The sequence below is a fragment of the Malaya genurostris genome, chromosome 3 (genome assembly GCF_030247185.1).
Source record: "Malaya genurostris strain Urasoe2022 chromosome 3, Malgen_1.1, whole genome shotgun sequence".
Classification (NCBI taxonomy): domain Eukaryota; kingdom Metazoa; phylum Arthropoda; class Insecta; order Diptera; family Culicidae; genus Malaya; species Malaya genurostris.
Window position 1 is genome coordinate 155,962,452 of NC_080572.1, and position 576,716 is coordinate 156,539,167.

Here is a 576,716-nt window from a genome sequence, read left to right on the forward strand (position 1 = left end):
TTGCCCGCGAATTGCCCCGAAAGGGCAATTTTTTCGTGCAATGCAAATCAATGAAACACAGTGCATCTGTTTTGATTGCCCGACTGCACGAAAAGTGCACGAATCGAGCAAAACACTCCACGAGTGTTCTAAATGAAAAACGACATTAGACAAATGTTATATCGGTCAAAAATATAGCTCTGGATTCATTTTGATCAGATGTTTGTTTTGAAGAAAACGTTTAGTTGAAACGGCTTAATAAAATTTTTCTAAAGCACTCAATTTTGGGTAATTAATTTTTGCAGCTTTATTAACTAAAGTATTCAACATATTTTATTTGAGAAAAATAATAACATACAGAAGTATCCAAAGATTCGGTGCTATTCTCAACCAACATAATCAATATTCTCGTCCATATCACACTTCGTGATTTCAGGCTTTCTCCTTGTATCATCCAGTGATTGTTAAATTTACTCGTATACTTTCCGCATTGACAGGATTTAAACCCAATTGAACTTAAATCCTATTGAAATTAATAATTTGGAAAAGATGACCCAAAAAATAAAATATCCAATATCAAGCTACATTGTTACCGACGATACTGACAATACTTTTTCTACCACCCTGCAGTAATCTTGATTTCAACAACTTGTACTTGCTTATGTCAATTTCAACCAATCACGAGCTGGTCCGAAATTGGTCCTAAAAGTGGATTAACAATTGTCAGGTCCTGTCCTAGAGTACAACGTCTACACTCAAATAAAAATTCACGTTCGATTCACTTGAAAAATCACGTAGAATGGTTTCAAATGTCAAATTGAATATTTTACGTGACGAAAATGAATATTATGCGAACATCTCCTAAAATGAATAGAGTCATCACATAAGGTTTACGTGAATTGACCAAACGTCAAACAATCTACGTGAATTTCCAGTGTGAAAAACTCGATTTTGAAAATGGAGAGCAGTGGCCCTCGAAGTGTAAGTAGTGTAAATATTTGTGAGAAAAGTTATTCAATTACAATTTTTTACTCCATCGACCGGACCATTGCAGTATGAATGTTTCCATGTGTTCAACTGGACCGAGTGCCTGCGTGAGTCCGGAAGTTTACCCGCTCCTGCCGAATACTTCAAACAGGCCGTCGGTATGAAGCTAGAGACACTGGAACCATGTAATGCGACTTCAACCTGCATCGGTAGTGTTGTGGGAGTTCTTGGATCTCGACTTCGGCTTCGGTTGGATGGCAGTGACAACAAAAACGATTTCTGGAGGCTTGTCGATTTGAGATACCACGACGTTATTAGTTGCTTTTTAAGCCATTGGAATTATATGACAATTTTCTGAAATAAATGTATTATATTTCATGGCATTTTTCATTTCATAGATTTATATCAAAATCTGGAATCTCCCTTTTGACTTCAACCAATACATGAAATAGTAATTCTCTGGTATCTAAATTTGATATGAACTGATAGATAAATGTGATATGAACAGTACATCACATTTTACCTATGAAACACGTAACTTTTACTGGATTATGCATTAAACAGCTTTTAAATGCCAGTCCATTAAAACCTACGTTAAAAGTAGGGTGGAAAATATTCACATAACTTTTCACGTAACTATAATATGATTATTATTTTGAGTGTACACTCAAAAAAATCCACACATTAAGCTTATGTGAAAAAACACGTAGATTCCCAAAATTGCTTTGTCATCGGAGTTTACGTGATCTTCTTAACAACCATCGGATCATGATTGAATATGAAATGAATCATATGTCAGCATTATTGCTGTTGTCACATATATTTTATGTGTCACGTACATACTTGAATTCATTTTGTCATGTTCATTTGGTGCTCGCAATATGGCGTCTATTGAAAAACTTCGATCAATATAGGCCAAATCCTTTTTGGCCTTTCTACGGTATTTATCACAATGATTTTAGGGTAAACAATTGCTCATTGATTTTATCGACAGCTAATTTTTATTATACTTTCAGATCTAATATTAGTACCGAGCAGAAGAATAATTTATAAGCAAATGTACCATTTTTTGAGTTTACTGAATGGCTCGACGAAACTAACCTTCAACAATTTAATTGCATGACCCATTGGTATTACGCGAACTCTGTGCATCAAAAATACGAGACTGAAACACAATTCAATTTTGTTTTTTTTTTCTTCAGTGGAGTCCAAAAGGCAAAACCTCTAAATTGTTTTCCAGCACATCAATCTTCTGAAAGTGGATCAACAAAATCACATCCTGAACTATTAGTTCCAGCTGCTTAGAAGGGATTTTCACCAGTGATTCAACAGAAACGAAATTTTATGTCATTTAAAAGTAAAATTTTCAGAATGTCTGCGTGCAAACAAAATTTATCGCAATGTTTTGTCCAATAGACTATGTAATTTATTAGTTTTTAGTACCAACATACACAATTTGGATGTAATGTAGACTGTTAAGTAAAATTCTGGTAAAAAGTAAGTTCAGATGAAATTAATTTTACAGTACAATTTAAATGAGCTTCGTATAAATTTCACAAAACCATTATATAGAATTAACGAAAATAGTCACATAGATATTACGTGATACAAAGGTGAACTAAGAGTTCATGAGTTCATTCTGTGCTATCTATACATCACATAATTATTACAAGAAAAGTTCTATGGATAAAAATCACATACGTTTTCACGTAGCATTAACGTGAAGATTTTTCTGAGTGTTGGTATTTATTCCACAGGGCGAAAATGACGAGAAGGATGATTCGGAAGGAAGAATAAGAAGCCATTTGTCAGGTCTTGTCTTAGGTTTTCACACGACCCCATACTAGTATAAAGATGTGTTCAACCTAGGACAGGACCAGACAACTGGCTTCTTTTTCCAGAAAAATATTTCTCTTCTTATTCCGGTTGCTCCCTGCTGTAAATAATAAATGTCTCGGGATCACTGTTGCCAGTAGAGATAATTATTCATTCTGAAAACTTTCTCCCCTTATAACATGCAATTATTTATCATTTGAAAACACTTAGACAAATGTTATATCGGTCAAAAATATAGCTCTGGATTCATTTTGATCAGATGTTTGTTTTGAAGGAAACGTTTAGTTGAAACAGTTTAATAAAATTTTGCTAAAACACTCAATTTTGGGTAATTAATTTTTGCAGCTTTATTAACTAAAGTATTCAACATATTCTATTTGAGATTTGAGAATAATAACATATAGAAGTATCCAAAGATTCGGTGCTATTCTCAACCAACATAATAAATATTCTCGTCCATATCACACTTCGTGATTTCAGGCTTTCTCTTTGTATCATCCAGTGATTGTTAAATGTACTCGTATACTTTCCGCATTGACAGGACTTAAAAACAAATTGAACTTAAATCCTATTGAAATTAATAATTTTGAAAAGATGACCCGAAAAATAAAATATCTAATATCAAGCTACATTGTTACCGACGATACTGACAACACTTTTTCTACCACCCTGCAGTAATATTGATTTCAACAACTTGTACTTGCTTATGTCAATTTCAACCAATCACGAGCTGGTCCGAAATTGGTCCTAAAAGTGGATTAACAATTGTCAGGTCCTGTCCTACACGCTTAAAAATAGTTACTCAAAAATGAGTAAGATCTCACTCATCTACAGAAAAAGTGGAACAACTCTAATTTAGAGTAACTCCGAAGTTACTCAAATTTGAGTTCTTCCACTGGAAACGATATTTTGTAAAATCTACTCATTTACTGAGTAATACTTTATTTGTACATGTACCAAAAATAGAGTAACTATCACTCAAATTTTGAGTGAAATTTTATTTCACATATACCAAGTTTGCAAAAAAAAATTCTCCTTTTCTGAGTGTATTGTATTAAAATATTAAGTAATTGAACTCAATACTATATCAAGTGGTGGTTGCTTGCAGTAGTGTGTTAATCGCAAATTTACATACATGTCAGTTATGCTCAGGCACCAATCATACACTTATTCCTCATAAATGACATTTGAGCATATTCGGTTTCATTCTAAAGCACAACACGGAGTTTATCATTCCGGTTTTTGCAGACACAACACCGTTTGTGTTGAGCGACTCACCCTCGAAATACGCGATCTCACTAACAAAATATACAACCTGTTGCTACAAATGGTTATTACAATCTTTAGACTGATCTTGCGAATAGTAACAAAAAAACGAGCTATTGCGTTAAACTCAAATTTAGAGTAGGAGTTACTCAATATCATTGATGATAACTACTCAATTTTTGACTTTTCCATGTATCATTTGAAAATGAGTAACTAGTACTCAAACTTTGAGTAACTTTTTCTAAGCGTGTAGTGTTCAACATCATCACTTTCGCTTTCGCATTGCCGTTCGTAATTGAATGTGTTAGTGACGGTACAAATCTGCACTCAAAATAATAATCAAATAATAATAATTAATGGACTGGCATTTAAAAGCTGTTTAATGCATAATCTAGTAAAAGTTACGTGTTTCATAGGTAGAATGTAATGTATTGTTCATATCCCATTTACCTATCAGTTCATATCAAATTTAGACACCAGAGAATTACTATTTTATATATTGGTTGAAGTCAAAAGGGAGATTTCAGATGTTTATATAAATCTATGAAATGGAAAATACCATGAAAACTAAAACATTTATTTCAGAAAATAAGCATATAATTTCAATAGCTTAAGAAGAAACTAATAACGTCGAGGTATCTCAAATCGACAAGCCTCCAAAAATCATTTTTGTTGTCACTGCCATCCAACCGAAGCCGCAATCGAGAGTCGAAAACTCCCACAACACAACCGGTGCAGGTTAAAGTTGCATTACATGGTTCCAGTATCTCTAGCTACATACCGATTTCGAACTCGTTTTTCAGTGGACCAATAGTGGCCCTTACACGATCATTAAAAGTGTCATTACTAAGTAATGACACTTCTGCTCAAACGCTCGTTATTACTGCATTACTGTACATCATTACTTTTTAGCATTACACGTTCATTATTAATGATGAGTATTTGTAACTACTCCAGCAATAGAAATAGCAATATTTTTATTTTCGTTTAGCTGAAAATAAATTTATTTGCCATTGAAACGTTAAGGGTAATGAAATAATAACAATTTAAATCTACATTTTGACATTTTTTCGCGTATAGTTCTAAAAGTATTTAGCACTTCCACAAAAAAATAAGAAGAAGAAATAATGTTGGTAATGATGGAAAATCCGCAATTCCATCATTACTGAACTCGTAGACCTTACACGATCATTAAAAGTTCCATTACTTTTTAGTAATGAAACTTTTAATGATCGTGTAAGGGCCGCTAATGACCTGTTTCGGCAGAAGCGGGCAAACTTCCGGGCTCACGCAGGCACTTGGTCCAGTTGAACACATTAACACTTTTATACTGGAATGGTCCGGACGATGTAGTCAAAAACTGTAACTAATTAACATTTTTCTCAAATATTTACACTACTTACACTTTAGCCCTGTTCGCCATTTTCAAAATCGAGTTTTTCACACTGGAAATTCACGTAGATTGTTTGACGTTTGGTCAATTCACGTAAACCTTATGTGATGACTCTATTCATTTTAGGGGATGTTCGTATAACATTCATTTTCGTCACGTAAAATAATCAATTTGACATTTGGAACCATTTTACGTGATTTTTCAAGTAAATCGAACGTGAATTTTTATTTGAGTGTGGTTTTCGGCACGATGTAAAATACCCTGGTGATCACATTTTTCTATGTGTTAGTGCGGTTGTCATTTTATTTTGGAATAACAGAGACGTGAAGAAGAAAATACATAAACAAATGACGTTCCGGGAGTTCCTTTTACGAAAATATTTAGAGTTGGTTCTGTTTGCGAAAATATCGACAGTGAAATGCGGTGTTTTGTTCCGGGATGTTTCAATCGTTTTCATCATCTGCATTTAAAATGCCACCCACAGCACAATCACTCCATTATCCATAATAACTGTAATAGATATCACAGTGCGATCCGCCAAATCCTTCCTCAAACAAAGTGAACAGAATCGGATGTGTGTAAAATTTTCTATATTTCGACGTTACCTTGCAAGCCCTTGAAGAAAAAATGTCCAAATTTTCAATTAGTGCAAAAGATTCGCCAGGCTGCGCGACAACTGGAGTAACTTAGAACTCCCGATCTGAAATGGTCGTTTGTTTATGTTTACATGCTTGAATCCCGGCGCGCCATACTTAATTTCGTGAGAAAATTACCAACACAACCAAAACTGTCTAATACGCCACCAGTGTATTTTACGTCGTGGGTTTTCGGTGCCATCGTGCTCACGACGTAAAATACACTGGTGGCGGTATTAGACAGTTTTGGGGATTAGACACATAAACAAACGACCATTTCAGATCTGGATTTCACTTCTAAGTTAGTCCAGTTGTCGCGCAGCCTGGCGAATCTTTGGCACGAATTGAAAATCTGGACATTTTTTCTTCAAGGGTTTGCAAGGTAACGCCGAAATATAGAAAATTTTACACACATCCGATTCTGTTCATTTCGTTCGAGGAAGGTTTTTGCGGATCGCACTGTGATATCTATTACAGTTATTATGAATAATGGAGTGATTGTGCTGTGGGTGGCATTTTAAATGCAGATGATGAAAACGATTGAAACATCCCGGAACAAAACACCGCATTTCACTGTCGATATTTTCGCAAACAGAACCAACTCTAAATATTTTCATAAAAGCAACTTCCGGAACGTCATTTGTTTATGTTTTTTCTTTTACACGCCTCTGTTATTCCAAAATAAAATGACAACCGCACTAACACATAGAAAAATGTGATCACCAGAGTATTTTACATCGTGCATCGTGCTGACGCCTGACGGTGTCTCGTACGTTCGTGGTCCGACGAAGTTATCTATCTAGAACTTACCTTTGACAGACATCTGATATTCAGGTCACATGTTGACAAAATCGTTCAAAAATGCAGCATACTCATTAGGTCTCTGTATCCGCTGATTTGTAGAACATCTAAACTATGCCTGAAGAATCAGATGGCTGTCTATAAACAAATCATCTACCCCGCAATTGAATACGCAGTTCCTGTTTGGCGGGGCTGTGCACGAACACACAAACTTAGGCTTCAGCGCATTCAAAGTAAGATCTTAAAGATGATTCTAAATCTACCCCCTTGGACAAGAACTAGTGAAGTACATGAGATTGCCTCACTGGATATACTAGAACAAAAATTCGAACAATACTGCACGAAATTTGAAGAGAGGTGCTCAATCTCTGAAATACAAATAATTCAAAATTTGTACGTATTAGTTTAAGGATAGTTATAAGTAGGTAGACATTTTATAAATAATTAAAATAAATATTATGATTAAACATTAGTATGTAAAACAAGAGTAACTAAAACACCGAATATTAATAACGAATCGTATGAACAACAAAGATGAAAGGCCAAAGGGTCAAAACACTTGTACTGTAAAATGTTGATGTAATACACAAAAATAAGATTAATAAACAGATATTTATGCAAAAAAAAAATTATGCATCACATCTCATTTTATACCTGCAGCTGGCAGCGGTGTACGGACGTCCCATTTGTTAAAATGTCGCAGAACGGGAAACAGTGAGACGATATAAAAGAGAGAGTTAGTAGAGCGGCAGCCAAAATTCGTCATCTAACACTCGATGTGGATAGACGAATAACCTACTACGACTAATTTCGATTTTGTTTTATTTTTTATTCGCAGTTGTCTACCTACCCAAGCTATGGGTAAAAACCGCCATAGATCCGAGAAGGATCCAAAGGATGCTAAGCGTCTGAAGCCAAGTGATGTACAGGTAAACGACCGTTTGCTGAGTAAAAACCAATATGCTGATCTGCCAGTAGATGTCGAAGAGGAACTGCAGAAGAAGGAAAAAATGCCGCCTTTCTACCTGAAGGGCTTCCCACCAACTCTACGCTCGGATTTCAACACACTGATCAGCAAAGGACTACAGGCAACAATCCGTTTATGTACTGAAGGCTACAAAATAACTGTTCCGGCTTTGAACCACTACAAAGGAGTGGAATGCTATCTGAAGCAGACAAAAGCGGAATACTTCACACACGATATTGCGCCAACAAACCTATGAAGGTTGTACTTCGAGGACTACCCGACATGTTGGAAGTCGAACTAAAGCAGGCACTGTCGGAGGCTGGACTAAATGTGTGAACTGTGATGGCGACCATCCATCTACTAGCAAATCGTGTCCCAAACGTGCTGAGTTCACAAAAATTCGACAACAGGCGTCCCGCAAACAATCAACGCGCAAGAATGTTCCACAGAAGGATGAAGCTAATTTCCCATGGCTCCCACCGAAGAGGGATATTCCGAATTTGCCGCCACTTCCTCGCAGCAATCCAAAAGATTCAGCCGCTGGATCACAAAAAGAATCTTCCTCAAAAATCCCTCCTGGATGGGGCAATAATCAACCACAAACAAAGGATGACTCTGGTGATTTATTTTCTGCTGAACAACTGATCGTCATTTTTGAAACAATGACAACAAAACTACGAAACTGCAGAACGCGGTTAGATCAAATCAACGCCTTAGGCAAATTCATCATCGAATATGCAATATAATGAGTTGGTTATAGTAAATTGGAATGATTGCTCACTCAGGAGCAAAACTGCTGAATTGTCCGACTTTCTTCAAGAGAAGAATGCCGATATTGCTATTTTAACTGAAACTCATCTTAAACCTGAAGTTTATATTTTTAATTCCAATTACAGGATTCACAGGCTCGACAGGGCAACTACCAGAGGAAGGGGAGTTGCCATTGCCATTAAACGATCCATTCAGCACAGGCTTTTGTCAGCCTTTAAATTGCAACTTATAGAAGCCATCGGAATTGAGATTACAACGACGATGGACCCATCATCATCATTACAGCGTACTGCCCCAAACAAACCAATCTTCGAGATGGTACGTGTGCATCATTGAAGCGAGATCTGGCTATGCTCACTCGACGACAGAACAAATTCATCATTGCTGGGGACCTGAACGCACGGCATGAGCTGTGGGGAAACAGAAGACAGAATCGAAACGGATTCGTACTTGCCGAAGATTACGAAGCTGGACAATACAACATCTTCGCTCCGGATCAACCAACGCGACTTTCCAGATCGGGAGTTCATTCCATTTTGGATATATTCATCAGCAACATCGCCATAGACAGCTCTCCGGTTGTCTTCTACGAGCTCTCTTCTGTCCACTTTCCAGTAATATTGACTTTGGGATCTTCACCAGAAACAGTGCCTATTCAACCACGGAGGAACTATTATCGCACCGATTGGGTCCAATTTCAACAAACCGCCGACCAACTTATTAATATCAATGTTTCACTAGATTCCCCGATGGAAATCGATGCGGCCCTATCTTCCTTCCAGCATTCAATCACAGTCGCTCGTGATAGGACGGTTCCAGTACAACATATGCCGAGTTCCTCTCTTCAAATCGACAGTGTCACCAAGAAACTCATCCGACTTCGGAATATCTACCGGAGGCAGTATCAACGAACTGGCATCCTAGATAGGAAGACTACTTATAACAACTTAACTAGGATAATCCAGGAAAGGATATCTGAGCTTCGCAACAGGAACTTCCAGCAAAAGCTTCGAGAAATTCTCCCACATTCAAAGCCCTTCTGGTCCTTAACGAAGGTGCTTAAGAAAAAACCGAAGCCTATTCCTCCTCTGATGTCACCCCAGGACGCAGCTGAAGGAATACTGTTGTATATGCTTTTTATGGAGTCGTTTAATTTCGCATGATTTCTGGCAACACTTTCTTGCAGTATAAAATAAAAGTTTCATAAGTACGGTTGCACTTTTGTTGAAACATTTTTAACAGTTTTTTATAACGCTCGATGTCTCTTTTAATAAATAAAAGTCGTAAATGTAAACGCGATTGTCTACTTTAAACCCGAAAGACACAACATTTGGTGTCAGAAGTGGGATAAAAGGCATAAATTCTCGGTCGAAAGTAACGCGTCCGTTTCGATCTCGCGAAATCAAGATGGCTAACGAAGAGCTAATGACATCTCTTACACAAATGCTAGCCAACGCTCTAAAATCCTCTATTGAGGCTGTGGCAGTGGGGCAAGTGGATCAAGCTAGAGCCGCAGCGGCGCAGGTGAAATTCCGAATATCGGTCGTCGGACAACACTTCCGTGTCGGATTATTTTGAACGCTTTGGATGGGCGTTGCAGCTAAGTAATATTCCTTTTCCTCAATACGCACACTATGCTCGAGTGCACATGGGAACGGAACTAAATAATGCTATTAAGTTTCTGGTCAGTCCTCGCAATCCAGAAAACCTCACTTACGAAGAACTTCGTACACTATTAGTGAATCATTTTGACCAGGCAAAAGACAAGTACGTAGAGAGTATAAAATTTCACGGGATTGTGCAACAAAATGGCGAGCCTGTCTCAAGTTTTGCTCTTAGACTTCGACAAGGTGCAGCACAATGTGAGTATGACGATTTTCTTGACAGAATGCTAATTGAGCAACTTCTGCATGGTCTTGGATCGCGTGAAATGTGTGATGAAATTATTGCTAAGAAACCCACCACATTCAAAGCAGCTTTCGAGATCGCACACACCTTGGAAGCCACTCGAAATACAACCAAAGAAGTACGTACTGCTCAGCCACATGCTGCTGAACCTGTCAGTAAATTAGGTTACGAAAGACCGAGAATGAGAAAAGCAATTTCGTCATCGCCGTCACAAAAGATGCGGAACATACAGTCATCTGGAGAATGTGCTTGCAGTGGATGTGGTGGAAATCACCCGAGAAATCAATGCAAATTCCGCGACATAAAGTGCTACGAGTGTGAAAAAAGGGCCACATCGCTTAAGTGTGCCGATCCAGTAGACAGCAATCACAGGAACATCCCAGGTGAAATCCGAAGAAATATCAACCTCTGGAACGGACATAGTTCAATCGTTGAGTAAAATTCATTCCGTCAACACTTCTGGAAAACGAGTCATAGCCGTCACCATCGACGGGAAAAGGTTGGACATGGAAGTAGATACTGGTGCTCCGTGTAGCATTATTAGTGAACAAAAACTCCGTATCATCAAACCAACGTTTATGTTGTTTGAATCGGATCGTCAATTTACCAGTTATACGGGTCATCGTATCTCTTGTTTAGGACGTCTTCCTGTGAACGCTAGTATAGGTTCTACTACACGTCGGCTTGAATTGTATGTTGTTAACGAAGATTACGACACGCTGTTTGGTAGAGATTGGATTTCTGAGTTTGTTCCCGAAGTGAATTTAAATGAGCTTTTCACGAAAAATGATTACGTAAAGTGCCTGGACACTATTTCTGCTACCATTTCGACGCATCAACAGAAAGCTATGTTACAGTTGTTGTCTCACTACGATGATGTGTTCAGTGATATTCCCGGTACTCTGAAAGGTCCTCCGGCATCAGTACACCTCAAGTCCGGAACAACATCAGTATTCGCAAAAGCTCGAGATGTACCGTTGGCGCTGAAAAGCCGATACGCCCAAGAGATCGAAAAAAAGTTGAGCGCAGGTGTTTACGAACGAGTCGACTATTCGGAATGGGCATCTCCCACTCACATCGTTGTGAAAAAGAATGGAAATTTACGTATCACCGGAAATTACAAACCTACTGTAAATCTCCGGATGATTATTGACGAACACCCGATCCCCAAGATCGAATCCATTTTTAATCGCATGCAAGGAGCCCGTTTGTTCTGTCATCTCGATGTGACAGACGCTTACACTCACCTCCAAATCGATGCAGAGTTTCGACATGTCCTTACTCTCAACACACCAACACATGGATTAGTTCGTCCAACTAGAGCGGTATATGGTGCAGCAAACATACCAGCAATCTGGCAACGCCGTATGGAATCCGTGTTAAAAGGTTTGCCTAATGTTATTAATTTCTATGACGATATCATAGTCTTTGCAGATAGTTTTGAAAATTTACTTATTGCACTGACAGCAGTTTTCGATAGACTGAAAAATTACGGTTTACGATTGAACCGTTCGAAATGTGTTTTCGCCACCCCGGCTCTCGAATGCCTGGGCCATAAGATCGATGCAAATGGATTGCACAAATCAGACCAACACATTGAAGCAATACGAGACGCTCCTCGCCCATCGAATCCAGACGAAATGCACCTGTTTTTAGGGAAAGCCACATACTATAACGCTTTTATTCCTAATCTTTCCACACGATCTCGATGTCTGCGAGAAATGTTAGGAGAAGAAAGTTTCGAATGGACACTAGCAAGAGCAGCAGCATACGAGGACATAAAATCTGCTCTTATCTCGCCACAGGTGCTAATGCCGTATGATCTGGATCTTCCTTTGATATTGGCCACCGACGCAAGTAAATATGGTTTGGGGGCAGTCCTGTCGCACAGTCTAACAAACGGCCAAGAGCGTCCAATAGCGTATGCAAGCTGCGCTATGTCTATAACTCAGCAACGATACCCGCAAATCGACAAAGAGGCTCTTGCCATCGTGTGGGCGGTAAAAAAATTTTTCAACTATCTCTATGCTCGTCGATTTACCCTGGTAACAGACCATAAACCGTTGACACAAGTTTTGCACCCAGCAAAATCGTTACCCATGCTCTGTATTAGCAGAATGGCCAATTATGCTGATTACTTGGCACACTTTAATTTTGATATTGTTTATAAATCTACGAAAGAAAATATCAATGCAGATTACTGCTCTCGAATAATTCCAATACCATTGACAAGTGATACAAATAAACTATCTGTTTGTGAGAGAAGAGAGAATAAAGTTGACGAATTCGATATGTTTGCTTTACATCAAATCGCACAACTACCAGTTCGCGCCGAACACATCGCCCGAGAAACACGTAAAGATTCTAGGCTTGGTAGGATTGTACAGTTGTTAGAAGCTAGTACCGATTTGACGCGTTTTGACTACAGAGCACCAGAAAGCAAATATAGTCTTTCTTCAAACTGTTTATTATTTGAACATCGTGTAGTAATTCCCCCTGCTCTTCGACAGTCTGTGCTGGATGATCTTCATGTATCGCATATTGGAATAGTGAAAATGAAAGGACTTGCTCGTTTGTTTGTGTACTGGCCGGGAATAGATGCTGATATCGAGAAGGTAGCTAAATCGTGTTCCGAGTGCGCTCGTCATTCCCATGCTCTGCCGAAGTTTAGCGAACATCACTGGCTGTATCCCAATGGACCTTGGGAAAGGATACATCTAGATTATGCTGGTCCGGTAGCAGGTTCGATGCTGCTCATCGTAGTGGATGCATATAGTAAATGGCTAGAGGTAAAAATTACTAATACAACGACAACTGTGGCCACTATTCGTATTATGGATGAACTGTTTTCGAGTTATGGAGTACCTGTTACTGTTGTATCAGACAACGGTCCGCAATTTGCAGCAGCGGAATTTAAAGATTTTTTGCACAAAAGTGGCGTTAAATTTCACAAGCAATCAGCTCCTTATCACCCAGCAACAAACGGGCAGGCCGAACGTTACGTGCAAACAACCACTCCATCTACATTACATTCGAACTTGAACAACTTTTTGCAACGATATCGTCTAGCTCCTCATACTACCACTGGAGAGTCACCATCTATGCTGTTCATGGGACGTAATATCAGAACACGATTGGACTTACTTAAGGCCATCGTCCAAGTACCATGCGCGCGGGTGGTTTTAGGAAATTTTCGATGAAAATTTGGAAAAATTTGCCAAAACCAAAAACATACAGACGTTTGAAATACATTTATCTATCTACAGGGTGAAAATGGCTGGAAAATTCGGAGGATTTTCCGAGTCTTATCAAAAATAGCTCTGAAAAATGAGTGGTTTTGTGATATTTCATAATTATCTGGAAAAATAAAGCGATGACATAAACTTTTTTTTTCAAATAAACTTTATTATGGATACACAGATTACATTCGGACACATTTTTGGAAAACCTTTTCACGCTTTTCATAGAAAAATTTACGAATTTCAAAAATTTCCACGAAATCGGTTATATGAAATTCGTTGATTTTCCATGAATAGCGTGAAAAGATTTTCCAAAAATGTGTCCGAATGTGATCCCTGTTGTCAGCATGAGGTTTTTTTTTGAAAAAAAAATTTCATTCCATCGAATTATTTTTTCAAATAATTGTGAAAAATTACAAAAAAAGCTCATTTTTTCAGCGCTATTTTTGATAAGACTCGTAAAATCCTCCGAATTTTCCAGTCTTTTTCACCCTGTAGATAGATAAAAGTATTTCAAAGGTCTGTATGTTTTTGGTTTTGTCAAATTTTTCGAAATTTCCATCGAAAATTTCCTAAAACCACCCGCGCGCATGGTACTTGGACGATGGCCTTAAACCGGAGGATGTTAAACAAAGAGTTACGTTAAAGCAAGAAACCAATTTTGAGCCATCTGTACGCGAATTTACCTCGGGACAAAAAGTGTTTTTTCTCTCAGGAATTTCCCATTTGGATAAGTGGTTACCTGGTGTGATTGCGACTCGCCTAGGAGATCTTCATTATGAAATTGACTACGATGGGAAACGCATCAAACGACACATACATCAAATTCGCTCCAGAATTGATCCTCAAGGGCTTAAGACAACTGATACATTGAACACTGAAGATTTAGGTCAACAGAGTACTTCAAGGCGTGTCCATTTCTACAATGACGGGAGCTCTTTGAATGTGCCATCAACTCCAAGCAACTCCGGAAACGGAAATTCAAATCAAGCTTCTGCAGAGTACTACACTCCATCTGCAAGTCTGGACAACACACCGGTTTCTCAAGAGCCTTTACCGGTCACGGTGCGCCGTTCAACAAGAGACCGTCGTCCTCCTCGCAAGTATTCGCCGTAGATGATTCTTTCGAATGGAGGGAAGAAATGTTGTATATGCTTTTTATGGAGTCGTTTAATTTCGCATGATTTCTGGCAACACTTTCTTGCAGTATAAAATAAAAGTTTCATAAGTACGGTTGCACTTTTGTTGAAACATTTTTAACAGTTTTTTATAACGCTCGATGTCTCTTTTAATAAATAAAAGTCGTAAATGTAAACGCGATTGTCTACTTTAAACCCGCAAGACACAACAAATACCTTTAATCACACCAGTAGAGAAGGCAAATGCGCTAGGCTAGCAGTTTGTGTGATCTCATAATTTAGGACTCAACATTGTTAGTCCATATGAAAGAGCCGTTGCTGATAGCGTAGCTGAGGTTGACCAATCAGACAGCTTGGTTCCTGAGGAAAGTAGAGTCACTGCGAATGAGCTGATGGCTATTGTGAAAAAATCCAAAAATATGAAGGCCCCCGGTTTCGACAACACATTCAACATTGAGCTGAAACATTTGAGTATTCGCTCATTTGTCTTCTTAGCTAAACTTTTTAACAGGTGCTGGGAGCTTGGTTACTTCCCTTCAATGTTAGCTAAAGTTATCCCAGTTTTGAAACCGGGGAAAGATCCTTCCTTTTCCAAGAGCTATCGGCCCATCAGCTTACTCTCTGCCCTATCCAAGCTGTTTGAAAAGTCAATACAAAGGCGAATTCTTGCTTTTGCAGATGAACAGGATATATTTCTGGAAGAACAGTTTGGGTTCCGGAAAGGAAGATCCACCATCCACCAGCTCACAAGGGTTAACAACGTCATCCAGCAAAACAAATCAGTGTCCAAAACGACTGCCATGGCAATATTGGATATTGAAAAGGCATTCGATAATGTGTGGCACGATGGACTGGTGTTCAAACTGCATCGGTATAATTTTCCCATGTATCTTATTAAAATTATCAAAAATTATCTTGCAGATAGAGCATTCCAGGTTTCTCTGAATAATGCACTTTCAGAAAGATTTACTATTCCTGCTGGTGTACCCCAGGGAAGTATCCTAGGTCCCATTCTATACAACAGTTTCACATCAGACATCCCACCTCTTCCGGGTGGTGGTGTTCTGTCACAATTTGCTGATGATACTGCCATTCTTTACAAAGGTCGTGTCATTAATGCTCTGAAAAATAAACTACTGACAGGTCTGGACGCTTTAACGGAATATTTTACAAGCTGGAAAATTGTGATCAATGCAGCAAAAACTCAGGTCATCTTGTTTCCACATTCAAGATCTCCAAAACTTGTTCCATCAGACGAATGCAGAATACGATTCGGTGATGAGGTCATTCAATGGTCCGATGAAGTTATCTATCTAGGACTCACCTTTGACAGACATCTGATATTCAGGTCACATGTTGACAAAATCGTTCAAAAATGCAGCATACTCATTACGTCTCTGTATCCGCTGATTTGTAGAACATCTAAACTATGCCTGAAGAATCAGATGGCTGTCTATAAACAAATCATCTACCCCGCAATTGAATACGCAGTCCCTGTTTGGCGGGGTTGTGCACGAACACACAAACTTAGGCTTCAACGCATTCAAAGTAAGATCTTAAAGATGATTCTAAATCTACCCCCTTGGACAAGGACTAGTGAAGTACATGAGATTGCCTCACTGGATATACTAGAACAAAAATTCGAACAATACTGCACGAAATTTGAAGAGAGGTGCTCAATCTCTGAAATACAAATAATTCAAAATTTGTACGTATTAGGTTAGGGATAGTTATAAGTAGGTAGACATTTTATAAATAATTAAAATAAATATTATGATTAAACATTAGTATGTAAAACAAGAGTAACTAAAACACCTAATATTAATAACGAATCGTATGAACAACAAAGATTAATAAACAGATATTTATGCAAAAAAAAAAATGAGCGGCAGCCAGTAATACTGAATTGGCTGTCTAGCTGTTAAAAGCATCTTGTAGAATTTTTACGCAGAAACACGCACACAGGAGGAAGAGTTAAGGGCAAGGCAAAGTCCCTCTCGAACCGTGCTGGTCTGCAGTTCCCAGTCGGTAAAATCCATCGTCTGCTCCGGAAGGGAAACTACGCAGAGCGTGTCGGTGCCAGTGCACCGGTCTATCTGGCGGCAGTGATGGAACACTTGGTTCCCGAAGTGTTGGAATTGGCCGGTAACGCTGCCGTGACAACAAGAAAACGAAAATCATCCCTCGCCATCTGCAGTTGGCCATCCGTAACGACGAGGAGTTGAAAACCCCGTCCTTTTCAGGATGACCACATCACTGTGACAAAGAAATATTTAGGATTGCTTTAAGTTTAGCCAGTTCTGATACGCCTGGAAAGTAGAATGCGCAAATCAAGTGGAAACATTTGTTCTAACAATTTGTTCATTTTTGTTTTCGGCCGCATACTAAAGTAATTACGACAAAAATACATATTGATCTGTATACGTGGCAACTCTGTTTCGCACGGCATATTTGTATACTAGTATAAAGATGTGTTCAACATCATCACTTTCGCTTTCGCATTGCCGTTCGTAATTGAATGTATTAGTGACGGTGCAAATTAATTTACTTTCTACTTGATGATTTTTTTGGTAGGAAATATTGAGATCTGAGATGGTTCTCGTGTGTGTCTTGTTTCGGCAATGGGCCTTGCTGGACTTTTTGGCTGCCTTTCTACCGGTTTTCATTGTCATTGTGCTGACAGTGTCTCGTGCATTCAGATCGGGAAACAGTGAGACGACAGGTCCTCGATGTTGCTCTCGTGTGTCTTGTTTCGGGAACAGTTGCTCAGCAAATGGTAGGAAGATCACTGAGTTATGAGCTTTCAAAATACGAGAAAGGCAAACGCGCCTTATGAATTATCCTCTTTGATACTCGTCTATACCAAACATTTCAGAAAAGTTTAATTTTGAACTATTTGAGAATATGTCACACAACTGAATATTTTATCATAAAATTGTGATCATATTTCCGATGGCATGTAGCAAGAATTATGTTGATTAATTAGATATAACAGGAGATATTCACGATCAAAAACTTATCACTCTCTCAGAGGGTAAATTTTGAAAAGGCGCCCCATAGTAAAGTAAGTCGTATTCACAACAAAAACCCTCTTGAGTAGACTGGAAAAAAGGCAGAAAAAACCCTCTTGAGTAGACAAAAACATTAGCATTAGCATTACATCTCGGAATACCTCTCAGTGTTAGGTTACCAATATCATTGAACAAGAGAGGCCCAGTATTGCTGCCTTGTGGAACACCTACGTCGATTTGGCGTCTTGAGCTTTTCGCATCCCCTATATTTACAAACTGTGTCCTATTTGAAAGGTAACTGCGAAAAATGTCGTTGGCAATTCCTCTGATTCCGTACTGATCCAGTTTCCGCAGAAAATGTTGTGGTCTAGTGTATCGAAAGCTTTCCTTAGATCCAAGAACAACGACCCAACAATCTGTTTAGAATCGATCTTTTTAATGATACTATCCATGAGCTCAACTATTGCAGTTGTAGTATTGCAACCATGTCGAAACCCATATTGAAAGTTGTACAGGATGTTATTGAAATTGAAGAAATCAATCAGCCTGGTAATAAGTTTCTCTAAAATTTTGTTGAACACAGATAGAGTTGAAATTGGACGGTAGTTGCATGGATCCTTTGGATTCCCCGACTTAAATATTGGAACAACTCTGGCAACTTTGAGTTATCCAGGATAAATTCCGGTAATCAGGATTTTGTTGAAAGCTTGAGATAAATTGAAGCGAATGAAGTAGGATTGCTCTTCAAAGTTTTCACCGATATATTATCAGGACCAGTAGCTTTTTTGCTACACGCTTAAAAATTTTTACATGTTATTAGATGCACATAAATGAAGCGTCGCAGTTCACGCAAATTTACGTGGAAGAACATTTAATATTGTGTCTAAAGCTCCATACATGAAATTCATTGAAATAAAAAAAATGAATACTGAGAGCAACCGTCGTGACTTGAACCGAGAATCATTGGATCGCAAGTACGTCTGTTAATCGACCGAGCCACAGAAGCATGCATCTGCTTGGCTGGTAAAAGGTGCATTTGAATTCATACTGTCGCACCTGCTAGCAGAACGCAAGTTACAGTCTAAACCAGTAAAATTCAAACTCATCTAACATTAAGTCATTACAAATAAAAATTTCCGTCACATGAATTACATCGTATGAGGGATTAAGTCACCTGTAAAATTAATTTTTTTTAGTGTATTTAACACATTTATTAAAGGAATAATTTCGTTCACTGTTGCTGGCCTCAGAAATATTGAGTTAGAATTACAAGGTATATTGCTAACGGGGTCGATATTAGTGTTCGGAATACTGGTCGCTAGAGTACTGCCAATGCTTGAGAAGTATTTGTTAAAGGCTTCACATACTTCCTGGTCATTTTACGTATGGATTCCATCTGCAACTAGTTTGATTTTTTCTGTTTCCCTTACTTGACCCATAACTGTATTGAGGTTTTTCCACAGTTTAGAGTGACAAGTTGTGTTAAGCAAATTAGCATAATATAACTTTTTGCTAGATCTTTTCAGTTTATCAACCTTACTAGTTATGAGCTTAAGTAAGTAGTCACCCGGATGTTTACGTACTTTTTTCAGGTAGTTAGATTTTATCTGTATCCGTTTCCATAGATCCATAGACATCCAAGGACAGTGATTGTTTTCCGTGTTGATGAGTTTTGTGTATGATTTGGTGCAATGCAATAGAATTGAGTTGTAAGTGGATATAATATCGGAGAAACACTGCTCAACACTATTGCTATATTATTAAACACTGCTCTACTATTGCTATATTATTAATAAACTCATTGAAATCTCTCTCGAGTTTGTTGTAATCGACAACTTTCTTGACAAGAAGCTGTTTATGCCTCTGCATATGCAATTTTATAGTAGACACAAATAGAAGGTGGTCACTGATGTTGGTGAAAATTGTATCATTTCGCAAGCAAGATGCATCACATGATTTACATATAAAATGATCAAGTACGTTATTGCTTAATGGTCGAGTAGTAAAGGTGTTAGTACAAAGGAAACCATAAGATTCCAACAGGCTGCGGTATCGTTGGGCAACATTGTTATTGGAAAGGTTGATGGGCACATTCATATCTCCTACTAGAAAACATGGTCTGTTGTCCCTGGACTGAGATATCCAGTATTCCAAGATGTCATGGAAACTAGCGAACTCAAACGAAGGGGGTCTGTAAACACATACGACATCAGAGAGCTGCGCATTTATATTGATTTGAACATGGATAGCATGTAGGATCTCGTTTTTTATAATGCTATGCGCGATCTCTTTTCTAATGAACGCAGCTAATCCCCTATGGGATGAATCTCTGCAGGAAAAGGTGGATTTGTACCCAGGGATATTGTAAATAGTGGTATTGCCATTTTTTATCCATGTCTCCCCAATGACAATGATATCCAAAACAACATCACAGTCGTTCAAAAAATATTTGATACTATCAAATTTATCTATGTCATTCATTTCTCTTATATTCCACTGGACTATTCGTAGATCCTTGTTATTCTTCTCAGTATAGCTTGTATTGAAGTCAGCAACACTATCATGAAAATTTTTTTTAATCGTACTAGACATTGAAAATAAAGAGAATATAACAAAAAAGAAACAATACAACAGAAAAAAGAAAATAGGATAGAAGTTATAAAAAATAGAAATCTCTTAGGAGAGGGAGAGTTGATAGAGTTGGAGCTGTTTAAATAACGGGAGAACAATCGACTTAAGTCTTCCCTGTTCTTGATTAATTCCGGTTTTGATTTTCCGGTTGAAAATCGGTTCGGGAGTTATGGGGTAAAATGTGCAATAAAAAGAAAATATGTGTTCTAACTTTTCTCATAGATGGCGCGACCGATTCTCACAAACTTAGATTCAAATGGAAGATCCTGTGGTCCCATACGTAATTCCTGAATTTCATGCAGATCCGACTTCCGGATCCGGAAATATAGGGTAAAGTGTGTTAAAAATTGTATATCATCACTGAAAATGGGGAAAAAACTTAAAAAAATTTCTAAATCGACCTCAAATCTTTTCCAATTGATAGTTTTTATCAGTCGACGGTCAAACAAACCAATTTCGGTTATTCTTTCAAGAATCGCAGTATCATATATGATAGTATGATTGATATGAGAAAGGCATCATTACACCACTAGGTGGATTAAAACAGGTTTTTGTTCATAACTTCGTCTTTAATTCCTGTATTTTTAAAAACCACCCTAATCGGGATTAGTGCACTTCCCGACCTACTATTTGTGAATATTCTTGTTGACGATACAATGGAATCAGGATCAAGAGACACACCAAGAGTTGCAACTGTTTTTGAAACAATATCAGGCACATTCTCATTAGGAAGCATTGGAATACCCAATAACATCGCATTATTACACGTTGCTTGCTTGTTAAATTTATCGACATTTAGTTCTATTTTGTTGACTTTTCCGGTTAGTGATGCATTTGACTGTTTCAGGGACAAGATTTCTCTTTTCAGTTCTTCATTTTCTGCTCTTATATTTTTGAAATCGGTTACAATGTTGTCAAATTTTGAGAACAGGAAATCTTGAGACGACTCAATTGCAGTCGTTATCTGTTTTACCTCCTTTCTGACACAGCTCATTTCATTTACCACTGCATTTGAAACCTCCAATCGAACGCAGTTCATTTCTGAAGCCACCGCATTAGAAACTGTTTTCTCCAGTTTCTCCGCAAGTGCTGCGATCATGGACGTATTATCGCCTTTCATTTCCATTATTCGCTGATATGTAGCAGAACAATCAGACGAACAGGAATATGAGGATTTTCGAATGCGTCTAATGGCATTCCCAATTATGTTACGGCATTTGAAATGTGCACTCGAAAAGCAATACAGACACGTTATTATTTTATTTGCATCATTTTCTGTTTTGTTACATTCGACACAGTAAATCTCATTGTCAGCCATTGTCGGATTAAATGAGCAAACCAAACAAAACAGAGATAGCGAATATACTCCGACTACGATATTTGGAAAATAAATGTGTTATGAGAGAAAAATTAGTATATAAAAAATGGGATATTGGTATTGAGTTTGTTTACAGCGGAAATAAATTACAGCTCACTACTACAAATACATACGTAAATATTGCAGAATGTCTTCAGATAAAGTACACTGAGCTAAATTTTCCTTTTCACATTATATGAAATTCTAATGATTTTGCACTATTAGCATTTCCAATAATAGTTACAAGATGTGTTCAACATCATGTCAAATATATGAAACATAAAACTCTTCTTAACGTTATTTTTACAGGATTTCCATATAACGAATGAAATTTTCGGTCTGAGTCAAATTGATTGGCGCGTCTTATAACCATTACTAGATATCCGCACAACATACATTGGAACAATTTATGAAGCGCATATTATATTCACTTCGATTTTATTTAGATAGGTTCATATATACCATATGACTAGTTTTATAAAATTTATATATATATATATATATATATATATATATATATATATATATATATATATATATATATATATATATATATATATATATATATATATATATATATATATATATATATATATATATATATAACTTTCAATGGAGCTCATACGAATAGCAGATAATCGCCAACTACTACTTTTCTTTGAGGATTCAAGCTTTACTAGTATTCCATTCGGTAAGGGAGCACCTCATGATATTTGCGAAAGAGAAGTGAGATCCCGAGACTGAAAATAAAAATGAATCTTACTAGACAGATAGAGTAATGAAATGTACCGGATATATATTTCATGGTCCGTTAACGCATATCCTTGAACAAAGTTGGATGAGCTGTCTTGTCAGCGATTTAAAATTACATTGAGATGCGGAACTTCCTGAAAAAAAATGGTCTGGAGCAGTTGATGAATATCGGAGACACAACTATTTCTTCAGCTTCAAGCAGTACGATTCACGACTTTCATCGGATTTCCATATAAATTATATGGGATATTTTTATAACTTTCATTATGATAACGTCCATTTAGATTTGACGTACACATTAAATAAAGATTATAAGTTTCCATATAATTTCTATGAATTATATTCTGCATATGACAAATCTAATGAATATAAATAAGATTTTCATTTCAGTGTACCTTCGCCACCGGCAATAGGAATGCTAGTACCTACCTTGCACCTTGTGTCTTGTTACATACGCTAAGAGCAAATTCAGCAGCTGCAAGATTCATATGGGTGGTCTATAATGTAAATGAAACTGAAACAAACGTATCCCCAGCAATCCGTTTTTGTTTTATTTATTCGACCAGTTCTACTGTCAAATTTAAAACTGGTATACACTGCCGTTCTATTTTTTTCTATATTTGAAACACAGATAAAACGCTGCTGGGGCTGCCAGATTATTTTGTTATAATTTCTAGATTTAAATTTTAAAACTGACATAAATTATGCATCTAGAACTAGAACACTCTTGAATATGCCCTAATCATATCATGCAAATCACGAGCCGCGCACTGATACAAATCCGAAGCAGTTGGCGAATATCCACACCTGCTTACGCCACCTCAGCTAAAGCCAAAACTGCAACCAGAACAGTATCAGCTTACATTGTCATTATGTTTTCTCTAGATGATAGAATACTTTTAGAGGCTTATTGCCAGTTTGTGATCCCTTCCGGAAATCTGTGGCTGTTTTTTAATCAGTGCCGCATATTGAGAATCTATAAAACACAGATTAATCTTTTGAACCTTGCATCTCTGCTAATGACTACAATAAACACTCAAAAAATAAATCACTTGAGCTTCATGGGATTATTCACGTGAATGCATTGTTTACCTTATTTTTGCTACTTTACGTGATTCGTATATATGACAAATGGGATTCCTGTGCAAGTTATATGATTAGCCCATAATTTTTATGCGATGAAACACATGCTGGGAAGTTAAGTGAATTTCCTGTATGAAAAAAATCAAAATGGCTGACCAGAAATATCGACCCTTAGATTATATTCAGGTCGTCCGTCTAAGTAAATAAATTACCAATGCATAGCTCTTTCTGATTATATTGGTTTAAAAGGTTTACTATTAATGTGTCATTTTCATGTGAATAGTATTTGAATTTCTTTATTTCTTTATTTCTTTATTTCTTTATTTCTTTTGGAGCAGGGAAAAGCCCGATGGAGATGAAATTTGGCAATCTGTCTCTCTCTCTCCAGCAGGCATAAAACCTCCTCATCATTTGTATCAACAGATTACAATGATCCAACAGATACATTTGGGCTTAACACTAACAATTAAAACTAAATCTATAACCCTATCTATAACTAGTTGATGACACTAAACATTGCAGGGCAGTAATAGCGCTCTTGCTTAAAAGGTGAGAGAAGAAAAAAGTAGGTAGGTAAATGTTATATAAGGGTTGGTGAGGGGGTGGGTTGGTAAGCGAGAGTGGGCTAACGACGGTGTTAGAATCGGCATGTAGATCTAATTAGTGACCAAAAAGATGGTGAAAGACAGAGAAAACGACAGGGTTAGAATCGGCATGAAGATCTGGTTAGTGATCGAAAAACGGATGGTGAATGACACAAAAAAGTAGAATGGACGACCGAGTTAATTTAGACGAGCGAATCTAGTTAGTTTCCAGTGGAGGTTATGAAGAGGCGGAGTGGGAAAGATCACAATAATCCAGCAGATACCATGTCAAATACTTATTACTGATAAATAAAACTATCCCTATTGCTAACCTCAATACTCAAGAAGTAGAGAAGTATTTCAGAAACGATTTTTTCACGGTGTTGTGAGATAGGTGAAAATCGAACAAGTGAGAACATCGATTAAATAGACGGCACATACTAGAAAACGGTTCGTTATAGCCGTAATTAGTGCGAGCAGATTGAATTCTGAGAAATGGATGAGATCGGAGATTGCGAAAATTAATAGCTAGGTTCAGTTTATGTAACAATTCGGAGCAATCAGTTTGAGATTGTAACAAATCCGCCACGAAAATAGCTCTACAGATGTCTCGACGTACGGATAACAAGTCTAAATCGATAAGTTTACAGCGCTCACTATAGCTGGGAAGGTTGTTGGGATCCCTCCAAGGAAGACTGCGAAGGGCAAACCGAATAAATTTATGCTGAATAGCTTCTATGCGTTGGATGTCGAGTTGATAATAGGGAGCCCAGACGACTGCAGCATATTCGAGTATAGAGCGAACCAGTGCACAATATAGTGCTTTAAGACAATATATGTTATTAAAGCTCTTTGTAATGCGAAATATGAATCCTAGCATTTTGGAAGCCTTAGAGATCGTATACTCTACGTGATTTTTAAAATTAAGTTTTGAATCCAACAGAACTCCTAAGTCCTTGACAGTCGATTCTCGTTTGAGAATAGTCTGGGAAATGGTATAGTCGAATACAACTACTGTGCGTTTACGTGAGAAAGAAATTACGGAACATTTTGAAGCATTCAAGACCATTCTATTGAGGTCGCACCAACTGGAGAAGATATCTAACTGTTTCTGCAGGAATCTGGCATCTTCCAGGTCTTTAATAGGATGATACAATTTAAAATCGTCGGCGAATGATAGTTTTTTACATTGCAGCGCGAGGTTCAAATCATTCAGATACAGCAAAAATAAAAAGGGTCCGAGGTGACTTCCCTGAGGTACCCCCGAGTTAGTTAGGAAGGGTGCGGCTGTGCAGTCACCGATTTTAACTATCATAGTACGTTTAATCAAATAAGACTGCAGCCAGTTTAAAAAAGGACCGCTGAATCCAAGTCTTCCGAGTTTAGCAATAGCTATTTGGTGATTTATTTTATCGAAAGCAGCGGAGAAGTCAGTATATATAGCGTCAACCTGCTGTCGCGCCTGTAACGACTGAATGACATAGGAAGTATAACACACAAGATTCGTAGATGTAGATCGTTTTGGCATGAAACCGTGCTGAGTTGAAGATATATAATTAGAGCAATTGTGTATGATGAAATCCAAAACGACTAATTCAAAGAGCTTAGATACAGCACACAAAGCGGCAATTCCTCTGTAGTTCGATATTTCACATTTATTGCCTTTTTTAAATACGGGGAAGATGAATGATTTCTTCCATGGTTCGGGAAAAATTCCAGAGCGTAAGGATGTATTAAATAATATCACCAATGGAGCTAATAAACTTTCCGAACATTTTTTGAGAACTATAGATGGAATGCCATCAGGCCCAGCACTTGTTGATTTTTTCAGCTTGGTGCATGCCGTTTTCATTGTATCCATTGTGACAACAGGGAATGATCCAATAGGGGAGCGTAGTGGGACATTATTCGCAGCTTCAAGAATGTGATAATTAGACAATGATTCTTCGCAAAACACGCTGCTGAATTGTTTGCAAAAAAGATCACAAATTTTGGACGTGGTTGATGCTTGTAGGTTGCCAAGAGACATATGATTAGGCAGACCAGTTTCTTTTCTCTGATCATTTGATTCCTATGTTCAAAATAGATATTCGCCTCATGTAATCATTACGTGAGAATCAGTTGAAAATTACATGAAAGCTCGTAACTTCTACCTTGCAAGTAATATATTATTTACATGTTGAATAAGATGCATGATATATGAATAGTCCGGTTCATTCTATCTACCTATCCAATAGAATGTACGTGAAAAGTTCTGTGGATGAGAATCATATATGTTTTCAGGTAGAAGTAACGTGAATTATTTTCTGAGTGAACGTATCGGCTACAGTGTAGCCATATTCACAGATTTTTTAACAACTCTGCTAGGAAAAAAATATTTATTTATAGACTCGGTTTTTGATTTGAAATAAACATGAAAATTGTTTTGGTTAATGCATTTCTCTATTATATATTAATGCTTAAAAACAATTAATTAAGCTTTGATGACAAAACACGAACTATCTCATGTTGAACGCAAAATCGAATCCATTGTTGACGTATTACCGGATCTTTTGGAAACCGGAAAAAGTCAAGCTTGGATAGAAATGCTTAGTGCGACCACAGTGTGGAACACAACAGTTCATTCTTCTCGTAAAACTTAACACACTTTCGAGTTTACACTAATTTAACAAATCTTTTTTGGTTACAATTTAATTCACTAAAAAGAAGAACGGCTTGATGCTTATTTTAATTACACAGTGCTGCCACTATAAACATTTATTACCAATGAGATTGAAAAAAAGTGAAACATTCTCCGAAAAATTTAATTTTCATTGGTGAGCTAAAATTATACATTTTAATAAACTTGTTTTCTGATTATCTTTATACCTGGCATCATTGCTCGCGTACCCTGCAAAAGTTTTTTCTTTTCACAATGTGCAGGTAGCAACATCAAAATCAGCCAATCAGAAACTGGTCCATTTTGGAACAAAAGCAGCCCCCCAGATGTCAGGTCTTGTCTTAGGTGAAAACATGCCATGCGAAACAGGATTGCCATATATACAGGTTAATCTGTATTTTATTTATACACACATCTATGTACAGATTAATCTGTATTATTATTATTATTATTATTATTATTATTATTATTATTATTATTATTATTATTATTATTATTATTATTATTATTATTATTATTATTATTATTATTATTATTATTATTATTATTATCATTATTATTATTATCATTATTATTACTATCATTATTATTAAAATAACTCTTGCATACCGAAGATCGTCGATACATTTCAGACCAAGCCATTGCAATTGTCTTGTACTGAAATTTCGAGAAGAATCAGATATCGTCGAACTTCATAGCTTCAATAAAAATAAACTACAAATTTGTCGTACCTAGCCTATATGAGCAAATTAAAAAGGAATTGTTTCAAGTTTGGAATATATAGTTGTAGAATAGTAGCTGTTTAATGTAACCAATCTATACTTTATGGTAGGTGCATCGCTTCAAACTCTATTAGTGAAAAAGAGGAAAGCTTGTACAATTCATACAATCAATCAACTAACTGATATTCGGAAAAGTGATGGGAGCGTGTCAGTTTTTTCGTATACACGACATCCAGTTATGTCTCTTAGTTTATTAGTTAATAAATAATTACTGTTAGTTTTTGTAAGCTTTGAAATATTAGTAATAGCCCCTTAAAAGGAATTCTACATTCCGCTGGGAGCTCTAGCATAGTTTAAATAGTTAAATGTCTTTTCGATAGTATATAACGATAGTAGTAATGACCTCAGCAGTGCGGTAAAATTTCATTTTCAATCGAATAATATAAGATGAAAATGAAATTTATGGCCATTGACCGTCAGCATATCCCTTCTAATTCATTTGACTTTTGCTGCCATTTTCAAGTGAAGCTCCCAGAATTCATCGTCAGTTGATTAATCGTACCTAGTCATTTGAAGTTTTGCTTGTTCAGTTTCAAGTGCCAAGTAGTCTAGCTGCTTCATTGTCTTCGCTCTTGGTAGTAAGCAATTTCGAACGAATAGAATTATAAATGGAGTGAAGTGTTAAAAATGAAAACTTAAGGAGGAAACAATTAATTTATGTGTATTCTGTGATTGATATTTCAGCTATCTGATTTGCCTTTCATCAAAGACATCATATTAACAAGATATCCAGCTCTCACATTTCCCGAACAAATAATTGGCAACATCCTTTTTTGCGAGCATGTCGCCCTCAGGTGAGTCCGCATCGAATCTCATACATAGAAGTAGGGGAGAGAAATGTCAAATTCGTACGCGCCAAAATAGCAGGGCTGTGCACCCATACAATTGACATGACATGTTGAATGAGACGCCGTGCGATGGCGTTGCTGAACTGAAGATTGAGATCGCTCCAAGCTGACAGGGTCTGCTTTCATCTATTATCTTGAACCAATTCGAATGTTTACATGAACCTCATTTGAAGGCCGCTCTCACACTATTGAAAGAGATATTTTGTTACTTCAAGAGATCAACTGACGGTGGTTAAACTGAGCCTCGATTGAAGAGAAACGAGCGATGAACTGAATGCTGCTCGTTCGGGCCGTCAGCAAACTTTGTGTGTGTCAGCGAGTGAAGTTTACTGCAGTGGAGAGATCGTCAATGTGTTCCACAATCAGTTTCAATTGAATTGAATGAAATTTTACTGCACTGGACCTCAGCTTGTCATCATCGCGGTTTTTCCTCTCTCATATAGAAAGGTTATGCAATCACTTGAAAAACCGACTAGTGAAAATTGATTTCAATAGGATTTAAGTTCAATTTGTTTTTAAATTCTGTCAATGCGGAAAGTATACGAGTACATTTAACAATCACTGGATGATACAAAGAGAAAGCCTGAAATCACGAAGTGTGATATGGACGAGAATATTGATTATGTTGGTTGAGAATAGCACCCAATCTTTGGATAGTTCTGTATGTTATTATTTTTCTCAAATAGAATATGTTGAATACTTTAGTTAATAAAGCTGCAAAAATTAATTACTCAAAATTGAAGGGGCTGGGGTCCACTAGGAGATTGATAGTACCTATTAACTCTCTCCGGGCTGTACCAGCCTAGATGCCGTGTGGAATCCGGCGGAAAAAAATGAACCAAGAATAGATCCACTGGGTTCCTGCTTCCATGTCGTAAAAGGCGACAATTGCAGGAGTTTCTTTTTCCTTTCAGTTATCAGATATTTCCAATTTTTTACTGCATACTCGACAGCCGGCTGTCCGGTGTTTTGTCAATTTCGGAGATTGACTGTTTCGTGCATTATATTGCCAGCACAAAGTAACACATAAAACGATAATACTTTAAAACATTCTTGGTAGCCGGCTACCCAGAGCAATAAACACATGATAACATTATTAAAACATTTACTAACAAAGTATCCTCTCCTGTGATGCATGTGGGAATGCAGAGGATTCCTCGATTCTTAGTAGCAACATGCATCGAACTAACAATCCTTTCCCTCCCAAGTAGATCTGCATTCGGACGTGGCCGGCGTCGGTATTGATCAGCATGCATGGTTCAATACAGTTTGCACAGTGTGAAACAATGTGTTATTCCCAAACATGTTACTTCAAAAAATCATTTTGCAATCTCAATTGGTCCAGATCAATAACGGAGTAGCAACACACGGGCGGTCTCTAATGCTAATGCTAATGCTAAAAATTAATTACTCAAAATTGAGTGTTTTAGAAAAATTTTATTAAGCTGTTTCAACTAAACGTTTTCTTCAAAACAAACATCTGATCAAAATGAATCCAGAGCTATATTTTTGACCGATATAACATTTGTCTAAGTGTTTTCAAATGATAAATAATTACATGTTATAAGGGGAGAATGAACAATTATCTCTACTGGCAACAGTGATCGCGAGGCATTTATTATTTACAGCAGGGAACAACCGGAATAAGAAGAGACATATTTTTTCTGGAAAAAGAAGCCAGTTGTCTGGTCCTGTCCTAGGTCGATACTAGCTTGGAGTAAACATTATCATTATGTGGAGGAGAAGTGGGATCCCGAAACTGAAAATCAAAAATTAAATCCTCTTACTAGATAGACAGAGTTATGAAACGTACCGGATATTTATTTCAAGGTCCGTTAGAGCATATCCTTGAACGAAAATGAATGAGCTATCTTGTCAGCGATTTAAAATAACATTGACAACTTCCTAAAAAACTGTTTGTTTAAGTTATATGATATGATGAATATCGAGGACACAACTCTTTCTTCAACTTCATGCGGTACTATTCACGCATATGTTTTCGTAAAAACAAACTCCATTATATGTCTAAGTTAAAATATTATCGCAATAAAACTTGCTATTTTCCTCAGCTTAAGAAAGCAGTGTCCCTTTTTCTTCCTTTCGGCAGGTTTTATATACGCTTCCACTAAAGGTTATAAGTTTTCATATGGCTTTTTTTAAATATAATAAGCATGCAATCCATAGAAAAATGTAATGAATATTAAAATTATATTGGCTTAAGTTTTATCGACTTTTAGCATAACTTGTATATGGTATTCTTATCATTCATCATTCATCATTGGTATTCTTATCATTCACTTCATTTTTATCACCTATGTTTTTATCACTCCTATGTTTTTATGCACTAATCGCATCTATATTAAATTATCTAGATATTGTAGGGATAGATTTTTGATGCATGTCTTTGAAGGCGAGATATTCAATGAACAAGTTGAAGATTACCTTTTTCAGCTATGCAATTCTTTTGTCAGAAAAAAGACATTCCCGACCCCTAAAGTTAATGAATCATTCTGATATTTATACAGAATAATCAAAACTAATTGCAACTGCCCTAATTTTATTATAGATCAAGATCAGGCCGAAATCATATCATAAAGATCTTACAAAACCATATTTCACTATACCTTAGCTAGTACAGATAGTATGTTAGTAAAGTTATTGCGGTGCTCACGGGTGCTTATTTTAACATATTGCATCAGTCAGTAAAAATTGTACCACCGAGCGAGTTAATTGATTATATACACAAGCGACGCGATCGCACTGCAATCGCGTATTAGGTTTTTTATCGTAACGACACAAATGAACAAGTATTCATCCTTGACAGTTCAGCGGTACTGTTTACAAACAAGCTTAAACAAAAATCGAAGAGCACATCTAAAACAATCATCTTTACACTTTGCAACTAGTCACTTTTATTCAATAAATATTAAAAACGAACCGTATTCAATCGTGAACAAATGTTTTTAAACTTTATTTAGGCGATATGGACCGTAAATGGTCTGATCCAAATTGTCAATAAACAAACAAAAGAAATTTCTGTTTACAAACAGTACTGCTGAACTGTCAAAATGTGTTCATCCGATTGAGGTTAGATTGAGGTTATATAATTTTGGTTAGGTTGCAATATTTTTAGTATAAAAAGGGCGGTTTTTGAATTTATCGGGGCTTCTTAGTTCAACTGTTGGTCTCAGAACACCGGAGCTCTTCGTTGTTTTTCCACTTTGCATCCGTTGGTCGATCTACTTCCTTGTTTGTAACGTAGGCGGGGAATCAGATTAACCATACACCAGACTTAGTATCGGCTTGTAAAGCAGGACGGTACTAACTCCACCCCACCCCAAAGTCTATAGCGTGTAGCATTTGTTACGTAGGTGCTGAAAACTATAGATTCCATCTAGACTTAGAGGTGGCTTGTACCGCAGGACATCTCTAACTAGAACCTTGCTCGAACGTCGGTTAACCGGTGGTAGTGTTTAACGTAGAAGTTAGATCAAGCACAGGATTATGTGCTGTGGGGAAGACAGTGTGTTATAATGTAAATACAGTAAGAAGGGAAAAAAATATAAGTGCGGTTTACAGTTTGAAAAAAAAAGCAAACGTCTCGTTAATTAGATGACATTTCGTGCGTAGAAAGACATACTACTCTCGCCGCTCGGTTGAGTGCTTACAAATTTTCTAAGAGATTGTCTGTTAGTTTTTTTGATATTCGGCACCGCTTCTGAGAAAATCAGATTTGAAGCGTGAAAGTAGCCCTCTAAAACACGAGAGCGGGTCATTTCGCCAAAAACCATTTCGCCGAAAGTCGTTTCGCCGAATGCCATTTCGCCGAAAGTCGTTTCGCCGAAAGGGCCATTTCGCCGAAAGAGTAATTTCGAATACATCAAATTATTTTTTTGTGTTATTATGCCTCCTGTATAACTGATTTGGCGCAGCCACATAACCGAAGCCAAGATGGCTCGGCGGCATAAAGCCGCCGAGGCGATGCCGGCTGAGTTGGCCGCCGACCCGCCGACGGAAGCGGCGGCCTCTTGCATAAAAACCTGTAACCGCCTCGATTGCCCGGTCTACTCAAAGCTAGGTTTCTTTGTTTTAGTTAGGTCCGAGCGGTAGCGAGGTCGGACAGCACACGAATCAAATCGATGTGGCGAAGCCGCATTAGATATTTTTTTATTTAGTAAACGGAAAATACCACATACATTTGCTTGGTAGATACCTATGGAATTGCTTTGATGATTAGTGGGTAATATTCAACAAGTTTCTTTGGGAACTCCGTTCTGAGGTTCATGAATCAATCTTTATTCAAGAAGTACAATTGTAGGTCAACAAAACGGGCGTTAACGTTATCATCTTTAATTTTTCTTTATTTTAAAACGATTCTCATTACGATTTTAAGACAATTGCAGGGATCGGCGAAATGACCCTTTCGGCGAAATGGCTTTCGGCAAAATGACATTCGGCGAAGTGGTTCATTCGGCGAAATGACATTCGGCGAAATGACGCTTTCGACGAAACGGCTTTCTGCGAAATGGCTTTCGGCGACATGACCCTGATCCCTAAAACACCATATAACACACTGGCCTCAGACCTTAATGTGCTCGTTTGGTACACTTAGGCATATGTAATCGAAATTCTGAGTGACATATATTGTGTATATCTTTAAAAACTCTGCTCCAATGATTCTAGGAACACACAAATCTTTTACTATATAAAATATAACTCTGTGATGGCGCTCACCACACGAATATGATGAGGCTCATCTGAACCCTACGTTGTGTTTAAATTGTACGGAAATAATAAGCTTGCGACAGCTTTCCAACTTAAGCCCGGGACGGCTTTCGTGCAGATTGGGACACTGCGGACACTTCGAATACATTAAGCCATGGCACGGCTTTCGCACGGATGGGGACACCGCGGAACACTTCGGATGTGATGTAATAAACTGGTACGCGTTTATTCTTGATTAACTGACTAGTATATTATAATGATTATGACAAACAATTACTATGACTACGACAATCACGACGAATATAAAAACTTGACATACTATCGAAGTACCGTAGTACTGTAGTACCGTAATACCACAGTACCGTAATACCGTAATAAACAGCGTCGATAAGACAAGACCCGAGCGACTCCGCTGGTTCCACCACTGCGATGATTGCCAAGACCGTAGCAATGTTGTTGACTGAGATAAACTTCCTCGAACAGCGTGTTGTTGCATGGAAACAGACTGTTGCTGCAGGACAAGTGAGCTGATGATCTAGTAGACTACAACTGATACAGGGATCCACTTTGTTTGATGCAAATCTGGTAGTTGAATTCCTTCTGTTAACCGTCTCCGTAGTTCTGCTTCACCCTTGGTGGTGATGAATTATGATCTGCTGTAATGTTGACTATTACAACGTTGCCTGTATGGAAGGATCAGTTTCTGCTGCTTTCAATTTAGATTGTATACTTAACTTGGAATAGTGTTGGGATGGTAGGTCTGATCACCTCGATCAAAAACTGAACCATCCCTGCTTGCTTTGTCGCTGGAACCTCGAAACCACTTCTGGCATGTGGTTGTCAACCGCTGATTTTGTTGGCATTGTACAGCATACTGGCGAGAGAGTGTATCGAAGGCATCGATGCCGAAGATTGAGGTTAAACTGCTTCTCTGACGTGATGGTGATTATATTCATCTGTAATGATCCTCTAACTGGTGGAACTGTTTGGTGTATGAAGTTGATACTGACGATCGGGAAAGTTGACTATGGATTTACAATAAAACATTGCTGATGCTCTGACGAGAATAGTGCTTCAACTTTTGCTGAACTGTTTCCTAACATACGACAATTTTTTGTGTACTTTTGTCGCGATGATACGAAAGAAGATGAATTGCTGGTTGAGGCCTGGAACAGCTTTCACTCTTAAGCTTGGAACGGCTTGCAAAGCCTGGGACGGCTTGTTAGCGGATAGAAACACCGCTGGAAACTGTTTCTCCGAATTATAAAGAATGCTTCAACACAATGATAAACTTTGTTGACTGACGACTCATCTCCTACTCGAGCTTTTGGAGTTCGTACTTGATCGGATGAGTACGCTGATGGTTCAATATAGAACTTGATTGAATTGTGCTGAATTCAACCCGAAGTGAATGAATGCCGCTGCTTGTTGTAGAAACAAGCCCGAATGACTTACTGGCACGCACCGATGTTAAGTCATTTACATTTCGCAAAATGGGTTATAGAACCATCCAGATGATTGGAACACCTCAGCAGGCCTGAACGATACAAAGCACGAACGATCCGATACTGCAGAACTTAACAACCGACATTTTGCAAAATTATCAGCTTGACAGTTTTCTTTTGCTCTTTACGTGAGGTCATGACGTATGACAATGGACGGCGGAGATGGATTCTGCTCATATTTCATGATGGGTGAGTGAAGGTGCGCACATTTTGATATTCGATAGGTATCACAGTTAGAGTTACATTATTCAACGGAAATCTGTGGGGATTTAACTTCACAAGTGCATGCAATTTTATTATTCGATGATGAATTTCAAGACACAATGGGAACGTTTCCATACCGGCATTTTGGGCACATGTCACACATATTTTCTGAACAGCATTTTCGTTTTGCGGAATAGTTTAACACTGAATTGAGTATTTCCTGGTTACCGTTTTTATCGACAGGGTTTCGCCGCACATCAAATAGTGAGCATAATTGATACAAAGACAGCTGCGGCTGTTACGAATACTTCCATTTCATTGCGAACATAATGTAAATGACAGTGAAGGTCGTTCTGAAACTTTAACAATGGAGGTTTCGGGCAGGCAATCGTACCCTTCCACGTGATGATCATAGATTATCGTTTTCTTCTTAGGAATAGCACTTATTTCTTCTTATTATGAACGGTAATGAAAAACCGCATGACAAATTGACCTGCATTTTCACATTTCCACCATCGCATCCGATACATTACATTACAATGGTAACTGATTGTTCGTCTCACAAGGAGAACCCTGATAACTGATTGTTCATCTCGCAAGGAGAATTCTGATAACTCTTTGTTCGTCTCGCAAGGAGAATCCTGGTCACGGCACCAAATTTATGATGGCGCTCACCACACGATTATGATGAGGTTCATCTGAACCCTACGTTGTGTTTAAATTGTACGGAAATAATAAGCTTGCGACAGCTTTCCAACTTAAGCCTGGGACGGCTTTCGTGCAGATTGGGACACTGCGGACACTTCGAATACATTAAGCCATGGCACGGCTTTCGCACGGATGGGGACACCGCGGAACACTTCGGATGTGATGTAATAAACTGGTACGCGTTTATTCTTGATTAACTGACTAGTATATTATAATGACTATGACAAACAATTACTATGACTACGACAATCACAACGAATATAAAAACTTGATATACTATCGCAGTACCGTAGTACTGTAGTACCGTAATACCACAGTACCGTAATACCGTAATAGAACGGTATCGCAATACCGTATTAGAACAGTATCGTATCTGATCTGATCTGCACTGCCCTTATATTGTCTGCGTACATTATTATATGAACAAAGTTTGTCTTTACCGGAAAGCATATTACGTAGAATATGCCGGAAAGCCTATATCGCAGACGAATGTTATCGCAAACTCTGTCAACTACTAATAAAACTGCTCGAATAATAACGTTGATCGATTTATACTTCATGTACAGTCAAGCTCACTTAACTTATCTTCTGACATATGCAATTGTGCATCAACACTCTGTAATAAGTTTTTACAATCAACAACGTGACTTTCACTGACCCAATAGTCTATGATTGAGTTCCATCAAAGCCTGCAATGTTTAAATTACCTTTATAGTTTATTTTCTCTGATCCTATTTTCGCGACAGTATCCCATCTCATTACATTATAAAATGCTCCAGTATCGAGCAAATATTTAATTTTTTCGTTAGGTCTATTTGCTGCAGCAACTTTTGCAAATAACTGATCGTTTTTAGCACAATCTATTTTTAACATTTCGTGCGGCGGCACACCTTCTTGCCATTGCTCCGTGTAATTTTTGTCGTTTCTGTACACTGTCTATCCTGTGGATTAAGCTTGGTTTAATCATCCTCTTGGTACTTTTCCTGTACCTTGATATTGTTAGCTGTCTCGTATTTTGAGACTCTGTTCTCCTGCTTCTGATGAGCTTCATATGATTTTGTTTTTGGTTCAAAGGTAAGGAGTATTTTCCGTAAACATATCCACCATGCATGCTCATTGTGTATGCTAGTCACATACTTATTCATAAATCTCATTCCTAAAATACCCCCTGGAATCAAATTTTCCACTACGTCAAATTCGGAAAATGTTATTGGCAATAATATTTTCCATGATTAGTATATATGAAGGGCAATAACTTATTGCCTTTCATATGTACTTTTTATTGAAATAATAAAACCAAGACGCTTAAAATGTAGAACCGATTCAAAACGGTTGTTGCATTGTTTCCAGACTTTTTCGGAATTCTGACAGAATTCCGGAAAAAATGGCTGGCAGACATAGCCACCCGTCTGGGGGGAAATCTGCCCGCCGCGTACAAGTGGGTACGATCTTGACCCTGGTTTTGGTCGCCTAGTCTCACATCACTGGTCATTGTATAGTACATTGCTTCAACTGCAACGAGCCCTGCGCGAGCGATTTTCATCCGCGTTTGCATTTTTGTTTATTGTTGAGCCAGCCCAACTCGGTGCTCTCAAAATTGTCATGCTCGCTGTGGGCGTAATTCCGATCAGCACAAAATACCAAACTGTCTTTGTCATTCATTATTTTGATAGAAGTCGTTCAACCTATATTGTTATTATTATTATCATATGTCGCTACTTCCCCCTTACCTTATTTTTATTTTGGTTTCTAGCACTTCTAGTTACAAATATGGCTGCGATCGTTTAACCAATGTGTTGTTTATCAACGCGTTTTGCTGTAGGCTCTGCCCATTTTCTCATATAGAGAGGCTATGCAATCGCTGTGAAAACCAACTTTCTAACGAAAAGTCATATGCTATTCGACTGTGTGTGCGTGTGTGTATGTGTGTATGTCTATAACAAACATATGCAGTCACTTTTCTCGGAGATGGCTGAACCGATTTTCACAAACTAAGATTCAAATGAAAGGTCTCATGGTCCCATAGCCTACTATTTAATTTCATTTGGATCTGACTTCCGGTTCCGGAGTTACATGGTAATATGTGAAAATTAGAGAAAAAGTGTGCACTCAATTTTCTCTGAAACGGCTAGACCGATTTTCACAAACTAAGATTCGAATGGAAGGTTTTATAGTTTTCTAAAATTTGCTAGAACATTTTATCCGGATCCGATTTCCGTGATAAGTGTTTCCATTTTCAATTTCATTATTATTTTTTTTCAAATTATGGTCAAAACCAGGTATAAATCCCATAAAACTGTCTGATAAATTCTTCCAGTTTGCAGTAATTGTTAGTTTGTGGGCATGAAAACTTAATTCGGCTTTACTGGTTTCCCCTTCTCCTGTTCCGGAAGCACCAAAAGTGATGAAGAAAAACTCAAAAATGGAATTCACTACAACTGAGTATACTTTGGTGCTACTTTTTTCACGCGTTATCAACAAAGTTCATGTTCTTTCATCCGAGTTCTTTTGCTGGACGAATTGTAATCCTAAACCATTGAAAAATGCAAGAAAAACCTGTTGAATACCTAGTGGATTTATGTGCTACGAAATGAGGCAATCACCCTTATTTTGAATAACAACATATTGATTTTTCAATCGTATTTCATTTGTATTCCTAATAACGCTAGCAATATCAATGGTAGCGTTGTTATTCAGAGTAAGGGTAATTTACCCTTAATTCACCAGCTAATTGGCTCAGTGTTTTTCCCATAGTTTATGTATAAATAATAGAAGAAATATGATAAATAATTTAATATGATCAGTATCTAATGGGGAAAACAGATTGAAAAACTGACATATGAACACAATGATGTAATGAAAACTGCGAAAAATGTTACCGCAGAGACGGGACTCGAACCCGTAGCTAATTGAGAACACTCGTGGAGTGTGTTCGATTCGTGCAGTCGGGCAATCAAAACAGGTGCACTGTATTTCATTGCTTTGCACCGCACGAAAAAATGCACTTCCGGGGCAATTCGCGTTGTTTTTATCTATTTCGCTATCTACGATGTACACACGATATTTTCATGCATTGATTTAATGGATCTCCACTAGTGTGCGGTAGCAGCAGTGACGATTGTGTGATCTCAAACACAATATGGTAAAGGTACACAAACCTTTTATTGACCTTCAACGATTTGTTTTTAGTCTTTGTTAAGACGTAGAGAGAGAATGAAAACTGCGAAAAATGTTACCGCAGAGACGGGACTCGAACCCGTACCTAGCTCCTAACCGGGGTTTTACCAATTAAACTGCCCTGAAAAATTTTTCTCACAAGACACAATTTTGTTTGACTTCAGAAAACAATATACTCGTGGCGGACGTTGTTTTAGCCGCGGGAGAGATTTTTATTTATGACAACGAACAAATATACACCCCACATCAGAAATAAAAATTTCGAGTAGCATTTTGTAACGCCTGAATACAAGTTTCGCTCCAAAGGTGACCCGCTGAATTAAATGCTTCCTAGAACCATCCGGACGATCCTTTCGTAGAATGCGAAGCATTTCTCTGAACACCAAATATTTTGCAAAGATCTTTCCCATATGGCTGTGGTGTATGGTGTATCCGAAAATGAGAATTGCAACCCTTGCACATCAAAATATAGTGTTTCTTCCTTGTTTCGTCTTGGAGCCGGATACCGGAAGTTTTGTTATACTTGCTTATGAAAAATATGATTAATATTCTGGTAAAAAGCTCACTTTCCTTATGTTGATTTGAAAAATAAACAGTATTCTCAACAAAACAAACCGTATTCATCGGCCCCCTGTCATGACGCCATCTTGGTGAGATCAAAATCGGAACTTCAAAATCAGCTGATTGCAACGTAAACAAACAAACATTAATACATTTATTTTACGCGTTTACCTTGTTTAGTACACAAAAATTAGTGAATTTTGGGTCGACTTTCTCACAATAACTTGTCGGTTTACCTAAAATAGAGCAGACAGTGTTTTGGGACATCAAGTGGAGACAATTTTCACAATTTGAGAGTCGCGATGAGTATCAAAACATCGCAGTGTTTGGGGCTCGGAACGCGAGGGGCTCAACGTAATCGGTATACTTTCAAATGGCTGATGCTCACATACCGGTGTCAGATGGGTGGTATTCATGGTAAACTGGATTCCGATTTCCAGTGGTTCCAGTTGCATTAACATTTCATCAAAGTACACTGTCACTCTGACAATGTATCGTGACAGTGTACCGCATATCAAAAAACGTGTTCTCTGAGAATTGATCGAAGTACTTCGTATTATATATTGTCGCTGCAGCACTAATCTGCAATTCGCTGGACAGTCCAGCGCAGCGACGTTGCCGAGCGACGTCAGTTGAACTGCCGTTTCCTATACATCAACTGATAGAATCATGTTACTTTATACATATTTTGTTGTCTTGTTTATGAACCACGTGCTTCAACATAAATGAATACATTGTCTTGCCTCCACTATCGAAGCACATAACGATGGAATATTACTTTCTTAATGCGCTTAAAGTTGATAATCTATGTTTGAGAACCAATGGGTTTGACACTGAACGTTACAAGGGAGTGAATTTTCATACAATTAAGAATGATTAATATATCGCATGACAGTCTACATACCATTGGTGCACAGTGAACTTCGCTGGAGCAGCATAATCAGGCGAGAGAGACGTCGCTTCCGATTTTTATCTGCATGCACAATATTATATTTGGTAATACCGTGCTGGTGGTGTAGTGATGTCAATAATATAATAGTAATAATAATAATAATAATAATAAAAATAATAATAATAATAATAATAATAATAATAATAATAATAATAATAATAATAATAATAATAATAATAATAATAATAATAATAATAATAATAATAATAATAATAATAATAATAATAATAATAGTAATAATAATAATAATAATAATAATAATAATCATCATAACAATAACAATAATCGTACTACATGTTCTATGTTGCTGATTTATGCTCTTTAGCTTAGCTTGACTTACATATGCAGAAGTAACAAAAACGCAGGTTCGTTTCGTTTGATAGATTAGAGCATGAGGTAGTATTGGAAAATAGGAACTCACTTTTCTTCTAGATAACAAAATCGATTTTCACAAACTTATAGGTTCAAAAGAAAAGTTTTACAGTTTCATACGGAATTCCTTAATTTGTTGTGGATACTACTTCCGGCACAGACTAACAGACAGGACACTCAAATTAGATTCTTCAATCATTTTAACGGTCATTTCGAATATTCCTTTATTTGGGACAGTACTCACATGTGTCATGATGGCGCCACGTTACCCTATCAAAAACATCCTGTCTGTCATCTAGACTGTGTTTATTTTTTTCATTTACCAACAGAGTTGCCATTTATACAGAATTACCTGTAATGTATTGATTTGTATACGTCCATACGAATTTCATGCAGGATACAGATTTAATACATATTGCCAAAACTATATACATAATTGTGCCTACTTCTCATCCTCCAACACAATACAAAATCGAACCCGTTTTGTTACAATATTTACTTGCTTCTGGTCTGCCGCCGGGTGAAAACTACCAACACAATAAAAAATAGTCTAGATAAACAACGTTGAGTCAAATAAATGGTTACCTTCCAACATCGCGAAAAAGTCAAATATATTATCAACGTAATCCAATAATTTTCGCGACTTGTCGTGACGTTCCTTACATGAAACTTCTTTATTATTCCAATAAGTCCATTGGAGTTCCAATTAAAATGTTAGAATTAATTATGTTAGACTGTTTTCTCATCCATGAGTTCAACCAATAGCCAGCTATATTATATTAAATAAAAGTGATGAACTGATACAAACAAACCCGAAATAGTTATAAGATCATGTACAAAATAAATGTATTTTTTTAATGTAATTTATAATAGCAATTCGCTTGATAAAAACAATGTTTAGATTAACTAATGAATACCAACATACTAATATGATATTCGAAATGTATTAGGTTTAAAGTACTACGTATTGTGGATGCCACGGCGAAGAAAAACTTATGTATAATATACATGCCTATGAAATAAACGTAGGTATTTATGAAAAAAAAATCCAATAATTTATTGTGACGATTCATTTTCAAATATTTCGATGAAATCAGGCATCCCTGCAAGCAGCTGATCGGTGTTGACAAACGAGGGGAAACCAACTAGTAAAAAAACTTTTACATAACACAAGGGGTGTACAGATAGTAAATAGTTCGCGCAGTACAATATAGGTGGAACTAGTGCATCACGAAAAATTATTTTTATAAGAATTTACCCATATTGTCATGTCTGTTAGTCTGTGCTTCCGGTTCCGGAACTACAGGGTAAACAGGATTTGTAGAGTTTGTTAGATTAGGTCCGACCAAACTTTCCTATTTCTATTCAATAAACAGTTGTTTCCAACATTCCACAGTAATATTTATGATGTTATGAGAAATATGAGAAAGTCATCATTACACCACTAGGTGGATTAAAACAAGTTTTTGCTTTTAAAATATATATTTCGTGACATACACTCCTATTCCGAATGCGCTGACTTGCCTTGATATGTCGGTTCAAGAACGGCTACCGCTGCTTACTCGCAAAATGATGCGTCAAAATACCGATTCCCTCGCTCATACGCGTAAGGTTCGATTGGTCCTCCTTGCAGTCACCTTGACCTTTTAAACATATTACCAGTGTCAACTGCTTTGCTGGTCGTGGCTTATTGTTCACTTAGAGAGGAGAAAACAAAATTCTTCAACCTTTTTACCAGTATGACTACCTCAATTAGCTTACCCGCGGTTTTTTCTTTCCTTAGCGCATGTGCCCCTAGTACATGTGCTCTGTATTGATCATGGTCAAAACGTAAACAAATAAAATGCAAACGTAATCTCTACGTGTGTAGCCTCCAATGAACTTGAAACTTGATCGAGCTCATGCCAGCTCCAAAAATCCAGACACAACAGAACAAGACGCTCTGTCTCGCAATAGACTTTTATAATGGAAAATGCGAGGACCCATTATAACTAATTACATATACTATTATTACTAATCCACCGAGCACCATTTGTTCTATTATCCCTCCTGTACCTACGGCGTTGTGCGATTTCTATTTGTGCACTATTAAAATATTGAAAGGGTTTCCTTTTTGTTCACTATTAAAATATTGAAAGAACCTTCATGTTTGGTTGTTCACCTTGAATTGGTTTTATTCAAATGTTTCAAACTTAAACTAACCTACTGCCTGTTCCACGATGTACATAAAGGTGGGAGGAGCCAGTTACAATTCTTTCGTTAAATAAATTATTAGCGGAAGAGAGGAGAAAGAGAGAGAATATCGATTGGTGCATCAATGCAAAAGAGGGCGATTGAACCTATAGCGCATTACGCAAGGGAAAGAAATGTCGCATAGGCGGATAGTGTTAGAAGCTTGCTTAGCTTGCTGTGTGCAGCATATGTTGCAACACGGTCGGCTAGCATGGGAACTTAGTGTGAACCATATGGTTGGCTCTTGGGAAATGTAACGATAGTCAAGTGTTTTTAAGACCTGTTACTAATTTGGATGCATGGTACTTGAAGGATAAAGGATGTAAGGATTGGTGTTTGGTATTTTAGTGCATGTTCGGTTTTAGTTTATGATCTGTGATCAGAGCAGGATTGGTTAGAGATCGTGTGAATGCTGGAATGTGGGAAAGTATTACGTTTGGGTTAGTCGGGTCAATATTATCATGCTACATCACCCTCCTTCTGGTTGAATGATGTAACGTAGTGTAATCATTCAAATGTAATCGAACTGGCTCCCTAACATTATTAATGGATAGTGAATGTTGAAGTGTGTTGTGTATCTGCTGTATATAATCTACTGTATGTGTGGTTTAATTGGGGTTGTATGTGTGTCATCAAAATGTATATAAAAATTTGGATTTTTGTTTTTGATTTAACCCTTTACAAGTCTGTTTTTGTGTACTATCATTCGTTGCTTTGTGATTCGATTTCGCAATTTACATCTAAAAATTTTATTATGGTGTACGGTCCAATATAAAATGAATCAAGTTTCTTCCTATTTTCGTTTTGTAAATTCGCACACTATTTCGCCTATTTGTACTTCTAGTGGGTTTATATGGATATTTGAGCTTTTGCATCTGGAGTTTTACTTTCACTTAATCTTTGTTTTGCCATTGCGTTAGATTTTTCCAGTTTGTACTTGAGTTCGTTGCTGTAAAGATCAAATTGTAAACGGGGTTAGTTATCTTTGGGTAATTTTCTTGTGGTAATATTGCTTTAATTCCAAAAACTAATTCGTATGGTGTAAATTGATGTTCCGAATGTTGTGTGGTGTTGTAAATGCGGTGTGGTGTAAGTAAATGTGTAATATGGTAACCAGTCATCCCAGTCTGATTGATGTTCATTGACGAAAGATCGCAGATACTCGTTTAGGCATCTGTGATTTCTCTCCAATGACCCAATAATAGTCTGCTGACCCAATGACAGGCTGTTGCGAAATTTTGTTTGATTTGTAAGTATTTGCATACTCTCTCAAGTACTTCATTTTTGTACTCGGTTCCTTGATCGGATTTTAATTCCAAAAATTTTCCATACATTAGTATGAATTTTTCTACTAAGTTTTTAGCTATTGTGATTGCTTCTTTGATTTTTTTTCATTTAATAGTAACATATTTGAAGGCACACTGCTTAAGCTCTTAGATGCCAAGGGCATTTTCTTATTTTAAATTAAAACTAACTTAAAACTAGGGTATTATCATTAGGGTAGTGGCGAAACTTCTTTGTTTTGGATGGGTATTATTGTAATGTATTTTATTAGTTCGCATTGTATGGTTATTGCATAGCGGTTGTTATTGTTGGATTTGGGTAATGGACCTATTGTATCTATTAATATTATTTCGATTTTTTTCGGTTTTTTAACGATATCAAACTAACTAGAGATTATAAGAGGAGAAAGAATATGAAATCATAGAGCCATAGTACTCAAGGAAGAGCAAGGATGTGAAGAATAAAGTGCGGAAAAGTGAGACGTGACAAGGGTCATTTTAAGTAAGCAGAAGGCTTCTCGTATCTAAACTTTTACCTTCTACCAGAGGAGTCGAACTTAGGCATCTTAGCGATACGAGTTATCCTAGTCTCTGATATGTCAGAAAGTAAAGGCAAAGGTCGTTTGCCATTTACTGTCCGAACCGGCAAACGACCTTTGCCTTTACTTTCTGACATATCAGAGACTCGGATAACTCGTATCGCTAAGATGCCTAAGTTCGACTCCTCTGGTAGAAGGTAAAAGTTTAGAAATGACCCTTGTCACGTCTCACTTTTCCGCACTTTATTCTTCACATCCTTGCTCTTCCTTGAGTACTATGGCTCTATGATTTCATATTCTTTCTCCTCTTATAATCTTTAGTTAGTTTGATATCGTTAAAAAACCGAAAAAAGTAAAAAATACTGACTGACCAGAAGTCATAAATAAAAAAGTAAAGAAAAAAAAATTATTTCGAATGGTGTTGATGGTGTGTTAGTTGATATTTGTTTTTCTTTAGTGTGTTTAAAAATTTTATTCCTCTTACACGACTCACAGGCTTTTATGAATCGTGAAATAGTCCTTTCATATCTTTAAAATTGTAATATTCTCTTATTTTGAGGTACAGACGATGCTGTCCTACATGTCCTCCCGTAGAGGTTTCATGGTAATTTTTTAAAAGATTCTGTATCTTGCCAGGTTCACTGATGAACTTGGGTGGATGATACATTATTATTTGTATGTTTTTATTCTTTTGTTGTACTAATGTTTTAAATATATTCATGGGTACCCTTTTAAATATTGCTTCTTCTGTCGTTATTGCGACTTTATTTATTTTCTTTTTTGTCATTTCTTGTTCTAATGTTGAAAGTATGAGTTCTAGAGCTCTTCTTTCATTTACATATGTTGCTATTTGCCTTATTAATTTTTTCATTTGCGTGTCTTTGTATATGCTAATTATTAGGTATGTATTTTCTACAGTAATTCTTAACTTGGGTAAGGTTCTCGTTTCAGTCGGGTCGTATGGATAACGAGGTGATCAGTCTCTCTATCTTTTATCGTTGGTAACTTGCCTTTCACAGTTGTCGGTTTATTGTTAAAATTGTCGTTGTTTATATTGTTTTTATTATTATTATTATTATTATCATTTAATTTTTTCATGGCTCTTGTGTTGACTCTAAATACGTTGAGGGCTTTTAATTCATCGGAGGTTGTTATAATTCTGGATAAGGCATTTTCCATTAATATATTCTATGTTGAAATCAAATTCTTCTAAATCTAATCTCATTCTTGTTAGCTTAGAAGTAGGGTTTTTCATGTTTAATAGATATACTAGAGGTCGGTGGTCTGCCTTGACCGTAAATTTTATTCCGTATAGGTAAGGCTTAAAATAATTTATTCCCCAGTGTATTCCTATCAGTTCCTTTAGTATTGTTGATTTATTCTTTTCGCCCGGGGTAAAACTTTTGCTCGCAAAAGCTATGGGTAAGTCGTTTCCGTATCTGATTTGAGAAAGTACAGCTCCGCAACCTACGTCTGAAGCGTCGGTTGTGAGTATAAAGAGTAGTGTGAAGTCTGGGTATTGGAGTAACTTAGGTGACATTAGGTATAGTTTTGATGTGTTAAAAGCGTTTTGGCATTCATTAGTCCAAACGAATTGTTTGTTTTTCGTAAGGAGTTGATTGAGAGGGTGTGCTATCGTTGCGAAATTTTGTGCGAATTTACGGTAATAATTGCAGAAAGCTACAAATCGTCTAGTGCCGTCGCTGTTTTTTGGTATCGGATACCCACATTATCAGATCCGAATGGATTCCGAATCAATTCCGAATCGGCGAGAAATTTTCATTCGGAATTTCATGTGGAAATCATAATGGATTCCGAATCATTTCCAACTCCAGTGCAACAACTGATTCCGAATGAACCGGTTCGCCTACAACCGGTTGATTCGGAAATCATTCGGAATTGAGTGAGAAGATGCGGACTGAATTGTCAATTCGTCTTCTTCTTCTTCTTTCCTGATTTTGCACGTTTTCGTGCTGATTTTCAGTTTATTTTTAAACGAAAACATATAACTGAATATACAAGTTTAAATCTTTATGTTTTTCGGATATACAGAACTAGTAAATAACCAGTTCTTCTTAGAATCCCAACATAAACTATTGAAATTCGCTGGAAATTAACAAAACGGCCTACCTTAGTCAGCATCATCCATTCCTCTAGCTGGAGTGTAGTGAAATGGCTTAAGTCGCATAAATTTCACACTAACACATTCATAAAATGAGCGAATATTCAATGACATTTAAAATGTCACTGTCAATCAGGTTGATCGAGCAGTCAACTCAGGCGAAAATTCTAGCACTGAACCGATCGAGCACTAAAAAATCATGCAGTCGAGTAAGATTTCATTGCTCATTCCGTCATTTCGATAATGTGGGTAGTTGCTGATGGCGTCGTATTTTGTACTATCAGGTAATATTCCTCTATCTGTAATTTTATGTCCTAGATATGTCACTTCGGTATTAAAAAAAATACTTTTGTTTGGGTTTAATTTTAGGTTGTATTTTCTAATTCTTTCGAAAACTTTTGTTAAATTTTGTAAATGGTGTTGGATGGAACATCCTATCACTATTATATCGTCAATGTAAACGAATGCGTGTTCTGGTGTAAGTCCAGCCATGGCAATTTTCATCTGTTTGGGCTAATATTTAGTCCGAAAGGTAAACGTGTGAATTGGTAGTGTCCACTTCATAAATTTGCTGTAAATTTTCTTGAGTTATTTTCTAAAGGTATTTGGTGAAATCCTGACATTAAATCTGGTGTCGAAAGTATTTTGCTCTGCCAAGTTGATCCAAAATTGTATCAATTCTTGGTAAAGGAAATTTGTCTGCTAGTATTTTTTTGTTTAGTTGTCTAAAATCTACCACAAGTCTCCGTCTTCTTTTTGTGTCGTTTGACTTTTTTGGTACTAGGAGAATGGGGCTATTGTAGGATGATATAGAAGGTTCTATAATTTTGTCGTTCAGCATTTTATTGTCTTGTGTTTCTATTTCGTCGTGTTGTGCATGAATCGTTTTGTAATTAGGAATGTAGACTGGAACGTTATCGTTTGGGTTGATATTTTGGTTATAGAAGTTATTGGTCGTCAAGGGTTCTTCTTGAGTAGAGAATATATCTGTATATTTCAATATTAGAATCTTTAATTCCTTTTGTGCGTACGTAGGTACGTTGTTCATGTCTATTTCGTTCAATAGTTTATGGTTTCTTGTATCGTTCAGGGGGTTATTGTTAAATTTCATTGTATTGTAATTCTCTAAAGGTTCCATTTCAGGTGTAAATTCTCAGTTGGATATATTGACAGGTGATTTTCTTGTGTTCATGATTTTATATAAGGGTTTTGTGGGGATATGATAGCGTTTCCACAGAAAACTCCTGGTTCAATTTCCTGTGAAAAGATTACCATGTCTTCTGTTATAATCACTTCGCTTCGTTGTGGAATAATATAGTTTTCATTAACTTTATTTTCTATAGGTATAGATACATTTATATTATTTATACTAAAATTTAATAACCAGTATTCATAATCGATCTGGCATTTGTGGGAGATGAAAAAGTCTCTGCTCAATATGCCGTCTGTTTGAATAGGAAAATCTGGTCCAACTAAATGAAAATGATGTCTAGTGGTTACATTATTTCCGAACAATAATTCTGTTTCGGTTATTGCGGTAGTTTCTATTTCCCAACTGTTATTCCAGTTAGTTTTGTTCTTACATTTCTATTCACAGTTTGGTTAGGTATTGTTCTATTTGCTTTAAAAATTGAAATATCTGCTCCGGAATCTATCAGTAATGTACAAATTGAGTTAGTCAGTCGTACTCCGACCTTAATGAAGTTAGAAGCGCTTAAATCTAAAGTCAACATATTTGCCCAAAAAAATGATTTTGCATCGGTTGGTTCTGCTGTTGCGGTAGTTGCGATCGCTCGGTGCATTGACCGGCGCAGCTGTTTGCATTTGCATTGGATATATATACTGTAATGGCTCGGAGCCTACTACAAAGACATTCTGCCGGTTGTGCTGAAATCGACTTGACCCATATCGAGTTTGTTGAGGTTGGTAATGTCCACGGCCTTGGTTATTATTGTTATAGTATGAGTGATTCGAGCTGTTTGAGCGCTCAGATCTGTTAGCGTGGAATTGGTTATTGTTGTTGTAAATACGGTGTGGTTCGTTATAGCGTTGATTTGCGCTATAATTGCTTTGGGTGGAGAAATTCCTCCCGTTTCCTCTAGAGAAACGATTATAGTTTTTGAAGTTATTGTGATTTTGCCTAGCTCGCGTGGTTAAGACTTGCGCGGTGGTTGTATTTTCGGTCAAATTTGTGCTGTTTGGATAGCTTCCTTTATTGAGTGGAAGTTCCCTGCTTTTAATATTGTTTTTGTTTCATGTTGGTTTATTCCTGATACAAGGATGTTTAGGCCCACTTTGGTGGCCATTGTTTTTGCTACCTCAGGGGGTATTCTTTGTTTAATTTAGACATGCTCGAGTGAAGTAGTTAGGTTTTCTACTTCCTCGCAAAATTTTGTTATTGGTGGCTTTTAGTTTTGCGATTATGTTTTCGGGTGTTGAAATGTCCATACACCTAGATTTGACGTTTTCTATTAGCTCATTTATATTATTTATATTATTAGGTACGCCCAATCTTGCTTTACCTTATATACGTGTTTTTATAAATTTTGTTGCCATTGGCAAGTGTTCCGCTGTAGTAATTTCTAATAATAGATTGACTGAGTCTATGAAGGCATCCAATCCTAACGACGTGCCGTCGTACATTTGTACTAACGCCGTTGCCTGGCGGATGTCAAAGGCTGCTGGTGCTGTGTTTGTCATTTTGGAGTCCGTATTTCTCTTCTCGTCAGCTAATTGTTCTTGTATTTTCGAGGTTACTGTAGTACGGATGTCTGTAATTGCATTTCCTGCTGCTTTAACGAGAAATGTTAATTCTAAGTTTGATAATGAGTCTTCGTTTTCTAGCAGATTGCTTTCTATTTGAGCATATAACGCGTTGGCATAGTTTAATTTTGTCGTTAGAGTTTCTGTTTTAAATTTTTTGTTAAATGATTTTCTTAAGTTGTTATTTATAGTTATAAGTATTTTTATTTCTTCGTGTAGTTGCTCTATTGCCATAGGCATTTAGTCAGCTAGTAAAGTGATAAAATTATAATATTTATGTATATATTTTTATTTATATTATATTTGTGCGATTTTTAAGCGATTGAGTTTATGCTTTGTGCTGTTTTAAATCCTTCTTTTATTTAATGTTTACCACAACGAACTGAAATAATCTGGAGTAAAAACAAAGAAATATATCTACGGCGCTAGCCGCGTCTTCGACTGTTAAGGACTTCTTGCAGGAAATCGTCAATCAATTTCCACAACTCGATATTGTCCCAAAAGGGGTCTTCCATTTGTAATGAAGAAAGAGAGAAAGAAAACTTTTACTATTTATTACTTCTTCTCATTGACTTCTGATTTTTCTTTTTCTTCTTTTACATAATTTACCCAGCTTAGCGGATCGTCTCCTGGTAGACCTTTTATTCTTTTAATTAGATCGTTCCACTTAGGGCACGAATTTTTCTATAGAAATCGTTTAGTACTTCTTGTTCGCGTATTGGTGTTCACTTGTGATACCGGTTAGTTGACTACTAACGTTGAAATTACTCAGGCTAATGTTGCTGCTTCCACTAACAGCGGTATTGATTCCACTCGAAACAAGGTTGCCACGTATTTAGATTAAGCTGTATTTTACTTCGATGACACGACCAGCCACAAATATAGAAAGACTCATCACACTTGATAAAAATACTTTTTTCGAACAACACTGTTCTGGTTTCTATGTACAGGTTACCAAGGAACCTCTATAATATGAACAACAAAACATTACCAAGCAGCGGGAGCCTAGGAGTGCTCAGAGAGTGTATTTGTTTTCGAAAAGATTTCCGGTGCTATGCAAATTCAATGCAAAAGAAGGCGATTGAACCTATAGCGCATTACGCAAGCGAAAGAAATGTCGCATAGGCGGAGAGTGTTAGAAGCTTGCTTAGCTTGCTGTGTGCAGCATATGTTGCAACACGGTCGGCTAGTATGGGAACTTAGTGTGAACCATATGGTTGGCTCTTGGGAAATGTAACGATCGTCAAGTGATTTTACGACCTGTTACTAATTTGGTACTTGAAAGATAAAGGATGCAATTGGTGTTTGGGATTTTAGTGCATGTTCGGTTTTAGTTTATGATCTGTGATCAGAGAAGGATTGGTTAGAGATCGTGTGAATGCTGAAATGTGGGAAAGTATTTCGTTTGGGTTAGTCGGGTCAATATTATTATGCCACAGCGTTTCCTTGGGCGCTTTTTATGTCCCAGCGGCGAGTACCGCTATCACCACTTCGTATCACCGCGGACCGAGCGGCGTGCGGAGGAGGACTGGAGAGACATTTCTTTTTGGTTCTATGGTCGAAAAAATGGAAACTTAGGATTTACTATTTACCCATACATTTTATTCATTGACATTGCGTTAAATTTGCTTCTTTTCTTTTCTTGTGGAACTTTTTCTTATATGGAAAATTCTTTTGCTGTACACTAAGCTGCACGGTTCTAGTTTTAAACTTTTACATTATAGTAGCAAACGTGATTTCATTGTCCTAGTTTCAAATTTTTCTTTCTTTTTACACTATAGTAGCAAACGTGATTACACATTCAAATCCTCTTATTTTGCTTTGCACATTATTGGACTTTGACTACACGACTATTCTTCGGTATTACCTTATCGGTATAGTATTCTGCACTACTGCATGAAAATATTTCATTAGAACAATTCTAAAACTCCAAATTCACGGTAAATAAACTGTGTTGCACTAGTGAATTATTTCAGCCATTTCTATTTAATTGCGAACGGCTTTATCTGAACTATCGGAACCTGAACTATCAACGGGTCGACGCCGGAGACTTACGGATATTTTCCGCGAACTATTTGAAACTACTAACGCCCAACTCTTCTAAACTATGGGCTTTTAACCTCCTAACTTTTGGTTCGGGTGAAGCCCGAAATTTTTAGTACTGGTGGAGCTCGCGATTTTAAGTCGAAAGTTCATCCGACTTTCTTCCGAAGTTCTGCCAAAAAGCCGAGACCACTGTCACTATGCCAGTGCCAGTACCTATCGAGGAGAGCTTGTCAAGACCCTAGGCATAACTTACGAACCAGCAACGGATAAATTCAGATTTAACTTTGTTTCTTCTAGTATCCAAGCTCCTTGGACTAAACGCAAAATTATCTCTGTTACTGCTCATTTATTCGACCATTGGGAATGGTGGCTCCAGTTTTTACGATAACTATAATATTCATGCAAGAGCTATCATTACTTCACGTTAAATGGGATGACTCCCTTCCAATGCAATTCGAATGCCGCTTGAAAGAATTTTGTGATCAACAACAACTATTGAATGAACTGCAAGTAGATCGTTATGCTTCCGTCGAGGAAGATATCGCTCACGGGTTGTTCCTCTCAAACGATTAATCTTACCGAGACTAGAATTGTGCGCTGCTCTGGAAGCAGTGAAATTAAGCGCAAAGGTTATCAACGCGGTTCGAGAAATTCTCCCACATTCAAAGCCCTTCTGGTCCTTAACGAAGGTGCTCAAAAAAAACCGAAGCCTATTCCTCCTCTGCTGTCACCCCAGGACGCAGCTGAAGGAATACCTTTAATCACACCAGTAGAGAAGGCAAATGCGCTAGGCCAGCAGTTTGTGTGTTCTCACAATTTAGGACTCAACATTATTAGTCCACATGAAAGAGCCGTTGCTGATAGCGTAGCTGAGGTTGACCAATCAGACAGCTTGGTTCCGGAGGAAAGTAGAGTCACTGCGAATGAGCTGATGGCTATTGTGAAAAAATCCAAAAACATGAAGGCCCCCGGTTTCGACAACACATTCAACATTGAGCTGAAACATTTGAGTATTCGCTCATTTGTCTTCTTAGCTAAAATTTCTAACAGTTGCTGGGAGCTTGGTTACTTCCCTTCAAAGTGGAAGTTAGCTAAAGTTATCCCAGTTTTGAAACCGGGGAAAAATTCTTCCCTTTCCAAGAGCTATCGGCACATCAGCTTACTCTCTGCCCTATTCAAGCTGTTTGAAAAGTCAATACAAAGGCGAATTCTTGCTTTCGCAAATGAACAGGATGTATTACTAGAAGAACAGTTTGGGTTCCGGAAAGGAAGATCCACCATCCACCAACTCACAAGGGTTAACAACGTCATCCAGCAAAACAAATCAGTGTCCAAAACGACTGCCATGGCAATATTGGATATTGAAAAGGCATTCGATAATGTGTGGTACGTGGCCTGGTGTTTAAACTGCATTGGTATAATTTTCCCATGTATCTTATAAAAATTATCAAAAATTATCTTGCTGATAGAGCATTCCAGGTTTCTTTGAATAACGCAATTTCAGAAAGATTTACTATTCCTGCTGGTGTACCCCAGGGAAGTATCCTAGGTCCCATTCTATACAACATTTTTACATCAGACATCCCACCTCTTCCGGGTGGTGGTGTTCTGTCACAATTTGCTGATGATACTGCCATTCTTTACAAAGGTCGTGTCATTAATGCTCTGAAGAATAAACTACAGACCGGTCTGGACGCTTTAACGGAATATTTTACAAGCTGGAAAATTGTGATCAATGCAGCAAAAACTCAGGTCATCTTGTTTCCACATTCAAGATCTCCAAAACTTGTTCCATCTGACGAATGTCGAATACGATTCGGTGATGAGGTCATCCGATGGTCCGACGAAGTTGTCTATCTAGGACTCACCTTTGACAGACATCTGATATTCCGGTCACATGTTGACAAAATCGTTCAAAAATGCAACATACTCATTAGGTCTCTGTATCCGCTGATTTGTAGAACATCTAAACTGTGCCTGAAGAATCAGATGGCTGTCTATAAACAAATCATCTACCCCGCAATTGAATACGCAGTCCCTGTTTGGCGGGACTGTGCACGAACATACTTAAAGATGATTCTAAATCTACCCCCTTGGACAAGGACTAGTGAAGTACATGAGATGGCCTCCCTGGATATAGTAGAACAAAAATTCGAACAATACTGATGGAGTACTTGGCTGCCGAAGTGTTGGAATTAGCCAGTAACGCCGCCCCTGACAACAAGAAAACGAAAATCATCCCTCGCCATCTGCAGCTGGCCATCCGTAACGACGAGGAGTTGAAAACCCCTCCCTTTTCAGGACGACCACATCACTGTGATAAAGAAATATTTAAGTTTGCTTTAAGTTTAGCCAGTTCTGATACACCTGGAAAGTAGAATGCGCAAATTAAGTGGAAACCTTTGTTCTAACAATTTGTATAAAGTATACTAGTATAAAGTTGTTTCTAAATCAAAATTTTCTTTTTCGTATTGCGAGACAGCGTTACTGTCGTAATTGAATGTGTTAGATATCACGATGAAAAAGCGCCCCATACTAAAAAATTCGCGACAAAAACACATGTGGATCTGTATACGTGGCAACTCTGTTTCGCACGGCATATTTGTATACTAGTATAAAGATGTATTCAACATCATCACTTCCACTTTCGCATTGCCGTTCGTAATTGAATGTGTTAGTGACGGTGCAAACTGTTTAAATTTCTCGTGTGTGTCTTGTTTCGTCAATAGTTGCTCGGAAAATGGTAGGAAAGCGACAAAATTCAACTAGTTCTTTATGATTATCTTTAGCACTGAAAAGTGCTTTCGAATGGGCCTTACTGGACTTTTTGGCTGCCTTTCTACCGGTTTTCGGTGCCATCGTGCTGACGGTGTCTCGTACGTTCAGAGTAGCTACTTTAACTTAAATGACGCTATTTCTCACATCACATTTCATATTATACTTGCTACTGGCAGCGGTGCACGGAGAGTCCTTTGCCAAAATTCCTTTCCTTGTACGCAGAACGGGAAACAGTAAGATGACAGGTCCTCGATGTTACTCTCGTGTGTCTTGTTTCGGGAACAGATGCTCAGTAAATGGTAGGAAAAATGAACCACTCAACTTTTATATGGATGCTCTTGTATAGATGCAGATAAGTCAAACAGGTTTTTCAATAGTTAGATTATATAAATCCTTCTACAGATCACTGAGCTATGAGCTTTCAAAATACGAGAAAGGCAAACGCGCCTTATGAATTTCCCTCTCTGACACTTGTTTGGACTAAACATTTAAAAAAAGCTTAATTTTTAACTATTTGAGATTGTGTCACACAACTAAAATTTTTATCATAAAATTGTGATCATATTTCCGATGGCATGTAGCAAGAATTATGTTGATTCATTAGATACATCAGGAGATATTCACGATCAAATACTTATTATTCTCTCAGAGGGTAAATTTTGAAAAGGCGCCAATAGTAAAGTAAGTCGTATTCACGACAAAAAACCTGTTCTAATCCACCTAGCAGTGTAATGATGCCTTTCTCATGTATAATAGTGGTATTCTATTCAAAATTTTTCTCTTCGATTTTTGAAGGAAACCAAGGAGTTGCTTGTGCATTTACTAGATAACATACAGAATTAAACAGTGCTTTGCAGATTAAATTTAGGAATTCCATATGGGATCATGAGACCTTTCATTTGAATTTAAGTTTGTCAAAATCGGTTCAGCCATCACCGAGAAAACCTAGTGAGATAATTTGACACACACACACACACACACACACACACACACACACACACACACACAGACATTGCTCAGCTCGATTTCAAGTACTTGCATATCCTTTCTTTATAAAAAAGGCAAAAGAAAAATTTAAAACCAAAAACTGTGCCTCCTGGTTTATCAAATTCACAAACCAATTCAGAAACTAGCTTAAGAAAAGACAATAATCCAGTAGGCTCCGTTCCACAGCCACCATTAGGATTAAAGAAGTTTTCGGAAATTGTAGAATGGATTTTCACAGCATTCAATATTTCTGAACCCCTACAGATCCTCATAATGGTATTCCTCGAAATAGCTAGATCTTTTTTGGAGCAGTTATCTGTTTAATGGCCAATTGTCTCAGGGTTTGTATCATTTGATGGATAATTTATCATCCGCCGCAAATGATTCAGTCAACTGTCGAAGCATTATGCCAAAACCTGATTCATTTAAAGTTTTATTGCATAGTCAGAAATGTGATGTATTTGTCTTGAGCGAAACATGGCTTTCTTCAAACATAGCTTTAAATTTTAATGACTTTAACATTATACGTCTCGATAGAGACTCTCCGTATGGTGGAGTGCTTTCAGGAATTAAAAAGAGCTATTCCTTTTATAAATCAGATATTCCTTCGACTTCTAGCATATAAGTGGTTTTTCTTCACCGTGGCATCCACACTACATAGTATTTTAAACCTAATACATTTCGAACATCATATTAGTATGTTGGTATTCATTAGTTAATCTAAGCACTGTTTTTATCAAGTGAGTTGCTATTATAAATTACATTGAATAATATACATTTATTTTGCACATGATCTTATAACTATTTCAGGTTTGTTTGTATCAGTTTATCACTTTTATTCAATATTATATAGTTGGCTATTGGTTGAACTCATGGAAGAGAAAACAGTCTAACGTAAAATAAAATTTAAATTGGAACTGGATAAAAATTCAATTTAAAATAAAATTTAAATTGAATTGGACTTAATGAAATGATAAAAAAGTTTCATGTAAGAAAGGTCACGAAAAGTGAGAATGTCCCTAGAAAAAGAGTGACAACGAGATCCACTTCAAAATATGTATTATTTAAAAAATCGGCTAATTCGGCCACGTAAAGCTTGTACGCAAATAGGCCTGAATAAAAATATCTTTTAAATAAAAAAAAAGTGAGAATGTCGCGAACTGGGACATTGGATAGTCTACCTAGGGTACGCAAGGAATTTATTAGTTGAGATCTGACATCACAATACTCCACGCATGTCCAAACGACACAATCAATATCGCGATAACCTTCGTCACACGCACAATTATTAGTCTCGGAAAGTCCAATTCAAAGGAGATGTGCATCTAACGAGAAGTGGTTGCATGTCAAATAAACATTAAATGAAACGACATTTGCATTGCTTAGGTGTATATTCCTCCAAGAGCACAAGTTGGACAGCGACAGCTTAATGAAATGGTCGAAGCCCTCCCTGCTCCACGATTGATTCTGGGAGATTTCAATTCACACGGTATTATGTGGGGTTTCGTTTACAATGATAACAGATCATCCTTAATATATAATATTTGCGACAATTCCATATGATTTGACAATAATATTCCATATGATGTTGCAATGTTGTCCTGCATTAGAAAATTGTTCGAAAAAATTATTCTTCGACATCTCGACACTTGGGTCGAGACGAACGGTTTATTGTCAGATGCTCAGTTTAGCTTCCGTAGAAATAAAGGGACGAATGATTGCCTTACATAACTTTCGTCTGACATCCAAACTGCCTTCACTCAAAACCAACAAATGGCATCTTTATTTTTAGGCATTAAAGGAGCATTTGATTCAGTTTCCATTGATGTTCTTTCAGACAAGCTCCACCAACATGGACTTCCAGCGGTTATAAATAATGATTTGCACAAAGTTTCGTCAGAGAAGTGCATGTATTTTGCACATAGCGATTTGGCAACATACAGAATTAGCTACATGGGTCTTACGCAAGGCTCAAGCCCCAGTCCGCTCCTTCATAATGTCTATGTAAACGACATTGACAGCTGTCTTGTAACCCCACAAAGACAATTGGCAGATGATGGCGTGGTTTCGAATACCCTGCGGAGAAAACAGAGCTGGTCGTCTTTTCAAGAAAGCGTGATCCCGCGCAGCTTCAGCTTCATATTATGGGAAGAATGATCCAACAGGTTTTGGCATTCAAATACCTCGGGGTGTGGTTTAATTCCAAATGCAATTGTGGACGATACATTAGCTATCTGATAACAAAACGCTAACAAAGAGTAAATTTTCTCGGAACAATAACAGGATCTTGATGGGGTGCTCATCCGGAAGATCTAATAAAATTGTATCAGTGATGGAATATGGATGCGTTTGTTTTCGTTCCGCTGCAAACTCTTATATTATTAAACTTGAGCGAATTCAGTATCGTTCTTTGCAAATTGTCTTAAGCTGCATGCATTCGACACATGCAATGAGTCTCGAAGTTCTGGCGTGAGTTTTTCCATCGAAAGAACGCTTTTGGGAGCTTTCATCGCGACTGTCAATATGATGTGAGGTACTGAATAAATTGGTCGTGATACATTTCGATTGTTAGTCAAAGTACACAAGATGTTCAAAAGTGCCTCAGCGGATGGTAACACTGTCAAGGATCAACCGAAGATAACGAAATGTGAACATGCTGTAGTAATACTAATGATTTATTACATATACAGAAATACCAACATACTGTTGAAACATATTAAAAATTGAAAACCCAAGTGTTAATATCATTTAAATAAAAACTCATGTCCTCAGTTATTATCTGTCAAACCATGATAAGTGGCCTTACATGATGAACAAACAATATACAAAAAGTATTACAAACAACGAGGTATAAGAATAGAAAAACAATACGAAAATATGATGGATGTGGAGCTGACAAAGACACGAAATGGAATATTGGTGAGAACAAAATCACCACTGCATACAACTAATTTTTACATTAAAGGAAACAAAATAACATATCAACAAAAGTACAGAGTGGAAATGAAGTAGAATGACAACAAAAGACACTTACGAAACACAGTTGAATAGAACCACTGGAATGAGGGTAAAACAGAATATAAACTATGACCAAAGGTAAGAAAACCAATATAAATAAATAATAAAAACTGTTTGGTAATAATATAATTTCTTCATATTAAAAGATGCATTTGCGCATACGCTTATTCGGCCTGATACAAACTAATGGACAGGGCTGTAAAACTGTGAAACCCTATCCTCACCAAAATGTAATATAAGGAGACTAAAGCGCCCTAACCGGAAGTCGGATTCAAATGAAATTTAATAGCAACCTATGAGACTACAAGGCCTTTAATTTAAATCTTAGTTGAAGAAATTGGTTAAGGGGTCTCTGAGTAAATCGAGTGAACTTTTATTCCTTTTTTTTGCACATTTTACCCCATAACTCCTGAACTGGATGTCCGACCCAGATGAAATTCAATAGCATCCGATGGGACCAAGAGACCTTTCATTTGAATCTAGGTTTGGGGGCTGTCCATAAAAGACGTCACGCCGCAAGGGGGAGGGGGGTGTTTCATAAAACGTGACCTTTTGTGACAGGGGGAAGGGGGGGAGGTTTTTGGAATGTGACGTCCAATATTTTTAATGAGCGCATTTTTTAAATACCTAATTATATTACTGCTTTGCCCTATTTCTGAGAAAATCTCCACAAGAAACGTTTACATTCTATAGAAAAACGCGTATTTGTTTATGTAAAAGCGTCTTCTTGTAAATTCGGAAATGAATGATGCAGGAAATCATTTCTGTTGTGATCAGCAAAAGTGCACGGAGGAGCGAGTAAATTAGTGAAATGAATAAATTTTGCCTAATATGAGTAAAAAAGAAAAAGATGCCTTCAAACGGTTTAACTTAAGTTATGCACTGACAATTTTTTCAGTTATTTGATTTTCTAGCATTGATAATAGTATATCATAAGAATCTCTATTATCTGATTCTGATGCAGTTTATTCAATTGTACTCCATTTGAAAAAGGGCGGGAGATCAACGATTTCAGACGTAGATCATGTCATGTCTTATCTTGATCATATGTGATTTTCCTGTTTCAACATCAAAGCTTATCGAATCATCCAATGATTGAACTTACATAAATCAAGAATCATTTTAGCTCAAAATAACTACCCATTGTGTGACGGAAGATCAGTACCGATATTGATCGATGTGATTTAAAATTCACTGATCAACTGATCTCGAAAAGATTCTCCGGCAGTGATCTCGTTTTGATGAAGTTTTGGTCTTTATTTTCTCAGCCCTGTATGCTACACTAAGGAAAAATTATTCTTTACCTAAAACAATAATATATCTGTGTACCCCTAGGAGGAATAAAACAGATGATTTAAATGTTTCATCAACTTTAACCAAATACTTTTGTTAATTTATATAATCAATATTAATAAAATATTTCGGATGATATTGTAGTTTTAGGGATATTTTTTAATCTAATGACAGCATGTAATAAATCGATTTTTCCTTCATATTTGTATGGTTTGTCATACATATTGAAAATGTATTGAGATGAATTTTATTTATTTTGAATTCGTGACATGTGACATAGGGGTGGTGGGGGGTCTTTGCTTCTGTGACAATTTGTGACAAAGGGGAGATGGGGAGTCAAAAATCGTCAAAAAAGCGTGACGTCTTTTATGGACAGCCCCTTGTGAAAATCGGTCGAGCCATCTCCGAAAAAATCGACAGCACATTTTTATTATATACACACATACATACACACACATACAGACACACAAACACGCACAGACATTTACTGGGCGATACGGCCGAAGTTAGAGCCCTGCGTAACGAGGTTGCACTCCAGTGCAAACGGTTGGATGAAATCGCCACCGCAGAAGAACTTGCCATGGCCATCAAGGAGCAAGGAGGTGTGGATGTCTCACGGGAATCCATCCGCATGAGGAAAGGACCACAAAGCACCCAGATAGCTACATTTAAGCTATCGGCCACGGATGCTAATAAGGTCCTCAAAGTGGGCAGGCTAAAGGTCGGATGGTCGGTATGCCCAGTGACCGCTTACCAACCGCCGGCGGTCGACATGTGCTTCAGGTGTTTCGAACCTGGCCACAAGTCGTGGAACTGCAAAGGCCCAGACCGGAGCAACCTCTGCAAGCGTTGCGGCGGCGAGGTGCACAAGGCGTATGCATGCGAAAGAACGCCACGTTGCATGCTATGCGCGAGCAAGAAGAAGGCCACAAACCACGTCATGGGCGGACCTACTTGTTCAACAAGTGGAGGGAGTAAAACAATATGCAAGTAGTACATCTGAACCTAAATCACTGTGCAGCTGGCCAGCAATTGTTGCACCAGTCAGTGACGGAATGGGGCATTGATGTCGCGATTCTCTCGGATCCCTATCACACACCGGTAGATAACAGGAACTGGGTGTCTGACGAATCCAAGACGGTGGCGATCTTGACGACTGGTCGATACCCAGTGCAAGAGGTGGTGAAAACACAAGCGGAGGGAGTAGCCATAGCTAAGGTAAACGGAGTTTACTATTGTAGCTGCTACGCTCCACCGAGATGGTCAATAGACCAGTTCACTCGGATGGTCGACATGTTGACCGCACACCTGGTGGATCGGAAGGTGGTGATGATAGGAGACTTCAACGCCTTGGAAACGGCTTGGGGCAGCCGCTTCACCAATAGGAGAGGACAGACGTTACTGGAGGCCCTCGCCAAGTTGGACGTCGTGTTAGCGAATGATGGACTGAAAAGTACCTTCCAGCGGAACGGAGTCGAGTCGTTTATCGACCTGACTTTCTGTAGTCCCGGCCTAGCTGGAGATCTTAATTGGAGAGTTGATGATGGCTACACCCATAGCGACCATCTAGCCATTCGCTACACGATCGGCCAATTGGCGAGAAGCACAAGGAGGAGTAATACTCTAGCGTGGAAGGACTTCGACCGCGAAACGTTTTGCGCTGCCCTTGAATTAGAGGAGCACAACGCGAACCTGAGAGGGGACGAGTTGGTCGCTATCTTGTCACGGGCGTGTGACGCGACCATGCCTAGAAAGGCTCAACCGTGGACCAACAGACCACCGGTCTACTGGTGGAACGAGCAAATTGCACGCCTTCGCGCATCCTGCCTCAGGGCTAGAAGAAGGATGCAAAGAGCTCGATCAGCGGAGATGAGGATGGAGAGGAACACGGCGTTCAAAGCGGCGAAGCTAGCACTAAACAAGGCCATCAGCGCAAGCAAAAGAGCCTGTTTCGACAAGCTATGCGAGGGAGCCAACTCCAACCCATGGGGCGATGCCTACAGGATGGTGATGGCCAAAACGAGAGGGGCGCTAACACCCCCTGAACGTAGTCTGGCGAGGTTGAAGGAAATCATAACGGTTCTCTTTCCCCACCACGACACGTCCCCCTGGCAGCCAGCTCCGCTACCAGCGAATGAAGTCGTAAAGGTGACGAACGAGGAGTTGCTCACTGCGGCGAGATCGCTCGATACAAAGAAAGCCCCGGTGCCAGACGGTATCCCGAACGTGGCTCTGAAGGCGGCTATAATGACAAAACCGGACATGTTCAGGGAGGTGATACAGAGATGTCTGGACGAGCGTATGTTCCCAGACATTTGGAAAAGACAAAGGTTGGTACTATTACCGAAGCCTGGGAAACCCCCAGGGGATCCTTCGGCGTATAGACCAATCTGTCTGATAGACACTATGGGTAAGCTCCTTGAGAAAATCATCCTCAACAGGCTAGCCCCCTTCATAGAGGAGGCAGGAGGACTGTCCAGTACGGGTTCTGCAGAGGCAGGTCGACGGCGGACGCCATAACATCGATGGTAACCACGGCGGAGGTAGCTATACAGCGCAAACGACGAGGGATCCGCTACTGTGCGGTAGTAACGCTAGACGTCAAGAACGCGTTCAATAGTGCTTGCTGGGCAGACATTGCTGATTCCCTACTTCGACTAGGAGTACCGGAAGGGCTGTACAAGATTCTGGAAAGCTACTTCCAGAACCGAGTATTGCTCTACGAGACCGACGAAGGCACACGTAGCATTCCAATCACGGCTGGAATACCACAGGGATCTATCTTGGGCCCGATCCTGTGGAATATAATGTACGATGGAGTACTGAGGTTGAGGCTCCCTCCGGGTGTCAAGATAGTGGGGTTCGCGGACGACGTCACGCTGACAGTCTACGGCGAATCCATCGAAGAGGTCGAACTGAGTGCATCACACTCAATCTGCTTGGTGGAGGACTGGCTGCGTAGCAGAAAACTGCAACTCGCGCACCACAAAACAGAGGTGATGGTGGTAAACAACCGACAAATCGGAACAGGAGGCGCTGGCCGGAGATTGCGTGATCCCCTCCAAGAGATCACTGAAGCAATTGGGTGTGATGCTCGACGACAAACTCAGTTTCAGCAAGCACGTTGAATACGCCTGCAAGAGCGCATCAACAGCGATCGCGGCGCTCTCCCGTTTGATGGCCAACAGCTCGCCTGTGCGCTCCAGTAAACGAAGGTTACTGGCAGGAGTGGCAGTTTCGATCCTCAGGTACGGCAGCCCGGTATGGGCGTCGGCACTAAATGTGGAACGCAACGCACAGATGCTGGATAGTACGCATAGACTGATGTGTCTTCGTGTAATCAGTGCATACCGCGCTGTATCGAGGGATGCGGCCTGCGTGGTTGCAAGCATGATGCCTATCGGTCTGATAGTGAAGGAAGACGCGGAGCGCTACAGCATGCGAGGAGACAGGAACGCCCGTAGGGCCTCCAAAGCCGCTTCTCTACGCAGATGGTAACAAGAGTGGGACAGCTCAACCAAGGGCAGGTGGACATATCGGCTCATACCTAGGATCTCGAGATAGACCTCACGGAGAAGTGAACTTCGGCCTGACGCAATTCCTCACAGGCCACGGGTGCTTCAGATGGTACCTCCACAGGTTCGGCCACGCGACATCCCCTGTATGTCCTGGCTGCCCAGACGAGATCGAGATGGCTGCGGATCAACAACAGGTCAGCCGCGTACCGTAGCAGGCTCAAGAGGGATCAGCGAATAAACGTCGGTCCGGGAGAACCTTCTTCGTCGGGAAGCTCTTCGTCGGAGTAGTCTAGATCCATCGTCGAGGACAAGACGAGTAATACGTAAAACTACTAGGATCGTCGGGGCGCCAGTGAACCGGAACCTATTCTCCAACCGGAATCACTGGATCGACCCAGGCATCCTCTCGGTCGGGCGTTGACGGGTATCGAAGGCGTCGGTTTCGGGAGGGTCTCCTTCGTCGGTTTCGGGAGGGCCTCCTTCGTCGGTTTCGGGAGGGCCTCCTTCGTCGGGGAACTCTCCGTCGGTGTAGGCTAGATCCTTCGGCGGGGGCTAGTCGAGTAGCCGCCACAACACCGATTCGAGTCGTCGAGGCGCCAGCGAACCGGAAGCCATGCTCCAACCGGAATCACGGGACCGACCTCGGCACTCCATCGGGTGTCCCGTGTGGTGTAAGAAACTCAGTGTCGGGAGACTCTCCTTCGCCGGGGAACTCTCCGTCGGAGTAGTCTAGATCCTTTGTCGAGGACTAGATGAGTAGATCGTCGCGTGGTACCGATAGGATCGTCTGAGCGCCAGTGAACCGGAAGTCACGCTCCAGCCGGAATCATTGAATCGACTTAGGCATCCTTTCGGTCGGGTCGTAGACGCGTACCGTAAGCGTCGGTTCGGGAGGACTTCCCTCGTCGGGGAACCCTCCGCCGGTGTAGACTAGATCTTTTGGCGGAGACTAGTCGAGTAGTTCCGCGACGTAGCATCAGTTTTGGGTCGTCGAGGCTCCAGTGAACTGGAAGTTACAGGGTTGTTACGAAAAATTTTAAAATCAAAACGCGCGAAATCCGCGCGAAGTCGAAAACAAAAACGCGTGAAATACGCGCGAAGTTGAAAACTAAAACGCGCGATATTTGAGCGAAGCGTTTACACCACTTTTTTTGTGCAGGTGATGCTTATCGCAGAACTAACAGTGAAAATTAAATTGCTTACAATTTTGTGATTTTGAATGAAGTTAAACAGATTTCAGCAAAGACAATTATTTGCTTCGACATCTCCTTGCTCGGCAAGCTTTTCCTTCTTGGAAAGAATAATTTTAAGTTAGACCACATCAGGATGATCTGATTAATCTTTCTAATGACAGTTTCAATACAATTTATTGCTTCCTGTTTGGCTTCGTTTTCTGAGGCAGCGCCTTCTCCTGTTGTCGGATTTTACTCTGAATAACTTTTTTTCCTCCTCATATTTTATTCTTTTATTTGGAGCAGGGAAACGCTCACTGGAATTAGTTTCTGTCAAACTTGCTCTCCGGCAGGCGTAAAACCGTCATCTCTTACATCAATAATTACAATCATCCAAATGATACATTTCTTTAAATCTAGTGCTTCTAAAGCAACTAAATCTAATGAGACAATAACATGAAGAACGATTTCTTGATAACATTACGTGATAAATGGAAGTCAGAAGAATTGAAACATTTTTTTAATATACGACACATGCTAGCAATGGGCTCGTTTTATCCATAATTAGTTAAAGCATAAGGAATCCGCAGAAAAAGTAGGATCAAAGATTACGACGTCGAAGGTACAGTAGCTCGAAGCAATCGATTCGCGACTGAAGTAGGTCTGCCACAAAACTAGCCTTACAAACATCGCGACGGATAGATGATAAATCGAGACGAATCAGTTTGCAGCGGTCATGGCCACTCGGTAAGTTTAAATGGAAGACGTCGGAGAACGAGTCGGACGAAATTGAGTTAAATCGCTTCAATGCGTTGGATATCGATGAGGTGACCAGATAACAGCAGCATATTCGAGAGTTGAGCGAACGCAATACGGAGCTTCAAGCAATGTACATCATTCTTCAGTAACGTGGAAAATAAAACCTAATAGCTTAGAGGTTTTAAAAAAAGAGTAAAATCTATGTGCTCTTTGAACTTCAACTTGGAATTCAGAAGAACACCCAGGTCCTTAACAGACGATGCGCGTTTAAGAACAGTTTATGAAATATTATAGTCGAACTTGAATACAAACTTTTTGCGACTAAAAGATATGACGCAGCAATTAGAGGCATTTAAAACCATTTTGCTGATTTTACACCAATTAGTTAAATTATCTTACTGTTCTTGTAGGTACTCTCGAGTCAGCTACAGATTTGATTATATGAAATATTTGAAGGTCATCGACGAACGATAGTTTCATACACTTGATCGAAAAATTTAGATCGTTGAGATATAGTAAAAAATTTTAAACGGTCCAATGTGACTTCCTTAAGGAACTCCAGAGGTTACAGTCTTGTACAGTCTCTTATTTTCACTATCATTTCACGACCAGTTAGATAAGATCGAAGCCAATTTAAATATGATCCGTTAAATCCAAGTCTATATAACTTGTATATCGTTATTTTATGATTGATTTTGTCGAATGCAGCAGAGAAATCGGTGTTTATGAAATCTACTTGTAGACGTGCTTGTAAAGAACATATGATGAAGACAGTTTAGGTTACTAAATTTGTGGAAGTTGAACGATACCCTTGTTACTTGTTACCCTTGTTACTTTTTTTGTCGTGAATACGACTTATTTTATTATGGGGGGGCGTTTTCTAAATTTACACTGAACAAGAATAGGTAGAACTTAATCATGAATATCTCTTGTTGTACTAAATCCAACAACATATTTTTTTCTTCATGCTATAAAAAATATCATATGATTAGTGATAAAATCATCAGTGATCAGTAGCATTAAATAACCACAAATGATTCAAAATCATAGTTTTCTCAAATGTTTGGTATCAACGAGTATCAAAGAGAAAAACTTATGAGGCTTGTTTGTCTTTGTCGTGTTCGGACAATTAATTATTTAATTAGTAAAGAACTTTTTGATACTTTTTCCATAGAAATTCTTACTCTGGAAATATGTGAAGAATTTTTTTTTCTCGAATAAATGCCTCACAAATCTCAAATAATGTTTCTTGCAATTCGCGCGAAATCCGCGCCATCGCATTAAAATCTGACCAAAAATCGCGCGAAATCCGCAAAATTCGCGAAATCCGCAAAAATCGCGAAATCCGCGCGACCGTAACAACCCTGAAGTTACCCTCCAGCCGGCATCACTGGACCGACCTCGTCATCCAACTGGTCGATCCCTCGAGAGCAGGATGTTGATCCCCATTCTGCATAAATCTGGGGAGGGTGCTGTGAGCACCAATAACCTTCCACTCCGAAGTAATACCTAGCGGTGGTGCCGGGGAGGTAGGGTTGGAGATCCAAGATGTTTTAGTGGGTAGTTCCAATCAACAGTTGGGTAGTCCTGTGGAGAGTCCCACACTCCGTGCGTAAATGCATTTCACCTTGTAAAAAAACGACATTTACTCAGTTAGTCGAGCCCTCCGGGCCTCGGTTAGGAGGTCGGTTTTCACAGTGATTGCATATCCTTTCTATATGAGAAAGGCAAAAAAACTTCTTATTCCACTTAGTTAAATTTTCATAGATCTTGAAAAATCACCATAGGGGGGAAGAAATATATGAAATCAAAAAAAAATTTGCCAAAACCCTCTTATACGAATCTTTACGCGATTCGGATAGCACTTCACTAGGCTCTTTAACTTAAACCTTATCGACGACACGAACTTAAAACAAAAAGAAATTTATCTGTCCTGGCTGGAGAAAATTGTGGCCTCTATCGTGCTGATTTTATTTATTTTCTATGCTCGTAATCAAGAACGCGTCTTCTATAAAGTGATTACTGAGTGACTTAAAAAATTTAATAGATTTTTCTTAAATACTTAATAAATAGTAAAGACTTACGTCTACACTTTGTTAGATATATTTTATTCACTCTGCGTTAGCGCATAAGCCAGATTTCCCAGTGTTCCTTTCCTTCTTTGGCTTGTGCGCATGCGAAGTTATACTATAAAGAAGAGAGAGAACACATGTGTTACAACATGATTCCCTATTTCCTCCTTTCCTCCATAATTTTCAGCTTCTGATCCCAACTGCGACAAGTTGAATCACGTTATTTATGTTTTATGCTATTCCTCCTTTCTTCGAGGAGGTCATAACGCTACTCGAGACATGTGCTTATGTTATTTTTACTCTAGCCGATTAAGGGCTGAGGCCAGTAGGTTGCGTATAACCACGTGGCTCTCTGTGCGTATTACATTTTTCTCCATGCTCTCTCGCAAATGTACAAAATGACTCTCGATGTGGCGGCCGAGTGGCCAAGAAAGTTTTGGTATTTTCGATTACAAGTTTGACTACATCACATAAAATCCAATAAAGCACCCGCTTGTTTAGCAGCCTTTCTGAGCCGATTTTATTTCTCTCTCATGTTTCGTTACGTTACTAGGACACTGGAGCAGAAAAAATGGCGCCGCCATAGAAATCGACTTACCTTCACAAAAATAACATTCACTTCATTTTTATCGCGACAACATATATGTATTTACATTCAGTAAAAACCATTCAAGCGAAGAGGTTGTGTTTCGATTGTACTGGCTCGTGAGTTAACGGCTGCTACCGAGACAATTCTAAGCTTCAGGTAGTTAAACTGCCCATAGCCAACGCAATATTCGGGGCGTTTCCCGACTGGAAAGCTAGCAACGAAGGCCATCCCGTTCATACGCACAGAGGTGTAGAAACACAGAGGTGCGAGAGCATAGAAGTGACGAGTCACAGAGGTGCCATCGCATAAAGGTGCGAAGACGAAGGGGTGCAAAGGCACAAAGGTGCTAAAGCAACCCAGTGCTGATCTACCAGGTACCAGAATTTGTACGCTGCGTAGGATCAAAAGAGACGGCATATATCGCGAGGTGCTACACTGCAAGCATCGTATTTGATCGCCACCAAGAGCAAAAGCACTGTACCTGGGGTCAGGTACAGGCAGCACACAAGTGCAGTGGTGTTCACAACGACGGCAGAGCAACTGAGATAGCAGTAAACGACAGAAGACTGCCAATTGGAAACAGCAGAAGACTGCCAATTGGAAATCGTTGCAAGAGCTTCACGTCGTTCTTCACGATAAAGGAACAGAGGCATCAGCTACAAGGTAGATTTAATTTAATTTATTTTGTATTTCTTATATCTGAAATTTTACTAAACATAAGTTTTTATTTTGGTATTATTAATTTACAAAAAAATTTAATGTAATGGATGATCTCATGGAAGATCATCCGAATCCGATTCCGGATACTAGTAAGAGTTTAAATACTCCGAGGGCTAAACATTATCCACAGGGTACCACTGGGCCATGGATAGTCTATCTTCGAAAAAAAGAAAAGATTTTAAATTTGAAGCAAATTACCAAAGATTTGACATCACATTTCTATGAAGTTAAAGAAATATGTAAAGTTAATAGAGATAAAATTCGAGTTGTTGTCAACGACTTGAAACAGGCGAACGAAATTGTAACCTGTAAATTATTTTCTGTTGAATATCGAGTTTACATTCCATCGAAGGAGGTGGAAATTGACAGTGTTGTGACTGAAGCAAGTCTGACGGCCGATGATTTACTTAAAAATGGAGTTGGTCGTTTTAAAAACTCCATGCTTGAGGGAGTTAAGATACTCGAGTGCAAGCAATTGTACTCAGCATCTATTGTCGATGGAAAAAAGTCGTATCGTCCCTCAGATTCGTTTCGTGTAACATTTGCCGGATCTGCGTTGCCTAGCCATGTCTATATCGATAAAATTCGTCTTCCTGTTCGGCTTTTCGTACCGCATGTTATGAATTGCACGAACTGTAAAAAATTCGGGCATACAGCTACTTACTGTAGTAATAAGTCCAAATGTATCAAATGTCAAGGGCCTCATAAGGATAATCTTTGCGATAAAGATGTTGAAAAATGTGTTTATTGTGGGGAGAGACCTCATGATGATCTTTCAGTATGCACTGCATTTAAGTTGCGTAAAGACAAAATGAAGCTTTCTTTAAAAGCACGGTCTAAGCGCACATATGCAGAAATGCTTAAAACGGTCATACATGTCTCCCCCTTGGAAACCGAAAACGGTTTTTCAAATCTTATGGAGCCAGAGGAATCTGACTCCGACGGAAATAGTGAAGATACCTCGTTTGTCACTCCTCAAGGGTCTGTTAAGAGGAGATTAACAAACCACAAAATACCTAAAAAGACACCTAAAATTACATCTTCAAAAAAAGATCCCCGTGTTAAAGCTAAAAAGCCAAATTTAAAACAAAAAACTGTGCCTCCTGGTTTGTCAAATTCACAAACCAATCCAGGAACTAGCTCAAGAAAAGACAATAATCCAGTGGGCTCCGTTTCACATTCACCAACAGGATTACTTAAGTTTTCGGAAATTGTAGAATGGATTTTCGCAGCATTCAATATTTCTGAACCTCTAAAGACTATCACAACGGCATTCCTTCCAATAGCTAGAGATTTTTTGAAACAGTTATCAGCTCAATGGCCAGTTCTTTCAGGTTTTGTATCATTTGATGGATAATTTATCATCCGCCGCAAATGATTCAATCACTGTTCTGCAGTGGAATTGTCGAAGCATCATGCCAAAACTTGATTCATTTAAAGTTTTGTTGCATAGTCAAAAATGTGATGTATTTACTTTGTGCGAAACATGGCTTACATCAAACATAGCCTTAAATTTTAATGACTTTAACATTATACGTCTCGATAGAGACTCTCCGTATGGTGGAGTGCTTTTAGGAATTAAGAAATGTTATTCCTTTTATAGATTAAATATTCCTTCGACTTCTAGTATAGAAGTTGTTGCTTGTCAAATAAACATTAAAGGAAAGGACATTTGCATTGCTTCAGTATATATTCCTCCAAGAGCTCAAGTTGGACAACGACAGCTTAATGAAATTGTCGAAGCCCTTCCTGCTCCACGTTTGATTTTAGGAGATTTCAATTCGCACGGAATGATGTGGGGTTCCGTTTACAATGATAGCAGATCATCCTTAATATATAATATTTGCGACAATTTTAGCATGACGGTACTAAATATGGGTAGCATGCCACGGATCCCAAGACCTCCTGCACGTCCAAGTGCATTAGATTTATCTCTTTGCTCGACTTCAATTCGACTAGATTGCACCTGGAAAGTATTTCCTGATTTACACGGTAGCGATCATATACCAATCATCATCTCAATTAGCAGTAACAAAGGCATTGCTAATTCAGTTAATATTCCATATGATTTGACAAAAAATATTGACTGGATTAAATTCCAAAGTAATATTTCAAGTGTCTTAACTTCAATGGAAGAGCTCCCCCCACTTGAAGAATATGACTTCCTCGTTTGTTCGATTCTGGAGGCCGCAGAACAAGCACAAACCAAACGATTTCTTGGTCCATCGTCTAACAGAAGGCCTCCAAACCCTTGGTGGGACAAAGAGTGCTCAGATGCTAAGCACGCGAAACAAAATGCCTTCAAGACGTTTTTAAAACGAGGAGGAGGAACTCCTCAGAATTTTGAAAAATTCTTGACTTTAGAAACCAAGTACAAGAGCATACTTCGGGCCAAGAAATGTAGCTATTGGAGACATTTTGTCGAAGGTTTGTCAAGAGAAACCTCAATGAGCACTCTTTGGAATACGGCCAGACGAATGAGGAATCGTAACGTAGGAAATGAGAGTGAGGAATACTCGAACCGATGGATATTTGATTTTGCGAGGAAAGTTTGTCCAGATTCTGTTCCTACGCATAGCATTATTAGGGAATCTTTTTCAAATAATGGTTCCATTGATAGCCCCTTTTCAATGATGGAATTTTCCATAGCACTCATGTCTTGTAACAATAACGCTCCTGGGTTGGACAGAATTAAATTCAACTTAGTGAAGAATCTGCCCGACCTCGCAAAAAGACGTTTGTTGGAATTGTTCAACAAGCTTCTTGAGCAAAATATTGTTCCACCTGAATGGAGACAAGTGAAAGTTATCGCCATTCAAAAGCCGGGGAAACCAGCTTCCAATCACAACTCATATAGACCCATTGCGATTTTGTCCTGCATCAGAAAATTGTTCGAAAAAATTATTCTACGACGTCTCGACACTTGGGTCGAGACGAACGGTTTGTTGTCAGATACTCAGTTTGGCTTCCGTAGAAATAAAGGGACGAATGATTGCCTTGCATTACTTTCGTCTGACATCCAAATTGCCTTCACTCAAAAGCAACAAATGGCATCTGTATTTTTAGACATTAAAGGAGCATTTGATTCAGTTTCCATTGATGTTCTTTCAGACAAGCTTCACCAACATGGACTCCCAGCGGTTATAAATAATTATTTGCACAACCTTTTGTCAGAGAAACGCATGCATTTTTCACATGGCGATTTGGTAACATTCAGAATTAGCTACATGGGTCTACTGCAAGGCTCTTGCCTCAGTCCGCTCCTCTATAATTTTTACGTGAATGACATTGACAGCTGTCTAGTATCCCCATGTACACTAAGACAATTGGCAGATGATGGCGTAGTTTCAGTTACTGGACCCAAAGCTATTGATCTGCAAAAACCATTGCAAGATACCCTAGATAACTTGTCCGTTTGGGCTGTCCATCTGGGTATCGAATTCTCTGCGGAGAAAACAGAGCTGGTCGTCTTTTCAAGAAAGCATGATCCCGCGCAGCTTCAGCTTCATATGATGGGAAGAATGATCCAACAGGTTTTGAGTTCCAAATACCTCGGGGTGTGGTTTGATTCCAAATGCACGTGGGGAGGACACATTAGGTTTCTGATAACAAAATGCCAACAAAGAGTAAATTTTCTTCGAACAATAACAGGATCTTGGTGGGGTGCTCATCCGGAAGATCTAATAAAATTGTATCAGACAACGATACTTTCAGTGATGGAATATGGATGCGTTTGCTTTCGTTCCGCTGCAAACTCTCATATTATCAAATTAGAGCGAATTCAATATCGTTGTTTGCGAATTGCTTTAGGCTGCATGCATTCGACACATACAATGAGTCTTGAAGTTCTGGCGGGAGTTCTTCCATTGAAGGATCGTTTTTGGGAGCTTTCGTCGCGACTGCTAATAAGATGCGAGGTACTGAATCCCCTAGTTATTAATAACTTCGAAAGGCTAGTTGAGCTTCAATCTCAAACAAGATTCATGACTGTATATTTTAACCATATGTCACAGGAAATCAACCCTTCAAGATATATTCCTATCCGTGTCAGCCTCCTAAATGTCCCTGACTCAACTTTATTTTTCGACACATCCATGCAGCGCGAAGTGCGTGGAATTCCGGAACACCTACGCTCGTTGGAAATCCCAAAAATATTTACAAGTAAGTTCAGGCATATCGACTCTGAGAAAATGTTTTACACGGACGGATCGCGAATTGAAGAAGCGACAGGGTTTGGTATGTTCAACAATAATGTTTCGGTCTCCTTTAGGCTTCAAGAACCTGCATCTGTTTATATAGCAGAGTTAGCAGCAGTTCATTATAGTTTGAGTGTAATCGTCACATTATCTCCAAACCATTATTTTCTTTTCACAGATAGTCTGAGTGCAATTGAAGCCATTCGCTCAAAGGCTACTGGCAAAAATGAACCTTTTTTCTTGGGCGAAATTAAACAGTGCCTGAACGTCATATTGAATAATAATTATCAAATCACAATAGTTTGGGTCCCGGCTCATTGCTCCATTCCAGGCAATGAAAGAGCCGATATTTTAGCCAAACGTGGTGCTATTGAGGGTGAAATTTATGAGAGACCAATTGCTTTCAATGAATTCTATAGCGCGTCTCGCCAAAGAACACTTGCCAGCTGGCAAGCTTCTTGGGATAAAGATGATCTGGGTCGGTGGATGCACTCAATTATTCCTAAAATATCGACAAAGGCATGGTTCAGGGGATTGGATGTGAGTAGAGATTTCATTCGTGTGATGTCCAGACTCATGTCCAATCACTACACGTTAGATGCACATCTCCTTCGAATTGGACTTTCCGAGACTAATCATTGTGCTTGTGGCGAAGGTTACCGCGATATTGACCATGTTGTTTGGACATGCGTGGAGTATCGTGATGTCAGATCTCAACTAATAAATTCCTTGCGTACCCAAGGTAGACTATCCTATGTCCCAGTTCGCGACATTCTTGCTTGTCGTGACGTTCCTTACATGAAACATCTTTATTATTTCATTAAGTCCATTGGAGTTCCAATTTAAATTTTATTTTATGTTAGATTGTTTTCTCTTCCATGAGTTCAACCAATAGTCAGTTATCTTATATTAAATAAAAGTGATGAACTGATACAAACAAACCTGAAATAGTTATAAGATCATGTACAAAATAAATGTATTTCATTTAATGTAATTTATAATAGCAACTCGCTTGATAAAAACAGTGTTTAGATTAACTAATGAATACCAACATACTAATAGGATATTCGAAATGTATTAGGTTTAAAGTACTATGTATTGTAGATGCCACGGCGAAGAAAAACTTATATATATTGCCTATGAAATAAACGTATTTATGAAAAAAAAAAAAACATATATGTATTTATGCACTAATCGCATCTAAATTTAATTATCTAGACATTGTCAGGGTAGATTTTTGATCCATGTTTTCGAAGGCGAGATATTCAATGAACAAGTTGAAAGTTGCGTTTCCAGCTATGCAAATCTTCCTTCAGAAAAAATACTTTCCCGACCGCTAAAGTCAATGAATCATTCTGAAATTTTCACAGAATAATCTAAACTAATTTTCTAAGAGATTGTTTGGGGTTTTGTGATATTCGTCACCGTTTTTGGTTTCTGAGAAAATCAGATTTGAAGCGTGAAAATAGTCCTTTAAATCACCCTAAAACACACTAACCTCAGCCCTTAAATGACGACACCAGTCATTGCCCTTATTTTCTAACAGATATTTTTAGATTCGATGCGGTAGCCTAAGTGCCCGACGACGCGGGAGATTTGATTTCTTGCTAGCTTCATTTAGAATCCATGCAGGGGATTTAAACCTAATTACTAAAAACTGTAAAGGTAAAACTGTCAGCAACATAAGGAATACACAGTAATCAGAAGTAATATATTTTTATTCTTGACGACTATAAATAAATAAACATAAAAGCTTATTGAACAGCATTTTTCGCAGTGAAACAGTACTAGAACTGTAACTGAAAGGCAGCCGATTGATAAATTGGAAAATGTGTAAAATAAAAGTGTTTCAACGTGTTTTCTGTTATCAACTCTTAGTATGTACACTAGGCTTCGCTAATTCTTCCCATCTATCTGGTACGGCTAGGAAATATCTGAAAGCATGATCAAAAATTTAAATATTTCAGTTCCTCTAAATATCAATCATTTGTCAGATACCGCTCCATTGCCTCGCTGAAACGATTTTTGTACATTTTTGGAGATACTACAGTTGGCAGCTTTCCATGTCCTCCCATAATACCAGATTGTTTTATAATAGATTCAACTCTCTTATCCAACGTAAAAGTACGTATATAGTCTGGAATTAAATAAAACACATGATTGCGTAGATGCAAATTAACAACGAATAAAAAATAATTTCACAATGTAATAGTTTTAATCAAAAGCTCGATTCACTTCAGACCATCGGCGAAGGATTCCATTCGATACGATACGATACGGAATTTAAATTCCATTCGATAGGATGATTTGTAAAATTCAGTCATCGCAATCTGATTTTGAAATTATCAATGTATGTAGGGTGATAAATATGAAAAATAACGTTTTTGCCTTTCTCATATTGAAACACTTGAAAAATTGACTAGTTAAAGTGTCATATGAGTTGAGTTTTTCATTAAAATTACGTTTCTATCCAAGTTATCTCTACCGTGGTGACGATTCAACCTTCAGTTACAACTCCCAATTTGTGATTTGGAAAAAATATGCATCAGCCGCGTGACTAAACCGGTTTCGTATGTATGTGTGAAGCCGTCATCAGTTCAAAGCATTATACGATGCGGGTAGACTTACAGTAGATCCGAATTTGATTATCAGATAGCTTTCATAAAACTGCTGTTAAGATGGCCAAAATGGGTTTTGAGAACCCGGTGCCTCCCAGCAGGAACATCCGGCCATAAAATAAAGAATTTCGCTATACCTGCTTAACCCCGCCTGATGATTTGTTTGTTAGAAGAGTGTGTCTTACTTATTTTAGACCTTCAGCGAGAAACACAAAGCTTCCCTAACGTGACTCAGGTTGGCAATGCACTCCGCCATCCAGTCGTTCACTTGTAAAATAACCCGATGCACTCCCAGCCCCTCCCCGTTGTCGATGTCGATATAACTGATTGATGATTATGATTATGATTATGATTATGATTATGATTATAATTATGATTATGATAAGGATTATGATTATGATTATGATTATGATTATGATTATGATTATGATTATGATTATGATTATGATTATGATTATGATTATGATAATGATTATGATTATGATTATGATTATGATTATGATTATGATTATGATTATGATTATGATTATGATTATGATTATGATTATGATTATGATTATGATAATGATAATGATAATGATAATGATAATGATAATGATAATGATTATGATTATGATTATGATTATGATTATGATTATGATTATGATTATGATTATGATTATGATTATGATTATGATTATGATTATGATTATGATTATGATTATGATTATGATTATGATTTTGATTATGATTATGATTATGATTATGATTATGATTATGATTATGATTATGATTATGATTATGATTATGATTATGATTATGATTATGATTATGATTATGATTATGATTATGATTATGATTATGATTATGATTATGATTATGATTATGATTATGATTATGATTATGATTATGATTATGATTATGATTATGATTATGATTATGATTATGATTATGATTATGATTATGATTATGATTATGATTATGATTATGATTATGATTATGATTATGATTATGATTATGATTATGATTATGATTATGATTATGATTATGATTATGATTATGATTATGTTTATTATGATTATGATTATGATTATGATTATGATTATGATTATGATTATGATTATGATTATGATTATGATTATGATTATGATTATGATTATGATTATGATTATGATTATGATTATGATTATGATTATGATTATGATTATGATTATGATTATGATTATGATTATGATTATGATTATGATTATGATTATGATTATGATTATGATTATGATTATGATTATGATTATGATTATGATTATGATTATGATTATGATTATGATTATGATTATGATTATGATTATGATTATGATTATGATTATGATTATGATTATGATTATGATTATGATTATGATTATGATTATGATTATGATTATGATTATGATTATGATTATGATTATGATTATGATTATGATTATGATTATGATTATGATTATGATTATGATTATGATTATGATTATGATTATGATTATGATTATGATTATGATTATGATTATGATTATGATTATGATTATGATTATGATTATGATTATGATTATGATTATGATTATGATTATGATTATGATTATGATTATGATTATGATTATGATTATGATTATGATTATGATTATGATTATGATTATGATTATGATTATGATTATGATTATGATTATGATTATGATTATGATTATGATTATGATTATGATTATGATTATGATTATGATTATGATTATGATTATGATTATGATTATGATTATGATTATGATTATGGTTATGATTATGGTTATGATTATGATTATGATTATGATTATGATTATGATTATGATTATGATTATGATTATGATTATGATTAGGATTATGATTATGATTATGATTATGATTATGATTATGATTATGATTATGATTATGATTATGATTATGATTATGATTATGATTATGATTATGATTATGATTATGATTATGATTATGATTATGATTATGATTATGATTATGATTATGATTATGATTATGATTATGATTATGATTATGATTATGATTATGATTATGATTATGATTATGATTATGATTATGATTATGATTATGATTATGATTATGATTATGATTATGATTATGATTATGATTATGATTATGATTATGATTGATTATGATTATGATTATGATTATGATTATGATTATGATTATGATTATGATTATGATTATGATTATGATTATGATTATGATTATGATTATGATTATGATTATGATTATGATTATGATTATGATTATGATTATGATTATGATTATGATTGTGTAGTCCACCTACTGACAAGAGACAATACAAGAGCGGACACTGTGTGCCTAAAAATCATATTATATTTTTAAATAAAGAAAAAACCGACACTCAAGTTAGCACATGAGCTAGCAGATAAGCCAGCATCGCGAGCTGGTTCTTCGAAGCATACGACTCCCGATCTAGTAGCAACACAGCACACGAGAGTGTGCTTCAGACTTCGTATGTGTGTTTTTAAAAGGTACAGCATACGGACTGTATGAAAGCTGGCTCGTGTGCTGGTCCATCACTGTTATTTTTATTGTTATTATTATTATTGACTTCACTACACCACCAGCACGGTATTACTGCGCTACTGGCTGTGAAAATTGCATCTTTTTTCAAATAATTCAAATATTTTACTAATATCACATACTTGTTAGGACTAAATGAAAGCGTTGCACTAATTTCGAAAGTCGTGTATTTATCGCTTCAAAACTGAAATTGAATAAGCATATTTTACCATACATTTTCCGCACTTCAAGAAGTCTTACTTTTCAGTGTGCTTTCTGTTTCAAGTATACTAACAATACTTTTAACCTTTTACTAATTCAATCTGTTTCAAACAGACACAAATATTAAATTCAAATATAAATAGGCCAATTACAACTACTTGTTCTATTTAAGAAAATCACTGAACCCAGTCCGTTGCTCACTCGTGGCACTTCCTTTCCTCGCGTTCTCTCGATGGCGGCAAAGTCGTTTCTTTTGGATGTGTTGCCATGTTTCCAGATGTGGTAACATCCTTCCCCGGGTGCATCTTGCTGTTCGCCAAGACTGCACTCAGTGTCTCCACTTCCAATTTTGATAGCTTTGATACCGACCTTCGAAATGTTCCTCTCGTAGTATGTACAATGGCTTGTCGAACTCTACCTTCATTATCTTTCATCGTCTCGATCACTCAACCTCTAATCCATCCGTTACGTTTTCCCTCATCGGCGATCAAGACCAGATCACTTTTTTCGATAGGTGTAGTCTCGCTAAACCACTTCGGTTGTCTACGGATAACTGGCAAGTATTCCAGTATCCAACGCTGCCAAAACACATTCAGGATTCCTTGAATTCGTTCCGACGATTCTCGAACATACTTTGGTTGATAGTGTATATCTACTGACGGTTGTTTCACTCCATTCGAGGTACCCAGCAGAAAGTGATTCGGCGTGAGTCTCCGATTCTTCCGAGTCTATTGGTAGGTATGTCAAAGGTCTAGTATTCACTAGGCCTTCCGCTTCTGTAATGAACGTATGCAGGCATTCGTCATCCGCGTAGGCTTCTCCCATAGCTATTTTGACTGATCGAACCAATCGCTCCCACGCGCCACCCATGTGGGGAGCCCCGGGTGGGATGAATGTCCATTTAGTCGTGGTGTTAGTGAAAGTAGCTGACAACGCTTGGTTTATCTGTTCTCTCAGGATTCGTTCCGCCCCACGAAAGTTGGAGCCGTTGTCGGTAAAGAACTCGATCGACGATTCACGACGAGAGACAAATATTTTGACGCAAGAAATGCACGATGCGGTCGACAGATAATAAGCTATCACTAAATGTACTGCCCGAATGATGATACAGGTAAACAAACATATCCATCGTTTTACGTTTGACCTTCCCCTTTTCTCCAAGAGCGGACCGAAATAATCTATTCCTACGTAACTGAAGGGACGTATGTGGTCAGCTACCCGTGCGGAGGGTAACGGTGCCATTGGGGGTATTTTTGGCAGAGCTCGTCTGATTTTACATTCTGACATGCTCGTGCTGCTTGTCGTATTGATGGTCGCAGTCCTGGTATCATGTAAAGCTGGCGCATTTCATTGAAGATTGTTTCCATATTTGCATGATGGTAAAGGCGATGCACAGTGGTTTGAATCGACAAAAACGTGAACTTAATTCTCTAGCTGCTAAACCGTTGATCCGATATACATAGTTCCTTTGGAGAACTCATTCCTCGTGATTTGAACACATTAAAAAAATGTGCAAAACTTTTTTCCCTCAAGAGATAGATTTTTTCCCTTAAGAGATAGAAAAATGATGTCTTCTACAAAGTTTTAGAACTTCTAACGAGAAAACACTTTGCCGAAGAAGCTATAGGTCTAATGCAAGAAGTTTCGGATATATGAAGCATTTTCGTTTGAAACCACTTAAACTCAATTAAGTCAAATCAATTAACCACAATTAAAAACTACTATGTTCGAGACAATTACTAAAAACACAAAATTACACATTTTTGTTGAAGACTTTATACGGTTTGGCCTTTTCCTTAAAAAGTTATTTAACATTTAAACTTTTATATACACGTACATGAATAAAATTGTTTATCTTCATATCACGCGTTATTTGTGATATCGACTGATAAGTTACATTTAGGCAACAACTTTTGCAAGATATCGCAGTCGAGGTATAAAAAATAGAACATTAGTTTTAACACCAGCCGAAAGAGTAGAAGTAGAAAATGTAATAGAATTGCAGTAAGGCAACAGATTAGTTACAAATTCCCTAAAACCAAACAAACTTGTTTTTGTTGGTTATTATTCTATATTCTTAGTCTGTGCAAGTTTTTATACTTAAGTTCAGGCTTTTCTCTTTTGAAAAAATGTCTCGACTCATAATTTACATAATTTGATTCAATACTTTACCGTGTACGCCTGTATGTAACGTTGAACCACTCACGCATTTTATTGTAATATTATTATCCACCAAATGTTCCACCTGTATTATCAACCAACTCTTTTGTGTTCTTAAAAATAATTTGCAGCGCTGCTCTCACCAACACCAACAGTGCATATTTGGAGCAGGAAATTTAATATAAAGTTACTTCACTGTGCTTCATTTTTCAATATACATGAAAAGTAAACCTAAGCGTCAATATAAATAAACGATCATATTCATTGAAATTAATGTATTCCAATTCACTTTTACATCGAGGATGGTTTTGAATCGATTTTTTTCAACTGATGTCCATTTCATAGTACTGGCCCTTATTACCGTTCTCACTTCCGCTTTCACATTCACTTCACTTACATGTCACTTCACTTACAAGTCACTTCACGTACATGTCACTTCACTTGATTTTCGCTAATACCAGTATCACGCATAGTGAAGTGATCAAAACTAATTTTTTTCAACAAAATGTTGGTGGCGTGATGTTCATAATGACATCAGCGACTTCCGTAATAGGGGCCTACATTCACTTCACTTGATTTCCACCGTGAAGTGATACCCATAATAAGGGTCGCAGTCACTTCACTTTGTTTTCACCGTGTAGTGACGCCGATAATAAGGGCCACTATTTATTTATAAATCGTGTGAATTTTATTATTATTTTTTCAGTGTATAGCTTAATTCATAAGAACGTATTTGTTTTTAGGCGTACTAATAATGGTGTAAGATATCATCCTTGAAATGAATTGGATTGGAATTAAAAGAACGGATAAGGAATATTCTATTAAAAGAATAAGGAAAACTTGTCGAAATTTAATGAGTACGTTAACATGCTTCTTTAGTTTGATCAATTGCATACAAGAATGCATCATAAAATTATATTCAATCATTACACCATTGCACCAAAGCTACACTAACGACCGATTCCAATTTTAGAACATTTCCTACAAAGCTCCTTTTAATAAAACAAAAATAGTTGTTTTAGTAAATGTTTTTGCAAAGAAATTGGTCAAAAAAACACTCTATATTTCGTTGTCTTATTTACACAATTTAAAAGGGCCACGATACACACTTCGTAACTTAACATTACTTGATTTAAGCTTTCCAAAAAGTGTATGTATGTGCCTTTTGGTCTGCGACCGTGCTTCTTATTAGTAGTTAAAGTTAGTGTATATAAAAGTTTAAATGTTAAATAACTTTTTAAGGAAAAGGCCAAACCGTGCACAGTCTTCAACAAGAATGTGTAATTTCATGTTTTTAGTAATTGTCTCGAACATAGTAGACACTGAAAATAATTGCGAAAAAAGTTATGTACAAACAATTGATTTTAGGTGGTTTCAAACGAAAATGCTTCATATATCCGAAACTTCTTGCATTAGACCTATAGCTTCCTCCTCAAAGTTTTTTCTTGTTAAAAGTTCTAAAACTTTGTAGAAGACATCGTGTTTCTATCTCTTAAGATAAAAAAGTTGTTGAAATGAACTTTTATCGTAGTAGGCTTTGCACATTTTATATTGTGATCCAATCACGAGGAATATTTTTGTGAATGAGTTCTCCAAAGGAACTATGTATATCGGATCAACGGTTTAGCAGCTAGAGAATTAGGTTCACGTTTTTGTCGATTCAAACCACTGTGCGATAGTACCAATCAATAAGAAGTTTCGTCACTCTGTAATCATTCGGCAGAATAACTGGAAAACGTGCATCAAACGGTAGGTGCGTCGCCTTCCTGGCTCGACTACTCTGCCTTAACAAACCCTTTGAATCGATAGTTGGTACAAACTGGTACAGCTTACTTTCCTTCTCTACAGATTTCCTTTGGCCGAAGGGTAGCTCACAGTTATTCTTCAAACAAATCACCTCGTCTGTATACGTCTCATATTGAACTTGTTTGAAAAGAGCTTCTTTCGCAGTTTGTAGCTCCTCTTGCCGAAGATGTCCTGAAATTCTCGGGCGATCGTTACGTACATTGTTCAGGAATCGAAATATATATGCCATCGCTCGCAGCATTCGGTCCCATCGAGAAAATCGGTGGTATGATATCAGAGGTTCTATTATAGTATGAAAATATATCGAAGACCGTAACTCTTCGGTTGTCGCAACAGTAAGTTTTGTCGAGCGCGGCCACTCTTCTTCTTGAAGGCGCAAAAAACTCGGTCCTTCAAACCATTTGCTATTATCGTTGAAGTATTGGCCTCGCCCTCACTTAGTGGCTTCGTCGGCTGGGTTCGATTTAGTTGGGACCCACCTCCATTCGGTAACGTTTGACGATTCCAGAATTTCGCTTACTCGATGAGCTACAAAGGGCCGATAATGTCTTAGGTCTGCTTGTATCCACGACAGAGCGGTAGTGGAGTCCGTCCACAATACTCGTTTGCCAAGTGGGACCGCGAGGGAATCTTGCACGAATTTCATTAACTTAACACCTAAAACGCATCCTTGTAATTCCAGCCGAGGCACTGACATATGTTTAACTGGTGCCACCTTAGCCTTGCCTGCAACGAGAACACATTGCGGTATACCGTTCGTGTCTATCGTTTGAAGATAAACTGCGCAATCGAAAGCAGTTTCGCTTGCGTCCGTTGGACTATGTGTTGCTGATTTGGACTATGTGTAGTTATGAATCTTCCGTGGCTCCGACATCGGGTCTCCTCGGTCCCGATAGAATCAATCAGTTTTTGTCTTTCATCGAGGAACTTCTGTTGAAGATCTAGCTCTAAGCGTCGCATCGGTAAGTTGGGATGCGCGTGATGATGCGGGACTTTTTGAGGACTTGTCACGCGGAGGGGCGCATTTTGAACAAGTCCACGCACGGTCGCTTATAGAACTCGTAACACCGGTACAGGAAAAATGCCACCAAGAGTCACAAGCGTCGCATTGCACGAAATCATCCGCTGAATCGGGTCTGTTGCATGCGACACAACTAGTCGGTTCCGCATTGAGGTTAGGGTTGGGAGGAGTTCGAGTCACTCGCATCGACATTGAAAATTTTGAAGATTTTGTTAGGACTAAATGAAAGCGTTGCACTAATTTCGATTTTGCCAATTCAATATGTTTAAAAACAAACACAAATATTAAATTCAAATATAAATAGGTCAATTACAACTACTTGTTCTATTTAAGAAAATCACTGAACCCAGTCCATTGCTCACTCGACTTGATGGCGGCAAAGTCGTTTCTTTTGGAAGTGTTGCCATGTTTCCAGATGTGGTAACACACTAGTAGCAGACATCCATAAGCTAGAGTGACTATAATCAGAGTGGCGACAGCTGTTCGTTTGGAATGACAGCTCTCAGTTCCAAACGAGCAAACGACCTGTCAATTCAATGTGAAGGTAATGGAATGTTTTGAATTGTTGCCAAAATTACGGATGAGATGTCGTCACTCTGGTTATAGGCACTCTACCATAAGCGTTTCGTTTTCTTTATAGCGTGTACGAAATAGAACAAAGCACGCATCGTTCGTTTTGCGTTTTTTCTTCCACCGTACCACCACGTACTGGTGTTGTACATATTGTTATTCTACATGGAGATTTGAAAACTTTTACACTCAGGGCGAACTGCGGAACCGGAGGTCGGATCCAGATGAAATTTCACAGTAGCTTTGAACATAATATGAGCTTTAATTCTAATCAAGATTTGTGAAATCTCGCGTGAAATGTGAATCGTAGAGAAATCAATGTAAATTCTGGTTTTGGAGTTTCATCAGCCAATTTAATGGGATTTGTACCTGTTTTTAACCATCGTTCGTTAAAAAAATAGTGAAATGGGTTATTTTTTTACTTATCACGCTTTAGTTTCTGAGCCGGAAGTCGGATCCGAATAAAAGGTTCTATAAATTTTTAGGAAATTATAGGACCTTTCATTTGAATCTTCATCTGTGAAAATCGGTTGAGCCAAATCAGAGAAAATTGAGTGCACACTTTTTTCTAATTTTCACATATTACCATGTAACTCCGGAACCGGAAGTCGGATTCAATAGCAGGCTATGGGACCATTAGACCTTTTATTTAAATCTTATACCGTTTTCGTTTTTTAACCTACACGCGGGCGACTCTGACTCCGAGTAAAACGAACACGCGGTACGCGCCCTAAACAACAAGTCATATAAAAAATAAACAAACTCGCATGGATGTCGTGGTGCGACCTGAGAAAATTTTCAGAGCAAAACTTCGCGATTAGAGTCCGATCTAGAGCGGCCCCAGGTTCCTAGAACAAACATCTCAAAACTCGTTTGGGCCAGTCTGTGTCAGCGCTCTGACCAATAAACGAAAACGGTATTAGTTTGTGAAAATCGGTTCAGCCATCTCTGAAGAAAAGTGAGTGCATATTTTTCTATTTTTTGGTGCCTATATCTCCGGAACCAGAAGTCGGATCGGGATGAAATTCAATAGCAGGCTATGGGACAATAAGACCTTTCATTTGAATCTTAGTTTGTGAAAATGGGTTTAGCCATCTCTGAGAAAAGTCAGTGCATATTTTTGTTACATACATACATACACACACGCGGACACATATATACACACAGATATTTGCTCAGTTCGTCGAGCTGAGTCGAATGGTATATGACATTCGGCCCTCTGGGTCTCGGTTAAAAAGTCGGTTTTCACAGTGATTGCATAGCCTTTCTATATGAGAAAGGGAAAAAACACCAACTACAACTTTCTCAGAAGCAAGGCGCAAATTGTTGAGTTGAATTAAGAGATAATTTAGTAAAATAAAGTGAGACATTGAAAAAATCTGATAACTGAAGGGAAAAAGACACTCCTGCAATTATCACCTTTTACGACATGGAAGAAGGAACCCAGTGGATCTATTCTTGGTTCATTTTTCTCCGCCGGATACCACACATCATCTAGGCTGGTACTGTCCGGAGAAAGACAATAGGTACCATCAATCTTCAAGTGAACCCCAGTCACTTCTATTAGCTGGGCAAGTTTCAAGTGGGACACATAACACATGGATCAATAAGTCCCGAGACTAACAATGGAAACAACATTTTTTTCTTGCAAAATTTTGTTTTATTCATCAACATAATCACCTTTTAGGGTGATACAATGGTTCCAACGTTTTTCCAATTTTTCAATACCATGTTTATAAAAAACATTATCTTTCGCTTCAAAATAAGCTTCAGTTTGAGCGATGACCTCCTCATTTGAGCCAAATCTTTTTCCCTGGAGCATTTTTTTAAGATCAGCAAAGAGCCAGTAGTCACTGGGGGCTAAATCTGGCGAGTATCGGGAAGCAGATCGAAGCCCAATTCGTTCAATTTCGCCATTGTTTTCATCGACTTGTGGCAGGGTGCACTGTCTTGATGAAAAAGGATTTTTTTCTCGGCATGTGCGGTCGTTTTTTGCGATTTCCTCCTTCAAACGCACCAGTAAGTCAATATAATAATCACTGTTGATCGATTTACCTTTTTCGAGGTAGTCAATGAAAATCACGCCATGCGTATCCCAAAAAACTGACGCCATGACTTTGCCAGCTTACTACTGCGTTTTCGGAAGCTGTGCGCCACTCAGATGACTGCCGCTTCGACTCTGGAGTGTAGTGATGTATCCATGTTTCGTCCATGGTCACGTAACGACGCAAGAAATCTTTTTTGTTGCGAGTAAATAGCGATAAACTGCTTTCTGAATCATCGACTCGTTGCTGTTTTTGTTCCATCGAAAGCAATCGCGGCACCCACTTGGAAAAAACCTTTTTTCATGCTCAATTTTTCATGAAGGATAGTAAATACACTTCCATATGATATCTGTATCATCTCAGCAATCTCACGGAGCTTCACTTTACGATCTTTCATTATAATTTTTGTCACTTCACTCACATTTTCCGGTGTAACGGCTTCCAACGGTTTACCGGAGCGTTCCGCGTCATTTGTGTCGGTACGGCCACGTTTAAACTCGGCGAACCACCGACAAATCGTTGCTTTTGATGGACAAGAATCCGGATAACATTTTTCAATCCATTGTTTAGCTTGCACGGTGTTTTTACCCATTAAAAAACAATGTTTTATCAAAACACGAAACTCGGTTTTTTCCATTTTTTAAACAAACTACAAAACGACTTTACTCCAACCTCGATAACTCAGCTATTTCTGGTCGGATCGACTTAAAATTTTGACCCGTTTCAAGCAAAGGTTAGTACTCTAGAAAGACGTGTTTAATGGTTTACTACGAGCGCCATCTCTGCTTTAGTCTCGGGACTTATTGATCCATGTGTTAAACGTAAAGCAAAACATCAATACAGTTTGTTTAGTACAAAATATGTGAGCTCAAATGTATGATTTGATATATGCTTTTGAAACAGAATCAAGAACACAATTTAGAATCATAGAATCAAAGAGCATTGTCTTATCGGAACATTTTCATATTTTGTGCCTAATGAGTCTTAACACCATAAAATTAAATTCTTACCTATTATTCCAACTATTAGTAACCGCTCCTTATTGTCTAAACCTACCAACAACGAGTAATCCATCACCGCATTCTTTTCTAGAAAAGAAGCATCTCGATCAATGGCTTCTTTAAGAACTGAACGGCTGTGGGTAAGAATATACAATGGATTTGTCCATGACACTAAAATAAGCGAAATATTAGATCAAATAGAATGTACACAACTATTGCGGGGAATTCTAACTCTGCATAAGATTTTCATCCATCAAAACGATTTCTCCTGATTGACGATTAGGATTAACCATCCGATTACGCAATGATCCTTTAAGGTCGTATTTGTCACTAATCTCCCTGTTACGAAAGAGATTCTCCATGACCAAAACGGTTCTCTCTATAGATGCATTCCTGAAACAAAGTAAAAAAACAACTATACTATAAAGTATATATATATATATATATATATATATATATATATATATATATATATATATATATATATATATATATATATATATATATATATATATATATATATATATATATATATATATATATATATATATATATATATATATATATATATATATATATATATATATATATATATATATATATATATATATATATATATATATATATATATATATATATATATATATATATATATATATATATATATATATATATATATATATATATATATATATATATATATATATATATATATATATATATATAAGGTGTACAACTTTGCTTCCGCCCATACGAAATTCCTGAATTTCATCCGGATCCGACTTTCGGATCCGGAGACCGTAAAAAATGTTCTAAATCGAATAAATAGTTTTTATCAGTAAAGAATCGAAGAAAATTATTTTGAAGAAAACCACAGTACTATATATGATAGTATGTTTGATATGAGAAAGGCATCATTACACCACTAGGTGGAATAAAACATGTTTTTTATTTTAATATGGTACGTGGAATTTTCGAGATATTGTTTTTTGAAGTTTCGTGTTTATAAAAAAGAGCCTTTTTTCAACAGCCTATACCGTAAAATCTAATAAAGGTTCAAAAATTCGTTCAAAAACATGAAATGTGCGTCTTTTCCTTAGCTTTTAAATAAGCAGTTCCATAAAACAAACTTCATTCAGTAAAAACCATTCAAGCGAAGAGGTTGTGTTTCGATTGTACTGGCTCGTGAGTTAACGGCTGCTACCGAGACAATTCTAAGCTTCAGGTAGTTAAACTGCCCATAGCAAACGCAATATTCGGGGCGTTTCCCGACTGGAAAGCTAGCAACGAAGGCCATCCCGTTCATACGCACAGAGGTGTAGAGACACAGAGGTGCGAGAGCATAGAAGTGACGAGTCACAGAGGTACCATCGCATAAAGGTGCGAAGACGAAGGGGTGCAAAGGCACAGAGGTGCTAAAGCAACCCAGTGCTGATCTACCAGGTACCAGAATTTGTACGCTGCGTAGGATCAAAAGAGACGGCATATATCGCGAGGTGCTACACTGCAAGCATCGCATTTGATCGCCACCAAGAGCAAAAGCACTGTACCTGGGGTCAGGTACAGCAAGTGCAGTGGTGTTCACAACGACGGCAGAGCAACTGAGATAGCAGTAAACGACAGAAGACTGCCAATTGGAAACAGCAAAAGACTGCCAATTGGAAATCGTTGGAAGAGCTTCACGTCGTTCTTCACGATAAAGGAACAGAGACATCAGCTACAAGGTAGATTTAATTTAATTTATTTTTTATTTCTTATATCTGAAATTTTACTAAACATAAGTTTTATTTTGGTATTATTAATTTACAAAAAAAAATTTAATGTAATGGATGATCTCATGGAAGATCATCCGAATCCGATTCCGGATACTAGTAAAAGTTTAAATACTCCGAGGGCTAAACATTATCCACAGGGTACCACTGGGCCATGGATAGTCTATCTTCGAAAAAAAGAAAAGATTTTAAACTTGATGCAAATTACAAAGGATTTGACATCACATTTCTCTGAAGTTAAAGAAATCTGTAAGGTTAATAGAGATAAAATTCGAGTTGTAGTTAACGACTTGAAACAGGCAAACGATATTGTAACCTGTAAATTATTTGCTATTGAATATCGAGTTTACATTCCATCGAAGGAGGTAGAAATTGACGGTGTTGTGACTGAAGCAAGTCTGACAGCAGATGATTTACTTAAAAATGGAGTTGGCCGTTTTAAAAACTCCATGCTTGAGGGAGTTAAGATACTCGAGTGCAAACAATTGTACTCAGCATCTATTGTCGATGGAAAAAAGTCTTATCGTCCCTCAGATTCGTTTCGCGTAACATTTGCCGGATCTGCATTGCCTAGCCATGTCTATATCGATAAAATTCGTCTTCCTGTTCGGCTTTTCGTACCGCATGTTATGAATTGCACGAACTGTAAAAAATTCGGACATACAGCTACTTACTGTAGTAATAAGTCCAAATGTATCAAATGTCAAGGGCCTCATAAGGATAATCTTTGCGATAAAGATGTTGAAAAATGTGTTTATTGTGGGGAAAGCCCTCATGATGATCTTTCAGTGTGCGCTGCATTTAAGCTGCGTAAAGACAAAATGAAGCTTTCTTTAAAAGCACGGTCTAAGCGCACATATGCAGAAATGCTCAAAACGGTCATACATGTCTCCCCTTTGGAAACCGAAAACGGTTTTTCAAATCTTGCGGAGCCAGAGGAATCTGACTCTGACGGAAATAGTGAAGATACCTCGTTTGTCACTCCTCAAGGGTCTGTTAAGAGGAGATTAACAAACCACAAAATACCAAAAAAGACACCTAAAATTATACCTTCAAAAAAAGATCCCCGTGTTAAAGCTAAAAAGCCAAATTTAAAACCAAAAACTGTGCCTCCTGGTTTGTCAAATTCACAAACCAATCCAGGAACTAGCTCAAGAAAAGACAATAATCCAGTGGGCTCCATTTCACATTCACCAACAGGATTACTGAAATTTTCGGAAATTGTAGAATGGATTTTCGCTGCATTCAATATTTCTGAACCTCTAAAGACCATCATAACAGCATTCCTTCCAATAGCTAGAACTTTTTTGAAACAGTTATCAGCTCAATGGCCAGCTCTTACAGGTTTTGTATCATTTGATGGATAATTTATCATCCGCCGCAAATGATTCAATCACTGTCCTGCAGTGGAATTGTCGAAGCATCATGCCTAAACTTGATTCATTTAAAGTTTTGTTGCATAGTCAAAAATGTGATGTATTTGCTTTGTGCGAAACATGGCTTACATCAAACATAGCCTTAAATTTTAATGACTTTAACATTATACGTCTCGACAGAGACTCCCCGTATGGTGGAGTGCTTTTAGGAATTAAGAAATGTTATTCCTTTTATAGATTAAACATTCCTTCGACTTCTAGTATAGAAGTTGTTGCTTGTCAAATAAACATTAAAGGAAAGGACATTTGCATTGCTTCGGTATATATTCCTCCAAGAGCTCAAGTTGGACAACGACAGCTTAATGAAATTGTCGAAGCCCTTCCTGCTCCACGTTTGATTTTAGGAGATTTCAATTCGCACGGAATGATGTGGGGTTACGTTTACAATGATAGCAGATCATCTCTAATATATAATATTTGCGACAATTTTAGCATGACGGTACTAAATATGGGTAGCATGACACGGATCCCAAGACCTCCTGCACGTCCAAGTGCATTAGATTTATCTCTTTGTTCGACTTCAATTCGACTAGATTGCACCTGGAAAGTATTTCCTGATTTACATGGTAGCGATCATTTACCAATCATCATCTCAATTAGCAGTAACAAAGGCATTGCTAATTCAGTTAATATTCCATATGATTTGACAAAAAATATTGACTGGATTAAATACCAAAGTAATATTTCAAGTGTCTTAACTTCAATGGAAGAGCTTCCCCCACTTGAAGAATATGACTTCCTCGTTTGTTCGATTCTGGAGGCCGCAGAACAAGCCCAAACCAAACGATTTCTTGGTCCATCGTCTAACAGAAGACCTCCAAATCCTTGGTGGGACAAAGAGTGCTCAGATGCTAAACACGCGAAACAAAATGCTTTCAAGACGTTTTTAAAACGAGGAGGAGGAACTCCTCAGAATTTTGAAAAATTCTTGGTTTTAGAAACCAAGTACAAGAACATACTTCGGGTTAAGAAATGCAGCTATTGGAGACATTTTGTGGAAGGTTTGTCAAGAGAAACCTCAATGAGCACTCTTTGGAATACGGCCAGACGAATGAGGAATCGTAACGTAGGAAATGAGAGTGAGGAGTACTCGAATCGATGGATATTTGATTTTGCGAGGAAAGTTTGTCCAGATTCCGTTCCTACGCATAGCATTGTTAGGGAGTCTTCTTCAAATGATGATTCCATTGATAGCCCCTTTTCAATGATGGAATTTTCCATAGCACTCATGTCTTGTAACAATAACGCTCCTGGATTGGACAGAATTAAATTCAACTTGGTGAAGAATCTGCCCGACCTCGCAAAAAGACGTTTGTTGGAATTGTTCAACAAGTTTCTTGAGCAAAATATTGTTCCACCTGACTGGAGACAAGTGAAAGTTATCGCCATTCAAAAGCCGGGGAAACCAGCTTCCAATCACAACTCATATAGACCCATTGCGATGTTGTCCTGCATCAGAAAATTGTTCGAAAAAATTATTCTACGACGTCTCGACACTTGGGTCGAGACGAACGGTTTGTTGTCAGTTTGGCTTCCGTAGAAATAAAGGGACGAATGATTGCCTTGCATTACTTTCGTCTGACATCCAAATTGCCTTCGCTCAAAAGCAACAAATGGCATCTGTATTTTTAGACATTAAAGGAGCATTTGATTCAGTTTCCATTGATGTTCTTTCAGACAAGCTCCACCAACATGGACTCCCAGCGGTTATAAATAATTATTTGCACAACCTTTTGTCAGAGAAACGCATGCATTTTTCACATGGCGATTTGGCAACAATCAGAATTAGCTACATGGGTCTCCCGCAAGGCTCATGCCTCAGTCCGCTCCTCTATAATTTTTACGTGAATGACATTGACAGCTGTCTAGTAACCCCATGTACACTAAGACAATTGGCAGATGATGGCGTGGTTTCAGTTACTGGATCCAAAGCTATTGATCTGCAAAAACCATTGCAAGATACCTTAGATAAATTGTCCGTTTGGGCTGTTCATCTTGGTATCGAATTCTCTGCGGAGAAAACAGAGCTGGTCGTCTTTTCAAAAAAGCATGATCCCGCGCAACTTCAGCTTCATATGATGGGAAGAATAATCGAACAGGTTTTGACTTTCAAATACCTCGGGGTGTGGTTTGATTCCAAATGCACGTGGGGAGGACACATTAGGTATCTGATAACGAAATGCCAACAAAGAGTAAATTTTCTTCGAACAATAACAGGGTCTTGGTGGGGTGCTCATCCGCAAGATCTAATAAAATTGTATCAGACAACGATACTTTCAGTGATGGAATATGGATGCGTTTGTTTTCGTTCCGCTGCAAATTCTCATATTATCAAACTTGAGCGAATTCAGTACCGTTGTTTGCGAATTGCTTTAGGCTGCATGCATTCGACACATACAATGAGTCTTGAAGTTCTGGCGGGAGTTCTTCCATTAAAAGATCGATTTTGGGAGCTTTCATCACGCCTGCTAATAAGATGTGATGTGCTGAATCCCATGGTAATTAATAATTTCGAACGACTAGTCGAGCTTCGATCTCAAACAAAATTCATGACAGTATATTTTAACCATATGTCACAGGAAATCAACCCTTCAAGATATATTCCTATCCGTGTCAGCCTCCTAAATGTACCTGACTCAACTTTATTTTTCGACACATCCATGCAGCGCGAAGTGCGTGGAATCCCGGACCACCTACGCTCTATGGAAATCCCAAAAATATTTTCAAGTAAGTTCAGGCATATTAACTCTGAGAAAATGTTTTACACGGACGGATCGCGAATGGAAGAAGCGACAGGGTTTGGTATGTTCAACAATAATGTTTCGGCCTCATTCAAGCTTCAAGAACCTGCATCTGTTTATATAGCAGAGTTAGCAGCAGTTCATTATAGCTTGAATGTAATCGTCACATTATCTCCAAACCATTATTTCCTCTTCACAGATAGTCTGAGTGCAATTGAAGCCATTCGCTCAAACGCTGCTGGCAAAAATGAACCGTTTTTCTTGGGTAAAATAAAACAGTGTCTGAACGACATATTGAATAATAATTATCTAATCACAATAGTTTGGGTTCCGGCTCATTGCTCCATTCCAGGCAATGAAAGAGCCGATATTTTAGCCAAACGTGGTGCTATTGAGGGTGAAATTTATGAGAGACCGATTGCTTTCAACGAATTCTATAGCGCGTCTCGCCAAAGAACACTTGCCAGCTGGCAAGCTTCTTGGGATAAAGATGATCTGGGTCGGTGGATGCACTCAATTATTCCTAAAATATCGACAAAGGCATGGTTCAGGGGACTGGATGTGAGTAGAGATTTCATTCGTGTGATGTCCAGACTCATGTCCAATCACTACACGTTAGATGCACATCTCCTTCGAATTGGACTTTCCGAGACTAATCATTGTGCTTGCGGCGAAGGTTACCGCGATATTGACCATGTTGTTTGGACATGCGTGGAGTTTCGTGATGTCAGATCTCAACTAATAAATTCCTTGCGTACCCAAGGTAGACTATCCAATGTCCCAGTTCGCGACATTCTTGCTTGTCGTGACCTTCCATACATGAAACTTCTTTATCATTTCATTAAATCCATTGGAGTTCCAATTTAAATTTTATTTTATGTTAAACTGTTTTCTCTTCCATGAGTTCAACCAATAGCCAACTATAGGATATTGAATATAAGTGGTGAACTGATACAAACAATCCTGAAATAGTTATAAGATCATGTACAAAATAAATGTATTTTATTTAATGTAATTTAAAATAGCAACTCGCTTGATAAAAACAGTGTTTAGATTAACTAATGAGTACCAACATACTAATATGATATTCGAAATGTATTAGGTTTAAACTACTATGTATTGTGGATGCCACGGCGAAGAAAAACTTATGTATATTGCCTATGAAATAAACGTATTTATGAAAAAAAAAAAAAAATAAAACAAACTTGAAAGTTTATTTAATGAAAAAAGTTAAAAATTTATAAAAAAATTGAAAAATTTCAATTTGGGTTTAACTAAATCTTGGCAAAGTTTCAGAGTGAAAAGATTAATACTTTCGGGGTAGTGAATTTTTCAACCACGACCCGCACGCGCGGAGCGTACCGCATGCGCAACTCGCTCGAATACGGGCTTAACTTGTCGACACATGTCGCGGCACTGATCGAATCCTTACTTTGACAATTTATTGTTAGCAACGTTACAGTTAAGGTCGCGGTGTAAAAATGAATTCGAAAATCCAAAACATTTGTTGCGTCGAGTTTCTTCTTCGATTTGTTGCAAGCAAATGGTTTTGTGTGCACCGTGTAAAATTGTTCACATATTTTGAATGACCAAATAAATTTATTTCAGTTTTAACGGTATTTGGTTTTGGTACCCAAAAATTTTCTGTGGAAGTACTACGATTTCTCTAAGATGGCTACAATGATTTTCAAAAATTTCGAATCTAATGAAGAGGTTAACAATCCATAAGGCGAATTTAACTGACTTCGGCCACACCGATTTCCGAAAGTATCAGGAATAGATAAGCGCACATACATACACACGTACACACAGTGTCAACGAGTATAAAAGACGAAAACACATGACGATTGTTTGCCTTTCTCGTATTTTGAACGCTCATAACTCAGTGACCTGGGGAAGGATCTATATAATCTAACTACGAAAAGATTCGAAATTTTTCAACTTGAACGTATATTGAAACAACATTGAAGATTTTCAATAGTACACTATTGAAAAACCTGTCTGACTTGATCCATTTCAGCCCCAGTCAATCAGAACGCGTTCTGAGGAAGAGAAAAAAATATGTGCTGCCCCAGCGATATAAAAAGTGATTTTGATTTTTGTGAGTAACAGAAGGAAGACACACACGAGAGTAACATCGGGCCGACAAATTGTTAGAACAAAGGTTTCTACTTGATTTGCGCATTTTTCTTTCCAGGCGTATCACAACTGGCTAAATTTAAAGCAATCTTGAATATATCTTTATCATAGTGTGGTGGTCGTTCGAGGGCTACCCGACACGATGGAAGCCGACCTAAGCAGGCACTGTTGGAGGCTGGACTAAAGCCTGTGATGGTGTTTAAAACGAAACGACACAACACGGACAATCGAAAGTATCGAGATCAACTGTACTTGATTCATCTAAAGAAGGGCTCCAAGTATGGCCATGGAGCGAGGAATTACCACATGAAAAGTCGGTGCGGGAAATGTGCCGAATCACACAACACCAACGATTGCCTACTAGATGACATCGCAGTTAAATGTGTGAACTGTGATGACGACCATCCATCTACTAGCAAATCGTGTCCCAAACGTGCTGAGTTCACAAAAATTCGACAACAGGCGTAAACAATCAACGCGCAAGAATGTTCCACAGAAGGATGAAATTAATTTTCAACGGCTCCCACCGAAGAGGGATATTCCAAATTTGCCGCCACTTCCTCACAGCAATCCAAAGGATTCAGACACTGGATCACAAAAAAATTCTTCCTACAAAATCCCTCCTTGATAGGGCAATAATCAACCACAAGCAAAGGATGACTCTGGTGACTTATTCTCTGCTGAACAACTGATCGTCATTTTTGAAACTATGACAACAAAACTACGAAACTGCAGAACGCGGTTAGATCAAATCAACGCCTTAGGCAAATTCATCATCGAATATGCCATATAATGAGTTGGTTGTTATAAATTTGAAAGCTTGCACACTCAGGAGTAAAACTGCTGAATTGTCCGACTTTCTTCAAGAGAAGAATGCCGATATTGCTATTTTAACTGAAACTCGTCCTAACCTGAAATTTCTATTTTGTCGTGAATACAACTTACTTTACTATGGGGTGCCTTTTCAAAATTAGCCATATGGAAGAATGGGCAGAACTTAATCGTAATTATCTCGACTTGTATTAATGGTAGCAACATAATTCTTTCACCATTTCATCAAAAATATGATCAGGAATTTAGGATAATATTTAGAACAGTGTGAGATAATCACAAACAACTCAAAAATCAAGTTTTCTCCAAATTTTAAAATTTTTCGCGCAAGGACGACGATTTTGAGGTAGTCAGGCACATATCTTCAACTGAATGCGTATAAAAGGGAAACCGTGGTGAAAATCGATCATTTCTTTTCGTACGTTCGATGGTAGCAGAAGTCGTGGGAGTTACACCTTCAACCAGCAGCGACGGAAAGTGCACCATCTGCGTGGTTAAAACCTCAAACGCTCAGGTCGCAACGCTCATTCGCTTGCTGGCCATCAAGGCGAGAAGACTGCCATCGCGGGAGTTAAACCAGCAGCGACGGAGAGTGCACCTTGTGCGTGGTTAAAACCGCAACCGCTCAGGTCGCAACTCTCATTTGATTTCGGTAGTCGTAGCGAGGTTTAGAATTCAGAGCCTGCGTGTTGAAACTGGATTCTGGAACTGTATTCCGGAACTGATTTGAGTTTCGAAATTGCAGTTCTAGAATTGAAACTCTGAGTCTGTTATTGGTTCTAAATTTAGTTCTTGAACTCAGGATCCAGTTCTTTATTCCAGACTTCTTCTATTCGGTTCTCTTTAGAACCATACCAATACTCCTAAAGAATTATGCGGAAATTTACTTTACTGTACTCTATACAACCCATTCTGGTAGTCATGGCGAAAAATCGTCTTCAAGTTTTAGAGCTTAGTTCTGGAATATGGGTTTAGAATTCAGAGTCTACGTGCTGAACTAACTCAACTCGTCACTCTTCATTACGAACGCTTTCATAAAAAGTTATTTTCAGAGGCACCATTTTTTTTATTATAAAGAACTATTCTGCTTATTTCATAATATTTAATTGCGTTTCAGAATGTATAATGTAACTAATTTGTAATTTAGTCTAGGCGCATCGTTTAAATTTCTAGTAATGAAAGAGGGGAAAGTTGCACAATTCAAACAATCGATCAACTATTAATTCGAATTCGGAAGCATAAATAAAGCGTGTCATATTCGTATTCACGACATCCAGTTATGTCTCTGACATTACACACCCGTACTTTTTATTTCCAATTACAGAATTCATCGACTCGATAGGTCAACTACCAGAGGAGGGGGAGTTTCCATTGCCATTAAACGATCCATTCAGCACAGGCTTCTGTCTGAAGCCATCGGATTTGAGATTACAACGACGAAGGACCCATCATCATTATTGCAGCGTACTGCCCCAAACAAACCAATCTTCGAGATGGTGCGTGTGCATCATTGAAGCGAGATCTGGCTATGCTCACTCGACGACAGAACAAATTCATCATTGCTGGGGACCTGAACGCACGGCATGAACTGTTAGGAAACAAAAGACAAAATCGAAATGGATTCGTACTTGCCGAAGATAACGAATCTGTACAGTACATTATCGCTCCGGATCAGCCAACGCGACTTTTCAAATCAGGAGTTCATTTCATTTTGAATATATTCATCAGCAACATCGCCATACACAGCTCTCTGGTTGTCTTCAACGAGCTCTCTTCCGACCACTTTCCAGTAATATTGACGTTGGGATCTTCACCAGAAAAAGTGCTTATTCAACATCGGAGGAACTATTATCGCACCGACTGGGTCCAATTTCAACAAATCACCGACCAACTTATTATTATCGATTTGCAACTAGGTTCCGGAAAGGAAGATCCACTATCCACAAACTCACAAGGGTTAGCAACGACATCCAGCAAAACAAATTAGAGTCCAAAACGACTGCCACGATGGCCTGGTGTTTAAACTGCATCGGTATAATTTTCCGATGTATCTTAATAAAATTATCAAAAATTATCTTGCTGATAGAGCATTCCAGGTTTCTCTGAATAATGCACTTTCAGAAAGATTTACTATTCCTGCTGGTGTACCCCAAGGAAGTATCCTAGGTCCCATCCTATACAACATTTTTACATCAGACATCCCACCTCTTCCGGGTGGTGGTGTTCTGTTACAATTTGCTGATGATACTGCCATTCTTTACAAAGGTCGTGTCATTAATGTACTGAAGAATAAACTACAGACATGTATGGACGCTCTAACTGAATATTTTACAAACTGAAAAATTGTGATCAATGCAGCAAAAACTCAGGTCATATTGTTTCCACATTCAAGATCTCCGAAACTTGTTCCATCAGACGAATGCCGAATACGATTCGGTGATGAGGTCATCCAATAGTCCGACGAAATTGTCTATCTAGGACTCACTTTTGACAGACGTCTGATACTCAGGTCACATGTTGACAAAATCGTTCAAAAATGCAGCATACTCATTAGGTCTCTGTATCCGTTTATTTGTAGAACATCTAAACTGTGTCTGAAGAATCAGATGACTGTCTATAAACAAATCATCTACCCGTAATTGAATACGCAGTCCCTGTTTGGCGGGGCTGTGCACCAACACACAAACTTAGGCTTCAGCGCATTCAAAGTAAGATCTTAAAGATGATTCTAAATCTACCCCCTTGGACAAGGACTAGTGAAGTACATGAGATGGCCTCCCTGGATCATTACTAGAACAAAAAATTCGAAAAATATTGCACGAAATTTGAAGAGAGGTGTTCAATCTCTGTAATACAAATAATTCAAAATTTGTACGCATTAGGTTAGGGATAGTTATAAGTAGGTAGATATTTTATTAATAATTAAAATAAATATTGTGATTAAATATCAGTATGTAAAACAAAAGTAACTAAAACACCTATTATTAATAACGATTCGAATGAACAACAAAGATGAAAGACCAATGGGTAAAAACACTTGTACTGTAAAACTTTGATGTAATACACAAAAATAAGCTTTTTAACAGATATTTATGCAAAAACGTGATTAATCCACCTAGCAGTGAGATGATACCTTTTTTTATCAATCCGCATGTGTTTTTTGCATGGATATTCTTAGGTGTTTTAGTTCTCATGACATTATTTTAATTATCGTCGTTTCAAACGGCAAATTGAGATTTTAATCACTCATTACCCTGTAATTTCGAATCTACAAATCGTATCGAATTTCAATCTTAACGTGTGACATTCGATTGAACATTCCATGAGATGTCGAAGTAAGTTCCACTTTAGAGTTTTTCGTCATTATTTATGGTACTTCCAGAGCTGGTATTCAGGAACTAGCATAACCCAAAATGATTCGAATGGCCATAAATTAATACGCCAAACAATTTACATCTTCTATATCGGTATGAATTTTAAAAATTCATCATCTGTAATTCCAGAATCGGATAAAATTCACCAATTTTGTATGGGACCTAAAGTCCTTTAATTTGAATTTTTGTTTTTGAAGTTCGATTTGGCCTTTTTGAAAAAATGATTAAACTTTGAGAAACGATTCGAAACTGGATCCGGAGTTCTAAGATCGGTGTAGCCGAAATCAGATAAATTCACCTGAGGAGTGTGTAGACATATTTGAGAAATTGTAGTGCGAATTAAAATTTGGGGGTACATTCCGAATCCAAAAAAGAATACCGCTTAAACTGAAATAAATTTATTTGGTAATCAACTGTTCAAATTTGCAAACCCGATAAACCTGATTAATTTATGTGAAATGGACATTTTTATACTAATAACCCTGTATCTAGTAAACCAGAAATCGAATCTGACTAATTTTTATAGGATTTTAAGACCTCTCATTTGAATCATAGATGATTCTTAGATTTCATTTGAATCTTAGATCGGTTCAGCCATCTACGAGAAAAATGAATTGCATTATTTTAATTTCGTTTCACCTGTCATCCTGTGGTTCCGAAATCAGAAGTCGGATCCAAATTTAGAAGTATACTAGTTTTCATATGAATCTGAGTTTGTAGAAAACGGTTTAGCCATCTCCGAAAAAATTGAGTGAAATTATTTGTCACACACGCATTTGCTGATCTCGACGAACTGAGTCGTATGGTATATGGAAGTTATGTTCTTCCAGCTTTTATTGCTGTAAGTAGTTTAAATCAATATAATTATGGAATTACTTTCAACTCGAAAATGCTGATATCATCTGGTTTATAAATGCCATATTCGAACGATTATGTTGCCAAAAACGAACCGTGCTAAAATCGGTCCAAGGCAAATTGTCATGAAAAAGGATGCTGTACACAGTCTTTTGGGCACTTAGAAACAATTGTATGTCACAGTATAACAATCGTGTTTTCCGTTGCTCCCAAGCATTTCTTTGTCATACAGTGCTCAAAACTTCTACTGCTGGAATAAGGGGAAAAGTCGTTTATACAAAAATATTGATATCTCCGTTAAAAATGGACGGATTTAAACAAACTATGGCTTGTTGGATAGCTATTACCGTGTCAATTGTGACAGATACTGTCAAAAAACTGAAAATTTTGACGTAAAACTTCGAATAACTCAAAAAGTAAACATCCGATCTCAAAACCATTCAATAGCGTTTTGGGTGACGGAGAGACCTTTCATTTGCGACTAGTTTGATCAAAATCGGTCCAGCCATCTCTGAGATCTCGACCTCTTAGTTGACAACACACATACAGACACACACACATTTGCTCAGTTCGTCGAGCTGAATCGATTGGTATATGACATTCGGCCCTCCGGGCCTCGGAAAGTTTTTCGAAAGTTTGAGCGAATTCTATACCTATTTTTTATATATATAAAAAAAAGGTAAAAAATGGAAGCTATCGTCATTTACGTGTAAACAGCTACTCTGAACGCACGTCAACGTTAGCCGAAAACCAGTGGAAAGGTAGCCAAAAAAAACCGGCAAGGCCCAGAACAACATCGCCAAGGGAGATAAGATAAATAAGAAGAAAATTTCAGTGCTACAGATCATCATAAAGAATTAGTTGAATTTTCTTTTTCGTACCAAAAGCATAAGATTTATCAAAATGGAAGTAGGCAAAGTTTGCACCGTCCTTAACACATTCAATTATGACTCACGCAATGCGAAAATGAAATTATTGATGCATCTTTATACTATTAGTGAACACATCTTTATACTAGTACGGATGTTATTTGGCAATATGCCGTGCGAAACAGAGTTACCACGTATACAGATCAGTCTGTATTTTTGTCGTGAATACGTCTGTGTCGTCTCGGAATATATCGTGCGAAACAAGGTTGCCACATATTCAGATTAATCTGTATTTTACTTCTCCTGAAAAATACAAACTTGAATGTTGCGAAAGGAAAGAATTTTTTAACACCGCAATGTACCCTCTAAGAGAGAGAGAGAGAAGTTTTTAACTTGAGTAATAAATACACAGTGCTGAACTCCTCAACTGAAGACAAATTTTCTAAAAATAGCGATTCCTCATTCATTCATTGACAATTTCGGTGACATATGTTCAATTGATATTACCCTAAAGGGCATAAAAATACTGCTGGTTGTTCTATATATTTCGCCAGATACAACCTACAAAGAGAACCAAATTTCAATATAGATATATGTCTATGACATTACCAACCCGCCTTTTATTACTCTTATAGCTGACATTTTACTATACATAAGTTTTCATTTTGATTTTATTAATTTACAAAAAAAAACCGTCAATGTCATGGATGATCTCATGGAAGATCATCCGATACCGATTCCGGATACTAATAAGAGCTTAAAAACACCAAGGGCTAAATATTATCCAGAGGGTACCACAGGGCCATGGATAGTCTACTTCAGACGGCAAACTGCCACCATCCAGTTCCACACTACTTGATGGCCTAGAGTTTTTGGGCCTCGGACAGACGAATCTAGTGTACAATTTGTTGTGTCGTACACTTGATCTGGTATTTTGTTCACACGATTGCAATATCAGAGTCGATCGTTGCCCTTTGCCGCTACTTCCTGTTGACACCTATCATCCACCGCTTTGCATTTATCTTCGTATTAATACTGATAATGTACAGACGAGGGGTGATAATCGCAGTTCGTTGCGCCCGTTGGACTATCGTTTGATAGATTTTTCTGCTCTTACGGATCATTTGGAGAACATTGATTGAACTACATTGTTTACCACTGGTGAAGTTAATGATATGGCTGAAGGAATTAAACGTTCTCTTACAAGACCACACATATCTCATGCATGGAGCACGAAACAATTACGCCGTCTGAAACGTGAACGCAATGCATGTCAACTTAAGCTTCATCATCATAGAACCTATCTCAATGTATCCAATTTTCGATCGATCTGCCAATGCATATAGATTGTTTAATGCTAGATTATACAGATCTTGTGTGCTCCGAATGCAGACTAATCTACGGCGTAATCCACGTAGTTTTTGGCGATTTGTAAACTCAAAAAGGAGGGTTCATCAATACCTATAAATGTTTTTCTTCATTGCCGTTTCAACATTCTGAGCGAATGGACGTGATTTGGATTTACTGCGAAAGCATTGAAAATCAGTGCCGTGTGTGATTAAGTGATCGGACGAACGAAACGATATCGTGTAATAGGCAATAGTGCTTTTTTCTTTGAGAAGTTTTATTGCACATTATACACAAAAGCAGTGCATTATTATGAGCGGTCGATCGAAACGGTACCGTTAGTCGGTTGTTGTTTCGCCGATCAAGGCCAACTGTGCGGATTATAGGCATACGGCCATTGTATGAGGATTATAAATAAGAGTGCCTTTTCCTCTCGGAGGGTTTTTGCACACCATCAAAGCAGCGATACGCCGATTGACGAAGCCCAGCTTGGTGTTCCCCGTTGGATTTTATGTTAAGTACTGTTACTTCGTTTATTTTTATTTCTTTATTCGACCGTTCTATTTCCCCTCGTTTTTGTTTTTGCACGGAAGTAGTTCCGCTATGTCTAATTTAAATCCTGACCCCCCCTTCCCGATGATCAAATGGCGACTTCCCTTGACTGTAATAAGTCTCGCATAAAGAGCTATACGGATGGGCTTGCACTACCGGCCGGGCCTTACGCGGTCTATTTCCGGACCAAATCAAAAGAAAAAATTAAATATTTTAAAAATATCGCGGGACCTGACATCGCGATATAATACCATCAAAAGTATTGATAGTATACGTCCAGACAAGCTCAGGGTCCTGTTTACCAGCTCAAAACAGGCTTATGAGCTTGTTCAAAAGGATCCTTTTACGCAGGAGTACCGCGACTACGTGCCAGCTCGCGAAGTAGAAATCGATTCGAGTTTGACTTGCGAGGACGTTCTTAAGTACGGGGTGGGCTGTTTTAAGGATCCCTCACTTAAGAATGTCAAGCTACTGGATTGCAAGCGATTGCATTCAGTATCGATCGCCGGGGATGGAACAAAGTCCTATACCCAATCAGACTCTTATCGTGTGACCTTTGCCAGCTCTGCGTTGCCCAACTACATCTTCTTGGACCGGGTTCGTTTGCCTGTTCGCCTATTCGTACCCCGAGTAATGAATTGTACTAATTGCAAACAACTGGGGCATACAGCTACCCATTGCAGCAATAAGCCATGCTGTGCTAATTGTGGGGAAACTCATGCGGCGGCTCTTGCGGTAAGGATGCTGAAAAGTGTCTGTACTGTAAGGAGGGTTCGCATGACCTCTCTGATTGTCCTACAAACTGCGAGGAGATCGGATGAAACGTTTTCGGAAGGATCACTCCAAGCGTTCCTTTGCCGAGATGGTTAAGAGTGCCCTACCTCCCAAACAGACAACGAACCCATATACCTGCTTGTCAACTTACGAAAGCGATTCTGACGACCCTTCGGCGGTCCCTCATAGCTGTAGGAAAAGAATAAATAAATTCACTCATAAACTCCCTAGTAAGAGTTCGAAGGTGTCTTCCGAAGGGCTTCGAAAAGTTACAGCTAACGGGAATTTTGACAAACCATCAAAGCAAAAAGCCCCTGGTCTCTGAAAACTCAATTGCGAGATGGAATTCCCACCACTTCCCGGGACTACAAAATCCCCAAGCGTCCCTGAAAATCTACCAGAGAATCAACTAGGTGCTGGACTTATCAAGATCTCTGATGTTGTGGACTGATTTTTACAACTTTCAATATTTCTGATTCTTAGAAGCATCTTAATTGCTTTCATGCCAACAGTAAAAACATATTTGAAGCAGTTGACTGTAAATTGGCCCCTTCTCTCAGCGATTGTATCCTTCGATGGCTAAATCATTCATCGAGGTCACGGAACTAATCACTGATTTACAGTGGATTTGTAGGTGTATCATCCCAAAAATAGATTCTTTCAAATTTTTAGTAAATAATCTGAAATGTGACACATTTGCATTGTGCGAAACTTGGCTAACTTCTGAAGTATCCTTAAACTTCCACGATTTTAACATTATTCGCCTGGATCGAGATGATCCCTACGGAGGAGTACTTTTGGGGATCAAAAAGTGCTATTCTTTTTATCGATTTAACCTCCCCTCGATACCAGGTATTGAAGTTGTCGCATGTCATCTTACAATCAAAGGTAAGGACCTTTGCATTGTTTTCATCTATATTTCCCCTAAAGCCTTGGTTGGGCATCGGCGGCTCAATGATATCATAGAGCTCCTTCCCGCACCCATGTTGGTTTTAGGAGGCTTTAACTCACACAGTACGGTATGGGGTTGGCTTCATGATGATAACATATCAGCTATGATCTATGATATTTGCGACAACTTCATTATGACAATCTTGAATACGGGAGAAATAACACGGATTTCTGCACCACCAGCAAGACCAAGTGCGCTGGATTTATCCCATTGTTCGACATCGCTACGGTTGAATTGCACGTGGGAGGTAATTCCTGATCCCCACGGTAGCAATGTTTCGTATGACCTCACACGAAATATTGATTGGAATGGGGCAACCACGTTTGGCATAAAGTCGTTTGGCATAATATCGTTTGGCATAACGCCATTTACATTAGAATAAAATATTGCGAATCCAATTATTATTATGACAAATGTCATTATGCCAAATGATAATTATTTGTATATTTGTATATTTGTATAACTTCATCTGACATATGTTGTCTTAATGAATAAAAACAAACAATTAAAATTTAAAAACTAAACCTAACTATCGCTATTCACTATGTGGAAATTGTCAAGTAAACGTTTATTAAACACAGGTGACGACACATTAAAATCGAATAGTTGAGATAATTCGTTGAACCGCATACAAACTGTCCGAAAAGGCTCATGCTGTCCATACATTCTATTTCGTGGTTCAAGAGACAAGATGTTCCGCTGGCGAAGTGATCTTTCAGGTGCGTAGAGGTTTAGGCGCATGAGTAACGTTGGACTATCTATGTCGCCCAAAAGTAGTTTGGCAGCGAAAGTTGCTTGAGCAGTTATGCGTCGTACCTCCAATGGCTCGAGATTCAACAAACGGCAGCGATCTTCGTATGATGGTAGGTTCGTAGGGTCACGCCACGGTAACAGGCGCAGAGCGTACCTCACAAATTTATGTTCCTAGCGATCCAGTAAACATGATAGGGGCACCAAATCACAGCGTTTGACTCTAGTATTGAACGTACAAGTGAACAGTACAATGCTCTTAAACAAAGTGGGTCTCGAAACTCTTTGGCCACCTTGAAGATGAAACCAAGTTGACGGTTTGCTTTAGCCAACATATCGTCATAGTGCAGTCTAAAGGTAATTTCACAATCTAGAGTGACACCAAGATCCTTAATACATTCTACTCGTGTCATGGACCTTTCTGAGATTTCATAGCCATACAAGATAGGATCAGTTTTCCGATAGAAAGATATGACGCAGCATTTCTCGATACTCAGGCACAAACAATTCTACGAACTTTTGTATCATATGTAGTACAAGACAGTCCGCGAGACGCTTGATAACCTTCATAATTTTTGCATCGTCTGCATAAAATAATCTTGATTCCGGTGGTAACAGCTGTGAAACATCGTTCATGAAAAGCGAAAACAGCAACGGACTAAGATTGCTGCCTTGCGGAACTCCAGAAAAGTTCGAGAACACTTCAGATGTTGAAGAACCGATTTTAACCTTTACAGAACTGTTTGTCAGATACGATCTAAACCACTCTACGCTCCACCAGAGAATCAACTAGGTGCTGGACTTATCAAGATCTCTGTTGTTGTGGACTGAATTTTTACAACTTTCAATATTTCTGATCCTCTTAGAAGCATCTTAATTGCTTTCATGCCAACAGTAAAAACATATTTGAAGCAGTTGACTGTAAATTGGCCCAGCGATTGTATCCTTCGATGGCTAAATCATTCATCGAGGTCACGGAACTAATCACTGATTTACAGTGGAATTGTAGGTGTATCATCCCAAAAATAGATTCTTTCAAATTTCTAGAAAATAATCTGAAATGTGACACATTTGCATTGTGCGAAACTTGGCTAACGTTTGAAATATCCTTAAACTTCCACGATTTTAACATTATTCGCCTGGATCGAGATGATCCCTACGGAGGAGTACTTTTGGGGATCAAAAAGGCGGGTGGGTAATGTCACAGACATAACTGGAGGACGTGAATACGAATAAAACTGACATGTTTCTTACTCACTTCTGGATAAAGATCATCATTCATATTAGATTGTGTATATTTTTCAACTTTCATTGCTTCGCTTCCAGAATTTTAACGATGCATCTATACTACAGTACGACTAATTGACGTCAAACATATTCTACCATACAATTAAATAACACGGAACAGATACAGTTTTGTAGATTTAGATACTAGTAGAAACGCTCCGATTTCAGCTGCAAATTTTCGGAATCTAGATCAAAAACTCAGGTCATAAATTTAGTTCTAGAAGTAAGGAACTGAAGTTATTTTAAGCAATTTTCAATTCAGTTTTTAAGTCAAGGTTCTGTGTTCAGACCTAATATTTAGTTTCAGAATCCAGAATCTAAAATTCACATCCAAATTTTGTTCATGAATTCTGAAAAATCCTAAATCATATCTCTGGATTCGAGTCCCTGAATAAGGAACTAAATTTGAAACCATTTTCCAAATGCAGAAATAGGATTCAGTTTTAGAGTCATAGTTTTAAATTCTGAACCTGTAATCTGGAACTAAAATTTTAAATAGAAATATGAACATAAAATTAACTTCAGAATTCAGGTGGACCAGAATCTAGTTTCTGAGACTAGTTCTTGAATTTAACTAAAAATTCAGTTCTCTGCTACTGCTGGTTTACTGCTCGCCACGACGTCCGAATGCGATGAAGAGCTACATTGATTCCACCTGAGTATTTGAGGTTTTTACCACCGTCGTCCTGATGCGAAAAAGGCAAGCAAACGTGATGAGTTTTCCTCGTTGTTTCCAAAAGTTTGAGAAAACATAGATTTTGAGTTATGTATGGTTATTTTACACTGTTGACAATTTAATCACAAATTCCTGATTATATTTCTGATAGCGTGGAGGAAAAATTATGTTGTTGCGTTAAGTATAGCAAGAGATATTCACGATCAAAAACTTATCACTCTCCCAGAGGTTAAATTTTGAAAAGGTGCCCCATAGTAAAGTAAGTCGTATTCACGACAAAAGTGCTATTCTTTTTATCGAATTAACCTCCCTTCGATACTAGGTATTAAAGTTGTCGCATGTCATGTTACAATCAAAGGTAAGGACCTTTGCATTGATTCCATCTATAATCCCCCTAGAGCCTTGGTTGGGCATCGGCGGCTCAGTGATATCATAGAGTTTTAAGATCCATATACGCTGCATCGATTTGCCATCCAGAGTCCATGATCTGCACGCATTTTGAGGTGAATATCATAAGATTCGATGTAACCGATCGTTTCGGGTAAAACCCGTGCTGTTCATTATCTATGTAGGTTCTGACAAACAAAATATCGTTTACGATAATTTCGAATAGCTTCGAACATGCACACAAAGAAGTAATACCGCAATAATTGGAAATGTCACCTTTATCGCCCTTTTTGTGAACCGGAAACATATAGGAAAACCTCCATCGTGAAGAAAACTCGCTTTGTAAAGTTGAATGATCAAACAATTTTGATATTGGATAACTCAGTGCTGCTACGCAACGCTTCAACATAGATAACCAAATACCATCAAGACCAGTAGCGAACGACAGCTTTAATTTTCGAATTGTTGTTTCGACCATTTGCTCAGTTATGAAAGGAATATGGAAATTAAATATATCTCGTAGTACACCAGCAGTTGCCTCGTCAATTTGAATCTGTGTTGCAGAATTGTCATGAAATGCATCCTTGAAGTGATGCGCAAATAAATCACACTTTTCCTTCTCGTTGCAGGCTGTTTGATTTCCAAAAAACATCGAGTGCGGAAGATCAGTCTCTTCTTTTTAAATTCACAAAAGACCAAAAAAGTTTAGGGTTTCGACGGAGATTTAGTCCAGTACTTACTCTTATTCTTTCAGTCGTAGACCACGCGGATCTCGGCTGTATACAGAAGGCGTCTCCATTCAACTCGGTTCATGACTGTTCGCCGCCAGCCTCGGTAGCTACGAAGGGTCCGCAGGTCGTCCTCAATTTGATCGATCCATCTTGCCCACTGCGCGCCTCTTCTTCGTATACTGGTCGGATCATTATCGAGAATCATTATAACCGGGTTGTTCTCCGACATTCTAACAACATGCCCGGCCCACCGTAACCGCCCGCCTTTGGCCGTTTGGACGAGGGTTGGTCCTCCCAGCAACTGGTGCAGTTCATGGTTCATTCGCTTTCTCCACGTATCGTCTTTCATCCGCACTCCGCCGAAGATGGTTCGCAACACCTTCCGTTCAAAAACACCTAGTGCGCAATGATCCTCCGTAAGCATTGTCCAGGACTCGTGCCCGTAGAGGATAACCGGTCTAATCAGCGTTTTGTAGATAGTTAACTTCGTACGACGGCGAATTTTGCTCGATCGAAGCGTCGTGCGCAGTCCAAAGTAAGCACGATTTCCTGACAATATGCGTCTCTGAATTTCTCTACTGGTGTCATTATCGTCAGTCACCAGTGAGCCCAAGTACACGAACTCGTCGACCATTTCGATTTCTTCACCACCAATCAGAACTCGTAATGGGTGGCTGACGTTATCTTCTCTCGAGCCCCTGCCTTTCATGTACTTTGTCTTTGACACATTGATGTCTAGTCCGATCCGCTTGGCCTCAGCTTTTAGTCCGATGTACCTCATGATCAAAATAGAATCGGAATTTTATTAAAAAGCGCAACATTTCAATTTTTCATAAAATTCTTTATTATCGTCTTCAAAGTGTGACCTTTGACTCGGCTGGTCACAATATTACCTATGGTCACTGGGTCAACTTGAATACATTACCCTATCAATATTGTTGTACACCTGAAAGAATTGTAAGTAAATGTCTAAGTATAAATTAAATGTCTATCCTCCGTGTTTCATGTTTGAGTGATGTTTAATTTATGCTTAATAGCCGTGGTTGGTATCTAAATTAAAAGTAATATTCATTTAGTCATTCATATATATATTTACTTATTTATTATTTATTTATTTATTTATTCATATATTTATTCATTTATTTACATATTTATTTATTTATTTATTTATTCATATATTTATTCATTTATTTACATATTTATTTATTTATTTATTTATATATATTCATATTTACTATATATTATTCGTTTACTCACATTTATTCACATATTCATTTATTATGCAATAAACAAAAAAAACTATTTATAATCAAAAATATCAAAATAAGGAAACAAGCCCTAGTATCAAGAGTCTATATGTCATTTGCTATAAAAATTCAAATTCAAAATCGATACCAACCATAAGAACAAAATGTAATCGTCGATGGTCTTTATATCGTTCTCTGTCATCATCATCGTCATTGTATCATTGTCATCGAGTTGGAGGATTCTAGGCGGGGCTCGATGGGGGTGGTAGCGGGGATGAGCTGGGAGGAGATAAAAGGGTCCGAGCAGGCGGTATCAAGCCTCTTTTAGTTGACCTGCCCGGAGTAGTGAAGACCAGCAGCAGCGTGTCACAAGTCTAATGTGACCCCGCGTTTCGGAAATAAAAGTTTAAAAAGTGAGTAGTGATTGTTCTCGCGAAAAGTTGATCGATGGATCTAGTTACCCGACGGTTCGGAAGATCCACACGTCCGTTAGTTTTCGTTCGGTCAGTCGAGTGGGATAAGTGTGGTTGCCGGTTTATTTGTACAGTTTATGAGTAGTACGTACGACGCGAGTGCACAAAAACGGTCAAAGATTGGCCAAGCCAAAAAGACGCCAACGAACGCCATTACCCAAGTGCCGGTAAGGTATGGCAGTTCACCCCGAAAACGTAATAAATCCCACTCGACTAATAGTTAGACACTCGTAAGTGAATCAAGTGCGCGCAGTACCGCTCCCCGGGCTTCTAAAAAGTGCGAAACGCAGGCCTCCGTCAACAAAGGCCGAGTTGCTGCAGCATCCGGAGTTCATAGTTCGTCATAGTCCGATGCCGAGGAAGAGTCCTGTACTACCCCCACCGGCATCCCGTCTTCAGCCAGCTGCAACAAGTCGACCAACGTTCCACACGGCCGCAACGATGCTCCAGAAGCAGTTATCATCTGAATAAAATAATCGCAAGTAATATTCACGCTTTATTAAATTTAACCCCCCCCCCCTTGTTGAGTAGCTTGAAATTAAAATTGAAAAAATAATTTTAGAAAATATAAAAGATGAAGTATCTAATAAAATGTCTGGTCTTTAATGTATTCAAGTTGTGTTGTGTTAGTTTACAGATAATGAGTCCATTTGCTTGTTTCCGCTCGAAAACGACTTCCGCCCAGTGACCGTAGTGTAAAAGGGTTGAAAGTCTTCCCCGCGTAGAATTTCCTCTGGAGACAAAAGAGTAAAACGACCCAAAGCCGGTGAGTAAAACGTGGCGCGAACACACCAAGTGTACGCAATAGCCAGCCAACCAAGTGTTGGAAAAAAAAAGAAAATTGAATAGGTAACAATTGGCGCCCAACGCAAAATAAAAAGAAAAATGTGCTTTGCTTCCGAGACCAGAAGCAAAACCCTTTTTTCATAGTGTCTCCCGGGGAAATTCAATTTACTTCCGTAATTTTCATTAAACGTTTAGTCATCGGGACAACGTTCAGTTCATACAGCGGTCCGAGAGAAGATTGTGATTTGTTCTGTGACGGACTGGTGCGAGTGATGAAAAAAAATGCGAAATAAAAATCCGTAGATTGCGAACGGCAGGCAGAAATATCGATCACATTTGCTTTGTTTCACAATAATAGCGCAGGCATGTGCAAACCAACCAAGACTTAACTTTGTCTCTCTACTGTGTGTTCAATCTCATTGCAATATTCTTTCCAGCGTGTGTTATCAGGTAGTGTAATAATTGTCTAAGTACAGATGGCTTCGTCACGTTTTACATTTGATCAAGCCAGTGAATTGCTTATGGGATGGTATTACAACTTGAAGGTGGAATTTCTTGCTGATGACGAGCTTGATCACGAGCTGACGGTTCGATCGGTCATCATAGGGGAAAGTTTGGATAGAACACGAAAGCGATTGTGGTTAAGGGATCAGTTAAGATCAGAGCGAGGAAAGTTTGCAGATAAAATACTGCCCCACGTACCTGTTGATCCGACTAAGGAAATTAGTGTTTGTTCTCAAAAATATTCTGAACTTAAAGCAGCTATAGAACAGGAGGAAAATGATGATGCGAAAAAAAGTTACTACACGAGATTGCGCGTCAGATGCGCGTGGCTCACCAAATTTACATAGTTTTTTACAAAATACCGTCGTTGAATTAACAGAAATTATTTTTTCAAATTTTGATGATCCGTTAAATTTGGGTAAGGATAATGAACCGTTAGATGGTGAGAATGCGGATGTAGGTAACACCGTCGGTGACGCACTTGATACAAATGATGAATTAGAAAACAATGATCGTGGATGTGTAAATCATCCAAGGCAATCCGTTTGGCTCAAGGGGATATAGATTGGATTCATTCATTGCAAGCTAGAATTGTGGATTTAGAACAGGAACTAAATCAACGAAAGAACGTTAAACATGCCGGTACCCAAACTTTTAATCATTTTGTTAAGCCATCTAATAACCAACCGAACAAAAATCAAAATTTTTCTCTTTCTAGTTTCTCGTATCCTTCCTTCCAAAACCCTTCCTTACCCCTTTCCAATTGTCCCAGATTGCAAGAAGCGCCTCAAAACACTGCTACAAATCAACCAACTACACCCTTAGATAATCCGATTGAAGATGCTTTACCCACCCCTTCCTTTCCTCACTATAATACTCCTACGATTCCGAACCATAGATTTGCAAACCCTTACACAGCTCCCTTTCAGAATCGTCATACGCTACCAGTATCCAAATGGAACATCACTAAGTATAGTGGTGATGATCAAGGTTTGAAATTAAACGAGTTTTTGGAACTTGTTCAGGCACTGTCACAGGCTGAACACGTGTCAGAAACAGTAAGTGGTATATGACCCAGCGAACCACAAGTAGACTGCTAAATTGGCAGCACCTAATATTTGAATTAAAACGTACTTACATGCACCCTGATCTTGACGCCTTGATCAAAATGAAAATATACCAGCGGAGACAACAGAAGCATGAATCATTTCATGAGTATTATTTCGAATTAGAAAAACTCTTTCGCACCATGAGTATTCAGATTCCAGAGTATGAAAAGGTACAAATTATCCAACAGAACATGCGCATTGATTACAAGCGCCAAATGACATTCATTCCTATTGTTAATTTGGAAACACTGGTTGCCGCCGGTCAGAAACTGGATGCGCTAAACTTTTCGGCCTACAATAAGGTGTTTGGCACTGAGAAGTTTATTCAGGCAATTGATGGGAACGAAGCAAACACAAAAAAGAAATCGAAAACTCAGCCTCAAGCACAACAAAAGGGTCAGACGGCAGCCGTTGTCCAGCAACCAAACCAGCTTAGGAATCAGTCTAATACATCCTCCAACACCCAAAACAATCAATCGCGCTCTAATTATCAATCCATTCAAAGTAAACAACCAACTCAGAATCATCAATCGAACCAAAACTCGTCTCATGATTCGGTGACACAAATACCAGTAGCAGGACCTTCGCAAAGTCAACCGCGTCCTCAAATTACTTTAGAAGATGTTATAAACGCGCACTCGCCCCCGCCAATCAACACTTGTGTCAACTGTGGAAGAATCGGGCATCATTTTGCTATGTGCAGATCACCGCGTGGAATTTTCTGCAGCTCGTGTGGTCTTCGAGGTTTTCCGACTAACCATTGTCCGTATTGTCTAAAAAACGCAGCACCTGCGAACCAAAATCGTCGTTCGCATGGCCAAGACGCGTAACAACAAAAAAAGATTTACCAACAGTTCCCCCGCCCTTCTGGATAGACGCAAATGATAGTAAATACCCCGAATCATCTGAAACGTTTCAGATAACTTATCCGTTCCCAAACGACAACCGACCGTATGCCTCCGTGAAAGTGTATGGCTTTCCTATTCGTGCCCTCCTGGATAGTGGGAGTAATCATACGCTTATCAGCGATAAGCTTTTTGCACAGCTAAAATACAAAAAGCTGGAAGGTCCACCCAAAAAGGTTTTACTTCGCTCGGCTAGTGGAGACGAATTAAGAATTATCGGTCAGGCTCATCTTCCGTTTTCATTTGGAGGGAGTGTTAGAGTGATCCCGACGCTGGTAGTGGAGAACATTTCCATAAACTGTATCTGTGGCATGGACTTTTGGAAGAAATTTCAGATCCATCCGGCAATGCAGGAATTGGGAAATAACGAGCACCAAGCAACTGTTTCGGATTATGATCTACCCGCTTCTGAGTCGTATTTGTCTGATGAGCAAAAAGAGGAGATCGAAAAAATTAAAAGATTGTTTCTTCCCGCACGAGAGGGTGAATTAACTCTAACGAATGGTGCACAACATCGTATTGTGCTGGCTGATGAATGGGCAAATAAGCCTCCCGTTCGTCAGTTCCCCTATGTAATGTCACCTAAGACTCAAGAATTGGTGGCTGTTGAGCTTCAGAGACTTTTAAATTTGGGTGTTATAGAAAGAAGTTGTTCGGATTGGTCACTCAACTGCGTGCCAGTCATCAAACCGAATAAAGTAAGGTTGTGTCTCGACGCCCGAAAGATAAACGAGAGGACAGTTCGTGATGCGTACCCTTTGCCTCACCCTGGTAGAATTTTGGGCCAACTTCCGAAGGCAAGATATTTGTCTACCATTGACTTGTCCGAAGCATTCCTTCAAGTGCCTTTGGAAGTGGAATCTCTAAAATATACAGCATTTAGTGTGCAAGGCAGAGGGCTGTTCCGGTATACTCGTATGCCTTTTGGCTTAGTTAATAGTCCGGCTACTCTAGCCCGACTCATGGATAAAGTATTAGGACACGGTATACTGGAGCCGTACGTTCTCGTTTACCTCGACGATATCGTCGTAGTAACGGAAACGTTTGCGCATCACCAACAGTTGTTAACGGAAATAGCATGCCGGTTACAAGCAGCTAATCTCAGTATCAATCTGGAAAAATCAAAATTCGGTGTGACAGAAATTCCTTTCCTAGGTTATCTCTTAAGCACGGATGGTCTTAGGGCTAACCCGGACAAGATTCGTCCGATCGTCGAGTATGAAAGGCCTAACACCATAACAAAGCTTCGGAGATTCCTAGGAATGGCGAATTATTATCGCCGATTCATCCCTAATTTCAGCGGAGTGACGGCTGCTCTGTCTGATCTTCTGCAGTCCAAAACCAAAACTATTCGATGGAATGATGAGGCGGAAACTGCATTCTGCAATTTAAAAGAGTGTCTAATCTCTTCGCCTGTATTGGGCAGTCCAGATTTTATTCAGTAATTCACAATACAGACGGACGCAAGCGACGTGGCGGTAGCAGGGGTTCTGACGCAAGAACAGGATGGAGTGGAGAGAGTAATTTCGTACTACTCGAAGAAACTCACCACCCCCCAAAAAAATTACCATGCTGCGGAGAAAGAGGCTTTGGCGGCCATTCTTTCCGTGGATGCGTTTCGTGGATATATATCGAGGGATATCACTTTACTCTTGTTACAGATTCATCGGCTCTTACGCATATCTTGAGTTCCAAATGGAAAGTGGGTTCAAGGTGCAGTAGGTGGGCGTTAAACTTACAACAATTCAACATGACAGTCCGGCATCGTAAGGGCAAAGAAAACATTGTGCCTGATGCTTTATCTCGTAGCATTGCGGCAGTATCTGATTCGTCGTGGTACACTTCTATGAAGAGAAAGGTTTTAGACCGACCAGATGATTTTGTAAATTTCAAAGTAGAGAATCAGAAACTTTACAAATTCGTGACCTCTCATAATGACTATTATGATTCGCGGTTTGAATGGAAAGTAATTTCTCCGCCTTCCGAAGTGGGACAGATTCTCGAGCAGTGCCACGATGAGTGTTTTCATCCAGGCTTCGAAAGGACCCTTGCTCGAGTCCGACAAAGGTTTTACTGGCCAAAAATGGCAGTAGAAGTTCGGAGGTACATTCAAAAGTGTACCACCTGTAAGGAAGTGAAAGCATCATCAGCACCGACGGCACCCGAGATGGGAAAAATTAAATTGGCAACCCACCCATGGCAAATTATATCTGTCGATTTTATTGGGCCTCTGTCGCGCAGTCGTCGGGGTAATCAGCATCTGTTGATAGTTTGCGATTACTTCTCGAAGTGGGTGATGCTACAGCCGATGAAAAGCGTTACCAGTGTGCCGATGTGTAACGCTCTGCGAGACCAATGGTTCCTGAAAAACTCGGTTCCAGAGGTAATCATTACCGATAATGGTAGCAGTTTTATTTCTAAAGATTTTAAGGGACTGTTGGATCGCTTTGGCGTTACACATTGGCTGAACTCGCGGTATCACTCACAATCGAATCCAGTTGAGAGAGTAAATCGCACTATCAACGCTGCTATTCGGACGTATGTGAGGGAAGACCAACGTCTATGGGATACGCGAATCCCGGAGATTGAAATGGTACTGAATACCAGTGTCCATGCATCAACAGGATTCACTCCTTTTTTTATCACTCATGGCCTTGAGTTCACAGAGTCCGGTAGTGATAACAAATTAGCCCGACAGAATGAACAACTTACTCCAGAGCAGATCAATGAACGTCGTAAGCGAATGTTTCCTCGCATTTTTGATATGGTTGCTAAAAATTTACAAAAAGCGCATAACGCATCCCAATATCGGTATAATTTACGACATCGTCGCTTTTCTAAATCGTTTGTGGAGGGTCAGTTAGTTTATCGCCGAAACATGAAATTATCTAATGCCACGAAGAATTATAATGCAAAATATGGCAGACAATTCATTCCCTGTCGTGTAAAGGCAAAAATAGGCTCATCATCGTATGAATTGGAAGATCTGAATGGGAAAAGTCTCGGTATTTGGCCGGCCATTCATTTGAAACCCGGCTAATGTTTTAAACGGTTGCTTATTTTTGTATTGAATACTTCAATACGAAGTGCATGCCATGATAGAAACAATACATCCTTATATATTTCCTGTTCAGTTAACGAAAGGGCTATTACAATGTTATTTGTGCTCTGGTTAGTATAATTCGTCCCGTTTTTGTGTGTGCAGATCGTTTATAGTTCTGATTCTAATTCCAAACAGGGTAGGTCGTGTGAGTTTATTCGGCGTATTTCATATTTTCCCTCGGGCATCGAGAGAGTTTTAGAAATTCGCGAAGAGTGAACCATACGCGTTAAATAATAGTTTCTTCAACTCATCCGGAGAGTTAGAAGAAGTGCAAATTAATATTAGGGGGCCCCTAGCATAATCGTGAAAAGTATATTGAATTAGTAGCTGTTTGTTTGAATGAAAGATATCGAATGTGTCGAGGGTGTATGAATGAAGAACTAGAGTGAGTGTGGTGAATGGATGTGTAAAATAATAAATTTGGTCCAAGTATGATTACACTTGAGATGAGGAAAAGTTAAGTTTTAGTATGGTTATTTAGTTTCGTTTTGTCAAACTGATGTGATTTGACAGTTCACGTATTGGTTTGTATTTCTGCTCAACCGTAGCAAGGCGGTGATGAATATTCTGACGCACAAATCACAGTTCCAACAGCAGAGCACTCATTGTCGACTTGAAAGGCTAATGAGTGGACTGCGTAGTCCTGATTGTGACACATTATACTTTTGGTCTTATTACAGTAGCCAAACTCACCTGAACGAATTTATGTATCATAGTGAAAAAGAGCTCCTCTGGCCTTTGGAAAAATCATTTCACTAAGATAAAACTAAACGAGCTCAGGAAGAGAGCTACATTGCACGTGATAATAAGAGATCAACAAAAAAAAAAACACTTCGTTTTTTTTTTACCCGACTCCGGGAAAATTGTGACCTTTGACTCGGCTGGTCACAATATTACCTATGGTCACTGGGTCAACTTGAATACATTACCCTATCAATATTGTTGTACACCTGAAAGAATTGTAAGTAAATGTCTATCCTTATAGTTTCCTTATATTACATTTTGGTGGGGAAAGGGTTCCAATCAGCTTTTTACAGCCCTGTCCAAAATGCATTGCCCTCCCCGTTAATTTGTATCAGGCCGAATTAGCGCATGCGCGCCATATAAACGCCTCTTTCAATATGAGGAAATTATATTATTACCCAACAGTTTCTATTATTTATTCATGTTGGTTTCCTTACCTTTGGTCAAAGTTTTATTCTGTTTTACCTTAATTCCAGTGTTCTATTCAATTGTGTTTCGTAAGTGACTTTTGTTGTCCTTCTATTTTATTTCCATTCCGTACTTTTGCTGATGTTATCCCATTCCCTGAAATGTAAAAGTTAGTTGTATGCAATGGTCTTTTTGGTCTTACCGATGTTCCATTTTGTATCTAAGATTTCCTAAGAGTGTTAATTAAATTATTTTCCAACTTTTCAGCTCCACATCTATCACATTTGTTCCTGCTTCTCTTGAGTATATTATTCTCTATTCCGAATTTCCTGGTTATGCTCAGTCATCCATTTCCGAAAAAAAAAAAAAAATAAATAAAAAAAAAATAAAAATAAAAAAAAATCATATGTGAGTGATTTTGTTAAATTATATAATGTAAGGGTGCGCATTTAACACTAGATTGCCCAAGAATGTTACAATATGTAAACAATGGAAGGATTGCTTAGAATTCTGTGATCTTTATTTAACTCTTAATTTAACGTTATAAGCACTAAGGCACTCTGCACTAGCTTTTAGTTAGTCTGTCAGTGACTTTCTTTCTTTTGACTGCTTTTGATTGTTTTTGATCAATTTAGGTCTATACTAAGTTTTGGGCCTTCTAGTGTTGAGCACGCATCCAGGAAACAAAAACTACTACATGTGTTTCGTGAAGAAATACTAGGTGTGATTGTATGAAATGGTCCACGTGAACCGTTCCCCTCCAGAAACACACATCTCACACTCTTAGTTAGAAGGTGACATCTGTGTCCAAGTTGGAGAAATCTAAGTACATTCAAACCTTTCCCGATTTGAGAGTGTATTCACACCTGATTTATCAGTTTCGCCGTCATTGCAATTTGTAAACATTACCGATACCGAGCCGGGTCGGAAAGGTTTGAAAGTTCCTAAACGGTTCATAAGATATCAATTTACTCCTATTCCTGATAACACTAGTCCTCCTTTTTGAATTAAATTTACCAAGTTCAGGACGAATATGACCTATTAACATTAATCCCAACTGGATCCAGATAATTCAAATTGGTGACCAATTCCAGGCATAAGAATGCTCGAAACCACCTAATGACCTATTGTCAATTTCAAGCACTATTAGTCCTGTCCACTCCGTGATCGATCCAGACTACATAATAATTTTCATTTTTTTTACATTTATGAGCGAACGATCGATCTCGGTATGGTCCGACTTTGTCAATACGCGAAGTGTAAATTGACTCCCACCCCCATCCGCCAAGCGGGGGTACGCACCCTGTAGCTCATCATCCAAAGCCCAGGGTTGTAAGTAAATGTCTAAGTATAAATTAAATGTCTATCCTCCGTGTTTCATGTTTGAGTGATGTTTAATTTATGCTTAATAGCCGTGGTTGGTATCTAAATTAAAAGTAATATTCATTTAGTCATTCATATATATATATTTACTTATTTATTATTTATTTATTTATTTATTCATATATTTATTCATTTATTTACATATTTATTTATTTATTTATTTATTTATTCATATATTTATTCATTTATTTACATATTTATTTATTTATTTATTTATATATACTCATATTTACTATATATTATTCGTTCACTCACATTTATTCACATATTCATTTATTATGCAATAAACAAAAAAAACTATTTATAATCAAAAATATCAAAATAAGGAAACAAGCCCTAGTATCAAGAGTCTATATGTCATTTGCTATAAAAATTCAAATTCAAAATCGATACCAACCATAAGAACAAAATGTAATCGTCGATGGTCTTTATATCGTTCTCTGTCATCATCATCGTCATTGTATCATTGTCATCGAGTTGGAGGATTCTAGGCGGGGCTCGATGGGGGTGGTAGCGGGGATGAGCTGGGAGGAGATAAAAGGGTCCGAGCAGGCGGTATCAAGCCTCTTTTAGTTGACCTGCCCGGAGGAGTGAAGACCAGCAGCAGCGTGTCACAAGTCTAATGTGACCCCGCGTTTCGGAAATAAAAGTTTAAAAAGTGAGTAGTGATTGTTCTCGCGAAAAGTTGATCGATGGATCTAGTTACCCGACCGTTCGGAAGATCCACACGTCCGTTAGTTTTCGTTCGGTCAGTCGAGTGGGATAAGTGTGGTTACCGGTTTATTTGAACAGTTTATGAGTAGTACGTACGACGCGAGTGCACAAAAACGGTCAAAGATTGGCCAAGCCAAAAAGACACCAACGAACGCCATTACCCAAGTGCCGGTAGGGTATGGCAGTTCAGACCGAAAACGTTATAAATCCCACTCGACTAATAGTTAGACACTCGTAAGTGAATCAAGTGCGCGCAGTACCGCTCCCCGGGCTTCTAAAAAGTGCGAAACGCAGGCCTCCGTCAACAAAGGCCGAGTTGCTGCAGCATCCGGAGTTCATAGTTCGTCATAGTCCGATGCCGAGGAAGAGTCCTGTACTACCCCCACCGGCGTCCCGTCTTCAGCCAGCTGCAACAAGTCGACCAACGTTCCACACGGCCGCAACGATGCTCCAGAAGCAGTTATCATCTAAATAAAATAATCGCAAGTAATATTCACGCTTTATTAAATTTAACCCCCCCCCCCCCCCCTTGTTGAGTAGCTTGAAATTAAAATTGAAAAAATAATTTTAGAAAATATAAAAGATGAAGTATCTAATAAAATGTCTGGTCTTTAATGTATTCAAGTTGTGTTGTGTTAGTTTACAGATAATGAGTCCATTTGCTTGTTTCCGCTCGAAAACGACTTCCGCCCAGTGACCGTAGTGTAAAAGGGTTGAAAGTCTTCCCCGCGTGAAATTTCCTCTGGAGACAAAAGAGTAAAACGACCCAAAGCCGGTGAGTAAAACGTGGCGCGAACACACCAAGTGTACGCAATAGCCAGCCAACCAAGTGTTGAAAAAAAAGAAAATTGAATAGGTAACAAAAGTACTCTCCTCCTGCGGCAATACATGCTTGCCAACGCTTGATCCAATTTTCCATACAAGTTTTATAGGCCGCCGAAGGTATGGCCTTTACTTCACGCAGCGAATTCTCTTTTATGGTCTCTATGGTCTCAAAACGCGTTCCCCGCAATGGCAATTTGAGTCTGGGGAAGAGGAAAAAATCACACGGGGCCATATCTGGAGAGTACGGTGCTTGGTTGATGATATTGGTTGAGTTTTTGGCCAAAAACTGCGACGCAACACGACGCTGTTTTTGAATGAAATTCAGCTTTATTGGCACCAGCCGAGAACGACGCGTTTCAAACCCAAAACATCAGTTAAAATGTGTTCGGCTGATCCATAAGAGATGCCCAACAACACAGCAATCTCTCTAATCGGTACAGAACGATTTTGCAACACCGATTCTGGCGGCCAGGGATCTCATCATGATCCAAGCTTGTACGACCACCTTTGAAGCGTTTATACCACTGGTATGCCTGTGTTTTTCCTAGACACGATTCACCAAAGGCCTTTTCTAACATTTTCTACGTTTCGGAACACTAAAATCCATTTGCAACACAAAATTTGATGCACACACGTTGTTCTAAATTTTCATCCATTATAAAAATCGCCACACGAAAATTTTTCAACTTCTTTGTATAGAACCAAACAAAAACTAATCGTACGATACCCAAGTAGCAATTAAAACATGTTAAAATTGGCATGTTTCACGATTGCTACAGAACGGTTATTTTTGTTCGATATGTTAGACAAGAGATTTCACGTGTTTTTGTAACAAATGTGAAAATCATTCATATTACTGCTTGTGAAACCAACTCTAAAACCTGTAAGGATTATGTTCTACATCGGTTTTATTAACTGACTGTACACTATGTTCATTTGAACAGTTTCATTTCCGGCTCACTCTTAACAAATATTACTGAAGTGAAACATATCAAACAAGAAACTTGTTGCACATCATACAAAAAAGTGCGCTTTTCCAATTTCACAATCGTTACGAGAAGAGTTAAGAAATACTACACAAGAACAATGTTTGCTACTTGGGTATGCATCAAAATTTGACAGAATGTGTATGTTGCCAACGTTGAGAAAATAAAAGTTTACCGATTGGACAAGCGCGGGAATTTTAAAATGAAAATTTTGGTTCTTTTTTGATCATAAGGTACGTATCTTCCATCTTCTCAAAGTTGCGTGCTATAATATCAATATCATCAGCGAAACCAAGTAGCTGGACGGACTTTCTGAAAATCGTGCAACTCGTGTCTATCCTCGCTCTTCTTATCACACCCTTCAAAGCAATGTTGAATAGCAGACACGAAAGGCCATCACCTTCCCGTAGCCCTCTGCGAGTTTCGAAGTGACTCGAGTTTATCTCCGATACTTGAACAACGCACATCACTCGATCCATCGTAGCCTTGACCAATCGTATCAGTTTGTCCGGGAGTCCGTAATCGTGCATGATTTTCCATAGCTGTTCTCGATCGATTGTGTCGTAGGCTGATTTGAAATCGATGAATAAGTGATGTGTGGGCACATTGTATTCGCGGCACTTTCGCAACACATGGCGGATGGCGAATACTTGGTCCGTGGTAGCGCGTTCGCCCATAAATCCTACCAGATATTGTCCCACGGATTCGTTTGCAATCGGTGAATGCCGACAGCATAAGATTTAAGAGTTATCGCGCGGCTATTGCAGCAATCCAGCTTTTCGCCTTTTTTGTAGATGGGACAGACGATTCCTTTCATCCATTCCTCCGATAAAAGCTCGTCCTCCCAGATCTTGGTAACGACCCAGTGCAGTGCTTTCACTAGTGCATTACCACCGTGTTTTAGTAGCTCGCTTGGTAGTTGGTCAACGCCAGCGGCCTTATTATTTTTCAACCGGCGATCTCGGTCTTCCTGTTGGCACTTTTTTCTACGGGATACCGAGTTTAGTCTGTTCCGCGCCTGTCTGTATCGCTCCTCATTTGCTCTCGTCCGATGTTGCAGCTTGCTCGTCCAAGCTGCATTCTTCTCGGCCACTAACTGTTCACATTCGTCGTCGAACCAGTCGTTCCTTACGCTTACGTTCGTAGCCGCCGTACCTAGCGTTGCTGATGCAGTGCTACCTATGGCAGAACGGATGTCTTTCCAGCCATCTTCAAGAGTAGCTGCACCTAGCTGCTCTTCCGTTGGTAGTGCCACTGCCAACTGCTGCGCGTAATATTGGGCTACTCCAGCATCCCGGAGCCGCGCGATGTTAAACCGCGACCGTCGGTTTCGACGTTGGGTAGCCACCGTCGAAAGTTTTGAGCGCATGCATACAGCAACCAAGTAGTGGTCCGAATCTATATTCGCACTGCGGTAGGTGCGAACATTGTTGATGTCCGAGATAAATTTTCCGTCGATCAAAACGTGGTCGATTTGGTTTTCGGTCTGTTGGTCAGGTGATCTACAGGTAGCTTTGTGGATATCCTTGCGGGGAAAGAAGGTGCTTCTGACTATTATTCTTCGGGAGGCCGCAAAGTTGACACACCGTTGGCCATTGTTATTCGATGCGACATGCAGGCTGTTCGACCCAATTACCGGTCGGTACATTGCCTCCCTTCCTACCTGGGCATTCATGTCACCGATGACAATTTTTACGTCTCTGCGTGGGCAGCCGTCATAAGCTTGTTCCAGCTGCACTTAGAACGCTTTTTTTCTCGTCATCGGGTCTCCCTTCATGTGGCAATGCACGTTGATGATGCTGTAATTGACGGCCTTTAATTCTCAACTTAAACATCCTAGCGTTGATCGGCTGCCACCCAATCACTCGCTGACGTATCTTGCCCAGCACTATAAAGCCAGTTCCCAGCTCGTTCGCTGTGCCACAGCTGTGGTAGAAGGTAGCCGCTCGATGTCCGCTTTTTCACACCTTCTGTTCCATCCAACAAAGCTCCTTCGTCGTATATTATCCTGTCGCAGCCTGCGAAACCAAGCGGCTTGCAGTTCCATGTTCTAAGTTTCCAATCGTAGTCCTTATTTCGTCGCGTGGGTCTATGCCGATTGTTCTGGGTCGTATTCTCTCCTGTATTATTCGCGATAGATGTTTTTACGGGCGGCTTAATAGGCCTACGCCAACTCCCTGTCTCGCCGGAGGGTCATCGTACTTGCTCTGTTTAACATCCTAACTAGCACTAGGACGTTCCCGTTGGTGGGGTTGCAATCTTGGATTTAGCAGAACGGGATGCAGCATTTCATACTCAGCCGCTGGATACCAGAACAGACGCTGTTTGAAGCCGCTCCTAACATGGAGCACAGACGCTCCGACATCCTCTAAAGAGGATGCCCTTCCCTGTCAACATACGACCAAGGTCCCACCGGGGTTGGTTACCCGATCTTTCCTATGGTTGCTCGTACCCCAGCCGGCACCGCGGGGAGATAGGGATAGGAGATACTGGACAAGAGACTAAGAGCCACACTGCGGCCTGAATTGTCCAGTCGTTTACCGTTGAGTCCAGTACGTCTTATATAGCGCCGATATAGGAACATATTGTAACGGCGGTATTGACTGGTAGCGAATTTTAGTTGTTGTTTGAAATACGAAGATGGGAAACTACAAAATTTCCGAAGAGCTGCCGATCGCGTACGTTTAAGAACGCGTAAGCGCCTATTTCTCCACGGTGGTTTTTAGGAGGGCGACTGACGGGAACAGTACGGGAAACAACATTTTCCACCGCATCGCAAAAATATTCTACGGCGTCATTGATATTAGTTGACGTTTCAATAAATTGCCAGTTAATAGCTGAAAGCATGTCATTCAGTTCAGTGTAGTCTGCTCGGTGAAAGTCCAGAGAGTACGAAATAGACGGTTCGTCATACTCATTTGGAATGGGCACCTTGAACTCAACAGCAAGAGCGGGATGGTCGAGGTCGAGATCAATCAGTGGCACGATAGGTAAAGTGACGGTACTGACCGGTAAAGTGATGTCATTTGCGAGGATAAGATCTAACAAGCGCTCGTTTCTGTTCGCCATCGTATTAATTTGAGTGAACCCGTTCAGGTTGAAGCCATCGAGAAGAGCGAAGCAGGCAGTAAGAATATATGAAAGCAGTGGATCAACGAAAGGTAGTCCTCCCTCATGAAAGCACAAACGTAACCCAGGTTGATTATAGTCCCCGAACAGTAAAGCAGGAGTGCATGGGCTCAATCGAGAGGATATCGCGCTCAACGAATCTATATGCTCATTTATACTCACTGAGTCGATTCTTCGGTCAGGAGGTAGATAAATTACTCCGATGCTCAACTAAATCAGTTCAACTAAAACCCATAGCTGCTCCAGCGATGTAGACACAATTGTTCGATCAACTGAACTGCTTAATTTTTTCGACACTGCTATCAGGACGCATCCGCCTCTTGTTTTATGACTGTTCAGCGGGGAGCAATCAGTTTTGAAAACATCATAAAGATGACCGAAGAGTTGTACGGAGAAAAATTTGGTCATTCAGCCAGGTTTCCGTTAGAACGATGATGTCGTATTCAGCATCCAAGACAAAAAGGAAAAAACTTCAATTTTTGTCCTCAATCCACGCACGTTTTGGTACTAAATACGTAGACCATTTGAATAAATTGCACTGGAAAGCGGGAAAATGTTAGGTACCGCGGGTTCTTGTAATACATTATACTCGCCTGGAGTAGCATGTCGGAAGCCTCCACTACCATTACCGATCACAGGACCGGGACGATGACGATGGTGGATATCAGCGGCGAGCACGACTGGGTGGAGTGGTAGGGAGACTTCCTTAGTGCTTATTACTGGGTGTCCCGGATCCGAGGTTGCGTCAACGATGGTTGAGGAGTGCCACTGTCTAAAGGGACGGTAGGTGCACCTTTTCCTTGAGAACGTTTTACAAAATTTTAAACAAACTCTCCGAACAAAAGTCTATTTGGCCATGTTGAAGCATTTAATAATTGACCCTTCAGACCAGGATCAAGTCTGATTTTAAATTAAATAAATGTCATTTTTGAAATTATGCCAAATAACTGTTATGCCAAATAACCATTATGCCAAACGGTATTATGCCAAATGACCTTATGCCAAACGGAGGGCACACAATAAAATTATTATATACAACTTACGTCAGGCCAATTTTGGAATACTGCAGCATAGTATGGAACCCGTGTACCTCCGTACACGAACGTAGAACGCATCGAATCTGTCCAAAATAATTTCTACTGTATGCGCTACGTAGACTAAACTGGACTACATTCCCTCTTCCATCATATAAAGAGCGTTGTATCCTCATAAACTTACAAACACTCGAAGAACGCCGCAAAGCTACAATGCTTTACTTTATCAACGACATTATTTCTCAACGAGTACAATCTGAATCATTAGCATGTTGACTCTCAGAAAATGTTTTACACGGATGGATCACGAATTGAAGAGGCAACTGGGCTTGGTATATTCAACAATATTGTTTCGGCTTCATTTAGGCTTAAAGAACCTGCATCTGTTTATATAGCAGAGTTAGCAGCAGTTCATTATAGTTTGAGTGTAATCGTCACATTATTTTCTCTTCACAGATAGTCTGAGTTCAACTGAAGCCATTCGCTCAAACGCTGCTGGCAAAAATGAACCGTTTTTCTTGGGCAAAATAAAACAGTGCCTGAACGACATACTGCATAATAATTATCAAATCATCATAGTTTGGGTCCCGGCTCATTGCTCCATTCCAGTTAATGAAAGAGCGGATAATTTAGCCAAACGTGGTGCAATTGAGGGTGAAATTTATGAGAGACCGATTGCTTTCAACGAAGCGCGTCTCGTCAAAGAACACTTGCCAGCTGGCAAGCTTCTTTGGATAAAGATGATCTGGGTCGGTGGATGCACTCAATTATTCCTAAAATATCAACAAAGGCATGGTTCAGGGGACTGAATTTGAGTAGAGACTTCATTCGTGTGATGTCCAGACTCATGTCGAATCACTACACGTTAGACGCACATGTCCTTCGAATTGGACTTTCCGAAACTAATCATTGTGCTTGTGGCGAAGGTTATCGCGATATTGATCATGTCGTTTGGACATGCGTGGAGTATCGTGATGTCAGATCTCAACTAATAAATTCCTTTCATACCCAAGGTAGATTTTCCAATGTCCCAGTTCGAGACATTCTTGCTTGTTGTAACCTTTCTTACATGAAACTTCTTTATCATTTCATTAAGTCCATATGTTAGACTGTTTTCTCTTCCATGAATTCAACCAACAGCCAACTATATGGTATTGAATAAAAGTGATGAACTGATACAAACATACCTGAAATTGTTATAAGATCATGTACAAAATAAATGTATTTTATTTAATGTAATTTATAATAGCAGCTCGCTTGATAAAAACTTAGATTAACTAATGAATACCAACATACTAATATGATATTCGAAATGTATTAGGTTTAAAGTACTATGTATTGTGGATGCCACGACGAAGAAAAACTTGTGTATATTGCCTATGAAATAAACTTATTTATGAAAAAAAACTTAAGCATTGTTTTCATAACTAACATTTTATGCTCCTAGTCGCCATCTCAGAAGTCGTCAAATATTTTCGGAAAAAATATAAAACAAATTATGCTAAAGATAATTCTGTTAATCAAATGATGCACTTTTTTAACGAAAACTGTCAAAAAATCGATTTAAAATGTCCTGGAAACAAATAAAAGAAAAATTGAAACCAAATTGTAGAAATAATTTATAGCATATAAGAAACCATTTTAACTTTATGGTCTTTAGTCTACATTTCTTTGACGAATAAATAAATAAATAAATAAATATTCAAAATGATGGAATCGTTCGTACATCAAAAAAGTTTTTAACCAGTTGTCCGATAATTTTCCCGAACTAGACCTTTCCAATCATTGGTCATTTCATTGAGAATTATTATGACACGTTTAAGCCGTTGTACATCTGCACAAAACAAATGCAAGAGAAGCACGTGTCGTTATCTGACTTCTATACGTCATGACTGATGGCAACGAGTAAGGTACAGAAAGTTCGCGAAAACTCTTTCAGTCCCCATTTCCTTCGGTCGTTTTTTTTTGTATGAGACCATAAGTCTTTATTTTCATTGAATAATATAATATAATTTTAAGGCATACTGCTTAAGCTCTAATATGCCAAGGGTATTTTCTAATCTTTATTAACGACTAGCTTAAAGCTAGAATAGTATCATTATGTAATGTAGTATCGGGGTCGCGGATTATCGAGAATCGGTAGTGGCCGGTGAATTGAATATAGCATGAAAGTCTTCCAGATGGCGTTTGCAAATATCTATGTTGTCCGCATCCTTCGGTCCGTGTGGGTTCGCGGGAAACACCCCAGGCTACGAAGGCCCGACGGGTGGCGCGCATGCTGGTAATCGACTGGAGCGGTCTTCCGTGGGCGGTGATGATGATATTATGGAAGAGAAAAAGGAAACAAGAGGTAAAAAAGGAGTGTGGGAACAAAATGTCTGAAAACGACAGAGATTTAATTAGTTGCATCGGGATGGTGAAGAGACGGGGGAAGGGGGAATAAAAAGTTAGTGACCAAAACAAAAGATGTTGGTAGTTAAAATGAAGATGGTGGACAGGGACGGGGATCGAGAGAATCGGGCGGATGTTCGTGTCGAACCTGTAGGTGGAGATTATACTTTCTGAGCGAGATATAACAGATGACACTTGTATATTATGTGTTTGAGGTAACGGTATATAAGAAGCTTATGGGGCATTCCACGAGCTTCGAGAAAAACATACACAGCTATTGCGTCATGTTTCTTGCAAACGACTTACTTTACTATGGGGCGCCTTTTCAAAATTAGCCATATGGAAGAATGGGCAGAACTTAATCGTGAATATCTCGGCTTGTATTAATGGCAGCAACATAATTATTTCACTATTTCATCAAAAATATGATCAGGAATTTAGGATAATATTTTGAACAGTGTGAGATAACCACAAACAACTCAAATACCCAAACTTCGATATCAATCTCAGTAGTCTCAAAGTTTCTAACCCCTCTTTATGCAAAATAAAAGGACTACCAAAGGTTCATAAACCTGGTAACGAAATAAGGGAAATCATTTCTTCAGTAGGGGCCCCAACTCAAAAAATATCCAAATGGCTAGTAAAAGAATTCCAATCTATGCCAAAAAAATTCTTCAGTAAATCAGTTCCTAACACACAGGTATTCGTTACTCAACTTCAGAATTCAGGCGAAATCGAAGATGACGAAATGATGGTATCTTTCGATGTAACCGCCTTATTCCCAAGTGTCCCAGTGAAGGACTCAATCAATCTGTTGGAAGATTGGTTCAATGGATATCTAGAGCATACAATTCAAACCATCTTCGATAAAAAATTAAGACTGTTGAAACATGTCACACCCACTAAAATCAAAACTAAGAAAATTTGGTTTAGATTTAGTGTTCAGCAGTATGAACTACCAATTGAAAACTCTACTAGGTTCTACAAAAGATCCTACAGAGAATTTGAAAAAGTCTGGGGTATACCAAATCTCGTGTCCCCATTGCGATAAAATATACATCGGACAAACAAAGAGAACACTAGAACGTTTCAAGGAACATATCTCAGAAATAGCGAAAGCATCCAAAGAATTGGAAAAGGGAATACCACATCACTTCAAGTCAAAAGTAGCAGAACATGCCTTTTTTGAAGATCACGAACTCACTACTTATGACATAAAAATCTTAAGACAAATTTCCAATCCATGGAAATTAGATTCAGCAGAAAGTTTAGAAATATTCAAAAACAACTCCATCTCTTTATTCAACCGAGATCAAGGGAATAGATCTTCTTGGCTTTTCCAGTTACTACCCATATCCAAGATAAAAACAAACATAGAAAACACTTAACTTTTCCAGTTTTCTATTACCTGTTTTTACCTTTTCAAATTTTTTTTTGTTTGTCTCTTTTGTGGTTTACCTACTTACGTTTCTACCTACTTACGTTTGTACAAAAGGAACTTCACTGCAGCATTCTTTCAATAAACTTATAAAACCGATACACTGAAGAAGGATGCAAATAGCATTCTGAAATACGTATCTGTATTATAACGTTTGATACACTTTCGGAAAAATAGTGACTGTGAAAATAGTGACTTTGTGAGAGTGTAATGACGTGATATAGTGGAATTCAACGGTACAACAATAGTACTATTAGTCAAAAATTAAGTTTTCTGAAAATTTTAAAACAACGCGAAAAACTCTTTACTTTTGCTTGGGTTTTTCGAGCAAGGACGACGATTTTGAGGTAGTCAGGCACATATCTTCAACTGAACGTTATAAAAGGGGAACCGTGGTCGACAATCGATCATTTCTTCTTGTGCGTTGGATGAAAGCAGACATCGGGGCGAGAAGACGCATTCAAACAGCGGCATCGGAGAGCGCAGTTCTTTACCGATAAAAATAGTTAGATGAAAAAAAAAATTTGGGTAGCTTATTTTGCGTGGCCATCGCCAATCGCCAACACATTCCGAACCGGAACCTCAGACGGTCCACCTCGAGGCTTAAGGGATTCCAGTAGCTTCGACCTGGCGTCGCGATACTCTACGCACGACGACATGCTCGATGTCCTGATAACCGTCGCCACAGGTGCAGAGACCGCTCTCCGCGAGCCCAACATGCCGGCGATGTGCATTGAAAGTGTAGTGGTTTGACGTGAGCTGCGACATAACACGAATGAAATCGCGACTCACTCACTTTCATGGATGTGTCGAAAAACACAGTAGAATCACAAGTATCTAAGAGTTGAACACGGTTGGAAACAAACGAAGAAGGGTTAATATTCTGAGCCATGTAATCAAAATACAAGGACATAAAATGGATCTGAGTATTGAGCTCGACAAGCCTTTCGAACTTTTCAATCACCATCGGATTCAAGATGTCGCATCGGATTAGCAATCGATATGAGAGATCCCAGAATCGATTTTTCAATGGTAAGACGTCCGCGAGCACTTCGAGACTCATCATATGAGTCGACTGCATGCAACCTAAGGCAATACGTAAACAACGATACTCAATTCTCTCCAGTTTAATGGGTGTTCGCGGATCGGAAGCAGAAGCATCCATATTCCATTACGAACAATATCGTTGTTTGGTACAGCCTGATCAGGACCCCACAAAGTTCCGGTTATTGTACGAAGGAAATTGATTCTCTGCTGGCATTTTTATTTCAGATACCAAATGTGACATCCCAAGGTGCCTTTGGAGTCGAACCAGACCCCGAGATATTTAAATGTGAAGACCTAAGCTATGGTTTCACTTCCTAGTTGAAGCTGTAGTTGTGATGGTTCTCGCTTTCTTGAAAATACAACCAGCTCAATTTTTTCCGTAGAGAACTCGATACCCATTTGAAGAGCCCATGTCGACAAATTGTCGAGAGTATCCTGCAATGGTCCTTGAAGATCTGCAGCTTTGGGTCCGATAATAGACACTACGCTGTCGTCGGCAAGTTGTCTTAGCGTACAAGATGTGTTGATGTATTCATCAATGTTGTTTACGTAAAAATTGTATAAAAGGTGGCTTAAGAATGAGCCCTGAGGAAGACCCATGTAACTGAATCGTATTGTCCACAAATCACCATGCCCGAAATACATCGTATTTCTCGGACAATAGATTATACAAAAAGTTATTCAAAATTGGCGAAAGAACATGCTGATATAACTTCTCAGATAGGATGTTTATGGAAACTGAGTCAAAAGTCCTCTTGATGTCGAGGAAAACTGACGCCATTTGTTCTTTACGAACAAATACCGTTTGAATTTCGGTTGAGAACAACGCAAGACAATCGTTCGTTCCTTTTCCTCTGCGGAAGCCGAATTGTGTATCTGAAAGTGAGCCTATACTCTGGATCCAATTGTCTAGACGAAACAGAATCATTTTTTCGAACAATTTCCAGATACAGGAAAGCATAGCAATCGGCCGATACGAATTGTGATTGGAGGCTGGTTTCCCTGGTTTTTGAATGGCGATAACTCTCACTTGTCTCCAGTCATGTAGGACAATATTATCATCAAAAAGCTTATTGAATAAATTTTATAAGCGTCTTTCGGCAGAGCCAGGAAAATTTTTCAACAAGTTGAATTTGATTTTGTCTAACCCCGGAGCTTTATTGTTACACGACAAGACGCAAGTAAGAACTCTACCATCGAAAAAGGTGTTTCGTTTGTATTTGGTGTCGCGGCGCGGGAGATCTTCTGGTCCGGAGCAGAGTCTATACTTTTTTGCGAAATGGAATATCCAGCAGTTAGAATATTCCTCGCTTTCGTTCGTGGTGTTTTGGTTGCGCATTCGTCGGGCTGTGCAAAGAGTGCTCATCGATGTTTCTTTTGTTAATCCGTCAACAAACCGGTGTCAGTAACCGCGTTTCTTTGCTTTAATTAAGTTCTTCATTTGCATGTCTAACGTTGCGTAATCACGATACTTATCAGGTGTTTCACTGGCTCTAAACTGTTTGAACGCTGAGGTTATTTCCGCGTTCAGTGATGAGCACTATTTGTCCCACCACAGATTGGGAGGACGGATGTTAGTTTTCGCGCCGGGTACACGTTTCATCTGAGCTTGAATCGCGAGAATCAAGCCAGCCGAAAACGTGTACTCTTCCTCCGGAGGAAGTTCTTGTGTTGTTTCGAGTTTCTCATACATCGAATTTGCGTAGTCTTTCCAATTATTATTTCGTGTGAAGTCATACGAAACATTGATTGTCTCCGATGGTCCTGATCCGTAGGTGATAGAAATTATGATAGGTAAATGTTCGCTACCGTGGGAATCAGGGATCACCTTCCACTTGCAATCAAACCAGCAATGTCGAACAACGTATTCATGATTGTTATACTGAAGTTGTCGCAAATATCATGGACCATAGCTGATCTATTATTTTCGTGAAGGCAGCCCCATCCCGTACCGTGTGAGTTAAAGTCTCCTAAAACCAACGTCGATGCGGGAAGGAGCTCTATGATGTAACTGAGCCACCGATGCCGAACCGAGCCTTTGGGGGAATATAGATAGAAGCAATGCAAAGGTCCTTGCCTATGATTGTAACATGACATGCGACAACTTCAATACCTGGTATCGAGGGGAAGTAAATTCGATAGAAAGAATAGCACTTTTTGATCCCCAAAAGTAATCCTCCATAGGAATCATCCCGATCCAGGCGAATAATGTTAAAATCGTGGAAGTTTAAGGGTATTTCAGAAGTTAACCAAGCCTCGTACAATGCGAATGCGTCAAATTTTAGAATGATTATTAAAAGCTTGAAAAGGTCTAATACTTCTACAATTCCACTGAATAACAGTGATTGTATCCGTGGGTGACCTAGCCATCGAAGGATACGATCGTTGAAAGAAGGGGCCATTTTGCAGTTAACTGCTTCAAAAATGTTTTAACTGTAGGAATGAAAGCCGTTAATAGGTTTTTAAGAGGTTCTGAAATATTAAAGGAAGTCATGGTCCAGTCCAGGATATCAGAGAATTTAACAAACCCAGTGTTTGGTAAATTTTCTGATTCAATTTTAGGGACGTTCGGGGGTTTTGAAGTCCCAGAAAGTGGTGAAAATTCTTGCACGGAATTCAATTTTCCAAGACCTGGAAATATTTTCTTCGGTTTTTTGGCACCACTTCCTGTTGCTGTAGTTTTAGGAGCCCCCTCTAAAGACATCTTCGAATTCTTAAGCTTATGAGAGGATATATTTCTCCTCTTTCAAATTGATGTCATGGCACGGAAATGTGTCCGTGCGGACAAAGATTGGTCAAAGGTAGTGAACAACAGGGAAAAAAAAGAAAAAAATTATTGGCTTTTAGATCTCAAACGGCTAATTCCTTTCAATGAATTGCAAAAAACCTCTTTGAAAAAAGCACTTTTTTGCAGTTTCTCACTGCACTGTACAATGAAACCTTACACGTTTTGCCTTTCTCAAAGGTTATGCAATCACTTGAAAAACCGACTAGAGAAAATTGGCCCGGAAGGCCAAGTGTCATATACCATTCGACTCAGTTCATCGAGCTGAGCAATGTCTGTGTGCGTGTGTGTCTCTGTGTGTGTATGTGTGTGTGTATGTGTCAAATAATCTCACTAGGTTTTCTCGGAGATGGCTGAACCGATTTTGACAAACTTAGACTCAAATGAAAGGTCTCGTGGTCCCATACGAAATTCCTGAATTTCATCCAGATCCGACTTCCGGTTCCGGAGTTATAGGGTATAGTGTGTTCAATATTGTACACCGTCACTTAAACCGGCGAAACAAAAAACGTCAAAAATTTTCTAACCTGGTCTCAAAACAACACAAATCGATAGTCATGATCAGTAGGCAACTAAACAAACCGATTCCGGCTATCCTGGTTCCCGGTATCCGGTTCCGGAAGTACCGGAAATAGTGGTCATATATACTAAAATAGATCTCACTCACTTTTCTCAGCGACGGTTTGACCGATTTCCACAAACTTAAATTCAAATGAAAGGTATTCCAGTCCCATACGGAATTCCTTAATTTCATCCAGATCAGAGTTCCGGTTCCGGAGTTATAGGGTAAAGTGTGTTCAATATTGTACACTGTCACTTAAACTGGCGGAACAAAATCCGTAAAAAATGTTATAAACAGGACTCTAAACCGTTATTCTTAATCTTAGGCTGAATTGAAAGGTCTTATGGTCCTACCAAAAATTACTGCATATTTTCGGATGCGACAAACATTTAAATCTTAATTTAGAGTGCGTATTAGTAGAGTTTGTATGTCATGTTAGTTGATGGCCGTACGAACCGACTTTGATTAGACCGGTTCTCGGGTTCCGGTGTCGGAAGTGAACCCACTTCGTTTTCTTAAGGATGACCTACGCAATCAAAGCACTGTTTTATTCTGTATGTTATACTAGTTAATGCACAAACAATCTGTTGGTTTCATTCAAAAATCTAAGAGAAAATTTTTGAATAGAATACCACAATATTATACATGAGAAAGGCATCATTACACCACTAGGTGGATTAAAACAGGTTTTTTCACTATAAACTGTATGTATTTGTAAACAACATAGCAGCAGCGCTCAGCGGGCGCTGGCTAACGGTTACACCCATAGTGCTTCTTTACACAGCTCACAATCGACCTTGAGGACGGATTAATTCGAATTATCACTCGACCGCACTGATGCAGACAATAGAATACGGAATGACCTTGATAACGGAATAAAAACATTCAGCGCACGATCGGGGAATTCACGTCTGATCTGCCCGATAGTTACAGTGGAACTCAACTTCGGTCGTTGAACAATAGATTGAACGTTTTGCGCCAATTGAAGGCCGTCCAGATGGCATTATATTTCGATCCAAGATTCAGCTATCAAGGTTCTAAAATATTCACGGCTGTGGAAAAAGATAAAATTCAGCAATACATAGTCGAAACTTGGGAACGTATCTACCAACTGAGTAAAACACCGGCTAGTACAAGTAGGGAATCGTCATGATAGATGATTTTGATCTGTATCTTACGCAAATGTTTGGTGAATCCGTGAATCTTGGTTGCGAGACCGGGTTTCTTCAACAAGTTAAGTCTTTAGACCTAGAGCCATGCCAAAAACATAACTACAACGTGTGGGACCATTTGTAGTAACTGCGCACCCAGATATATATATACAGTAGCAATGGTTGTACTATCCACACCATCGAACCAAGTCTCTGTTGAACGGTCGTTTAGTGCCCTTGCCTTAGTTCTCTCTAATCAACGCACTGGGCTTGGGAAACATTTTACTTATTAAATTGATCAAAGAGTTGTTCCCCAGAGCGCTGTCAACTGTATATAATTGGAAGGGCTTAATCGACCCGGTTGACGATAATTCTTCTTTTCTTAAACCAAACAATAATCACATTCTCAAATTGAATGGCTTGGAATTGACATGCTCTGATCAAGCAAAATAATTAGGTTTAACGTATGACAAAAAACTCACTTTCAAGGATCACATTGAAGGAATCCAGGCAAAGTGTAATAAATACATTAAATGTTATATTCTATTATAAACAGAAATTCGAAGCTCTGTCTAAAAAAAACAAATTATTAATTTATAATCAAATGATGGGTAAGTCGATGCTCTTTCACGCAGCCCACTTGGGATCGATTCCCATCCCCGCACATAGGGTCAGAAAATATTTCTGGCCCGAAGAGGCGAATGACCTTAAGGTTAAAACCTCTATAATCGAAACAAAAAAAAAGATCCATTAGATGTAAGGTCACATATAATTATTAGCAAATTCCGACAAAAATCGATGCAATCTTCAATTAAATTGATTTGCTCTCTGTATTAGTTAGTAAGTTAGTATATAAGTTCCTTTTCCCCATTACATAATACAATTTTGTTTACAATTTTATCTGCACAAAAATCACAGAATTACGGAAGCAAATGATGTCTTCATGGTAATAACCAAATCATGTATATAATAGGGCTGCAAAATCACCACTTGTGGCCGAACACCCAATTTAAATCTTAATACTTTAATTTTAACTCATATTTCAATAAATCGTTATTAAAAAAAAGTACGTGAAACTGGCAAGGGCTCAAGCCCGTTGAACTCGATTATCCGAAGCACAGTTACTGGCCTGTGGTTGACACACAGGTCATTTACGCTCTTGCTTTCAAGAGGACATTGCGATCCATTACGAACAGTTTTACTGGTTCACACTTGCAAATCACCCGACATCGGTCAGTTGGTGTTAGTTGCTTGTCCCATCGTAGCGATGTTCAGTTCTGAAGGCCTATGTCGCGAGCTGGGACTTACTGCACGTGGTGTACCGTTGGGTACGTGATGGATACGAACACCGCCCTGTATGACCCCGCATACACCCTCAGTCTGGGTTGGCGGACTGTTGATCGGCAATGAAATAATCGAGGTACCTTCGGAACCCATCTTGAAACACGGACAAAGAAGTCTGTCTTGCGCGCAAGCCAATTGAGACGTTTCCGTTTACTCGGTAACGCATACTGAAAACTATAAGCGTGAAAAACATAACTATCTCGTTGTGCAGAATTACGGGCAGAATTATTTATTCCATCATATCTCTGGAACCAGAAGTCGTAGCCATTTTATCTTCGAACTTGATCAATGGCCCAATAATAGCTTTCAAACTATGGGCCTCCGAGGCTCCGTTCGATAGTCGGTTCTTCCAGGAATTCTAATACCTTTCTATAGAGAAATGCGAAAAGAATGTTTCCCTTTTTTGCTTCGTCGCTTAAAACGGTGGTATAAAAAATTTAACGATTACCCAATAATTCCGGAACCGGAAGCCGGATCCAGATGAAATTCAGTAATTTCACGATAACCGGAATGGATTTGATATGCCGTCTACTAACAATGACCAGTTTAGATAATATTTTACGATGCTGGCGATGTAATTGTTTTTAACTCTCTTCATCCTGTAATTCGAGAATCGTATCCAGATGAAATTCTAAAGTTTTGTGTGGGGCCATTAGACCTGTAATTTGAATCTAAGTTTATGAAAATCAGACACGCTATATCTTAAGAAAGGTTTAGCCGAGAAAAGGAAAGTGTGAAAAGTGAGTGTACAAAATGTTACATACTCACATACGCTATGTGTACTGACAGACATTTTGTGTACTCAACGAACTGATTTGAATGGTATATGACATTCGAATGGTGCAAAGATCGGTTTTTAAAGTGACTGTATAACTTCTCCATATCAGAAGAGCAAAAATTCTGTGAAATAATATTTTATTCTGAATATTAATTATAGAGACAAGGACTCTGCTGAAATTGCCGGAAGTAGGATCCGGATAAATGTTCCAGAAACTTTTGAAGAGCTATAAAGCCTTTCATTTGAATCTTAGTTTGTGAAAATCCGCTATGTCATTTTCGAGAAAATCAAATGCACATTTTGTCGTGAATACGAGTTACTTTACTACGGGACGCCTTTTCAAAATTTTCTAATGTGTTCTAACTTTTTTTTCTAATGTGTTCTAAAATTTGAGGAAAATTCATCACGCTTTCTTGCCATTTTTGCACCCGTACGATGGTTTTAAGGTAGTCAGGTACATATCAGTTTCGATTATCTACTGATCTTGCTGATAAACTTTGATTGAAACTTGTTCATTCCTTCTAGTGCTTCTGGATCTGGATGTCGAGGTGAGGTTTTCCCACCAACATCAGTAAGAACAAACCAAGTATAAAGCGTGATACGCTCAAGTCGTGCTCTCATTAGGACCTCGGTCGTCAGGAGGAGCAACCGGTGATGAAAGCAGACCTTTTGCGTGGCATAAAACCTCAAACGCTCAGGTTGTGCTATCTTTGGACTTCGATCGACGGGAGCAGCAGTCGCCAGTAATGAGAGCAGACCTTTTGCGTGGTACAAAACCTCAAACGCTCAGGTCGCACTCTCATTTGTACTTCTGTCGTCAGGAGGAGCAGTCGGCAATGAAAGTAGACCTTTTGCGTGGCATAAAGCCTAAAACGCTCAGGTCGTGCTTTCATTTCAACGCTTAGGTCGCAGAGCTAGTTTCCCTTCAAAGAAGATCGGTTGCATCATCCTGCTGCTGGTCGTTTGCATTAGAGCAAAATACAACGGAAAATGGACAACAATGGGTAAAAGTATGCATAATCAGCCTAATGGCTCCAACCTTTTATTTTGTTTATTTTTGTTTAGTTTGGGGAGCAAGGAAAAGACCGATGGAGATGAAATTTGGCAATCGCTCTCTTCAGCAGGCATAAAACCTTCTCATCTTTTGTATCAATAGATCCAACAGATACAATAAGGCTTAACACTAACAATTAAAACTAAACCTCCAGTTCGGTTTCACATCTCATCCAAATCAATCGATAAAACAAAACCGCTTACGTTCGGGACAGAAGAGACCAAGTACAGTATTGTGTAGTGAACAAAAAAACGACCTCGAAATGAGTGAACCAAACGAACAAAAGCTACCGCCGACACGAAAGAATACAATTGTTGTTGACTTCAGGCAGTGCAAAATTCGACCTTCGATACGAGAACTTGAAGGTTTGCTTAAGGAGCAAATGCATATTGACATTCAACGTGTGCATTTACTTCAATGAATTAAGACGAATAATGTTGTATACATCCAGTTTTATAAAGAGTTGGATGCAATTCAATTCGCAAAAGGCAATAACAATGTGCACTATGCGGAGCACGAGAACATTAAATACAACATTCTCGATTCATATATTCGCAAAACTATGTCCCAATACGGATAGATTCTCTCTATCGGAAAAGAAAAGTGGAAGAATTTTTTCCCCGGTATTCTAAATGGCGTACGTTTATTACGCATACACTTGAAGAAGGCTATACCTTCTTATGTGATTTTCGGTCAAGATACCAGAATTCCGTGCAAATCACTTGTTACCTATGACAATCAGATGGCCACATTTCAATATTGCCAAAAAGCTGTTCACTACGATAAGCCATGTGATAAACAAGGAGACAACCACACCAAAGGACAACGGTGCTTACTTCACACCAACCACAAGCAACCCCAGTACACCTGTGACAGCCACCAACAACAATGAAGCATCCCCTTCAATGAATCCACCATCATCCTTTATAGAACAAAGTACACCAGCTGCAGTTAACAACTTACCCTCCAACCAACCAGCAATTGCAACCAATGTACAACAAGGCGCATCTACAGCAACTAGCAACGAAAAGAAGACGGAAATCGACAACAATACCATCGATTCGGCAATGGATGACGAGACGAACCACGTACGAAGTGCCCCTCAATCCTTGCAGGAGGGAAATTGAAGCTCCTCTCCCTCTCCTCTTCCTCTAGAAAAGGGTGACAACGAGATCCAACTAAAAAAAAAATATTTAAAAAATAGGCTCAATCGGCCACGTAAAGCTTGTACGCAAATAGGCCTGAATAAAAAATATCTTTCAAATAAAAAAAAACTAAACCTATACAAGGCAGCAATAGTGTTCTTGCTTAAACAGCCAGAGAGAGAAGAGAGAAATAAATAAGTAAATGCATGATGAAGGCATATGGAGGGAGTAGTACGTAAGCGTAGGCGAACAACGGAGTAAGAATCGACATGTAGATCTTTGTAGTGATCGAAAAGATGGTGTTAGACGGAGAAAAAGACGGGTTAGAATTGGCAAGTAGATCTAATTAGTGATCGAAAAGATGGTGGAAGACGAAGAAAAAAAGGAAGGGCTAGCGGGTTAGTATTTGCAAGCGAATCTGATTAGTTTCCAATAGAAATACAGAAGATGAAAAAATGAGAGGAGAAGGTAAAGGGTTAGTATCAGCGAGCTAATCTAATTAGTTTCCAACGGTGATGGGAGATAGACCTAGTGATGATTGAACAAAAGTAGAAACGGTTACAAACAGATACTGATCCAAAGTTAAGTGACTATAAAACAATCGTTTAATCATATTTCGAGATAGATGAAAGTCAAAAACATTGGATCAGCTATTGAATGTTCTGTTGCGCAGAGCGAATCTAACAAATTTACGCTGGATGCGTGCAATGTCGATTTGATAGTGAGGTACCCAGACAACAGCTGCATATTCTAGCGTCGAACGGATAAGAGCACAATATAATGCCTTAAGACAGTGTATATTAGTAAAGCTTTTGGTAACACGAAAGACGAAACCCAAGAGCTTGAAGGCCTTTAAAGTGCCGCTTGGAATCAAGAATGATAACCTAATCTTTTACTGAGATTCACGTTTCAGTATATTGTGCGAGATGCTATAGTCGTAGATAATCAGCGAGCGTTTACGAGTAAACAACAAAACGGAACACTTCGAGGCATCCAAAACCATTTTATTATCCTGACACCAGTTTTTGCATAAGTCCAACTGTGATTGCAAATGTATAGTGACTTCTTGAAATTAAACAAAAAAAAATAGCTTGAAGTCGTCTGCGAACGATAGTTTGTGGCATTTCAATATGAAGTTGAGATCATTGAGGTAGAGTAAAAATAGGAATGGTCCAAATTTATTTCATCCCTGGAGGATATTTGCCATTCCAATTCACCGGCGAACAAATAAATTTCTTTAAAGGTGATTTGCAGTGGGCAAAATAGCAGTAATGCTAAAATACTTCATAATCAACTCTCAGCTGGTTACTTCACAGTTCTTCATCCCAGTAATCCGACTTGCTTCTCCTCCGTGAAAAATCCTTCTACAATTGATCTGGTTCTAACAGATCAAAGTCACATTTGTAGTGAACCTTTTACACATGCTGACTTTGACTCAGATCATCTTGCTGTAATATTCAGACTTTCCAACGAAGCTGTAATTAATCAAATTAGTTAGATATTCAACTATCGTAGAGCAAATTGGTTTGAATACAAATCTCACATTGAAAATCATGTGGATCATGAAATTATTTTAAAAAGATCTGCGGACATCGATACAGCAATAGATAATTTGAATCATTACATTATCGAAGCTAGAAATCTCTCAGTTCGTAAAGCTCAAACTAAATTAAATGCTCCTATCATCGATGACAGTCTTCAACTGGTCATTCGGTTGAAGAATGTTCGTCCACGACAATATCAACGTTCTCGTGATCCTACTATGAAAAACTTAGTTAAGGATTTACAAAAAGAAATTAAACAAACTTCTCAAAAAGATGGAAAAACGCTAAAGTAATTCCTATCCTCAAACCAGATAAAAACCCAACAGAAACATCAAGTTATCGACCAATTAGTTTACTTTCTTCTATCAGTAAACTTTTTGAAAAAAATATCTTGTTGAGAATGATGTCTCATATAAATGAGAATTCAATTTTTTTACCAGAGCAGTTTGGATTTCGTCATGAACATTCAACTACTCATTAACTTGTAAGAGTAACGAAGATCATAAAAGCACATAAATCTTCTGGGTTATCCACTAAAGTTGCTCTTCTAGACATAGAAAAAACATTCGACAGTGTTTGGCACAAAGGTTTAATAGCAAAAATGTCTGATTTCCAGTTTCCTATTTATTTGATCAAAATGATTCAAAATTATTTAACTGATCGTACTCTTCAAATTAGCTATCAGAATTGTAAATCTGAATTGCTACCCGTACGAGCCGGTGTTCCGCATGGTACGAGCGTAGCTCCAATCTTGTATAATATTTTCACTTCTGATCTTAAAAATCTACCCGTTGGTTGTCAGAAATCGCTATTCTGTGACGACACAAGTCTGTTAGCCACAGGTAGAAATCTAAGAGTGATCTGCAGTCACCTACAAAGAAGTTTAAATATTTTCAGTGATTATCTGTCAAATTGGAAAATTAAACCAAATGCAGCAAAAACGCAATTAATTATCTTTCCTCATAAGCCAAAAGCCAAACAATAAGCACATTCTCAAATTGAATGGCTTGGAATTTAAATGGTCTGATCAAGAAAAATACTTAGGCTTAACTTATGACCAAAAACTCACTTTCAAGGACCAAACTGAAGGAATCCAGGCAAAGTGTAATAAATATATTGAATGTTTATATTCTCTTATAAACAGAAATTCTAAGCTCTGTCTAAAAAACAAATTATTAATTTATAAACAGGTTTTCAGACCAGCCATGCTTCATGCAGTATCAATTTGGTCAAGTTGTTGTTCCACCAGAAAGAAAACGCTTCAAAGGATTCAGAATAAAATTCTGAAAATGATTTTGAAGCGTCCTCCCTGTTTTAGTACAAATGAGTTACACAGACTCACAAATATAGAACCGTTAGATGTAATATCACATAATATTATAAGCAAACTCCAACCAAAATCGATACAATCTTCAATTGAATCGATTCGCTATTAGTTCGCGTATTAGTTAGTAAGTTAGCATATAAGTTCCTTTTCCCCATTACACAATACAAGTAGGTTTAGAATTTTTCCTACACAGAAATCACAGAATTGCGGAAGCAAATGATGTCTGGTAATAACCAAATCATGTATATAATAGGGCTGAAAAGTAACCACTTGTGGCTGAACACACAATTTAAATCTTAATAATTTAATTTTAACTCAGCTATATATATATATATATATATATATATATATATATATATATATATATATATATATATATATATATATATATATATATATATATATATATATATATATATATATCTATATATATATATATATATATATATATATATATATATATATATATATATATATATATATATATATATATATATATATATATATATATATATATATATATATATATATATATATATATATATATATATATAAATGGATGTAAGTTTGTATGTTTGTAACGCGATAACTTCGGAACTACTGAACGGATTTCCACCAAACTTGGCACAGGTACTTCTTGTATTTCAGAGATGGTTTAGGAAGTAAATTTCTATGGGAGGGAGCGTAGCAAGTGTCATAAACAAGGGGGGGTCATGGAAAAATTCATATAACTTGACAAGAATCGATACGTTTTGAAGACCGCAGAACCATTTTGCATACCTTAGATATGGCTATGGGGGTGGATGTAGCAAGTGCCTTTAAATAGGGGGGTGTAATGTTTAAAACGGCATAGTTCCGAAGCTACTGAACGGATTGCCACCAAACTTGGCACAGATACTTTTTGCTCTTCTGAGATGACCATAAGGACTTTTGGGGCAGCAGGGACTATGTCTAAGGGCTTGACGACCCCTCCCCCGGCAACTGCGAGTTGTAGGGCTTGCCTAGGATGTGGTGGGGTTTGGCAGTGGGCTCTGCTAATCCTCTACAAAAAGCTGCATGTATCCGCAAGCAAGTCCTACTAAAGCGATCGTGTGCCGCACAAAGTGCACAAGCCCTGCGGGAGTGCCGATTCGGCACGTTAGGACTAACGCCAGTGAGGTCCTTACTATGGCATACTGGCTACCACACCATCCATGGATACGATACGGTAGATCGGAATATATAGAGGCCTTATGGCACGCCGTCTCACTTTCAGCCACCTGGTTGGGATGACTGGGTGGAAGTAGGTTCAGATGCCCTTTTCCTGATTTGCGCTGATCCGGCTCTGAGCGTAAAGCCAACCCTCGCATGGCCTCACTGCACCGCATCGGTAACCATGGGATCATGATAGCGACTACTTTCGGCTAGGTTTGACGGTAGCCATAAGGGGGACTCATATAAAATGAGTTCTACACCATCAACATCGGCGTCGAGTAAGGAGGTAAACCCTTTCGCAAGAGGGGGTTCGAGGAGGTCTCCATCCAGAACGGGTGCGAGAGAGGAGAGTGAGGCGGTAGCTGAGGGGACGAGCGACAGCAATGTCCATGTCAAACCAGCGGACCAGCCTGAGTACCAGGAGCAAACGAAGGAAGTAGTCAAGCCGAGTATGACAGCGGTCATAGAACAACTCGACGCGATTATTGAATTCGCGCAGGAGAAATCCAACATCAGCAACGAGCTAAAGCTGAACTTGCTGAAGCTACGTAAGGCCGTGAACGTAGCTAAAAGGGACCAAGAGGCGTTGATAGCGCGGCTAGAGGGTGGCGGAAAGTCGGAGAAGTGTTCTCAAACAGAACCCTTACCTTCGATACCGATAAAAAACAGGAGGCGGTCGACTATGCGCTCCGGCTCACGATTGAGCGGAATAAACAGCGCCGAAAACGTGCCAGGGATTCTCCTGGAAGTAAACGCCTGACTCCCAAGGCCAAAAGGAGTAAAGACCATGGCGGAAATAATGGGGCGAAGGAACGTGGTGAGGGGCTCAACCCAAACCTCGGCACTCTACCCCCGGTTCTGAGTCAAGTAATCGAACCCGGCGAGAATCCATGGGTGGAGGTCGCCAAGAAGAAAAAGGTCCCAAAATAGGTCGGGCCCATTCCCGCGAGGAAGGCTAGGGACAAAGGTGAGGCTCTGTTGGTTAAGGCCAACAAAGAAAAGTACACCGATGTGCTCAAGGCCATGCGGAGTGAGGCAAAGCTAGCCGAGCTTGGCAAAGAAGTTTGCAGCATCCGTCGTACGAAGACGGGTGAGATGCTGCTCGAGCTTAAAAAGGGAGCTCAGGTGGGCGGAACGGAGTTTGTTGCGCTTGCCCAACAAGTCCTGGGCGCTACGGCCGAAGTTAGAGCCCTGCGTAACGAGGTTGCACTCCAGTGCAAACGGTTGGATGAAATCGCCACCGCAGAAGAACTGGCTTTGGCCATCAAGGAGCAAGGAGGTGCGGATGTCCCACAGGAATCCACCCGTTTGAGAAAAGGACCGCAGGGCACCCAGATAGCTACATTTAAGCTATCGGCCACGGATGCTAATAAGGTCCTCAAAGTGGGCAGGCTAAAGGTCGGATGGTCGGTATGCCCAGTGACCGCTTACCAACCGTCGGTGGTTGACATGTGCTTCAGGTGCTTCGAACCTGGCCACAAGTCGTGGAACTGCAAATGCCCAGACCGGAGCAACCTCTGCGGCGGCGAGGGGCACAAGGCGTATGCATGCGAAAGAACGCCACGTTGCATGCTATGCGCGATCAAGAAGAAGGCCACAAACCACGTCATGGGCGGACCTACTTGTTCAACAAGTGGAGGGAGTAAAACAGCATGCAAGTAGTACAGCTGAACCTAAATCACTGTGCAGCTGGCCAGCAATTGCTGCACCAGTCAGTGACGGAAGGTTGAGGCTCCCTCCGGGTGTCAAGATAGTTGGGTTCGCGGACGACGTCACTCTGACAGTCTACGGCGAATCCATCGAAGAGGTCGAACTGAGTGCATCACATTCAATCTGCTTGGTGGAGGACTGGCTGCGTAGCTCCCGTTTGATGGCCAACAGCTCGCCTGTGCGCTCCAGTAAACGAAGGTTACTGGCAGGAGTGGCAGTTTCAATCCTCAGGTACGGCAGCCCGGTATGGGCGTCGGCACTAAATGTGGAACGCAACGCACAGATGCTGGAGAGTACGCATAGACTGATGTGTCTTCGCGTAATCAATGCATACCGCACTGTATCGAGGGATGCGGCCTGCGTGGTTGCAAGCATGATGCCTATCGGTCTGATAGTGAAGGAAGACGCGGAGCGCTACAGCATGCGAGGAGACAGGAACGCCCTCCGCAGATGGCAACAAGAGTGGGACAGCTCAACCAAGGGCAGGTGGACACATCGGCTCATACCTAGGGTCTCGAGATAGACCTCACGGAGAAGTGAACTTCGGCCTGACGCAATTCCTCACAGGCCACGGGTGCTACAGATGGTACCTCCACAGGTTCGGCCACGCGACATCCCCTGTATGTCCTGGCTGCCCAGACGAGATCGAGACGGCTGAACACGTCTTGTTCGCATGTTCCCGTTTCGCGGCTCAAAGGAGTGAGCTACTGGAGGAATGTGGCATGGACACCACACCGGAAAACCTGATCCAGAGAATGTGCCACTGCGTAGAGAACTGGAACGCAGTGTCGACCGCGGCATCCCAAATTGCGGGCATATTGCAGCGGAAATGGAGTGCGGATCAACAACAGGCAGCCGCGACCGCTAGCCGCGTGCAACCGTAGTAGGCTCAAGAGGGATCAGCGAATAAACGTCGGTCCGGGAGAACCTTCTTCGCCGGGAAGCTCTTCGTCGGAGTAGTCTAGATCCATCGTCGGGGACTAGACGAGTAGTACGTAAGTCATGCTCCAACCGGAATCGTTGGACCGACCTCAACACTCCTTCGGGTGTCCCGTGTGGTGTAACAGAGAACTCGGTGTCGGGAGAAATTCCTTCGCCGGGGAACTCTCCGTCGGAGTAGTCTAGATCCTTCGTCGGGGACTTGACGAGTAAATCGTGGCGTAATACCGCTAGGATCGTCAGGGCGACAGTGAACCGGAAGCTATCCTCCAACCGGAATCATTGGACCGACCCAGGCATCCTCTCGGTCGGGCGTTGACGGGAATCGAAAGCGGCGGTTTCGGGAGGGCCTCCTTCGTCGGGGAACTCTTCGTCGGTTTAGGCTAGATCTTTCGGCGGGGGCTAGTCGAGTAGCCGCCACAACACCGATTCGAGTCGTCGAGGTACCAGCGACCCGGAAGCCATGCTCCAACCGGAATCGCGGGACCGACCTCGGCACTCCATCGGGTGTCCCGTGTGGTGTAAGAGACTCGGTGTCGGGAGATTCTCCTTCGCCGGGGAACTCTCCGTCGGAGTAGTCTAGATCCTTTGTCGGGGTCTAGATGAGTAGATCGTCGCGTGGTACCGATAGGATCGTCTGAGCGCCAGTGAACCGAAAGTCACGCTCCAACCGGAATCATTGGATCGACTTAGGCATCCTTTCGGTTGGGTCGTAGACGCGCACCGTAGGCGTCGGTTCGGGAGGACTTCCCTCGTCGGGGAACCCTCCGTCGGTGTAGACTAGATCTTTTGGCGGAGACTAGTCGAGTAGTTCTGCGACGTAGCATCAGTTCTGGGTCGTCGAGGAGCTAGTGAACCGGAAGTTACCCTCCAGCCAGAATCACTGGATCGACCTCGTCATCCAACTGATCGATCCCTCGAGAGCAGGATGCTGATCCCCATTCTGCATAAATCTGGGGAGGGTGCTGTGAGCACCCATAGCCTTCCACCCCGAATTAATACCTAGCGGTGGTGCCGGGGAGGAAGGGTTGAAGATCCCTGGTGTTTTAGTGGGTAGTTCCAATCAACAGTTGGGTAGTCCTGTGGAGAGTCCCACACTCCGTGCGTAAATGCATTTCACCTTGTAAAAAAAAAGATGACCATAAGGAAATTTTAATGGGAGAGAGCGTAGTAAGTGTTCTTAACGGGGGGAGGTTATGAAAAAATTTGTCTAATTTGACGAGAATCGATACTTTTTTGAGACCATAGAAACATTTTGCATATATTAGATATGATTCTATGAGGGAGTGGATGTAGCAAGTGCCTTAAAAAGGGGGGTGTAATATTTCTAATGGCATAGCTTCGGAATTACAGAACGGATTGCTATCAAACTTGGCACATGTACTTCTTACTCTTTAGAGATCGTCATAAGCGTATTTTTATAGGGGGAGGGAGCGTAGCAAGTGTCATTAACAAGGAGGGGTCATGAAGAAATTTATATAACTTGATGAATGGGGGATAGATACAGCAAGTGCCTTTAAAAAGGGGGGTGTAATGTTTGTAATGGCATAACTAAATTTGGTACAGTTATTTCTAGCTCTTCAAAAATAGTCAGAAAGGTATTTTTATAGGAGAGGAGGCGTAGAAAGTATCATTAAAAGGAGGGGCCATGAAAAAATTCATAAAATTAGACAAGAATCGATAATTTTTGAAGATCATGCATACATTTCCCATATCTTAGATATGATATATATGGGGGGTGGATGTTGCAAGTGCATTTGAAAAGGGGGATTTAACGGCATAACTCCGACACTAATGAACGGATTGCTATCACACTTGGCATAGCTGCTTTTTGCTCTTCAGAGATAGTTGTAAAGGTATTTTTATGGGGGAGAGAGCGTAGCAAGTATCCTTAACAGGGGTCATGAAAAAATTTATTTAATTCGACGAGAATCGATACTTTTTGAAGACCATAGATATTTTTCGCGCAACTTAGGGTATTCGTGTGGGGTGGATGTAGTACGTCCCTCTAAAAAGGGGATGTAATGTTTGTAACGGCTAAACTTCCGGAACTACTGAACGGATTGCTAACAAATTTGGCACAGATACTTCTTGCTCTTCAGAAATGATCATTAGGACATTTTCAGGGGGGAAAGTGTGTAGGTAGTGTCCTTAACATACGGGGAGAGGGTCAATGACGAAATTTGAAGAGAACCGACATTTAGACTAGAAGGGGTTTTTGAAAATAAATTTTAATCTCCCATTTTTTTTTTAAACAAGAGAGTGGCAAGAATTTCAAGGTCGTATTTTTCTTTAAATAATTTCAAAGGATCTGAAAAATAATCTACCTGTCTATGACCGAAACAAATTAAACAAATCGCCACAAAGTTTGGCACATGTACCAAAGGTGAGAATCGATATTTTTTGAAAAGCAGATACTTTTTACACTACTAAGGGTAATCATGAAGGAGATCTGTAGTAATTCCACTGATAAAAAGGAAGTTAAATTAAAATAGATTATAAGGTTATTTTGAGGGTGAGAGAGTGGAGTAAGTGCCCCGAACATGGAAAGTTTAAGAGAAAATTGATCGGTTTTACGACAAATTGCTACTTCTTCACGAGTACAGTATATTTCTAGCAACTAAGTGAGGTTGACAAAAATATTCACAAGAGGGAAGGGGAATAAGTATTCTCAACATTGATCTGAATTGACGAAATCATACAATCAATGTCATTCTATTATGTAAATTGAAAAAACTGTCGATTCAAGTTAATGGAAATAAGTTTACAACAACATTTGTATTAACTGAATCGTTATTTCATAAGTTTTCCTCCTCGATAAACGGCCAAAATGGTAAAAGCCTTGGTAAAATGAATTATATAAAAACGTTATTCTATAGTACGAATGTAGTTATGATGTTGAACAGCCTTTCGTTATAAAATAATCATTATCAGATGAAAAATTTTGAGCAATTCATGATGTCATAAAAAATTTTATAAAAAGGAGGGAGTAGCAATTGATTATAGCCCTGGAAGCCAAAGGTATTCTAGATCGAATGTAACGAGGAAGTACCGAAGTACATTACAAGCACATATACATACGAAACTCGGAGGTTACTAAGAAGGTATTTATTGAAAGGTGTTTTAAATGTTCCTAACAAATAGGTTCAAATATAAAACTGACCCAATTTGTCGAGAATACCATGAAAATTATGAATATTGTAAGATCTGAGATGGGACACTGATCATTCGCAATCGGGTTTCCGTCTAAGTTATGTTTCACTACAATCAGAGTATTTTACTAAGCAGGACAACTTCGAGAATTTTTTTTCGGCCTTCCTTTCACGAAACATTTCCGAGCAACGCCGGGTAATTCAGCTAGTATTCCAATAAGAAGTTATTTAAAAAAAAGAATGGTCCAAAGTGACTGCCTTGAGGGACCCCAAGTTGACAGCGAAAGGCACTGTATTGAAGTCTTCGACCAAGTCTATTGACTTTTGCTACTGCTATTTGGTGGTTTATTTTGTCAAAGGCTGCAGAAAAATCAGTGTAGATTGCATCAACCTGTAGGCGTGCTTGTAGAGATCAAAATATAAAAGAAGTGTAACAGAGTAAGTTTGTTGCAGTTGATCGTTTCGGCATGAATCCGTGCTGAATTTTTGAAATGTAGTTGTTGCTGTTGTGCTTCATGAAATCCAGAACTATAGTTTCAAATAATAATAATAATAATAATTTCATCTTAATACACGCTTTTTCAATCATAGCAGTTGTTATGAAGGGATGAGAACCAGTCGGAGATCGGCTAGGAATATTGATGATAGCTTTGAAAATCACACGATAGAATTTCATCAGAGAATACACTACTGAAATGTCGTTGAAATAAGTAGCAAATATCGGGTATCGCCGATGATTTTACGTCATCAAGAAACATCTAATCAGGTAGTCCTGATTCTTTCCTTTCCTGTGTTTGTTCACTTGATTCCAAAATCATTTAGGGTTGATTCTCAGATTATTTAGTATTCGAAGGAGGTGAGTATCGTATAACATTCTGTTCAGTCGTTGTTGAGGTAGAGATAGTGAGATTGCAATTAAAGCGAAGGCCGTTTAGATAATTTCCATAATGCAGACCGTTTAGCTCACTTACAACGTTTTAAGGTCAGAATTGCTAATGGAGGATGTATAAGTTCACGACGAATTTCTTTTTGGTATAACTTGATATATCAGCAGAGTTGCAGTCGCCACAAAAAAATAAGATTTTCCAGTTAAACGACAACAGAAACTGGTTCATAGCATCGAAATTTCCTATTTTTAAATTGTAGTATGTCGCCTCGGAAATGATATTGAAAACGACGGGTGTGTCTACTGGTATAGTGATTCGAAGGGGAAGGTGATGCCGACAAGTTTCAACTAGTGGAGAAGGTGCAACGGTTATGGAACATTTATCCGACCATTCATAACTGACAAAACATAGATCCAGAAGCCGATTTTTACTGTTGTAGTCATCGTTTAGCTGAACTAACCCGGCAATATTGTAATCGTCCAGGAGTCGTGATGTAATATGCGTTTTGGCAGAAGATGCAGCATCAAGGTGGCAGAACAGGCAATCAAAATACCTCCGCCGCTCGTTTTATATCTGATAGCTTCGTTACGGTCTTGTCGGTACACGGAGTAGGAACTATCGAAAATCTGTTTGGTTAACGTGTTATCATTCAACCGTTCGGCTGGGTCACGTGAAACAGAACGATGTATGCAACTTGATCTGGTACAAACATTGGAGTATGAGCGGCAAAACGACTGCAATGTATCCGTCAAGGTTCCGATCATCTTCAAGGCAGAGGTAGTACGATGGAGAATCAATTGTATAGTTTCATCGGATAACTCGTTGCGATTGAAAAGTTCCCGGCACGGTGTGCATAATCAAAAAATTCCAGCACATTCTCGAATGGGTTTAGCTAGCGAGTTGTTTAAATTGACACAGTAGCCGTGGAAACTTTTAAAGCAGAGTCGGCAAACTATTTTGGTACCTCGGGTACTAGAAGAACCAAAACAAACGACGGCATCACATTTGTTTTTCACCATTGTGTTGGTTGCGGCGTTCGGTAGTGAAAATTCACAACAGTGTTTAGTATCGTTTATACCCAAACAGTGTTTAAAATCTTTGAGAATTACACAATTTGGCCCTTCTGAATGCCAGAAATTAATACACGTGCAGAATTTTTATACTTTCTTTCACTGAAATACGAAATGAGTCAATGTGAAAATTCTGTATGTTTGCTATATGAAATGCATAGCACCGACTCATTTCGAATTCGGCTGTCGTTGTCAACGTGCTGATCATGACACGATCGAGGCATCTCCAAGCGAAATACAAAGCTTACTACCGCAAGCGGAAGTAGCAGGAGACTCTGACGGAACACATATCAGTACCGCACCGACGGACAACAGGTCAGCCTGAAAATAGATGACGGAAGTCAGTAGTATCCATCGGAAGTTAACGGTATCCATCGGAGTTTGAACTCAACTCGTCACTCTCCATCTCGAACGCTTCATAAAAGGTTCTTTTCAGAACCAGCATTATTTTATCATGAAAAACTATACTAGTTTAATGTAACTATTCTGTTCTTCTGTCTAGGTATATCGTTTCAAATTCTAGTAGTGAAACAAGGGAAAACTTGCACAATTCACACAATCGATTGAACTATTTGATATTCGGAAGTATAAAGAAAAAGTGTCAGTTTTATTCGTATTCACGACATCCAGTTATGTCCCTGACATTACACACCCGTACTTTTTTTCCCTTAACTTGCACACCTGTAACTTCCGAACCGAACGCCGAATCCAAAATTTAGTATTGGGCAATACTCTCTTATTATTATTAAAACACCTGATTTTTTCAATAACGTTACGTTTGACCCCACCTAATAGTGCTAAAACCTTAAAACTATTTACTTTTCTAAAAAAAATACACATACTGTAATGAATAGTTATTGAATCTTCATTTATGCTACTTACTCTCTTCTTCTAACGGTCACCTTAAATACTCCGAAAATTTTTACAAGCAATGTTGGTTGATCCGTTGCAAGGCATTGGTGCAGATATTCGAAATAATTTGGAGCAAAACTTTCAAAGATGGAAACATCTGTTTTTGACATTTCTTTCAAGATAAATTGATCGTCAATCGTTTTACTAAACTTAGATCCGCTTTTTCCACCTTGTGCTTCCCACAAAGTGCTTCTACATAGTGATCGAGCAAACATTCGTTCAACCGATTTTTCATCGTGTCCACTGTTTGAGTCTTTCATTAGTTTAGTCAATTTCGTTTTGTGGTAGTCCTTTTCAACACTGATGTCTGGTGTTTTCAAAAGATTGCTACGCAAGTTGTCAAATTCTTCTGCAAAATATACTTTACATGTGAAATATGTAGCTGAATCCTGAAAAAAAAAACATTGAGTTACATTATATAATATTCCATATTTTTAACGTGATATAAAATATAAAACGGTTGAAGTGCATAAGAAATTATGGAAAGAAATACTGTTTGCATTTTAAACACTGCCACTACAACTTACTTCGAGAACCTGGGAAACCAGTTGCTGTCGTCAGAAAACTCTAGCCAGCTGGCAAAATACATGGAATAGTGGAACTCTGGGACAATGGTTACACTCAATAACTCCACAGGTATCGACGAAAGCTTGGTTCCGGGGTTTAGACGTGAGCCGAGACTTTATTCGCGTAATGTCAAGTCTTATATCTAATCATTATATGTTCAGCGCGCATCTCCGTCATGTAGGGCTCGCCGAGAGTGGTGTCTGCGTTTGCGGTGAGGGTTATCATGTCATCGAGCATGTTGTTTGGATGTGTGCCGAGTATTGTGATGCCAGGTCCCAACTCATAGGTTCTCTTCGTGCCCGCGGTATACCACCCTTCGTACCAGTCCGCGATGTCTTGGCAACTCGAAATCTTCCTTATATGACTCTCATCTATAACTTCTTGAAAACTATCAATGCCCAAATATAGTGCTCTCCCTATCTCTCTCTCGTCTACAGCTCTATCGCACTCTTCTTTACGCTGCTGAAAGTATGACCTGTATAAACGATGCTTCGGAGCGTGCATCTGTTTTGAACTGACTGAGTTTATGAAAACTACCCTAAAACGTCACATCGACGTCAGAGCACACCAACAAAGCATCCCAGCCAAGGATAATCTCTCTCGTTACAATCTGAAGAACGTGAAGATCCAGAAAACTCTAAAAAACTTGTGCCACAAACGAATGATGTATATTAATTCAAAATCAATATTTTGTAAATCCCACTCTCCTCACATTCCTTTACTAACTCTAGGGGAGTATGCCGTCCCCTTTATACGGTGTCCCTTCTTCTCCTATAACAACAAAACAATCGGCCACGTTAAGCTACACCAAATGAGCCAAATAAAAATTTTATTCTAAAAAAAATCAGGCGGGCTTAAGCTGGTTTAACTATATTCTTTATTATATGGCCGTATGTTCTTGCTGGAAGCCGCTGGGTCCTCAAAACCCATTTTGATCTTCTTAACAGCAGTTATATGAAAGCTATCTGATAGTCAAATTCGGATCTAGTGTAAGGCTACCCGTATACACTGATAATGCATTGAACTGATGGTGGCTTCATACTTACATACATAAATACATACATGTTCAGTTTATGTGACAATTCGGGACATCCAGTTCCTTCTGAAGCACAGAAAGGAATGGATGTACTGGTTGATTATTTCAGCAGTTTTTTTTTATTCAATAATATAATTATTTTTAAGGCACACTGCTTTAGCTCTAAGGTGCCAAGGACTTTTTCTAATTTTATTAACGACTAACTTAAAACTAGGATAGTATGATTGGATAATGTTGTATTGGGGTCGCAGTGGTCGACTTTGGCAGATCCAACCTTCAGCTGGCGATCGGCACCGGCCGGTGGATGGAATATATCATGAGTCTTCCAGATGACGTTGGCCGCATCCCTCGGTCCGTGTGGGTCCGCGGGAAACACCCCCAGGCTACGAATACCCGGCGGGTGGCCCGCATGACTAGAGCGACCTTCCGTGGGCGATGATGGTGATGTAAATATAACGAAAAAATATAGAGAAGTAAATATTGCGGAAAACGAAGTAAAATGGGGATATGGGAACGAAATGACTAAAAACGACAGAGATCTAATTAGTTGACATCGAGATGGAGAAGAGACGGGGAGGTGGGAAGCGAGAAGGTTAGTGACAGCAAAAAGATCTTGTTAGTTCCGATGAAGATGGTGGACAGATGAGGACTTGGGGTAATCGGCGGAAGTTAGTGTCGAACCTGCAGGTGAAAATAATTCTTAGCCACAGTTGAAATAACGTCGATAAATAGGAGGAACTTTCTAAGCAAGCTGTAACAGATTACACTTGTATATTAATGTGTTTGAGGAACTGGTATATCAGAAGCATATATGAACTATCCCGACTCGCCAACACATCCCGAACCGGAACCTCAGTCGGTCTACCTCGGGCCCTGAGGGATTCCAATAGCTCCGATCTGGCGTCGCGATACTCTACGCACGACCACACGACATGCTCGATGTCCTGATAACCGTCGCCACAGGTGCAGAGCCCGTTCTCCACGATCCCGATACGCCGGAGATGTGCGTTAAATGTATAGTGATTTGACATGAGTCGTGACATAACGCGAATGAAATCACGACTCACGTTCATCCCCTTGAACCAAGGTTTCGTCGATACCTTAGGGATAATGGAGTGTAGCCATCGTCCCAGTTCGTCATTCGTCCATGAAGTTTGCCAACTTTCGAGAGTTTTCTGACGAGAAATACTGAAAAATTCATTGAAGCAGATTGGTCTTCCATAAATGTCACCTTGTAATGCGCCCACCTTAGCCAATGAGTCTGCCTTTTCATTGCCCGGAATGGAACAATGTGAAGGGACCCAGACTAACGATATTAAATAAGACCGTTCAGATAAAGTTCGCAAGTGTTCCCGTATTTTCCCCAGGAAATATGGGGGATACTTTCCTGGCTTCACTGCGCGGAGAGCTTCTATTGAACTTAGACTGTCCGTGACAATGAAGTAATGGTCTTTGGGCAAGGTTTCAATGATCTCGAGGGTGTACTGAATAGCAGCTAATTCTGCGACGTAAACTGAAGCCGGATCACTGAGTTTGTAAGAAGCGGTGATGTTTTGATTGAAGATGCCGAAGCCTGTGGACCTGTCGATGTTTGATCCATCAGTGTAAAACACCTTTTCACAGTTGACTGTTCTAAATTTATTATAGAATATATTAGGGGCCACTCGAGGGCGTACGTGTTCCGGAATTCCACGAATCTCTTCTCTCATGGATGTGTCGAAAAACACAGTAGAATCAGAAGTATCCAAGAAATGAGCACGGTTGGAAGCAAACGAAGAAGGATTAATATTCTGAGCCATGTAATCAAAATACAAGGACATAAAACGGGTTTGAGAATTAAGCTCAACTAACCTTTCGAAGTTTTCAATCACCAGAGGATTCAAAATGTCGCATCGAATGAGCAAACGATATGAGAGATCCCAAAACCGGTTTTTCAACGGTAAGACGCCCGCCAACACTTCAAGACTCATCGTATGAGTTGATTGCATGCAACCCAAGGCAATACGCAAACAACGATACTGAATTCTTTCCAGCTTAATGAAATGGGTGTTCGCGGCGGATCGGAAGCAGAAGCATCCATATTCCATAACGGACAATATCGTTGTTTGGTACAGCCTGATCAGGTCTCCTGGATGGGCACCCCACCACGATCCGGTTATTGTACGAAGAAAATTGATTCTCTGCTGGCATTTTTGTTTCAGATACCTAATGTGACATCCCCAGGTGCCTTTGGAGTCGAACCAGACCCCGAGATATTTGAATGTGAAGACCTGAGCTATGTTTTCACCCCCTAGTTGAAGCTGTAGTTGTGCTGGTTCTCGCTTCCTTGAAAATACAACCAGCTCAGTTTTCTCCGTAGAGAACTCGATACCCATTTGAAGAGCCCATGTGGATAAGCTGGCAAGAGTATCTTGTAACGGCCCTTGCAGATCGCCAGCTTTGGATCCTATAATGGACACAACGCTGTCGTCGGCAAGTTGTCTAAGCGTGCAAGATGTGTTGATACATTTATCGATGTCGTTTACGTAAAAATTGTATAAAAGGGGGCTTAAGCATGAGCCCTGAGGAAGACCCATGTAACTGAATCGTATTGTCGACAAATCACCATGCGCGAAATACATGTATTTCTCTGACAATAGATTGTACAAAAAGTTATTCAAAATTGGTGAAAGACCATGCTGATGCAACTTCTCAGATAGGATATTTATAGAAACTGAGTCAAAAGCTCCCTTGATGTCTAGGAAAACTGACGCCATTTGTTCCTTACGAGCAAATGCCATTTGAATTTCGGTTGAGAGCAACGCAAGACAATCGTTCGTTCCTTTGCCCCTGCGGAAACCAAATTGTGTATCTGAAAGTAAGCCATTAGTCTCGACCCAATTGTCTAGACGAAACAGAATCATTTTGATGTGGAACACATCTTTATTTTCTATATAGAGCTGCAAATCAGAAACTCAAGAAAAATACACGTAGAAATGTGGTCAGGTTTTAAACACTTACAGCTCAGTCTATTTTGTATCAATTATCATTATTATGTCACCATTTGATTGGAAATATTTCTACGTATTGATTTGAATGTTCATAACCATGAATTTTTTATTGCATATCATTGAATTGTTGATTAATAGCTAGCAGTGTCCTATTTTACTGCAAAAAATTTCCGGCATACTGGATTTCCCTGCCATAGTCGACAGTTTTGAAGGAGTAAGCGATATATCAAAGGCAAAGCATTGCTCTGATTGGTCAATCGATGCTAAAGTGGAGCTGTTGGAAGCACGCGAATCTATAAATATAAGCGAAATTATAGCTAACGTTTCAGTCCTACGAGTACCATGCTATGGGTAGGTTGTTGCTACACAGCAAGACAAAAAGTGCCATATACGATTTGAAGCTTTTATTATTATGCTCTGATCTATTGTCATGCAAGATCGGATGAAAATCCATATTATGTCGCTTTGCCTGAGAAATTGACAACTACCCCGGGGTAACTTTTCAGTGCTTTAGATTTATTTCTAATTTACATAAAGAGAACTCGATTGATAAAGAGAAAAAGTTTATCGCTTCAACCGAAATCGCAGAATGGTTTTTAAGGCAGAGAAACGCTATAAAAAAATAACTGCATGCATACAAAACTTGAACACAAGCTTTGCGAAGAGAAGCTTAAATATCGATATCCGTATAGCAAGCCTAAATATCGATATCCGTATCGTGTACAAACATATAATTGCATACATTTGGGTTATTGGTGTAATTTCGTCGGCTACAAAACAAATACAAATCACGATAAATGAAGTCTATATTCTGGGTTCGCGTGTTCGGTTTCGGTTCAATCTAAGCAGACTCTCGTACATTTGCGAATTCAAAAGTGTGACGATATTTTTTTTCAAATAAAATTTTATATTATATTTGCTTTAGCTTAACGGCCGATTGTCTTGTTGTTTGGGAGAGAGAAAGGGATGCCGTATTACGGGGCGGCATACTCCCCTAGAGTTAGAGTTAGGGAAAGTGGGACCTACACAGTATTGAATTGAAATTTAAATACATCATTTGTTTGTGGCATACATCTTTTAGACACACTTTGCGTTCGATGAATCTTCATGTTCTTCAGCTTGTAGCAATGGAGAGATTATTCTGGATTGGGATGCTTTAATGGTGTGACGTTTTTGGGTAGCTTCCAGCAACTCAGTCAGTTCGAGGCAGGTGAATGCTCCGAATCATCGTTTATACAGGCCATACTGTCAGCAACGTAAAAAAAGTGTGACGATTGATTGAACTGTTTTGGTTGCCTTGTTTCACATCAATGGTTCGATCAACCCCATGGGGCTGATCCTTGTAGTTTTTTCGAACAATTTCCGGATACAGGAAAGCATAGCAATCGGCCGATACGAATTGTGATCGGAGGCTGGTTTTCCTGGTTTTTGAATGGATATCACTTTCACTTGTCTCCAGTCATGTGGAACAATGTTGTTCTCAAGGAACTTATTGAATAAACTCAGCAAGCGCCTTTTGGCGGGGTCAGGCAGATTTTTCAACAAGTTGAATTTTATTCTGTCTAATCCCGGGGCTTTATTGTTACATGACAAGAGCGCAAGTGAGAGCTCTACCATCGAAAACGGTGTTTCGTTTGTATTTGGTGTCGCGACGCGGGTGATCTTCTGTTCCGGAACAGAGTCTGGACATACTTTTTTAGCGAAATCGAATATCCAGCGGTTAGAATATTCCTCGCTTGCATTCGTTGTGTTATGATTGCGCATTCGTCGGGCTGTGTTCCAAAGAGTGCTCATAGATGTTTCTTTTGTCAGGCCGTCTACGAACCGACGCCAGTAACCGCGTTTCTTAGCTCTAATCAAGTTCTTAATTTTAACGTCTAACGCCGCGTAATTCCGGTAATTATCAGGTGTTCCATTTTTTCTGAATATTTTATACGCGGAGGCTCTCTCCGCGTTTAAATTTGTGCACTCTTTGTCCCACCACGGGTTGGGAGGACGGATGTTAGTTTTCGCGCCGGGTACACGTTTCGTCTGAGCTTGAGTCGCGGTGTCGAGAATCAAGCCAGCCAAAAACGTGTACTCTTCCTCCGGAGGAAGTTGTTGAGTTCTTTCAAGTTTCTCAGATATCGCGGTCGCATAGCTATTCCAATCAATATTTCGTGTGAGGTCATACGAAATATTGATTGTTTTCGATGGTTTTGAGCCACTGGTGATTGATATTACGATCGGTAGATGGTCGCTACCGTGGGGATCAGGAATTACCTCCCACGTGCAATCCAACCGTAGCGATGTCGAGCAAAGGGATAAATCCAGCGCACTTGGTCTTGCTGGTGGTGCAGGAATCCGTGTCATTTCTCCCGTATTCAAGATTGTCATATTGAAGTTGTCGCAGATATCATGGATCATAGCTGATCTGCTATCGTCGTGAAGACAGCCCCATCCCGTACCGTGTGAGTTAAAGTCTCCTAAAACCAACGTCGGTGCGGGAAGGAGCTCAATGATATCACTGAGCCACCGATGCCCAACCGAGGCTCTTGGGGGAATATAGATTGAAGCAATGCAAAGATCCTTGCCTTTGATTGTAACATGACATGCGACAGTTTCAATACCTGATATCGAGGGGAGGTTAATTCGATAAAAAGAATAGCACTTTTTGATCCCCAAAAGTACTCCTCCGTAGGGATCATCTCGATCCAGGCGAATAATGTTAAAATCGTGGAAGTTTAAGGATATTTCAGAAGTTAGCCAAGTTTCGCACAATGCAAATGCGTCACATTTCGATCCGTGACCTCGGTAAATGATTTAGCCATCGAAGGATACAATCGCTGAGAGAAGGGGCCAATTTGCAGTCAACTGCTTCAAATATGTTTTTACTGTTGGCATGAAAGCAATTAAAATGCTTCTAAGAGGGTCAGAAATATTGAAAGTTGTAAAAATCCAGTTCACAACATCAGAGAACTTGATAAGTCCAGCACCTAGTTGGTTCTCTGGTAGATTTTCTGGGACGCTTGGGGATTTTGTAGTCCCTGGAAGTGGTGGGAATTCCATCTCGGAATTGAGTTTTCCGAGACCAGGAGCTTTTTGCTTCGGTGGTTTGTCCCGATTCCCGTTAGCTGTAACTTTTCGAAGCCCTTCGGAAGACACCTTCGAACCCTTACTAGGTAGCTTATGAGAGGATTTATTCATTCTTTTCCTACAGCTATGAGGGACCGCCGATGATGGACCTTCCAAAGGGTCGTCAGAATCGCTCTCGTCAGTTGACAAGCAGGCATATGGGTTCGTTGTCAGTTTAGGAGGGGTGGCACTCTTAAGCATCTCGGCAAAGGAACGCTTGGAGTGTTCCTTCAGGGAACGCTTCATCCGATCTCCTCGCAGCTTATACGCAGGACATGCCATTAGGTCATGCGGACCCTCCTTGCAGTAGAGACACTTTTCAGCATTCTTACCGCAAGAGCCATCCGCATGAGCCTCCCCACAGTTAGCACACCGGGGCTTATTGCAGCAATGAGAAGCTGTATGCCCCAATTGTTTGCAATTGGTACAATTCATTACTCGAGGTATAAAAAGACGAACAGGCAGACGAACCCGGTCCAAGAGGATGTAGTTGGGCAAAGCAGAGCCGGCGATGGTCACACGATAAGAGTCAGATTGGGGATAAGACTTTGTTCCATCCCCGGCGATCGATACTGAATGCAATCGCTTGCAGTCCAGTATCTTGACGTTCTTAAGTGAGAGGTCCTTAAAACAGCCCTCTCCGTACTTAAGAACGTCCTCGCAAGTCAAACTCGAATCGGTGACCACACCGTCGATTTCTACTTCGCGAGCTGGCACGTAGACGCGGTACTCCCGCGTAAAATGATCATTTTGAACGAGCTCATTAGCCTGATTTGAGCTGGTGAGCAGAACCCTGAGCTTATCTGGGCGTATTTTATCAATACTTTTTATAGTATTGTACCGCGAGGACAGATCCCGCGATATTTTCAAAACATTCAATTTTTTTTTCTTTAGCCTTGGTCCGGAAATAAACCGAGTAAGGCCCGGCCGAGAGTGCAAGCCCATCGGGATAACTCTTTATGCGAGACTTACTGCTGCCAACAGAAGTCTCCATCTGATCATCGAGAACGGAGGGGTCGGGATTCGAATTTGACATGTCGCGGAGCTACCTCCGCGCAGAAATAAATGATTGGAGGGGGGGGTAATGAACGGTCGAATGTAGAAGAAAAAAAATATACAAAATAATAGTACTTAACTTTTAATCCAACGGGGGCCACCAAGGCCAAGCCCTCGTCGATCGGCGTATCGCCGCTTCGAGGGCGTGCAAAAAACCTCCGAGAGGAAAAAGCACACTCACTTATAATCCGCACAGTGTAATCACAATGGCCACTGAAATCTGGCCTTGATCGATCAAACAATCACCGGCTAACGGTACTGTTTCGATCGTCCGCTCACAACAATGCACTGCTTCAGTGTATAATGTACAAAAAACCTCTCACAGAAAAAAAGCACTATTGTCTATCACACAATAGCGATATAATCTAGTTTTGATCGTCCGGTCACGTTATCACACACGGCACTGGTTTTTTTTCGCAGTAAACACAAAGCACGTCCGTTCGCTCGGAAGGTTGAAACGGCAATGTATTTCAATGTATATATATATATATATATATATATATATATATATATATATATATATATATATATATATATATATATATATATATATATATATATATATATATATATATATATATATATATATATATATATATATATATATATATATATATATATATATATATATATATATATATATATATATATATATATATATATATATATATATATATATATATATATGTTTTTGGTTCCGTTGATGCATATTTTCCAACTTAATGCATATTTTCCAAAGCCATCGTGCCAGACATTGACAAACGCTTTATCAACGTCTAACAAAACCATGCCAGATGTTTTCGAACCAGTTTTATTTCTTGAGAGGGTGTTATTGACTCTGACCAACTGATGAATAGTAAAAGACCTCTTCTAAACCCAAATTGTTCTTCAGGATAAGTGTTATTGGTGTCTGCAAACTCTAACAAACGGGACAGGCTTGCTTTTTCGAACATTTTGGACACTGCAAATAAGAGACTGATCGGACGATAGCTCTTTGGACGAGTGGGATCCTTTCCGGGCTTCTTTATTGGGATCACTTTGGCACTTTCCAACTAGAGGGGAAGTAACTAAGGACCAAACATTGGTTGAAAACAGATGGAAGATGTTGGAAAAATCTAACGCTAAGATGTCTGAGCTCTATGTTGAAAATGGAGTCAGCACCCGGAACTTTCATATTTTCTGACCTTTTGATGGATTTTAGCAATTCGACGTCAACATTTCAAAAAGGCCTAATAACAATTAACGGATTCTCTTTGTTTACTTTCTCTTTCGACTATACCTGCGTTATTATACGAAATTCGTTACATTTTTGGAACTGATAGAAACATGGGAATATTGTCTTTCATTCTACACGAATATTTTGTAAGTACACGTGAAAATTAAGGGGATATTAACGAAAGAGAAAGTAAACGAAAAGAAACTCCCATTGGTTCATGTGACCTTATGAAATGTTGACGTAAAAGTTTTCTTCTGTGATTCGCAGCAAAAATAGAAGGCATGACTTCATGAAGACTGACCATGTCTTGATCGAGACGGTGGGAACTAACAATATGTTGACCTAAAGCAGTAGCTTTTTCAACCGATGTTATGAGCAAACAGTCTTCCAGACGAAGAGGTGGTATCGGTTTCGGCTTGTTTTTAAGAAGTTTAGATAATTTCCAAAAGGGTTTAGAATAATTATCGAGCTTGCTGACATGGTCTGAGAATATCCTGTTTATGAAATCGTTCATTCTTTGACTAATGATGGTAGTGAGATTATTAGCTGAAGTTTTCTTTTTCCTGAGTTCTGTTCTCTAGTACTGCCTTCGATAAATATTTCTTACCCTTATTGATGTTTTTGGGGTAGAATCATTGAAGATAGATTTACAGAATATTGGTATTTCTCTTATGTTAAGTTCACGAACTCTGGCGATGGCACGTTCAACTTCATTTAGTTGTCTGTCGATATCCTCTGCTGATTCTGGATGGCGATCGTAGTTAATGTTGTTGTCCACACTGCTGCTGAATGCTGACCAGTCGACATGATGATAATCACGCCGAGTACGCTGCTGGGTTTCAACACCGGACCCAACTTCCACCGCAACAGGATAGTGATTGGAACTGAGGTCTTCAATGATGACAGGATGAGAAATGTTTTCAGCAAGATTGGTGATAAACATGTCGATGATCAGGAATCAAAACTAATGGGCTAAAGTGGCATGTTCCTCTAGTTATTTGGAGATTTGTGCCTTGCCGTAGCTTCTCATCTACCTTATGATGGGAAGGGAAGGATAAAAGGAGCATGGAAAGGAATCGGGAAGTGGGTGAGGTGGGAAAACAATACAAAACATAAAGAAGTAAATCGTTCTGCATCCCCGAAAGGATGCAGAATATTGAATCGTCCGTATAACAAGCAATGTGTTCATCAAGTTGTCGTTACAAATAACCAGTCAACCATTCCTCACGAAGAGGATAGCTGACATTGAATGTTTTGGAAGGAAAACTGCATGTGAGAGTTAGGTCACTAGGAGCGAGTAAATACTCATCCCAGGTAACGATTCGAGACCACAAGCGAGTGTGGCTAGTACCATAGTCTATAAGGTTACTGTTCCAGAGCCCTGTAACCTTAAGATGGTAGCCCTGTAACCTTAAGATGGTATACACAAGATAATGCAATTAGGAACACATGTAGTGGTTTAATACACAGTAGCGCTTCTAGAGCAGCAGTAGGAGTTGTCGTGAATGCTCCTATCATCGCCATTAGGACCATCCTTTGGAGATGATTTAACTTTGACTGAACTGTCGCAATTTCTCCTTTCTGCCACATTACAAGACGTATGGTCTAACGATAGTTGTGTAGATCCAATAAATGTAGCTGGGTTTGAATCCCCATGATTTTTCAAACGCCCGTCTGCATTGGCCAAAAGCCATGCAAGCTCTTTTAATCCTGAAGTCAATGTGAACAGACCAATTCAGTTTTGAATCAAGAATAATCCCGACGTATTTAACTTGATCGACCACAGTGACCTCTGAACCGAAGAACTGTAACGGACGAGCTCCTGTGATTATCGTACGATGAGTGAAAAGCACCATTGATGTTTTGACCGGATTTACAGATAATCCAATCTGACAACACCATTGCTCAACAGATCACAGGGCTTGCTGCATTAAATCAAAATGAGTGTAAATGCTTATACCGGTCATTAATAAATGATAATCGTCGGCTAAACCATGAGTCGGAAATCCAAGGTTATTAAGTTTCCTTAACACGTTGACTGCCACGACCATTCTCAGAATTCCGGTCTAAAAAGCCAATTGCATTTAATCATTTTATATTATTAAAGACTATAATTATATTACATAGTAATCATCAAAAAGCATAGAACATTGATTTTTTGTTCTCTTCCCAGAAGCCATCTATCCATATTAGCACTGATATGCTACTAGTTTAAGCGTAGCTACGCGACAATGGCAAGTAAACACAGTACGAGATAACTCGCAGTCGGCGTCCTAGCAAAGAACGGAATATACGAGTTATCTCGTAGTTGGCAGTCAACGTGTTAACAAACCATCAGCGACTAGGTTCCATGAAAGTGGGGATAGTACACCACCTTAAGGACACCCACAGACACTTAGCTTTCTAATCTCCGCTTGCCGAAGCGATGCACAGAGAAATCGATTGCTAAGCATTGCGTGTATCCAAATTGTGATACTTGAAGGTATGTCATGACCACGGACTGCTTCCAGAATTGAATAGAAAGATACGTTATCAAAGGCACCTTCAATATCTAGGAAAACTCCCAAGCAAGATTGCTTTTGTGAGAAAGCTTTTTAAATCTGATACACAACATCATGTAACAGGGTTGTAGTAGACTTTTCACGCTGGTAAGCATGTTGCATTTCATGTAGCGGATGCACACCAAACTCACATTCCTGATATAGCGATCGACTATGCGTTCCACTGTTTTAAGAAGAAATGAGCTAAGACTGATAGGCCTGAAACTCTTCACTTCCTCATAAGTGTAGCGACCGCCATTGGGAATAAATTTGACAATTATTTCCTGCTAAGCTCTTCAAATATATGCTGTCGCAAGACTAAAAGTAAGTATTATTTTTCAAAACATGTTTGAAATGTTCATACCCTTTCTGCAGTACGACTGGGAAAACTCCATCCTTTCCAGGAGATTTGTACGGAGCGAAGCTCTCAACTGTTCATTTCACCGATTCAATCGTCACAATTCTTTGAGCAAGAGTCCAAGAATCGTAACTACAAGAAAAAGCCTCGGGAACAGCTGTCGGTGATGGCTCCATATATCCTGGAAAGTGAGTGTTAAAATGATAGTGAAGTACATCACCCTCGAAAGACAAGTACTCACCACTCAGTTGCTTTGTGGGGCCCAGCGCAGTTCGCACAGCGAGGGGTAGATTCCTCTTCAACTGCACATTTGTTGGTAGCATGATTCGATCCGCAGTGGTTGCAACGGCTAATCATGTGGCAATTTCGAGCACCATGTCCGAAGTGTAGACATTTCATGCAGTGAGTTAGATCTCTGTGTTTGTTGCGGCAGAGTTCTCATTTCACGATGACATGATCGATGGCCTTCAGTTCCTTAAGCTGCTTTAACGTGATTGTACCTCTCTTGAAGTGAATTATGTACAACGCGTCTCTGTACATGCGTTTATCCTCTTCTCGATGTTTCATTAGATGAATTGCCATATCCAGTTTTTTAAGATTTGATAAGGTATCCATCAGTGACTCTTCGCTGACTAATGATAATTTTGTCGTGAAGAGCCATTTGATTTTCGACTTGCGAGAGTGAGCTCAGATGTTGTTTGAACAATGATAGATCATTGATGCGATCAGGCGGGAGATGACTGTATTGCCAGTATACAGAGAATGAGTTACCGAAAATTTGCTTGGAGAGCGTATTACTGTTTAACCAAGTCTCTGTAAACACGTAGATGTCATAGGAACCGCCGGAGCAAGCGAGCCGATAATCTTCCAAAGAGCAATTGATTCCACCGACGTTTTGATAGTAGAAACTCAAACTAATGTTGTCTGGAATTTCGTTCTTTGCTGGATGAGGACAGGTAGCGGAGAGCGACGTACAGGGGATCGTGTATAGACAGGGCGAGACAGTCTTAGTGATAATGCATATATTCGAGGAGATTGCAAGCGAGTGTTGTTTTGGATATTATGTAGATGAAGGGGTGGAGGATGGGGAGAATTCGAAACTCGATGAATTGATTGTCTCGAATTGAGGGCTAAAAAAGGGGTAATTTTGGTTTGTCTTTGAGGGATAGAACTGCCTATCGAATTAACTATAGTGTAAGCTGGGGAGACTGTCGGAGGGGGGGCAGTATAAGGGATGTTTGATAAAACTGAGATGGTAGCTTGCCTGTTATTAGATGCTGAATGTTGAGGCTGGTGTGATTGTAGTGAGCTGGACGTTGCTGTAGTTATTGAACTGGTGAGGTGCGATGCAGCAAGTGATGTTGATTCTTCCATGATGAAAACAGCGGGAGTACAGTCGATCGATGTAGTTGGGACGGTGGAGGATGACGATGACGGAGGGCAAGTTTCTGAATTCACAACGCTTGAGGTGACAGGAATTTCAGTACTATTGGTGACCATCATTGGCGTTAAGACAGCTTTCTCTTGTATAGAAGTGATGTTAGGTTGTGTCAAACTGTTGTGCAAACAAACGGTTGACGGTGCAAAGGTGTCGGAAGCAGGTATCGGAACATCGAATTTTGCCACTTTATCTGGCTGTGTAATGGATGGCCGGCTAGTGCTACTAGTACGAGGACATTTGTTGTTGTCATCGAATATAGACTCAAAGAGATTTGTCAAATCCAACTGTAAGTTGTCGAGGCGTTTGTGGAAAGTTGTACCCTTGTTTACAGAGGCATCCAATCTATCCCGAAGACCAGATTGGTTGATGCAGCAAGCATTGGCACCAGGTTGAGACAACATACGGCAAAAATTTTGCATTGAATCTGTTAAACTAATTTCAATATAGAAGTAGTACGCTGGAGAACCAAATTCATCGTGTCTTGTGTCGAACTGTTTCTGTTTGAGAACACACGGCATTTAGGACAAATCCAACATACTCCAGGAGAGTCACGAATGGTCTTGAAGAGCGAATTGTTCACATTGGAGCACTTCAGATGAAAACTGTCAGAACAGTATTCACAAGTCATTTTGCCGTTTCTCGATCCAGCCGAACCGAAACAGGGCTCGGCATCGCTTTTACTTCTTGTCATATTTATATTCGACACAGGCTATTGACAGATGCGTGAGTGCGCGAGAGTGTCGTGAGTACTATTGACTTTGATATACTAGGTCGAACAAAAGCGAAACAGCAACTCCGATGAATAATGATTAGTGATTTATATTACGAAATCGTAGCGTAGAGCCGATATAAATACACTACAATATTGGAATTGCTTAAAATCACTTCACACGACGTGTGGTTCGCGGCTTGATAACGATATAAAAACATGGAAATTAGTAGAGCGAAATCGAACGACTTGTAATAGCTTGGTATGATACACTCGAAATAATATTTTATACTCATCCAGTAGATAATCGGAGCTGATATGAGCTTGACTACCTCAAAACCGTCGTTCGGGTGCGAAAAGGGCAAGCAAGCGTGACGAATTTCTCTCATTATTTTTAAAAGTTTTAGAAAACTTAGTTTTTCAGTTATTTATGGTTATCTCACGCTGTTGAAAATTTAATCCCAAATTCCTGATCATTTTCCATTAGCTTGTAGATAAAATTATGTTAGTAGGTTAAGTATATCAAGAGATATTCGCGATAAAGTTCTGCTCATACTTTTACAGGGTAAATTCTGAAAAGGCGCCCCATAGTAAAGTAAGTCGTATTCACGACAAAAGAATCCATGATCGCACGTGACGAATGCGATCGGTGGTTCCATCTGAAGTGTATGAAACTTTCAATTTCACCACCAGAGGAAGAAAGATGGATTTGCCCCAAGTGTTTAGACGCGGAAAACGAACTTACTCAACTAAAGACCCTACAAAAGTAAGCGGTATACAAAGACGTCATTCAAGAAATACTTCGGGAAAATAGAATTGCGATTGAGCAATTAATAAAAAACCATGCAGGCAATTAAATCAGAAACTGAAGCGCCTGTACCAGGTACGTATCTAAAACGTCAAGCGCTTATGAGTTAACCCAAATATGGAGGCACGGCCAAGGAATGGCCTAAATTCAAGAAATGCAACCAGAAGAAAACAGCCATGAAATCAGAAGAAAGGAGCAATCTGGCTTTCAAATCAGGACTATGCTTGAGCTGTATTGCATTTGAGAATCATAAAATGCGAAACTGCAGAAAAACAAAATATGCAACAAAAACATCACCAGTTACTACACAACAAATACCAATGGATGAAGAAATTCAAGAGGTGGAATTGAATAACCACCACGAACACACCAAACAAAACGTTTTCTACCAAATAGTACCCGTAACTTTGCGCAACGGGAATAAGAAAATTGAAACGTATGCATTTTTGGATGCCGGTTCGTCACTCACGCTTCTCGACGATAATACGACTAGAGAACTAGAGCTACAAGGAAGGTCTGATCCACTAACACTTAAATGGACACAAAATGTCACCATTAATGAGGAGAGCCGCAGAGTTCAACTGAAAATTCATGGCGAATTCAACAAGTAATTTAATAACAACAATCTTCAATTGCTTAAGCAGCAATCAATGGATTTAAAAAACTGCAGACTGAATATCCATATTGAAAAGATATTTCATTAAAAAATTATAAGGATGTACGACCGACAATTCTTATTGGACTGAGTCATAGTCACCTTTTAATAAACAACAAACAAAAGAAATGGAAAAGGTCAAGGTAGTCACAACACTACCTAAATCGTTCGAGGAAGGAAAGGCAGATGCAATAATAAAACCCACAACAAAGGACGAAGATGGCAGGTACGGAATTGGCTTATTGGGGAGAAATGATCAAACAACATTTCCGAAAAGTTATAAAAATGCTGTGAGAAGATTGGTGTCAATGGAAACAACGTTATTACGAGATCTTGAGTTGAAACACTAGGCGGAAAACACATTTGCCTATTACGAAAGGAAAGGATATATACGCAAATTTACACAGTCAGAGCTTAATCAATCAATACCACGAGTTTACTATCTTCCACGTTTCATTGTTCGGAATAAAAACAAGTTACCAGTCAAACCAAGATTGGTCTTCGACGCAGTGGCTAGTGTACAAGGTGTTTCCTTTAACTCAGCCTTGCTAGCAGGGCCGGACGCCATTACTTCACTATTTGTCGTATTAATAAAATTGCGGCAAGGAATAATTGCGGTCAGTGAAGACATCAAGATCTTTCATCAAGTCAAAACGGGTTGAAAAATGGGCCGTATACAGTATACTGAAGTAAAATTTCGCATAATTCTTTGGGTATAAATTTATGATTCTATATTGCACTTTGAGAGTTTTGATGTCGATGATTTCATTTCGGATTTCAATATTTTAGTGAAAGATACGCTCAAAATGCTATACTGGATTAATTTCTGGCATCCCAGAAGAGAAAAATAGTATAATTTTCTAAGATATTAAACACTGATTGGATATAAACGATTTTAAACACTGTTGCGAATTTAGAACTGTGAGAATTGCAAAAAACTGATCAAATTATCTTAGCTTTGCACTACACTGAAAACTTCATCGAGCTGAGCAGTGTGTGTGTGTGTGTGTGTGTGTGTGTGTGTGTGTGTGTGTGTGTGTGTGTGTGTGTGTGTGTGTGTGTGTGTGTGTGGTTATGTGTGTGGTTATATGTGTGGTTATGTGTGTGTGTGTATGTGTCAAATAATCTCATGAGGTTTTCTCGGAGATGGCTGAACCGATTTTGACAAACTTAAATTCCAATGAAAGGTCTTGTGATCCAAATACAGAATTCCTAAATTTCATCCGGATCTGACTTCCGGCTCCGGAGTTATAGAGTATAGTGTGTTCAATATTGTACGCCGTCACTTAAACCGGCAAAACAAAACACGTAAAAAAATTTCTAAACTGGTCTCAAAACAACACAAATCGATAGTCATTATCAGTGGGCAACTAAACAAACCGATTCCGGCTATCCTGGTTCCCGGAATCCGGTTCCGGAAGTACCAGAAATAGTAGTCATATATACCAAAATAGATCTCACTCACTTTTTTCAGCGATGGTTTGACCGATTTCCACAAACTTAGACTCAAATGAAAGGTCTCCAGTTCCCTACGGAATTCCTGAATTTCATTCGGATCCGACTTCCGGTTCCGAAATTATAGGGTAAAGTGTGTTCAATATTGTACACCGTCCTTAAACCGGCGAAACAAAACACGTAAAAAAATTCCTAAACTGGTCTCAAAACTACACAAATCGATAGTCATTATCAGTAGGCAACTAAACAAACCTATTCCGGCTATCCTGGTTCCCGGTATCTGGTTCCGGAAGTACCGGAAATAGTGGTCATATATACCAAAATAGATCTCACTCACTTTTATCAGCGATGGTTTGATCGATTTCCACAAACTTAGACTCAAATGAAAGGTCTCCAGTTCCCTACGGAATTCCTGCATTTCATCCGGATCCTACTTCCGGTTCCGGAATTATAGGGTAAAGTGTGTTCAATATTGTACACCGTCACTTAAACCGGCGAAACAAAAAACGTAAAAAAATTTATAAACTGGTCTCAACTCTACACAAATCGATAGTCATTATCAGTTGGTGGCCGTACGAACCGACTTTGATTATACCGGTTCTCGGGTTCCGGTGCCGGAAGTGCATATAATCGTGAACCCACTTCGTTTTCTTAAGGATGACTTACGCAATCAAAGCATTGTTTTATTCTGTATGCTATGCACAAACAATGTCTTGGTTTCTTTCAAAAATAGAAGAAAAAAATTCAATAGAATACTACAATATTATATGTACATGAGAAAGGCATCATTACACCACTAGGTGGATTAAAACAGGTTTTTTTTTAAATAATAATTTATTGGAATATGAGTTCAAATTAAATTATTAAGATTTCAATTGGGTGTTTAGCCACAAGTAGTGACATGATTTGGATTTTACCATAAAGCCATCATTTGCTTCCGCAATTCTGTGATTTTCGTGTAGGGAAAATTCTAAACCTACTTGTATTGTGTAATGGGGAAAAGGAACTTATATACTAACTTACTAACTAATACAGAGAGCGAATCGATTCAATTGAAGATTGCATCGATTTTTGTCGGAATTTGCTTATAATATTATGGGACATTACATCTAATGGTTCTATATTTGTGAGTCTGTGTAACTCATTTGTACTAAACCAGGGAGGACGCTTCAAAATCATTTTCAGAATTTTATTATGAATCGTTTTCTTCCTGGAGAAACAAAAACTTGACCAAATTGATACTGCATAAAGCATGGCTGGTCTGAAAATTTGTTTATAAATTAACAATTTGTTTTTTAGACAGAGCTTAGAATTTCTGTTTATAAGAGGATATAATCATTTAATATATTTATTACACTTTGCCTGGATTCCTTGAAAGTGAGTCTTTTGTCATACGTTAAACCTGAGTATTTAGCTTGATCAGACCATGTCAATTCCAAGTCATTCAATTTGAAAATGTGATTATTGTTTGGTTTAAGAAAAGAAGCTCTTGGCTTATGAGAAAAGATAATTAATTGCGTTTTTGATGCATTTGGTTTAATTTTCCATTTTGACAGATAATCACTGGAAATATTTAAACTTCTTGTAGGCGACTGCAGATCACTCTTTGATTTCTACCTATGGCTAACAGACTTGTGTCGTCACAGAATAGCATTTTCTGACAACCAACGGGTAGATTTGGAAGATCAGAAGTGAAAATATTATACAAGATTGGAGCTACGCTCGAACCCTGCGGAACACCTGCTCGTACGGGTAGCAATTCAGATTTACAATTCAGATAGCTAACCTGAAGAGTACGATCAGTTAAATAATTTTGAATCATTTTGATCAAATAAATAGGAAACTGGAAATCAGACATTTTTGCTATTAAAGCTTTGTGCCAAACACTGTCGAATGCTTTTTCTATGTCCAGAAGAGCAACTCAAGTGGATAACCCAGAAGATTTATTTGCTTTTATCATGTTCGTTACTCTTACAAGTTGATGAGTAGTTGAATGTTCATGATGAAATAAAAACTGCTCTGGTAAAAAAATTGAATTCTCATTTATATGAGACATCATTCTCAACAAGATATTTTTTTCAAAAAGTTTACTGATAGAAGCTAATTGGTCGATAACTTGATGTTTCTGCTGGGTTTTTATCAGGTTTGTGGATTGGAATTACTTTAGCGTTTTTCCATCTTTTTGGGAAGTAAGCTAATGAAAACCACTTGTTGAAAATTTTAACCAAGAGTCTCAAGGCAAAATCGGGAAGAATTTCAATAAGAATATAGAAGATTCCATCATTACCAGGAGCCTTCATGTTTTAAAGTTTCCTAATAATTGACTTAATTTCATCAAAATTCGTCTCAATAACACTTCAATTGAAATATTATCATGTCATGTGAGATCTGTAATCCAAACAATTAGCTATATGATAGTTGAATATAGAACTAATTGGACTAATTATAGCTTCGTTGGAAAGTCTGAATGTTACAGGAAGATGACTTTAGTCAAAGTCAGCATGTGTAATCGATTCACTACAAATGTGACTTTGATCTGTTAGAACCAGATCAATTGTAGATGAAGTTTTCACGGAAGAGAAACAAGTTGTTTTACTGCGATGAAGAACTGTGAGGTAACCAGCTGAGAGTTGATTATGAAGTATTTTATTTTGCTTACAATTCCACTGGTCATGCTTAGCATTTAAGTCCCCTATTACGAAAAATTTCGGTCGATATATTGTGAGTTTTTGCAAATCGCCTTTAAAGAAATTTAATTGTTCGCCGGTGCATTGGAATGCTAAATATGCTCCAGCGATGAAATCAATTCCATGAATGGTTTCAACTTCGATTCCCAAGCTTTCAATAACTTTAGTAATGAAAGAAGGTAAAATTCGATGTTTAATTTGCCGTTGGACAAAAATGGCAACTCCACCACCCATTCCAGTAAACCTGTCAAATCGATGAACCACATAATGTGGATTGCTATTCAATTTGATATTTGGTTTAAGAAAAGTTTCTGTCAAAATGGCAATATGAATTTTGTGAACTTTGAGAAAATTATAAAATTAATCAACACTCGATTTTAAAGATCGAGCATTCCAATTTAAAATATTCAAATAATTATTTAACATCACTGTTAAATTTTAAATTCATGATAAAATAATTTGCAATTGCAATCCGATTTGAAATGCTTCAAAAAGTGATGAAGCCGAATTCATTCGGATGATCACATGAAAAGTTGATCTTGTACGTAGATCATCTTATTTCCAGTTATATCACCTAAATCGACTTCGTTTAAAGAAGCGAATGACATTGAAGGAAAATTGATAGGTAGATTTCTACCTGTTACACTGGTGTAACTGTCATTAGAAGAAGATGATTTGACTGATCTACCTATTAATAAATTGTGTTCGTTAGAAGATTAACTGAAAGGCGTTCCTGTGTTTTTATTATTTACATTAGAACTATTAATAGGTATTTGTCTACCTGTTACCAAAGCGTAACTGTCAGTGGAAGAAGATGATGACGAGGTCGATCTACCGGTCAATAAATTGTTTTCGTTAGAAGGCGAATTGGAAAGCGTACGAAAGGGATTTGTTTTAATTTCGAAGAAACAAGTACCTTAGAAGAATTAGGCGTGGCTTTTGTAACGGTTTTTTTGATTTTCAGGTATGTTCTGTAAATTTAAGGTCGTTGATTTGACTTGTTGTCTAAGCGAACGAGCGATAATTTTTTTCCCTGATTTCCATCGCAAATTGAACATGAAAATTTATCAGTGGTTTCATTCATTGGACAAACGTCTTTCGAATGCGATTTACCACAATTCAAACACCGTATATCCATATGACAATTTTTGGTTCCATGGCCGAAGCCTTGGCAACGATGACATTGCGTTCAGTTTGCAATACGATTATGCCGTTTATAATGTTCCCAATGAATGTTAATGTGCGAAATGAAACGTACTTTATTTCAGTTTTCAAATTTTTTACATCACTTTTATTGAAGTGTATAATGTAAAGTTCATGGGAAATTCCAGAAGCGTGGTTTAGAAGTACCATTCGCTCTTTTTTCATAAGTATTACTTGGGAAGGGGCAAAACCAAGCAATTCGTTTAGTTCATTTTTAATTTCAACAGTACTTTGATCATTTGATAAGCCTTTCAAGATAGCCTTGAAGGGTCTGTCTGATTTTATATCATATCAATAAAATTTATGAAGTTTTTCGGACACATATCGGACAAGACGTTCATAATCTTCCAATCCATCAACCAAGACTCGACATTCTCCTCTTCGTCCGATTGGAAATGAGACTTTTACTTCCGGGAGAAAAGTAGAAAGCTCAGTACGGAATGCTTTGAAGTCGGAAATCATCACCGTCACTGGTGACATAGATTGTTGTTTTTTTCCGTGAACGAGCGTCCATTTTGGGAATTTTTGAAGAATTTTCTTTTATGTCGCTATAATCAGATTCAGGAAGAATCTCGTAAATATTGTTAGACGGCATAGAATCAACGGAAGGGAATCTCCGTTGTCCGTCAGGCATTTTTGAAATGAATGCAATTTGAAATTAAATTAACTGGGCTAAATTAGTCTTCGATTACACTCTTAGTTTGGAAAAGTCTTGATAAAGACTGATTTTGTGGTAGTTTTAATAAAGACTGATTAATTCGAAGAATAGTTCTTTGAATAACTAGCCTTAAAAAGGCTGATTAATTTCTCAGTCTTGTAAAAGACTGGATATATCAGAATATCACTCTTTGTGTAGCCTTGTAGCTGACTGTTAGTGATTCGGGTAGCCTTGAAAAAGACTGATGCCTTGAACCAATGAAACTCTAGGTAGCCAAAAAAAAAATCCAGGAGCCAAGAGCTAAACGCGTGCGATGCGAACGACTGTTCAACACCGACTGAACACTGATAATTTTAATTTTCGATTTACAAATAAGTAATCTTTATAGTTCTTTAGGTAACATTTAGAGCCATTAGAAGGGCTGATTTTGCATAATGTTCCACATTGGTGTCCATTTTCCGTTGTATTTTGATCCACTGTAAATGACCACCAACAGGATGATGCAATTGATCTTCTTCGAAGGGAAACTGGCTCTGCGACCTGAGCGTTTGAGGGTTTGTACAACGCTGAAGGTCTGCTCTTATTACTAGCGACTGCTCCACCTGACAACCGAAGTCCAAATGAAAGCATTGATGACTGCTGTTCCTGACAATTGAAGTCCAAATGAAAGCACGACCTAAGCGTTTGAGGCTTTAACCACGCAAAAGATCTGCTTCCATTATTGACCACTGCTCCACCTGACGACCGAAGTCCAAATGAGAGCATGAACTTAGAGTTTGAGGTTTGATACCACGCAAAAGGTCTGCTCTTATTATGACGACTACTCCACCTGACGACCGAAGTCCAAATGAAAGCATTGACGACTGCTCCACCTGACGATTAAAGTCCAAATGCAAGCACGACCTAAGCGTTTGGGGCTTTATACCAAGCAAAAGGTTTGCTTTCATTGCCAATTGCTCCACCTGACGACTGAAGTCCAAATGAGAGCATGACCTGAGCGTTTGAGGTTTGATGCCACGCAAATGGTCTGCTCTCATTATTGATGACTGCTCCACCTGACGACTGAAGTCCAAATGAAAGCATTGCCGACTGCTCCACCTGACGACTGAAGTCCAAATGAAAGCTTGCCCTAAGCGTTTGAAGCTTTATACCACGCAAAAGGCCTGCTTTCATTGCCATCTGCTCCACCGGACGACTGAAGTCCAATGAGAGTTGCGACTTGAGCGTTTGAGGTTTTTAACCACGCAGAAGGTGCACTCTCCGAAGCTGCTGGTTGATTAAATCATTCTCACGACGTCCGCTTCCATCCAACGCACAAGAAAAAATGATCGATTTTCGACCACGGTTCCCCTTTTATACGCAGTCCGTTGAAGATATGTGCCTGACTACCTCAAAATCGTCTTCCTTGCGCGAAAAACCCCAAGCGAAAGTAGAGTTTTCCGCGCTGTATTCAAATTTTGAGAAAACCTAATTTTTGAGTTGTTTGTGGTTATCTCACACTGTTAAAAATGTTATCCAAAATTCCTGATCATATTTTTGATGAAATAGTGAAATAATTATGTTGCTGCCATTACTACAAGTCGAGATATTCACGGTTAAGTTCTGCCACTTCCTTCCATATGGCTAATTTTAAAAAGGCACCCCATAGTGAAGTAAGTCGTATTCACGACAAAAAAAGTCGTTTAAACAGCAAGCAATCATTTCAGTCTCTAATATTATCTCGACTGATGTCATAATAGTAGATGAGGACAATGTTGCTCGAATATCAAAAATACAACGAATGTCAATGATCATCGCTCGCTTCCCTTCGCCTTTGTTCGATAATCGTTCTGGTATTCGGACTTGTCCGTATATTCGGGCGCGAACGAAGCCGACGCTGCTTTGTTACTCGCATGAATATCTATTCCTTGCAGTTGTTATTCGCATTGGACATATCCCCGAATGACTTAACGCGAATATGGAACACGAGAAACAGTTTCTTTTTAACAAAATAGAGACGGTACAGCACTAGTTGATAGTATGAAATTGAAGGAAGAATCAAAGGGTAAAAGAATTTAATAATAATAATAATAATAATAAACTGCCCCTCAATCCTCACCAGAGGAAAATGGAAGCTCCTCTCCCCCTAGAAAAAGGGTGACAACGAGATCCAATACAAAAAAAAATTATCTAAAAACTCAGCTAAATCGGCCACGTAAAGCGTGTACGAAAATAGGCCCGAATAAAATATCTTTTAAATAAAATAATAATAATAATAATAATAATAATAAAAATAATAATAATTATTATTATTATTATAATTATAATTATAATTATAATTATAATTATAATTATAATAATTATAATTATAATTATAATTATAATTATAATTATAATTATAATTATAATTATAATTATAATTATAATTATAATTATAATTATAATAATAATAATCATTCCGTAAAAAAACATTCAACCGAAGAGGTTGTGTCTAGTAGCATACAGTGTAATAACGGTGGTTGGTTCACACGCGTTAAACTACAGGTAAAGTCATGTTGGTTGGTAAACGACTGGACAATGCGTAATTCAGGCCCCAGTGTGGCTCTTAGCCTCTTGTCCAGTAACTCCTATCTCTACCTCCCCGCGGTGCCGGCTGGAGTACGAACAACCACAGGAAAGATCGGGTAACCAACCCCGGTGGGACCTTGGTCATATGCTGACAGCGAAGGGACCCTCTTTAGAGGATGTCGGAGCGTCTGTACTCCATGTTAAGAGCGGCTTCAAACAGCGTCTGTTCTGGAATCCAGCGGCTGAGTATGAAATGCTGCATCCCGTCCAGCTAAATCCAAGATGGCAACCCCATCAACGGTATAGTCGTAGTGCTAGTTGGGACGTTAAACAGAGCAAGCACGATGAACCTCCGGCGAGACAGGGGGTTGGCGTAGGCCTAATAAGCCACCCATAAAACATTAATTACAAACAATACAGGAGAGAATACGACCCGGAACAATCGGCATAGACCCACGCGACGAAATAAGGACCACGACTGGAAACTTGGAACATGGAACTGCAATTCGCTAGGTTTCGCAGGCTGCGACAGGATAATATACGACGAGCTAAATCCTCGCAACTTCGACGTCGTAGCGCTGCAGGAGCTTTGTTGGATGGGATAGAAGGTGTGAAAAAGCGGACATCGAGCGGCTACCTTCTACCAAAGGTGTGGCACAACGAACGAGCTGGGAACTGGCTTTATAGTGCTGGGCAAGATGCGTCAGCGAGTGATTGGGTGGCAGCCGATCCACGCTAGGATGTGTAAGTTGAGAATTAAAGGCCGTTTTTTTTAATTACAGCATCATTAACGTGCACTGCCCACATGAACAGAGACCCGATGACGAGAAAGAAGCGTTCTACTTGCAGCTGGAACAAGCCTATGACGGTTGCCCACGCAGAAACGTAAAAATTGTCATCCGGGATATGAATGCCCAGGTAGGAAGGGAGGTAATGTACCGACCGGTAATCGGGCCGAACAGCCTGCATGCCGCATCGAATAACTAGGGCCAACGGTGAGTCAACTTTGCGTTCTCCCGAGGAATGGTAGTCAGAAGCACCTTCTTTCCCCGCAAGGATATCCACAAAGCTACCTGGAGATCACCTGACCAACAGACCGAAAACCAAATCGACCACGTTTTGATCGACGGAAAATTTTTCTCGGACACAGCTGTTCCGTGCTAATGACACAAGGAAGATCTACGAGAAGGTGAACCGTTCGCGCAGAGGCCATGTGCCACAGGCCGATATGTGCAAGGACACCAACGGGGATCTTCTCACGAACGACTGTGAGGTGATCGAGAGGTGGCGGCAGTATTTCGACGAGCACTGAGGCCAAGCGGATCGGACTAGACATCAATGTGTCAAAGACAAAGTGCATGAAAGGCAGGGGCTTGAGAGAACATAACGTCAGCCACCCATTACGAGTTCTGATTGGTGGCGATGAAATCGAAATGGTCGACGAGTTCGTGTACTTGGGCTCACTGGTGACTGTCGATAATGACATCAGCAGAGAAATTCAGAGACGCATATTGTCAGGAAATCGTGCTTACTTTGGACTGCGCAGGACGCTTCGATCGAGCAAAACTCGCCGTCGTACGAAGTTAATTATCTACAAAACGCTGATTAGACCAGTTATCCCCTACGGGCACGAGTCCTGGACAATGCTTGCGGAGGATCAACGCGCACTAGGTGTTTTTGAACGGAAGGCGTTGCGAACCATCTTCGGCGGAGTGCGGATGGAAGACGGTACGTGGAGAAGGCGAATGAACCATGAACTGCACCAGTTGCTGGGAGGACCAACCCTCGTCCAAACGGCCAAGGTTGAAATGTCGGAGAACAACCCGGTTGTTAGAATGTCGGAGAACAAAAATAATTCTCGATAATGATCCGACCGGTATAAGAAGAAGAGGCGCGCAGCGGGCAAGATGGATCGATCAAATTGAGGACGACCTGCGGACCCTTCGCAGCTACCGAAGCTGGCGGCGAACAGCCATGAACCGAGTTGAATGGAGACGCCTCCTGTATACAGCAGAGATCTGTGTGGTCTACGACTGAAAGGGTAAGAGAGTAAGAATCATGTTGTCGTCTACCGTTGAGACGTATAGCCGTGTTGCATAGGAGAGCCCAAGTTCTGGGCTAAGTTGATGAAGGAAACAACAAAGTGTGTTTTCCAAGCACTACCCAGGCCACAATATACATCCACAAGTGCCGAGCAAGAGAGTGCAAAGGCACATCGAAAAAATGCAAAGACACATCGGTGCAGATGCATATCGGTACAGAAGCATACCGGTATATGGTGCACAAGGAAGAAGGAGACAAACCAACTCGATCTTTCTAATGCCATACAACACGCTGGTATACACCGGTGACTTGAAATGGTGACAGAGGATAAAAAGAATCGAATATCATGTGATGCTTGATGTCAGGTAGCAGTAGCATCACATCGCATCGTATTCTATCGCTACAGTGAGATTCAGCGTTGTATGACATGTGAAAATAATGCACCGGGACTGTGAAAATAATGTCATACACTATCCTCGGAGTAGAAAGAATCGATTTTCACAAACTTAGATTCAAATGAATGGTCTAATGGTCTCATAAAAAGTTCCTGAATTTAATTTGGATCCGATTTCCGGTTACGGAATTACAGGGATAAGCAACAAAATGTGAAATTAATGCACCGAAACTGTAAAAATAATGTCACTTTCGTTTTTCGGAGTAGACTGAATCAATTTTCACAAAATGAGATTCAAACGGATGGTCTAATGGTCTCATACAAAGCTCCTGATTATTTTAGATCCGACTTACGGTTCCGGATTTACAGGGTGATATGCACCGAATATGTGAAAATAATGTCACTCACTTTTCTCGGAGTAGGCTGAATCGATTTTCACAAACTTAGATTCAAATGAATGGTCTAATGGTCCCATACAAAGCAAAGCAAAGTCTTGGCATTACATTCCAGTTATGGAATTTGGCCTTTCTGTTTCAACAGACTTCGCCGCCGATTATTGGAGTACCGAATCAGAATGTACTATGGATCCTACTGACACTAAGAATCCTAACAAAGTACTTTAATTTCATTAGCATCCGACTTCTGGTTCCGGAATTACATGGTGATTTTGGTATCAACGAGTATCAAAGAGGAAAACACATGACGATTATGGTAATTTGAAGGGGAAAAAGCTTGTTTTTACCCCCAAATTTATGCTAGGTGCACATAATAATTTTCTTAAGTTTACGTTTCGTCTTCGACTCATCAGTGCGTCAGCAGATTATGCTGACGCAAACCCCCGGATCAACATAATCCGCTGACCAGTCGTAAAGTTAATGCTATTTGCAGGACACTTTTTTATTACACAAAGGAGTGTAACGTCTAAACTGACGTCTCGAACGAAACATCTGCTCAGCGGATTATGTTGATCCGGGGGTTTGCGTCAGCATAATCTGCTGACGCACTGATGAGTCGAAGACGAAACGTAAACTTAAGAAAATGGTTATGTGCACCTAGCATAAATTTGGGGGTAAAAACAAGCCAATAAAGTAATACCGGCTGCCGCCGTACTAACCCTCTGTTTATATAGTCTCACTGTTTCCCGTTCTGCGAACAGGAAAAGGAATTTTGGCAAACGAGCTGTCCGTACACCGCTGCCAGTACCATGTATAAAACGAGCTGTCATGTGGGAAATAGAGTATCAATTCGTCAACTAACACTCGATGTGGATAGACGAATAACCTGCTACGACTAATTTCGATTTTGTTTTATCTTATATATTATTTATCTTTATACCTACCCAAGCTATGGGTAAAACGCGCCATAGATCCAAGAAGGATCCAAAGGATGCTAAGCGTCTGAAGCCAAGTGATGTACAGGTAAACGACCGTTTGCTGAGTAACAACCAATATGATGATCTGCCAGTTGATATCGAAGAGGAACTAAAGAAGAAGGAAAAAAATGCCGCCTTTCTAACTGAAGGGCTTCTGACTTCACGCTCGGTTTTCAACACGCTGATCAACAAAGGACAACAGGCAACAATCCGTTTATGTACTGAAGGCTATAAAATAACTGTTCCGGCTTTAAACCACTACAAAGCAGTGGAATGTTACCTGTAGCAGACAAATGCAAAATACTTCACACACGATATTGCCGCCAACAAACCTATGAAGGTTATACTTCGAGGACTACCCGACATGATGGAAGCCGAACTAAAGCAGGCACTGTCGGAGGCTGAACTAAAGCCTGTGAAACGACACAACACGGACAATCGAAAGTATCGAGATCAACTGTACTTGTTTCATCTGGAGAAGGGCTCCATCACCACGAGTCAACTGAAAATGATAATATAGTTATTTCATATAATCATCGAATGGCAAAAGTATAAACCGGTACATCAGGATGTCACACAGTGAAAGAACTGTTCGAACTATGGCCATGGAGCGAGGAATTGCCACATAAAAAGTCAATGCGGGAAATGTACCGAATCACACAATACCAACGATTACCTACTTGATGACATCGCAGTAAAATGTGTTAACTGTGATGGCGACCACCCATCTACTAGCAAATCGTGTCCCAAACGTGCTGAGTTCACAAAAACTCTACAACAGGCGTCTTGTAAACAATCAACGCACAAGAATGTTCCACAGAAGGATGAAATTAATTTCCCACGGTTCCCACCGAAGAGGGATATTCCAAATTTGCCGCCACTTTCTCACAGCAATCCAAAAGATTCAGCCACTGGATCACAAAAAGATTCTTCCTCCAAAATTCATCCTGGATGGGGCAATAAACAACCACAAGCAAAGGATGACTCTGGTGACTTATTCTCTGCTGAACGTTATTTTTGAAGCAATGACTATAAAAATAAGAAACAGCTGGACGCGGTTAGAACAAATCAACGCCTTAGGCAAATTCATCATCGAATATGCCATATAATGAGTTGGTTGTAGTAAATTTGAATGCTTGCTCACTCAGGAGCAAAACTGCTGAATTGTCCGACTTTCTTCAAGAGAAGAATGCCGACATTGCTATTTTAACTGAAACTCATCTTAAACCTGAAATTTCTATTTATATTTCCAATTACAGGATTCACAGGCTCGACAGGATAACTATTAGAGGAGAGGGAGTTGCCATTGTCATTAAACGATCCATTCAGCACAGGCTTCTGTCAGCCTTTAAATTGCAACTTATAGAAGCCATCGGAATTGAAATTACAACGACGAAGGGACCCACCATCATCATTGCAGCGTACTGCCCCAAACAAACCAATCTTCGAGAAGGTACGTGTGCATCATTGAAGCGAGATCTGGCTATGCTTACTCGACGACAGAACAAATTCATCATTACTGGGGACCTGAGCGCACGGCATGAGCTGTGGGGAAACAAAAGACAGAATCGAAACTGATTCGTACTTGCCGAAGATTACGAAGCTGGACAGTACAACATCCTCGCTCCGGATCAACCAACGCGACTTTCCAGATCGGGAGTTCATTCCATTTTGGATATATTCATCAGCATCCGGTTGTCTTCAACGAGCTCTCTTCCGACCACTTTCCAGTAATACTGACGTTGGAATCTTCACCAGAAACAGTGCCTATTCAACCTCGGAGGAACTATTATCGCACTTCACAGTGTCACCAAGAAATTCATCCGATTTCGAAATATCTACCGGAGGCGGTATCAACGAACTGGCATCATAGATAAAAAGACTTCTTATAACAGCTTAACTAGGATAATCCAGGAAAGGATATCCGAGCTTCCCAACAGGAACTTCCAGCAAAAGCTTCGAGAAATTCTTTCACATTCAAAGCCCTTCTGGTCCTTAACGAAGGTGCTTAAGAAAAAAATACTATATTACTGGAAGAACAGTTTGGGTTCCGGAAAGGAAGATCCACCAACTCACAAGGGTTAACAACGTCATCGAGCAAAACAAATCAGTGTCAAAAACGACTGCCATGGCAATATTGGATATTGAAAAGGCATTCGATAATGTGTGGCACGATGGCCTGGTGTTTAAACTGCATCGGTATAATTTTCCCATGTATCTTATTAAAATTATCAAAAATTATCTTGCTGATAGAGCATTCCAGGTTTCTCTGAATAATGCACTTTCAGAAAGATTTACTATTCCTGCTGGTGTACCCCAAGGAAATCTCTTTTTACATCAGACATCTCACCTCTTCCGAGTGGTGGTGTTCCATCACAATTTGCTACTCAATGATACTGCCATTCTTTACAAAAGTTGTGTCATTAATGCTCTGAAGAATAAACTACAGCCAGGTTTGGACGCTCTAATTGAATATTTCACAAGCTGGAAAATTGTGATCAATGCAGCAAAAACTCAGGTCATCTTGTTTCCACATACAAGATTTCCAAAACTTGTTCCATCAGACGAATGCCGAATACGATTCGGTGATGAGGTCATCCAATGGTCCGACGAAGTTATCTATCTAGGACTCACCTTTGACAGACATCTGATATTCAGGTCACATGTTGACAAAATCGTTGAAAAATGCAGCACACTCATTAGGTTTCTGTATCCGCTGATTTGTAGAACATCTAAACTGTGCCTGAAGAATCAGATGGCTGTCTATAAACAAACCATCTACCCCGCAATTGAATACGCAGTCCCTGTTTGGCGGGGCTGTGTACGAACACACAAACTTAGGCTTCAATGTGAATGCTCTAGTAAGATCTTAAAGATGATTCTAAATCTTCCCCATTGGACTAGGACTAGTGAAGTACATGAGATGGCCTCCCTGAATATACGAGAACAAAAATTCGAACAATACTGCACGAAATTTGAAGAGAGGTGCTCAATCTCTGTAATACAAATAATTCAAAATTTGTACGTATTAGGTTAGGGATAGTTATAAGTAGGTAGATATTTAATTAATAATTAAAATAAATATTATGACTAAACATAAGTATGTAAAACAAGAGTAACTAAAACACCTATTATTAATAACGAATCGTATGAACAACAAAGATGAAAGGCCAAAGGGTCAAAACACTTGTACTGTAAAATATTGATGTAATACACAAAAATAAGATTAATAAACAGATATTTATGCAAAAAGAATGCGTTTGCTATCTTCAGGCTATGATAATTCATGAACGGAGACACATTGGGTTCGCAAGCTACCATCTTCACCAAGGCAGTGGAACTACACCCGGCATTATGCAACTGGTTCATCAATCATTGGTAAAATGAGGTTCCGTTCATCCAGCCTAAACAAAAAATAAACAATTTGGTTCGTTTGAATGCCAGAAATGAATCCCGCACAGCATTTTGATAGCTTCTGTCACTGAAATATGCATATCCAAACGACATAATCAACATCAAAACTATATTTGTTGCTATTTTTTGACCGTTGGGACCGCCCATTTGTGAACAAGCTACAAACGAAATCACGTAAAAATACTAGAGATGGGAAATATCGACAATAATCGGTTATCGATATTATCGATATTTCGCAATTCTGTACGTCGCGACGGATTTCTTCCGTTAATTAGTTCATAGAACGCAGTACGGCCAAAAAATCCACTGTACGTTTGCTGTCAGCAGTTCAATAACGCTTATAATTTATTTGATTTTCATATTAGCAAAGAGACTTTCAAACAAAAACTAAGATTAGGATTCAATTAGTATAAGTCTAAGTCTGAGCGAAATAATTTTTTAAGTCGAAGACAAATAAATAAATAAATAAAACCTAAAAATTATTCTTTTCAATCTAAACGTGTGACAATCGATTAAGCATTCCATGAGATGTAGAAATGAGTTCCTCTTTAAATTTCAATTTTGTATTGAACCATGAGTTTATTTTAATTTGAATTTTGTTTATTAAATTCGTTTTAGCCTTCTTTTAGCTTCTCTATTCCTGATACTTTCGAAAACGGAATTCTTAAATCGGGTTAAATTCATCTAATGAATTGAAAATCCGTGCGGCCATTCTAGAGAAATCGTAGTTTGTTCCACATAAAATTTTGGGGTGATTAAACAACAAGAAGTTATTATGGGATCTTAAAACCTTTCATTTGAATGTTAGGTGGACGAAATCGGTTCAGCCATCTGCCGGCTAAATGGGTGACATTATTTTCATGATTCGTTGTTTTCCTAAAATTCCAGATATGTGAATTGTATCTTCTTGTTAAATGTAATTATTGCTTTCACAATGCACTGAGACAACAGGATAAGCACACCTCAGCTGCCACTTCAAATTAAGACAGTTGACTCAAACACCAAAACTGTTCGGCTCTCTACTTTTCGGAATGATTCCATTCGAATTAGAAGGATGTTTTCTGTTTTTTTCGGCTTAAATTTTTATAAGCATTTCCCGTGCTATACCTTTAAAGGGTTTTCTGGACGGGATTTTGTGTAAATTTTTCTCGAAACGACCTCCAAATTTCGTCAATTGCAAGTTCGGTTTTTTCTTTGAGTCCAAACGTGTTCAATTGGCCCAAACGCGATTCGAATTATATCAACCCAGAGTATTTCGAAATTTCAAATTATTTGCATTTGAGTAACTATGAACAGTTACGTCCAATGTACTCGAACCATCCCGTTTGCTTCTGTTTTTATATTACATCGATTAAACCGAGATTTGGGAACTCATCGACATTTTTTTTTAATAGCTATTTATTGGAATATGAGTTAAAATTATATTATTAAGATTTAAATTGGGTGTTCAGTCACAAGTGCTGACTTTTCAGCCCTATTATATATATGATTTGGTTATTACCATGAGGACATTATTTGCTTCCGCAATTCTGAGATTTTTGTGTAGGGAAAATTCTAAACCTACTTGTATTGTGTAATGGGGAAAAAGAACTTATATACTAACTTACTAACTAATACAGAGAGCGAATCGATTCAATTGAAGATTACATCGATTTTTGTCGGAATTTGCTTATAATATTATGTGACATTACATCTAATGGTTCTATATTTGTGAGTTTGTGTAACTCATTTGTACTAAACCAGGGAGGACGCTTCAAAATCATTTTCAGTATTTTATTATTGGTACTGCATAAAGCACGGCTGGTCTGAAAATTTGTTTATAAAATAACAATTTGTTTTTTAGACAGAGCTTAGAATTTCTGTATATAAGAGGATATAAGCATTTAATATATTTATTACACTTTGCCTGGATTCCTTCAATGTGATCCTTGAAAGTGAGTCTTTTGTCATACGTTAAACCTAAGTATTTAGCTTGATCAGACCATGTCAATTCCAAGCCATTCAATTTGAAAATGTGATTATTGTTTGGTTTAAGAAAAGAAGCTCTTGGCTTATGAGGAAAGATAATTAATTGGGTTTTTGCTGCATTTGGTTTAATTTTCCATTTCGACAGATAATCACTTAAAATATTTGAACTTCTTTGTAGGCGACTGCAGATCACTCTTAGATTTCTACCTGTGGCTAACAGACTTGTGTCGTCACAGAAGAGCGATTTCTAACAACCAACGGGTAGATTTGGAAGATCAGAAATGAAAATATTATACAAGATTGGAGCTACGCTCGAACCCTGCGGAACACCTGCTCGTACGGGTAGCAATTCATCAGTACGATCAGTTAAATAATTTTGAATCATTTTGATCAAATAAATAGGAAACTGGAAATCAGACATTTTTGCTATTAAACCTATGTGCCAAACACTGTCGAATGCTTTTTCTATGTCTAGAAGAGCAACTCCAGTGGATAACCCAGAAGATTTATTTGCTTTTATCATGTTACTTTAGCGTTTTTCCATCTTTTTAGGAAGTACAGGGTCCGGCACTCGAAGTGTAACCAATTAAAAAGGCCATAAATTCAGTTTGGAAAATTACTTTTACTTAATTCAAAGTACAAAATGTGTAAAAATAATACAAAATTCAGAATCAATTCACTTTTGCTCGATATGACCACCTTTTGCCTTGACTATGGCCTTGAGACGGTCAAAAAACGAATCGCGAGCTGCCCGAATGTGACTTGCAGGTATTTTGGCCCACTCGCCCCGAGACTGGTGTATCTTTTAGTTTGGACTTTGCTCTCCAAAATGGCCCAAAGAGAATTATCCATTGGATTCGCATCTGGTGAATTCGAGAGCCATTGTGTGGACGTGATGAAGTTCGGAACGTTGTTTTTCAGCCATTCTTGGTTCACTCGAGCTTTGTGAGACGGTGCCGAGTCCTGCTGAAACGTCCATGGTCTGCCACCGAAATGTTTGTTTGCCCACGACTTCAAGTCAACCTCCAGAATACTTTCCCGATAATATGTCGCATTTACCTTGACGCAAGGCTCGAAGGTCTGAAGTTGGTTACACTTCGAGTGCCGGACCCTGTAAGCTAATGAAAAACACTTGTTGAAAATTTTAACCAGAAGTCTCAAGGCAACATCGGGAAGATTTTTAATAACACGACATTTTAATATTAAAAATTCCATCATTACCAGGAGCCTTCATGTTTTTGAGTTTCCTAATAATTGATTTAATTTCATCAAAATTCGTCTCAATAATGTCATCGTGTGATAACACTTGGGTTGAAATATGCTCATATTTCAGTGAGACTTCATTTTCAATAGGACTCACAACGTTCAAATTAAAATTGTGTACACTCTCGAACTGCTGAGCAAGTTTTTGAGCTTTTTCGCCATTTGTAAGAAGTATTTGATTTCCTTCCTTGAGAGCAGGAATTGGTTTCTGAGATTTCTTAAGAACCTTAGAAAGTTTCCAGAAAGGTTTAGAATATGGTTTAATTTGTTCAACTTCTTTAGCGAAATTTTCATTTCGCAAAAGAGTAAATCTATGTTTAATTTCTTTTTGTAAATTCTTAACTATGTTTTTCATAGCAGGATCACGAGAACGTTGATATTGTCGTCGACGAACATTCTTCAACCGAATGAGCAGTTGAAGATTGTCATCGATGATAGGAGAATTTAATTTAGTTTGAGCTTTGGGAACTGAAAGATTTCTTGCTTCGATAATGTAATGATTCAAATTATCAATTGCTGTGTCGATGTCCGCAGAATTTTCTAAAATAGTTTCATGATGCACATGATTTTCAATGTGAGATCTGTAATCCAACCAATTAGCTCTATGATAGTTGAATATAGAACTAATTGGATTAATTATAGCTTCGTTGGAAAGTCTGAATGTTACAGGAAGATGATCTGAGTCAAAGTCAGCATGTGTAATCGGTTCACTACAAATGTGACTTTGATCCGTTAGAATGAGATCAATTGTAGACGGGTTTTTCACGGAAGAGAAACAAGTAGGATTACTGGGATGAAGAACTGTGAAGTAACCAGCTGAGAGTTGATTATGAAGTATTTTACCATTACTGTTATTTTGCCTACAATTCCATTGGACATGCTTAGCATTTAAGTCCCCTATTACGAAAAATTTCGGTCGATATCTTGTGAGTTTTTGCAAATCGCCTTTAAAGAAATTTATTTGTTCGCCGGTGCATTGGAATGGCAAATATGCTCCAGCGATGAAATAAATTCCATGAATGGTTTTAACTTCGATTCCCAAGCTTTCAATAACTTTAGTATTGAAAGAAGGTAAAATTCGATGTTTAATTTGCCGTTGGACAAAAATGGCAACTCCATTACCCATTCCAGTAAACCTGTCAAATCGATGAACCACATAATGTGGATTACTTTTCAATTTGACATTTGGTTTAAGAAAAGTTTCTGTCACAATGGCAATATGGATTTTGTGAACTTTGAAAAAATTATAAAATTAATCTTCACTCGATTTCAAAGATCGAGCATTCCAATTTAAAATATTCAAATAATTATTTAACATCACTGTTAAATTTTAAATTCATTATAATATTATTTGCAAATTGCCATCCGATTTGAAATGCTTCAAAAAGTGATGAAGTCAAATTCATTTGGATGATCATTTGAAAAAGTTGATCTTGTAGGTAGATCATTTTATTTTCTGTTATATCGCCCAAATCGACTTGATTTAAAGAAGCGAATGGCTTTGAAGGAATATTTGTACTGCCATTAGAAGAAGATGATTTGGCCGGTCTACCTATTAATAAATTATTTTCGTTAGAATTATTTACATTAGAAGAAATAGGTGATAGATTTCTACCTAATATACCAGCATAACTGACATTAGAAGAAGATGATGACGAGGTCGATCTACCTGTCAATAAATTGTTTTCGTTAGAAGACGAATTGGCAGGCGTACCTGGTTTTTGTTTTGAATTCGAAGAAATAAGTGCCTTAGAAGAATTAGGCGTGGCATTTGTAACGGTTTTTTTTATTTTCAGGTATGTTCTGTAAATTTATGGTCGTTGATTTGACTTGTTGTCTAAGCGAACGAGCATTTAAAATTTGTTCCCTGACAGGACATTTCAAATATTTGGATTTATGATTTCCATTGCAATTTGAACATGAAAATTTATCAGTGGTTTCATTTATTGGACAAACGTCTTTCGAATGCGATTTACCACAATTCAAACACCGTACGTCCATATGACAATTTTTGGTTCCATGGCCGAAGCCTTGGCAACGACGACAATGCGTTAAGTTTGCAATACGATTATGCCGTTTATAATGTTCCCAATGAATTTTAATGTGGGAAATGAAACGTACTTCTTCCAAAGTTTTCAAATTGTTTACATCACTTCGATTGAAGTGTATTAGGTAAAGTTCATGGGAAATTCCAGAACGTGGTTTAGAAGTACCATTCGCTCTTTTTTTCATAAGTATTACTTGGGAAGGGGCAAAACCAAGCAATTCTTTCAGTTCATTTTTAATTTCATCAATACTTTGATCATTTGATAAGCCTTTCAAGACAGCCTTGAAGGGTCTGTCTGATTTTATATCATATGAATAAAATTTATGAAGTTTCTCGGACAAATATCGAATAAGACGTTCGTAATTTTCCAATCCATCAACCAAGACTCGACATTCTCCTCTTCGTCCGATTGGAAATGAGACTTTTACTTCCGGGAGAAAAGTAGAAAGCTCAGTACGGAATGCTTTGAAGTCGGAAATCATCACTGTCACTGGTGGCATAGATTGATGTTTCTTCTCAGAACGGCAAGCAGGGTGGCAAGTGAATTAACGATTTCAATTTCCCGGATTTCTTCCGGTTCTCCCGGTGCGCAAGACTAAAAATTCCCGGTTTTTTACATGTCCAAAGAAACATCGAGAGTTGAGAAATAAGTATTTTTCGGGTATCTCCTTGGAACTACGATTAAAACTCTCATCCACAGTTTGTCCAAATGTTTATCTTCTGAACTAACAGTACCATCCAGCCCAATCTATTCCATCTTCATTTTGTATTTTACTTCGCCAGTAACTTCGATGTAACAATAGAATTAAAACAAGAAACATATCTGGCCAACGATGATGAAAGTGATCAGTCTTGCATTTCACGAACTAGTGAAGCATCAAAATTATTGCAATTTTCTTGAAAAATCAACACAATTTATTTAAACTTCTTCCTTTTTCCAATAATTCTCTTAAGCGCAGCTTTCACATCATATTCGACGATTATTGGTGGTGTTTTGTAGTTTTCTATAAATATCATCAGTTATTTGAAAGCCTAATGATGAAAAATTAAATTCAAAGGCTTATAATTAAAATAAAATAATTATTTTTCGAACTATTCAATCTTTTCCAAGACTACCACTGAGTCAGTCTTTTAAAGCTATCTGGAAAATCAGTCCTTCTTAAAACTTAGGCAAGCTAGGAGTGTATTCTAGAAATGGGCAAAACCGTTTATTTCTCTAACAAACATTTTCAAAGTTCGCGAACTTCTACCAGATTCTTCAAACAAGCAAACGTTTGTAAAGACTATTCACTTGAGAAGAATAGAGAGCTATCGTTCTTCAATAAAGAACTCCAGTACACTCAATCTTCGAGGAAAACTAGTTCTTTTGGAACGTACACGGACTGTCCATCTCTTCTATATTTCAATACTTTTTTAGCCTGGTATAGTATAAGGTTAAAAATTTAAAATGAATGAACTAAAGCAACAACACTCCTCCCTCAAACCCGATTACTTCTAACAACCAGTGGCATCTCGTGACAAAATTTACGGGTTGTGCACTGCTTATATGGTATGATATCAGAACCGTTTCGACGTTGCAACTGAGACAGCAATTAGTTTTCAACTACCATAAGCATAAGCCACTGAAGCCTCTCCTGAATGTGTGCATACAAGTTCTCACAGAGCTTATTTGGCCAGTTGTGCAGTGCACGAGGTGCACATGAGGGCGAGAGACCATTGCTAACAACATATACGATATTCTTTCAGAGTTGGGTCCTTCTAGAATTCTTGAAATGTACGCTTGTCACTTCGGAGAAACAACAACAATCTATGCCTCTAGTGACTGAGATGATCTAAATTTGACTCTCCTATCATCGACACTGAACAAGCTTTTACGAACTCTGAAAAACAAATTTCAGCTATCAAAGAAGGAAATCAAATATTCCTTGCAAACGGTGGATAAAATGAAAGTCGACAGCTTTGTCGATTTTGTGAATCCTATTGAAATCAATACCAAGATTACTAAATAAGTATTGTCACAATATTGGTGATATTGGGGAAATCATTGGTTGGCAACTAAAAACACGGCCCCTAAGAATTCTTTAAAAAATTATCAAACATGTTACCTGATGTTATTTTTACTATTATGCATACTTATTCTGAAATTGGAAGAAAAACACTAGAAAAGGTGCAAATGACAGTTCCTCTTTCTTTACTCTCTCTTTCGATTACTACGGTCCTATAGGCAATCCTTCTATCTTACACTTTGTATAGAATAACGACTGAAACTATCAACTTTCGATCTGCTGTTAAACATTATAATTCAAAGAGAAAATAAACAAAGAGAAACTGTCATTTGCACTTGGAATCTTTTTTAATATTTGTCGAGAGGAACAATAAGAAGTTTCAAAACTTGTACTGAACTTCTAGTTCTAATACAAAATGGCCTTCATCTTTTAATTTATTGTATCAGGAAAATCATGATGTTGAAAATCGTTACTATGATTAGAACTAGTAAATTTTTTCCCGGATTTGCACTAAAATTCCCGACTTTTTCCCGGTAAAACCAAATTCCCATTTATTTTTACATTCAGATTCTATAAGATCGTGAATGTTATTAGAAAAATGTTGAATGGCGGATTGTGATTTATTCCGTATTGAATTATTTTTAGCCTTAGACTTGTTGCCTTTCCGGTTGGAAGCAGGCATTTTTGAAATGAATGAAATTTGAAATTAAATTAACTAGGCTAAATTAGTCTTCAATTAGACTCCTAGCTAACCTTAAAAAAGGCTGAATAATTTCTTAGTCACTCTTTGTATCACTTAGTCACTCTAATATCACTCTTTGTATCACTTAGTCACTCTAATATCACTCTTTGTATAGCCTTGAGAAAGGTTGACTAATTGATAGTCTTTAAAAAGACTGTTAGTGATTCAGGTAGCCTTGAAAAAGACTAAAGCCTTGAATCAATGAAACTCTAGGTAGCCAGAAAAAATTTCCAGGAACCAAGAGCTATACGCGTGCGGTGCGAACGACTGTTCAACACCGACTGAAACTCATCGACATGTTTTACCTAATCGAATGATTCACTCTCTTGCTCATAAACCGTCAAACTGATTTTGGTTATATTTTGCTTGAATCATTTGGGACTTTTAAGAGCAGGAAAAAACTGCTTAAAAGTGCGAAGTATACGTGTGTACCTGAATTGGGGAAAAATGTTGAAATCGAATCAAAAACAATTGTCAGATGATTCATTTTTACAGAACACTCTACCATTCTACTTCTTTAATCTCGAGCAATCATGAGGGTTTATGGGCATTCGAAATAATTTCCATCCAAAGATAATTTTTGAGCAGTGAGAAATTCACAGGGACAGCTACAGGCACAGAAAAAAAGGAACAAGCACAATTGAGTGAATGTATTGAATGGCGAACATGGTGACTTGTGCGTCTTTAGTTCTGAGTCAAATTGTGATAAATTTTGTGTGAAATAGGTGGCTTTTTGTGAACATTTTTTCAACTAAGCAAGTGACTAATTGTTCTTTAAACAGATAAGCAGAAAGTGTTTTGTAAATATTTCTATTTTGTGCTGTAAATTGTATCAATAATCGCCGTGCGGCGATCGCTCAAACAAAGCGGCGTCGTTCCGTGGTATATTGAATGCATTGTCTATTGTTTTCGCATGGTTCACTTTGCTTTATTTTCTTCCCCAGATGTGTCGGGCCAGTTTGGTTTGTGCATGAATGATGGGTGAATGTGTGAAGTGTAATGAAAAAATAACCATATCGGATATTAGAATTGCATGTTCAGTTTGCGGGAATGGCTATACCAGCGCTGTACTGGGCTTACGAGAGCCATGGCTGGTTGGGTTTCAGATACACCGGCGCTTTTGTTCAAATGTGCTGATTACTTGGAAGGTGCCGCGACGGCTAATGTGATGCCAAAGGATGATGTTCTTTCACTCATTAGTGATATGAAGAAGGAGATAGAAATATTCAAATCCATCACTAATTCGTTTGCTGGTGTGCGGGAGAGCATCGATACACACATTAATAACGCGATAGAAAAGGGAATCGATAGACTGATCAGATCTTCCAATGATGCTCTGGAGAGCAAAATGGCCTGCTTAGAAAACAGTGTGGCGAAAAAGTTGGACGATTTGAAAAGTTTGTTGATTTTGAATAATCAGCAAAATAGTAATGATTTTGTTGTAATGAATAGAAAGAAAACTGTTGCAAATAGGAAGACTAGGAAATAGGAGTCGGATGGAAATCCCAGACGAAAGAGAAAAGTTATTTCAAATACTGACGATGAACCGCTTGATAAGAATATTGTGAATGAAGGTAACGACGAAGTGTTTGATAGAAACAACAAAAAGTCCTACGCGGACGAAATTTTCTAGAAAAAGAAGGAAAAGCAATAGAAATCGTAAGACTCGCTCGGTTATTATGATCAAACCTGTCGAGTCTTCGCAAACGAGTGATGACACGAGAAAGATTTTGAAGGGTAGGTTAGATCGAAGAACACATCAAATTAGCAATTTTAAAAATGATGGCTCGATTATTGTTGAGTGCGCTGCAGGAGAGGACATTCAATCAGTGAAAGAAAACATTGAAAGCAATTTAGGAACTGAATACAATGCAGTTATACCCAAGCCCGGGAAACCAAAACTGAAAATAGTGGGGATGAGTGATCGATATTCCTCTGATGTATTTATTGACCTTTTGAAAAGTCAGAATCAGGAAATTTCGATTGAGGATGTAAAAGTTGTTGCTGACTTTGAGAATCCACGCTTCAAATATAACAAATATAGTGTTATAATTGAGGTTGATAAAAATATTATTCTAGTTTGATGGCCGCCGGCAAGGTTTGCGTCGGCTGGGATAGGTGTTCGGTTTTCGAGTCGTTCAACGTATTGCGCTGTTTCAAGTGCAGTGAGTTTGGTCACAAGAGCGCCGAATGTTTAAACAGTGAAAATTGTTCCAAATGTAATTCCGCACATAGAACATCTGAGTGTTCTTCAACTGAATTCAAATGTGTTAATTGTCTGAAAATGAACAAAGAAAGGAAATTGAATTTAGACATTCACAATCCAGCATTTAGTAAGCAGTGTCCTGTATATCTGAGATTGCTTGAAACGAAAAAGAACAACATTATGTCAATGGAATAGCAACTAATCGATGAGAGGCATTCAGATATTTTGTATTTGAACATAGCCGGTTTGCCTTCTAATTATGTCGCAATGCGTCATCTTTTTAGTTTTGCTCTCAGAAACACATATTGTTGATTCTGACGCTTTCGATCAGTTCAGTGTTCCGGGTTACACTGTTGCTTTTTGTTTGTCCCATTCCAGGCACACGGGTGGAGTTGCAATTTACGCCAGAGAATCAATTAAATTTAGCATTCAATCAAACGAAGCAGTTGGTAATAATTGGTTCTTGGGTATATCAGTTGAAAGAGGCATGCAGATGGGAAATTATGGAGTTGTTTACCACTCTCCAAGTTCAAGCGACCGCCAGTTTCTGGAAATTCTAGGAAAACTGGTAGGAGAATTTCGTAGATTTTGGTAAACTAAATATTATTACTGGAGATTTTAATATTGATTGACTCAGTGATCAAGGTTCGAATCAATTGAAACAGTTAGCAGAATTCTTCAATTTGAGGCAAACCGTGAATGGATTTACAAGAATTCCGAGATACAGTAAAACAATGATAGATCACGTGTATTCCAACTTCGACGGTGTTTATTCAAATGTGGAATCCGATTGCAAGATTTCAGATCATGAGACAATTGCAATTTCCGTAACGAGTAGCCCCAGAAATGAGGAAAATACGGTGAAAATCAAGTGTTGGAAAAACTATACAAAGCAAACCCTATCTCGACTTATATCAAGAAGCTTGGGTTGTACACAGTTGACTGGAAATTTGGATCACAGGGCATCTATTCTTACTTACATATTGAAAAAGTGTACAAATAAATTAATAACTGAAAAGTACGTTGGTTGGAACAGCTCAAGAAGTTAGTAATCAATAGACCTCTTACAGTTAAAACGGGAGAACTAACAATGATAGTCACTGGAGTAGATATACACAAGCACGAAATATTTATTCACTGACCCTGAAGAAGACTAGATATGAATACATACAGAGGAAGATCGATCAAAATCAACAAAATGATTCAGTAAAAAGCGTTCAAGCAGACAGGTTGTGTTACTGGCTTGTGAGTTAACGGCTATCACCGAGTCAAGGCAACTTTAGCTGCAGGTAAACAAAACCCACCTGCGCCTATTGCAAACGCAGCAAAAGATGGTGTACAGCCAATATTCGGGGCGTTCCCGACTTGGAAGCAATCGAAGAAGGCCATCCCATTCATACGCACAGAGGTGAAGAGACACAGAGGTGCGAACGCATAGAAGTGCTCAGACACAGAGGTGCGGAGACGAAGGGGTGTAAAGGCACAGAGGTGCTAGGGCGCATCAGCGCAAAGCTGCAAAGACAACCACCAGGTATCAGTCCGTATGGTGTACAGTACCGGTTGCGGTGGACAAAACGAAGCATTATCGTGTGGTGCTACACAAGAAGCATCACAACTCATCGTCAACAAGAGCTACAACGCTGTATCTAAGGCCAGGTACAGACAGCGTACAGGCCAAGCTCAGCGGAGACCACGACGGCAGAGCAACGGAGATAGAAGACAGCAAATTTAAAATAGTTGGAGCGAGCTTCATGCCGAGTACCTGTGGAAAGCAGAAAGCGACTAACAGGTAGATCTATAATTTTATTTTATTTCACTTCAAAGAATATTCTCGTTTATATAATTCAGTTGAGATCAATTATTTAAACACATTTATGTAATGGATGAGAATCCAGGAGATCCATCTATGCCACCAGGCGAAAATTTAACGGTTCCTAACTCGCAGAGAACAAAGTTTTACAATGAAACTTCAGCGGGCCCATGGATAGTATATTTTCGGCGTAAAATGAAGGCATTGAATTTATTTTATATATCTAAAGAATTGACATCACGATTTCCCGCTACCAAAGAGATAGTAAGAGTTCATAAAGACAAGATCCGCGTTGTAGTCGATTCCTTGAAGCAGGCTAATGAGATTGTTGTTTGCGAATTATTTACCCGCGAATATCGCGTATATATTCCTTCGAAAGACGTTGAAATAGACGGTGTTATCACCGAAACGGGTCTTTCGGTTAAAGAGTTGCTTGAGCATGGAGTTGGACGTTTTAAAAACTCTATGCTTGAGGGAGTAAGGATACTCGAGTGCAAGCAATTGTACTCAGCATCTTTTGAAGAAGGAAACAAAACTTATCGACCTTCGGATTCGTATCGAGTAACATTCGCTGGATCTGCCTTGCCTAGCCATGTCCACATCGATAGAGTTCGTCTTCCTGTTCGGCTTTTCATACCAAATGTTATGAATTGCACGAACTGCAAAAAATTTGACCACACAGCTACTTACTGTAGCAATAAATCGAAATGTACAAAATGTCAAGGGCCTCATAAAGATAATCTTTGCGATAAAGATATCGAAAAATGTGTTTATTGTGGGGAAAGTCCTCATGATGATCTTTCAGTATGCGCTGCATTTAAATTGCGTAAGGACAAAATGAAGCTTTCTTTAAAAGTACGGTCTAAGCGCACATATGCGGAAATGCTCAAAACTATCATTTATGTCCCACCTTTGGAATCCGAAAACGGTTTTTCAAATCTGGCGGAACCAGAGGAATCTGACTCTGACGGAAATAGTGAAGATACCTCGTTTGTCACTCCTCAAGGGTCTGTTAAGAGGAGATTAACAAACCACAAAATACCTAAAAAGACACCTAAAATTACACCTTCAAAAAAAGATCCCCGTGTTAAAGCTAAAAAGTCAAATTTAAAACCAAAAACTGTGCCTCCTGGTTTGTCAAATTCACAAACCAATCCAGGAACTAGCACTAGAAAAGACAATAATCCAGTGGGCTCCGTTTCACAGCCACCATCAGGATTACTGAAGTTTTCGAAAATTGTAGAATGGATTTTCGCAGCATTCAATATTTCTGAACCTCTAAAGACTATCATAACGGCATTCCTTCCAATAGCTAGAACTTTTTTGAAACAGTTATCAGCTCAATGGCCAGTTCTTTCAGGTTTTGTATCATTTGATGGATAATTTATCATCCGCCGCAAATGATTCAATCACTGTTCTGCAGTGGAATTGTCGAAGCATCATGCTAAAACTTGATTCATTTAAAGTTTTGTTGCATAGTCAAAAATGTGATGTATTTGCTTTATGCGAAACATGGCTTACATCAAACATAGCCTTAAATTTTAATGACTTTAACATTATACGTCTCGATAGAGACTCTCTGTATGGTGGAGTGCTTTTAGGAATTAAGAAATGTTATTCCTTTTATAGATTAAACATTCCTTCGACTTCTAGTATAGAAGTTGTTGCTTGTCAAATAAACATTAAATGAAAGGACATTTGCATTGCTTCGGTATATATTCCTCCAAGAGCTCAAGTTGGACAACGACAGCTTAATGAAATGGTCGAAGCAATTCCTGCTCCACGTTTGATTTTAGGAGATTTAAATTCGCACGGAATGATGTGGGGTTCCGTTTACAATGATAGCAGATCATCTTTAATATATAATATTTGCGACAATTTCAACATGACAGTATTGAATATGGGTAGCATGACACGGATTCCAAGACCTCCTGCACGTCCAAGTGCTTTAGATTTATCTCTTTGCTCGACTTCAATTCGACTAGATTGCACCTGGAAAGTATTTCTTGATTTACACGGTAGCGATCATTTACCAATCATCATCTCAATTAGCAGTAACAAATGTATTGCTAATTCAGTTATTATTCCATATGATTTGACAAAAAATATTGACTGGATTAAATTCCAAAGTAATATGTCAAGTATCTTAAATTCCATGGAAGAGCTCCCCCCACTTGAGGAATATGACTTCCTCGTTTGTTCGACACTGGAGGCCGCTGAACAAGCACAAACCAAACGATTTCTTGGCCCATCGTCTAACAGAAGACCTCCAAATCCTTGGTGGGAAAAAGAGTGCTCAGATGCTAAACACGCGAAACAAAACGCTTTCAAGACGTTTTTAAAACGAGGAGGAGGAACTCCTCAGAATTTTGAAAAATTCTTGGTTTTAGAAACCAAGTACAAGAACATACTTCGGGTCAAGAAATGCAGCTATTGGAGACATTTTGTGGAAGGTTTGTCAAGAGAAACCTCAATGAGCATTCTTTGGAATACGGTCAGACGAATAAGGAATCGTAACGTAGGAAATGAGAGTGAGGAGTACTCGAATCGATGGATATTTGATTTTGCGAGGAAAGTTGGTCCAGATTCTGTTCCTACGCATAGCATTATTAGGAAGTCTTCTTCAAATGATGATTCCATTGATAGCCCCTTTTCAATGATGGAATTTTCCATAGCACTCATGTCTTGTAACAATAACGCTCCTGGGTTGGACAGAATTAAATTCAATTTGGTGAAGAATCTGCCCGACCTCGCAAAAAGACGTTTGTTGGAATTGTTCAACAAGTTTCTTGAGCAAAATATTGTTCCACCTGACTGGAGACAAGTGAAAGTTATCGCCATTCAAAAGCCGGGGAAACCAGCTTCCAATCACAACTCATATAGACCTATTACAATGTTGTCCTGCATCAGAAAATTGTTCGAAAAAATTATTCTTCGACGTCTCGACACTTGGGTCGAGACGAAAGGTTTGTTATCAGATACTCAATTTGGCTTCCGAAGAAATAAAGGGACGAATGATTGCCTTGCACTACTTTCGTCTGACATTAAAATTGCCTTCGCTCAAAAACAACAAATGCCCTCTGTATTTTTAGACATTAAAGGAGCATTTGTTTCAGTTGCCATTGATGTTCTTTCAGACAAACTCCACCAACATGGACTTCCAGCGGTTATAAATAATTATTTGCACAACCTTTTGTCAGAGAAGTGCATGTATTTTTCACATGGCGATTTGGCAACATTCAGAATTAGCTACATGGGTCTCCCGCAAAGCTCATGCCTCAGTCCGCTCCTGTATAATTTCTATGTAAACAACATTGACAGCTGTCTCGTAACCCCATGTACACTAAGACAATTGGCAGATGATGGCGTGGTTTCAGTTACTGGATCCAAAGCTATTGATCTGCAAAAACCATTGCAAGATACATTAGATAAATTGTCCGTTTGGGCTGTTCATCTGGGTATCGAATTCTCTGCGGAGAAAACAGAGCTGATCGTCTTTTCAAGAAAACATGATCCCGCGCAACTTCAGCTTCATATGATGGGAAGAATGATCCAACAGGTTTTGACTTTCAAATACCTCGGGGTGTGGTTTGATTCCAAATGCACGTGGGGAGGACACATTAGGTATCTGATAACAAAATGCCAGCAAAGAGTAAATTTTCTTCGAACGATAACAGGGTCATCCGCAAGATCTAATAAAATTGTATCAGACAACGATACTTTCAGTGATGGAATATGGATGCGTTTGCTTTCGTTCCGCTGCAAATTCTCATATTATCAAACTGGAGCGAATTCAGTATCGTTGTTTGCGAATTGCTTTAGGCTGCATGCATTCGACACATACAATGAGTCTTGAAGTTCTGGCGGGAGTTCTTCCATTGAAGGATCGTTTTTGGGAGCTTTTGTCGCGACTGGTAATAAGATGCGAGGTACTGAATCCTCTAGTTATTAATAACTTCGAAAGGCTAGTTGAGCTTCAATCTCAAACAAGCTTCATGACTGTATATTTTAACCATATGTCACAGGAAATCAACCCTTCAAAATATATTCCTATCCGTGTCAGCCTCCTAAATGTCCCTGACTCAACTTTATTTTTCGACACATCCATGCAGCGCGAAGTGCGTGGAATCCCGGATCACCTACGCTCTATGGAAATCCCAAAAATATTTTCAAGTAAGTTCAGGCATATTGACTCTGAGAAAATGTTTTACACGGACGGATCGCGAATTGAAGAAGCGACAGGGTTTGGTATGTTCAACAATAATGTTTCGGCCTCATTCAAGCTTCAACAACCTGCATCTGTTTATATAGCAGAGTTAGCAGCAGTTCATTATAGCTTGAGTGTAATCGTCACATTATCTCCAAACCATTATTTCCTCTTCACAGATAGTCTGAGTGCAATTGAAGCCATTCGCTCAAACGCTGCTGGCAAAAATGAACCGTTGTTCTTGGGCAAAATAAAACAGTGTCTGAACGACATATTGAATAATAATTATCAAATCACAATAGTCTGGGTCCCGGCTCATTGCTCCATTCCAGGCAATGAAAGAGCCGATAGTTTTGCCAAACGTGGTGCTATTGAAGGTGAAATTTATGAGCGACCGATTGCTTTCAACGAATTTTATAGCGCGACTCGCCAAAGAACACTTGCCAGCTGGCAAGCTTCTTGGGATAAAGATGATCTGGGTCGGTGGATGCATTCAATTATTCCTAAAATATCGACAAAGGCATGGTTCAAGGGGCTGGATGTGAGTAGGGACTTCATTCGTTTGATGTCCAGACTCATGTCCAATCACTACACCTTAGATGCACATCTCCTTCGAATTGGACTATCCGAAACTAATCATTGTGCTTGTGGCAAAGGCTATCGCGATATTGATCATGTCGTTTGGACATGCGTGGAGTATCGTGATGTCAGATCTCAACTAATAAATTCCTTGTGTACCCAAGGTAGACTATCCAATGTCCCAGTTCGAGACATTCTTGCTTGTCGTGACCTTTCTTACATGAAACTTCTTTATCATTTCATAAAAACAATTGAAGTTTCAATTTAATAATTGACCCTTTTGAGGGTTAGTTCTGACTCCTACTGCGTCCATTAGTTCATCCAGCAAAAGCATCCAGTTTAGCAAAATTTTAATAAAAATGATGTGCTGATACAAAAAAACTCAAAATAGGTTACGAAATCAACAACAAAATGTATAAAAATTTAAGCTTATCTTATAATTTATAGCAGTTAATCGCTTGGTTCAAATAATGTTCTTAAGTGGATTTAATAATAAATAACGAAATATCTAATATGATATTTAAAAAATAAGAGGAATATGTTTTATTAAACTCAAATCGCTGTGACTATATTAGTATTATATTAGGTTAAGAATTCTATGTAAAAGTGATGATACGGCGAAGAAAAACTTGCATTAAGAAATAAACGTATTTATGAAAAAAAAATCAACAAAACAGCAGAGAGTTATGGAAAATTCTCAAACAGCTTATCAAGCCTACACATAGTGCATCGAAAAGCATAACTTCTGACGGTATAGAAGAACACACAGAACAAATTATATCTGAAAAGTTCAACAGTTATTTCATAAATTGTGTTCAACAGATCAATCAAAGTACTGAATTGGTAGGTGAACCTGTTGAAATAACACAGCCGATGAATAACTATTGTAGACTTGATGAATTTCAACCAATCACTTTTGAACAATTGAAAAATATTTGTTTTAATTTGGGAAAATCGACTGGTATTGACAATGTAAACTCAAAAGTGATACAGGATTGCTTTCATGTTATCGGACACGATCTACTGGACTGAATCGTTGTACACGAGGAACGTGCCAAAAGTGTGGAAAGAATCTCTGGCGGTTCCTATCCCCAAGGTTACTGGAACGGATAAAACCGAGCAGTACCGTCTCATTAACATGTTGCACACGCTGGAAAACATTCTGGAACTTGTTAAAGATCAGCTGATTAACTATTTGAACTTTAACAGTTTGCTAATGCCGGAACAATCGGGATATCGTAAGAGTCACTCTTGTGAAACCGCTCTGAACCTAGTATTGGCAAAATGGAAGGAGAAAATCGAAGCCAAAGAGAGTATTTTTGCTGTGTTCTTGGATTTGAAGAGAGCCTTTGAAACAATTTAAGACCTTTATTGTTGCAGACATTACGGCGTTTTGGCATCGGGGGAATGGAACATGAATGCTTTGAAAACTATTTATGTGGTAGATCTCAAAAGACTGTTTTTAACGATGTAGTGTCTAGGTCCTATTCTATTTATTATGTATATTAATGATATGAAGCGAGTCTTACGTTTATGTGATATAAATTTGTTTGCTGATGACACTGTTCTGTTCATTACGGCTAAAGATGTCAATGAGGCTGTTGCACATTTAAACGAGGATCTAAGTTCGCTGGTTAAAATTTAAGCAACGTTGCGAAAACTAAATATATAGTTATTTCTTCTGTTAGCACCGGTCATGATGCCAATGTGGAAATTGATGGTGACACTATTGATCGCGTTAGAGAAATGAAGTATCTTGGAGTCATACTTGATGAAAAGTTAACATTCAAATCTCATATCAATAACGTCATCAAGAAGATTGCCAAAAAATATGGTGTATTATGTCGTTTGAAAAATGACTTAACGACCCATAGTAAGATTCTGTTGTAAAAACAGTCATTTCACCACACATTGACTGTTGCCCATCCCTTCTGTTTCTTGCTAATAACACACAAATCTTGAGATTACAGCGACTGCAAAATAAAATCATGCGATTAGTTCTAAAATGTAGTAGATATACCTACTCACTCACTGTGAAACAGAGAGTTTACTACTTAACCATGGTATTTATTTTCAAGATATTAAATGGCATGCTGCCTTGATATTTGTGTGATCGAATTGAAAGAGGAACTGATTTGCATAGATACAATACTAGAAACGCTTCTGATGCTAGAACACCAAGCTTTTTATTAGTCAGATCGCAAAACTCATTATTGTACAGGGGAATAAGTTTTTTCAATTCAATGCCAAGAGAAATCAAACGCGCGACGACATTGGTGGAGTTCAAAAAGTTATGTATTTCACACATAAAGTCCGTTTTGTAAGCAAATATTCAGTTAGTTAGTTCAAATTTTTTAGATTTTTTATTTTTTTTTGCGTATTACGAAGATTGTATTTTTTTGTTTATATATACATTATTGTGAGACGTATTAAGTTATTATGTTCGCTATGATGATGATGGATTTTTAGTTTATTTGAGAGTTAAAAATAATGAGCAGTCTACAAACGTTGGAGCCTCGCGAGCGTAGCAGGTAGTGACTATTTGGAAAGCAAACAGGACTGGCCGAAGAGCCTTAGCATTTGGTGTGTTAAGTTTGCTCTTGACCTTGATCGCAAGGTTTGATTATTAATTTAAGGAATAGATTCGGTAAACTAATTGTGATCGACAGTTGTTGATGGAATTGGGCTTGGCTCTGCTCATCCGCAGTCTCGTTACTCCATCGTAGCTGATGTGTGTAGCGACGAACTGGTCCGTCGGGAGGGGCCAGGTGAATTACTGTCTGATACTGGTAAAGATATCGGTTTCGATTCCTGATGTGATCAAGGATCTTCCCGGGTTGGAAATTTTCTTTATTAACCCTGGATAGTAAATCCGAAATATTTGAATGTTATTTTGTGGTCAATCGTTCTTTTGAAGAAGAATCTATACCTGCTAGATTAATCAGATCGTTTTCTTTTGTTTACTGGTTAAGATATAAAAAAAATAAAAAAATATTAACTATCATTTAGATAACTCGTTCTGCTCACAAAAGTTGTCGAGACAACAATTTTAATTGGCAAATTAGAAGAAGAAAAAGTTTTCATTTCACGCATTCCAATGATGCCCACTGCTATGCCATTTCATGCTGCCTGTTTGCGTTTCGGCAAACCGTCGGTTTTATATATTTTGTCTTGTTGTGCGCGATATAAAAAGGTTGGGGCCACTATCATAGAGCATTATAATGTTATTTTTCTTCAATAATCATTATATATATATATATATATATATATATATATATATATATATATATATATATATATATATATATATATATATATATATATATATATATATATATATATATATATATATATATATATATATATATATATATATATATATATATATATATATATATATATATATATATATATATATATATATCTAAGTAGCCTAGATAGCCGTGTAGTGTCAGTAGCGGTTTCCCAACTGGCTAAGAATAACGTTACGGTCCACCTGTACCGGTGGCATACAGTCGTGAACGGAATATCTTGGTTTTTGCCCTTACTGTGGTAAGCCAAGCTCTGGCACAGTGAACGATCTCATTCTTCGGAACTCGTGGGATTTAAATGATTACCTTATATATATATATATATATATATATATATATATATATATATATATATATATATATATATATATATATATATATATATATATATATATATATATATATATATATATATATATATATATATATATATATATATATATATATCATCCTGTAGTTCCGGAACCAGAAGTCGGATCCAAATGAAATTCAGAAACCACATAGCATAGAAGCATAGCATAGGACTATTCATATGAAACTAAGTTTGTAGAAATCAGTTAAGCTATCACCGAGAAAAATTAATAGAATTATTTTTTACACACAAATTTGCTTATCTCGACGAACTTCTTCGAATTATATAAGAGGGTTAAGAAATTGTGTTCTTCCGTCAATTATTGTTGCAAGCAGTATAAATCAATATGAATATGAAATTGTTTTGAATTTGGAAATACAGCTATCTTTCAAATACATAAGCCATGTTCGAACGATTATGTTGCCAAAAACGAACCGTGCTAAAATCGAAACGTCACGAAAAAGGGTGCTGTTCATAGTCTAGTGCTAAGAAACAATTGCATAAAACAGTACTGAAAATCGTGTTTCACTTTGCTCCAAAACATCACTTTATCATTGAACGCGTGAAGCTTCTACTACTGAAATAAGGCGAAAATAACAGACTTTACGCGCGCATCTTCAACGTTTAAACTTTGCGATTAATCAGAAAAAAAAGCAATCCTAGAATGTAAAAATTATAAATTAAAAGATTCGTCGAGTAAGAAATCCCTGGATAATCTACAGTGTTCAGTCAAATCCGATTTTTGTCTTCCTCATAAAGAGAGGTTATGCTTGAAAAATCGGCTAGTAAGAGTGTCCTATACCATTCGACACAAATTGTCGAGCTGAGCAATGTATGTGTATGTATGTATCAAATAATGTCACTAATTTTTTCAGTAATGGCTTTTCATGTATCAGGTGTACAACTTTGCTTCCGACGTTTTCCGATAGGTGGCTGGTTAAAATACATAGATGATAATGCCTTTGAAGTGAGTGTGTACAGTGCCTAACGAATTGTCATCGCCGTTTCAGTGACAGTTGTTCTTGTTTTCCTATTATTCACGCTCGAAAATGTCTGTTTATGTGCCCAATTCTCGCCATTTGCGGGAAGTTTTACTTTTCTGTTGCAATTCGAAAAAAAATGCATCTGAAGCGCATCGAATGCTTTCAAAAACTTACGGTGATTCTGCTCTGAGTAAAAGAACGTGTTGAGAGTGATTTCAACGTTTTAAAAATGGTGATTTCGATGTCGAAAACAAACATGATGGTGGAAGAGAAAAAAACCTTCAAAGATGAATAACAATTTACTACGAGCTCTTAAAACCGGGTGAAACCATCACAGGAGATCGCTACCGAACGCAACTGATGCGCCTTAGTCGCGCGCTAAAAGAAAAACGGCCACAGTATCAAGAGCGACATGGCAAAGTCATCCTCCAACACGACAATGCTCGGCCTCACGTCGCAAAAGTGATCAAAAAGTACCTGGAAACGCTGAAATGGGAAGTCTTGCCCCACCCGCCGTATTCCCCAGATGTCGTTCCTTCTCACTTCCACCTATTACGTTCGATGGCACACGGCCTGGCAGATCCACATTTTCAATCCTTCGAAGAGTTGGAAAAATGGATTGCTTCATGGATAGCGTCAAAAAAGGATTCCTTTTTTCGAGCCGGGATCCGAAAATTTCTGGAAAGATGGGAAAAAGTTGTCGCTAGCGACGGACAATACTTTGAATAATACATCTGTAAGCACTTTTTCGCAATAAAGCTTTAAATGTTGGAAAAAACGCCGGAAGCAAAATTGTACACCTAATACTTAGGTTCAAAAGAAAGGTCCTACAGTTCCATAGGCTGCTAATGAATTTTATCCGGGTCCAACTTCCGGTTGAGGCTGCTACTTGATTCATGGACCATCAATGTCAACTTCCCTTTCTAAGTAGCCTAGATAGCCGTGTAGTGTCAGTAGCGGTTTCCCAACTGGCTAAGAATAACGTTACGGTCCACCTGTACCGGTGGCATACAGTCGTGAACGGAATATCTTGGTTTTTGCCCTTACTGTGGTAAGCCAAGCTCTGGCACAGTGAACGATCTCATTCTTCGGAACTCGTGGGATTTAAATGATTACCTTACCTAACAGCTATAGTTCTGAGGTGTCCTTTGCTGTATCAAGCATACATCTCCACATAACTCGGTCCATGGCTGCTCATCGCCAGCCACTCAAGGCACGGATGCATCGTAGATCACCCTCTACTTGATCGATCAACCTTACTCGCTGCGCCCCTCTTCTTCTTGTACCAGTTGGATTAGATTCAAGAACCATTTTCACTAGTCTATCGTCCGACATCCTTATGACATGCCAGCCCATCGTATTCGCCCGATTTAGCTGTCCGTACGATGGGTGGTTCTCCTAGCAGCTGTTGCAATTCGTGATTCATACGCCGTCTCCTCGTTCCGTCTTCCATCTGCACTCCGCCATAGATGGTCTTCAGTACCTATCTTTCGAAAACACTACGGGCGCGGGTCCTCTGTCAACATAGTCCAAGTCTCGTAGCCATAGAGAACAACCGGTGTAATGAGCGTTTTGTAGATGGTTAATTTCGTGAGGTTGCGTACTTTTCTCGATCGAAAGAGTTTTCTGAGTCAAAAGTACGCACGATTTCCTGCTAAAATATGTCTCTGGATTTCTATGCTGGTGTCATTATCGGCGGTCACGAGTGAACTGAAATACACGAACTCGTCAACCACCTCTATATCGTCACTGTCTATCAATATTCATGGTGGGAGGCGTAGTGTTTCTTTTCTAAAGCCTCTTCCTCTCATGTATTTTGTTTTTGACGCATTTATGGTCAGCCCGATATGCATAGATTCCGCTTTCAGTTCGGTGTATGTTTCCATCATCTTCTCAAGGTTACGTGTCAATATCGTCAGCGAAGCCAAAAAGTTGTACGGACTTTCGGAAGATCGTGCCACTCGTGTCGATCCTCGCTTCCAAAGCGATATTGAACAAAATACAGAAAGTTCATCATCTTGACGTAGCCCTCTTCGCGATTCGAAGGGACTCGAGAGCGTCCCAGATACTCGGACGTAGCACATCACTCCATCCATCGTTGCTTTGACCAACCGCGTCAGTTTATCCGGGAAACCGTATTCGTGCATGATCTGCCATAGCTGTTCTCGATCGATTGTGTCGTATGCCGCTTTGAAGTCAATGAATAGGTGATGCGTGGGTACGTTGTATTCACAACACTTCTGGAGTGCTTGTCTTATCCCGAATATTTGATCCGTAGTGGCGCGGGCTCCAGTAAATCTCGCTTGGTACGGCCCTACGAATTCCTTAGCTATTGGTGATAGACGACGGCAAAGGATCTGGGAGAGTACCTTGTAGGCGGCGTTCAGCAATATGATTGCGAGATAATTGCAACAGACGAGCTTATCGCCCTTTTTGTAGACGGGACATACCACTCCATCCATCCAGTCCTGCGGTAGAATCTCCTCCTCCCAAATCCTAGAAATCATCCAGTGCAGCGCTCTAGCCAGTGCCTCTCCTCCATGTTTGAGCAGCTCGCCTGGCAACTGGTCATTGCCCGCGGCTTTGTTGTTTCTCAGCTTGCCGATCTCCTCACTTATCTCCGACAGATCAGGGGCTGGGAATTTGTCGTCGGCTGAGCGTGCACCCAGATTGATTCCTGTACCGTTCTCTGTATCTTGTGCTTCGCCATTCAGATGCTCGTCATAGTACTGCTTCCACCTTTCGATCACCTCGCGTTCGTTCGTGAGAAGGTTACCACTGGTATCTCTGCACATTTCGGCCTGTGGCGTGTTGCCTCTACGTGAGCGGTTCACTTTCCAATAGAACTTCCGCGTGTCATTTGCGCGATACAGCTGTTCCATCGCTTTGCGATCTTGGTCTTCCTACTGGCGCTTTTTCCTCCGGAAAACCGTGTTCTGTCTGTTCCGTGCCTGCCTGTATCGTTCCTCGTTCGCTCTAGTGCGGTGTTGCAGCAACCACGCCCTTGCTGCATTCTACTCTTCGACCAACTGCTGACATTCGCCGTCAAATCAGTCTATTCCTCGATTCGATAACCTCGTACCTAGAACGGTTGCAGCAGTGCTACTCACGGCGGACCTTATGTTACTCCAGCCGTCTTCAAGAGTCGCCGCGCCAAGCTGCTCTTCCGTTGGTAGCACTAGCTCCAGTTGTTGCGCGTATTCCTCTACAGTACGAATGCTACGTAGTTGCTCGAGATTGAGTCCCGGCGTTCCTGTGCGACGAGTATGGTGCACCGTCGATAGTTTTAAGCTTTTTCAATAATTCTTGAATCCGAGAACGTTGACAATGATTACAGGTGGCGCTGTGATCGATCATAATCGTTTCCTTTTGGGTGATAAATTCTCAGCAAAGGACACATGCAAATAGCCATGCAAATTTTTTCAAAAATGCAATAAAACACAACGGTTCATTCGATTTAAAAATTTATTTTTTCATATTAAGGTACAATCCTTCCGGTTAATTGTGGAATATAATTTCATTCAAATGGCTGCCTCGGCTGGCCGTGCAGTACACCATACGGTCGGTCTCGTTTTTTAGTACATTTTAGATTGTATGCAGCTTTATTTCAGCTATGGCTGCACGAATGTTGTCATTCAAGGTTTGAATTGTCTCTGGCTTGTCCACAGAACACTTATCTTTGACAACCCCCCAAAGATAACAGTCTACCGGCGTCAAATGACAGCTCCGAGGCAGCCAAACGACATCCGAATTTGGACTGATAATTCGATCTTCGAAGATTGTGCGCAGAAGATCGATCGTAGCGTTGGCTGTGTGGCACGGAGCGCCGTCTTGTTGGAATCACATGGTGTCTAAGTCTTCCTCTTCAAGTAACGGGAAGAACCAATCGCTAATCATGGCGCGGTAGCGCTCGCCATTGACCGTAGGGGCGGCTCCTGCCTCATTTTCGAAGAAAAATGGCCCAATGATGCCGCCAGACCAAAATCCGCACCAAACCGTCACTCTCTGAGAATGTATCGGCTTCTCCATGATAACGTGCGGGTTTTGTGTCCACCAGATGCGACAATTTTGCTTATTAACATATCCGCCGAGAAGAAAATGTACCTTATCCGAGAAGATGATTTTTGGGCAAAAATCGGCGTCTTCTTCAAGCTGATTTTCAAAGTAAAACTGCACTATTTTTACGCGTTCCTCAAGCGTATACACAAGCATTTTCGTTCAGCGGAAGGATAAAACTAAGTTTCTGTCAAATCAGAAGTGACATTGAGGTTACCAATGCCGAAATAACCGCTAGTTCAAAAAAAAAGTTAGATGGCGGACCCTGTATTAAATAAGAAATAACACTTAAATATCGGTTCAGTCATTTCCGAGAAAACTAGTACACTAAAACATATATACATATATACATACACAGACATTTTGCGATATCGGTGAGCTAATTCGAATGGTATAAGAAACTGGGCACTCCGGACTTCGGTTTAAAAATGGGTTTTCACAGTGATTTCTATATGAGAAAGGAAAAATATGGAAACCGAAAAATTTGAGAATTTCGACAATCCTCAATAATGCAAGCGAAGCTTGATACATTACAGGACTAGGCTGATATGTTAATGGGTAAGTTAGTAACGCCACTTGTGGTATCAATAAACTAGTAACAAATATATTATATATCAATATGGATCACTTTAACGAATCCAATACAAATCGAAAAGGACATCACAGTAACACCATCTCGCAATGAAAAAAGCTATTAGTTCAGTCATGTTTCACAGTTTGCGTTTAGCGTGCACTCAGAAGTGAAATGTCAAAAATAATTGAGCATCAACGTTGCCAGGTGAAGTATACCGATTTATAGGTATTTATACAGATATTTGACCTCTATATCGCAATACAGATATGTACTCCCAAAATACCGATAATTCACGGATCGTACAGATAAATACCGATTTTTGTCGTGAATACGACTTACTTTACTATGGGGCGCCTTTTCAAAATTAGCCATATGGAAGAATGGGCAGAACGTAATCGCGAATATCTCGACTTGTATTAATGGTAGCAACATAATTCTTTCACCATTTCATCAAAAATATGATCAGGAATTCAGGATAATATTTTGAACAGTGTGCGATAACCACAAACAACTCAAAAATTAAGTTTTCTTAAAATTTGAAAACAACGCGGAAAACTTTTTACTTTCGCTGGGTTTTTCGCGCAAGGACGACGATTTTGAGATAGTCAGGCACATATCTTCAACTGAATGCGTATAAAAGGGGAACCGTGGTCGAAAATCGATCATTTCTTTTCGTGCGTTCGATGGAAGCAGACGTCGTGGGAGTGGAATCATCAACCAGCAGCGACAGAGAATGCACCTTCTGCGTGGTTAATAAAAACCTCAAACGCTCAGGTCGCATCTCTCATTCGCTTGCTGGCCATCGAGGCGCGTGGACCAGTCAGCAGCAGCAGCGGGAGTTAACCAGCAGCGAGAGAGAATGCACCTTCTGCGTGGTTAATAAAAACCTCAAACGCTCAGGTCGCATCTCTCATTCGCTTGCTGGCCATCAAGGCGAGACGACCAGCCAGCAGCAGCAGCGGGAGTTAACCAGCAGCGAGAGAGAATGCACCTTCTGCGTGGTTAATAAAAACCTCAAACGCTCAGGTCGCATCTCTCATTCGCTTGCTGGCCATCGAAGCGCGTGGACCAGCCAGCAGCAGCAGCGGGAGTTAACCAGCAGCGAGAGAGAATGCACCTTCTGCGTGGTTAATAAAAACCTCAAACGCTCAGGTCGCATCTCTCATTCGCTTGCTGGCCATCGAAGCGCGTGGACCAGCCAGCAGCAGCAGCGGGAGTTAACCAGCAGCGAGAGAGAATGCACCTTCTGCGTGGTTAATAAAAACCTCAAACGCTCAGGTCGCATCTCTCATTCGCTTGCTGGCCACACAGGCGAGAACCAGCAGCGACTGAAACTGGATTCTGAGTCTGTTATTGGATCTAAATTTAGGTCTTGAACTCAGGGTCCAGTTCTCTATTCCAGACTTCTATTCGGTTGTTCTTAAAACCATAATAATACTCCTAAAGAATTATGCGGAATTTACTTTACTGTACCTCTATACAACCTATTTTTTATTCATGGCGAAAAATCGTCTTCAAATTTCAGAGCTTAGTTCCGGAATATGAGTTTAGAATTCAGAGTCTGCGTGCTGAACTGGATTCTGGAAAATGATTGTAGTTCTAGAACTAAAATCCAACTGAGTTCTGAGTCTGTTCTATGTTCTAAATTTAATTCTTGAACTCAGATCCAGTTATTAATTTCAGAATTCTTCAAATCGGTTCTTTTGTCGTGAATACGACTTACTTTACTATGGTGTGCCTTTTCAAAATTTACCCTCTGAGAGAGTGATAAGTTTTTGATCGTGAATATCTATTGTATCTAATGAATCAACATAATTCTTGCGACATGCCATCGGAAATATGATCACAATTTTATGATAAAATTTTCAGTTTTGTGACATAGTCTCAAATAATTCAAAATTAAACTTTTCTGAAATGTTTGGTATAAACGAGTATCGAAGAGGATAATTCATATGGCGCGTTTGCCTTTCTCGTATTTTTAAAGCTCATAGCTCAGTGATTTGTGAACGGATTTATATAATCTAACTACCAATAGAATCGAAATTTTTCAATTTAAACGTGTATAGCAAAAGCATTGAAGTATTTCAATAGTACACTATTGAAAAACTTGTCTCATTTGATCCATGTCAACACCAGCCAATCATTGCCGTTTCAACCTTCCGAGCGAACAGACGTGATTTGGATTTACTGCGAAAGCATTGAAAACCAGTTGTGTGTGTGTGATAAAGTGGTCGGACGATATTGTGTGATAGACAATAGTGCTTTTCCTCTGACAGGTTTTTTTTCGCATTATATAATAGAACAGTGCCTTATTGTGAGCGGTCGATCGAAACGGTACCGTTAGCCGGTTATTGTTTCGCCGATCAAGGCCAAGTGTGCGGATTATAAACAAGCGGCCATTGTTGCCTGTGTCGATTGTGATCGAACATTGAAGTGAAGTGATACCGTTAGTCCATACAAACTATAAACAGTTTATTTGTGCCTTTTCCTCGGTGAGGTTTTTTGCACCTTCGCACCGAACCGTTAGCTGGTGCTTTGTGCTTTTCCTCGTAGAGGTTTTTTGGCATCAATTGAAGTGGCAATCGACCAAGAGCAGGTCTTGGCGACCGTTCCTTGCAACTGAACAACAAGCTAAGTATTGCTTTTTTCTTTATTCTGCCCTTATTACAGTTTATTGTTGCATCCCTTTTATAATTTACCACTTGCCTAAATATAACCTCGTGCTACAGTAAGCACAATGAGTCCTCCCCCTCCAGACGAAGAAATGAAGACGGATCCTAATCCGCCTGTTGTTGACAGTAATAAAACCCCCCGGATTAAGGAATATTCCGATGAACCCTCGCTATCGACCGGTCCATATGTGGTGTACTTCCGGACCAAATCTAAAGATAAAGCCTTGAATTTATTGACATTAAATAAGAACCTGACGTCACATTACCCGACTATCACACAAATAGAAAAAATGCGCTCCGACAAACTCAGGGTCTCGTTGACCAGCTTAAAGCAGGCTAATGAGATCGTTCGAAATGAGCTCTTTACGCGGGATTATCGCGTATATGTACCAGCCCGCGAAGTCGAAATAGACGGCGTGGTCACAGATGCAGGTTTGACTTGCGCAGACATTCTTGAGCACGGGGTTGGCGGTTTCAAAAACCCCTTACTCAAGAATCTGAAGATACTGAATTGCAAACGCTTGCATTCAGTATCGATCGCCGAGGATGGGTCAAAATCTTATCCTCAATCGAACTCGTATCGTGTGACCTTCGCTGGTTCGGCTTTGCCAAATTATGTCCTTCTGGACAGGGTTCGTCTACCCGTACGTCTCTTCGTGCCGCGGGTTATGAACTGTACTAATTGCCAGCAATTAGGACACACAGCCTCCCATTGTGCGAATCGGCCCCGTTGTTCGAAGTGTGGAGAGCGTCATGCGGATGGCTCTTGCGGAAGAGACATTGAAAAGTGTCTCTACTGCAGTGAGGGTCCGCATGATCTCTCAGCATGTCCCACCTACAAATTGCGTGGAGATAAGCTAAAGCACTCTTTGAGGGAACGCTCCAAGCGCACATTTGCAGAAATGCTAAAGAGTGCTACACCACCAAGCCCATCTGCAAATCCCTATGCTTGCTTGTCAACAGACGAGTGCGATTCAGACGACCCTCTCGAAGGCACATCTTCGGCCATCCCTCGTAGCAACAGGAAAAGGAGAAATATTTCCTCTCATAAGCTACCTAGTAAGGGTTCGAAGGTGGCCCTTGAGGGGCCTCCAAAAGTAACAGCTAATGGTAGTGTTAGTAAAACACCGAAGCAAAGAATAGCTCCTGATCTAGAAAAACTGAGATCTGATAAGGAGTTTCCAACACTTCCTAAGACAAACAAAAACTCAATTGCCCCTAAAGACCAGTCAAAGAATCAACCAAATGCTGGATTTATTAAATTCTCTGATATAGTGGACTGGATTTTTAAAACTTTCAATATCTCTGACCCCTTGAAAGGTATTTTGATGACCTTTGTACCCGTAGCTGAGACGTTTTTGAAACAGTTGACTGTAAAATGGCCCCTTCTTTCAGCGATTGTATCCTTCGATGGCTAATTTATCCAATGAGGTCAAGGATTTGATCACTGTTTTACAATGGAATTGCAGAAGTATCATCCCAAAAATTGATTTCTTCAAACATCTATTATATACCACGAATTGCGATGCATTTGCATTGTGCGAAACTTGGTTAACTTCTGAAATATCTCTCAACTTCCACAATTTTAATATTATTCGTTTGGATCGAGAAACCCCCTTCTGGGAATCAAAAAGTGCTATTCCTTTTATCGAATTAACCTCCTCTCGATACCAGGTATTGAAGTTGTCGCATGTCATGTTACAATCAAAGGTAAGGACCTTTGTATTGCTTCCATCTACATTCCCCCTAGAGCCTCGGTTGGGCATCAGCGGCTCAGTGATATCATAGAACTCCTTCCCGCACCAACGTTGGTTTTAGGAGACTTTAACTCACACGGTACGGGATGGGGTTGTCTTCATGACGATAATAGATCAGCTATGATCCATGATATTTGTGACAACTTCAATATGACAATATTGAATGCGGGAGAAATGACACGGATTCCTGCACCACCAGCAAGACCAAGTGCGCTGGATTTATCCCTTTGCTCGACATCGCTACGGTTGGATTGCAAGTGGAAGGTAATCCCCGATCCCCACGGTAGCGATCATCTACCTATCGTAATTTCAATCGCCAACGGATTAAGACCATCGGAGACAATCAATGTTTCGTATGACCTCACACGAAATATTGATTGGAAATATTACGCAAATTCGATGTCTGAGAAACTGGAAACAACACAAGAACTTCCTCCGGAGGAAGAGTACACGCTTTTGGCTGGCTTGATTCTCGACTCCGCGATCCAAGCTCAGACGAAACGTGTACCCGGCGCGAAAACTAACATCCTTCCTCCCAATCCGTGGTGGGACAAAGAGTGCTCATCACTGAACGCGGAAAGATCTTTAGCATTCAAAAAGTTCAGAAAATATGGAACACCTGATAATTATAGAAATTACGCAGCGCTAGATAAGCAAATGAAGAACTTAGTTAAAGCGAAGAAACTAGGTTACTGGCGACGGTTTGTTGACGGATTAACAAAAGAAACATCGATGAGCACTCTTTGGAACACAGCCCGACGAATGCGAAACCAAAACACCACGAACGAAAGCGACGAATATTCCAACCGTTGGATATTCGATTTCGCTAAAAAAGTATGTCCAGACTCTGTTCCGGAACAGAAGATCTCCCGCGCCGCGACATCAAATACAAACGAAACACCTTTTTCGATGGTAGAGTTCTCACTTGCGCTCTTGTCATGTAACAATAAGGCCCCGGGGTTAGACAGAATCAAATTCAACTTGTTGAAGAATCTGCCTGACACCGCCAAAAGACGCTTGCTGAATTTATTCAACAAGTTCCTCGAGGGTAATATTGTCCCACACGACTGGAGACAAGTGAGAGTTATCGCCATTCAAAAACCTGGGAAACCAGCCTCCGATCACAATTCGTATCGGCCGATTGCTATGCTTTCCTGTATCCGGAAGTTGTTCGAAAAAATGATTCTCTTCCGTCTAGACAATTGGGTCGAAACTAATGGCTTTCTTTCAGATACACAATTTGGTTTCCGCAGGGGTAAAGGAACGAACGATTGTCTTGCGTTGCTCTCAACCGAAATTCAAATGGCATTTGCTCGTAAAGAACAAATGGCATCAGTATTTCTAGACATCAAGGGGGCTTTTGATTCAGTTTCTATAAATATCCTACCTAAGAAGCTGCACCAGCATGGTCTTTCGCCGGTTTTGAACACCTTTTTATATAATCTATTGTCCGAGAAACACATGTATTTCGCACATGGTGATTTGTCGACAATACGATTTAGCTACATGGGTCTTCCTCAGGGCTCATGCTTAAGCCCCCTTTTATACAATTTTTACGTAAAAGATATCGATGAATATATCAACACATCTTGCACGCTAAGACAACTTGCCGACGACAGCGTTGTGTCCATTATAGGATCCAAAACTGCCGATCTGCAAGGACCATTACAAGATACACTCCACAACTTGTCCACGTGGGCTCTTCAACTTGGTATCGACTTCTCTACGGAGAAAACTGAGCTGGTTGTATTTTCAAGGAAGCGAGAACCAGCACAACTACAGCTTCAACTAAGGGGTGAAACCATAGCTCAGGTCTTCACATTCAAATATCTCGGGGTCTGGTTCGACTCCAAAGGCACCTGGGGATGTCATATTAGGTATCTGAAACAAAAATGCCAACAGAGAATTAACTTTCTTCGTACAATAACCGGATCATGGTGGGGTGCCCACCCAGGAGACCTGATCAGGCTGTACCAAACAACGGTATTGTCCGTAATGGAATATGGATGCTTCTGCTTCCGATCCGCCGCGAACACCCATTTCATTAAACTGGAAAGAATTCAGTATCGTTGTTTGCGTATTGCCTTAGGTTGCATGCAGTCGACTCATACGATGAGTCTCGAAGTGCTTGCGGGCGTCTTACCGTTGAAAAATCGATTCTGGGATCTCTCATATCGATTGCTAATCCGATGCGATATCTTAAATCCGATGGTGATTGAAAACTTCGAAAGGCTTGTCGAGTTCAATTCTCAGACCCGTTTTATGTCCTTGTATTTTGATTACATGGCTCAGAATATTAATCCTTCTTCGTTTGTTTCCAACCGTGCTTATTTCTTGGATACTTTTGATTCTACTGTGTTTTTCGACACATCCATGAGAGAAGAGATTCGTGGAATTCCGGATCAAGTGCGCCCTCAAGTGGCCCCAAATATTTTTTATAATAAATTTAGAACAGTCAACTGTGAAAAGATGTTTTACACTGACGGATCAAACATCAACGAGTCCACAGGCTTCGGCATCTTCAATCAGAACATCACCGCTTCGTACAAACTCAGTGATCCGGCTTCAGTTTACGTCGCAGAATTAGCTGCTATTCAGTACACCCTCGAGATCATTGAAACGTTGCCCAAAGACCATTACTTCATTGTCACGGACAGTCTAAGCTCAATAGAAGCTCTCCGGGCAATGAAGCCAGAAAAGTATTCCCCATATTTCCTGGGGAAAATACGGGAACACTTGCGATCTTTATCTGAACGGTCTTATTCAATATCGTTAGTCTGGGTCCCTTCACATTGTTCCATTCCGGGAAATGAAAAGGCAGATTCATTGGCTAAAGTGGGCGCATTAGAAGGTGATAATTATGAAAGACCAATCTGCTTCAATGAATTTTTCAGTATTTCTCGTCGAAGAGCACTTGAAAGTTGGCAAACTTCATGGAGTAATGACGAACTGGGACGATGGCTACATTCCATTATCCCTAGGGTATCGACGAAACCTTGGTTCAGGAGGATGAACGTGAGTCGCGATTTCATTCGTGTTATGTCTCGGCTCATGTCTAATCACTACACATTCAACGCACATCTTCGGCGTATTGGGGTCATGGAGAGCGGTCTCTGCACCTGTGGCAACGGTTATCAGGACATCGAGCATGTCGTATGGTCATGTGTGGGGTATTGTGACGCCAGGTCTGTTCTAAAGGACTCCCTCAGGGCCCGAGGTAGACCACCTGATGTTCCGGTTCGAGATGTGTTGGCGAGTCGGGATATATCATATATGTTACTCATATATAAATTCCTTAAACACATTAATATACAAGTGTAATCTGCGTTAGTTACCCCTGTTCCTCGACTGATGCTATAAAGAAACTCCACCCACAGGTTCGACACTAACATCCGCCCGAATCTCCCCATCCCTCGTCTGTCCACCATCTTCATTGGAACTAACAAGATCTTTCTGCTGTCACTAAATTTTCTGCTTCCCCCTCCCACGTTCTTTCACCATCTCGATGTCAACTAATTAGATCTTTGTCGTTCTTAGTCATTTTGTTCCCATATCCCCTTTTTACTCTGTTCTCCGTAATATTTACTTCTTTGTATTTTTTTTTCTCATTTTCCTCCGTAACATCATCATCATTGCCCACGGACGGCCGCTGTAGTCTATGAGATGAATATGGGCCACCCGCCTGGTTTTCGTAGCCTGGGGGTGTCCCCCGCGAACCCACACGGACAGAAAAAAGCGGCTAATACCAAGATACTTACCAACGTGTTACATTCAGTACGCCGGCCGGTGCCGATAGCCAGCTGAAGGCGGGATCTACCAAAGTCATTACATTATCTTAATATACTATCCTAGATTTAAGTTATTTGTTAATTAAAATTAGAAAAAGCCCTTGGCATCTTAGAGCTTAAGCAGTGTGCCTTAATAAATTATATAATCGAAAAAAAAAAAACACCTGCCAATCAGAACGCGTTCTAAGCAAGAGAACGAAATATCTGCTGCTGTACAACAAATCGTCCGGGAAAAATGTTCCGAGAAGTGGTGAATATCGCAGTGAGTTCCTCAATTTGGTCCTTGTGAATGCTAGAAACGAATCCCTACAACATATTGATAGTTTCTTTCAATAAATAATGCAAATCCGAAATGAAATAATCGACATTAAAATTCTATTTTTATAGCCGTTAGGACCGCCCATTAGTGAAAAAGCTACAAACGAAATCACATAAAAGGAAATCTCTTAACAAAAATTCAATCAGTTTGGATTCTATCGCCACTGCGAGCAGATGTGTTTTGTGTCGTCTGCACAGCTAGTTTCGCTTTCGACAAGAGCGATTACGTCACAGCTGCCAGTCATTAGCATTGGAAAAAAAAAACAACGGTGGAGAGCATTGCACAAAATCAGCCGTTCTAATGGCTCTAAAAGTTTTCTAAAGAACTATTAGGATTTGTTGTTCGCAAATCATAGGGAAATATCCTCAGTTTACTGCAAATCTAGAACAGTTTGGTTAGATTTGTGCACATTTCGCTGTGTGAAACTCATAGTAAACGAGATCAAGTGAAGCCTTCTTTGTTTTTGCGAAAAATGTTCCAGAGTTTAATGTCGTAGAGAATTACGCAATTTGACCTTTCTGAATGCTAGAAACGAGTCCCTTCAGCATATTGATAGTTTCAATAAATTATGCAAATCCGAAATGAAATAATCAACATTAAAATTCTGAATGCGAATATTTTTATAGCCGTTAGGACCGCCCATTAGTGAAAAAGCTACAAACGAAATCAGGTAGAAACAAGCCTCTCAATAAAAAGTGAAGCCTTCTTTGTTTTTGCGGAAAATGTGCAAAGGGGAATGCTTGCATAATTCATACAATTGTTCAACTAATTGATATTCGGAAGTGTTAAGGAACATGTCAGTTGTTTTCGTATTCACGACATCCAGTTCTGTCTCTGACATTACCCACCCGCCTTTTTTTATAGCATGGATAGACAGGAGAAAAGGTTTCTACGAGATCTTTCTTTTGCTTTGGTCACATTTCCGTGAACTTATGTTGACGAGATTCTGATACCGATATGAAACAGATAGATTTTTGCGCCGAATACAGATTTTTGGAAAAATGACCTGGCAACGCTGTTGAACATGATGCTCACATAGAGGTGTAAACTTGTTTATATTTAAGTGTGCTTTTTTCTGACGAAAATATATATCGCCTACAGCTTATTTTTTCGTGCAGTTTGGTCGTCAAATGGTGAGATAACTAAGTCCTCACAAGTTCCTATCACATTTGGTCAATAGAACGGCGTCGACTGGGTGCTATCGCCATCTGCGTTAGTAGCAGAATGAGAGGGTGCGAAATGGATTGTAATTTGAAGCCCATCTTAAAGTGCTTTATCATAGTAGATTGCAACATGTTGTTTGTTGCATTATTTGTTATATATTGAATTGAATTATATTACATTGTATTATATATTGTTATTATTATTATTATTATTATTATTATTATTATTATTATTATTATTATTATTATTATTATTATTATTATTATTATTATTATTATTATTATTATTATTATTATTATTATTATAGCTATTATTATTATTATTAAAAAGTAAATATTATATTTCCTGTTGTACTGCGACGAAAGAAGAGCATAACTTACACTGCGAAATCAACTGTTATAGATTGTATCATAGCATATTATTTCATATATTATCTTATTATATTATATTTTGTTAGGTTATATTATGTTGTATGGTATTATACTGCATTGCATTATATCATATTATATTGTATTATATTATATTATATTATAAGTATAAGTATTGTGTTATATTGTATTATGTTATATTACATTGTGCTAAATTATATTATATTATGCTGTGTTATATCATCTTATATTAAATTATATTATTTTGTTATGTTATATCACAGAGAACAGATATCCAACAGACATGCATACGTGCAAAGTCGTGTGCAACGGTGAATTTTAATGGATTTTCACTTGTATGCTTTACACAGCTTTTTAAAAAAGTTTGTACTAGCTTGGATGTGATATATTATATTGTATTTTATTATATTATATTTTTTATATTATTTTATATTGTTATATTATATTATATTATATTATATTATATTATATTATATTATATTATATTATATTATATTATATTATATTGTATTTTGCTCAAGTATATCGACAACAGGGAGGGGCAGGGAGTGCATCAGGGTATCGCGGGGGAAGTTCCCTGAAGGTCTGAAATGAGTAAGACGCACCCTTCTAACAAACAAACCATCAGGAGGGTTTAAGCTGGTACAGCGAAATTCTTTATTATATGGCCGGATGTTCTTGCTGGAAGGCGCCGGGTCCTCAAAACCCATTTTGGCCTTCTCAACAGAAAATAATATGAAAGCTATCTGATAATTAAATTCGGATCTACTGTAAGTCTACCCGCATACATTGGTAATGCCTTGAACTGATGGTGGCTTCACACATACATACATACATACATACATACATACATACAGCTTATTTTTTCGTGCAGTGTATATCGAGAAATATTCCATATATTTCGAGTTGTTTGGTTCGGTGTACTGATTAGGAAAGCTGTCATATGTACATTAAAAAATTGTAGTGTATTAGTAACCTTTTTTGCCTCCGCACTTTAATGTGATCCAATTTGATATACAGTATATTTGCTAGTAATCAATGAAAAACAACTCTTAAAATATAGTAGTAATTGAAAAATTACCTGAAAAATAACTTCTATATGAGAAGTACTTTTACTCTTCTTGGTATCGGTGTTATCCTTTTTAAACTGTCCATTATCATCTAAATCTGATGTTAGTCTGCAAATAATTTCATTACTGTACATCAAAATGAATTCGCTATAAAAAGTGTATTACCCAACATCTAACGATTTTCGCTTAGTATATGGACTATGTTCGGTTATATTTCCAGAATACTGGTTATCTAAAGCTTTTTTGTATTCAGGTGATACTAAACTGTATGCAATACACGATGCCATGTCCTGATCGTCTACCATAACAGGAAATATACCGGAACTGAGATTGTGATGTTCGTTAGTTGGTAAGGGTGAATTGAATATGTGAGGGTTTTCTGTCGCAGACAACAGTTGGCTAAACAAATTTTTTACACCTTTTTTATCGTATTCCTTAACGGAATTAACGTCCATTCTATTACTTTCAGTCACAAATTCAGAGAAAGATATTTCGGTATCTAAATGATTGGGGATATTTGTCCCACAACTTGATTTGATAGAAGTTTCGTTTTCTTTGGACAGATCCAAGTCTTCTGTTACTATAGTACCATTGTCAATGGATACATCTACTTTTGCAGGATTAGATTTGTGTTGTTGCATTATTTCGTGTATTATTGGTTCCCAATCATCTACTGCTTCAGCCAACGTTTTTTTCAGCAATAACATCGCATCATCAACAGTTTCTGTTGATATGCTCGTCTCTGTTATTAAAGTTTGCACTGATTCAACACGCTGTTTGAAATTCATTTGATCTTGGTTGGCCTTTTTCTTGAGTTTCGAAAATGTATCAGAATCAACTGAGAGATCCGCTAGTTTATCAAATATTTTCGCATATATTTCATAGCCTTTAATCGCAAATATTTTTAGCTCTTCTACAATTTTATTAATATCACAAAGCTTTGGAGCATTCAGTTTGACTATCATTGTTGGTAGATTGATTTCCCAAATGTCCACAGATTTGTATTGGAAACTCGCTACAATTCCCATGTAAGAGAAGTTGTGTACATAATCTCGATGCAAAGAATGCTTACATTTTATTTGGTCATGAATATCTCTTCGTCTGTATGAATGGCCATGGAAACGTTGCTCTAGATATTTCGCAAAGGAATAACACCATGTATCAGTCGACATGGGTACAGGATTCGTAACATTATTACAAAGAGTACATTTCAAAGTAATTAATATTGTTCCAGTATCAACTTTATTAACATCTTCACTAAGTTTTACATGAACGCATCCTTGTGAGTGAACGTATCGTCGAATGTGATCCATCATTGGTACATTACATGATTTACAAATATAGGAGCTACGAAAACAGTAGCGTTCCAAGAATTCACCAAGCATTATATCATTATGACCGTAGAACTGCATATTCAGGAATGATGGTTGTGCGCAAAATGACGAAGGCGCATTAGGATTATAATAGAAACTACAGAATAAAACTGGAAGGCGCTGATGATTTCCAAGTTCTAGTGCATCTATATATATATTTTCTTCAATCGACTTTTGATTACATGTAACTCTTCGACATCTTTGTTTTGCATCACATTGCACTGAAAAGTAAAGATTTAAAATAATTTGAAAATAATTTTGGAAAGGGCATATCGTAGGGGAACGTCGGAGATTTCGATTTTGATTGATAATTAACTCAAAATATTTTTTTCAAAGTTGGGGAAATAAAGGTTAAACTAAAAAAAATGCCACGTTTTAGGATTTGGCGCATTTACAAATTCGAATTTATCTCAAAGTAACGATTATAACAATACATACAAAATGATGTTCATTTCTCGGAGCCCAGTATTCCCAGTGATTATTTTTTTGTAACATAACGCGGAATATTAGTGATAAATTCGCAAGTAGTAAATGTAACTTGTTGAAATTTTAAGATGTTGTACAATTGCTGTAGAATACATATTAAAATCGATAGCACAACATACTGATATTAATTTTTTCACAAAAATCATAACATCTTTGAAAACGTCTAAAACCATTATGCTGCAAATCATCAATCAACACCGTGTTTCATTGGTAGTTACAGAAGTTTGCTAATATATCTACATCACCAGGTCAAACAAAATGGATTTATCAAAAATCATTTTATGATTATGCTGCAGCATGATAAGTTTTTAATGGCTGTCTTATTCGCTTTTTGGAATGACGCCCTCCTATGATAGAAATGTTAAGCCAGTCTGAAAACGTTACCGTATTTTAGGAAACACTTTTGCTCAGTTAAATGCCAAGTTCTGATTTTTTAAATAATCTACCGATCTTCATAAAACACAACAATTCGGTATAGCGGGTGGGAATATATTCAGCTGTCTCTTAATCAGAGAGTTTATAGTTCCAGCATACTTTCGGCTCATAACATTACGTACAGCATGTAGTTTTTTTTTTATTTGGAAAAATATGATATGAAAAACTAGTAACCTAAAAACAATGTTGTGTCAGATTTATTTAAATGAAAACAAAATTTTCATATATAAAAATATTACCACAAAGATTTGGAAATGCAGTATAACATACGCAATCTATGGAGAAATCACTCTAAACTTTGTCTGAATTCATACAAGAATTAACGGGTGTAATACAAGACCAATTACGATGACATTAAAATTTCTAAATATATGAATTTCTAGATTTATGTCAGGAATGAATATGACATTAATTTAAACAACTCACTTGTCAAACCCTGCCTCGAGAATACAATTTTTGATTTGAAAAAATTAACACAAACAGAAAGGATTTTAAGAATTCTTAAACTATAAATTATTGATATTCACTCGTCAAGCGTGGACAAAATGTATCTATAATTCCAATTCCAATATTCATGAGAAACGGTAAAATATTATTCTCTTCTATCCAAGGGTCTTTACGCACAATTAAAACGACAAGAAACAAATCAATGATATATACCATCCCAGTTTTCCTCAACTATAAACCTTATATACTCCAATTACTCGGTTTTGAGAACCTTTGAAAACATTACAGTAAAATTTTATGAATTCTGGATAATGCGTGTGTATGTGTGTGCACCTTCAACGATTTTTTACCGCATTTTCTTGAACCGATTTAAAGGCTCGTTTAAGAGCTACTATTGGGGGAAATTCGAACAATACTGCACGAAATTTGAAGAGAGGTGCTCAATTTATGAAATACAAATAATTCAAAATTTGTACGTATTAGGTTAGGGATAGTTATAAGTAGGTAGATATTTTATAAATAATGAAAATAAATATTATGATTAAACATTAGTATGTAAAACAAGAGTAACTAAAACACCTATTATTAATAACGAATCGTATGAACAACAAAGATGAAAGGCCAAAGGGTCAAAACACTTGTACTGTAAAATGTTGATGTAATACACAAAAATAAAATTAATAAACAGATATTCATGCAAAAAAAAAGCTACTATTGGGCCATTGATTAAGTTCGAAAATCTATTCATTGTGACATCTGGTTATGGAGATATGATGGTATAAGTGACGTAAACGACAAACGCGTATATAATATATATATATATATATATATATATATATATATATATATATATATATATATATATATATATATATATATATATATATATATATATATATATATATATATATATATATATATATATATATATATATATATATATATATATATATATATATATATATATATATATATATATATATATATATATATATATATATATATATATATATATATATATATATATATATATATATATATATATATATATATATATATATATATATACCCGCCGCGAATTAAAAAATTGGGTAACAAATCCAAAATTACGATTACTTTTTAAATTGTGGGAACTGTATATTACTCTTTTTATTGCGAGAACAGCAAGAATTGCTTAGGAAAACGTTAGCATCGGCGCCAACCTGACGGGACAAACAAGAACGCTGATGGAACATTTCTGAAGACATCGATCTATGAGAACGGAGACCAGTCACGTCCACTAAAAAGTGAAATTTGGCATTATGAGCTATAGATGCAATTGAATTGAAGAATAAAGTTAGTTCGATTTTAGCGAGTGTAACGAGTGGTTGTCTTTTTTAAAAAGAAATTAAGATAAGTGAACTTTGAACTGGAGCAGACCCTGTCAGCTTGGAGCGAAATCAATCTTCAGTTCAGCAACGCCATCGCACGGCATCACATTCAACATATCATGTCAATTGTATGGGTGCGCAATGCTGCTATTTTGGCGCGTACGAATTTGACATTTCTCTCCCCTACTTCTATGTACGTGATTCGATGCGGACTCACCTGAGGGCGCCATGATAGCAAAAAAGGATGTTGCCAAAGATTTGTTCGGGAAATGTGAGAGCTGGATATCTTGTTAATATGATGTCTTTGACTGGAGGCTCCGGCGAGATCCTCGCGGACGGAAATAGAATAAGTTATCAAGTTGTGAAAAAAATCCCTTTTAAATAGGCGGGTGGGTAATGTCAGAGACATAACTGGGTGTCGTGAATACGAAAACAACTGGCATGTTCCTTACACTTCCGAATATCAATTAGTTGATAAATTGTATGAATTATGCAAGCATTCCCCTTTTTTACTACTAGAATTTGAAACGATACACCTAAACTAAAGTACAGATTAGTTACATTAAACATTCTGAAACACAAATTATGAATTTATAATAAAATAATGGTGGCTCTGGAAAGAACCTTTTATGAAGGCGATCGTGTTGGAGATTGATGAGTTGAATTCGAATTCCGATGGATGCCGCTGACTTCCGTCATCTTTTTCCAGCCTACCTGTTGTCCGTGGGTGCGATACTGATATGGTTGGTGTACACTCAAAATAATAATCATGTTATAGTTACGTGAAAAGTTATGTGGATATTTTCCACCCTACTTTTCACGTAGGTTTTAATGGACTGGCATTTAAAAGCTGTTTAATGCCTAATCCAGTAAGAGTTACGTGTTTCATAGGTAAAATGTAATGTACTGTTCATATCACATTTAGCTATCAGTTCATATTATATTTAGATACCAAAGAATTAATATTTAATATTGGTTGAAGTTAAAAGGGAGATATTTCAGATTTTTATATAAATCTATGAAATGAAAAATACTATGTAAAATAAAACATTTATTTCAGAAAATTAGCATGGAATTGCAATGGCTGAAAATAAAACAGCAACTGATAACGTCGTGGGATCTCGAATCGACAAGCCGCCAGAAATCGTTTTTATTGTCTCTGCCATCCAACCGAAATCGAAGTCGAGATCCGAGAACTCTCACAATTACATGAGTTCAGTGTTTCTAGCTTCCTACCAATGTTGAGACCGTGTTTCGGTAGGCCAACGGCCTGTTTGAAGCATTCGGCAGGAGCGGGCACACTTCCGGGCTCAACTCGGTCCAGTTGAACAAATGGAAACTTTTATACTGGAATGGTCCTGTCGATATAGTAAAAAATTGTAATTAAATAACATTTCTCGCAAATATTTACACTACTTACACATTGAGGGGCACTGTTCGCCATTTTCAAAATCGAGTTTTTCACACCGGAAATTCACGTAGATCGTTTGACATTTGGTCAATTCACGTAAACCTTATGTGATGACTCTATTCATTTTAGGGGATGGTCGTATAACATTCATTTTCGTAACGTAAAATATTCAATTTGACATTTGAAACAAATTTACGTGATTTTCCAAGTAAATCGAACGTGAATTTTTATTTGAGTGTAGGTGTAGCGTTCACAACCGATTATAGTCTTCCAATGAAGAAAACATTAATTCGCTGGATTGATCAATGATACAATAGGTCTGTGATATGAAAAGTATGATATATATCTGCGGATTTCTACATTGATGTTCTTAGCAAATACGAGATCAATACATGTGCCTCCAAGAGTAGTAGCTTGTGAAGGAGCAGATTTCATATCCAACTTCATATAGAATATATAATATATAGAATCAATGAATTTAATATTATCTTGTTTTGAGGCATCTATATTGAAATCCTACACAACTATCATCGGCGTAATTTTACGTGAATATAAAAATAAATTACGCGTGATGAAAAATTGCTTCTATTTGTAGGTTGTATCTGACGAAATATTTAGAACAACCAACAGTATTTTTATGCCATTTAGCGTAATATCAACTGCACATATGTCACCGAAATTGTCAATGAAGGAATGAGGAATCGCTAGTTTTAGAAAATTTGCCTTCAGTTGAGGAGCTCAGCACTATGTATTTATTGCTCAAACTAAAAACATATTTCTCTCTCTCTCTCTCTCTCTCTCTCTTAGATGGTACATTGCGGTTTTCGAAAATTCTTTTCTTTCGCAACACGGAAATCTCCGTAGATCTACGGATTCGAACATTTTGTATGGACCTACGGATCTATGGAAATTAGATTTTCCTACGGAAATTTGAAATTATCAACGGAGATCTACGGGAACCAATTATGTCTGGCAAGCAAAACAAAAACTCACCGCCAACGCTTCCGAGTAATAATGTTAATTTACGGAAACGACACTACTACTATCTGGCATCGCTGGTTAGTACGGTGGCAACCAGTATTACTGCATTGGCTGTCTAGCTGTTAACAGCATCTCGTGGATTTTTTACGCAGAAACACGCACACACAAAATGTATGGCCGTGGTAAAGGAAGAAAAGTTAAGGGAAAGGTAAAGTCCCGCTCGAACCGTGCTGATCTTTAGTTTCCAGTTGGCAGAATCCATCGTCTGCTCAGGAAGGAAAACTATGCCGAACGTGATGCCGGTGAACCGGTCTATATGGCGGCAGTGATAGAGTATTTGGCTACCGAAGTGTTGGAACTGAAGGTAACGCTGCCCGTGACAACAAGAAAACGAGAATCATCCCTCGCCATCTGCAGCTGACCATCCGTAACGACAAGCAACCCATCCTTTTCAGGACGACCACATCACTTTGATAAAGAAATATTGAAGATTGCTTTAGGTTTAGCCAGTTGTGATACGCCTGGAAAGTAGAATGCGCAAATCAAGTGGAAACGTTTGTTCTAACAATTTGTTCATTTTTGTTTTCGGCCCCATACTAAAGTATTCACGACACAAATACATATTGATCTGTATACATGGCAACTCTGTTTCACACGGCATATTTTCAAACGACAATCATACTAGTATAGAGAGGTTTCATTTTCGCATTGCATGAGTCGTAATAGAACGTGTTAGTGACGGTGCAAACTTTGTCTATTTCCATTTCGATAAATCTGATGCTTTTGGTACGAAAGGAAAAATACACTTAATTATTCATGATGATTTGTAGCACTGAGAAGTGCTCTGAATTATCACGACCAACAGGATCGGCATTTAGATCCGAGATAGTTCTTTTCGTGTACACTTTTGACTTCAGCTGGCAGGCTTTTGCTCTCGTTTCACTGTGTGACCGGCCCAATGTTACTCTCATGTGTGTCTTCCTTCTGCTGCCCACAAAATGATGGTTGAAAACCTCAAACGCTCAGGTCGTAGTTCTCATTTGCTTCCGGTCGCCAAGGCGAAAAGACGCATTGAACCAGTTTGGTATCATTTGGCACTGCGAGCGGTTCTGTTGCGGTTTGTTTGCAAAGCTAGTTTCAATTCAAACAAGAGCGATTGAGTCATACAGCAGAGCTGCTTGTCGTTTGCATTGGAGAGAAAGAAAACGAAAAGTGGACAACATTATATAAAGTCAGCCGTTCTAATGGCTCTAAATGTTATCTAGAGAACTATTAAGATTACTTCTTTGCAAATCGAAGGTAAAACTCATCAGTTGAGGGAAAATAACAAATAATTTGATTTGCTTCGTGCACTTTTCGCTGTGCGAAGAACGTTCGAGAAAAATATTACGAAATGTGCTAAACATTACAAGAATTCCACAATTTGGTCCTTCTAAAAAGCAGAAATGAATCCTGTACAGCATCTTGATAGTTTCTTTCAATAAAATATGCAAATCCGAAATGAAATAATCGACGTCAAAATTCTATATGTGCCTGTATGTGTGTGGTCGTTGGAATCGCCCATTTGTGAAAAGGCTACAAACGAAATCACGTAAAAAGGAACCCACTAGGAAAAATTTATTCAGTTTGGAATCATTTGACACTGCGAGCAGGTGTGTTGCGGTTCGTTCGCAAAGCCAGTTTCAATTCAAACAATAGCGATCGCGTCATACAGCAGAGTTGCTAGTCGTTTGCATTGGAGAGAAAGAAAACGAAAAGTGGACAACCTTGGGAAACATTAGCAAAATCAGACCTTCTAATGACTCCGAATGTGTTTTCTATAGAACTATTAGAATTACTTATTTGTTAAAATATGCAAATCGGAAGTGAATAGATTCGAATTAGAAAAATTTAAATTGCATTGAAAAACTAATTCGCTGTTGCTGGCAATTTTACATTCTTATAAAAATACGCCGATGATAGTTGTGAGGGATTTTAATAAAGATGCTTCAAAATTAGATAATAGCTACTACGCTAGGCACATGTATTGATATCGTATTTGCTAAATATATATAAATATAAAAAGCCGTAGATATATTTAATACTTTTCATATCATGGCCTATTGTATCAGTGATCAACCAAACGAATTAATGTTTTCTTCATTGGGAGATTATAATCGAAAGTGAACGTCAACCATATCAGTATCTCATCCACGGACAACCGAGCTTGGAAATAGATTACGTCAGTCAGTGGTATCCATCGGAATTCGAATTTATCTCGTCACTCCCCAACACGAACGGCTTCATAAAAGGTTTTTTTTAGAACCACCATTATTTATTATAAATAACTATGAAAATTACTTACATAATATATTTAATTGTGTGGCAGAATGTTTGATGTAACTTAACCGTACTTCAGTGTAAATGCATCCTTTCAAATTCTAGTAGTATAATTCACACAATCGATCAACTGACTGATACTCGGAAGCGTGCCAGTTTTATTCGTATTCATTACATCCAGTTATTTCTATGACATAACGCAGTTTTGTCGTGAATACGACACGACTTACTTTACTATGGGGCGCCTTTTCAAAATGTACCCTCTGAGAGAGTGATAGGTTTTTGATCGTGAATATCTCTTGTTGTATCTAACGAATCATCGTTATTTCTGCTACATGCCATCGGCAATATGATGGCAATGTTATGGTAATATTTTCAGTTGTGTGACATAATCTCAAATAATTTAAAATTAAACTTTTCTGAAATATTTTGTATAAACCAGTATCAAAGAGGATAATTCATAAGGCGTGTTTGCTTTCTCGTAGCTCATAGCTCAGTGATCTGTGAAAGGATTTATATAATCAATTTACCAATAGAATCGAAATTTTTCATTTTAAACGTGTATAGTAATAGCATTGAAGTATTCCAATAGTACACTTTTTTTTGTTCAATAGTATAATATAAATATATTTTAAGCACAATACTATAGCTCTAAGATGTCAAGGGTATTTTCTGATCTTAATTAACGACTAACTTAAAACTAGAATAGTATCATTAGATAATGTTGTATAGGGGTCTCGGATTCTCGAAAATTCAGCTTTCAGCTGGCGATCGACGGTGGCCGGTGAATTGAATATTGCATGAGTCTTCCAGATGGCGTTGTTAAATATCTATGGCCGCTTCCTTCGGTTCGTGTGGGTCCGCGGGAAACACTACGAAGGCCCTGGTCACATGCTGGTCATCGACGGAATGCTGGTCATGTTACGGAAGTAAATGAAGGAGAAGTAAATATTGCGAAAAACGGGGTGTGTTGTGGGAACAGAAAGTCTAAAACGATAGAGATCTAATTAGTTACCAACGAGATGGTGAAGAGACGGGGGAAGGGGGAACGAAAAAAATAGTGACAGAAAAAAAGATCTTGTTAGTTCCAATGAAGATGGTGGACAGGGATGGGAATCGAGAGAATCGGGCGGATGTTAGTATCGAGCCTATAGGTGGAGATCATACTTTCTCAGCGAGGAATAACAGATTACACTTGTATATTAATGTGTTTGAGGTACTGGTATATAAGAAGCATATAAGAGATATCCCGACTAGCCAACACATCTCGGACCGGAACTTCAGGTGGTCTACCTCGGGCCCTTAGAGAGTCCTTTAATAATAGTCCTTTAATCCTTTAGAGACAGCTCTCCGTGAGTCCAGTACGCTGGAGATGCGCGTTGTATGTGTAATGGTTTGACATGAGCCGAGACATCACACGAATGAACCAAGGTTTCTTCGATACCCTAGGGATAATGGAATGCAGCCACCCCCCTTGTTTCCAATTGCTCCATGAAGTTTGCCAACTATCGAGTGTACTCCGACGAGCAATACTGAAAAATTCATTAAAGCAAATTGGTCTTTCATAAATATCACCTCCTAATGCGCCCACCTTAGCCAACGAGTCTGCCTTTTCATTGCCCGGAATGGAACAATGCGATGGGACCCAGACTAAGGATATTAAATAAGACCGTCCAGATAAAGTTCTCAAGTGTTCCCGTATTTTCCCCAGGAAATATGGGGGATACTTTCCTGGCTTAATTTCCCGGAGAGCTTCTATTGATCTTAGACTATCCGTGATAATGAAGTAATGATCTTTGGGCAAGGTTTCAATGATCTCAAGGGTGTACTGAATAGCAGCTAATTCTGCGACGTAGACTGATCACTGAGTTTGTACGAAGCGGTGATGTTCTGATTGAAGATTCCGAAGCCTGTGGACCTGTTGATGTTTGATCCGTCAGTGTAAAATATCTTTTCACAGTTGACTGTTCTGAATTTATTATAAAAAAAATTTGGAGCCACTTGAGAGCGTACGTGATACAGGATTCCACGAATTTCTTCTCTCATGGATGTGTCGAAAAACACAGTAGAATTACAAGTTTCCAAGAAATGAGCGCGGTTGGGAACAAACGAAGAAGGATCAATATTGTGAGCATGTAGTCAAAATACAAGGACATGAAACGGGTCTGAGAATTGAGCTCGACAAGCATTTCGAAGTTTTCAATCACCATTGGATTCAAGATATCGCATCGGATAAGCAATGAATATGAGAGATCCCAGAATCGATTTTTCAATGTTAAGACGCCCGCCAGCACTTCGAGACTCATCGTATGAGTCGACTGCATGCAACCTAAGGCAATACGCAAACAACGATACTGAATTCTTTCCAGCTTGATGAAATGGATGTTCGTCGCGGATCGGAAGCAGAAGCATCCATATTTTATCACGGACAATATCGTAGTTTGGTACAACCTGATCAAGTCTCCTGGGTTCCCACCATGATCCGGTTATTGTACGAAGAAAGTTAATTCTCTGCTGGCATTTTTGTTTCAGATACCTAATGTGACATCCCCAGGCGCCTTTGGAGTTGAATCAGACCCCGAGATATTTGAATGTGAAGACCTGAGCTAAGGTTTCACCCCCTAGTTGAAGCTGTAGTTGTGCTGGTTCTCGCTTCCTTGAAAATACAATCAACTCAGTTTTCTCCGTAGAAAACTCGATACCAAGTTGAAGAGCCCATGTCGACAAGTTGTGGAGTGTATCTTGTAATGGTCCTTGGAGATCGGTAGTTTTGGGTCCTATAATAGACACAACGCTGTCGTCGGCAAGTTGTGTTAGCGTGCAAGATGTTTTGATATATTCATCGATATCTTTTACGTAAAAATTGTATAAAAAGGGGTTAAGCATGAGCCCCGAGGAAGACCCATGTAGCTAAATCGTATTGTCGACAAATCACTATGTGCGAAATACATGTGTCTCTCGAACAATAGATTATATAAATAGGTGTTCAAAACCGGCGAAACACCATGCTGGTGCAGCTTCTTAGATAGGATATTCATTGAAACTGAATCAAAACCCCCTTGATCTCTAGAAATACTGATGCCATTTGTTCTTTACGAGCAAATGCCATTTGAATTTCTGTTGAGACAATCGTTCGTTTCTTTAACCCTGCGGAAACCAAATTGTGTACCTGAAACCAAGCCATTAGTTACGACCCAATTATCTAGACGGAAGAGAATAATTTTTTCGAACAACTTCCGGATACATGAAAGCATTGCAATCGGCCGACGACCGATACGAATTGTGATCGGAGGCTGATTTCCCAGGTTTTTGAATGGCGATAACTCTCACTTGTCTCCAGTCGTGTGGAACAATATTACCCTCGAGGAACTTGTTGAATAAAATCAGCAAGCGCCTTTTGGCAGAGTCAGGAAAAATTTTCAACAAGTTGAATTTAATTCTGTCTAGCCCCGGGGTTTTATTGTTACACGAAAAGAGCGCAAGTGAGAACTCTACCATCGAAAACGGTGTTTCGTTTGTATTCGATGTCGCGACGCGGAAGATCTACTGTTTCGGAACAGAATCGGGGCATACTTTTCTAGCGAAATCGAATATCCAGCGATTAGAATATTCCTCGCTTTCGTTCGTTGTGTTTGGTTGCGCATTCGTCGGCTGTGTTCCACAGAGTGCTCATCGATGTTTCTTTTGTTAATCCGTCAACAAACCGCCGCCAGTAACTTAGTTTCTTCCATTCAGGGGTTAGCCAAATTTTGTGCTAGGGCACATAACCGATTTTGATATGTTTACGTTTCGTCTTTCACTCATCAGTGCATACCAGTTCAAATTGAATTGCTTTATGCAAAACTCGGCAGTTTAATTTGAACCGCTAAGCAGACGTAAAGTTTCTGCTACTTACAGAACACTTGTTTTCTTTGCATCGAAATGAAATGTCTATACTGACGTGCCTAACGAAAACGTGTTTTCGACTTTTTCTGGCCGATACACTAATGAGTCAAAGACGAAACGTAAACATATCAAAATCGGTTATGTACCCTAGCACAAAAGCTAACCCCTGAATGACCAAACCTGCAACGGCCAGAAAAAGTCGAAAACACGTTCTCGTTCGACACGTCAGTATAGACATTGCAATTCGATGCAAAGAAAACAAGTGTTCTGTAAGTAGCAGAAACTTTACGTCTGCTTAGCTAGTTTCTTTGCTTTAACTAAGTTCTTCATTTGCTTATCTAGCATCGCGTAATTTCGATAATTATCAGGTGTTCCATATTTTCTGAACTTTTAGAAAGCTAAAGATCTTTTCGCGTTCAGTGATGAGCACTCTTTTTCTCTCCACGGGTTGAGAGGACGAATGTTAGTATTCGCGCCGGGTATACGTTTCGTCTGAGCTTGAATCGCAGTGCCATAAACGTATACTCTTTCTCCGGAGTAAGTTCTTGTGTTGTTTCTAGTTTCTCAGACATCGATATTGCGTAGCATTTCCAATCAATATTTCAATTTTTTTTGAGGTCATACGAAACATTGATTGTTTCCGCACTTGGTCTTGCTGGTGGTGCGGGAATTCGTGTCATATTGAAGTTGTCGCAAATATCATGGATCATAGCTGATCTGTTATCATCATGAAGACAACCCCATCCCGTACCGTGAGAGTTAAAGTCTCCTAAAACTAACGTCGGTGCGGGAAGAAGTTGCATGGTACTGCTGAGCCATTGGCACACAACTGAGGCTCTTGGGGGAATGTAGATGGAAGCAATACAAAGGTCCTTGCCTTTAATTGTGACATGACATGCGACAACTTAAATAATTGGTATCGAGGGGAGTAATTTGATAAAAATAATAGCACTTTTTGATCCCCAAAAGTACTCCGCCGTAGGGATTATCTCGATCCAGGGGAATAATGTTGAAATCGTGGAAGTTTAGTGATACATCGGAAGTTAACCAAGTTTCGCACAATGCAAATGCGTCACATTTCAGATTATTTACTAGATATTTAAAAGGATCTATTTTCGGGTTTATACTTCTACAGTTCCACTGTAAAACAGTGATCGAATCCTTGACCTCGTTCGAAAAATTAGCCATCGAAGGAAACGATTGCTGAGAGGAGGGGCCATTTTGCAGTCAGCTGCATCAAAAACATTTTAACTCTTGGTAGGAAAGTCATCAAAATACCTTTTAGGGGGTCAGAAATGTTGAAGACGGAAAATATAAAGTCCATAATGTCAGTGAATTTTACAAGTCCAGCACTTGATGTGTTTTCTGATTTCTTGGGGACTTTCGGGGTTTTGGGTGTCCCCGGAAGTGTTGGATAGTCTTTCTCAGATTTCAGGTCTCCGGAACTAGGAGCTTTTGGCTTCGTCTTTTTTTTACCAACACTTCCTTCTGCTGTTACTTTTGGAGGGCCTTCAAGAGATATCTTCGAACCCTTGCTAGGGAGTTTAGGAGATGATATATTTCTCCTCTTCCAAAAACTACGAGGAACAGTTGAAGATGTACCTTCTTGAGGATCGTCAGAGTCGCAATCGTCCGCAGACAAGCAGGTGTAGGGGTTCTGTTCCGGTGGTGTGGCGATTTTTAGCATTTCTGCGAACAAGCGGTTTGATCGTTGCTTGAGAGATCGTTTCAAATGATTTCCACACAGAACATGCGGGGCCGCCCCACAGTAAAGACACTTTTCAATGTCTCTTGTCGCAAACGCCATCCGCATGACTCTCTCCACACTTCGAGCAGCGGGGCCGATTTCCACAATAAGAAGCTGTGTGTCCTAGTTGTTGACAACTAGTGCAATTCATGACTCGTGGTACGAAAAGTCGTACATGTAGACGAACCCTGTTCAGAAGAACGAATTTCGGCAAAGCCGAGCCGGAGAAGGTCACCCGATACGAGTCCGAGTGGGGATAAGACTTTGTCCCATCCCCGGCGATCGATACTGAATGCAAACGTTTGCAGTCCAGTATCTTGACATTTTTAAGCAATGGATTTTTAAAACATCCGACCCCATGTTTGAGAATGTCATCGCATGTCAGACTAGGATCCGTGATCACTCTGTCTATCTCGAGCTGGTATGTAAACGCAGTAGTCCCGCGTAAAGTGATCGTTTCGAGCGATCTCATTAGAATGTTTCAGACTGGTCAACGAGACCCTGAGCTTATCGGGACGGATTTTTGAAATAAATTTTACAGTTGTATATTTTGACGCCAAGTCTTTAGAGATGTTCAAAATATTAAACGGTTTATTCTTCTCTTTGGTCCGGAAATAAACCACATAAAGGTCGGCCGAGGGTGAAGGCTCTTCGGGATACTTTTTAACCCGGTGAGTCTTACTATTTGGAGCAGATTTAGAATCTGTTTCCATTTTATCTTCGGGGGGCAGGGGAGTATCTAATAGACTTGCTATAGCGCAAATTAAGGGGGAGTCAAAATATAAGTGGACGATAAAGGGACACGATGGGAAAAAATATAATACTTAGCTAATGATCCGTAGGAACTCGGCTCTGAAGCCAAGCGTTAGTTACAACGACCTCTGAGAATTAATAAGCACACAGCACCGGTTCACGGCACAACACTAAACTTACGTTCACTGTTCGTATTGTTTTAGCACAATAACACCCTACCGGGTGTAACGGTATTTATTGTTTATACTGTATTGATCTACTGCTCAAGCTCACGAATACAAAATATTTAATATTAATTGATCTTGAAACGGATTAGAATGGATTACGGCCAGCTGCTTTAATGAAAACTACCATCCGATCGACACGACGGTCACGAGAGGAATGAATAGTACACTATTGAAAAACCAGTCTCATTTGAACCATGTCAACACCAGCCAATCAGAACGCGTTCTAAGGAAGAGAACAAAATATTTGCTGCTGTACAACAAATCGTTCGAGAAAAATGTTCCGAACAATGCTTAATATCGCAATGAGTTCCAAAATTTGGTCCTTCTGAAAGGCAGGAATGAATCCCGTACAGCATCCTGATAGTTTCTTTCAATGAAAAGCAAATCCGAAATAAAATAATCGACAATAAAATTCTATATGTTGCTATTTTTATAGCCGTTAGGACCGCCCATTAGTGAAAAGGCTACAAACGAAATCACGTAAAAAGAAACCTTTTAACAAAAATTGTATCAGTTTGGATTCTATCGCCACTACGAGCAGATTTATTGTGTGTCGTTTACAAAGCTAGTTTCCCTTCCGACAAGAGCGATTACGTCATAGCTGCCAGTTGTTTGCATTGGTGAAAAAACAACGAAAAGAGGACAACGATGGAGAGCATCACACAAAATCAGCCGTTCTAATGGCTCTAAAAGTTTTCTAAATAACTATTAGTTTTTCTTGCTCGCAAATCGAAGGTAAATATCCTCAGTTTAGTGCAAATCTGGAACAGTTTGATTAAATATGTACACTTTTCGCTGTGTAAAATTCACAGTAATCGCGATCAAGTGAAGCAATCTTTGTTTTTGCGAAAAATGGGAAATGCTTGCATAATTCATAAATTTGTTCAACTAATTGATATTCGGAATATTCGGTGTTAAGGAACTTGTCAGTTGTTTGCGTATTCACGACATCCAGTTATGTCTCTGACATTACCCACCCACCTTTTTTGCATAAATATCTGTTTATTAATCTTATTTTTGTGTGTTACATCAACGTTTTACAGTACAAATGTTTTGACCCTTTGACCTTTCATCTTTGTTGTTCATACGATTCGTTAATAATAATAGGTGTTTTAGTTACTCTTGTGTTACATACTAATGTTTAATCAAAACAATATTTATTTTAATTATTATAAAAATATCTACCTACTTATAACTATTCCTAACCAAATACGTACAAATTTTGATGGCTGGGACCTAGGATACTTCCTTGGGGTACATCAGCAGGAAGAGTAAATTTTTCTGAAAGTGCATTATTCAGAGAAACCTGGAATGCTCTATCTGCAAGATAATTTTTGATAATTTTTATAAGATACATGGGAAAATTACACCGATGCAGTTTAAACACCAGGCCATCATGCCACACATTATCGAATGCCTTTTCAATGTCCAATATTGCCATGGCAGTCGTTTTGGACACTGATTTGTTTTGCTGGATGACGTTGTTAACCCTTGTGAGTTGGTGGATGGTGGATCTTCCTTTCCGGAACCCAAACTGTTCTTCTAGTAATATATCCTGTTCATTTGCGAAAGCAAGAATTCGCCTTTGTATTGACTTTTCAAACAGCTTGGATAAGGCAGAGAGTAAGGTATGATGGAAAAAGTGGCAAAACCACTTTTTATATCGCGATTGAAAATTTATCACTCTCTCAAAGGGTAAATTTTGAAAAGGTGAACCATGGTAAAGTAAGTATTCATGATAAAAAAGTCAAATTATTTTAAATCTACCTTGCTCTGTGTCTCTACACCTCTTTGCGTATAAATAGGATGGCCTTCGTTGCTAGCTTTCCAGTCGGGAAACGCTCCGAATATTGCCTTTGCGATTAGCACCAGCAGTATTAACTACCGGCAGCTTAGAGTTGCATCCGTCAATTCACGAGCCAGTTTAATCGAAACACAACCGTTTCGCTTGAATGGTGTATAATGGAGTATTTAAGCTCTTACTAGTATCCGGAATTGGATTCGGATGATCTACCTTGTTACTTTTGTCTCTGTTGCTCTGTCGTGACGAATGAGGTGCAGCTCGCTCAACGATTTCTAATTGGCTTTGGTATCGTATCCTGCTATCTCCGTTGCTCTGCCGTTGTTGTGGTGAAAACTGAACTTGGTGTGCTGCCTGTACCTGGCCCGGGTACAGTGCTATTGCTCTTGGTGGCGATCAAATGTGATGCTTGAAGTGTAGCACCACACGATATGTATCGTCTCTCGATTCTACGCAGCGTACAAATTCTGGTACCTGGTATATCAGAACTGAGTTTTCTTAGCACCTCTGTGACTTGGCACCCCTTCGTCTTTGCACCTTTATGCGATGGCAGCTCTGTGACTCGACACTTATATGCGCTCGCACCTCTGTGTCTCTACACCTCTGTGTGTATGAACGGGATGGCCTTCGTTGCTAGCTTTCCAATCGGGAATCGCTCCGAATATTGCCTTTGTGATTAGCACCCGCCGTTTAACTTAGCTTAGCTTTACCTTAGAATTGTTTCGGTAGCAGCCGTTACCTCACGAGCGCGTGTAATCGAAACACAACTTCTTCGCTTGAATGGTTTTTACTGAATGATACTAATATCATGCTCGAAATGCATTAGGTTTAAAGTACTATGTATTATGAATGCTACGGCGAAGAACAATTTATGTATATTGCCTTTTGAAATAATCGTATTTATGAAGAACAAAAACAGACATAAAATTGTTTATGAATTTTTAACTTTTTGCCTTTCTGATATAGAAATCGCTGTGAAAACCGTCTTTAGAACCGAGGTTTCATATACTATTCGAATCAGTTCGTCTAGATCACAAAATGTGTGTGTGTGTGCATATGTGTGTGCATGCGTATGTGTGTGCTTGTATGTATGTTTGTGACAAATAATGTCACTCAATTTTCTCAGAGATGGCTGAACCGATTTTCAAAAACTTATATTCTAATGAAAGGTCTTACGGTCACATAGACAGCTATGAAATTTTATCTCGATCTGACTTCCGGTTCCGGAATTACAGGGTGATATGCACCAAAAAAGGAAAAAAATAGCCACACACGTTTCTTAGAGATGGCTGAACCTCTGTTCAAAAACTTTGAATCTAAGAAAGGCCTTTTGGCCTTTTACAAAACTATAATATGGTTTTCTTAAAGTGCTGTAAACCTTTTCCTGGTTTTGTGTGTTCCGGAAATTTTTTCCCATTAACAGAAACCATAATTGGAAAATTAGAAGCTCAAAAGTGCAAGGTTAAATTGAATACCACGTTAGGCATTTGTGATCGCTGTCGTAGGCAGGCTTATAAGGAAAGTCATACGATCGTAATGTAATAATTGTAGATATATACATGTAATAATTGCAGATATAGCAAGCAAAAAAAATTCATGGAAATATAAAAAAATGGTGTTATAATTAAATATCCAAGTATCTCAAGAACAGCTACTTTTAGAAGAAAGGATATCATGAACAAATTTATTGCCTTTTACCTATAATATTCTACTGTTTAAATGATTATCTTTCAACGAGAACTTGTTTTAGCTGTAACTTCTTCATTTTTCAAAAGGCTCGGATGGGATAGCCATTAATCTATAGGTTTTAATAAGAGCTTTGAATTAAAAATGATAAAAAAAATCGAAACTCTGATTTTTTTATATCATTTTTTGGGTTCATTTTTTTTTCAGTGTATACTTTTTTAGAGTGCCCTTTTGATTCCCTACAACTTCTTCCTGGACGCCATTTTTGTATGTTAAACGGTTTCCGAATTACAACGAGAAGAACTTGATCATTTGCATGCACCCGTAAACTGTTTTAGCTGTAAATTCTTCATTTTTCAAAAGGCACGGATGGGATAGCCTGTAGGTTTTAATAACAGCTATAAAATAAAAATCATCAAAAAATAATAAAACCCTGATTTTTTTTATTTAACTTTTTCGGATTATTGTGTAATTAAATCAAAATTTTCAATCAATTTTTTTTCAGTGTATATTTTTTTAGAGTGCCCAATCGATTCCCTACAACTTCTTCCTGAACGCCATTTTTGTACAATTAACGGTTTCCGAGTTACAACGATTTGAAAAAGGCAATTTTTGTGAAATGCAAAAATAGATACACCCTTTTTAAAAATCAGTCGTGAGTCGGAGGTCAATCGGTTCAAAACTGGTTTGCCATACTGAAGCCATGTGCAAAGTTTCATCCAAATCGGAGAAGGTCGATTCTGATTTTGTCACTTTTTCGTCTACTCATTGCTGGAATTGCTCGTATAATACTGTGGTATTCTTCAAAATAATTTCCTTCGATTCTGAAAAAAATGCAATCGGTTTAGTTGGCCGTTTACTGATAATGACTTAGATTTTTTCGGGTTTCCTGTTTCGCTCCTTTTAGGTATAAGTATAAATTTTTTAACCCTATAATTCCAGAACCAGAAGTCAGATCCGGATGAAATTTAGGAATTCCGTCCATTAGAACGTAAGTTTGTAAAAATTCACATTTTTGGTGAATATTATCCTGTAATTCAGGACGCGGAAGTCGGATCCAAATGACATTCAAAAACTTTGTATGGGACCATGAGCCCTTTTATTTGAATCTAAGATTGTAAAAATAGGTTAAATCATTTTCGAAAAAAGTGAGTGACAGTATTTGTCACCCCCCCCCCCCCCCGCCCCATACACACACACACACACACACACAGATATTTGCTCAGCTAGTCTAGATGAGTCTAATAGTATGTGACATTCGGCCGGTCGGTTTTTTTTATTCCGATTTTTACTAATCATGATTCAAATTAAAGCTCTAATTGTCTGGAAGAATACTGTGCAAATTACATCCAGATCCGACTTCCGGTTCCAAAATTATAAGGCGACACACACACAGATATTTGCTCAGCTAGTCTAGATGAGTCTAATAGTATGTGACATTCGGCCGGTCGGTTTTTTTTATTCCGATTTTTACTAATCATGATTCAAATTAAAGCTCTAATTGTCTGGAAGAATACTGTGCAAATTACATCCAGATCCGACTTCCGGTTCCGAAATTATAAGGCGACGATAAGTGTCAAAACATTCAAATCGTCATTCAAAATGACGATGCAAAAGTAGTACGCGACGGTACGTGTGGCTTTGCTCCGTTCGCAGCCTGCGTTGTTCAATTTCGTATAGCGTGCAGGGTTGCCACATTAAAATTTATATTTTTCAGATGAAAAAAATGTAAATTACTAATTTTTTCATTCAATTTGTACCTACTTGTTAGTGTTATTACAAGATCATGATAACGATGGTTTTCTTTAAAAGTACACTTATTGGCATTCTCCTATAGAAAGTTTATGCAATCACTTGAAAAATTGACTAGTGAAAATAGGTGTCAAAAAATGTCACTCATGAAACAAAAAATCTCGTTGTTCCATAGGTTGTTATTGAATTTCCTACCGTCATTTAGAGCGATGCAGAAAAGGGTAAAATTCTTCTAGATTTGGCTCAAAACTGATTATATTTGTAGGTTATATCCGTTATTTACTAAACGGAACCAGTAAATTTACTTCGGCAATATTGGTTCCAAGTTTCCGGTTCCAGAAGTACCGCAAATAGAGGTCAAAAACTCTAACATGAGACTCACTCAATTTTCTCAGAGATGATTTGATCGAAGAGGTTAACAATCCATTAGGCGAATTTAACTGACTTCCGCCACACCTATTTCCGAATTCCGTTTCCGAAAGTTTCGGGAATAGAGAAGCTAAAAGAGGGCTAAAACGAATTAAAAAAACAAATATTAAAATTAAAATAAATTTATGGGCCCATACAAAATTGTTGAAACCGGATCAAGTTCCGACTCCCAATTTTGAAATTACAGGGTTAGAAGTTTTCCAAATTTGAACCCTCATAGTAATTTTCGTCATAGCAACGATACTAAAAAAATTTCAAAGTTGGGCTCAAAACTATTTCAATTTATTCGTCATACTAATTCATGGACATACTAACTATTTTTGGTTATACTGGTCTTTGAATACCGTTTCTAGAAGTACCATATATATTAATTGAATTAACGATTAAGCATTCCATGAGATGTAGAAGCGAGTTGCTCTTTAAAGTTTTTGTCATTATTTATGGTACTTCTCGAACCGAACTGACTAGATTGTCTAGCCTGAATGTTCGTTATACCTAACTACATAGCCCTAAACTATTGTATCAGAGGTTATCCTGTCCGAACATGTCGATGCGGCGCACAGTGGTTTGAATCAATAAAAACGTGGACATAAATCAGTAGCTGCCAAACCGTTCTTTTAATGCATATAGTTGTTTTGAAGAAATTATTTACAAATATATACCGCGTATTTTGATCCTATCATTAATTGTTCATGGCCTACTTAGACAAAAAATGTAACCATAACTTTTTTTTCTGAAGAGATAGAATTTTTTTTTCTTCTGCAAAGTTTTAGAACTATTAAAAATAATTTACTTTGTCAAATATAACAAAAGTCTAGGTCGCACCGTTTCGGATATACAAAGCGTTTATATGGCAACCCCCTTAAAATCAGTTTTTTATTCATAAATTGTTTCGAGTTATTTTGTTATGCATACTTTGTTTGGAATAATTATAGAATTTATAAAATCGCATATTTTTGTTGAAGGTAGTGCATAGGTTTGTTCTTTCTTGGCAAAGTTATGCAACATTTTACCTTTCTTTTACCTAGGATAAAACCTTGCACCGAAGCGAAATATGCAACTTTATGCAGCTGATTTTTACAAAATTTGTAGGAAAAGATGTGCCCAATATCATAAAAAAAAATCTAAGTAGAACTCGGTGGAACTTTTTTTTAGGTCTTTTCAAAGTTAGTTTTAATTACTGAATTATGACAACCCCCTTAAAACTAGTTTTTTAGTCATAACTTGCTTCGAGTTATTTTTTTATGCATACTTCGTTTGGAATAATTGTAGAAAATATAAAATTTCATAATTTTGTAGAAGCTAATGCATAAGTTTATTATTTTCTGGAAAATTTAAGCATAATTTTACCTTTTTTACATTCATTCCGCGCGTGCGGGTCGTGATTGAAAAATTCACTGCTCCGAAAAACAATTTGCTCACTCTGAAACTTTGCCAAGATTGAGTTAAACCCCTAAGGTATCTTTTTTCAACAAAAACAAAAGAAATTAGGCCCAAGTTTGGATTTTTTTATTTGTTTATTAATTTTTAACTTTTTTCTTTCAATAAACTATAAAGGTTGCTTTATGGAATCACTTATTTGAAAACTTAGAAAAAACCGTACATTTCATGCCTTGGACGATTTTTTGTATCTTTGTTATATTTTACAGGCTGTTAAAAAAAGGCTTTGTGTGAAATACCCCATGGATTATTACTATACATGCTATGCACGTATGCAAATATATAAAAGATATTTCTATCCTATTTCCGACTACCAGTCTGGACGCGCGTCAACACTCATAAACAAGTTCATGCTTGCACACGCAACTTAAGCAAATTGTTGCGATTTTTATTTTGATAGTTTTTGACAATTGACAATATTAGAATAAATCTAAGTGGAACTAGATGCAATTTTAGGTCTTTTCAAATTTAGTTTTAATTATTGAAAATCCGAAAAATTATCAAAACTTCAACACATATTTAAAAAATGGAAAAATGTTTTCTAGACAAAATATGATAAAGTATTGTTAAAGTACAAACGTTTACGAAGAGATTCCATGTTTAAACATGTAAATAAATTTCAGAATTTTTAAGACGAGATGTTGATCGGGCGACGCTCACTGCAAAAGTGAGTTACAGAAATAGAAGGCGCGTGACGCCCTCTGTTTCTTAACTATTCATGGTTTCAGCATGGCCATAGTGAAGATGAGGCACACGAAGAGTACGCAAGATATTCTCATTGGAAAATAAATTGGATAAGGTACATGTTCTTCTATAAGTATTATAAAAGTTTGCTGCATTAAGTTGCATATTTCGCTTCGGCACAAGGTTTCCTAGGTAAAAAAGGTAAAATTATGCATAAATTTTCCAGAAAAGAAAAAACTTATGCATTAGCTTCTACAAAATTATGAAATTTTTATATTTTCTGCAATTATTCCAAACGAAGTATGCATAAAAAAATAACTCGAAACAAGTTATGACTAAAAAACAAGTTTTAAGGGGGTTGCCAAAATTCAGTAATTAAAACTAACTTTGAAAAGACATAAAAAAAAGTTCCACCGAGTTCCACTTAGATTTTTTTTTATGATATTGGGCACATCTTTTCCTACAAATTTGGTAAAAATCAGCTGCATAAAGTTGCATATTTCGCTTCGGTGCAAGGTTTTATCCTAGGTACAAAAAAGGTAAAATGTTGCATAACTTTGCCAGGAAAGAACAAACCTATGCACTACCTTCAACAAAAATATGCGATTTTATAAATTCTACAATTAATCCAAACAAAGTATGCATAACAAAATAACTCGAAACAATTTATGAATAAAAAACTGATTTTAAGGGGGTTGCCATAAAAACGCTTTGTATATCCGAAACGGTGCGACCTAGACTTTTGGTATATTTGACAAAGTAAATTATTTTTAATAGTTCTAAAACTTTGTAGAAGAAAAAGAATTTCTATCTCTTCAGAAAAAAAAGTTATGGTTACATTTTTTGTCAAAGTAGGCCATGAACAATTAATGATAGGATCAAAATACGCGGTATATATTTGTAAATAATTTCTTCAAAGCAACTATATGCATTAAAAGAACGGTTTGGCAGCTACTGATTTATGTCCACGTTTTTATTGATTCGAACCACTGTGCGGCGTGGTGGTTTCGGCTGATGCAATTACTAATCGTTCTTGGCTGATGCAACCACGATGGCCGGATGTCTGCTGCAATGTCAGCGGTTCGATAATTGGTAACAGGGTGGCAGACATCTCCACGCGTTGGATACACCGTCTTACTGCTGGCTGATTGTCTGTCTGCAACTTTGTCTATTGGAATTCGTATGATTAGTTTAAGCTTGGTGATGGGCACAGATATGAATTCTGATTCATTTACGTTCACTAGATGGAGTGGAAGAATAGCGGGTTTTGTTTTTCGTTTGAAACGCTTGCTGTTGAACTGCGTCCCTTTCAGTTTTATGGAACAATTTTCGAATGATACAAGATATGTTCCTGTCAGATTTCTTGATCCAAAACCACAATTGGGAACACTGTTCAATTAAGTATGTTGTGTTTTTTGAAAAATCCGTTTTTTGCAATTCATACTGTTTTCCGCATCAATATACAGTTCAAATTTCAAATGGTTATTGACTACAGTGATTTACGTTTATTCCTGCCGTGCTTAGTGCTACTTGTACAGCTGCTATCGCTTTGTGGTTTAAACAATAAGCTATCGTCTTGTTCGAGTTCTTCGCATACTTTGGCATCTACTTGGTGTATAGCCTAATCAAAGGCGCTTCCCAGGATGAACATAGAGAAAAATTGGGCTAAATGCAGTTAAGTTATTACCGGTATTGATTCAGTTGTTTGCCGTGGATACTGTGGATGCTTGTTTCACATGGCATGCTCGGGAGTCTAACGGGCTCTTTCGGGGTATTTTACATCGCATTACAAATGGATTTCTAGATGTGTGATGCTTGCGCTAGCTTGTTCCAGAACTCGCATCTCTGCTCTATCACGAAAGCTGCTGACGAGCAGTCGCCATTGGTATCACTCACGAAGGCAATAAACGGCTTACAGAGTGAGATAAAAGCGTTATCTAAACCAACTCCACGGACAGCCAATTCATTTATTCGGCCCTGGCCATCCTTGGACCATCGTGGACTTGATATCGAACAAAAAGCCTAGTGCCAATCGGGATCTAAACTTATAGGCGAAAACGTCGTTCATGTTCCAGTGTGCGAACAAAGGACTGATAAGTTTTGGCTTTATTTGTCCCGTATTCAACCTGAATACGTCACGAATAACGAGATTTCTGCAATGGTACGAGCCAATCTCGGACTAGCTCAGGACCCGGTTGTTGTTAAATTGGTTGCCGAAGGTGCTGACGTTAGCACCATGACTTTTGTCTCGTTCAAAGTCGGTCTTGATCGAGCGTTGAAGTCCGCTGCTTTAAATCCCGCAATGTGGCCACAAGGAATTCATTTTCGCGATTTTGAGGACAAATCTACTCAAAAATTTTGGATTCCTCTTGTAGTGGACCTGTCTTCTACGCCTGTATCGCCACAAGTGGACCCGTCTCCTACGCCTGCATCGCCACAAGTGGATGCTGCTCGACGATAACTTGATGTAACACACTGGGACACAGCGTTGTTCGATTAATGGAAGCTTCCGACGCCCCCGCCCCAGTCGTGCCGTCGCCACCAGCTTTCATCAGCCGTCCCGGTCCTGTGGGCGGTGCGGTAAAAGAGGTTTCCAAACTTTCCATTATGGCGTTCTCCGGTTCCAGTTCGATGTCTTCTACTCACCGGACACTGGGACGCATGGCAGTTGGTATTATGGAAGCCTCTAATCCCCTCGCCACAGTCGTGCCATCGCAGCCAGCGCTCGTCAGCCGTCCCGATCCAGTGTGCGAGAGCGGTGAAGAGGTCTTCCAACCCGTCGCCGCCGGCATGTATACTAGCAATTTGCACAATTCAACAATTGACTGCCTCCCTGCTACCAGCTCAAACTTACAGACTACCTGTTCTTCGAAACCTTTTACCAATTCAAATTTATTATCAGAACGCTGGTGGTATGAATTCATGCTTGGAGAATTACCGATTAGCTTGTTCGGATGAGTGTTTTGATATCATCGCATTAACGGAAACTGAGTGATAGCTCATCATTATTTCTCTGTGTGGTTTATCTTCCACCGGACCGGATAGGTGACCTGACGCTGGTCGATACCCATATCCAATCGATAGACGAAATTACTTCCGTTCATATGCAACCTGCTGATGATATCCTTATTATCGGTGATTTCAATTTTCCCGGCCTGAAATGGCTCCCCGCTTCCTGTATGTAGATCCGTTGCATTCATCCTTCCTCACTGGTATCACGAACTTGCTTGACCGATATAGTCTCAACCTGTTACGTTAAGTGAATCACGTTCAAAATGAGAATGGCAGAATTCTCGACCTCTGCTTCTCGAGCCAATCCGATTGTGCACCCAGAATTATCGCAGCACTCTTTCCTCTGGTGAAATTCGTTAGACACCACCTTCCGCTCCACATTGTACTCGAATCACATGGATCGTCGCACGATCGATATAATTCTCGCATCGTCAGCTATAATTTAAAAAAAAAACGACCACAATAGTACCATTGTTTTTCTTTTTTACTTGACCTGGAGTTAAATTCTCGACAACAAAGATGTTAATCTTGCGACTTAAACTTTTTCTAACGTTATGACGTACGAATCAATCGATCAATGCGTTCCTAAGCGAATTAGCCTGCCCTCCGAACAGGTTCATTGGCAAACCGCAGAGCTAATACGTTTGAAAAGCTTAGAAAGGACTGCATTGATCAAATATTCAAATGTCAAATCAAACAATGGTGGCTTAGTGCTTCGACAAAATTACATGCAAACAAACAAATTATATAAAGAGACAGCCGAGCGTTGCTACTCGAACTATTTGCGCAATGTGCAGAGAAGGCTACAGTACGTTCTCAAATCATTTTGGAAACATGTTAACGAGCTAAGAAAAGAGTCGGACCTATCCTCCACCATGTCTTACGAACAACAAACTGGTTCCTGCACGCAAGAGATAAGCGATATGTTTGTGAGAATATTTTCCAGCGTTTTTTCTAGAAAGACCTTAAGCCCCCTTCTCTTAGGCGGCTCCTAATGTTCCAATATTGAGCCAGTTTATGAATTTAATCAATATCGACACTGACGCTGTACTAACGGCAATCGTAAAAATTAAACCTTCACACTCTGCTGTACTCAACGGTATCCCGGCAGTTTTTTTCCATAAATACGTTTATTTTTTAAGGCAGTTTACATAAGTTTTCCTTCGCCGTAGCATCACTTTTACATAAAATTCTTATCCTAATATAATTCTAAAATAGTCACAACGATTTAAATTTATTAAAACATATCCCTCTTATCACTTAAATATCATCTTAGGTAATTCGTCATTATTTATGAAATCTACTTGGAAATATTATTTGAACCAAACGATTAACTTCTATAAATTACAAAATAAGCTGTTATTTTCAGACATTTTGTTGATAATTTCATAAACTTTTTCGAGTTTGTTTGTATCATTACATAATTTCTATTCGAATTTAGCTATTGGTAGAACTCATGGTCGCAGCTGGAATCAGAAGTCTTAAAAGGGTCCTTTATTAAATTGAAACTCCAATTTTCTTTATGAAATGATAAAGAAGTTTCATGTATGGCAGGTTACGACAAGCAAGAATGTCTTGAACTGGGACATTGGGTACCATGATTTATTAGTTGAGATCTGACATCACGATACTCCACGCATGTTTAAACGACATGATCACTATCTCGATAACCTGCACCACAAGCACAATGATTAGTCTCGGAGAGCCCAATTCGAAGGAGATATGCGTCTAATGTGTAGTGATTGGACATGAGTCTGGACATCACACGAATGAAATCACTACTCACATCCAGTCCCTTGAACCATGCCTTTGTAGTTATTTTAGGAATAATTGAGTGCATCCACCGACCCAGATCATCTCTATCCCAAGAAGCTTGCCAACTGGCAAGTGTTCTTTGGCGAGTCGCGTTATAGAATTCGTTGAAAGCAATTTGTCTCTCATAAATGTCACCTTCGATTGCACCACATTTGGCAAAACTATCAGCTCTTTCATTGCCTGGAATGGAACAATGAGCCGGGACCCAAACTATTGTGATTTGATAATTATTGTTCAATATGTCGTTCAGGCCCTGTTTTATTTTGCCCAAGAAAAACAGTTCATTTTTGCCAGCAGCGTTTTAGCGAATGGCTTCATTTGCACTCAGACTATCTGTGATCAAAAAATAATGGTTTGGAGATAATGTGACGATTACACTCAAGCTATAATGAACTGCTGCTAACTCTGCTATATAAACAGATGCAGGTTCGTAAAGCCTGAATGAGGCCGAAACATTATTGTTGAACATACCAAACCCTGTCGCTTCTTCAATTCGCGATCCTACTGCGTAAAATATTTTCTCAGAGTCAATATGCCTGAACTTACTTGAAAATATTTTTTGGATTTCCGTCGAGCGTAGATGATCCGGGATTCCACGCATTTCGCGCTGCATAGATATATCGAAAAATAAAGTTGAGTCAGGGGCATTCAGGATGCTAACACGGATGGGAATATATCTTGATGGGTTGATTTCCTGTGACATGTGGTTAAAATATACTGTCATGAATTTTGTTTGAGATCGAAGCTCGACTATTCGTTCGAAATTATTAATTACCATGGGATTCAGCACCTCACAGGCGTGATAAAAGCTCCCAAAATCGATCTTTTAATGGAAGAACTCCCGCCAGAACTTCAAGACTCATTGTATGTGTCGAATGCATGCAGCCTAAGGAAATTCGCAAACAACGGTACTGAATTCGCTCCAGTTTGATAATATGAGAGTTTGCAGCGGAATGAAAACAAACGCATCAATATTCCATCACTGAAAGTATCGTTGTCTGATACAATTTTATTAGATCTTGCGGATGAGCACCCCACCAAGATCCGGTTATTGTTCGAAGAAAATTTACTCTCCCCACGTGCATTTGGAATCGAACCACACCCTGAGGTATTTAAAAGTTGAAACCTGCGCGGTCATTCTTTTCATCATATGGAGCTGAAGCTGCGCGGGATCGTGCTTTCTTGAAAAGATAACCATTTCTGTTTTCTCCGCAGAGAATTCGATACCCAGATGAACAGCCCAAACGGACAAGTTGTCTAAGGTATCTTGCAATGGTTTTTGCAATTCAACAGCTTTGGGTCCAGTAACTGAAACCACGCCATCATCTGCCAATTGTCATAGTGTGCAGGGGGTTACTAGACAGCTGTCAATTTCATTCACGTAAAAATTATAGGGGAGCGGACTGAGACATGAGCCTTGCGGGAGATCCATGTAGCTAATTCTGAATGATGCTAAGTCGCCATATGAAAAGTGCATGTGCTTATCTGACAAAAGGTTGTACAAATAATTATTTATAACCGCTGGAAGTCCATGTTGGTGGAGCTTGTCTGAAAGAACATCAATGGAAACTGAATCAAATGCTCCTTTTATGTCTAAAAATACAGATGCCATTTGTTGTTTTTGAGCGAAGGCAATTTAGATGTCAGACGGAAGTAATACAAGGAAATCATTCGTCCCTTTATTTCTACGGAAACCAAACTGAGTATCTGACAACAAGCCGTTCGTCTCGACCCAAGTGTCGAGACGTCGAAGAATAATTTTTTCGAGCAATTTTCTGATGCAGGACAACATTGCAATGGGTCTATATGAGTTGTGATTGGAAGCTGGTTTATCCGGCTTTTGAATGGCGATAACTTTCACTTGCCTCCAGTCAGGTGGAACAATGTTTTTCTCAAGAAACTTGTTGAACAATTGAAACAAACGTCTTTTTGCGAGGTCGGGCAGATTCTTCACCAAGTTGAATTTAATTCTGTCCAACCCAGGAGCGATATTGTTACAAAACAAGAGTGCTACAGAAAACTCCATCATTGAAAAGTGGCCAATAATAAAACCATTATTTGGAGGAGATTCCCGAATAATGCTCTGCTAGGAACAGAATCTGGGCAAACTTTCCTAGCAAAGTCAAATATCCATCGGTTCGAGTATTCCTCACTCTCATTGCCCACGTTACGATTCCTCATTCGTCTGGCCGTGTTCCAAAGAGTGCTAATTGAGGTTTCTCTTGACAAACTTTCAACAAAATGTCTCCAGTAGCTACATTTTTTGGCTCGAAGTATGCTCTTGTACTTGGTTTCCAAAACCATATTTTTTTCAAAATTCTGAGGAGTTCCTCCTTCCTGTTTTAGAAACGTCTTGCAAGCATTTTGTTTTGCGAGTTTAGCCTCTGAGCACTCATTGTCCCACCAGGGGTTGGGAGTCCTTTTGTTAGTCGTTGGCCCAGGAAAGCGTTTAGTTTGGGATTGTTCTGCGGCTTCCAGAATCGAACAAACCAGGAAGTCATATTCTTCAAGTGGAGGGAGCTCTTCCATTGAATTCAAAAAAATAGAGATACTACTTTGGTTTTTAATCCAGTCGATATTTTTTGTGAAATCATATGGAATACTAACTGAAGTAGCAATGCAATTGCTACTGCTAATTGAGATGATGATTGGTAAATGATATACTCTGTAAATCAGGCAATATTTTCCAGGTGCAATCTAGTCGAATTGATGTTGAGCAAAGAGATAGACCTAATGCACTTGGACGTGCAGGAGGTCTTGGAATCCGTGTCATGCTACCCATTTTTAAAACTGTCATGTTAAAATTGTCACAAATGTTTTGTATTAAAGATGATCTGTTATCATTGTAAACGGAACCCTACATAATACCGTGCGAATTGAAATCCCCCAGAATCCATCGTGGAGCAGGAAGGGCTTCAACCATTTCATTAAGCTGTCGCTGTCCAACTTGTGCTTTTGGAGGAATATAAACCGAAGATATACAAATATCTTTTTCTTTAATGTTTATTTGGCAAGCAACAACTTCTATACTAGATGTTGAAGGGATGTTTAATCTTTAAAAGGAATAGCATTTCTTAATTCCCAAAAGCACTCCACCATACGGAGGGTCTAATGTCCGAAACGTATAATGTTAAAATAATTAAAATTTAAAGCTATGTTTGAAGTAAGCCATGTTTCGCACACAGCAAATACATCACATTTTTGACTATGCAATAAGATTTTAAATGAATCAAGTTTTGGCATGATGCTTCGACAATTCCACTGCAGAACAGTGATTGTATCATTTGCGGCGGGTGATAAATTATCCATGCTTCAAATGGGTTCTAGCTATTGGAAGGAATGCCGTTATAAGGGTCTTTAAGGGTTCAGATATATTGAATGTTTAGAAAATCCATTCTACTATTTCCGAAAACTTCAGTAATCCTGTTGGTAGCTGTGAAATGGAGCCCACTGGATTATTATCTTTTTCTGTGCTAGATCCTGGATTGATTTGTGAATTTAACAAACCAGGAGGCACAGTCGTTGGTTGGGACTGTTTTTGTTTAACACGGGGATCTTTTTTTGAACATGAAATTTTAGGTGTCTTTTTTGGTAATTTGGAGGAGGACTTCTTTCTATTAACTGACCCCGAATTACCTTCACTATTTTCCTCAGAGTCAGAGTCCTCTGGTTCCTCTAGATTTGAAAGCCCGTTTTCGGTTTCCAAAGGGGGGGCATCAATGACCGTTCTAAGCATTTCTGCGTATGTGCGCTTACACCATGCTTCTAAAGAAAGCTTATTTTGGTCTTTGTGCACTTTAAATGCAGCGCATACTGAAATATCATCATGAGGGCTATCCCCACAATAAATACATTTTTCAATTTCCTTGTTGCAATCATTATCTTTATGAGGCCCTTCACACTTAATAAATTTTGGTTTGTTACTACAGTAAGTAGCTGTGAGGCCGAATTTTTTGCAGTTCGTACAATTCATTACATGAGGAACAAAAAGCCGAACATGGAGGCGAATTTTATCGACATAGACATGGGACGGCATCGCAGACCCCGCAAATGTCACACGAAACGAGTCTGATGGGCGATAAACCTTTTTTTCTTGCTTCATGAACTACTGAGTACAGTTGTTTGCACTCCAGTATTTTCACACCCTCAAGCATAGAGTTCTTTAAACGACCAACACCATGCTTGAGTAAATCATCTACCGAAAGACTCGCTTCGGTAACAACACCGTCAATTTCGACATCTTTGGAGGGTATGTAAACTTTATACTCTCTAGTGAAACGTTCCAAAGAGACAATATCATTCTCGTGTTTCAAAGTATTTACTACAACACGAATTTTATCGTTATTCACTTTTATGATGTCTTTGATTGAAGAGAATCGTCAATCGAAATGTCAAATCTTTGGAAATTTGTAAAAGGTTTAATGGCTTTGATTTACGTCTAAAAACGACTATCCAAGGCCCAGAAGACCTCTCCTGATACTTTTTCATTCGTGGGGGTATAGGATTCATGCTAGGATTTTGAATTAAATTTACGTCCATGGATTCATCCATTACATTAAAATTTTGAATTAAACTTTAAAATAAAATATAAAAAAAGTACGGGTGTGTAAAGTCAGAAACATAACTGGATGTCGTGAATACGAATATGACACGCTTTATTTATGCTTCCGAATTCGAATTAATAGTTGATCGATTGTTTGAATTGTGCAATTTTCCCCTCTTTCATTACTAGAAATTTAAACGATGCGCCTAGACTAAATTACAAATTAGTTGCATTAAACATTCTGAAACGCAATTAAATATTATGAAATAAGCAGTCTAGTTCTTTATAATAAAAAAATGGTGGCTCTGAAAAGAACTTTTTATGAAACCGTTCGTGATGAAGAGTGACGAGTTGAGCTAGTTCAGCACGCAGACTCTGAATTCTAAACCCATATTCCAGAACTAAGCTCTGAAACTTGAAGACGATTTTTCGCCATGACTACCAGAATGGGTTGTATAGAGTACAGTAAAGTAAATTTCCGCATAATTCTTTAGGATTATTATAGTGGTTCTAAAAAGAACCGAATAGAAGAAGTTTGGAATGAAGAACTGGATCCTGAGTTCATGAACTAAATTTAGAACCAATAACAGACTCAGAATCCAGTTTCAATTCTAGAACTGCAATTTCGAAACTCAAATTAGTTCCGGAATACAGTTCCAGAATCCAGTTTTCAGCACGCAGGCTCTAAATTCTAAACCTCGTTACGACTACTGAAAAGCAAATGAGAGTTGCGACCTGAGCGTTTGAGGTTTTAACCACGCAGAAGGTTGTCTCTCCGTCGCTGCTGGTTGATGGTTTAACTCTCGCGATGGCAGTCTGCTCGCCTTGACGGCCAGCAAGCGAATGACAGTTAATACCTGAGCGTTTGAGGTTTTAACCAGGCAGAAGGTGCTCTCTCCGTCGCTGCTGGTTTAACTCTCGCGATGGTAGTCTGCTTGCCTTGATGGCCAGCAAGCGAATAAGAGTTGCTACCTGAGCGTTTGAGGTTTTAACCACGCAGAAGGTGCTCTCTCCGTCGCTGCTGGTTGATGGTTTATCTCTCGCGATGGCTGTCTTCTCGTCTTGATGGCCAGCAAACGAATGAGAGTTGCTACCTGAGCGTTTGAGGTTTTAGCTACGCAGAAGGTGCACTCTCCGTCGCTGCTGTTGATGGTTTAACTCTCGCGATGGCAGTCTTCTCGCCTTGATGGCCAATGAGCAAGCGAATGAGAGTTGCTACCTGAGCGTTTGAGGTTTTAACCACGCAGAAGGTGCACTTTCCGTCGCTGCTGGTTGAAGGTTTAACTCCCACGACGTCTGCTACCATCGAACGCACGAAGAGAAATGATCGATTTTCACCACGTTTCCCATTTTATACGCATTCAGTTCAGATATGTGCCTGACTTCCTCAAAATCGTCGTCCTTGCGCGAAAAACCCAAGCGAAAGTAAAGAGTTTTCCGCATTATTTTAAAATTTTCAGAAAATTTATTTTTTTAGTTGTTTGTGGTTATCTCACACTGTTCAAAATATTATCCTAAATTCCTGATCATATTTTTGATGAAATGGTGAAAGATTTGCTATCATTAATACAAGTCGAGATATTCACGATTACGTTCTGCCCATTCTTCCATATGGCTAATTTTGAAAAGGCACCCCATAGTAAAGTAAGTCGTCAAAATGAAACCAACACTACACAGTACTCAATCAAAAGGAAAAAAACTTCTACCTTGAAATTGTTGTCTATCTCTGTTGCACTGCGGTGTTGATCCTCGTTGCTCTAGATGTTCTTGTATCTGGACGTTGATACAACGCTGAAGCTCACTGTAGCGATAGAATACGATGTGATGTGATGCTACTGCTACCTGACATCCAGCACCACACGATTTCCGATTGTTTTTTATCTTCACCAGCTGTAACCAGCGGCAGGCCATCGAGTTGTTTTGTCTCCTTCTTCCTTGTGCTCCGCACCGATATGCTTCTGCACCTTAGTGCCTTCGCACCGGTATCCCTTTGCACTGTCCTTCTTCGATGTGCCTTTGCACTCTCCTGCTTAGCACTTGTGGCTATATATTGTGGCCTGGGTAGAGCATTGTTGTTTCCTTCACCAGCTTGGCCCAGCACTGGGGCTCTCTTATGCAGCACGACTATACGTTTTAACGGCTGCTGCCAACAAGCCTCTACCAGCAGTTCAACCGTTGTCGTAATTAACGCGTGTAAACCAACCGACGTTATTAAACTGTACGCTTCTATACACAACCTTCTCGATTGAACGACTATTACGGAATGATATCCCGACAGTTGTCTTGAAGAGATGTTCACTCATAGGCAAGACCCTTTGCAGTTTGATTATGGCCTCCATGATGCAGCGATTGAAAGAGTCACTTGTGTCAAGGATCTTGGAGTTTATCTGGACGAACAAATGAATTACAAGCAGCATATTGGTTACACAGTAACAAAGGCTTCTCGTTGTTTGGGACAGGCTTCCCAAATGTACCGCCGCGCGACATTATTATTGAGGCTGTCATGCTACTCTTTCCATGACAGCCTTGTGATAGGTTTCATCACGACAGCCCTTAGACAAATAGTTCTGTACCAACGTTGCCGTCATTCACTTCGTTCGACAGTTCATTCCATATCAAGACATTTTGTCGTGATCCACGACAGCCGAAGAAGCATGAAGTTCTCGCTATTGCGACAGTAAACCTCGGGTATCAGTCACTGCGTTGTTTCTGTCGAGAGCAAAATATTACTCTCCCTTGACCAGGTCTGCGACAGTAACCGGTGCTGTCGAATATATTTCTCTAGGTTTGATATGACGATTCGAGGCAAGCATGTGGGTTTTTAGTTTTGCCTTTGGTGATTGCTTTGCGCAGGGGTTGATCATTGCGCATAGCGTTGTTAGGGCATTGATAACAATATAATTGATAATTCATAATATACGAAACTACTAATACAAAACGGATTGAAGAACGAACTTTGGTTTTAATAGTTATTTTTTATATTTTGATCGATCTTCTTTGAATCGATCGATCAATGAATCAAATTCAATAGAAAGAAAAGTTTGTGTTCAAGAAATTATATTCATAATTATTTCAACAGCTAAGAAAGTCGACTTGTAAGTCTACGGGATTTTTGCATGGCCAGTGCTGCAATACTACGGACACTAAGAATCCTTTCACGTCAGGACTGAAACATACAAAACCTGGTTCGTTAAGTTCGTTATACATTGAACCACCAATCGAATAAAAACCTTGAGTGCAAAATTTGGAGTCGGAATTTGCAAGGCAAAAATCATTTAGAAACATCTAATTTTCAGGTACCGTACAACAAAGATTTGAATGCAAAAACTGAATGAAAAATTCCGGTTCTTCCAAAAACATGTTTCCAAGCGTGGAATGCAGCATGGTTGCCCATAACAGATTATTCGAATCTTTATTTCGTAACAGATTATTCGAATCTTTTATTTCGTTTTTTTTTTTTTTAGAAAAAAAGTTTTAATTCACCAAGTTATGTAATAATGTCTTTCTTGAGTAATATGGTCTTAAGGCTTCCAGACATATCAAGTTATTTTCTATATATGAATAGTATAGTGTTTCTATTACCCTGGAATATATTCCAAAATACATATCAGGTGCTAATAATCTGCTGAACCATTTTCTTTCTGTTATATATAAAATTATCTTATTTCCAGAAACGGCATATTAACTATTACATTATTCTGGTCATAGCTACCAGAAGTTCGCGACTTTTACACACGTTGAAACTGTCACTTTACATTGTAAAATTTGAAGCTCGGTTAAAGCGTATCTTTCATCAAGCAGAAGCTTGTGTTCAGTATATTTTGAATTCTTTAACTTAATGTCGTTGTTTGGCACAAAACTTGCTATAAAAGTAACTGAGGCCCAAATTTATAGCTGCAGTTCAAAGGACAATTTCATGTAAACTTCTAGAATCTAGTATCTTAATCATTTTCTCTATGTCCTTTTACGCTCAATCCAATTTTGAAAATCACAAGCCGCACGCAGAAGAAGATGCGGTGCCTTGAAATTTCAAACAGCACATCCAGTTTAAATGCGCTTGCTACAATTCTCGTATTTTGGTTTTCTGTTTTCTGGTACCGGTCATCCCTTGTTTTCGAAGCAAGAAGTTGGATATGGATGAAACTGGTCCAAGGAAGGCTCTGGAGCCACAGAACCCAGAGTTTGGGTAAGTCGGTCAATGTGTCCACACACACACACACACACACACACACACACACACACACACACACACACACACACACACACACACAGACACAAGCATACTTATACCAGGGCCGCTTTTACAAAGGGATAGTGGGGGCACGTGCCGCCGGGCCCACAGTCTTATGAGGTCCTTGAGTGAAACGATAGTAATTAAGTTAGTAGTTAGTTAGGACACACATATTAAACGTTCCCCTGGGCTCATTAATACGTTGAAAGCTCAATGAAGTGAGTCGAATGGTATATAACACATGTCTTTCGAGGCCTCCATTTAAAATTCGGTTTTCAGAGTGACTACATCAGTCTCATCTAAAATACATCATTATTCAGAGATTTTAATTAAATGATTTGCGATTTGGAAATTTCTTCTGAACTTTTCTTCTCAATCCATTCGCGAAACAAAACAAAAACGAAATCGGTGAGGTACGGGTACCAAAGTGTGCCGACAAATAAATACACTAAATAATTAAATAGTTGTGAAAAGTTGCTACGATTCGATCGAAAAATCAAAACGTCGTTATTCAGAATGAGGGTGCATAAGACATTTTCGGAGTTTTATTAATGAATGGTAGTGTATCTGTTTCTTTAGGAATAAGAAGTAAGCACTAAGGATCAATACTTTAGAAATTCAGATATATGAACCGTTACACAAAACTCAGTGTTTATCTTTTAATATTCGTTAGTTATTAAAATTCATTGCCTTCCCGACAGTGTATATAAATCTAAAACAATTTCTTTATTTCACAATGGTAATGTGTAATGAAACCCTAATGTTTCCTGCAAAGGTAATCCCAACAACGCAATCGTATGTACTAGTACCGTTTCATTGAGGCAATCGAAATAGTGCGAGCGCACTATGAGCCACAGCTCGTCTCCAGAAACAGCCGGCTTTATTGCTTCAAGAGACATTGATGAGACAGCCGGCTCGCGACAGCCCTTCGTAACAGTAATTCCCTAAAAATCAAAGGATGTGTTCGATTTTCAAAGGCTGTCGCCGTAACAGTTTATACGAAAGAGTGAACATAAAGAAACAGGAAACAAACAGCCCGTTCGGTTTGACTACACTCCGGATAGAATACTCTCATCAAACCGGCGAGTAGAAACTGTCTCCGTGACAGCATTCATTTAGGCATGCGAGCGCTGTTGCCATTACAGTTCGGCACATGCTTCACACATACTGTCGACTGTGGCTTTCGACTTTGCGCTCAGACAGCCCATGCTGTCTCATAGCGGTTGTCATTGAAAAGCAGTACTGCTGGGAAGCCTGGTTTGGGATTTTTTATGAAAAATGTTTCACGCTTCACGGATATATACTGTTTGAAGTCGCTCTACCGCTCACTTGTTCGCTCAACACACGAATACTGCTCGGTAATATGGAACCCTCACTATGTTAACGATGTTCTCAGAATCCAGACAATCCAACGGCGTTTCGTTCGTTTCGCTCTTCGCAAATTGCTCTGGAACAACTGTTCTGCATAAGGTTTTCGACTGTTATGAATTCCGAGATCGTTGATGGCTTTGTAAAGATATATCAGAAATCAGAACAAATTAGCTCAAATGGCACGTTCCCCTTGATATTTGGAGATTTGTGCCTTGCCATCAATTTGTTTTTAGCATCATTTTCCCGATATATAGGAGGGAACGATTGAAAGGAAATGGTGAGGGTTGGACTAGGAGGATGGGAAAAATTGACGACACAAAAAAGCAGAAGTAAATACTCAGCACGTTGAATAGTAGCTAAGTGATAATTGAGTTTGCAATGTCCAGTCAGACCTCTGACCAAAATACTGCAATGATGCTTGGAAAAATGCAGTAGACACTTTGACATTTTCAGATTTAAATCTGGTAGAAATGCTTTTGTCTGAGCGCAAGCGCATTCCTTTACCACAGATCCTCTGCTGAAGTGCCGATTGTATTCCACACAGAATCGCATAGATTTCTGCTTGGAATACAGTACAGTATATACCAAGTAAATGAAACTGCTCTAGCTCTGTTAAAAAGATAGTGAAGTACATCACCTTCACCAGACAAGTGCTCATCATCTGAAGTTCTTGAGAAACTAACATTAAAGTCCTTAGACTTCGAAAGTAACTTATTTAATTTGCTAGCCTCGTTGAGACTAGAGACATTTGTGCAGAGGCTTTTCCAACCACTTCGCTCAGACGATCGAAGAGCATTTTTGTGAGCCCTTCGAGCCGACACGAATGCCTCCGACCCATTTCTGCGTCGGTGATTCCAAGCTCTTCTGCATAGTTTCCTTAGTCTAGCAAGTTCAGCATTCTACCAAGGAGTTCCTCCAGTAGCACAATTTGGAAAATGTTGTCGACGAGAGAAACTGACTCATAGTTGCAGCACAATCCGAAGTGGACAAGCCTCTCATTGACAACATTTTCCAAATCAATTGGGATTTCAACTGTTGGTTGGTATCCGTAAAATCTAGTCGCTAAGCCCTCTTCATAGAGGTCTCAGTTCGTAGATTTGAGATAACGATATGTGATAATATCAAATTTAACGTATGAATGATCAAAGAAGATATACTTATGATCAGACAACAAAGGTTCGAGCTCATCGGAGACGAGCCAATTAACCAACTCGTGCGCAATTCTATCAGAGCAGAGAGTTACGTTCAAAACCTCCTCTCTTCCAGATCTCACAAAAGTTGGACGGTTTCCTGCATCGACTATGTGCAGGTTTGTATGCTCGAGGCATTTCACGTGGATTAGTGATACCGTTCTTGTTGAAGGGAACAAAGACTTGGTTTAACAATTTTCCAACGTAGAAGTTTCCCTTTTAGAAATATAATTCGTGAACCAAAGCTATAGAAGCTTTACCTTGTTGCAGAAGTCTGGGTAGATTTATGGTTGCTGTACGTTTATGATGTATTTGATTCGTGCTACTCTAACCATTATCAAATAGAGTAATGAACACTCCATCTCCAGCACTTATCGTACAACTAGAAGAAACCAAATATATTGCCTTATAATCGCCTATAGCGAACCATGTAATAATTTTTTAAATGTTTTAATCATTTAAATCCCACGAGTTGCGAAGAAAGAAGTCGTCCACTGTGCCAGAGCTTCGCTCAACACAGTAAGGGAAAACCTCAAGATATTCCGTTCACGACTGCATTGTTTAACCTCCTGCAGCCATTCAGTCATCGGCACGGAAATACACTGTAACGTTAGAGTAATTTTGTTATGTAATATCAAGTATGCACTGAACGAAAACTCGGAAAGTTCTACATATGTGGCACATGTTGGAGGAAGCACAAACCGGCAATACTGGCAGCACGGTACCATCACTGATCGCTCCCTCGTCAAACGCAAATGGCTATAAGCGGACATTAGCTTCCGCTCACACGTCAATCAGCACACAAAGAAAGTAAAAGTGAATGTCTGAGTCGTTTCATCATTCACAGAAGACAGACGGTAGTTCGTGCGGCAGCAGCAAATCCTAATAACATCTCTCGGCCGTTGGCTGCTAACGAAAAACGTGGTGAAATACAAGAAAATTAAAAGTTCTGTCTCAGCACTAAACGGGGAAAAGTAGAAGAGAATCAGCTCACGTGGCTGTGCTGCTAAAAACGAATCGCCTTCTCAGAAGAGAGGACATTCACACCACTTAAGCTAGTGCCGAAAATGTTAGCTCACGTGTGAATGACAGTGAAAATCGGCACTACAACCAGGCTTTGAACAAGAAGAAGACGAATAAGACGAGCCGAGTTAATTCACTGGAAGCCCCGGAAGGGGCCCTCATTGGGAGTCATCTCATTTTGGAGTTCCCTCATTGGGAGTCATCTCATTTTGGAGTTCCCTCATTTGGAGTTTTGCTATTGTGGAGTTTCCCCTTGGGTGTTAAGCTGGCCTTCGCGCCTACTGAGCGAGTCTCGCACTGGTCGAGCCACTGGCAATTCAAATCAGATCCCGTGCTGATACTGCATCGACGATCAAAATCCCGTGCTGACACGACACCGACATTCATCAGATCCCGTGCTTATACTGCATCGACGATCGAAATCCCGTGCTGATACCATACCGACGTTCAGCAGATCCCGTGCTGATACTGCATCGACGCTCGTCATACACTGTGTGGACTGAGTATTGAGACAGGACGGTGGCTGGTCGGATGAAGCATTAGAACCGTTCGTATGCGATTCAGGTAGCATGTGATCCACCACCCAAACCGTAATGAAGACGGGACGAATCGATCCCAACGCCGCACTGAAGGCAATTGGTGGCAAGTAGGACAGGAAAGCTCCGGTACCGTGAGTACTGTTTTGAGTATGCATAGATCAATTGAAGGTATAGACAGGGAAGAAAGAAATGAGATAGAAGAAAGGAGAAGCTAGTATAAAAAGTTGTGGATACCTGATGAAGCTTTGTGAAAAGAAGAAGGCAGACGGAAGGAGAAAGAGTGCATGCTTAATATAAATGTTATGAAACGATACACAACGTGAATTTTATTTGGGCTAGTTGGCTTTCCGTCGCCTTGAGGAACGAAAATCCTATTTTACATTGGCGCCCAACTGAAAACCCCACCTATTTGCAAAATTAATGTTAGAGTTTGAGTTTTGTGATTTGGGTGATATTTTGTTTTAAGCATATTTTGATTTGTGAATTTAGTTTGATCTTTAAGTATGGATTATACACACTTAATCGATGAAGAAATTGATTATGAGTTGGCGTTGAGACATGTTGTCAATACAACCGCAAAAACTCATCGCACTAGAGTGCAGCTTTTAGCAATCCGCGAAGATGAATCGCGAAATACAGTACGAAGAAGCGTTGATCACGCTATGACCCCTTCGGAAAATTTAGAGTCATGTCGAATTCAGATTTATGAACTTCAAAAACTGGTTGAAGTTGCTCTTAGAAATATAAACATTGAAATGCTTGTTCAATTACGGTCGCGTATCGCACATCATCGGTCTCGTTTATCACTAATAAATCCGCCGAGTGATCATTTAGAGATGCACAGCTCATTGTGTGCTCTAGTCAAAGTGATGGGAAGTGATGTTAGAAGTGTATTAAATAAAGCAGTGACTCGTGTGGTGCAAGGCAGCGGCATAACACCAGCACAACAGAATAACACAGCAGTCGATAGCAATGCGACAACGTTAACCGCAGAGGGGCAGCATATATTGGAACCACCCTCCATCTCCCCTCAAGCTGCAGGACAAGCAAGCAGTTCATCATAGTCGAACGTTACCGGTAGGAGATTTGATGGAAGCTCACATTACTCTCCAGGTTGGTAAACGACTGGACAATGCGCAATTCAGGCCCCAATGTGGTTCTTAGCCTCTTGTCCAGTAACTCCTATCCCTACCTCCCCGAGGTACCGGCTGGGGTACGAGCAACCATAGGAAAGATCGGGTAACCAACCCCGGTGGGACCTTGGTCGTATGCTGACAGGGAAGGGGGTCCTCTTTAGAGGATGTCGGAGCGTCTGTACTCCATGTTAGGAGCGGCTTCAAACAGCGTCTGTTCTGGTATCCAGCGGCGGAGTATGAAATGCTGTATCCCGTCCAGCTAAATTCAAGGTGGCAACCCCATCAACGGGATCGTCCTAGTGCTAGTTGGGACGTTAAACAGAGCAAGCACGATGATCCTCCGGCGAGACAGGGGGTTGGCGCAGGCCTAATAAGCCGCCCGTAAAACACCTATTACGAATGATACAGGAGAGAACACGACCCGGAACAATCGGCATAGACCCACGCAACAAAAAAAGGACTACGATTGGAAACTTGGAACATGGAACTGCAAGTCGCTAGGTTTCGCAGGCTGCGACAGGATAATATACGACCAACTAAATCCTCGCAGCTTCGACGTCGTAGCGCTGCAGGAGCTTTGTTGGATGGGACAGAAGGTGTGGAAAAGCGGACATCGAGCGGCTACCTTCTACCAAAGCTGTGGCACAACGAACGAGCTGGGAGCTGGCTTTATAGTGCTGGGCAAGATGCGTCAGCGAGTGATTGGGTGGCAGCCGATCAACGCTAGGATGTGTAAGTTGAGAATTAAAGGCCGTTTTTTCATTTACAGCATCATCAACGTGCACTGCCCACATGAAGGAAGACCCGAGGACGAGAAAGAAGCGTTCTACGTGCAGCTGGAACAAGCCTATGACGGCTGCCCACGCAGAGACGTAAAAATGGTCATCGGGGACATGAATGCCCAGGTAGGGGAGGCAATGTACCGACCGGTAATCGGGCCGAACAGTCTGAATGCCGCATCGAATAACAACGGCTAACGGTGTGTCAACTTTGCGGCCTCCCGAGGAATGGTAGTCAGAAGCACCTTCTTTCCCCGCAAGGATATCCACAAAGCCACCTGGAGATCACCTGACCAACAGACCGAAAACCAAATCGACCACGTTTTGATCGACGGAAAATTTTTCTCGGACATCAACAATGTTCGCACCTACCGCAGTGCGAATATAGATTCGGACCACTACTTGGTTGCTGTATGCATGCGCTCAAAACTTTCGACGGTGGCTACCCAACGTCGAAACCGAACGTCGCGGTTTAACATCGCGCGGCTCCGGGATACTGGAGTAGCCCAAGATTACGCGCAGCAGTTGGCAGTGGCACTACCAACGGAAGAGCAGCTTGGTGCAGCTACTCTTGAAGATGGCTGGAGAGACATCCGTTCTGCCATAGGTAGCACTGCATCAGCAATACGCCATAGGTAGCATCAGCAATAGGTACGGCGGCTCCGAACGTGAGGAACGACTAGTTCGACGACGAATGTGAACAGTTAGTGGCCGAGAAGAATGCAGCTTGGGCGAGCAAGCTGCAACACCGGACGAGAGCAAACGAGGAGCGATACAGACAGGCGCGGAACTAACTAAACTCGGTATCCCGTAGAAAAAAGCGCCAACAGGAAGACCGAGATCGCGAAGCGATGGAACAGCTGTTCCGTGCTAATGACACAAGGAAGTTCTACGAGAAGGTGAACCGTTCGCGCAGAGGCCATGTACCACAGGCCGATATGTGCAAGGACACCAACGGGGATCTTCTCACGAACGACTGTGAGGTGATCGAGAGGTGGCGGCAGTATTTCGACGAGCACCTCAATGGCGATGTGGCGGAATACGAAAGTGGCGGCGCGGTAACGAACTTGGGAACGCGTGCGGAGGACGATAGACTGCCGGTCCCGGACCTCCAAGAAGTCGAGGAGGTGGTAAGCCGGTTGAAAAATAATAAGGCCGCTGGCGTTGACCAACTACCAAGCGAGCTACTAAAACACGGTGGTGGGTGTGATAAGAAGAGCGAGGATAGACACGAGTGGCACGATTTTCAGAAAGTCCGTCCAGCTACTTGGTTTGCTGATGATATTGATATTATAGCACGCAACTTTGAGAAGATGGAAGATACGTACATCGGACTAAAAGCTGAGGCCAAGCGGATCGGACTAGACATCAATGTGTCAAAGACAAAGTACAAAAAAGGCAGGGGCTCGAGAGAAGATAACGTCAGCCACCCATTACGAGTTCTGATTGGTGGTGATGAAATCGAAAAGGTCGACGAGTTCGTGTACTTGGGCTCACTGGTGACTGCCGATAATGACACCAGCAGAGAAATTCAGAGACGCATATTGTTAGGAAATCGTGCTTACTTTGGACTGCGCAGGACGCTTCGATCGAGCAAAATTCGCCGTCGTACGAAGTTTACTATCTACAAAACGCTGATTAGACCGGTTATACTCTACGGGCACGAGTCCTGGACAATGCTTGCGGAGGATCAACGCGCACCAGGTGTTTTTGAACGGAAGGTGTTGCGAACCATCTTCGGCGGAGTGCGGATGGAAGACGGTACGTGGAGAAGGCGAATGATCCATGAACTGCACCAGTTGCTGGGAGGACCAACCCTCGTCCAAACGGCCAAGGTCGGGCGGTTACGGTGGGCCGGGCATGTTGTTAGAATGTCGGAGAACAACCCGGTTAAAATGATCCTCGACAATGATCCGACCGGTATAAGAAGAAGAGGCGCACAGCGGGCAAGATGGATCGATCAAATGGAGGACGACCTGCGGACCCTTCGCAGCTACCGAGGCTGGCGGCGAACAGCAATGAACCGAGTTGAATGGAGACGCCTCCTGTATACAGCAGAGACCCGCGTGGTCTACGACTGAAAGAGTAAGTGAGTAAGTCACATTACTCTCCACTTCCATGGAAATCAAAGAAACTTTGTGAGCAATACCAATACGAGAGGAATGGGTAGCGTGCTCCAAGATAACTCTCGTCTGAATCAAACGGGAGCTTCGAATGAATATTGGCCCCCACCACCAAGAAGACAGCAAGAGGAGATCCCAACTGGCAACTGGAATCGCAACAGTGTTTGCCGCAATGCATGGGAAGAATACAACGAATTACGAGATGATTTGCTTCGACATCTGCTACGGCGAGAATCAAGACCAACGCAAGAAAGAGGCGAATACAGACGCATGCTAAAGGCAGTACATAACTAGCCTTTCAAATTTCGAGGAGAAAAGGATACAACATCGTTGAACGTATTTCTGGATCGGGTTGAGACATTTGCTAGATCGGAAGGCATGAATGACGACACTTTGTTGTCATCAATCAAGCATTTACTGCAAGAAGATGCGCTTGATTGGTACGCTCGAGCCATGGCGCAGAACAGATTGAGCTCCTGGAAAGCATTCAAGCAGGAGATACGCAAGGAATTTCTACCAGCAGGATATGCACAGATACTACGTTTGGAAGCTTGCTTTCGCTTTCAAGGACAAAATGAAACTTTTGCGAAATACTACCGAGACATCGCAGCTCTTTTTCGATTTGTGACACCACCAATGGAGCAAGAAGAACAGTTCTTTATCGTCAAGAAAAACATGAACGCAGACTACGCAGCGATTGTCACCGCAGCAAGGCCTCGTTCACTGCAGGAGATGGTCGAGATTTGCACGAGCTATGATGAAACCAGATTGCTTTTGAGTAGACAGAGACAACTTCCAGTACCACACAGTGCACTATTGAAACCTAGTTTTGCAACTCCAACGGTTACAACGAAATCACCGCAGACAACACAGTATCATCAACGATTCGCTAGAGTTCACGCGGTACAATCAGAAGATAATGCTGCAGAAGAATATGGTTCCGTTGAGGGCGTAGCACCAATCCCCAAGACAGTTCAATCACAGGATGAAAACAGTCATTGGTTGTTGAAACTGGATCAACTGATGGAGCAAGTGTGTGAATTAAAACTGCAATGGTCAACAAGACTCCCCAGATCGTCGAATTCCCAGAAGACGGAACAACCAATGTTTACTTTTGTTGAGTGCAAAAAGTTTTACAAAATTAATATTGTTAAACTCTTGAATCGGAACCGAGAACCCGTGAATCGTTATTAGAAGACTCTTCGGAACAATCCTAGTGTGAAATACCATCCGGTTGTGCCTTATCTAGCCAGAAACCCCAGTGTCATTTTTGCTAAGTGCCTGGTTATTTGTTTTCTTATACGCGCCAAGTATCTTCATCGTTATCATCGGTAACAAAGGTTTCGTTAAGTTCTTGCTGTCTCGCTATCTACCATCCGTGTGTCACGAAGCTGTGGTGTAAACAAGATGGATAAAAAGCAATGCGGCGAATGCAAACTGGATGTAAACGACATCGAACCGATGCGTTGCGGCTTCTGTGATGCTTACTTGCACATTAGCCAAAACTGTTGTGGCATAAACACTAGAGGTTTGCGAGATGCCTTTACCCAAGGCAAGCTTATTCTCTTGTGTACCGCTTGTAGAGAGGAGTTAAATGGTCGAAGCATTCGCACTTATTTTGCTGAGACTCAAGTGCCAACCGTGTCGCCTGACTCGCATATAGATTTGGTTCAATTACCTGCGCAAGTCCAACAGCTTTCTGAAGCAGTAATTGCTCTGAATAAAAAAATTGACGGCATTTGTTTGGTATAACAAATTTGTCGGCTGCTTCAAAGCTCTTCGAAATAATAGTGAGTAATGAGCTGTTCGCTCGTACAAAAAATAACATCTCCACTGATCAACACGGTTTTATGCCCGGGCGTTCGGTTAGAACTAATCTTCTGGATTTTACCTCGACCTGTATTTCGCGTCTAGAGGAAAAAGTACAAATTGATGCCGTATACACGGATCTGAAAGCGGCGTTCGACCGAATTGATCACCGAATTCTTTTGTACAAGATATCGCGTCTCGGTGCAACACATAAGTTCATTGACTGGCTATGCTCTTACTTGAGTGGTAGAGTCTTACGAGTCAAGTTAGATTCCTGTGTGTCATCTTCGTTCACGAACATATCTGGTGTACCTCAAGGCAGCAACATGGGTCCACTTCTGTTCTCGCTGTTTTTAATGACGCTATTTTGATGCTCAGTGGAGGCTGCAAATTAGTCTACGCCGACGATTTGAAACTATACCTTGAGATACGCTCTATTGACGACTGCATCCGTCTTCAAAAGCTTCTGGACGAATTCGTTGCCTGGTGTCGAAGGAACTGGCTTATAGTCAGCAGTGCAAAATGTCAGGTCATAACATTCCACCGAATATTGAATCCATTACATTTCGACTATAAAATTGACGGACAAACGCTTCAAAGAGTTGATCGTGTTAATGACCTTGGTGTTTTGATGGATTCTAAACTTACTTTTAATATGCATCGTTCTGCACCAATTACAAAAGCGACTCGACAATTAGGTTTTATCGCTAAAATCGGACGGGATTTTAAAGATCCTCACTGTTTGAAGGCGTTATATTGCTCGCTAGTTCAGCCTATACTCGAAAATGCTAGCATAGTTTGGAGTCCGTATCAGCTAGCTTGGAGTTTACGAATTGAACGCGTGCAGAAAAGATTTGTTCGACTTGCTCTAAGAAACCTTCCCTGGCAACATCCGCATGATCTTCCACCGTATCCCGATCGCTGTCGTCTGATTGGTCTGGACTCACTGGATCGGCGCAGAAAAATTCAGCAAGCAATTTTTGTTGCAAAAATACTCAACGGCGATATTGATTCTCCGAAGCTCTTATCTAGTCTTGACTTCCGTGCTTCACAACGATCGCTACGTTCTACTGGTTTACTTCAACCGAGATTTCACCGAACGACGTTTGGATTCTATGAACCGATAACAGCATGCATCAGAACATTTGGGACTGTTGAACACCTCTTCGATTTTGGCGAACCTACACATAAATTTGCACAGAAAGTGTTACGATCCACATTGTTATAACTTGACTACATCATATTCATTAAGACCTTTCACTGTCGGATGAATTAAAAATAAATAAATAAATAAATAAATAAATAAATAAATAAACAAGACGCGCGGCAACTGGTACGTCCGCCAACAACCGTTCAAACGAAAATGCTGCAAAATCAACGGCGATTTCCAATAGCCGTAAAGCAAGAAAGGATGACGGAAGCTAGACAGGAACAGCATCCATCACTGATACAACAGGAAGACATTTCGGATTATCGGCGACTAGTATTGATTTGCTGGAATTGTGATGAAGAAGGACATCGTTTTATGGATTGTCCAAAACCACAAGCAATCCTATTTTGTTACAGATGTGGAAGAAAAGGATACTCCTTACGCAGCTGCTTTACTTGCAGAACAGACACGAGAAACGAAGAAGCGGAGAACCGACAGTAGAGGGAGCAGTTCCTGAATTTAAAAACATTAGTTCGATCATCATCAATCTCGGATAAGACAACCGGCCGCATGCAGTCATCAATGTGCTAGGCAGAAACATAACAGCCTTATTAGACAGCGGCGCTAACTGTTCGTTGTTAGGAGGAAGCTACGTGAAGTTGGTAGAAGAACTCCAGTTACGAGAAGGCATTGTAAACGGTGGCATCCAAACAGCTGATGGAACTCAGCACAAGATAAACAGCTTCACTCGATTGCCTATCGTATACAACAATCGGAATTAAACGTTACCGGTACTCTTGGTTCCCACCATTCCAGATTGTGTGATTTTAGGAATGAACTTTTGGAAGAAATTTGGAGTAAAGGCGATTTGCTGTACACTTGAAGCCGATTTCCAGAGAACGAAGTCAACAGAAGAAGAGTCGATGAAAGTCCTGACAGATGAGCAGTATCATAGACTTCAGCAAGTGATAAGAACTTTCCCGAAAGCAACCGGTGACAAGTTAGGAAGCAGCGCTACTATCCAATGTCTCCATACGTTCTAGAAGAGGTAAACCGTGAAATCGACAGGATGATAGCATTAGACGTGATTGAAGACGCACTTTATTCACCTTGGAATAACCCTTTGGTAGCGGTAAAAAAGAAAACAGGCCAATACCGCGTCTGCTTAGATGCCTTAGACACCTGAATTCCGTCATGGTCAACGAAGGCTATCCAATACCGCAGATATCATCGATCTTGAACAATCTCGGTGGATGCGCTTACATTTCGTCGCTTGATCTGAAGGACGCATTTTGGCAACTGCCGTTGCATCCAGATTCGAGACCTCTAACAGCTTTCACAGTCCCGTCTAGAGGACACTTCCAATTCAAAGTGGTTCCATTCGGATTATGCACGGCGAGTCAAGCATTGGCACGAGTAATGACGCAACTGTTTGCAGGTATGGAGCCGCAAGTATTCCATTATTTGGACGACATAGTTATCTGTTCTAAGACGTTTGAGGAACACTTGAAAACTTTGGAGGAGGTAGCGAGGCGATTGGAGCATGCGGGATTGACAATATCAACAGAAAAGTCCAAGTTTTGTCGTCGCGAAATCAAATATCTCGGGTACATTCTCAACGAGAGCGGATGGAAAGTTGATGAGGACAAGATAGCAAGCATCGTTAAGTTTCCGATTCCATCAAGCAGAAAGGAAGTCCAACGATTCCTCGGTCTCTGTAATTGGTATCGTCGGTTCATCGGAGATTTTTCAAAACTGGCCACGCCAATCACAGAACTCACGAAGACAAAAGCAAAATTTCAATGGAATCCACAAGCAGAGCAGGCGTTCCTGAAGCTGAAAGCAGCGTTGGTATCAGCACCAGTATTGGCAATGCCAGATTACACAAAGCCATTTGATATTGCGTGCGACGCCAGCGATGTGGCGATAGGAGCAGTGCTATCACAGAACATAAATGGAGAAGAACATCCCATTTGCTATTTTTCGCAAAAACTCTCATCTTCGGAAAGGAAATACTCAGTGACAGAGCGAGAATGTTTGGCTGTAATTCGTGCTATTGAGAAGTTTCGAGGATACGTCGAAGGCACCAGGTTCACAGTATACTGTGATCATGCAGCATTGAGTTATCTGAGATCCATGAAGAACCCAACAGCGCTCATGAGTCGATGGTTGTTGAGGCTTAACGCATATAATTTCGACATCAAGTATCGGAAAGGCAGCATCAACGTCGTTCCGGACGCATTATCGAGAATTGTTTCTAGCATGGTGTTTGTGATTAATGAGCTTAAATACGATTAATACAAAAGCCTAAGAAAGCGGATAATGAACAACGGGACAGCTTTCCAGACTTTCGATTGATAGGAGATGAGCTGTACAAAAACTGTCTCTGCAAGGATGAGCTTGGAAACACAAGTCACAAATGGAAGAAGGTCGTTCCAAAAGAAGAGCGAACCGAGATCATCAGGCGATATCATTTTTTACCAACAGCCGCACATCTAGGTTTCTTCAAAACATGGCAGAAAATTCAGTCTCATTTCTACTGGCCAAAAATGCAGCTAGAGATTGGCAAGTACGTGAGGGAGTGTAGTACGTGCAAGGCGAGCAAAGCTCCGAACACTCGAATGCTTCCTACAATGGGCAAGCTGAAACCGGCTAGACTGCCATGGGAACTGATCTCGATGGATTTTGTGGGCCCGTTGACAAGATCAAAGCGAGGAAACACCGTTATGCTGGTAATTGTTGATTGGATTACGAAATATGTCATCGTGCATCCCATGCGATCAGCAGATGCGACAAAAATGGTAGAATTCTTGGAGAAGGAAGTGTTTCTGAAATTCTCCCGTCCAAGAATAGTATTGAGCGACAACGGAAAGCAGTTTGAATCCATGGCATTCAAATCTTTGCTAGCACGGCACAACATCGTTCACATGAAAACGGCGTTCTACTGTCCAATGGTTAACAACACGGAGAGGGTCAACCGAGTTCTCGTGACATGTATACGTTCACTGTAAGAAGGGGATCATCGTGAATGGGATGAACAGCTTCCGGCGATAACGGAGGCCATCAACAGTGCCAAACACGAAGTAACCGGAGTCAGTCCACACTCAGCGAACTTCGGCAGAGATCTCATTCTTCACACGGACCTGTACAAACAACAGAACCTGAATGGTGAGGAAGACCCCAAGGTGGCGAAGGACTTGCGATTGTCAAAAATCCAGCGAATTCAAAAGTTCATTGTGAAGCGTATTCAAAGCAATCACGATAAATCAAAACAACGATACGATTTCAGGAAACGTGTAATTTCATTCAAGATTGGCGATTTGGTATGGCGCAGAACATTTGGGTTATCATCGAAATTGAATCACATCAGCCAGAAATTAGATCCAAAATTTTTACCAGCTATTGTTAAAGAGACGCTTGGAGCAAATCTGTATCTCTTAGAGGACGTTACCACTGGAAAAAGGGGACGATATCATGCGAAGGACATCAAAGCCGATTAGAGAACTCTTATACAGCTATGTACACAGACCAAGTCTGTTAACAAGGTGTTTCGGAGCTCGAGAAACACCGCAAGTGATCGGGATGAATCACACATTATCAGGGTGCGGCGAGTAACAACTTTTAGACTACCTTCCCACCTTGGTAAGACGATTTGCAGTAATAACAAGCCTTCTGCAGGCTTACCGTTAGCGTATCGTGAGAAAACGAAACCAAGTTGTACGATTAGTGAAGCGAAAGGCCTTTTTTCAGGCGCGGACGGTAGCGGACCGTGAGAAAAACGCAAATCGGAACCTTCGTAGATTCAGCGAAGCAGAGCCTCTGCAGGCCAGCGGGTAGCGAACCGAGAGAAAAACGCATACAGTCGAGTAGAGGAGACAGAAAGTCTTCAGCAGGCCGACCGTTACCGTAACGGGAGAAAACGGATGGTCGAAGTATAGACTCGGGAGTCTTGTCAATCCAAGTCATAGGATTGAGGAAAGCGAGTCATAAGGTGGACAGATTGGTCGGGGAAAGCCCAAGGCAACTGACAGTCGCAGCAAGTTGCTGTCGAGACGTCAGGGACGGGATCGGACTTCCTCCTAGAAAAGACTGAGGATGTCCACACGTTACCGTTCGGCGAGAAAACGGATTCAAGCTAGACCATAGCTTGAATTATGTCGACAACCAACAGAGAATCATTTAGAGTTCTACGTAAACAGCCTTCGCCAGGCAGTCCGTTAGCGTACCGAGAGAAAACGCACCCAAGTACGAAGAAAATAGCCTTCTTCAGGCAGTTCGTTAGCGTACCGAGAGAAAAGCGCCCACCACTTTCGTAAACCGCAAACCTTGGTTCAAAACGCTGATATATGACCGTACAAAAAAGATACCGCGAGAATATCGAAGCCTTCGCAGGCTAACCGTTTGGTCAGATCGGGAGAAACTGACAGTCGTTGAACGAGCTATGAGCAACACCAGTTACCAGTTAGGTTACGATAATAGCCACTCAGTAAAAATACGTTTTGCGGAATCACATTACAATTCCTGGATTGGTGTCGAAAATTTTCTCAGATCCAGTGTCCATATAATCCATAAGATCGTAAGGGAAACAGTCGCATCAGGGGTCGTCATGACAAATCGTCAGAAGTAACGCGATTCTGGGCGCGGTAAAACCCTTGCTATGGACTCATGACGTTCTAGGGACTAAATACCCCTTTACCGGTGCAATTGTGTACCTAAAATTGGTACATATCTATCACCTATTTTTGTAACTTCTCGTAAATTAAGAATAATCTTACTAGTTTAGTTTTATAATAAATTAGTATTGATTTGTGCCTGTTGAGCTAAAGTGGAAGGCTACAGAGAAATGAGGATAAAAACTCAGTCGGAGACGTTTTGCACATATTTTGTGGTGTTTGTGATCGCTAATTTTGCCAGAACTCGCTGGTATATGATTTTGAAGTTTAGTTTAGTTATGTCAAGAAATTTGGTGTTTTGGTGAGCATAAGCTTGCGTATTATGATTAGTATATTTTGGTTATTTGTCTAACGTTTATTAGAGCAAATTTCCCCCTGAGCGATCCGCAGTCTCTGACCGACTTTTTGTATGGAAAACTTTAAGTTTTAGAATTTTTCATGCATCATTTGCAACGATGCATGAAAAATTCATCCGCTTGGGTAAAGTTGCGTAACGTTAGAGTAATTTTGTTATGTAATATCAAGTATGCACTGAACGAAAACTCGGAATGTTCTACATATGTGGCACATGTTGGAGGAAGCTCAAACCGGCAATACTGGCAGCACGGTACTATTACTGATCGCTCCCTCGTCAAACGCAAATGGCTATAAGCGGACATTAGCTTCCGCTCACACGTCAATCAGCACACAAAGAAAGTAAAAGTGAATGTCTGAGTCGTTTCATCATTAACAGAAGACAGACGGTAGTTCGTGCGGCAGCAGCAAATCCTAATAACATCTCTCGGCCTTAGGCTGCTAACGAAAAACGTGGTGAAATACAAAAAAATTAAAAGTTCTGTCTCAGCACTAAACGGGAAAAAGTAGAAGAGAATCAGCTCACGTAGCTGTGCTGCTAAAAACGGATCGCTTTCTCAGAAGAGAGGAAATTCACACCACTTAAGCTAGTGCAGAAAATGTTAGCTCGCGTGTGACAGTGAAAATCGGCACTACAACCAGGCTTTGAACAAGAAGAAGACGAATAAGACGAGCCGAGTTAATTCACTGGAAGCCCCGGAAGGGGCCCTCATTGGGAGTCATCTCATTTTGGAGTTCCCTCATTGGGAGTCATCTCATTTCGGAGCTCCCTCATTTGGAGTTTTGTTATTGTGGAGTTTCCCCTTGGGTGTTAAGCTGGCCTTCGCGCCTAGTGAGCGAGTCTCGCACTGGTCGAGCCACTGGCAATTCAAATCAGATCCCGTGCTGATACTGCATCGACGATCAAAATCCCGTGCTGACACGACACCGACGTTCATCAGATTCCGTGCTGATACTTCATCGACGATCGAAATCCCGTGCTGATACCATACCGACGTTCAGCAGATCCCGTGCTGATACTGCATCGACGCTCGTCATACACTGTGTGTACTGAGTATTGAGACAGGACGGTGGCTGGTCGGATGAACCATTAGAACCGTTCGTATGCGATTCAGGTAGCATGTGGTCCTACCACCCAAACCGTAATGAAGACGGGACGAATCGATCCCAACGCCGCACTGAAGGCAATTGGTGGCAAGTAGGACAGGAAAGCTCCGGTACCGTGAGTAATGTTTTGAGTATGCATAGATCAGTTGAAGGTATAAACAGGGAAGAAAGAATTGAGATAGAAGAAAGGAGAAGCTAGTATAAAAAGTTGTGGATACCTGATGAAGCTTTGTGAAAAGAAGAAGGCAGACGGAAGGAGAAAGAGTGCATGCTTAATATGAATGTTATGAAACGATACACAACGTGAATTTTATTTGGGCTAGTTGGCTTTCCGTCGTCTTAAGGAACGAAAATCCAACATTTACAACACCTTGACTAAGGAGTTCCTATTTTTGTGACCTTTTACAACATGGAACAGGAAACCAGTGGATCAATTCTTGGTAAAAAATAATTCTTATACCAACGGTACAGGTGGACCGTATCGTTATTCTTAGCCAGTTGGGAAACCGCTACCGACACTGCACGGCTATCTAGGCTGCTCAGAGAGGGAAGTTGACATTGATGGTCAAGGTCGAGGTTTCCCGTTATCATTTTTATAGTAGATCAAAGAAAATTGAGGGATCGTTTTGTTTTTCTTCGTTTTATAGTTAGAATAGTCTAGTACAAAATAAGCTTGGCTATGTTTTTGTTTTAAAATGTTGACTATTTTGATAATATTTGGATTTTCTTCTAGTTTGTTAATAATTGTTTCATATTGTTTTAATATAATTCTGAATGAATACAAATTGAATTTGTGAACTACTGTATAGGAAATTTTTTTTAATAAAACGGATTTTGTTTTGAAGGCAACGGTGCCTGGATTGTTGTTTAGTTCGATTATTTCTATGTAAGAAGGACTGATGAAATCACACCACAAAAGTATGATGCAACAATAAACTATAGTAACTCTGGGTGTCATCTTCCAGCTGTAAAGAAATATTGAGATGAAGAAAAATAATGGGATTATTAATTATGGTTAAGGTAAGATACTTCGTTTTCGTTTTAGCTTAGTTTCGTGAATTTTTCTTCCGCTCTGGTCAATTATGTTAGATTCCCTATTTTCTGTTACTTTTAATTCCTGAAATCGAGGTTAGTGATTTAGATTATTGCGTTTTCTCTCGAAGATCGTGTCATTTGAAGAGAAATCTTTGAGCTTCTTTTGGTTATATTTTTCAGAAAAGATTCTGTAGAATGTCTCTTTTTGTCTAATTCATCCTCTTAATCTTTGGGTACCGTTTCCTCATGCCAAAAAATAGTTCTTTAGGGAATCATTTTGTTTGTGAGCGTATCGATTCATTATAAATGGAGACTGTCAAATTAATTTTTGTAGTTTCTGACAATTTTTTTGTTGTTTCTCTAATACTCAAAATGTTATGCAGTTCTCTCAATGCTCTGTGAACAATTTCAACCGTTCCGTTTGATGAGGCCTACCCAACACTTGTATAATGGTACTCAATATCACTTTCTTCAAGGAACTCTTTAATTGTTGTAGAAGTGAATGATGCTTCTTGGTCCATCACGAGAAGAGAAGGTTTTCCTACGTTTGATAAGAAATGAGTTATAGCTTTAAGTATGTGTATAGCGTTGCGCGTCCTTAGAGGGCTCGCCATTGTTAGTCTTGAAAACTTATCGCAAAATGTTAGATAATATTTGTTATTGATGATAAAAATATCCATATGTACAATTTGCAACTGTTAATTTATATTGTTGTTTGTATGGTCTTCTTTCATACTTAGCTGCAGCTGGCACAACCTGGAAAGGTTAATAAATGTGGTAAAAATGTTTTTGGGATATGTGGGATTTCGTTTCGGTAATGCCTCTATAGTTCGCGTTGTGTTGTCTTTGGATTATTAGGTCATGTTCAAGTTCGTCAATTATGTCTTCTAGACATTGTTGCGTTCAGAATATTTTAAATGTGTTCGCTCTGGAGAAATACTTCTTGTATACTGTTTGTAAACTACACAGTACCTTTTCGCTACAATATATGCCGAAAGTGCACTTATTTGTGGCGTATTCCTTCAAAATGTTGATCAATGAGGCGGGACCGAAATTAGTCTTATTGATCACAGGTTTGTATGCTAGAGGCCGCCGCTATCGACTGGCGAATTTTCACGATCAACAGAATCTGCAGTTAAATTCGAGATAGTTCTTTGCGTGTACACTGATGACTTCAGCTGCCAGGCTACTGGTGTGGTTTCACTGCGTTGCCTGCCCGATGTTACTCCCATGTGTGTCTTCTGTAACCGTTGTTCACAAATTGATAAAAATAAGTGGCAAAATCGCCTTTTATATCGCTGGAGCAGCACATATTTTATTCTCTTCCTCAGAACGTGTTCTGATTGGCTGGTGCTGAAATGGATCAAGTCAGACAGGTTTTTCAATAGTGTATTATTGAAAAACTGCAATGTTGTTGCAATTTACGTTCAAGTTGAAAAATTTCGAATCTATTGGTAGTTAGATTATATAAATCCTTCCACAGATCACTGAGCTATGACCTTTCGAAATACTAGATAGGCAAACAATCGTCATGTGTTTTCCTCTGTGATACTCGTTGATACCAAACATTTCAGAAAAGTTTAATTTTGAACTATTTGAGATTATGTCACACCACAGAAAATTTGATCATAAATTGTGATCATACATCGCCATGTAACTTTTTTTAAAACATGCAATAAAACACAAACGGTTCATCCGAATTCAAAATTTATTTTTTCATATTAAAGTACAATCCTTTCGGTTAATTAAAGAATATAATTTCATTCAAATGGCTGCCTCGGCTGGCCTTGCAGTACGCCATACGGTCGGTCCAGTTTTTTAGTACATTTTCGATTGTATGCAGCTTCATTTCAGCTATGACTGCACGAATGTTGTCATTCAAGGCTTGAATTGTCTCTGGTTTGTCCACATAACACTTATCTTTGACAGCCCCCCAAAGATAATAGTCTAACTGCGTCAAATCACAGCTCCGAGGCGGCCAAACGACATCCGACTTTCGACTGATAATTCGATCTTCGAAGACTGTGCGCAGAAGATCGATCATAGTGTTGGCTGTGTGGCACGGAGCGGCATCTTGTTGGAACCAAATGGTGTCCAAGTCTTCCTCTTCAAGTAACGGAAAGAATCAATTGCTAATCATGGCGCGGTAGCGCTCGTCATTGACCGTGGCGGCGGCTCCTGCCTCATTTTCGAAGAAAAATGGCCCAATGATGCCGCCAGACAAAAATCCGCACCAAACCGTCACTCTCTGAGGATGCATCGGCTTCTCCATGATAACGTGCGGATTTCCGCTAGTTCAAAAAAAAAGTTAGATGGCGGACCCTGTATTTCCGATGGTATGTAGCAAAAATTATGTTGATACGTTAGATGCAACATATTTACGATCAAAAACTTTTCACTCTCTCAAAGGGTAAATTTTGAGAAGGCACCCCATAGTAAAGTAAGTCGTATTCATGGCAAAGCTTAGTGACACAATTCTTCAAAATTAATTAGTGCTAGTGCAGGTCACAACCCGGTTAAAGGAACCGGAACTACAGATCACGAAGCGAGTGATGAGACACTGTGTCGTTGGAACGATCGGCACAGCTGGACCGGAGTAAAGTGAAGTAAAACGGAGCAACCCAAACGTGCATGCTCACCGGTTCCCCCTCCCCGAGGACAGCCAACCAAATGTTGGTCGCACCCAGGACACGGTCTTTTATGTAAGTTATAATAAAAAAAAATTTCAAAAAAATAGTAAATCAAAAAGATAAGTGGTAATTAAAGTGATTGATTTTTTTGATCAGTGAAAATATCCCAAGCAGACATAGAATCATTTTAGCCTATTGAAAAACAAATTTACAAACAATGGCGAATCCAAGGCCAACTTTAGCTCCAAATTTGAGCATGCAACAATTCATTGAGCTAGAGATCACCTGATTTCGTAAAGGATCTTCAACATTTCGACGGAAGGCCGATTGAATTGTTAGCCTGACTGACATATGTTGAAGGAATTTTCGATATGTACCGAGAGGCCGGAGACTGTCTCTCAAACACAGTCAATTGAAAGATCAATTAGAAGGAAGATCAGAGGCCTCTGTGATGTGAGAATTGACGCTATTGTCTGCGCGTCAATTGTCACATTGACTATATCAGGGAAAAAGCTGTAGACTCTTTCATTCGTGGCCTAGAGAAACCGCTTTGCCATTTATTAAAAACTTTTCACCCCACTACACTAAGTCAAGCATACAAATTCTGTCTTGACTATTTCAACATGGATTGAAGATCGGTACCATACCGAAACATACATAGCACCCCACATTCTAAACCAAAAGACTTTGAGGTGCCATAACTTCCACCTCGGCCACCTCCGAGAAATTTTCCTCCTCCTTTAATGCCAAATACAAGAGGCTTCCAGACAAATCCCTTCAGGTCAAATCGGTAACAGTTCTCTCTGAACACATTTTCCCAAAATCGCCAACCATTCTCACCGGATCCATTTGCCCAAAACTGACAACAGTTTCCTCCGAATGGGCAGCAATATCATTCCAATACATTTCAAAGACCAGAACCAATGGAGGTCGACCAAAGTTTACGATCTCGCAATATAAACTACGGAAACCGACCGCAGATGGACGTCCACATCCGCCGTCGTATCAAATACCTCCCTTCAAGAGACAAGCACACCCCGTGGAAAGTTCATTTGAATATGTCCAAGGTGATTTCTTCACCGATTACGACCATGATCCATACTACAATCATAATGACTCCACCGAACAATGAAAATAGTAGCACCAAGTCCGTGCGTAGAAGGAGGGGGGGGGGAGAATTGGGGTTTTTAATACCTACCCCCCCCCCCCCCCCCATGGAAGATGTTACAATATTAAGTTCCATGAACTATAGAGCACTTATTATATAAGTGCAAATAATTTGACTTTTCTTTCAGTTTTGTGCCTTCCCCCCCAACACCAGCCAAAAAACATCAAAATAATTTTGACGAACCCGAACTCACGACATCTAATACAACGAATGTTTTAGAGTGGAATCCAAGTTGGTGATGCTGATATTACGGCAATATCATCTTGAAAACAACAAATGGATGCTTCCCTTTTCTAGTATACACAGGAGCAAACATCAATACAATTGAAGACAAACACGAGAAAAGGTCTTAAGTGCAAATGACAGTTTCTCCTTGTTTACGTTCTCTTTCGAGTATTACGGTCAAATCAGTAATCTTTCAATCTAACACTTCACATAGGATAATAGCAAAAACCTAAGACAAGACCTGACAACTGGCTTCTTATTCTTCATTCCGAATCATCCTTCTCGCCATTTTCGCCCTGTGGAATAGATACCAACGTATCGGCTACATATTTACAGAGTTTTTAATAACTTTATGCTAAGAAAAAACTATTTATTAAATTTAAATTTTTAGACTCGGTTTTTGATTTGAAATAAACATGAAAAATGTTTTTGTGAATCCTTTTTTTATTATATATTAATGCTTGAAAATAATTAATTGAGCTTTGAGGACAAAACACGAAATATCTCATGTTGAACGCAAAATCGAATCCATTTTTGATGTATTACCGGATCTTTTGGAAACCGGAAAAAGTCAATTTTGGACCACAGTGTGGAACACAACAGTTCATTCATTTCGTAAAACTTAACACACTTTCGAGTTTACACTAATTTAACAAATCTTTTTTGGTTACACTTTAATTCACTAAAAAGAAAAACAGCTTGATGCTGATTTTAATTACACAGTGCTGCCACTATAAACATTTATTACAAATGAGATTGAAAAAAGTGAAACATTCTCTGAAAATTTTCATTTTCGTTGGTGAGCTAAAATTATACATTTTAATAAACTTGTTTTCTGATTTTCTTTATACTGGGCATCATTGCTCGCGTACCCTGCAAAAGTTTTTTCTTTTCACAATGTGCGGGTAGCAACATCAAAACCAGTCAATCAGAAACTGGTCCATTTTTGAACAAAAGCAGCCCCCCCAATTGTCAGGTCTTGTCTTAGGCAAAAACCATCAACTTTCGATGTGAACTGTAGAATTAGTTGTAAATTACTGGAATTTGCCGTAGAATTGAAAGAGAAAGAAAACCAAAAGAGACTGTCATTTGCACTTGGGACCTTTTCTAATGTTCATCGAGAATTGACCCAAAACTGGTATGGTCATACAAAGCTTCGAGATCATACAACTTTGATGCCGCTAACATAACTTGTGCTAATGGCTCCTTCAACGCTACTTCAGCAATCGACATCAATTTCTTTTACACTAAAATAAATCAAGTCGCTAAATTTTTGTTACATAAATTTTATTCATATTTCTGTGGAATCATTGGAACCGAAATATTAACCGCTTTGAACGCGACCATTGACTTTAACAACAAGACATTGACTTTGTATTCTGGCAATGAGAAACTCGTCGTCCCATTGCAATAATACATTCAACCAGAAAACTCGACAAATAACATTTTCCGCACAACGCATCTCTCCGAAGAAGAACATGTCAAATTAAATCAGATACTCGAAAGCACGAAAGAAATTTTTCACAAACCCAACGAAAAATTAACTTCTTCAATAAACGTTGAATGATGCATTCAACGTTTATTGAACAAGTTAATTTTTCGTTATTGATGCAATAACACTGCTGATGACATTCCAGTACATCAATTATATCCTTACCCTGCTGCTTATGCAGACGAGGTCAAGAAACAAATACACAAACTTTTAGAAGATGGTATTATTCGACCATCGCGATCCGCCTGGACAGCACCGGTTTGGGTTGTACCAAAAAACACCGAGGCGTCGGGAGAAAAAAAAATTCCGAATGGTAATTGACTATCGGAAGGTCAATAAGAAAACCATTACTGACAAATATCCAATGCCCAAAATCAGTTATGTTTTAGACCAACTCAAAGGCCAAAAATATTTTACGACACTCGATCTAGCACCTGGATTTCAACAGATGAAAATGAGAGAGAAAGATATCGAAAAACCATTACACCACCTAGTGGTGTAATGATGCCTTTCTCATTTTAATTTTCTCCTGTATATTACAGCAGAAATTCCCCGAAATACAACAATTTAAAAAAGTTCAGAAAATAGTTTTCAAGATTGCATAATACTACTATATTGATACACTACATTTGAATTTTAGTTATTGAAAATCTGTTCAATCATATGTGAGAAAGTGAAGTGAGCTCGATTTCATCATATTTGATTATTATTGTCGGTGCTTCCGGAACCGAAAGTTGGATATCGGTATAGTGCCATGCTTCATTCAACCATGCACTAATATGACCTACACATTTTTTTTACGATTCTCTATGACGATTTGAATTTTGGAAAAAAGGTACCAGTAGTCGGTCTTGGATAAAATTCAGCAAATCATTTATGGAACTATCAATGGTTTATTAGGTTACAGAATCTCATGATCTGCAAACTAGAGAAAATTACTAGCCAATATAAAGAGGTAGCTTAGGAACAAAGTAATCCTGGAATTGACGATTTCATACTGAGCACCATATCTCCGAAACAAGGGGTTTGATCCGAATGAAAACTGGGATATTCTTATGGCATCTTAAGAACTTCCATCTGCAATATCTTATGGGACCATAAGACCTTTTATATGAATCTAAGATTGTGAAAATCGGTTCAAGCTTCTTCAATGAAATTTAGTGATATTAATTTCATATTTTTGGTACATAGCATCCTGTAATTCCGGAACCAGAATTCGAATCTAAATGAAATTCAGGAACTTTGTATGGGACCATAAGTTTGAATGTAAGTTTGTGAACTTTGGTTTAGCCAACTTTGAGACAAGTGAGTATCATTGTGTTCACATTTTTTATGCATTATTTTCACATTTTTGGTGCATTATTTCCACATTTTTTGGTGTCGGATCCAAACGAAAATCAGGAACTTTGTATGGGACCATAAGACCTAAGATCTAAGTTTGTGGAAATCGATTCAACCATCTACGAGGAAATTAAGTGACATAAATTTGATATTTTTGGTGCATAAAGCTTGCTTCAGATAGAATTGGAACAAAGGCAATTGCCTGTATTTCAGTTATTTATAATTAAATTCAAAATCTTTTTTATACAAATGTAGCTTTTTCTTCATACTTTTAAGAAAAAATACGGATAAAATTCTTCGTCACGGTTTCGAAGGAATTTTCGAATTTTTCCTGTAACACGGCTCATTGGGTGGAGCACACCTTCTTCGTCCATCGTTTTAGCTATCTTATTATACCAGGTTGTCATCTGATTGATGGAACATCCCCCCGAGCCGTTGCGAAGTAAAATTTTTGACCTGGGATTAGCCCGAAATCAGCCTTGACATAGGTTTCATCGTCCATCTGAAGACACCCATCGAACTTGGTCAGCACCTGGTCACATAGTTTCCGAGCACGAATTTTGTCCACACTATTCTGTTTTATGGTCCGATTTGGCTGTCTGCTAACTCGATACGACTTGTTTCCTTCCCGGAGTCGAGTTCTCGTCACGGTACTATGGACAGCACCGAATTTTCTGGCCAAATCACGGTCCTACAGATTAGGATTCCTCTAATCGTCTTCAAAATCTTACCACGCAGTTTCCGGTCGATAGTTCCACTCCGACGATTGGCTTGAGGCTTCCGAATCGTCGTCAATGTTTCCTTATACCGTTTGATAACGCGCCATACGGTATTTCTGGGCAATTTCAGCTGTTTAGCTAGCCTAAATGCAGACCACAATGGGTTTTACAAGTAACTGTGCACAATTTTTTTCCTTCTTTCGGCTTCCATGTTGATTGTTTACATAGTACAGTCGATTTGCGGAATATCAAAAATCATACGTGAAGCTGACAAAATTCCCGACACGTGGGCGCCAAGAACTTTCAAATCCGTCCACCAGGAGCGCCACAATATGACCAATAGTTTGTTCCAATTCTAAATGAAGCAAGCTTTATCACCCTGTATTTCCGCAACCAGAATTCGGATCTAAATGATATTCAGGAACTTTGTATGGGACCGTGAGACCTTTCATTTGAATCTAAGAGTGTGAAATCGGTTCAGCCATCTCCGAAAAAAGTGAGTGACATTATTTTCACACTTTTAGTGCATATCCCCTGTAATTCCGGAACCGGAAGTCAGATCCAAATGAAAATCAGGAACTTTGTATGGGACTTTTTACCTTTCATTTGAATCTAAGTTTGTGAAAATCGGTTCAGCTATCTCCGAGAAAAGTGAGTGACAATATTGGTCACACACACACATACATCGAATGGTATATTATATTCGGCCCTCAGGGCCTCGATTCAAAAGTCGGTTTTTTGCAGTGATTCTATATGAGAAAGGCAAAAACAGCTTTTTGGATCAATAATGGAAAGTACGAATTTACTCGTATGCCATTCGGTTTGAAGAATGCTTCCGCGATCTTCCAGCGCGCAATTGATGATGTCTTAAGAAAAAAAATATGCTATGTGTACATCGATGATGTTATCATATTTAGTAAATCGTTATGCACGTTGCTTCATCAAAAGAGATTTTTGGTAATGAATCAGTTGATTCTCCTGCTCTGTCAGATAAACACAAGAACAGTATATGCCCTTCCAAGGCTACACTTCCAGTTCTCTGTTGCTGATTCCGATTCGACGAATGATTTTGTACCTTTTCGGTTCAATCAACTAACCAGTTCTGCATACAATCTGCCCGACGATGTCGCCTTTTCTCTGGCCGACGAAGCATCAATGGACCATGTTCAAGGAACTGTTACTGAGCACAGTTTCTCAGGTAAATTTGCTACACGTATATGTCCAGTCGTAGCTGGGTCAGAAAACTGCACCGTTTCAAATAGCCCCCCCTAATATGCACACCGGACTTATCACATTATACTATCAAAATGTGGGCGGCATCAACTCATTCCTTGCTGAATATTCACTTACCTGCTGTGACGATGAATTTGACATTTACGCTATTACTAAAACCTGGCTAAATAGTGACACGTTATCGAGCAAAATATTTAGTAATAACTATAACGTCTATCGTCAGGGTCGTTCTAGCTTCAACAGTTCTAAACGTCGTGGTGGGGGTGTTCTGCTCGCTGTTCGCTCTGGCTATGAAAGTTGTTTAATCATTCCTCCAGGATCATCAGATGTTGAACATGTGTGGGTTGCATAAGCCTAAAAAAATTTTTTTTTTCGTTTGTGTCTTGGACATTCCACCTGATCGTACTAATGACTCCCAACTTATCAACGAGCACTCGCAATCATTGTCATGGATCGTTTCTCAAATGCAGACAACCGATAATATCGTCATTCTGGCTGACTTCAACTTCAGCGGAATATCATGGCAATTCCAGCCACATCGCTACTATTTTCCTGAAGTTGGCCAATCAACTATCGGAACATCGGCCACTGAGCTGTTAGACGATTACAGCACCGCCGGATTAGTACAATTGAACGGAGTTTCTAATGCTAATAATCGCATTTTGGACCTTTGCCTGTCAAGCAATGAGATTACAAATGGTATTTCTGTTCTGAAAGCTCCTGTTCCTCTAGTTAAACAATGTGTTCATCATCATCCGCTTCTCATCAGTTCTCACTTTAGCCAACCTATCGCATTTCGTGAAATGCAGTGTCATACAACTATCGAAAATCTGATTTCGTATCAGCCACGTCTTTCTCTATTGTCATCGATCAATTTGTGCCGAAAGTTATAAAGTCTCACACCTTTCAGCCTAAATGGTCATGCAAGAGACTCAAACAATTGAAAACTGCAAAACGATCCGCTCTGAGAAAATATTCGAAAAATAGAACTGATTACCTTAATTCACGATATTGCGATAAATAGCACATAGAAACGTCTGAATAAACAGTTATTTGAAGCTTACCAACAGAAAACACCGGATAATCTAAAAAACAACCCGAAAGCTTTTTGGAAATATGTTAACGAACAGAGAAAGGAAAGTGGGCTGCCGAAAACTATGGTAAATGGTGGTATTGAAGCAAAATCGACTGATAGTATTTGTAGTCTTTTCCGTGATCACTTCAGCAGCGTTTTCTGCGAAGAGAAACTCGACATCGATTCCATTGCTGAAGCCACTAATAATGTGCCTTGCTTTCCATCTGTCGGTTATCCAAACACTACATCGATTGGTGATGTGATCGAAGCGTGCAAGCGTATTAAATGCTCATCGAATCCAGGCCCTGATGGTATCCCGTCAATTGTTCTAAAAAAATGTGAATGTCCCAGTATCGCAACTCCATTGGCCAACGTTTTCAATAGCTTACTGTCGTCAGGAATATTTCCAGACTTCTGGAAAACCTCGCTATTATTCCCCGTTCACAAAAAAGGTGATTGACATATAATCTTTAACTATCGTGGTATTGCGTCATTAAGTGCACCTTCTAAATTATTTGAGCTGATTGTCATGGATTTCATGCACCGTTGTAGCTCACAGTACATATCTACCGACCAACATGGATTCGTTCCCAAGCGTTCAACAAACATAAATCTCGTTTGTTATACATCGCACATCATTTCTGAGATGAATAAAGGTCATCAAACTGACTCTATCTATACCGATTTATTAGCTGCTTTCGACAAGATCAATCATGATATCGCTCTAGCGAAACTCAACAGCCTTCGATTCCATGGTAGATTTTTAGACTGGATAAAGTCCTATCTCGTTTCTTAAAATAGATAGGCAAAGCGATGCTAAATTTCTTCAACAACTTGATATTTTCGGAAATTGGTGTCAGGTCAACAGGATGGTAACAAATGCTTCAAAGTGTTCTATCATAACGCTCAGTCACAGAAGAAAACCAATAATTTTCAACTATTCGCTTCTTGGGACCGAGCTAAATAGAGTTATCTGCATTAAAGATCTAGGAGTCCTACTTGATAGCAAATTAACTTTTTGCGATCATACATCATATATCGTTTCTCAGGTATCAAACAACTCGGATTCATCTTCCGAATGACGAAATCTCTCAGTAACATACACTGCTTGAAAGCATTATATATTGCCCTGGTTCGCTCTGTTCTCGAGTTTTCTGTCGTTGTGTTATCACCTTATTACCATAATGGGCTACAACGCATTGAAGCTGTGCAGCATAAATTCATCCGTTTTGCCTTACGTCAGCTGCCTTGAAGAGACCCCCATAAACTTCCCAGATACGACTAAGATGAAATCTAATTGGACTTGAGTTGCTTAGTTTGTTTCCGATTTAATTCTGGGAAACATCGACTGCTCCAGCCTTCTCGGACAACTCGATATAAATATCAGACGTAGAACTCTCCGGAATAACCCTTTTCTTGTCCCCCAGTTTGCTAGAACGAATTATGCGTAGATCGAACCTGTATCAAGCATGATTCGTATTTTAATCTATTTTTTATTTTAATCTGCCTCGTACTATTCTCAGACGCTCATTTATAGTATTTTTGAAGAACTTGATCTAATTATAATTATTATTATAATTCGTATGTTTGTATTTAAGTTTGTAAGTTCTAAGTATATTATGCTAGTTTGTAAGTGTACCTTGTATTTTATTATAATTAATTAATGTATCATTTCAATGTGATTATCTGTTGGTACAAAAGATAAGGTTTTATGCCTACTGGAGAAAGATTCTCAATAAGTATCAACTCCAGTGAACAACAATCCCGCATCGAATCGCAAAATTTCTTACGATGAAAATGAAAAACGTTGCTTCGATAGGTTGAAATTGTTACTATCCTCGTCCGACATTCTAATTTACCCGGATTAAAAAAAGGCGGGTGAGTAATGTCAGAGACATAACTGGATGTCGTGAATACGAAAAAACTGACATGCTCCCATCACTTTTCCGAATATCAGTTAGTTGATTGATTGTATGAATTGTGCAAGCTTTCCTCTTTTTCACTAATAGAATTTGAAGCGATACACCTACATCAAAGTACAGATTAGTTACATTAAACAGCTACTATTCTACAACTATATATTCCAAACTTGAAACAATTCCTTTTGTCGTGAATACGACTTACTTTACTATGGGGCGCCTTTTCAAAATTTACCCTCTGAGAGAGTGATAAGTTTTTGATCGTGAATATCTCCTGTTATATCTAATGAATCAACATAATCCTTGCTAGATGCCATCGGAAATATGATCACAATTTTATGATAAAACTTTCAGTTGTGTGACATATTCTCAAATAGTTCAAAATTAAACTTTTCTGAAATGTTTGGTATAAACGAGTATCAATGAAGATAATTCATAAGGCGCGTTTGCCTTTCTCGTATTTTGAAAGCTCATAGCTCAGTGATCTGTAGAAGGATTTATATAATATAACTACCAATAGAATCGAAAATTTTCAACTTGAACGTGTATTACAGCAATATTGAAGTTTTTCAATAGTACACTATTGAAAAACCTGTTTGATTTAACCCATGACAGCACCAGCCAATCAGAACGCGAGATGTCTGCATCTATACAAGAGCATCCATATAAAAGTAGAATGGTTCATTTTTCCTACCATTCGCTGAGCAACTCTTCTCGAAACAAGACACACGAGAGCAACATCGAGGACCTGTCGTCTCACTGTTTCCCGATCTGAATGCACGAGACACAATGACGCACAATGACACCGAAAATCGGTAGAAAGGCAGCCAAAAAGTCCAGCAAGACACACACGAGAACCATCTCAGATCTCAATATTTCCTATCAAAAGATTCATCAAGATGGGAGTTAAAATAATTTGCACCGTCACTAACACATTCAATTACGAACGGTAATGCGAAAGTGGAAGTGATGATGTTGAACACATCTTTATACTAGTATACAAATATGCCGTGCGAAACAGAGTATACAGATCAATATGTATTTTTGTCGTAATTACTTTAGTATGCGGCCGAAAACAAAAATTGTTAGAACAAATGTTTCCACTTGATTTGCGCATTCTACTTTCCAGGCGTATCAGAACTGGCTAAACTTAAAGCAATCCTAAATATTTCTTTATCACAGTGATGTGGTCGTCCTGAAAAGGACGGGGGTTTCAACTCCTCGTCGTTACGGATGGCCAGCTGCAGATGGCGAGGGATGATTTTCGTTTTCTGGTTGTCACGGGCAGCATTACCGGTAAATTCCAACACTTCGGCAACCAAGTACTCCATCACTGCCGCCAGATAGACCGATGCACCAGCACCGACACGCTCGGTGTAGTTCCCCTTCCGAGGCAAACGATGGATTCTGCCGCCAACTGGGAACTTCAGACCAGCACGGTTTGAGCGGGACTTTACCTTGCCCTTAACTGTTCCTCCTGTGTGCGTGTTTCTGCGTAAAAATTCCATAAGATGCTGTTAACAGCTCGACAGCCAATTCAGTATTACTGGCTGCCGCTCTGCTAACTCTCTCTTTTATATCGTTTCACTGTTTCCCGTTCTGCGTATAGGAAAGGAATTCTAACAAAGGGGACGTCCGTCCACCGCTACCACTAGCAGGTATAAAATGAAATGTGATGTGAGAAATAGCGTCATTTAAGTTAAAGCAGCTACTTTGAACGTACGAGACACTGTCAGCACGATGGCACCGAAAAGATGGCAGATTTGTACCGTCACTAACACATTCAAGTACGAACGGCAATGCGAAAGCGAATGTTGAACACATCTTTATACTAGTATGGGGTCGTGTGAAAATATGCCATGCGAAACAGGGTTGCCATATATACAAGTTAATCTGTATTATTATTATTATTATTATTATTATTATTATTATTATTATTATTATTATTATTATTATTATTATTACTATCATTATTATTATTAAAATCACTCTTGCATACCGAAGATCGTAGATACATTTCCATTGCAATTGTCTCGTACTGAAATTTCGAGAAGAATCAGATATCTTCGAACTTCATAGCTTCAATAATAATAAACTACAAATTTGTCGTACCTAGCCTCCTATATTAGCAAATTAAAAAACGGGTGAGTAATGTCAGAGACATAACTGGATGTCGTGAATACGAAAAAACTGACACGCTCCCATCACTTTTCCGAATATCAGTTAGTTGATTGATTGTATGAATTGTTCAAGCTTTCCTCTTTTTCACTAATAGAATTTGAAGCGATACACCTACATTAAAGTACAGATTAGTAACATTAAACAGCTACTATTCTACAACTATATATTCCAAACATGAAACAATTCCTTTTTAATTTGCTAATATAGGAGGCTAGGTACGACAAGTTTGTAGTTTATTTTTATTGAAGCTATGAAGTTCGAAGATATCTGATTCTTCTCGAAATTGCAGTACGAGACAATTGCAATGGAAATGTATCTACAATCTTCGGTATGCAAGAGTGATTCTAAAAATAATAATGATAGTAATAATAATAATAATACAGATTAACCTGTATATATGGCAACCCTGTTTCGCATGGCATATATTCACACGACCCCATACTAGTATAAAGATGTGTTCAACATTCACTTTCGCATTGCCGTTCGTACTTGAATGTGTTAGTGACGGTACAAATCTGCCATCTTTTCGGTGCCATCGTGCTGACGGTGTCTCGTACGTTCAGAGTAGCTGCTTTAACTTAAATGACGCTATTTCTCACATCACATTTCATTTTATACCTGCTAGTGGTAGCGGTGGACGGACGTCCCCTTTGTTAGAATTCCTTTCCTATACGCAGAACGGGAAACAGTGAAACGATATAAAAGTGAGAGTTAGCAGAGCGGCAGCCAGTAATACTGAATTGGCTGTCGAGCTGTTAACAGCATCTTATGGAATTTTTACGCAGAAACACGCACACAGGAGGAACAGTTAAGGACAAGGCAAAGTCCCGCTTAAACCGTGCTGGTCTGAAGTTCCCAGTTGGCGGCAGAATCCATCGTTTGCCTCGGAAGGGGAACTACGCCGAGCGTGTCGGTGCTGGTGCATCGGTCTATCTGGCGGCAGTGATGCAGTACTTGGTTGCCGAAGTGTTTGAATTGGCCGGTAACGCTGCCCGTGACAACAAGAAAACGAAAATCATCCCTCGCCATCTGCAGCTGGTCATCCGTAACGACGAGGAGTTGAAAACCTCGTCCTTTTCAGGACGACCACATCACTGTGATAAAGAAATATTTAGGATTGCTTTAAGTTTAGCCAGTTCTGATACGCCTGGAAAGTAGAATGCGCAAATCAAGTGGAAACATTTGTTCTAACAATTTTTGTTTTCGGCCGCATACTAAAGTAATTACGACAAAAATACATATTGATATGTATACTCTGTTTCGCACGACATATTTGTATACTAGTATAAAGATGTGTTCAACATCACTTCCACTTTCGCATTACCGTTCATAATTGAATGTGTTAGTGACGGTGCAAATTATTTTAACTCCCATCTTGATGAATCTTTTGGTAGGAAATATTGAGATCTGAGATGGTTCTCGTGTGTGTCTTGCTGGACTTTTTGGCTGCCTTTCTACCGATTTTCGGTGTCATTGTGCGTCATTGTGTCTCGTGCATTCAGATCGGGAAACAGTGAGACTACAGGTCCTCGATGTTGCTCTCGTGTGTCTTGTTTCGAGAAGAGTTGCTCAGCAAATGGTAAGAAAAATTTGCATAAATATCTGTTTATTAATCTTATTTTTGTGTATTACATCAACATTTTACAGTACAAGTGTTTTGACCCTTTGGCCTTTCATCTTTGTTGTTCATACGATTCGTTATTAATATTAGGTGTTTTAGTTACTCTTGTTTTACATACTAATGTTTAATCATAATATTTATTTTTACTATATGGTAGGAAAAATGAACCGTTCAACTTTTATATGGATGCTCTTGTATAGATGCAGACATCTCGCGTTCTGATTGGCTGGTGCTGTCATGGGTTAAATCAAACAGGTTTTTCAATAGTGTACTATTGAAAAACTTGAATATTGTTGTAATACACGTTCAAGTTGAAAATTTTCGATTCTATTGGTAGTTAGATTATATAAATCCTTCTACAGATCACTGAGCTATGAGCTTTCAAAATACGAGAAAGTAAAACGCGCCTTATGAATTATCTTCTTTGATACTCGTTTATACCAAACATTTCAGAAAAGTTTAATTTTGAACTATTTGAGAATATGCCACACAACTGAAAGTTTTATCATAAAATTGTGATCGTATTTCCGATGGCATCTAGCAAGAATTATGTTGATTCATTAGATATAACAGGAGATATTCACGATCAAAAACTTATCACTCTCTCAGAGGGTAAATTTTGAAAAGGCGCCCCATAGTAAAGTAAGTCGTATTCACGACAAAAGCATTCCGATGATGCATCCGATTTTGCCATCGATGCAGTCTTATCTCAAGGTGAGATTGGCAAAAATAAGCCAATACATTTTACCTCTCGCACACTGGCACAGACTAAAGAGAGAGACTCGGTACCCGAAAAAGAATTGCATGCTATTCATTGGTCTTTACAAGCATTTAGAAACTACCTAAATGGCGCAAAATTTAAAATCCTGACAGACCATCAGCCACACACGTTTACACTTTCCCCTAGAAATACGAACGGATAACTGAAGAGATGGAAGGCGTATTTAGAAAAGCACGATTATAAAATCGTGTACAATCCAGGAAAGGGGGACGTTTTAGCAGATGCCTTAAGTAGGATCGTATGTTCCATGACGGGAACACAGCATTTAGCCGGTACGAGCGACGACTTCTTCATAGTATCAACCGAAGCTCCAATTAACTCATATCGTCATCAGGTGATCATCAAGAAAGGACCCAACAAAGTATCGGCAGAACGACCATTCGACTCATACACAAAAATTACTGTCCATATAAATGATCAATCTATTTTGCAGATACTGAAAAACCCATTTTAATCGTGGTAAAGTTAGCGGACTGTTAACAACAGAAGAAATTATGGGTAAGGTACAGAAAGTATAACGTAGAAGAGAATAAACTTCAAATTGGGGACGGGTGTAGCGTTATGGGATAGTCGATGCCTTTCACGCAGCCCGCCTGGGTTCGATTCCCAACCCCGCACACAGGGTCAGAAAGATTTTCTGGTCCGAAGAGGCGAATGACCTAAGATGTTAAAGCCTCTATAATTGAAACAAAAAAAAACTTCAAATTTAAAAAAATTCTTCTTCCCTAAATTAAAACAGAAATTACGGGGTTTTATTGTTAAATTGTCAGATCTGTGATGGAAACAAATATGACAGAAGAACAATAAAATGCCCAATCCAAACAACTCCAATTCCGAACGCTCCTTGCAAAATAGCTCACATCGATATCCTATTCCTTGAAAACGGTAATTGTCTTACATACGTAGATAAATTTACCAAATTCGCTCAAATAAAATACGTACACTCCAGAGCCGCCATTGATATTATCACAGCTGTGAAAGAAATTCTTCTGAAGTATAACCCTGCAGAAATTTAAGTTATGGACGGATATCGAATAACACGAAAATCCTGAAACATCAGTCACCGACCTACGTTCCTTAGCCTCCATAAATACAATTCCTCTATCCATAGTTCCACCAAACACACTTCTTACGAAGTCATACTACCTTCTCCTCGCACACCCACGATAATAGAAAATGTTTTCTAAAACATTAAAGAAAAACAAAAAAAAAAGATTTGGACTTCCATAATAAGGTCAGCGACTAAAAAAAAAAGAAAAATAAATTCAAAGATGAAAATAAAAGTAATGTAAATATGGATGATGGAAGAAAAGTTCACAAAAATGATATACAGATTAGAAAGATCCGACCAGGTTTACCTTTCTTCTGTATCGGGCGGAAGTATTTTGTATCAAAATATAATCAACCAAAATGTCACAGTTCATCATGTCTTGGATGCACTCAGTTATGCAGACACCACGATTGCACAGTGGTTCAAAAGCGCAATTTCACGCTCTTAATTGAAAACTAATAGGATCGTGGTTTTTGAGGTACAGTATTTTCAGCAAAGTTGCTCAGAATGATAGACGCCATCTTTGGCATATTTTATTTATGTGATTAATCCCCCTAAAAGTGAGATAAACATTTTATTTTAGCTCAGGGCCAACATAGGGGCTAAGTTACTTCGACATAGTTGTGCAGAAAGTTATTTCAAACAAGTTTGCTGAAGGTACTATTCCCGTAACATGAATGTAATTCAAGATATAATGTATTTTCTGAAAAGGGTGTCAAAAAACCAGTTATTGTAAGAAAACATATATACTTTCAATTTATATGCGTTTTTCATGTTATACAAAGTTTTTCATCTTTAAAAACTACACAACTTTCTCGAACATACTATGCTGCTATCATTTTAGTTTAATGAAATAGAGCAATTTGTCATGTTTTTTTTAATAAAATTCTAACTTGTCTATTATCAAAAGGCGCACGAAGGTGCAAACGAGACTACTTACATATTAAACTACTTCAAAAAACTTTTCTTATCGTGGTTGAATTACTCGTCTGCGATCGTCTGCAGGCGAGATATGTTCTTTTCAAATATCCTTGTCCTTGACATTTTCAATGATAAGGTTCATTGTATTTCAGATCAGATTTCAGTATATATTCATTACTATAGTACTTGCCACGAAATATTATTTTTTTGTGCACATTGTTGAAGTCTATAAATTGAACAGTTTAGTATCTGTTTTGTCACAACTTTTAAAAAAGTCATCTTCAAATCGAATTAAATTATGTCATCTTCTGGTAGAGAAAAGTATGATCAAAACTCATTTTTTAGTTAACATGTATTTATTTTATGATAGCTGGCAATGTTCTTAACCAGCTAAAAGACTCTTAGCATCGTTCGACAGATTCTTCTTGGACTGTTTTGGCAATTCACGAATATTTGTAACCAAAGGATCCAATGAAACTATTTACCAATTCATGGGATCCCGATTCGTAAGTGATCTGGATTGCTCGCGTGTATAATACTCCCGACATCTGTATAAAAGAAACTTCTTAATCATTTTAAACAGTACAATATAGCAAGCGTTTATCGATCTCCACTTTAATTGATGAATAGAAGATATTTACCCACAGAGCTTTTCTATAGTAAAAACTTACCAAAAAATGACATAACGTAATTCGACATGATGATTGCCTTTTTTCAAACTCGTGGCTTCTTATCTCACTTTTAAAAAACGTCGGACAGTTACTTTCAAAAAAACCGTCTGTAATTATTGCTAAACTTTTCTATTTGTAGACTTCGATGTCCATAAAAACCTTTTATTGTAAGAGTTTCCATGGTAACGAATATGTACTGAAATCTGATCTGAAATTCAATGAACCTTATCATTGAAAATGTCAAGGACAAGGATATTTGAAAAGAACATATCTCGCCTGCAGACGATCGCAGACAAGTAATTCAACCACGGTATGAAAGCTCTTTCGAAGTAGTTTAATATGTAAGTAGTCTCATCTGCACCTTTTGATAATAGACAAGTTAGAATTTTATTTAAAAAAAAAACATGAAAAATTGCTCTATGTCATTAAACTGAAATGATAGCAGCATAGTATGTTCGAGAAAGTTGGGTAGTTTTTGAAGAAGAAAAACTTTGTATAACATGAAAAACGCATATAAATTGAAAATATATATGTTTTATTACAATAACTGGTTTTTGGACACTCTTTTCAGACAATACATTCTATGTTGAATTACACTCATGTTACGGAAATAGTACCTTCAGCAAACTTGTTTGAAATAACTTTCTGCACAATTTTGTCGAAGTACCTTAGCCCCTATGTTGGCCCTGAGCTAAAATCAAATGTTTATCTCACTTTTAGGGGGATTAATCACATAAATAAAATTTGCCGAAAGATGGCGTCTATCATTCTGAGCAACTTAGTGAAATTGCGCTTTTGAACCACTGTGGATTGGCACGAATGGCAAGGAATTAACTCTCATCATAAAAGCTCCTATCTTGGATAAAAGGATATTTAACAAAGTTCACATCTTTCCTATCATAGCTAACCACAAGCAAATACATCTGATGAAACGAAACTACCTAAGTCACGAAACTGGCAATTTCATCGTTAATTCATTAAAACCTAATATATACAAATTAGTAGAAACTGAAATCGACAATTCCATATGCATTCTCAAACAAACAAACCTCTCTGGTCAACCCGCCTGAACACGAAATCATCGTTATAAACGATGAAAATACCATCTCAAACTCTAACAAGAATATCTCCTTCACATAAAATTGTAGAATCATCAACCGTACTCTAAGCGGATCATTTCTAATAACTTTCCAGGATTGGAAATAATATCAGTTATTCTAACCGAATGCAAGACATGGTTAGTAAACCAATTCAGCTTCCGCTGGAAGACCTCACAGTACACAAACATTGCCAACCTAAGTTTAGAACACTTACTCAATCTACACATGGGGGCCAGAAGAGAGATAATTTACATCCGATTAAATCAAACCAGTATTCAATGGCTAGTTTGGCCTGTTATAGGGGGACTCATTTCTCTCCACTGTACGATAACAGTCTTCATGGTTTTATTCAATAAAATTTAAATTCGATAATAATCTTTTACTTCAACATTCTCATTTCATTGAGTTTCTCGTCATAAAAATAAAATAAAGTCAGGTGGCATTAAGCTTGTTAAATTATATAATGTAAAGATGCGCATTTCACTAGATTGCCCAGGGAAGTCACAATATGTACACAATGCAAAGATATGCACGAAGGTGCGCTAGCTTTCAGTTATTCACTAGCTTTTAGTTATTCTGGAATCAGAATCAGAACAAATTGGCTCAAATGGCACGTTCCCCTTGATATTTGGAGATTTGTGCCTTGCCATCAATTTGTTTTTAGCATCATTTTCCCGATATATAAGAGGGAAGGATTGAAAGGAAATGGTAAGGGTTGGACTAGGAGGATGGGAAAAATTGACGACACAAAAACACATAAAAGCAGAAGTAAATTCTGCACCCCTAAGGGATGCTGAACAATCTGCTGAGGATCACATTTAGTGGAAGCAGAAGGAAATTCTGAACCTCTACGAGGTCCCGAACAGTCTGCTGTTAATAAAACCTCCAACCCCCGAGAGGATTTAGAGATCTTACAAAAGCGACACCATTCTGCACTCTCGAAAGAATGCAGAACGACTCGCAGTATGTACGAGCAGAAGTAAATTCGGTACCCCCCAAAGGATGCCAAACAATCTGCTAAACCCTATTTGAGGTGAATACAGAAGGGATTCATTCACTCCAGGAAGAACGATGAACCCTTCTGACTATAGCTCCTTACCACATTGGGTGAGAAACGAGAGAATATCCTTCAATTTTAGCTCCGCATACACAGACTCAACCATGTATGGAGGACCAAAAACCCGGATACGTAGCTGCGTCAATGCGGGACAGTTACATATCAGATGATATGAAGTACCATAATCGCATTTACACAAATCACACGAATAATACTCAGCACGTTGAATAGTAGCCATGTGATAATTGAGTTTGCAATGTCCAGTGAGCTCTGACCAGAATACTTCAATGATACTTGGAGATATGCAGTAGACACTTTGACATTTTCAGATTCAAATCTGGTAGAAATGCTTTTGTCTGAGCGCAAGTTTGCAAGCTGCGCCAGTAGCTGGCATGTTTGGATGCAGCCCAAGAACGTATCTTGTGCTTTATCCAACTAGTTGAAAGTGGTAAAGCTGGTTCAGGACCAACGAAATCATTCGTTGCACCAGCTCTAGCCAACTCATCAGCCCATTCATTTCCAGTAATACCAGAATGGCCGGGTACCGATAAGAAGTAAACAGCATTTGAAATGCTGAGGTCTTCAATTTGAGTTCGACATGCGATCACTAGATTCGACCGTGAGTCATTCGAACTGAGTGCTTTTAAGGCTGCCTGACTGTCGGAACAAAAATAAATACGTTTACCACAGATCCTCTGCTGAAGTGCCGATTGTACTCCACACAGAATTGCGTAGATTTCTGCTTGGAACACAGTACAGTATCTACCAAGTGAATGAGACTGCTCCAGCCTCATTTCACGATAGTAGACACCAGCACCAGCACGACCATTCAACAGAGAACCGTCCGTAAAACAAACTATGTGTTCATCAAGTTGTCGTTCCAGACAACCAGACAACCATTCCTAACGAAGAGGATAGCTCACATTGAATGTTTTAAAAGGAAAACTGCATGTGAGAGTTAGGTCACTAGGAGCGAGTAAATACTCATCCCACGTAACCATTTGAGACCACAAGCGAGTGTGGCTGGTAGCATAATCTAATGGGTTACTGTTCCAAAGCCCTGTAACCCTAAGACGGTATGCACAAGATAATGCTTCTTGTTTTAGGAACACATGTAGTGGTTTAATACACAGTAGCGCCTCTAGAGCAGCATTAGGAGTTGTCGTGAATGCTCCTGTCATCGCCATTAGGACCATCCTTTGGAGATGATTTAGCTTTGACTGAACTGTCGCGACTTCTCCTTTCTGCCACCATACAAGACATCCATATGCTAAAATTGGTCTAACAATAGTTGTGTAGATCCAATGAATATATCTGGGTTTGAGTCCCCATGATTTTCCAAAAGCTCGTCTGCATTGGCCGAAAACCATGCAAGCTCTTTAAATCCTGAAGTCAATGTGAGCAGACCAATTCAGTTTTGAGTCAAGAATAACCCCGACGTATTTAACTTGATCGACCACAGTGACCTCTGAACCAAAGAACTGCAACGGACGAGCTCCTGTAATTATCCTACGATGAGTGAAAAGCACCATTTGATGTTTTGCCCGGATTTACAGATAATCCAACCTGACAACACCATTGTTCAACAGATCGCAGGGCTTGCTGCATTAAATCAAAGAGAGTGTTAATGCTTATACCGGTCATCAATATATGATAATCGTCGGCAAAACCATAAGTCGGAAATCCAAGGTTATTAAGTTTCCTTAACAAACCATCAGCGACTAGGTTCCATAAAAGTGGGGATAGTACACCACCTTGAGGAAAAATCCAAGATATTCCGTTCACGACTGCAATGTTTAACCTCCTGCAGCCATTCAGCCATCGGCACGGAAATACACCTTGACTTAGGAGTTCCTATTTTTGTGGCCTTTTACGACATGGAACAGGAAACCAGTGGATCAATTCTTGGTAAAAAATAATTCCGCCGGATACCACACGGCTTACCTGTTTGGTGGACTTATACCACCGGTACAGGTGGACCGTAGCGTTATTCTTAGCCAGTTGGGAAACCGCTACCGACACTACACGGCTATCTAGGCTGCTCAGAGAGGGAAATTGACATTGATGGTCAACTTCCATGGATGGCCGAGCAGCCGGACAGTCTTCATGGTTTTATTCAATAAAATTTAAATTCGATAATAATCTTTTACTTCAACATTCTCATTTCATTGAGTTTCTCGTCATAAAAATAAAATAAAGTCAGGTGGCATTAAGCTTGTTAAATTATATAATGTAAAGATGCGCATTTCACTAGATTGCCCAGGGAAGTCACAATATGTACACAATGCAAAGATATGCACGAAGGTGCGCTAGCTTTCAGTTATTCACTAGCTTTTAGTTATTCTGACACTGTTACTGAACTAGCTTTTAGTTATTCTGTCACAGTTTTTTTTACTTTCTCTCTTCCAATCCTTTTGACTGCATCTGAGTAACTTAGGTATATACTAAATTTTGGCCCTTCTAGTGTTGAGCACGCAACCGTTCGCCACTCAGAATGGTTGGCTCGATATGAAGACCGGAATATAAATTTTGCGCTACTCTATTTATAGTGCATATTTACATTTTAATATCATCGATTGTTCCTTGACTGTGTCACCGTCAACTCAGGCTCTTTTGCGCATCAGGTAGCACTGACTCATAACACAATTGACCTGTATCACGACCAAATTGATACAGCGCGCCTATTCACAAGAAGAATATGAACGGGGTGTGACCGAGTGGAGTAGTGTTTATAAGGATATCAAAATGATTCCAGGCACACAGAAATACCATTCTTTCGTTCCGATTTCAGAAACCACAATCATATCTGTATTCGAATAACGAACAATCACAACTGTATTCGAATAACGATGCACGTAGAACTCATACAATTTTTCAAAAACTTAAAACCTTAACTATAATTAAGAAGTATTCATGTACATGTAATAATTGCGCTACTCTATTTATAGTGCATATTTACATTTTAATATCATCGATTGTTCTTTGACTGTGTCACCGTCAACTCAGGCTCTTTTGCGCATCAGGTAGCACTGACTCATAACACAATTGACCTGTATCACGACCAAATTGATACAGCGCGCCTATTCACAAGAAGAATATGAACGGGGTGTGACCGAGTGGAGTAGTGTTTATAAGGATATCAAAATGATTCCAGGCACACAGAAATACCATTCTTTCGTTCCGATTTCAGAAACCACAATCATATCTGTATTCGAATAACGAACAATCACAACTGTATTCGAATGCACGTAGAACTCATACAATTTTTCAAAAACTTAAAACCTTAACTATAATTAAGAAGTATTCATGTACATGTAATATATGTAGATATAGCAAGCAAATAAACAATTCTTGGTAATATAAAAAATGGTGTTATAATTAAGTATCCAAGTATCTCAAGAACAGCTACTTTGAGAAGAAGAGATATCATTAACAAATCTATTGCCTTTAACTTGTAGAATAATATTCTACTGTTTAAATGATTATCTTTCAACGAGAACTTGAAATTTCGAATATATCTAAATTATTTTTCTTCATTTTTCAAAAGGATGGATTCAAAAAGCTTTAAAATAAAATTTACAAAAAAAAAATCGAAACCCTGTTTTTTGCCTTTCTCATATAGAAAGATTATGCAATCACTTGAAAAACCGACTAGTGAAAATTGTCATATACTATTCGACTCAGTTTATCAGGCTGAGCAATGTCTGTGTGTGTATGTGTGTGTGCGTATGCGTCAAATAATCTCACGAGGTTATCTCGGAGATGGCTGAACCGATTTTGACAAACTTAGATTCCAATGAAAGGTCTCGTGGTCCCATACGGAATTCCTCAATTTCATCCGGATCCGACCTCCGGTTCCGGAGTTATAGGGTGAAGTGTGTTCAATACTGTACACCGTCACTTAAACCGGCGAAACAAATAACGTAAAAAAATTTCTAAACTGGTCTCAAAACTACACAAATCGATAGTCATTATCAGTAGGCAACTAAACAAACCGATTCCGGCTATCCTGGTTCCCGGTATCTGGTTCCGGAAGTACCAGAAACAGTGGTCATATATACCAAAATAGATCTTACTCACTTTTCTCAGCGATGGTTTGACCGATCTCCACAAACTTAGATTCAAATGAAAAGTCTTCCGGTCCCATACGGAATTACTGAATTTCATCCGGATCCTACTTCCGGTTCCGGAATTATAGGGTAAAGTGTGTTCAATATTGTACACCGTCACTTAAAATATTTTCGGATGCAACAAACTTTTAAATCGTAATTTAGAGTGCGTACTAGTAGAGTTTGTGTGTCATGTTAGTTGGTGGCCGTACGAACCGACTTTTATTATACCGATTCTCGGGTTCCGGAGCCGGAAGTGCATATAATAGTGAACCCACTTCGTTTTCTTAAGGATGACTATCGATCCCCTACTACTTCCTTCTGAACGCCATTTTTGTACAATTAACGGTTTCCGAGTTACAACGATTTGAAAAAGGCAATTTTGGTGAAATACAAAAATACATACGCCCTTTTTAAAAATCAGTCGCGAGTCGGATTGACCTCTCAATCGGTTGAAAACTTATGGTTTGCCATACTGAAACCATGTGCAAAGTTTCATCCAAATCGGAGAAGGTCGAGTCTGATGATCTCACTTTTCTCAGCGATGGTTTGACCGATTTCCACAAACTTAGATTCAAATGAAAGGTCTTCCGGTCCCATACGGAATTCCCGAATTTCATCTGGATCTGACTTCCGGTCCCGGAGTTATAGGGAAAAATGTGTTCAATATTGTACACCGTCACTTAAACCGGCGAAACAAAACACGTTAAAAATTTCCTAAACTGGTCTCAAAACTACACAAATCGATAGTCATTATCAGTTGGCAACTAATCAAACCTATTCCGACTATTCTGGTTAGCGGTATCCGGTTCCGGAAGTACCGGAAATAGTAGTCATATATACCAAAATGGATCTCACTCACTTTTCTCAGCGATGGTTTGACCGATTTCCAAAAACTTAGATTCAAATGAAAGGTCTTTCGGTCCCATACGGAATTACTGAATTTCATCCGGATCCTACTTCCGGTTGCGGAATTATAGGGTAAAGTGTGTTTAATATTGTACACCGTCACTTAAAATATTTTCGTATGCAACAAACATTTAAATCGTAATTTAGAGTGCGTACTAGTAGAGTTTGTTTGTCATGTTAGTTGGTGGCCGTACGAACCGACTTTTATTATACCGATTCTCGGGTTCCGGTGCCGGAAGTGCATATAATAGTGAACTCACTTCGTTTTCATAAGGATGACTTACGCAATCAAAGCACTGTTTTATTCTGTATGTTATGCACAAACAATCTCTTGGTTTCTTTAAAAAATCGAAGAAAAAAAACTTTGAATAGAATACCACAATATTATATGTACATGAGAAAGGCATCATTACACCACTAGGTGGATTAAAACAGGTTTTTAATTTTATGTTTTGGGTTCATTTTGAGAAAAAAATCAATTCTTTTTTCAGTGTATATTTTTTTAGAGTGCCCTATTGATTCCCTACAACTTCTTCCTGGACGCCATTTTTGTACGATGAACTCTTTCCAAATTACAATGAGACCCGTAAACTGTTTTAGCTGTAACTTCTTCATTTTTCAAAAGGAACGGATGGGATAGCCATCAATGTGTAAGTTTTAATAACAGCTTTAAAATAAAAGTTTTCAAAAAAAATTAAATCCATGCTTATTTTTTATTTAACTTTTTCGGATTATTTTGTAATTATTGAGAAAAAAATCAATAAATAATTTTTAGTGTATATTTTTTTAGAGTGCCCAATCGATCCCCTACAACTTTTTTCCTGAACGCAATTTTTGTACAATTAACGGTTTCCGAGTTACAACGTTTTGAAAAAGGCAATTTTGGAGAAATGCAAAAATACATACGCCCTTTTTTAAAAATCAGTCGCGAGTCGGATTGACCACTCAATCGATTCAAAACTTATGGTTTGCCATACTGAAACCATGTGCAAAGTTTCATCCAAATCGGAGAAGGTCGAATCTGATGATCTGCTCAGCATTTCTGGAATCGCTCTTAAGTTCTTGAACGGTTAATAAGATGTCAATTTACTCTTATTCCTGATAATAATAGTCCTCTTTTTTAATTGAATTCACCAATTCAGGACGAATGTGATATATTAATATGTATCCAAATTGGATCAAGATCATTCAAACCGAAAACCAATTACAGGCATAAGAATGCTTGAAAAAACACCTGAAAACACTCCGCGATCGATCCAGATAACATAACAATTTTATTATTTTTACGTTTCGTCTTTGACTCATCAGTGCAGAGCAGTTCAAATTGGACTGCTTAGTGCTAAACTCGGCAGCTCAATTTGAACCGCTAAGCAGACGTAAAGTTTCTGCTATTTACAGAACACTGTTTTTGTTTTGCAACGGAGTGTAATGTCTTTTCTGACGTGCCAAACGAAAACGTGTTTTCGACTATTTCTGGCCGATGCAGGTTTGGTCATTTAGGGGTAAAAACGGAAAAATAATAAAAACCGTTATGTGCCCTACCACAAAATTTGGCTAACCCCTAAATGATAATAATTTTAATTTTTTTACATTTATAAGCGAACGATCGATCTCGGTATGATTCGACTTTGTCAATACGAAGTGTAAATAGACTCCCACCCCCATCCACCAAGCGGGGGTACGCGCCTTGTAGCTCATTATTCAAAGCCTAGGGTCTTAAAGTACCGGCTAAGAATTTATACGTTTATCAAATTCAAAATTTTTTGCCCGGGCCTTGGTTTTAAACGTTTTCTGCTCTGGAAAGTCAAGTATTTTAAATTATTTGAAGGGGGTTTCAACGATAAGTTGTACTTAACAGCCGTTCATATACAGCTCAATCACTTTTTGAAATCTGCGTTGTTTCAAACAGTATCATACACAGAGATTTTTCTGATGAAAAGCTTTGGAAATTAATGTTTCGGTCATGTCTATTCATGTTAACTTGAAAATGTGTATTAGGTCGCAGAAAACTGTTTTGTTGTTGTCGCTCATTTGAATCAAGATGTAAAAAGGCGGGTGGGTAATGTCAGAGACATTACTGGATGTCGTGAATACGAAATCAACTTACATGTTCGTTAACACTTTCGAATATCAATTGTATAAATAACTAGCTGACCCGTCGAACTTCGTTTCGCCCAACAATTATTTGTTCGAATTTATGTTTTCGGACATCACAATTGTTAAACGACTAAATGGTTAACGTTTCTCTCCGTTATTTTTCTGATTAACCTACAATGAATGGAATTCGACACACATTCGCTTTAGCCCGAAAAATTTATATCACCAAACATTAATGTGAAAATGTGAAATACTTCTGTTAGGCAAAAATTGAGCAAATGTACAGATTATCATCTCATTCTTTGAATCAAAATACTGAACAGAGATCTTTCACTAATGACTTCGACATAAAGGATATAAGGTTCCACGTTTTCTCTTCCAGATGTGATTCTTGCTTTCGGTAATCGATGAAGAAGCTCACTAACCAGAGGTTTGTATTGATAAACCTAACAAAATGCTGAAGAGTTTCTCTTCTAGAGTTGTTCATTCGGTAGAGTAGGATATGTTTACAGTTTGTGTTAAGCCCAAGTAACTAAAAGTTCGTAAAAAAAAAGATTTCTGAAGAGCATTTTGAACAATCCGTTTTTAAGAAATTACTTATACTTGAATGTTCGCCCGACGGAACAGAACAAACTTTGATGCTTTTACAGCTTTTAAGTAGTGAGAAAGTTTTCTCAGAACTTGTTCTGTACGTTCAAGTTGCCAAAAAGTGCCCCGCGTACTTTAGAGCTCTAATAAAGTGAATATTTTTCAGGTACTGTGGAACTTCTGGTTGTTTGGATAGAAGACGCTTAAATTTTAATTTGATATTCATCTTACCAATTTGAACCTTCTTCACGGAATATGAAATATAAAATGACAGTCTCGTTCCATTATGGTAATCTTCTTGAACATTGATCTAAATGCAACTTATTATGTGCGCTTAGTGTAATCTAAATCATTAGAATGCAAAATGCAGTGAAAATCTCTTAGTTTGATCTTAGCGCTTCTACAGTACAGGGTCCGGCACTCGAAGTGTAACCAATTAAAAAGGCCATAAATTCAGTTTGGAAAATTACTTTTACTTAATTCAAAGTACAAAATGTGTAAAAATAATACAAAATTCAGAATCAATTCACTTTTGCTCGATATGACCACCTTTTGCCTTGACTTGATGACTTGAGAGAGCGAAGGAGTTGCTTCGTTTGGCCGAAAGCGGTCAATTTGCGAACATTGTATTTTCTGACGAGAAAATTTTTCCAATTGAGCAATTCGTAAACTCTCAAAACGATAGGGTTTACTTGACCGACCGTTCATACGAGAATTTGAGTCATCGATTGGCCACCAGGAGGCAGCACCCGCAACAGATAATGGTTTGGGCCGCTGTAACCACAGATGGGCGCTCTCCAATCGTTTTCATCGAGCCTGGCGTCAAGGTAAATGCGACATATTATCGGGAAAGTATTCTGGAGGTTGCTTTGAAGCCATGGGCAGACAAACATTTCGGTGGCAGACCATGGACGTTTCAGCAGGACTCGGCACCGTCTCACAAAGCTCGAATGAACCAAGAATGGCTGAAAAACAACGTTCCGAACTTCATCACGACCCCACAATGGCTCTCGAATTCACCAGATGCGAATCCAATGGATTATTCTCTTTGGGCCATTTTGGAGAGCAAAGTCCGAACTAAAAGATACACCAGTCTCGAGGCGCTGAAAAAAGTTATTGTCCGCGAGTGGGCCAAAATACCTGCAAGTCACATTCGGCCAAACGAAGCAACTCCTTCGCTCTCTCAAGTCATCAAGTCAAGGCAAAAGATGGTCATATCGAGCAAAAGTGAATTGATTCTGAATTTTGTATTATTTTTACACATTTTGTATCTTGAATTAAGTAAAAGTAATTTTCCAAACTGAATTTATGGCCTTTTTAATTGGTTACACTTCGAGTGCCGGACCCTGTACAATCTTTTCATTGATTCACTCAAAAATATTCTGATTAGTTGAACTCGCACTTGCGATGACCAATACTATTCATCTGACTTCATTGAACACAATTCATCAACTGGTAAATGATATCAGAACTTTTTCTCCTGGCTGAGCATTTCGTCATTGAGTCATTTGGCAAGCAAATTACCCAATTAAGCACGTGGCTCGAAATGAAGAACCACATGAATCATGAATCGTTGCGCGCCAACAGATTCTTTCAACGATCTAGTATTCTTTTCTTCGACCGTCAAACACTTATGCAACTCGTTGCGCGTCAAACATCAATCGTAGATCTAGCAACCATTGGTGACTTGTTCAACGGAAAATTCCATTGTCCATACAAAACAATTTTATGGAATTTTCCCACTTTTCCGGCAAGTTTTCTTAATTTTTTTGATGTACGAACCCGGTGGAGGTAAAAACTGTTCAAACAAAAAACGAATCACGTAAATCCGTCCATCCGTTCTTACGTGATGCGATTACAAAGAATGATCTCTGCATTTTTATATATATATATATGCAAGCATTCCCCTTTTTACATTTTTCGCAAAAACAAAGAGAGCTTCACTTGATCTCGATTACTGTGAATTTCACACAGCGAAAAGTGCACAAATCTAAGCAAACTGTTCTTGATTTGAACTAAACTGAGGATAATTACCTTCGATTTGCGAACAACAAATTCTAATAGTTCTTTAGAAAACTTTTAGAGCCATTAGAACGGCTGATATTGTGTAATGCTCTCCACCGTTGTTTTTTTCCCAATGCTAATGACTGGCAGCTGTGACGTAATCGCTCTTGTCGAAGCGAAACTAGCTGTGCAGACGACACAAAACACATCTGCTCGCAGTGGCGATAGAATCCAAACTGATTCAATTTTTGTTAAGAGATTTCCTTTTATGTGATTTCGTTTGTAGCTTTTTCACTAATGGGCGGTCCTAACGGCTATAAAAATAGCAGCATACAGAATTTTAATGTCGACTATTTCATTTCGGATTTGCATAATTTATTGAAAGAAACTATCAATATGCTGTAGGGATTCGTTTCTAGCATTCAGAAGGACCAAATTGAGGAACTCACTGCGATATTCACCACTTTTCGGAACATTTTTCTCGGACGATTTGTTGTAAAGCAGCAGATATTTTGTTCTCTTCCTTAGAACGCGTTCTGATTGGCTGGTGTTGACATGGGTCAAATGAGACAGGTTTTTCAATAGTGTACTATTGAAATACTTCAATGCTTTTGCTATACACATTTAAATTGAAAAATTCTATTGGTAGCTAGATTATATAAATCCTTCCACAGATCACTGAGCTATGAGCTTTCAAAATACGAGAAAGGCAAACGCGCCTTATGAATTATCCTCTTTGATACTCGTTTATACCAAACATTTCAGAAAAGTTTAATTTTGAATTTTTTGAGGCTATATCACGAAACTGAAGATTTTATCATAAAATTGTGATCATATTTCCGATGGCATGTCGCAAGAATTATGTTGATTCATTAGATACAACAATAGATATTCACGATCAAAAACTTATCACTCTCTCAGAGGGTAAATTTGGAAAAGGCACCCCATAGTAAAGTAAGTCGTATTCACGACAAAATCTAAAATTGTAGTGCTCTTTAATTCCAAAATGGAAATGGTATCGTACGATTTTCATGAGCTTAGGTTGAAAACAAAGTTATTATTCACAGTTCCACTGTAACTATCGGGCTGATCGGACGCAAACTCGTGTTTCTCCTATCGTGTGGTGAATTGTTTTATTCCGTTATCAAGGTCATTCCGTATTCTATTGTCTGCATCAGTGCGGTCGAGTGATAATTCGAATTAATCCATTCTCAATGCCGACTGTGAGCTTGTGTAAAGCAGTAATGCGTGTGGTACCGTTAGCCAGCACCAGCTGGGAGCTGCGTATATATCGTTTACATATACATTAGAAACAGTGATAAATATATATAGTGATAAAAAGAGAAACGTTTCATTGGACAGTGCTTTTTCCTCAAGGAGTTTTTAGCAATTCATCGAAAGGAATATTCACCTATTTCCTAGAACCGGACCTTGACGGCCGTTCGCCATTTGAGAACTAAAGCTAAGTAATTTTTTTTCCATACAGTCTTGTGATTTGATGCATCGGCACTTTACAAATCATAAACTTTAAATATTTTATGAGTTGGACCGATATGACCGAAATTATGCTCGGTACCTAAAACGGTCCTCCTATCTTAAACACTTGAACTGCTTACAGCGCACAAGCAAAGTAACGCAATGAATATAAACACTTTAAACTATGCGCGCCGCTGGCGTGGATTTTCCGCCTCACGCGAAGGAAAATAAATAACTTCAATTGTTCTTGCCATCGCTGCGGGTCGAGCGATGTTTATTAAACATTAGCCTTCTCCACATAATCGTTACCAAAACCTTTTCGATATATGTAATTGTCAAGTCTCAAGACTTCTCGTCAAACCTACACGTACACAGAGAAAATTTGTACATTTTATAAAAACCAAAATGCGGAAAATAAAGACACATTCATTCGGTAACCAAGACGGGAACCAGACTTCTTCTTTAAAGAAAGAACCTGCCACATGGCAGACCGTGACAATGTTAACCGCGCGACAAACTAAGTCCCAGTTAAGAAGGGACTTAGCACAAAAATAGTTGACAAGTGAGAAAAAAAAAGAAAAATGCTAAGTCCAGTGTTAAAAAGGACTTAGCGCAATTGGAACAGTAAAAAGTACAAGTGGGAAAAAGTGCTAAGTCCAGTGTTAAAAAGGACTTAGCGTAATAAAAAATAAAAAAAAAAACAAGTGGAAAAAATGCTAAGTCCAGTATTAAGGACTTAGCGCAATACGAACTGAAAAAAAGTAAGTGGAAAAATGCTAAGTCCAGTGCTAAAAAGGACTTAGCACAATTTGAACTTTAAAAAATACAAATGAAAAACAACCAGTACGGACTTTAAAACTTTAAAAAATACAAGTGAAAAACAACCAGTACGGACTTTAAAACTTTAAAAAGTACAAGTGAAAAACAACCAGTACGGACTTTAAAACTTTAAAAAGTGCAAATGAAAAACGGACCAGTATGGACGGAAGACTTGCCAGAAACTCAAGCTAGTGAAACATGTACATCTTGGAAAATTTAGAGTGTTAAAGAACGAAAATAAAAAAAAACACACACACACACGAAAAAAACAACATGAAATGGTTCCAAGAAAGTGTTTAACGTTATAAAAACAAGAATAGTGAATTCAGAATGGGCTGGTTCGACTCGACCGATACCAACACCACGTACGTCCAGCTTGGAAACGACGCCCAAACCTGGACAGGAATCATCATAGCAGCCTGCCTGATGATCTACACAGCTGGAAGATTCATCACCAAGCTACACCGCATATACACGGAGAGGACAGCCGAGCGGACAACAAGAAGGATCATCGCCAATTAGGTCTAAGTTAAGTACTGATTTTGATTTTTATTTATTTATATATCTATAGAGTACAGTAGTAAAAAAAAATTTCTTTCAAACGAATCTTGAAAGTACACAGTTAAATATGGAAAATATCAAAGAATTTTTTGAAGAAATAGAGGCATCCGCCGAATATTTTAATGCAAGCGGCAACAATTTTTAAAACCAAGGAAAACATAAAAGCCTTTGCCGAAGCAGAAAATCACACATTAAATTTAGAAATTAAAATTTTTCCTGAACAGCCTGAGAAAACCGAAATAGTTAAAGTAGAAGTATCGCAGGGGCCGTACAACGACAAAACAGAAGCAACTCGAAAAAACAAGGCTTATTTCGCACGGAAAGGAATTTACCTTGATCCTGCACAATATAACCTCTGAAAAAAAATTCTAAACACCCATATTATATGATGTAAATTCTACGGTTTTACTAACAACAAACAAACCATTGAATATGAATGGACGAAATTGAATCAACCGAGAAGCAAAATTGCTCTCGGGAAAAATTTACAATATCATAGACACTAAACTCCCATACGCCAAACCGTCGTTATTGCCTAAATTTAAACGGGCGACATAGAAATTAATTAAGCTAAATCGTGAGGAAAAAACCAAAATGACTAATCAGGAAAATACAATAAAAACAGTGACGGCTTTAATGCCGGAATTTGATGGAAATCCAACAAACCTCACCAGTGTCATTGATGCACTGGATATTATTAAGACAATAGTCACAAATGATAACAAACAATTAGTTATCAGCATCATATTATCAAAACTAAGAGGCAAAGCACGAAACGCATTTGCCGCCAAGCCCGAAAACGTTGAGTCCATAGTGGACAAATTAAAAACAATTGCACCCGCCTCCGTAGGAGCAGTGCAATCTAAACTAAAATTATGCAAACAAAAGTCTGACATAATTACTTTTACAAATGAAATCGAAACTCTCGCCACGCAGCTTGAAGCTGCGTACGTAGCGAAAAAAATTCATGTCGAGGTAACAAAAGAAATGGCTACCCAAGAAGCAATTAAACACATGGCCGAGGGCCTAAAAAATGAAAAAACTTCTATTATTATACGAGCAGGAACATACACGGACCTAGCTTCAGCAATAAATAAAGTGCTGGAAGTGAACCCGGCCTGCGAAGAAAAAGTATTGCTCACAAAAATGCAAACAAACAAAACCGCCACTCAGCAAAGAAATAACGGCGAGGGGCGGCAATTTAAACAACAAGTACCGTTTTTCAATTTCCCTTTTCAGCCACGCTCTCCAAATCAGCGTATTTGGAATAATCAAAACAACCAACAAATTCAAATGCCTTATCAGGCAAATCAAAGTCAAGGTCGTCAAATGCGACCAAATTTTAACCAGTGGCATAACATGCCCCAACAAATGTGCGGTTACGGACAATTTCCTTTTGCTCCGAATCAGAGGTTCTATTCACAGAAACAACATCAATACCAAAATAACTGGAGAAATAACTCCAATACAAATTTTAGCAACGCAAATCCAAACAGAAATGTGATGTATGCGGAAAACGTTTCTGCGGCAACATCGGGTGCTCAAGATGTCGGCCGCCAGCCAGATGGAACAACCAAAACGAATCAGAGCACCAGAACAAACGTGAACCAAAATGTAGGTCACATCGAGGCTCGGTCAATGAACCAAGCAAACCAGCAATGAAAATATACAATTGCGATATAAATTATACAAACTTCGTAATTCTAAAATTAGATGTTTGGGACAAACCGGTTACATTAATTGTAGACACAGGTGCAGACATTTCTATATTAAAAGAAAGCGCACTAAAACCTAACATGCTTATTCATATGAATGAGAACTGTATTATAAATGGTGTTACCGAAGGTAAAATAGAAACCGAAGGCAGCACATATGCAAATATTAAACTAAATAATAATTTAATACCACATAAATTCCAAATAGTTAATGATAAGCTACCTATTTTCACAGACGGAATCCTAGGTAGAGATTTCCTAATAAACTACGAATGCAACATATGCCTAAAAACATGGCTAATTACTTTCGAAATAAATAATGAAATTTTCGAAATACCTATTAGAGATAAATTCAATGAAAAATTCATTATACCTCCACGATGCCAAATAATTAAGGAAATTAAATTAAGAAATATCACTGAGGATAGCGTTATCCTATCCGGTGAAATAAAGCCAGGAGTGAATTATTCAAACGCTCTAATCAGTCCTGGTGCCCAATATGTAAATATTATGAATACTAGTGATAGTTTTGCACAGATATTTCTAAACGATTTACTAGAAAAAATTGAAGTAATCCCAGCTAGCAACTATGAAGCAACCGGAAACGAAAATCAAAATTCTAAACAAAAAATTAAGCAACGATTGCAAAATTTGCAAAATCAGATCGATATTAAAAATATGCCAATAAATGCTCAAGATAAAATGATAGACCTATGCAAAAGATACAACGACATTTTCGCACTCAAGGATGATCCATTAAGTGCAAACAATTTCTACAAACAGGAAATTAATTTAGAAAATAAATCACTAGCTGACATGAAAAACTATCGAACACCTGAAGTTCACAAAAAAGAAATAAATAACCAAATCGATAAAATGCTTGATGAAGGTATTATTCAACCTTCCGTATCTCCGTATAATTCACCTCTTTTGCTAGTACTGAAAAAATCAAACACTGAAGACAAAAAATGGCGATTAGTCATTGATTTTCGTCAACTAAACAAAAATATTATTGCAGATAAATTTCCCTTACCAAGAATCGATGAAATACTTGATAATCTAGGTCGAGCAAAGTGTTTTACGACACTTGACCTGATGTCAGGCTTTCATCAGATTGAATTACAAGAAAACTCAAAAAAATACACAGCGTTTTCGAGTTCAACAGGCTACTACGAATTTAATAGATTACCTTTTGGACTAAATATTTCGCCTAACAGCTTCCAACGTATGATGACAATCGCTCTGAGCGGTTTACCACCAGAGTGTGCGTTCTTGTACATTGATGACATTATTGTGGTGGGCTGTTAAATCAACCACCATTTGAAAAATTTAGAAATTGTTTTTCAACAAATCAGAAAATATAACCCAAAACTAAACCCAACAAAATGTAATTTCTTCGGAAGTGATGTCACATATTTGGGTCATCACATTTCGGAAAACGGTATTTTACCAGATCCATCCAAATTCTCAGCAATAAAAAATTATCCTACCCCTACTAATGCAGATGAAGTCAGACGATTCGTAGCATTTTGTAACTACTATCGTCGCTTCATAGAAAATTTTGCGAAAATAGCAAACCCACTAAACAAATTACTTAGAAAAAACACAAAATTTGATTGGTCGCCTGAATGCGAACAATCCTTCAAATCACTTAAAAACAAACTTCTAACGCCAACAATTTTACAATTCCCCGACTTCAACAAGCAATTTATAGTAATCACAGATGCTTCCAAAATGGCCTGCGGTGCAGCCCAAAAGCATGATGACATTGAATTTCCGATAGCGTACGCAAGTAGATCGTTTACCAAAGGAGAATCAAATAAGTCGACTATTGAACCGGAACTGACAGCAATCCATTGGGCCATCACACACTTTAGACCTTATTTATATGGAAGAAAGTTTCTTGTCAAAACAGATCACAGACCATTGGTATATCTGTTTTCGATGAAAAATCCTTCTTCAAAATTAACAAGAATGCGTTTAGACCTCGAAGAATTTGACTTCGAAGTAGAATACGTACAAGGTAAATTAAATGTAGGAGCGGACGCGCTCTCTAGGATTAAAATAAACACAGATATGCTAAGTAATATGTCTATTTTAAAGGTTCAAACTAGAGCCGACAAAAGGAAACAAAATGACGAAAATATTATTCAGAAAGAGAAAAACCTTAATGATTCGTTAGATACTGAACCTGATCAACTCAAAGTATTTGAATCAATCAATATAAATGAAGTACACAACATGCAAAAATTAAGCATTGAAAAATCGTCGACAAATAATATAAATGGCCTTAAAATTTCAATTCAAAATAAAAATTACAAAAAGGATTTGAGTCAAGCGTCATTTACCCGATCTATAATCACAAATATGAATGAATCTCTCGAGAGAAGTTTAAATATTATTGAAGAAAAAGCTAATAAATTGAATATTGGAAAAATTGCTCTAGCGCTTTCGAATACAATTTTCAAATTTATTAGTATTAATAATTTTAAGACAGCATGTAATAAACATCTGAAATCACTTCAAATCATACTCTATCAACCGCAACGCGAGATAGATGATAAAAACCTAATTAATAGAATTATCCAAGAAAACCACGACTCTGCAATTGGCGGACACGTCGGAATTAACAGACTTTATCGAAAACTTAAATGTCATAAACTTATATGGCAAAATATGAAACTTATATGGCCAAATATGAAAAAATCCATTGCAAATTATATCCATAATTGTATAAAATTCGATATATAATTATGATGAATACTATTCAGAATTAAAGTACAAATTAAAAACTGCAGCGTTGAAAGTAAAAGATCTTATAGAACTAAACGAAACTCAGATCAAGAAAATAAATCAAAACCCTCTTCCATTCAAATAAATGATAAAGTAATGTTAGAAAATCACAATAGAACAAAATTAGACAAAAATTACAAAGGTCCTTATATAGTAAAAAGCATAGATCACACAAATGCAACAATAGAAAACCTAGAAACAAAGCAAACTCATACAGTTCACAAAAATCAAATTGTTAAATTGTAATCAAATACAACAATATTATCACATATTACAGCAAAAAAAAAATTATTAAATCTTTATGAAAAAAAAACGAATTTTACTTAAGAACAAACTTTAATTACTATATTTTATATCATATTATATACCATATAATTATACACATACATATATCATTACTATAGCATAATCAAATTATATAAAAATACGATTATACAACTATACAATTATTAACTCCAAAACATTATCTCATTACTATATCCTTGTTACATTCAAAACTACCTTATTGTCATTTCTTTACATACCATTATATCACACAAATTACACTATTGACATTATACAATAAGATAATAAAATCAAAATCCAGGAATTATAACACAGAAGAAAAATCAAAACATTGTAAAACACATTACACTTCACACAATATTGTAAGAGATTTCTTGAGACCAGACCTTAATCTTTATTAACCGAAAATGACTCCGCAAACTTCATCATTTTTTTACGGGGAAGGTGTGGCGGAATTACAAAATCACCACGTCTTCCACGTTAAACCCTCAGAACAATTGCAATACTACATTTCATTTCATTTCATTTCGACACAATGTAGTTACATTGTAAACGTCTCCTTGAGAATACTTTGTACGGAAACCAGCCATACATCGTAGCACATCCAGTCTCATGATTTGATGCATCGGCACTTTACAAATCATAAACTTTAAATATTTTATGAGTTGGACCGATATGACCGAAATTATGCTCGGTACCTAAAACGGTCCTCCTATCTTAAACACTTGAACTGCTTACAGCGCACAAGCAAAGTAACGCAATGAATATAAACACTTTAAACCATGCGCGCCGTTGGCGTGGATTTTCCGCCTCACGCGAAGGAAAATAAATAACTTCAATTGTTCTTGCCATCGCTGCGGGTCGAGCGATGTTTATTAAACATTAGCCTTCTCCACATAATCGTTACCAAAACCTTTTCGATATATGTAATTGTCAAGTCTCAAGACTTCTCGTCAAACCTACACGTACACAGAGAAAATTTGTACATTTTATAAAAACCAAAATGCGGAAAATAAATACACATTCTTTCAGTAACCAAGACGGGAACCAGACTTCTTCTTTAAAGAAAGAACCTGACACAATAGCAATAATCTGATACGTATAAAAAATTATCCCGATGGGCTTGCACTTCCGGCCGGTCCGTACGCGGTTTAGATCCGGACAAAAGCAAACGGAAAAAATTGAACATCCTTAGATTATCTACAGACCTGACCTCGTGATATTCTACAATACAACAGATTGAAAAAAGTACGCCCAGACAAGCTTAGGTTAGAGTTAGCCAGTGCAAAACAGACTAACGAGATCGTTCAATGTGAGCTCTTCACGCGGGAGTATCACGTTTACATTCCAGCTCGCGAAGTCGAGATAGACGGCGTGATCACCGATCCGAGTCTGACTTGCGAAGACATTCTTAAGCATGGGGCGGGCGGTTCTAAAAACCCCTTACTCCAGAATGTTAAGATACTGGACTGCAAGCAATTGCGCTCAGTCTCGATCGCTAAGGATGGGACTAAGTCCTACATCCCATCAGACTCGTATCGAGTGACTTTCACTGGCTCGGCTTTGCCTAATTACGTCATCCTGGACCGAGTTCATTTACCTGTTCGCCTTTTCGTGCCGCGGTTCATTAGCTGCACTAATTGCAAGAATTGGGACATACAGCATCCCATTGTTGCAATAAATCCCGTTGTATCAAATGTGGAGGAAGTCATGCGGATAACTCCTGCGGCGGAAACATTGAAAAGTGTCTCTACTGTAAGGAGGGACCGCATGACCTCTCTGATTATCCCGCGTACAAACTGCGCAAAGACAAGATGAGGTGTTCACTTAAGCAACATTCGAAGCATTACTTTGCTGAAATGTTGAAGAGTGCTACGCCTCCAGAGAATGTTTTCGCTTGTTTGTCAGCTGACGGGAGCGATGCTTATGATCCTCTTGAAGGTACATCTTCAGAGGTCCCTCATAGCTTCAGAAAGAGAAGAAATAAATCTTCTAGTAAGCTCCCTAGTAAGGGTTCGAAGGTATCTTCTGGTGGGTCTCAAAAAATTAAAACAACTGGAAGTGATGGCAAAAAAACAGAGAAAAAAGCTCCAGGCCTAGGAAAATTAAATTCCGAGCAAGAATTTCCATCCCTTCCTGGGACCTGAAAACCCCCGAAAGTCCCTAAAGATCAGTCGAAATATTCACCAGATACTGGGTTGGTTAAATTCTCTGATATCTTGGACTGGATCATGACTGCCTTCAATATTTCAGAACCTCTTAAAAGTCTATTAATGGCTTTTATTCCTACAGTTAAAACATTCTTGAAGCAGTTGACTGGAAAATGGCCTCTTATTTCAGCGATCGTATCCTTCGATGGCTAAGTCACCCACCGAGGTCACGGATACAATCACTGTTATACGGTGGAATTGTAGAAGTATCATCCCAAAAATAGATCCTTTCAAATTTCTACTAAATAATCTTAAATGTGACGCATTTGCATTGTGCGAAACTTAGCTAACTTCTGAAGTACCCTTAAACTTCAACGATTTTAACATTATTCGACTGGATCGAGAGGATCCCTATGGAGGAGTACTTTTAGGGATCGAAAAGTGCTATTCTTTCTATCGCATCATCCTCCCGTCGATACCAGGTATTGAAGTTGTCGCATGTCATGTTACAATCATAGGCAAGGACCTTTGCATTGCTTTCATATATATTCCGCCAAGAGCCTCGGTTGGGCATCAGCGGCTCAGTGATATCATTGAGCTCCTTCCCGCACCGACGTTGGTTTTAGGAGACTTTTACTCTCACGGTACGGGATGGGGTTGTCTTCACGACGATAACAGATCAGCTATGATCCATGATATCTGCGACAACTTCAATATTACAATCTTGAATACGGGAGAAATGACACGAATTCCTGCACCACCAGAAAGACCAAGTGCGCTGGATTTATCCTTTAGCTCGACATCGCTACGGTTGTACTGCACGTGGAAGGTGATCCCTGATCCCCAAGGTAGCGATCATCTACCTATCGTGATTTCAATCGCTTACGGATTATGACCATCGGAGACAATCAATGTTTCGTATGACCTCACACGAAATATTGATTGGAAATGCTACACAAAGTCGATATCTGAGAAACTAGAAACAACACAAGAACTTCCTCCGGAGGAATAGTACACGATTTTGGCAGGCTTGATTCTCGACACCGCGACTCAAGCTCAGACGAAACCTGTACCCGGCGGGAAAACTAATATCCGTCCCCCCAACCCGTGGTGGGACAAAGAGTGCTCAAAATTAAACGCGGAGAGAGCTTCAACATTTATCGAGTTTAGGAAAAACTGAACCCCTGATAATTTTAGAAACTACGCGGCATTAGACGCTAAAATGAAAAGCTTGATCAAAGCGAAGAAAAGCGGTTATTGGTGTCGATTCGTAGACGGATTATCGAGAGAAACATCAATGAGCACTCTTTGGAACACAGACCCACGAATGCGCAACCAAAGCACCACGAACGAAAGCGAGGAATATTCTAACCGCTGGATATTCGATTTCGCTTAAACAGTATGTCCTGACTCTGTTCCGGAACAGACGATCATGCGCGTCGCCTCATCTAACAGAAACGAAACACCTTTTTCGGTGGTCGAGTTCTCACTGGCGCTTTTATCGTGTAACAATAAAGCTCCGAGGTTAGACAAAATCAAATTCAACTTGTTGAAAAAATTGCCTGACTCTACCAAAAGGCGCTTATTGAATTTATTCATTAGGGTTCTTGAGGATAATATTGTCCCACATGACTGGAGACTAGTAAGAGTGATCGCCATTCAAAAACCAGGGAAACGAGCCTCCGATCACAATTCGTATCGGCCGATTGCTATGCTTTCCTGTATCCGGAAATTGTTCGAAAAAATGATTCTGTTTCGTCTAGACAATTGGGTCGAGACTAATGGCTTACTTTCAGATACACAATTCGGCTTCCACAGGGGCAAAGGAACGAACGATTGTCTTGCGTTGCTCTCCACCGAAATTCAAAAGGCATTTGCTCGTGAAGAACAAATGGCGTCAGTTTTCCTAGACATCAAGGGGGCTTTTGAATCAGTTTTCATAAACATCCTATCTGAGAAGTTGCATCAGCATGTTCTTCCACCAATTTTGAATAACTTTCTGTATAATCTATTGTCCGAGAAATACATGTATTTCGCGCATGGTGATTTGTCGACAATACGATTCAGTTATATGGGTCTTCCTCAGGGCTCATGCTTAAGCCCCCTTTTATACAACTTTTACGTAAACAACATTAATGAATGTATCAACACATCTTGCACGCTAAGACTACTTGCCGGCGACAGCGTTGTGTCTATTATAGGACCCAAAGCTGCCGATCTCCAAGGACCATTACAAGATACCCTCGACAACTTGTCGACATGGGCTCTTCAAATGGGTATCGAGTTCTCTACGGAGAAATCTGAGCTAGTTGTATTTTCAAGTAAGTGAGAACCAGCACAACTACAGCTTCAACTAGGGGGTGAAAACATAGCTCAGGTCTTCATATTCAAATATCTCGGGGTCTGGTTCGACTCCAAAGGCACCTGGGGATGTTACATTAGGTATCTGAAACAAAAATGCCAGCAGAGAATCAATTTTCTTCGTACAATCACCGGGACTTGGTGGGGTGGGCCCCATGGGCACCCAGGAGACCTGATCAGGCTGTACCCAACAACGATATTGTCCGTAATGGAATATGGATGCTTCTGCTTCAGATCCGCCGCGAACACCCATTTCATTAAACTGGAAAGAATTCAGTATCGTTGTTTGCGTATTGCCCTAGGTAACATGCAATAGACTCATACGATGAGTCTCGAAGTGCTTGCGGGCGTCTTACCGTTGAAAAACCGATTCTGGGACCTCTCATATCGATTGCTAATCCGATGCGACATCTTGAATCCGATGGTGATTGAAAACGTCGAAAGGCTTGTCGAGCTCAATTCTCAGACCCGTTTTATGTCCTTGTATTTTGATTACATGGCTCAGAATATTAATCCTTCTTCGTTTGTTTCCAACCGTGCTTATTTCTTGGATACTTTTGATTCTACTGTGTTTTTCGACATATCCATGAGAGAAGAAATTCGTGGAATTCCGGAACATGTACGCCCTCGAGTGGCCCCTAATACATTTTATAATAAATTTAGAACAGCCAACTGTGAAAAGGTGTTTAACACTGATGGATCAAACATCGACAGGTCCACAGGCTTCGGCATCTTCAATCAGAACATCACCGCTTTGTACAAACTCAGTGATCCGGCTTCAGTTTACGTCGCAGAATTAGCTGCTATTCAGTACACCCTCGAAATCATTGAAACCTTTCCCAAAGACCATTACTTCATTGTCACGGACAATCTAAGCTCAATAGAAGCTCTCCGGGCAATGAAGCCAGGAAAGTATCCCCCATATTTCCTGGGGAAAATACGGGAACACTTGCGATCTTTATCTGAACAGTCTTATTCAAAATCGTTAGTCTGGGTCCCTTTTTTTCAAATAAGATTTTCATTAGGCTCATTTGCTTTAGCTTAACGTGGCCGATTGTCTTGTTGTTAGGGAGAGAGAGAAAGGGATGCCGTATTATGGGCGGCATACTCCCCTAGAGTTAGTAAGGGGACATAGGGAGGGTGGGACCTACACATTATTGAATTGAAATTTGAATACATCATTTGTTTGTGGCAATCATCTTTTAGACACATTTTGCGTTCGATGAATCTTCATGTTTTTCAGCTTGTAGCAATGAAGAGATTATTCTGGATTGGGATGCTTTGTTGGTGTGACGTTTTTGGGTAGCTTCCAGCAACTCAGTCAGTTCAAGGCAGGTGCATGCTCCGAAGCATCGTTTACACAGGCCATACTTCCAGCAATGTAACGAAGAGTGCGGTAGAGCTGTAGACGAGAAAGAGATAGGGAGAGCACTAAATTTGAGCATTGATAGATTTTAAGAAATTGTAGATGAATGTCATATAAGAAAGATTTCGAGTTGCCAAGACGTCGCGGACTGGTACGAAGGGTGGTATACCTCGGGCCCGAAGGGAACCTATGAGTTGGGACCTGGCATCACAATACTCGACACATGTCCAAACAACATGCTCGATGTCATGATAACCCTCACAGCAAACGCAGACACCACTCTCAGCGAGCCCCACATGACGGAAGGGTGGTATACCTCGGGCCCGAAGGGAACCTATGAGTTGGGACCTGGCATCACAATACTCGACACATGTCCAAACAACATGCTCGATGTCATGATAACCCTCACAGCAAACGCAGACATCACTCTCAGCGAGCCCCACACGACGGAGATGCGCGCTGAACATATAATAATTAGACATGAGCCTTGACATTACACGAATAAAGTCTCGGATCACGTCTAACCCCCGGAACCAAGCTTCCGTCGATACCTGTGGGATTATTTAGTGTAACCATCGTCTCAGAGTTCCACTCTTCCATGTATATTGCCAGCTGGCTAGAGTTTTCTGACGACAGCAACTGAAAAATTCATTGAAGCAGATTGGTCTTTCATAGATATCACCTTCTAGTGCGCCTACCTTGGCTAACGAGTCCGCCCTCTCATTGCCCCGTATGGAACAATGTGAGGGGACTCAAGCCAAGGTAATCTGGTATGATTTTGCAGATAAAGCACTCAACTGTTCCCGTATTTTCCCCAGGAAATACGGTGAGTGCTTTCCAGGCTTCACTGAACGGAGAGCCTCAATGGAACTGAGACTGTCCGATACAATGAAGTAGTGATCTGTGGGCAGAGTGTCAATGATCTCAAGGGTATACTGAATTGCAGCTAGTTCTGCGACGTAAACTGAAGCTGGATCACTGAGTTTGTAGGAAGCGGTGAAATTTACATTGAATATACCGAAGCCAGTGGACCCGTCGAGATATGATCCGTCAGTGTAAAACATTTTATTACAGTCGACTTCTTTAAATTTATTATTAAAATTTTTTGGGATCTCTTGAGGGCGTACAGGATCCTGGATTCCACGAATTTCTTCTTTCATGGAGAAATTCGTGGAATCCAGGAAAAACACAGTAGAATTAGAAGTATCCACAAAATGAACACGATTGGGAACAAACGAAGAAGGATTTATATTCTGACATAAAACGGGTTTGTGAATTAAGCTCGACAAGCTTTTCAAAGTTTTCTATCACCATCGGATTCAAAATGTCGCATCGGATTAGCAGTCGATATGAGAGATCCCAGAATCTGTTTTTCAACGGTAAAACGCCCGCCAGCACTTCAAGACTCATCGTATGAGTTGATATCATGCAACCCAAGGCAATACGCAAACAACGATACTGAATTCTTTCCAGTTTAATGAAATGAATATTCGCAGCGGAGCGAAAACAGAAACATCCATATTCCATTACTGACAATATCGTCGTTTTGTACAACCTGATTAGGTCTCCTGGGTGAGAGCCCCACCAAGTTCCGGTTATTGTACGAAGGAAATTGATTCTGTGTAGGCATTTTCGTTTCAGATACCTAATGTGACATCCCCAGTTACCTTTGGAATCAAACCAGACCCCGAGATATTTAAATGTGAAGACCTGAGCTATGGTTTCACCCCCTAGTTGAAGCTGTAGTTGTGCTGGTTCTCGCTTTCTTGAAAATACACCCAGCTCAGTTTTCTCCGTAGAGAACTCGATACCAATTTGAAGAGCCCATGCTGACAAGTTGTCGAGGGTATCCTGTAATGGTCCTTGGAGATCGGCAGCTTTGGGTCTTATAATAGACACAACGCTGTCGTCGGCAAGTTGTCTTAGCGTGCAAGATGTGTTGATACATTCATTAATGTTGTTTACGTAAAAGTTGTATAAAATGGGGCTTAAGCATGAGCCCTGAGGAAGACCCATGTAACTCAATCGCTTTGTCGTCAAATCACCATGCTCAAAATGCATGTGTTTCTCAGACAATAGATTATATAAAAAGTTGTTCAAAACTGGTGAAAGACCATGCTGATGCAACTTCTCAGATAGAACGTTAATGGAAACTGAATCGAATGCCCCCTTGATGTCGAGGAAAACTGATGCCATTTGTTCTTTACGAGCAAATGCCATTTGAATTTCTGTTGAGAGCAACGCTAGACAATCGTTCGTTCCTTTGCCCCTACGGAACCCAAATTGTGTACCTGAAAGCAATCCATTTATTTCGACCTAATTGTTTAGACGGAAGATATTCATTTTCTCCAACAATTTTCGAATACAGGAAAGCATAGCAATCGGCCGATACGAATTGTAATCGGAGGCTGGTTTCCCAGGTTTTTGAATAGTAATAACTCTCACTTCTCTCTATTCGTGTGGGACAATATTACCCTCGAGGAACTTGTTGAATAAATTCAACAAGCGCCTTTTAGCAGAGTCGAGGAGATTTTTCAACAAGTTGATTTTAGTTCTGTCTAACCCCGGGGCTCTATTGTTACACGACAAGAGCGCAAGTGAGAACTCTACCATCAAACACGATATTTCGTTTGTATTCAATGTCGCGACACGGGATATCTTCTGTTCCGGAACAGAATTACGACATATTTTCTTAGCGAAATCAAATAGCGGTTAGAATATTCCTCGCTTTCGTTAGTGTGATTTCGATTGCACATGCGACGGGCCGTATTCCAAAGAGTGCTCATTGCTGTTTCAATCGTTAATCCGTCAACAAACCTTCGCCAGTAACCGCGTTTCTTAGCTTTAATCAGACTTTTCATTTGAAATTCTAACGCCGCGTATTTCCGATAATTATCTGGGGTTCCGTTCCTTCTAAACGAGATAAAGGCTGAAGGTTTTTTCGTTTTCAGCTCTGAGCACTCTTTGTCCCACCATGGGTTGGGAGAACGCATACTAGTTTGCGCGCTGGGTACTCATTTCGTCTGAGCTTGAATTGCGGTGTCAAGAATCAAGCTAGTCGAAAATGCATACTCTTCCTACGGAGGAAGCTCTTGTGATGTTTCTAGTTTCTCAGATATCGAGCTAGCGTAACTTTTCCAATCAATGTTTCGTGTGAAAACGTACGAAACATTGATTGTTTCCGATGGTCTTACACGGTTGGTGATAGAAACTATGATCGGCAAGTGATCGCTACCGTGAGGATCACAGATTACCTTCCACTTGCAATCTAACTGTAGCGAAGTCGAGCAAAGGGATAAATCCAGCGCACTTGGTTGTGCTGGCGGTCTAGGGTTCCGTGTCATTTCTCCCGTGTTTAGAATTGTCAAATTGAAGTTGTCACACAGATCTTGGATTAATGAAGAACGGTTATCATCATATAAGCAGCCCCATCCTGTACCATGCGAGTTAAAGTCCCCTAAAACCAGCCGCGGTGAAGGAAGAAGTTCTATGATGTCTGCAAGCCGACGATGCCCTATCGAGACTCTGGGAGGAATGTAGATAGAAGCTATACATAGATCTTTGCCTTTAATATTAATTTGGCAAGCAACAACTTCAATTCCCGGTGTCGAGGGGAGGTTAATACGATAAAATGAATAGCACTTTTTAATCCCTAAAAGTACCCCTCCATAAAAGTCTTCTCGGTCCAGGCGGATTATGTTAAAATTATGGAAGTCGAGATTGATGTTAGAAGTTAGCCAAGTTCCACTCAAGGAGAATACATCGCAGTGATGAGTATGTATTAAGTGTTTGAAAGAATCAAGTTTTGGGATGATACTTCTGCAATTCCACTGAAGCACAATGATCATATCTACGATTCTCAGTGGTAAATTATCCATCAAAGGATACGATCGCTGCAAGGGGGGGGCCATTGTTCAGTCAACTGTTTTAAAAATGTCCTTACTGTTGGCAGTAGAGCTGTTAGGAAACTTTTTAGAAGATCGGTAATATTGAAGGCTGTTAATATCCAGTCCACGTTGGATTTTCTGATTGTGCTTTAAGGTCATTCGGGTTTTATGATGCCCCAGGAAGTGCTGAGTAGTCCTTATCATCCCTAAGTTTTTTCAACCCAGGAGGTGTTTGCTTCGGTTTTGAGTCAGCACTTTTCGTTTCCGTTTGGTTCTTTTGTGACGAAGAGGACAGTCTGAGGCCTTTAGGAGGAAGCTTGGGAGAAGCCAGATTTTGTCTTTTCCTGCTTCCTTCAACCTGTGTGTAGGAAGGTCCTTCGCCTGGGTCGTCAGAGGTATCCTCTTCAACTGGCAAGATTGCAAACGGGTTCTCAGGGGTCGATGGAGTGGTTCTTTTAAAGATTTCCGCATAAGAACGTTTGGAACGTTCTTTCACGGATCGCTTCAATTTCTCCGCACGCTGTATGTACGTAGGGCACACCGAAAGATCAACAGTAGCAGTAGCAACACTTTCCACTAGTCTTCTGCAGAGATCGTCCTCATGGGCCTCTCCGCATTTGCCGCATCGGAGTTTGTTGCAACAATAGGTTGCCGTATGACCTAGCTGTTTGCAGCTAGGCAAAAGTCACGCGAAATGAGTTCGATTGGTAAAATTTACCATCTATTGATTTGGAGTGCAATTGCTTGCACTGCAAAATTTTCACTGGTTGATGATCGGGGTTTTTGAAACGGCCTACTCCGTCCTTCATCAGATCTTCGATTGTCAGACTTTCGTCACGGACCACAACGTCGATCTCCACTACATGAGACGGGACGTACACGCGGTACTCCCTCGTGAACAACTCGCTGGTAGCAATCTTGTTTATATTGCCGAGTAGTGTTTTGTCAGGTCCCGAGCAATATTTAACACTCTGAGAGACTTTAATTTGGGTCGGAAGTATACCACCCGAGCCATCGTCTTGGTAAACTTTTTGGCGAGCAGGCAATATCTTAGAGGGAGATGGAGGCATCGGAGAGAGAGATGGCATCGGAGGGGGAGATGGTATCGGAGGGGTAGATGATATCTCGGAAGCAAACTCAGCTTCTAAATGTTCCTCGTAAATGAACGAAGAACACTTAGAAGCCTCGCCCTCCTCCTAGACACCCCCACTGTCATCAATATTCATATTTAAAGTGCGGGAGTAAAGAAGTCTCCCGCACTTGAAATGAGAATGAAAGAAATAAAATGAAAAGAAAATATATGAATAGTAAAAGTAGAAAGAAAAAGTTTGAGAAAATACTTAACAGTATGTCACGGAAAGCTGTTAGGTGAGTTGCTCCTCACTCCTTCGTTGTGTCTCAGCGTGACCTTGACTCAAGATTTGGCTGCGATGCGGGTAGCAAACAATAAAAATAACTGCTGCCCGAGGATAGCACAATAGCGTCTACTGTTGATACCGATACGAAACCGGTGCACAGACAAACTCACTTGCGGGGATGCTACTATTTATCACTTTTATTTAATGCCTATACTACAGCATCTGCTGTGATAGGCACCTTCGTCTTACCGATGTCGATTGTTAAAAAAACGCGGGTGTTCACTTCGAACATTCGGTTACGAATGTCTGGGTCCCTTCGCATTGTTCTATTCCGGGCAATGAAGGCAGACTCATTGGCTAAGGTGGGCGCATTAGAAGGTGATATTTATGAAATACCAATTTGCTTCAATGAATTTTTCAGTATCTCTCGTCAGAAAACTCTCGAAAGTTGGCAAACTTCATGGAGCAATGGCGAACTGGGACGATGGCTACATTCTATTATCCCTATGGTATCGACGAAATCTTGGTTCAGGGGGATGAACGTGAGTCGCGATTTCATTCGTGTTATGTCGCGGATCATGTCAAATCACTACACTTTCAACGCACATCTTCAGCGTGTTGGGCTCGCGGAGAGCGGTCTTTGCACCTGTGGTGACGGTTATCAGGACATCGAGCATGTCGTGTGGTCATGCGTAGAGTATCGTGACGCCAGGTCGAAGCTACTGGAATCCCTTAGGGCCCGAGGTAGAGCGCCTGAGGGTTTGGTTCGGGATGTGTTGGCGAGTCGGGATAGTTTATACCTTATGATCAAAAAAGAACCGGAATTTTCATTTTAAAATTCCCGCGCTTGTCCAATCGGTAAAATTTTATTCTCTCAACGTTGGCAACACTTTATACACATTCTGTCAAATTTTGACGCATATCGTATTGGGTCTGCACAGTTCAATAGATAGAAATAAGCAATTGAGCTTAACTAACGAATTGTCTTTATTATGTCCACACACGAGGTTTACATTGATAGATTGTTATTGAGAATGAAGAAAAAGAAAATGGTCGCATTGGCAACTTGCGAACAATAAAATAAAAGAACATCAAGCAAGAATCAAATGATGAGGGATAAGACTGTCGTTGTTCACTTCAATACTCCTCCTCAACGACCACTACAACATGTAGATAATCCAAGCATTGAAGAAAATTTTCGGTGCTTCGTGATTCCCACAGGTTTGGTGAGCACATCTGCAATCATCATTTCGATCGGGCAATATTCCAAATGTAACAATTTCTCGCAAAGTTCCTTCACGTAGCATTGCTTGGTTTCCACGTGCTTTGATCGTCGTGTCACTCTTTCTGCGGTAACGAATGTTATGCAACTTTGGTTGTCCTCCTTGATAGTTAACGGTGTATCTACAGCTTCGCCGAAATCTTTTATCAGGTTAAGAATCTTCCTGACTCGTATCACAGAGAGCGACAAATTCAGATTCCATAGATGATAAGGTCACACACTGCTGGAGACGACTTGCCCAAGAAACGGCTCCTCCAGAATAGAGAAAAACTGATCCAGTCGTAGATTTTCTCGTTTTTGAATCGCCAGCCCAATCAGCATCAGAGTATCCTACCAATTTACCGATTGGATCGCCATACCACAGACACAAAGATTTTGTTGATTTTAAGAAACGAACAACGCGTTTAGCGGCCACCATATTAGCTTGTGTGGGCGCTATGACACTACGTCCGAGAATTGATGCGCTAAGTGCTATGTCTGGCCTTGCACAAACTGCTACATAGAGAAGCGCCCCGACGAGACTGCGATACTCCGTAATATTTTCTAATGAAGGGCTTTCCACAGCAACCTTGGTAAATCCTTCATCCATTGGAGATTTAGCATTTTTAGCATCTGAGAGTCCGAAACGTTTAGCTACACGGTCGATATAGCCTTCAAGGGATATTCCATATTTCCATCCTGACATTTGACTTCAAGTCCAAGAAAATGGTTCACTGTGCCGAGGTCAGTCATCTTGAAATCCTCCTTAAGTAACAAGTAGACTGGCACCCGATTAAAATGTCATCTACGTAAACCAGCAGGTAGATGTGATCTCCGTTGACAGTTTTCACGTAGAGGCACGGGTCTGCAGAGCTCCGTTTGAAATTCATCTGCTCGAGTGCAGTGTGCAGTCTTTGGTTCCAGCATCGGGCTGATTGTTTGAGTCCGTAAATGCTCCTCCTCAACCTGCATACAAGATTCTCTTTACCCTTCTTCACAAAACCTGCCGCTTGTCTCATGTAGAGTTCCTCTTGCAACACACCGTTCAACCGCCAACAATACTCGCAGAGTTGTTTGTTTGATCACCGGCGCGAATACCTCATCGTAGTCCTGTCCGAATTTCTGGCAGTAGCCTTGTGCTACCAGACGGGCTTTATACTTGATAGCTTCGCCAGTTGCATTCCGTTTAATTTTATAAACCCATCGGCAGCCGACAGTTTTTCGGCCAGCAGGTAGTGGCACCAAGTCCCAGGTTCCATTTGCGGCATGTGACTTCAATTCATCTTCCATGGCGTTCTTCCATGCCATACTTTGGTCACACTGTAATGCCTCCTGTAAACACGTCGGTTCCACTTCGTCATTCATTGCAGCTGCCACAAAAGTTTCATTTATTAGTCTACGTGGTGGTACACCCTTTGTGAATCGTTTCGAGCGCCGAGCAATTTCGTCCAGAGGAAACCCTGCGAAGGGCGAGTCTCCTTCTGTAGCATTCTCGAACACGGAAAAATCCAAATCTGAACTGTCTCTTCCACCATTGTCCGCACTTGCAGAATCTGACGTCGTTTCCGTAATTTCGTCGTCATCCTGTGGAGGATCAGTCGTATTATCGCGAACGCACTTTTCGCTACTGCCTATTGAAACATCAAACGTTTCCGTTCGATTGTTTGTAGGTTGCACTGCTTCGTTTAACGACACGTTGTTTTCGATTTGGACAGCTCCTTGACCGTCGTTCATCTCCAGAAACTTGGCGTCACGGCTTATAACAACCCAGTCACCATTCGGATGTAAAAAAACGATAAGCTTTCCGTCCTTCCGCATAACCGACAAAAGTCATCTTTATAGCTTTTGTATCAAGTTTCTTCCTCTTCTCTTTTGGTACGTGTACGTATGCATCTGATCCGAAAACTCGCAGATGAGCATACGATGGCTTCTTTCGATACCATAACTCGTATGGTGTATTGATTACGGTTGAAGTGGGTAAACGATTCTGCAAATAATTAGCAGTGCAAATCGCTTCACCCCAGTATTTCTTCTGCAATCCAGATTCCGCCAGTAGACATCGAGTCATCTCCACCAAATACCTATTCTTTCGCTCCGCTCTGCCGTTTTGTTGAGAGGAATACGGTGCTGTCTGCTGTAGAACGATACCTTTATCATTTAGAAACTTCTTTAAAGTAGCACTGGAGTATTCCCCGCCACCGTCAGAGCGAACAATTTTCGGAAAATATCCAAACTGATTTTTCATCAAACAACAATATTCGCTGATCTTCGATTCCACCTCAGATTTTGCTTTTAATAGATATAACACTGTAAAGCGGCTGAAGTCGTCCATCACAATCACGTAATATCTGTTACCGCTAGGCGTGGCCTCCTCCATGGAACCTCCTACATCGGTGTGGATCAGATCCCCTACAGCATTAGATTTGCTAAATGATTCCTTCGGGAAGCTATTTCGACTCATTTTCCCCTCGAGACACACTGCACAGGTGTACTTAATATTACACTTTTGCATTTTAAAGCTGAAGCCATTATTTTCTCGAATAACTTTAGATACTGCATCGGGGTCCCTATGACCAAAACGACGATGCCACGTATGCTCACACAACTCTGGATGTTCTGATAATGAAATCAAGGCTCGTTCCGAAAAATGCTTCAGGCGATACAAACCACCGCTTCATTCCCCAGCAAGCACAACTTCGTCACCCCGCATCACTTTGCATCCAGTTTTGTTGAAACACACCATGTAACCTAAATCACAGATTCGGCTGACAGAAAGAAGATTTCCAGCGAGCGACGGAACATGATACACATCTGCTAGCTTAACAGACATTCGAAGACCACTGCCCGTCACAGACATTAATTTTCCTTCGCCTGCGCCACTGGATCTGATCCTTGTTCCATCCGCCAGACAGATTTCCGCCTGCTTCGAAATATCCACGTTAGTCAGTTGCGATGAATCACTGGTCATGTGGGATGTGGCACCAGAGTCTAAATACCACCGATTACTACCACATTCCTCACCAGCAGCCAGACACATCTCCATACCAACGGGTTCATCTACGGCCAGATTCGCCTTGAACGAACTCGATTTTTCTTTTAACTGCTTTGGGCAATCTCGTTGGAAATGTCCCGCTATCCCGCAGTTGTGACAAGCACCGACTTTCTTTTTTTTCTTCTTGTCGGTCAATTTAGAAATATTACGCACGGAACTTTTGAGCGCTCTCTCATCATTTTGCTCGCTTTCGATACAATCACGTCGGCGCCGCCATTCATCACGCAGTTTACCTTTGACGTAATCTAACGTCAACTCAGCTTTCGGACGTGCCTCAATCACATTTATTAGGCTTCCGTACGACGGTGGGAGGCTTGACAAAATAAGTCCCATAAACGATCTCTCCTTTAATCCTTCGTCGTTTATTTCCAAATGATTCTGTAATGCTGTCATCTCGTTCAAGTGCTCTAAGAGGTTGCTGTCTTCTTTCAGACGCATAGAGCATAGTTTTCGCAAAATATGGAGTGTATTACACATAGCCGACTCTTCGTGAATGTCCTTCAATGTGTCCCACATTTCCTTCACCGTTTTCCGGCGACAAATGTGAACCAGCTGACTGTTCTCCACCGCCAATCCTATCATCACCCGGGCATTGCCATCTCTCATGGTCCAGTCCGCAGTTTCAGGATCCGGTTTTGGTTCGGTCACTGTTTTCAACAGGCCATCCTTTAAGGCCATCGTCCAAGTACCATGCGCGCGGGTGGTTTTAGGAAATTTTCGATGGAAATTTCGAAAAATTTGACGAAACCAAAAACATACAGACCTTTGAAATACTTTTATCTATCTACAGGGTGAAAATCACTGTAAAATTCGGAGGATTTTACGAGTCTTATCAAAAATAGCGCTGAAAAAATGAGCTTTTTTTGTAATTTTTCACAATTATTTGAAAAAATAATTCGATGGAATGAAATTTTTTTTTCAAAAAAAACCTCATGCTGGCAACAAGGATCACATTCGGACACATTTTTGGAAAACCTTTTCACGCTTTTCATGGAAAATCAACGAATTTCATATAACCGATTTCGTGGAAATTTTTGAAATTCGTGGATTTTCTATGAAAAGCGTGAAAAGGTTTTCCAAAAATGTGTCCGAATGTAATCTGTGTATCCATAATAAAGTTTATTTGAAAAAAAAAGTTTATGTCATCGCTTTATTTTTCCAGATAATTGTGAAAGATCACAAAAACACTCATTTTTCAGAGCTATTTTTGATAAGACTCGGAAAATCCTCCGAATTTTCCAGCCATTTTCACCCTGTAGATAGATAAATGTAAAGGGTGATTTTTTAAGAGCTTGAGAACTTTTTTAAACAATAAAACGCATAAAATTTGCAAAATCTCATCGGTTCTTTATTTTAAACGTTAGATTGGTACATGACATTTACTTTTTGAAGATAATTTCATTTAAATGTTGACCGCGGCTGCGTCTTAGGTGGTCCATTCGGAAAGTCCAATTTTGGGCAACTTTTTCGAGCATTTCGGCCGGAATAGCCCGAATTTCTTCGGAAATGTTGTCTTCCAAAGCTGGAATAGTTACTGGCTTATTTCTGTAGACTTTAGACTTGACGTAGCCCCACAAAAAATAGTCTAAAGGCGTCAAATCGCATGATCTTGGTGGCCAACTTACCGGTCCATTTCTTGAGATGAATTGTTCTCCGAAGTTTTCCCTCAAAATGGCCATAGAATCGCGAGCTGTGTAGCATGTAGCGCCATCTTGTTGAAACCACATGTCAACCAAGTTCAGTTCTTCCATTTTTGGCAACAAAAAGTTTGTTAGCATCGAACGATAGCGATCGCCATTCACTGTAACGTTGCGTCCAACAGCATCTTTGAAAAAATACGGTCCAATGATTCCACCAGCGTACAAACCACACCAAACAGTGCATTTTTCGGGATGCATGGGCAGTTCTTGAACGGCTTCTGGTTGCTCTTCACTCCAAATGCGGCAATTTTGCTTATTTACGTAGCCATTCAACCAGAAATGAGCCTCATCGCTGAACAAAATTTGTCGATAAAAAAGCGGATTTTCCGAATGGACCACCTAAGACGCAGCCGCGGTCAACATTTAAATGAAATTATCTTCAAAAAGTAAATGTCATGTACCAATCTAACGTTTAAAATAAAGAACCGATGAGATTTTGCAAATTTTATGCGTTTTATTGTTTAAAAAAGTTCTCAAGCTCTTAAAAAATCACCCTGTATTTCAAAGGTCTGTATGTTTTTGGTTTTGGCAAATTTTTCGAAATTTCCATCGAAAATTTCCTAAAACCACCCGCGCGCATGGTACTTGGACGATGGCCTTAACAGAAGAAGCTCCATTTTAAATTTTGCATACTACATAATTTTGCTCGTTCAATTTTTCGATCGCTACTTTGGAATCTGTCATCTTTAATTTTTATTTCAGCAACTACGCACAAAGTTCGAAGGAAATAAACATCTTCGCGATTAGCTCAATTTTCACATCACGCGGGGCCCATAACCTATTGGGTCTGCACAGTTCAATAGATAGAAATAAGCAATTGAGCTTAACTAACGGATTGTCTTTATTTTGTCCACACACGAGGTTTACATTGATAGATTGTTATTGAGAATGAAGAAAAAGGAAATGGTCGCATTGGGAACTTGCGAACAATAAAATAAAAGAACATCAAGCAAGAATCAAATGATGAGGGGTAAGACTGTCGTTGTTCACTTCAATATATCGTACGATTAGTTTTTGTTTGGCGTCTATACAAAGAAGTTGAAAATTTTTTGTGTGGCGATTTTTATAATGGATGAAAATTAAAAAAAAATCTGAAAAAGAACTTACTCACATGGTTGTCATACCAATATCACTGCTCAACTTTATAATGACCGAAAGTTCAATTTCACCTTACTTGTAATTATCGTTGTACTTTTTTGTTCCTATTTTTATGATTGTTAGAATTACCTAGAAAAGTCATTAAGACAAATAGTATAGTCAAGTTGTACAATTTTTCTGATAGTTCTTATTACAATACAGATGGTAAATAATCATGATATCGTTACTATCAGGTTTACAACTTTGCTTCCGCCGTTTTCCGATAAGTGGCTGTACCGGCTGAGGCTGGCCAAATACATAGATGATAATGCCTTTAAAGTGAGTGTGTACAGTGCCTAACAAATTGTCATCGCCGTTTCAGTGACAGTTGTTCTTGTTTTCCTATTATTCACGCTCGAAAATGTCTGTTTACGTGCCCAATTCTCGTCATTTGCGGGAAGTTTTACTTTTCTGTTACAATTCGACAAAAAAATGCAGCTGAAGCGCATCGAATGCTCTCAGAAACTTACGGTGATGCTGCTCTGAGTAAATTAACGTGTCGGAAGTGGTTTCAACGTTTTAGAAATGAGGATTTCGAAGTCGAAGACAAACATGGTGGTGGTAGAGAAAAAACCTTCAAAGTTGAACAACTAGAAGCATTGCTTGATGAAGATTCGTGCCAAACCCAAGAAGAGCTTGCCGAATCGTTGGGAGTGAGTCAGCAAGCCATTTCAAAACGTCTCGCTAAAAGAAAAGCGCCTACAATATCAAGAGCGACATGACAAAGTTATCCTCCAACACGACAATGCTCGGCCTCACGTCGCAAAAGTGGTCAAAAAGTACCTGGAAACGCTGAAATGGGAAGTCTTGCCCCACCCGCCGTATTCCCCAGATGTCGTTCCTTCTCACTTCCACCTATTCCGTTCGATGGCACACGGCCTGGCAGATCCACATTTTCAATCCTTCGAAGAGTTGGAAAAATGGATTGCTTCATGGATAGCGTCAAAAGAGGACTCCTTTTTTCGAGCCGGGATCCGAAAATTGCCGGAAAGATGGGAGAAAGTTGTCGCTAGCGACGGACAACACTTTCAATAATATATCTATAAGCACTTTTTTGCAATAAAGCTTTTAATTTAAGAAAAAACGGTGGAAGCAAAGTTGGACACCTGATATTATTTGAGTGCATAGTATTTATCTGAGTGCAGGAATACGAATTCGACATACGAAAAAAACCGTACAAACAGTGGTCAGGTCTCATAGATTCAAATAGATAAAACTGTATATTTATGTAGTTGTTGGTCGAAACTTCAATAAATAACGAACAATGTATAATTTTCCATGTTTATCAAGCCGTACTCATAACTTCTCCTAATAGACGACAATTTCGTATACAGTAAATCTCTTTGCATTTCGCATAGAATAAAGGCGACTATTTAAACTGAGTCTCTTCACACAATCGAAAATACAATTTCAAGGAAAGAAATCCAATACATGAAACAAAAGTCACTAACAATGTAGGACTGAAACAATAAGAAATACAACTAAATATAGACTAAATAGTAAACATCATAGATGTAAAGTTATAAACTGTATCACTAAAATATTGTAACCACTGTATAAAAATGTTGACAAAAAATTGATAATAAATAAAATTTGTAAATCAAATAACACAGTCGAAATTAGTATTGAACCGACTTGCATTCCGTGCGGTTCGTTTGTAACGTAGAAAAGGATTTTATTATGTGTTCTGTGGATTGTAGGGGCTAGATGGCGTGAGATTTTTTTTTGATACCAAATGTTTTAGAATTGTCTGCAATGTCGAGATCTAGTGTCACGTCGAAAAATTCATATTCGAATAAAACAGACTCTGGGAATTTTGAGATTTCCGAGATTGTAAATTTATTTTTGATGCCTAGTTCCAATCGATGGAAAATATGGTCGTGAATTAAATCTAATATATTCTTACCATAGAATTTTTTTTATGTTGTTTATTTTTACCCGGCTTCAACCAAGTTGCGGTCGTACGCCGGGGTACTATGGAATTTTTCTGAGTAATTTTAATGTTGATCGTAAAGTAGGTTTTAAAATTTTCTTGAATTTTTAATGATGGTGATATAGATTTAATGTATGTTTATGCTTTTTCGTTTATCTTTATAAACCTTATGAAGAACTGTTAAGTTGGCTGCAATATAATCTTATAATGGTTTTCAGAAGCCTTTTGTAGAGTTTACAGTTTCAATGCGAGATTTAATATGTAACACTCAAGAACAACCAAAGTATTTACTAAAATTGAACAAGTTACTTTAGATAACCTTACAGAAAAATGAAATAATGTTTGTCGTCTTCAAGCTGTTTGTTAAAAAATTGGCGCGGATGACTATTTTTGAGTTCGCCTCTGGCACCAGAAATGCCCACTACGGCTGAAGAGCAATACTGTATAGATACAGCATCTTCTTCGACAAGTCCCTTGATGAAACAATATTTCGTATCGCTCACTCGTAATCCCACGAACTGATGATAACGTCGACTATCGGAGTGCAGCCATCACAACACAGTCGTCGAAGGAGTGAAGAACACTCCCCGCTTGATGGGTAAAGTGAGGGCAACGCGTACACTGCTTGCTAAAAACATTTAGAAAAACCTAAACCCCTAAAACCCCCACCAGATTTTTTAGTGATATTAAATCTGGAATAGAACTATTTAAAATGGTAATACTACACTTTTTATAGTGCATGTCTACATTTCATTATCATCGATTATTTTGTTGACATCAACTCAGGCTCAACTGTATCACAAAACAATCGACTTGTATCACGACCAAATAAATACAGCGTACCCATCCCCCTTTCTGAGCAAAAGGGCAGGGAATCTGCTATTAATTGTACGAAAACTATCAAAATAATAAGGTTTCAAAAAAATAGGAATAGACAAAACAGTAAGATATGTTAAAATATACATTGTGAAATACTATAAATGATTTCACAAGATAAAATAGTAAACAAACAATTTGACATCCACTGAAAGCTCTACACAATTACTGCTCCAGAGTGTCGTCACTCTGGCCAGGGATGCCAGGTCATTTTTCCAAAAATCTGTGATCAAGCCAAAAACCTGTCTGTGAAAATCTGTGCACGTTTCCCGTACCATAAAAGCTGATCAGAACCATTTTGGTGATAAAAAAACGGTCTCACTACCAAACCGCTCTGTACCTTTTTAATCAACCGCTTTGTACTTTTTGGTACTACCATCTGTGAAACACAGATTAATCTGTGAACCTGGCATCCCTGACTCTGGCTATAGGCACTCTACTGCTAGGGACAACTGAATTATAAAAGCTTTATTGCGATGCATCCTCAGAGAGTGACGGTTTGGTGCGGATTTTGGTCTGGCGGCATCATTGGGCCATTTTTCTTCGAAAATGAGGCAGGAGCCGCCGCCACGGTCAATGGCGAGCGCTACCGCGCCATGATTAGCGATTGGTTCTTCCCGTTACTTGAAGAGGAAGACTTGGACACCATTTGGTTCCAACAAGACGGAGCTCCGTGCCACACAGCCAACGCAACGATCGATCTTCTGCGCACAGTCTTCGCAGATCGAATTATCAGTCGAAATTCGGATGTCGTTTGGCCGCCTTGGAGCTGTGATTTGACGCCGTTAGACTATTATCTTTGGGGGGCTGTCAAAGATAAGTGTTATGTGGACAAACTAAAGACAATTCAAGCCTTGAAGGACAGCATTCGTGCAGCCATAGCTGAAATAAAGCTGCATACTATCGAAAATGTACTAAAAAACTGGACCGACCGTATGGCGTACTGCAAGGCCAGCCGAGGCAGCCATTTGAATGAAATTATATTCCACAATTAACCTGAAGGATTGTACTTTAATATGAAAAATAAATTTTGAAATCGGATGAACCGTTTGTGTTTTATTGCATGTTTAAAAAAAAGTTACATGGCGGACCCTGTATATCGATAATGTACTATGTTAGAATTTTTGACAAATTGAATTCGAATGAAATCATCCTCAAACCTGTTACCAAAAGTTTTTCGATATCATTTGGTAATTTTCAACAGGTTATGGGCCCAGAGCTTAACTGGAGAAGCGAAGTTTAGATTGTTGGATAAAAATTTTTTTTTTGGATCAGCGTTTCGGTTAGAAGTAGCGACGTTTCGGACAGAAACGGGGCCTCGGAGGAACAAGAAAACTCTAGAAAGACCAATTTGAAGAAACGATTGAACGAGGACATCGACGCTTTAGATGAAATTGTTATACTCGTTAACAATGACGTCTTAAACAAATTGGTGTGCCTAGAGTACGCAAAACAGGCCATGGATATGTTGGTGAAAACATACCAGAAAGCGGGTACGTCTGCGATGGTGGCGATGAGAGAGCAGCTCTTCACCATAAAACACCGAAATCTGGGTATGTTAGGAAAAATCTTCGATGAGTACGACGAAATCACTCGAGAGCTGGACAGAATGACATCAAGTGTAGGATATGCTGAAAAGCTACATGCTCTACTAATCGCCGTTCCTGAAAAGTTCAAACATGTTAAAGGTGCGAACGACGAGCTGTGTGCAAAGTCCATATCAGACGTCAAGCGAATGTTTTAGAATGCAGAAGCCGGTGAACAGAAGCAGACGAAGAGAAAAACATTGCGCTTGCTTCTAGATACGCATCGAAACGGCAAACAACACGGTGCTTCGGATGCAACGAAATAGGGCATTGCATAAACAAGTGCCCACTGATGAAAAAGTTTGTGTCCAAAGAGAAGGAAGAATACCTGAAACGGAAGAAAGGCTTCGCAATGATCACAAGAGTAGACCACAAAAAGGTTAGATTCGCTGTAGATTCGGGAGCGAGCAATCACATGGTGAATAACTATAGGTTGCTAGAAGACGTCGAAGAATTAGAAAAACCAGTCGATATCTCTACAGCCAAATCAGGAGAGAAACTTAAGGCTACGAAGGTTGGCAAAATTAATGTAAAAAGTGTTGTATGTAAACATACAATAAAAGATTTAACACTGTACAACGTTCTTTTTACTCCTGGACTTAAAGAAAATCTCCTTTCGGTTAGAAGGGTAAGCAAGCATGGAAAAAATGTTATATTTATCGATGAAAAGGTCAAGATCGAGGGCGAGGTTATCGCTTCGGGAAGTTTCGTTGATGACTTATTCCACCTCGATTTGTTTTGGTATAGCAACTCTGAGAAAAATTCTACAAATTCTTCATTTTTGGGAAAACAAGTAAGTTCTGAAACTTGGCACAGAAGGCTCGGGCATTTGAGCAATGCAAGTGTAGAGAAACTAATACCAAAGAGAATGGTTGAGGGAATCAATCTTACTCCGGAAGATATAAATACAGTCCATATGTGCAATGATTGTGCAGCAGGTAAACAAGCTACGGTTAAATTCAAACAAATGGAGCAGCCAAGATCACGGCGTCCATTAGAAATCGAACATTCGGATGTTTGTGGCAGCTTGGAATAAAAAACATATGATCTAATGAAGCACAAATTTGAGGTCTATGAAAGATTTAAGGAATATCAGGAAATGGCAACATCTTATTTTGGAACTCATATTTCTATGCTCAGATGTGATAATGGCGGAGAGTATATAAGCAGCGAATTCCAGGATCATTACAAGAAAAATGGAGTTCGAATGATCTTTACAGTTCCGTATACAAAAAAAAACGTATACAACAAAATGGAGTAAGCGAACGTATGAACAGAACCTTGATGGAAAAAGTAAGGGCAATGCTATATGACAGTGGTTTAAATAAAGATATGTGGGGTGAAGCACTACATGCAGCTACATTTATAATAAACAGATCTTCTACAAACGGAATTAAGGAAGACAGTTCTCCGTACGAAAAACGGTTCAAGAAACGACCGAACCTGAATCATTTGAGTCTTCGGATGCAAGGCGTTCAAACATATCCCTAAACAAAACCGGCAGCAAATAATGCTTATAAGCTATGGAACGAATATACAGGTGCCATAGAAATCGGAAGAAGTATAATGTTCGATGAAACTATAGAAAATAACCAGTTAGATGCAGCAAGTATTGTAAATATTAAAGAATTTCCTGGTGAAGATGTCAGCAGGTTACTCAGAAAAGGCAAGAAGAAGAAGAGGGCGCTATTAGTTACAATAAACATCTGAATGGCGCAGAAACATCACAGATGATTGTACGCTCATCAAGAAAGATCAAGAATCACTTGGAGAAAGTGATTATGAAAGCACTAACAAATTGGCACAAATGGAAGCGTGCTATTCAAGACGAATTCGATGCATTGCATAAAAAAAACACTTGGACAGTGGTTAAATGTGTACCCAAATAAAAGATATGTTAGAAGTAAATCGTTTCCTTGGTATGGAAATAAGTCGTAATTTTGAGAACCAAACAATTGAAATTTCGCAAACCACATCTATAGAAAAGCTACTTGAACGGTTTGAAATGAGTGATTGTAAACCAGTGGGGACACGATTGGATACTAATACTAAATGGTTAAAATCTGAAGCTAAAACTACAGAAGAACCATTTAGGGAACTGTTAGGATATCTACAATACCTTTCGTTGAGATCCACGCCCAATATCTGCGTTGCGGTAAACATATTAAGTAAATATTCCAATTATGCTACTGACTGGCATTGGTCGGAGTTAAAGCGAACATTGCGATATTTACGAGGAACGAGCAATACAAAAATCATTTACTCGACCAAAAATAATTATCCTGACTTCATAGGATTTGTGGATGCAGTTTCGTGGTCAACGAAGCGACAACCAACGGTCAGCTTATCTACAACTGAAGCAGAACTGATAGCACTTTGTTCAGCTACGAAAGAAGGTGTGTGGTTAGCTCAACTGCTTCACGAATTGGATGTAGTCGTAAAACCATTCGTTATAATGGAAAACAGTATTCCATGTATGAACATCGCGCAGAAGCCTAGTTTACATCCAGGAAGAAACACTTGGAAATCAAATATCTCTTCGTTTATGAACTCATCAAGAAGGGAAAACTGAAACTGCAGTTCATCGCGAGTGTCGACCGACCCACAGATGCTTTCATTAAGGGGTTACCTACAATTACACATTGAAGATTATTCAGTATATTGAATGTTCGAATTGTGGGGAAGTGTTAAAATATACATTGTGAAACACTATAAATCTGTATAAAATGTTCATAACGACGACATTAACAATGAGATATTCTGTTTGTTTACTTTGATTATTATTATCGGTAAATAATTGGAGAGAAGGATTGCTAAGAATACCGTAATAATCGAAAGGGAAAGTAAACAAAGAGAATCTCTCATTGTTACATTCGTCGTTTTGAACATTTTATACAGAAAAATCACAAGATAAAATAGTAAACAAACAATTTGACATTCACTGGAAGCTCTACACAATCAATGCTACCCAGTAAATCCGAACATCGGACGCATCGTGCACGAAAGCTTTTGATTGCGTTTCGAGCTCACATAGTGTATCGGTAGAACAAAAGAGAGAAGATATACCAAAGCACCGAGCGGATGTCTGATTCTCAGGGGTGGGATATATCGGGGTTGGATTTTCCACCCCGAACATAGGGCCAGAGTTTTTCTGGCCCTAAGAGGTAAATGATCTTAAGTTTAAAGGCTCTATGATCGAAACAAAAAAATGTTTAACACTCTTTTACATCCTATCGGGGAGACGTCGGCTCGAAAATGCCTTGTTTGATTTTCCTTCGCTCTGTTTCTCTAGCGATACATAATGTAAAGCTTTTTTAGGTCGACGCGATTGATGCGCTACGATGAACTTTGTGTAGATTACATGTTACACGCTGCGTGTAAACACATTAATATAGGGTATATGTTAATGTCAAGTAGGACGGTGTACATTGTATCATCAGTAGGGCAGTATTAATATAACGCATGAAATGATCAATATATCGATAATGTACTATGTTAGTATTTAGTAACTTGACGAATTGAATTCGAATAAAACCTGTTACCAAAAGTGTTTCGATATCATTTGGTAATTTTCAACAAGATATTCCAACTGAGTAAGTCAACTTTTATACTCACTGATAGCTTGTTTAGCATATCGTCCACCATAAGATCTATAATTTGCTAACATTGCTTGAACATCCTTGCTGTCTATTGATGAAGTAATTTTGTAAATGGTAAACTCGTGCGGCATCAGCAATTCATTGGCGTTTTTCGATCTTACCAAGCTTGAATTTGTGAATACTTGTTTGTCGTATATCCGTTCACTCCATTGTTTGGAATGAAAAAGTTCTACTGGAAACCGACTGCGTAAAGCACACTTCCTGCCATTTTCAGTTTCTAGATAGGGCAATGGAAATGACATAAACGGACTTATCGACAATACAGTATTAAAAAGAGCCGTTTTAAAGCGATTATCGAAAGCAGTCTCTACTGCCAACTGGAACGATCCTCCCGAATCATAAATACTGGGCGAAAGATCAAGTGCTCGCAGTGGATCGGTAAAATCCCTAACATTTTCGATGTTGACACTTATTTTTTTCGTTGCATCTTCTGGTTTCTTTTCAGTTGTACTGTATAGTATGCTCATTTTGTTTTCATCGTTTTTCTTGAATTCTTCGGAGGGGCTTGTTTCCTTAGATTCAAAAATGCTAGATCGAGGGGATGGAGGGCGAGCATACACGTCACACAAGTATGATAATTCCAACCGCCAGTTATATCGGGCAAATAGCAACAGTGATATTACTTTTTTAATTTTTATTAGTTCGTCTCGCGAACCTCCTCGCAACAACACGCAACATCCCCGAGGATTGTTTATTTTCTCCAAGTACATTAACGTTTTCGAGAAACCTAAAAATTAAAAATGCTTGATAAAAAGTAATAAATAAAAATATGTGTTATCCAAACCTTGTTCGTCGTAGAATGTTCGTATGTAGAAACTATCACAAGTACCTAATTTAGGTGGACCTACGTTAGAATCAATTGAAGTCATTATGTCGCATTCCAAGCTACGAGCAATTCTCTCCATTACGCAAAGTTTAACATCGAAGACAACTGTAACTCCATTATTACGTAGCATATCTTGAGCAATACCCGCTACGTTTCTATGTACCAGGAGTATGTTAGGCCCAAAGCTCAAGATTTTAACAACCTTATTCTTGAGATATTCTCTTTCCTGTAGCATCAAAGAGTCGAAACTGACAAACTTTCCTTCTATTCGTTGATAAGCTATTGCACATTGCAGCAACAAAATCTTGGGCTTATCTACACGAGACAACATTTGTCTATGTACAACATTTTTGGAAAAAACGACACCACCCACTATCTGACTCTCGTGGCGCTTACCACCCGGTACTTTTTTGAAGAAAACGTAATTGCGAATATCTATTGCATCGACTAATCCACAAGATTGTGGCCGAACCGTATTCGCTGCTCCTGCAGCAATTGGAATCAATGTTTTTATCCAAGACGGATCCAGATTCTCGCTTTGAAGAAGTTGATTAAGTAAAACTTCTTCATGATCACAGAACGATTCCAATAGAGCCTTTGCCCCTGATGAACATAGCCAAGAGTTTTTCATTTCAATTTCACGATGTATAGAAAACGGCATGCAAATATCCAATACACTTGGGGTTACAACTTCTAGAATAGAAATGCAAATAGTTATTTGTTATAAAAAGCGAGTGATACAGTTTAGTTTTGATGTGAAGTAGTTTAGTTGTATTTAGCATATAAGACTCTGTTATTATAAATTCAATACCTTTTTTGCTGGTAATTATTTTTTGCCGAGCAACATAATTTTGCTAATTTGAAAAAGATTATCTAAACACATTAAAATAACTTTTTGTTTTTTTCTTACTTTATGGTCTACTCCTGCCGAGGGTGAGGCTTACTAGGCTCCTTCGAACGAACTACTCTATGGGGCCAAAATGAACACTATTAACGAAAGAAAAAACCGGCCTATCACTGATAGGTTCCCTCCAGCATGTAACCCAAGCAATAAATTCCTTTACGGTTACCAATTTGCAATGGAAGATACGAGTATCTTCTATTGCAAGTTCGCCAGAGAATTTATCATTTAGGCAGGAAATGTGCTTCATCCGGTAACCAGTCATTCATTTGGTCGTAATCGTATCGGTATTTTGTCGTATCGTATCGGTATTTTGTCATCCTACCAACTGCTTCTGTGATTTTAATGTCTTCGTTAGTGAAGCATCGGAAAATTTCGTATTGTATCCGCTTCAGTATTAGCCCTGCTTTCCTATATAACCTTCTATGTCTGAAGCGGTACATACGATCATTACTTTAATTATATAGATATCGAAATGATTGGTCTACTAACACTAACTTCGTTTCTATCTTTGTCGATTTATTTTTCTGTATTTTTGTGCATTAGCACAAATGGATATGAACGATGATTGCTGAGTGAGTGGAGCACTAGTGTGGAGCTGAGTGAAAGCAACGAATGCCAGAGAAAATGCCAAGCATTCTACAACGCAATCTAAGAGAGGCTACATTTAACATGCAATCAAACTACTAAGTGTGTAAATCTTGGACGATTCTGTCCACGCTGTTGCATTATTACGGGCCTCTATACATGAGAATAAACCCTCCTTGTATTTCATCCCACACCAAAACGCGACTATCCGCAATCAACCGATAAGGCCAATCAGATGCGTCTTTTCTCTTCGGCTTTGACTTAGTGTGCTGTTAGTGCATGTATCGATATGACTGTTCCAGCAAAATTCGTAGATCGACGATACACAAATTTGGATAATTGTTTATTTCGTTGTTATGAAGAATAACAAACACTTCTAAATCTTCGTATTTACGGCCCCCTCGAAAAGTCCGAGCCCAGGGGAATTCCCCCTCCTCTCGGCGGCCCTGCCCAAAGATAACAAAGAGGACATGATTCCACTCCAAATATAAATATAGAGATAATACATATAGCAATCTATGCACACATACATACTACGATCATGGGAGATTTCATAAGTATATTTTATTTCTTCCACAGATCAGTGGGCATTATCCGTTCTGTCCTTTACCTTTGAAAAATATATCGAGTATTTTATTAATCCTAGTTCCGTTTAGAGCCATGGAGTTAGAGTAAGAAAGAAATAGGGTATTGTGAAAATGAAAACGACAACGTATTCTACAATCGACAACATTTAATTGTAACAAGAATCACATGTACGCTTGGAACTACTAGGTGTTATTGGATGAAATTGTCCACGTGAACCGTACTAACCGTACGTTTGCACTAAGCAGTACAATTTGAACTGCTCTGCACTGACGAGTCTAAGATGAAACCACAGACTAACAGACAGGACACCCAAATCTTTAATTATTTTAATCAAAAACATCCAGTCTGTCATCTCGACTGTGTTTGTTTTTTTTCATTTACTAACAGAGTTGCCATTCATACTGAATTATCTGTAATGTACTGATTTGTATACGTCCATGCGGATTTCAAGCATGATACAGATTTAAAATATGTATTAAATTATTATTATTATGTAATATGCAAAAACTAAATACAGAATTATGTCTACTTCTCATCCTCCAACGTAATACAAAATCGAGCCCATGTTTTATTATGATATCTACTTGCTTCTGGTCTGCCGCTTCCTAATTTAGGGTCAAAAATTACCAACACAATCAAAAATAGCCTAGATGACTACAAATTCATTTTACATCAGGCCCGATAATGAACTTTTTAAACATTCCGTGCGAAAAATCAATTAGAGAAAAAAAATTACTGTATATGTATATGTATGTATATATGTATGTGTGAAACCAAGTTCAAGGTACTACCAGTGTATGCGAGAAGACTTACAATACATACGAATATGATTATCAGATAGCTTTCCTATAATTGCTGTTGTGAAGACCAAAATGGATTTTGAGGACCCGGTGCCTTCCAGCAAGAATAGCCATATAATAAAGAATTTCGCTATACCAGCTTAAACCCGCCTGATGGTTTGTTTGTTATAAGGGTGCGTCTTACTCATTTCAGACCTTCAGGGAGGAAACAACAGGGGCCACGTCCAAGGGCTTGATGACCCTTCCCCAGGCCAGTGCCAGTTTTAGTGCTCGTCTAGGATGTGGTGGGGTTTGACAGTGGGCTCTGTTAAACTTCTATAAAAAGCTGCAAATTTCCGCAAATAAGCTCTGCTATAGCGACCGTGTGCCGCTCAAAGTGCACAAGCCCGATGCTCAACCTTTAAATTCCTACTCCATCTGTCCTAATATCAAGCCCTTATTCAAGGTGTCATGCGTCCCGTGCTGAGGAATTAATGGTTTGAGGGCTGGAAAAATTTCAAAACACTAGCGAAGTCAGGTGGGCCCCCATCAATATAGGGCTGTTCCCAAGTCTAATCCTGCTCGGTCGGGGGAATCCGTGCGAGAGGGTACTGAATAAACCCTCTACTCGTAGGAACAAAAATGGAATTAACTGTTAATCAAACAAACAACTAAAAGGACGGAGAGGAGGTAAACCCCTTTGCGAGAAAGGGTTTGAGAAGATCTCCATCCGCTAAACCAAGCCTTACAAAACAACGTGACACTTCAGTGTAAACGGCTGAACGAGAACGCGAGCGCCGAAGAGCTAATTACGGCCATTAAATAGCAAGAAGGGGTGGACGTCGACCAGTCGTGATAGCAGGAGACGTCCAACGCATGGGGTAGCCGCCACACTAATCAGAGAGGACATGCGCGGCTAGAGGCCATCGCCAAGCTAGATGTGGTACTGGGGAACGGCTGCGCCAAAATTATCTTCCAGCGGAACGGAGTTGAGTCGTTTATCAACGTGACTTGTTGCAGTCCTGGTCTGGCCGGAGACTTAAACTGGAAAGTGGAAGATGGCTATACCTATTAGGGTGGGACAAAACATTGATTTCAGCTCCACCAAACTTTTCCTGTTCCTTTTGGGTCCCATAAGCACCATGCAAAATTTTAGCTCTATCGGAGAAACTATATTTTCGCGCCCGAGGTTTAAGGTTTGTTTGGGTTTAGTATGAAGAGATTTACTTTTTACAAAAAAATCGTCTAGAAATCAACCTATGAACTCTAAAAATCAATGCATGCGTTATTTTAGTAGGAAATTTAACGAGGAAGAAAACTTTAGAAGACTGCAAAACAATCCGACGTTTGTAGAAAAAGTTATTAAAAGAAAACCGGCACAAGGTCCAAACAATGGCTCATTCCTTAATAAATCTAGCACCACTGCTGCTAGTGATGGTAATATGATTTTGCTTTCTTTTATTATTTAATAACGGTGGATTTGAGTTCTTTGATGTCTTTACAAAAGTTTCTAAGCTTATTATGAGAATTTTTTAAAGTGACAAGCCAGGTTCCATAACTCACTGTAAAGACACAAAAATGTCTAACTTGTTTTTGGAATTTTCTACAATATTTTAGATAAACTCAAATCTAAAAACTTTGCCGAAGATATAAACTCTCTCTTACAGTTTCCCAAGTAGCATGTTAAGTTGCTGTCCTGTATTTTTCGACCGATTGTGCAATTTATCAAGTTAGTTTATATATCTATTCTGATAACTGTTGTGTTATGGAAAAAGCGCAATATTTTTGTGTTGTGCAACATATCTTCAAGTTCATCCGTTATTACGAACATTTATTCACAACGATTGTGAAACTGATCCCATCCCTCGATCCCATCACAAAGGCAGTATTAAAATCAGTGAAAAAACAATTGTGAAACTCGTGAGAACTACTACGTAATGTAAACAAGAAATGGAATGACGCTTACAAAAACCTGTTTTAATCCACCTAGTGGTGTAATGATGCCTTTCTCATATCAATCAAACTATCATATATAATACTGTGGTATTCTTCAAAATTATTTTTCTTCGATTCTTAAAAGAATAATCGAAAAAGATTTGTTTGATCGTCTACTGATGAAAACTATCAATTGGAAAAGATTTGAGGTCGATTTAGAAAACTTTTTACGGTTTTTCGCTCTTTTCAGTGATGGTATAAAATGTTTAACACACTTTACCCTATATTTCCGGATCCGGAAGTCGGATCCGGATGAAATTCAGGAATTACGTATGGGACCACAGGACCTTTCATTTGAACCTAAGCTGGTGAAAATCGGCCGCGCCATCTATGAGAAAAGTTAGAACACATATTTTCATTTTTTTGCACATTTTACCCCATAAAGTTAGTGCAAAAAACGTTACATACACACATACGCACACACACAGACATTTTGCATACTCGACGAACTGAGTCGAATGGTATATGACACTCGGCCCTCCGGGCCTCGGTTCAATCGTCGGTTTTCACAGTGATTGCATAACCTTTCTATATGAGAAAGGCAAAAAAAAAATTTTCTTCGATTCTTAAAAGAATAACCGAAATCGGTTTGCTTGACCGTCTTCTGATAAAAACCATCAAATTGGAAAAGATTTGAGGTCGATTTAGAACATTTTTTAAGGTTTTTCCCCATTTTCAGTGTTGGTGTACAATTTTTAACACACTTTACCCTATATTTCCGGATCCGGAAGTCGGATCCGCATGAAATTCAGGAATAACGCATGGGACCACAGGACCTTTCATTTGAACCTAAGTTTGTGAAAATCGGTCACGCCATCTATGAGAAAAGTTAAAATACAGATTTTCTTATTTTTGCACATTTTACCCCATAACTCTCGAACCGGAAGTCGGATCCAAATAATATTCTGGAATTTTGTATGGGACCTCAAGACCTTTCATTTGAATCTAAGTTTGTGAAAATCGATTCAGCCATCTCTGAGAAAAGTTAGTGCACTTATTTTCACAATTTTTTGCACATTTTACCCCATAATTCCGGAACCGGAAGTCGGATCCAAATAATATTCAGGAATTTTGTATGGGATCACAAGACCTTTCATTTGAATCTAAGTTTGTGAAAATCGGTTCAGCCATCTCCGAGAAAAGTTAGTGCAAAAAAATGTTACATACACACATACGCACATACACACACACATACACACACACACACACACACACATACACACACAGACATTTTGCGTACTCGACGAACTGAGTCGAATGGTATATGACACTCGGCCCTCCGGGCCTCGGTTCAAAAGTCGGTTTTCACAGTGATTGCATAACCTTTCTATATGAGAAAGGCAAAACATGCAAACTTAATTTCTAATGAATAAGTTTCACATTTGATTTTCAATACAACTGCTGTTAACACAAACATGGATCTTGTAAAATAATCTGCACATGAAAAATTATAATGCTACATATTGTAGAATTGATCTTTTGCGTTTATGTAATTGAAAAATCGACAACGAACTGCATTTTTATGGTGAAACATGTATTCGTACGGCCGAAATTTTCAAGCGCCTTTGAATTAATGCGTTTTCAATAATTGTGCACCAATTACTGTGAAAATAACAGTCTATTATTTTCAATGAGAATCATCGGAATGGTGTTTAAAATACGTGTATTCGAACATTCTTAAAATTTTCAGACGATTTTGATCAAACTAATGTGTAATAAACCTGAAAAATCTCGAAATGAAATTTGCTTGAATACTTTCCAATATGGCATCGATGGTAACAGTGAGTTGAAAAGAAAATGGTTCACCCAACGTAATGACATATATTATCTAAATAACAGGAAACATGTTAAATATTTCGTAAAGAAATGCTCCACGTTTTGTTTTTTATCAGTTTCAATCTTCTAGTTGAATTAAACTACAATACAGTATAGTCATTTGTCTTAGAGGGCCCGACTTTTGTGATACGCACTGTAGGTATTATTTTGGTAAGTCCGTGTGCTGGAGTTGCAAAAACAAGTTGCACAAGCGGTAATATATAACTATGGGAGTAACTATGATGACATTAACTTTTCGTTCAACATCTTTGAAAAGTGATGTCAGGTCTGCTTATTTTTTCACGAGATGAGAACCGAATACAATTTATCTGATTGATTTTTGTTTTCATTGCGTATGTAATGCTGTATTCCTGCAACTTTTATGATAATAATGTCATGTCTGCAAGTTTTGCGTTCAATTCAAACAGATAAATCTTGCACAACTTTTTTGCAAGTTTTGAATTTTATATCATTGTTTTTTCTAAAACTGAAGAAAACTGCACACACTGAGCTAAAAATTCATGAGGCAGCCAAAACTATGCGGACTCAGCAGAAACATATTTTTTACAGCGAGGTTATCAATTCGGCTAATCATTTTTTCCTTGCGGAGAGCATCAATCATTTCACTAATTTTTCTTCCACAAGAGATTTAAAGCAATTTCGATGTATATTGTGTCCGCTACAATTATGACAGCCGTTTGGAAAGTTTTTGATATGTTGCACAAACTTCCGTTTCACATGACGATGTGAATTTTTTTGCAGAACTTTAGTGAAACATAAACAAGTTGGTGATTTACTGCACAATTGTTTTAGATGTACTTAAAGTTGTTCTACAGTGATTTTTTCGGTAGTATTGTGAAACTTAACAGTGATAAGTTGCACAACCAATTTTAAAATATGTAAAAATCTTTCTGAACATATCTAACATAAATAACATTTCTAAATCAATTGTAAAATATCTTGAAAGTTCAATAAGTTAAATTTGCTACTTGGGTTAGGAGATATAAACGGTACTATTTTATGCTAACAAAAACATAATTTACATGACTTTTTTGTGTCTTTACAGAAAAGTTTGTCACTTAACAATAATCTTCATTCTCTGCTGAGTAAGTATCGTGAAGATATCAAACAACTAGGATCAACCGTTATAGCACATTAAAAGGAAGTCACATCATATTACTATCACTAGCAGCATTGGTGCTAGATATATTAAGTAATGAGCCATTGTTTGGACCTTGTGCCGGTTTTCCTTCAATAACTTTTTCTACAAACGTCGGGTTGTTTTGCGGTCTTCTAAAGTTTTCTTCTGATCTCCAGTCGATTTTTTTTTTGTAAAAAGTGAATTTCTCCATACTAAATCCCATACAAACTTTAAAACTCGGGCGCAAAAATATAGTTTCTCCAATCGAGTTAAAATTTTGCATGGCGCTTATGGCACCCAAAGGAACAGGAAGTTTAGTGGAGCGAGAAAATAACCTTTTTCATCTTTTTCCCATACAACCTTGTCCCACCCTAATACACTTAGCGACCACCTAGCCATACGCTACACGATAGGTAGCCTAGCAAGGTACAGTAGTAGGGGAAATGCCCCCGGAATCCGAGCGTGGAAGGTTGTCGTTTTCGACCGTGACACGTTCTTGCACTGGAGAACCACACAGCGTACTTAGATGGGGAAGATTTGGTAGCCGTCCTGACACGGGCGTGCAGCGCGACAATGCTGAGTAAGGCACGATCGTAGAATAACAGACGACCGGTCTACTGGTGAAACGAACAAATTGCAGACCTTCGAGCGACCTGCTTAAGAGCCAGGAGAAGGATGCAAAGAGCTAGATCACCGGAGATAAAAGCAGTCAGGAAAGAAGCGTTCAAAGCGGCCAAGCTTGCTCTGAACAAGTCTATTCGAATAAGCAAAAAAGCCTGTTCTTATAATCTATGTCAGTATGCCAACTCCAACATATACGCGGATGATTACAGGATGATTATCGCCAAAACGAGAGGGGTACTGGCTCCCCCTGAACGTAGTTCGGCGATGTTGAAGGATATTATAAGAGTCCTCTTCCCTCACCACGACACGTCCCCGTGGCCGCCAGCACCACTACCAACAAACGATGTTGGCAGAGTGACGAACGAAGATTTGTTGTCAGCGGCAAGATCGCTCGACACTAAGAAAGCCCCCGGTTCAGATAGCATCCCAGACGCGGCTCTAAAGGTTGCTATTATCTCAAAACCGAACATGTTCAGGGAGGTCATGCAGAGATGTCTGGACGAGTACACGTTCCCGGATAGTTGGAAAACGCAGAGATTGGTACTGTTACTGAAACCTGGAAAACCTCCTGGGGACCCGTCGGCATATAGACCAATCTGCCTGATCGACACCACAGGGAAGCTCATGGACAGAATCATCCTGAACAGGCTAGCCCCGTTCATAGAGGAAGCGGTTGACTGTCTAACGAACAGTACAGATTCCTCAAAGGCAGGTCTACGGCGGATGCCATAAAATCGGTGGTAGCCACCGCGAAGGTCGCTATTTAACCCAAGTGACGTGGACTTCGTTACTTCGCGTAGAAACGCTTGACGTCAAAAACGCGTTCAATAGTGCTTGTTGGGCGGATATCACTGACTCCCTTCTTCGACTGGAAGTACCAGAAGGGCTGTACAAGATTCTGGAAAGCTCCTTTCAGAACCGGGTGTTGCTCTACGAGACCGAGGAAGGCTTACGCAGCATTACTATCACGGCCGGAGTACCACAGGGATCCATCCTGAGCCTGCTCCTGTGGAATATAATGTACGATGGCGTACTGAAGTTGAGGCTCCCCACGGGCGTCAAGAAAGTCGGGTTCGCGGACGACACCACGCTAGCAGTCTACGGAGAATCCATCGAAGAGGTCGAACTGAGCGCATCACACTCGATCAGCATAGTGGAAGACTGGTTGCGTAGCAGGAAACTACAACTAACGCAATGATGGTGGTAAACGACAGAAAATCAGAACAAGAGGCGTCGGCACATGCTGGTGATTACATAATCCCCTCTAAGAGATTATTGAAGCAATTGGGAGTGATGCTTGACGACAAGCTCAGTTTCGGCAAGTACGTGGAATATGTCTGTAAACGTGCTTAAATGGCGGTAGCGGTGTTCTCGCGAATGATGGCTAATAAATAGCTCGCCGGTGCGTCTAGCAAACGCAGGTTACTGGCAGGAGTGGCAGTTTCGACCCTCAGGTACGGCAGCCCGGTATGGGCGTCGGCACTCCGGGTTGAACGCAACGCAAAATTGCGTACCGCATGGTATCTGGAGACGCAGCCTGGTGACGTGCAGGATGCCTATTGGACTGCTCATCAAGAAAGACGCGAAATGCTACGATACGCGGATGGACAGGAACGCCCGTAGAACTGCCAACGCAGCCTGGTCTACTGGATGTATGTGGCAGAGAAACTACACCAGAGAACCTAATCCAGAGGATGTGCCACAGCGAGGAGAACTAGAACGCAGTGTCGACCGCGAGCTCCCAGATCGCGGGAATCTTGCAGCGGCATTGGAGCGCAGAACAATAGGCAGCCGCAATCGACGGCCGCTAGAGAGGGATCAGCAAAAAAGCGTAGTCTTAATCCTTCGCCGGGGATTAGACGAGTGGATTGCGATGTAGCTCAGGTATGGATCGTCGGGGCGCCAGTGAACCAGAAGCCATCCTTCAACCGGAATCATTGGATCGACATAGACATCCTGCCGATCGATCCGTTCACGGATATCGGAAGCGACGGTTACGGGTGAACTTCCATTGCCGGGAAATTCTTCGCCGGTGTAGGCTAGATCCTTCGTCGGGGACTAGCCGAGTAAAGCCAAAGCACCTAAGTCGAGTTGTCGAGGCGCCAGTGAACCGGAAGCTATGCTCTAATCGGAATCACCGGATCGACCACGGCGCTCCTTCGAGTGTCCCGGTGGCGTAACATGAATGGTTGGCGTCGGAAGAAACTTCCTCCGCTGGAGAACTCTCTGTCGGTGGTAGCTAGATCCTTTGCCGGGGACTAGTCGAGGAGTCACAGCATCGAAGTTGAGCCATCGGGGCGCCAATGAACCGGAAGCCACGCTCCAACCGGAATCACAGGATCACTCAGCACTCATTCAAGTGTCCCGGCTGGCAAAACAAGAGATTCGGTGTCGGGAGAAATTCTTTTGTCGGGGAGCTCTCCGTCGGCGTAGTCTAGATCCTTCGGCGGGAATTAGATGAGTAGATGACGACGTAACTCCGGTATGGATCGTCGGGGCGCCAGTGAACTGGAAGTCATCCTCCAACCGGAATCACTGGACTGACTCAGGCGCTGCCGTTCGAACCGTTCACGGATTTCGGGAGCGTCGGTCCTGGGGAAACTTCCATCGTCAAGGAACTTTTCCGTCGGTGTAGGCTAGATCCATCGTCGGGGATTAGCCGAGTAGTTCGTGACGTAAACCAGTCCTGTATCGTCGAGGCGCCAGCGAACCGGAAACTAAGATCCAACCGGAATTGCCGGACCGACCTCGACATCCTCCTGGTTGATCCCCTGTAGCGAAACGAGTGGCTCAAAATCGAGAGATAAATGGCTCAAAAGTAGGAGAGAACGACACATACGTCCATGACGATGCATAAGTCCGGAAGGGTGCTTTGAGCACCGATAGCCTTCCACCCCGAAGTAATACTTTACGGTAGTTTCGGGGAGGTAGAGTTGAAGATCCAAGGTGTTTTAGTGGGTAGTTCCAATTAAACAGTGGTAGTCCTGAGAGTCCCACACTCTGTGCGTAAATGTATTTCACCTTACACAAAAAACACACAGTTCGTCGAGTACCGTTGAGTACCGTCCCATTAACATGTTGCACACGTTGTGAAAAATTCTGGAACTTGTTGTTAAATATCAGCTGATCAACTATTTGAACTCCAACAGTTTGCTAATACCGGAACAATCGGGATATCGTAAGGGTCACTCTTGTGAAACCGCTTTGAACCTAGTAATGGCAAAATTTAAGGAGAAAATCGAAGCCAAAGAGCGTGTTTTCGCTTTGTTCTAGGATCTGAAGAGAGCATATGAAACAATTTCAAGACCTTTATTGTTGCAGACATTACGGCGTTTTGGCATCGGGAGAGTAGCACAGGAATGGTTTGAGAACTATTTATGTGGTAGATCTCAAAAGACTGTTTTTAACGATGTAGTGTCTAGTTCCCTCGGTAGTTCACTTGGTGTGCCTCAGGGAAGTGTGTTAGGTCCTATTATATATATATATTACTAGATGACCCGTCGAACTTCGTCTCGACGACGTAGTTTTCTGGAATTCTCTGTGAAGTTTTCGAATGGTCGTAACTTTGTTTATCTTCTTTTCTGTTGAATACGAATACGTTCCTAAGTTTACAGTATCGGAATAACGGTTTCTCTTATTCAAATTGATTTCGCAAATTTTCAATGGCTGCCCTCATGACTGGGTCGTCATTGCATTTGCATACGCAATAGGACTTTTCAACCCGAATGTTAAATCGTTTTAGATCACCAGAAGAAAAAGGTATGGGTGTGTAATGTCACAGAAATAACTGGATGTCGTGAATACGAATATAACTGAAACGCTAATAACTTTCGAATATCAATTAGTTGATCACTTGTATTAGTGGTGCCAACTTTCCCCCTTCTTCACTACAAAAATTTGAAACGATGCACTTAAACTGAGTCGGTGCTATACATTTTAGCAGAAAGTTCTTACAACAACTGCAAACTACAACTGGTTGACAAAAGGACCGTAGTACAGTAAAGCAAAATTTCACATAGTTCTTTGGGAATATGTTAATTGTTCCAAAAAGAACTGAATCGAAGAAATCTAAAATTAGGGACTGGACCTAAATTCAAGAACTAAAATCACTAGCTCTAGAAGAAATGGATGATTTTCGATCAAAGTTTATCTTTCATACTCGTCCAGTGAATAATCGAAACTGATATGTGCCTGACTACCTCAAAACCGTCGTCCGGGTGCGAAAGAGGCAAGCAAGCGTGATGAGTTTTTCTCATTATTTCCAAAAGTTTTAGAAAACTTGCATTTTGAGTTATTTTTGAATATCTCACACTGTTGAAAATTCAATCGCAAATTCCTGATAATATTCCCGATAGCTTGTAGAAAAAATTATGCTGTTGGGTTAAGTACATCAAGAGATATTTGCGATAAAGTTCTGCCCATTCTTGTACATGGTAAATTCTGAAAAGACGCCCCATAGTAAAGTAAGTCGTATTCACGATAAAATTCTTTTTTGCCTTTCTCATATAGAAAGGCTATGCAATCACTGTGAAAATCGACTTTTTAACCGAGGCCCGCAGGGCCGAATGTCATATACCATTCGACTGAGCTCGACGAACTGAGCAAATGTCTGTGTGTGTGTATGTAACAAAAATATGCACTCACTTTTCTCAGAGATGGCTGAACCGATTTTCACAAACAAAGATTCAAATGAATGGTCTCATAGTCCCATAGCCTGATATTGAATTTCATTCCGACTGACTTCCGGTTCCGAAGATATAGGATGATATGTATCAAAAAAGTGAAAAAAATATGCACTCACTTTTTTCAGAGATGACTGAACCGATTTTCACAAATTAAAATTCAAATTAAAGGTATTATGGTCCCATAGCTTGCAATTGAATTTCATTTGAATGTGACTTCCGGTTCCGGAGTTATATGGTAATATGTGAAAATTTGAGAAAAAGTTTACACTCAATTATCTCTGGAACAACTCAACCGATTTTTGCAAACTAAGATTCAAATGAAAGGTCTTATAATATCCTAAAAATTTGTGGAACATTTTATCAGGATCCGACTTCCGGTTTCGGAACTAAAGCGTGATAAGTGGAAAATTACCAATTTTATTAATATTTTTCCACGAACGATGGTTAAAAACAGGTACAAATCCCATAAAACTGTCTGATAAATTCTTCTAGTTTGCAGAGCTTATTAGTGCGTCTAGCAAACGCAGGTTACTGGTAGGAGTGGCAGTTTCGACCCTCAGGTACGGCAGCCCGGTATGGGCGTCGGCACTCCGGGTTGAACGCAACGCAAAATTGCGTACCGCATGGTATCTGGAGACGCAGCCTGGTGACGTGCAGGATGCCTATTGGACTGCTCATCAAGAAAGACGCGAAATGCTACGATACGCGGATGGACAGGAACGCCCGTAGAACTGCCAACGCAGCCTGGTCTACTGGATGTATGTGGCAGAGAAACTACACCAGAGAACCTAATCCAGAGGATGTGCCACAGCGAGGAGAACTAGAACGCAGTGTCGACCGCGAGCTCCCAGATCGCGGGAATCTTGCAGCGGCATTGGAGCGCAGAACAATAGGCAGCCGCAATCGACGGCCGCTAGAGAGGGATCAGCAAAAAAGCGTAGTCTTAATCCTTCGCCGGGGATTAGACGAGTGGATTGCGATGTAGCTCAGGTATGGATCGTCGGGGCGCCAGTGAACCAGAAGCCATCCTTCAACCGGAATCATTGGATCGACATAGACATCCTGCCGATCGATCCGTTCACGGATATCGGAAGCGACGGTTACGGGTGAACTTCCATTGCCGGGAAATTCTTCGCCGGTGTAGGCTAGATCCTTCGTCGGGGACTAGCCGAGTAAAGCCAAAGCACCTAAGTCGAGTTGTCGAGGCGCCAGTGAACCGGAAGCTATGCTCTAATCGGAATCACCGGATCGACCACGGCGCTCCTTCGAGTGTCCCGGTGGCGTAACATGAATGGTTGGCGTCGGAAGAAACTTCCTCCGCTGGAGAACTCTCTGTCGGTGGTAGCTAGATCCTTTGCCGGGGACTAGTCGAGGAGTCACAGCATCGAAGTTGAGCCATCGGAGCGCCAATGAACCGGAAGCCACGCTCCAACCGGAATCACAGGATCACTCAGCACTCATTCAAGTGTCCCGGCTGGCAAAACAAGAGATTCGGTGTCGGGAGAAATTCTTTTGTCGGGGAGCTCTCCGTCGGCGTAGTCTAGATCCTTCGGCGGGAATTAGATGAGTAGATGACGACGTAACTCCGGTATGGATCGTCGGGGCGCCAGTGAACTGGAAGTCATCCTCCAACCGGAATCACTGGACTGACTCAGGCGCTGCCGTTCGAACCGTTCACGGATTTCGGGAGCGTCGGTCCTGGGGAAACTTCCATCGTCAAGGAACTTTTCCGTCGGTGTAGGCTAGATCCATCGTCGGGGATTAACCGAGTAGTTCGTGACGTAAACCAGTCCTGTATCGTCGAGGCGCCAGCGAACCGGAAACTAAGATCCAACCGGAATTGCCGGACCGACCTCGACATCCTCCTGGTTGATCCCCTGTAGCGAAACGAGTGGCTCAAAATCGAGAGATAAATGGCTCAAAAGTAGGAGAGAACGACACATACGTCCATGACGATGCATAAGTCCGAAAGGGTGCTTTGAGCACCGATAGCCTTCCACCCCGAAGTAATACTTTACGGTAGTTTCGGGGAGGTAGAGTTGAAGATCCAAGGTGTTTTAGTGGGTAGTTCCAATTAAACAGTGGTAGTCCTGAGAGTCCCACACTCTGTGCGTAAATGTATTTCACCTTACACAAAAAACACACAGTTCGTCGAGTACCGTTGAGTACCGTCCCATTAACATGTTGCACACGTTGGGAAAAATTCTGGAACTTGTTGTTAAATATCAGCTGATCAACTATTTGAACTCCAACAGTTTGCTAATACCGGAACAATCGGGATATCGTAAGGGTCACTCTTGTGAAACCGCTTTGAACCTAGTAATGGCAAAATTTAAGGAGAAAATCGAAGCCAAAGAGCGTGTTTTCGCTTTGTTCTAGGATCTGAAGAGAGCATATGAAACAATTTCAAGACCTTTATTGTTGCAGACATTACGGCGTTTTGGCATCGGGAGAGTAGCACAGGAATGGTTTGAGAACTATTTATGTGGTAGATCTCAAAAGACTGTTTTTAACGATGTAGTGTCTAGTTCCCTCGGTAGTTCACTTGGTGTGCCTCAGGGAAGTGTGTTAGGTCCTATTATATATATATATTACTAGATGACCCGTCGAACTTCGTCTCGACGACGTAGTTTTCTGGAATTCTCTGTGAAGTTTTCGAATGGTCGTAACTTTGTTTATCTTCTTTTCTGTTGAATACGAATACGTTCCTAAGTTTACAGTATCGGAATAACGGTTTCTCTTATTCAAATTGATTTCGCAAATTTTCAATGGCTGCCCTCATGACTGGGTCGTCATTGCATTTGCATACGCAATAGGACTTTTCAACCCGAATGTTAAATCGTTTTAGATCACCAGAAGAAAAAGGTATGGGTGTGTAATGTCACAGAAATAACTGGATGTCGTGAATACGAATATAACTGAAACGCTAATAACTTTCGAATATCAATTAGTTGATCACTTGTATTAGTGGTGCCAACTTTCCCCCTTCTTCACTACAAAAATTTGAAACGATGCACTTAAACTGAGTCGGTGCTATACATTTTAGCAGAAAGTTCTTACAACAACTGCAAACTACAACTGGTTGACAAAAGGACCGTAGTACAGTAAAGCAAAATTTCACATAGTTCTTTGGGAATATGTTAATTGTTCCAAAAAGAACTGAATCGAAGAAATCTAAAATTAGGGACTGGACCTAAATTCAAGAACTAAAATCACTAGCACTAGAAGAAATGGATGATTTTCGATCAAAGTTTATCTTTCATACTCGTCCAGTGAATAATCGAAACTGATATGTGCCTGACTACCTCAAAACCGTCGTCCGGGTGCGAAAGAGGCAAGCAAGCGTGATGAGTTTTTCTCATTATTTCCAAAAGTTTTAGAAAACTTGCATTTTGAGTTATTTTTGAATATCTCACACTGTTGAAAATTCAATCGCAAATTCCTGATAATATTCCCGATAGCTTGTAGAAAAAATTATGCTGTTGGGTTAAGTACATCAAGAGATATTTGCGATAAAGTTCTGCCCATTCTTGTACATGGTAAATTCTGAAAAGACGCCCCATAGTAAAGTAAGTCGTATTCACGATAAAATTCTTTTTTGCCTTTCTCATATAGAAAGGCTATGCAATCACTGTGAAAATCGACTTTTTAACCGAGGCCCGCAGGGCCGAATGTCATATACCATTCGACTGAGCTCGACGAACTGAGCAAATGTCTGTGTGTGTGTGTGTATGTAACAAAAATATGCACTCACTTTTCTCAGAGATGGCTGAACCGATTTTCACAAACAAAGATTCAAATGAATGGTCTCATAGTCCCATAGCCTGATATTGAATTTCATTCCGACTGACTTCCGGTTCCGAAGATATAGGATGATATGTATCAAAAAAGTGAAAAAAATATGCACTCACTTTTTTCAGAGATGACTGAACCGATTTTCACAAATTAAAATTCAAATTAAAGGTATTATGGTCCCATAGCTTGCAATTGAATTTCATTTGAATGTGACTTCCGGTTCCGGAGTTATATGGTAATATGTGAAAATTTGAGAAAAAGTTTACACTCAATTATCTCTGGAACAACTCAACCGATTTTTGCAAACTAAGATTCAAATGAAAGGTCTTATAATATCCTAAAAATTTGTGGAACATTTTATCAGGATCCGACTTCCGGTTTCGGAACTAAAGCGTGATAAGTGTAAAATTACCAATTTTATTAATATTTTTCCACGAACGATGGTTAAAAACAGGTACAAATCCCATAAAACTGTCTGATAAATTCTTCTAGTTTGCAGAGCTTATTAGTTAGTCGGCATGAAAACTTAATTCGGCACTACTGGGCCCCTCTTTTCCTGTTCCGAGAGCACCGAAAGAGGAGAAGAAAAACTCCTAAAACTAAATTCACTTCGATTTCTCTGCGATGCTTGAACCGATTTTCACAAATCTAGACTTGAATTTAAGTTCATACTGTCTTTAAACCTACTGTGAAATTTCATCCTGATCCGACTTCCGGTTTCGCAGTTACAGGGCGATGAGTGTCAAAATTTTCAAATCGCCATACAGATTGACAATATGTACAACACCGAAAGAAGAAGAAAACACAAAACGAACAAGGTGTGCTTTGTTCTATTTCGTACACGTTGTGTAGTGATGTCAATAATAATAATAATAATAATAATAATAATAATAATAATAATAATAATAATAGTAATAATAATAATAATAATAATGATAATAATAATAAAAATAATAATCCTATTACATGTTTTATGCTGTTGAGCTTGACTTACATATGCAGAAGTAACAGAAACGCAGGTTCATTTCATTTGTTAGATTTCGTTTAATTGGTTTAATCGAAATAGAGCATGAGATAGTAAGTATAGGTTTAACTACGTTCAAAACTGTTCTAATTTGTAGGTCATATTTGTTGGTAGCAAACAAACCAACTTCGGCTATTCCGTTTATCTTAATCCGGTTTCGGAAGAATTGGAAATAGTGATCAAAAAAATGCAAATACAACTCACTTACTCGGGGACGGGTATAGTGTGATGAGTAAGTCCATGCCTTTCACGCAGCCCGCCTGGGTTCGATTCCCAACCCCGCACATAGGGTCAGAAAGTTTTTCTGATCCGAAGAGGCGAATGACCTCAAGGTTAAAACCTCTATAATCGAAACAAAAAAACGCACTTACTTTTCTTGGAGATGGCCAAATCGATTTTCACAAACTTATAGGTTCAAAAGAAAAGTCTTACAGCTTCATACGAAATTCCTTAATTTGTTGTGGATACTACTTTCGGTTCCGGAACTACAGGGTAAACAGGTTTTATAGAGATTGTGAGATTATATCTGAACAAATTATCTTATTTCTATTCAATAAACAGTTGTTTTTGCGAATTTCACGATTATATTTATGATGTAATGAGTAGTATGAGAAAGGCATCATTACTAGAGATGGGCAAAACAGTTCATTTCAAAGAACCGTTCAGTGATGCAGAGTTCTGTTGGGAGAACTAGTTCTCCAGAGCCGTTCGTTCGTTCTATTCATAGTTGGCTTGTTTGTTCAAAGACTAATCGAGAACTTACTTTTGTAAGCTTGAGCGAGGAAAAAAGGTCCCTCGAAGAAGAACTGAGGTTCCGTGACGAAACTTTCTTATTAGTACCGTTCTTGAAAAAAGGTTGAGCGACCTCAAAAAACAAAAAAAAAGATCCCTCTACTTTGAACTGAGGAACTACCGTTCTCGAAAACAGAACTATAGCTCGTTCATTCTTTCAAAAGAACTAGTTCTTCAGATTGTAACGAGAAAGATTATCCTTGGCTGGGATGCTTTGTTGGTGTGCTCTGACGTTGATGTGGCGTTTTTGGGTAGTTTTCAGCAGCTCAGTCAGTTCAAGGCAGGTGCATGCTCCGAAGCATCGTTTACACAGGTCATACTGTCAGCAGCGTAAAGAAGAGTGCGAGAGAGATAGGGAGAGCACTAAATTTGGGCATTGATAGTTTATAAGAAGTTATAGATGAGAGTAATATAAGGAAGATTTCGAGTTGCCAAGACGTCGCGGACTGGTACGAAGGGTGGTATACCGCGGGCACGAAGAGAACCTATGAGTTGGGACCTGGCATCACAATACTCGACACAAATCCAAACAACATGCTCGATGTCATGATAACCCTCACCGCAAACGCAGACACCACTCTCGGCGAGCCCCACACGACAGAGATGCGCGCTGAATATATAATGATTAGACATGAGCCTTGACATTACACGAATAAAGTCACGGCTCACGTCCAACCCCCGGAACCAAGGTTTCGTCGATACCTGTGGGATTATTGAGTGTAACCATCGTCCCAGAGTTCCACTATTCCATGTATTTTGCCAGTTGGCTAGAGTTTTCTGACGACAGCAACTGAAAAATTCATTGAAGCAGATTGGTCTTTCATAGATATCACCTTCTAGTGCGCCCACCTTGGCTAACGAGTCCGCCCTCTCATTGCCCCGTATGGAACAATGTGAGGGGACTCAAGCCAAGGTAATCTGGTATGATTTTGCAGATAAAGCACTCAACTGTTCCCGTATTTTCCCCAGGAAATACGGTGAGTGCTTTCCAGGCTTCACTGAACGGAGAGCCTCAATGGAACTGAGACTGTCCGATACAATGAAGTAGTGATCTGTGGGCAGAGTGTCAATGATCTCAAGGGTATACTGAATTGCAGCTAGTTCTGCGACGTAAACTGAAGCTGGATCACTGAGTTTGTAGGAAGCGGTGAAATTTACATTGAATATACCGAAGCCAGTGGACCCGTCGAGATATGATCCGTCAGTGTAAAACATTTTATTACAGTCGACTTCTTTAAATTTATTATTAAAAATTTTTGGGATCTCTTGAGGGCGTACAGGATCAGGGAATCCACGAATTTCGTTTTTCATGGATGTGTCGAAAAACACAGTAGAATTAGAAGTATCCACAAAATGAACACGATTGGGAACAAACGAAGAAGGATTTATATTCTGAGCCATGTAGTCAAAATACGAGGACATAAAACGGGTCTGTGAATTAAGCTCGACAAGCTTTCCCAACTTTTCTATCACCATCGGATTCAAGATGTCCCATCGGATTAGCAGTCGATATGAGAGATCCCAGAATCTGTTTTTCAACGGTAAGACGCCCGTCAGCACTTCGAGACTCATCGTATGAGTTGATTGCATGCAACCCAAGGCAATACGTAAACAACGATACTGAATTCTTTCCAGTTTAATGAAATGAATATTCGCAGCGGAGCGAAAACAGAAACATCCATATTCCATTACTGACAATATCGTCGTTTTGTACAACCTGATCAGGTCTCCTGGGTGAGAGCCCCACCAAGTTCCGGTTTTTGTACGAAGGAAAATGATTCTCTGTAGGCATTTTCGTTTCAGATACCTAATGTGACATCCCCAGGTACTTTTGGAGTCGAACCAGACCCCGAGATATTTAAATGTGAAGGCCTGAGCCAGGCGCGTAGGCAGAGAAAATTTTCGGGGGGGGTTTTAGAACATGGTGATAAATCAACACATGTACAATTTATATCACAATGTTTCCCATGGGTTATAATTTTTTGTTTCGGGGGGGGGTTTGAACCCCTAAAACCCCCCCTGTATACGCGCCTGGCCTGAGCTATGGTTTCACCCCTTAGTTGAAGCTGTAGTTGTGCTGGTTCTCGCTTCCTTGAAAATACGACCAGCTCAGTTTTCTCCGTAGAGAACTCGATACCCATTTGAAGAGCCCATGTTGACAAGTTGTCGATGGTATCTTGTAATGGTCCTTGGAGATCGGCAGCTTTGGGTCCTATAATAGACACAACGCTGTCATCGGCAAGTTGTCTTAGCGTGCATGATGTGTTGGTACATTCATCAATATTGTTTACGTAAAAATTGTATAAAAGGGGGCTTAAGCATGAGCCCTGAGGAAGGCCCATGTAGCTGAATCGTTTTGTCGACAAATCACCATGTGCGAAATACATGTGTTTCTCAGACAATAGATTATATAAAAAGTTGTTCAAAACTGGTGAAAGACCATGCTGATGCAACTTCTCAGATAGAACGTTAAAACTGATGCCATTTGTTCTTTACGAGCAAATGCCATTTGAATTTCTGTTGAGAGCAACGCTAGACAATCGTTCGTTCCTTTGCCCCTGCGGAATCCAAATTGTGTACCTGAAAGCAATCCATTAGTCTCGACCCAATTGTCTAGACGGAAGAGAATCATTTTCTCCAACAATTTTCGAATACAGGAAAGCATAGCAATCGGTCGATACGAATTGTGATCGGAGGCTGGTTTCCCAGGTTTTTGAATGGTGATAACTCTCACTTCTCTCCATTCGTGTGGAACAATATTACCCTCGAGCAACTTGTGGAATAGATTCAACAAGCGCCTTTTGGCAGAGTCAGGCAGATTTTTCAACAAGTTGAATTTTATTCTGTCTAACCCCGGGGCTCTATTGTTACACGACAAGAGCGCAAGTGAGAACTCTACCATCGAAAACGGTGTTTCGTTTGTATTCGAAGTCGCGGCGCGGGATATCTTCTGTTCCGGAACAGAATCAGGACATACTTTTTTAGCGAAATCGAATATCCAGCGGTTAGAATATTCTTCGCTTTCGTTCGCGTGATTTCGATTGCGCATGCGACGGGCCGTATTCCAAAGAGTGTTCATTGCTGTTTCTCTCGTTAATCCGTCAACAAACCTTCACCAGTAACCGCGTTTCTTAGCTTTAATCAGAAATTTCATTTGAAATTCTAACGCCGCGTATTTCCGATAATTATCTGGGGTTCCGTTCCTTCTAAAGGAGATGAAGGCTGAAGCTTTTTTCGTTTTCAGCTATGAGCACTCTTTGTCCCACCATGGGTTGGGAGAACGCATACTAGCGCTGGGTACTCGTTTCGTCTGAGCTTGAATTGCGGTGTCAAGAATCAAGTTAGCCAAAAATGTATACTCTTCCTCCGGAGGAAGCTCCTGTGATGTTTCTAGTTTCTCAGATATCGAGCTCGCATAACTTTTCCAATCAATGTTTCGTGTGAAATCGTACGAAACACTGATTGTTTCCGGTGGTCTTACATGGTTGGTGATAGAAACTATGATCGGCAAGTGATCGCTACCGTGAGGATCACATATTACCTTCCACTTGCAATCTAACTGTAGCGAAGTCGAGCAAAGGGATAAATCCAGCGCACTTGGTTGTGCTGGCGGTCCAGGGTTCCGTGTCATTTCTCCCGTGTTTAGAATTGTCAAATTGAAGTTGTCACACAGATCTTGGATTAATGAAGAACGGTTATCATCATATAAGCAGCCCCATCCTGTACCGTGCGAGTTAAAGTCCCCTAAAACCAACCGCGGTGATGGAAGAAGTTCTATGATGTCTGCAAGCCGACGATGCCCTATCGAGACTCTGGGAGGAATATAGATGAAAGCTATACATAGATCTTTGCCTTTAATATTAATTTGACAAGCAACAACTTCAATTCCCGGTGTCGAGGGGAGGTTAATACGATAAAATGAATAGCACTTTTTGATCCCTAAAAGTACCCCTCCATAAGAGTCTTCTCGATCCAGGCGGATTATGTTGAAATTATGGAAGTCGAGGTTGATGCTGGAAGTCGGCCAAGTTTCACTCAAGGAGAATACATCGCAATTACGAGTATGTATTAAGTGTTTGAAAGAATTAAGTTTTGGGATGATACTTCTGCAATTCCACTGAAGCACAGTGATCGTATCTTCGATTTTCATTGGTAAATTATCCATCAAAAGATACAATCGCTGCAAGGGGGGGCCATTGTTCAGTCAACTGTTTTAAAAATGTCCTTACTGTTGGCAGTAGAGCAGTTAGGAGGCTTTTTAGAAAATTAATAATATTGAAGGCTTTTAATATCCAGTCCACGATAACAGAAAACGTCAATAATCCAGCGTTTGTTTGATTTCCTGGTTGTGATTTGGGGTCATTCGGGTTTTATGATGCCCCAGGAAGTGCTGGGTACTCCTTATCATCTCTCAGTTTTTTTAAACCAGGAGGCGTTTGCTTCGGTTTTGAGTCAGCACTTTTCGTTTTTGTTTGATCATTTTGTAACGAAGAGGACATTCTGAGGCCTTTACGAGGAAGCTTTGGAGAAGCCAGATTTTGTCTTTTCCTGCTTCCTTCAACCTGCGTATAGGAAGGTCCTTCGCCTGGGTCGTCAGAGGTATTCTCTTCAACTGACAAGAGTGCAAACGGGTTCTCAGGGTGCGATGGAGTTGTTCTTTTTAGGATTTCCGCGTAAGAACGTTTAGAACGTTCTTTCACGGATCGCTTCAATTTCTCCGCACGCTGTATGTACGCAGTAGCAACACTTTTCCGCTGTTCTTCTGCAGAGATCGGCCTGATGGGTCTCTCCACATTTGCCGCATCGCAGCTTGTTGCAACAATAGGTTGCCGTATGCCCTAGCTGTTTGCAGCTTGTACAGTGCATTACTCGTGGTACATACAGCCGACCAGGTAGACGAACTCCACTCACTACCAAATAATTTGGAAGTGCAGATCCGGCAAAAGTCACGCGAAACAAGTCCGATTGGTAAAATTTACCATCGATCGATTTGGAGTGCAATTGCTTGCACTCCAAAATTTTCACTGGCTGAAGGTCGGGGTTTTTGAAACGGCCTACCCCGTCCTTCATCAGATTTTCGATCGTCAGACTTTCGTCACGGACCACACCGTCGATCTCCACCACATGAGACGGGACGTACACGCGGTACTCCTTCGTGAACGACTCGCTGGTAGCAATCCCGTTTGCTTGCTTCAGGTCGGACACAACAACGCGTAACTTGTAGATTTTACTGCCGAGTAATGTTTTGTCAGGTCCCGGGCAATATTCAGGACTCTGAGAGGCTTTGATTTGGGTGATTTGGGCCGGAAGTATACCACCCACGGACCCCCCGGGCCATCGTCTTGATAAACTTTTCGACGAGGTGGCAATATCTCAGAGGGAGATGGAGGCATCGGAGAGGGAGATGGTATCGGAGGGGGAGATGGTATCGGAGGGGGAGATGGCGGCATCTCGGATTCAGACTCGGTTTCTAAACGTTCTTCGTTTATTGAACCTTCGCCTTCTTCCGAGACAACCCCATTGTCATCAATATCCATATTTTAAGTACGGGAGAAAAGAGTCTCCCGCACTTGTAATAAGAATTAAAAACAAAAGTGAAAAAGAAAATATATAAATAGAAAAAGTAAAAAGAAAATGATAGAAAAAACACTTAACGGTCATACTGTTAGGTGAGTTGATCTTTCACTCCTCCTTTGTGGCTCAGTGTGACCTTGACTCAGGATTGTACGGCTGTGATGCGGGTAGCAAACAATGGATGGATCTCCGCTGCTGTCCGAGTATAGCATAATAGCTGTCGATACCGCCGGTGCACAGGTAGAACTCACTTGCGGGGATGCTACTTTTTATCACTATGGTGTAATGCCTATACTACAGCCTTTGCTGTGATAGGCACCTTCGTTTTGCAGATGTCGATTGTAAGAAAAACGCGTGTGTTCACTTCGAACATTCGGTTACGAATGTGAATCGATGTTACGCAGCGTGTCAGATCAATGTTGTATTAGAAATATAGCAATAGAATGATAAATTGCTGGACGTTAAAAAATTCAAATGACAGTGGCATTCAATTTACATTTAATTTTACAGGTGATTTAATCCCACATATGATGCAATTCATTAAGACTTAAGGTGAAATGTAGCGGAATGCGAAAATCGTGTTTTTTATCAATTATTCAAAAACAAGACCGATTTTCGAAAAACCAAAAACACACAGTGCTGCCACTATAAACATTTATTACAAATGAGATTGAAAAAAATTGAAACATTCTCTGAAAATTTTTATTTTGTTTAGTGAGCTAAAATTCTGATTTTCTTTATACTTGGCATCATTGCTCGCGTACCCTGCAAAAGTCGAAAAGTAAGTGTACCAATTTTTATATTATTAAAACTCTTTACTTTATAATCAAAAAATGATCAAGAAATTGTATACTTATTTTGATTCGCATGGAAATTGATCAACATGTTCTGAAACACCTCCGAAAAAAATTACTGCTACTATTACTAAATTCTTGAAAGTTTGTATAAGGTGGGACGAAGAAATGATTGAAAATCTAACTGACATAAATGCAAACTCAATTTATCATAGTTTCGGGAATTTACATTTAAAATCTGTATACCAATTTCACAGCTTTCTATCTTCCACAATCGGTTCATTTATTTCTTATCCTTCCAAAATACTTTTTTGATAACTCTATTTTAGAAAACAATACTGTAATTGTGCAAACTGGTCCTAGACAAAGACAGAGTAACAACGCAAGTGCAGTCTCAAATACTAATGCTTCTACCTTGCCTTATTATTTTAGTTATCACCAAATGTCATTTTATTCTGCATATTCCAACTCATCTTTTTGAAATATTTTTTATTGTAATAAGAATTACTTTCAAATTGAAGATTTGAATTGGATGTTCAATCACAAGTGATGACTTTTCATCCCTATTATAAGCATGACTTGGTTATTACCATTAGTACATCATTTGCTTCCGCACTTCTTTGATTTTTTTGTAAGGAAAATTGTAAACCTTCTTGTAATGTGTAATGGAAAAAAAGAATTTATATACTAACATACTAACTAATGCAAAGAGTAGATCGATTCAATTGAAGATTGCATCGATTTTTGGCGGAATTTGCTTATAATATTATGTGACATTACATCTAATAGTTCTATTGTTGTGAGTCTGTTTAACGTATTTGTACTAAACAAGAGAGGGTACTTCTGAATTTTATTCTGAATGCTTCAAAGCTTTTCCTTACTGGTGAACAATAACTTCGCCAGATTGGAGATTTCTGACAACCAATATTAGATTAAAAGATAGATTAAAAAGATCAGAAGTGAAAATATCATACAAGATTGGAGCTACACTCGAACATTGAGGATTTCCTGTTCGCACGGGTAGCAATTTATATTTACAATTCTGCTAACTAGCCCGGAGAGAACCAAAAAATAACCAGAATGGTGTTGATTATGAAATATTTTGTTCATTCCGGTTATTTTACCCACACTTTTACAGAACATGTTATAGATTTTGGTTCCCTATCACAAAAAATAGATCGATATCTTGTGAGTGTTTGAAAATCGCCATTAAAAAATTCATTTTGTCACCAGTGCATTGGAATGGAAAATATTCTCCAGCGATAAATTAGATTCCATGTGTGGTATACTTTAGTATTGAAAGAAGGTAGTTCGATGTTTAATTTGCGTTTGGACAAAAATGAGAACTCGAACCCATTCCAGTAATCCTATCAAATCGATGCACCACATAATGTGGGTTGCTTTTCTATTTCACATTTGGTTTAAGGAATGTTTTAGTCACAATAGCAATATGAATTCTGTGAATATTGAAAAAAATATAAAATTCATCTTCACACAGTTTTAAAGGTCGAGCATTTCAATTTAAAATATTCAAATAATCATATAACACCATTGTTCAGTTATAAATTCACAACAATATTCTTCGCAAACTGCCATCCATTATGAAATGCTTCGAAAAGTTGTGAAGTTGATTTCATTTCAATAATCGTTTGAAAAAGCTCACTTTTTATAGTTAAACCATTTTATTGTCCGTTGTATTTCCTAAAAAAACTTCGTTAAAAGTAGCAAATGGCATTGAAGGATCGGTTGTAGATAATTTTCTACAGGTCACGTTGGCGTAATTGACATCAGATAAAGAAGATGACGTGGCAGATTAACCGGTCAATATCATGTTTTCCTTGAAAAGCAAAGTGCATTAGAAGATGATGTTTAAGGCATACCTGTTTTTAATGTATATTGGAAGAAATGAACTCGTTGGAAGATTGAGGCGTTGGAGTTGTTGATTTTCAAGTATATTCTGTACATTTGAAGTCGTTGAATTGACTCGTTGTGGTCAAAGGGAACGAGTGTTCAATCATTTAGGGGTTAGCCAAATTTTGTGCTAGGGCACATAACCGTTTTTATTATTTTTACGTTTCGTCTTTGACTCATCAGTGCAGAGCAGTTCAAATTGAATTGCTTAGTGCTAAACTCGGCAGTTCAATTTGAACCGCTAAGCAGACTTAAAGTTTCTGCTATTTACAGAACACTTTTTGTTTTGCAACGGAGTGCAATGTCTTTCCTGACGTGCCGAACGAAAACGTGTTTTTGACTATTTCTGGCCGATGCAGGTTTGGTCATTTAGGGATTAGCCAAATTTTGTTCTAGGGCACATAACCGTTTTTCTTATTTTTACGTTTCGTCTTTGACTCATCAGTGCAGAGCAGTTCAAATTGAACTGCTTAGTGCTAAGCTCGGCAGTTTAATTTGAACCGCTAAGCAGACTTAAAGTTTCTGCTATTTACAGAACACTTTTTGTTTTGCAACGGAGTGCAATGTCTTTTCTGACGTGCCGAACGAAAACGTGTTTTCGACTATTTCTGGCCGATGCAGGTTTGGTCATTTAGGGGTTAGCCAAATTTTGTGATAGGGCACATAACAGTTTTTATTATTTTTACGTTTCGTCTAAAAAAACGGTTATGTGCTCTAGCACAAAATTTGGATAACCCCTAAATGACCAAACCTGCATCAGCCAGAAATAGTCGGAAACACGTTTTCGTTCGACACGTCACAAAAGACATTGCACTCCGTTGCAAAACATAAAGTGTTCTGTAAATCAAACCTTTAGCGTTGTACAAAGGATACAAAGAAGATCGATTACATCATCCTGTTGGTAGTCGTTTGCATTGGAGCAAAATACAACGGAAAATGGACAACAATGTGGAACATTATGCAAAATCAACCCTTCTAATGGTTCTAAATGTTACCTAAAAAACGATAAAGATTACTTCTTTGTAAATCGAAAATTAAAATTATCAGTGTAGTGCAAAGCTAAGATAATTTTATCAGTTTTTTGCAATTTTCACAGTTCTAAATTCGCAACAGTGTTTAAAATCGTTTATATCCCATCAGTGTTTGATATCTTAGAAAATTATACAATTTGGCTCTTCTGGGATGCCTGAAATTAATCCCGTACAGCATTTTGACAGATCTTTTACTAAAATATTGAAATCCGAAATGAAATAATCGACATCAAAATTCTCTAATGTGCCATTTAGAACCATAATTTTATACCCAAAGAATTATACGAAATTTTACTTCACTCTACTGTATATGGCCCATTTTTCAACCAGCTGTAGTTTGTAGTAAACTTTCTGCTGATTTGCTATATAAAATGCATAGCACCGACTCAGAAGCCATTCATTTCGAATTTAGCTGTCGTTGTCATCGTGTTGATTATGGTGCGATCGAGGAATCTCCAATCGAAATACAAAGCTTGCTACCGCAAGTGGAAAAAGCAGGAGACTCCAACAGAACACATATCAGTTTCGCATTCACGGACGTTATCGTTGGGAAGTCAATGGTATCCATCGGAATTTAAACTAAACTCGTCACTCTCCATCACGAACGCCTTCATAAAAGGTTCTTTTCAGAACCACCATTATTTCATCATAAGGAACTATACTGGTTATTTCGTAATATTTGTGTGTCAGAATGTTTAATGTAACTAATATGTACTGTAGTTTAGGGGCAAAACTTGCACAATTCACACTATCGATCAAATCATTTATATTCGGAAGTATAAGGTAAAAGTGTCAGTTTTATTCGTATTTACGACATCCAGTTATGTATCTGACATTACACACCTGTACTTTTTTTTATTGTGAATTTTCAAAGCTATGCGTTTTTTTTGTTTTGTCTTAGAATTGCGTGTCACTTGGAGATCTGGTGTTATCCCGATTTTTTTTCGAGATTTTCAGTTTTAAGACATTTGACATTTTCGATTTCGGAAATCTCAGTCTTAAAGTCGATTTTTTCAAACAAATTATTGTCGAGATAACACCAGATCTTGATGTTTCATGAATTTTCAGACATTCGACAACAAGAAAATTTATCTATAGTTGTGTGTTTTTACGAGAATAGTTTTGTGTCTTTACTAGTTAACAGATCGGCTGAAAAGTTCGTATCGTTTCTATGAGAGGGCGCCACTACAATTAAATCCATACCATTTTCAGTTAGTACCAACCTTCAAAAGATACGTGTATAAATTTAACAGCTGTCTGATTATTAGTTTGTGAGATATTGCATTTTGAGTTGGAGCTACTTTTGTTATTGTAAAAAAAATGGAAAAAAGGAATTTCGTGTGTTGATGAAACACTACTTTTTGATGAAAAAAAGTGCCGCCGATACCAAAAAATGGCTTGATGAGTGTTATCCAGACTCTGCACCGGCGAAGCAACAATTCGTAAGTTTGCAAAATTTCGTACTGGTCATATGAGCACCGAAGACGATGAACGCAGTGGACGTCCAAAAGAGGCTGTTACCGATGAAAACGTGAAAAAAATCCACAAAATGATTTTCAATGACCGTAAAGTGAAGTTGATCGAGATAGCCCTAAAGATATCAAAGGAACGTGTTGAACATATTATTCACGAATATTTGGATATGAGAAAGCTTTGTGCAAAATGGGTGCCGCGTGAGCTCACAATCGATCAAAAACAAAAACGAATTGATGATTCTGAGCAGTGTTTGGAGCTGTTATATCGAAATAAAACCGATTTTTTTTTCGTCGATATATAACAATGGACGAAACATGGCTCCATCACTTCACTCCGGAGTCCAATCGACAGTCAGCTGAGTGGACTGCACGCGATGATGAATAGGTAATCGCAGAAAGGACAAATCGTACTACAAAAATGGTATCGAAAAGTTGGAAGATCGCTATAATCGCTGTATCGCCTCTGATGGCAATTATGTTGAATAATAAAAACGAATTTTGGCAAAAAAATGTGTGTTTCTTTTAAACGATACGAACTTTTCAGCCGAACTGTTACATGGTTTTTAACGCGGATTTCCGTAACATAGTTTTTTTTGTGCGGTAGGGTAACAGAGGTATTTTGGCCCGCTTTAGGATTGATTTTATTTTGGCCCACTTAGTAAAAATATCCATCAAATGTTGTAATATCTTCGAAAACTCCTTCCGCAATAGGTAATTTAATGTGATTAGCTTCGAATTGGTGCAACATGGGTTACCTAACATCGATTAAATCCATAAAGTTTGTTAAGTGGGCCAAAATATATGAAGTGACCAAAATACCTCTGTTACCTCTACATATCCTTCACAAAAAAGTGACCTCAGTTTATTCATGATTTTCATCACAATTAGAGCAAGAAAATCTATCAATGATCTTATTCATTGAACAAACGTCTTCGAATGCGAATTACCACAATTCATACATTATATGTTCATATGACAGTTTTTTGTACCAAGACCGAAACCTTGGCAACAATGACACCGCGTGAAGTTTTCATTAGGTTGCTATCAGAGTGAAAGCGTAACACGATGCTTCGAGGTACGCGTGCGAGCTAGTTGCATTTGATCAAAGCAAACCTGTCAGAGTGATCGCCATGCGATAACAGTAAATTGCATTGAATCGCTTCGCTTCGCATCGCGTTCGGCACTCACTCTGAATGTTCCTAGGAGATTCCAGAGCGTGGGAATGTAATATCATTCGTTCTTTTTTTCATAAGATTTTGCTTGGCAAGAGGCAAAATCAAACAATTACTTCAGTTGATTTTAATGTATTCAATACTTTGATCATTTGATAAGCCTTTCACGACAGCCGTTAAATGTATATGAGATTCTATGCCATATGAACAAAATTTATGAAGCTTCTCAGACTAATACCGATGAGAACGTTCGTCATATTTTAATCCATCAACCAAGACTTCACGATCTCCTTTTCGTTCGATTAAAAATGAGACATTTTGAACTCTTTGCAAACCATTTCTTAAAGAAATAATTCGCAAAAATATTTCGATTAATCGAAGTAAATGAGCTTATGTATATGTCAACATTAAAATATGTTCCTCAGAAAAAAAATCAATGTGGTTGAAAATTTTATTTTTTTAGTTGTTTTTCTGATATACATATATATATATATATATATATATATATATATATATATATATATATATATATATATATATATATATATATATATATATATATATATATATATATATATATATATATATATATATATATATATATATATATATATATATATATATATATATATATATATATATATATATATATATATATATATATATATATATATATATATATATATATATATATATATATATATATATATATATATATATATATATATATATATATATATATATATATACATATATATATATATATATATATATATATATATATATATATATATATATATATATATATATATATATATATATATATATATATATATATATATATACATATCTGGCTGTGCACACACTATAGAAAAGCTTCTCTAACCAAAATCCTAAAGTCCCATAGTCATGTTCAATTCAACTCAGTTCGTCGAAAACAAAAAAAAACTAGTATAGTCTTTTATCTTAGAATATTGGAGCCTCAATAATTAGAGTTGGAAATGAGTATCCAAGATACTTGGATGTAAGACATAACTCTGTCCGATGATTTGACGAATCCCGGGTAGAGGTGAATTGCAAACCAATAACAATTTTTTTGTCGTGAATACGACTTACTTTACTATGGGGCGCCTTTTCAAAATTTACCCTCTGAGAGAGTGATAAGTTTTTGATCGTGAATATCTTCTGTTGTATCTAATGAATCAACATAATTCTTGCAACATGCCATCGGAAATATGATCACAATTTTATGATAAAATTTTCAGTTGTGTGACATAATCTTAAATAGTTCAAAATTAAACTTTTTTTAAATGTTTGGTACAAACGAGTGTCAAAGAGGATAATTCATATGGCGCGTTTGCCTTTCTCGTATTTTGGAAGCTCATAGCTCAGTGATCTGTAGAAGGATTTGTATAATCTAACTACCAATAGAATCGAAAATTTTCAACTTGAACGTGTATTGCAACAACATTGAAGTTTTTCAATAGTATACTATTGAAAAACCTGTTTGATTTAACCCATGACAGCACCAGCCAATCAGAACGCGAGATGTCTGCATCTATACAAGAGCATCCATATAAAAGTTGAGTGCTTCATATTTCCTACCATTTGCTGAACATCTGTTCCCGAAACAAGACACACGAGAGCAACATCGTGGACCTGTCGTCTCACTGTTTCCCGTTCTGCGTACAGGAAAGGAATTCTGAAAGGCAGCCGAAAATTCCAGCAAATTCAAATAGCGCTTTTAAGTGCTAAAAATAATCATAAAGAATTAGTTGAATTTTATCGCTTTCCTACCATTTTCCGAGCAACTGTTGCCGAAACAAGGCACACACGAGAAGTTAAATTTATTTGCACCGTCACTAACACATTCAATTACGAACGGCAATGCGAAAGAGGAAGTGATGATGTTGAATACATCTCTATACTAGTACACAAATATGCCGTGCGAAAGAGTTGCCACGTACAGATCAATATGTATTTTTTTTTGTCGTGAAATCTTTAGTATGGGGCGCTTTTTGATCATGATATCTAACACATTCAATTACGACAGGACAGTAACGCTGTCTCGCAATACGAAACAGAAAATTTTGATTTAGAAACATCTTTATACTAGTATACTTTATACAAATTATTAGAACAAATGTTTTCACTTGATTTGCGCATTCTACTTTCTAGGCGTATCAGAACTGGCTAAATTTAAAGCAATCCTAAATATTTCTTTATCACAGTTATGTGGTCGTCCTGAAAAGGACGGGGTTTTCAACTCCTCGTCGTTACGGATGGACAGCTGCAGATGGCGAGGGATGATTTTCGTTTTCTTGTTGTCGCGGGCAGCATTACCAGCCAATTCCAACACTTCGGCAGCCAAGTACTCCATCACTGTCGCCAGATAGACCGGTGCACCGGCACCGACACGCTCTGCGTAGTTTCCCTTCCGGAGCAGACGATGGAGATTTTGCCAACTGGGAACTGCAGACCAGCACGGTTCGAGCGGGACTTTGCCTTGCCCTTAATTGTTCCTCCTGTGTGCGTGTTTCCGCGTGAAAATTCCACAAGAAGCTGTTAACCGTTAGACAGCCAGTTCAGTATTACTGACTGCCGCACTACTAGCTCTCTCTTTTATATAGTCTCACTGTTTCCCGTTCTGTGAAGGGGAGGTCCGTACACCGCTACCAGTATAAATTGAAATGTGATGTGAGAAATAGCGTCATTTGAGTTAAAGCAGCTACTCTGTACGTACGAGACACCGTCAGAACGATGGCACCGTAAACAGGTAGAAAAGCAGATTTGTACCGTCACTAACACATTCAATTACGAACGACAGTGCGAAAGCGAATGTTGAACACATTTTTATACTAGTATGGGACCGTGTAAAAATATGCCATGCGAAACAGGGTTGCCATATAAACAGGTTAATCTCTTTTATTATTATTATTATTATGATTATTATTATTATTATTTTTATTATTATTATTATTATTATTATTACTATCATTATTATTATTAGAATAACTCTTGCATACCGAAGATCGTCGATACATTTCAGACCAGCCCATTGCAATTGTCTCGTACTGAAATTTCGAGAAGAATCAGATATCTTCGAACTTTGTAGCATCAATAAAAATAAACTACAAATTTGTCGTACCTAGCCTGCTATATTAGCAAATTATAAAAGAATTGTTTCAAGTTTGGAATATATAGTTGTAGAATAGTAGCTGTTTAATGTAACTAATCTGTATTTTAATGTAGGTGCATCGCTTCAAACTCTATTAGTGAAAAAGAGGAAAGCTTGCACAATTCATACAATCAATCAACTAACTGATATTCGGAAAAGTGATGGGAGCGTATCAGTTTTTTCGTATTCACGACATCCAGTTATGTCTCTGACATTACCCACCCACCTTTTTTTTATTAAAACCAATCATCTCAATGGGAGAAAATTATTATTCAGTTTGAAATTACATTTAAAATATCAAAAATCATAACAAAGTCTGCATGATACAAAATACAAAATTCTTTCATAGTAATATCAAAGCAAGAACAAAATGTTCATAGAAGACGAATTTTCCACTTATATATTCTAGCTTTTAAAATAAAATAATGTCTTTAGCATTTCTCTTATCTGATTCTGATGTAGTTTACTCCATAGTATTTTATTTGAAGATAGAGCTATTGGATCAATAATAATCAATAATAACAGATGTTGTACAATTTCTTGATTCTTTCGATGAAATATCAAGAAAATATCAAGTAACGCTAAAATAGCACAGAAATATCAAGACAAGACACGATGGTAAAATTTGTTATTATTTTGATCTTTGTTTGCTATTTATATCTACCCGTGATCTCATTAGTTTATCTGCAAAACCGAATTCTTACATAATCTGTCATTGCTGATCTTGATGGATTGTATCATAAGCAATGTGAGATGATCGACAGGTCAAAGCAGAACTACGATATGCATCTGAATAGCGAAACGCAGGATACAGAGAACGACACGACGAGAAGAATCAATCTGGGTTCACGCTCAGCCGACAACAGTTTCTCGGCACCTAATCTATTAGAGAAAAGGGGAGAGGTCGGTAAGCTAAGGGATGAAAAAGTTGCGAGCAGTGACCTATTGCCAGACGAGATGCTCAAACATGGAGGAGCGGCACTGACTAGATCGCTGTATTGGATGATCTCTAAGATTTGATAGAAGGGGGTTCTACCGCAGGAATGGATGGAATGAGTGGTATGTCCGAGGGGATGATAAGCTTGACTGTTTCAAGTAAAGCGTAATCACATTGCTGAACGCCGCCTTCAAGGTGCTCTCCCAAATCCTCTATCGCTAACAAATAGCTAAGCAATTTGTAGGGCCGTACCCAGCGGGATTTACAGGGGCCCGCGCCACTTCGAATCACATATTGGCGATAAGTACACCAGAAGTGTCGTGAAAACAACGTCCTCACGCATCACCTATTCATTGATTTCAAAGCGCCATACGACACAATCAAACGGAAACATTTATAGCAGATTATGTACACATACGGTTTCCGATTGACGATAAACTGACGCGATTGGTCAAAACAACGATGGATAGAGTGATTTGCTATGTTCAAATATCTGGAACACTTTCAAGTCCCTTCGAATCTCGGTGATGAATACGACAAGGTGATCGACTCTTGTCTCTTGTTTAATATTGCTTTGAAAGATGTAAGTCGAAGAGCCGGGATTGACACGAGTGGTATGATCTTCCGATTAGAGATGGGCAATTCGTTCGCGAACGGTTCAAAACAACTGGTTCTTTTGAAAGAGTGAATGATCAATAGTTCTGTTTTTGAGAACGGTAGTTCTAAAGTTCAAGGTCGAGGACCTTTTTTTCGCTCACACAATTCTTTTTGAATCTACGAAACCTCAGTTCTAATTGAGATCTCGTTTAGTCATTCAACAGGAAAATTAACTATGGAAATAACGAACGTATGGCTCTCGAGAACTAGTTCTTTTAATAGAACTCTGCATCACTGAACGGTTCATTGAAATGAACTGTTTTGCCCATCTCTACTTCCGATAGTCTGTACAGCTTTTTTACTTCGCTGACGACGTTGATATTGTTACACGTAACTGTGAGAAGATGAAGGAAACATACATAGGACTCGAAGTAAGACGCAGCCTATAAATGCGTCGAAAATAAAATACACGAGAGGAAGAGGTATTAAAATAGAAAAGTTTCACTTTTCACCACAAATATTGATAGACGGTGATCATATCGCGGTGGTTGACGAGTTCGTGTATGTGGACTCACTGGACAGCAGAGAAATTCAGAGGAGTATTTTTACAAGAAATCGTACGTACTTTGGACTCAGAGAAACCCTTCAATCGAGTAAAGTAAGCCATCGCACGAAATTAATTATCTAATAAACGTTCATTAGGCTGGTTGTTCTCTATGGCCATGAAATCTGGACTATGTACAGGCACTGCGGACCATCTCTGGCGCAGTGTAGATGGAAGACAGAACGTGGAGACGGCGTATGATCCGCGAATTGCAACACTTTCTTAGGGACTTTCTGAGGGTGCTACTGCGATGGGCTGGGCATGTCATCAGGATGCTGGAAGGTGGTTGGTGGATGGATCTTAAATCTGATCTGATAGGCATGAGATGAAGAGGAGCACAGCGAGTATCGATCAATTTTACGAAGTATTCTAGCCGTAGTTGGATCGGACTACAATGAAACTTCGGCGCAATATAAAAAAGTGTTTCTCAAATAGCGTTAACTTTACATCTGCTTAGCTATTCAAATTGAACTGTTTAAGTTTTTGCAGTAAGCAGTAAAATTTGAACTGCTTTGCACTGACGATTCGAAGACGAAACGTAAAGAATAATGAAATCGGTTATGTGCCCAATGCACAAAAACGGCTTTTAGCCAAACCCCCAAATAATCAAAATCTGTGGTCGGCCAGTTCAGTTGTCTTTTCGTTTCGCTCGGGACGTCAGAAAAGACATTGCGCTTCGGCGCAATATGAAAAAGTGTTTCGCGGTTCAAATTGAACTGTTTAAGTTTTTGCAGTAAGCAGTACAATTTGAACTGCTCTGCACTGACTAATGCAATGAAACGTTTGTTAGATACAGTCAAAAACACAATAAGACTAGGCTGGTTGGTTAGGTAAGTAAGAGTAGGTTGACACCTCTGGAGTGATGCGTAGTAGCACGAGCGCCAGTAAATTTGTCTTGGTCGAATTCCTTAGCTATTATAGACAACGACGAACAGTGAATAGTTTTGCGTACCGGGTGGAACGATCCCCTAGTATTCATGAATTCTAATGGAAATATTATTTGAGTTCAACTCAATATCGATCTTGATTTTTAATTGCATATTGCGATGGATAAAAACCTGATTGATAACAGATTATTTTCTGCTTAAACCACATTCATAATTCTCGGCTGGTCATTGCCTGCGACTTTGTTGTTCATTTTCGTTTCTGTCCTCACCGATCACATCTGTTATCTCCCAAAATTAGGTGCTGAAAGTTCGGGTTTTGCCATTCAGATGCTTGTCATAGTACTGCTTACATTTGTTTATCAGTGATAATGATATGGGATGAGTTCATAAAAACGTGAAATAAGAACTTCGTATGCTAGTACAAATTTTCCGGGGGTTTTGGAATGGTTCAAAATTTAGTTCATCAAAGCTGTAGTTACATTGGATTAGTCTACAAAAAATATATGTCATAATATAGCTAATTTCGATATATATACTAGGAGTTTCAAACTATAATAGTCAATAAAAATTGTTCAAAGGTGCGTTTTTCTTTAAAAACGATTGACTGGAAAGAGGTTTCAGACATCGTTTACGTGTAGGATATTGTTCTCTCAGAAATAGAAAATTTTTACTACCGATATATCAAAATGCGTAGATCATTATGTAAAACTCTATCTTATATAGTGAACAATAATATTCCCAATGTATGTATGTTCAGTCGCTTGTATATTGATTTCCTTGCAAAGAGTAACTAGAACAAATTGGAATTGACGACTGTACTAACAAAATTCATTACATACAAAGTCTAGCCATATCTTGAATACTTTGAAGGATATAAAAAGTCTGCCCTACGAATTGTTCCGAAAATGCATAGGCAACAAAAAACAACTGTAATTGTCAGTTCAGTTATCAAAATGAACAAGTAATCGTTTTGAATTCGAAAATACTGCCATATTTAAAATACTACTCCACATTCCACACTACAAAGTAAAACTAACAAAAAGAAGCATACAACAGCACTGAATATAGTACCAAGTTTGCTTAATCACAAATGTTACAAAAAATTCCTACTATTAGGAATATTAGGATATAAAGAAAAATTAACTTACACAAAAATATTTCCATTTAAAGCAGACGGATTTTTACAAACTATATTTCAATACATGAGCATATATTTTGAAAATTATGAAATTTTCAAAATATATATTAATTGTGACAGATCTTGTCAAAAAAATTGGATTTGGTTGAGAGGGAAGACTTTTTGTTTGAGATTAGTTTGAATGATCAGTAACTTTTGATAATAAATAAATCAATACATAGGTTTTCAATTTAAAAGAATCAACTAGATTTGAATGTTGAAAGTGTTTGTTTTGATAGTAAGATATTTAAGAAGGTATTATCAAAAATCAGACCCTGTCAGCTTGGAGCGAAATTAATCTTCAGTTCAGCAACGCCATCGCACGGTGTCACATTCAACATATCATGTCAATTGTATGGGTGCGCAGTGCTGCTATTTTGGCGCGCACGAATTTGACATTTCTCTCCCCTACATGTGTGTGAGAGATACGATGCGAACTCGCCTGAGGGCGCCATGTTCGCAAAAAATGTTGTTGCCAATGATTTGTTTGGGAAATGTGAGAGCTGGATATCTTGTTAATATGATGTCTTTGCAAAAATATAAATGCTGTGGTAGATTCACGATAAGATTTAAAAATTACTGATCGTTTGTTGATTGGTTTGTTTCTTGAAGAGTCTTGTTTATTAAAGCGTCTTTGAATATTAATCGAATTCAATGAAATTTAAAAAACAAACTATTCATCACCAAGTTTTTAATTTTATTGAACAATATAAATGTCACAAACTCACAGACTCACAGTAGAACGGCTTCCTGAAAATTCAATTTCATTACATTCATTATTTTTTATTTTCTAAATTTGATTTATTGACTTATGCGTTGGTATATGTTTCATGTTGATGTTTTTTGACCTTTATATCCGGTACTTTCGAACAGGGAACCAGGGGGCCAGTAGAGCTGAAATGAGTGTGTGGCCAACAACTAACAAGAAATGTGAACTAGAAGAGTTCTTTGTCTGGTTTCAAAAAACCAGCAAGGAAAAACCGTACGCAGGATCTTTTTATCCATTTGCTCGACCTCACTACGGTTCGATTGCAAGTGGAAGGTAAGGTAATTAAATCTGCATGAGCAAGTCATGACAAAATATTAATTTCCGTCATTGAAATATTAAGTCAAGAGTAAAATCTTCATAGAACACAACCTTCTCAGAGAATTGTTGTTTTAACATTCATAATATAATAATATTATAAACATTCTGAAACTGTTTTTTAAATCGATTTTTTTTTTCGAAAATGAAACTACTAGATCAGTTCTAATTAATTCAATTGAAATATTTCATCAAAAACAATATGAGATGCAATAACTTAGATTGATGTTAAACAGTTATTATACCATTTCTTTATAGAAATATCAAGAATTGCAAAGACATCTTAGAAATAACAAGTCATGATGTTATAATAAAAGTTTTTGTTACTTTGGTCTTTGTTTGCTATTTACATCTACCCGGGTCATACCATTTTATCTCCGGAACCAGAAGTGATAGCCATTTGATTTCCAGACTCGATCAATGACTCAATAGTAGTTTTCAATAAACCTAAACTAGTTTAAATCGGTTCAACCATTTCCAATCAAATTGAGCGGAGATAAGAGTTTTGGAAAGGTTCACACACAGGCATTTTCTGATCTCGTCGAGCAAAGTTGGTCGGTTTCTCCATTCTTTTACCTTTCTATAGAGAATGTCAAAAAGTGGTTTGAATTTAGTATTCTGCAGTACGTATTATCGATTGAAACTATTGTAATTTTCACAAAAGATCCTAGATAAGTTGAGAAACTCTGCCGTACATAAAACCTAGTGTTCTCATTGGGACAAATATACATCGAACAAATAAAGCAACACTAGTCATTTGTGAATTGATTCAAAAATAACTTAGTTACCTTATTGCATCGAGTCAAACTAAATAAGTCTACTTTGCCTTTCAACACCAACGAACATAGATAATATTCAACCTTTAGACTATCCGCATACGTTTCTTATAAAAATGCAACACGACAGCATCCTTTCAACAAATTTATTAAATTTATACACTGACGAAAACTGCAAATAACAGTCTGAAATATTGTATTGTTACGTTTGTTATACTTAGTGGAAGTGTAGTGATGTGAAGGTGAAATAGTGGAATTGTGTAATTGTTTAATTGTGTATATATTTACGAAGATTGTGGTTTTAAGACTAATACTAAAAATTTTCAACAATTCAACTATTTTGCTTTGTAATTAATAAACCATGTATAACTATTCTTATGTTTTATGGGAGCAATTACTTATGCCTAAAGTAGGTAGACAAAACTCTATTTCCTTCGAATTAATTAATAAATGTGTAAAAATGAGTAAAAAGTCGAAAAAGATTAATTTATTGCATCAAAACCAGTTAATAACAAAAAAAAACACATAAGTGATTGTAATTGAATCAAATTTCAACATTGTTTTATTGTATTAGATAATAAACAAAGTCTTGGTATTACATTCCTGTAGTGGAATTTGACCTTCTGTTTCAACAGACTCCGCATCCGATTCAGAGTGTACAGAACCATTGCATGGTTGGTGCTACGATCCTACTGACACTACGAATCCTTCCAGGTCGAGGCTCGAACATACGACAACTGGTTAGTTAGACCAGTGCACTATGCATTGAACCGCCAACCCGGGATGATAATAAACAACTTGAATAAACTTCGTCAAGCAAAGCACAGTTTTGGTATTACATTTATTGTTGAATATGACTATTTGTTTCAACAGACTTCGCAGCTAAGGAGTGGCGGAACCGTATTGGAAGAACACTGAATCCACACCAGGAAAATGTCTGGGTGTGGAAGTCTTGGAATTACATTCCTTTTGAGAAATTTGGCCTTTCTGTTTTAACAGACTTCGCAGCCGACTCATAGAATAGCTTCGATTACATGGCTAGTGCTACGATCCTGTTGACACAACAGAAATAATACTTTCTACTTATTCGAAGATGACAATGAAAGTCAATTAGAATGGAATAGAACATATTGGCATTGAATGTATTCGATAAGTAAATTCGACCGCGCTCTATCATGCGAGTCAAGTAAATACTTTTACGTAAATTCTATCTCATCGGTGGGAAGGGCCTGGTAAAGATATCGGACATACTTGAATGTTATCTCGTCTTCAATCGTTCTTTTGAAGGAGAATCCATGCTTGTTATTAAACTCAGGCATATACATGGTTAGCAAGTTGGTCAATACATATACATATAGCCTCATGTTAGTCGTTCATAATTACTCATGATTTATAGCTCTAGTGTATGAGTAATCACTAACAATAACGATTGAATTAGCATATATTCAAAGTGTGAAGGATTTAAAAATCCATTACGTCCAGTCTTTTTTACAAGCCAATATAGCGAGAGATAAACCCACTGCGCACAATCATTGAAAAAAGTTCTTGTTTCTATGTGTCCGTTTTTCTTGGTATGCTTTGTGCGACGGTTCGTTCAACTGAAGCGGATAATTTTTTGTGCGCATTTTATGAAGCTACATTTCACCTAAAATATAGCTATTTCAACGAACGCTTTTATTTGTTGAAATCATACATTTTTGTTCGTTTTCAAGAATAAAATGATTTCTTTCAAACTTATTTACAAGAAAATTTGGATACTACTTTTATTTCGATTTGTATTCGAAAAAAACTGAAAAAAATAAAATTTTTGAAAAAAACAATTACTTTCAATTATGAATTTTTCAAATATTTAATAGTTTTGTCAATAAACGTTCGAATTATTCACATACAATAATCAAGGTTTTTCAATTTTCATAACATCCATCGGTTAGATGCTCCATCAGTCCGGTCAAGATAGAGATCCTGCATCATTTTTTTGTGAAGAAAATGTGTTATGTGTTTTATGCAATTTTCAAAAATAATATTCTTAATTATCAATACATACACTTGAATTGTTTACCCTCTATGAAATTGTCGAACACTCTAAGAAATGGAAAAAGCAGATAAAATTTTACTTAAACGTACAAACGCGTACAAACTTTTTCCGCGGGAGAAAAAAAAATGCCCAGGTTTATTCGCGCGGGAAAAAATGCTCTGGTGCATTTAAACAGTAAAGTTAGTTGTATCTTAACACAAATAAGATCGTAGATAAATAGATCCAATTTTTTTCTTGTTTTGAAGATATAGTTGGATTGAATCAACAAGGACATGGCTGATAACATTAACTCAACTTTGGTTGACATGTAATAAATAGTTAGTTCATTTCAACAATAAACTCAGCCGAAGCAAATATATTTTTAGTTTGATTATACCAAAATTTTGATTCAAATTAAACAGAGATTATTGTTGATGTTGAAGGGAGAAAATCGAAGTTGGCGGCGTGGCTGCGCGAGCGAAATATTGATTTTCCGGAATCGGCAAATATTCGCCATCTTCGAACATTATTCGAGAGTTGCCCTCGTTACGACTAGGAGGCTTCTGGAGATTCTGCAGATGACGACGCTTTGGACGAAGAGATTCCGAAGGGCCGACGAACAAACAACCCGATTTTCAAAATATTAAATGTTCCGTAAGCAAGTTTTCCGGTAGTGACTTTTACGACGCCAACAAATGGATTGCTGATTTCGAGAAGGCCTGTGATGCAGTTAACGGCGATGATTTTTTCAAACTCAAGTGCATTCGCCGAATGATGGAGCCGGAAACTGATGCAGAGTTATTTTTACGTGTGGATAAGTCAACTACGTACAAAAAGTTTCACGATAATTTTATAGAGAATTTTGGACATGCATATTCAGTCGCTGAAGTCATCGACAAGCTTCGTAAAACAACATTTCAGTCGTCGAAAACATCAGTGATGGGTTACATTCTGAAAATGGAAGAAATTGCTTTGAGAGCAAATACCGACGAAGCGCAGATGGTGCAACTAATTATCGATGGTTTCCGTGATCGTTTCGCAAATATTGCCGTGATGTATTCGGCTACGATTTCTCAACTTAAACAATTGGCTCGTCGTTATACGCAATTTCAAGAGATGTATTCCGTTCCGTTTTTTGCAGCTACCAGTATTAAAAAAAACTACAAAAACGGTGGCAATTCTCAGCATACCTTCCGATTAGGTTTAGCGTTGTTCCCCTTAACGCTCAGGGGGAATATGTTTCCCTTTTATAAAAATCGTTATAGATTCTTTAATTACTATTAAATCGATGTTTGTTTTTACTGAATGTCATTTCCAAGGCGACAAATGTGTTTCTTAACGAAAAAGTAAAAAGAATAACCAATCTTTATTGCACTAAAAAGTTTGTGCAAAATGACGTATAGAAAATAGAACACATAATAAATGTGCTATGTGCAACGTCCACGAGTACATGAAATCGTTTTCTAGAATGCCATAACTAACTATTTATTTTACTATTGTGATAATTAAAGCAATAATGTAAATTACGATATAATAAACCCAACTCTCCTTTTTTATTTCAGTATCACAGGGAAAAATATTTCCCATGAAATTATAGGAAACTTATGTAACCTGCTATGTTTTTCTAGTGATATTCTCTTTTTGGACCCCCAATTGCTAAAGTATTGGCTCTTATTACCGGTATCACTACACGGTGAAAACCAAGTGAAGCGATTACCCTTATTATCGGTATCACTTCACGGTGAAAATCGAGTGAAGTGAATTTAGGTCCTTAGCACAGAATTCGCTCCAAAGACAAAAGTGATTATTTGGATGAACTTGATGTCATTATAAACCTCACGCCACCAAAATTTTGTTGAAAAAATTTGTTTTTTCCACCACAGTGATCACTTCACTATGCGTGATATTGCTAATAGGTGAAATCAAGTGAAGTGACATGTAAGTGAAGTGAATGTGAAAGTGGAAGTGAGAACGGTAATAAGGGCCATTGTCTTGTACTGACATATTTCCTCCTGCACATCTTATGGTCGTGAAAGGATTAACTGTTCCGGTACTGGGTATTTATCAGCAAATTGTACCAAACTACGTCGATAAATTGGATCGTGCTTCCGGTGTGGATCTTCCCAGCACTCTTCCCAGCTCTCAGAAACAGGTTGGTGTCGTTGAAGAATACGTACAGGATGAGACGAAGAAAAATCCGTTCAAAGATGAACTAAGCGGAGCTCTCACTGAAATTAATCTGGTAAGTGTTGCATTCTCATCTGAGGGGCACGTGCAGTCATTCATAACCCTTCTTTCTGTTTTCGATACGGGCAGTCCAATTAATCTTATTCAACGGTCGCCGATTCCTGCAAATTTGATACCGGCTAGAGAAACATTCTCTGGGTACAAGAGTGTAGGCAGCTTTCCATTATGCTCATATGGAATTGTTTCGGTATTAGTTATGTACTGTAATAGAGCAAAAACATTGAAGACATATATTGTCCCGGACCATTTCCTTTCTTTTCCTTTGTTACTGGGACGTGAATCTTTGAGGAAATTTGGAATTGTTTTGTTCGACACCCATGTCATCAAATCCTTGCATACTACAAGACAAAAAATTGAAATTATTGAATCGAATAAAATCAAAATTTCGAGTGAAAATCTAAGCTGTGTTTTTTAGTCATGTCAAGGCAAGTGTTATGACTGTACACCTGCCTGTAGCCAGTGTCATCGTAATGTTTCGACTAAAACTGAGGAAACGAAAACGAGATTCGAAAACTTGTGTTCAGGGACCTTGATTTCTTTCGAGCGTACAAGCTCTCAGCTGGGAAATAACGTCTTCAAAACCGCAGGCTAGTTGCTCTTGCGTAATGAGAGCCTATGCTTCTGTGATGGAATAATTTTTGACCAGCTGAGAGCAGTGTTTTTAGCACTAAGCACAACCTTAAATCTCGGAAAAAGGCTAGTTGTCTCTTCTGTGCGGAGACCTATGCTTCTAAATCGGAGGATTACCGATTGTGTTAGCGAAAAGACTTTTGACAAGGAGATGAGAAATTTCGGCCTCAAACATCTATTCGATTTGACTTTCCGAAAACTTCTGATTTTATTTACAAATTTTGTGTCTTATATACTAATTCCTAGTCTAGAAAATCTGGACCTCTCGCAGAGATCCTTCTAAAAAATACTGCACGCGCATGATCGTTATTTCAAGTATTCTTGCGCGTGTGTCGCTATCGACCAGCACGTGCTTGCGCTACTATCTCTTTTTCTTCCACGTGCCCAGCTGATCACTGAGCCGCTTCGCACATGCGCAGCTGATGGCTGGCAATGTCTAACTCACTTGCAGCGCGGCAGCTATTAATCTGTAGGATCGTTGCGCTGTAACATCCCGGACTCCGTAAATTGATATAATTTACAAAAATATTCAAAACAAGCAACGATCTTCCTATTGCTGGTAATGTTACATAATAATAATTCACACATAATTTTCAATTTATAATTCATATCTTCACTCATAATAATCAATAAAAACTATTGCAATGTTCACACTGTTGAAATATTAGGATAGAGTTGTCCTCTATAAAGTGCTGGTGACGGTGATCTATCATCTGATGATTCCCTCTCGTTTGGTGCTGTAGCTGTAGTTTTGGCCGCTCGTAGGTTTGTAATCGTATTCCGATGTGTTAAGAATGATGTCAGGGAGTCCCAAAAGGCAGCTAGTAATTACCATCCAAGACCATAAATGTCATACAAAATTCTTCCATGCATCTATCTAGTTTGACCATGATTTTATTTTGCTCCAGTATCGATTAATCGCGTTGTCAATTAACTTCTCTGATATCAAAGCGTCGAAATGAAATCCTTGTCTGTTAGGTATTTGCCCTAACAGAATTTTGTGAAGAACGTTTGATGCTATACGGCGATCACCTTGATTATATATTAAATTTCGCATTTTCTGAACGCTGTCGGTATTATAGACTCCGCTTTCCATCAAGTTTGGTAAGGTGTGTATTTCCATTTTGTTACTACATCCGTTGTTAACGTTTGAGGTGCAATAGTTTCCCTCACTTTTCCATCTATTGTGTACCACCGGCCTCCAAATTGGAATTTAGCCGGCATAAGCGGAGTGCATTCGATTTCAGTACCTCTCCGCTGCAATGTTCTTGCTACAGGAGTTAAAAACATTGTTTCATTGCCATATTTTACAGGTAGCTCTTGATAACACCGCTCTGTTGTAAATGGCTTCACGTATACAGCCTTACATTTCAAAACGTGTAGAACTTCTCCAGTTACGACAGCAGAAAATCCTGATCTCTTCATTATACTTGTAACGAATTCCGTTGGGTTTAAACGTGCAAGTGTCAACTTTGTCTCAAGTAGAGCTTTATCTATTTTACACATCTCTGTCATTACTGCATTATAAACTTCGTCTTTGGCCGATATAGTTCTCAACCATGGTTATCTTTGAGTTGAAATACGTGAATATGTCGTGGTTCTCAGCACTATCAGGCTTTCGATGAAATGGTGATTTAAATTCTGACGCTTCCAAAATAAATATTCTTGGATGGTCGGTTCTGTATCCATTATAACCGCAGATTTTCGATGTGCCTTTGGTTCTTATTGAAAATAGATGTGTATCTGATATAGATGTGTATACTGCTTGCTGAATTTGTTAGGTTTGGCTTCCATCCAAGTTCATGGTTTTGTTTACAAATCCTTCGTATAATACTTCGAACTCTGAATCTTCACATCGTTGATTGAGGCTAATATCCCAAGTTGTGTAACCATCCTCTGAATCTAAACATTTTCCATGTGAATACTGCGTTGAAGTACTTGAATCGGCACTTCAGTGATAGTTAAATTTTTTATTGATGGAAGACATGATGAAACGTCCATTAATGAGTAGCTTGTCATATTGACTTCCGGGTTTGCACAGTCGTAAGCTATCAATCCTTGCATTGTTTCCCCGAAAGCTGATGCCAGAAAATATAAAAACATTAACACGGTTGCGCACCAGAAAGGTGGTCTAACCAGGCTCTTTTAATGTGGAACACAGTTTTGTTTTCTACATAGGGGTGCAAACTAGAAACACAAGAAAAATACACGTAGAAATGTGGTCAGGTTTTGAACAATTACAGCTCAATCAATTTTGTATCAATTATTAATATCATGCCACCATTTGATTGGAAATATTTCCACGTATTGATTTGAATGTTAATAGCCATGTATTTTTAATTGTATATCATTGAAATGTTGGTTAACAGCTAGCAGTGTCCTATTTTGTCTGCCATAGTCGACGGTTTTGAAGGAGTAAGCGATATATCAAAGGGAAAGCAGCGCTCTGATTGGTCAAACGATGCAAAAGCGAAACTGTTAGAAGCACGCGAAGCTATAAATAGAAGCAAAATTATAGCTAACGTTTCAATTCGTCATCTAACACTCGATGTGGATAGACGAATAACATACTACGACTAATTTCGATTTTGTTTTATTTTTTATTCGCAGTTGTCTACCTACCCAAGCAATGGGTAAAACGCGCCGTAGATCCGAGAAGGATCCAAAGGATGCTAAGCGTCTGAAGCCAAGTGATGTACAGGTAAACGATCGTTTGCTGAGTAAAAACCAATATGCTGATCTGCCAGTTGATGTCGAAGAGGAACTGCAGAAGAAGGAAAAAATGCCGCCTTTCTACCTGAAGGGCTTCCCTCCAACTTTACGCTCGGATTTCAACACACTGATCAGCAAAGAACTACAGGCAACAATCCGTTTATGTACTGAAGGCTACAAAATAACTGTTCCGGCTTTGAACCACTACAAAGGAGTGGAATGTTACCTGAAGCAGACAAAAGCGGAATACTTCACACACGATATTTCCACCAATAAACCTATGAAGGTTGTACTTCGAGGACTACCCGACGTGATGGAAGCCGAACTAAAGCAGGCACTGTCGGAGGCTGGACTAAAGCCTATGATGGTGTTTAAAATAAAACGACATAATACGGACAAAAAGTTTAGAGATCAACTGTACCTGATTCATCTGGAGAAGGGCTCCATCACCATGAGTCAACTGAAAACGATTAAATCGTTATTTCACATAATCGTCGAATGGCAAAAGTATAAACCGGTACATCGGGATGTCACACAGCGCACGAACTGTTTGAACTACGGCCATGGAGCGAGGAATTGCCACATGAAAAGTCGGTGCGGGAAATGTGCCGAACCACACAATACCAACGATTGCCTACTAGATGACATCGCTGTAAAATGTGTGAACTGTGATGGCGACCATCCATCTACTAGCAAATCGTGCCCCAAACGTCCTGAGTTCACAAAAATTCGACAACAGGCGTCCTGTAAACTATCAACGCGCAAGAATGTTCCACAGAAGGATGAAGTTAATTTCCCACGGCTCCCACCGAGGAGGGATATTCCGAATTTGCCGCCACTTCCTCGCAGCAATCCAAAAGATTCAGCCGCTGGATCACAAAAAGAATCTTCCTCAAAAATCCCTCCTGGATGGGGCAATAATCAACAACAAGCAAAGGATGACTCTGGTGATTTATTCTCTGCTGAACAACTGATCGTCATTTTTGAAACAATGACAACAAAACTACGAAACTGCAGAACGCGGTTAGATCAAATCAACGCCTTAGGCAAATTCATCATCGAATATGCAATATAATGAGTTGGTTATAGTAAATTGGAATGCTTGCTCACTCAGGAGCAAAACTGCTGAATTGTCCGACTTTCTTCAAGAGAAGAATGCCGATATTGCTATTTTAACTGAAACTCATCTTAAACCTGAAATTTCTATTTTTATTTCCAATTACAGGATTCACAGGCTCGACAGGACAACTACCAGAGAAGGGGGAGTTGCCATTGCCGTTAAACGATCCATTTAGCACAGGCTTCTGTCAGCCTTTAAATTGCAACTTATAGAAGCCATCGGAATTGAGATTACTACGACGATGGGACCCATCATCATCATTGCAGCGTACTGCCCCAAACAAACCAATCTTCGAGAAGGTACGTGTGCATCATTGAAGCGAGATCTGGCTATGCTCACTCGACGACAGGACAAATTCATCATTGCTGGGGACCTGAGCGCACGGCATTAGCTGTGGGGAAACAAAAGACAGAATCGTAACGGATTCGTACTTGCCGAAGATTACGAAGCTGGGCAATACAACATCCTCGCTCCGGATCAACCAACGCGACTTTCCAGATCGGGAGTTCATTCCATTTTGGATATATTCATCAGCAACATCGCCATAGACAGCTCTCCGGTTGTCTTTAACGAGCTCACTTCCGACCACTTTCCAGTAATATTGACGTTGGGATCTTCACCAGAAACAGTGCCTATTCAACCTCGGAGGAACTATTATCGCACCGATTGGGTCCAATTTCAACAAATCGCCGACCAACATATTAATATCGATCTGCCACTTGATTCCCCGATGGAAATCGATGCGGCCCTATCTTCCTTCCAGCATTCAATCACAGTCGCTCGTGATAGGACGGTTCTAGTACAACATATGCCGAGTTCCTCTCTTCAAATTGGCAGTGTCACCAAGAAACTCATCCGACTTCGAAATATCTACCGGAGGCAGTATCAACGAACTGGCATCCTAGATAGGAACACTTCTTATAACAACTTAACTAGGATAATCCAGGAAAGGATATCTGAGCTTCGCAACAGGAACTTCCAGCAAAAGCTTCGAGAAATTCTCCCACATAAAAAGCCCTTCTGGTCCTTAACAAAGGTGCTTAAGAAAAAACCTCCTCCTCTGATGTCACCCCAGGACGCAGCTGAAGGAATACCTTAATTCACACCAGTAGAGAAGGCAAATGCGCTAGGCCAGCAGTTTGTGTGTTCTCACAATTTAGGACTTAACATTGTTAGTCCATATGAAAGAGCCGTTGCTGATAGCGTAGCTGAGGTTGACCAATCAGACAGCTTGGTTCCGGAGGAAAGTAGAGTCACTGCGAATGAGCTGATGGCTATTGTGAAAAAATCCAAAAATATGAAGGCCCCTGGTTTCGACAACACATTCAACATTGAGCTGAAACATTTGAGTATTCGCTCATTTGTCTTCTTAGCTAAAATTTTTAACAGGTGCTGGGAGCTTGGTTACTTCCCTTCAAAGTGGAAGTTAGCTAAAGTTATCCCAGTTTTGAAACCGGGGAAAGATCCTTCCTTTTCCAAGAGCTATCGGCCCATCAGCTTACTCTCTGCCCTATCCAAGCTGTTTGAAAAGTCAATACAAAGGCGAATTCTTGCTTTCGCAGATGAACAGGATATATTACTGGAAGTACAGTTTGGGTTCCGGAAAGGAAGATCTACAATCCACCAACTCACAAGGGTTAACAACGTCATCCAGCAAAATAAATCAGTGTCCAAAACGACTGCCATGGCAATATTGGATATTGAAAAGGCATTCGATAATGTGTGGCACGATGGCCTGGTGTTTAAACTGCATCGGTATAATTTTCCCATGTATCTTATTAAAATTATCGAAAATTATCTTGCAGATAGAGCCTTCCAGGTTTCTCTGAATAATGCACTTGTCGTGTCATTAATGCTCTGAAGAATAAACTACAGACAGGTCTGGACGCTCTAACTGAATATTTTACAAGCTGGAAAATTGTGATCAATGCAGCAAAAACTCAGGTCATCTTGTTTCCACATTCAAAATCTCCAAAACTTGTTCCATCAGACGAATGCCGAATACGATTCGGTGATGACATCATTCAATGGTCCGACGAAGTTATCTATCTAGGACTCACCTTTGACAGACATCTGATATTCAGGTCACATGTTGACAAAATAGTTCAAAAATGCAGCATACTCATTAGGTCTCATTAGGTATCCGCTGATTTGTAGAACATCTAAACTATGCCTGAAGAACAAGATGGCTGTATATAAACAAATAATCTACGCAGGCCTTGTTTGGCGGGGCTGTGCACGAACACACAAACTTAGGCTTCAGCGCATTCAAAGTAAGATCTTAAAGATGATTCTAAATCTCCCCCCTTGGACAAGGACTAGTGAAGTACATGAGATGGCCTCCCTGGATATACTAGAACAAAAATTCGAACAATACTGCAAGAAATTTGAAGAGAGGTGCACAATCTCTGAAATACAAATAATTCAAAATTTGTACGTATTAGGTTAAGGATAGTTATAAGTAGATAGATATTTAATAATTAAAATAAACAAACAAAGTCCTGGCATTACATTCCTTTTGTGGAATTTGGCCTTTCTGTTTCAACAGACTTCGCAGCCGATTGTTAGTTTACATAAACATTGCATGGCTAGTACTATGGACCCTATTGACACTAAGAATCCTTCCAGGTCGGGGCTCGAACATACGACAACTGGCTTGTAAAACTAGCGCCCTATGCCCTATAATTAAAATAAATATTATGATTAAACATTAGAATGTAAAACAAGAGTAACTAAAACACCTATTATTAATAACGAATCGTATGAACAACAAAGATGAAAGGCCAAAGGGTCAAAACACTTGTACTGTAAAATGTTGATGTAATACACAAAAATAAGATTAATAAACAGATATCTATGCAAAAAAAGCTAACGTTTCAGTCCTACACGTAGCTTGCTAGAGGTAGGTTGTTGCTAGACAGCAAGGCAGAAAGTGCCATAAAACGAATTGAAGCTTTAATTGCTATGCCCTGATCTTGTGCCATGAAAGATTGGATGAAATCCCATGTTATGTCGTTTCCCCTGAGAAATTGACAACTACCCCAGGATAAATTTAGAGTGCATAAGACTAATTTCTTATTTATATAAAATGAACTCAATTGTGAGGAAAAGTTTATCGCTTCAACCGAAATCGCAGAATGGTAGTAATGGTAGAGAAACGCTATAAAAATATCTACTTGCATACAAAAGTTGAACACAAGCTTGGCGAAAAGAAGCTTAAATATCGATATCTGTATCGCAATCATGTACAAACATATAATTGCATACATTTGGGCTATTGATGTAATTTCGTCGGCCAAAAAAGTACGGGTTTGTAATGTCAGAGACATAACTGGATGTCGTGAATACGAATATGACATGCTTTATTTATGCTTCCGAATTTGAATTGGTAGTTCATCATTACTAGAAATTTAAACGATGCGCCTAGACGAAATTACAGATTAGTTACATTCAACATTCTGAAACGCAATTAAATATTATGAAATAAGCAGTATAGTTCTTTATAATAGAAAAATGGTGACGATTTGAGTTAGTTCAGCACGCAGACTCTGAATTCTAAACCCATATTCCAGAACTAAGCTCTAAAACATGAAGACGATTTTTCGCCATGACTACCAGAATGGGTTTTATAGAGTACAGTAAAGTAAATTTCCGCATAATTCTTTAGGAGTATTATTATGGTTCTAAAAAGAACCGAATAGAAGAAGTCTGGAATAAAGAACTGGATCCTGAGTTCAAGAACTAAATTTAGAACCAATAACAGACTCAGAATCCAGTTTCAATTCTAGAATTGCAATTTCGAAACTCAAATTAGTTCCGGAATACAGTTCCAGAATCCAGTTTCAGCACGCAGGCTCTGAATTCTAAACCTATATTGCGGAACTAAAATCTGAAAATTGAACTTCTCGTTACGACTACCGAAAACCAAATGATGGCAGGTGCTCTCTCCGTCGCTGCTGGTTTAACTCCCGCGATGGCAGTCTTCTCGCCTTGATGGCCAGCAAGCGAATGAAAGTTGCTACCTGAGCGTTTGAGGTTTTAACCACGCAGAAGGCGCTCTCTCCGTCGCTGCTGGTTGAAGGTTGAACTCCCACGACGTCTGCTTCCATCGAACGCACGAAACGAAATGATCGATTTTCACCACGGTTCCCCTTTAATACGCATTCAGTTGAAGATATGTGCCTGACTACCTCAAAATCGTCGTCCTTGCGCGAAAAACCCAAGCGAAAGTAAAGAGTTTTCCGCATTATTTTGAAATTTTGAGAAAACTTAATTTTTGAGTTGTTTGTGGTTATCTCACACTGTTCAAAATATTATCCTAAACTCCTGATCATATTTTTGATGAAATGGTGAAAGAATTATGTTGCTACCATTAATACAAGTCGAGATATTCACGATTAAGTTCTGCCCATTCTTCCATATGGCTAATTTTGAAAAGGCACCCCATAGTAAAGTAAGTCGTATTCACGACAAAAATACAAATCATGACAAATATAGTCTATATTCTGGGTTCGCGTGTTCGGTGTTGGTTCATAATAAAGACTAAGCAGACTCCTCGTGCATTTGCGGATTCAAAAGTGTGACGATTAATTGAAAATGTCGATCATTAGAAACTTTGGTTGCCTTGTTCCACATCAATGGCTCGAACAACCCCTTGGGGCTGATCCTTGTAGTTTTTCTTAAGATGGCCGTTTTTTTGTTTCATAGCTTTGTCTCTCATACCCTTGACGGCATCTATATCAATTTTTTGGCGTTTTCCCCACGATGCGTCAACAAATGTGTGTAATTCAATTTGCTTAGTTTGTTTGTTGATGATCCATCTAGGAATTTTCAATTTTTCAGCTCCCTCCATTATTTGCAACCACTGCTTCCACCTGTCTTCGAGATGGCGAGGTATTTCCACAAACGAATTTCCAGACATGACACTCACGATCTTTTTCTGGCGCACATCACGGTCCTCCATGAAACTGGCAACAATGGTGATAAACTGGTTGCACTGTTGAGTTCCCATCATCACATTTTTAACACAAATGTCAAACCGTGAGAATCTTTCGATTCGTTAGCTCATTTGTATATATTGAGATTTTTAGTACTCTTAATATTTTGTTTGTTTAATGTAATCTGCTAACACCATGATCTCTCGTGTATTTAAATTAATAGCGAGAGGACAGATTACAGAAGGTATGAATTATACCAGTTAAATGGGAGTTACATTGTATACTTTTCGCGTTGGAAGTAAAGGTAGCTCGGAAAGCTCGGAATTCCAAGTGCCAACACAGTAGATTTCCGACATTTCATTATGTACTACGAAAACAGTCAGAGTAGATTGCATAAATATTAAAAAATCAAAATCTACGGTTGATGAGTATATGGCAGAAATGAGCATGATGACCTGGCTTTGGATGCCTATTTTTCGTGCTTTTCCGTTTGTTTCGGTTTCGTTTTAACAATTTAATTATGGTATCGAAATAAGTGACAATGTTGACATTTGATTCTGCCCTACTCATGGCACACTTTAATTGAAATGATAATGCAATTAATCTCGCGCTCCATTAAGCGGTGAGTGCGGTCATTTTAGAAAGTACCGGGTACGAACCAGAGTTTTGTCGTGAATACGACTTACTTTACTATGGGGCGCCTTTTCAAAATTAGCCATATGGAAGAATGGGCAGAACTTAATCGCGAATATCTCGACTTGTATTAATGGTAGCAACATAATTCTTTCACCATTTCATCAAAAATATGATCAGGAATTCAGGATAATATTTTGAACAGTGTGCGATAACCACAAACAACTCAAAAATTAAGTTTTCTTAAAATTTGAAAACAACGCGGAAAACTTTTTACTTTCGCTTGGGTTTTTCGCGCAAGGACGACGATTTTGAGATAGTCAGGCACATATCTTCAACTGAATGCGTATAAAAGGGGAACCGTGGTCGAAAATCGATCATTCGTCATCTAACACTCGATGTGGATAGACGAATAACCTACTACGACTAATTTCGATTTTGTTTTATTTTTTATTCGCAGTTGTCTACCTACCCAAGCTATGGGTAAAAACCGCCATAGATCCGAGAAGGATCCAAAGGATGCTAAGCGTCTGAAGCCAAGTGATGTACAGGTAAACGACCGTTTGCTGAGTAAAAACCAATATGCTGATCTGCCAGTAGATGTCGAAGAGGAACTGCAGAAGAAGGAAAAAATGCCGCCTTTCTACCTGAAGGGCTTCCCACCAACTCTACGCTCGGATTTCAACACACTGATCAGCAAAGGACTACAGGCAACAATCCGTTTATGTACTGAAGGCTACAAAATAACTGTTCCGGCTTTGAACCACTACAAAGGAGTGGAATGCTATCTGAAGCAGACAAAAGCGGAATACTTCACACACGATATTGCCGCCAACAAACCTATGAAGGTTGTAATTCGAGGACTACCCGACATGATGGAAGCCGAACTAAAGCAGGCACTGTCGGAGGCTGGACTAAAGCCTTTGATGGTATTTAAAATGAAGCGCCATAATACGGACAAAAAGTTTAGAGATCAACTGTACCTGATTCATCTGGAGAAGGGCTCCATCACCATGAGTCAACTGAAAACGATTAAATCGTTATTTCACATAATCATCGAATGGCAAAAGTATAAACCGGTACATCGGGATGTCACACAGTGCACGAACTGTTTGAACTACGGCCATGGAGCGAGGAATTGCCACATGAAAAGTCGGTGCGGGAAATGTGCCGAACCACACAATACCAACGATTGCCTACTAGATGACATCGCTGTAAAATGTGTGAACTGTGATGGCGACCATCCATCTACTAGCAAATCGTGTCCCAAACGTGCTGAGTTCACAAAAATTCGACAACAGGCATCCCGTAAACAATCAACGCACAAGAATGTTCCACAGAAGGATGAAATTAATTTCCCACGGCTCCCACCGAAGAGGGATATTCCGAATTTGCCGCCACTTCCTCGCAGCAATCCAAAGACTTCAGCCTCTGGATCCCAAAAAGAATCTTCCTCAAGAATCCCTCCTGGATGGGGCAATAATCAACCACAAGCAAAGGATGACTCTGGTGATTTATTCTCTGCTGAACAACTGATCGTCATTTTTGAAACAATGACAACAAAACTACGAAACTGCAGAACGCGGTTAGATCAAATCAACGCCTTAGGCAAATTCATCATCGAATATGCAATATAATGAGTTGGTTATAGTAAATTGGAATGCTTGCTCACTCAGGAGCAAAACTGCTGAATTGTCCGACTTTCTTCAAGAGAAGAATGCCGATATTGCTATTTTAACTGAAACTCATCTTAAACCTGAAATTTCTATTTTTATTTCCAATTACAGGATTCACAGGCTCGACAGGACAACTACCAGAGGAGGGGGAGTTGCCATTGCCGTTAAACGATCCATTCAGCACAGGCTTCTGTCAGCCTTTAAATTGCAACTCATAGAAGCCATCGGAATTGAGATTACAACGACGATGGGACCCATCATCATCATTGCAGCGTACTGCCCCAAACAAACCAATCTTCGAGATGGTACGTGTGCATCATTGAAGCGAGATCTGGCTATGCTCACTCGACGACAGAACAAATTCATCATTGCTGGGGACCTGAACGCACGGCATGAGCTGTGGGGAAACAGAAGACAGAATCGAAACGGATTCGTACTTGCCGAAGATTACGAAGCTGGACAATACAACATCTTCGCTCCGGATCAACCAACGCGACTTTCCAGATCGGGAGTTCATTCCATTTTGGATATATTCATCAGCAACATCGCCATAGACAGCTCTCCGGTTGTCTTCAACGAGCTCTCTTCTGACCACTTTCCAGTAATATTGACGTTGGGATCTTCACCAGAAATAGTGCCTATTCAACCTCGGAGGAACTATTATCGCACCGATTGGGTCCAATTTCAACATATCGCCGACCAACTTATTAATATCGATTTGCCACTTGATTCCCCGATGGAAATCGATGCAGCCCTATCTTCCTTCCAGCATTCAATCACAGTCGCTCGTGATAGGACGGTTCCAGTACAACACATGCCGAGTTCCTCTCTTCAAATCGACAGTGTCACCAAGAAACTCATCCGACTTCGGAATATCTACCGGAGGCAGTATCAACGAACTGGCATTCTAGATAGGAAGACTACTTATAACAACTTAACTAGGATAATCCAGGAAAGGATATCTGAGCTTCGCAACAGGAACTTCCGGCAAAAGCTTCGAGTAATTCTCCCACATTCAAAGCCCTTCTGGTCCTTAACGAAGGTGCTTAAGAAAAAACCGAAGCCTATTCCTCCTCTGATGTCACCCCAGGACGCAGCTGAAGGAATACCTTTAATCACACCAGTAGAGAAGGCAAATGCGCTAGGCCAGCAGTTTGTGTGTTCTCACAATTTAGGACTTAACATTGTTAGTCCATATGAAAGAGCCGTTGCTGATAGCGTAGCTGAGGTTGACCAATCAGACAGCTTAGTTCCTGAGGAAAGTAGAGTCACTGCGAATGAGCTGATGGCTTTTGTGAAAAAATCCAAAAATATGAAGGCCCCCGGTTTCGACAACACATTCAACATTGAGCTGAAACATTTGAGTATTCGCTCATTTGTCTTCTTAGCTAAAATTTTTAACAGGTGCTGGGAGCTTGGTTACTTCCCTTCAATGTGGAAGTTAGCTAAAGTTATCCCAGTTTTGAAACCGGGGAAAGATCCTTCCTTTTCCAAGAGCTATCGGCCCATCAGCTTACTCTCTGCCCTATCCAAGCTGTTTGAAAAGTCAATACAAAGGCGAATTCTTGCTTTTGCAGATGAACAGGATATATTTCTGGAAGAACAGTTTGGGTTCCGGAAAGGAAGATCCACCATCCACCAGCTCACAAGGGTTAACAACGTCATCCAGCAAAACAAATCAGTGTCCAAAACGACTGCCATGGCAATATTGGATATTGAAAAGGCATTCGATAATGTGTGGCACGATGGCCTGGTGTTTAAACTGCATCGGTATAATTTTCCCATGTATCTTATTAAAATTATCAAAAATTATCTTGCAGATAGAGCATTCCAGGTTTCTCTGAATAATGCACTTTCAGAAAGATTTACTATTCCTGCAGGTGTACCCCAGGGAAGTATCCTAGGTCCCATTCTATACAACATTTTCACATCAGACATCCCACCTCTTCCAGGTGGTGGTGTTCTGTCACAATTTGCTGATGATACTGCCATTCTTTACAAAGGTCGTGTCATTAATGCTCTGAAAAATAAACTACAGACAGGTCTGGACGCTTTAACGGAATATTTTACAAGCTGGAAAATTGTGATCAATGCAGCAAAAACTCAGGTCATCTTGTTTCCACATTCAAGATCTCCAAAACTTGTTCCATCAGACGAATGCAGAATACGATTCGGTGATGAGGTCATTCAATGGTCCGATGAAGTTATCTATCTAGGACTCACCTTTGACAGACATCTGATATTCAGGTCACATGTTGACAAAATCGTGCAAAAATGCAGCATACTCATTAGGTCTCTGTATCCGCTGATTTGTAGAACATCTAAACTATGCCTGAAGAATCAGATGGCTGTCTATAAACAAATCATCTACCCCGCAATTGAATACGCAATCCCTGTTTGGCGGGGCTGTGCACGAACACACAAACTTAGGCTTCAGCGCATTCAAAGTAAGATCTTAAAGATGATTCTAAATCTACCCCCTTGGACAAGAACTAGTGAAGTACTTGAGATGGCCTCACTGGATATACTAGAACAAAAATTCGAACAATACTGCACGAAATTTGAAGAGAGGTGCTCAATCTCTGAAATACAAATAATTCAAAATTTGTACGTATTAGGTTAAGGATAGTTATAAGTAGGTAGACATTTTATAAATAATTAAAATAAATATTATGATTAAACATTAGTATGTAAAACAAGAGTAACTAAAACACCTAATATTAATAACGAATCGTATGAACAACAAAGATGAAAGGCCAAAGGGTCAAAACACTTGTACTGTAAAATGTTGATGTAATACACAAAAATAAGATTAATAAACAGATATTTATGCAAAAAAAAAAAAATGAAAATCGATCATTTCTTTTCGTGCGTTCGATGGAAGCAGACGTCGTGGGAGCGGAATCATCAACCAGCAGCGACAGAGAATGCACCTTCTGCGTGGTTAATAAAAACCTCAAACGCTCAGGTCGCATCTCTCATTCGCTTGCTGGCCATCGAGGCGCGAGGACCAGCCAGCAGCAGCAGCGGGAGTTAACCAGCAGCGAGAGAGAATGCACCTTCTGCGTGGTTAATAAAAACCTCAAACGCTCAGGTCGCATCTCTCATTCGCTTGCTGGCCATCGAGGCGCGTGGACCAGCCAGCAGCAGCAGCGGGAGTTAACCAGCAGCGAGAGAGAATGCACCTTCTGCGTGGTTAATAAAAACCTCAAACGCTCAGTCGCATCTCTCATTCGCTTGCTGGCCATCGAAGCGCGTGGCCAGCCAGCAGCAGCAGCGGGAGTTAACCAGCAGCGAGAGAGAATGCACCTTCTGCGTGGTTAATAAAAACCTCAAACGCTCAGTTCGCATCTCTCATTCGCTTGCTGGCCATCAAGGCGAGAGGACCAGCCAGCAGCAGCAGCGGGAGTTAACCAGCAGCGAGAGAGAATGCACCTTCTGCGTGGTTAATAAAAACCTCAAACGCTCAGTCGCATCTCTCATTCGCTTGCTGGCCATCGAAGCGCGTGGCCAGCCAGCAGCAGCAGCGGGAGTTAACCAGCAGCGAGAGAGAATGCACCTTCTGCGTGGTTAATAAAAACCTCAAACGCTCAGTTCGCATCTCTCATTCGCTTGCTGGCCATCAAGGCGAGAGGACCAGCCAGCAGCAGCAGCGGGAGTTAACCAGCAGCGAGAGAGAATGCACCTTCTGCGTGGTTAATAAAAACCTCAAACGCTCAGGTCGCATCTCTCATTCGCTTGCTGGCCACCAAGGCGAGAACCAGCAGCGACTGAAACTGGATTCTGAGTCTGTTATTGGATCTAAATTTAGGTCTTGAACTCAGGGTCCAGTTCTCTATTCCAGACTTCTATTCGGTTGTTCTTAAAACCATAATAATACTCCTAAAGAATTATGCGGAATTTACTTTACTGTACCTCTATACAACCCATTTTTTATTCATGGCGAAAAATCGTCTTCAAATTTCAGAGCTTAGTTCCGGAATATGAGTTTAGAATTCAGAGTCTGCGTGCTGAACTGGATTCTGGAAAATGATTGTAGTTCTAGAACTAAAATCCAACTGAGTTCTGAGTCTGTTCTATGTTCTAAATTTAATTCTTGAACTCAGATCCAGTTATTAATTTCAGAATTCTTCAAATCGGTTCTTTTTAGAACCATAATAATACTCCCAAAGAATTAAGCGAAATTTTACTTTTCTGTACTCTATACAGTCCATTTTTAAATTAGTTGCAGTTTGTAGAACTTCCTTTTGATTTGCTATATAAAATGCATAGCACCGACTCGGAAGCCTTTCATTTCGAATTTGGCTGTCGTTGTCAACGTATCGATTATGGCGCGATCGAGGCATCTCCAGGCGAAATACAAAGCTTGCTACCGCAAGCGGAAGAAGCAGGAGGCTTCAACAGAACTCGCAGAAGGAGAGCCGAGTCGGCTGTTGAGACGCGTTGAGCAGACAGTAGCAGAGCCGAGTGATGGAGGTGGTTCGTTGAGTTCGCAACCGAGTGGAGTACAAGATGAGCACTCGAATGGAATCCGATCAGGTATGTTATTATCACTTATTCTGAATAGTGACGTATTGATTTTCCGATCAGATCCAAGCTACCCTGGATTTCGAGAGCGTTATTAGAAATATCAATAAAATTCGTTCGAAGTTCTAGTGATAATATTACGGATAACAGAATAACGGTTCTTGATATTTTCAAATAATCTTATGCGCGCTGAATAATCGATATTTCATATGATTGATTTTATTACTTCAAAACTTTTAATGTCATTTAGTCATTTGTTCATTACAATTAGTATGATTTTATTATTATAATAATTATTATTATTATTTTATTATTTATTACGATTATTATTTTATTATTTATTATTATTATTATTTTATTGTTTATTATTATTATTATTTTATTGTTTATTATTATTATTATTATTTTATTATCATTATTATCAAAATTATAATTGCATAACAGAAGTACACATTTCAAAACGGACCATTGTAATATGAGCATGTAACATTAAATCTTTCACACATTTCAGACCATGTAACATTAAATCTTTCACACATTTCAGACCATGTAACATTAAACCTTTCACACATCCCAGACCATGTAAAATATTCAAAAGTAAATCTTTCCCACACTTCAGACCACACGCACTTGACAAATTTCAATAAAACACGTACTCGACAAATTTCCACTCGACACCAAGTCATAAAACCCAGAAACCCACTTGAAATATAAACTTCACCTACATAAGACAATTAAATTGTCAGCACTTACTTCAGCCCAACGAAAAATATCGCATTCATACGACAAGTATAAACACGGAAACTTAAGCATCAAATATCAACTAAAAACAATTCAGTTATGTCATTTCCCCGCTTCTCCACTTTCCACACCTCTACACCTCTCTCAAACAGTGCCATATGGCATGACCTAGAATAACAGTAACCCAGGAAAACACACTGACTCGAACCGACACTCACGAGAGTTAAACCTGACTACTCTCAACCTCCCCTCTCTGTATCACACTCACACACTTGTCTAGAAACATTACTCACTCTCTCCTACTCAAATACAATACAATGACCGAGACATGTCATTGGTTAAATCGGATTTACGCTGCGCGTTCTAACTCCTCCCCCCGGATTTTTAGCAATCCATACTGTAAAATTTAGTTTAGCTAAGTTAGGAGAGGATAGGATATAAAAAGGTGATTTTAAATAAAGTACAAGAGATTTTCATTTTAAACTTCAAACTGAATGTGTTTTTACTAAACCATTGCAATTGTCTCTTAATGAAATCTTCGTACTTGAAAGTTTTCAATGAAATTACTTCACAAATTTGTTGTACCCAGCCTATATTAGTATATTAAAAATGAATTGTTTTACGCTTAGAATATATAGTTTTGCATTTCATTACTATCTGCCGAGAATGAAATGTATGAATGGTTTTTTATTTCTTTATAGATATGATGTGTGTTTATGAAAGGGCTGATCGCGAGTTCAAAAAGCGGTTTACTGATAATGAGTTTGGTGTAGCGTGTAGCGTTTGCGATCGATTATGGTTTCAAAATGATTTGAAAACGATTAACAGAGAAGAGGAAAATTTGCTTATTACATTAGCTTCTTTTGAATCCACAGATAACTTTAGAGCATGTCAAACATGCCGAAGCAGTTTGAGACGTGGGGTTGTACCTAAGCTAGCAAAAACGAATGGTTTTGTATATCCCAATCGTCCGCTAGGTCTACCTCCACTTGTTTCCATAAGTGAGAGACTCATCTCACCAAGAATACCTTTTATGCAGATTCGCCGTTTGCGTCATGCTGCAGGTAGTCATTCAATTATGGGACAAATTATTAATGTACCAGTAGATGTTTCTGAGATGGTTCGCGTGCTTCCTAGAAACATTGATGATGATTATTCATTCAATGTTAGCATTAAGAAGCATTCGATTCACAAATCATCCTATTTGAATGGATTCGTTAAAAAAGCTACTGTGAAAAAGTGGCTTATGTACCTTGTTGATACTCCATTATACCGTCGTTATAATATAGTCATCAATAAAGATCAACTAAACCAGTTTGACCACTCATCGTCAACATTACTTTGATCCTGACAACGAGCTGGAATGTATTGATTCTGAGAGTGATTTTGAGCTTTTAATTGGACAACAACAAACGCTCCTTTGGAATGAAGACCAGTGTTTGGAAATTGCGCCCGCTCAGAATAGAATTCCTCTGTCAATAATATATGACGAATTTGCGGAAGAATTCTCATTTCCAGATATTTATTTCGGGCATCCACGCACTTATAGAACTGATGTTCATGTTACACCATTTATGATGGCTACAAGTGAGCTCAGGCGCCAGGATAGGCGAGGTGCCAAACCGAAACACCTGTTGTATATGGCAGCAAAAATAATGCGACTTCGTGTTTCAGAAGGTTTGCACAGCACTTTTAAGGTGAAATGTAGCGTCATAAATGCGCGCAAAATTTCATCCGCTTCAATTGAACGAACCGTCGCACAAAGCATACCAAGAAAAACGGACATATAGAAACAAGAACTTTTTTCAATGATTGAGCGCAGTGGGTTACCTCTCATTTTATTGGCTTGTAAAAAAGACTGGACGTAATGGATTTTTGAATCCTTCACACTTTAAATACATATATGCTAATTCAATCGTTATTTTTAGTGATTACTCTTACACTAGAGCTATAAATCATGAGTAATTATGAATGACTAACATGAGGCTATATGTTGTAACCCACCGGTTCCAATCCGTTTCTCAAAAGTATATTTTTCCCATTTTCTTATGTACATTTTTTTTTTTAATCACTGTAAAACGTTTGAAAGTATCATGCTAGTTGAGTCAATATTCTGCAAACAATGTTGCAGCTTGTTATCAAGGTACGTTTCCAATGAGTACCTTATTTAAAAAAAAACGAGCTTTGGTAGCGAGATGGGGTTGACCCAGCAAGTAGTGATGCTGTGAGAAGTGACTCAGTAGAAGATGCAAATGTAATCAAATGACCAACTGACGGGCAACTTTAAAATTCTTATATTGATTTATATAATTTTTAGTTTTAACTACATTCAATAGACTTAAATAAAATTAGATAAATTGCGCCAAGTCACTTCTCTCCATTTAACACTCATTAAAGATAGGCTACTAATAATTTAATCTAAAATTGTGTACACCGGAAAACACCTTTTTACTCATCCCAATTTTGAGATGAGTTCTGCTTGACATCCATCGCTGGTTATTGCCCAGTGGTACCACAGTATCCGTTCTTCGAGATGAGCTTGAGACGAGCCCGAGCCGAGCTATAAAAGAGGTCAGTGTAAAGGCGAGGGCTCTCTTGTATAATTTTGACACTAGTACGGTTCGGAACGTGGTGATACGACGCGCGGGTGATCAAAGGATCACCAAAAAGTTACGATCGGGCTAACAAAGTGCGGAGGTGAAGTCGCAGAGTGGTGGACTCAGGTCCAAGTGTCGCCAAAAGAAGATCGGAAAAGTGAACGTTAGAGATCGACTTTTAGTGCGAATGCCCGATGTACGTTATAGTGATGTTCACCTCCCCCAAAACCCACTCTAAAGTGCACAATAAAAAAAAATCTAGTGTCGCGTGTCGTATAAGTTCAGACCGTCCATCAACATACGGTCCCCGTTCCGGCCACGAATTTAGAATACACCAGTGATATTGGCCTAAAGTGTGTAGTACCCTCCCTGGATACGGGTGCTAGTGATATCGACGGAGACAGCCTCAACGAAAGGGACCGCGGCCATAGCGCTGGCCGGCTAACGAACGGTGCGACAGCCATAGTACGTGTACACGTGCTCACTCACCAAGGTATGTCTCTTTCGCCATCTTTCTCGCTCGGAGTGCTCTGATCTCGTGCATCGGGATCGCCAGCAGCAGTTGTTCGGATATCGTCGAAGGGCCCCAACCGTCCGACGGCCGCAACGATTATGCATGCCAACGTTTATTTTTGTGCGCAAATATTTGAGTGACTTGAATAGTTAAATAAATTACGCCTTGTTACATTATTGCCTGATTTTCACAAATGAAATGCTTTTAATAATAATTGTTATGCTTACCTTAAATAAAATTACCATGAGTTTTGAACTTCTAATAGATTTGTTTAATTATATATAGTAAAAGAAAATTGTGAGACCTTTGAGATCCGGGTAAGTGTTACCTTTGTTGATCGCTCCCCTGTTGCCCTGAGAGTTTTATGCAGGTTAATATTAGTTCAAATAAGAAATTTCAAAGAGCAGAACAAAATTTCTGTTACAATTGGCGCCCAACGTAAATTTACAAAAAAAAAATATATTTCTTTCGAATATTTTTTTTTTTTTTCATTTGTGAAGGGGAAGATCGATAAAATAACACTTTATCGCGATAAAATTCAGTCTGTTGTAGATATGGTGGATGATACAATGATTTAACCTTGAAGTTCGACGTTCAAAGGCACGAAAAAAAGATTTCGTCATTAGCAGATGAATAAATCCAAGTACGATATTTATACGTTTCATTTCGCCCAGTGTAAAATAAGTTGTTATGTAATATTGCTTTATAAATGAGTTTACATCAGTGTCACGCGAAAATGGAATCTTACAACTCTTTTCCAGAATCCTTGAATCGACAGGAGATTTTTACAGAGTGGTATTATGACATGCGCCCAGATTTATTAGTTGATGAGGAAATTAAATTCGAGTTGGTTGTCCGACAGATCGTTCTCGAAGGCGATAGGTCGAAATTGCTCCGATGTTTGCGAGGAAAATTAAAGGCAGAAAAACAAGGAGATGAAATTCCTATCAAATCATTCAAGGGTAGCCCATGTCATGAAGAAAAGCTGTGTAGAAACAAACTAGAAGAACTAGAAAAGGTACTTCGCGAAAAAAAAGAGGGGTTCGTATCGGGAAAAGATCGTTTGCTACATCTAGGTGGGCGAATTCTTATGGTCATGAGTCAGGCGGAAGGCAATATAAAAGATGATCTGGAAACACTATTCACTATTGTTGTTGATCACTTATATTATTTTTTTATAAAACGGTTCGATTTGATTTAAATGATGAACCATCAGAAACGTCAGATCAGGAAGACATAGAACAGGAAACACCAATCCAAGAAACTTTGACACTAGAATCAATTTTATTAAATCACCCAGAGGCAGAAAAAATTGAAATTGACCGATCGATTCTTGTAAAGGAGCTTAGCATGCGAAAAAAAGGAGAAGAGGCCGAGAGCCATCTCAAAGAGGTGATAGCCAATCTGGATTTCAAATTACAGCTATCTGAACAGCGTCCAGTGGTTCGAGATTGTGGTGCTCAAACTGAGTTTCTCAGTATGGGTTCCACATTGGGTAACCCTGTAGGTTTCCAGACGTCACACCGTCACCTTTCCCATGGAATTACAACAGAATCGGAATATAATTCGAACAATACGCAAATTAGAGCAGGTATGGCAGTGTCTAATACCAGTACATCGGGTTTACCAGTCTATTCTTCATCATATTCAAGTAACTCCACTCATCCTCATTTATCAAATCCAATTCATAGTTCGGCTGTGCCTTGGTACCGCCAACATACGAGCCATTTGCCGTATTCGTCAGTTCCAAATCCAATTCCGTCCACTTCAATTCAGCCGTCCATGTTTAGTTTTCCGGCGGCACCATTCGGAGCCAATCAAACCAGTTACTTTCAACCACACTCTACTAATAATATTGCTTCTACTTTTTCGGCGGCATCCGAGTTCATGCCACAAGGCTACCCGTCGCTACCTGATAGAGAATCATTTCGTAATTATCAGCCAAACTGGTGTTTGCAGCCTCCAATGCAACACCAAAGAACGCTACCAGTGTCGAAGTGGGCTATTGAAAAATATACAGGTGACGATCAAGGGTTACATCTGAACGAATTTTTATTTAAAGTGCGAAGTTTAGCCCTTTCAGAGAGAGTGTCTGATCAAGAACTCTTCGATTCGGCGTTACATCTTTTTAGTGGACCAGCTTTAAATTGGTATCATTCGATGCGATCAAGCGGTCGCCTTATTAGTTGGGATCATTTAGTCCACGAGCTTAGGAGCGCATTTGCACATCCAGATTTAGATAGCATGATAAAAATTAAAGTTTATTTGCGTAAACAGCAACGTAATGAATCATTTCAAGCGTATTATTTTGATTTAGAAAAATTATTCCGTTCAATGTCATCTCAGTTACAAGAAGATGAAAAAATGAAAATAGTACACCAAAATATGCGTTCCGATTATCGACGTCAACTAACGTTTCTTCCTATTAATGATTTGCACTCCTTAATCGCAGCAGGGCGAAAAGTGGATGCTAATAATTTTTCGCTTTATAATCGCATGTTTGGAACAGAAAAACCAGTAAACATGATCTCGGTGCAAAAGGATAAGAAGCCCAACGTTAAGAAAAATTCGAACAGTTCAGCGAGTCAAAATCCAAATTCAAACAATTCATCAAACCGACAGAATATAGCACCAAATGATAATCCTCAGATGGTTTCGGAACGTTCTAGTCGAGGTGAATCAATTATTGATTCCCAAAAAAATAATCAAGGTAATAGAGTGGCTTCAAGTACTCAAACACCCCGTCTAACTCTTAATCAGCTGGTTTCTGCACACCGTCCACCATACTTTAAAGATTGTTATAATTGCGGGAAATCAAATCATCAGTATGAACAATGTCGTGAAACCATGAAGGTTTTTTGCTTAATTTGCGGATTTAAAGGATTTGAATCCCTTAACTGTCCGTATTGTAAAAAAAACGGGATTCAGGTGGACGTAAGTCGCCCTCCACCGAGTCTACCCCCGCGCATGTGAATACAGTATTATCCCATCTTGATGTTAGCCATTGGTGGCAACCCGCCCCCGAAACCATTTATTCCAACCTTACTGAAGTTAACCAAATAACACTATCTAATAATGACGATAATCGACCCTATATCCACGTTAAACTATACGGGGTATCATCGAAAGCGCTTCTAGATAGCGGTAGTCAATCTACGATGATTAATTGTTCTATGCACTCGAAGATTAAAAGTCATCGACTGCAATCTCTTTCTCGCCCCGTTATTTTAAAAACCGCGGGAGGTGACATTTTAGATATAATCGGAGAAATCAATATACCGTTCACTTTTGAAGGACGAACTAAAATACTCCGCACCTTAGTTGTTCCCAGATTAGCCGTTGACTGTCTGTGTGGAATGGACTTTTGGGAAAAATTTAACATAGTCCCGATGGTCCAATACACCGCGTCGGTAGAAGAATTGACCCTTCCTTCAACCACGGATTTCACACTGACGGAATTAGAGGCAGCACAAATAGAACAAGTAAAAAAATTATTCAAAGTTGCGGAGCAAGATGTAGTGTCAACCACTTCTCTCATTAGTCATGTGATCGAGTTGAAGGATGAATGGCAAAACAAACCCGCCGTCAGACAATTTCCCTACGTCATGTCACCAAAGGTGCAATCGTTGGTAGCAGACGAATTAGAAAGAATGTTAACATTAGGCATAATTGAGCGAACAAATTCTGATTGGTCCCTAAATGTCGTTCCCATAATTAAATCTACAGGAAAGGTACGTTTGTGCTTGGATGCAAGGAAAATAAACGAAAGAACATTGAGAGACTCATACCCGTTAGCGCATCCAGCACGCATACAAGTTCTATTACCCAAAGCCAACTATCTATCAACTATTGATTTGTCCGAAGCCTTCCTTCAAATTCCTTTAGAAAAAAAATCAAGGAAATATACGTCTTTTTGTGTACAAGGCAAAGGTCTGTTTCAGTTTACCAGACTCCCATTTGGTTTGATAAACAGTCCAGCCACCCTTTCAAGACTTATGGACCGAGTGTTAGGATTTGGAGAGTTAGAGCCAAACGTTTTTGTGTATTTGGATGACATAGTTATCGTAAGTGAAACATTCGACGAGCATATCCGTCTTTTGACAGAGGTTGCCAGCCGGCTTCGAACTGCTAATTTGGCTATCAACCTAGAAAAATCTCGTTTCGGAGTATCAGAATTACCATTTTTAGGATATCTTTTATCTACCCAAGGACTGAGACCCAATCCAGAGAAAATCCGTCCCATCGTCGATTTTGAACGACCGACTACCATTACTAAATTGAGACGTTTTCTCGGTATGGGAAATTACTATCGTCGGTTTATACCGACATTTAGCCAAATAGTTGCCCCCCTTACTGAATTATTGAAAACAAAATGCAAAATTATTCCGTGGACGGAAGCCGCGGAAAAGGCTTTCCTAGATTTGAAAGAGCGTCTCATCACTGCTCCAATATTGTCCAGTCCTGATTTTAAACAAGAATTTGTCATACAAACCGACGCTTCGGATGTCGCAGTGGCCGGAATCTTAACGCAGGTTCAAGGTGATCACGAACGAATTATTTCGTATTTTTCAAAAAAACTTTCAACCCCACAACGTAATTATCACCCAGCGGAAAAGGAAGCCCTTGCAGCTCTGTTGTCGATTGAAGCATTCAGAGGTTTTGTCGAATTTAGTCACTTTACTCTAATCACCGATTCGTCAGCTCTTACTCATATACTGACGACCTCGTGGAAAGTCGGTTCACGATGTAGTAGATGGAGTCTTAGTCTGCAACAGCATGACATGACCATCATACACCGCAAGGGAAAAGAAAATGTAGTCGCGGATACCTTGTCACGCAGTGTGGCAATGGTAGCAAATGACGCGACTTCGAACGAATATCTATCGCTTAAGCAGAGAGTATTAGAAAATCCAGATGACTTTGTTGACTTTCGAGTAGAGAATGACCAATTGTTCAAATTTGTTCCCTTCAATGATACCGCCTACGATCATCGCTATGAGTGGAAGTTAATTCCACCGCCCGATAAACGTCTCCACATTCTTTACTCTTGCCATGATGAAAAGATGCATCCTGGTTTTGATAAAACTTTGGCTGGAATTAAACAACGATATTACTGGCCGAAACTAGCGACCGAAACTCGTCGCTATGTTCAGAATTGCAGTACTTGTAAGGAAGTAAAAGCCGCGTCTGTACCTGTAACACCCCCTATGGGTAATCGTAAAATAGCCAATTATCCCTGGCAAATAATTTCAATTGATTTCGTTGGTCCCTTGCCTCGAAGTAAAAAGGGTAATCAACATATTCTCGTTATATCTGACTTGTTTAGTAAATGGATTCTATTACATCCCGTACGACGAATCGAGAGCACGGGGTTGTGTGCTATCCTGAGAGATCTCTGGTTTTTTCGGAATTCAACCCCTGAAATCATTATCACTGATAATGCAAGCTATTTCGTCTCCAGGGAATTCAAAGCACTCATTGATAAATTTGAGATCGTGCATTGGCTTAACTCACGTTATCATTCACAAGCTAATCCCGTCGAACGGGTTAATCGAACCGTGAATGCCGCTATAAGAACCTATGTTAAAAGTGATCAGCGACTGTGGGATACTAGATTAACCGAGATTGAAACCATATTAAATTCCCACCCGCACAGTTCCACTGGTCTTACTCCGTTTTTCGTTACTCATGGACACGAAATTTTTACGAAAGGGTCGGATCATCGAATTCCTCTCACAGAGAAAGTAACGACTTTAGAACAACGTCAAAATAGCAGACGTGATTTATTCACCGATATTTATTCTATAGTTAAAAAAAATTTAGAAACTGCGAAAAGAATTTGCACTAATCAATATAATTTAAGGCACAGAAAATTCGCAAAAGCTTTCAAACCAGGCCAACTTGTATACCGTCGCAATATGCGCCAGTCTAGTTCCGCCGAAAATTACAACGCTAAGTATGGTCCACAGTTTTTAGCCTGCAAGGTAAAATCTAAAGTAGGCAGCTCTTCATACGAGTTAGAGGACCTGCAAGGCAAATCGTTAGGCATTTGGCCAGCAGTTCACCTGAAGCCGGGTTGAACTAAACGTATCGAGGGCAAACGGATGCTCCGTTCCAATAATGCGCCTCATTAGATAAAAATTTGTATTACAAAAAAAATCCAAGCATTTGACGTCAAATCCATAGAAAATCAGCGATTGACGGTCAATCACCGAATGATGATCGATTTCGTACGCCGGTGTGAGCGACGATTCGTTCTCGAATTATTCCGGACGCGGAGAAAGAGATAAATACAGAAGCTTCTACTTAGATTTATATAATAATAATTGTAGGTCGACCGATCAGTATACATACAGTAATAGATATACCCAGAATAGTAAATTGTCTGCGGGATAGAGTGAATGAGTCGAATGAAAAGGATGAGAGTGAGTGATAGTTGATTTTCGAGGCCTCAAATCAGGAGTGAACGGGAACGAAAGAGAGCGATAAAGCACTATATTTGATAACAATCCACCGAATCGGGAGAAGAGTTCCAACAGATTTCCTGATATGTGAGACGGATGTAAACACATCTGTGAGATATTCGGGTATGGCTATGATTGTCGATAAATAGAACAGTCGTGACTTGGATTTACAGCAGTATGCGAATGATGAGAAAAACAAGTCGTGTTCGCGATAGACGAATGTAGAGAATTGAGTCTGTCGTATCTGAGCCATATCTAAAGCATTTGACAAAAAAAATACTTTTGCATTTTTTTTTCTCGAGTCCGGGGAATATTGTAACCCACCGGTTCCAATCCGTTTCTCAAAAGTATATTTTTCCCATTTTCTTATGTACATTTTTTTTTTTTAATCACTGTAAAACGTTTGAAAGTATCATGCTAGTTGAGTCAATATTCTGCAAACAATGTTGCAGCTTGTTATCAAGGTACGTTTCCAATGAGTACCTTATTTAAAAAAAAACGAGCTTTGGTAGCGAGATGGGGTTGACCCAGCAAGTAGTGATGCTGTGAGAAGTGACTCAGTAGAAGATGCAAATGTAATCAAATGACCAACTGACGGGCAACTTTAAAATTCTTATATTGATTTATATAATTTTTAGTTTTAACTACATTCAATAGACTTAAATAAAATTAGATAAATTGCGCCAAGTCACTTCTCTCCATTTAACACTCATTAAAGATAGGCTACTAATAATTTAATCTAAAATTGTGTACACCGGAAAACACCTTTTTACTCATCCCAATTTTGAGATGAGTTCTGCTTGACATCCATCGCTGGTTATTGCCCAGTGGTACCACAGTATCCGTTCTTCGAGATGAGCTTGAGACGAGCCCGAGCCGAGCTATAAAAGAGGTCAGTGTAAAGGCGAGGGCTCTCTTGTATAATTTTGACACTAGTACGGTTCGGAACGTGGTGATACGACGCGCGGGTGATCAAAGGATCACCAAAAAGTTACGATCGGGCTAACAAAGTGCGGAGGTGAAGTCGCAGAGTGGTGGACTCAGGTCCAAGTGTCGCCAAAAGAAGATCGGAAAAGTGAACGTTAGAGATCGACTTTTAGTGCGAATGCCCGATGTACGTTATAGTGATGTTCACCTCCCCCAAAACCCACTCTAAAGTGCACAATAAAAAAAAATCTAGTGTCGCGTGTCGTATAAGTTCAGACCGTCCATCAACATACGGTCCCCGTTCCGGCCACGAATTTAGAATACACCAGTGATATTGGCCTAAAGTGTGTAGTACCCTCCCTGGATACGGGTGCTAGTGATATCGACGGAGACAGCCTCAACGAAAGGGACCGCGGCCATAGCGCTGGCCGGCTAACGAACGGTGCGACAGCCATAGTACGTGTACACGTGCTCACTCACCAAGGTATGTCTCTTTCGCCATCTTTCTCGCTCGGAGTGCTCTGATCTCGTGCATCGGGATCGCCAGCAGCAGTTGTTCGGATATCGTCGAAGGGCCCCAACCGTCCGACGGCCGCAACGATTATGCATGCCAACGTTTATTTTTGTGCGCAAATATTTGAGTGACTTGAATAGTTAAATAAATTACGCCTTGTTACATTATTGCCTGATTTTCACAAATGAAATGCTTTTAATAATAATTGTTATGCTTACCTTAAATAAAATTACCATGAGTTTTGAACTTCTAATAGATTTGTTTAATTATATATAGTAAAAGAAAATTGTGAGACCTTTGAGATCCGGGTAAGTGTTACCTTTGTTGATCGCTCCCCTGTTGCCCTGAGAGTTTTATGCAGGTTAATATTAGTTCAAATAAGAAATTTCAAAGAGCAGAACAAAATTTCTGTTACAATGTATATGTATTGACCAATTTGCTAACCATGTGTATGTCTGAGTTTAGTAGCAAGCATGGATTCTCCTTCAAAAGAACGATTGAAGACGAGATAACATTCAAGTATTTTCGATATCTTTGCCAGTCGTTCACCAGGCCCTTCCCGCCGATGAGATAGAATTTACGTAAAAGAATTTACTTGACTCGCATGATAGAGCGCGGTCGAATTTACTTATCGAATACATTCAATGCCAATATATTCCATTCTAATTGACTTTCATTATCATCTTCGAATAAGTAAAAAAGTATTATTTCTGTTGTGTCAATAGGATCGTAGCACTAGCCATGTAATCGGAGCTATGCTATGAGTCGGCTGCGAAGTCTGTTAAAACAGAAAGGCCAAATTTCTCAAAAGGAATGTAATTCCAAACGTCCACACCCAGACATTTTCCTGGTGTGGATTCAGTATTCTCCCAATACGGTTCCGCCACTCCTTGTCTGCGAAGTTTGTTGACACAAATGGTCATATTCAACAATAAATGTAATACCAAGACCTTGCAATGCATTGAACTCAACAAAATTCTACATTATTAGCAATATAAATGACAGTTACTTAGAAAATAAACGATTTCTTACAATACCCATTTTATTGTATTCAACTAGTTTTTATTTCTACACAAAACCCAATGGTGCATAAATTCGCGTCATTATTTTATATGTAATTTTTGCTCACGATATAATGCCACCGTGCCCACCGTGCATTTCTCACACCACCTCAATATGAAACAGCAGCGCGCAAGCAATAAAAAAAAATGCGGAAAAGTTTATGTAAACTTTTTCAAATTTCGGTTGTTTTAGCTAATATTGTATAATTTTGAGTTGCATTTTTAGATTCTTTGTGAAATTCTGCTACAAACACTACTTTTCAGTTCTAAAATCATCCCCGTGGAACGGAACAGTGACCGTTTATACATTTCAAAAACCAATTACGGCTCGCCAAAGCAAAATTTCAAAATTCTAAGAATACTTAGTTATGATAAATTTGATTTCGAAAACTTAAGTGTTTTTGGTTTTTCGAAAATCAGTCTAATTTTTGAATAATTGATCAAAAACGCGATTTTCGCATTCCGCTACATTTCACCTTAAGTGTATGGGAACTGCGAATATAACTCGCGAAATTTTAAAGAACCGAGAGTTCTTGGAGACTTGCATTGAGCGTAATTTATCGTTTCTCAAATCTATCCAAAATTCAGTTCAATATTGGCAACAACGTAAGCATGATGTTTTCGCTATGATTAGACAACTTGGAAGACCAACAATATTCATGACTTTGAGTGCCAATGAAACTCGATGGCCCGAATTGTTAAAAATTTTATATAGACTTTCTGATGAACATATCGCTAATTTAGCAAACCCAGTAGATCAACTGACTGCTTTGCAGCGAGCTACACTCGTTAGTGAGGATCCAGTCACTTGCAGTGGTGGTAAAGCATCGATTCCGAACACGCAAAACGTGTTCGTTCCGAACCAAAAAGCGAACCACCATCGCGAGTATAAATTTGCCGATACCATCGTTCGAGTCAGCATCGCCGAACCAAGAAGCGATGCTGATGGTGAAAGAACCGATGCTTTAGTTTGTGAGCCTATCGTTACTAGTATGTTCATGAACATCCGATTCGAGTACTATAGGCTGTTGCTTCGGATGAACCGAACTTTGTCAGCTACTGCAGGTCGTTAGAGCGTTTGGATAATTTAGCAGAGAATGGTTATTTTGAACATTTCCAGCAGAGTGGGGTGGCTCAATATAGAAAGTTGTAAATATTTTGACTTTTCGAAATTCTATGTTTAACTAATTGGCGAATCAATAGTAAACAAAATTTATTTTTTGGACATTTTGGGCGGGCGTAGGGTGATTATATAAGGAAAATTGTGTAATTTTGGACTACTGCCAAGTCGGTGATCCATTGATTAATGAAACAATAGAAGTTCGAATTAAATAATTTTGCATACTTTATGTGAATGTAGGTAGAGTGGTTAAATGAGAAAAATTGCAAATTTTTAAACTATTGCAAACCTGATACTCTATTGATTAGTTAATCAATAGCATTTTGATTAAGATAATTTTGGGCATTTTTAACGAGCGTAGGGTGCCTGTATATGGAAAATATAAATTTTTGGCTAATCTCATTTCGATGCTCTATTGATTGACCAATCAATAGCATTTCGATGAGGTTTTTTTTTCATTTTCAGCGATCGTAGGGTGGCGCAATATGAAAATTTGCAAATATTTTGTCTTTTGCTGATTTTATATTCCATTTAATAGTGATAGTTTTGACATTTTCGACGACCGTAGGGTGGTGCTATTTAAACTTTTAAAATTTTTGACTAATTTGTTAATTAATTTATTTATTTATTCAATGTCGAATCAATGTTCTATTAATTGGTGAATCAATAGCAGTTCCAACAGGACATTTCCAGCGAGCGTAGTGTGGTCCTATTTGAAAAATGTTAGTATTTGAATTTGTAGATCCGATGCTTTATTGAATTAAATTCGAATATGATAATTTTTGACAATTTCAGTGGGCGTAGAGTGGCTTTATATAAAAATATGGGAATATTTTACCTTTTGCTAATTCAATGTTTAATTGATAGCAATTGGAATATTAGAATTTTAGGCATTTTTTTCCGGTGGTGACGCAGCTTTATATGAGAAATTGTGAATTGTTTTGGCAAATTGGATGCTGTATTGTTTAATATATCAATAGTAGTGGTGGTGAACCATACTATTTAAACATGCAAATCTTCGAAGTGTCTGTGATTTTGACACGCTATTTCTTTGCTTATCAACTGAAATAGAATTTTAGTGTTGATGCTGTAGGTAAGCATGTCATCGAACCATAAATAATAAAACTACGCTCAATTGATCTTCCCCGATGGTCTGTCATCTGAATTGTTTGGAACATATTGCTTTGCTGAACAGTAAGCGAACTTTACCGTAAACCGAATGAACAGCTTTTGCATATTTTCGCTGGGAAAATATTTTCGAACAAATATGTACAAAGCATTGGTGTTTGGTGTTTTTTACCACTATTGGTATGGAAATAGTATAAAAATAACTATTTTCTATATTAGGCCATCCAGCACTCGCTGAGAATATTCAAAATTAACTAACTTTAATTGCAATTACTGCACTAATGCATATAGCATCGAACATGCAAAAGTCAAAATGTTGATATTGAACCACCGCTCGCTAAAAACGTCAAAAATAATCCAACTCTACCTGCTCATCAATGATGATTCGCTCATCAATTGAACATTAAAACAGCATAAATCAAAATATTTTCAAATTTTTATATCAAACTCCCCTACGATCGCTGAAAATGTTCAACATTATCTTATTTGAACTGCTATTGATTCACCAATCAATAGAGCATCGAATTGACATTAGTCAGAATATTTTCCATATACAGGTACCTTACGCTCGTTGAAAATGCCTGAAATAACTCAATTTTATTTGCTATTGACTCACCAATTTATTAAACATCGAATTTGAAAAAGTAAAAATAAATCCCTTTTTCCTATTGAGCCACTCTACGTTTACTAAAAATGTCAAAATTATAGTCAAAAAGTTTACAAATTTTGCATATTCAGCCACCATACACTCTCTAAAAATGTTCCAAATTATTCAACTCTTATTGTTAATGATTCTATAACTAAAATCCATAAAATTTGCAAAAGATCAAAAACTTACTATTTCTATATCGAGCCACCCTACGCACACTGATAATGTCCAAAATAATGCCATTTCAATTGCTTTTGATCGTTTTATCAATCGAGCAAAAGAATTCTTTTTGTGCTGATCACGTGTGCATTGCTAATTTCAAAACCAGGCTGCGAGACTTGAAATAAACAAAGCATCGTATCGAACGCAGTTTACTCGACCCTCGCCGATGGTCCGCCAACCGAACGGTTCGAAACAGATTGCTTCGCCGAACACCGAGCACAGAACACCTTCGCATTAACCGAGGGAATAGTTTTCGAACCTATCGCATGCTTACGCTCGGTGAACATTTTTGAGTAAATTTACAGAAGCATCGGCGCTCGGTTCGCAATTTACCACCACTGGTCACTTGTTGCATTTATTTCAATAAACTCGTGGATACCTTGCTCAACATATTATCTTCGTCAAGATTTAGTCCCTTTGGCGAATATTATGTGGTCGATTATTTCAAAAGAATAGAGTTTCAGCATCGTGGCAGTCCACATGCACACATTTTGCTGTGGTTAAACAATGATCCTAAAGAAACAATTTCAGAGGACATGCCCGCTACAATTGAACTTATTAATAGACTTTGTTCCATCAATTCTAACAGTAATCAGGTACATAAGCATACATTTACATGTTACAAACGGAACGAAAAGCGATGTCGGTTTAATATCCCATATTGGCCCATGGATCAAATTAGAATTATTTTGCCAATGCCATCGAATGACTCCCGTCGTAATCGGTTGATGAAAAAAGGTGAAGAAATGCGCGAAAATTTGAATATAAAAATTTATGCGACATTAGATGAATACCTTTGCGATTGTAATTGTTCATACGATGACTACTTGGATGTAATTCGTGCCTCCACACCAAGACCTATAATTCTTTTGAAACGTTCCATGGAAGAACTTTGGATCAACCCGTATAATCAATGGGTTGCAAACAAATTACTGTCAAACATGGATCTTCAATTTATTCTAGATGAATATTCATGTGCTGCATATGTTGTTGAATATGTTAATAAAACGAACAGAGGTATTAGTAACTTACATCTCGAATTAGTTAAGTTACAAGAAGAATACCCTGATCAAGATTATGCTTCATTACTGAAAAAAGTTAGTATTAAAATGCTAAATTCAGTAGAAATGTGTGCCCAAGAAGCTGCTTGGTACTTACTACGTCAACCAATGTCAGAAGCCAGCCGGAAAGTACAATTTATACCCACCATGTGGCCACATGAACGTATAAAGTCTAGAAAGCATACTAAACAAATGGACGAGGAAGGAATTGATGATGATTCTACCGATGTTTGGACGCTGAACATAGTACAAAAATATGAAAAGCGTGCAGATCTCGATGACATTTGTTAAGCTGACTTCGTAGCGTGTTACACGAAGGATAACAGTAACACGAATTCGTATAAGAAGCGAAATGCACCTCGCATAGTGCGATGGTTGAAATATAAAATGTCTGAATTAAACGATTACAAGCGTGAAATGGTTCTTCTGTTTCTACCATTTCGAAATGAAGTTTGTGATATTCTTGATCGTAACAAGTTCATTGATTTGTATGATCAAAATAAAACTATCATATTCGACAAGTTAAAGGAATATGATTGTGATATTAAGTTGGAACAGATCGTCGAAGAATATCTTCGTGTTGCAGAAGAAAATGAAAGTGATGATCAACAAAAATCCAACGATAAACACAATGAGTACGTACGGGCCATAACTATGGAGCCCAACGATGATGATATAGAACAGTTGCCTACTGGTGCTCTGTCAGCTGTCATCAAAAAACGTACCAATGTCATGAGCAAACAGGATTATTGTGCTATGGTCAGGGCCACAAATGTAGATCAAAGAAAATTGATTTTACATTTGATTGATATTTTGCATGCGTTCGACGGTATGAACACGCCTTTGCAGATATTCTTCACTGGCCCCGCAGGATGTGGTAAAACGTTTACTCTGAAAATATTGATGGAGACTTATAATCGTTTTAGTCAAGCACACAATTTGCTTAAAAACGCATATGTTGCCTGTGCATCAACAGGGAAAGCAGCGGTAGCTATTGGAGGCACTACAGTTCATTCTGCTTTTCGAATTTCAATGGCACGTAGAAGTAGTTCAAAACTTGGGTTCGAAGCACTTCAACTGTATCGCAATGCTTTTGCAGGCGTTAAAGCGATTATTATCGACGAAGTAAGCATGATTGGCGCAGATATGCTTAATATTATTCACACTCGGTTGCAAGACATCACTGGGAACTATGATGATCCTTTTGGCGGAATTCATATAATATTCTGTGGTGATCTTTCAAGCCATGTAAAAACTCTATTCTTGGACCTGTACTCTGGCAATCACTTAATTTCTTCCCATTAGTTCAAGTTATGCGACAAGCTGACATTGAATTTTCTTCCATACTTACTAAAATAGGTAATGGTATGCCACTTACTGATTCTGAAAATGAGCGTATTGAAAGCCGCTTTCGAACAGCTGAGTGGTGTAAACAAAATGTTCCGAATGCTATACGTCTCTTCCATCGCAATATGGATGTTGAAAGATATAATACGGAAGCATTGCGTGAACGAGAGGGCTATGATTTTATTGTCAACGAAGTTTTCACAGGTTATCGAAATGCGGAACAACTAGCTAGTGCTAGATTAAAGATGCATAAGATGAGCGTAGTGGAAACAGGCGGTCTACATTATCTATTACGGTTGACGCTTGGAATGCCCTATATGATCTCAACTAACATTGATGTCGAAGATGGGCTAGTTAACGGGGCCATAGGAGAGCTTAAATTTATCGAACATGATGATGATAATCCCGAAGAGCGCATTATTCGATTATGGCTAAAATTTGAGAGTAATATTATCGGTGCCAGCTTAAAGGTCAAATCTAGACCTTTAGTGTATTCTAACCCAGGTCAACTGCAATTTGATTGGGTACCTATATTAAAACGATCAGCCAATATTAAGCTTGGTAGCATCAACTGTAAAAGAATTCAATTTCCGATAGTTAGTGCATGTGCACTCACGGTCCATAAATCGCAGGGAGGTACATTTTCTGAAATTGTACTTGACTACGATAAATCTTTGGAACAACAACTAGTATATGTTGGATTGTCACGGGTGACAACAATGGATGGGCTTTACTTAACTAACCAAAAGAACATCTTCAAATTTTGGCACTCAAAGGGTAGTGATTCGCCCAGAATGACGGAACTGAGAACAGAGTTAAACCGACTATCCAGTCATAAACTATCCACAATCAGTGACGCACTGTTGGATTTTATCGCTATGACAAATCAAGGTTTAAGCTTAATCAGTTTCAATGTTCAAAGCTTAAATGCTCATGCTTCAGATATTTTCACTGACAATATACTAACCAAAGTTGATATTTTAGCATTTAGTGAAACTTGGTTGGACAATTGTTCTGCAGTGAGTATAACAGGCTATAATTGCATCGCCGAATATAAACGTTCTAATTGTAGAGCTGGTGGTGTTGCAATTTACCTAAAGGACACTGCGTCTTTGATTGCTACTGTTCATAAACTCGAACAACTTAGTGAGCAATATGATGAAAATTTGTTGTTGGCTGACAATTTCGGCGACATATGTGCAATCGATATTATGCTAAATGGTATAAAAACACTGTTAGTAGTTCTATATATTTCGCCAGATACAACTTACAAAGAGAAGCAATTTTTCATCACGCGTAATTTATTTTTATATTCTCGTAAAATTACACCGATGATCGTTGTGGGGGATTTCAATATAGATGCCTCAAAACAAGATAATATTAAATTCATTGATTTCATGAGCAAGTATATGAAGCTGGATATGGAATCTGATCCTTCACAAGCTACTACGCTCGGAGGCACATGTATCGATCTTGTTTTTGCTAGGAACATCAATGTAGAAAGCCGTAGATATATTTCATACTTTTCATATCACAGGCCTATTGTATCATTGATCAATCCAGCAACTTGAAGTTTCCTTTACTGAAAGATTGTAATCGATTGTGAACGCTATACCTACACAAACCATATCAGTATCGCACCCACGGACAACAGCCTGGTCAGCCTGGAAACAGATGAAGGAAGTCAGCGGTATCCATCGAAAGTCAACGGTATCCATCGGAATTCGAACTCAACTCGTCACTCTCCATCACGAACGCTTTCATAAAAGGTTCTTTTCAGAGCCACCATTATTTTATTATAAAGAACTATACTGCTTATTTCATAATATTTGATTGCGTTTCAGAATGATTAATGTAACTAATCTGTAATCTAGTCTAGGCGCATCGTTTAAAATTCTAGTAATGAAAGAGGGGGAAGTTGCACAATTCAAACAATCGATCAACTACCAATTCGAATTCGGAAGTATAAATAAAGCGTGTCATATTCGTATTCACGACATCCAGTTATGTCTCTGACATTACACACCCGTACTTTTTAAAATTATTGTAGGCACATACATGTCTTTATTATTTATCTTTGGTATTTCCTCGTCCCAATCAGTTAGTTCCTTATGTAGCTCTTGCATGATAATTTTGCCATGGATCGTCAAATGTGATATTAGCCCCATTGCACAGTGGGGAAAAAACGATCAAAAACGCGACTTTACTCAATAATTTTATAAAAACATGAGCAAACATTTTCAAAATTAGTATTTCTTATACAAATTTTTCTGTAGAATCGATTTATGATAGTTAGAAGATCCACAAAATTCACTATCATGCCCGTTTTGCTCCAATTCCTCTTTTATCTGACTTTACTTTGAAAACTAACTGTGGAACTCAGTAAAAAATTCAATTCCACCAATCGGAAGGTATTCCTGACATGCTCATAAGTTAGATAAATGGATTGTTTTTAAAAAGATTGACCGCAAACAACTGTATTCTGTTTTACCCCCAGTCATCTTCTTCCGTGAATTTACAGAAAAAAAGTTCTACTGATCGGTGTTTGGACCAATTTTGGTTAAACAAGACAGTTCTATGTTTCGCATATAACCTCAAATAATATTTTACAGATAGTGTTCATGATCGCATGCTTCGTGCTACATCCTTTTCCCCAATTTTCCGACAAATATAATTTTATGTTGAATTCAGAATCATAGATAATCTTAAGACTCAGTTAAAGGATAAATTGGGGTAAAACGGTATAACAAGATTCGTGCGATCATTGAATTCATTTGTAATCCTATTTTCAGGTCTTTTTTTTGTAATATCAATCGATTTTCATTAACCGCGATCAGCCTGCTTTCGGTATGCGAGAGAAAGTTTAATTCACAGATGTTTTGCACGTATTATGAACCAATATTGATAGATCGCATTGGATCTGCTTTGGATTGTAGATCATATTTCAACTAAATATTATAACTAGAAAAGAAATGGGGTAAAACGGTGCAACGAGTTTTCTGCTGTCAATTAAACTATATGCAATCGATTTGTTAGACTTTTTTACATCGGAAACACTCTATTTGCTCTTCTGCAAGTTCTTCGGTTTAATGTTATACAGTTAAGCTTGAATACAATGCAGTATAAAAAGGGAACTTGGGGTAAAATGAACATGATAACGTTTCGTGCGGTCCTTCTAAATACATGGAATCGATTTTACTGACCATTTTACAAAAAAATGTGCTTTGTGGTCAACTGTATCATGCCTCCAAAAAAATCGTCGCGTTTTTGGTCCATTTTCCCCACTGTGCATTGGGTCGTAAATACTCATGATGAAAGATAATATTTCTCTCATCGTTGGTTTCCTCGTTGTGTTTGTTACCTCTGTTTTCCATTTATTGAAGTTTATCTTGTAGCTGAAGAAATCAAACAGAGTATTCCAATAAAGTCCAAGTATTTTTTCAATTTGGGAATCCTTGTCCTCCAACACCTCAATCCTTGCTTCTTGGATCCTGTCTTTTGGTAAGGATGTCAATAACGTCTTGTTATTTGAAACAAAGTTTCTAATGAAGAATCCTGCATTATTATGTATTTCCATAATATCCTTTACTGTCTTATTGGCCTCATCTACAGTGTAGAAGCTGTCTACGTAGTCGTCGACGTAATGTTGTTTCACAATAGCTTCTACTGCCTTTGGTTTTTCCTTTTTGAACAGCTCAGCATTGTGATTTTTAACTATTTGAGCGCACGCTGGCGTACAAGTGGATCCGAGTATCATCACTTGCATAACATACACATCAGGTTGTCGTTTTCCATCGAAATTCCGCCATAGGAAGCATTGTTTTCTTTGATCAACCTTATTTATACCCACTTGACTAAACATTTCCCTAATATCTCCAGCTACAGCGACTGGGCCCTCTCTAAATCTTATTATAACTCCAAATGACGAGGTGGTTGCATCCGGCCCGGATAATAGTGCTGAGTTAAGTGAAACACCTTTCACTTTGGCTGCGGCATCAAAAACTAAGCGAGGTTTCGGTGGATTTTTGTTTTTATTGATGACGATGAAATGAGACAAGTAAAACATGTCGCCAGACCACTCACAAACCTCTTCAGGTGTTAACTTTTTGGCATATCCTTTCGCCACATAGTCATTTATAGTTTCAGTTGCCCATGTATTCAATGTTTCATTCTTCTGAACCTTTTGCTCCAGTGCGATTAACCTTTTTAGTGCCATGTTGTAGCTGTCCGGGAATTTAAAATTTTCCTCTCTCCAAAGTAGCCCAATTTCATATCGTTTGTCGGTGTAGTTAAGTGTTTTATCGATAATTTCTCTGGCTCTAGTAAGCTGTTTTGATTCCAATGGATTTGCCGAAATCTTTACACCAAAATCTTCAATAGAAAAATACCTTTTCATCATATCTCTCATTAGCCGGTCTTCCTCCTGAATTATCATCAAATGGTCACCGGTTACTGATCCAGATATAGCTCCAAATATCATCCACCCGAGTTTGGTTTTTCATGCCCTCCTGTTCTTTTATCCAGTGGAAGTAACAAATGACTATAATTCAATCCGATCAGAACCTTTGACCTTGCGTAATAATAACTGGAGATTGGCAATCCATTTAAATGTTTATATTTTGCGGCCAACTGCTCATAATCTATCGACTGCAAAGGTAAATTTATGTCCTTGACGGTTCTTACATCCTTCAAGGCGTACTTCGTAGTTGTTTTGCCACTTATTTACAGATTGAATCTTTTACTTTCTGTCTCTTCTCTTGAAAAATTTTGAGTCCACTTCAATTTTAAGGTTTAGTTGTAAAGTAAGTGATTAGCCTGGATCTAAAAAGGCAAACGTCTGGGTTTTGCGATTCCCGTTCCAGGTTTTATCTGTACTGCGGTTTTGTGCAGCAATCTATTGTGGTTTCCTTTACATCCATTTTCGTTGCACTTACTTTTGGTCCAACAATCTATGGCTCTATGTTTACTACTTGCCAAACATTTCATGCATAATTTATTTTTTGTTACAACTTCCCACCGTCTTTCTAGGTTCATTGCCCTAAATTTATTACACTATACCAGCTTGTGTGACTCCTTACAGGCTGGGCAAGACGGTCGTTTTTCATCGTGTAGGTTTATTCTGTCCCTTTTTTCTTTATTTTGGGGCATTGAGGTCCATTACCTACAAGTGCGTGCGTGAAGTTTCAACCATTCACTTAGCTCTATCAGCGGGGGCGCTATATTATTTAGTTGTAGCTTCTCTGCCCATTTTATTTGTAGGTTGAAGGGTAATTTATTTACCGTTTTCTCCACTAATCTCATATCCTGCAGGTAATCGTCTCTGTCCAGGACAATCATGTTACTGATCAAATTTTCTAACGCGTCAGCAATTTCGGCTACGGAGTTTTTATTTTCTTTTCTTATTTTTGTCAGCTCATGCAACATTTCTTTGTAGACCGTCTCAGGTCTACCGAGATTCTGTTCCAATCTTTCTATGATTTTAGGAACATTCTCGGGATCCATCATTAGTGGCTGCACACATTTTGCAGCATATCCTCCTAGCACTACCTGTAGTCTAATCAAGTTTTCCAACGGTGAAAACCTGCCCTCTTTCGAGGTATCTGCATATATCTTTCTAAAGGTAGGCCATTCTCGTGGTGATCCATTAAATTTAGGAAGCTGTATTAAAGCTTGACGCTTTAAATATACAGTCCAATCATCATTAACTTGCCGACTTGTACCGGCTGTGTTATTTTCATTGAGGCTTCTTAGTGCTTCTAGCATTTCGCCGAATACTGCTTCCATTTTGGATTCCTTTTGACTGGAGTCTCTTTTGACCTTCACGGCCTTCTCCAATGAATGGATTTGTTCTTCTGTGGCAGCACATTTGGTACAAATCCACCGCTCTCCTTTGGTTGGTAATATTCCCAACCCAGCGCATCCGTGGTGGAACCATCGGTCACATTCGTCACATGCGACCATGTCCTGCTTGTCATCTGGTTCAGTGCACAGACGACAATGTCCATTCTTATTTTTCACGAAATGAGACATTTTCCTTATATGCCGTGAAGCCGTCCGCACCGTTTATAATTCACTTATCGAAACTCTCTTTGAAGTTTACACTTCGATGCCGGCCGCACCGTTCTTCAGAATCACTTTATTAGCTTACTCGATCTTAATGGTGCCTAGCACACCAAACTTCACTTACTCGATCTTAACGGTGCCGAGCACACCAAACTTTTCCAACTCTTTCTTAATGGTGCGAGTACACCAGATCTTTACGCTCGATCTCAAAGGCGCCGAGCACACCGATATTTATTCCAAGAGAGGTCAATTTCCTCTCTGGAGCCACCAATGTTTTTGTGCGAAGGAAACGAAAACGAGATTCGAAACTTGTGTTCAGGGACCTTGATTTCTTTCGAGCGTACAAGCTCTCAGCTGGGAAATAACGTCTTCAAAACCGCAAGCTAGTTGCTCTTGCTTAATGAGAGCCTATGCTTCTGTGGTGGAATAGTTTTTGACCAGCTGAAAGCAGTCTTTTTAGCACTAAGCACAACCTTAAATCTCGGAAAAAGGCTAGTTGTCTCTTCTGTGCGGAGACCTATGCTTCTAAATCGGAGGATTACCGATTGTGTTAGCGAAAAGACTTATGACAAGGAGATGAGAAATTTCGGCCTCAAACATCTATTCGATTTGACTTTCCGAAAACTTCTGATTTTATTTACAAATTTTGTGTCTTATATACTAATTCCTAGTCTTGAAAATTTGGACCTCTCGCAGAGATCCTTCTAAAAAATGCTGCACGCGCATGCTCGTTATTTCAAGTATTCTTGCACGTGCGTCGCTATCGACCAACACGTGCTTGCGCTACTATCTCTTTTATTCCACGTGCCCAGCTGATCACTGAGCCGCTTCGCACATGCGCAGCTGATGGCTGGCAATGTCTAACTCACTTGCAGTGCGGCAGCTATTAATCTGTAGGATCGTTGCGCCGTAACACTGATTGTATTAACACCGATATCGTTCAACGTCTTGTACCTTAAGTCTTCGCTATCAAATGCTACTGATCGCTATGACATAGATTCGCGCTTGGAAACAAATGTGCAGGAAAATATCCGTAAAATTAAAGAGGAAGACTACTTGAATTTTCCTAACATTCCTTGTAAACAACACAATTACGAAATGAAACTTAGGTTAACTTTCGACACTCCTATTAGCTTTGCCCCATACAGACTTCCATATTCCGACAAAAGTGAAGTTAATCGAATCGTTGATCAACTGCAATTAGAGATCATTATAAGACCCAGTAGCTCTCCGTACTCATTCCCCATAGTTTTAACTACAAAAAAATCTGGTGAAAAGCGTATGTGTGTAGATGATCGTTCCTTGAACAAAAATTACTGTTCGTGATAGTTATCCCATTCCACTAATCTATGATTGTCTGGAACGCTTAGAAGGTAAACGTTATTTTACCGTACTAGATTTGTAAAAAAAATTTTAATCAAGTAAACGTAGCGCCAAAATCAGTTCCGTATACGTCTTTTGTTACACGAAATGATAAATTTGAATACGTTAAAATGCCGTTCAGACTCCGGAATGCGCCTGCAGTGTTCCAGCGATTTATAAATATTGTCCTTGCTTTTTTTTAAGGGAACGCACAGTCATAGTTTATATGGATGATGTGACTTTGGCTACTGAGGTCGTCAAATGGTGAGATAACTAAGTCCTCACAAGTCCCTATCTCATGCCTTCCCGAGCGTCTATGATGACATTTGGTCAATAGAACGGCGTCGACTGGGTGCTATCGCCTTCTGCGTTAGTAGCAGAATGAGAGGGTGCGAAATGGCTTGTAGGTTGAAGCCCAACCTAAAGTGCAATGTTTATCATAGTATATTACAGCATATAATTCTGTTTTTTATTACATCATGTAGGATGGCTTAGTTTATCGACGGATTGACGATGATAGGATCCTACTATATGTTCCTAAGGAAATGAAAGTGAGTGTTATAAGGCTAGCTCATGAGAGTATATGCCACTTGGGAGTAACAAAATGCATCGATTACATCAAGCTGCACTACTGGTTCCCTCATATGCAGACTAAAGTCGAAAAGTATATACAGAGCTGTATTTGATGTATCATGTATTCTGCCCCAACAAATAGTTGTGTGCGGAATTTGCACAACATTCCCAAAAATCCTATTCCGTTCGACACGGTTCACGTATACCATTTTGGGCCGTTACCGGCGATAAATTCGAAAAAACAATACGTGTTGCCATTGTTGATGCCTTTACGAAACATGTTAAGTTATATGCTGTTAACTCAACAAGTACGAAGGATGTATGTACATGTCTCGATAAATACTTTGAATACTATTGCCGTCCCCGCAGGATCATCAGTGATCGTGGTTCTTGCTTCACATCTATGGAGATCAGTTCTTGTCTATTGAATAACAGAATCGATCATGTTAAAGTCGCAACCGCGTCCCCTCAAGCGAACGGACAAGTTGAACGTGTTAATCGTGTTCTGAAGTCAGTGCTTTCCAAAGTTAGCGAATCAATTCAGCATTCCGATTGAGCTAAGATGCTGATTGACGTAGAATATGCTCTCAACAACTCCATTTATTCCACATCCCGCTATTCGCCTTGCATGTTGCTTTTCAGTACCACTCAGCGCGGTCATAATGTGGATGCGCTCTGTGTTTTTGGAGAAAAGGACGAATAATAACTCTTCTCGAGATCTTGTGTCGATGCGTGACGTAGCTGCGAATCATATCAAGACTTCCCAATTAAAGAATCATATCACCTTCGAAAAGAAACATAAGCCGCCTACGGTATATTCTGAGGGGGAGTTTGTAGTTATTAAAAATGTTGATACAACGACGGACACTAATTCTTAAATTCAAAGGACCGTATAGAATTCATAAGATTCTTCCAAACGATAGACATTGAGAATGGTCAGATTTTTCAGTTGCCTTAAGATCGCGTTGTAGAGGCCGCTCGATTGAAACGTTGGACTGACTTGCGTGATGCATGTATCGAAGAACAGGAAGATTCAGGGCTGCACATGATAGATGAATCAGATGAACAATAGAAAATGCAACATTTACAAGTAATTTATGTTATGTGTATTTTCTAACCCCGAGTAAGGCGCGGGTAATCGTCTTTTACTAAAATGAATGATGATCTAGACGATCATAAGCAGGCATGGCAAAAACACGGATCCGTTCTGCACGGTACTCACCATCAAGGACTATTCACACATTTCAGTTCCGTGACGGTTCAGTGAAAGTGCCTTCAGTGCGCCGTCAGTGTTCTTTTTTATCGGTACCCTTCCGTTCCGTTTCCGTGCTGTTTCCATTCCGGCACAGCCAATGCAATGACATACCGACTTCAGTGAAAATGAAAAATATCGGTGACGACGAATTTGAGTTTGCCGGACGGACGCGACACTGACGGCGAGCTGCACTGAAACGGCACTGTGCTGAATAGATGTGAATGCGCGCATAGAAAACGAATGAAATAATATCAGTATCCGTGCACGGTGTTGTGCCGGCACTGAACCGGACCGGATATGTGTGAATAGTCCTTCACTCGTGAGCACACCACCAGGAGTATTGAATGCTACGCTTCGTGCCCGTGTTGAAAAACACACAGCGAACGCAGTAGAAAGAGCACCCGTAGCGGTGGTCGTGTAATTGTCAACCACCGGTGCTTGGATTTTCGGGCAGCACTGAAGTCGAGTGTTCCTGACTTCGGCAAACACCGAAGCCGAGTGTTTCCGATTTTGCCATATACGTTGCTTGTACTATAAGCACCTATAGCGCCACGGTATGACGAAAAATGCATTTGAATGATTATTTTTTTCATCAAGGCGCGTCTGATTGAATTCAATTGATTGACAATATAACCAACGCATGGGAGCTGCTCTTCGGTGCCTTCGCGAAATTGAAAACATTCGGCTTCGGTGTTTAACGAAACTGAAAACACTCGGTTTCGGTGTATACCGAAGTTTGAAACACCAGCGCCGAAAATAAAACAGCGCCACGAGCACCGTGGCTTTGGATATGGTGTTTCGTGTTTCTCTTTGTGCACTGGCACGCAATGGCATTCTCAATATACGCGGTGGCGGTGGTTATATGAAGCACGCAGTGCAGTGTTTGGGCATGCCTGATTATAAGTCAGGAATGGTCGAGTTGTAGTATTATGTGTGATTCAAATATCGAGTGTAACATGTTATTATCAAGTAGCTCATTTAACATAAGCGTGTAGGAATAAATCGGGATCTTTAGCAACACTGATAGAAGGAAGTAGTGCGTACGTGCCGATGAGCCAGAGATGCCAGATCTGCATATTTTTCTGTAAATCTGCAGATTTCGGACATAGTGCTGCAGGCATTTTTTGTTATGCAGACTTTTAAAAATCGAGGTTTTCGCAGACTTTCGTTCTGACCTTTTTTTGCTCGCCAGTTTATAGTTTAGCGTGTCATACAGAAATGAAGATACAGACTTTTGCAACCCTGTCTGCAGATATTTAAAATTTAAATGAGCGGATATAAGAACATTCTACAAATTACCACGATCGTGAGCAGACGTAATAAAGAAAAGTTAAATCATTTCCACCGCGTGAATCTTTTATATTACTGCAATATACGTAATAGGTAATTTAATGTCATTAGCTTCAAATTGACGCAACATGGGTTACTTAACATCGGTTAAGGCCATCGTCCAAGTTCCATGCGCGCGGGTGGTTTTTGGAAATTTTCTATGGAAATTTTGAAAAATTTAACAAAACCAAAAACATACAGACCTTTGAAATATTTTTATCTATCTACAGGGTGAAAATGGCTGAAAAATTCGGAGGACGAGCTTTTTTGTAATTTTTCACAATTATTTGCAAAAATAATTCGATGGAATAATTTTTTTTTTCAAGAAAACCTTATGCTGGCAACAAATGAAATCAACGAATTTCATATAACCGATTTCGTTAAAATTTTTGAAATTCGTGGATTTTCTATGAAAAGCGTAAAAAGGTTTTCCAAAAATGTGCCCGAATATAATCTTTGTATCCATCTTAAAGTTTATTTGAAAAAAAAAATATGTCATCGCATCATTTTTCCAGATAATTGTGAAAAATCACAAAAACACTCATTTTTCAGAGCTATTTTTGATAAGACTCGGAAAATCCTCCGAATTTTCCAGCCATTTTCACCCTGTAGATAGATAAAAGTATTTCAATGGTCTGTATGTTTTTGGTTTTGTCAAATTTTTCAAAATTTCCATCGAAAATTTCCTAAAACCACCCGCGCGCATGGTACTTGGACGATGGCCTTAAATCCATAAAGTTTGTTAGGTGGGCCAAAATATATGAAGTGGCCAAAATACCTCTGTTACCCTCTTATATGCGAAAACAAATACCTAATTTAAAGAAGCTATGTTTGAATTTAAAAAAAAAAATTAGCTAAATGATTTCATACCTGTTATCAATTTGATCATTTTTTATTAAACTCGTTATTCTCAGAACTCTCTTTTTCTGACTAACAAAGCTTGGAATAAGCATAGTTGCCTTGAAAATTACATTTAATGAGCTTTCCTGAAATTATCTAGAAAATTATTTTCGTTGGACTGGTTCATTCTAGTAAATGCTTTTCTGGTAAAAGATATGTCTTTCTACTAATTAGTACCTTCGTGAATATGGTTTTCGGAAGAGTCGTACAACCGATTTGGTATGCATGGGTAGACTGCCGCGCTATCGGAAGCGGCGGTCCCTCGTAAGTAAACTGGAAATCCACCCGTTCGATCAATTTTACAAGCAAATAAGAGTTTTATAGACATAACATCTACTATTTCAAAGTGGTTACGCGAAATTCAGCTAATGTGTCAGGTTGTTCCCCAGTTGTATGCGACTGACTGATTTGCTGGTACTTTTCATACTGCATAACTCTAAAAATTCGCATAAAAGAACCGCATAACTCTGAAACTTTACATAAAAAAAGTCGCATGAAAACAGACCTTAGTGTACTGTGTTAAAACCGAAATCGGTTTGTTTGACCGTCTACCGATAAAAACTTTCAAATGAAGAAGATTTGTGGTCGATTTAGAAAACTTTTCTTTTTAGAATTTTGAACACACTTAACCCTATATTTCTGGATCCGGATGAATTCAGGAATTACGTATGGGACTACAGAACCTTTTATTTAAACCTAAGTTTGTGAAAATCGGTTGCGTGAGATCAGCGAGAAATTTCCTCATTTTGTTTTGCGAGAGCGATGATTCAATTCACAACGGATGACGATGTTTGAGAGTCGAATTTCCCTGCGAGATCAGATCAGTGTTAGTGAGATGTAAAGCGATACAGCGTAAATAATGCCCGAAAGCGAAGAGCAGCTTTATATATATATGTCAAACGTTAATGTTTCTTTCCATTATTTTACTTTCATATCCAGCACATTAACTTCGTCCCGAAAAAGAAATATCATCAAGAATTACTGTGGATATGTTCAATGCTTTTCTTACGCAAAAAACTAAACAAATGCACCGATTGCCATCTCATCCTTCGAGTCAGTGTATTGAACAGAGATTGTAGATCTCTCTCAAACTAAATGTTTGACATATGGTATGATGGATTGGATTGAATCATATCTGAAAATTAGCGACTGCGTTACTCCATCATTCATCGTGAGCTCTGGCGTTCCTCAGGAAAGCCATCTAGGACCATTCATATTTCTGCTATATCTAAATGATCTAAATTTCGCATTGCAATGCATGAAGCTATCATTCGCCGACGATTTCAAGCTGTTTCATCTCATCAAAGATCTGAAAGACTCAAATTTCTTGCAGTCACAGTTGGATGTATTTTCTAACTGGTGCAACGTCAACAGAATGGTTATGAACGCCTCTAAATGCTCCGTTATCTCCTTCTCTCATAAACGAACCACGATCATGTATGATTACACTATTTCGCAAGCTGTACTAAAACGGGAGACATCAATTACGGATCTAGGAGTGTTATTGGATTCAAAGCTTAGTCCCAAAGATCACATAGAATATACCCTATCTAAGGCATTAAAGATGCTAGGTTTCATCTTTCGCATCTCAACAAATTTCAATAACATATACTACCTGAAATCGTTATATTGCACTCTAGTTCGCAAGTATGCTGTTGTTGTTTGGGCACCATATTATCAAACAGATAAGCTACGCATTGAAACTGTTGAGTGCAAGTTCATTCGTTTTGCATTGCGTCGCCTGCCCTGGAGAGATCCATTGAATCTTCCAAGCTACGAAAATCGTTGTAGGCTCATACACTTCGATTTGCTATCAGTCCGCTGTGATACACAAAAGGCTGTTTTCGTCGCGGACTTAATCCAATCTCGTATTGATTGTGCAGATCTCCTACAACAGCTAAGTTTTGATATTCTTCGGCGTAATTTGCGGTTTAATCCCTTTCTCAGAATTCCTCGTGCTAGAACTAACTATGGCTTTAATGAATAGTTTTCGAGCATGTTTCGCGTATTCAATACTTGCTCTGATGAATTTGATTTCAATTTATTCCGTAACTCCATTAAAATCCGTTTTCTTCTAATCTTTTCGCGTTAGTTTTGTTAAGATAATTAGACGATATCAATAGTTGTTAGTTAGCTTTGTAGTTTAAATAAGGGTAATCTAAGATTTCGTTATGTATCATTTGGTCAAATTTTATCTGTTGATACAAAAGATGAGAAGGTTTTATGCCTGTTGGAGAAGGAGAACCAAAATCTCAGCTCCAGCAGGCTTTTCCCTTGCTCCTAAACAAAAAAATAAACAAATAAACGGATGGAAAAGAGATGACCAAGATAAATACTTTAAATTGATCCCACAAATATCCAAAAGCAGTCCTCGGGGATTGTTGTTCGTGCATAGCTCATCTGGGCTCAAGAACTGGAATACATTGAGAGCGGCCCTAGAGGAAGAATTTGAAGATAAAGCAACGAGTGTGGAAATTCATGAGTTACTGCGTAGTCGCAAAAAGAAGAGCGACGAAACGTTTCTACAATATGTCTACCACATGCAAAACATTGCGAAGCGTGGTGGTATAGACGAGGAATATAAAGTGTGTTTGTTTGGAGTGAATAAAATAAATGAGCTTAAGGTTCGCATCAAACATTACGAGAAAATGAAAGCACAAACGCGAGAGTGCAGTCGTGGTAGTGTGAAACCTAACCTAAAACTCGAGAGAGACAAAGTTAAAAAGACTTCAAAAATTCCCGACAAGAATGATGCGATCGAGTCCACAACCGAAGAAGTACGATGCTATAATTGCGGAAATCGTGGGCACTATGCAAACGACTGCGATATGAAGTCTCGTGGACAGAAGTGTTTTGCCTGTGCTGATTTTGGACATCGTGCGAAAGAGTGTAAGCAAAAGAAGGAAAATGTGCCCGAAGTGAACATTCTCAGCGAAGAGAAAATGCCCGTTCTCGCGATCACTGTAGCTAATGTTGAGCTGCGTACACTGTTTGACACGGGAAGTCGATACAATTTAATCAAGTGTCCGATGGTTTTTAGTGGTTTTGGTTCAGCAAAAACGCGAGCGTGCGGCAAAATTATTATCGGTGTATGTGTTAATTCGGAGATGCCATTTTACGTGGTGCCAGAAAGCAGTATGTCCTATGATGCTATTCTGGGTATGGATGCCTTACACCAGCTGGATGCAGAAATCAACAAAGAAGGAGTGAAAATTAAGAAGAAGAAGGAAAGTGTGTGCGAGTGTGATGAAGACGAAGTGATGCTGATTTTGAAGGATGAAAATGAAAGTATTATTGATGTATCACCGCGATACGCTGACACTGTTAGAGAAATGATTGGAAAATATGTGCCAAAAAGTGATGTCAAGAGTCGAGTGGAAACAAAAATCATTCTTCAAGATGTGCGTGTCACACCGCGACGGTTCGCGCCGAAAGAAAAAATGATCATCGAAAATATCGTTGATGAATGGCTCAAAGCCGGTGTCATTAGAGAAAGTGTCAGTGATTATGCAAGCCACGTAGCACTTGCTCCCAAGAAGAACGGTTCAATGAGGGTGTGTGTCGATTACCGAAAGTTAAACCAAAAAATGGTAAAAGATTGTTTTCCAATGAGAAACATCGAGGATCAAGTTGACGAACTTAAAACCGCGAAAGTGTTTACAACACTCGATTTGAAGAATTCTTTTTTCCATGTACCAATGGAAGCGACGAGTCAAAAGTATACAAGTTTCGTTACCCACGCGGGACAGTATGAATTTTTGAAAACTCCGTTCGGATTGTGCAATAGTCCAGCGAGCTTCAGTCGGTTCGTGGCAGATGTTTTCCGCGACTTAATTAGAAGTGGTCAAATGATGATTTATGTGGATGATGCTATTATTCCGTCCGAAACTGAAGACGAGAATATCGAAACATTGAAAGAAGTGTTCAAAATAGCTGAAGTGAATGGGATTGAATTTAACTGGACGAAATGTCAGTTCTTGAAAAATAAAGTGGACTATCTTGGGTACGTCATTGGAAATGGCAGTTATCGTATTTCGCCCGCAAAAATTCGTGCGGTAAAGCATTTTCGTGAGCCTTCTAATGTGAAAGAGTTACAACGTTTTCTCGGGCTTACGAGCTACTTCCGTAAGTTTATTTCGAACTATGCGATTATTGCAAGGCCGTTAACGTCCTTACTGAGGAAGGATGCACGGTATGAGTTCGGTGATCTTCAGCGACAGAGTTTTGAGTCTCTGAAACAGTGTCTTGTGTCCGATCCGGTATTGAAAATATACGATCCAGCTGCCGAGACAGAGTTGCATACTGATGCCTCTATAGATGGGTACGGCGCAGTGCTACTACAGAAGAGTGATGATGGAAGACTACATCCGGTATACTATATGAGTCAACAAACAATGAACGCGGAGAGAAATTATAGCGCATACCATCTAGAAGTATTAGCAGTCGTCAAAGCCGTTCAGAGGTTTCGTGTTTAGTTGGGAGCTCCGTTCAAAATTGTGACGGATTGTGCGGCGTTTCAACACACGATGAAAACGAACCAGCTAGGACACCGTGTCACAAGGTGAGCTTTGTTGTTGGAGGAGTATGTCTATACCATGGAACATCGAGCAGGAACCAGGATGAAACATGTAGATGCGCTGAGTCGAGCACCAGTGATGCTGACGACTAATGATCCGATGATTGAATTGATCAAAAGTTCTCAAAAGAGAGATGAAAAACTGAGAGTGATTATTGAGCTGTTGAAGACCCAGCCTTTCGAAGATTATTTTGTGAGTGATGATTTATTGATGAAATTGGTTGATGGTTGTGACGTCATTGTAGTGCCTCTCGAGCTTCAAGGCGAAGTAATTCGTAAAGCGCATGAGAGTGGTCATTTTGGTGCGCGAAAACTCGAAGAGGAGATTAAACATGACTATTACATTTCGAACCTGACAGAGAAAACGAAAAAATACGTTGAATGTTGTGTCAAGTGCATTTTGGCGAGTCGGAAACGAGGAAAGATAGATGGATTTTTAGCCCCGATTCCGAAAGGTGACCTGCCTTTTGACACGTATCACGTGGACCATTTAGGACCAATGGATGCCACTGAAAAATTGTACAATTATCTGTTCGTTGTTGTCGATGCTTTTACAAAATACACCTGGATATATCTAACTAAAACTACCAACGCTAATGAAGTAATCCAGAGGCTGAGAAATCAGAGTGAGTTTTTTGGAAATCCTCGACGAATCGTAAGTGATGAAGGAGCTGCGTTTACATCTAACGATTTTCGGGATTACTGTTAAGATCAGAACATTGAGCACGTAGAAATCACTACCGGTGTACCAAGAGGCAACGGTCAAGTAGAACGAGTAAACCAAGTGATCATAGCGATGCTTGCGAAACTTAGTGTGAGTGATTCTACGAAGTGGTACAAACATGTCGGAAATATACAGCGATGGATAAATGCGAGCGTTCATCAAAGCACGACTGTATCTCCGTTCGAGGCTATGTTCGGCGTACAGATGCGTCATGAGTCAGATATACGATTGTGTGAGTTATTGGAAGAAATTCGTTTGTCACAGTTCGATGAGCAACGGAGCGATATCAGAGCAAAAGCCAGAGGAGCTATTGAGAAGGCACAGTCTGATCAGCAGCGATACTAGAATCTACGAGCACGACAGGCACTTACTTATCAAACCGGCGATGTAGTTGTGATCAAGCGAACCCAGTATGGCCCAGGGAGGAAGTACGCAGCCGAGTTCCGATGTAGAGAAAATTAGCGGAGAAGGACCGAAGAAGACATCGACGGCAGCGAGTCATCAGAAGCCGTACCGGATCTGGGGGCCAGAACCTCTGCAGGATGCCCGAGTTGTAGGAGTGAGCGAGACAGTCATAGAGAAATAAACCAAACCTTGATTCCCTAACGACAGTGTGTCGAGAGCTACCGTGAGAGTAACCCTACTGTTTTATAACCGCGTGTAATAATCTGAGTAAAGTGATTTGTTCAAACACTACATTGGCAATACCATTTTTTAAATTAAATATAAGAAAATGTTACACACAGTGTCTTTTCTTCACACACACACATATATATATATATATATATATATATATATATATATATATATATATATATATATATATATATATATATATATATATATATATATATATATATATATATATATATATATATATATATATATATATATATATATATATATATATATATATATATATATATATATATATATATATATATATATATATATCTATATATATATATATATATATATATATATATATATATATATATATATATATATATATATATATATATATATATATATATATATATATATATATATATATATATATATATATATATATATATATATATATATATATATATATATATATATATATATATATATATATATATATATATATATATATATATATATATATATATATATATATATATATATATATATATATATATATATATATAAATATATATATATATATATATATATATATATATATATATATATATATATATATACACACACATATACGTGGATATTACATTTAAAGCATATATAATGAATCTACCTGCAAAAATTTATATATTTACCTGTATTAAAATGAGCCTTAGCATCATAGGATTGCACTATCTCAACAGTGTTCGATTGATAGTTGACAATCGACTCGTTTAAATAGTTGTTGGATATGGTATCTGATTGAGCAAATGCATAAAACAATTGCTCATCGAATCCCGCTAATGCATTATTTTCATTAGTTTCGGAATCAACATAGCTTAACTGCATTGTATTCATAGGTAGGGCTATCAGAAATCCTGCTTCAACCATCGCGTTCAGAATAGCCCAAGCTTGCCTATTGTTGGATGATTTTTGTGTATTAACTAGAAATGCTATCAAATCAACTCCACTGTTCTGAGATGGCAATATCTTCAGCATTTCCTCAAACAACGCTCGCAAAGAATGAGATTGTTGGAGAATCGTTTTCCTATCCGCGGTGGACAATGATAAACTTTGAGTACAAACGAACCGTTCCTCTTGATACCCAACGGATACCTTCCGTTGTTGTACATTAGATAAAAAATAGTTTGCTTCATGTTGTGCTGGTCCATTGCTAACTGATAATTTATTTGATAGATCCTCTTGCAAAGCTATAAGATCACATTTCAAGTCAGCGGCGATGTTTGAAGATTTAAGGTATGACAAAACCACGTTGGAGCAGTATGTACATACTTTTAAATCGCCTGTAACCAAAAGAAAACGTGTTAGCAAGTAGATTTCAGGTCTGAACATAGATCCAGATTATTACCAGTACAGTTGATTATTTTCCCAGGAACAACTTGATTACAGCATTTAATACAAAAAATTTGCCCACACAAGCGACAATGATGTTTCCTACAGAAAAAAGAAAATTTTGCTGAACATTCGTAGCATTCAATTGATGTTGAGTCAGGCATCCAAAGCTTCTGTAACTCTGTGTGTTTATAATTTTGATAGTTCTGAAAAACGTACTAGTTAAAAAATATATATAACATATGGTACTTATCCATTAGCCGCACAAAAATTTACCTAATACGGTTTGCTTTGATGCGTGTGCTGCCCAAATCTGGGCGACGCAAAAGGTAAATAGTACCCAACTAACGGATAAGCACTGAATATATTTACATACCCTACGACGCTGCGAAACAATATTACTTAAACGTCTTAATATGTTAATTGATAAATGTTTATAGGTTTCGGTGTCTAATGCTTGTGATGGAGATGACAAACTTTCTCGGTCATTCTCTAGGCCTCCGGGTGTTATTTGACTTTGATCTTCAAGATCATTATGGGTGTAATCATTTGACGTGTCCTGTGTATCAGCTTTCAATGCATGTTTACTTGAACCACTGTTATATATGCCAGTCGTAAGTCTATTTACAAATTTATCAAATACATTCAACGGCTCTTCTTCGAAATCTCGAGCGAATTCCGTTAAAATGGTAGAAGTATGAAGATTTTTATTCATTTTGCTTATGTATTCGGGCTTATTCTAACCACTGTTTAAATTCAACTGATCAGAAACAGAAAGTTCTGGAGCAAGTGAAGTCAATGCAAGGTCAGTCCATTTTTGTTCTTGCTCCTTCAGTGTTAAATAAGAATCACCATTATCTGCTTCTGGGTCTGGCAACTTCTCCGCAGGAACTACTATATGATCATTCGGCAATTCATCTACCAGCCACTCAATATCAACCAAATCAATCAAATATCCGTCTGATAAGGGCTACAACAGTAAAATTTTTAAATCTAAGAATTATAATACAACCAAAACGAATGCAAATATAATGTAACCATACTTCGCTATCCATCAATATTTCCGGTATATGAATCAATTCGTAAAATGAAAGAATTTAACATCGAATACAATTAGACACGATGCAGAATTAACACTGGTGGTGAGATAGGGCTAGGGATGTCGTAATATTGATCGATTAGTTGAATAATCGATTATTAACCCAGATAATCGTGTAATATATAATCGATCAGTTCGAAACGGCGGTGTTGGACTTCTGTGAATTTATTGGCAGTGGTATAGTCACAGACTAACAGACAAGACACTCAAATTAGATTATTTAATCATATAAACGGTCATTTCGAATATTCCTTTATTTGGGAAGTACACTGAGCAAAATACCATAGTAACCTTAGCCTGTTTTCCATTGTCATTTCAACTATACGCTTAAATAGTAGCAACAATCATGATATATGACTATTCACCATATGTATTGTATAAATTACTAGACAACAAAGACTACGACTTGACTAAACTATTTGTATTTATGACTTTTCTGGCATGGTCATCCTGACAATGGTAGTCATCTCAAATATAAGAACAAATAGTTAAAATCACAATTTCTAGTAAGGTGATATTGCTCTCGAGCCTTGATATATATGAGGAGCTAAGTAGTTATCGCTACCATGTAAATATGTCCACAGTATAATAATGTAACCATAAATAGATACATGGTTTAAAAGAAATTATGAAGTTTGAAAACACTATTCATGTAGTCCATATCAACAGAATTTATGTAGTAAGCACATTATCGTATAGTGTTTTTTAACCGAATATGTTTTTCATTTGTGCTGACTATACAAATTGTCAATGAACGGATGTACTTTGTTATTGTCACATAAAGTTACAATACAGCAGACAATTTCGTAACACATCAGTGAATGATTTAAAAAAAAATGCATATTGTGACTTATATTGTGCAATTTGGAAGGTCTTGCAGGTGAATAAATTTTGTAGCCTTACTAGTTTCCGTCGTTGAAATTAAATTTTTCAACAATTTTGCCGGTAATGGCTGTTTTCTAGTGAAATCGACGTCCTGTATAATTTTTATTATTCGTTATCGGTCGCTGTAGAAACAACATCAAGCGATTGATTAAAACGACGAACATCATCCGATTCCCGAATTCATATCGCTCGAATCCGACGGAAAAAATAACAATATATGACAGGTGGGTATTGAGGTTTGCTTCTGGACTTGGCTATTAATTTCTTCCATTTCTTCTTCAGGAAAAACTTCACCGAACAGAGCCTAGGATCAACAGTTGCAACCAAGCCATGCTGCTCCGCATCTACGTTGGTAATCAATATTTCATTTAATTTGATGCGAAAATAAAATAGAATTCAATGAAACTATTTTGTTGTTCTTGTTCTAGAATTCAAATTCATAAAACTTTTTAACATTAGCTCATGTTTTGCAGATCTTCAGCATTATTGAATCAACCACTGCCTTCAGTTTCGAAATAACTAGAAGTGAAATGTCAAAAATACCATGGCTCTGGTTATAGCGAAAACCACAATGTAAATAAAGATTCGGTCATGGTTAGCCTAACCATCTCAATCGTATTAGTTATTCATACAATATACTGTTCAATATTACTATTCTAGAGCCGATACCATTTATAGTAAACATGAACTTGACTATTGTTGAAATCATATGATTTAATGTCGGCTGAAAACCACTATACTCGCATGGTCAGGTTGGCCCTCTATATAGTAACTGTTACCATAATATTTTTCTGAGTGTACTCACATGTGTCATGATGGCACCACGTTACCCTACAGAGATGCCAGATAGTTTCATAGAAAATCTGTATTACCCAGAGTGAAAAATCTGTATTTATCTGTATCCACTATAAAACCGAGATATTTATAATGAAAATTTGTCGAGGTAATGTTATTCCAAAAAATTTATGGTTTTATAATGAGAAATTGAATGAGACATGACACTATGAGTAAATTCTTCTAAAAATAAATTTACGTGGGGCACTAGTTCCACCTATATTGATCTGCACAAACTATTTATTACCGGTACACTGTTGTGTCAAAGTTTTTTTTTTTCTAATTGATTACCGACCTCCCCCCCCCCCCCTTCATTTGTCAAGACAGACAGACAGGATTACGTTGATAATATCGATAGTCCCACGACAAAAGGGCCGAGCTGCAAATGACAGTTTCTTTTCGATTACTTTTTCTTTCGTGATTTACCGGACTGATTTTATCCTTCACGCCATACTCTTCTAAAAACTATCAAGTTAAAACCACAAGATTTCGATTTATATTCGAAAATACGTAAAACCTATTATTGGTTTGTAGTATATACATAACTGTAATACTGCTACTGTTACTGCTACTAGGCTATTTTTTATTGTGTTGGTAATTTTTACTCGAAATTAGGTGGCGACAGGCCAGAAGCAAGTAAATATCGTAACAAAACATGGGTTCGATTATATATTACGTTGGAGGATGAAAAGTAGTTGCAATTCTATATTTAGTTTTGGCAATAAGTATTAAATCTGTATCCTGCATGAAATCCGCATGGACGTATACAAATCAGTACATTACAGATAATGCTCTATGAATGGCAGCTCTGTTGATAAATAAAAAAAATAAACACAGTCTAGATGACAGACTGGTTGTTTTTGATAGGGTAACGTGGGGCCATCATGACATATGCGAGTACTGTCCGAACTGAAGAAATATTCGAAATGATCGTTAAAATAATTAAAAAATCCAATTTGAGTTTCCTGTCTGTTAGTCTGTGATTAAATGCTTTAAATTTTTCATCAACAATCGGAACCAACAAAACATAATTTAAATTTCCTATACTTTCAAAATGTTGGCTTCGTAAGTTGATGTGGGATCTCAGTGCTCAACTTAAACTACCAACACCATTTGAAGATTTTTAGTTCAATTTGTGATTCGTCGATTGATTACAAAACTCGCATCACAACTGCCAAAGAGAGCTCAGACGAACAAAATTATATTATTCTTTCCTAATTTTTTGAGAAATCTGTATAAATCTGTATTGAGTTAAAAAAATCTGCACAAAATCTGTATTCTGTATGAAATCTGTATGTGCATGTAAAAATCTGTATAATACAGATAAATCTGTATAAATGGCATCCCTGTTACCCTATCAAAAACATTCTGTCTGTCATCTAGACTGTGTTTATTTTTTTCATTTACCAACCGAGTTGCCATTCATACAGAATTACCTGTAACGTATTGATTTGTATACCTCCATGCGAATTTCATGCAGGATACAGACTAATTACATATTGCCAAAACTATATACAGAATTGTGCCTACTTCTCATCCTACAACGCAATACAAAATCGAACCCGTTTTGTTACAATATTTACTTGCTTCTGGTCTGCCGTCACTTAATTTCGGGTGAAAATTACCAACACAATCAAAAATAGTCTAGATGAACAACGTTGAGTAAAATAAATGTTTATCTTCCAACATCGCTAGAAAAGTTAAATATATTATCAACGTAATCCGAAAATTTATAGTGACGATTCATTTTCAAATATTTCGATGAAATCAGGCAACCCTGCAAGCAGCTGATCGCCCGCATAGCGTTTTGGCTACCTGGGCAGCCATGGCCACCAGACGGCTACCAAAATTGATTCAGTGACGGTCAGGGATGTCAGGTTCACAGATTAATCTGTGTTTCACAGATTTTGAGTTTTGTGCACAGATTTTAAAACTGACACAGATTTTCACACATTTCTGAGAATGATCACAGATTTTCACAGATTCTTGAATAAATCACAGATTTTCACAGATTTTGGAAATGGAGTACAGTTTAGCACCAAAAAGTACAGAGTGGTGGAGGAAAAAGGTACAGAGCGTGGTGGTAGTGAGACCTTTTTTTTTTTTTGCTCACTAAACTGAATTCGATCTGCTGAAATAGTACGGAAAATGGGTGTTGAGACCTTTTTTTTTTTTTTTTTTTGCTCACCAAATTGGTTTTTGAACTGCTATTGGGGTACGGAAAACGGTCACAGATTTTCACAGACAGGTTTTGGGTTTCAACACAGATTTTTGAAAAAATGACCTGGCATCTCTGGTGACGGTTGTCAAATCCAATTTGACAAAACAAAGTCGTCTGTATCTAAGTTAGCCGAGCGTTTTCATCTTCTCACCTTCGCTGAAAATATCAAAGATTTCAATGTGGAAAAATCCTGGTGGATACGGTTGTATCGTTTGAGTTGTATATCTGGCAGCGGTGAGGCAGTCGGTCACCAGAATGTCTGCCAGTCATAGTTTTCCAGCTGGCAGCCATGCGTATGCGGGCGGTGTTGACAAACGAGGGGAAACCAACTAGTAAAAAAACTTTTACGTAACACAAGGGGTGTACAGATAGTAAATAGTTCGCGCAGTACAATATAGGTGGAACTAGTGCATAACGAAAAATTATTTTCATAAGAATTTACTCATACTGTAATGTCTGTTAGTCTGTGGTATAGTCGTCGGTATAGTGATTTTCACTGTCGGCTAGAAAAGATTGCGATGCGATAAGATAGCGACAAAATGCCGCAAAGATAGCGAAACTGTCATTCGCATCGATTCAACCCCTTCGAGACCACAAGCCAGAAAAAAATAATTTTTTTATTGACCTTTATAATGACTAATTTTTTATTTATTATTAGGAAAACTTCAGTCATAATGAATTTATATCGATAATGCGTATGAGGCAGATTACGGCTACAACTTGCACGGATTTTTAAAGCGTGTTCTATTTATTTGGCATAATGTACGATTCAGACGATCCGCGTCCTTCCGTCACCGTCACCGAAACGTCAGTTTCCGTCAAAATTAGTTAAATACTTTCTTTACCGGAACGTTCACACGCTCCGTCCGTCAAGACGTTCCGTGACGGTGACGTGACGTGTGAATGGCTCCATAAGAATGCATGTAATTAATGTTGACGGTGCCGGTGACGGAGATTGACTGTGACAAAAGAAGAGTCTGAATCGTACATAATGGTTATTTTGTGCTTAGTATGTTCCCTTTTCATTTATATTTTGTATTAATCGACGCCTTGGTTTTCAAAACCTCGTGCTTTATTCGATTGTGCTATTTGTCTACTCGTCTTTGGTCGTCTTTGACAGATATACATTTGTTGATGCTTTCGATAAACAATGAAATAACAATTGTCGCTAAGGAATTTTACCAGTTGAAATGCAATTGGCCTCAATCCAACAGCCGATTAATTTTTCTTTTGGCTCTAATGCTAGTTAATTTCAATACAACAGATAGCGAAGGGGTTAAAACAACTGTCCAATGTTCTGGCAGCGATGCCAGGTGAATTTTGGGCGTCTGCGTACTAGAAATGGTCCTATGCGACCTCAATACTTAGAAGTAGAGTGACTATAATCAGAGTGGCGACAGCTGTTCGTTTGGAATGACAGCTACCAGTTCCAAACGAGCAAACGACCTGTCAAATCAATGTAAAGCTAATGGAATGTTTTTAATTGTTGCCAGCATTACGGATGAGATGTCGTCACTCTGGTTATAGGCACTCTATTTAGAAGTATGACGAAAAAACCAGACGAAAACCCTACAGTAATAGCAAAAGTCAATAAAATGGACGATTGTTTTTAAAAATTTCGAAAATCTGCAAAAAAGTCGGCCTAATTGCAAAGTCTGCTAACAAACGAAATTGAAAATTTACATACCAATCTGCAAACCTGGCATCAGTGGTTCTGACGCTCATAATTTCGCTATCCTGCGACGATTCCGTCGCATTCTATGTCCAGCTGAAAACCACTATAATGGCCAAATACAAATAATTAGAGTGTCTATAACCAGAGTGACGACATCTCATCCATAATTTTGGCAACAATCCAAAACATTCCATTAGCTTTACATTGAATTGACAGGTCGTTTGCACGTTTGGAACTGGGAGCTGTCATTCCAAACGAGCAGCTGTCGCCACTCTGATTATAGTCACTCTACAAATAATAATACCCCTAAGCAGAGATGCCAGTTATACAGATTTATCTGTATTATACAGCTTTTTACATACGCATACAGATTTAATACAGAGTACAGATTTTATACAGATTTTCTAAATTTTATACAGATTTATACAGATGTCACAAGAAAGAAAAAATTAAACTATTTCGCCTGAGCTATCTATTAGTTTTTAATTTTTCGCGTTTCGCCATCTGAACTGCCATCTCACGCCTAGCAGTTCAGCGCTATTACTGGCCGTCGCAAAATGTGAACATTTAAGGGTTTGGTTGGTTTGTGCCAAAAGCACACACTTAGATTTTTACTCCAATCTCGGCAAAACTTTGCCGAGATTTGAACAGCCGAGTTCTCAGCAATCATCTCGGTAAATATTAAAACAACTGAAATTATCGGTATTTTGATTTAACAGTTAATTTGCTTTTACCGAGATTTTCGGTTTCGAGAAAACTATAGTTTACCGAGAACTTCGTCGCTTCTGGAAACAAATTACCGAAATTATCGGTGTTCAAGTATGTGGGTTAATGCCGAAATTTTAAGCAATTAATTAAAATCAAATTTTAAACATAAAATAAACATTCCAGTTAAAACTCTTTATCATTCATTTATTTATTTCAACATTCTGTTGGCTGTTGAACTAATAGGCTAGGAAATGTAAAATAAGAGAAAAAGTGTCCCATGAAGGAAATATTGCCAAGCATATACGCCGTAGAATTGATGCACTTCCATGTTATTTACAGTAGAGAACACAATTCGATTTTCCGCAGAAAATCAGATACTGGCTACAACGAAAGTAATGGCTCAATAAAACATTGAATATTTTAAGAAATAAGTCCAATCAAGTTCATGCAGTAGATAAGCGTTGCGAGGATCTTTATCCCGTAAGAATGCTTTGGGGGATTTCTTGTCACGAATAATCGTCGAACATTGAACAAATTTGTTCTTAATATCACGAAACATATCGCTAAATCCGGATTCAATTTTTATTTGCAACTAATTCAACATATGAACACATGCACTTATTTACATCACTCAGTTTTGCATTGAAGAAAAATGACTACTTTGATGAATCACCGAATTTCGGTTGTCTAAAAGTTGTTTACCGAGATTTCGGTAAGCTGATATCATTAATTCGATGATTTCGGCAAAACGACCAATTGCTGCTAAGCACGGTAATTTACAAAACCGAATACCAGTATAACATGTTGAATTGCCGAAAAATCGGAATTTCAGTAAAATATCGCTTTGCCGTTCGTTTTCAGAATTTCTTTTTCGCCGAAATCAAAATTAAGTTTTAAGTGTGCACATATTTTGTTTTTATATCTTCGCGTTTCGCCTTGGATTCGTCAGTGCTTAAAGCATTTCACAGTTTTTGCACAAACCAACAAAACCCCTAAATGTATCTATTAGTATTCAATTGCTGTGGAAATTGCAGAAAAAAAATTATTAATCAACGGACAAATAACACATTGAAATGGAGATCTTTCATGCAGATAATGAAAACTCAAATACATTTATAATTTGGAACCAATTTGAACTGATATTCAAGGAAGTCATGGCATCATTTTTTTTTCATAGGCAATATACATAAGTTTTTCTTTGCCGTGGCATCCACAATACATAGTAGTTTAAACCTAATACATTTCGAATATCATATTAGTATGTTGGTACTCATTAGTTAATCTAAACACTGTTTTTATCAAGCGAGTTGCTATTTTAAATTACATTAAATAAAATACATTTATTTTGTACATGATCTTATAACTATTTCAGGTTTGTTTGTATTAGTTCACCACTTATATTCAATATCCTATAGTTGGCTATTGGTTGAACTCATGGAAGAAAAAACAGTCTAACATAAAATAAAATTTAAATTGGAACTCCAATGGATTTAATGAAATGATAAAGAAGTTTCATGTATGGAAGGTCACGACAAGCAAGAATGTCGCGAACTGGGACATTGGATAGTCTACCTTGGGTACGCAAGGAATTTATTAGTTGAGATCTGACATCACGAAACTCCACGCATGTCCAAACAACATGGTCAATATCGCGGTAACTGTGGGGTTGTGAATACCTTCCTAAATATATCTAGACATTCGTTGGAAGCAAACTAGTCATAACAATACACCCCTGGAAATAACACGAGGTAGTGTGATGTTTGTACCCATGGTAATGTGTTGTTTGTATCCATGACGATACCACGCTTATTATTATTTAATCGTAGTAAGCGATCAACGAACTAACTCGTCCTCTTTCTTCTTTGGTCGCTTGAACAGGTAACACGCATTAACAAATTGTCTCAGCTTGGCTGGGTGATTCCAGACTCTTAATAAGGGAAAACTCACATTGGCGATCCTGCCAGGAGTATTTTTTGTAGAAAAAAAAACTCTAATTACCAGTTTAAAGTTTTTTTTTTCTTTAATCAAAAGGATATAAAAAGTTCTTAACGATATAGAAAGGAATCAGAACATGTTGCAACACCGAAAAGTACAATTTTTTATGAAAAAAAAGATATAACGCAAGCTAAAACAGTCGTTTTTGAGATTAGCAATTGTCTTGTTTCTCTTATTTTTCGATGTAATTGAGAGAGTGTGGAAAATGTTTACCTCAACTATAACGAAATGGGACGTTTCGTAGATTCTGAACGGTGCGGGACGACTTCAGAAATTATGTCAAATGATACTGTTTAAGTCGACTTACTGGGACAGATAAGTGAAGGTAGATAAACAGAATTGATTATATGCGGAACGGGAGGTTCGCAAAAACATTTTTTTTTGCTGAATGGTGCGGGACGACTTCAGCTGCAACATTTCAGGACGAAGTGTATATATAAAAATTTAAAAAAAATGAGTACCTAGTTTGAGGTTTTTGAGACAACGAGCTGGATCGGCCGTTAAATAATTGAACTATGAGATTTTCGATATTGTTGAGCTAGTAATATCGCCATTATTGTTAAGAATCGGAATAATCTGATTACCGTGAAATAACTACGATTTTTTTTCAATATGTCAAATTACAGTTGATATCGTTTTACCACCAATACGCTTATTTCCACCATAATGGCAAACGAAGGGAAATATGTGCGTCTAACCGAGAACGATGAGGCTACTGACAGAGAGTCGGTTAGCTCAACAAATTTAGTAGTTGATGAAAAATTAGACAGTACGAGTTTTGAGAGTACAGTTACTAATGGTAGTATTGACTCTAACTCGATTCACGATAAATCAGAATCATCAGCAGCATCATCAACAGAGTCTGAAAGTGATGACGAAGTTGCAGAAAACGATTCGGATCTAGTCCCCAAGAATAAAGTTGACACGCTGGAGAGAATCGAACGCATGGAAAAAAATTTGGCCTCGTTAGCCCAGGCTTTAAGCAGATTTGACCGACCAGCAGTTTCAACTACCCCAGTTAATACTACGCAAAATGATAAAGCAGAATGGGATTCGACTTACAAGCATGTTGATAATATTCCAAGGCCTACTTCAACTGTTAGATGGGACCATATTAAACCATTTCCTAGTGGCGTAGCATCGAACAAATTGTGGGAATCGTGGAACAGGTATATGGAGAATTTTGAAATTGCAGCTTCATTAGGAAACGCTCATGATCCAGTTCAACGTGCACAGTTGTTATTTTTAACGATGGGGGAGCAACTCCAAGGAATTGTACGTGCTGCTAGGTTACGTCCAAAACTTAGTGAGCCAGATTGCTACTCAGTTTTTGTCAAAAACGTTCACGACTACCTACAGTCTATGACAGACACGTCAGCGGAGCATGAGGCATTTTCTAACATGAAACAGGAACCTGAAGAGTCAGCCGTATCATTCCATGCCAGATTAATGGAAAAAGTGAGATTGTGTGGCTATAGCCAAATGGATCAAGAACGCTTCGTGAGAGCCCAGTTATTGAAAGGATTGAAAAATAGAGAACTCGCGAAAGCAGCACGGACCTACGGCTATGTGACGAATTTCATTGTACAATCAGCCACAAAAGAGGAAGCCTGCGAAGCGGAAGTATTGGACGATATGAAGACGTTAAATCGGGAAGCTGGCGTGTTGGCGATTCAGCATAGACATGTGCAGCGGTCGATACAGGGCAACCGAAAGCGTACACGAGAGGATGACTATTACGACAATCGGCTAGCGAAACGGTATCGCAATACCGGAAGGCGTTTTCTGGGACGACGTTCACGTTGCTCTAGATGCAACCGTCCTGCTCATCCAAGGGGTCAAATTTGTCCAGCATTCAGCAAGCGGTGTAACACCTGTAACGAGATTGGACATTTTGCTGCTACATGTAGACGTAAACGAATAGACACGGTCGAGCATAAAGAAGTACAGTCTGCCTCTCCATCATGGAGTGAGGAGGAACCAGACGATAAAAAGGTAATTGACAGTTGAATAAAAAAAAAACAAACAAATTTTTTGGTAATAAACAAAGTTGCATGAAAGTTGGTCACTAATTTAACATTTGTCTTCTGAACTTCCGTTCTAGGAAGTAAATACCCTTTCTTTCGAAGATGTGTTAGTCGATTGTTCTGTCGGATTTTCTTCGCCCATTACATTTATGGTTGACTCTGGGGCTGATGTTAATGTAATAGGGGGACGTGATTGGAAAATGTTACAAAAAGAGTACAGTGCAGGAAAAGCAAAACTTGAGCTGATAAAGCCATCAACAGACAAAATTTTACAAGGTTATGGATCTTGTAGCCCAATGTCGATAGAATGCGTGTTTCAAGCAAAGATTACAGTATCGAATGCTACCAAACCTATGATAACTGCAAAATTTTACGTAGTGAATGAAGGACGTCGTTCACTACTCGGCCGATGCACGGCAAGTGATTTAAAGTTACTTCAGGTTGGCTCAAATATCAACAATAGTGAAATATTACCTAATGTCAACGCAGAAAACCGTCGAGATGGGCACACTGCTCAAGTGAAGGTGACACAACGTGGCATTTAGCAACGCACCGATCTGTCATCACATGACAAATGTCAATCGACAACAGATGGGAAAACGTCACTGGCAAACCACGTTTTTGCGAAGATAAGTTCTTTTCTATTCGGACGTTCAAGTGATCGGTCGCTAAAATTATAAAGTTGAAGTGAATTAAAATTATACTTACCCGTTTACTTACCTGTAAGATTACCTGAAAAGAAAGTTATTGAATTATTGAAAATATTTGTTATATAGTTTACAGTTAATGATTCCACTAGGACGCGCAGAAAATACTACTGCGAGTAGGAAACCGTAATTGTAAGTTGATAAAAAATTATGAGTTCATTATGTTAATTGGAATTAATTTCATTTGAAGCTCTAGTAAACGAGATTGCTATCAAAACGGTGTTTCTGTTTGCGTCCGACAATTTCGACACCTAAAGATACTACTTTCCCGAAAATGCCAGGAGTTAAAGTCAAGTTTAGCGTAGACAAGTCAGTTGCTACAAGTAGAAATGCTTACTATAATGTCCCTGCTGCTTACCGTGAGGGCGCACGATGTAGATTGCAGGAAATGGAATCTCGCGGCATTATTGAAAAAGTGCACAAAGCACCAGAATGGATCAGTGGAATGTCCGCAGTACCAAAGGGTAAGGACGATTTTCGACTGGTTGTTAATATGAGAGGACCAAATAAAGCAATCAAGAGAGAATACTACAGATTACCGTTGATAGAGGAAATGAAAGTTAAATTGTTTGGTGCCAGATATTTTTCGAAACTTGACCTACAAAATGCGTATTACCACCTGGAACTCAGTGAGGAGTCACGAGATCTCACGACATTTTTAACAGAAAGCGGCATGTTTCGATTCACCCGCCTTATGTTCGGGGTGAATTGCGCTCCTGAAATATTTCAGAGAGAAATGGAACGAATCTTAGTTAACATAAAGAATGTTATTGTATACATAGACGACATATTGATTTTTGCTAGGACACTTGATGAGTTGCGTGAATCTGTGACGAAAGTTCTTAATATACTGGCGACTAATAATCTCACGATAAATAAAGCGAAGTGTGAGTTTGATAAGTCCAGCATTTGCTTTTTGGGTCATGAACTGGACGAAAACGGTTTCCACGTAGAAAAAGCCAAAATAAACAGCCTTTTGAATTTTCGGTCTCCATCCACAACTTCTGAATTAAGGAGCTTTTTGGGTTTAGCATCATATGTCAGTCCTTATATTCGTAAGTTTGCGGACATCAGTAGTGCATTGTGGGCCATTACTTCTAAGAATGCATGGACATGGGGCTCTCAACAGCAAAAGTCGTTCTAGGGCATCAAAAAGCGTATTGCGCAATGCATCGTAACTCTCGGATTCTTCTCAGAGTATGAGAAGACTATCTTGTATACAGATGCTTCTCCCAAAGCTTTGGGTGCAGTACTTGTTCAAGAAGGTAAACTTGTGGTTTTTGCATTACAAACATATGTATTATATGGTTTTGTTACATTTTTAGGTGAAAAACAAAAAAATAGAATTATCAGTTTTGCTTCAAAAGCTTTGACTGAAACTGAAAAAAGGTATCCTCAAAATCAAAGGGAAGCGTTGAGCGCTGTGTGGGCCGTAGAACATTTTGCATATTTTTTGTTGGGAAGACGGTTTGTTCTTCGTACTGATGCTCAAGGTGTGGCATTCATTTTAAATCGCACGCGGGAAAACTCTAGGAGAGCTCTTACCAGGGCTGATGGCTGGGCTTTGAGGCTGAGCCCATATGATTATGACATCGAATACGTTCGTGGCACAGATAACATTGCCGACCCATCATCACGTTTATATAGTGGTAACGACGAGCCTTTCAACGAAGACATAAGCCCTTGGGAAGTGGCAGTACTAGAAGCAAACTCGGTTGGGTTTTTAACCGAAAAAGAGATTAAGGAAGAGACTTCCCACGATGATACTCTTCAAGAGGTTATACAATCATTGAGAACAAGAAAATGGTCTATCAATGTTTCGAAATTTCGTGCATTAGAACAAAACTTATATGTAAAAGATGGACTTGTTATAAAGACTGGGTGTGTCGTAATTCCAGAAAAGCTGCAGAAAAAAGCACTTGAGGTAGCTCATATGGGACATCCATCTGCATCAAAAATGAAGACAATATTACGACAGCGTGTTTGGTGGCCTGGAATGTCAAGTGATGCTGAATCCTGGGTTAATGCATGCGCAACTTGCGCAATAAATGGAAGACCAGAGAAAACCACGCCTATGCAGCGAATTTTTGCTCCCAAAGTTGTCTGGGATACTATTGCCTTAGACTTTAACGGTCCTTACGCTAGATTTGGTGGTATATCCATTCTCGTTATCGTAGACTATCGTTCTCGATACTTGATGGCAAAACCTGTCAAAAGTACTACTTTTGAATATACCAAGAAAGTACTTGACGCCATTTTCGAAAAAGAAGGTTTCCCAAAAACTATTAAGACCGACAACGGACCCCCTTTTAATGGAGAGGAATACCAAAATTATTGTGCTATGCGAGATATACAGACAATCTATTCTACTCCTTTGTTTCCGCAACAAAATGGGTTGGTCGAGGGATACATGAAAATCATTAACAAAGCAATGAACTCGGCAGTTTTCAACAGCACGAACTTCATTGAAGAACTTCATGCTGCTACCCAAGCACATAACGCAGCTGTGCACCGTGTAACAAAAGTTGCACCAGAGGAAGTAATGACTGGTCGAAAGATCAAGCGAGGTCTTCCACTTTTCAAACACGAGAAGGTTCAAATAAACGAAGAACTTTTGGATAATCTTGACCGAGAAGCAAAAATGTCAGGAAAATTGCGCGAGGACGTTCGCAGAGGCGCACGACCATGTTCAGTTATGCCTGGTGATACAGTTGTCATTGAGCGTCCTAATCGCTCCAAAGGAGATTCAAGATTCATTCCCAAACAGTATATTGTATCAGAGGAAAAAAACGGAAATTTGGTACTGCGGGATAAAGTTGGACACACTCTCAAAAGGCATGTATCACAAACAAAAAAAGTTTGTTCGTGGCGCATATCGGAAGATACTATCAACAAAGAAAATGCAATTCTACATCGAACTACTAGAACAAAGAATACCCCATCATACCTGAAGGATTATGTGCGAGCTCTTAATGAACACTGAAAATTTTAGTAGATATAATGTGTTATGTGTGATATTATAATAATACAAATACTTATACATATACATATAATTAATTAATCACTAAAAAAATATTAAAAAAAAATTAAAAAAAAACAACAATTAATGAAAATAAAAATAAAATATAACAATATTATAAAAAAATTCTTTTGCGGAGAGGTAGGGAGATGTGGGGTTGTGAATACCTTCCTAAATATATCTAGACATTCGTTGGAAGCAAACTAGTCACAACAATACACCCCTGGAAATAACACGAGGTAGTGTGATGTTTGTACCCATGGTAATGTGTTGTTTGTATCCATGACGATACCACGCTTATTATTATTTAATCGTAGTAAGCGATCAACGAACTAACTCGTCCTCTTTCTTCTTTGGTCGCTTGAACAGGTAACACGCATTAACAAATTGTCTCAGCTTGGCTGGGTGATTCCAGACTCTTAATAAGGGAAAACTCACAGTAACCTTCGCCGCAAGCACAATGATTAGTCTCGGAAGGTCCAATTCGAAGGAGATGTGCATCTAACGTGTAGTGATTGGACATGAGTCTGGACATCACACGAATGAAATCTCTACTCACATCCAGTCCCCTGAACCATGCCTTTGTCGATATTTTAGGAATAATTGAGTGCATCCACCGACCCAGATCATCTTTATCCCAAGAAGCTTGCCAGCTGGCAAGTGTTCTTTGGCGAGACGCGCTATAGAATTCGTTGAAAGCAATCGGTCTCTCATAAATCTCAGCCTTAATAGCACCACGTTTGGCTAAACTATCGGCTCTTTCATTGCCTGGAATGGAGCAATGAGCCGGAACCCAAACTATTGTGATTTGATAATTATTATTCAATATGACGTTCAGGCACTGTTTTATTTTGCCCAAGGAAAAAGGTTCATTTTGGCAAGCAGCGTTTGAGCGAATAGCTTCAATTGCACTCAGACTATCTGTGAAAAGAAAATAATGGTTTGGAGATAATGTGACGATTACACTCAAACTATAATGAACTGCTGCTAACTCTGCTATATAAACAGATGCAGGTTCTTGAAGCTTAAATGAGACCGAAACATTATTGTTGAATATACCAAACCCAGTAGCCTCTTCAATTCGTGATCCGTCCGTGTAAAATATTTTCTCAGAGTCAATATGCCTGAACTTACTTGTGAATATTTTTGGGATTTCCATCGAGCGTAGGTGTTCCGGGATTCCACGTACTTCGCGCTGCATGGATGTGTCGAAAAATAAAGTTGAGTCAGGGACATTTAGGAGGCTGACACGGATAGGAATATATCTTGAAGGGTTGATTTCCTGTGACATATGGTTAAAATATACTGTCATGAATCTTGTTTGAGATTGAAGCTCAACTAGCCTTTCGAAGTTATTAATAACCAGGGGATTCAGTACCTCACATCTTATTAGCAGTCGCGATGAAAGCTCCCAAAAACGATCTTTCAATGGAAGAACTCCCGCCAGAACTTCAAGGCTCATTGTATGTGTCGAATGCATGCACCCTAAAGCAATTCGCAAACAACGATATTGAATTCGCTCTAATTTGATAATATGAGAGTTTGCAGCGGAACGAAAGCAAACGCATCCATATTCCATCACTGAAAGTATCGTTGTCTGATACAATTTTATTAGATCTTCCGGATGAGCACCCCACCAAGATCCTGTTATTGTTCGAAGAAAATTTACTCTTTGTTGGCATTTTGTTATCAGAAACCTAATGTGTCCTCCCCACGTGCATTTGGAATCAAACCACACCCCAAAGTCATGGCATCATGAAACTTTGTGAGTTTGAGAGTTGTATGACTTGACTTGACGTTGAATATTGGGCGTTGGATTCCAAGTCAACTTATGAAGCCGACATTTTCAAACTATTTAATTTCGTCGATGAATTGTGAGCGCGGCAATGACTTACGAAGATATGAAGAATGCATGCTTATTAAATCTGTTATTATTTAATCATAATCTATTGAAATAACATCTTTTAGCATTATTTTATGGTAGAAGTTTTATTTTTTTAGTGAATACAGATAAATACAGATTTTTTATGCAAAACAATACAGATTTTCTATGAAAACATCTGGCATCTCTGCCCCTAAGTCCCATATAAACGAATCGTCAATGTTTGGTTCACTGCATGAACAAGTAAGCCTAGCAAATATCTCTCTTTCGTTGCGATAGTGTGAAAATGTGAAAGGAGATCGTTTCTGGCAACGCTTTATGCTAGCTACGGTGCAGAACAAACTTGTTTGTTTATCGTTGCTGTATTAATTTGCAACAATGCAACAATGCTTTCGGCAGACCCTGTCAGCTCAATCAATCTTCAGAGCGAAATCAATCTTCAGTTCAGCAACGCCATCGCACGGCATTACATTCAACACATCATGTCAATTGTATGGATGCGAAGTGCTGCTATTTTGGTGCGCACGAATTTAACATTTTCTTCCCTGCTTCTATGTACGAGATTCGATGCGGACTCGCCTGAGGGCGCCATGCTAACAAAAAAGAATGTTGCCAATAATTTGTTCCGGAAATTTGAGAGCTGGATATCTTGTTAATATGGGGTCTTTGCTTCTTGCCTGTGACTCGCTGCTGCGATCTTCACTCTTCCGGGTCTGAAAAATACTAGCTGCTGCTTAAGGGTTTTCCGCGGTTTTATCGGTTTTATGAATATAATATATATAATTTAATAATGAATATGTAGTAAATAAATGTAAATGAATAAATAAATATATAGATAAATAAATAAATAAATAAATAGAATAAATAATTGAACAAAACCCTACTCTTTACACCAACCTTTGCTATTAAGTAGAACTTAAACGTGACTCAAACGTGTAAACACGGAGTAGAAACGCGATTGACGTTCAAATTCTATTTAGACATTTACTGACAATGAAATAAGCAAAAATATACAATATTTGAAAAATATATACAAGCTGGACTCAGTGACCAAAGGAACTACATTGTGAGTGACCAGAGAATAACAGGTCACAAAGTTTTATCGAGTTTTCGCATAACTTGTATATGGTATTTTTATCAATATCATAAAGATTATGAAGATATAAAATTTATTGAACATAATTTAGATTTTATGTAGAGTTCCATTAAAGGTCATAAGTTGTCATATGTATTTTGTGAAATACCATCTGCGTACGATTCATAAGACATACCCAATGAATATAAATTATGTAACGAGTTAGGTTTCATCGGATTTCCATATGGGATATTCTTATAACTTTCATTGTGGTAACGTCTATTTAGATTTAACGTACACATTAAATAAAGATTATAAGTTTCCATTTAACTTCTATAATTATATTATATGATTCATATGACATATCTAATGATTATAAATAAGATTTTCATTTCAGTGTATAATTTTAGCTCACCAATGAAAATGAAAATTTTCAGAGAATGTCTCACTTTTTTCAATCTCAAACAAATAATAAATGTTTATAATGGCAGCATTGTGTAATTAAAATCAGCATCAAGCCGTTTTTCTTTTTAGTGAATTAAAGTGTAACCAAAAAAGATTTGTTAAATTAGTGTAAACTCGAAAGTGTGTTTAGTTTTACGAGAAGAATGAACTGTTGTGTTCTACACTGCACTGAGCAATTCTATCCAAACTTGAATTTTTCCCGGTTTCCAAAAGATCCGGTAATACGTCAACAATGGATTTGGTTATGCATTCAACAAAGCTCAATTAATTGTTTTTAAGCATTAATATATAATAAAAAATGCATTCACCAAAACATTTTACATGTTTATTGCTAATCAAAACCCGAGTCTAAAATGGCTACACTGTAGCCGATACGTTGGTATTTATCCCACAGGGCCAAAATGATGCGAAGGATGATTCGGAAGGAAGAATAAGAAGCCAGTTGTCAGGTCTTGTCTTAGATCATAATCTGTAAAAATATGTGAAAAACATTTTGAAAATTTGCTCTTATTTTGAAATGTTCCTTAAAATCTCGAAATCCGTTTGATAACATCTGCATTGTGTGGCACATAATCTGTGTGACAAAATAGGCACAAAAATCTGTGGTTTTACAGAATAATCTGTGAATTTGTTGTCTGACCACCAGTGTTAATTCTACATCGTGACTGGAATGGAAATTGTAATAAATACATGACTGTTAAAAGATGTTCTAAAAACATTTAAATAACATAATTCGCAAATCTATTCAATGAGTGTTCGCAAATTGCTCTCTGACGCAGTTACAAGGTATTGTTACACATGCACGTAATCAAGAGTGGCAAATATACTTCAAATATCTGATATCGATTAAATGTTCAACTAAATTTTGTTTTACTCCAGAAATGGGTGCTTTCGCTGTATATCATGAAAAACAAGTTAAAGAACTATGCGCACTTCATGCTCTTAATAATCTATTTCAAGGTAATTTTAAAGAACGTAGACTTACCCGATTAGAACAGTATGTTTCATTTTCCAGATAGAGAATGCTATAATAAAATGCAGCTCGATGAAATATGCCGAGGTTTAGCCCCAGACGACTACATAAATCCTCACAAGTAAGGCGATCTAAAAAAAATTCAATATAACTGTATCTTACTTATGATGTGATTCTCAACATCATTCAACTTTCAAAAATTGTTTGCTTTTAGTGTGGTTTAATCATTCATGAATTAATGTATTATTTATTTTATATCTATTCAGCTGATAATGATTGCATTATTTATTATATGTTTACTTTATTTATTATATACCTTTATTTGGCGGACTTTTGTGTTTTGTTTGTTGGCGGTTCTATACAAAGGACACTGGTCTTACCAGTTGTCGTATGTTCGAGCCCCGACCTGGAAATATTCTTAGTGTTTGTGATTCTAGGAATTGGTTGCAAAGTGATTTGATGAAACAGAAGGTCAAAATTCATAAAAAGAATGAAATACCAAGATTTTGCTTTGCAACTAAATTGTATGTTGAAATAATATCGTATAGTTACAAATGTATATAAAAATACAAAACAACTCCCTTTTTTTCAGATCGATTCTCGGACTTGGAAATTACGACATAAACGTCATCATTTCAGCACTACACATGAAAGATTGTGAAGCTATATGGTTTGATAAACGAAAGTATGTTAATAATTTCTTATACATTCATGAATGTAGTGTAACTTAACATATATATATATATATATATATATATATATATATATATATATATATATATATATATATATATATATATATATATATATATATATATATATATATATATATATATATATATATATATATATATATATATATATATATATATATATATATATATATATATATATATATATATATATATATATATATATATATATATATATATATATATATATATATATATATATATATATATGTATATATATATATCTATATCTTTATATATATATATATATATATATATATATATATATATATATATATATATATATATATATATATATATATATATATATATATATATATATATATATATATATATATATATATATATATATATATATATATATATATATATATATATATATATATATATATATATATATATATATATATATATATATATATATATATATATATATATATATATATATATATATATATATATATATATATATATATATATATATATATATATATATATATATATATATATATATATATATATATATATATATATATATATATATATATATATATATATATATATATATATATATATATATATATATATATATATATATATATATATATATATATATATATATATATATATATATATATATATATATATATATATATATATATATATATATCTCGGATCAAGCATTAGCGGACCTTACACGATCATTAAAAGTGTCATTACCAGAGATGCCAGGTCATTTTTTCTAAAATCTGTGTTGAAACCAAAAACCTGTCTGTGAAAATCTGTGACCGTTTTCCGTACCCTCACCACCCATTTTCCGTACTCTTTCAGCACATCGAATTCAGTTTAGTGAGCAAAAAAAAAAAAAAAGGTCTCACTACCGCCTCACTCTGGACCTTTTCCCTCAACCACTCGGTACTTTTTGTTGCTAAACTGTACTCTTTTCCAAAATCTGTGAAAATCTGTGATTTATTCAAGAATCTGTGAAAATCTGTGATCATTTTCAGAAATCTGTGAAAATCTGTGTCAGTTTTAAAATCTGTGCACAAAAATCAAAATCTGTGAAACACAGATTAATCTGTGAACCTGACATCCCTGGTCATTACTAAGTAATGACACTTCTGCCCAAACGCTCGTCATTACTGCATTACTGCACATCATTACTTTTTAGCCTTACACGTTCATTATTAATGATGAGTATTTGTAACTATTCCAGCACGGGGCTTGTAACCAGAATAACTTTCCCTCAGCAATTAAAGAATATTAGCAATATTCTTTATCTTCGTTTAGCTGAAAATAAATTTTATTTGCCATTGAAACGCTAAGGTTGGTCATTTCCACATTTTTTTTTTCACGTGCAGTTCTAAAGAGCAGGGATGCCAGGTCATTTTTACAAAAATCTTTGATCAAGCAAAAAACATGTCTGTGAAAATCTGTGCCAGTTGCCCGTACCATAATAGCAGATCAAAATCAATTTGGTGAACAAAAAAAAAGGTCTCACTACCAACACCGACTTGACGTTGCATATTGGGCGTTTAAATTCCATGTAAAATTATAAAGTCATCAATTTCAAACTAGATAAATATATGGAATTGCAATTCAATTGTGGATAAAAAAAAACTATGAAACTTCGTCGTTGAATTGACTGACAATCTATTGGAATAACATCTTTTATCATCATTTTGTTGTAAGAATTTCATTTTATTACTGAATACAGATTATTACAGATATTTTATATAAAGAATACAGATTTTCTATGAAAATATCTGGCATCTCTGAATACAAATGACGATATTCAGCACTTCCACAAAAAAAATAAGAAGAAGAAATAATGTTGGTAATGATGGAAAATTCGGAATTCCATCATTACTCGTGTCATTACTGAACTCGCAGACCTTACACGATCATTAAAAGTGTCATTACTTTTTAGTAATGACACTTTTAATGATCGTGTAAGGGCCGCTATTGAGTAGGAGAGTGTATTTATAATCGCTTGTCACCAGAGTTGCCAGGTTTGTTTTTTATTTTTTCAAAAATCTGCCAAACTCAAATATTTATCTGGATTTGTCTGGGTGTACTATATACAAGGGAATTTTTGCCGAGCTTCATTTTGAGTGAGCAAAAAGAAAAAAAAAAGGTCTCCCCACCTATCGTATAGAGGCCAAAACCGTAAAGATCTAGTAGTAACATCTGACTAAATCTGGGAAAGTCTGGGAAAATTTGGAAAATCTGGCAAAAGATCTGGTTAGTTTGAGTGTCTGGCGAAACGAGGAAAATCTGGCATTTGCCAGACAAATTTGGCAACCTGGCAACGCTGCTTGTCACCTTCTTAATGGTGCCATTCGCTGGCTGGACATCGTCAGCGACAGACCCCTATGAAGATTGTATTGATTGTCTGCTCTTTCCTACCACAAGCAGATTGTTACGGAAAATCAAACCGCAATTGTTTTTAACGATTTATTAATTTTTAGTTTGACGTAAAGCCGCCATGACTAAGTTCAGTTTTTGCAATAACTGAGCGGAAATATATATTGGAGAAGCCAAGTGAAAGAAAAAATAACAGGAAAGATGAATTTTTGGAAAAAGATACGCTCAGAGACAGGACTCGAACCTGCGTTCTTATGCATTCCGTGCATACGCGCTACCATTTCTTTTGGCTTTTTACGTTTAGTGGGTTTCAGTATACCTGATAAGTTCACTTGAAGCGAGGATTTGTGCGATTTACTGAACCAAACCTTCAATTTCACCTGATAGAATTTTTGCCGTTGTTAGACATTAATGTAATACACTGGGGTCTTATTTTACGCATTTTTACGCGGATTTAAACGGTTTTTGTTTACGCGGTACGTATCCCCCGCGTAAAAAAGAGACCTCAGTGTTTGTAATTTACCTCTGTACACCAATTTATAAAGTTCAATGTAACATGCGCAAATCTTGATTTAAACAATTCAAATTCAACTTTCTATAATAATAACGAGATCCCCAACGTGATCTAACACACCGAACGTTCCGTTGAGGAAATGGTTTTTTATTTCATTTCTGGTTTGACAGTTTGGTTTCCGTTGTTCTTTTTTTGTTTTGATTCTAGAGGTTTTAAACATTGTGTTCATTCGCCTCTTCGGACTAGAAAAGTTTTCTGACCCTATGTGCGGGATTGGGAATCGAACCCAGGTGAACAGCGTGAAAGGCATCGATTTACCCATCATGCTATACTATCTAACTACCAATAGAATCGAAAATTTTCAACTTGAACGTGTATTGCAACAACATTGAAGTTTTTCAATAGTACACTATTGAAAAACATGTTTGATTTAACCTATGACAGCACCAGCCAATCAGAACGCGAGATGTCTGCATCTATACAAGAGCATCCATATAAAAACTGAGTGGATCATTTTTCCTACCATTTGCTGAGCCGCTGTTCCCGAAACAAGACACACGAGAGCAACATCGAGGACCTGTCGTCTCAGTGTTTCCCGTTCTGCGAACAGGAAAAGGGGCTGTCCGTACACCGCTGCCAGTAACAGGTATAAAATGAAATGTGATGTGAGAAATAGCGTCATTTAAGTTAAAGCAGCTACTCCGAACGTACGAGACACCGTCAGCACGAGGCCCATTCAAAGTAATTTTCAGAGTGCTTTTCAGACCATTCAAAGCACTTTTCAGTGCTAAAGATTATCATAAAGAACTAGTTGAATTTTGGCGCTTTCCTACCATTTTCTGAGCAACTGTTGCCGAAACAAGACACACACGTGAACCATCTCAGATCTCAATATTTTCTACCAAAAGATTCATCAATATAGAACTTAAAATAATTTGCACCGTCACTAACACATTCAATTACGAACGGCAATGCGAATGCGAAAGTGATGATGTTGAACACATCTTTATACTAGTATACAAATATGCCGTGCGAAACAGAGTTGCCACGTATACAGATCAATATGATCAACAAAGGTTTCCACTTGATTTGCGCATTCTACTTTCCAGGCGTATCAGAACTGGCTGAACTTAAAGTAATCTTATAAATTTCTTTATCACAGTGATATGGTCGTTCTGAAAAGGCGACCATATTTCAACTCCTCGTCGTTACGGATGGCCAGCTGCAGATGGCGAGGGATGATTTTCGTTTTCTTGTTGTCACGGGCAGCGTTACCGGCCAATTCCAACACTTCAGCAGCCAGGTACTCGACCACTGCCACCAGATAGATCGGTGCACCGGCACCGACACGCTCGGCGTAGTTTCCCTTCCGGATAGATTCTGCCCAGTGGGAACTGCAGACCAGCACGGTTCGAGCCCTTCACGGTTCCTTCTGTGTGCGTGACAGTCAATTCAGTATTACTGGCTGCCGCTCTACTAACTCTCTCTTTTATGTCGTCTCACCGTTTCCCGTTCTGTGAACAGGAAAAGGAATTTTGGAAAAGGGGCTGTCCGTACGCCTCTGCAAGTATCAGGTATAAAATGAAATGTGATTTGAGAAATAGTGTCATTTAAGTTAAAGCAGCTACTCTGAACGCACGAGTCACGATGACACCGAAAACCGGGGCAGCCAAAAAGTCTAACAAGGCCCATTCAAAGCTTTTTTCAGTGCTAAAGATCATCCTATAAAGAACTAGTTGAATTTTGTCGCTTTCATACCATTTTCTGAGCAACTGCTACCGAAACAAGACACACGAGAACCATCTCAGATTTCAATATTTCCTACCAAAAGATTCATCAACATGAAAATTAAAATAATTTGTACCGTCACTAACACATTCAATTACGAACGGCAATGCGAAAGCGAAAGTGGATGTTGAACACATCTTTATACGAGTATGGGGTCCTGTGAAAATATGCCATGCGAAATAGGGTTGCTATATATACATGTTAATCGGTATTTAATTTATATATATATATATATATATATATATATATATATATATATATATATATATATATATATATATATATATATATATATATATATATATATATATATATATATATATATATATATATATATATATATATATATATATATATATATATATATATATATATATATATATATATATATATATATATATATATATATATATATATATATATATACAGGGTGATTTTTTAAGAGCTTGAGAACTTTTTTAAACAATAAAACGCATAAAATTTGCAAAATCTCATCGGTTCTTTATTTTAAACGTTAGATTGGTACATGACATTTACTTTTTGAAGATAATTTCATTTAAATGTTGACCGCGGCTGCGTCTTAGGTGGTCCATTCGGAAAATCCGCTTTTTTATCGACAAATTTTGTTCAGCGATGAGGCTCATTTCTGGTTGAATGGCTACGTAAATAAGCAAAATTGCCGCATTTGGAGTGAAGAGCAACCAGAAGCCGTTCAAGAACTGCCCATGCATCCCGAAAAATGCACTGTTTGGTGTGGTTTGTACGCTGGTGGAATCATTGGACCGTAATTGGAGAACAATTCATCTCAAGAAATGGACCGGTAAGTTGGCCACCAAGATCATGCGATTTGACGCCTTTAGACTATTTTTTGTGGGGCTACGTCAAGTCTAAAGTCTACAGAAATAAGCCAGTAACTATTCCAGCTTTGGAAGACAACATTTCCGAAGAAATTCGGGCTATTCCGGCCGAAATGCTCGAAAAAGTTGCCCAAAATTGGACTTTCCGAATGGACCACCTAAGACGCAGCCGCGGTCAACATTTAAATGAAATTATCTTCAAAAAGTAAATGTCATGTACCAATCTAACGTTTAAAATAAAGAACCGATGAGATTTTGCAAATTTTATGCGTTTTATTGTTTAAAAAAGTTCTCAAGCTCTTAAAAAATCACCCTGTATATATATATATATATATATATATATATATATATATATATATATATATATATATATATATATATATATATATATATATATATATATATATATATATATATATATATATATATATATATATATATATATATATATATATATATATATATATATATATATATATATATATATATATATATATATATATATATATATATATATATATATATATATATATATATATAGATTAGTCTGTATTATTATTATTATTATTATTAGTATTATTAGGACTAATAATGCTTGAAATTGACAATAGGTCATTAGGTGGTTTCGAGCATTCTTATGCCTGGAATTGGTCACCAATTTGAATTATTTTGATCCAGTTGGAATGAATATTAATATATCATATTCGTCCTGAACTTGGTGAATTTAATTCTAAAAGGAGGACTATTGTTATCAGGAATAGGAGTAAATTGATATCTTATGAACCGTTTAGGAACTTTCAAACTTTTCCGATCCGGCTCGGTATCGGTAATGTTTACAAATTGCAATGACGGCGAAACTGATTAATCAGGTGTAAATACACTCTCAAATCGGGAAAGGTTTGAATGTACTTAGATTTCTCCAACTTGGACATAGATGCCACCTTCTAACTAAGAGTGTGAGATGTGTGTTTCTGGAAGAGAACGGTTCACGTAGACCATTTCATCCAATCACACCTAGTATTTCTTCACGAAATACATGTAGTTCTTGTTTCCTGGATGCGTACTCAACACTAGAAGGCCCAAAACTTAGTTTAAACCAAAATTGCTCAAAAGCAGTCAAAATGATTGAAAGAGAGAAAGTCAATAATATAAACTGTGACAGAATAAATAAAAGCTAGTGCAGTGTGCCTAAGTGCATATATCGTTAAATAAAGAATTAGAAAAGTTCACAGAATTTAAAGCAATCCTTCCATTGTTTACATATTGTGACTTTCCTGGGCGATCTAGTGTTAAATGCGCATCCTTACATTATATAATTTAACAAGCTTACTGTTAAAATATACAATGCGAAGCAATATAAATGATTGCACAGCATTCGATAGTAAACATACAATTTGACATTCAATGAAAGCTCTATACAATTATCACCTGTGACGAAACTATGTTATGAATGCTATATAGTGAAAGCTTCAATGTGACATTCGTCTTTGGGTAGATTTACACGCTGCATGTAAACACATTAATATAGGGTAAATATTAATGTCAAGTAGGACGGTGTACATTATATCATAAGTAGGGCAGTGTTAATATAATGCATGAAATGAATTATATATCGATAATGTACTTCGTTAGTATTTAGAGACTTGACGAATTGAATTCGAATAAAATTATCTTTTATCTTCAAACCTGGTACCAAAAGTGTTTCGATATCATTTGGTAATTTTCAACACTTACTAACACCTGATTTTATTTTATTTTAAACTATCAAAATAAAAGATTATAGACAAAAACGATATGGAGTGGAAAATCCTAGGGTGCCACAGGAATACCAAAAGGAAATTGAAAACAAATCAAGAGCCCCAGTAAAACGACGAAAAATTGGTATTTTCATGTAATAACTCATTTGATGACATATTAACTTTTGGTAAGTCACAATATTTCTATTTTTATTATTACTTTTATTATTATCATTATTATTATTGTTGTTGTTATTGTATTATTATAAATATAATTGTTGTTATTATTGTTCTGATTGTCACTATTATTATTTTTTTTATTTTTTGATAAATTATCACATTGAGATATTAACAGGTTTCTCCGGCATAGTCAAAAAAGCGATGCAATGGGGAAAAGGAAATGTAACGCAACTTCGACAAAGATAGAAACAATCAGAGCAGATTACAATGGATAGTGTTAGTAGACCAAACATATCTACATCTATTTAGGAACTTTAAAGTAATAATCGTTAGTACCGCTTCAGACATAAAATACTATATAGGAAAGCAGGGCCAAGACCGAAGCGGATATAAAGCGAAATTTTCCAAAGTCTCATCGACGAGGACATTTAAGACAGAAGCAGTTTTTTTCATAAATACGTTTATTTCTTAAGGCAGTTTACATAAGTTTTTCTTCGTCGTAGCATTACTTTTACATAAAAATTCTTATCCTAATTTAATTCTAACATAGTCACAACGATTTGAATTTATTAAAACATATTCCTCTTATTACTTAAATATCATCTTAGGTAACTCGTCATTAATTATGAAATCTACTCGGAAATATTATTTGAACCAAACGATTTACTTTTATAAATTATAAAATAAGCTGTTATTTTCAGACATTTTGTTTATAATTTCATAAACTGTTTCGAGTTTGTTTGTATCATTACATAATTTCTATTCTAATTTAGCTATTGGTTGAACTCATGGACGCAGCTGGAATCAGAACTAAGTCCTAAAAGGGGCCTTTATTAAATTGAAACTCCAATTTTCTTTATGAAATGATAAATAAGTTTCATGTATGGAAGGTCACGACAAGCAAGAATGTCTCGAACTGGCACATTGGACAGTCTACTTTGGGTCCACGCATGTCCAAACGACATGATCAATATCCCGATAACCTTCGCCACAAGCACAATGATTAGTCTCGGAGAGCCCAATTCGAAGGAGATGTGCGTCTAACGTGTAGTGATTGGACATGAGTCTGGACATCACACGTATGAAATCCCTACTCAGCCCCTTGAACCATGCCTTTGTCGATATTTTAGGAATAATTGAGTGCATCCACCGACCCAGATCATCTTTATCCTAAGAAGCTTGCCAGCTGGCAGGTGTTCTTTGGCGAGGCGAGCTATAGAATTCGTTGAAAGCAATCGGTCTCTCATAAATTTCACCCTTCATAGCACCACGTTTGGCTAAAATATCGGCTCTTTCATTGCCAGGAATGGAGCAATGAGCCGGGACCCAGACTAATGGAAAAACTCCCGCCAGAATTTCAAGACTCATTGTATGTGTCGAATGCATGCAGCCTAAGGCAATTCGCAAACAACGGTACTGAATTCGCTCAAGTTTGATAATATGAGAGTTTGCAGCGGAACGAAAACAAACGCATCCATATTCCATCACTGAAAGTATCGTTGTTTGATACAATTTTATTAGATCTTGCGGATGAGCACCCCACCAAGATCCTGTTATTGTTCGAAGAAAATTTACTCTTTGTTGGCATTTTGTTATCAGAAACCTAATGTGTCCTCCCCACGTGCATTTGGAATCAAACCACACCCCAAGGTATTTATAAGTCAAAACCAGTTGGATCATTCTTCCCATCATATGAAGCTGAAGCTGCGCGGGATCATGCTTTCTTGAAAAAACGACCAGCTCCGTTTTCTCCGCAGAGAATTCGATACCCAGATGAACAGGCCAAACGGACAAATTATCTAAGGTATCTTGCAATGGTTTTTGCAGATCAATAGCTTGGGGTCCAGTAACTGAAACTACACCATCATCTGCCAATTGTCTTAGTGTGCAGGGGGTTACTAGACAGCTGTCAATGTCATTCACGTAAAAATTATAAATGAGCGGACTGAGGCATGAGCCTTGCGAGAGACCCATGTAGCTAATTCTGAATGTTGCCAAATCGCCATGTGAAAGATGCATGCGTTTCTCTGACAAAATGTTGTGCAAATAATTATTTATAACCGCTGGGAGTCCATATTAGTGGAGCTTGTCTGAAAGAACATCAATGGAAACTGAATCAAACGCTCCTTTAATGTCTAAAAATACAGATGCCATTTGTTGCTTTTGAGCGAAGGCAATTTGGATGTCAGACGAAAGTAATGCAAGGCAATCATTCGTCCCTGTATTTCTACGGAAGTCAAACTGAGTATCTGACAACAAACCGTTCGTCTCGACCCAAGTGTCGAGACGTCGTAGAATAATTTTTTCGAACAATTTTCTGATGCAGGACAACATCGCAATGGGTCTATATGAGTTGTGATTGGAAGCTGGTTTCCCCGGCTTTGGAATGGCGATAACTTTCACTTGCCTCCAGTCAGGTGGAACAATATTTTGCTCAAGAAACTTGTTGAACAATTCCAACAAACGTCTTTTTGCGAGGTCGGGCAGATTCTTCACCAAGTTGAATTTAATTCTGTCCAACCCAGGAGCGTTATTGTTACAAGACAAGAGTGCTATAGCAAATTCCATCATTGAAAATGGGTTATTAATAAAACCATTATTTGGAGGAGATTCTCGAATAATGCTCTGCGTAGGAACAGAATCTGGGCAAACTTTCCTAGCAAAGTCAAATATCCATCGGTTCGAGTATTCATCACTCTCATTGCCCACGTTACGATTCCTCATTCGTCTGGCCGTATTCCAAAGAGTGCTCATTGAGGTTTCTCTTGACAAACCTTCGACAAAATGTCTCCAATAGCTACATTTTTTGGCTCGAAGTATGCTCTTGTACTTGGTTTCTAAAACCATAAGTTTTTCAAAATTCTGAGGAGTTCCTCCTCCCCGTTTTAGAAACGTCTTGCAAGCATTTTGTTTTGCGAGTTTAGCCTCTGAGCACTCTTTGCCCCACTAGGGGTTGGGAGGCCTTCTGTTAGTCGTTGGCCCAGGAAAGCGTTTAGTTTGGGATTGTTCTGCGTCCTCCAGAATCGAACAAACGAGGAAGTCATATTCTTCAAGTGGAGGGAGCTCTTCCATTGAATTCAAAATACTAGAGATACTACTTTGGTATTTAATCCAGTCGATATTTTTTGTCAAATCATATAAAATACTAACAGTTCGGCTGATAAGTTCGAATCGTTTAATAGAAACACACCTTTTTTGCCAAAATTCGTTTTTATTATTAAACATAATTGCCATCAGAGGCGGTACAGCGACTATAGCGATCTTCCAACTTTTCGATACGATTTTTGTAGTACGATTTGTCCTTTGCCTCAAAATAGGCCTCAGTTTCAGCGATTACCTCTTCATTGCTTCTAAATTTTTTACCAGCGAGCATTCTCTTGAGGTCTGAGAACAGGAAAAAGTCTCTGGGGGCCAAATCTGGAGAATACGGTGAATGAGGGAGCAATTCGAAGCCCAATTCGTTCAATTTCAGCATGGTTTTCATCGACTTGTGACACGGTGCATTGTCTTGATGAAACAAAACTTTTTTCTTCTTCAAATGAGGCCGTTTTTTTAAAATTTCGTCCTTCAAACGCTCTAATAACGCTATATAATAGTCACTGTTGATGGTTTTTCCCTTTTCAAGGTAGTCGATGGAAATTATACCTTGCGAATCCCAAAATACAGACGCCATAACCTTACCGGCCGATTGTTGAGTCTTTCCACGCTTTGGGTTCGGTTCATCGCGTGCAGTCCACTCAGCTGACTGTCGATTGGACTCCGGAGTGAAGTGATGGAGCCATGTTTCGTCCATTGTTATATATCGACGAAAAAAAATCGGTTTTATTTCGATATAACAGCTCCAAACACTGCTCAGAATCATCAATTCGTTGTTGTTTTTGATCGATTGTGAGCTCACGCGGCACCCATTTTGCACAAAGCTTTCTCATATCCAAATATTCGTGAACAATATGTCCAACACGTTTTTTGATATCTTTAGGGTGTCAGCTATCTCGATCAACTTTACTTTACGGTCATTGAAAATCATTTTGTGGATTTTTTTCACGTTTTCATCGGTAACAGCCTCTTTTGGACGTCCACTGCGTTCATCGTCTGTCAAATTTATACACGTATCTTTTGAAGGTTGGTACTAACTGAAAATGGTATGGATTTAATTCTAGTGGCGCCCGATCTGTTAGCTGAAGTAGCAATGCAATTGCTACTGCTAATTGAGATGATGATTGGTAAATGATATACTCTGTAAATCAGGCAATATTTTCCAGGTGCAATCTAGTCGAATTGATGTTGAGCAAAGAGATAGATCTAATGCACTTGGGCGTGCAGGAGGTCTTGGGATCCGTGTCATGCTACCCATATGTGTTTGTATTAAAGATGATCTGTTATCATTGTAAACGGAACCCCACATAATACCGTGCGAATTTAAATCCCACAGAATCAATCGTGGAGCAGGAAGGGCTTCGACAATTTCATTAAGCTGTCGTTGTCCGACTTGAGCTCTTGGAGGAATATATACCGAAGCAATGCATATGTCCTTTCCTTTAATGTTTATTTGACAAGCAACTACTTCTATACTAGAAGTTGAAGGGATGTTTAATCTATAAAAGGAATAGCATTTCTTAATTCCCAAAAGCACTCCACCATACGGAGAGTCTCTATCGAGACGTATAATGTTAAAGTCATTAAAATTTAAGGCTATGTTTGATGTAAGCCATGTTTCGCATAAAGCAAATACATCACATTTTTGACTATGTAATATTATTTTAAATGAATCAAGTTTTGGCATGATGCTTCGACAATTCCACTGCAGGACAGTGATTGTATCATTTGCGGCGGGTGATAAATTATCCATCAAAAGATACAAAACCTGAGACAATTGGCCATTGAGTTGATAACTGCTTCAAAAAGGTTCTAGCTATTGGAAGGAATGCCATTATGAGGGTCTTTAAGGGTTCAGATATATTGAATGCTGAGAAAATCCATTCTACAATTTCCGAAAACTTCAGTAATCCTGTTGGTGGCTGTGAAATGGAGCCCACAGGATTATTATCTTTTTCTGTGCTAGATCCTGGATTGGTTTGTGAATTTGACAAACCAGGAGTCTTTGGTTTTGACTTTTTTTGTTTAACACGGGGATCTTTTTTTTAAGATGAAATTTTAGATGTCTTTTTTGGTAATTTGGAGGAAGACTTCTTTCTCTTAACTGACCCTTGGGTAGTGATAATGGAATTACTTTCACTATTTTCGTCTGAGTCAGAGTCCTCTGGTTCCTCTAGATTTGAAAACCCGTTTTCGGTTTCCAAAGGGGGGACATCAATGACCGTTTGAAGCATTTCTGCATATGTGCTTTTAAAGAAAGCTTAATTTTGTCTTTGTGCACTTTAAATGAAGTGCATACTGAAATATCATCATGAGGGCTATCCCCACAATAAATACATTTTTCAATTTCCTTGTTGCAATAATTATCTTTATAAGGCCCTTCACACTTAATACATTTTGGTTTATTACTACAGTAAGTAGCTGTGTGGCCGAATTTTTTGCAGTTCGTACAATTCATTACATTTGGAACAAAAAGCCGAACAGGGAGGCGAATTTGATCGACATAGACATGGGACGGCTACGCAGACCCGGCAAATGTCACTCGAAACGAGTCTGATGGGCGATAAACTTTTTTTCCCCTTTTCATGAACTACTGAGTACAGTTGTTTGCACTCCAGTATTTTCACACCCTTAAGCATAGAGTTCTTGAAACGACAACACCATGCTTGAGTAAATCATTTACCGAAAGACTCGCTTCGGTAACAACACCGTCAATTTCGACATCTTTGAAGGGTATGTAAACTTTATACTCTCTAGTGAAATGTTCCGAAGAGACAATATCATTTGCGTGTTTCAAATTATTTACAACAACACGAATTTTATCGTTATTCACTTTTATGATCTCTTTGATTGAGGAGAATCGTGATGTCAAACCTTTAAAAATTTGTAAAATGTTTAATGGCTTTGATTTACGTCTAAAAAAGACTATCCAAGGCCCAGAAGAGCTCTCCTGATATTTTTTCGTTCGGGGGGTATAGGATTCATGCTAGGCTTTTGAATCAAATTAATGGATTCATCCATTACATAAAATTTTGAATCAAACTTTAAAATAAAAAATGAAACCAACACTACACAGGACTCAATCAAAAGGAAAAGAAAAAACTTCTACCTTGATATTGTTGTCTATCTCCGTTGCACTGCCGTGTAGATCCTCGTTGCTCTAGATGTTCTTGTTGGATGTATCTGGACGTTGATACAACGCTGAAGCTAACTGTAGCGATAGAATACGATGTGATGCTACTGCTACCTGACATCCAGCACCACACGATTTCCGATTCTCTTTTGTCTTCGCCAGCTGTAACCAGCGCAGGTCACTGGTGTATACCTGCGTGTTGTATGGCAGTGGAAAGATCGAGTTGCCTTGTCTCCTTCTTCCTTGTGCTCCGCACCGATATGCTTCTGCACCGAAGTGCCTTCGCACCGGTGTGCCTTTGCACTCTCCTGCTTCTATGTGCCTTTGCACTCTCCTCTTCGATGTGCCTTTGCACTCTCCTGCTCAGCACTTGTGGCTGTATATTGTGGTCTGGGTAGAGCTTGGGAAACGCCCTTTGTTGTTTCCTTCACCAGCTTGGCTCAGCACTAGGGCTCTCATATGCAGCACGACTATACGTTTTAACGGCTGCTGCCAACAGAGTTCTACCTGTAGTTCAACCGGTTTCCTCCTTCGTTACTAGTGTTCGTTTGGACACAGTTCGTCCGGTATGGAAAGTGCGGATCGTTGTAACCACCCCCCTCGTCCAGAGTAGCCCATAAACGGAAAAAACTAGAGATTTCTACAACTTCAGAAAAATTTGATGTCAAATCTTTTGTAATTCGCATCGAATGTAATACCTTTCTTTTTTCGAAAATAGACTATCCATGGCCTAGTGGTACCCTCTGGATAATGTTTTGCTCTTGGAGTATTTAAGATCTTACTAGTATCCGGAAGCGGAATCGAATGATCTTCCATGAGATCATCCATTACATTAACAGTCTTTTTTTGTAAATTAATAATATAAAAATGGAAACTTACTTACCTTACCTAACAGCTATAGGCCTGGGGTATCATTTGCTGTATCAAGAATACGTCTCCACATAACTCGATCCATGGCTGCTCGTCGCCAGCTACTCAAGGCACGGGCGCTTCTGAAATCACCCTCCACTTGATCGATCCACCTTGCTCGCTGCGCTCCTCTTCTTCTTGTACCAGTCGGATTAGATTCAAGAACTATTTTCACTAGTCTGTCGTCCGACATCCTTAAGACATGCCCAGTCCATCGTAGACGTCCGATTTTAGCTGTCCGTACGATAGGTGGTTCTCCTAGCAGCTGTTGCAATTCGTGATTCATACGCCGTCTCCTCGTTCCGTCTTCCATCTGCACTCCGCCATAGATGGTCCTCAGTACCTTTCATTCGAAAACACTGAGGGCACGTTGGTCCTCTGCCAACATAGTCCAGGTCTCGTGGCCATAGAGAACAACCGGCCTAATGAGCGTTTTGTAGATGGTCAATTTCGTGCGGTGGCGTACTTTTCTCGATCGAAGGGTTTTTCTAAGTCCAAAGTACGCACGATTCCCTGCCAAAATACGTCTCTTAATTTCTCTGCTGGTGTCATTGTCGGCGGTCACCAGTGAGCCCAAATACACAAACTCGTCAATTACCTCGATATCGTCACCGAGTATCAATATTCCTGGTAGGAGGCGCAGTGTTTCTTCTCTGGAGCCTCTTCCTCTCATGTATTTTGTTTTCGACGCATTTATGGCCAGTCCGATACGCCTAGCTTCAGCTTTCAGTCCGATGTAGGTTTCCGTCATCTTCTCAAGGTTACGTGTTACAATATTAATATCGTCAGCGAAGCCAAAAAGTTGTACGGTCTTACCGTAGCCCTCTACGAGATTCGAAGGGACTCGAGAGCGTCCCAGATACTCGGACGTAGCACATCACTCTATCCATCGTTGCTTTGTCCAATCGCGTCAGTTTATCCGGCAAACCGTATTCGTGCATGATCTGCCATAGCTGTTCTCGATCGATTGTGTCGTATGCCGCTTTGAAGACAATGAATAGGTGATGCGTGGGTACGTTGTATTCACGACACTTCTGGAGTACTTGTCTTATCGCGAATCCCGCTTGGCCCTACGAATTTCTTAGCTATTGGTGATAGACAACGGCAAAGGATTTGAGAGAGTACCTTGTAGGCGGCGTTCAGCAATGTGATTGCGCGGTTATTGCAACAATCTAGCTTATCGCCCTTTTTGTATACGGGACATACCACTCCATCCATCCATTCCTGCGGTAGAATCTACTCCTCTCAAATCTCCCCCCTTCCCTGTCAGCATACGACCAAGGTCCCACCGGGGTTGGTTACCCGATCTTTCCTATGGTTACTCGTACCCCAGCCGGCAACGCGGGGAGGTAGAGATAGGAGTTACTGGACAAGAGGCTAAGAACCACATTGGGGCCTGAATTGCGCATTGTCCAGTCGTTTACCAACCAAAAAATGAAAACTTATGTATAGTAAAAATATCAGTTATAAGAAAAATAAAAAAATTCAATTAAATTAAATCTACCCTGTTGCTGTTGTCTCTGTTCCTCTGTCGTAAAGAACGATGATGATGATAATGATGATGATGGTCCCACCTCATACCCCTACAAAGGTGTGAGCAGAACGAGTTATCTAAATGATAATTAATATTTTTGCACATATCTTAACCAGTAAACAAAAGAAAACGATCTGATTAATCTAGCAGGTATTGATTCTTCTTCAAAAGAACGACTGACCACAAAATAACATTCAAATATTTCGGATTTACTATCCAGGGTTAATCAAGAAAATTTCCAACCCGGGAAGATCCTTGATCACATCAGGAATCGAACCCGATATCTTTACCAGTATCAGACAGTAATTCACCTGGCCCTTCCCGCCGGACCAGTTCATCGCTACACACATCAGCTACGATGGAGTAACGAGACTGCGGATGAGCAGAGCCAAGCCCAATTCCATCAACAACTGTCGATCCCAATTAGTTTCCCGAATCTATTCCTTAAATTATTAATCAAACCTTGCGATCAAGGTCAAGAGCAAACTTAACACACTGAATGCTAAGGCTCTTCGGCCAGTCCTGTTCGCTTTCCAAATAGTCACTACCTGTTTCGCGCGCGAGGCTCAAACGTTTGTAGACTGCTCATTATTTTCAACTCTCAAACAAACTAAAAATCCATCATCATCATACCGAACATAGTAACTTAATACGTCTCACAATAATATATATAAACAAAAAGAAAAAGAAAATACAATCTTCGTAATACGTAAAAAAATAAAAAATCTAAAAAAATTTGAACTAACTAACTAAATATTTGCTTACAAAGCGGACTTTATGTGTGAAATACATAACTTTTTGAACTCCACCAATGCCGTCGCGCGTTTGATTTCTCTTGGCATCGAATTGAAAAAACTTATTCCCCTGTACAATAATGAGTTTTGCGATCTGGCTAACAGAAAGCTTGGTGTTCTAGCATCAGATGCGTTTCTAGTATTGTACCTATGCAGATCAGTTCCTCTTTCAATTCGATCACACAAATATCGAGGCAACATACCATTTAAGATTTTGAAAATGAATATCATGGTTAAGTAGTAAATTCTCTGTTTCACTGAAAGCCATTGTAATGCGTTCAGTAGAAAATCTGAGGAGGTATATCTACTACATTTTAGAATTAATCGCATGATCTTATTTTGCAGTCGCTGTAATCTCAAGATTTGTGTGTTATTAGCAAGAAACAGAATGGATGGGCAAAAGTCAATGTGTGGTGAAATGACTGTTTTATACAAAAGAATCTTACTATGGGTCGTTAAGTCATTTTTCAAACGACATAATACACCATACTTTTTGGCAATCTTCTTGATGACGTTATTGATATGAGATTTGAATGTTAACTTTTCATCAATTATGACTCCAAGATACTTCATTTCTCTAACGCGATCAATAGTTTCACCATCAATTTCCACATTGGCGTCATGACCTGTGCTAACAGAAGAAATAACCATATATTTAGTTTTCGCGACGTTTAGTTTCAGTTGCTTAAATTTTAACCATCGAACCAGCGAACTTAGATCCTCGTTCAAATGTGCAACAGCTTCATTGAAATCTTTAGCCGTAATGAACAGAACAGTATCATCAGCAAACAAATTTATATCACAGAAACGTAAGACTCGCTTCATATCATTAATATACATAATAAATAGAATAGGACCTAACACACTTCCCTGAGGCACACCAAGTGAATTACCGAGGGAACTAGACACTACATCGTTAAAAACAGTCTTTTGAGATCTACCACATAAATAGTTTTCAAACCATTCATGTGCCATTCCCCCGATGCCAAAACGGTGTAATGTCTGCAACAATAAAGGTCTTGAAATTGTTTCAAAGGCTCTCTTCAGATCCAAGAACACAGCAAAAATACTCTCTTTGGCTTCGATTTTCTCCTTCCATTTTGCCAACACTAGGTTCAAAGCGGTCTCACAAGATTGACCCTTACGATATCCCGATTGTTCCGGTATTAGCAAACTGTTAGAGTTCAAATAGTTAATCAGCTGATCTTTAACAACAAGTTCCAGAATTTTTTCCAGCGTGTGCAACATGTTAATGGGACGGTACTCCTCGGCTTTATCCGTTCCAGTAACCTTAGGGATAGGAACCACCAGAGATTCTTTCCACACCTTTGGCACGTGCCCCGTGTTCAACGATTCATTTACCAAATCCAGTAGATCGTGTCCGATAACATGAAAGCAATCCTGTATCACTTTTGAGTTAACATTGTCAATACCCGTCGATTTTCCCAAATTAAAACAAATATTTTTCAATTGTTCAAAAGTGATTGGTTGAAATTCATCAAGTCTACAATAGTTATTCATCGGCTGTGTTATTTCAACAGGTTCACCTACCAATTCAATACTTTGATTGATCTGCTGAACACTATTTATGAAATAACTGTTGAACTTTTCAGATATAATTTGTTCTGTGTGTTCTTCTATACCATCAAAAGTTATGCTTTTCGATGCACTATGTGTAGGCTTGATCAACTGTTTGAGAATTTTCCATAACTCTCTGCTTCCTCTGTATGTATTCACATCTAGTCTTCTTCAGGGCCCGTGAATGAATATTTCGAGCTTGTGTATATCTACTCCAGTGACTATCATTGTTAGTTCTACAGAATCTCTTGTACTGTTTATCCCTCTCCCGTTTTAACCGTAAGAGGTCTATTGAGTACCAACTACTCGAGCTGTTCAAACTAACATACTTTTCAGTTACCAATTCATTAGTACACTTTTTTAATATGTCAGTAAGAATAGATGCTCTGTGATCCAAATTTCCAGTCAACTGTGTACAACCCAAGCTTCTTGATACAAGTCGAGATAGAGTTTGCTTTGAATAGTTTTTCCAACACTTGATTTTCACCGTATCTTCCTCATTTCTAGAGCTACTCGTTACGGAAATTGCAATTGTTTCATGATCTGAAATCTTGCAATCGGATTCCACATTTGAATAAACACCGTCGAAATTGGAATACACGTGATCTATCAATGTTTTACTGTATCTCGAAATTCTTGTAAATTCATTCACAGTTTGCTTCAAATTGAAGAATTCTGCTAACTGTTTCAATTGAGTCGAACCTTGACCACTGAGCCAATCAATATTAAAATCTCCAGTAATAATATTTAGTTTACCGAAATCGACGAAATTCTCCCACCAGTTTTCTAGAATTTCCAGAAAATGGCGATCGCTTGAACTTGGAGAGTGGTAAACAACTCCATAATTTCCCATCTGCATGCCTCTTTCAACTGATATACCCAAGAACCAATTATTTCCAACTGCTTCGTTTGATCGAATGCTGAATTTAATTGATCCTCTGGCGTAAATTGCAACTCCACCCGTGTGCCTGGAATGGGACAAACAAAAAGCAACAGTGTAACCCGGAACACTGAACTGATCGAAAGCGTCAGAATCAACTATATGTGTTTCTGAGAGCAAAACTAATGAAGGGTGTCTATCCTCTATAAGATGACGCAATGCGACATAATTAGAAGACAAACCGGCTATGTTCAAATACAAAATATCTGAATGCCTCTCATCCATTAGTTGCTATTCCATTGACATAATGTTGTTCTTTCTCGTTTCAAGCAATCTCAGATATACAGGACACTGCTTACTAAATGCTGGATAGTGAATGTCTAAATTCAATTTCCTTTCTTTGTTCATTTTCAGACAATTAACGCATTTGAATTCAGTTGAAGAACACTCAGATGTTCTATGTGCGGAATTACATTTGGAACAATTTTCACTGTTTAAACATTCGGTGCTCTTGTGACCAAACTCACCACACCTGAAACAGCGCAATACGTTGAACGACTCGAAAACCGAACACCTATCCCAGCCGACGCAAACCAAACGACGTGAACCTTATCCAGCGATTTCCAATTGGCAGTCTTTTGGTATCGTTTTCCGTTATCTCAGTTGCTCTGCCGTCGTTGTGGTCACCACTGAACTTTGTGTGCTGCGTGTACCTGACCCCAGGTACAGTGCTATTACTTTTGCTGGCGATCAAATGTGATGCTTGCACCTCAAAATATATGTCGTCTCTTTCGATCCTACGCAGCGTACAAATTCTGTTACCTGGTAGATCAGCACTGGGTTGCTTTAGCACTTCTGTGCCTTTGCACCCCTTCGTCTTCGCACCTTTATGCGATAGCACCTATGTTACTCGGCACTTCTATGCGCTCGCACCTCTTTGTCTCTACACCTCTGTGAGTATGAACGGGATGGCCTTCGTTGCTAGCTTACCAGTCGGGAAACGCCCCGAATATTGCCTTGGCGATTAGCACCAGCAGTTTTAACTACATGTAGCCGTCAACTCACGAACCAGAATAATCGAAACACAACCTCTTCGCTTGAATGGTTTTTACTGAATGAAAGGCCAATTGACTAGAACAAATTGGCTCAAATGGCACGTTCCCCTTGATTCCATATCGACGGAAACAAATTCAAAAGAAACATATACATCAATCACGAGTCTATTTCTTACCATCTACTTTGCCGCACGATACTGATTCGCTGTAAGTAAAGCGAAGCATGCTTAGTTTTCGTCTAGTCAATTGAACTTTCTTTTCACGTGTTTTCATATACAGGGTAGTTTAATTGGTAAAACAATTTCCCCGGTTAGGAGTTAGCTACGAGTTCGAGTCCCGTCTCTGTGGTAACATCTTCGCGGTTTTCATTAAATCATTGTGTTTATATGTCAATTATCCAATCTGTTTTCTCCGTTAGATACTGATCATATTAAAACTAGGTCAAGACGGCTGTACGTCTTAACAAAAACTAAAAAGAAGTCATTGAAAAATTACAGTGCTTAAATTACGGAAATTGAGCAAAACTGTTGGCATAATATAAAAAAATCATGACATCTTACATCCACAGTATCTCCGGTACTATGATCCTACTGACACTAAGAATCCTTCCAGGTCGAAGATCGTTGAATCATCAATGAGGCCGATTCATGATTTTTCTTTGCTGATTTTGAAACAGGCCATTGAATCGCGCGCCATCTATTTTCGTTCAACGAACTCGGCAGACAGAGGTGCAATGTTGAGTCATTTAGAAAATAAGGAGCTGGAGCCCCGTATGGGCTATTCCTACGGAAGAATTTAGAAAGCTTCTAACTACCTATAATTTTAAAATAAACACTACATACATATAGAAAATACTTCTACTTCGGGTAGAATAACAACACGTTTTCTTTTGTCGTGAATACGACTTACTTTACTATGGGGTGCCTTTTCAAAATTTACCCTCTGAGAGAGTGATAAGTTTTTGATCGTGAATATCTATTGTTGTATCTATGTAATGAATCAACATAATTCTTGCGACATGCTATCGGAAATATGATCACAATTTTATGATAAAATTTTCAGTTTTGTGACATAGTCTCAAATAATTCAAAATTAAACTTTTCTGAAATGTTTGGTATAAACGAGTATCGAAGAGGATAATTCATATGGCGCGTTTGCCTTTCTCGTATTTTTAAAGCTCATAGCTCAGTGATCTGTGAAAGGATTTATATAATCTAACTACCAATAGAATCGAAATTTTTCAATTTAAACGTGTATAGCAAAAGCATTGAAGTATTTCAATAGTACACTATTTAAAAACTTGTCTCATTTGATCCATGTCAACACCAGCCAATCAGAACGCGTTCTAAGGAAGAGAACGAAATATCTGCTGCTGTACAACAAATCGTCCGGGAAAAATGTTTCGAGAAGTGGTGAATATCGCAGTGAGTTCCTCAATTTGGTCCTTGTGAATGCTAGAAACGAATCCCTACAACATATTGATAGTTTCTTTCAATAAATTATGCAAATCCGAAATGAAATAATCGACATTAAAATTCTATATGCGGCTATTTTTATAGCCGTTAGGACCGCCCATTAGTGAAAAGGCTACAAACGAAAACAGGTAGAAACAAGCCTCTCAACAAAACATGAATCAGTTTGGATTCTATCGCCACTGCGAGCAGATGTGTTTTGTGTCGTCTGCACAATTAGTTTCACTTTCGACAAGAGCGATTACGTCACAGCTGCCAGTCATTAGCATTGGTGAAAAAACAACGGTGGAGAGCATTGCACAAAATCAGCCGTTCTAATGGCTCTAAAAGTTTTCTAAAGAACTATTAGGATTTGTTGTTCGCAAATCGTAGGGAAATATCCTCAGTTTACTGCAAATCAAGAACAGTTTGCTTAGATTTGTGCACTTTTCGCTGTGTGAAATTCACAGTAATCGAGATCAAGTGAAGCCTTTTTTCGCGAAAAATGTTCCAGAGTTTAATGTCGTAGAGAATTACGCAATTTGACTCTTCTGAATGCTGGAAACGAATCCATACAGCATATTGATAGTTTCTTTCAATAAATTATGCAAATCCGAAATGATATAATCGACATTTAAATTCTGTATGCGGCTATTTTTATAGCCGTTAGGACCGCCCATTAGTGAAAAGGCTACAAACGAAAACAGGTAGAAACAAGCCTCTCAACAAAACTTGAATCAGTTTGGATTCTATCGCCACTGCGAGCAGATGTGTTTTGTGTCTGCACAATTAGTTTCGCTTTCGACAAGAGCGATTACGTCACAGCTGCCAGCAGCGATGTTAGATCTACGGAAATCTCCGTAGATCTACGGATTCGAACATTTTCTACGGATCAACGGAAATCTACGGAAATTGGATTTTTTCTACGGAAATTTAAATTTATCAACGGAGAACTACGGAAACTAGTTTTGTCTGACGAGCAAAAAAAAACGCTTTTCACCGCGAGAGCTTCCGAGAAAAATGCCAATCTACGGAAATAACACTACTACTATCTGGCATCGCTGGCTGCCAGTCATTAGCATTGGTGAAAAAACTACGGTGGAGAGCATTGCACAAAATCAGCCGTTCTAATGGCTCTAAAAGTTTTCTAAAGAACTATTAGGATTTGTTGTTCGCAAATCCTAGGGAAATATCCTCAGTTTACTGCAAATCAAGAACAGTTTGCTTAGATTTGTGCACTTTTCGCTGTGTGAAATTCACAGTAATCGAGATCAAGTGAAGCCTTTTTTCTCGAAAAATGTTCCAGAGTTTAATGTCGTAGAGAATTACGCAATTTGACTCTTCTGAATGCTGGAAACGAATCCCTACAGCATATTGATAGTTTCTTTCAATAAATTATGCAAATCCGAAATGATATAATAGACATTAAAATTCTGTATGCGGCTATTTTTATAGCCGTTAGGACCGCCCATTAGTGAAAAGGCTACAAACGAAAACAGGTAGAAACAAGCCTCTCAACAAAACATGAATCAGTTTGGATTCTATCGCCACTGCGAGCAGATGTGTTTTGTGTCGTCTGCACAATTAGTTTCACTTTCGACAAGAGCGATTACGTCACAGCTGCCAGTCATTAGCATTGGTGAAAAAACAACGGTGGAGAGCATTGCACAAAATCAGCCGTTCTAATGGCTCTAAAAGTTTTCTAAAGAACTATTAGGATTTGTTGTTCGCAAATCGTAGGGAAATATCCTCAGTTTACTGCAAATCTAGAACAGTTTGGTTAGATTTGTGCACATTTCGCTGTGTGAAACTCACAGTAAACGAGATCAAGTGAAGCCTTCTTTGTTTTTGCGAAAAATGTTCCAGAGTTTAATGTCGTAGAGAATTACGCAATTTGACCTTTCTGAATGCTAGAAACGAGTCCCTTCAGCATATTGATAGTTTCTTTCAATAAATTATGCAAATCCGAAATGAAATAATCAACATTAAAATTCTGAATGCGGATATTTTTATAGCCGTTAGGACCGCCCATTAGTGAAAAAGCTACAAACGAAATCAGGTAGAAACAAGCCTCTCAATAAAAAGTGAAGCCTTCTTTGTTTTTGCGGAAAATGTGCAAAGGGGAATGCTTGCATAATTCATACAATTGATCAACTAATTGATATTCGGAAGTGTTAAGGAACATGTCAGTTGTTTTCGTATTCACGACATCCAGTTATGTCTCTGACATTACCCACACGCCTTTTTTATATGATGAAAATACTCAGTTTTCACACTACTGTTGTAGGAAAAAAACAACAACAATCCAACAAACCTAGCTCTCCTGTTTCAGAGACGCTTTCACAATCGTACAAGGAATCAGAACTAATTGGCTTAAGTGGCACGTTCTCCTAGTTTTTTGGAGATTTGTGCCTTGCCGTGGTTTCGCATCATTTTTCTGAAGGGAAGGGAAGGATAAAAGGATCATGGAAGGGAAATGTGAAGTGAGTGAGGTGGGCAAACAGCACAAAACAAAAAGAAATAAATCGTTCTGCATCCACGAAAAAATGCAAAATGATCCGCTGGTGCCAAAATTTCCATTTAATAAAACCTCAAACCCCCGAAAGGATTTATATGTATGCACGGAAGTAAATTCGGTTCCCGATAAGAGGTACAAACAATCTGCTAAAACCTCAGAAACAGAAAGGATTCATTCACTCCAGGAAAAACAAACTCTTCTGACTATTGCCCCTTACCATGTTTGGTGAGAAACGATGGAATGTCCTTCAATTTTAGCTCACCATACACAGCTTCAAACATGTATGGAGAACCAAAAACTCGGACATGTAGTTGCTTCAATGCGGGACAGTTACATATGAAATGCTATGAAGTATGCAATCGCACTTACACAAATCACAAACATAATACTCAGTACGCTGAATTGTATCCATGTAATAGTTGAGTTTGCAATGTCTAGTCACAGCTCTGACCAGAATTCTTCAATGATGCTTGAAAAATCCAAATGACATTTTGACATTTTCAAAATTCAAATGATATTTTCAGTCTGAGCACAAGTAGCTGACATGTTTGGATGCAGCCCAAGAATGAATCCTATGCTTTATCCAACTAGGTAGTTGTTGACTGCCCAATTCCAGCATCCGTATTTTCAACTGCGGGTGAAATCCCAACTGCATCATCCATCTTATGAGGTCCTGTCTCGTAGGATGAAGATGCAATAGTTACATCATCCCGCATTTGACACTCAAATACTTGATTGATGCTAATGCTTTTTGCTTTGCAGAACCAACAAACAACCCGTAATCGTCAGTTATTATGCAGGATATCACACTTCGCTTAGCAGTGTGATGAAGTAACACTATAAACAACTAAGTATTATATGAGAGCAAATATATAGAAATTCAGTTTACATGGCCATGGCCACAAATGCTTCATTTACGACGGCCTTTTTTAGAGTCCTGCAATCATTCAGTCATCGGCGCGGAAATACACCTTTTTAGTAGCCTTTTACATGTAACAGGAAACCAGTAGATTAATTCTTGGTTGAAGTTATTCCGGATGCCACACGGAACCTTTACCTTTACCTTTACCAACGGAACAGGTGGACCCTAGTGTTATTCTGAGCCAGTTGAAACCCGCTACCGACACTATATTACTAATGACAAGCTACTCAGAAAGAGAAGTTCTAACAAGAATCCCGACGATGAAGCAATGGAATGGTCGCGAAGAAAATGCTCCCCAATCCTCGCTGAATGAAAATGAAAGCTCCTCTCTCCCAAGGAAACCGGGAGACAACCAGGTGCAATACAAAAATCTGACTAACAAAAAATTGCTCAATTTCAACGTAAAGTTTGAATGCTTGTAGCATGGATAAAAAATTTTACGTGAATAATAAAAAACTATTTGAATGAAGCGTGATCTGGCGACGAACTATTCTAAATCAACTATCAATTAGTCTTTATAGCCAAAAATTTTAAGTTTATGCAAGAATCGAGTTAAGCTATACCAAGTAACTTCTACAACAAATTTGTTTGTTCCCAAAGCATAATTTATGGACTAAAAAATATTTGATAATAATTTTCTGAACACAACAAAAAGTCCTCAAACATTTTTTTTTAATTTATATGCAGAGACCCTTCGTGCATCGACACCTCGAGAATAGTTGGATTTATATTAAATGTACCATCAAACTATAAAGTAGGATTTGTTCGATTGCCAATTCAAAGAAGGCACTGGATAAGCATAAAAAAAATAAATGGTGAATACTGGAACTTAGATTCCAAGCTTGACACTCCACTACTAATCGGCAATGTAAGTATTAGATAGATCTGAACAATGCTAAATAAATCTAATTAATCAGTATTTTCGCTCCTGATTGTTTACCATACGGTGGTGATTGGTTCCGTAGAATAGCTATGCTGCTGTTTCTTGCAGTTACCTTTGTCATATGGTAACTGTCGCCTCGTGGATTCGGGTTGATTAATGCATTGACATGCTTCGATGTAACGCCGGAAGCCAAACTGATGTTTCAGTGTCTCGTCGATGCAGGGTGTTTTGTAACGTCTCCCCTGCTACAAGTACCAGTACCAGATCATAACTTATGACTTAGTGCACATTATGCGGACATCTATACATCAATGGAAAGCTAAAGTCGCTAGCTATCAACTGATTAAGAAACTATCGATTGAAAAAAAATTGTTATCAATTTATTAAAGCGATAAATTTTGGCTATTTCAAAAAAGGTGTTCGGTTACCGGCACCTCAAGCAATTTCACTTAAAATGGAAAAATATAAGTAAATACTGCGGTTATTCAAAGAAAAATTAAAATTTTCGTCTTTTTCATATAGAAAAGCTTTGCAATCACTGTCAAGACCGACTTTTGAACTTTTGCACAAACATTTCTCGGAGATGGCAGAACCGATTTTCACAAACTTAGATTCAAATGAAAGGTTTTGTGGTCCCATACAAAATTCCTGAATATTATTTGGATTCGACTTCCGGCTCCGGAATTATGGGGTAAAATGTGCAAAAACTGTCAAATTAAGTGCGCTAATTTTTTTTCAGAGATGGCTGAACCGATTTTCCAAACTTAAACTCAAATGAAAGGTCCTGTAGTCCCATAAAAATTTTTTGAATATTATTTGTATCCAACTTCCGGTTCAGGAGCTATGCGGTAAAATGTGCAAAAAAATGAAAATATGTGTTCTATCTTTTCTCATAGATGGCGGGACCGATTTTCACAAACTTAGGTTCAAATTAAAATAATTCCTTAATTTCATCCGGATCCGACTTCCGGATCCGGATGCGTTGCCCGAGCGGCGAGAGGGGTATTTCTTTCGAAGCACTTATAGACCGCACAAATTCCTTTTTTTTTCTTTTATTTCTTCTAACAATTTTTCCGCTTTAAAACCCTAACTTTCCCTACAGCACATAACTTTGTGCCTGACCTAACACTTATGAACACTTTGAACTAGTCTTTTCTTAACTACTGTTTTTGGCCTGAGTAATGGTGTCCAAGTTTGATTACGGTGTTACCCGGTCGCCCAAGGAGCATTACTCTACAGTAAAATTATGAAAAAAGCTTTGTTTAAACCAAAAACGGGATTAATCCACCTAGCAGTGAGATGATACCTTTTTTTTATCAATAAGCATGTGTTTTTGCATGGATATTCTTAGGTGTTTTAGTTCTCATGACATTATTTTAATTATCGTCGTTTTAAACGGCAAATTGAGATTTTAATCACTCATTACCCTGTAATGCCGAAACTGCAAAACATATCGAATTTCAATCTTAGCGTGCGACAATCGATTGAACATTCCATGAGATGTCGAAGTAAGTTCCACTTCAGAGTTTTTCGTCATTATTTATGGTACTTCCAGAGCCGGTATTCAGGAATTAGCATAGCCCAAAATGATTCGAATGGCCATAAATTATTACGCCAAACAATTTACATGAACTTTATAAACTCATCATCTGTAATTCCAGAATCGGATAAAATTCACCAATATTGTATGGGACCTTAAGTCCTGTAATATTTGTTTTTGAAGTTCGATTTGGTCTTTTTTGAGAAAATGATTGAGCTTTGAGAATCGATTCGATACTGGAACCGGAATTCTAAAATCGGTGTGGCCGAAATCAGTTAAATTCACCCTAGCAGTGTGTAGACATCTTTTAGAAATTGTAGTGCGAATTAAAATTTGGGGGTACATTCCGAATCCAAAAAAGAATACCGCTTAAACTGAAATAAATTTATTTGGTAATCGACTATCCAAATTTGCAAACCCGATAAACCTGATTAATTTATGTGAAATGGACATTTTTATACTAATCACCCTGCATTTTCTAAACCAGAAGTCGGATCTGACTAAAAAGTAAGAGGTTTTATAGGATTTTAAGACCTCTCATTTGAATCATAGATGATTCTTAGATTTCATTTGAATCTTAGATCGGTTCAGCCATCTACGAGAAAAATTAATTGCATTATTCCAATTTCGTTTCACATATCATTCTGTAATTCCGCAATCAGAAGTCGGATCCAAACATAATTCAGGAGCCTTGTTTGGGAGAATACGACTTTTCATATGAGTTGGTAGAAAAAGGTTTAGTCATCTCCGAGAAAATTGAGTGAAATTATTTGTCACACACGCATTTGCTGATCTCGACGAACTGAGTCGTATGGTATATGGAAGTCATGTTCTTCCAGCATTTATTGCTGTAAATAGTTTAAATCAATATAATTATGGACTTACTTCCAACTCGATAATGCTGGTATCATCTGGTTTACATATGCCATATTCGAAAGATTATGTTGCCAAAAATGAACCGTGCTAAAATTGGTCCGTGGTAAATTGTCATAAAAAAGGATGCTGTACACAGTCTTTTTGGTACTTAGAAACAATTATATGTAACAGTATAAAAAATCGTATTTCATGTTGCTCCCAAGCATTGCTTTTTCATACAGCGCTCAAAATTCCTTCTACTGGAATAAGGCTTACACAAAAATATCGATATCTCCGTTAAAAATGGACGGATTTTAACAATCTATGGCTTGTTGGATAGGTATTACCGAGCGAAATCTAAGTCTGGAAACATATTCTGTTTTCAAGGTCAAATGTGACAGATACTGTCGAAAAACTGAAAATTTTGACATAAAACTTCGTATAACTCAAAAAGTAAACATCCGATCTCAAAACCATTCAATAGCGTTCTGGGTGACGGGGAGACCTTTCATTTGCGACTAATTTGATCAAAATCGGTCCAGCCATCTCTGAGATCTCGACCTCTTAGTTGACAACACACATACAGACACACACACACACACAGACATTTGCTCAGTTCGTCGAGCTGAATCGATTGGTATATGACATTCGGCCCTCCGGGCCTCGGAAAATTTTTCGAAAGTTTGAGCGAATTCTATACCTATTTTTTATATATATAAAAAAAGGTAAAACCGACCCTTTTATACTCCAACCTATGTAACTAACAAAAACCTATACTATCTACCTATATCTGGTAGACTAACTACCACCTATAACTACCTACGTGAATTCACTGCGATCGCGTCGCTTATGTACATAATCAATTAATTCGATCGGTTTCTTCTGGTTGATGCAATATGTTGAAAGAAAAAAAACAGCCGTGGGCATTACAATGACTCAACTGGTCTACTGCCTGTACTAGCTAAGATATAGATTTCTATGGAAAAATTAGGGCTGCTGCAGTTACAATGTAAGTAAATGTAAGAATTACTTCTGTAATCGATACATTGTCATCATCGTTATCAGTTATTACTCTATTGGTCTACTGTCTGTACTAGCTAAGATAAAGATTTTTATGGAAAAATTAGGGCTGCTGCACGGAAATATAGAATAAAGTGTGTTTAAAATTTTATACTATCACTGAAAAGGGCGAAAAACCGTATAAAGTCTTCTAAATCGACATCAAATCTTCTCCAATTGATAGTTTTTATCAGTAGACGGTCAAACAAACCGATTTCGGTTATAGAAAAAAATTATTTTGAAGAATACCACAGTATTATATATGATGGTATGATTGATATGAGAAAGGCATCATTACACCACTAGGTGGATTAAAACAGATTTTTCTTTTTGTAAGCGTTTTGGACAAAAGTCTTCATTGTCTGATGGTGACTTCGCCTTGGCTTGGTTTTTTATGCTCAGATCACAGCATGCTGTGCGTTTGGCTGTCAGCTTTCGTTCGTTTACTTGTTGGTGCGGTTGAAAATCTGCGTTTTCAAAATGTCGCGTATTGAAAAGGAAGTGAAAATTGAGGTTCTGGACACATGGCTAAGTGAGAAGGATATTACTATAAGAAAATTGGCGAAGCGGGTTGGAATTCATGATGCCAGTATTAAAACCATCATTAATAAGTTTGGTTCAGTCGGTGTTGAACAGTCGTTCGCACCGTACGCGCATAGCTCTTGGCTCCTGGAATTTTTTTCTGGCTACCTAGAGTTTCATTAATTCAAGGCTTCAGTCTTTTTCAAGGCTACCTGAATCATTAACTGTCTTTTTAAAGACTAACAATTAGTCAGCCTTTCTCAATGCTATACAAAAAGTGATATTTTAATATAATCAGTCTTTTTCAAGACTAAGAAATTAATCAACCTTTTTTAAGGCTCGCTATTCAAAGAACTATTCTTTGAACTAATCAGTCTTTATTAAGACTACCACAAAATCAGTCTTTATTAAGACTTTTCCGAACTAGGAGTCTAATCGAAGACTAATTTACCCTAGCTAATTTAATTTCAAATTTCATTCATTTCAAAAATGCCTGCGTCCAACCGGAAAGGCAACAAGCCTAAGGCTAAAAATAACTCAATACGGAATAAATCACAATCCATTATTCAACATTTTTCTAATAACAGTCACGATCTTATAGAATCTGAATGTAAAAATAAAAGACAACGGACGGACTTCCCATCCGTTGATTCTATGCCGTTTAACAATATTTACGAGATTCTTCCTGAATCCGATTGTAGCGACATAGAAGAAAATTCTTCAAAAATTCCCAAAATGGATGCTTGTCGTTCTGGGAAGAAACAACAATCTATGCCACCAGTGACGGTGATGATTTCCGACTACAAAGCATTCCGTACTGAGCATTCTACTTTTCTCCTGGAAGTAAAAGTCTCATTTCAAATCGGACGAAGAGGAGAATGTCGAGTCTTGGTTGGTGGATTGGAAGATTATTAACGTCTTATCCGATATTTGTCCGAGAAACTTCATAAATTTTATTCATATGATATAAAATCAGACAGACCCTTCAAGGCTGTCTTGAAAAGCTTATCAAATGACCAAAGTACTGATGAAATTAAAAATGAACTAAAAGAATTGCTTGGTTTTGCCCCTTCCCAAGTAATACTTATGAAAAAAGAGCGAATGGTACTTCTAAACCACGCTCTGGAATTTCCCATGAACTTTACTTAATACACTTCAATCGAAGTGATGTAAACAATTTGAAAACTTTAGAAAAAGTACGTTTCATTTCCCACATTAAAATTCATTGGGAACATTATAAACGGCATAATCGTATTGCAAACTTAACGCAATGTCGTCGTTGCCAAGGCTTCGGCCATGGAACCAAAAATTGTCATATGGATATACGGTGTTTGAATTGTGCTAAATCGCATTCGAAAAACGTTTGTCCAATGAATGAAACCACTGATCAATTTTAATGTTCAAATTGCGATGGAAATCATAAATCCAATTATTTGAAATGTCCTGTCAGGGAAAGAATTTTAAACGCTCGTTCGCTTAGACAACAAGTCAAATCAACGACCTTATATATTTACCCAAGTAGCAAACATTCTTCTTCCATTGTATTTCTTCACTCTTCTCGCAACGATTGTGTTATTGAAAATGCGCAGTTTGCTTATATGATGTGCATCAAGTTTCTTGTTTGATATGTTTCATAGCAGTAATATTTGTTAAGTAGAAACCGAAAATGAAACTGCTCAAATGAACTTATTGTAGAATCAGTTAAATATACCGATGTGGAACTTAATCCTTTTAGGTTTTTGATTTGGTTTCACAAGCAGTAATATGAATGATTTTCACATTTGTTACAAAAACTTGAAAAAATATTTGTCAAACATACATGACATGAATAACCGATCTGTAGCTATTGTGAAACATGCCAATTTTCACAAGATTAATTGCTACTTGGGTACAGAACATACCTGAAAATAAAAAAAAACTGTTACAAATGCCACGCCTAATTCTTCTAAGGCACTTATTTCTTCGAATTTAAAACAAAAAAAACAGGCACGCCTTCCAATTCGTCTTCTAACGAAAACAATTTCACTTTTCGTCTTAGACTCATCAGTGCGTAGCAGTTTATGTTGAACTGCTACCTCCGACCTGACGGTTCAACATAAACCGCTAGGCAGACGTAAAGTTATTGCTATTTGCCAAACACTTCTTTGATATTACACCTAAGCGTAATATCAAAACTGACGTCCCGAACGAAACAAGTTTCGGCTTACTAGTCGTACAGATTGTGGTAAGTTTGAGAGGTAAAGAGTTTTTACCCCCTAATTTATGCTAGGTGTACATTTCACTTGATTTTACGTTTCTTCTTAGACTCATCAGTGAGTAGCAGTTTATGTTGAACTGCTACCTCCAACCTGACGGTTCAACATAATCCGCTAGGCAGACGTAAAGTTAATGCTATTTGCAAAACACTTCTTTAATATTACACCTAAGTATAATATCAAAACTGACATCCCGAACGAAACAAGTTTCGGCTTACTAGCCGTACGTACTTTACCTCTCAAACTTACCACAATCTGTACGGCTAGTAAGCCGAAACTTGTTTCGTTCGGGATGTCAGTTTTGATATTACACTTAGGTATAATATCAAAGAAGTGTTTTGCAAATAGCATTCACTTTACGTCTTTACGAAATATGCTGATTTTTACAAAATTTATAGGAAAAGATATGCTCAATACTATAAAAAAAATTCTATTCTAAGTGGAACTCGATGGAACCTCTTTTTTATGCAATTCCAAAGTTAGTTTTAGTTATTGAATTATGACAACTCCCTTAAAACTAGTTTTCTAATCATAACTTGTTTCGAGTTATTTTTTTACATATTTTGTTTGGAATAATTGTAAAAAATATTAAATCCCATAATTTTGTAGAAGGTAATGCATAGGTTTATTCTTTCCTGAAAAAGTTATACATCATTTTACCTATTTTTACCTAGGAAACCTTTTACCGAAGCGAAATATGCAACTTAATGCAGCAAAGTTTTACAATACTTTTAGGAAATCATATTCCTAATCCAATTTATTTTATAATAAGAATATCCTGAGTACTATTAGTGTGACTCATTTTCACTATGGCCGTGCTGAAACCATGCAATATTAAGAAACGGAGGGTGTCGTCTGCTATTTCTGTAACTCACTTTTGCAGTGAGCGTAGAGATTGGCCATTCGTTCCTGATCTATTCCAGTGAATCGAATCTTTAAAAAGAGCTGATAGCTCACAACTTTTTTTAAAAGAATCGCAGCTCACCAGCTCACCGCACCGGTAAGCAGGGATGCCAGGTTCACAGATTAATCTGTGTTCCACAGATTTTCAACCTTTTGCACAGATTTAAAAAATGGCACAGATTTCTGAAAATGGTCACAGATTTACACAGATTCTGAAATCGATAATAGATTTTTGAAATTGATCACAGTTTAGCACCAAAAATTACAGAGCGTTAGGAAATAGTGAGACCGTTTTTTTGCTTACCAAAATGATTCCGATTAGTTATTATGGAAACGGGGAAACGTGCACAGATTTAGCACAGACAGGTTTTTGGCTTGATCACAGATTTTTTTAAAAATGACCTCGCATCCCTGCTGGTAAGGTGAAAACTCGGCTCTTGAAGAGCGAGTTATAAACGAGAAGAAATGTGTGCATGAGTTTTTGTTCGTTTTTCCAAATGTGTATTTATCCTTCTTTAACAGATTGAATGAACCGTTGTCAATAAGAAATCTTACCTCTCACTCAATAGGCTAAGGTTCATTCAGGGATGCCACTTTTGCAGATATTCTCAAATATGACATAATAATAATCCACAAACAAGTTAGTTCGCATATCATTGTTCTTTGTGCATCAATGATTTCTATCATGCATATGAAAGAAAAACGGCGCAAAATACGGCGCTCAAAACAAACCTTCAGTTCAATCTAAATGAGCTGATGAGCTGATACATTGAATCGATTTACTTTAGTGAGCTGATCGGTTCGGAACTGTTCACCGGTATGAGCTGATTAACATATCGTCTTAAAAAACGTGTTGCTTTAATCAATTTATTTACACGTTTAAAATGAAATCTTTTCGTAAAGGTTTGTACTTTTACAATACTTTTTCATATTTTGTTTGGAAAACATTTTTCCATTTTTTTATGTGTTGAACTTTTGATAATTTTTCGGATTTTCAATATTTAAAACGCACTTTGAAAAGGCCTAAAAAAAATTGCATCGAGTTCCTAGATTCCTCAGATTTTTTATAATATTGTTAATTGTCAAAAAGTAAACAAAATAAAAATCCCAACAATTTGCTTAATTTGCGCGTGCAAGCATAAGCATCTTTATGAGTGTTTACCTGCACTTTGTAGTAGATACTTAGGTAATAGAGGTAGATTCTACGTAGATAAATACAAAAAAAAATGTTTTCAAAATAAAGTGAATATATATATATAAAAAAAAATTTTTTTTTGCTCCATTTATATCTTCTGCAAAAATACTTCCAATGTTTTACCTTTTTTTATATATATAAAAAATAGGTAAAGAATTCGCTCAAACTTTCGAAAATTTTTCCGAGGCCCGGAGGGCCGAATGACATATACCAATCGATTCAGCTCGACGAACTGAACAAATGTCTGTGTGTGTGTATGTGTGTTGTCAACTAAGAGGTCGAGATCTCAGAGATGGCTGGACCGATTTTGATCAAACTAGTCGCAAATGAAAGGTCTCCCCGTCACCCAGAACGCTATTGAATGGTTTTAAGATCGGATGTTTACTTTTTGAGTTATTCGAAGTTTTATGTCAAAATTTTCAGTTTTTTGACAGTATCTGTCACAATTGACCTTGAAAACAGAATATGTTTTCAGACTTAGATTCCGCACGATAATACCTATTCAACAAGTCATAGATTGTTAAAATCCGTCCATTTTTAACGGAGATATCGAATTTTTTGTGTAAACGACTTTTCCCCCTATTCCAGCAGTAGGAGTTTTGAGCGCTGTATGACAAAGCAATTCTTGGGAGCAACGGAAAACACGATTTTCTATTCTGTTGCATACAATTGTTTCTAAGTACCAAAAAGACTGTGTACAGCATCCTTTTTCATGACAATTTGCCTCGGACCGATTTTAGCAAGGCTCGTTTTTGGCAACATAATCGTTCGAATATGACATATATAAACCAGATGATGGCAGATTTTTTTTAAATTATATTGTTTTAAATTACTTACAGCAATAAATGCTGGAAGAACAAAACATCCATATTCCATTCGAATCAGTTCGTCGAGATCAGCAAATGCGTGTGTGACAAATAATTTCACTCAATTTTCTCTGAAAATTTCTTTTCTACAAATTCAGATTCATACGAAAATTCGTATGCTCCCAAACAAAGTTCCTGAATTATGGTTGGTTCCGATCTCTGGTTCCGGAACTACAGGATGATATATGAAACGAAATCAAAATTGTGTAACTCATTCTTCTCGTAGATGGCTGAACCGATCTAAGATTCAAATGAAATCTAAGAATCATCTAAGATGCAAATGAAAAGTTTCAAGATTCTTTTAAACATCTTGCTCTTCAGTCAGATCCAACTTCCGGTTTCGGGGATACAGGGTGATTAGTATAAAAATGTCTATTCCACATAAATTAATCAGGTTTATCGGGTTAGCAGATTTGGATAGTCGATAAAAAATATTAACTTTTTTCAGTTTTAGTGGTATTCAGTTGTCGATTCAGAAGGCACCTAAAAATTTAATTCATGCTATGATTTCTCAAAGATGTCTTCACTGATTTTCAAATATTTTGAAACAAATGTAAACTATACAGCTATTCAGGTGAATTTATCTGACTTCGGCCATACCGATTTTAGAATTCCGGTTCCAGTATAAAATCGTTTCTCAAAGCTCAATCGTTTTCTCAAAAAAGCCTAATCAAATTTCAGAAACAAAAATTCAAATTGAATTAAACTTATATACAAAATTAATTAGTTTTATACATACATACAAAAATTAATGAATTTTATCCAATTAAGCTTCAAAGTTGTACTCAAAACTGTAATTTATTCGTCATATGGCCATACGAATCGGTTTGGGTTATGCTGGTTTCTGAATACCGGCTCTGGAAGTACCTTAAATTACCGTAAACTCTAAAGTGGAACTTACATATCATGGCATGTTTAATCGATTATCACACTTCTAGATTTAAATTCGATTGTATTTGCAGTTTCGACATTACAGAGTAATGAGTGATTACAATCTCAAATTGTCGCTTAAAACGACGGTCATTAAAATAATGTAATGAAAACTTAAACACCGAAGAATATTCATGCAAAAAACACATGCGAATTGATAAAAAAGGTATCATCTCACTGCTAGGTGGATTAATCACGTTTTTTTCTTCAAAATGACATAGAAAATTTTTTGTTGTTGAAAAAAAATTATTTTTATTCGAAATTGGTGCTACCCCCTTAACAAAAATTAAGGTGCCACTTTCAAAAGAAGCGGAATATAATCTTGTAAAACTTCTTTGAAGGCACATTAGCTCTTTAAAATCAGTGAAAGTCAGTACAGACTTTTGACCGTCTTTTTCCAGTTTTGGACCACTGTGCGTCAGGTCGGAGTTCAACATAAACTGCTATGCACTGATGAATCTAAGACGAAACTTAAAATCAAGTGAAATTGGTTATGTGCACCTAGCATAAATTAGAGGGTAAAAACTCTTTACCTTTCAAACTTACCGAAAACCAATTTATTGACAGGTGGATCGATCTCGTCATCGTCTTCTTCTAATGACAGTTACGCTTTGGTAACAGGTAGAAAACTACCACTTAATTCTTCTAATGTAAATAATCAAAATACAGTTCATCTTCTAACGAACACAATGGATTAATAGGTGATCGGCCAAATCATCTTCTTCTAATGGCAGTTACACTAGTCTACCTACCAATATTCCTTCAATGCCATTCGCTTCTTTAACCGAAGTCGATTTAGGCGATATAACTGAAAATAAAATGATCTACCTACAAGATCAACCTTTTCAAATGATCATTCGAATGAATTCGACTTCATAACTTTTTGAAGCATTTCAATTCGGATAGCAATTTGCAAAAAATATTATAATGAATTTAAAATTTAACAGTGATGTTAAATAATTATTTGAACATTTTAAATTGGAATGCTCGATCTTTAAAATCGAGTGAAGGTGAATTTTATAATTTTCTCAAAGTTCACAAAATTCATATTGCCATTGAGCTGAGCTGAGGTAGATCGCCCGTAGTTGCACTTCGTGATTGACCGAATGGGTGGAAATGTACAATGAACCAAAAAAATAAAGCTTGGAGAAGCAAATCATTTTCACTTTACATGCCCATTCACTCCTAACTTTTTATTAAATGATCAATAACAACGCTGGCTACGACCAAAGGCTGTGCTACAGAGGGAAATAAAGGAATGTTAGTCCGATACTCGTTGTTTCTAGAGACCACGGGTACCACTGTATCTCCACGAGCATCACGGGATAGGAGATTTGTTAGTAAGTTGGGAAAGAGATCCGGATATGTTTTGGTAAACAATATGATCACAATAAAATCTGATTTTCGATACTCAGGAGAAATAAAATAAGTAACAAAAATATAAAATATCTCCAATGAACGATCTCACCAGTATCCCTTTTCTCCTGCTAGCTCTGCTGTCAGCAACGCGAGATGAAACACGACCAATGAAAAACCGAAATGAAACACGACTGAGAATAAAATAAAAACACTCGCGAATGGGTCCGCTGCAGACCAACCCTAGACCTTCAGTCTAAATGACACGATCGACTTGTAAACTTTCACACATTCCATAGAAATACGACAACACCGACAATGACATGCAGACGGCGTTTCAATCGGTTAACAGGTTAAAAACGTTGAATTTTGGGGCGGCAAATTCACAGTATCCGCCGCTTGAGCATCTTAAGTTTTGCGGATCAATATTATTCAATAAATAGCACTCTCACTACTAAACACATACTCGTCACACCTGCACTATCACTCAAAAAAACTATTTCAACCAAAGTTTTAACTATACGTATGAAACAACACATTGAAATTATACATTTTTGAGAGCAGCACCAGGACACCGCATCGCACTCCCAGTGATGCCAACTCTCTTCATCACAAAATTCATATTGGCATTGTGACAGAAACTTTTCTTAAACCAAATGTCAAATTGAAAAGCAATCCACATAATGCAATTCATCGATTTGACAGGTTCACTGGAATGGGTGGTGGAGTTGCCATTTTTGTCCAACGGCAAATTAAACATCGAATTTTGTCTTCTAAAGTTATTGAAAGCTTGGGAATCGAAGTTGAAACCATTCATGGAATTTATTTCATCGTTGGAGCATATTTGCCATTCCAATGCACCGGCGAACAATTTAATTTCTTTAAAGGCGATTTGCAAAAACTCACAAGATATCGACCGAAATTTTTCGTAATAGGGAACTTAAATGCTAAGCATGTCCAGTGGAATTGCAGGCAAAATAACAACAGTAATGGTAAAATACTTCATAATCAACTCTCAGATGGTTACTTCACAGTTCTTCATCCCAGTAATCCGACTTGTTTCTCTTCCGTGAAAAACCCGTCTACAATTGATCTGGTTCTAACATAACATCAAAGTCACATTTGTAGTGAACAGATTACACATGCTGACTTTGACTCAGATCATCTTCCTGTAACATTCAGACTTTCCAACGAAGCTATAATTAATCCAATTAGTTCTATATTCAACTATCATAGAGCTAATTGATTGGATTACAGATCTCACATTGAAAATCATGTGGATCATGAAACTATTTTAGAATATTCTGCGGACATCGACACAGCAATTGATAATTTGAATTACTACATTATTGAAGCTAGAAATCGTTCAGTTCCCAAAGCTCAAACTAAATTAAATTCTCCTATCATCGATGACAATCTTCAACTGCTCATTCGGTTGAAGAATGTTCGTCGACGACAATATCCACGTTCTCGTGATCCTGCTATGAAAAGCTTAGTTAAGGATTTACAAAAAGAAATTAAACATAGATTTACTCTTTTGCGAAATGAAAATTTCGCTAAAGAAGTTGAGCAAATTAAACCATATTCTAAACCTTTCTGGAAACTTTCTAATGTTCTTAAGAAACCTCAGAAATCAATTTCTGCTCTTGAGGAAGGAAATCAAATACTTCTTACAAATGGCGAAAAAGCTCAAAAACTTGCTCAGCAGTTCGAGAGTGTCCACAATTTTAATTTGAACGTTGTGAGTCCTATTGAAAATGAAGTCTCACTGAAATATGATCATATTTCGACTCATTTCGGCTCTTGGTAAAGATGGAATTTTTAATGTTCTTGTTAAAAATCTTCAAGATGTTGCCTTGAGACTCTTGGTTAAAATTATCAAAAAGTGTTTTTCATTAGCTTACTTCACAAAAATATGGAAAAACGCTAAAGTAATTTTTATCCTCACACCTGATAAAAACCCAGCAGAAACATCAAGTTTTTTTTTATAATAAAATTTTTTACCGGCCTTTTTGCGTAAAAGCTTTACGTGGCCGATTGACTTACATTTTTGTTACTTAGAATTTTTATGCTATTCTTATCTTATCATCCATTGCTTCATCGTCGGTGTTGTGTGTGATTTCCGTTTTCTTTTCGTTTTCCTTGTTGATCGTAGTCTTGGGCTCGTTAAGAGTTGCTGTAGATGCGCCTTGTTGTACATTGGTTGCAGTTGCTGGTTGGTTGGAGGGTAAGTTGTTAACTGCAGCTGGTGTACTTTGTTCTATAGGGGATACTGATGGTTTCGTCGAAGGGGATGCTTCATTGTTATTGGTGGCTGTTACAGATGTGCTGGGGTTGCTTGGGGTTGGTGTGAAGGAAGCACCGTTGTCCTTTGGTGTAGTTGTCTCCTTGTCCAGTTTATCACATGGCTTACCGTAGTGAACAGCTTTTTGGCAATATTGACATGTGGTCCATGTGGCCATCTGATTGTCATAGTGATTTGCACGGACTTCTTGTATCTTGACCGAAAATCACATAAGAAGGTATAGCCTTCTTCAAGTGTATGCGTAACTTTTCTTTTTCGATAGAGAGAATCTCTCCGTATTGGGACATAGTTTTGCGAATATATGAATCGGTGACGCTTGAGGGAAGATTATGCACACGCACTTCTATAGCACTATCTTCTATATATACTGGAATGTTGTACTTAATGTTCTCGTGCTCCACATAATGCACATTATTATTGTCTTTTGCGAATTGAATTGCATCCAACTCTTTATAAAACTTTATAAACAACATTATTCGTCTTATTGCATTGATGTAAATGCACACGTTTAATGTCAAGATGCATTTGCTCCTTAAGCAAACCTTCAAGTTCTCGTATCGAAGGTCGAATTTTGCACAACAACAATTGTATTCTTTCATGTCGGCGGTAGCTTTTGTTCGTTTGGTTCACTCATGTCGAGGTCGTTTTATTGTTCACTACACAATACTGTACTTGGTTTCTTCTGTCCCGAACGTAAGCGGTTTTGTTATATTGACTGACTTGGATGAGATGAGAAAGCGAACTGATGAAACATCAAGTTATCGACCAATTAGCTTACTTTCTTCTATCAGTAAACTTTTTGAAAAAATTATCTTGTTAAAAATTATGTCTCATATAAATGAGAATTCAATTTTTTTACCAGAGCATTGGATTTCGTCATGAACATTCCACTACTCATCAACTTGTAAGAGTATCGAACATATTAAAAGCAAATAAATCTTCTGGGCTATCCACTGGAGTTACTCTTCTAGACATAGAAAAAGCATTTGACAGTTTTTGGCACAAAGGTTTAATAGCAAAAATGTCTGATTTCCAGTTTCCTATTTATTTGATCAAAATGATTCAAAATTATTTAACTGATCGTACTCTTCAGGTTAGCTATCAGAATGGTAAATCTGAATTGCTACCCGTACGAGCAGGTCCTCCGCAGGGTTCGAGCGTAGCTCCAATCTTGTATAATATTTTCACTTCTGATCTTCCAAATCTACCCGTTGGTTGTCAGAAATCGCTATTCTGTGACGACACAAGTCTGTTAGCCACAGGTAGAAATCTAAGAGTGATCTGCAGTCGACTACGAAGAAGTTCAAATATTTTCAGTGGTTATCTGTCAAAATGGAAAATTAAACCAAATGCAGCAAAAACGCAATTAATTATATTTCCTCATAAGCCAAGAGCTTTTTTCTTAAACCAAACAATAATCACATTCTCAAATTGAATGGCTTGGAATTGACATGGTCTGATCAAGCTAAATACCTAGGTTTAACGTATGACAAAAAACTCACTTTCAATGATCACATTGAAGAAATCCAGGCAAAGTGTAATAAATATAATAAATGTTTATATCTTCTTATAAACAGAAATTCTAAGCTCTGTCTAAAAACAAATTATTAACTTATAAACACATTTTCAGACCAGCCATGCTTTATGCAGTACCAATTTGGTCAAGTTGTTGTTCCACCAGGAAGCTTCAAAGTTTAGTTAGTTACACAGACTCACAAATATAGAACCATTAGATGTAATGTCACATAATATTATAAGCAAATTCCGACAAAAATCGATGCAATCTTCAGTTGAATCGATTCGCTCTCTGTATTAGTTAGTAAGTTAGTATATAAGTTCCTTTTCTCCATTACACAATACAACTAGGTTTAGAATTTTCCCTACACAAAAATCTCAGAATTGCGGAAGCAACTTAACTCATATTCCAATAAATAGTTATTTAAAAAAAAGTTTGGGGAACACTATTCTTTGGACGACCTACCAGGAAGAGGCAGAAAACCCGGTTCGTCCAACCCGAAACTGAACCAGAAAGTGGTATCTCTAATCATGAAGAACAAATCAATGTCAATACGTGATTTGGTCAAAAAAGCAGGAACAAGCGTAGGAATTATCCTGCATATCAAGAGGCGAAATAGAAGAAATTTCGTTGAGAAAAATATCAATCCACCAAATTGCCCTCAGCTTCGACCCATCGAACGTTACTGGGCAATTGTGAAGAGGGTCTTCAAGAAGACTGGTAAGGTAGTTGGGAACATGCAGGAGTTCAAAAAAATTTGGGCTCAAGCATCCAAAAAATGCGATGCAACACTTGTCCGGAACTTGATGAAGAGCGTTCGATCAAAAGTTCTAAAATTCGTGAAGGAATAACGTAAATTTCATCCGGTTTTCATTATGCTCATGTTTAACCTCGTACAATAAAGGGATCAATTTTTAGTTTGAATAGAATATCGTTTTTATCATAATTTGAAAGAAAAATTTATGGATAGCTTATTTTCGATACACTTCTTAGATCGATTTCGCATCAAATATATTCAATCCACTCACTTTCCGATTGACGCTTTTCGATTCATGATACTCTAAATAAGTCAGAAAAAAAATTTGTGTTGATTTTCACGCAATTAAAATTTGTTCTGAACGCAGCAAAAAGTACAAGTGTCTTTTTGCTTCGGCATTCGGCACAAAAAGAACGTGCTTCTATTACAGATATACATACACACACATGACATTTGTCGGAATGATTCTATCTGCTTTCTGTCAAAAGTTACGGTGGGGTGCTGGCAACCGAACACCTCCTACTATTTCCGGTTCCAGAATTACAGGCTGATAGGTATAAAAATTTTATTTTCTGGAGCGTGTTTCTATACATGGCACAGAAAAAATAAACCAAATACTTTAAATAGCCGTACAATTCTTCATTAAAAAAGTATGTCTAGTTGATGATCAAATATGTTGATTTTTGGTTATATAGTTTTGGTATATAACAGTGATCCGTTCTTACTTCCGGAACTACCGGAAAAGTGCTCGTGTGCTCCTAACCGAAAAACAATCCCATTTCTCTGAGACGGTAAGATCAATCTTTGGAAACACAGATTTAAATGGAAAATATTATGTTGCCATGAGTTGATGTAGAATTTCATCCAGATCGGGCTTCCGGTTCCGGAAAGTGTGTATGAAATTGTAACCTGTCAGATAGAGCGATAATGCAGAAAACGTAAAAATTTTTCTAAATTTTGTTCAAAACTGTTTCAATTTATAAGTTAAGCTAGTTGCTGGATAATCGAACCGATTCCAGTTCTACCGATTCCCAGCTCCCGGTTCCGGAAATAGTGATGTGATGTGATGTGAAGTGAAGCCACCATCAGTTCAAGGACTTGCCAGTGGAAGCGGGTAGACTTACAGTAGCCCCGATATGACTCATCCATTCACCTTCTTACTATAGCTGTTACCGAAATGCGAACAAAAAGGGTTGGGCGGATACGTAAGTAGAGTCACTTACTCGTATTCCGCGGGAATAAAAGATGCTCTTCCAACCATAATATCCAGTGCATGGATGAAGCATATCGATATACATGCTTGAACCCGCCTGATGGTTTGTTTGAGAAGGGCGCGTCAGACTCATTTCAAACCTTCAGAAGGAAACAAGTTTCCTTCAAGTGACTTCGGCTGGCTATCCACAATCCCTCGTCCAGTCATCAATTCGTCCGATGCCCTGATGCTCCCTCCCCTTTACGCCCCCGTGCAAAATGTTTTATATTGATAAATACAATGAAACATAGTGTAATGAAATTAATATAATATAAAATGATATAATAGATTACAAAATAATATAATATAACATAATATAATATAATATATTTTTATTTAATATAATATAATACAATGATATAAAATAACAGTTAATGTAGTGTCAGTTATGCTCTTCTATCTTCGCAATACTGCACGAAGTAGAATATTTCTCTTCTAATAATAAAAATAATATCCACATCTATAAAAATAATATATGTTATTATTATTGATGACAAATTAATAATAATAACAATAAATATAATAATGAAAATAATAATAAAAAACAACATAATATAGTACAATGAATTATATAATAAATAATAGAATGAATAAAATGATATGTTGCGATATGCTATGATATTATATTACTTGAATTTATATGTCATTTCTCATCCTCTCATTCTGCCATCAACGCATTCCATCGACCATTTGTCACCACAGACACACGTGTAGGCATGAAACAGGAACCAGTGAAGACCAAGCTCACCTTGTGACGACCTTGATAGTTAGTTAAAAGATTACTTTAAAAATGATTACTTACAAGGAAAACAAATTCATATTTTGCGCAGAGGTACGTAGTACTACTCATAATAAACCCTATAATATAATATAATATAATATAATACAACATAATGCAATACAATATAACATAATACAATAGAATACAATATAATATAATATTATATAATATAATAAAATATAATACAATATAATACAATATAATATGACATAATGCAATGCAGTATAATACCATACAACATAGTATATAATAACATAAAATAGTGTAAGACGATAATATATGAAATAATATGCTACGATACAATATAACAGGTAATGTCGCAGTGTAAGTTATGCTCTTCTAATAATAATAATAATAAAAATAATAATATTAATACATGATGTAATAAACAACACAATTATATGTTGTAATATACTATGATAAACACTGCACTTTAGGATGGGCTTCAACCTACAAGCCATTTCGCACCCTCTCATTCTGCTACTAACGCAGAAGGCGATAGCACCCAGTCGACGCCGTTCTATTGACCAAATGTCATCATAGACGCTCGGGGAGGCATGAGATAGGGACTTGTGAGGACTTAGTTATCTCACCATTTAACGACCAGCTCCCGGTTCCGGAAATAGTAGTCGAAAACTCAAAAACGGAACTATTCATTTTCTCAGAAACAGCTGGGTCGATAGACTCAAATGAACCGCTGTGAAAACCGACTTTACAACCGAGTGTCATATACCATTCATCTCATTTCGTAGAGATCACAAAATGTCTGTGTGTATGTGTGTGTATGTATGTGTGTATGTATGTTTGTATGTGACAAATAATGTCACTCAATTTTCCCAGAGATTAATGAACCGATTTTCACAAACTCAGATTCAAATGAAAGGTCTTATGGTCTCGTAGACAGATTTTAAATTTTATCACGATCCGACTTCCGGTGCCGGAATTGCAGGGTGATATGCACAGTATCTTTAAAGACACTAAGAGCTTTAATTTGAATCATGATTTATGAAAATCGGATAAACCTGTGCTGAGAAATCGAAGTGAGTTCCGTTTTTTTAGCTTTTCTTCTTTATGACCGGGGCATTCGGAGGCGAAAACCGGACACTAGTAGTCCCAAAGTAGATTTATATATCCACCAAATTACAAGTTCTGCAAACTAGATGAATTCACCAGTAATAAGTTTCATAAAAATAGCGAAGAACTTCGATTTCTCAGATTTTCACGAATGATGAATCAAATGATGAGTGTCAAAACATTCAAATCGTCATGAATAATACTTGTTAGTATTATCACAAAATCATGATAACGTTGCTTTTCTATAAAAGTACACTTATTGCCTTTCTCGTAAAGAAAGTTTTTGCAATCACTTGAAAAGTTGACTAGTGAAAATTGGCCCAGAGAGCTAAGTGCTCTATATCATTCGACACAGTTCATCGAGATGAGCAATGTATGTGCGTGCGAGTATGTGTCAAATAATTTCACTCATAAAATAAAAAGCAGGTGGCTATTGAAGTTCATCATGCTTCCATAGGGTAAAGAGTGTTTAAAATTCCACACCGTAATTTAAAGCGACAATGCAAAAAAAGTAAAAATCTTCTAGATTTGGCTCAAATTTGGCTGATTCAATTTGTAGACTACGTTAGTTACTAAACGAACCGACTTCGGCTATACTGGTTCAAAGCTCCCGGTTCCAGAAGTACCGGAAATAGCGGTCAAAAACTCTAAAACGAGGCTCACTCTATCTATTATCTCAGAGATGATTTGATCGATTTTCACACCTTGGCATAACTACAAATCGAAAAGGCTATGTTAGTTCATACCCAAAGAATGGTTCTTATTTCATTCAAGACTAGCAGACCCCTGCACACTTCGTTGTACAATAATATTAGATTAGATGTAGAAAATCAAAACTACTTATCAATTTTAATGATTATTGAAGAAAAATATCATTATAATGCTCCATAATAGTGGCCCCAACCTTTTTATATCGAAGACAACAGGACAAAATATATAAAACCGATGGTTTGCCGAAATGCGAACAGGCAGCGTACAATTTTCTATCTGAAGCAAAGCCTTGGTATTACATTCCTATAGTTGAATTTGACCTTCTGTTTTCAACAGATTTCGCAGCCGATTCAGAGTGTACAGAACCGTTGCGTGGCTGGTGCTACGATCCTACTAACACTACGAATCCTTCCAGGTCGGGGCTCGAACATACGACAAATGGTTTATGGTTACCAGTGCCCTATGCATTGAATCGCCAACCCGGTACTACTTTCTATTTCTATCTGAAACAAACTCTAAATTCACGCTACAGACTCATAACGATTGCCCACGCTACAAGCTCTTAACGATTATTGACGGTAACAGAAAAGTTAAACGGATGAGAAAATGAAGTTCAAATTGAAATGAAATATCAGTGGGCATCATAGGAATGCGTGGAATGAAAACTTTTTCTTATTTTAATTTGCCATTCAAAATTGTTGCCTCAACAACTTTGCAATCAACTTTTGAACTTTTTTCTGTACTTGTTCCTCTATTTTCTGCACTTTATTTTGTACTTTGTGTGCTTGTCTTTGTAATTTTTGTGTTTGTTCCTGTGTTTTCTGTGCTTGTTTCAGAATTTTTATCTGCACTTTATGTACCTGCTCCAGCATTTTCTGCGTTTGGTCCTGTAACATCTGTACTTATATCTGTACCATCTGCATATTCTGTACCTTTTTCGGCCTTCCTTTCAATTGTACCAGTACTTCCTGTACCTGTTTCCCTCATTTCTGTACTTGGTTTTATACTTTCTGCACTTGTCCTTGTACCTTCTTTTTTTTCTTGAACTCACCTTCTGTACTTGATCCTCTTATTTCTGTACCTGTAGCTGTCCCGGTGAACTTCTCTCAACTCCAAAACTATCTTTGGATGGAAATTATTTCGAATACTCTCAAGTCAGAATAATCGAACGACCCTCATAATTGCTCGCGATCATTGAAGTAGAATGGTAGAATGTTCCGTAAAAATGAATCATCGGACAATTGGTTTTTATTCGATCTCAACACTTTTCCCCAAAACAGGTACACACGTACACTTCGCACTTTAAAGCAGTTTTTTCCTGCTCTTTAAATTTTTTCCTGCTCCAAGCAAAATGCAACCAAAATCAGTTTGACAGTTCATGAGCAAGAGAGTGAATCATTCGAATATGTAAAACATGTCGATGAGTTCCCAAATCTCGGTTCCATAACTGTAATTTAATAACAGGAAGCAAACGGGATGTTTCGAGTATATTGGACGAAACTGTTCATAGTCACTCAAATGCAAATAATTTGAAATTTCGAAGTACTCTGGGTTGATATAATTCGAATCGCGTTTGGTTCAATTGAAGACGTTTGGACTCAAATAAATAACCGAACTTGAACACCTCAATCCTGTTGTCTTAGTGCATTGTGACAGCAATAATTATATCTATCGTGAAGACAAGATTCACATTTCTGGAGTTTTAGGAAAGCAATGAATCATTTAAAAAACCTGTTTTAATTCACCTAGTGGTGTAATGATGCCTTTCTCATATCAATCATACTATCATATATAATACTGTGGTATTCTTCAAAATAATTATCTGTGATTCTTGAAAAATAACCGAAATCGGTTTGTTTGACCGCCTACTGATAAAAAAAAAAAAAAGATTTGTGGTCGATTTAGAATTTTTTTCAAGGTTTTTCCCCATTTTAATTGATGGTATACAATTTTTAACACACTTTACCCTATATTTTCGGATCCGAAAGTCGGTTCCGCATGAAATTCAGGGATTACGCATGGGACCACAGGATCTTTCATTTGAATCTAAGTTTGTGAAAATCGGTCGCGCCATCTATGAAAAAAGTTAGAACACATATTTTCTATTTTGCACATTTTACCCCATAACTCCCGAACCGGAAGTCGGATCCAAACAATATTCAGGAATTTTTTATGGGACCTCAAGATCTTTCATTTGAACCTAAGTTTGTGAAAATCGGTTCAGCCATCTCTGGGAAAAGTTAGTGCACTTATTTTCACAATTTTTTGCACATTTTACCCCATAATTCCGGAACCGGAAGTCGGATCCAAATAATATTCAGGAATTTTGTATGGGACCAGAAGACCTTTCATTTAAATCTAAGTTTGTGAAAATCGGTCGCGCCATCTATGAGAAAAGTTAGAACACATATTTTCTTTTTTTTTGTACAGTTTACCCCTTAACTCCCGAACCGGAAGTCGGATCCAAATAATATTGAGGAATTTTGTATGGGACTTCAAGACCTTTCATTTGAACATAAGTTTGTGAAAATCGGTTCAGCCATCTCTGAGAAAAGCTAGTGCACTTATTTTCACTATTTTTTGCACATTTTACCCCATAATTCCGGAACCGGAAGTCGGATCCAAATAATATTCAGGAATTTTGTATGGGACCACAAGACCTTTCATTTGAATCTAAGTTTTTGAAAATCGGTTCAGCCATCTCCGAGAAAAGTTAGTGCAAAAATACGTTACATACACACATACGCACATACACACACATACACATACACACACACACATACACACAGACATTTTGCGTATTCGACTAACTGAGTCGAATGGTATATGACACTTGGTATATCGGTTCAAAAGTCGGTTTTCACAGTGATTGCATAACCTTTCTATATGAGAAAGGCAAAAACGTTAATCCCTTTCTTTTCTTATTTTCTTTTTCTTATCTTCATTCTATAATTTGACTTCACGGCATTGAACTCATATTTATGTATCAGAAAATGGAAACCTGTATGCTGTTAATTTGGCGCCCTTACTCAATTGAACATGTGATTCGAAATAAAGATACACGTGAATCAAGTCAGCTCAGTGAAGTTTTTTCACAAATCTTTTTTCACAAATCTAGTTTTTTCACAAATCTAGTATTAATCTAGTATTCATATTTTGCTCTACAGTCAGCTTGCATTTCACAACTTCATACACGCCAAACAATCGTCGGAGATCTAACATGCATTGAGTGGAAAAATTCTAATTCTAAACTATCCAATTTTCTAGTTTTTCTCTACTTTCCCGAAGGAATTTCCTTATGTACTATAGCCTGAAACCTCCTCATAAACGTCACCTTTCGAACAAAAAAAAAATCATTTGTAGATCGGTCCACGCATACCAGAGAACATTATCTACATACACTTTTTCCGCTATTATTTTATATAAACACTGAAGTCTTTTTTTATGCGAGTTTACGTACCGCATAAAAAAACCGCATAACTCTGAAAACTCTTATAACTCTGAAACTTCGCATAAAAAACCATATTTCTAAAAATTCGCATTAAAAAACCGCATAACTCTGAAACTTCGCAAAAAAAAAACGCATAACTGTGAAAATTCCCATAAAAAACCGCATAAAAAAAGACCCTAGTGTATAGATTTAAACAAAAATTTCTTGACAGAATCTTCTAGTGATATTTTTGGAAATATAAGTAATATGAGAAAGGCATAATTATACCACTAGATGGATTGAAAAAGGTTTTTTATCTATTCGAATCTCGTTTCCGACTGCGGAACAACTGGGTGAGATGTGTTTAACATTAGAAAACCGCAAAAAGCGAAAAGCATTCCTAGCGTTCCTCCGCCGGAGATTGTCCTGTGGGCACTCGCGACTCTCATAGCCATGAGCCGGAACACACTGTTCAGCTTTCCACGGTTTTTCTTAGTATTCAGCGCCGCAGCCCAGGCTGGCACGTCATAAGTATTGAGATTGCAACATTTGCGAAGAGGCGCCTCTTACTACTTCTTGGATCGCCCACGTTTGGCATAATCCTTGCTATTGCATTAACCGCCTTCGCCGCCTTTCCGCAGGCATAGTCGACGTGCGCGTTAGTTCAGGCGGTTGTCGACCAACACGCCCAAGTGCTTCAAAGCGCGTTGCGAATTCTCTCCTCTCCGATCGCGAGCTCCAGCATTTGGACTGCTTTGCGGTTACTGACTACGAGAAATTTTTTCTTATGATGGGCTATCTGCAGCCTCACTCTATTTATCCATCTTTCGACAGTGTCTATTGACTCCGATACCAGCATTTCGGCTTCATCGATTGATTCGCCAGATACCGCAAATACTATGTCGTCTGCGAACCCCACGATAATGACGCTTGCCGGAAACTTCATTGATAACACACCATTGTACATTACGATCCAGAGAGTTGACTCCTGCGGAACATCTGCTGTCACTCTAAACGACCTCTGCCCTACGTCGGTTTCGTACACAAGGACTCTATTCTGGAAGTAGTTCCTTAGAATCCTACACAGATAGTCGGGGCCCCCCATTTTATGCAGGGCTGCGAGATAGGTTCCCAACTGGCGCTGTTAAACGCGTTTTTTAACATCTATCGTTACCACGGCGCAGTAGCGATCTCCTCTCCGCTTTTCTAAAGATGCCCTTTCCGCCTTCTCGACTACGGTCCGAATTGCATCCACCGTCGATTTTCCCTTGCGGAACCCGAATTGCATCATGGACAGCCCTCTCACACTTTCGGTATACTCGGTCAGCCTGTTAAGGATGATCTTCTCCAGAAGTTTTCCGAGCGTGTCCAACAGGCAGATCGGCCTGTACGATGCTGGATCTCCCTGCTGCTACTGGTTTTGGCAGCAGCACTAGTTTTTGGACCTTCCACCTTCCTCCAGGCATTTCTGCAACACTGACCTGAACATATCTGGAAACTCCAGGATCGCTGTCTTCAACGCCACGTTGGGATTTCATCCGGACCGGAAGCCTTCTTCACCTTCAATGCTTTCGCCACGGCAACGAGCTCGTCGTTGGAGACCAGTCGGTTTACGGCAAATTTCGCATCGCCCTCGCTGTACGGCGTAGGTGGCATCGTTGTTGTGTCTTGTTTCGGAAATAAACCCTCCACGATACCCTTCAGTGTGTCTGGGGACATTTTGACTGGCGTCATTGGGCCCTTCAGCTTAGCCATTACGATGCGGTAGGCGTTTCCCCAGGGGTTAGCGTCGGCTCTCTGGCATAGCTCTTTGTAACAGTTCGCCTTGCTCTGCTTGATAGCTTGTTTGAAGGCAGCTCTAGCTCCACGGAACGCAACCTTGTGCTTTTCTCTGTCGGCATCAGTTCTTGCCCTCTGAACTCGTCTCCTACCTCGGAGACAAGTCGCACGGAAGGTACTGAGATTCGCATTCCACCAGTACTCTGGCCGTCTACCGTTCCTTGGTTCAACCCTGCTCGGCATTGCGGCATCACATACCGTTGCTAACGCTTCCGTCAACCATCCTGGGTCGAAGTTTGCGGCATCGCTGTTTGGCCGAAGTGTCTCGTTGAAAGTCTCCTTATCGAATTCCTTCGTCTTGCTCCTCCGCTCGTAAGCTCTAGTGCTCCGTATGGACGTGAAAGCTCTCTGGCCTATCTTGTAGAGGATCGCCTGGTGGTCGCTGTGAGAGTACTTTTCACTCACTTTCCAGTCCATGTCTTCCATCAACGATGGACTACAGAATGTAATGTCGATGATGGATTCACGACCGTCTTTGCGGAATGTGCTGACTGTTCCTACGTTGCACAGCTTTACATCCAGCTTCGCCAGAGCTTCAAGTAGGCTATATACTCTTGCATTGGTTTGCCGGCTGCCCCACTCAACAGCTCAGTCGTTGAAATCGCCGCCGATTACTATTGGCCTACGTCCTACCAGGAATCAGTACAAATTGGCTCAAATGGCACGTTCCCCTTGATATTTGGAGATTTGTGCCGTCCTACCAGCGTGTCGATGAGAGCATCCAGCATCCGATTGTATTGCTCCTCCGTCCATCTTGGAGGCGCATAGCAACTACATACGAAGACACCGTTAACCTTGGCGATCACGGATCCTTCGGGAGAGTTTTCTACCACTTCCTGTATAGGGAATCTGCCCATAACTTGTATAGCTTGCCATTCCTGCTACGTCCACTACCCAATTGCCGTTCTCAGGAGGAACCCGATACGGCTCTGCGATGATCACAACATCACACCTCGTCTCTGTTCTCGACTGCCACAACAGTTGCTGTGCGATGTCGCAATGATTCAGATTAATTTGCGTTATCTGCATCATTGTTGGCCTGTCTTCGTTCCCGATACGGCTCTGCGATGATCACAACATCACACCTCGTCTCTGTTCTCGACTGCCACAACAGTTGCTGTGCGATGTCGCAATGTTTCAGATTAATTTGCGTTATCTGCATCATTGTTGACCTCTCTTCGTCTTTTTGTAGGCCGGGCATTTATAGCCTCCAGTCGAATGGCCATTTCCTTCCTCCGGTTTGTACAGCATGCATTTGGGTTGCTTCGTACAGTCTCGAGCAACGTGTCCGTTTTCGTCGCGATTCCAGCACCGTTTGTCCTATCTGAACCCTTGCAGTGTCTGGACTGGTGATCAAACTCCAAGCACCTGAAACACTTCTGAATTTTCTTGGTGACTCGGGGAGCCGGTCGCAGCGAGCACACCGCCCATCCGACCTCGATCTTGCCGGTTACCGCCAGCTTGTTGGCCGCATCTACTGGTAGTCGGATTGCCGCCATCTGGGTACCCGCAAACGATCTCCTGATTCGGATTGTCACCGGTACTTCCAAGTTGCACTGCTCAGTCAATGCATCCCTCAACTCTTCCTCAGTGGTGACCTCTTCCAAATCTTTGACCTCTACCACTGCCTCGTATGAAAGAGCTTTCACGGTGGCCTCGCTGCCCAATGATTTCGCAATGAGCTCCCGGTACTCTGAGCTCTTAACCGAATGATCCTTCTGGTGCTCGAACAGAATCTCTCTTTTTTGGGTGCGCCTGATCTTTACCACGTCTTCACCCAACTCTAATTAGCTCCGGGCCCTCCCTCACTTTCCTGAGGAGCGCTGCGTATGTCGTTTTGTCGTTTGTCTCGACGATCAGTGCATCATCCTTTTTTCTCTACCTAGGGGGACGGTCATTTTCTTTATTCTTCTGTTCCTTCTTCTTGTCTTTCTTTTTGCTTCCTTTTTCTTTTCTTCCTTCTCCTTTCGCTTCTTTCTCTTCGCCTGCTGGCTATCCATAGTGCGCCATCCATCATCACTCCGACTGCTGGTGCGCTCCCGTTCGCTTTTTTGTTTCTTCGGTACTTCCTCATCTCCTGGCGTATCTCTGCCTCTTTTCTCCGAGCGAGTATTCCAATGATTCTTCGGCGTCTTCATGTTTTCGACCATGGCTCGTTGCTGCTGCCGCTGCGTAGTTGCTTCAAGAGCGTTTTTAGTCGCTGCTAATTCACTCTCTGCGTCACGCTGTGCCTTTCTTTCCGAGAGGGCTCCGAATCTTCAACACCAAGTCCTTGGTGTTCCTGTGCGCGTTGTGGTTTTTGTCGAACTCGTGTAGCTAATCCGTCAAGTTTTTAGCCGCAACTACCATCGGCTGTTGTTGAGGCACGCTCCATCAGCTAATCGTCGGCAGCTGCTGCTGCACTTCTTCACGCTGCTGCTCCGCGTGTACCGCACTTCATTGTGAAGCCGCTTCTTTTCGCTGTTCTGCTCCTTCTGATTGCTGAGACGGAGACCTCAGCAATCCTCTTCTGACGAACAGATTCGCCACGTTTCCACTGTTACTTCCTTTTTCTCCTTCCATGTTATTGGGTCCCCCCTCCGGGCTGCTATCTCCACCCGCTGTACGTAGTCGCTTTCATGATCTCTAGTTTATCTATGGAAAAGGGAGGTCGTGCCCAGAGCCAGATCAGCGTAAGTCGGAAATGTTACATCCGAGCCTAGTACCCAGTGGTTAAAGTTTGAAAATTTTCGATCTTCAAAAAGCACCATAGGAGGGAGTAAATGAAATTTCCGAAATCGAACAATTTTTGTATGCCAAAAATCTGAAAATTGAATGAAACGTCGATTTAGTGTTATCTCAAAAAAAAATTTTTTTGAAAAAAAATCGACTTTCTGGGACCTTATTTTGATATATTTTCAAAGTCCCAGAAAGTCGATTAAAAAAAAATTCGAGATGACACTAAATCTCGACGTTTCATGCAATTCCAAGACTTTTGGCATCAAGAACTAAGAAGGGCTTTTGCCTTTCTCATATAGAAAGGTTATGCAATCACTGTGAAAACCGAAATAAGGGAAATAAGGGAAAAAGCTTAAAAACATTTCTAAATCGACCTCCAATCTTTTCCAATTGATAGTTTTTATCAGTAGATGGTCAAACAAACCGATTTCGGTTATTCTTCTAAGAATCAAAGAAAATTATTTTGAAGAATATCACAGTATTACATATGATAGTATGATTGATATGAGAAAGGCATCATAACACCACTAGGTGGATTAAAACAGGTTTTGCCTTTCTCATATGCAACCACTTGAAAAACCGACTAGTGGAAATTATTCCATTCGACTCAGTTCATCGAACTGGGCAATCTCTCTCTCTCTCTCTCTCTCTCTCTCTCTTACTCTCTCTCTCTCGTGTGTGTGTGTGAGGTATGTGTCAAATAATCTCACTAGGTTTTCTCGGAGATGGCTGAACCGATATTCACAAACTTAGATTCAAATGAAAGGTCTCGTGGTCCCATACGAAATTCCTGAATATCATCCGGATCTGACTTCCGGTTCCGGAGTTCTAGGGTAAAGTGTGTTCAATATTGTACACCGTCACTTAAATCGGCGAAACAAAAAACATAAAAAAATTTCTAAACTGGTCTAAAAACCACATAAATCGATAGTCATTATCAGTAGACAACTAAACAAACCGATTCCGGCTATCCTGGTTCCCGGTATCCGGTTCCGGAAGTACCGGAAATAGTGGTCGTATATACCAAAATGGATCTCACTCACTTTTCTCAGCGATGGTTTGACCGATATCCACAAACTTAGATTCAAATGAAAGGTCTTCCGGTTCAATATGGAATACCTGAATTTCATCCAGATCCGACTTCCGGTTCCGGAGTTCTAGGGTAAAGTGTGTTCAATATTGTACACCGTCACTTAAACCGGCGAAACAAAAAACGTAAGAAATTTTCTGAACTGGTCTCAAAACTACACAAATCGATAGTCATTATCAGTAGGCAACTAAACAGACCGATTTCGGCTATCCTGGTTTCCGATATCCCGTTCCGGAAGTACCGGAAATAGTGGTCGTATATACCAAAATGGATCTCACTCACTTTTCTCAGCGATGGTTTGACCGATTTCCACAAACTTAGATTCATATGGAAGGTCTTCCGGTCCCATACGGAATTCCTGAATTTCATCCGAATCCGACTTCCGGTTTCGGAATTATAGGGTAAAGTGTGTTCAATCTTGTGCACCGTCACTTAAACCGGCGAAACAAAAAACGTAAAAAAAAAATTCTAAACTGGTCTAAACACTACACAAATCGATAGTCATTATCAGTATGCAACAAACCAAACCGATTCCAGCTATCCTGGTTCCCAGTATCCGGTTCCGGAAGTACCGGAAATAGTGGTCGTATATACCAAAATAGATCACACTCACTTTTCTCAGCGATGGTTTGACCGATTTCCACAAACTTAGATTCAAATGAAAGGTCTTCCGGTCCAATATGGAATACCTGAATTTCATCTGGATCCGATTTCCGGTTCCGGAGTTATAGGGTAAAATGTGTTCAATATTGAACACCGTCACTTAAGCCGGCGAAACTAAAAACGTAAAAAAAAATTCTACACTGATCTCAAAACTACACAAATCGATAGTCATCATCAGTAGACAACTAAATAAACCGATTCCGGCTATCCTGGTTCCCGATATCCGGTTCCGGAAGGACCGGAAATAGTGGTCATATATACCAAAATGGATCTCACTCACTTTTCCCAGCGATGGTTTAACCGATTTCCACAAACTTAGATTCATATGGAAGGTCTTCCGGTCCCATACGGAATTCCTGAATTTCATCCGAATCCGACTTCCGGTTTCGGAATTATAGGGTAAAGTGTGTTCAATCTTGTGCACCGTCACTTAAACCGGCGAAACAAAAAACGTAAAAAAAATTCTAAACTGGTCTAAACACTACACAAATCGATAGTCATTATCAGTATGCAACTAACCAAACCGATTCCAGCTATCCTGGTTCCCAGTATCCGGTTCCGGAAGTACCGGAAATAGTGGTCGTATATACCAAAATAGATCTCACTCACTTTTCTCAGCGATGGTTTGACCGATTTCCACAAACTTAGATTCAAATGAAAGGTCTTCCGGTCCAATATGGAATACCTGAATTTCATCTGGATCCGATTTCCGGTTCCGGAGTTATAGGGTAAAATGTGTTCAATATTGAACACCGTCACTTAAGCCGGCGAAACTAAAAACGTAAAAAAAATTTCTACACTGATCTCAAAACTACACAAATCGATAGTCATCATCAGTAGGCAACTAAATAAACCGATTCCGGCTATCCTGGTTCCCGATATCCGGTTCCGGAAGGACCGGAAATAGTGGTCATATATACCAAAATGGATCTCACTCACTTTTCTCAGCGATGGTTTAACCGATTTCCACAAACTTAGATTCAAATGAAAGGTCTTCCGGTCCCATATAGAACACCTGAATTTCATCCGGATCCGACTTCCGCTTGCGGAGCTATAGGGCAAAGTGTGTTCAATATTGTACACCGTCACTTATACTGGCGGAACAAAAACCGTTAAAAATGTTATAAACTGGACTCTAAACCGTTATTCCCAATCTTAAGGTCAATTGAAAGGTCTTATGGTCCTACCAAAAATTACTGCATATTTTCGGATGCAACAAACATTTAAATCGTAATTTAGAGTGCGTACTAGAAGAGTTTGTGTGTCATGTTAGTTGGTGGCCGTACGAACCGACTTTGAATATACGGGTTCTCGGTTTTATTCTTTATGTTATGCACAAACAATCTTGGTTTCTTTCAAAAATCGAAGAGAAAATTTTTGAATGTAATACCACAATATTATAGTACATACGTGAGAAAGGCATCATTACACCACTAGGTGGATTGAAACAGGTTTTTTAGATTAACATCACTCTTCTCATACAAATAGGCAACGCAAATTAAGAAGGTTTTTTTCAGTACGTTCAACAACTCGGACTTCTCTAGTTTCGAAAGATTCTAATTCTAATCTATATGTGTTTGGGTGAGGAAATTATGTGTATGACTGCATTTTTTGTTTTCTGCTTTGTACAAACCGTGGTGAATGAATGTTTTCTTGCAAAGTTTCTGGTAGGTTGGTACAAACCAGTCGCCATTATTTGTTGCTTCTATGGTTACGCAGTGGTTATAAAGTCGTTTAGCAGGATAAAACTTCGAGTTAAATAGTTGTTTATCGAGAAATGTTATGGTTTCGTTTTTGTAATCGATGTGTGATTTCAATTTGGCAAGTGTTTCCGAACCTATAATACCATCGTAAGAACGGTGGAATTTTTTAGCGTAAAATGAGAGTGGTTTAAAACTACCATTGAAGAAATCTATCTTACCTTTCCTGGTCACGTAACTGGTTCCACATACATTTTTGATTTCTGTGTCTGGAGTAATTTTAGTGTTTTCTCAAATATTAGATGCGATAATGTTTTTGTTCGCTCCTGTGTCTATTAACATTTTAATTTGTTTTCTAGTAGTTGGATGAATAAGTTTCAAATAAGTGTAAAAGTTATCATTTGTAAATCCAACTAAAGTGAGTCCGCGAAACACAAACTAACAAAACTTTAGTGAGTGCTAGCATCTTTATAGAGTTGAGGCTCCACCGTGCACCCTACGTTATCAGTGGAAGAACCCCGAACCCCGCACAACACGATTGCTAAGATGAGTTTTCGCGTACTCACGTTAGTTGGATTTACAAATGCTTACCTTTACACTGTTACACTCACTACTTGTGTTGAGTTCAAAAAAGGTAAAAGTTAAAAAAAAATTTTAAACTAAACTCAAACTCGATATATCCAATCTTAGGGTCAAATGAAAGGTCTTATAGTCCTAACAAAAAATATTCCATATTTTCGGATACAAAAATTAATTCAGTTTAATTTAAATCGTCGTTTAGAATTAGTTGATGGCCGTACGAACCGACTTCGATTATACCGGCTCTCGAGTTCCGGTGCTGGAAGTACATGTAATATTTTCGTATTTCGTTTGTTGCCAACAATTATCATCAGTGTATCGAAAGTTTATAAGTTTGTTAAACAACCATGGTTAAAATCCGATTCTCTCGAATTATCAATGTGTCCTACTTACAATTTGAAATGTTATTCAATTTTAAATCACTTTTGTTTTTTGATTGCACTATACGTGTGCAAGTGCTACCTTAAAGCAGAGATGTCTATCTCCTCTGTGTGATGAAGAGCGAGCAAAATTTCTCCCCTCGCCCTGACAACTTCAACGAGAGCTCTTCTCTTTCACATATATATATACACCACTGTTGTATAAAGTGTGCACGCATCATGAGTGCGTTTGTTTATTTCCTTTTACCTCTTCCACTTAATCGCACCAAAGTGCTAGAGCATTAGCTAATTAATTCTCTGAGGTGGATGCAGATACTTTCAAAGAGGTGGCGTGTACACTCTGGTGTATGGTTTGAGTGGAAGAACAGCTGGGCACGCAAAATCAGCAAACTAAAACAATTTATCGTTAAATTTTCGGTTTTCATTGCAAGTTTTCCATAGTTGAAGTTCACAGAAGTTAATCTATTAATTGAAGTTCATCATCACTTGGGTGTATTTAGGCGAGAGCACGTGAGAGCGATTCGTGCGAAGAGAATGTTATTCTCTCGCACCAGCTTCTTTCAACACAAGCACGCACTCAAAGTCTGTCTGTCTGGACACTGAGAAGAAGTGCGCTTTCCCCTTTGTGTGGAGCGGAGCAAATGTATCCGCAGTGTATAATTGAAACCTACGCCCTGGTGTATCACTTTAGTGAAATGCCACCTCTGCCTTAAAGTATTAATGAACGAATGGAATTGATAAAAACATAAACAGTAATCCATGACTAGAATTAACGGTTCCATTCCACTGAGCTACACCACACTTTTGATGAGTGCTAGACCAGTGGTATCGGTGCAGGAAAAAAGTGTAGCCGTGGTGTAATGAAACGGTCCCAGTGTAGCTTTCGATATAACGGTGTAGTGCAATTTAAAATCGAAAACGTTTTTAGATGCATTCATTAATTTTTTTTCATTTCTTCATTGTTTTAATGTGTTTAAGTAACTGAACATTCTACATTTTTCAGGAAATTCAAACAATGGAATATATGCGCAATCAACTGCAGAGCAACGAGAACCAACTTTTTATTGTTTGCACAAAAGAGGTGGAGAAAGATCAATTATGGTTACTTCCTGAATTTCGACGAGTACGTGTTCTTTAGATTAGTTGATGCAATACATATAAATTTTGATTGGTCAACTCACAGCATTCATATTTAATAAAACGTGAAAAATTACAAGATATCGACAAAACAAATCAAAGACCATTGTAGGCTTTTATTTTATTTTGACGTGAATACGTCTTTCTTTGCTACGGACAGTGGCGTACCGAGGAAATTTGACACCCGGGGCAAAATAAGAGATATGCCGCCCCCATCGGTGGTTCAGTGAGCAAAGAATAAACAATGCTGAACTCCATTTCCGGAAAGATGCCTTGGGCGACCAAAAAAAAAGGTCCGGGACGAATGCCAATTAATGTCAATGGGAAGCCTGGATTAATTACACAATACAACCGATTCAACTATAAATACACATCGAAAGCAAAAGCAAGGGAACTAATCATTCATCCGAACAAACATTCTTGTGATGCTCTCGGACGTTCTACTGCCCGGAAACAGGTCACTGTCGGTGGAGACGCTCTTGGCCTTTATTTTCTACTTGCTTCCGAAGTCTTCGAGTGATTTTTCTTTGATCTATATTTAACGATCGCATATATTTTTGACGAAAAACTACATTTTGCATAAAAATAAAAAAAAACAGTACATCGACAGTACATTTTGCAGTTCGCATTTTATCTAACAATAGTGACTAAACACGAAAAGCAAATAATTATCAGATGATTAATTTTAATAATCTGAATAGTTTTATTCATTTCCCTTTTCCAAAAAAAAATTTTAATTCAATAAAAACTAAAAAATGCACGAATTTACCATGAGACATTTATTGCGCAAAATTTTCACATTGTTGCGCAAAACTTCACATTGTTTTTATTCGGTGTAATGGATACCATTTTTGCGGAGATATTTATTTTTAATCAACAAAATTTAGCAAAATTACTGTGACGTGCTCTGAACAAGAATAAATATCGAAAAAAAACAAGACGAAAAGGTGGGGCTACCTCCTCCGATGCATCTCTCGCCCGGCAGCAATTTTATTTGAGGAAAAACCGAATTTGGACAGTTATTCATTTAACTCTCCAATTTATCATATCATGCAGTACATGTGTTGTAATACCTGTTTCTGAAAACATAACTGAAGACATACTTCATTCACGTGTAAAATAAAATTTGAGTTAAATGTTAATACAATCTGGTATATAATATCACTGACAATGTTGCAAGAAAGCGAAACATCTTTTAAATATTGTTTCATTGAATCGATTACCTTCAGCCAAATGCATCAATAGCAAATTCATCCACATTCAGCATCAGTAATGGCTTTTTGCCTTTCTCATATATTGCCTTTCTCATATATTGCCTTTCTCATATAGAAAGGCTATACAATCACTGTGAAAATCGACTTTTTAACCGAGACCCGGAGGGCCGAATGTCATATACTATTCGACTCAGCTCGACGAACTGAGCAAATGTGTGTGTGTGTGTGTGTGTATGTGTGTGTGTGTGTGTGTAGATGGCTAAACCGATTTTCACAAACAAAGATTCAAATGAAAGATCTTATAGTCCCATTGCCTGCTATTGAATATCATTCCGATCCGACTTCCGACTCCGGAGATATAGGATGATATGTACCAGAAAAGTGAAAAAAAATATGCACTCACTTTTTTCAGAGATGGCTGAACCGATTTTCACAAACTAAGATTCAAATGAAAGGTATTATGATCCCATACCTTGCTATTGAATTTCATTTGAATGTGACTTCCTGTTCCGGAGTTATATGGTAATATATGAAAATTTTAGAAAAAGTTTACACTCAATTATCTCTGGAGGAGCTCAACCGATTTTCGCAAACTAAGATTTAAATGAAAGGTCTTATTATATCCTAAAAATTTGTGGAACATTTTATCTGGATCCGACTTCCGGTTCCGGAACTAAAGCGTGATAAGTGGAAAACTACCAATTTTGTTAGTATTTTTCCACGAACGATGGTTAAAAACAAGTACAAATCCCATAAAACTGTCTGATAAATTCTTCTAGTTTGCAGAGCTTGTTAGTTTGGGGGCATGAAAACTTAATTCGGCACTACTGGGCCCCTCTTTTCCTGCTCCGAGAGCACCGGAAGTGAAGAAGAAAAACTCCTAAAACTAAATTCACTTCGATTTCTCTGCGATGCTTGAACCGATTTTCACAAATCTAGATTTGAATTAAAGTTCATACTGTCTTTAAACCTACTGTGAAATTTCATCTGTATCCGACTTCCGGTTCCGCAGTTACAGGGCGATGAGTGTCAAAGTTTTCAAATCGTCATATAGAGTGACAATATGTACAACACCAAAAGAAGAAGAAAACACTAAACGAACAAGGCGTGGTTTGTTCTATTTCGTACACGTTGTGTAGTGATGTCAATAATAATAATAATAATAATAATAGTAATAATAATAATAACAATAATCCTACTACATGTTTTATGCTGCTGATTCATGCTGTTTAGCTTGACTTACATATGCAGAAGTAACAGAAACGCAGGTTCGTTTCGTTTGTTAGATTTCGTTTAATTGGTTTAATCGAAATAGAGCATGAGGTAGTAAGTATAGGTTTAACTACTTTCAAAACTGTTCCAATTTGTCATATTTGTTGGTAGTAAACGAACCAATTTCGGCTATTCCGTTTATCTGAATCCGGTTTCGGAAGAATTGGAAATAGTGATTAAAAACTGCAAAAAGAATCTCACTTACTTTTCTTGGAGATGGCCAAATCGATTTTCACAAACTTATAGGTTCAAAAGAAAAGTCTTACAGTTTCAAACCGAATTCCTTAATTTGTTGTGGATACTACTTTCGGTTCCGGAACTACAGGGTAAAAAGAATTTATAGAGTTTGTGAGATTAGATCCGAACAAATTATCCTATTTCTATTCAATAAATAATTGTTTTTGCGAATTTCACGGTTATATTTATGTTGTAATGATTTATATGAGAAAGGCATCATTACACCACTAGGTGGATTAAAATAGGTTTTTTTTATTCAATATTACAATATATTTTTAGGCACACTGCTTAAGCTCTAAGATGCCAAGGTTATTTTCTAATCTTAATTAACGACTAACTTAAAACTAGAATAGTATCATTAAAATACATGATCTTAGCTTCTCGAAAATCCAGCGTTCAGCTGGCGATCGGCAGAGCGGATGTTATTGTCGAACCTGTAGGTGGACATTATACTTTCTAAGCGAGGAATAACACATTACACTTGTATATCAATGTGTTTGAGGTACTGGTATATGAGAAGCATATATAAACTATCCCGACGCACGACTACGCAAGACCACACGACATGCTCGATGTCCTGATAACCGACGCCACAGGTGCAGAAACCGCTCTCCGCAAGCCCAACACGCCGGAGCTGTGCATTGAAAGTGTAGTGATTTGACATGAGCCGCGACATAACACGAATGAAATCGCGACTCACGTTCATCACCCTGAACCAAGGTTTCGTCGATACCCTAGGGATGATGGAATATAGCCATCGTCCCAGTTCGCCATTGCTCCATGAAGTTTGCCAACATTCGAGAGTTTCCTGACGAGAGATACTGAAAAATTCATTGAAGCAGATTGGTCTTTCATAAATATCACCTTCTAATGCGCCCACCTTAGCCAATGAGTCTGCTTTTTCTTTGCTCGGAATGGAACAATGCGAAGGGACCCAGACTAACGATATTGAATAAGACCGTTCAAAAAAGGTTCTCAAGTGTTCCCGTATTTTCCCCAGGAAATATGAGATACTTCCCTGGCTTCATTACCCGGAGAGCTTCTATTGAGCTTAGACTGTCCGTGCGACGTAAACTGAAGTAGAATCAGAAGTATCCAAGAAATGAGCACGGTTGGAAATAAACGAAAAGGGATTAATATTCTGAGCCATGTAATCAAAATATAACGACATAGAACGGGTCTGAGAATTGAACTCGGCAAGCCTTTCAAAGTTTACAATCACCATCGGACTCAAGATGTCGCATCGGATTAGCAATCGATATGAGAGATCCCAGAATCGATTTTTCAATGGTAAGACGCCCGCGAGCACTTCGAGACTCATCGTATGAGTCGACTGCATGCTACCTAAGGCAATACGCAAACAACGATACTGAATTCTTTCCAGTTTAATGAAATGGGTGTTACGGACAATATCGTTGTTTGGTATAGCCTGATCAGATCTCTTGGGTAGGCACCCCACCAAGTTCCGTTTATTGTACGAAGAAAGTTGATTCTCTGTTGGCATTTCTGTTTCAGATACCTAACATGACATCCCCAGGTGCCCAGAGTCGAACCAGACCCCGAGATATTTGAATGTGAAGACCTGAGCTATGGTTTCACCCTTTACTTGAAGCTGTAGTTGTGCTGGTTCTCGCTTCCTTTAAAAACAACCAGCTCAGTTTTCTCCGTAGAGAACTCGATACCCAGTTGAAGAGCCCATGTCGACAAGTTGTCGAGGGTATCTTGCAATGGTCCTTAGAGATCGGCAGCTTTGGGTCCTATCATAGACACAACGCTCTCGTCGGTAAGTTGTCTTAGCGTGCAAGATGTGTTGATACATTCATCAATGTTGTTTACGTAAAAATTGTATAAAAAGAGGCTTAAGCATGAGCCCTGAGGAAGACCCATGTAACTGAATCGTATTGTCGACAAATCACCATGCACGAAATACATGTATTTCTCGGACAACAGATTATACAAAAAGTTATTCAGAATTGGTGAAAGACCATGCTGATGCAACTTCTCAGATAGGATGTTTATGGAAACTGAGTCAAAAGCCCCCTTAATGTCTAAGAAAACTGATGCCATTTGTTCTTTACGAGTAAATGCCATTTGAATTTCGGTTGAGAGCAACGCAAGACAATCGTTCGTTCCTTTGCCCCTGCGGAAACCAAATTGTGTATCTGAAAGTAAGCCATTTGTCTCGACCCAATTGTCTAGACGAAACAGAATCATTTTTTCGAACAATTTCCGGATACAGGAAAGCATAGTAATCGGCCGATACGAATTGTTATCGGAGGCTCGTTTCCCTGGTTTTTGAATGGCGATAACTCTTACTTGTCTTAAGTCATGTGGGACAATATTATTCTCAAGAAGCCTATTGAATAAATTCAATAAGTGCCTTTTGTCAGAGTCAGGCAAATTTTTCAACAAGTTGAATTTGATTTTGTCTAATTCCGGAGCTTTATTGTTACACGATAAAAGTGCAAGTGAGAACTCTACCATCGAAAAAGGTGTTTCGTTTCTGTTTGAAGAGGCGACGCGCATGATCGTCTGTTCCGGAACAGAGTCAGGACATACTATTTTAATGAAATCGAATATCCAGCGGTTAGAATATTCCTCGCTTTCGTTCGTGGTGTTTTCATTGCGCATTCGTCGGGTTGTGTTCCAAAGAGTGCTCATCGATGTTTCTTTTGTTAATCCGTCAACAAACCGGCGCCAGTAACCGCATTTTTTTGCTTTAATTAAGTTCTTCATTTGCTTGTCTATGGTTGCGTAATTACAATAATTATCAGGTGTTCCATTGGTTCTAAACTGTTTGAACGCGAAGGTTCTTTCCGCGTTCAGTGATGAGCACTCTTTGTCCCACCTCGGATTGGGAGAAAGGATGTTAGTTTTCGCGCCGGGTACACGTTTCGTCTGAGCTTTAATCGTGGAGTCGAGAATCAAGCTAGCCAAAAACGTATACTCTTGTGTTATTTCTAGTTTCTCAGATATCGAACTTGCGTAGTCTTTCCAATCAATATTTCGTGTGAGGTCATACGAAACATTGATTGTCTCCGATGGTCTTAATCCGTAGGCGATTAAAATCACGATAGGTAGATGATCGCTACCGTGGGGATCAGGGATCACCTTCCACGTGCAGTCCAACCGTAGCAATGTCGAGCAAAGGGATAAGTCTAGCGCACTTGGTCTTGCTGGTGGTGCAGGAATTCGTGTCATTTCTCCCGTATTCAAGATTGTCATATTGAAGTGGTCGCAGATATCATGGATCATAGCCAATCTGTTATCGTCGTGAAGACAGCCCCATCCCGTACCGTGTGTGAGTTAAAGTCTCCTAAAACCAACGTCGGTGCGGGAAGGAGCTCTATGATATCACAGAGCCGCTGATGCCCAACCGAGGCTCTTGGCGGAATATATATGGAAGCAATGCAAAGGTCCTTGCCTTTGATTGTAACATGACATGCGACAACTTGAATACCTAGTATCGAGGGGAGGTTAATGCGATAGAAAGAATAGCACTTTTTGATCCCCAAAAGTACTCCTCCATAGGAATCATCTCGATCCAGTCGAATAATGTTAAAATCGTGGAAGTTTAAGGGTATTTCAGAAGTAAGGTAAGTTTCGCACAATGCAAATGCGTCAAATGTCAGATTATTTACTACAAATTTGAAAGGATCTGTTTTTGGGATGATACTTCTACAATTCCACTGTATAACAGTGATTGTATCCGTGACCTCGGTGGATGACTTAGCCATCGAAGAATACGATCGCTGAAAGAAGGGGCCATTTTTCAGTCAACTGTTCGGAAATATTGAAAGAAGACATGATCCAGTCTACAATATCAAAGAATTTAACAAACAATTAAATTTGGTAAATTTTCTGACTGATCTTTAGGGACTTTCGGGGGTTTTGAAGTCCCAGGAAGTGATGGAAATTCTTGCTCGAAATTTAATTTTCCAAGGCCTGGAGCATTTTTCTCTGGTTTTTTGCCATCACTACCGGTTGTTGTAATTTTTTGAGACCCATCAGAGGACCCCTTCGAACCCTTACTAAGGAGCTTTTGAGAAGATTTATTTCTTCTCTTTCTGTATGATGAGCTAAGAGGGACAGCCGAAGATGTACCTTCGAGGGGGTCATCATATTCACTCTCGTCAGCTGACAAACAAGCGTAAAGGTTCACTGGAGGCGTAGCACTCTTCAACATTTCAGCAAAAGAACGCTTTGAATGTTGCTTAAGTGAACGCCTCATCTTATCCTGGCGCAATTTGTACACGGGACAATCAGAGAGGTCATACTGCCCCTCCTTACAGTAGAGACACTTTTCATTGTCTCCACTGCAGGAGTTATCCGCATGACTCCCTCCACACTTTATACACCGGGATTTATTGCAACAATGGGATGCTGTATGTCCAAATTGTTTGCAATTGGTGCAGTTCATGACCCGCGGCACAAAAAGGCGAACAGGTAAACGAACTCGGTCCAGGAGGACGTAATTAGGCAAAGCCGAGCCAGCGAAAGTCACCCGATTGCTTGCAGTCCAGTATCTTAACGTTCTTGAGTATGGGGTTTTTAAAACCTCCTGTCCCATGCTTAAGAACGTCCTCGCAAGTCAGACTCGGATCGGTGATCAAGCCGTCTATATCGACCGGGCGTCCGGTCGTACTTTTTAAATTTTTGTACTGTATTATATCGCGAGGTCAGGTCCTTTGATAGTCTAAGGAGGTTTAATTTTTTTCCAGTGGCTTTGGTCCGGATGTAAACCGCAAACGGTCCAGCCGGGAGAGCAAGCCCATCGGGATAGCATCTAATGCGAGATTCATTGCCATTAGAAGCATCCATTTGATCATCTAGGGGAAGGTCAGGCAATTCTGTGTCTTTTGTCATGCCACGGAAATGTGTCCGTGCGGGTAAATAAAAAATCTAATGGTATGAACAACAGGGAAAAAGAACAAAAACTTAGCTTTAGCTCTCAAAGGGTGAACAGCCGACAAGGCCCGGTCCTAGGCAACCGGTGAATATTCCAGTTCAACAAAGTGCAAAAAACATTTTTGATGAAAAAGCACTTTATTTTCAGTCTCTCACTACATGTGAGACACACGCAGTGCTGCTTTACACAAGCTCACAATCGACCTTGAGGACGGATTAATTCGAATTATCACTCGACCGCACTGATGCAGACAATAGAACTTTGCATGACCTTGAAAACGGAATAAACAATTCATCGCACTATTGGAGAACCACGAATTTGCGTCCGATCGGCCCGATTGCTATAGTGGAACTGATCAATAATGGCTTGATAGCTTCGAAGTGTTTTTTGCAAACGATTCGTGCGTATTTTTCTCAAAACTACTTCCAAACTTTGTGAAATAATTCAAATCGAAAATAAACGCTGTAAAATCACAAAAGTTAATCGTTAACAATGGCCACCTGTTTTAGTTAAAAACTTCTAGCGTTTTTTTTTTCATAACTGCGTTTGTTTCATAAGGATTCTTAGTGTCAGTAGGATCGTAGTACTAGCCATGCAATGATTCTGTACACCAAGAAGTCTGTTGAAACAGTAAGGAAAAATTCCCCAAAAGGAATGTAATGCCAAGACTTTGCTTTGATTCTTAAGGTAATATACATAAGTTTTTTTTCGCCGTAGCAATACATTTCGAATATCATATTAGTATGTCGGAATTCATAAGTTAATCTAAATACTGTTTTTATCAAGCGATTTGCTGTTATAAATTACATAAAATAAAAAACATTCATTTTGTACATGATCTTATAACTATTCCAGGTTGCCCGCTGCTGTGTCAAGCAATATAGACAGCGTCGCTCCCACTCCAGTGCAGCCACAACCGATATGACTGTCCAGTTATGGAAATGTCATGACATTTAGAGCTCGCTACATTTTCAAAAACCGTGAACGAAAATAAATGCAGCAGCTACCTATCCGGAATGTACGTACACTACCGCAGAGCGAACGGTGTGGCTTTGACTGCTGTGAGAAAGTGCGACAAAATGAACTCTTCTCAATGTTGCTGTCGTGTGTCGTGGCTCTCACGACTGCACCTAGCTATCGTATCATAGCGTGTTGGCTACTGTTAAACGTAGCAGCTGAGCGGATCGTTGGCAGTGGCTGTCTTGTGCTTAACGACAGTTAAAAAAAATGTCAAATTTTCGCACCCTTGCTAGCCGTACTCCGATGGTACGCGGTGCTAGAGGTCAAGCAAAACAATCGCCAAAAATTCTCATCCTTGACGGCCCACTACGGTTCGACCACTGCCCATGGCTGATGATGGTACACCAATAGCGGTCCTTACACGAGTCATTAAAAATGTCATTACTAAAAAATAATATCATTTTAATGAACGTGTAATGGTGCACTAATGACGAGATTTCTAACAAATTTGAAATACATCATTACTTAGTCATCATTTAAAATGACATTTTTAATGTTCGTGTAAGGGCCGCTAATCAGGACGAATCATAATACCTGCTAATGTCGTTAGCTATCGCATATAACATGATAGCCGTATAACATACATCAGACACCTAAAATCCTCTTCGCATTAGCCGGAGTCGGTCTGACAGAGCGACAGAACACGCTTCCGTCTATGTAACCAACCGATCGACCATTTACTTGTACCTCCTCCGACCAAACTATAGTGCACCACATCATGGTCTCGCTCATATAGCCATTATGTAACCCTGTTCGTACCTGTGCAATCAATCTGTAGTGTACTACATCATGGTTGGACTCGCTCATATAGCCATTGTGCCATCATATGGCAGACTTCCGCAGGCTGATGGGAACGTCTTAGGCAAGTATGGTGATGTATCCACTACAAGGGCCATTGACGGTACATCATATGGCAGAATGATAAGAACGTCTTAGGCAAGTATGGTGATGTATCCTACTATAAGGGCCATTGATGATACATCATATGGCAGACTGATGGGAACGTCTTAGGCAAGTATGGTGATGTACTCCACTACAAGGGCCATTGATGGTACATCATATGGCAGAATGATGGGAACGTCTTAGGCAAGTATGGTGATGTATCCCACTACAAGAGCCATTGATGATACATCATATCGCAGACTGATAGGAACGTACGTGCAATTTACATGTCAACACGGAGCAACTTTATAGTAAATTAGAACTTAAAATAAATTACGCACGTGATCGAACGATCAAGACGTTCGATACGTGCTATACAGTCCTAGTACGATACTTTAACTAGGTCATATACTATCCACGGGTCCGCTAACCAGAGTAGAATCAGTTGGCAAGAGACATAGAATGTCGCGCTATACCAATATATGGTATAGTAATATAGTGCGAAAAGTTTTATTGTCAGTACTGAAAAAATTCTTTATAACAATGGTGACTCGAGCTTACATTGAAACGACACATATATCATCATCCACCCAACTATGATTATCGCTAATTGAATCATAACAAGTATCATGACTGCATGAACCCTTTCAGTACCATTGGAAATTGATTTCATAAATATATGAACAAAAGTTATTCCCCCATCATCCGGCGATGAACCAGTGATAGACGACAATATTTGTCTCATTAGACATTCAGCTGAGCATCAACGGTATCATATACATTCCTGAGAATCATCGTCAACCAGGTCGATTGGGCCCTTCCAATTATATACAGTTGCCAGCGCCCTGGGGAACAACTTTCTGTTTAATTTAATAAGTAAAATGTTTTCCAACGTATCTTTGCCAAGGTCAGTACGTTGATTAGAGAAAACCAAGGCAAGGCACTGAAAGACCGTTCAACAGAGACTTGGTTCGATGGTGTTAATAGTACTGCCATTGCTACTGCATACATCTCTTGGTGCGTAGTCTTACGGCGCAACCAATGGTCCCACACGTTGTAGTTATGTTTTTGGCATTGCTCTAGGTCCAAAGCCTTAACTCGTTGAAGAAACCCGGTCTCGCAACCAAGATTCACGGATTCATCAAACATTTGTGTAAGATACTGATCAAAACCATCGATAGACCCTGACGATTCCTTACTTGTACTAGCTGGTGTTTTACCCAGTTGGCAGATACGATCCCAAGTTTCTACTATATATTGCTGAGTTGTATATTTTTCCTCAGCCGTGAATATTTTAGAACCTCAATAGTTGAACCTTGGATCTAGATAGAATGCCATCTGGACCGCCTTTAATGGTGTAAAACGTTCAATCTATTGTTCAACGACCGAAGTAAATGGGGAATGAAAGAGTTTTCGCGAACTTTCTGTACCTCACTCGTTACCATCAGCCATGCCATATAGAAGTCAAATAACGACAGGTACCTCTCTTGCATTTGCTTTGTGCAGATGTACAACAGCTTAAACGTATCATAGTAATGCTCAATGAATGATCATTGATTGGAAAGGTCTAGTTCGGAAAAATTATCGGTCAACTGGTTTAGAAACCTTTTTTGGTGTTTGGTTCCATCATTTTGAATATACCACCCCATCGTGCCCTACTCCAGACGGGTGGGTATGAAGCATCGTAGCTTTCAAACTCTGACCGGTACTTCACCAGCTTACATTTTCTAGCAAAAGCAGTGATGGCTCGGATAGACTCATCGGATTTATCAACAACATCCAGTATTGCCAGATGTAAGGTATGCACGGCACATCTCACAGGAGTAATCCTTTTGGACAGTGCATTGGCCAGTTCAACAGTAACGTTTCGTTCGCACTGTTGATCATCCTCTATCACATTCGACTCATCCAGCACATCTATGTTCCTACCATCAGCCTGCTGCTCTGTAGGCATTGCGTACGTATCGTTGTTTCTAACCGTTGCCACCATATTAGCCCCATTGTTGTATGTCACGGAAAATATGTTCTCAAGAGATTGCCCATAGTCAGCCAAAGTATCCATAACTTTTGTTTTCAAGAACGCCGCCGTTTATTTCGATAATGCTAAGAGTGCGAATGACCACTTGCTCGTCTAGGGTATATTGTACATTGATGCCTAAGATATGGCGATTGTGTCGGGCAGCAGAATCTATTTTCAAGTAGACGAGCAGAATTATCTCATCTATCAACATTTCTCTCAGACGATGGGCAGTCATCGAGAGATGACATTTCATTGTGACACGGTTCAAAGTGCACCCAAGAGTCGTTGTAATCGGTTTCAGTAAGTCTTTGAAGCCTTCCAACTCGAGGCATGAAATAGGAATATGATGGAATGTTGTCAGCTTAACGACGCAATTAGTAACTGCTGGTCAATAGCTATTAGATGCTTAGGAATTATCCTTGCCTTCTTTCCCATTGGATAGGCGCTCCTCTATCTAAACACACACACTTGATAAATACTTCTTTGATCAATACTAAGGTGACCGTGGACATAAGCCAAGGGAAATAAATTTTTTTTTCAAATAAAATTTTTATTAGCCTCATTTGCTTTAGCTTAACGTGGCCGATTGTCTTGTTGTTAGGGAGAGAGAGAAAGGGATTCCGTATTACGGGGCGGCATACTCCCCAAGTTAGTAAGGGGACATAGGGAGGGTGGGACCTACACAGTATTGAATTGAAATTTGAATACATCATTGGTTTGTGGTATACATCTTTTAGACACATTTTGCGTTCGATGAATCTTCATGTTTTTCAGCTTGTAGCAATGAAGAGATTATTCTGGATTGGGATGCTTTGTTGGTGTGTTCTGACGTTGATGTGACGTTTTTGGGTAGCTTCCAGCAACTCAGTCAGTTCAAGGCAGGTGCATGTTCCGAAGCATCGTTTACACAGGCCATACTTCTAGCAACGTAAAGAAGAGTGCGGTGGAGCTGTAGACGAGAAAGAGATAGGGAGAGCACTAAATTTGAGCATTGATAGTTTTCAAGAAGTTATAGATGAGAGTCATATAAGGAAGATTTCGAGTTGCCAAGACGTCGCGGACTGGTACGAAGGGTGGTATACTTCGGGCCCGAAGGGAACCTATGAGTTGGGACCTGGCATCACAATACTCGACACATGTCCAAACAACATGCTCGATGTCATGATAACCCTCACCGCAAACGCAAACACCACTCTCAGCGAGTCCCACACGACGGAGATGCGCGCTGAACATATAATGATTAGACATGAGCCTTGACATTACACGAATAAAGTCTCGGCTCACGTCTAACCCCCGGAACCAAGCTTTCGTCGATACCTGTGGGATTATTGAGTGTAACCATCGTCCCAGAGTTCCACTATTCCATGTATTCTGCCAGCTGGCTAGAGTTTTCTGACGACAGCAACTGAAAAATTCATTGAAGCAGATTGGTCTTTCATAGATATCACCTTCTAGTGCGCCCACCTTGGCTAACGAGTCCGCCCTCTCATTGCCCCGTATGGAACAATGTGAGGGGACCCAAGCCAAGGTAATCTGGTATGATTTTGCAGATAAAGCACTCAGTTGTTCCCGTATTTTCCCCAGAAAATACGGTGAGTGCTTTCCAGGCTTCACTGAACGACAAGCCTCAATGGAACTGAGAGTGTCCGATACAATGAAGTAGTGATCTGTGGGCAGAGTGTCAACGATCTCAAGGGTATACTGAATTGCAGCTAGTTCTGCGACGTAAACTGAAGCTGGATCACTGAGTTTATAGGAAGCGGTGAAATTTACATTGAATATACCGAAGCCAGTGGACCCGTCTAGATATGATCCGTCAGTGTAAAACATTTTATTACAGTCGACTTCTTTAAATTTATTATTAAAAATTTTTGGGATCTCTTGAGGGCGTACAGGATCCGGGATTCCACGAATTTCTTCCTTCATGGATGTGTCGAAAAACACAGTAGAATTAGAAGTATCCACAAAATGAACACGATTGGGAACAAACGAAGAAGGATTTATATTCTGAGCCATGTAGTCAAAATACAAGGACATAAAACGGGTTTGTGAATTAAGCTCGACGAGCTTTTCAAAGTTTTCTATCACCATCGGATTCAAAATGTCGCATCGGATAAGCAGTCGATATGAGAGATCCCAGAATCTGTTTTTCAACGGTAAGATGCCCGCCAGCACTTCAAGACTCATCGTATGGGTTGATTGCATGCAACCCAAGGCAATACGTAAACAACGATACTGAATTCTTTCCAGTTTAATGAAATGAATATTCGCAGCGGAGCGGAAACAGAAACATCCATATTCCATTACTGACAATATCGTCGTTTTGTACAACCTGATCAGGTCTCCTGGGTGAGAGCCCCACCAAGTTCCGGTTATTGTACGAAGGAAATTGATTCTCTGTAGGCATTTTCGTTTCAAATACCTAATGTGACATCCCCAGGTACCTTTGGACTCGAACCAGACCCCGAGATATTTAAATGTGAAGACCTGAGCTATGGTTTCACCCCTTAGTTAAAGCTGTAATTGCGCTGGTTCTCGCTTCCTTGAAAATACAACCAGCTCAGTTTTCTCCGTAGAGAACTCGATACCCATTTGAAAACCCCATGTCGACAAGTTGTCGAGGGTATCTTGCAATGGTCCTTGGAGATCGGCAGCTTTGGGTCCTATAATAGACACAACACTGTCGTCGGCAAGTTGTCTTAGCGTGCAAGATGTGTTGATACATTCATCAATGTTATTTACGTAAAAGTTGTATAAAAGGGGGCTTAAGCATGAGCCCTGAGGAAGACCCATGTAACTGAATCGCTTTGTCGTCAAATCACCATGCTCAAAATGCATGTGTTTCTCGGACAATAGATTATATAAAAAGTTGTTCAAAACTGGTGAAAGACCATGCTGATGCAACTTCTCAGATAGAACGTTAATGGAAACTGAATCGAATGCCCCCTTGATGTCGAGGAAAACTGATGCCATTTGTTCTTTACGAGCAAATGCCATTTGAATTTCTGTTGAGAGCAACGCTAGACAATCGTTCGTTCCTTTGCCCCTGCGGAACCCAAATTGTGTACCTGAAAGCAATCCGTTTGTTTCGACCCAATTGTCTAGACGGAAGATAATCATTTTCTCCAACAATTTCCGAATACAGGAAAGTATAGCAATCGGCCGATACGAATTGTGATCGGAGGCTGGTTTTCCAGGTTTTTGAATAGTAATAACTCTCACTTCTCTCCATTCGTGTGGGACAATATTACCCTCGAGGAACTTGGTGAATAAATTTAACAAGCGCCTTTTGGCAGAGTCGGGCAGATTTTTCAACAAGTTGAATTTAATTCTGTCTAACCCCGGGGCTCTATTGTTACACGACAAGAGCGCAAGTGAGAACTCTACCATCGAAAACGGTGTTTCGTTTGTATTCAATATCGCAACGCGGGATATCTTCTGTTCCGGAACAGAATCAGGACATACTTTCTTAGCAAAATCAAATATCCAGCGGTTAGAATATTCCTCGCTTTCGTTCGCGTGATTTCGATTGCGCATGCGACGGGCCGTATTCCAAAGAGTGCTCATTGCTGTTTCTCTCGTTAATCCGTCAACAAACCTTCGCCAGTAACCGCGTTTCTTAGCTTTAATCAGACTTTTCATTTGAAATTCTAACGCCGCGTATTTCCGATAATTATCTGGGGTTCCGTTCCTTCTAAACGAGATGAAGGCTGAAGCTTTTTTCGTTTTCAGCTCTGAGCATTCTCTGTCCCACCATGGGTTGGGAGAACGCATACTAGTCTGCGCGCTGGGTACTCGTTTCGTCTGAGCTTGAATTGCGGTGTAAAGAATCAAGCCAGCCAAAAATGTATACTCTCCCTCCGGAGGAAGCTCCTGTGATGTTTCTAGTTTCTCAGATATCGAGCTCGCGTAACATTTCCAATCAATGTTTCGTGTGAAATCGAACGAAACATTGATTGTTTCCGATGGTCTTCCACGGTTGGTGATAGAAACTATGATCGGCAAGTGATCGCTACCGTGAGGATCACAGATTACCTTCCACTTGCAATCTAACTGTAGCGAAGTCGAGCAAAGGGATAAATCCAGCGCACTTGGTTGTGCTGGCGGTCTAGGGTTCCGTGTCATTTCTCCCGTGTTTAGAATTGTCAAATTGAAGTCGTCACACAGATCTTGGATTAACGAAGAACGATTATCATCATATCCATCCTGTACCATGCGAGTTAAAGTCCCCTAAAACCAGTCGCGGTGAAGGAAGAAGTTCTATGATGTCTGCAAGCCGACGATGCCCTATCGAGGCTCTGGGAGGAATGTAGATAGAAGCTATACATAGATCTTTGCCTTTAATATTAATTTGGCAAGCAACAACTTCAATTCCCGGTATCGAGGGGAGGTTAATACGATAAAATGAATAGCACTTTTTAATCCCTAAAAGTACCCCTCCATAAGAGTCTTCTCGGTCCAGGCGGATAATGTTAAAATTATGGAAGTCGAGGTTGATGTTAGAAGTAAGCCAAGTTTCACTCAAGGAGAATACATCGCAATTATGAGTATGTATTAAGTGTTTGAAAGAATCAAGTTTTGGGATGATACTTCTGCAATTCCACTGAAGCACAATGATCATATCTTCGATTCTCTGTGGTAAATTATCCATCAAAAGATACGATCGCTGCAAGGAGGGGCCATTGTTCAGTCAACTGTTTTTAAAAATGTCCTTACTGTTGGCAGTAGAGCAGTTAGGAAGCTTTTCAGAGGATCAGTAATATTGAAGGCTGTTAATATCCAGTCCACGATATCAGAAAATTTCAATAATCCAGCGTTTGTTGGGTTTTCTGGTTGTGCTTTGGGGTCATTCGGGTTTTTTGATGCCCCAGGAAGTGCTGGGTACTCCTTATCATCCCTAAGTTTTTTGAACCCAGGAGGTGTTTGCTTCGGTTTTGAGTCAGCACTTTTTGTTTCCGTTTGGTTCTTTTGTGACGAAGAGGACAGTCTGAGGCCTTTACGAGGAAGCTTGGGAGAAGCCAGATTTTGTCTTTTCCTGCTTCCTTGAACCTGTGTGTAGGAAGGTCCTTCGCCTGGGTCGTCAGAGGTATCCTCTTCAACTGGCAAGATTGCAAACGGATTCTCAGGGTCGATGGAGTGGTTCTTTTTAAGATTTCCGCATAAGAACGTTTGGAACGTTCTTTCACGGTTCGCTTCAATTTCTCCGCACGCAGTATGTACGCAGGGCACACCGAAAGGTCATGAGGATTCTCCCCGCAGTAGCAACACTTTTCCACCTTATCTATTGTTTTTATTGCCGAGTAATGTTTTGTCAGGTCCCGAGCAATATTTAAAACTCTGAGAGACTTTAATTTGGGCCGGAAGTATACCACCCACGGACCCCCCGAGCCATCGTCTTGGTAAACTTTTTGGCGAGCAGGCAATATCTTAGAGGGAGATGGAGGCATCGGAGAGGGAGATGGCATCGGAGGGGGAGATGGCATCGGAGGGGGAGATGGTATAGGAGGGGTAGATGGTATAGGAGGGGTAGATGGCATCTCGGAAGCAAACTCAGCCTCTAAATGTTCTTCGTTCATTCGTTCAGCTTCGCCCTCCTCCGAGACACCCCCACTGTCATCAATATTCATATTTAAAGTGCGGGAGTAAAGAAGTCTCCCGCACTTGAAATGAGAATGAAAGAAATAAAATGAAAAGAGAATATATGAATAGTAAAAGTTGAAGGAAAAAGTTTGAGAAAATACTTAACAGTATGTCACGGTAAGCTGTTAGATGAGTTGCTCCTTCACTCCTTCGTTGTGCTTCAGCGTGACCTTGACTCAGGATTTGGCTGCTGCGATGCGGGTAGCAAACAATAGAAACAACTGCTGTCCGAGGATAGCACAATAGCGTCTACTGTCGATACCGATACGAAACCAGTGAACAGACAGAACTCACTTGCGGGGATGCTACTTTTTATCACTCTTATTTAATGCCTATACTACAGCCTCTGCTGTGATAGGCACCTTCGTCTTACCGATGTCGATTGTTAAAAAAAACGTGTGTGCTCACTTCTAACATTCGGTTACGAATGAAGGGAAATAAATGTAAAAGTATTGATGAAACAATACTTTTTCATATAGTAATAGTATTTGTGAGTAGAGAGGAATAATAATAATATTTGTGTGCTGAAAGGAATATACAGTTGCAAGAACAAAATGTAAACATTGAAACTATTCAAATCACCTAGCAGAACAGAGTGGATTTATCTCATCTTCATGCTCATTCTGGAGTTAACAGTTAATAGTTTACTATTTGCCTTCGTTTGGTTCTTGGCATTTTTCTTACATTACAAAGTAAAAAGGAAGCTGTTACATTGATGGATTAAGTATAGTAACACCACACGAAATCAGATCAAACTCTGTTGCAATGGCTTTTTGTATTAATTTTAATTTTTGAATATGAAGCTCACATATTCAAAAAATACAAACCAACAAATTCGACATTTTCCATTTTGTCGACAACATCATCGTTTTCGGATAGGGAAGCAACTGGCAGACTCATCCTCCTACACCTTCGACAAGTGCCGGAAGCCACGGTGGTATCTCATTGTTGCCCTGGAGATAATATTTTACCCGAGCTCCTACTTGTCTGGCAGTGGGGCACAGTAGTGCACCACTTCATAGCCCAGCGCTCATATAGCTATTCGTCATATTTATTTATTTATTTATTTCGTCAAGCAAATGTAGACTACATATAAATGGTTTACAATGTTTACTTAGATACTACGCATTATTTCTACGACTAAGCTGTAATTTCATTTCATTTTTGGACATACCAAGGTCAAGATGTTCGCAATATCAATTGTAGTGGCGCATTATTCGATTTATTGGGGGCTATATTTTGCATAATTTGTTCTAGTGTTTCTTTCTAAAATGCGGAGCGAGGCAGCCGATCTTGGAAAGGAGGTTCGCTCTATTAGACGTACTAGAGCTGGCGAGATGCTGCTAGTGATAAAAAAGGAGCACAATCGGTCGGATCAGGACTCGAAGGGACGAGGTTGGAGTGAGAGCCTTGCGGAACAAGGTGACACTTCAGTGTAAATAGCTGGACGAGATAGCGAGCGCCGAATAGCTTATCACGGTCATTAAGGAGCAAGGAGGGGTGGACATCTCACAGGAATCCATTCGCCTCAGAAAAGGTCCCCAAGGCACTCAGATAGCCACGTTCAAGCTATCAGTCATGGACGCTAATAAGGGCCTAAAAGTGAGCAAGTTAAAAGTTGGTTGGTCGGTTTGCCCAGTGACTGCATACAATACTGCATACGGTGTGTAATCTGCGCGGGCAAGAAAAAGGCTCAAAATTACACCATGGGCCTAAATGCAGTGCAGCTAAACCTCAACCACTGTGCAGCTGCGCAGCAATTGCTGCATCAGTCGGTTATAGAATGGAGCACAGACGTCGTTATCTTCTTGGACCCCTATCGCATCCCTGCCGACAATGGGAACTGGATTGCAGACAGATTCGGGTCAGCGGCCATCTGGACCACGGGTCATTATCCAATTCAGGAAGTGGTGACAACGCAAGCCGAGGGAGTACTGGTGGAACTAGCAAATTGTAAACCTTTGAGCGACCTGCTTAAGGGCGAGGAGAAAGATGCAAAGAGCTAGATAACCGGAGACAAGAGTAGTAAGAAACGAAGCGTTCAAAGCGGCCAAGCTTGCTCTGAACAAGGCTATTCGGATTGTAACGTATTTTGCAATTTTGCGTTAAAATGGAATTTAGCAAAATTCAGTAATCGAAAATTGATTAGTTGTACTCATTCGTATTATGAATTGTTTCACAACAAATGTGTCATAGCTACAGCAGCTATAAATTATCATATTGCTATAAAAATGGAATTTGGAAAAATTTAGTAATCGAAAATTGATTAATTTAACTCATTCGTATTATAAAATGTTTCACAACGAATGTGTCCTAGCTATAAATTACCATATTTCTATAAAAATGGAATATTTACATGAAAAAAGTTTATGTAATTATGTTGCTTGTGAGTCTAATCGCTTCCAGATGTCGGTAGTATGACATTGGAAGGGTGTAATTAGAGGTAATGTTGAATTTGAAAAAAGAGTGAATAAGTTTCTGTGTATAATAATATTTATTTCTCTGTTAGATTTTTTTAAATTTCCGGTTTATGAAACCGTAATTGAAACAAGGGAATTCTGTTCAAGTTTGCATAGAACTCATAGGTACAAAAGGTAAATGATCAAAATATATTTATTTCGCGAATTCTTAATTAATTACGTTAACGTTGGACAGCAGCGCTCGTCCAACGGTCTTTATTTGTACGGGCTGGAATCGTTCATCGGAGTGACATTGTTCAGAATCACGGTATATTGTATGCGTGTAGTGTCGATGATTTGAGCTCGAGTGTCGTTCGTATGCCTGTCTTTTTCCTAGACACGATTCACCAAAGGCCTTTTCTAACATTTTCAACGTTTCGGAACACTTAAATCCATTTGCAACACAAAATTTGATGCACGCACGTTGTTCTAAATTTTCATCCATTATAAAAATCGCCACACGAAAATTTTTCAACTTCTTTGTATAGACACCAAACAAAAACTTTGGACAAGCGTGGGAATTTTAAAATGAAAATTCCGGTTCTTTTTTGATCATAAGGTAAACGTTTTTCTTGCCGTTGTATAAAATTAATTGTCCTACCTGAACGTCCGTTTATAATATACCGAGGGGAATGAAAAATATAAAAATAATAAAATTTACGTTTTCTAGTTCCGTTGCCTTTGAGCAGAATCTTTTTGTAGGAACTCACTCTTGCTTCCGTTGGCTTTTCTCCACTTTGGTATTTTGTTTTCGAGTCGATTATTTGTTGCAGGTATCGGCAAAGTGTCAACGATTGGTTATTGTGAAAAGGTGGTACTTTGGCGAATTCGAATTTTGGAGGATTTTTTCTGGTTTTGTTTAATATAATTTAGTAAACGTTCAAGCAAATCCCCCTGAGGAATCTCATGCCAAAACAACATAGTCGGGCAACTAAACGTGATCTCTCGGTATCCGCGAGAGTGGCGCATAAATCACCAAGTTTCATACTGCATTTTGTATTGTACGCGGACGGTTACAGGATCCGGAAAGTGCATTGATTATTTTATACCATCACTGAAAAGGGCGAAAACCGTAAAAAGTTTTCTAAATCGACCTCAAATCTTTTCCAATTGATAGTTTTTATATGCACGGTCAAACAAACCGATTTCGGTTATTCTTTTAAGAATTGAAAATTATTTTGAAGAATACCACAATATAAGACATGAGAAAGGCATCATTACTCCACTAGGTGGATTAAAACAGGTTTTTGCATGAATATTCTTCGGTGTTTTAGTTCTCATGACATCACTCATTGCTCTGTAATGTCTAAACTGCAAATCGGATCTAATTTCAATCAAAACGTGTGATAATCGTTTGAACATTCCATAATATGTCGAAGTAAGTTCCACTTTAGAGTTTACGGTTATTCCAGAGCCGGTATTCAGGAACCAGCATAACCTAAACCGATGATTCGTATGGCCTTATGACGAATAAATTGCAATAGCTTTGAGTCCAACTTTAAAGCTTTTCGGGATTGTCATTTTTTATATCGGTTTGAATTTTAAAAATTCATCATCTTATAATTCCAGAATCGGAAGTCAGAATCGGACTGACTAATGTAATTAGATGATGATCACAATTTTATGATAAAATTTTCAGTTGTGTGACATAATCTCAAATAGTTCAGAATTAAACATTTCTGAAATGTTTGGTATAAACGAATATCAAAGAGGATTATTCATAAGGCGCGTTTGCCTTTCTCGTATATTGAAAGCTCATAGCTTAGTGATCTGTGGAAGGATTTATATAATCTAACTACCAATAGAATCGACAATTTTCAACTTGAACGTGTATTGCAACAACATTGAAGTTTTTCAATAGTACACTATTTATACATTTCAGACCAGGCCATTGCAATTGTCTCGTACTGAATTTTCGAGAAGAATCAGATATATCCGAACTTTATGGCTTCAATAAAAATAAACTACAAATTTGCCTAGCTTCCTATATTAGCAAATTAAAAAGGAATTGTTTCCAGTTTGGAATATATAGTTGTAGAATAGTAGCTGTTTAATGTAACTAATCTGTACTTTAATGTAGGTGCATCGCTTCAAACTCTATTAGTGAAAAAGGGGAAAGCTTGCACAATTCATACAATCAATCAACTAACTGATATTCGGAAAAGTGATGGGAGCGTGCCAGTTTTTTCGTATTCACGACATCCAGTTATGTCTCTGACATTACCCACCCGCTTTTTTGTGAAAACGATTGAGCTTTGAGAAACGATTCGATACTGGAACCGGAATTCTTAAATCGGTGCATCCGAAGTCAGATTAATTCACCTGAGTAGCTGTATAGTTTACATTTGTTTCAAAATTTTTTAAAATCAGTGTAGATCTATGAGAAATGGTAGTGCGAATTAAATCCGAATCGAAAATTGAATACCACTAAACCTGAAATAAGTTTATTTGGTTATCGACTATCCAAATCTGCATACCCGATAAACTAGATTAATTTGTGTGAAATAGACATTTTTATACTAATCGCACTGTATCCCCTGAACCGGAAGTTGGATTTGACTGAAAAGCATGATGTTTTATGGAGTCGTGAAACTTTTTATTTAAATCTTAGATCGGTTCAGCCATCTACGAGAAAAATGAGTTACACAAGTTTAATTTCGTTTCACATATCATCCTATAGTTCGGAAACCAGAAGTCAGATTCAAACATAATTCAGGGACCTTGTTTGGGAGCATACGACTTTTCATATGAATCTGAGTTTGTAGAAAAAAATTTCCGAGAAAATTGAGTGAAATTATTTGTCACACACGCATTTGCTGATCTCGACGAACTGATTCGAATGGTATATGAGTGTTATGTTCTTCCAGCATTTATTTCTGTAAGTAGTTTAAAACAATATAATTATGGAATTGCTTTCAACTCGAAAATTCTGCCATGATCTGGTTTACATATGTCATATTCGAACGATTATGTTGCCGAAAACGAACCGTGCTAAAATTGGTCCGAGGCAAAATGTCATGAAAAAGGATGCTGTACAGTCTTTTTGGTACTTAGAAACAATTGTATGCAACATTGTATGGGGGGAAATCTGCCCTCCGCATACAAGTGGGAAGAGGCGGAGCTTGCCCACACCCACATTATCGAAATGACGGAATGAGCAATGAATTCTTACTCGACTGCATAATTTTTTAGTGCTCGATCGGTTCAGTGCTAGAATTTTCGCCTGAGTTGGCTGCTCGATCAACCTGATTGACAGTGACATTATAAATGTCATTGAATAGTCGCTCATTTTATAAATGTGTTAGTGTGAAATTTAAGCGACTTAAGCCATTTCACTACACTCCAGCTAGAGGAATGGATGATGCTGACTAAGGTAGGCCGTTTTGTTAATTTCCAGCGAATTTCAATAGTTTATGTTGGGATTCTAAGAAGAACTGGTTATTTACTAGTTCTGTATATCCGAAAAACATGAAGATTTAAATTTGTATATTCAGTTATATAATGTTTTCGTTTGAAAATAAACTGAAAATCAGCACGAAAACGTGCAAAATCAGGAAAGAAGAAGAAGACGAATTGACAATTCAGTCCGCATCTTCTCACTCAATTCCGAATCAACCGGTTGTAGGCGAACCGGTTCATTCGGAATCGGTTGTTGCACTGGAGTTGGAATTGATTCGGAATCCATTATGATTTCCACATGAAATTTTCATTCGGAATTCCATGTGGAAATCATGTGGAATTCCGAATCAATTCCAATTCCAGTGCAACAACCGATTCCGAATGAATTTCGCCTACAACCGGTTGATTAGGAAATCTGTCGGAATTGAGTAAGAAGATGCGGATTGAATTGTCAATTCGTCTTCTTATTTTCCGATTTTGCACGTTTTCGTGCTGATTTTCAGTTTATTTTTAAATGAAAACATTACATAACTGAATATGCAAATTTGAATCATCATGTTTTTCGGATATACAGAACTAGTAAATAACCTGTTCTTCTTAGGATTCCAACATAAACTGTTGAAATTCGCTGGAAATTAACAAAACGGCCTACCTTAGTCAGCATCATCCATTCCTCCAGCTGGAGTGTAGTGAAATGGCTTAATGCGCCTAAATTTTACACTAACACATTGATAAAATGAGCTAATATTCAATGACATTTATAATGTCACTGTCAATCGAGTTTATCGAGCAGCCAACTCAGGCGAAAATTCTAGCACTGAAAAATCATGCAGTCGAGTAAGAATTCATTACGCATTCCGTCATTTCGATAATTAGGCTCTTTGACAGCTCACTTACAACCACAAATGCAAATGAGATTGGTTTGTTTTCATCAGGAAACGAATGCATTAAACACAATTCAGACGATCAATCAACTTCGGTCGACGTCCAGATTATTTTTATTAATTTTTTAGCCAAATATTGCTGACGTATCCGACGTTAAAAAGTTCAGTGAACTTTACGTAGTGTCTTTGCATATAAATTGCTTACAATTATCGTTGTTGTTCCGTAATCGTTCCATTCAGGTGATAGTCGCTTGATGCTGCGTGTGAATTGCTTTTACATATTGTTTTGTTTTCATCAGGAAACGCGTTGGCCACCCATTTTTCAGTAGGGCCACCGTTCATTTTTCACCGGGCATAGAAACCTCAATGTGGGTGTGCGACTTATAGAGGGTTGCCAAACAGGTTGTCAGTAACGAATATTTCATTTGATTTTAAATCAGTCACATGGAAACAAAAAAAAAAAATACGTTTGCGTCATGTTACAATTTGTTGATGTTTTTCCATTATGGTCAAATATTGGCATCCGATCATCAAAACAAAAATGTATAGAATTCATATTGTGTAAACTCATTAAATTTCCTTAAAATTTATTAGGCTCTCTGACAGCTCACTTAAAACCACAAATGCAAAAGAGATTGGTTTGTTTTCATCAGGAAACGCATGCATTAAACACGGTTCAGAGATCAATCAACTTCCGTCGATGTCCAGATTATTTTTATTAATTTTTTTAGCCGAATATTACTCACGTATCCGACGTTAAAATGTTCCGTGAACTTGACGTAGTGTCTTTTCATATGAATTGCTTACAATTAATGTTGTTGTTCCGTAATCGTTCCATGCAGGTGATAGTCACTTGATGCTGCGTGTGAATTGCTTTTACATATTGTTTTGTTTTCATCAGGAAACGTGTTGGCCACCCAGTTTTCAGTAGGGTCGCCGTTCATTTTTCACCGGGCATAGAAATCTCAATGTGTTATTCGATATTTATGGTGAAGTTCATCACTGTACTTATTGAAAACATTTTTTTTTCATTTTTTCATTCCAATGATATGCAATTTGGAGCTAAAAAGTCAAAATATATTTAGAAAAAAAAATTTTTAATGAATATTATTAGTGTTTCATCGATTAAACTTAAAACCTTTATGCCCCGTTTACACTTCTGCTGGCTGCCAGCATGCTGGTGTCAGTGTACTGCCCTCTTAGGAAAAAACGTTCAACTGTGGTCCAATGATCCAAAGTATTAGACCAACGAAGGACCACCGATGAACGTTTTTTTCCTAAGAGGGCAGTACACTGACACCAGCATGCTGGCAGCCAGCAGAAGTGTAAACGGGGCATTACCAAACGCAATGAAAAAAACCCTTCTTAATCCACCTAGTGGTATGATAATGCCTTTCTCTTTTTTCATAACAGTCTCATGAAAATATGTCTCATACTTTTATAAAATAATTTTGGATACTAATTTTGACACCAATTGATTCAGATTGATTCGAGTAGTTCACAAAAGCATGCTTCAGTGTTTATGTCACACAGTCAGCATCGTTTTTCCAAACTAGTGCTTGACATTTGCGTTGCCTATTTGTATGAGAACAGTGATGCTAATCTAAAAAAAGCCTTCTTAGTCCACTTAGTGGAATTTTCATATATCTTGAAAAATCACCATAGGGGGGAGTACATGAAATTTTCGAAATCGAAAAAAAATTTTGATGCCAAATGGCTTAGAATTGCATGAAACGTCGAGATTTAGTGTTATCTCGAAAAAAAATTTTTTTTGAAAAAATCGACTTTTTGGGACTTAGAAAAAATATCTAATTTTTCTAAGTCCCAGAAAGTTGATATTTTCAAAAAAAAATTTTTTTTGAGATAACACTAAATTTCGATGTTCCATGCAGTTTTAAGAGTTTCGGCATCAAAAAAAATTTTCGATCTTGGAAATTTCATGTACTCCCCCCTATGGTGCTTTTTCAAGAACGAAAATTTTCAAACCTTAACCGCCGGGCAGCACCCCTTTCGCATGTCCGATTTAGCTCAAATTTTGCATGAGGACATTTTTCGAGGTACTTAAACTTTTGAGCACTAGCGCTTTACGAAATTAGAGGTGATCCCAAAATATTGGCACCCTTATATACATTAGAGCGGTAAAAATCAACGTGTTTTGTCGGTTACGTCACGTATACAATCGTATCTCCGGAACCAAAAGTCACAGCCATTTGGTCTCCGTACTTGATCAATACTCCGATAGTAGCTTTTAAACGTGCCTAAGTTTGTTAAAATCGGTTGAGCCATCTCCGAGAATCTTGCGCGGTAAAAACACAACGCGTTTTGTCAGTTACGTCACTTATACCATCCTATCTCCGGAACCAAAAGTCACATCCATTTGATCTTGGAATGTGATCAATGGCCTAACAATAGCTTTCAAACGGGCCTAGACTTGTTAAAATCGGTTCAGCAATCTCTGAGAAACTTGCGCGGTAAAAAAAACAACACGCTTTGTCGGTTACGTCATTTATACCATCATATCTCCGGAACCAAAAGTCATAGCTATTTGATCTTCGAACTTGATCAATGGCCCGGCAGTAGCTTTCAAACGAGCTTAAGTTTGTTAAAATCGGTTCAGTCATCTCTGAGGAAATTGAGCGCGTTCAAATACAACGTTTTTTGTCGGTTACGTCCCTTATACAATCATATCTCCGCAACCAAAGTCACAGCCATTTGATCTTCGAACTTGATCAATGGCCTGACAGTAGCTTTCAAACGAGCCCAAGTTGGTTAAAATCGGTTCAGTCATCTCTGAGAAAATTGAGCGTATTCAAATACAACGCTTTTTGTCGGTTACGTCACTTATACAATCATATCTCCGGAACCAAAAGTCACAGCCATTTGATCTTCGAACTTGATCAATGGCCCGACAGTAGCTTTCAAACGAGCCCAAGTTTGTTAAAATCGGTTCAGCCATCTCTGAGAAAATTGAGCGCGTTCAAATATCTTCTAAAAGTGCACACACACATACACACACACACATACACACAGAAATTTTCCGATCTCGTCGAACTGAGTCGAATGGTATATAACACTATGGTCTCCGAGGCTCCGTTCGAAAGTCGCTTTTTCCAACAATTCTAATACCCTTCTATAGAGAAAGGCAAAAAGCATTTTGTGAAATCTAATGAATATTGATTATAATGACTCCATTTGCTTAAGTTTCTCCAACCATACACTGTCGTGACAAAGTGTTCGAATATTTTTTGGTAGAGAGAAAATACTCTTCAAAAAACCAAAAACAAAGTTTGTTTCGCACAAATGCTGGCAAGAACTCTACAGAATTTCAGTTGCTTTTCGTATTATCAAAGGCTCAACAATACATTTTTTTTTAAATTGAGAGAATATTCTCGACTTACAGATTTAATATCATTGTCCGGGAAAATGTACCCTAACTTTCAATCGACACTGCATTGTTTTTTCTTTGTTGAATCACAACGAATACGGTAAGCGATATGAAATCATTATTAACTTTGCCTTGTAGTGTGTGAAATTTTTGTTGTCAAATTTTGTTGCGGTTACCAGTTGGCGACCAAACTGTTAATGCGAACATGTCGTAAGAGTTAGGTTATGGAAAAGTTACGTCGGAACTTATTGTAACTTAGTATAATGAGATGTGAATTCGTATCATTATTTTGACTTCATAATCCGACTTGTTTCGTTGTGTCCAGCATGCGACCATTATGCAGCATAGGATTAATTTCCATTTTACCTTTCTTATAGCTCGACGAACTGAGCAAATGTCTGTGTGTGCATGTGTCCGCGTGTGTGTATGTATGTGTGTAACAAAAATATGCACCCACTTTTCACGGAGATGGCTGAACCGATTTTCACAAACTAAGATTCAAATGTAAGGTCTCATGGCCCCATAGCTTGCTATTGAATTTCATCATTCATATCTAGAAATTGTAACAAAACAAACTGGCAGCACCAGTAGCGTTTTATCTGTGTTTCAAATATAGCAAAAATAGAACGACAGCGTAGACCAGTTTTAAATTTGACAGTAGAACTGTTCGAATAAATAAAACTAAAACGGCTTGCTGGGGATACGTGTGTTCCAGGGATGCAAGGTTCACAGATTTTCAACTTTCTGCACAGATTTTAAAAATGGCACAGATTTTCACAGGTTTCTGAAAATGATCACAGAGTTTATCAGATTTTGGAATTAATCACAGATTTTTAAAGTTTAGCACCAAAAAGTACAGAGCGGTTGAGTAACAAGGTACAGAGCGGTGTTGGTAGTGAGACATTTTTTTTTTGCTCATCAAATTGATTTTGATCTGCTATTATGGTACGGGAAACGTGCACAGATTTTCACAGACCCTAGTTTGTTTTAGTTTCAGTTAGAGTGACTATAATCAGAATGGCGACAGCTGTTCGTTTGGAATGACAGCTACCAGTTCCAAACGAGCAAACGACCTGTCAAATCAATGTAAAGATAATGGAATGTTTTTAATTGTTGCCAGCATTACGGATGAGATGTCGTCACTCTGGTTATAGGCACTCTAGTTTCAGTTATAATATTTATTTATTTATTTATTTATCCATTTCTTTTCATCTGACCTGGATTGATCCTTATGGAGTTTTTGGTGGAGTGGAAAAAAGCCCATTTGAAATTCAGCAAATGCGCGTAAAAACCCATAATCATTTTTAACATTTTACATAATTGTTTACATAACTACATGTCACAAACCTCAGGCTAACGAATAAAGGTACAAACATTGTCCAGTGCTAAAAATAATTTAGTTCTACTTATAATCTATCTGAGTCTCTTAAGCCTATTCTTGAAAACAACACTAGATAGAGAAAAGTCAAAAAGGTCTACACACTATTGAAAACATTACACATTTCCCTAATCGGTTCGTTCTGATCATACTCCGTTCTTCGTTAGTCGAGTCGCGAGAAATTCCGCAAGAAATTTGCGAGAGAATCTCAGGAGCATCAGTTTGTACATTCAGCAATTTCGCTATAAATACAGCTCTGAGTATATTTCGTCGTTTGTCTAGCGTGTCCATGTCGAGCAAACGACAGCGCTCAATCTATGGTGGAAGTTCTGACGGATTACGCCATGGCAGAGATCTTAGAGCAAATCGTGATCGTGATTGTACTGCTTCAATTCTATTGATCCGAACACTGGCGTAAGTACACCAAATATGCACTGAGGCTTCAAGGGTAGACCGTACTAACGCGTAATATAACGCTCGCAAGCAGTATGGATCAGTGAACTCTTTGGCGATTCTCATAATGAAACCTAGGTTTATATTTGCATAAGCAATTATATGCGAGTAATGATGTCTGAAGGAGAGCTGAGAATCAAGATGCACACCCAGATCTTTGAAAACAGTTACTCTTTCAAGTGTTTCCCCAGAAATAGTGTAGTTCTACACTATCGGGCTTTTCTTACGTGTGAAAAAAATCACAGAGCATTTGGACATACTCATAATTAAGAGGTTGAGATTGCACCATTCACAAAAATTGTTTAAATGCTGCTGAAGTTCCATGCAATCAGCTGTCGATTGCATAACAAGAAACAGTTTCAAATCGTCCGCATACATAAGTCTGCATAATGACAAAAGAAATGTCATTAAAAAATAATGAAAACAGCAATGGTTCGAGATTGCTTCCTTGAGGAACACCTGACTCGTTAATGAAGTTGTGTGACTCGACATTTCTTAGTTTCACTGATAAAACTCGACCTACGAGATATGATTTAAGCCACTGAGAGAAACTAGAAGATGCACCTAGACGCTCCAGTTTTGCAAGCAAGAGCGTATGATTTACACGGTCAAATGCAGCTTTCTGGTCCATATATATTGTATCTATTTGTGATCCAGTTTCAATGTTCTTAATACAAATGGAACAAAATTGTGTCAAGTTAGTGATTGTAGATCTGCCTGGATAAAAACCATGCTGATCATTAGAGATATATGTCTTTGTTTCACGGAATAAAACGTTCTCCACTAAAATCTCCAACAGCTTTGATCCAGCACACAGAGAAGTTATACCTCGGTAATTTGCAATATTTTGTTTATCTCCTTTTTTGAAGATCGGGAACATATACGATTTTTTTCCAGCATGCAGGAACCGTCACTGCGACAATGATTGGTTGAAAATTAATCTGAGGGGCGCACACAAAGCTCTTGAACATCTTTTCAGTACTATAGACGGGATTCCATTTGGTCCAGCTGATGTTGAGGATTTAAATTTACTTATTGCCGCCATAATATCCTCATCAGAAAATCGAATGTTTGCAATATTTATCAAATTATATGGAAAGTTTTGAAGGCATCGTTCCACCTGAGTTGAATTAGCCGAGTCTGTATTGAATACTCTCGAGAAGTGTTGTGCGAATAAGTTGCAGGTGCCTGTTAGAGTGTTCGATGTTTCACTTTCAAGGAACATACTGGAAGGAAGTCCGTTTTCTTTGCTTTTGCCATTAACAAAAGACCAAAATTTCTTCGGATTTCCTTTCAGATTGGATTGAGTTTTTTGTAAGTGCTTTGAGTAGAGATAGCGGTTGTTAGATCGATAATTGTTACTAGCTTGAGAAAAATTTCTCCTTGTTATTAGGTTTCGTCGATTGGAATAGTGCCGAAGTGCAGCTGGTCGTAACCAATTAAGTTCACGTACACGCAGAGAAATTGAGCATGTTTAAAATAACAAAACAGTTAGTAGTTTTTAAAATTCGATTTATATTCATTTCAAGCTAGAATTTGATTGTTACAAACCAATTTTTCTCTTCAACAAAAACACTGTTTGATTTGAATCAAAATTTTGGTCCAACCAAACCAAAACTATATTTGTTCTCGCTGAGTTTATTGTTGAAATAAACTAACAATTTTTTACATGTCAACCAAAGTTGAGTTAATGTTATCGGCAATGTCCTCGTTGACTCAATCCAGCTATACCTTCATATCAAGAAAAAACTTGGTTCATTTTATCTATGATATTATTTGTGTAATAATACAACTAAGTTTACTGTTTAAATGAACCGCGTTAGTTTTATATCATATAAACCAGAACATGTTTTTTCTCGCGCGTATAAACCACTGCGTTTATGTCTCCCGCGTAAGTTTGCTTCTTTCATTTCCTAGGAGGTTTCCAACAATTCAAGTGTATGTATTGATGATTAGGTATATTTTAAAAATTTGCATCATATTACATAACACATTTTCTTACAAAAAAATATTTAATGCAGGTTCTCGTTTTGGCCGGACTGATGGAGCACCGAATCGTTTGGATGCTATAAAAATAAAAAAACAGGCCTTTACTGCGGTATGTGAATAATTCGATCGTGTAGCAACGGAATGACGAAACGATCAAATGTCTTAAAAATATTCTAAATTAAAAATAATTGTTTTCTAGAAAATATTGAACCAATATATATTGAAATAAAAGTAGTACAAAATATAACCCTGTAAATTAGTTTGAAAGAAATCATTTTATTTTTAAAAACAAACAAAAATGTAAAATTTCAACAAAGAAAAGCGTTAGTTGAAATAGCTAAATTTAAGGTAATTTATTTCAACTAAAAATTTTGTGAATTCAAAGCGCAACAATTCCTAACTTTATCTAAAGTTCGTTCATTCATAACAAATTTTTCAAATTGAATTCACTGTGAAATTGTTTGTCAAGAAATTGACAGGAACGCACAAGTGAAATATTCGTTGCTTTTATCAAAATGTCGTTTGAAACAAGCTAACACACTGAGTAAAATTGATTATCATGTTTTGTAGTTTCAAGCAGCAATATTTTCTATATCAAACCAGATTTTCTTTTGTCACTATTTTAACAAAATAAATCGTTGCGTGAAACCTAAATTTGGTTATATTAAAAAAAAATTTCTCTGCGTGTAGGTTTCTATTGCCCCAGTGTGGTTTTGGACGAGGGCGGGGTGCGGGAACATGTACTAAGAAAAGGTCTCGCAAAACACTGGAAAATTTGTCTACAGCTGAATCCAAGTCAGCAGCATTATCCAGTAGAGAATCCCAGTCGATAACACACAGTGCGTTATTGAGTCCGGAAAAGTCAGTCTTCTAAAAGTTGAACAGGTGTATAGCTTCCGGCCGAGCGGTGGCGGAAGAGGAATAACGAAGAGGATGTTTCTTTCAGTTCTATACGGAGTAATACTCTTCAATTCGGTTTCTCCATGTACTTGAGTTTAATATCACGAATTTCACCTTCACACCTTTCACACCGACTTTACATTAGAATTGGAACCTTTTAACTTTCACCGTAAATTCTGTGCAGTTATGTTACAACCATAGTATGTTGAGTTATTTCTTTAATTTGACTCGTAGTTCTATTGCATACTCCACTAGTTTGTAAATCTACTCACAACACTTCATGGTGATCTCGTCGAATATATGTCTCAACATTTACTTGTTTACATTAATAAAAGAAGTTATTCTTCAACACATACTTTTGTTGTCGTATATTGCCAACCCTAATTCTTCAACACATACTTTTGTTGTCGTGATTTATCAACACTAATTCTTCAACACATAATTTTGTTGTCGTAATTTATCAACACTATATTGACACGAGCAATGGTTGTGTCTAACTATTTTGTTCTTCTCGCATATGAGTATCAAACACTGCACATGAAACTGTTAAATCTTTATTCATTACAGCAATCTTTCACTCAATTCTTTAGATGCCTTCCGAAAACATTATTTCTTACTTGATTTTGAGGTCACTTGATACTCGAACCTCACAATGCGCACTATGCATACTCCTACGGCTTACTGTATTACACTCCGAACTAGACTAACCCGAATACTCGAAGCAAAAATTACTTAATCTGTCTACGGGTCGACTCCCGAGACTCGCGCCTATCTACCGCACTCTGTAAAAACTGAACTACCCTCTAACTCTTCCCAACTAGGGGTTTTTAATCTCCTAACATTTACTTTCGGGTGAAGCCCGAAGATTTTAGTACAAGCCGAGCTTGTGATTTCAAGTAGAAAGTTCATCCGACTTTCTCCCGAAGTTCTATCGAAAGCCGAGACCATTGTCACTATGCCAATGACAGTGACCGGTGCCCGTGAAAAGACATTTTTGTTATTGCTCGTCGCGTTTACGCTGACATGAAGGCTTGCCTGAAAGGTGACGAGTTTTTCCTTCACGACTAGGTTGCTGTTCTTGCAATGTCATTATACCTTCATGGCTCCCTATTTTATTCACAATACTAACATGTTCGAAGGGAAATTTGCTAAGGGCGCTGCATGCCCCCTTACTTACTGAGCTTGATGTTACCTGAAGGGTAAACATCAAGTCGGATGCGTTGGTTTATAACATTAAAGTTTGTAGCTGGGTCACAAATTTCCGTATTTACAATTGCCAATTGGTTTATTTTTTTGTTGTTGGCTATACGTTAGTTCAATTTCCTAACCTTACGATGGTCCGTGTGTGTGTGTGTGTGTTCTCCTCTGACGCCATCCTGCTCCATGGTATGCTTCTATTGTTGCTTTATCTGTGGGAGTGATCGAACGATTGCTAGTCTCGGACTCTGGGTTCCGTGTCGTTCTCGTTCCTAATAGCTCATTCTTCTGTGTTGGTGGCTTCTCATTGCTTATGTACTCGCTTCATTGGGCATAGTTGAAAATTGACCGTTGACTCCTTTGCATTTTGGACATCATTGGGATTACTGTCAGTAGTAATATTGGTATTCTGTATTGTTGCTTCTCATCCTGGCTTCTCGTTTGGTACAATGTGTTGAGGCTCCTAGCAACTTTTATGCATTGCATTTGACTTCGTGGTTATCTTCTTCGTAGTGTATTTTTAAACAACCAACTGTTTAATTTTTTTCACGCATTAATAAGCTTTGATTTTCCAATAATTGTTTATGGTATTCAGCTGAGCTTTGACGATGCTCACTGAATAAATTATAGGGTAGCAGTTTGTAACGTTGTTGCATACCCGCGCAAGTCATCTTTAACTGTGTTGACTGCATTTACTTCCTTCTTGTTTTGTTATCATTTGTACTTGTTGATGTAGCAATTTGTAGCGTTGCCATTATTTTGATTTGTAATTACGTCTTCCATGTTAAATTTTTCCGCAATTTCGGCCTCGAATTTTCAGCTCTGCTGTTCTTCCTTCTGACTTCTTGGTGATTCCCCGGTTCCCTTTGTCTTCAACTTGCCACCGCATCCGATCACACCCTCTCGTTCTCTTAGGTAGCTTGGCTAAGCTACTGACATCCTTCCTTCTGCGACGACTATTTTCGGGCACACACACAGTTTGGGACTCCAAAAAAAAACTCCTATTCGTTTTGCATGATTCTGTGCCTGTAATTTAATCTATTTTCTATTCTATGAGTGTTATTATTATTATTTTATATACATATTTTTTTTCATAATTTCATTGTACATCGTATACAATTTTCCGTTATCGTACATGTTCTTGCTATTAGTTGAATTTTTATGTTTATTTATATTTTGTTTTGTTGAGGTACCTCGTACCCTGTTAACCCGTAGATATAGGTCGACAACCCGTTCATCGTCAAAACGTCTGTCTGTGGATATAAAATTGTTATTAAAGTTGCGGCATGCGAATGCTTGTTGCAGGTTGTAATGAATCTTTTTCTAAACCTTTTTTTCTAAACTTTTCCCGCAGCTAGCTTCTATGCCGTGTTCATTTTAATGGTGTCTTACCATCCTTGCTTCCATAGCTTCAGAAGCCGTCCTTCCATCTGGTCGGTTGTGTAGTGCTCATGCCGCAGCTTCTCTTCCCCACTACTTGAGCTGGTTCTTTCGGCAGGTGTTCCTGTTTTTCCTTTCTAAAAATAAACTCAAATCTGGACTTTAGTATTTTTTCAATAATAACACTAACCCATAAAGCAACTTAGATTCTAATTTCGTGCTTCACTTGTTGTTTTTTTTAAAAAAAAATTGTTTGTTACTGTTTTAGACCACCTACGTGCTACTTTTTGGTGTTCGTATTGTTTCCGAGCTATTCCCTTTTTTGCTGCCAATTCCTATCTCTCTATTTCTTAATTCTATTATCGTGAACGGTTCCACATACTCATTTTCCGTTTCTGTTTCTCTGTTGGTGCTTTTTTGTCTCGGTTCTACAGAGATTGTCGGTATTGGTTCTTCTTGAGTCTCCGCTATCGGCCGTGCTCTTTCGTTCTTATTCATCAAGATAGGCCCTGATATCATGTCTTTAGTTTTGGGTTTTCTTCCCTTACTATTTTCGTTTGTAATCGTTATATCGTACAATTCTATGTCTGAAGTTTTGATTTTCTTTCTTTCGACGTTTCCGTTGCTTTTTATAACTTTCGTTGTGCTACAGCATGAAATTTTTCCTTTATGACAATAGGCACAACCACTTATTATGCTCAGGCTTATTATGATAATCGTGCTTATGCTTATCCATGGGTATTCCAGTGGTGCGTAAGTCATGTTCTGTAATTCTATTTTTCTTTCCTTTAGTTTCTTCACGTCTATTCCTATATCAAAGAGGCGTTTGTTGTTTATAAACGTATAGAGCATGTTCTTTTTATCCAATACCGGTATATCTGTGTGCTTAGATATCTCCTTTTGTTCTATCGGCTCCTCCAAGATTTTTCTGAGGTATATTGGTTCCTCGGCTTCTTCTTTATCCTGGTGTCTGATGATTGCCTCACTAGTTTTCAGCATCGTGCCGTATTTCAATTCCATAGTCCCCACTCCTATTATTTCTTTTCTTTCAATTCCTTCGCCATTAGTTTGTGTTATATTAATTTCTGTTGATCTTGGCGCCACATATACCCATATATTTGGCCGCGCTGTTTCGAACCACATTGTATGATTTAACCTGAGTGCGCGGGCATCACAGGTCCTTGCCGTTCCTTTAAAAACCATATTTGCGAGGCACTCGCTGCTTGTCTCTAGATTGCCTTCCATTTTAGTCATATTACATATCTTCGTCCCAATATAGTCACTGCATCCTTTGTACGTCTTATCATCTATGACATATCCCCATCTCCTGTTTTTCTCTACCATTATTATGTTTCTTTTCAGATGTGTTAGCGTTACTATATTACCATGCATTCGTGGCATAACTATTCCCCTAAGTGTCGTAAACTCTGCTTTTGTAACCAGTGGTATAGCTAGTTTTACTTTCAATATACCTCTTTCATCCATAATGTGTGTGATTCTGGCCATGTTAAAGATTTCCAAACTTAAATAACCGTTTTCTGTTCGCGGGAAGTCTGTATTTCCCGTCGATCTTTTCCCCTGTGTCTCCATTTCTTTTAGCAATTGCATGGGTTCTGCTAGCTCCGTTATTATTTCTATTGCTCCCGCCTCCCCGGCTAGGATTTTTAATGCAAGTATTTGTCTATGACGTATTCTCCGTACGATGTTTCGCCATTCCACTACTTTTCTTATTGCTGTCATTTCCATCAACAATAAGTCTCTTGTTGATTCTGTTTGGTTCATGTCCCTGAGAATTTCGTTTTTCATTTCTTCGTCTTTCCGATATGTTTCAATAGCCTTCAGATCTATCTGATGCACTGACTCATTCACCAAGTTATAAATTGAATCGACGGCTGCTGTTTGTTGATACGTTAGCTCTTTTATTTTTTCCTCATTGCCTCTTAGCCTATCTATATCCATATCCATTCTTCTCCTATCTTCGGAGTCCATTAGCCCTATCGCGTTCCACACGCTTCGGCGTTTCCTTCCCCTCGGCGATCTCCTTATCATTTCTCCGAGGTCGTATATTTCTTTGCTATCTTCCTCTAGCATTTTAATTAACTCCCTGCATCGGCTAGGATCTATCGTCCTTGGTGCAGCTTTGCAGTCCTCCACCAGGGACTGTACCCCCTGTCTAGTTCTATCCATAATTGTTAGTAATTCTTCCAAATTTACACTCACCCTAACATCATATGATCCGCTTATCATTCGCGCTATCCCCAGTTTCTGTAACACGAGATTCCCATCGTAACTTCCGCTGTTTTCTCCTAATACCCCGATGGCCGTCATGATACTGGAATGTATACAAGCAGACACATTCCAAACGTGAAAACTCTTGGATTTGTTAATGAAAGAATTTTTTTTTTGCTTAAGATTATAGTACACAAAAAAAACAACTGATACTAATAATCCTTAAAAAAATATATGAAATGCGTTTTCGCCACCCATGCTTAGTCGCGCGCATTCGTCTGCATGCATATTTCATGGCCATATTGTCACGCGTCATACCGTTTTCCGACGTTAACGTCGCATCTCATGCATGTCACGTATCATGGTGGTCGCTTCATAGGTGCTTCTAAATCGAGTTTATCCTGTACTTTTTCGTGTAACTGGTGTTTTCCATAACCTTCTTGGGCTGTGCGCCCAATACATTACCGTATTTGGTATGTTTTCGCGTACTTCAGCAAGAATTGCGCACGTTATATATTTTTTTTTGGTCCCGTGGTGGCGCTTTACTTGGTTACGATTGCTGTATGCAGGTTGCTTGGTTTATTTATTTATATTTTTTTTTTGCTTGTCGCTTGGTTTACCTTTGGCGATTTGTTGCAGGGTTTTGGATCACGCTTACCCAACCCGGACTTGACTCCGTTTCCGTTTCCTTATTAGCATTATTTTGCTGCTGAAAATTTGTTTTTTTTTTTTTTGCATTATTATTATTTTGTTGTCAACTCTCTTTTTGGGTCATTCCCGTTATTCTCTTCGTCCCTGGAGGCGCGAAACCCTGGATCCATTTGCATCGGACCGCTATATTTCTGCAGCGCTGCAGACTGATGCTTGGCTTTGTCTTTTATTTTGTGCACCGTGGCTAAGGCGCTTTCTAGATGGTCATGTAGTTGGTCATGAGTCTCCCAAAATAGCCATTAAAATAAACCATTCCATTGGGAGCTTGTACTATTTATAATTTTGGTTATATTCATTGTGTCAAAAAAAAAAAAAATTTAGTGCCTAACTTGACCAAAATTGCCATGCAAACCAACACTTGCTTTTTGCACTACCAGTGCCGGTCGTCTTGTAGGTCAAGGGTCAAGGATCGAAATGCCGTTAATTCTTTTGAAAAACAGACATCAAATTTAACCCTCTGGAGAAGTTGCGTAGTGTAGTTCATTTCTTTCATCTCATGTTTTTCGTGAATCTGCAGCGTCTGACGTACGGTTCGCGTAAATCAGTGGTTATATGAAATAACCATCAGTTTAGACGAAAATCATTGTTGTCGTAAAATTGCGTGGAGATTCGACTTTTTTTTCATTAATCGAGAGCTGCGTATTCCTAAGCCGCCTAGTTCTCTTCTATAATTCTCTCTTCGATTTCCTGCTTTGAAATGGACATAAAAAAAAATCGCAAATTCACTAATCATTTGTCTCCAGGCGGGTTGCATTATAATTTTTTTTTCCATTTTTTTTTTTCATTAGGGCCATTGATTTCATGCGTTTATAATCCAGTTCCGTGGCTGGACAGCGAGGCTGCTGGTTTGGTTCGCGCTTCTGCTGATTTTGCAAAAACAAGCTGACCGCCGCGCGTTCGCGTACCTTTGCGCGGCTTTTGATATTTAAGCCTGCCGTTTCGCCTGGGTTATCGTCAGTTTCTCTTTCTTCTTCTACGTGCGTGTGTTCCGGTGCAATTGAAATGTATACGTTTTATGTGGTGCCGACTTCGGTCGATAGGATGGCGGTGGGGGTTGTTCCCCACCCTACCGCCATTCTAAATGTAAGTATACTCCTATATTTTTTTCATTTTTTTTTCTCAATGCACAATACCACATAACTAACTTAAAAAAATTTTTTTTTTTTCGGTTTCTTTCTAGGTACTTGTGCTGAATCGATGGGTGAGTCCATCCCTCTTGTATACCACCAGTTATTGGTGGATACTTGCCGGGAGGATCGCCCTCGGTGAACTTCGTGCAGTGTCCGGCAAGGAGCTGTTGCTGGAGATTCTGGCGTGGGTTCGCCGTCGCTGGAACTACTCCCGGACACCTGGGCCCGCTACTCCCGATGAGCTGGGTATTCTATGTGATGTTCTTGGACCGGGTAAGTTGTATTCTTTGCCCGGTTCAATCTCCGTTATGGAAGCCTCTCGCCGCTTCATACGAAGAGGGAAATCTTGGACTCGGGACCTACGGGTCCCGGGTATAGAATTAGCTGTCCTGAGCTCTCGTCTTCGCGACGAAGTGTGGGATTGAGAGATGCATTGTAATTTTTTTTCTTGATTTTATTTTTCAAATAAATATATATCTCATACCATATACCACGTCGTTTTTAGTTGGCGTTGATGACATCCTTTTTCTTTGTATTTCTCCTTAGCCGCTTGTTTTTTCCCTTTTTGTTCTCTTTCGACCTGCTAGGTATTGTTAGTATGACATGTCTCCCATGTCAGAATGCATTTTTTTTTTTCAGATGGACGTAGTTTTGTCTAACTTCAAAAGGTTCGAGAGTTTTTTTTTCTTGATTTTATCTTTCAAATATAAATATATCTCAGACCATATATCGCGTCGTTTTCAGTTGGCGTTGATGACATCCTTTTCCTTGTATTTCTCCTTAGCCGCTTGTTTTTTTTTCCTTTTTGGTCTCTTTCGGGATGTCTTCTGCAAAGTACTCAATTTGCACAATAAATGGCTATAATTCGTCTACTGCCCCGTGGAATTCCGGGATACATTGTATTGCCTCTAGCATCGGAAATCGATAGGCACCACCGCCTTCAATATTATTTTCGTTCGCCATTGTCAATGTGGCTTTAATTCGCTATGCCGCTTTATCTTTTTAACTAGTAGCTCTTCATTTCATTTTTATACTTTTGTATTTTTGTAAAACCTCAGTTGTATGTTTTTACTAGCATCATTTTTAACATATGCAGGAATTTTTCAAACACGCTGTGCGCTTCTAATAGTTTTGTTTTCACTACCCCCCACCAGTACGATTTCCATCGATTACCTATCATTGTTTAACAGTAAAAAAAAAACTACGATCTTGACCGTGGTCATGGTCGACGAACGAAAAGAACAATCATCGTAAACAAACTTGACCCAGTTTTAAATTACTGGTCATTGTATATAAAGCTTTAGCTGCTACGAGCCCCTGCGTGGTCGAATTTCGTTCGCATTGGCATTTTTTTTTTGTTTATTATCGAGCCAGCCCAACTCGGTGCTCTCAAATTTGTCATGCCCGCCGTGTGCGCCAACCAAACTGTCTTTGTTAATTCCGTTATAAGGGTCGCTGGCATAGGCTTCGACAGCGCATCGTACCAGTTAATTTTAAGTCTTAGGTTTTTTTGTCGTTACGTTCCTATGTCAGCGTATCATTGTATGATATGTGCTGTTAATCTATGTTATAACTGTATCCTAGTTTTCCTTAGTTCAATTATTCTTTCCCTTATATTCTTAATATTATTCCATTTCCTTCAGTTTTCTGATGAAACTCTTAATACAACATGTTTATTTTCGCTTATCACTGTGTCTACATTTTGAATCTTTTTGCTACTCTTTTAATGTTTCTTGGATAATTTCATAATTATGTCAATATACTGTGGTTAGGTTCAGTTTCTCAATCCGTATACTTTTTCAATCGGTTATTGTGAACCTTTTCTAGTCTATTCCCATTCTTTATAGTTGTTGTTTGCTCACTAGGTAGAGCAACTACTTCATACGGTCCTCTCCAAAGTGATTGCAACTTTTGTCCTGCACCTGTGGGATTGGCTTTTACTAGCACTAAGTCTTCCCACATTGGCTGCCATTCGTTGGAGTTTTTATCATATACTTCTTTGCGCTTGTGTTTAGATGCAATTAGATTCTCCCGGGCTTGATGGTGAAGTCGTTTAAATGTAGATCGCATTTCATTGACGTAGTCCTCATAGTAGAGACCATCATTATCGTATTTGTAGACGGAGTTTGGGATGTTCGCCCGTCTTCCGTATAATAATTCAAACGGTGTATAACCCGTTGAGGAATTTACAGTGGTATTATATTCGAAACTGAAGAATGGGAGTAATTGATCCCATGTTTTCGGTTCGTTGCCTACGTATTGTCTTAAATAGGTTTTTAGTTCCCTATTCGATCGTTCCACCAAGTTTGCTTGTGGATGATATGTACTCGTAGTAATTTTTTTAATTTTTAAAATTTTACATACATTTTTCATAAGAGAACTAACGAAATTGGTTCCATTATCGGTTACCAATTCGACGGGTGTTCCATATTTACAAATATAATTATTCACGAAAGTTTGCGCAACCGTGGCACTCTCTTGATTTTCCATCGGTGCTACAATTAGGTATCTAGTCAGATCGTCTTGCATCACAAGTCCGTATCTGTTCCCCCATTCTGACTCGGGTAAAACCACTATGTCCATATACAATTTCTCGAACGGTTCGGACGATGTCGTGGTAATTCTCATTGGAATTTTGTTCGCTCGACCGATTTTGTTTTTCTGGCACGAGCTACATTGTTTAACATAATTTTCGATATCCTTCCGCATATTAGTCCAATGGAATAGTGGACTCATTCTTTTCAACATCCGTTTACTTCCCACATGTCCGCCTAGAGGAGCATCGTGGAATTCTTTCAATGTAATTTCGCGGTCTTTTTCTGGCACCCACATCCTGTCTTTTTCCGGTGCATATAGGGTGAAAATTTTATCAAATTTCTCGGCAATAAATCTTAACACATTTGCCTCAGGAGTTTTCTGCAGGTTTCGAAAAGAGATAATTTGCATGTTCTTTGCATTTTTCAGGTCTTCAGGGCAGTTAGTGAATGCATCTACTAACCCATCTATCAGAATTCTTGTATCGGTTATTGATCTACTCGAGCCATTTAGTACCAATCCCCATATTTTACGATCTGGAATTGAAAATACTCTTCCATTTAGGTAGTCTTTTAAACCGTGTGGTAAGTGTATAAGCTCGGCTAGTTCTTTATATGCTGATCTACTGTTTACTATTACGAAAGTACCATCAAAATCACTTTCGTTAGTTTTTTGTTTTGAAAATTTCAGCAGATCAAATTTGATGTCATTGTTATTTATGCATATTTCATATTCTTCGAAATGTGAGAGTACTCCCAAATCTTCCTTTTCGTCCCATCCAAAATCGATATTTTCTAATCCGTCCATGTGCGGATTCCATTCTGTCTTTTGTTTATTTTTAAATAGCGTAAACCTGCCTGATTCGTCTTTCAGTTGTTTTGGGGAAGTTGTTTTATTTTCCGCGTCTTTCCGCTTCGCAAGTTCATTTTTTTCTGCTTGCTGCTGTTGTTGACGCTTTTGCTGTCTAGTGACTATTGAAATAGGATGTAAGGACTCGGCCTGTTCGGGCAGTCTGGATAAAAAGTCTGCCACAACATTGTCTTTGCCTTGTTTATAGCGAATGTCCATTTCCAACCCTTGAAGTTTCAGACGTAAACGCGTTAGCGTAGGCGAGGTTTCTTTTAAATGCCATATTGAAATGAGTGGTCTATGATCAGTGTATACAATAAATCGCTGATTATAAATAAAATGTTTGAAACGGTTCACTGCCCATACGATGGCTAACAACTCTTTTTCAATCGTATGGTACTTTCTTTCAGCACCTACTAGACCTCTGCTTGCATATGAAATAGGCCTGTCAATTTTCATTCGAGAGTACTGCTCCAATAGCGTACTCGCTTGCATCTGTCGTGATCACGAACGTATCTTTATAGTTCGGTCTAACTAACAGTGTGTCAGAAGTTAAAAAATTCCGCAATTCCTCAAAAGATTTTTGACACTCTTCTGTCCAAGTAAACTTAACATTCTTTCGCAATAGATCGTTCAAAGGTTTACGTTTCTCTGCTATGTGAGGTATGAATTTTCCATAAAAATTCACTGTTCCTAAAAATGACCGAACACCTTTGACTGTTTTTGGTGCCGCCATCTCTTTAATTGTTTTTATATTGTCCTCCATAGGACGAATTCCTTCTTTGTCAATTACATGTCCTAAATACTTTATTTCATTTTTCAAAATTTGGCATTTACCTGGCTCGACTTTTAGATTATGTCGACGGAGAGCCTCTAAAACTTTGCGTAAGTTTTCATTGTGTTCTTCGATGGTAACACCGAAAACAATTATATCATCCAGATAGACGATTGCTTTAACCCCTTCTATCTCATAAAGTACCGTATTCATTAATCTTTGGAAAGTCGACGGGCTGTTACGCAGGCCCATAGGCATTCTTGTAAATTCAAAGTGGCCTTTTGGAGTTGAAAACGCAGTCTTGGCTGCATCTTTTGAGTTAATTGGTACTTGGTAAAACCCTGATTTTAAATCCAAGGTAGAAAAATACTTACTGTTTCCAAGATTATCTAGAATCTCATCAATTAGTGGAATTGGGTATACAAATGGCTTCGTAACTAAATTTAAAGCCCTGAAGTCAACCACGATTCTGTATTTCTTGTTACCAAATTCATCGTCCTTCTTGGGAACACATAGGACTGGTGCATTCCACGGACTTTTGCTAGGCCTTATGATACCTTGTCTACGCATTTCTTCAATTTCTTCATTAATATGCTTCTTTGTAGCTTCTGGAAATCTGTATTGCCGTTTGTTGATAGGCACGTTTGAGGTGGTCTCAATTTCGTGCACTGCCGCATCAGTGATAGTTAATTTATCCCCCTTCAGATAGAATACATCGCTATATGATGTCATAATCTTCTCTATATCTCTAAAATTTTCTCTTTTTAGATGATTCATATTTAGTGATTCTAATACTTTTTCCGTTCGGTCTCGACCAGTTATTTGACCGTATCTTTTATTTTCCGTAAGAATTACGTCTTGATTTGTATCTAAATCAAGGAAACATTTGTCTTCCTCGTCAATCTCTCTGTCTATATAATCTTTTTCTTCTTCATTAGTAATATTAGTTCCACAACCGGGGAGCATACTATCTGAACGATCGTCGTTTTTGTATAACTCGTAATTGCTCTGATACGATGCATTAATGTTATCATTTTTATTCACGTGCTTTTTATTCACTTCATATTTACTACCATCTAAGACTTCAGCATCTACTCTAATTACTTCATTTTTGCCACTCTTTGCATTAGTTTCAGTATGTTTTTCGGTTGTCCAATTTCTACTTGGAGATTTTTCTATTTCGTCTAATATTTTTCTCATATTTAGCTTGTCTAGTCGTATCTCTGTTTGTTTATTAGTGCCTGTTGGCGTTTGTCTGTGTACCCTCTCCTGCGTGGGCTCTTTACCCTGTACCAAATATAATGATCCTCTTGTGCAAGGTCTCACCTTTGTGCTGAACTCTATAGGTTCTTCTTGCATGTATATTATCCCGTTTTTGTTATCCAAACTCGTGACGTATCTATTTATGAATTCCATCCCGAGGATTCCATCGAATCCCAATTCTTCGACTACGTCAAATTTCACTTTTAGGTTTACGTCTTGGATTATAAATTCTGCTTCGGTTGTACCTAGACTTACCCGCGGGATGTTTACCACCCCCGTATAACGAATTCGCTCTTGTCCGTTTATCTTACCAGAGCCTATTTCTTCTGCACATTTTCTACTGATTAGGTTGGAACTGGCCCCCGTATCGATTAGAAATTTCTTTCTTATATATGGGTTAGCTGTGGACCTTAATTCAATTTCATATGCATTGAACCAATTTCTAGTCATTACTTGACTTGTGGTTCCTGACTTCCTTTCTTCTCGGATGCGTTTTTGATTTACTGACCCGAGATTCGTCTTGGTTGCATCTTGCTGTCTCATTTCTAGCATCATATTCGTTATTTGCCCGACTTGATTTCTCAGCTGTGAAATAGATCTTTGTAGTACACATATATTTTTTTGTAAGTCTTGCTTTTGAATAATATTATGGGGTGCTCGGTCCTCTATCCACTCGAATGACCCCTTGTTTAGTTTTTTCTATAGTTGTTGTAGTTGTTACCGTTGCTATCTCGATTGTTTTGGCGTTCCTGCCGGTACGAGCGCTCCGCTGTTTCGTAATTGTTCCAATTACTCCGGCCTCCGCTTTGTGTATGGGTATTTTGTGGTTGGTGCCCATACATTCTAGCTCTTGGTCGTTGTTGGTTTTCTCTCTCATAATTTCTTCTTGTTAGTTGGTTACACGGTTCCTGTCGGAATGCCTGGTGCGATTCGCCATAATGTCTCTGGTTGGACCTACTGCTTAATGCGTTATATTGCCGAGATGTAGTAGGCTCCTGGTTGTGTCTCATGACCCTTGTCTGATGTGCTGCACCCCTATCTACACGTGGGTTTCTGAATCCTTCTCCTTGCGGGTACCTGTAATTCTGCCTCATACCGCTGTCCGCTGTAGTATTCGTATTGTTAAAGCTGTTCCTTTCTCTGTGGTTTCTTGTTTGCCTACTGCGTTCCGTGAGCCAGAGATTTCCATGCATCTCAGTCTCTCTCCTAGGTCTAATAGCCGCTCACATTCTACGTGTTGCTCTTCGAGAAAGTCTAGCAATTCTCCCAGAGCCATGTTTCGTTGTCCCTGGGCCGTTCTCCTGAGATCATCGTTTCTCAGGCCTGCTATGCAATGCAACCTCAAATTCTTATCTAATGCGCTGTTTCCTTGGGCGCCTTCATTATATAGATCTATATGTTCCTTTATTTTCATTACACGTTTTTTGTATGACTTATAAGATTCTCGCGGGTTTTGTCTTAAAGTCTCCATATCTGCTAACACATTTTCGATTTTAATCACTTCACCGAATTCTCTTACTAAATTCGCTTTTGTCTCCGGCCAAGTTTCGGCTCTGATTTTTAATATGCTGTTCGCCGCTTTTCCCTTAAGTTTCAATAAAACGACATAAATTAGCTCATTGTGCGGCATACCTTCCGGTATTTCATCCGCAAAATGCTCTATGTGATATAGGAACGCATTAAGCTCATTAAATGACCCATGAAAATCCGGTATGCACTGGATGGCTTCGGTTTTTGGGAACCGATATGTTCCGTCCGGGAGGCTCATGTTGTTATTTGAATTATTGGTATTGTACGGTTTTGATCCTGGCTTTTGGGACTCTTCGTAATTGTTGTTATTCTCAATAGCTGAATGCACTCTTTGACGCTGTGCTATATTATGTTTTGTACTCCCAGCTTCCGATATACTTCTGTGCCGCCCGGTAGGGCGATCTTGTTTGGTTTCTATAACGATTGATTCGCTTAGGATTTTCGATGCTGCCTCATATTTTGTTCGCACGACGTTATAAAGGTCTGTTAGTTTGATCCATTCACTTACTGAGACCCGAAACTCGTAACCTCCGATCAGTTGTTCGAATTCGGCGAAGGCTTCCTTAAGTGTTTCCTTCTTGGCTAGGATCCCTTGTAATGATCTTGCTCTAGTCTTATTTTTGTATAAATTCTCGTATTCGTGTGCAATATACTCGCCTATTTCTTCTAGTCTTGACATCTGCGAACGTCTTTGTTAGTTTTGCTCAATACCTTTTTTCGTTGTAAACATCTAGAAACATTTCCCTTCGTTTGCGGGTGATCGTTATTGCTCGCCACGCGTGAGTCATACCATACTCAAAGTCAATGTCGGTTTATTGTTATTATTGTCATATACCGCTTCTTTTCCCCGTGCTATGTTTTTGTTTCGGTTTGCCCGGCTTTTAGCCGTAAATATGGCCGCGATTGTTTTGGTTCGTCGCCTAGCAACGCATTTTTCGGTAGGCTCCGCCCATATGGGTTAGTTCACCACCGTTTAAGTATACATACATCGTAGCATGCACTCCTGGTTGTGTCGCTCGTTGGCTTGCTTTATTATGTCAGACGGCTTTGCTTATTCGCAAAATGATGCGTCAGATTGCCGATTCCTTCGCTCATACGCGTTGGTTTCGGATGGTCACCTTGACCTTACAATCATTACACCAGTGCTAAACTGTTCCGCTGGTCGTGATATTCGTGTCTCTTCAACGAGGGGGATAAAAAAAAACTTCTTAGGCCTTTATTCTAGTGTGGCCACTTTTGTAAGTATTATCGCGGTGTTGTTTTTGTCGTGAATACGACTTACTTTACTATGAGGTGCCTTTTCAAAATTTACCCTCTGAGAGAGTGATAAGTTTTTGATCGTGAATATCTATTGTTGTAAGCGGGTAAACTTCCGGACTCACGCAGGCACTCGGTCCAGTTGAACACATGGAAACTTTCATACTGGAATGGTCCGGTCGATGGAGTAAAAAATTTCAATTAAATAACTTTTCTCGCAAATATTTACACTACTTACACTTCGAGGGCCACTGTTCGCCATTTTCAAAATCGAGTTTTTCACACTGAAAATTCACGTAGATTGTTTGACGTTTGGTCAATTCACGTAAACCTTATGTTATGACTCTATTCATTTTAGGGGATGTTCGTATAACATTCATTTTCGTCACGTAAAATATTCAATTTGACATTTGAAACCATTCTACGTGATTTTTCAAGTGAATCGAACGTGAATTTTTATTTGAGTGTATTTCATCTCATTTGTAAGGACGTCGCCTTCAAACCCCGATTTAGCCACTAAAATCACTATAACTATTTCATATTACTATTTCATATCCATTCGCCTTGCTCCACGCTGAGAATTGATTCACATTTCTTGAAAATTTAACTAACCTTCATGAAACAGCTAAAAACACTTATAATGTGTTCACTACTCTGCTCCTAATTTCATCTCAATGGATTTTTATCCATCCTATCGTTGATCCTTTATTCATCCTATAAAATAGCAATGGCGACAGCAATCAAAACAAAATATTCAACTTTTACACTCTCAGGTTCAAAATGTCAGAATTCGTCTTAAAAACGGCCTAATGCAAACTATGAGCCAACATACGATATTTTTAGGACCAGTTTGAAATCATTTCAACGTCTAAACATTTTTCGGTCGTTTCGCTTTGAATTTACAACTTTACTGTAAAGTTAATTTGGTGAACTTTAAATGAAAACCAAAATGTAATTGTTACTATTAATTCATTAGCCCTTCTTAAAACAAAGTGTAGAGCCAGAGATGCCATTTATACAGATTTATTTGTATTGTATAGATTTTTGCGTTCGCATACTGATTTATATCAAAGTGCAAATTTTGTACAGATTTCCTAAATTTAATACAGATTTGTACAGGTTCATAGAAAGTGAGAAGTAAAAAAATTGACTTTGCTCTCTGAGTATCTTTTAGTATTTGATTGCAGTGATTCTTTAAAAGCATATTAATCAACGGACAAATCACATGTTAAAGTGGAAATCTTTTATGTAGATAATTGATTATGAATACTGACAAACATTTATATAAAAATTTTGAATCAATTTGAACTGATATATATACACAGCAAAAAAAGTTGTAATAATCCTCGATGTAATTTTTACTAATGTGCTTGAAATAAAGACGTACTCGTTAATTGGAGACAATATTGCATTTTTTCATAAGTGATAATTATTACAACAAAACAACGTACTGAATTTATAAACATCAAATTATTTGAATCTTGTGTGCAAATTGACATAATAACGCAATCGAAGTTATAGAGTAAACAATTTTCATCAAATAATGTAATATCAAGCATGAGAACGTCGATATAATTCTGCTCGTGTAAAATTCTGTCCTATGAAATGCGTGTTATTACACTTTTAGGTGTTAATAACACGTTGAAATTAATGCACATCTATACTTCTCACAAAAATTATGTGATATTACACTATTGCGCGCATTAATAAATTAAAGTGTTTTTTCCCAGTTCAATGCTGTTTGTGTCAAACGTTGTTGGCCATTCGTGAGCTAAGAGCTAAGTTCGTAAGTTCAGGGAAAACTTACAAGATTTTTCCGTTTTCTGGGTAAGTAATATGAAATATTTTGTAATGAAGAATATCATTAACGCTATAACTGCCACGGGTTTAATTTTAAATTATTCATACTAATTTTCCCTAATATAACCTCTATTTCCAGTGCCGGTATCAGAGCTCGACGTTTTTTCTTTCAACCAATCAAATGCAATGAAAAGCGATCAGAATATTGCATTTATGCTCAAAAAAGGAAAACCAGAGCAATCTACGCCACCAGTACTTTTTAACGAAAAACGGTATTAGTAATGCATTTAAAAGAATGCAAGTTACGCTTGTAGCTAAGCTCCCAACCCACTTCAGTTGATAGCAGTAAAGTTCGAAACTGAGTTATTTTCGACTTCAAACGAAACGATTTTCAACCAATGAGAATAAAAATTACTTTATCTTACCTTATATGTTTTGTTTTCATATAAAATCCCACATTTTATGTTTCTGTAAATGTTTAAAATAATTTCGTATTAATACATATATTCACGAAATACATCGTTTGCAATTACGTTGTTTTAAATCACATTGTTTGTGGTCATTGTCATTGTTGAATATTCTCGTGAGCGGGGCAATGACTTACGGATATATAAAGAACTATCTGTTAACATCATTTCATTAGTGAAAACAGATAGAGCAGATATTGACTTTCTATGCAACGGAATACATATTTTCTATGAAAATATCTGGCATCTCTGTGCACAGCCGATGAAACACACCACATTTCACAGCGTTATGTTGACGTATAGCGGAATGACACCAGTGCTACTAGATTTGCCACAATGATTATTTCATTAGTATTTAACATGCTCTTTCTGGTAATATTCGAAGCAAAAACAGTTTTATTGTAGTATTATTATCAATAATATAATTAAACTAATGTCACGGATACCAAAAACATACTTTTTGATAATAATTTGAAGAAGTAAAACAATTTATTTTTTGTAACATTATGAGAAAACTTGGCAACTTTGCAAAACCAAATGAGACGAAAACAAAGCGTAATCAAGTGAACTAAGTGAAAAACTTTCATCTCATATTTTTAAAGACTTTTATAGTTTGTCGGGTAGTTTTTGAAGTTTTAAATCGTTAATTAAACAAGTGGCAAGTGAACATTACTAATTATGAAGTCATCCAGCATTCAATCGACGACACGACCAGGCACTCCGAAGAAAAAACAGCATTAAAATTATCCGTGAACGATTTACCGCCAGTTATAGTGGTTTTCAGCTGGACATAGAATGCGACGGAATCGTCGCAGGATAGCGAAATAATGAGCGTCAGAACAACTGATGCCAGGTTTGCAGATTGATATGTAAATTTGCAATTTCGTTTGTTAGCAAATTTTGCAATTAACCCGACTTTTTTGCAGATTTTCAAAATTTTTATAAACAATCGTCCATTTTAATGACATTTGCTATTACTGTAGGGTTTTCGTTTAGTTTTTGCGTCATACTTCTAAATATATCGCATAGGACCATTTCCAATACGCAGACGCCTAAAATTTCATCTGGCATCGCTGCCAGAAAATTGGACAGTTGTTTTAACCCGTTCGCTGTCTGTTGTATTGAAATTAACTAGCATTAGAGCCAAAAGAAAAATTAATCGGCTCTTGGATTGAGGCCAATTGCATTTTCAACTGGTAAAATTCCTTAGCGACAATTGTTATTTCATTGTTCATCGAAAGCATCAACAAATGTATATCTGTCAAAGACGACCAACTTTTTGGAGTAAACAAATAGCGCAATCGAATAAAGCACGAGGTTTTGAAAACCAAGGTCGATTAAAACAAAATATAAATGAAAAGGGAACATACTAAGCACAAAATAACAATTATGTGCGATTCAGACGATCCGTCTTCTTTTGTCACAGTCAATCTCCGCCACCGGCACCGTCAACATTAATTACATGCATTCTTATGGAGTCATTCACTCGTAACGTCACCGTCACGGAACGTTTTGACGGACGGAGCGTGTGAACGTTCCGGTAAAGAAAGTATTAAATTAATTTTGACGGAAGCTGACGTTCCGGTGACGGTGACGAATCGCACATTATGTCAAATAAATAGCACACGCTTCAAAAATCCGTGCAAGTTGTAGCCGTAATCTGCCACATACGCATTATCAATATGAATTCATTATGACTGAAATTTCTTAATAAATAAAAAATAGTCATTGTAACGGTCAATTTAAAACATATTTTTTTCTGGCTTGTGGTTTCGAAGGGGTTGAATCAATGCGAATGACAGTTTCGTTATCTTTGCGGCATTTTGTCGCTATCTTATCGCGTCGCAATCTTTTCTAGCCAACTGTGAAAATCACTATACCACAAATAGAGCGACCCCTTGATAATGATATAAATAATCCTCCCGGGCAACACTGTTTAAGTTGCCATGAACTATAGTTACCAAGAAGCTGCAAAAGAAATAAACAAACGAACCAATTCAAACTATTTATGAAACTGCCGACTGATAAAAGTCTGTGATTGTTTAAATATCAGATAAAAAAAACGATACATATCCTCTAATTATAGTTTGATTTAATTTTTGAGTCCACACATTAAAAGAATCTCTCCAGGATATCTCCTTGCTTCGGAATTGTGCTCCAAATAAAATTCGTTATCCTACTTATGTGAGCATGATAAGGTTTTTATTTAGATTAGTAACTGTTCTAGATAAATTCAAGAAATTTTGCGATATATGAGGTATCAACTGGCCGTAATAAATTATGACTTGCTCTGTCGAATAATTGGAGTCATATGGAACTAGAATTAATGCATTTGAGTTAGCCATTTAAACAAGAGAAAACTATTGATGAACACAGCAGAACGCAACATTGAAAAGTCTTCAAAGAGTGATGTAATATTTGAGACTCATGAAACATAACGTAATGTCGCATTGCGTGATGGTTATCAATGACCCTTATTACGAGTATCACTTCACGATGAAAACGAAGTGAAGTGAATGTAGGTCTTTATCACGAAATTCGCTTCAGAGAAAAAAGGAATTACTTAGATGAGCATGTTGTTATTACGAACATCAAATCACCAAAATTTTGTTGGAAAAAGTAATATTTTTCACTGCAGTGATTACTTCACAGAGTGTGATACCGGTTATAGGTAAAATCAAGTGAAGTGATATGTGAGTGAAGTGGCAGTGGAAGTGAGAACGGTAATAAGGGCCAATGTTATGAAAAATAATGGTGCGGCAATCGATATGACGATATCGCAGTTCCAAACAACGGAATTAAAAACGGAGTAGAATTACATTTAAATGAGCTCGATTTTCGAAATTTTATTAATCAACAATCAACAAAAGTATAAACCAACCAAAACATTTATCATTACAGTAGTCTCACAGTTTCAATGTGTCAACCAACATTTCCGCCAAATGTGCTTTGCATTGGGTGAAAACTTTACAGACGAAAGTTGCAGATTGTCGTCGTCTATGAGCGTCTTAAGACACTAATTGCTTCGGTATTCTGAATGGAATTCTATCCATCGCACAGTGGTTCGAATCAATAAAAACGTGGACATAAATCAGTAGCTGCCAAACCGTTCTTTTAATGCATATAGTTGCTTTGAAGAACTTATTTACAAATATATACCGCGTAATTTGATCCTATCATTAATTGTTCATGGCCTACTTTGACAAAAAATGGATCCATAACTTTTTTTTTCTGAAGAGATAGAAATTTTTATTCTTCTACAAAGTTTTAGAACTACTTAAAATAATTTACTTTGTCAAATATACTAAAAGTCTAGGTCGCACCGTTTCGGATATACAAAGCGTTTTTATGGCAACCCCCTTAAAATCATTTTTTTATTCATAAATTGTTTCGATTTATTTTGTTATGCATACTTTGTTTGCAATAATTTTAGAATTTATAAAATCGCACATTTTTGTTGAAGGTAGTGCATAGGTTTGTTCTTTCCTGCAAAGTTATACAACATGTTACCTTTTTTTTTTTACCTAGGATAAAACCGACGACACGACCTGCCACTCGCTTTAAAAACTGTATCGCAAATTTAACTACCCCTCAGTAACTCGTAATGTCAAAATGAAATCCTTGGAAATATGTTTGATACTGGCAACACAGGCTGCAAAACTTCTTTTTCGGAATAACAGTTAGTAGCCTTGGTTACGAATGTTTTTCAATTACAAAACATCCACATGAAATGTAATAAATTATTATGACTATAAAATATAATGAATAGTGAACTGAGAAGAATCAGAGATGACCAAAGACCACAAAACAGCCAAACACAGAACTGCAGTCTCGAATATCCTTGCAGATCGACTAATCAACGATCATAAAACGAGGTAAAACATTGGGAAAGTGTTTCTTCCGCTAATATTGATTTCTCTATATTTTATAATAAATGTGACCTAAATTCGAACATCAATCGAAGAATTCAAGACATGTAATGGGAATCCACAACAGTAATCTGAAGGTGATATGTTACGAGCATAGGTTCTACGAGTGATCGTTCGCACGCTCAATAACAAGAGAACCCGAAAAATCAGGCGTGAACCTTACAATAAAATGGAAAGACTTACAAGTGCCAAATTTGCAGGTAAAATTAAATATAATTTCTAATCGGATGCAATATTTGGAACATGGAGCTGCTACGGAGTATATTTGCGAATATGTTTTAGATGTTTCCTGCAGAAGTCCAAATTGAACATTCATGAAATGTGATTTAGATTCATTTAGACGCAGACTTATTCTATGAGCATGAGCCTATGCACATCAGTAAAAGAACTATTTACACGAAGACGATCAAGCAATTGAAAAAACGAGCTACATCAATACAACTTGATGTTCGCCAGGCTGTTCTGGAACTACCCACGTAGGTTTTAATGCCGACCAATGAGGATAGTACCAATCGGACAATAATTTCTGCTTCGTACTTTATATCCATTTAGTTGTGAAATACTTATCTAGCATGAAACGATCCGTGTTATTTTAGTAGCAATCTGAATGTTCTTTTTCCCCGTAAATAGCCATCGAAATTAGATGAATAATAAAGTAAGGAACATTAATGGTCATTGGTATTACTGAGAAATTGAATTTTGAATTTATTTTTATTAAAAAATTCAGATAATTACAAGATCCAGCATTCATTCATTTATTAGAAACATAAATTTTCGATTCTAGAAGTCTTGCGTTGCAGCCACGTTCTCGTCACCCGAGCATATACTAAGGTTTTCTTCAGTTCCATAAGAGTTGGCAATACATGATCGCGTCATGATTTTTCTAACACTTGTAAACAAGCTTTGAAACACTTTCGCAGTTCCTCTTCTGGAACCGCGAGGCTTTCCTGAGTTAGGATAAAACATTTCATCACTTTGTGCGATTCTTTAATATGTTTATGTTGCTGAACCATTTTGCGCAAGATTCTGGTTAAGCCTTTCCATTGTCAATCGAATTCTGATCCTTTAGGTACCTTAAAATAAATACATTCGGGACAAAAGCGACAGTTTTATGTTGGTTTTTTTTCTAGGACTTTTTTATGAACGGCTATCGGCAATAGAGCAAAATACTTCGTCAATTTGTTTGTTTATTTATACTTCAAGGGTCCCTAGGTAACACACGTATAGCAACCAGAACAGTGTTGCTGAAGAAGATTATTTCCATCAATAACAAGGGGCGCTCAATACTATGGTACCTGGAGGTAAATCACCTACGGACACTTTCTATTCAAATTTTCCTTCGGAGTGCCTGGTCGTGTCGTCGATAAAACCTTGCACCGAAGCGAAATATGCAACTTTATGCAGCTGATTTTTACAAAATTTGTAGGAAAAGATGTGCCCAATATCATACAAAAAAATCTAAGTGGAACTCGGTGGAACTTTTTTTTATGTCTTTTCAAAGTTAGTTTTAATTACTGAATTATGGCAACCCCCTTGAAACTAGTTTTCTAGTCATAACCTGTTTCGAGTTATTTTTTTATGCATACTTCGTTTGGAATAATTGTAGAAAATATAAAATTTCATAATTTTGTAGAAGCTAATGCATAAGTTTATTCTTTTCTGGAAAATTTATGCAAAATTTTACCTTTTTTTACCTAGGAAACCTTGTGCCGAAGCGAAATATGCAACTTAATGCAGCAAACTTTAATAATACTTATAGGAGAACATGTACCTTATCCAATTTATTTTCCAATGAGAATATCTTGAGTACTATTCGTGTGACTCATTTTCACTATGGCCATGCTGAAACCATGAATGGTTAAGAAACACAGGGCGTCACGCGTCTGCTATTTCTGTAACTCACTTTTGCAGTGAGCGTCGCCCGATCAACATCTCGTCTTAAAAATCGTGTTGCTTCGCGATAACTCAATTTATTTACACGTTTAAACATGGAATCTTTTCGTAAAGGTTTGTACTTTAACAATACTTTATCATATTTTGTCTAGAAAACATTTTTCCATTTTTTAAATATGTGTTGAAGTTTTGATAATTTTTCGGATTTTCAATAATTAAAACTAAATTTGAAAAGGCCTAAAATTGCATCTAGTTCCACTTAGATTTATTCTAATATTGTCAATTGTAAAAAGTAACAAACTAAAAATCGCAACAATTTGCTTAAGTTGCGCGTGCAAGCATGAATTATGCGTGTTTACGCGCGTCCAGACTGGTAGTCGGAAATAGGATAGAAATATCTTTCATATATTTGCATACGTGCATAGCATGTATAGTAATAATCCATGGGGTATTCCACACAAAGCCTTTTTTCAACAGCCTGTACAATATAACAAAGATACAAAAATTCGTCCAAGGCATAAATGTACGGTTTTTTCTTAGGTTACAAATAAGCGATTCCATAAAACAATACGATAGAGTGACTGATACTGATTGATCAAATGCAATGCGACTAAGTGACATATTGTAATGATTTATTAGGTAACATTAACTACCTAATTGATTGATTAGGTTGTAAAAAGTATTGGGAAAAGTTACTCATTTAAATGCTAACTTTGTAGTTGATACTTAGGTAATACAGATAAATTCTATGTAGGTAAATCAAAATAAAACTGTTTTTAAAATAAAGCGAATATCTATTTAAACTATTTTTTTACATTATTCATATCTTCAGCAAAAATACTTGAAATGTTTTTTTCTTTGATATGAGATAGAAAAAAAAATTTTTCGTCATAAACAAAATTATTTTTTTTCGAAATCGGTACTACACCTTTAACAAATATTAAGGTACTACTTTCAAAAGAAGCTTTATATAATTTTGTAAAACTTCTTCGAAGACACGTTAGCTCTTAAAAAACAGTGAAAGTACAGACTTTTGGCCGTCTTTTTCCAGTTTTGGACCACTGTGCGCCCTCTGTTTCTTAACCATTCATGGTTTCAGCATGACCATAGTGAAAATGAGTCACACGAATAGTACTCAAGATATTCTCATTGGAAAATAAATTGGATAAGATACATGTTCTCCTATAAGTATTATTAAAGTTTGCTGCATTAAGTTGCATATTTCGCTTCGGCACAAGGTTTTCTAGGTAAGAAGTAAAATTATGCATAAATTTTCCAGAAAATATGATGTTACGGAAGAGAATGAAAAAAAGAAGTAAATATTGTGGGAAACGGAGTAAAAAAGGGGTGTGGGAACCAAATGTTTGAAAACGACAGAGATCTAATTAGTTGCCATCGAGATGGTGAAAAAACAGGGAAAGGGGAACGAAAAAGTTAGTGGCAAAAAAAAAATCTTGTTAATTCCAATGAAGATGGTGGACAGGGACGGAACTTTCCAGAAAATAATAAACTTATGCATTAGCTTCTACAAAATTATGAAATTTTATATTTTCTACAATTATTCCAAACGAAGTATGCATAAAGAAATAACTCGAAACAAGTTATGACTAGAAAACTAGTTTTAAGGGGGTTGCCATAATTCAGTAATTAAAACTAACTTTGAAAAGACATAAAAAAAAGTTCCACCGAGTTGCACTTAGATTTTTTTGTATGATATTGGGCACATCTTTTCCTATAAATTTTGTAAAAA

General features: G+C 38.6%; 3 protein-coding genes and 1 long non-coding RNA gene across 7 annotated transcripts; 2 read left to right on the forward strand and 2 right to left on the reverse strand.

Annotated features, from left to right (window-relative positions):
- Positions 1 to 74,620: 74,620 nt before the first annotated feature.
- On the reverse strand, positions 74,621 to 440,770 carry LOC131436393 (putative 1-phosphatidylinositol 3-phosphate 5-kinase). Of its 3 annotated transcripts, none has more exons than XR_009230619.1 (12): positions 440,432 to 440,770; positions 440,072 to 440,261; positions 439,359 to 440,006; positions 342,451 to 343,185; positions 341,623 to 342,393; positions 221,849 to 223,277; positions 221,695 to 221,791; positions 152,128 to 152,546; positions 87,137 to 87,297; positions 86,960 to 87,075; positions 74,919 to 75,057; positions 74,621 to 74,854 (listed from the first exon to the last, which is right to left on the reverse strand). XR_009230619.1 is itself a non-coding variant. In XM_058605096.1 (12 exons), the coding sequence occupies exons 1-12, from the start codon at positions 440,768 to 440,770 to the stop codon at positions 74,788 to 74,790; spliced, it is 5,157 nt and encodes a 1,718-aa protein (XP_058461079.1). In that variant the 3' UTR covers positions 74,621 to 74,787. The 3 variants fall into 3 exon arrangements, 2 of the variants coding, with proteins under 2 accessions (XP_058461079.1, XP_058461080.1); XM_058605096.1 differs by having other exon boundaries at positions 86,914 to 87,075; XM_058605097.1 differs by lacking the exons at positions 74,621 to 74,854; positions 74,919 to 75,057; positions 86,960 to 87,075; positions 87,137 to 87,297 and adding an exon at positions 151,861 to 152,068.
- A 24-nt stretch (positions 440,771 to 440,794) lies between these two features.
- On the reverse strand, positions 440,795 to 441,217 carry LOC131436395 (anaphase-promoting complex subunit 13). Its single transcript, XM_058605098.1, has 2 exons — positions 441,099 to 441,217; positions 440,795 to 441,025 (listed from the first exon to the last, which is right to left on the reverse strand). Exons 1-2 carry the CDS (start codon positions 441,108 to 441,110, stop codon positions 440,795 to 440,797), a joined length of 243 nt encoding a protein of 80 aa, XP_058461081.1. The 5' UTR covers positions 441,111 to 441,217.
- A 17,380-nt stretch (positions 441,218 to 458,597) lies between these two features.
- LOC131435088 (josephin-like protein) lies at positions 458,598 to 520,365 on the forward strand. Of its 2 annotated transcripts, none has more exons than XM_058602598.1 (7): positions 458,598 to 458,865; positions 459,016 to 459,433; positions 459,527 to 459,607; positions 459,663 to 459,741; positions 460,213 to 460,305; positions 486,372 to 486,552; positions 519,847 to 520,365. In XM_058602598.1, exons 3-7 carry the CDS (start codon positions 459,529 to 459,531, stop codon positions 519,979 to 519,981), a joined length of 567 nt encoding a protein of 188 aa, XP_058458581.1. In that variant the 5' UTR covers positions 458,598 to 458,865; positions 459,016 to 459,433; positions 459,527 to 459,528; the 3' UTR covers positions 519,982 to 520,365. The 2 variants fall into 2 exon arrangements, with proteins under 2 accessions (XP_058458581.1, XP_058458582.1); XM_058602599.1 differs by having other exon boundaries at positions 458,599 to 458,767.
- Positions 520,366 to 572,810: 52,445 nt separating this feature from the next.
- On the forward strand, positions 572,811 to 574,291 carry LOC131437512 (uncharacterized). Its single transcript, XR_009230767.1, has 3 exons — positions 572,811 to 573,019; positions 573,109 to 573,273; positions 573,356 to 574,291. It is a non-coding gene; the product is annotated as an uncharacterized LOC131437512 (long non-coding RNA).
- Positions 574,292 to 576,716: the final 2,425 nt, after the last annotated feature.

What these genes read in the sequence shown, in the direction of transcription:
- LOC131436393 (XM_058605096.1), bottom strand. Translation starts at nt 440,770, where the DNA reads ATGAATAAAAATCTTCATACTTCTACCATTTTAACGGAATTCGCTCGA. An exon ending in GGATGAAAATCTTATGCAGA is followed by an intron (nt 87,076 to 87,136) that starts GTTAGAATTCCC and finishes CGCTTATTTTAG; the next exon opens with TGTCATGGACAAATCCATTG. An exon ending in ACTAATAGTTGGAATAATAG is followed by an intron (nt 75,058 to 86,913) that starts GTAAGAATTTAA and finishes ATTTAATTCCAG; the next exon opens with ACTATATACGTACTTTTACG.
- LOC131435088 (XM_058602598.1), top strand. Translation starts at nt 459,529, where the DNA reads ATGGGTGCTTTCGCTGTATATCATGAAAAACAAGTTAAAGAACTATGC. An exon ending in TCTTAATAATCTATTTCAAG is followed by an intron (nt 459,608 to 459,662) that starts GTAATTTTAAAG and finishes TTCATTTTCCAG; the next exon opens with ATAGAGAATGCTATAATAAA. An exon ending in CTCCACTACTAATCGGCAAT is followed by an intron (nt 486,553 to 519,846) that starts GTAAGTATTAGA and finishes TACATTTTTCAG; the next exon opens with GAAATTCAAACAATGGAATA.